The sequence below is a fragment of the Schistocerca americana genome, chromosome 8 (genome assembly GCF_021461395.2).
Source record: "Schistocerca americana isolate TAMUIC-IGC-003095 chromosome 8, iqSchAmer2.1, whole genome shotgun sequence".
Lineage (NCBI taxonomy): Eukaryota > Metazoa > Arthropoda > Insecta > Orthoptera > Acrididae > Schistocerca > Schistocerca americana.
In genome coordinates this window covers 503683025-504259740 of record NC_060126.1, presented here as the reverse complement: position 1 = coordinate 504259740, position 576716 = coordinate 503683025, and the positions used below count along the sequence as shown (strand labels likewise).

At 43.0% G+C, this 576716-nt stretch overlaps 1 protein-coding gene and 1 pseudogene across 5 annotated transcripts; both read left to right on the top strand.

Moving 5' to 3' along the window:
* Positions 1-30061: 30061 nt before the first annotated feature.
* On the top strand, positions 30062-30179 carry LOC124546368 (annotated as a pseudogene).
* An 82641-nt stretch (positions 30180-112820) lies between these two features.
* On the top strand, positions 112821-550718 carry LOC124545508 (GTPase-activating protein CdGAPr). Of its 5 annotated transcripts, none has more exons than XM_047124453.1 (18): positions 112821-112888; positions 446145-446315; positions 453794-454018; positions 455996-456220; positions 462355-462736; positions 472165-472267; positions 473826-474059; positions 474719-474984; positions 494005-494133; positions 494986-495164; positions 495407-495660; positions 495987-496188; positions 505149-505349; positions 505466-506567; positions 528511-529611; positions 535959-536422; positions 545555-546004; positions 547329-550718. In XM_047124453.1, the coding sequence occupies exons 2-17, from the start codon at positions 446169-446171 to the stop codon at positions 545987-545989; spliced, it is 5649 nt and encodes a 1882-aa protein (XP_046980409.1). In that variant the 5' UTR covers positions 112821-112888; positions 446145-446168; the 3' UTR covers positions 545990-546004; positions 547329-550718. The 5 variants fall into 5 exon arrangements, with proteins under 5 accessions (XP_046980409.1, XP_046980411.1, XP_046980410.1 ...); XM_047124455.1 differs by having other exon boundaries at positions 495392-495660; positions 495987-496119; positions 505152-505349; XM_047124454.1 differs by having other exon boundaries at positions 495392-495660; positions 495987-496119.
* Positions 550719-576716: the final 25998 nt, after the last annotated feature.

Below are 576716 nucleotides of genomic sequence, written 5' to 3'. Positions count from 1 at the left end.
AATACAAATGTAAAAGTGACAGATACTGCAACTAGATAGAAATATGTATTTCACGCCAAGGAAACTAACTTCAAATTGATGTTATGTTAATCCATAACTTGAAGATGATCGCTTGACCGCAACTCGTTATCTGTGGATAAAGACATTACAACAGCTTTTCGTGGCTCCATGGCGCCATTCTCTAAATACATTTAAGTCCTACAATACTATTCACGGATTTTTAACAAGCGAAATTCACTCACTCGACGAGGTCTTCGAGAGAGTGGTAAAATACGTACGGATTAATCACAGATTACACGGGGGAAAATGGTGCAGATACAGACAGCGCAGTCGGGGTCTCGCAGGGAGGCCCGCCAGCGTAATTACGTGCAAAAGTTGTGCGCTGCACGCGGGTACTCTTTGGGTGTAGCAGAAACGCTGGATGGCCTCCTATCTGCCATCTTTGCCTTCCTCTCCTTCCCGCTTCAGTGGTCGTAGCTCCACTACAAGAGCTCCCTAGATTGCGCTCTGAAACGCTGTTTCCAGTCGTTGCGTACAGTACGGCTGAGGCGTTCTGTAGAAGTTAGAAAACAGCTCAGCGTGTTAAGTGGTGTGTGGTTTTGTTTTGCATCATGTTGACAAGGAAGTAGCTTGGGAGAAACGTACACGGAAACCAAGCGTATATACCGGGTGATCAAAAAGTCAGTATAAATTTGAAAACGGAATAAATCACGAAATAATGTAGATAGAGGGGTACAAATTGACACACATGCTTGGAATGACTTGGGGTTTTATTGGAACCAAAAAAATACAAACGTTGAAAAAATGTTCGACAGATGGCGCTTCATCTGATCAGAATAGTAATAATTGGCATAACAAAGTAAGACAAAGCAAAGATGATGTTCTTTACAGGAAATGCTCAATATGTCCACCATCATTCCTCAACAATAGCTGTAGTCGAGGAATAATGTTGTGAACAGCACTGTAAAGCATGCCCGGAGTTACGGTGAGGCATTGGCGTCGGATGTTGTCTTTCAGCATCCCTAGAGATGTCGGTCGATCACGATACACTTGCGAATTCAGGTAACCCCAAAGCCAATAATCGCACGGACTGAGGTCTGGGGACCTGGGAGGCCAAGCATGACGAAACTGGCGGCTGAGCACACGATCATCACCAAACGACGCGCGCAAGAGATCTTTCACGGGTCTAGCAATATGGGGTGGAGCGCCATCCTGCATAAACATCGTACGTTCCAGCAGGTGTTTATCAGCTAGGCTGGGGATGATGCGATTCTGTAACATATCGGCGTACCTCTCACCCGTCACGGTTGCAGTTTTGCTGTGCAGTTGTTAAGTTTTCAAATTTATACTGACTTTTTGATCACTCGGTATACAGAAATGTGCGCTTGCTGCTCGTTCGATCAGAGAAGTATGATTGAATGACCATATACACTGCTTTATTCCTCATTTACAGTTCTTTTCCAGAAGTTAGATATTAACTGTTTTGTATAACATTAAACGACACTTGCGACAAGAAAGAGGATTTTGTACGTTAATCCGAAGGGTGTCCACAACGAGGAAATCAAAGAAAAACTGGGAATGAACTCTATAGATGTAGCAGTCAGGGCGAACAGGCTTAGATGGTGGGGTCATGTTACACGCATGGGAGAAGCAAGGTTACCCAAGAGACTCATGGGCTCAGCAGTAGAGGGCAGGAGGAGTCGGGGCAGACCAAAGAGAAGGTACCTGGATTGGGTTAAGAATGATTTTGAAGTAATAGGCTTAACATCAGAAGAGGCACCAATGTTAGCACTGAATAGGGGATCATGGAGGAATTTTATAAGGGGGCTACTCTTAATATTTTTTTTCTGGGTATTCATTTCAAATTTTTCGCCATTTGTTGATGTACCCTTAGTGTGCATCACATCTGATTTTCTGAAGATTGTATGTAATAATGCCCGAACTACCGCACAATATTACACTTTATATCAGTGAGGTTACAACGTACCTGTATACTCCGGTGTATAAAAAGGTTTTCGTGACACATCTGTACCTAATGTTCCGTAATCAATGGGAACGCCGCGCGGGATTAGCCGAGCGATCTAAGGCGCTGCAGTCAAGGACTGTGCGGCTGGTCCCGGCGGAGGTTCGAGTCCTCCCTCGGGCATGGGTGTGTGTGTTTGTCCTTAGGATAATTTAAGTTAAGTAGTGTGTAAGCTTAGGGACTGATGACTTTAGCAGTTAAGTCCCATAAGATTTCACACACAACTGAGCATTTTTGAATCAATGGGAACAAGACATCGAATCCGAAGATCAATGCTTATCCATAGAATGTAGATAGTTACAACCTGATCGTTATCGTACGAGTGTTGACTCTGTGCAGCAACGATCGAAATGAAAAAAAGGAAATAAACGTTCGCTGTAGTTAACCGTAATACCAAAATTGTGTGAATGAAAATAAATAGCAGAATAAACGGTGGCCAGCTCCAAAACGAACAAAAGTTAAATTTGGTCGATGACTGCAATGACTTTGAAATCACGCAATTATCAAGTTTAGATGTAGAAAACAGGGGTAACACGAACACTAAAGACGTTAATTTGCGATGCAGTGTGTTCATTATAATTATGAAAACCAATAATATGCAGTAACTAGCAACACTTTCGAAACTGTTACGTATTACGTAACTCATCTAATGCTCTCTGTTTGGATATTTGCATAATCGTGACCAAATTTAATTACTGTTCTTTACTGGTTACTTTTCAAATGATGCCGTAAAAATAGCAACAACTATCTGTCATTATTAATGTTACGTAGACAAATGCGCGTAATACTTTTACAGGACACAACATAAAATTACTTTGACTATAAGAGAGCCAGCATACTATCGTCAAAGAAATATAAAATCACATTTAGTTTCAACTGATCGTCAGCAGTAGTAGTGCAGCACTATGTGAACAACTAACTAATGCTTTTTATTACAATGATTACTTGATTGAAAACCAACTGTAAGTTTAACAGAATCTGTTTTCCTTTAACTATTTCTTACACCCATCACTGTCGCGGAAGTTATAGGATAGGACTGTTTCGATGGTTAACGACTTGGATCAATAAAGTTTCACTTGCAATGTTGATGATTTGACTAAACACACTCTGATGTTCCAAAACAGTTACTATGAAGCTGGCATGCCTATTACACAGCTATAAAAATACTTGCTGAATGTTACTTTGAGATGAGTTGCATGTGGCGCGATGTAATTCTTATTATGAAATTCATTGTTGGCAATAGACTCTTCTTGATTAGCGAACAACTTGAATAAATTTGGGCCACGCAGTATTCATTATTAATTCCAAAATTGCTTGCAACCAAGTGCTGTGCCCATACACATTCTCGCTCACTTGCATTTTGTCTTGCAACATATTATAACACCATTTCCATTACAACCTTTGTTTTGTATTTCCACGCCAACATACACTTTTATACCACATCATAGATGCTTCGCAACTCTCTCTGCCCTCCATTCTACGACTGTCTGCAGCTCGTGGTCTCGCGGTCGCGTTCTCGCTTCCCGAGTACGGCGTCCCGGGTTCGATTCCCGACGGGGTCAGGGATTTTTACCTGCCTCGAAATGATTGGGTGTTTGTGTTGTCCTCATCATTTCTTGATCATTCATGAAAAGTGGCGAGATTGGACTGAGCAAAGGTTGGGAATTTGTACGGGCGCCGATAACCGCGCATTTGGGTGCTCCACAAACTAAAACAAAACATCATCCTTTTACGACTGCCTGCCCTCGCGCCAACGGTATTATTGTTACTTGAAAGGTACTCTTTGTAATGTATACAGTCTAAATTTCCCTGACATTCCAGCTTGCGTTTACTAGCGCGACTTGACATAATTATTTCTTACTTGTTGTTTCACTCCAAGCCAGCAATTCAATTTATATAGGACAGACAAACAGAAATTTTAGCACCAGATACGCAGAACTATCAGTTCCATCTTGAATGGAACTGATGATGTTGTTGTTGTTGTTGTTGTTGTTGTTGTCTTCAGTCCTGAGACTGGTTTGATGCAGCTCTCCATGCTACCCTATCCTGTGCAAGTTTCTTCATCTACCAGTACTTACTGCAACCTACATCCTTCTGAATCTGCTTAGTGTATTCATCTCTTGGTCTCCATCTACGATTTTTACCCTCCACTCTGGCCTCCAATACTAAATTGGTGGTCCCTTGATGCTTCAGAACATGTCCTACCAACCGCTCCCTTCTTCTAGTCAAGTTGTGCCACAAGCTCCTCTTCTCCCCAATTCTATTCAATGGCTCCTCATTAGTTATGTGATCTACCCATCTAATCTTCAACATTCTTCTGTAGCACCACATTTCGAAAGCTTCTATTCTCTTCTTGTCCAAACTATTTATCGTCCATGTTTCACTTCCATACATGGCTGCACTCCCTACAAATACTTTCAGAAACGACTTCCTGACACTTAAATCTATACTCGATGTTAACAAATTTCTCTTCTTCAGAAACGCTTTCCTTGCCATTGCCAGTCTACATTTTATATCTTCTCTACTTCGACCATCATCAGTTATTTTTCTCCCCAAATAGTAAAACTTCTTTACTGCTTTAAGTGTCTCATTTCCTAATCTAATTCCGTCAGCATCACCCGACTTAATACGACTACATTATCCTCGTTTTGATTTTGTTGATGTTCATCTTATACCCTCCTTTCAAGACTCTGTCCATTCCGTTCAACTACTCTTCCAAGTCCTTTGCTGTCTCTGACAGAATTACAATGTCATCGGCGAACCTCAAAGTTTTTATTTCTTCTCCATGGATTTTAATTCCTACTCCGAAATATAGTGTCTTGAAAAGAGGCTGCAAGAGAAACAACAATAAAAGTGAAATACGAGTCCAATAAAAATGTCAGTGAGCGTGTTTCGCTACTTGGGCAGCGAAATAACGTTACTTTTTGTTCTCTGTCGTTACCATAAATGTCGTTAAATGCATGCTGGATGACTTTACCACACCTTGCTCGCAGATTTTTTTTTTTAAATAGACAACGATGATAGTGGGACACGGTATGCGTTTAATTTTGCTGCTGTAGAGCTAAAAATAATCAGCTCGCAAATGGAATGACCCGTTCGTATCTCCTGGGAGAACCCCGTAGCGACTGCTCTTTCAGCACTCTGGGTTGCCAGTCGCAACCGCCTACACTTGCTCTGCTGCGGGAGTGAGACAGCTTGGCGTATCTCTAGGAATAGAACGGCTCGATGCTGCAACCCTTTGACCTGTCGCCGTAGTCGATAGCAGGGGCAGTTCAGTCACCCGGTCAACGTCGCGTATGCTCTGTACGTGGGGTGGGGCTGACCCAGTGCAGCCAGACGCTCGGCGCAGGCAGAAGAGGGGCGCAAGTGAGGCGGAACGGGGTTCGGGTTTTGAACCTCACCGCTCTCCACAGACGTACGTCTTCTGCTGGCCACGAGAGCCCGTTTCCTGAACGAACAACTTCTGATGGGAGCGACGTTGCACGATTACTTTCTAGAAAGTGACCTTTATTAGGCTATAAATAAATTACGGGAACAGGTAAAGTATATTTTTTGTAAAAAAAATCATAAAACTATACCTTTGAAACTTCCCTGCATAATCACATTTCATATTTAAGTGTTTATGATATCTCTTACCGATTGCAAAAAAGGTCTGTCAGTCAGTTTATTTAATGTTGTTAGCGCTTTCAGTTACAAGGCCATCGTTAGGTGGCATCATTAGACAACTGTTAAAGATAAAGAGGGATCATAAGACATATAGTAACGGCATAATACAATAAAAAGTGAAAAGATAGTTTGAATGTGTATTCAAATAAAACAGCAGCAACTTGGACTTCGGGATAATACCGAATAGTTTCAGTACGGTGCGGCGTAAAGGCCTACAGATTAAACAGTAGGAAAAAAATCAGTGTAACAAATGGAGATAGGAAGCTTACTAGTCCACAACATAAAAACAGTTAACCAAAAATTCAACAGCAGTGGAGCGAATAAAGTATTAGCTCCAATTGTCCTGCCTACCATGAGGGGGGAAAACAGCCAGAAATTTCAAAACCAGTTTCCAAGAATATACAAATGCATCCAGACTTGACCGCTTTGAAAAATCAGTTATTGCACAGCATATGCTAGAAGCAAAACACTTGGTCAACAAGATAGAAAACTATTTGGTATTACCACACAATGAAGCCAATGGTAAGAGCTAAATCTGCTACAGCGGTTGGAAATATACCTGCAAAAAATCAAAAAGCCTCAGTCTATGTTAAATGAACGAACAAATTTCCCTTGCCGTAGCTGTTTTAATGATTTTAAAAACTTATTTTAAATTTATTCCTTGCATTTATCAACTTCTTAGAACTGAGATCTCTGACACTATGTGGTGCAAATGGTTCAAATGGCTCTGAGCACTATGGGACTTAACTTCTGAGGTCATCAGTCCCCTAGAACTTAGAACTACTTCAACATAACTAACCTAAGGACATCACACAACACCCAGTCATCACGAGGCAGAGAAAATCCCTGACCCCGCCGGGAGTCGAACCCGGACACTATGTGATTAACTTCATCTTTGATCAGGTTAAACTACATCTTCTCTATGACTGTGTGGTGTCTGATCTTTCGGACATACCCGAAAGAGCAGAAACCACACATTCGTATAATTGATTCGCCTAGATGGGCAGTGGATCCACCTTCTTCTGTGCGGATGAACAAATACGCCCGACCTCCTGTGGGAATCTCGTGAGTAGCGAACGGGAGTAGAATGGACACGGACTGCGGACAGGTGACTCTCCATGGGAGTGTGGATCGGCCTTGTTGCGTGCCGAGGCGGTCCGTGCACGTGGGAAGACGGCCGTGTCCCGGACGCCGCAGTGGTCAACGCACCTGCCCAGTAAGCAGGAGACTCCGGGATCGAATCCCCGTCCGGCGCACATTTGCTCTCGTCGCCGCTGGTTCCGCATAATGTGACCGATGCAGCTGAATTCAGTAACCCTTTTCCTTCCCTTTCTTTTCTCCTCCCTCCACCTTCACTTTACGTATAAATTACTACAGAATGGTCTTCTGACACACAGTCAACAGGGATTTAGAGAACATCCTTCTTGTGAAACACATGTAGCTCTTTACTCACACGAAGTGTTGAGTACTATTGACAAGAGCTTTCAAATTGATTCCGTATTTCTAGATTTGTAGAAGGCTTTTGACACTGTATCTCACAAGCGGTTTTTAACTGCGTGCTTGCACAACATCGTCTCAGTTATGGGACTGGATTCGTGATTTCCTGTCAGAGGGGGCACAGTTCGTAGTAATTGGCAGAATTTCATCGAGCAAAACAGAGGTTATTCCTCAGCACCCGCCTTAGGTTGTTTGCAGATGATGCTGTCGTCTATCGTCTAGTAAAGTCTTCAGAAGACCAAAACAAATTGCAAAACGGTTAGGAAAGATATCTGTATCGTACGAAAATAGGCAACTGACTTTAAATGAGGTCATCTACATGAGTGCTAATAGGAATCCATTAAAGTTCAGTTACACGATAAATCAGTCAAATCTAAATGTTGTAAATTCAACTAAATACTATTGATTGGTGACTCCAAGGAGTGCTGTGTGCACAACGACCGTATACGTGAAATTAGAAGGAAGGTCAGCGTTGTCCGTAATATTGATGGTTTATTGATAGCAAAATCGATTTTCAATCACATAGTGATCATCTTCAGTGCTGTGGTGTACAAATTAAACTCATAGGCACTGGTATCAAGTCATTATCAGTAAGCAAATCTAAGAAACGATGAGTTATTGCTATCGTTTCGTGGCTTTGGTTACTGATAATAACTTGATACCAGTGCCTATGAGTTTAATTTGTACACCACAGCACTGAAGATGATCACTATGTGATTGAAAATCGATTTTGCTATCAATAAACCATCAATATTACGACCTACACTGACCTTCCTTCTAATTTCAACTGAATACGCAGGAATTAATGTTGTGGGGGGAGGCGAACCAAAGACTGCGATTTATTGGTAGAACACTCAAAGATGCAACAAATCTACTACTCTACGCTTGACCGTCCTCTTTTGGAGTACTGTCGCGCCGTGTGTGGGATCGTCACCGGGTAGGGTTACCGGAGTACATCGAGAGCGGCACGTATCGTCTTATCGAAAAGTAGGGGAGAGAGTGTCACTGAAGTGACGCAGGGTTTGGGATGGACATCATTAACACGAAGGCGTTTCTTGTTGCGGCGGGATCTTGTCACGAAATTTCGATCACTAACTTTTTACTCGGAATGCGAAAATGTTTTGTTGACGGCGACCTATATATGCATAAACGATCATTATAATCAAATAAAGGAACTCACAGCGCGTACGGGAAGATATAGGCGTTGGTTGTTTTCGTGCTCTGTTGGAGAATGAAATAACAGAATTATTGTGAAGGTAGTTTGATGAACCCTCTGCCAGGCACTTAAGTGTGATTTCCAGAGTATCCAGGCAAATGCAGATTTAGATATAGATCTGTGAAATGTTTTTAAACAGTCGAGTGACGTGATGTCGACGACAGCATGAATAAACCAACGTTTGTTGACCTGAAAAGATTAAAATTTTCTTCTTTATTTGTTTGGTAATGTTTTCATTTTTTCCACACAGTTTCTCGCATACTTCCGCACTCCATTCAAGAAATACGAAACCTAACATCTAACGTTCTCATAACGGGAAAATGCGTGCCATCTCATTCAAGAGCAAATGGAAATTATGTATTAGGCGGTTTTGCCCTTGAAAATGGACACACAGGGTCCGAGATGCATCGTGTAATTTGATAAAAAATTATGACTGAAGGCGTTTTTATTCAAACGTCCTGTCTAAAATATGGAGGAAATGAAAAATAATAAAAAAATCCAGAAATTTTTCCAGTTTAAAATTTAAAGACAAACACAAGAAACAGCGAGGTATTACTGGTATGACATCGGGAAAACAGATGAAACCCACTTGCGTTGCTTGCATAAACTATATTGAGCGGCAGATACGTAGAATGTGGGCCAGTGGCCATTATGGCGACGTTTGTCCGTAGTGACTAAGCAATAAATCTTTGCTTTAGTGACATGTTGAGGTTTCCATGGAGAAGCATACCGATGGTAACTGTTTGTATGACATAGGTGACTTAAACTGAAGCCGGACATACAAAATGTTGTGGTCTTCATGGCGATATAATAGTGGTGGCTGCTAGACAACTTTGCTCTGCTGGTCTTGGCGGAGGGTGGACACAAATATCCCCATTACGACGTACATCTGCGGTAGCTGAATGAAGATCTGTTGAAAGAACTCTGTGATTTCCGTGCGGACCGCTGTGATTGTTGTTAAGCGTCGATCTCAGTGAATTAGTTGCTCAGCGTCTGCATATCTGACACAGGTGTATTGTGTCCTCTCCAGGTGTAGAGTGCATACACTGGCTTGAGAACCACCTATCTGCGGCGATTTCAACCACAACTTATACGCGGTTCTCAAGCGAGTGGATCCCAGCCAGCTTGCCCTATGACTGTCTAGCACCGTCGTTTTGATGTAGCACATCAATGTTTCCCAGATGCCAGTAATTGCTGTGATCGTAAGAGCTTCATAAACATGTCACAATTAGGTATGTATGATCTGCTTACTAAAACCTATGACAGGTCATCGTGTGTGTATAAATGTTTTGACTATCAACACAGATTTCACAAAAGTACTCTGCACGTAAGTCCTCTAGCGTTGTGGTAACCTGTTGCTTTCCGCATCGTAGTTTAGCTGCCATTCAAGTCGTCCTCAACATGCCAATAAATATTCAGTCACAATCCGGCTTGACAGCCAGTGTTGAAGACTCTTTCACCTTCTCTGCCGTTAAGATCGGCGTAGTCTACAACCACTGAAGTATTGACTGCAATCCTAGACACGTCCTTGCAGGATACTATCACCCAGAGCCAGGTGAGCTCTGCCTTTTTATAAGGTGTTGCTCCCTCTCCTTTTGTAGCGAGCCTTTGGATCAGCTGTAGTGAAGAAAGCTGAAGAGGGCCAGCTGGACACAAAGAAATAACAATCAAGATTTTCTGAAAAAGGTCAGTGGACAGAGAAACATCCTGGCAACCGTACAGGAAGGGAAAACGATTTTTTGGGCATCTATTGAGACACAGTAATTTTTTAGGCAGCATATTGGAAGGAAAAAAATTAAGATAGAAAGCCGAGGGAAGATCATGAAAAACAAAATAGTCGAAAATTTATTTAAAGTAACACAGTGCCAAAATTATCAAGAAATGAAGAGGACTGTACAAAATAGGGGAGAACTGATGCCGTGACGTGGAATAGTTTTTAGATGATAATGTTGATTCACTACTCGAACTGACGAAGCAAGTTATGTTTAAAAAAAATTGTATTCTCTCATAAATGTAATTTCCTGCGTAGTCAATAGCAGTAGCCTAACTTCTTTCATCTGCTGAGATATTGGCGACGATGTAATCTTCTCTGAGGACCTTTTTTTTCCCCCTTTTGCTCCGTCGTTCGTACATTCTGTCGCTGCGTCCGCCAGTGACGAACAATCACCAACGCTTGATTTAGTTGTTGTCAAACTTCCCGTCTTCTTGGCAGTATCGCAGGTTAACCTAAAAGAGAAAAGTCGTAGTAGCCATCCGTCTGTGAACTGTCTTATCTTTAGTGTGCGTTTTCGCGTTTTAACTGTTTGTGTGTTGTGTTTCTGAGTTTGAGGTAGGCATACTGCTAAAAATTTGGTTAGAAGAGTGTAGTAAATTACATACAAACGTTAGACGCAGGGTGGCCGGTATTCGAGACCAAGTCAGTCTGGGGCGTGAGTTCTGTCCGGGTGGTTCACATCCGATGTAACGCTCGTCAGTTGTTTCTATGGAGAGATACCCATAGAAAGGCTAGATGGTGTTCCTACTGACTAGGTAGCGCAATTTCGTCGTTGTGTGTAGGTATATCTGATATAATGCTACAACGTACTACAAGCTAATCGTATTTAGTACCTTCTTTAGTGGAAATTTTCACACCAAATGATTAAACGCGTTATATCGCTGCCCTGTTTCTATCAATAACTCTCGAATCTCGTTAAAAATAATATATGGATCTATTTTAAAGAGACACATTTCCTTTAATACTTAGGCTAATAAAATTCTGTTGAGCATATTTAAAAATTCTCTGTGCTTACCATTTCTTATCGGAAATTTCATTGCGACGCCTTAAGTTGTTGTTGTTCAGACGTTGGTTTCATCCCCCGTATTGGACCTTTTTATGTATGCCGTACATGCGAAAGAGTCTGAGGACGAGCTCCATGAGGCCGCTGTTTCTTCCACAATAAATTATTGTTAGTTGTTTTTCTAGAATGAATGGAGCAACTTACCACAAAAAGCAATAAGACTTGTAAGTTAGCTCCGTTGAGCAACATTCAACATCGATTTTACCAAAATACATTACACATTAGCAGAACAAAAGCTTGACTATTTTTACGTAGTATCGATGGAAAAAGAGATCACAACTAATTTTTTTCTGAGCTAACTGTCTTTTCTCAGAATGGATTGAACCAGCTATTGAAAAAAAATCAAGAAGGGGAACCACGCTAACATTACTATAGGTATAAGGTGTATATAATGTCAATAATGTCCGCCCCTGGTAGCTGAGTGGTCAGCGCGACGGAATGTCGTACCTAACGGCCCGGGTTCGATTCCCGGTTGGGTCGGAGATTTTCTCCGCTCATGGACTGGGTGTCGTGTTGTCCTTACCATCATTTCACCCCCATCGACGCGCAAGTCGCCGAAGTGGCGTCAACTCAAAAGACCTGCCCCAGGCGAACGGTCTACGCGACGGGAGCCCCTAGCCACACGGCATTTCCATTACATGTCAATAATTTCGCAAATACCGCAAAAATAAACTGGCATTGAAAATTCCGTCTCTCTTAGCGCATGCGCACTCGACTTCACCCATAACAGGAGTCTTTCCGAGGAGATCTGATAGATAACCGTGCCCGTTTCCTCGATTGTGCCCCAATGAGTTTAAATGGAAAACTGAAAGATTACCGTGCGTTTATTTTCCCTCCCCTGACTTCTGCTTAGCCTAAAGGATTAACATTGTTTTCCTGATTATTTCTCGTGTGTGGAGAAAATAAGCCCTGAATTAAAATATAAACGTTTTTCAGTCGTTGTTCCGCTTCATCGTCAAACAGAGAGCGTAGTGTGTTACTTTACAGTTGTAACAGTGTCACGGCAGATAGTGGCTCAGTGTGTCAGTCGCGGCACTATCTGCTCGGCACGTATCGGGGCCGTGCAGAGAGCGGCCGGCCCGCCATGCAGATGTTCCGTTTGCGGCGCGCCTGTCACCTGGCTGTGCTATGCTATGCATCGCTTTCTCCTCCGTAACTCGCCTCGCGGCTTATCAGATACCGCACACCGTGCAGCCATTCTGTCGCTACTCTTACCACGGCCGTCTCCAGTCCTCATTGCGCATGGATTTCTTCTTCGTCCTGTCGGAATTTGTTAGTCTGTCACAGTTTTAAGCGTAAAGACTACGAAGTGGTATCCAAAATTTTCCGGATTAAAAAATATTATTCTGTACCAGGAGGCAGGAGAAGGAAAAGCATGGGAGACCGGAAGATGAACTGCAACAGATTTGTCGATGGCATGGTATTACTTGCAGATAAAAAAATATCTCTTGAAAGGAGGACATTTTGAAGTACCCTACCTCGGCAGTGTTTTCACAAGTATTCAATTATCATACCTTACATGGTGCAAGTGGAATTGTTCAAAATGTCCTTTAACAAATATATAACTTTGATGCCCCACATGAAGAAAATGTTCTTCAGAGAACACTGTTCAGCCTTGAGGGAGGATTTGGAGAGTACGAGTTGGAAATCATTATGAGAGAACTTAAGTGATGAGAGCACATGACAAGGACATATGAAAGTGAAAACAGCAGAAGGCCCATTGAACTTGTTGCAAAATCAAGATTGTTTGATGTTTGTGAAAAAGAGACAAGATCAATAATTGCAATGATAAAAAGAAGAGCTTGTTGAGCAAAAAGTCCGGGTTGTAGTTAAGAAAAAGGTTGGTCAAATGCTTCGTGTGGAGTGTTCTTCTGTACGGGAGTGAAAGTTGGACATTGACGGAGAGAGAAAGAGGGAAAATCGAAGCATTCGAGATGTGGTTTTGAAAGATAATAGAGAACTTGACATGTGCGGATAAAGTGAAGTACTGCAAAAGATGAAGGAACGAAGTAATCTCGTAAACCTGGTTACGAAAAGGAAAGCCAATTAGGTGGTGTATATACTGCGAAGAAAAGGAATTCTGACAACAGCTATCGAAGATACAGCGGAAAGACAGAATAAAATAGAAAAGAGATGGATAAAACTGCTGGATGAAGTGAAAAGAGGAAGATATCAGACGTTCTGAAAGTCAGAACAGATAACGACGACGAAGACCATCGTCTACAACATAGTCTAAATGCGAGCCAATACACCGATCGGAAAAGTTTCTGCTTCTTTTGAAATGCGTTCTAGATGCTTGTCCTCGGTAGGATGTTTGTGCACTCTGCGACACCGTTTGATTCTGCTTCACTTTAACGAATCTTCGTTCGTTGCACTTGATTTTCGTGTTGGGCAACTGGAAGAAGTCTTAAAGAGCTACCTACGGTGAGCTTGGTAGAAGGGAACCAACTGTCGTCTTGCCTTCAGTAAAAAAAATCCTGAGCAGCGTACTATGTATGAGAGCGTGCATTGTCGGGCTGGAGTACTCAGTCATGTTCTCCGGCAAAAATCTTAGAAAACTGCGATAGAATGCTTCATTTAGCCGTCCGGCTGGGAGTGGCTGACTATTTGACGTTTCCTGCCCCCTCCCCAACGCTCTCTCTCTCTCTCTCTCTCTCTCTCTCTCTCTCTCTCTCTCTCTCTCTCTCTCTGGCGCATTTGAAAGAAGGTCTGGATTGGCTTGAGGCACTTGTTTTAAGTTATCTGCACACTTCCATGTCGTGTTGCTTTCGCTCGTCTTGAAGCAGTCTTGGAACAAACTTCGCCGCAATCCTTCTATAGTTCGGTTCTTGTGACAGAATACGTTCACACGTCATATAACTTGTTCCCAAAATGTTGCAGAGGTTTTCGATGGGCTTTTTACGATCATGCGGGATCAGCTCCCTCACTTTCTGAATATTTTCTGGTGTGATCTGAGTTGACGGCAAACCAGAACGGGATCATCATTGGTCGTAAGTATGTGTCGTACCTAAAGCGTTGCCTCAAAAAACTTGCTACAGCATTTGGTGCCTTTCTGCAGCGGTTTTCCCAAGTGTAAAACTGCAAGGTATGCAGATACCCTGCTCTTCCAAGGCCAGCCGTCGCAAAACCGCAAACTCAATTGAAATACGACAGCGGAAATATGTTCTCCATCAACTAAACTAACGTAACCAATCAGCTCGCAGCTATATGCCGCAAAGACTCAAGAAGGAAGTATGGGGAGACACGTAACGGTATTTGAATCGTTCTCGTAAAATTCACATTTATGGAACCTGTGGATACTATCTCGTATGTCAGCCGCGGCACCGGGAAGAGCATTACGAGACTGTGCGAGTACCGTAGGCGTGAGTCGCCTGACTGGAACCACCTGCCGCCCTGGTGGGTCGCGCAAAGCGGCTAATCTGGACCGGCGCCAGAGCGATCAGTTGCCGTATCGCGTGTCGCTTCCAGTAAACGCCTGCCACACGAGATGAATCACCAGCGGCGTCGCAAGTCACTTCTTGTGTGTGTGTGTGTGTGTGTGTGTGTGTGTGTGTGTGTGTGTGCGTGTGTGTGTGTGCGCGCGCGTACACACTAGTCAAGCTAGCATACTTTGCGTCGGGTCTCTGCAATAGTGCTATTATACAGCTCCCCTTCAGCAGCAAGACTTGCTGAAGTAAACTGTTGTCAATAGGTACAAATATTAAAATTGTCAAAGGAAGCATACACTCAACGGCACTGTTATTTACAACTGGAGTATGTTTGTGGAGGCGTTTTACTAACAGCAATATACCATATTTCCCTTTGCATTGTATAAAATTCTTCCCAGTGGCAACAACTTCTCCTGTGATACTTACGAGACTATAGGCTTTTGATCGTGTAATCATGGAATACTTTTAGATAAGCTCAAGTACTGTGGTATGAATGGGACAATGCTCCAATGGTTTAAATCATACCTAACTGAAAGAGTGCAGAAAGTTGAAATAAGCAGTTCACATAATATGCAAAAAACTGGTGATTTCTCAAATTGGGGAACAATCAAGAATGGGTTGCCGCAAGGTTCGGTCTTGGGTCCTCTGCTGTTCTTAATATATATTAGTGACTTGCCATTCTATATTCACGAAGATGCAAAGCTGGTACTTTTTGCCGATGATACAAGTATAGCTATCACACCCAACAGACAAGAATTAACTGGTGAAATTGTAAACGATGTTTTTCAGAAAATCATTAAGTGGTTCTCTGCAAATGGGCTCTCATTAAACTTTGACAAAACACAGTACATACAGTTCCACACAGTAAATGGAATGACACCATTAATAAATATAGACTTCGATCAGAAATCGGTAGCTAAGGTAGAATATTCAAAATTTCAAGGTTTATGCATTGATGAGGGGCTGAACTGGAAAAACCACACTGAGGATCTGCTGAAACGTTTGAGTTCAGCTTCTTATGGTATTTGGGTCATTGCAAGTTTTGGCAATATATATCTCAGTTAATTAGATTACCACGCCTATTTTCATTCTCTGCTTTCGTATGGCATCATATTCTGGGGTAACTCATCATTGAGTAAAAAAGTGTTCACTGCACAAAAGCGTGTAATCAGAATAATTGCTGGAGCTCATCCAATTGTTTTACATATTGAACTTCCCCGACCTCTTCACAATTATTATTTACATTGTAGAGCACACTGGCGGATGCTACACTTGCAGTACCTCGCTCAATGCCCATACTATGCGAGACGAGAGGATTATCTCCTCGTATGGATCCCAGTGAACAATACAAGCCAGTGTTGCCATCCTTTTGGAGCGAAAGAAGCAGACGCGAACAGTAACAAAGAGGAGAATTTCGAATAGCAGAGACTACCGCGGCCCTTCAAATGGTTCAAATGGCTCTGAGCACAATGGGACTTAACATCTATGGTCATCAGTCCCCTAGAACTTAGAAATACTTAAACCTAACTAACCTAAGGACATCACACAACACCCAGTCATCACGAGGCAGAGAAAATCCCTGACCCCGCCGGGAATCGAACCCGGGAACCCGGGCGCGGGAAGCGAGAACGCTACCGCACGACCACGAGCTGCGGACGCGGCCCTTCTTCGGCCTTTCTTTAGTAGTGACAAGAACGCCAAATTTGCAACTAATATTTATTTACAGCTTATTTATCACAATTTAACCATTGACAAAATAAGTTTTTTCGTCTTTAGGCGCTCCACAGTGGACCAACTCGCTTCAGGACGTGGACAGAATAGGAAAAAGGTTGCGCGTTCCGACTTTAGTCCCGCAAAATCTTGATCTTGTGTAGACTGCACTGGTGCGTACTTCGACAATTCTGCGGTGTCATTCCAGTCACAAGTCGATATAATATGTGCCTTGACGGTTGCGTCTTAGCAGTAAACCGGACGACGACACATTTTTCAGATATTGTGTATATGTCCTGTTTAACATATGACAGGGATCCTTCGCCGGTGACAGGATAAAATAAGATCGATAGCCCCCTGTAAGGTATGTTTATAACATTTTTAACCGGTATGGTGAAACTAAACTACTACCGATATTATCGGAAACCGTTGGCTACAAAATTTCCTCTGCGTGACTTTATCTGTACAAAAAATTTCATTAGGATTTTCCGTAGAATTCTTGGGGAGATATTCGGAATTGAGATAATTTTTTGTTCAAATTGGCATATAACTTTTTTTACGATTTAAAATTTCCACGAATAATAATGTTTTTTTTTATCGCGAAATGCTGCAGAACTATTAAAATTTTGTACGAAAAAAGTAAAACATGCCTGTCAAGAATTCCGAAAAAGGTCTGTTTCTCGTAAGTTGAGTGCCAACTTCACCGAACTCACAATATTCTGCAATAACGCGCGACGCTAACACCAGTCCACATAGTTTTGATGCACAGGCATGCCATAATCGAAGCTTTTCGGTTGCCGATAGGTCGGCTGTCTGAAGATGCGCAGGAAGTTCCGAATAAAAGATACCCGGCCTTGCCGAGAAGATTTTACACGCAAATATTCGCGTGAGATAACTATGCATGCCATATTCCACCGGCTTCTGGCATCCTCGGCTGCATCCATCTCGAGAGTCTAGAAAATGACAATTGAAGAAAATAAACAAATGCCACCTGAGGGAAAAGATCTGCTTTTCGAGCCATCTCTCAGTGCACAATCTGACAGCGACCCTTCTGAAATCAGTAATGACAAGATCGACGAATGTGACCGATTTAGACTGAAAAATGTAAAATACCGAATAAAAATTTCAATGCTGCAATTTCGACGTCTAATTCGTTATCAGCGACCTCACTATATCTTATATCCGAAGTTTTTACTCCAGTCCTCTAAATTTATAATTTTTGATCCCCCAAATCGGATCCGCCGCTTCGAATTGTTTAATTACGACTTTGGATTCCTAATCAGCGACCAAAGGATCTAAGAGAGAGAGAGAAAAAAAAAACACAGTTTAGTAGGACTGTATATCCATTTTCGTATTATGTATCCAGGTTATGAAATGAATCAGCCCATTGTGCGGTCCCGCTACGCGGTGGAGATTACCACTTGCCGCCCCCCCCCCTCCCCCTCCCCCTCCCCCGCCCCCTCTCCCGTAGATTCGTCACTGCATTGGCATTGCAGCGAGCATTTCGGTGCATACATTAAACACTGAAACGTAAATATAGGCCTAACAACGTAGAATCATACTTTATTCTGAAACGCTCACCATTGTCATGGCGTCCAGCACACATTGGCAGGCTCCTCGAACGTTGAAACTTCCTGGCAGATTAAAACTGTATGTCGGACGGAGACTCGAACTCGGGACCTTTGCCTTTCGCGGGCAAGTGCTCTACCGGCTGAGCTACCAAAGCACGACTCACGCCCCGTCCTCACAGCTTTAATTCCGCCAGTACCTCGTCTCCTACCTTCCAAACTTTACAGAAGCTCTCCTGCGAACCCTGCAGAACTAGCACTCCTGAAAGAAAGGGTATTGCGGAGACATGGTTTAGCCACAGCCTGGGGGATGTTTCCAGAATGAGGTTTTCACTCTGCAGCGGAGTGTGCGCTGATATGAAACTTCCTGGCAGATTAAAACTGTGTGCCGGACCGAGACTCGAACTCGGGACCTCCAGCATTGTCAGCATCATTAATTACTGTCCTCGCTGTCATACATATCCATTGCTATCCTATCTGTTAAGGACCTGTCCACCACAAATACATGACAGTCTTCTTGTGCCGTAATTCTTTCCGCATGAAGTAAACCGCACATAGCATTTTGGCCAGCCTATTTCTTTCCTTCGTTTCATTATTATGATGGCAGAAAGCTGTCGCTGTCACTAGCACTAGACACGTCACGCAGATTTTGCCAAGGGTCGAAACACCACCTCTGTACACCGGGGAACTTGCCTTGTTTCACAGAATTACCTTACAGCTCAATCTCGATATTCCGTAATAGTCGCCATTTTCTGAGAATCCAAACATTCTAGAGTCCTCATGATAGCGTTACGAAGTGCAAAGCGCTGAAAGATCTAGTTTTAGGTTACACAATGATGTAACAATTTAAGCGCCGGAATAAGTGGTTTCTAACGGCTAAAGTGCATGGAATTTTTAGAGTCAAATTAGCTTTCTCCTATCTAAATGATACGTTCGTGTTTTAGATAATTCAGCACATACATTTTTAAGTGATGTACATCGGGGTTTCCACTCTACATTTGCTTATTTAAGTTGTTAAATATTGGTAAAACAAAATTCAGAAATTGTAAGTACAAAGAGTTCCAAAGGTCATTTCGCTCTTGAAGAGCTATGCCTTGGAGCTGTTAATTTCTCAGTTGCTTGCGCATGTGTAAAATGAAGTTTCAAGGTATTGTAGTGTTGCAGAATATGAGATACTGCTTTGTGCAAAGACAACCATCGCCTCTGGGAAGGATGCAACAGTTTTTGAGAGCTTGATGAACAAACGCGTGAAATTCTTTTAACGTGTCTGTGCGTTTTGCATTCACGTGAAAATAGGTGTATACAATACGTCACGCTTCAGGTCTTCTGCAGACCTCGGGAGTTATGAGCAAGAGTAAGAGCCGCAGAGATTAAATGAGTGGCAAATGCATCTCATGACGTATAAATCTGGAACGTCCAAAGAGATTTTCTCTCTCCCACATAGCATAACCATTATCTGTGGCAATCCCAGTTAAATTATCTTTGTAGGGGATATTGTTGGCTGCAGACGAACTAACTATGCTCTATTGGAGTTGTTATGCTTTTCCATCACGTACAGGCAAAAAACCATAAAAAGCAACAATAATATCGTCCCCTACGTTAACACGTATGACTGTACACATGTATTTTGTGACGCTTATGTCTGTGGATTCGTCTACAGTTGAAGAAAACTTATTTTCTCGGTGGCCTAGACACAACCTATGTTTGGCCTTTACGCCAGTAACCCGCTTCACGATGGATGTCGCTTTTGTCCCCCCCCCCCCCCCCCCCCCCCCCAGTATCCTTTTTGCAATCTCCGAATCTGGACATATTAATTTAATCAGTTGCAGTAGAAGTTCTGTTACACTGAAAGAAAGATTGTGTTCTGCTACTAACGCGCTAAATCTAACTTCCGCTACTTTTACCTGGAGGTTTAATGTTGAAGAAGTACTTATTAAAGACTAAGTTGGAGTTATCGGCCCTGCAAGTCTATTAGCGTTATTTACGTGTTTTACTTTTTACATGTTTTTCTAGTCTTGTTTCATCGACGGAAGCAGTATTGCTGTCTAAGCCACATGACTTGTAATTTGCGAACGTAATCCCTTTTTTTACATTTCAATGGCGATCTCTTTAAGTTACTGGATTGTTCTCTTTCTGATATGTAAGTTTGTGAGTACTTAGCTTTTTTCCAAGGTTCCTCGCTCATGGTCACTGATCACATAACATAAATTTAACACGACAAAGAGAATCACTGCGGTATGCACTGTGAAACATGAAAGACGCACCTCACTACGACAGTATTTGCCCGAAACTGAGGCTACTGAAGCTTTTAGTAGCAAGAGCGACTTGCCTGTAACTGATAAGGTTATGGGAATCCCCTTTCGTCGCTCAACGCGTAGAGGCATTACGCAGTAGTTTAATCTTATCGGGTGCTTCTCGTGAGAGGCCAAGAGGAAGGGACTTCACCGTAAGAACGAGGCTGACTCCACTCTTAGTCAATTTCGAAATCACGAATTACCTTATAAAAAAAACTTTAACACTGCTAGAGCGGACGGATAGGCAGACAGTGCCACTCCGCGTGTAAGATAATTTATGTGCAAGAGTGCGAAGTACGTTTAATTCGCAAACATTTTTACAGCAGTTTGGCGTATGAGTAGTTCGACAAGGAAAAAGTGTACGGAAAACAGCCTGAACCATCCATGGTCCCCAATTGTCCTTTCACACTGACACTGACGATTCTCTAACGACTTCAGTATCCAGGAAATGTTAAAATAATTTCTCTCCTGTTCTTCATCTGACATATCAAAATATTTGCGAATAGAATTAACCTCGTTGAAAAGAATAATGAAATGCGGCTGCTGTGGATGAAATCATTGAAGATGCGGAACCTATATGCAGTAAATGTGTTGTGACGAGTGAAAACTTGTGCCAACTGCCACTCGATCCCGGATTTCCTGCTTTTCGCGAGTAATCGCCTTATCCCTTAAGATCGTAAATGAAAACCATAAAAATGTTGGTGTTCTGCTGTATTAGTTTATTTAATAAACCAGTGTTCGGCTTACAAGTGCCTCATCAGACAAAAATTAAATACTATGAAAATAAGGATACATTGCTGTTTAACGACTTTGAAAAGATGTTATACATGGAGTGTAAGGTGCAAGAACGGAGTAAATGTCATCTTTGATAGTGCAGTTCCAAGGTAGTTGGAAATGCTTAAGCTAAACAGTAAATGGATGTAAAGAGAACGTAACCAGAAACATTAAGATTAAACATCTAAAAAGCAGTGTCTTTGTTATTGATACTTTGTGCTTTTCTTTTATAAATACACAGTTGTTCTAGCAAGCAGCGACGGGGAAATCAATTAACTTCAGGCTTTCGGAGCGCGCCTTCAGGCCTGACTCAGATCATTGTCACTGATATTTCCATCTGTGATTCACGACAACTGCTCCCGTAGGATATAATTACGAATATCTTTCAATAGATCATCCCTCACCATTCTTTCTTAGAACATATTTTTTCTTAAGAGTTAGAATGTGGCGAGAATATTAATCAACATGTCTTTTACATGTACTATTTTCCTTGGTAGCCTCCATCACGCTCTGTGGCCTTATGCGATCCTTATGCAAGAGCAGGTACTCCCAGCTGGTAGAAGCTCTTGTCGTGTTCCCATAGTCGTGCTTTCACTGCACGAATTACGCTCTCAACAACTTCGGACCGTGTGTCTCAACAATTCCGGACCGTGTCCCCCTAGAGGACTCTTAAATGGCTCAGACTGGGAGAAGTCGGGGTTCGCCAGGTGGCAATGTCTTCCCGGTTCTGAGACTTGTGTTGACGTGCGTTGTCGTGTTGGAGCAAGATCCCATTTGGATTCTTACCAGACAGGACACATCTGAAATGGTTCTCTAGTGTCTTCACATATGCCTCTGAATTAATGGTTGACGCTTTTGGCAATACATTCACTAGAATGACACCATCACTATCAGAAGACACTGTCATCAAGACTTTGCCAACAGAGGGAACTGCCTTGAATTCCTTGTTTTTTTTGGTGACTGTGGGCAGTGCCGCTCCAGTGACTGCCTTTTATGTCGAGCTCAAATTGATGCACCCAGGTGTCATCGCCTGTGACGATCAGTGACAGAAAGGCCTCTAAATTGGCGTCAAACTGGTCCAACGGTTCAAGTGAAATGATTTTTCTTGTAGGTTTATGGGCTGCTGTGAGCATTCGTGAAACTCATCTTGAGCACATTTTTAAATACTCAAGAGTCGCAGTCAATGCACGCCCTCTTGCAAAGCTCACCGGTAGGTATGGAGTTAATTGCCGAGCTGTGATACGCCAGCCAGCATGAACAGTGGCATCCGTGTGTTTCCCCATGTCGTGAGTAGCGGCCGTGACAGGATGTACCGCGCGCGGCCCGTCATGGAGCTCAGTTTCTGCACTTCTTGACGCTTTAACTCACTCTACCCATCTCCCAACACTACTCCTGTCAACTACATCGTTACTATACACCGCATACAAATGGCTATGGTAGTTCATCGCGGCTTCTTTCCCCACAACCAAAATTTCAAATACAGCACGAGTGTCTTGGGTAGACACGATTTTGGCGGTTAACTACGGCTCTGTTAACTATCGGAATTGTTCGAAAGTTCGCACTCGCTCAGAAGAAACATTAAACTCGAATCACATTAAAAGACTTTTTCTATAAATATTGAAGGCTGTAAAAAGAAATTAGGGTATTGTTTACCGAACGACGCTCGTACATCCGTTGTGACAGACTAAGCTACGGGACTCCTGCGACCCCATTCCATCGTTGGTGCTGTTCCCACATACCCCTTAAAGAATGTCGGACATGTGCTGCAGAAACTTGTTGATTAACGCGACTGCTTGCGAAAAGCAGAAAATTCGGCCCCGATTTTAATTTATCGCGACATAATGAAAAAATTTTCGTATCTGGTGCCTGTTGCTGCAGCGTACAATGTTCCTCCCAGAAAGCATTTCGTGTATTAGAGACATCACAGGTTTTGTAGCACGGAACTGCGAGAAGCCGAACTCTTGTTTCTACTGTAGATGCTATAGTGAGTGAACTCAAAATGGTTCAAATGGCTCTGAGCACTATGGGACTTAACATCTGAGGTCATCAGTCCCCTACAACTTAGAACTAGTTAAACCTAACTAACCTAAGGACATCACACACAGCCATGTCCGAGGCAGGATTCGAACCTGCGACCGTAGCAGTCGCGCGGTTCCGGACTGTGAGTGAACTCAAAATGCACGGACAAAATTTCGGAGGTTATTCCGGGACATTCTGTGTTTTTTGGCACAAGGAACCCTCTCCGATGGATCGTTACAGATACTGTAATTTTGATTTATTTTCAGGAGCTTGTGCCCCACAGTTCGTACATATTTGCCTAATGTCGTCTGTCGCCTTCAGCTGCTGTAAAATTGTTTGTCTAAACAACCAGTTTCGGTCGATTGACCATCACCAGGTTCCTATGCACTAAATAAAATAGTACGTAAGTACATAACAGACTCGTGACAGTTTAGGAGTGTAATGCTCTTATGTCTTATTTTATTTGGTATTTAGAAATCTGTTGATGATGGTCAGTCGATAGAAATTGATAGTGTAAGAGAAGAATTTTAAAAGCAGCTCGAGGCGGTAATATGACATTTTTCAAAGTAATTGTGATTCATCTGGTTTTGTTGCCCCACTCACCTCGGGTTCTGTGAAAATACCTTCGCAACACTGCGAAAGCATATGACGTGCAACATGAAAACGCACAACGTAAAACATAATGCACAGATGCAGAATTACTGTGATGCTGTTGCAGGAACAGCTATCGTAGCGTCATTGTGTCGCTCCTTCATTGCATTAGTGAACCGAAACGCGAGGTGCATATCGGCCAACTCCCTTTCAGTAAACTGCTGCGGATCACTTAAACATACATCTAACACTGCAGAAAATAAGGTAAAAAAAAAGACGGAATCGTGCGACACTGAACACCAGCGTGAGAGCGAAGAATAACGCGGTCATTACAGTTGTCAACAACTAGCACCGTTACTGAACTGAATAAGTTTGTTTCCAAAGAACACAGCTCATACCGTCGACATTTTCATTGTTCTGAAGATATTTTCAGTGCAGTACAGATACAAAGATAATTGGTGGTCGGGACGCTACGTTGGTGGGCGGTTGAGGGCAGGTCGGGGTCAGCCTGCTGAGAACCTCCATCCCAGCATGTTAGTGAATAGCGGCTAGGTGACTGGGTGCCTGTACGACACCCACCGGGCGTTAGTGAAACATTACTAAGGAACCAGACATTTATTATTCGACAGTACGGAAATGTTGCGATGACTTTCCAGGCTGCCCACAGTAGCAGCGCAGACGCAGCTTGCGCCCCACCAGGAATGCGCCGACGCCATCGCACGGTCTACATGGACGCTACATTGGCGACAGGAACGGCACGGGGGCTCTGAGGTGAGGTGAGGTGAGGTGAGGTGGTGAGACGGCTCCAGCAGCAGCCGGCAGGCCTGTGTGGAGCCTGCTCACAGGAGCGCGATGACGAAAGTGCGCCCGCCGGAGTGGCCGAGCGGTTCTAGGCGCTTCAGTCTGGAACCGCGCCACCGCTACGGTCGCAGGTTCGAATCCTGCCTCGGGCATGGGTGTGTGTGATGTCCTTAGGTTAGTTAGGTTTAAGTAGTTCTAAGTTCTAGGGGACTGATGACCACAGAAGTTAAGTCCCATAGTGCTCAGAGCCATTTGAACCATTTTTGAACGAAAGGACGGCTACGCGTCTGCGCCCATAAGGTGGGCCATCACGTGGCCCGCTCATAGAAAACACCCAAGTCCTTCCCATCGGCTCTGTGGCTAATATTGTCTAAGGCCGCGGGGAGGGACATGCTGTTCCATAGAAGATCGTACACTGCTACATGACCAGATGGTACACACGTGTAGGTCTCTCCTTCAGGCTAGTCAGCTGCAGACTAAGATATCTCGTGGTAAACCTTTCGGGATGTGAGGTCGTGGTCCAAGAAACTCTTCTGTTCCTGGCGTTTCGTCCTGCGCAGTCCTGGACGAAACGTTAGGAACAGAAGAGTTTCTTGGACCACGACCTCATATCCGGAAAGGTTTACCAACAGCTATGTCATCTGGTCGTGAAAGCCTTCATTCTGTGATAAGATTCTCCCCTGAAAAATGAGAAATATTTATAACGGACTGGCCTCTGCTCGTCATGCTACCGTATTCCTTTATTCGCCCCGAACTCATAACATCGCTGCGGCCTGGACATGAGAAAATCTACATCTACAGGTCTACTCCGCAAATCACACTTCAGTGCCGTCACGTGGTTCGTCTAACTACCTTCACAATAATTCTGTTGTTCCATTCTCGAACAGCGCGCGGAAAAAAACGAACACCTATATCTTTCCGTGCGAGCTCTGATTTTTCTTATTTTATTATGATGACCGTTTCTCCCTATGTTGGTCGGCGTCAACAAAATATTTTCGCATTCGTAGAAGAAAGTCGATGACTGAAATTTCGTGAGAAGATCCCGCAGCAACAAAAAATTTCTTCGTTTTAATGATGTCTCCCCTATTTGTCGATAATACGAAATGTGATGCCCTTATTTGATCTTTCTCGATCCATTCCGTTAACACTATCTGGTAAGGATCCCACACCGCGCAGCTGTAGTACTCCAAAAGAGGGCAGACAAACGCAGTGTAGGCAGTCTCCTTAGTAGATCTCTTGCATCTCCTTCAGTGTTCTGCCAATAACAGGCAGTCGTTGATTCGCCTTCCCCACAACATTTTCTGTGTGTTCTTCCCAATTTAAATCGTCCGTAATTGTAATTCCTACGTATTTAGTTGAACTTACGGCCTTTAGATTTGTTGATTTATCGTGTAACCGAAGTTTAGCGGGTTTCTTTTAGCATTCATGTGGATGACCTCTCACTTCATATAGATAAGGAACAGCAAAGGGCCTATGACACTACTTTGGGGAATGCCAGAAATCACTTCTGTTTTACTCGATGACTTTCCGTCAATTACTACGAACAGTGACCTCTCTGACAGGAAATCACGAATCCAGTCAAATAACTGAGACGATATTTCTTAAGCACGTAGTTTCACTACAAGTCGTTCATGTGGTACAGTGTCAAATGCCTTCTGTAAATCTAGAAGTGCGGAATCAATTTGAAATCCCTTGTGGATAACACTCAACAATTCGTGTGTGTAAAGAGCTAGGTGTGTTTCACAGGAACGATGTTTTCTAAATCCGTATTGTCTGTGTGCCAATAGACCGTTCTCTTCGAGGTAATTCGTACTCTTTGAACACATATATGTTCCAAAATGCTGCTACGTATCGACGTTAATGATATGGGCCTGTAATTTAATGGATTGCTCCTATTGCCTTTGTTGAATATTGGTGTGACTTGTGCATCTTTCAGTTGCTCAAAATGTGTGTGACTTCCTAAGGGACCAAACTGCCGAGGTCATCGGTCCCTAGACTTACACACTATATAAACTAACTTTAACGTATGCTAAGAACAACACAAACACCCATGCCCGAGGGAGGACTCGAACCTCTGGCGGGAGGGGCCGCGCAATCCGTGACATGGCGCCTCAAACCGCGCGGCCACTCCGCGCGTCGTTAAGTTGCTCCATTACTCTTGTTTGCAGCTATTCTTGATTCGAATTCTGGAATATTTACTTTTTTTTTTTTTTTTTTTTGAAGGAATTTCGGAATACTATGTTTAGTAACTCTGGAGTGGCAACACTGTCATCGATAGTATTTCCGTTGCTATCTTGCAGAGAAGACACTGATTGTGTCTTGCCACTAGCGTACTGTACGTAGGACGAGAATCTCTGTGTATTTTCTGCCAGGTTTCGGGGTAGAGTCTCGGGGATTTTATTTTGCGTTCGTTTAAATTTGGCGTGCTTTTTCTTTTGTTGTTTCTGCAACCGTGTTCTGATCTGTGTTGTGCGCCATGGGTGATCAGCTCGTGGGTTTGTTAATTTGTTTGGTACAAATCCCTCAATTGCTGTCGATACTTTTTCTTTGATTTCGAGGCACAGGTGGTTTGCACTTAGGTTGTTAATTTGGGAGAAGTGGAGATTATCTCCCAGGAAGATATCGAGCTAATTTTTGTCTACTTTTTTGAATAGATGTGTTTTTCGTTTATTTCTGGTGCCTTTGGGAGTTACGATATTCATTCTTGCTATGACAACCATGTGTTCACATATCCCTGTATCCGTTTTGATGCTTGTTATTAACTCAGCATTATTTGTCGCTAAGAGGTCAAGTGTGTTCTCGCAACCGTTTACTATTCGATTGGGTTGGTAATAATTCTCTGAGCATGCGTTTAGCACAATTACGACCAATCGGGCCATCCGAGTCACAACTGCTCCGTATTTCCGCTGTGTCCCTAATTTGGCAGCCGGACTGTCCAACCTGTCTCACGGGCTGCGTCCCTGGTACTTGAGATACCGTCGGACACCCGTTGCTGAAATTCCGCCCCGCTGTTAGGGGTTGACTCTCGTGTTGCTGTGGCTCTTTGCCTTGTGGGAGGGGGAGGGGGGGGGGGGAGAATGTGTCTCAGTTGTTACTTGGCTGCACCAGGTACATTATTTCGCTGTGCAACAGTAGTAAGAAATCGAGCGAAATGCAATTACTCTGTAGCGTGCCACAGGAGAGCACGGGTCCCATACACCAAAATACTCGGGAAATATCCCTGAACAACCAACGAAATTTCGTCAGTGGAGTTGGGGTTTACCCTGAATGTGAGGTCCAAAGCGAGTGGTTAGCCGCCATAGTGGGAGGGGCAGCGACGGGAACACGTTACGGCAGCCAGCCAGTTCGAATCTTGATTGCAGGAAATTTTCAAAAAATGGCTCTGAGCACTATGCGACTTAACTTCTGAGGTCATCAGTCGCCTAGAACTTAGAACTACTTAAACCTAACTAACCTAAGGACATCACACACATCCATGCCCGAGGCAGGATTCAAACCTGCGACCGTAGCGGTCGCTCCGTTCCAGACTGTAGCGCCTAGAACCGCTCGGCCACTCCGGCCGGCGACATTTTCATCACCAATAATTTTCCTGAAGGGAAGGAGGAGCGATAATCACTAGATGTTGCGCTAGTGTCCTGAGATGAATAACGAACTTCTCCGCAGTGTTACACTAAGTAAAAGCATGAGCCATCAGCGCAGTATCGCAAACACTTAACATAAATAGGAAAATAGCGGCATTCTTTCAATGAAACGTTGGTCTAAAGTCCAGGTGTGGGTCCGAGCCAACGCCCTCATTTTTATGCAAAAAGAAGTGCTGGTATGTCATAAAATTGCCGCAATAATATTAGCTCTAATTGTTCCTAACGTTGTACGTTAAAAAGGCACATGCTTCGTCGTTAGAACGATTGGTAGTTCTTCCTCCTGGAAGTTATTAAGTTTGCGTTACACACTGTTAAAATCTCGCATGTTTTGCTTTGGCTACCTGCACACAGTTGTTGAAAATGGATGTGGCAGCGGAAGGTTATCTGGAGCCATAATTGGGCTATTTTTTGTGGGATTTAAAGGACGCGGCCTCGTGGCAATAAAAGGACGTTTCATTTTATCTGAGTGGCTTTAGGAAAGGAGGACGAGGGGAGGAATACGAAGAAGAAAATTTTCCTTAAGAAGCCAATTAACATCTGGCAGGATTTTGGTAAGAATTCTCGTAACACGAACGTAGACTGATATTTTTAGAAGAATTATCACAACAAACTTCTTTTGTCGTTCCCTACGATTTATTAAAAGTGGGGACCGTTAATTGAATTGTTGGAAACGTTCGTAGTCTCTCCGCCGGTATGACTCCTTTTCTTACTGCGATATTTACTGTTGAATGGTCAAAACAGCGAAAAGGCCTTTACACTCGTCCAGCGTCTGTAGAAGTCTTCTCCTTCACGATTGCATCATAAAAATAAGAAAAGAGAGTAATATTATCACTTGATGGCCTCTGTATAAACTCTCACAGTTTTATGTTATCTGTTCGTATTAGTAAAATATTTGTCCTATGTTTGGGTTACAGTAAAAATGTGGGCTCTGAACTGCAAGTAATTCTTCAACCACACGTTTTGAGGCCAAATATTTGCCTTTGACTTCTGACTTCTTTATGGATGCAATTGCGAAGCGTTACCAAATAAAATTCAGTATGTGTGAAGCATTATTCGTAAGGAAAAATAAGGGATTGATCAATGCTTCCTCAAAAATAAATAGTCTCTCTTGACGCCTGTCTGATAAAATCAGATTATTCACAGATATGCATTACAGTGCTAGGACATGAAGGAAGCCACTGTAACTGTTGCTGACAGGTTGCTTTCTCCAGTAAATTTTTTAAATTATGATGCTGCACGATACTCAGAAAACTTTTACTTCAACTGACTCTGGCCGCGGAAGCCTACGCTATTATATCATCCAACAAGTCTAAAGACTTATAAGAGAGCTGTATATGGAACACATTTAGTTCAGTACTAAAGAATGTTTAATTTTGCAAATTTCAAAAACATGGTGGTGTATATTGTGTTACTAGTTGCTCTGAACTAGCCATGTGTTTAACATTAAAATCAGTTTTGTTTCCCTCTGTTGCAGGTAAACACCACACTATTTGCTGCTCACTGCTATGATAGAGGGCGGTAAGTTCCAAGCTATATTACTAAACGGCTAACGTGGTTCGTGGTACACGAGGCCAATTGCAGATTGCCTATGATAACGGCTTCCAGGGGCAATGAAAATTTGATTTTCAGTATTTCATATAATTTTTAACCGAATATTAAATTTAAAATGCTGTTATAATTTACTTATTAAGAGGTAGAATCTGGCGTGAAAGGTTTAACAGAGTAAAGCAAATATTGTAGTTACAAACTGTGATTATATCTAGGGGCAGCGTAACTAAGGGCGCGCACTTTAGCCTGGCTGTATTCATCCAGTATTTTGCAACTTCCAACAAACTGTACAGATAATTTCAAACCTTTCCGAAACTTATTCTTCCTGCCCCCCTCCCCCCACAAAAAAATAAAAAAGTTTAATGTTCACTATATTTTCGCAGTTAATACAGTAAATCTGCTAGACGAGGCATAACGTTTTAATTTATTATTTCTTTGCTGTTAATTAGCCAGCGGCCTTGCCACAGTGGTAACACCGGCTCCCGTCAGATCACCGAAGTTCAGCGCTGTCGGGCTGGGCTAGCACTTGGATGGGTGACTATCCGGTATGCGGAGTGCTGTTGGCAAGCGGGGTGCACTCAGCCCTTGTGAGGCAAACTGAGGAGCTACTTGATTGAGAAGCAGCGGCTCCGGCCGTAAACTGACATACGGCCCCTCCTTAACCGCATCCTGTGAAGCCTGTGGGCTGAGGTCTGAGGATGACACTGCGGCCGGTCGGTGCCGTTGGGCCTTCCAAGACCTGTTCGGACGGAGTTTAGTTTTAGTTTTTAGTGCCAACTCTATCCACAACACATTTTGTAGACATTATCCGTATATACCACTGAATTTAACTTGCAAAATATCATTCTACGAGACATGGTTCAAGAGATACGAGGCCATAAACATTGGAAGGAGTGGAAAAGTAGCTTTTGCTTGTAACGGAACTCAGATTATCCACGCAATACTCACCCATTGTTTGGTAATGAAAGCATTTAGCGACTTCCAACACTCTTTAGACATAATTTCATACCTTTTCCAAACTTTTCTCGTATGCATGATTAACGCAAAATATTTAACACATTACGTCATTTGTAAAGTAGAAAGAAGTTTGAAGCTGTTTTGTATACGGCAGTTCGATTCCTTAAAGAAGGGTGAGGTGGGGGGGGGGGGGGTGGACTGACTGTATGATAACAGATGCCATAATCCACGTCTTTCCAAATTTTGATGCTACGGGAAACAAATGTTTCAGACAGAGCTCCCGTTTGCGGCCTGTACTATGTACTAGTCTGTTTTGCTGACAAAGACTTTTCCTTTGGGAGAATTGCCTGAGAAATATCTTTCCCGACTCCCTCACTGGCGTGGGTCGTATGGAGATATTAAGGAATTCGGGACATTCGTCTGGGTCGCCGCGGTACCTACGGTTGTCACAGAAGACTGTGAAAGTTAGTGTGAATGCTGATCCCTTGCATCCTCGCAGGCGTGATGCGTCTCCCAAACCCACCCACCGACACCCTCCGGGACTTCATGTCCTCGACGTACCACAGACTGGTGGTTGATGAATTTCACGTGTCTTGCGCCCAAATTCAAAGAAGACGAACCTTACCGAACGTACATGAGGAGACGTCCGCCACGTAACAGCTCATTAACCGTTTATTCGTAATGTATTGGAATTTGCCCGCATCTCGTGGTCGTGCGGTAGCGTTCTCGCTTCCCACGCCCGGGTTCCCGGGTTCGATTCCCGGCGGGGTCAGGGATTTTCTCTGCCTCGTGATGGCTGGGTGTTGTGTGATGTCCTTAGGTTAGTTAGGTTTAAGTAGTTCTAAGTTCTAGGGGACTGATGACCTAAGATGTGAAGTCCCATAGTGCTCGGAGCCATTTGAACCATTTTTTGTATTGGAATTTTTGGAAACATGGCGTCATCTACTTGGGGCAACGTACCAAGGGCTCTGTGGAATCAATGAAATAACGAATTGCAGCTGTTTTGCGTGTCCATTGTGGCCCAGTATGATGTTAGATGGATGTTAATATCAGACAGAACGAGACGAAGAAAGGAGGAAATTTACTACTACGAGAGACATTTCTGCAATCAAGTTGTTGTTGCACTTGTACCGTCTTGGTGAAGACAGTTTCAGTTGTGTTTCGTGTAAAATGATGATAAACAGCACCCAATCCCCAAAAAAACAAAATCTGTTGCACCGATGAACAGTGAGTGGTATGAGTGGTACGTGTACGGTGCTTTTTTTTTTTTTTTGCAACAGAAGTGCAAACGAAGAGCAAGGTGAACCCCCCCCCCCCTCCCAAAAAAAAAGAAAAGAGTGATTATCTCGTCAGCTGTAACATTAAAATTATGCTTTGCAGGAGGTAGCGTAAAAAGTTTGTTCACCGTTTATACTAATTCAAAGGAAAAAAGACGATTTCGATAGGATAGGGCTGATTGGAAGACGGTGCTACGTCTGACTTGTGAAACACTGGCTGACGCAAAGGAAACATAAATAAGGCGTGCCCCACTTACCCCGGTTACGCCGGAGAGAAAGATGCGCTCAAAATATAACAGCACCGTTGTGACTGGATCGGTGAGGAAACGTGGAGGTAAATTTAATAAGGGGAACGATAAACTAAAGAAATAAAAACGGACATTTTGAACTACCCCTTTTATCCGACAGAAGAATATCGTGAAAATGAAGCGGGAAACTACTCTTTGTTTTATTCACTGCAAACATAATCGGAGACAGTGATTAAGCTTTAACAGTCTAGAATATAAAAAAATTTCGCCTGTGAGTAGAAAATTGTTTGTGTTGAATACTGAACGTTTGAGCTACAAATTTTGAGCACAACGCCTATGAAAGCTATCGTCTTGTCAAATGAAAGGTATCAAGCGGAAACGTAGATAGAAGAGAATTTTTGTCGCTACGGATTTTCAGACAGAGATAAAGTCGTGTTTGTTCTTTCGTGTTTGGTTTAGCATTCTACATTGTTGACTTACTTAATAAATTCTTGCATTCGTTACTATCCAGGACCGTTCTCTTCGTACCGACATATCCTTCATTCTTTCATCATTGTTATCTGTAGTCCTCCCTTTATATTCCAATATTTTGTCTTATTTATTTCCACTTTGTTATCCCGCCCGTTGGGCAATTAATCTATTCTGTGTGCTTTAGATTTTCCTACTGACTGATTCTCATCTACTCCTTCCAAATGTGTCAATCTCCAATAGATAGCAGAGTTCACGTACCCGTCTCCCCCCTGCGGGTACGGGGATTAGAATAGGCCCGCGGTATTCCTGCCTGTCGTAAGAGGCGACTAAAAGGAGTCCGTCCCCCTCACGGGGGTAGTTCGCGCCTGCGTCCGGAGACGGACGGTTCCACGACCTATTATCGTGGTCCTTTTGGTTTTTTCACTTCTCGTTTCTTCCTTCCTTTTGTTGGTTCCTTTCTTTGCTCTTCTCCACCGCACTGTCTTCCTTACTCTTTCCCTTGCCTTCTCCTTGCCTTCTCATTGCCTTTTTCTCCTTGCCTTCTCATTGCCTTCTTCTCCTTGCCTTCTCAATGCCTTCTTCCCCTTGCTTTCTCATTGCCTTCTTCTCCTTGCCTTCTCTGGTCTCCGCCTCGGCGTTTGAGACAGTCTGTCCTCTTTCTCCCTCTCTCTCTTCTTTTTCCTCTTCTTCCTTCCTCCCTGCGCGTGCCTGAAGGCCGACCCACGCGTTCGCACGCGTAGCCGGTGACGGGGTAACGCGTAAGTCCCCGCCCTGGGTAGACATGTAAGGCACGCGCGTACCCCCTGGTAAAGGCCAGGCCCGGGGAGGGGTGATTGCCTGAGCTGATACCTTCTGACCATGCCGATTGGTCCCTCCGTCTGTTTCTCGGGAGGTGTGACCTGAGGTGTAAACATTCACCTAAGGCGGGAGTGCCCTCTGAGAGGGTCCCCACAAGGAAGGAGCGCGCCATCGGAGACGCTGGCAATCATGGGGGATTCCTCCGCAATGGATTCTACTCCATCTCTTTCGACTTCGACCCAAAAACGGAAACGTGACCAGCCAACAGTGACAAAAGTACTACCGCCTGCCCCACAGTTCCTCGTAGTTTCTCGAACTGAGGACGGAAAGGATTTTTCCTCTGTCAACCCTTTCGTTATTCAGAAGGGCGTAGATGCCATAGCCGGATCTGTCAAATCCTGTACCAGGTTGCGTAACGGCACCTTATTACTAGAAACTGAGAATGCCTTTCAGGCACAAAAACTGCTTCGGGCCACCCTCCTGTACACGTTCCCTGTCCGGGTGGAGGCCCACCGAACTTTGAATTCGTCATTCGTCTCGTGGTGTGGTCTATACTGGCTCCCTCGACGGATTGACTGACGAGGAGCTTCAATCATTCCTCGCTGAGCAGGGCGTGACGGCTGTCCATAGGGTCATGAAAAAGGTCAACAATGACCTTGTACCGACCCGGACAATTTTCTTGACCTTCGATAGTGTTAAGCTGCCATCGCGCATCAAGGCGGGCTACGAGGTTATTTCTGTTCGCCCCTATATCCCGACACCTACGCGCTGCTACCAGTGTCAGCGTTTCAATCACACTCGACAGTCTTGTTCCAATGCGGCTAAATGTGTCACCTGTGGCAGGGATGCCCATGAGGGTGACTGTCCACCTCCGTCTCCTCGTTGTGTGAACTGTCGGGGTGACCATGCCGCATCCTCCCGCGACTGTCCTGTCTATAAGGAAGAACGCTGTATCCAGGAAATTCGGGTCAAAGAGAAAGTGTCCACCTCGGCTGCTCGCAAGCTATTGGCTAGTAGGAAGCCCACGCTGCTCCCAGCGGGGAAATACAGTACTGTCCTCGCCTCTCCTCGGACTACCCGGGAGGTAGCAACCCAGACATGCGATCTGACCTTCAGCACCACGGTCGTCCGTTCGGCCAGTGCTAAGATCGCGCGGTCGACGTCTCCTCTTCCTCCCATCACCCCACAGACACGAGCACCTTCCTCAGCTTCTGCTAAGACGAAGACACCGAAGTCAGATGCACGGGCCTTCAAGAAGGAACCATCCCGTGCAGACTTCCTCCGTACCTCGACCTCCCAGCCTTCGACCGGTACTTCCACTACACGTCCTTCCAAAAAGGCGCATAGGAAGCACAGTTCTCCTTCCCCGCCACGGCGCATTTCTTCTCTTGCGCCACCCAGCGGCTGCCGCCCCAGGCCGTCATCCGTTTCGCCTGGCCGCACCGCTGGTAGCCGTACATCTGGCCGTTCACTGGCGGAGGAAGCTCCCCCTCCCGGCCATCCTCCCGAGATGGCCGATGACCCTATAGACCCAATGGACGATGACTGTCCGCCTACTGATAGCGGCGGCAGTGCTCGCTCGAAGCCAGGCTCTAAGCGGCCTTCGAGGTGACCACTTCTCTCATCTTTCTTTTCTTACGATGGCACTTATTCACTGGAATATTCGCAGCATTCGCTCCAACCGAGAGGACTTGAAGTTGCTGCTCCGCTTGCACCGTCCGCTTGTCGTAGCCCTCCAGGAAACGAAGCTACGCCCATGCGATCAAATTGCCTTGGCCCACTACACCTCTGTGCGTTTTGACCTACCCCCTGTGGTAGGTATCCCAGCTCATGGAGGGGTTATGTTGCTGGTCCGGGATGATATTTACTACGATCCCATCACGTTGCACACCGGCCTGCAGGCAGTTGCCATCCGCATTACTCTCCCCACTTTTACGTTTTCCTTTTGTACCGTTTACACTCCATCGTCATCTGCCGTTACCAGGGCAGACGTGATGCAACTTATTGCTCAGCTACCTGCACCATTTTTGTTAACTGGAGACTTCAATGCCCACCATCCCCTTTGGGGCTCTCCAGCATCCTGCCCGAGGGGCTCCTTGTTAGCAGACCTTTTCAACCAGCTCGATCTTCTCTGCCTCAATACTGGCGCCCCTACTTTTCTTTCGGACACATCTCACACCTATTCCCATTTAGACCTCTCTATATGTACTCCCCAACTTGCACGCCGGTTTGAGTGGTATGCACTTTCTGATACATATTCGAGCGACCACTTCCCGTGTGTTATCCATCTCCTGCAGCATACCCCCTCTCCGTGCTCCTCTAGTTGGACCATCTCCAAGGCAGACTGGGGGCTCTTCTCTTCCAGGGCGACCTTTCAGGATCAAACCTTTCCAAGCTGCGATCGTCAGGTCGCACACCTCATGGAAGTCATTCTCGCTGCTGCTGAATATTCCATCCCTCACCCTCCTTCTTCTCCACGTCGCGTACCGGTCCCCTGGTGGACCGCAGCATGTAGAGACGCTTTACGTGCTCGTCGACGTGCTTTACGCACTTTTAAACGCCACCCTACAGTGGCGAATTGTATCAATTATAAACGATTACGTGCTCAGTGTCGTCGTATTATCAAAGAAAGCAAGAAAGCCAGCTGGGCTGCTTTCACAAGCACCTTCAACAGTTTTACTCCTTCTTCTGTTGTCTGGGGTAGCCTGCGCCGGCTATCTGGCACTAAGGTCCACTCACCAGTTTCTGGCTTGAAGGTCGCGAATGACGTCCTTGTGGCCCCTGAGGCTGTCTCCAATGCCTTCGGCCGCTTTTTCGCAGAGGTTTCGAGCTCCGCTCATTACCACCCTGCCTTCCTCCCCCGCAAACAGGCAGAGGAGGCTAGGCCACCTAACTTCCGCTCCTCGAATTGTGAAAGTTATAATGCCCCATTCACCATGCGGGAACTCGAAAACGCACTTGGCCGATCACGGTCCTCTGCTCCAGGGCCAGATTCTATTCATATTCAGATGCTGAAGAACCTTTCTCCTGCGGGTAAAGGTTTTCTTCTTCGTACATACAATCGCATCTGGATTGAGGGACATGTTCCCGCATGCTGGCGCGAGTCTATTGTTGTCCCGATTCCTAAGCCGGGGAAGGACAAGCACTTGCCTTCCAGTTATCGACCTATCTCGCTTACCAGCTGTGTCTGTAAAGTGATGGAGCGAATGGTTAACTCTCGATTGGTTTGGCTGCTCGAGTCTCGACGCCTACTTACCAATGTACAATGTGGATTTCGTAGGCGCCGCTCTGCTGTTGACCATCTGGTTACCTTGTCGACCTTCATTATGAATAACTTCTTGCGGAAGCGCCCGACCGCGGCTGTGTTCTTTGATTTGGAGAAGGCTTACGACACCTGTTGGAAGGCGGGCATCCTCCGCACCATGCATACATGGGGCCTTCGCGGTCGCCTCCCTCTTTTTATTCGTTCCTTTTTAATGGATCGACAGTTCAGGGTACGTGTGGGTTCTGTCCTGTCCGACACCTTTCGCCAGGAGAATAGGGTGCCACAGGGCTCAGTTTTGAGCGTCGCTCTCTTCGCCATCGCGATCAATCCAATAATGGATTGCCTCCCAGCTGATGTATCAGGCTCCCTTTTCGTGGACGATTTTACCATCTATTGCAGCGCCCAGTGTACACGTGTCCTGGAGCGCTGTCTTCAGCGTTCTCTTGACCGTCTTTACTCCTGGAGTGTCGCCAATGGCTTCCGTTTTTCTGCCGAGAAGACGGTCTGTATTAACTTCTGGCGATACAAAGAGTTTCTCCCACCGTCCTTAAGACTCGGTCCCGTTGCTCTCCCAATCGTGGAGACAACCAAATTTTTAGGCCTTACATTTGACAGGAAACTTAGCTGGTCTCCACATGTGTCATATTTGGCCGCCCGTTGTACCCGTTCTTTAAATGTCCTTCGTGTTCTCAGTGGTCTGTCGTGGGGAGCGGATCGAACCGTCCTACTTCGTCTATATCGGTCGATCGTCCGCTCCAAGCTGGATTATGGGAGCTTCGTATACTCCTCTGCACGGCCATCCATCTTACGCCGCCTCAACTCCATACAACATCGGGGTTTACGACTTGCGATCGGAGCATTTTATACCAGTCCCGTAGAGTGTCTTCATGCTGACGCTGGCGAATTGCCACTCACCTACCGGCGCGATATACTGCTTTGTCGGTATGCCTGTCGGCTACTGTCAATGCCCGACCATCCGTCTTATCGTTCCTTTTTTGACGACTCTCTTGACCGTCAATACGGGTTGTATGTCTCTGCCCTGCTACCCCCTGGCGTTCGCTTTCGTCGCCTCCTTCAACACCTTACTTTTTCCCTCCCTGCAACCTTTCGAGTGGGCGAGAGCCGCACGCCACCTTGGCTCCAGGCTCAGGTCCGCGTTCACCTTGACCTCAGCTCGCTCCCAAAAGAGGTCACCCCCGGTTCGGTCTACCACTCCCGTTTTTTGGAACTTCGTTCGAAGTTCATCGACATGACTTTCATTTATACAGATGGCTCTAAGACCAATGACGGGGTCGGGTGTTCCTTTATTGTCGAGGCACAAAGTTTCAAATACCGGCTCCATGGCCATTGTTCGGTCTTCACAGCTGAGCTCTTTGCCCTCTACCAGGCTGTTCTTTACATCTGCCGCCACCGACATTCTGCTTATGTCATCTGCTCAGATTCCCTGAGCGCCATCCAGAGCCTCAGTGATCCGTACCCGGTTCATCCTTTCGTGCACCGGATCCAACGCTCTCTTCAGCAGCTGGTGGACGTCGGTTCTCCAGTTAGCTTTATGTGGGTTCCGGGCCATGTCGGTATCCCTGGGAACGAAGCTGCAGATGCCGCGGCCAAGGCTGCGGTCCTCCAGCCTCGAACAGCTTCTTGTTGCGTCCCTTCGTCCGATTTTAGCAGGGTGATTTGTCGGCGCATCTTATCTCTGTGGCATGCCGATTGGGCTGCACTTACCGACAACAAGCTTCGGGCCTTAAAACCTCTTCCCGTGGCTTGGACGTCCTCCTCACGCCCTTCTCGGCGGGAGGAGGTCGTTTTAGCCCGGTTAAGAATTGGACACTGCCGGTTCAGCCATCGCCATCTGCTGACGGCTGCGCCGGCGCCGTTCTGCCCATGTGGGCACTTGCTGACGGTTAGACACATTTTAATGTCCTGTCCAGATCTTAACACACTGCGCCTCGATCTTAACCTGCCAAATACTTTCGATGCCATTTTAGCGGATGACCCACGAGCAGCTGCTCGTGTTCTTCGTTTTATCAATTTGACACACCTCGCTAAGGACATTTGATGATGCTGTTTTTTAATCCTATGCCTGTCAGTCTGTCTTTTATCGTGTTTTCCCTTTTAGTTGTTGTGGTCAACTTGTGCCTCGCGGTGCATTCTTAGAGTAGTCAGGGCGCTAATGACCATTGAAGTTGTGCGCCCTAAAACCACAAAAAGAAAAAAAAAAACGTACCCGTCTAGCCATCGTGATCTAGCAGTACTGTTTCCACCACGGTGGGTCAATGAATACATGTCGAGCAACAAATACCGAATTTCGGAATTTCTTCCCTACCGGTATTAAGAGGTTTTTCTGTGGCAGTCATCTTTTATGTATGCAAAAAAAAAGTTTCGACGTGATACAGACCACACTTTAAATTCTAGGACCTCGAGTAACAGCTGAAAGAAGCTGTTTTTAAAATTGGAGAAACGTAAATGTGTGCCTCTCGTGTACGACTTCGCCTTGTTGCTCAACCAAATCCTCAGTATGGTGATCATTTAACATATTCTTCGTACTACCTGTAGCACATGTGCAAAGATATTTCTCTGAACGTCGACAAAAATGTAAACCCTAATATAAAAGAGAAGTAGTGAAAATTGGGGACGTAGGTTGCAAGTGCTACTCTGAGATGAAGAGGTTAGCACAGGAAAGGAATTCGTGGCGGGCCGCATCAAACCAGTCAGTAGACTGATGACCAAAAAAAAGTGAAAATTAAATTGAAGACAAGGGTATTATAGAAGATCTGTGTACAATGTAAAAATTTCAACGACTGTAACTAAGGCAATTCCTTTCCTAGGAAAAGAACTAGTCAGATCAAAAATTGGTGTTATTTTCTTATTAATGTGCGACATTGATTCAAATGGCTCTGAGCACTATGGGACTTAACTGCTGAGGTCATCAGTCCCCTAGAACTTAGAACTACTTAAACCTAACTGATCTAAGGACATCACACACGTCCATGCCCGAGGCAGGATTCGAACCTGCGACCGTAGCGGTCGCGCGGTTCCAGACTGTAGCGCCTAGAACCACGATAGAGCTGCCGGTACGTTGTCAATTCCTCATGAATAGCGAGACTGCAGAGACGTGTGGTATTTAAGCGAGTTCATTGGCGCAAAGTCTGGTGATCAGAAACTTGACGCTACCACCTCTCCTCCCCTTGCCGCATAAATACTGACAGTGAAATTTTTTTCCACGACCAGTATTCGAACCGGCGTACTCCTGGGTCGAGCACTACTGCTCAAGAGGCGGGTCAACCAGATACAACGGACAGCCTGCCTATACGGATAATTCTAACCTTTTGAGAAGGCCGAGTGATTAAGGCATTGGAGTGATGTTCAGGAAGCAGTAGGCTTAGTCTCCGTGCGTCCATCCAAATTTAATTTTATCATGCTTTTTCATATCGGTTAAAGCAAATGCCGAGATGGTTGCTTTAAAAAGGACGTACATGATTTCCTTCCCAATCCTTCGCCAGACCAAGCTTGCACCCTGTCTTTATGACCTCTTCGTCACAGAGAGGTTAAAATTCAATGTTACTTCCTTCTTAGTAAAACGAATCTAGTGTCTTAATCAGTGCAATCCGCTCGCAAGAGGTGGAGGCCTGGACGCCTGGAGTGTTACGGTGAGTGGTTTTGGGATATGATATTCCACTGCCACTCGATAGATAAGTGACACAACTTTCATCTTTCATATATTACTGCGGTCGCCGATGTTGAAGGTAATTGCTGTAGTATTCGTGCTGCGCAGTGCCACTACACCGTGCCTTGTGACCTCTTCTCCATTTGCAGTGAGGCGGGTGCTGAAAGAACTTCGATCTATTCAAGCTACTAAATTACGTACTCACTTTTGCGACAGCTCTTCGATATTGCAGTGTAAATGCCTTTACATTTGTAGGTGAACATATTTCTCGAAATGAAATGATCGTATGGCATAGATGGCCGGGCGACCCCACCCGACGAAGTTCTGCCGCCTAGTTGGTAGTATTTTTAGTTGACACAACACTGGACGACTTGCGTGTCGATGATTATAAAACGACGATGAGGAGAACAAAAACGCCCACCTCGCAGTCGGGAGCCCGCATCTCGTGGTCGTGCGGTGGCGTTCTCGCTTCCCACGCCCGGGTTCCCGGGTTCGATTCCCGGCGGGGTCAGGGATTTTCTCTGCCTCGTGATGGCTGGGTGTTGTGTTCTGTCCTTAGGTTAGTTAGGTTTAAGTAGATCTAAGTTCTAGGGGACTGATGACCATAGATGTTAAGTCCCATAGTGCTCAGAGCCATTTGAACCATTTCGCAGTCGGAAAAAATCTCCGACCCGGCCGGGAATACAACTTGCGGGGAAGTGCTTTGACATTTCAGAACAGAAGGACAGTTCTCATTTATTCTTTATTTATAGGGGCTTTTACATACTTCTCTCCATGACTTGCAAGCACCGGCAAGCCGCGACGCGAAAGCATAATCGGGCCTCCACAACTGGTGGGGAGACGCATTCACCGCGCACCTTCTCAGTATGCGGATATGACTTCCTTTTGCAGCCATCTATACATACATCGGACCATGGCGCACACAGTGGGATGTTTCACACTTAAAAACTGTCTAAAATAAGTTTCAGTTTCCACGAACATCTGTAACATTCATCACATTGTTTATCACGTTAAATGTGATTGTTGGTAGCTTACGTCATGAGTATTCCACTCTAACGCGATAGTAGTAATAGTAATGATATTTTAAAAATAATATAGTTTCGTGACCGAAACACAATCGCAACCTTTCCTCTTTGCTCCTCAGAAAACTTCACTTTATCCTTGGGGAGGGGAGGGGAGGGGGGAGGGGAGGAGAGAAGGGGGGTAATTATCCCTCGCTTGGGGACCACTGATCTGTGAATATACGAACCTGGAGCAGGCGTAATGAACTGTTGCGGAACGCTGATACACGAATAGACACTACATTAGGTGATTAATAAATCTGCAGGCGATCATTCGAATCTATTTCAATCGTCAAATATCTAGAAATATTCTTTCGAAGCGATTTAACATGGAACGGTCACCAAAACTAGTTATGAGAGGCTCGATGCCAGAGACTCTTTGGGAGCATTCTAAATCATTCACGAAGAACATCTCGTATGCGAGGTGACGTACGTCGTGGGATGGCGGTATGCACATGGCGGTAGTGTACGGTACACAAGGCATAAGAGGTGAGTGCATTGGCGGAGGTGTCGTTTGTACTCACGTGGTTCATGTGTAAAGGTTTCCGACGTGCCTGTGGCCGCACGACGGGAACCAACAGACTTCGAGCGCGGAATGGTGGTTTGTAGCAGAGACATGGGACATTTCATTTCGGAAATCTCGGGGAATTGAATATTCCGAGATCCACAGAGTCACGAGTGTGTGGAGAGTACCAAATTTCAGGCGTTGCTTCCCACCATTGACAACGCAGTGGCCGAGGGCCTCCACTTAACATGGCTCAGTGGTTAGCACACTGGACTCGCATTCGGGAGGACGACGATTCTAACCCGCGTCCGGCCATCCTGATTTAGGTTAGCCATGATTTCGCTAAATCGCTTCACGCAAATACCGGGATGGTTTCTTTCAAAGGGCAGGGCCGACTTCCTTCCCCATCCTTCCCTAAGCAGTGGCGTTTGCATAGAATTGTCGGCGCTAACAGACAAACAGCACTGCGTGAAATAGCCGCAGAAATCAAAGTGGCAGGTACTTCGAACGTATCCGTTAGGGGAATGCCGCGAAATTGGGGGTTAATAGGCTGTGGCATCAGACGACCGACGCGAGTGCCCTTGCTAACAGCAGCACATCGCCTGCAGCGCGTCTCCTGGACGCGTCACCATATCGGTTGAACCGTAGATGACTGGGAGACCTCGGCCTGGTCAGATGGGTCCCGATTAGTTGGTAAGAGCTGATGGTAGGGTTCGAGTGTGGCACAGAATCCACCAGGCCGCCGGCCTCTGTGGCCGAGCGATTCTAGGCGCTTCAGTCTGGAACCACGCGACCGCTACGGTCGCAGGTTCGAATCCTGCCTCGAACATGCATGTGTGTGATGTCCTTAGGTTAGTTAGGTGTGAGTAGTTCTAAGTTCTAGGGGACTGATGAGCTCAGATGTTAAGTCCCATAGTGCTCAGAACCACTTGAACCATCCACCAGGCCATGGACCCAAGTTGTCGAGAAGGCACTGTGCAAGCTGGTGGTGGTGGCTCCATAATGGTGTGGGTTGTGTTTACGTGGAATAGAGTGGGTCCCTGATCCAACAGAACCGATCATTGACTGGAAATACTTGTGTTCGGCTACTTGGAGACTGTTTGCAGCCATTCATGGACTTCACGTTCCCAAATGACGTTGGAATTTTTATAGTTGGCAAAACGCCATGTCACCGCCCCACAATTGCTCGCCGTTGGTTGGAAGAACATTCTGGACAAATCGAGCGAAACATTTGGCCACTCGGCCATCCAGAATACCATACATAAATCCCATCGAACATTTATGGGATGTAATCGAGAGGTCGGATCGTGCACAGATTGCTGCACCGGTAACACTTCCGCAATTATGGACGGCTGTAGAGGCAGCATGGCTCAGTATTTCTGCAGAGGTGTTCCAGCGATTTGTTGAGTCCATCCCCCGTCGAGTTTCTGCAATAAGCCGGTAAAAAAAGAGGTCCCAAACGGTATTAGGAGGTATCTCGTGACTTTTGTTACCTCCGTGTAAATCTCTAATCTGACCGATTCATGAGTATCGGTCTTTACTAAAGGCACTTATCAGGTTAGGTAAAGGAGAAAGAAAAAAAATCAAAGAAGAAAAGCGAGTTTGTAATAGTGCAAAGGTATGCAGATATTCACGTCAAATTCCAGTATCAGCACGATCGTTGGTTGGTTTGTTTGGAGGGGGAGGGGGGGGGGGGACGACCAAACTGCTTGCTCATCGGTCCCACGAAGATATATCTCATAGACGCGTTTCGTGAATTGTCGTGACTGAAATTACAGTTTTTTTTAGCTATTTATGTTCCTGTTTATGCTCAATGTTCCGGAGGCGTGGGCTCTCTCTTTTTGCAGGTACGTAAAACTACTTTGCTTTCACCTTTTACGTCTCTCGCTTGGAAGAACACTCAAAAGGCAAACATAAAGTCCCACGAGTACAAAAGTAAGCAAGAAGGATGAAGTAGTCACAACAGCATAAAGTCAATGAAAGAACACGTCGAAAATAGATTAACAACATCCAAGTAAAATTACTTCCCAAGAATGCTTGATGGTGACGTTCCATTCAGTGTCAGTCTGTGCGAATGCCGTCATTTGAAATGCTACATTTTTACGATCCATGTCGAGACGTCCTGACAGAAATTCACCTCTGGAGTAGCTACGGGTAGCGAGATCTCGAAATCCAGCCAGGTCTCAGGCCGGAAACTTGGCCAGGTCCGTATTTGCTGGCGGCAGTGAGGCCGTAGGGCGGAAGGCGCTAGGCGCCGCGGAACGGCGGCAATAAAATTTCTCCCGCGCAGATATACGAGGCGCTTTCTAAACACCCTCTCCGATCCGGAGGCGGAGCGCCGGTCTCCGTGCCGAATTCGCTGCACCCAGAAAAGCGGAGAGCCGATGACGAACGGTGCAGGCGCCAGCCGTAGCTCGCACGTGCCACTAGCCCCGAGCGCTGTACCGTGCTTCGGCAACGAGGTCTGCGACTCGGCACCTACGGCCTTCATCCACAGTAACTACCTAACTACATTCCCCACCACACCACAGCTCTAACGTCACTTTTTCATTCACATGTCAATCCTCTGGCATATCTTTCTTCTCTAAAACAGGCAGCGTTCCTCTTACATTGTCACTATGTCTCATGCACGTTTTGGACCATTCTTCGAGTTTAGGCAAAATTTTGAGGTTTGCCGATGGCATTTTAATTCTGTCAGAGCCGAGAAATGATTTGAAAGACAATTTGAACGGAATTGGATTGAATCCGGAAAAAAAGTTATGAGATTAGCATCAACAGCAGTAAAACAAAATGAAATATGACAAGCTGCGACATCGTCGCGAAAAAACAGTGGGCCGTATATGTAATAAGTTTCCTTTAATTTACGTCTATGGTCACAAACTTTTTGTTAACACATTACCGGTTTCGGTCTTTAATGACCATCATCAGATCTGTTTCACAAAAACAGGTCTTCGTTTTTATGAAACAGATCTGATGATTGTCATTAAAGACCGAAACAGGTAATCTGTTAACAAAAAGTTTGTGACCATAGACGTAAATTAAAGGAAACTTAAAATGAAATATAGTCGAATTACACGAGGCGATGCTGATGGAATCAGATTAGGAATGACATTAAAAATAGTTTTGCTACTTGGACTGCAGACTGACACCGGCCGAAATAGGAGATAAAATGCAATAACGGGAAAAGCATTTCTGAAAACAAAGAAATTTGGTAACTTCTATAGTATATTTAAGCGTTAGGAAGTATTTTCTGGAGGTATTTCTTGCATACAGCCTGTAAGGGAAGTAAAATGTCGATAAGTAGTTCAGACAAAAGAATGGAAGCCTTTGAAAAGTAGTGTTGCAGTAGAGTGCTGAGGATTAGACGGGTACGCTTTCTACATTCACACACTCAACACAGTCCATAGGTCACAACTTCTCACGCCGGATCCTTTGTGTCTGACTTATAACTGGTTATCCGCTTCTTGTAGAAACAGGTAATTACCAACATAGTCCGTTGTGGTGGGCAGCTGTGGAAACAGATGCGTCACAATGTCGGTTGGGAAATTCCTGCTCTGATCAAGGCGTTAAGAAATCAGCGACGTTTTCTGTGATAGCTTGAACACCGTAGTGTCGCATGTTGAGGTACACATTCTAAGTTGGGTGGACTTCACAGTACGGAGATGATTGAACTTTTATCCTATAAAGATGTGAAGGGTAACAGCCGTGACCCAGCCGGATGTGCGTTATGGTATTCGTATGACGTCTGCGTAGCTTGAATTTTGGAGAAACAGGTTTTCCGCAGAATACTAGGCTGGGCTGTTGTGAGGTCTTCCACGTCTGCGACCATCCTTGATGGACCTTTTTCATTACGCCAGCTACAAAATCTGTATGTGGAAGGTAAATGTAGTAAGGTTGGCCATCACTCACATTTTGTTTCGCCAGGTGGTCCGCCATCTCGTCACATGAGATACCAGAGTGTTCCTTGATCCATAATAACTGATCACATTTATGTTGAATTTCACACTGATAAATTAACTTTATTACATCGAGCACATGGCGGAGCCCCTGGTTTTTCAATGCACTCCTCGAATCCGTGGCAACAAGGATGTCGTCGAACAGATTTGCCGCACATCGAAGGACGTCCTTAACTGCAAGAACTTCAGGAGTGGTGGTAGTGTATCCATGCAGAAGAAAGAAAAGCCGTGAAGTAGGCGGGGGGGGGGGGGGGGGGGGGTAGAGGAAGAAGAAGGCTTGAGTACTGTAAGCAGGTTCATTCGCTTGTCCGAAGGCTACTCATTTATTAAGGTCCAAGTATGCTCGTCGTTCGCGCCACGTCGCTCTTTCCAGTTCTGAGCGCACAATGAGCACGTCAAGATGACTAGAAAATAATGTCTCCCGCCAAGTAGGATTTCAGGCTGAGAGATTTCGTGCAGCCCACGTAACGTAACTGCCATGTCCATTTGCTTCTTCGTGACAGTTTTTGCCCGATGAAGACGCGATTTTCATCTCTACTTACATGAACCGAACATTTTCACACAGACAACGAGCTACAGACTAGCGTTTAGAATTGGCGTAAAACACGTGTGGCTGTCTTCTACGACGACGGTATTGAGAAGTTGGTACGACGCTACGACAAATGTTTTAAGTCGGAGAGGCGACTAGAGAAGTAGCTGGAAGATGTAGCAAAATGTCGCAGAGAAAACATAATTGATTTTCATTGTGGTTTCCATTTCGCAACCGATCGGACCTTAACAAACGGAGAGCCCTTGTTGGTTGCAGTGGTTATGGCCAGATGAAGAGGATCACGCAGCGTAGGCTATGTGAAGAGCTACGTCATACCAGGGTTCAAGCTGAAGTGAGCAACAATAACAAGTGATATTAAATGCTCCTTACGATACGCACGTATTTTTATGCTGTAAATAAGTAATGTGCAGATTTAAATTTCTTGGCAGATGCCGACTGTTTTGCCGGCTCGGAACTAGAACACGGAAGCTTGACTTTCTGGTAATGCACTGCACTTAATATCCAGGCATGATTGACGACCGCCTCGTACAGCCTCAAACATCCTACATTCATATCTGCATCTAACTCTGCACACCGCCACGGTGTGTGGCAGAGAATACTTTGTGCGCAACTGTTGCTTCCCCTTTCCCTGTTCAGTCGCGTATGGTTGTGGGAAGAACGATTGTCAGTAAGTATACATATGGGTTAGAACCTCCCTAATTTTATCTCTGTGGTCTTCTCGGACATAAACTTAGGAAGGTGTGGTATATTGACCGACTCTTCTAGGAACATACACTTTCGGAATTTCAACAGTAGATCATACTGTGATGCAGAACGCCTCTCTTGAAGCGTCTGCCTGACGCTTTCGAGTTTACTGAATGAACCTGCAACGAAGCAAGGCGCTCTTCTTTGGATTTTCTCTGTTTATCTGGTATGGATTTCATGCTGCCGGACAATATTTAAGTTTTGATTGAACGACTGTTTTGTAAGCTGCGTCCTTCGATGATGGGCTACATTTCCCGAGGATTTTTTTTTTCCAGTGAATCTGTATGACATCTGCCTTGTCCACGGTTAATTTTATGTGGTTGTTCCATTTTAAATCGCTCGGTACGCAGTCTCTTGTACATTTTATGGAAGTAACTGCTTTCAGCGTTCTGCAGTCGTGTAGTCTTTATGGCTATGTATTCCCAGTAATTTGCATATGTTTATGTTGAGGGTCAATTGCCACTCCCTGCACCAGGCGTCCATCCTCTCCCACCTTCAGGACTTCACAGCAGCTGCCTCGCATACACCGCAGGACTAGCAGTCCAGACAGCATATCCAGTGAAATGGTTTAGCCATATAGTTATAAATGTTCGAGGGTATTTCGAAATAGCGCGCGCGCACACGCCGCTGTTGAGTGAAAGATTCGTTCTGGAAACAGTTCCGAACTTGTAACTAAGCTGTTTGCCGAGAACAGCTTTTCATCTGGGGATCCTAGTCCAGCAAAGGATGTTGCATACGTTTTGTAAAGCCTAGAAGGTGAGAGGTGCGTACTGGCAGATTTCAAACTGTGGGGGCAGGTCATGATTCATATCTGGATTGCTCAGTCGGTGGCGGTATTGCCCGCGAAGATCTGAATCCCGGCTCGCACACAGGTTTAATCTGTCTGGAAGTTTCAAGACAGCGCACATTCCTCTGTAGAGGGGGGAGGATTCAGTAGTGGAATGATAAGTTTCATTTTCCCTAGATACGTTTATCGCTTATACACAGCAAATTTTACACTTACTGCAAACTTTAGAAAATGCAGTATGCTAAATTATATAATATGGATGAAGAAGCAGAATAAAAACAGTAACTAACCACTGAACTTTCTAGCGTGTACTGTGTTGAAGGAAGGATGACGGAGCACAAGATCAGATTATGGAAGGTGAGGAAGGAAATTTGTTGCGCCCTCTCAGAGGAACAACACCTGCATTGTGTAATACAACAGGAAAGCATTAATACCGGATCTACAGGTTACTTTCTCCTGTAATACGAAGTGATACAAGTATGCACGTATTGAGAGGTCACTTAACTGTTCATTATAACGCTTCCAATATTCGTGAATATTTCCACACCTGCCACGGCTAACATTATAGTATTTTCAAAGAATTCTTACGCTCATTCTGTTTTAATTTCATTCACACAATCTATTCCAACTAAACTAAGAGTCATTTTCATGAGGAACCATCAGAAACCGAACATCCGCTCTAGAAACTCACAAATATGCACCTACGACGACAGAGAGGAACCGCAGAATTGTTATATATCCAACCGAAGCTGTTCCATACGCTTAATGGAACAAGCCGTATTAACGTGAATCAACAGAAGGCGCAAAGCGCTTTGTAGGAGCTGCATTGTCCCTTAAGTGTTCCTAATTCTCCCAAGCAAAAGATGGTTAATGCCTTCTTCCACACAACACCAACACTGAGAGAAAAGTGCCACGAAAAGTGAGAAGGATGGAAGATTTAAGTTTAACGACCTATCGACGACGACAGACGGACCACAAGCTCGGGTTGAGGAAAGGGGTGGAAGGAAATCGGTCGTGACCATCCCGCTATTTACCTGGAGCGATTTACGGAAATTGCGGAAAACCTAAATTCGGCTGGCCGAACGTGGATTTGAACCGACGTCCTCCAGAATGCAATTTCAGTGTACTAACAACTGCGTTACCTCGCTCGCTAAAGTCCTACGAATCTAACGGGAACAGTTACAGAATGATCCATGATCAAATGCTAGGTTACTTGTGTCTATAAGGAATGATATGATGGCGTCCTGATTTTTGAAAAGCCCACGATGTTTAGCCAATAGCCGCTGCGTACGAACAAACTGAGCTAAAACACTAGCGAGTAACCGAATTAATGTTATCTTCGTATCTTGAAATTTGGAAGGGATGGCAGACCAATCCCGGCGCTGCCATTCTGAAGAAAGAGGGGGGGGGGGGGGGAGGTATTGTGTGTCATCGATGACGAGGTCACATGCGACAGAGCACAAGCTAGTATTGGGAATGACAGGACAAGAACTCGGTCGTGCCCTTATCGAAGGAACGATCCCAGCATTCGTTGTAAGCGGTTTTGGACACGGTAAAACATTTAAATACTGATAGCCGATCGAGGATTTGAAACCAGGTACTTACGCCAGTGAGTCTAGTGTCTTAAGAAATCGATCGTCGATATGTTTTAAATTTATCTTGTTGTCCTAGATGATTTCGGACTCATTCCGGGGAAGAATCGACAAAAAGGTCACCAATTTTTTTTCCGTCGTTCAGTTGATCTTCTGCCAAGTTTCAGTCTGTCTCATCGTCGTTTAAATATAAACAATTATTGTTCCTAATTATTAAGAAAGCTATTACGAAACGATTATCAATAGCTGGCAACGACTACAAAGCCAACTTGCTCCTGAACGTTATAACTATGCGAGAACTTAGTGCGCACAACCGTTAAATGAAACGCTATGAAATGGCAATATTTTTCCTCTTTAAGTTTCATTGTTGTGTACGCGATAAGAGTTTTATTGGTAAACTTCAACTGAGATTGCATTTATTTATATACCACTTCACGTGACACGATGAACATGTGTAAAAATAAACTTAAATGCGGGAATATAGTTAAGGTGGATGAATAAATGGGATTCTAGACAAAACAATGGCTAGCTGCATTTTATTCAGGCACATCTTAATTTTCCCCTCACTCTGTACTAACATATGCATAAACAAAAATTGACAGAGAATAAGTAAATAGACGATATTTTTCGGCAACGAATGTGTTAGGTAAGTGGCGCAGAGGATCGTATTGACAAGAATCGGCAGCAAAGCTTTTTCTCGCCATTCTGACCACCACTACTGCGACTTCCTTTCCAGCTTTAGGGTGAGGTAAGCCGATTCAGGTTTCAATGTCTAGTTCTCAGTGTGCTCGCTGACATTCTCTCCAGAGCTGTGTAATGAGAAACTTGCTTTAGAATACCCGTGTCCGCCGGCCTGTGTGACCGAGCGGTTCTAGGCACTTCAATCAGGAGCCGCGATGCTGCTACGGTCGCAGGTTCGAGTCCAGTCTCGGGCATGGATGTGTGTGATGTCCTTACGTTAGTTAGGTTTAAGTAGTTCTAAGTTCTAGGGGACTGATGACCTCAGATGTTAAGTCCGATAGTGCTTAGAGCCATTTGAAACAATACCCGTGTCCGGCATACGCTAAATACGTTCGTTCCAGCCGTTTTTGTTCAGTGCAGTTTTCTCTATAATATATTTCACACCTAATTTTATTGTTACGTAGAGTTTCGTGGTTTTGTCTCCTTTGCTGGAACTTTTTACAGGTTTCAGTAACTTTATTTCTGTAGTTTTCAACTGCCTAAGGTCTTTGTCTCTGTAAAAAGAGGTGTTTGTTTAATTTACTGTATCCTTGGCCTCTTCATAGGTTATGTCGCAGCTGAGATATTGGAAATGAGACAACTGCAGACGAAAAGGTCATAAAGTCAGAGTACAGGCTTAGGCTGGTGAAGGACTGGGAAGGAAATCATGTATGTCCTTTTCGAAGCAACCATCCCGGCAATATGAAAAAAAACGATAAAATTAAATGTCGATGGGCGGTCGGAGATTTGAAGCCTACTTCCTCCAGAACGTCACTCGAATGCTTTAACCACTGGTCATTCTCGATCGGTTCGAATTATGGAAGAGAGGAGACATATTTAAACCTCAACCGATTCTGTTGTAGGCAGGCTGTCCGTGCTTTCTGGTTTACCGAGTGATTTTCTTGAATGTGCAAAAGCTGACCAGATCCAGTCGTTCTCTAAAGTTTCTGAGTGAAAATATAAGGGGCACTCAAATGAAAATGAGAGAGATGGAAAAAAAAGTAAATAAACTCTTCATTATTTCAATAGTAACCGCCATAGCTGTTCACACATTTATCCTACTGTGAGACAAGACGGTCATTGCCTTCATGCAGAAATGTTTGCGGTTGCCTACGGAACCAGGGTGCGCCGCTTTGTCCGAAGCAATCGACCGACCGCAAAGTCTTTCTTCAGGCTATCCACGAGATGTTGCTTCGACAACGCTGCAGAAATTTCGCTAGGAAACACACATCCTCCATAGAGCCCCGATCTCTCCCCATATGAGTTCCAAACTTTTGGAGCCCTGAAGAAAGACATTGGTGGCCGTCGATTTGCTTCTACGAGTTTCACGCCTGGGAACAATAACGGTTCCGTGGGCAGCCGCAACCACTTCTCCATGAAGGCGTTCTCTCTCTCGTCACACAGTGGGATAAGTATAATAACAATTATGGCTTCACTTATGAAATAACGAACAGTTTACTTATTCCATGTGTTTTCATTTGACTGCTCCTTGTACACTGTTAAGCATCAGGACACTTTTTAGAATGGCTGATCATTTGCGTAGCGGTGCACACGCAGAGGAAGAAACAAATGACTCGGACCGAACATTCGTAGGACGCAGACGCTCCAAGAAGAAGCCAATTACAGTGAGGGCATGTCGTGCTCTCGGACTAGTATGTAAAAAAAAAACTTGGCACAAAATTATCTTATTCGCGGAATTATTAATTAACAGACGGGGCTGATACAAAATAAGCTCATTATAGTTTATTGAGAAAGATCAGGCACATCGAAAGTTCGTACTTACTTTCTCTACCTAATTAACTGTGACTGATTTTGCAGCGTGTGCAGTTGCTGATAACGCTGCTGACCTCTTGGTAACGAAATCAACAGTACTACGGGTTTGCTCGCAAATGGGCAAGTAGTTAAATTTACTAATTTCCTTATCTAGTTGATAGTTTCATAGACTGTGTACCAAAAGCGACCCGAAAAATGGATGAAATTTGACAGTTGAAGCACAATGAGCACCCGAAGGTGCTAGCAAAGACATTACCAGTGTAGTACACCCTCAGAGAGGCATCTTCGTGTTGCATAGCAACGAACACTTCGCAGTTACATGCTGTTCATACATACAATCAGTCGTTGCCTACCTACTGGATAGTTTTCTGGAGATCAACCACACAAAATATGGACCCAACACTTAAACAACAGAAAAGTTCCTTAGGAATAACAAGTAAAAACAATAACTGGACTCCCACCACCTCGGGCGCTCGCCGTTCTTTGGAGGGTTTGTGCTTGGCTACCAAGGGGCCCCAGCCTTTGCAGCATTTTTTCCGTTCCGTGCTGCATGGCTACCCTCTTGCTATTCTTTTCCCCTCCCTTGGGGAACATGTCTGGGATGTTGTTGGGAATGTTCTGCATTGTCTGTCGCTGACGTAAGAACAGTGTCACTTTTGTTTTTCGCTCTCTGTACCTTTCTTGGTTTCCATTCTCCTCTCGTTCCTCCGCTTCGGCGTTTGAGGTTCCTCTTTTTCTTCTTCCTCCATGTGCACTCCTGAAGGCCGGCCCACGCATCTGACGTGTAACAGGTGACTGGGTAACGAGAATTCCCAACCCCGGGTCGACAAGTAGGGTTCGCACGTACCCCCTGGTATAGGCCAGACCCAGGGAGGAGTGATTGCCAGAGCTGCAACCTTCCCAAATTGCCGATTGGTCCCTCTGTCAGGTGTTTGGGAGGTGTGACCAGAGGTCTGAACAATCACCTAAGGCTGGTGCGCCCACTTGTGAAGAGGGCCCCCAGTTAGAAGGAGCGCTGCATTGGAGATACTGGCAATCATGGGTGATTTTCTCGCAGTGAGCAATAATCTTCACAATCAACGTCTACAAACTGTAAACGTAATGAGGCTAATGATTCCAAAACCCTTCCCACTCGCCACAGTCAATCCGTTTATTATTGAGAAAGGTGTTGATGCAATTGCCAGCCATGTGAAATCCTGCTCTCGTTTACGGAACGGCACTTTGGTATTGGAGACTAATTCTGATGCTCAAGCACAACTACTGCTTGCTGCCTTGCTTCTCCACGGCTGCCCTGTTCATGTCAAGACCCATAGAACTCTGAATTCTTCCTATGGTGTAATTTACGCCAGGCCGCTCGACGGTCTAACTGAGACCAAAATCCAATCTTACCTCTCTGATCATTGTGTCATTGCCGTCCATCCTGTAATGAAAAAGGTAGATTCCTCCTTAGTGCCCATCTGCGCTCTTTTCCTCACTTTTAATAGAGTGGTGCTGCCATCCAAGATCAAAGCAGGCTATGAAATTATCACAGTCCGGCCGTACATTCCAAACGCGATGTGCTGTTACCAGTGTCGTCGTTTCAGCCACACTAGAACACCTTGTTGACACCCAGCAAAATGTGTAACCTGTGGTAGGGATGCACAAGAGGCCTCCTCCTCCCGCTGTATCAACTGCAATGGCGGCCGTGCCACCTCCTCTCGGGATTGTCCCATGTATCTTGATGAGCGGGCTGTCAAAGAGATCTGCGTAAAGGAAGAAGTGCCTTACCCACTAGCTCGCAAGCTACTGGCTAGTCGCAAACCCTGTGTTCTCCCGTTTGGCACCTATACTTCTGTTCTTCTTACCCCTCGCTCCATGAAGGACACGGCCACACACACATGCGACCTCAAATTCAGCTCAGATGTTATGAAATTACCCATTGTCAAGTTAGCATCGCCATCGCCCCTCCAGCTGTGCAACAAACCATCAAACTTTCGCCTAAAGGGGCGAAGCCACCAGCTACACAACTGGTGGGCCAGAAAGGACAGAATGGAATACTCATGTGTAAACTTCCTCCATCTCTCCAGCCAAACAACACCTGAGTTTTCCTCTAACTGGAAAGGCACGAAAGAGTTCACCAATGGCAAACAGTCTTCTCCTTCGCCGACTGGAAGATCATCTTCGATGGTGTCGCCCTGTGGTACCTTGGCCCAGCCAGCCGACGTATTGCTGGTGTGCACCACCAACCATTTTTCAGCATTGGACTCTATGGACCAACCACACAAGCAAGCCGCTTCTTCTGTGGACCCCATGGAACAGCATCCTCCTGCCCTGTAGTAACGACTTTACACCGGCTGTCGCTCGGCGGTCGCCGAGTTGACACCCCTACATCTCTTCCTCATCATGACTGACCTCCAATGGAACGTTCGCGGCCTACGGTCCCACAAAGAGGATTTACGGCTGCTTTTAGCATCACAGTATCCTCTTGCACTCTGCCTTCAGGAAACGAAATTGGCCCTTACGACCGCTTTGAGCTTTCACATTACTTACCGATTCATTCCATCTCATGGGGGGCGTCATGCTGCTTATACAGGATGACATTCATAGTCAACCCGTCTCCCTGACTATCCATTTTCAAGCTGTTGCACTTCGCCTTTTCCTTCCCCACCTTGCTTTTTCAGTCTATACCATTTATGTCACTCCGTCATTCAGTGTCACCAGGGCAGACTTCCTTCAGCTTATTGTGCAGCTACCTCCCCCATTTTTGTTCCTGAGTTACTTCAATGCACATCATCCCCTTTGCGGTTCTCTAAGGACCTGTCAGAGAGGTTCTCTCTTGGCTGACCTCCTTAACCAACTTACCTCTTCTGCCTTAACACCGGAGCACCCACTTTCCCTTCCGACTCCTTGCACAATTATTCCCATTTGGACCAATCATTCTGCACTGCCCAGCCTACCCATCGTCTTGAGTGGTCCGTTCTTTCTGAGACCTACTCGAGCGACCATTTCTTGTGTGCTCTCCGTTTGCTGACCCCTATCCCATCCACGTGCATGCCCAAATGGCAGCTTACTAAGGCTGACTGGAAGCTTTATTCCTCCCTGGCGACCTTCGAAGAACAGGATTTCTCCAGTTGTGATGACCGGGGGCCTGGCGACCTTCGAAGAACAGGATTTCTCCAGTTGTGATGACCGGGGGGGGACGACGACGACACTCTATCTCACAAATGTTATCCTTACTGCTGCAGAATATTCCATTCCCCGCACTTTCTCTTTGTCACATCGTGTTCCAGTCCCTTGGTGGACTGAGGCATGCCGCATCGCAGTTCTCTACGTTTTTGTCATCTTACGATGGCAAACTGCATTCATTATACAAAGCTGCATAGAAGTGTCGTCACTTTTTTCGGGGTAGCAAAACAGCTAGCTGGATTTCATTCACTAGTTCTTTTAACAGTTCCAATCTCCGACAGCTCTCTGGAAACAAGATCCATTCGCCAACTTCCGGCTTCACCGTAGCAGACGATGTTATTGTGGACCCTATTGCTAACTCCAACATCTTGAGCCGCCATTTTGTGGAATTGTCGAGCTCTTCCCACTATCACGCTGCCTTCCTCCATCGGAAACAAGTGGAGGAGGCTCGGGCGATACCCTTCTCTTCTCCGAATCGTCAGTGCTACAATGCCACCTATAACACCTGCTGGAGAACTGGTATCCTCTGTACTCCTTACATGTGGGGCTTCCATGGCCGCCGGCCATGTTTCCTTCAGGCGTTTTTAAAAGATCAAGTTTTCAAGGTGTGTGTGGGTTCTGCCTCGTCGGACGCCTTTATCCAGGTAAATGGTGTGCCTCAGGGTTCCGTCCTGAGCGCTGTCCTCCTTGCTATGGCCGTTAACCCTATAACGGCCTGTCTCCCGCCAGGCACCTCCGGCTCCCGTTTTGTCGACGATTTTGCCATCTCTTGCAGTTCTCCACTGACCTGTCTCACTGAGCGGCGACTTCAGCGATGCCTTGATGGTCTTTACTCCTGGAGCTTTCCCACTGACAAAACTGTCTATATGAATTTCTGGCGGCGCAAATGGTATCTCCCACCATCTCTATACCTTGGGCCTTCTGCCCTTCCGTTCGTTGAAACTACGAAATTTCTGGGGCTCGATAGGAAACACTCCTGATCCTCCTATGTGTCTTACCTGGCAACCCCTGTACGCGGTCCTTCAATCTCCTACGTGTCCCCAATGGTACTTTCTGGGGTGGTCCTTGGCCCGTTCGAAGCTCGACTATGGGTGCTTTGTTTATGCATCTGCACGCCCATCCCTCTTCGCCGTCTCAACACTGTCCACAATCGTGGCATCCATTTGGCCACGGGCGCCTGTTACACTAGCTCGGTTGAGAGTTTGTATGCTGAAGCTGCTGAACTACCACTGTCCTACCGCCATGACTTTCTCCCCAGCAGGAATGCATGCCGTTTGTCTGCCATGTGTGGCGACCCATTGTATGCGGCTTCCTTTGATGATTCCTTTGATCGTCAGTATGGGGCTTGTCCCTCTTCTCTGTTACCTCCTGGAGTCCGCTTTTGGCACTTGCTACGGTGGCTTAACTTCACACACTACATGCAACTTTGCCGGTGGGTGTGAACCCTTCACCACCTTGGCTTCGTGAAGCGGCCCATGTTAACCTTTGCCTTCATTCGCTTTCTAAGGACACTACTCTAGCCTCAATGTACCGCCTTCTGTTTCACGATCTTCCGCATGTAACTTCGCGACAGTACCTTTGTATGCACCGATGGCTCTCAGATTGACCGCGGAGTCTGATGTGCCATCGTCATTGGCACCCGTGTCGTTCGATATCTGCTTCCGGCACACTGCTTAGTAGTTACAGCCGAGCTCTTCGCCTTGTATTAGGCGACGGAGTACGTCTGGCGACACAGCCTTTCCAATTGTGTTCTCTACTCAGACCCACTCAGTTCCGTTCAAAGTCTATGAGCGCTGTACACCGCCCATCCCTTAGTGCAGTGGGTCCAGGATACGTGCCAACTGCTCACTCTTGGTGGAGCCACTGTGTTTCTGTGGGGTCCCTGGTTATGTCGGTCTACCAGGAAATGAGGCCGCTGACGCTGCTGCCAAGGCTGCAGTCCTTGTACCCTCCGATGATCTCTGTGTCGCCGTCTGTCAGCAGGCGGTGTCCCTGTGGCATCGCCAATGGGCCTCCGTTCACAGGAATAAGCTCCGGCTTATTAAGCCTCTCCCAGCAGCTTGGACGACCTCCTTTCGGCCCTCCCGCCAGTAGGAGATCATTTTAACTCGGCTGCGTATTGGGCACTGCCTTTTTAGCCATCGTTATTAGGTAAGTGGCACTACCCAACCACTTTGTACACATTGCGCACAAGTTTTAACAGTCTGCCACTTCCTGATGGAATCCCAATTTTTTAACCTTTTACTTTCCTGCTTGGGTTTGCCGCCTGAGTTATCGGCCGCTTTAGCATTTGACGCGCGGGGCGTCGACCGAATTTTACTCTTTTTTTTTTTAAATTCGCCAAAGAAATATGGCGAAGGCCGTTTACTTTTTAGTTCTGGATCTCCCTTTCTGTATGGTGTCTTTTTTAGTCCTTTTTCCATGTGCCTTCCCCCTGCGGGTCCGGGACTTAGAATGGGCCCAATGTATCCCTGCCCATCGTAAGAGGCGACTAACAGGAGTCTCTCACTTTTCAGCCCTATAAGTTCAGGTCCCATTTTATGGTTTGACCTGCAACTTTCCAAATTCTACAGAAATGTGGGCCATATGGGGAAGGACGCCTTATGTGGTGCATAAGTTATCCATCGTGCCCTTAGATTCGATTTCCTGAACCTCTTGTCATGGCTTTGCATCTCCACCTACAATTCAACTATTTGGGCGAGTACACTCTCTGGGGTATGTTGTCTTCCGTTGTTTGTGTCCTCTTTTGCCCCCATGAGTTGGATTTCTCTGCGCCCAATATCCAGCACGGTAGCCAGTCCGTTGTGGTCAGTCTGGCATGTACCCATTTGGTGGTAGCCCGGACTTTTAACCTTCCCAGCAGCCTACCTTCGTTGTTGGGCGACAATGCCTCAACAGCAGATTTAGTTTTTCGTTTTATTCGTGAGGGTAGTTTTTATCGTACCATCTAAGGGTGGGCATATAGCCTTCTCTGTGAGCTCGCCACCCTCCCTCCATTTTAACTCTGTCGTACTTTCTTTGCATTTGTTTGCCTTAGTGGTAGTCTTTTTCCCTACATGCGTTCATCTCGCCTTGTCTTTTTGGGGTGGACATTTTCATGAGTTGCAAAGTGGCTGGCTTATGCTTTTTTATTATTGTGATCAGCGAGCCCAGACCATATGCTCTGTAGTTTTTAATACCTTCTTCTACTTTTCCTTGTGGTGAACGTTTTCCCTGTTTTTTGTTCGTTCCATTAGTTTTCTTTTTAGGTGTGATGTTGAGTATTTTAGTACTTTGAGCCTTGCTTGCGTCAGGAAAAAGGGACTGATGGCCCTGTAGTTTGGTCCCCAAACCAACCAATCCACGTGCCTGTTCTTAGCTGTCTTCTGTTGTATCAATTGGGACTGACGTATAGTCGTTTTTTGACCCCTCTCTGTCTTCGTGTTCTCCAGTTTTGACTTGGGCGCATATGAACCCAGTTGTTTTTTGCGCCCTAAAGGAAAACAAATCCAAACCAATAACTGGGCTCATTACAATAACCCCTTTAGAAAGCGTACATCTATCAAATCAGTAAGTCCAGCAAGTCTGAATGTACGACCGTAACCAAAGTTAGACTTACCTTACATTTACTAGGAAATAAAGCAGTAAATTAAAAATCTAATTTTCAGTCAGGGTATTAACGTGTACAATAAATTGTCAACAGAGGTAAACGACAGATCAAAACAAACCTATTTAAAAAGCCAGTCCCTGGATACTACTTAAATCGTACTTATTATACATTAAAGGATATTTGAATTTACATAAAGTAGAAGGGTTGTAAACATATAACAAAAAATAATTGAATACTTGGGATTCTACGAGAGGGGACATCAAAAAGTTAAGATACACTATCTTATGGCGGCCCAAGTAACTTCTATTGAATGCTGTATTACGCTTCAAAGCGACACAGGTACACGACAGGTAAACACGAACTATATGTAGGCCTATACGACGATTGGAACGTTCTACCAGTCGTTCAGTTACTCGACTAGGATTGGCGAAAGATGAAAATTTCGTATGGTGGAAGATCTGGACTGTGTGGCGGATCTTCAACTCCCCTCTCTCACCACCCATCGGAAACATTGAAGCAAAGTTTGTGTTGAGCGCGCCTTGTTAACGATGTTGCAATGTCGTGTAGAACAATGCCTTAGCTTCCACTTTTTCGCGTGGCGTTGCGCAGCGATACCAATGTTGCACGGTATGAATCAGCACTGACGATTGTGTCGTCTGCCATAAGCGTTGTGTACACAACTCCTTCACAGTGAGAGAAACGCTGGCAGTGTTCCTCCCTGACGGTAGCGCAACTTCGCATTTCTTCGAAGGTGGCGAGGAGGTGTCTCTCCATTCGATAGGCGCTCTGTCGTAGGTGTGAAATGATCGACCCGTGTCTCATCGCCCGTAATGATGCCGCTTAGGAAATCGTTGGCTTCCACGGAGTAACGCTCAATGAAATCCAGATATAAACCTTGCGCTTTTGTGTGCTGGAGACAGTTAACGCGGAACCCAGTTTGAGTACAATGTCCGATACTATAGTCGATCTCGACGATGAAATAGCGCTGCCTACTGAGATGTTCATCTGGTGAACAGTATCTGCGTTGGTCACACTATTATTGCTGCGAATCAGTTCCTCAAGTGCCCGGTAACTGTCTTCTGTGGTCGATGTGGATGGTCTTCGTTCCCAGTCAGCATCGCCTACGTCTTTGCGAACTTGATCATCAAATTGTTTGCAACAGTTCCGCACAGCTGGACGCGAGATTGCGTTTGGTCCACATACCGCCAGAATTCCATGGTGAATGTGTGCAGTTTGGACGTTTTGCCCACGAAATTAGTACTGTCCCGTGTAGTTAAATTTTGGAGTTCGTTTCCGGTAGCCTCGCAATTTCACTCGCCTTCTGACAATGCGCTACTCTTACTGCCCAGTAGTTTTAACATAGAACGACATATGCAGCCTACTTTTCGAAGTCCCATTCATATACTTCCAAAATACAACGCTTGTTACTCTAAAATGTTGAGCGCAATGTCCGTAACAATCCCCGTTTAACTTATTTCCTGCGCGTCATCCATTCATGAAATGATTAAGAACTATAATGATGCTGATAGATTTGATACACTACACCAGCATAATAGGGTAGCTCGCGATATATGGGTGTACGTGAATACAAGGTGAACATTTAGGCTGTGAAAGACAGCGCTTTCTGTTCTCTCTCTCTCTCTCTCTCTCTCTCTCTCTCTCTCTCTCTCTCTCTCCCTCTCTCCCTCTCTCTCTCTCTCCCACCTCCCTCTCCCTCCCTCCCTCGCTCTTCAGCCGTCTCTCTCACCTTTAAGCAAGTCATCAGGGGCAGAGAACACGGCAATTTCGGACGGAGCTGAGAGATGAGATCTATTGTGATCTCCTTTATGTCTTCACGATATTCATCTGGGCTCGTTGAGGAGGCAGTTCATATCAGAGTGCCTAAGAACGATTCTAACTGGCTATCGTTAAGCCATCAAGTTTCAGTTTTGCCACAAATCCTCACAATACAGCCCCCTCTTTTGAAGTTTTTTCAAAACAATTTTGTTTCTTAAAACGTTAGCTTCTCAAGCTTATACATTTTTGCATGCATTCGAGACAACTCTGAGAAAATTTTATTCATCTGTGATAGAATGGCCACGAGAGTGCATTAGCGTCGTTCGTGTTTAGTGTTGTTTCCCAGGCCTGGTGGGATATACAATGTGTGATCAAAAGTATCCGGACACCTGGCTGAAAATAACTTACAGGTTCGTGCACCCTTCATCGGTAATGCTGGAATTCAGTATGGTGTTGGCCGACCCTTAGCCTTGATGACAGCTTTCATTCTCGCAAGCATACGTTCAATCAGGTGCCGTAAGGTTTCTTGGGGAATGGGAGCCCATTCTTCACGCCATCGGATCGCCACACTGTGTACCGTGATTCGTCACTCCACACAACGTTTTTCCACTGTTCAATCGTCCAGTGTTTACGCTCCTTACACCAAGCGTCGTTTGGCATTTACCCGCGTGATGTTTATCTTACGAGCAACCGCTCGACCATGAAATCCAAGTTTTCTCATCTCCCGCGTAACTTCCATAGTAATTTCAATGGATGCTGATGCAGTTTGGAATTCCTGTGTGATGGTCTTGATAGATGTCTGCCTATTACACGTTATGACCGTCTTCAACTGTCGGCGGTTTCTGTCAGTTAACAGACGAGGTCTGCCTGTTCGCTTTTGTGCTGTACGTGTCCCTTCACGTTCCACTTCACTATCACATCGGAAACAGAGGACCTAGGGATGTTTAAAGTGTGGAAATCTCGCTTACGGACGTATGACCCAAGTGATACCAGATCACCTGACCACGTTCGAAGTCCGTGACTTCAGCGGAGCGCCCCATTCTGCTCCCTCGCCATATCTAATGACTACTGAGGTTGCTGATATGGAGTACCTGGCAGTAGGTGGCAGCACAATTCACCTAATATGAAAAACGTATGTTCTTGGGAGTGTCTGTATACTTTTTATCACACAGTGTTATTTTCACAGAGAAGTCGGTCTCTTCTCTTCCTCCCGCCTGCTACTCATTTTTCACCTAGAATGAACTCTTTCTACAATGATGTGCACATCCATGGCGGATCTATCCGCGATAATATGACTGTGGGACCAGCTTGGAAGCAAATTCGGTCCCAGCTAGGCAGAAACTTTTTGCTTTCAATTTTTACTCATAGTGCAAATAAACTGAAATAATGCTCTCTGTGTAGTATATAAGAAGATTTTCGTTCAACGTATGAGAAGAAAAGAAAAGGAAAGGAAAGGAAAATTTGTATTGCAACTAAGTGTCCAGGAAGGGATAGTAAGGCCGACACGAGAAATTCACATGTAAAACTAGATTGTTTTATTATTTTGCAGTTGATGAAGTCTTGGGAAGTTATTTGCAGAGTCCTTGTGGACGCTGTAAGTAAATCGTTTCTTCGAAATTTATTTGCAATCCTGAATTTTACTTTTCTTTTTCATTTCTTTTATGAAAATATTAAGTAAATATTGGGCATTATTTAGTTTTACTTGTAGTGTGAGTAACATATATATTGAATTTTAAAAAATTGTCTCCGCATATGGCCTTGAACCCCCGCCCCTTAGGATTACCATTCTAAAGTCTTTTCGCTACACCACCTATTATCTGGAAACTATGCTAGCGTGAACGGCTCATACCTCTCCCGATTCGCGCCAGAAATGCTGTTTTTTTTCTCGGCCATTTAGAGCACCCGTATTTGTTACTTTCATTTCTGGCTAAGCCCTGCATATACTACACATTTGGACGAAATCGGTGATCACGAGCAATTGGAGGCATTATGTTTCTCTTTCCCGGCGGATCGGATATTCCATCAATTTTTTGGGCCTGTATCTGGGATACTTTCAATTGATGTCCCGATATTTCGCCCGAAAACCTTTCATCCGTTCTGAAGGCGAGTCACTTGCAAGTTTTTAAATCGCTTTACACACTGCGGAGTAACTCTTCAGGCAGCCCGTAACTGTGAACAACAAATTTCGTAACCTCACTATGGCTTCGCTAGTTGTGCACTTGCTTTTCTTAGAGGCACCAAATTGAATCTACGGCTGACGCTCTTGTTACCAACAGTGTTATCTGTGACGCATGTGCGTTTTTTCTCCACAGAGTGTAAAGTGCTTTAAAAACTTGCAAGCGACTCATCTTGAGAATGGCTTCAAGGTTGTCAGCCTAAATATGGGAACATGAATTAAAAATATCCCGTGTGCATGCCCGAAAAATGATAAAGAATAGAAGGAATTGTTACTGGATTAACCCTTAACGAAAAACGCTAAAAATTATTCACCAAAAACTTGCAGTAACTTTTGCATTCGCCAAATATACTCCGTGTCAAACAGAAGTAGGTGGCAGGTAGAGAACCCTTAATAGATACAAGCAGTTCCCGTTATGAGGTGGCTTTCCTTTTACATAGCAACCATAGAGCCTCGTCACATGGCTGAATAGGATTAGGTAACAGCTAAACAAAAGTATAGAGTAACCGGGCTAGACATACATACAAATAAATCCTAATAACGAAAGAACTCGACATTTCATGTTGTTGGGTTAATATGCAAGCAATAGAGAAACTCTCCAAAATGCGATCCTCACCATTTCATGAACAGCGCTGAGACGCATGGCAAATATGCGTCAGTGGCAGGGCACATCTATCTCGACACGTTAGCCAACTGTGTAGTTCCACAGATGCCTCCCTACGTCTTTTGCCAGTAGGGTAGTGTCCCACCTTTCCGTCGTGAAAATGTTTGTGGTGTCACCGCCAGACACCACACTTGCTAGGTGGTAGCCTTTAAATCGGCCGCGTTCCGTTAGTACACGTCGGACCCGCGTGTCGCCACTATCAGTGATTGCAGACCGAGCGCCGCCACACGGCAGGTCTAGAGAGTCTTCCTAGCACTCGCCCCAGTTGTACAGCCGACTTTGCTAGCGATGGTTCACTGACAAATTACGCTCTCATTTGCCGAGACGATAGTTAGCATAGCCTTAAGCTACGTCATTTGCTACGACCTAGCAAGGCGCCATTATCAATTGCTTTTGATATTGTAAAGAATGTACAGATAGGAGCTACGTTCAACATTAATGGATTAAAGTTAAGTATTCCACCAGCTACGTCTTTTTTTTGCTAGTCTCATTTCCTTGACCTGTTCCAGACCTCACGCCAGCCTGCGTGAGCTAAAACGCGTGCCTTTCGGCTTCCTCTCATAGTGGGTTGGCTGTCTTGCCAATCCACAACGATGTTACATTTCTCCAAGAGACGTTTCCTGAGTGTTGAATCGGAAGGGCGGGTCCCATCGCCTGGCTCCCTCGGATTTACCGAGGACATTGTTTACAGAACAAAGGTTCGAGATCTGGTGGATTTGAGGATACGGATCTACGCCGCAGTAGAGGCCGTAACACCTGTCGTACTTACCAACGTGTGGCGAGAAGTGGCGTATCGTTTCGATATATATCGAACTACAAACGGTGTCCACATTAAAATGTGGCAACATACATAAATATGTTTGAGCTCCTGTGTACGATGTTGGACAAGTAAACATGTATACCTTAATAGGTTCTGAAATACAAACAAATGTTTTTGTATACCTCTAGCAGCCCAGACACCCTGTAAATGGCAACACATAATTTACAATAATTTAGCAATAGAAATGTAAAGTTACTTAATTTTAGTCCACTAGTCATTTTTTAAGTATGCTCTAGTCCTGAATCCGATGAAAGATAACCACGACCATTTGCAGCCTGTCCAGTTTGCCTCCTCGTGGCAGCGACTATAGACATGGTCATGATGGTACCTCGAAACACTGCGCTCATACTGCTCTGATACGGACTGAGAGGAGCCATTGGCCGCTTATATCTGCGTGGCGGATGGATGTCCACATGGGAACTGTTGAGCGACGTATGGCGAAAGCGTAAAATAGGCCGGGCCTTGTGCTGCCTCTGTTGGTGGCTAGTCTGTTGCCCGTGAGTACTAGCCAGCTCGGCACTCTTTTGTGTATGGCTGCAGTAACTCTCACTGTAAACAAACTATTCGCCCAAATTCTGAACTGTTAATGTTTCAACAGTCCACTTTTCCATCTACATTCATACTCCGCAGGCCACCGTGTGGCACGTAGCGGAGGGTACAATGTACCACTACTAGTCGCTTCCGCCGGCCGTTGTGGCTTTCTCTCGCCATTCTGACCACTAATACTGCGACTTCCTTTCCAGCTTTAGGGTAAGGTAAGCCGATTCAGGTTTCAATGTCTAGTTCTCAGTGTGCTAGCTGACATTCTCTCCAGAGGTGTGCAATGAGAAGCTTGCTTTAGAATACCCGTGTCTGCAGGCAGCTGTGGTCGAGCGGTTCTAGGCGCTTCAGTCCTGAACCGCGCTGCTGCTACGGTCGCAGGTAGGAATCCAGTGTCTGGTATGGATGTGTGTGATGTCCTTAGGTTAGTTAGGTTTAAGTAGTTCTAAGTTCTAGGGGACTGATGACCTCAGATGTTACGTCCCATAGTGCTCAGAACCACTTGAACTAGTCACTTCCTGTTCTGTTCCGCTCGCAAATGGAATGTAGGGGAAAGCGAATGTCTGTATACCTCCGTACGAGCCCTAATTTCTCTTACCTTCGCGGTCCTTACGCAAAGCACATGTTGGCTGCAGTACAACCATTCTGCAGTCAGCTGCAAATGTTTATTCTCTAAGCTTTCTCAACATTGTTTCACGACAAAACGGCCGTCTTCCGTCCAAGGATTCCCATTCGAGTTCACGAAGCATCTCCGTAATACTCGCTTGTTCATCGATCCTACCGGTAACAAATCTAGCGGCACGCTTGTGGATTGCTTCGATGTCTGCCTTTAACCCGACAAGGAAGGAATCCTTAGCACTCCAGCAGTACTCAAGACTGGATTCCACAAGTGTTCCATACGCGCTCTCCTTTGTGGATCAGCTACACCATCCTAAAACTCTCCCAACAAACCGAAGTCGACCATTCCCCTTCCGTACTACCGTCCTTGCGTTCTCCTTACAGTTCGTAACATTTCACATCGATTTGCAACGCTACGCCTAGATATTTTATCGACGTGTATGTATCAACAAATAAGAAATTTTAAAACAGTAGTAACGTCACGCATCAATAGCGCCATCTAGCTATCATTAGTAGAAAGGCAAGAGGGATCTTAACATCGCCATTTATACACTACTGGCCATTAAAATTGCTACACCACGAAGATGACGTGCTAGAGACGTGAAATTTAACCGACAGGAAGAAGATGCTGTGATATGCAAATGATTAGCTTTTCAGAGCATTCACACAAGGTTGGCGCCGGTGGCGACACCTACAACGTGCTGACATGAGGAAAGTTTCCAACCGATTTCTCATACACAAACAGCAGTTGACCGGCGTTGCCTGGTGAAACGTTGTTGTCATGCCTCGTGTAAGGAGGACAAATGCCTACCATCACGTTTCCGACTTTGATAAAGGTCGGATTGTAGCCTATCGCGATTGCGGTTTATCGTATCGCGACATTGCTGCTCTCGTAGGTCGAGATCCAATGACTGTTAGCAGAATATGGAATCGGTGGGTGCAGGAGGGTAATACGGAACGCCGTGCTGGATCCCAACTGCCTCGTATCACTAGCAGTCGAGATGACAAGCATCTTATACGCACGGCTGTAACGGATCGTGCAGCCACGTCTCGATCCCTGCGTCAACAGATGGGGACGTTTGCAAGACAACAACCATCTCCACGAACAGTTCGACGACGTTTGCAGCAGCATGCACTATCAGCTCGGAGACCGTGGCTGCGGTTACCCTTGACGCTGCATCATAGACAGAAGCGCCTGCGATGGTGTACTCGAAGACGAACCTGGGTGGACGAATGCCAAAACGTCATTTTTGCGGTCGAATCCAGGTTCTGTTTACAGCATCATGATGGTCGTATCCGTGTTTGGCGACATCGCGGTGAACGCACATTGGAAGCGTGTATTCGTCATCGCCGTACTGGCCTATCACCCGGCATGACGACATGGGGTGTCATTGGTTACACGTCTCGGTCACCTCTTGTTCGCATTGACGGCTCTTTGAACAGTGGACGTTACATTTTAGATGTGTTACGACCCGTGGCTCTACTCTTCATTTGATCCCTGCGAAACCCTACATTTCAGCAGGATAATGCACGACCGCATGTTGCAGGTCCTGTACGGACCTTTCTGGATACAGAAAATGTTCGAATACTGCCCTGGCCATCACATTCTCCAGATCTCTCACCAATTGAAAAGGTCTGGTCAATGGTGGCCGAGCAACTGGCTCGTCACAATACGCCAGTGACTACTCTTGATGAACTGTGGTATCGTGTTGAAGCTTCATGGGCAGCTGTACCTGTACAAGCCATCCAAGCTCTGTTTGACTCAATGCCCAGGCGTAACAAGGCCGTTATTACGGCCCGAGGTGGTTGTTCTGGGTACTGATTTCTCTGGATCTATGCACCCAAATTGCGTGAAAATGTAATCACATGTCAGGTCTAGTATGATATATTTGTCCAATGAATACCCGTGTATCATCTGCATTTCTTCTTGGTGTAGCAATTTTAATGGCTAGTGGTGTACTTAAGCAAACTTCGTGGCACGATGTCTGATAGATAGCTCCAGCGACCCCGTATTGTCTTACAGACCACGTCGCCTTGTTTGAGACTTGCAGTTCACATTCGCAGATCATGAGCCCCTTGAGCATTGAGTGGCCGTAGCCACGGTGGCATTAAGTGGAGGCGGCAGCTGGCTCTTCTGCCGCCCACAGACCACGTCCGGTTGCGTTCATCATTCACCGTCTTCTTGTTTCATGGGACCGTGTCCAGACACAGGCGTTATTTCCGTAGGGGCGAATCACTTGTGGCGAAAAACGAGAGATAACGAAATTGTGAGAAGTACGGGGTGACTCCAACGGAAACAGCAACCGGTCGCGATTTATTCCATTTAAATATTTATTTATCTGTCAAGCCACTGCATGTCGTGATATCTTGAGACGTGCAGTAAATTACACACGAGAAATTTTAGAACAGGAACGTTTTATTAATTTCTGTATGTTTTATGTTGGATATCTTCCACAGCTTTTATAAATTCAGAAGTTGACATGTAACTTCTTCGGCTGCTGTTCTTTATTGTCCCGCCAGTTTTTAACAGCAAGAGTAACGTACATACGTAAATGAAAAACACAATGTCAAAAATATAGTAAATAGTTGAGTAGTGCTGCTGACAAGATGACTCTTGCATATACTGTTATTTATACATATTTGACGATGCTGGTGCTGATTTGCGTATAACATTTGGTGTTGCCCCTATGGCTGCAGTACATTAGGGCATATTTTTATAAACAGATCTGAAGGTGGTTATGATAGACCGAAACCAGTAGTCTGATGACAAAAAAAATTGTGACCATAGACCTAAAGTACAGCATTTTTTTTTTTTCGGAGAAATATGGGAAAATATAAGAACTCTAGCAGATGTCTATTGCTTCAAACAATAAAATAGACGGTAATGAAAAGTGCTACTGAAATACATATACATTTGTGCTCTCTTGCATATGCTGTTATTTATATGTATTTGACAGTGCCGATGGTGATTTGGTGTTTAATATTTGACGATACCACCATGGCTGCAGCACATTATGACATGCTTTTAAAAAACAGGTCTGAAGATGGTCATTATAGACCGAAATCGGTAGTTCGATGACAAAAAATTTGTGGCCATGGACGTAAAGTAATGGAAGTTTATTCTATATTCGGGTCACTGTTTTATTCGCGACCATGTCGCAGCTTGTGAAAAAATGTTTATAAACAGCATTTAGATAAAAGAGAGACATCCACGGAGTGTCAGTTACTGACAGTTTATTTTTTTATTTATTTGTGCATGCATGTTAGTCTTGCTGTGCCGGATGATGGGTTAGAACGAAACCGGTCGCACAATAAAGAACAAACTGGACAGCAGCTTAAGATTTTACATGAAGCCATTTCTACATACTATTTATTTATCTACCTACCTACATAACTATTCTGCAATTCACAATTAGGTGCTTGGCAGAGGGTTCATCTAACCACTTCCAATCTATATATCTACCATTCCACTCCTACCATTCCACTCTCGGGCAGCCGCACGGGAAAAACGAACACTTAAATTTTTCCGTGTGAGCTATAATTTGTATTATTGAAATGATCATTTATTCCTAACTAGGTGGGTGACATTCTGATTACACCGTGTTCATTCAATATCAGGCTGCCCAATCTTACCGTAGAATGGATTTTTTATGAGTCACAGTAAGGTTGGTTCATACATCCCGTGGCAGATATATACTTAATGCGCTCTCTAGGAAGACTGTCGGTGAAGTTTCAACCTTTCTAAAGAGTCCCTAATACGTCTGATACATGTGACTCTTCAACTCTGATCAAGTCGCTACCTCGTTTATCTGTTATAATATTGTAGCGTGTGAGTACTGAGGTATGGCTCAAATGGCTCTGAGTACTATGGGACTTAACATCTTAGATCATCAGTCCCGTAGAACTTAGAACTACTTAAACCTAACTAACCTAATGACATCACACACAGCCATGTCCGAGGCAGGATTCGAACCTGCGACCGTAGCGGTCGCGCGGTTCCAGACTGAAGCGCCTAGAACCGCTCTGTCACAGCGGTCGGCTACTGAGGTATGATAAAGCTCTAAACTCTAGTATAGACCAGATTTCTTTGTTAACTTTACTAATCCTTACGCATTACGGTTTTATGCCATTTTCGAAGGATCCAAAACATATTGACCGCCACGTTCCACAAAACGTTTATAGAATGTTTCTTAAAGTTCTCCATGTTCACCAGCAAAAAAGTAACGGCAAAGCTGTCTTTGTAGCATTTGTTGTTTTTATAATGCGCGTCTAGATACTGCAATCATGGTGTAGAAAATAGCTTTTATCGCACCACGTCTCTTTTCCTGCATGCTGCAGTGTGACCTGTTAGTTGATGTAGGTGTAGCGTTTACCGAGACGCAGCGCTCATCCTCTGTGTCGATACGAGCGCCGTGAACGCGTGAGGTGCTTCCGTAAATGTGTGCCGACGTCTCAAAGGACTGAGAACATTTTTCTGGCTAGCGGAGGCAGAATGCCGCGTCCCGTAAGTCACGGTTTTAAACGCAACCCGTTCTCCGCAGCTGTCTCCTACTTGAGAATCGTGTTTCTTTTGTAGTCAGAATATCCTGGTGAGCTTTTCCCGCGCCTGCAGGTTCGTTTTCACACCCAGGAGAAAGACGCATCAGTCCTGTCAGTGTGACCCATATATCGCTCCACATCTTGTCGTTTCTGACGTTGTCATGGTACGTTCCGGAAGTTCCGTAGATACTGGACCAGGAATTGGGCCGTGCACATCTATGGAGAATTTATCTGTGTCACGACTTTTTCATGACAACTTCGACAAAAGTCGTTCCACGCTATAAGAAAAAAAAATAGACAACGATCTCAAGGTACTACATAATTTAGAAAAGAGTTGGAAAATGGACATCTTGGAAGAAATGAAAATTTTCATCCATGGCCGCATGGAAAATAACGAGATCCTGAATGACATGACAGATTTAAAAAATTCACATTTCTTTTCCAATTTCACTACAGTTCTCTCAGAAAAAAGATACATGACGTCACAGTCTTTTGAGTCTAGCTCCAGCAATAGCTTAAAATATGTAAAATTAAATAGTTTATATCATGATCTGTTCAATAATGTTGTAACAGGTGCTCAACTTGTAACGTTTTTCGTCAACCTACATCAGTAATACGATAACAATACGTGCAGAAGACATGTAAACATCTGAGTCCACATAGATCAACAGATCGATAGTCAAATGAAGGCAGCTGTATTTTGACCGCCATTTTGTCCACTGCACTACAGATTTGTTTTTGTGATCGTGTTTCCAAGTTACTGGTATGTTTCTAAAAATTTGTGAACCGTGATCAAGAAATCCAAGAGAGCCACAGAAATGGGAACCCGTCAGCTCATCACAACGAGACTGCCACGCCATAAGAACAAAGTGAGTGACTATTAAAAAACATTTTCATGCAAACATCAGTCCAGCTTACAAAGTGACATCACCTCTTAATAGGTTTTCTCTTCTTCCATAGGATAACCACAGTATTTATGAAAAGATTGTTTAACGTCTGTATGATCTTATTGTGAAATTGTTTGTGTAATGCCATATAGCCTGAAGATGCGGTGTTCCCTCGAAACACGTCGCGCAACAAATAAATAATACATTACTCAACAAATTTTGTGAGTGGTAGCGGTAGTTAAAAAGCTTTGCAAAAGTTAGTGGTTGTAGGCCATGTAATTGAACACTGCAAGTCGCATATGTGGGCCTAAAGACGGACGTAATCGCTGTGAAACGCATTCTTTACTAATGTACATGCTGTGTTTGACTATTGATTTTGGATACTCGTTGTGGCAGCTGTGAAGTTGTCTCAGCATAAAAAGAACTTGGAACATGCTTTTACCTGATCTGTTTTCATCTTTACGTGCTGTGAAGATAATCGATGTCCTGTTAACATAGTCCATGGCAGAAACCGGTAGACACAGATTGTAAGATAAACAACTGGTGGTTAAAAATGGATTCTTTTTTCAAATTTCTTTTTGATTGCTGATTATCAATTTACTGTAATGTTACCGTGATTGAGTTTCTGGCATACTTTCTAAACTGATCTAAGTTTGACTGCAGTAAAAGGCACAGAACAGCAGTCATCATCAAAATGTAGGTGGCTCAAATGTGTGACATTAACGCGTATTCTTTTTTTCCCCAGTTTTGCAATCTGAAAACTTTCGCTTGATCTGCTGCGAGTAGTTTTGGTGATGGGGGTTTTCGTCGCCAGACTCCTCGTTCAATTCTAAACTTCCTGTCGTCATAATGAGTTTAGTATGGAAGCAGCTGGACTAATGTACAGGGGTGACAATTATTGAAGTATATTTAGAAAAACGTAAATCATTTGCAAACTTCAACGTGCACACACGTTATTCAACAAGTAAACGTCGCTGCAGATCTTCGGATTTAGGTTATGACATGTTCAATATGCCATCATTGACGATGATGTGGCGCAGACGAATAGCTAAGTTCTTGCATGACCCGCTGAAGTGTCGGAATATCGATGCTGTCTGTGACGTGTTGAATGGCTGTTTTTAGCTCAGAAATGATTTTGGGGTTATTGCTGTGCACCTTGTCTTTAATATAGCCCCACAAACAGGAGTCATCTGTGTTCAGATCTGGACAATATGGCGACCAATCCAGGCCCATGCCAGGGGCCTTTGGGTACCCCAGAGCCAGAATGCGGTCCCCAAAGTACTCCTCCAGAATTTTGCAAAAACAGACATAATGTCTTATGGGATAACAGCAACCAGTGATTTTATAATGTTACTTAAAATCCGTCTTGATTGCAAATTTTTTATTCATATGACCGGTTTCGGTTCATTCAGAACCATCTTCAGATCTGATATTTCAGTTACAGGAGTAACCCGTCCAAATCCAGCAACTTTCACATGCTACGTCACATGTGAAAGTTGCTGGATTTGGACGGGTTACTCCTGTAACTGAAATATCAGATCTGAAGATGGTTGTGAATGAACCGAAACTCCTCCAGAACATCAAACGCTCTCCTGCTTCGATGGGGTCGAACTGCGTCTTGCATGAACCAAATCTTGTCGAAATCAAGGTGACTTTGGATAATGGGTATGAAATGATCTTCCAAAGCCTCCACGTACCGTTCGGTAGTCACCGTGCCATCAACGAACATCGCACCGATTATTCCGTGACTGGACCGGTATTCATGTTGACAGCAGGTGAGCGGACCTGGGGCCGCCCCTATTCGGGATTGCAGCCGGGACATACAGGCCCGAATTTTGGTGCCCGAGATCACCACGGTCTCGTGAGACTGGCGACGTATTTCCTGGGTGAGCCCGTCGGGCCGTCATGGTATCCATTATGGACGCTAAAGCGGGTGTAAATGCGATGTGGTCTGGGCTGACTTTGCTGAAAGGGCTAAAAGTTCAATGACTCCATGGAGCGTCCGCCTCCTTAGCTGAGTGTTAACGTGTCTGCCTACCATGCTGCGAGCCCGGATCAGATTCCCGGCCGGGTTGGAGATTTTCTCCGCCCGTAGACTGGATGTTGTGCTGTACTCATCATCACGCCGTGAAATATTTTGACAGAAGTGGGAGTGGCCGCGTTTCTTCACACTGACACCAAATAGACAGTCAAACGTTTAATAACTAATTACAATTACTTCGCCTTCGTGCTGAGAATGAAGACACTTTTATGTCAATATCTATTGCACTTGTTCATCGACTACCCACCTATAAGTTTGAGGTATCTGACAATCTGATTTTCGATTGTACAGATTCCGACTTTCTCTTCTATTCTGTCTTCTAAAAATGACAGTTCTCTTAAGTACGTCAACTGGGCACGTACAAATCCTCCGTGAAAGAAGCGGAGAGCCTTCATTTACTTACTTTGCAGCTCTCCCGCCTATACGCCGTGCTTAGTTCTCAGTTATATTGGGGTGGGAAAATCGTAATACCCCTACTATTCTCTTAATGGCCTGTGATTTTTCTTGCTTCTCTATGTACTCCGCTGCTCTTAGTTTCCACGGGTGACCGAACTCACAACACGACGATATAAACTGCAATAAATATTCATTTTGTTTCAAAATGCGAGGCAGAACTTCAACACGCGTACGGTCAGTCAAGCCGGAGGTCTAGCAAACAATTACTTTTTGAAATTTCCTGGCAAATCAATACTGTGTACCTGACCGGGACTTAAATATGGGATTTGCCTTTCGCGGCCACACACTCTTCCGACTCAACTATCCAACTACGATTCACTGTCCCAGCTAAATATCTGCCAGTACCTCATCTCTTACCTCCCAACCTTCAGAGAATTTCTCTGGCATACCTTGCGGGACTACACTTCTGGAAGAAAGTATGTTGTGGGGACGAGCTTCCTCGCCGATGTAATGCATACTGACAGGGTGTGTAGGGCACGACTAGGATTTCGACATAGGTAAACAGGAGGACGCATCTCTTCACCGTTTTCGAAAAAGTCGAATTTGAAACTCGAAGACATGCTTACTCATTTTGCATAGTTGCAAATATTTAAGCAGTTTCCAGCCGAGCAATTAAGCACTTAGTTTCATAAGCAAGAGGCCTCTGGATCGAATGTTGGTGCCTCTTCATTCCGACGTGATTGTAACAACAAATTTATTATGACTGTGCGAATTATCATTATTAAATGATTCATTTAATATATACATAATATTTATCCTGAAAACTGAAGAAAAAACTTTTATAAAGTAGAAATAAAAAGGTATACACAACATCTTTCTATCACATGAACATCGCCATTTCATTTGTATTATTGTATCTACTTTTGTGATAAATACAATATTTAACCTATGGGGGACTATACGAATCAGGGTGATGCTAATCGTTGAAGCATGGAAAACACTAATTACTGATCGTAGAAACATAGAAAACCCTGTTTGTTGCGACACACAGCATCTGTGGTGAACGCGTAATTTTTTCATGTGCATGTATTTTTAATGTGTGTATTCCAAAACAGACGTGTTTTACATTCATAAACGGCTGTCGGTCATCACACAGTTCAGCGGCATACCACGCATATCGAAGGCTGTCATTGAAAAATGGTACAGACCATTAATGGTGTACGAGTGATTGAACTTTTATGCAGTCTTCTGTAGAAGCTCGGTCTCTATTTTGTTCGATGGTATACACGCAGTTTTTTAGTCTTCTGTCAGGTACTTGTCCTGCTTGTAAAACTAAACGTCACAATGCTGCACAAGACGAGGACATTTGGGAGGGGTTAAGAACACACAAAATTTTCAGACTGTTTTCTCGAAAACAATTGAGAGTTGCGTCTTCCTGTTTACATAATATATTGAAGTCTGAGTCTGCCCCACACACCGTGTCAGTATGAATCGTATCGGTGAGAGGAAGTTCGTACGCTCCAGTAGTTAGCCACAGCTGAGGGCTGTTGTTTTCAGAACGAATTTTCACTCGGCAGCGAAGTGTATGCCGATTTTTAAATTCCTGGCAGATTAAAACTGTGTGCCAGACCGCGAAAGGCAAAGATCCCAGGTTCGAGTCCTGGTGTGGCATACAGTTTTATCTGGCAGGAAATTTCAAAACAGTGTACACTTCGCTGCAGAGTAAAAATTCCTTCTGGTAAATAGCTTTTGTTTGACAAACGCAAGCAAAAACAGTCAGAACTGTTTGTGAAATTGGGAGTCAATCCTAATTGCTCTAACAGTCGTTATTTGACAAACGCATCAAACAAAGAAGTTTTCTGCCAAACATGCGAAATTTGACACACTGTTTGATCGTCTACAGGGGCGTTAAGGGTACGTGGATTCTGGCCTCGGTCGCTAGTGAGATTTCGCTCAGAGGACGAAAGAATGGTCCGTTTCAGTGCGGAAAGATTTCCGTCACTTCCAGAGGTTCCCAAAGGCTAAAATGGCCTACAGTGCAACCGTCCAGTTACCTGCAATCACGCTGTACGTTGCCGGCTATGGGCGGCCCATCACGTAGTGTGTGTGACTAGTAAAGTGCGTCCGCGGTGACTTGCAGAACGTGGGAGACGAGCCAGCCAGCCACTCGCGGCGTTTGCAGCGACCTCGCGCAGCCGGCTGTGTCGGGCATTGCCACCAGCTGCGTCCCCCCTCACCGCAGCTCCACCTGACTTTCACTGCGCCCGCGTCCTGTCAGTTAACGCTACCTGCTGCCGGCGTCACAACTAACTGTTGCCCCGCGGCTCACGCAGAAACGCCCGTTACACCGTTATTTACGGTCTCTTTTCCGTAATAGAATAACTCGGTACTACTACGGTCTCTCTTCCGTAATAGCCGGCCGGGGTGGCCGAGCGGTTCTAGGCGTTACAGTCTGGAACCGCGCGACCGCTACGACCGCAGGTTCGAATCCTGCCTCGGGCATGGATGTGTGTGATGTCCTTAGGTTAGTTAGGTTTAAGTAGTTCTAAGTTCTAGGGGACTGATGACTTCAGAAGTTAAGTTCCGTAGTGCTCAGAGCCATTTGAACTATTTTTTCTCCCTAATCGCATTTCTTTTAATCCTTTATACACTTACACAAATGTACAAACATTTGTGTCTAGCTCACAACTCAATATATCTCTTACAGGTGTTCAAATGGCTCTGAGCACTATGGGACTCAACTGCTGGGGTTATTAGTCCCCTAGAACTTAGAACCAGTTAAACCTAACTAACCTAAGGACATCGCACACATCCATGCCCGAGGCAGGATTCGAACCTACGACCGTAGCGGTCTCGCGGTTCCAGACTGCAGCGCCAGAACCGCGCGGCCACTGCGGCCGGCTCTTACAGGTGTACGGTTAGAGCGGAATCATGGGCTGTTCCGTAATTTTCAATAAAGTGGTCTGTTTCTGTACAGCTGCCATATAGTATCTTCCTTGTCCACAGAATTCTTTACGTTTTATTCACAGCTGTGAAATTTTATACGAATGAACAATTTTTTCAGAATCGTGTAATAACACTTCGAAACACACAAACTTGTTTGTTGAACCAGAGCTCGATCTAGCTTCAGCTCCGGTGCACCTCACTGTTATGAAAGTTAATTAGAAGGTACAGACGGGAAGCCGCAGTTCCTTCTTGCTGCTGATGAGCTTGTTTGTAAATGTTGCAGTGAGGTACCAGGATCAACCCACTCGAGATCCTGCTATAGAAGCGATTGGAGGCAGTGGCTTCGTTGCAGTATGCTTCAGCGATGCATTCTGGTAAAATATAACAAATAAATGGACAAGATAATAAGAAAACACATCTAGACTGTAGCGCCTAGAACCGCTCGGCCACCCCGGCCGGCTAGGAAAAAATATTTAAAACGTATTGCTCTATTATTTTGAAGACAACAGGATGGAATCCCTAGATTCGTAATAAAGAATGCAAAATAAAACTGGAATTCTTTCCTTGTTATGCAAATCGGGTTGGAAAGGTGCTTTTGAGGAATCTAATCACTACAGAACTCGAAGTAATGCTGCTGATGACAAGGAGGATAACGCGTAGTTCATTTCATTTGATAACTAATCGAAGTACAGTAAATGTGTTTGTAATGGACACGCGGAAGCATTCATTCTCTCACATGACACAAAAAAAACCACTGAGCAATAGCAATAAAACGATCGTAAGGTTAGGAACAGGTTCACTTAGTTCAAACCAGGAGGAGAACAGAACGATGTTTCAGCAGTAATGACAAAGCGTAAGAATTTGCTCTCTGGTGCTGCTATTGCAGCGCCTTGTTACAGATGATAGCTGTTTCTTATATGGTAATTTAGTTATTTGTTGAAGATAGTTCTCTATTTGTAATCGTTTGACTCCATACTTACAAGTAAGCGCCAACCCAAATAGTGTTTCAGGAATTAATGTTAGACACGAAAGTTACAAAAGAAGCTGGTTAAACCTGTGAGAATAAAATAAAAATAAACGATTTGGATACAGGGGACTTTTCCCAACAAATAAATTTTTCATACTGGACTAGGCAACTCAAGCGTATCAAGTTAGAATGCGAATTACGTACCGGTGATCTCTCTGCAAGGTTGACTTACAACTTAAGAAACTACTCACAGTGTAAGATATACCCATCCTTCTCCATTCTCACTCGTTAAAACCTTTCTCGACTAATTATCTACAATCGTTGTGTGACAGAAAAAAGTATGCCACCGCCATGGTGTACACGGTACCATTCCCCATCTTGACCAAGTAAGGTAGCGCAGCTGTTCCGCATATAGAAGGAGCAAGATCCAGATCTCTGTCCAGCCACCTAGGTTTAGCAAAGCTTTAGATTTTCCATACTCTTAATCGCTTAAGGCGAAGGTCGGCATGGTTCCTTTGAAGCGGCCATGGCTCATTTCCAGCCTCGTCCTTGACTAATCCCACCTAGTGCTCGCTCCCAGATGACATCACCATAAACCTCTTATTAGTGTCAGTTTGGATGTCCCTGCCCATCATTAATATATTACCATACGCCGTTGGAGTAGAAGAGAAAGTGTGCTGAAACCTGCCCGTTAACAAAGAAAGTATAGGAAAGGTGGCGTGCTCGCGAACTACGAGCAGCACTGTCGCTTCAGACTCAGGTTGATATATTCGGACGTTGTTCTTGCTTGTGTCTACACTTATTTTGTGATTTTTGAAGAGTTGAAGGCTGCGGTGATAAATAGGTGTTGAGAGTTATAATTACTGGTATTTATAGAAGACAACAAAAAATGTCCACGTTTTTCGTTCCAGCGTGCAGATTTAGCTAGGGAAAAACTAAAGGTAAATATTTTTAGACCTCCAGAAAACCGAAGTAGAATTTAGAAACGGGTGAGAGTAATTACTCGGAAAGACAGAGGTCTGACTCACAGTTGTTTTGTGTGCGATTCACATCTCGGTGAGGAACTTCAAAAGCAGACTTGTTTATTATCGGTAAACAAGTTGAAATTCCAAGAGAAGGGTGGCCTCTTAAACCAGGAGAAGTTCAGCGGATTTATTTCATAGTTTACTGAAATATCTATCGAAAATATTTCACAAAAGAAACTAGCCAGTAAAACACCCGCAAAAGAGAAGATGTGAGAAGAAGACGGTAAACAAGACGCAGTTGCATGTCTGCCAGAGTTCCTTTCGTCAAGGGAAATGTAGGGAACGGATGGGTACTGAACGCAGCAGTAATTAAGTTAAAACAATATTGAAGTGCAAGAAAATCCAAACCCTGCTATTACATGATAAATTAAGAACAGCGAATGCCGAAATCTATCTCCCGCGAAAGCAAAACTCAAATGAAAAGCGTAAGACGGCTCAGTCAGATGTCTTAGATCATTGTAAACTCAGTAAGAAACAGAAAAAGCATAGTTGCCACTATGTTAAGAAATGCCAGTTTAAAAACAAGAGAATGCGTTATGCGGTAAGGCAATGAATTTATTCTGGATAGTGTTCTCTTAAAAATTAAGTAGCCCAAAAGGCATAGAAATGGTTTCCAATACCAATTGTTGCCACAATCTTTCGAAACCCATGTCTGAAATTTAGTAAATGATCTCAAATGCTCATGCGGAACTAACGCACAGGCTGCAGACGCAATTAAGTATCATTTTCGGGAAGAACAAGACGAAGACTAAGATGTACTGATTTTTGATGAAGGTAGGCTCCAAGAGAAGTTACATTTCAAGAACGCTTCTCTGAAAGTTGACTTTTTTTGTCAATTTATGGAAATATACTCCAGACGATTGTAATAGTAACCTTGCAAATCGTGCTATAGTGTTCATGATTATTGCTCTGCTGCGTAACCATATTCACCCTATTGCTGCGTATGCGAATCGCAACACCACTCCTGGCGATGTCTCGCATGTATTGCTTCAAATAATTATCCAGCTAGAGCAAGCCGGAACGAGACTTGTTGCATTCGCTTCGTATGGTACTCGACCGAACAAAAAGGTCATGCAGAGTCCAGGAATTACTGGCATAAAAGCTAGTTACTTGCTCTATATCAAGTGCAGTTGACGAAACCAGAAGAATATGGGTATTTTCAGACGATATTCATGCCATAAATTGTGTAAAAAATAGTTAATGTGATAAAACTGATGTACTTCTTAACGATCAATTTTTATCGAGAATATACTTCCCAGGATTTGCCAAATTGAAGGTTTGCCACAAGTTAACTTCTACTCACTTGGATCCGACGTCGTTTCAACGAATAAACGTAAAATTAGCTCTGCAGTAACTCAGTAGCCAACACCGTTAAATTCTTAAGCAAATTTGAAGCTATATGGTTAGAAGACAGCAAATCGACGGGATCTTCATTACATATATGAATAGCTTTGTGGACGCACTTTTATTTTCGTTTTGAAGTTCTGTACAAAAACGCAGAGGCTCACATAACGTTTAATGACCTGGAGAAGCATTCTCGCCGAAAATGTAACGGCTTACCTTCCGAAAGTACTCTCCAACCTCTAAGGGTACCCACTGGTAGCACCTTAGGAATACCTCAATACTTGAAAAGAGGTCTCAACTTTCTCGCGACGGCAACATCATTTCGGTATTGTAAGGTATCTAATTTGCAACGATCATCCGCCAGTAATAGACTACTTCGGCATGGACGAGCTACAATGTGTTAACATTCTCATGAAAATTCGTTACCTTCCTGTGGAAACTGTGAACATAAATGTGAATTTCCTTTGATATCGTACATAAGACAAATGCGGACGTTAGCTAGATATTTGTAATAAAAGAATCTAGGTTGGGTTTTGGAACAGCAAACATAATTAAGAAAACCCTGTCTCTTCCACATAACTTCACAGAGGCTCATTCCTATCCACAATGTAAGTCCGGATGCTGTTTTTGCCGTAGTAACACGTACTTCCGTGGGTCACAAGCGGAGCAACTGACAACTCGCAGCAGAACCGCAGAGCTGGGGAGTCAACACAATTCCTCAAGCTCTCGCTGTGCATACACTAATGACTTCCCCTGATCTCAGCAAACGTAAGTAATGTGAATGGAATTGACTCATTGGAAGTCAGTGTTGAGTGTAGCATTCTGTCGTCAGATTGGTCTAAGACAGCCGTGGAGTGTTCAAAGAACTATTCCTGCTTAGGAGTCCAGCATCGTAACCACAAGTGAGATGGTGCAGCAGGTGTGTGCTGAACTCGCATTCGGAAAGGCGACGGCTCAGATCTCGTCCAGCCATCCTAAATGAAGTTGTCTGTAGTTTTCCTAAATCGCCTCTAATTACCTTGTCGTCGACGGGACCTTAGTCCTGTTCTTCCTTTCTTGCTTCGTAACCAGGGCGTCATTGCCCTGGCGAAGTCGATTGTTGTTAAGAATTTGAATTAAGTAATAAGCTGCGAACATATGCGAAGGTATGAATGAATGTTCTGTTGGTTACGGGGCGCAGCGTTTAGCTTACGTTAATCGCTGTTGGTTTGTCCAACACTGCGGAAAGCGGAGTGAGGTAGTGGAGCGAGAGGGAAGACGTGCCCTGCTGCAGCTGGGCGGCTGCTGCGGCTCCAGCGAACAGAGGGAGCACTTAGATTACGCAGGCGGCCCATTGTGCGCCCGTAATCAACAGCGATAGCTCGGCCAAGGCTGCCACGACAGCCGCCTCAATGAACAGAAGCTCGACAAGCTGTCCGTCCACCAGTCTGAGCATGCTCTCCGGAAGTCCGCGCGACACAAGGTAAACGCTAAATTCTCCGTGCACCCCTCCTACTTCTCTCGCAATACACGTTGAACGTAATATTGCAGATAATGTACCTTGACTAATGGGACAGCCATTCGATTTCTATCTCTGCTCAGCGCTTGCGTGCTAACTTGCAGTGGGCAAAGTGACGATGCTGCATAGAACGAGGCTATTTGCTACGAGCGTACTTCCTATACCTAACGTTCACTGACGTAATTGATTCAGTACTTCATTTGCCAATACCTGACGCACTGAAGTTGTGTGTCAGGTCGATACGGTAGAATTGTACCGGCCAAACATTCCAGGAACGACTCACGACCTAAGCCAAATCTTAAATCGGGCAGTAACTCCCTCCTGCTTTCCTAACTTTGTATTTTCAGCAGTAGGGTTTATTAACCTTTCGGAACTGCGTTCATTTTATAAAATTTGCGATTGTTTTTCTCTTTTTTTTTTATCTTGTTTCTGTTATCTAAGGGAATGGCTTACAATCCTCTTACTTGCATTGTGGTTCAGGGAATCCTCTCTGAAGCCGCACCTAGCATTCGGTTATGTTTCATTTTATTTTGTAATGCCATTTTTCTTGTAATGATTTGTTCGTCTTTCTTCTGTTCCGTTTGCTTGGCGTATTAGGTGCTGATGGGCGTTGATATTTTCTAGGTGTATGACACTTGAACGACTAGCCGGCCGGTGTGGCCGAACGGTTCTAGGCGCTTCAGTCTGGTACCGCGCGACCGCTACGGTCGCAGGTTCGAATCCAGACTCGAGCATGGATGTGTGTGATGTCCTTTGGTTGGTTTGATTTATTTAGTTCTAAGTTGTAGGGGACTGATGACTTGAGATGTTAAGTTCCATAGTGCTCAGAGCCATTTGAACTTGAACGACTCTCTGCAAATGTCGCTGCTCTCGGTCGTTAAGTGAAGGCCGTTGGCGGTGTCCTTGGCGAGAGGTAACGCCTGAAATTTGGTATTCCCGGCACACTCTTGACACTGTGGATCTCACGATATTGAATTCCCTAACGATTTCCGAAATGGCATGTCCCATCTCGCTCCAACTACAATTCTGCGTTCAAGGTTTGTTAATTCGTGTCGTGCTGATATAATCACGTCGCAGACATTTCTCACGAATCATCTCAGTACACCCCGCCCCCGGTAGCTGAGTGGTCAGCGCGACAGAATGGCAATCCTAAGGGCCCGGGTTCGATTCCCTGCTGGGTCGGAGATTTTCTCCGCTCAGGGACTGGGTGTTATATTATCATCATCATCATCATCATCATCATCATCATTTCATCCCCATCGACGCGCAAGTCTCCGAAGTGGCGTCAAATCGAAAGACTTGCACCCGGCGAACGGTTTTACCCAACGGGAGGCCCTAGTCACACGACATTTACATTTTACCTGAATATAAATGACAGCTCCGCCAGTGCACATTGTGTACGCGATGCTACCGTCTCGTGTGCATGTGCGTATCGTATCCCGTGACTTATGTCACCTCCGTGTATTTCTATTGGATAATCACAGGACGTGGGTCCACCTTGTTGTCCCTACGTCTGATTGCTACACTCATTAATACGGTCCCACCTAGAAAATAATGAAAATAAAGCTCCTTTTTTCTGGCCACAGAGGAGGTAATCGGGCCCGATCGACCGCCGTGTCATCCATCAGCCAATGGCGTCATTTGGATGCTGTATGGCGAGGCGTGTGGTCAGCACAGCGTTCTCCCGACCATTGTTAGGTTAGCAAACCTGGAGCTGCTACTACTGTCAAGTAGCTCCTCAATTGGCATTACGAAGCTGAACGGACCCCGTTACAGTCCTCCCACGAAGGAAAAATCACTAGCAGTGCCCGGAATCGAACTCAGGTCTTCCGCATGGCAGTCACCTACACTGACCAAAAATGGAGGCGGGCAAGGAATAGTAGAGGTAAAACCTCGTCGCAGCAACTATCGTCCGTCGTAGCCTATACTGGCTGAAAACAGTCATCGAAAATATAAAATTATGATCTAGATTTTGGTATTCAGACTATTTGAATATACACTGGTTTCTCCACACCAGCATGATATCGTCTTTTAGGAGTAGAGACAAGCTTTTGAACACTAACGGATTGGAGCAGTGGAGAAAAAAGAGCCACAAACCGTAGGAAAAAAAGCCTCTGCGAATGTCTGGATGGATCTTACAGCAGCTAGTGGATTATACTTTCCAGCGCGACAGTTCATGCCCGTGTCCAAGGGGTTAAGAGCATCGGCGGCATCTTCTAGACCAATTGCTGTAGCCTAGTTTCTCACCAGAGACGTCAATTTCATTATTAAATTGGTTTCCCAGTGGAGTTGGTGCGTGGGATTTGTTTTCGTTTTGGATGCCATCAAGTTCCCTGTTGTACCCAGGCTGCATGAAGTCGGGTAGCACAGCCAATGAGCTTTCTGACCTACATCAGCGTTATTAGGTCTGAGTTTGCCATAGATGGTCAGATTCCGTAGTCAAAAGTGTTTTTGAATGATGATGTATCTCCACCCACGGTCGAGATCGTAGCTCCTCAGATAAATGCTGTGATTATTCGCAAGTCCTGATTTCCTTCCCAGTCATGCAGAGAGTTTCTTGAATACGTTTAATGGAGGGACTTGAGAGCGGAATTCATTGTGCATATCTGCGGTGCTTATAATTCGTAGGACCTCTTTCTGTATGATCTGCAGTTGGCGCAGTCTTGGGGATTGTGCTAACACTTACTTTTGATGTTTAAAGGAAGTTTCGGCGCAGTCAGCTGTCCCCCGCCCCCTCCCGGAAATGGTAAACCAGCAAAGGTTTATAGGGGAGCTGCGGTGAAGTTAGCACTAATGCGGCGGGAGAATTCTTAGCTGGAAGGAAATTCATGGTGGAACGTTGTAACGATGTCGAAGTCCATAGAATCTTGGACGAAGATGGAGTAGTAAGCCAACCATGATCTTGTTCAAGATACTATCAAGGCATTCCCCGGCACTGGTGTAGCCAACAACGGAAAACCATGATCTGAACGGCCAAAGACGGAATTGAAGCTTATGGCCAAATAAAACTGCACTTCGTTACTAATGAACCACCTGTCTCGATAGGATGACTGACGCCATAAGACGTGTTTCGATGCCTCGCCTAATGAACGTATCCCACTGAAGCAAAAATTACGTTTTCAAATTCTGGTCTGGCACTAATTTTTTGATGTGTCAGGAACAATAATGTCTAGGACTAACTCCGCTGCAGAATAAATCTGATTTTGTCTCTGTTCTCTTTAGATGACAGCCCGAAACCTGGTCGAATGTGTGCGACGTCCGCACCGCGGCGTCAAAGTTTTGGACAAAAGTAAACGATGACAACACTCAAACGTATGTATATTTCATTTGCGTCACTTAGTTTCACCATTACCTGCAGCAACAGGTATATTCCAATAAGAGAAGTCTCGCACATGCGGTGCTCGCAGGGTATGTCATATTGGAAAACAAAAATCTCAATATGAAGACATATTTCTTTACAAATACGTTGCAGAAAGTAAAAAGCTGCTGATGTGTGGAGACACTGTGATTCGGTGTTGAAATTTCGTTCCACGTCAACAGTCTTTCACCACCGATTCGTGGCCACGAGCATAACGAAATGTAAAAGTGGCTCCTATGTGTTCATAGTATGCACAAGCTGGCGAGCAAACGGGTCGCGACAAAAAGCGAACATTCAATACGCAGTGTGTGTCTCCTGCAGCTATGGTCTGGCCGTGCGCCGTCCTGGGACAGGTTCCCCTTGAACTACTTAGGCCCGAGATGAACGCCAAGATTGGCCGCTCTTTAACGGTGGCCACTGCATTTGCCCATTCCCAGGTGGCAGTCAAGGCCGCAAAATTGCTCGCAGTTGATCACCGTATCGGCGAAGCGTGAGGCCACGCCCATTACGCAAATTGACTCTCATTATTCTAGTAGTTGTATGGGAACATTACGTGCGGTAGATTGCCGGAACAGAACGATTTAGAGGTCGCACTCACATTTGGAGAATATTCTCATAGTTCCCGGACCAAATTTTCTAGATTCAAGTGCCGTGGCCCCTCCTGTTAACGTTACTGGATCTTTTTCTTCATAGTGGAGAATTCAAAAAATCCTATACGTTAAGTCTGAATTCATTTTCAGGCAGGCATACTGTATCACAGATGGAAGAGAACCGTATATGTCGAGATAAGGAACTAACAGTTAGAAAAGAGTATTTAATTTTTTTTTATTGACAGGCAACTTATAGCTACGGCATAACGTTACGTTATTGTTTTTCGTCCGAAGACTGGTATGATAATACAGCTCTCCATACTAGTCTATCTTCTGCAAGCCTCTGCAACTCCGAATGACTACCGCAACACACATTATCAAATCTTCTTCCTTTGTTCAACCCTGACAATTCCTTGATACCTAACGATTTGTCTTTTCAGCTGATGCTCTCTTGCCCCCCATAAATGTCTTTCTCCCCCCCCCCCCCCCCAGTTCGATGTAGTACCCCGTCATTATTTATTCGAACTACCCGTTTAATTTTCAACATTCTCCCCTAGCACCACATTTCAAAAGGTACGTCTCTCTCCTTGTCTGAACTGCTGATCGGCCACGTTTCACTTCCGTACGAAGCTATGCTCCAGACAAATAGCTTCAGAAACAGACTTCAAAACACTCAAATTTATCTTAAATGGCGACAAATTACTCTTCTTCTGAAATGCCTTTTCTTGCTATTAGCCGTCTGCATTTTACATCTTGTCTACTTTGGTCGTGATCAGTTATTTTAAGCCCCAAATAGCAAAAATCACCTACAACTTTTAGTACCTCATTTCCTAATCAAATTCCCTCAGGATCATCTGATTTAATTAGACTAAATTCCATTATCCTTGTTTAACTTTCGTTGATGTTCATCTATAATCTTTTTTCAAGACACTATCCATTCTGCTCAACTGCTCTTCCAAGTCCTGTGCCCTCTCTAACAGAATTACAATGCCATCGGCAAACCTCGAAGTTTTTTATCTTTTGTTCATGAATTTCAATTTCTCCTTCATTTTCTTTAGTGCCCGCTCAGTGTGCAGTTTGGATAGGCATCATTTCATGTCCGTCTACTAACTGCATTCTTGTTTTGTTTGACTTTTACCACCGCGACCCAGTCAGCCGGAAGGCGGACCTGCTGATTGTTTTAAATTCAAATTGACGTCGGACAAGAAATGACAAAAGAAATATTTCTTCGTGTGATATAATAACAAATTAACAATTTTCGGATTTTTTCCTTTATTCGTACTGTTAAACTTACTTCTTGCCAAATTTCGTCGTTACAGATTAACGGAAAATGCCCTATAAGTTTTAATGATTGAGTTTGCGAGTATCAGAATATGTGACCTAAATAGCTGTAAAGTTTGGATGCATTGAGTTAGAAGCTTATATTTATTACACAACCAAGGGACCTCTGTGTGTGACGTAAATTTCAACTTGATTCGTCTACCTGTTCCTGAGAAAGATGGATTTTAATAGACAGACAGGCAGGCAGGCAACACCACGAACCTATAAGGGTTTTACGGTATATTGATAATTTTTACTTGTGGACCGTCTGACAGCAACTGAATAAAACACAATTTTAGTGCCATAGCGCGTTTCGCCTTTATTTTCTGCAAGGCATCATCAGTGGCCTGGAATATGTACATATGTTAGCTATTTAATTTACATTTTTGTCACTGTGTCTATAGGTTATAAACAATTCTGGTGGTTGGTATTTCCTATTAAGCAGTAATGTTTTGAACTGTACTAACAGATTGCGTAGACAATTTCTTAAATATTACGCTCCTGTTGCATTTTTGGTGTAGTTCTTCCTCTTAGGAATGCCAATTTACGGTTTTTTTCTACATTCCACAGCACTATGAACTGAACGCTTGTTTCAATGCAATGTTTTCGTTTCTGTTGCCGACTGTCAAATGTTTTTGCCAAAGATGGAATGTTGTTGCCAAACTTTCGAGTGTAATTATTGAAGTATCTGTGACCGTGTATGCATATATGTGTGTGTGTGTGTGTGTGTGTGACCATAACGTGAAGGAGGAAGAGTTTGTGTTTTATGTTATCATTTCCTTTATTAAGGGTAGTAGGGAGCCTGTGCTGATGCGTGTTTGTCCATTTATCACATGTTTGTTTTCTGCTATGGCATTCTGGATGTGGAAGTTTTCTTGTATTTGTATAAGATGTTTGTCGTGGTTGCTTACTTTCATTATTTTCATTTCTTGTTCCATGTTGGTAGCATGATATTTATGGTGTTTTAAATGCTCTGCAAATGTGGAATGGTTTGTTTCATACTTCCAACATCTGATATGTTCTTTGTATCATGTTTCAAAACTCCTGCATGTCATTCCATCTCCGTTTAGTTAACCTAACAGAGACAGAATTACACGAAAATGAAAAAATGTTCTTGGAAAAAGGTTTGAAACACTGCACCAGTAGCAAAGTGAACAATCAATACGTAGAAAATCTTATAGTAGAAACTGAACACATCCTTACACGTGAAGAACAACAAAATAATTGTCAAATAAACATTGGACCGACAAGAGAACTAGCAAAAGAAGAAATAAAATGCATAATAAAACAAACACAGCAGACACACAATAAGAACAACCAAACAGAAGCAGCCACTATGAAAAGGTTAAAACAAAAGTTAACTCGCAATAACAGTAATAACAAGAGCAGACAAGGGAAATGTAACGGTACTGATGGATAAAGTGCAATACATCACAAAAACCGCCCGCATCTCGTGGTCGTGCGGTAGCGTTCTCGCTTCCCACGCCCGGGTTCCCGGGTTCGATTCCCGGCGGGGTCAGGGATTTTCTCTGCCTCGTGATGGCTGGGTGTTGTGTGCTGTCCTTAGGTTAGTTAGGTTTAAGTAGTTCTAAGTTCTAGGGGACTGATGACCAAAGATGTTAAGTCCCATAGTGCTCAGAGCCATCACAAAAACCAAGGAATACATAAACACCAATGCCATACAAAAATTGAAGTCAGATCCAACTACACGATTCCAGGCAAACGTGAGACGAACACTGAAAATCATTGAACACACACTCACAGACAAATACTACATTACACAGAAAAACCCACACTCCACACTCAACCGAAAGTACATAAAGACGGAATGCAAATGAGAGCTGTTATCAACTTCAAGAAAGCCCCAACATACCACATACCCAACCACCTCCAAAAGTTAGTTACAAAACACTATAAAGTAGAAAACAACAGAACAGTGATACAAAGGAAACCTAATAGAAAACATACAGAACATACAGGTACCACACACAGCATCACTGATTTCATTCGATATAGAAAGTATGTATACCTCCATCCCTATCACAGAAACAATAGAAATCATAGAACAAAATCTCTCATCCCACAGCAACCTCACCACAGACGCAATAAAAGAAATAACAGATATGCTCAGACTGACAACTGAACAAAACTACTTTCAGTTTGAGGAAGAATATTATCTACAAACTGATGGACTGCCCATGGGATCCCCAATATCAGGAACACTAGCAAACATTTTCATCAGTCACCTAGAAAATCAGATATTTGAAAAGATAACCACTAATGAAAGTTTCAAAATCATATATTGGTACAGATATGTGGATGACATCATTTGTCTGGTAGATAAGCCAAGTGAAAAAATAGATGAACTCCATTCGTTAATGAACAAAGCTCATCAGAACATAAAATTCACACTTGAAAAAGAAAATCAAACAAATTTTCTTGACATTAAAATAAAAAAGAAAATGGCAAACATACATTTAACATCTTTATAAAACCAATAGCCACAGACACAATGATACATTCCACATCCAACCACCCCCACAGCCAGAAACTGGCAGCACTAAGACACATGTTACATAGATTAAACAGAATCCCACTCAGCAAGAGAAACTATGAACAAGAAATGAGTACAATCATACAAATAGCTAGGAACAACGGGTATGACACACATGTGGTACACAGGCTCAATCAAAAAATAAAAACACAAAGACAAGACGAACACAACATTTCCAGAATACAAGAGAACTCACAAGGTGAAAACTTACGAACACACTCAACAAACACACACAATGACAAAACCACACACAAAAGAACCAGATGGTACACCATGACCTACACACAAACTAACACACAGAGTTACAAACATCCTAACGAGACAGGGCTTCCAAATAGCATATAAGCCTGGGCAAACCCTCCAATCACACCTAAGCCAGCCAGCTACCAAAAGAGACAAATCCATCAATCAGGAATATATGAACTTGAATGTCAAAGTTGTGATGCAGTATACATAGGCATGACATGCAGGAATTTTGAAACACGATACCAAGAACATATCAGATGTTGGAAGAAGTATGAAACAAACCATTCCACATTTTCAGAGCATTTAAAACACCATAACCATCATGCTACAAACATGGAACAAGAAATGAAAATAATGAGAATATGCAACCATGACAAACATCTTACACAAACGCAAGAAAACTTCCACATCTAGAAAGCCATAGCAGAAAACAAACATGTGATAAATGAGCAAACACACATCAGCACAGGCTCCCTACTACACTTAATAAAGGAAATGATAACATAAAACACAAAATCTCTTCCTCCTTCACGTTCTGGACGGACACACACACACACACACACACACACACACACACACACACACAAATGTATACACGACCAGATCACAGATACTTCAATAATTACACTCGAAAGTTTGGCAATAACATTAGATCTTTGGCAAAAACATTTGACAGTCGGCAAGAGAAACCCAAACATTGCATTGATACAAGCGTTCAGTTCATAGTGCTGTGGAATGTTGAAAAAAACCGTAAATTGGCATTCCTAAGAGGAAGAACTACACCAAAAATGCAACAGGAGCGTAATATGTAAGAAATTGTCCACGCAACCTGTAAGTACAGTTCAAAACATTACTACTTAATAGGAAATACCAACCACCAGAACTGTTTATAACCTATAGGCACAGTGACAAAAATGTAAATAAAATAGCTAACATATGTACATATTACAGGCCACTGATGATGCCTTGCAGAAAATAAAGGCGAAACGCGTATGGCACTAAAATTGTGTTTTATTCAGTTGCTGTCACGCGGTCCATAAGTATAAATTATCAATATACCGTAATATTACACGCAACTGAGGAAGACAGGACTACAAAAGTTGAAGATATAAGGGTTTTGTTTTTACCGACTGAGGCGCGGAACCTTAAGACACAAAAAAACAAAACAGTTAACACCCATATTTAATTACGAAAATTTAATTAGCATACAAAATGTTACATAATTATCCTTGACAAATTAAAAAGAGCCATCATATTTATTAGAGGCAACTATTTACCGTCGCTATATGTGTTTTAACTTTACTTGCAATGTAAGAAACACAGTTAAATACATTTACACTTCCAGAAAAAAACTTTATTTAGAATCGTAATAACTGTAAAGCAAAATTTAGTTTTTTTGTAGAAATTTCTAGATCTTCGCTAATTTCTCGGGTCTTTTCTCTCTCAAATTATTTCTTAATTTTGACCAAAAGGGCGTGTAGGTGGAGAAGATTCTCTTAATGGATGCGATGTTGCAGTGCAAGGATTGAGGCTGTAATAAAGTAGTTGTAAGAATGGGTTAGTCTTTTGAATAAATTAGTCGTATGAATTTAACTACGTAATTGTCAGTATGAAAAAAATCTCATAAAACCCAATAAAGCCCATAAAATTCCAATTTTACCCACTAGGTTGCCATTTTTTAAATGTCAGTTTTTCTTAATCCCGATTTTATTCCTGCTACCTTTAGATTTTCAGAGGACGTATTCCAGGCAACTTTGCCAAAAGCTTTCTCTAAATCTACAAATGTTATAAACGTAAGTTTTCTTTACTTCATCTTCTAAGGTAGGTCGTAGTGTTAGTATTACCTACCGCGTGGTGCATTCGAATACCAACCCTGAGGGTTATCACTTTCTTCTGCCGACCTCTTCAATTTTGACCAAAGGTCATGGATCGCAGGTGTAGGTCCGAGGCATATTTTCAGAATGAGAAATGAGTGTAGAAGAAAGTAATTGTTGTGGATTGGCAAGACAGCCAACCCACTATGAGGAAGCCGAAAGGCACGCGTTTAAGCTCACGCAGGCTGGCGTGAGGTCTGGAACAGGACAAGGAATTGAGACTAGCAAAAAACGTACGTAACTTCTGGAATACTTAACTTTAATCCATACTTGGTGAACATCGGTCTGACGGCACATGCATCACAAGATAAATAGCAAATGATAATGGCGCCTTGCTAGGTTGTAGCAAATGACGTAGCTGAAGGCTATGCTAACCATCGTCTCGGCAAATGAGAACGTAATTTGTCAGTGAACCATCGCTAGCAAAGTCGGCTGTACAACTGGGGCGAGTGCTAGGAAGACTCTCTAGACCTGCCGTGTGGCGGCGCTCGGTCTGCAATCACTGATAGTGGCGACACGCGGGTCCGACGTATACTAACGGACCGCGGCCGATTTAAAGGCTACCACCTAGCAAGTGTGGTGACCGGCGGTGACACCACAGTAATAAATATTCAATGTGTAATGTGCTAAACTAAATTAATTCTATACAAAGGATACTACAAAGGCAGTATGACTCAATTTACATTACTGTTTGGAAATTAATCTTCCATTACGTACAACGTACCCTTTCACACCTCGTATCAAATTATTTTTTCCCAGTTTTCCTTGCACGTTCTCTCACGTTCAACATTTCAGAAGTCTATACACAAGGTACTTTAATATTGCGAACATACGCAGCTAGACACCCGGTAGATCCTATCACCGATATGCTATATGCCAGTCGCGGAAAAAACAAAACTCTCGCCGTTTGATATGTAGCACTGCGTGTCGCCGTGGTTGAGGAACTGGCCTCTCATTGCCATTGCGCAGCTTTCCACACTGCTACTAATTTTCGGGATTCCCTTGCACGGGAAATGACACTGTGCGCTCAGGTGTCCCCCCCCCCCCCCCCCCCCCATTGGTCCATTGATGTCTACGCAAACGCATTCCACGACGTCATTAGCGACGGATTCGTCAGCCGAGCTCATTCTCCGTGTGTGCAGGGTGCCCCATTAGTAAAGGTCAACATTTCGATTGGTGATAGGAAACGCCATTTGAAAATTGTATAACGGTGCGCTCTTTTTCAGATTATTTTCAAGGGAAAACGTATTTCATATGCTTTGCATAATTGGCCGTATTTTCATAGTTCTTGTTATTTTTAGTGATAAAACACAGTTAAAGTTTCCTGGCATATAAAAACCATATTCCACACCGGACCGAAAATATAGATCCTTGCCTTTCGCTATTAATGCCTTGCCGACCTAATTACCTAGGCACGGTTCACGAGCTGCCCCCACAGCTTCAGTGCTGCCAACTGCTCTCTCCTTAAAAAAAGAAAAAAAAACTCTTCATAGTTGAGCAAATGTTTGCGGTAGATGGTGCCGGGTGCCTTACTGACGCCACCACTCAAACACCCCCCTCGCCGACACACCCTCTACCTTCCCCGCTCCCCATGCCCCTCTCCACCGTGATGGAATCTTGTATACCCTGTGTCTGCCTATAGAGTAAATTTATGTCCCAAGTATGAGTGTGTTTTTCTGTTTGCGTAGCGTGTAGTTGGATGTGGGAAACCAAACCGCCTAAAAGCCGTATGCAGGCAGGCCGGCAGGCTCACCAGCCCTCGCCGCCAATCCGCGAGGCGGATTCGATACGGGGCAAGCTCGCTTGCCCGTGTTCCGCAAGCTTCGCTTTAACGCGCTCTGTTATCGGGGCGTGCCTCGCGGAAGAATAGGTATCGTGGGGGAAATGACTTACTCATACAGTTTTAATTTGCCAGGAAGTGCCAAAACGGGTATCTTTTCGTCCACGAGTGCTAGTTGAGCGAGGTACGCAGGAGAGCTTCTGGGCAGTTTGGGAAGCGGCCAAGAGGCTGTGACAGACGTAGAGCTGTGAGGACGGGTCGTGAGTTGTGCCTGGACACCTCAGTCGGTAAGAGCACTGCCCTCAGAGGGCCAGTGGCCGACCGTTCCGATTATTGATCAAATGTTTGAGCGGAGCGAATACAACGCTCGCTAGACATTACAACTGGCGACAACATCGATGTACTGTGGAGACCTCACGCCCCACGTGTTGAGCAATTCGGCGGTACGTCCACCCGGCCTCCCGCATGCCCACTATACGCCCTCGCTCAAAGTCCGTCAACTGCACATACGGTTCACGTCCACGCTGTCGCGGCATGCTACCAGTGTTAAAGACTGCGATGGAGCTCCGTATGCCACGGCAAACTGGCTGACACTGACGGCGGCGGTGCACAAATGCTGCGCAGCTAGCGCCATTCGACGGCCAACACCGCGGTTCCTGGTGTGTCCGCTGTGCCGTGCGTGTGATCATTGCTTGTACAGCCCTCTCGCAGTGTCCGGAGCAAGTATGGTGGGTCTGACACACCGGTGTCAATGTGTTCTTTTTTCCATTTCCAGGAGTGTATAAACACCGACATGTAGACGAGGTATTAATGTGGCATTCGTGTCTTTCCGATGTGCGTCCGGTAAATGCGGAAATGTGAATTACGCCGACATTATTACAATATGCGTCCAGATTCGACCAACGTGCGATTATTCTTTTCTTAGAATTAATTTAATACTTTCAGCTGCTGACGGGCTCTGATATTTATCAACGGGAACAGGTGAAAATTTGTGCCCCGACCGGGACTCAAACCCGGGATCTCCTGCTTACATGGTAGACACACTATCCATCTGAGCCACCGAGGGCACAAAGGATAGTGGGACTGCAGGGATTATCTCGCGCACGCCTTCCGCGAGACCCACATTCTCGCATACTACATTCGTAGTGTCCCACCCCAACACACTCATTACTCGTGGAAAACATTCTCTCCAAGTCCCGTAAGACTTCAGGGAATATGTGTGCATCCGCACAGAAGGAGGAGGTCATGGTCAGTATTGCCAGAACTATATACTTATATGGATATGGTGACACGATATCCATGTAAGTATATTCTTTTCTTGGCTGCCGAAGGACGAACACCGGTTGATATGCATCGGAGAATAAAGAATTTGTATGGGGCAGCATGTCTGTCGAAAACCACCATGGTACGCCATGGGTAGCTCCTGCTTCATGATAACCTACGTCCCCATATCGCAAACGTAACGCAGAAGTTACGTCAACTTTAGTGGGAGACGCTCGAGGACCCTACTGTCGGACGAGGATGGGCAGCTGGCTGCGACGGACTTCTTTACTCAACAGGATACGGTGTTTTACCAATCTGTTATCTACAACATGGTGCGTTCATAGTGTGATTATCTCAGTGCTCGCGACGATTTTGCCTGATTGGGATACCGATTGTCAACTATTCGACTTTCGAGCTGAAACTTTTTGATCGCCCCATATGCCTGAACTGATTTTTTTTTATGTTGTTGATGAAGATAAAAAGGCGTTAGCACGGCGATAGTATGTCGTTCAGCACGAAGCCTGATGCTGCAAGAAGTTTGTTTCGCTGGTATTCGTTCGGCAAGTGGAGGAGGCGCGGTGGCGCGAGTTTGTGCTTGCCATCAGCCTCGAATACATCCCCAGCGACACTGCAGCGCCTCACGGACTGAGAGCGTGCGGCACTGTTGACTACTGATAAAGTCGTGTCTCCGCCAGACGCTGAAGGTCATAATTGTGGCCCTCATGGCAACATTCAAGAGGAATAGGTAAAAACTTTCTACAGCCAAGCTCGCATAAATATTTCTTTATTTACAACAACAGATTTCGACAAACTTTCCTGCCATCTTCAGCTCTTCAAAGAAACGTGTTCATTTTGGGTTGGAACCTCACGGCAAGTTGTCGTGTTACCGGCGAAAAATGTTGCACAGGATGCGAAGGTTGGTCATATATGTAGCGCTCACAGATAATTGTTACGTCATAAAAACCACAGTACAAAATAAAATTCACAGTCGTAGACCTAGCCGCGCGGTCCGCGGCTCCTTGTCACGGTCCGCGCGGCTTCCCCCGTCGGAGGCTCGAGTCCTCCCTCGGCTGTGTGTGTGTGTGTGTGTGTGTGTGTGTGTGTGTGTGTTGTCCTTAGCGTACGTTAGTTTAAGTTAGATTAAGTAGTGTGTAAGCTTAGGGGCCGATGACCTGAGCTGTTTGCTCCCATAGGTCTTACCACAAATTTCCAGTGGTACAGCTCTTTACGGTTGTACCTTATACGCCTTCTAAGGTGGATCTTAAATGATTAGAACATGTCCAGCTAACGTAAACAGATGTGCTGCTGTGCATTTTCTTGTACTGTGATTTTTATGATAACAATCGTATGTGAGCGCTACACATGTGGACATGGCCACGTGCACAAGGTATTTTTTGTCCTTAAATTTTTATTTATGGCAAACCTTTGTATTTTGTGCTACATTTTAGCCACTAACATAACATGACGTCAGGTTCCAACTCAAAATGAACACGTTTTATAACAAAAATTTTTGAAGACCTCAAGATGACAGCAAAATCTGTCGAAACTGTTTGCTGTAAATAAAGAAATGTTTATGCGATATTGACTGTAGAAAGTCTTTACCAAGTAAAAGAGATAGCTCCTTTTGATTTCTCAACATGAGAAAATTCAATTAAGATGAGTAGGCAGTACGCAGCTTCAAACTTCACCGATACGTCAGTACCGTACTCACAAGTAACAACACAAACTCAGCGTGAAACTGCAATAGCGCTCATGATAATCATCCACACGATGGAAATCGCCTCTAACAGCGCCAATGTCATGTTAACCGCACTGTTTCCAACGATTATTGCCGGAGTAAGGAAACTGAGTCAAGCATCTCTAGAGAAATCTCTATACAGAAACAAACACATGGAATAATATCGTCAACAAATACTTATTCAGAAGGCATGCTTAGACATGAGCTCGAGCTGACGCCATGTCTCTTCATTTTTGTAAGTACCCAGGATTAAGGCAGCTGACGCAGTTTGAAGAGGTCGAAGTTAGTATATCCCATAATGTTTCGTAAGTCTCATTTACGTAGAAGTCATCAATATATTTCGTCAGTGCAATTTGAATTATTCGTTTTCATTGTTGGGAATTAGCCATATATTCTTTTTTATTTGATGTACTGATGCACACGGTAATGTAACTGAGCAGTTCGCCTCAATTATTTCTGGCATCGTGTAAGCCATATATTCTTTTTTATTTGATGTACTGATGCACACGGTAATGTAACTGAGCAGTTCGCCTCAATTATTTCTGGCATCGTGTAAGAGTTCGTAATTTGTTTCTTTATCCAATGCTCACTAAACGGGTATTACCTCTTGTTAATTACAAATATCGCTGTGAGCTTAGCTTTTTCAAGTGGAATTATAGTTAATTCATCTGGTGGTATCTGCTGTTTCAAAGAGTCGGACTCACGCGTGTTTCGCTCTACGAAAACCAAGAAGCAGTTCTGCAGAAATTACAGTATTTAAAACTTAGGCCGTATCTGTTTTGATCATTGCGTAACTTTGCGTCATAAGTAAGCTGTTTCAGTTTGTGTGTGACAATTATTTAAACGTTTTGCTGTGGCGGACTCAGCTGTCACATACTTCTACAGTTGCTAAATCCATTTTTGTATTCTTGTCATCTATGTGGACAGTTGCAGAAAACTTCCAAACTTGTGGGGTTTACTTGCGACTCTGTATTAACGGAAAGAAATATAAATTTTTGTCTTGCAACGTTTTTCCTGTTGTCTTGAACATCTTTGCAGTTATTTTGTCTTGACCAGTTTTTTTTAATTTTATTATTTGCCAGTTTCTCCTCCTACTCTGTCGTCAATGAATCCAGTTTCATCTTTCAGTTCGTTTCCAAGACATAAATCCAGGAGTCTTATCTCTTGCGCTCAGTAACGCCTCAAAATATTCGCACCACCTGTCCAAAATCTCGTTTCTTGTAAGTACTGCGCTTTATATTCAATTCACAGAACCGAACTCTGCACCCAGAATTATTCATCTACATTAACTGCGCACGTTCCTTATGACATGAGGTAATTGTTGCGCCGGCAGTGGTTTCTACAATATACGTTTCGAAATTTGGAATTCATGGGTGAATCGACGAGTGCTTAATAGTCAATCTTCTCCCAAACGATGCAACACCATCTCCTCAAACTTGGCGAGAACCTTACTACTCACGTATTTACTCATTCCAGACATCATAGTACCTGAAATTTCCGTTCCCGACCATTGATTACTGTCCTTTACCGTCTGTATAGTTTTAGATTTAGTTATAGATTTGGGACACCCAGTATCTACGCAAATGTAATTTTTTGTGATATTTATTCCGTGCAGCCAATAGAAATTGTTTGAACAGCTTTTTCATACCTTTGTGTGTTATAAACATTTTTTTCACCATGACCGAAGTCAAAGTTCAACATATGTCCCATCCAAGAGAATGGAAGGACAATATCGGAATAAAGTACCACAAAAACATTTACATGCAAATTAAAAAATGTAGCAGAAAACTCGATGGTGAAATAAATAAATACACAGGGTGATTCAAAATTCGTGTTACAGGCATCTAGGATTTGTAGAGGGGACTCTTACATGAAGTTTTGATAAGGAACTCATGTCTGGAAACATTCCGTTTGGATATTAAAAAAAAGTCTGAAGATCTGGTCACTTTAAAATCTCCCACTTCACGGTGCGCAGACAAGCTGAGAAAAGGGCGCCGCCGTCGGCCCATGTTCTAATAATTACATCACACAACACCTTCGACCAGCTACAACAACGGCTGCGAGAAATTGGTACGTTCGAAACTACAAGGGTTGTCTGGTTGTCCGTGGCACTCCACTGACGCACAGCGCTCTCGACTTTGAAGAGGATTTGCTGCGTCTCCTAGAAGAGAACCCGAGGACAAATACCCGAAACAGCTGCCCATGCTGTGTCCTCCACCAGCACGGGTGTCAGAGCTCATTGTCTCCGCTGTTTGTGTACCGTCAAGCGGGAGATTTGTAAGTGTCCCGATCCTCAAACTGATTTCACTTCTAAACGGTACGTTTCTGGAGATGGGTCCCTCATCAGCACTTCCACCCACAAAGTCTCCTCCATAATCCCTAGAAGCGGATTAATAGGAATCTTGAATCACCTTGTATTAAATAAATGTCTGACAACCTACTTTAATTTGATGATATATCGCTGATTTGGGCGTTTAACAGTCTCATACTGAAAGGCACTAAACAGTACCACGATTTATGTTTCATATTTGACAATTGCTGCATATTAAAACGTGTAAACATACGTCGTATAATTATTTAACATCTTATGCGCGACGAAACCGCGTATTCGATAGTGTACTATAAACTCTCCAAAAGTAAATTTGCTCTGTTGCCATAAATGGCTTAGTTTGTGATTTATCAGAAACTTTTTCAGTACATTTTGGACCACAGGAAATCGCTGCATATGGCAACTTGTGTGATGGAGGTAAAATTAAATCTGAAATCTCGATGCAGCTCAGCACACCGTGCTGTGTCTCCAGCTGTGAACGGGACAGAATGACTCGGCCGCACAATTCGGTCTGTCAGCGTGTCTCCAAGGGTCAGTTCACACATTGTTGACCGTGCGCACGAAGGCTTTTCAACACGAGAAGCTGCCAGGCCAATTGGCACCCACCCAGCGTCTGTAGTGTGCTACATATCACTGAACATCTGCCTCACGGTGGTCACCAACTGTCAACACCAACAGTCCGTGACTGCTACGATTAATTATGGCTCATAATTACGGCGAAGAAAACTTAACAGAACTGTGCGTTATCTCTTTGGAGTCAGTGGGAGGGTCGGGGGCGATCCATACAGCACCCGACCGTCTCCATGATGAGAGCAATTTGGCCTCTAGGCTTCCATTACGAACATCAGGACAGTACGGCTTCGCCATTCTCAACTTTCCCATCACCATGGTGCGCCAATAAGGTGGACAAGCGGACATTTGAAATGCAACGTGATCGATATCGTTTGGTTCTCTTCAACAACGAGGAATAGTTTGGCGCCATATGATTGCCGTGAGCGAGTATAGAGACGGCCACAGACCAATGTATGTCTCAGGCAAGAAGTTTCACAGGTTCATCGAGGAGGTAGGTAACTATCATGGAAGGTACCAAGTACGGATGTGGGACGCCTATGACCGCTGTTCAGTACCGGTACAAGAGTCTTCAACGTATTTTCCAGTGCTACAGGCAACATTTCTGCGATGGACTTGTCTCTGAAGACGATTATACACGAACACACCACGCCTACCTTACGAAGACCTTCATCCGTGAGGCAGGAATCAACGGAGTGGAATAGGCCTGCAGTATCTGCTGATGTGGACCCGACTGCACGTACTTCGGACCAGTTGGAACTTGCGGTGTGTCATCACAGCAACCCTCCTCACTCGGTGCTTGTTGACTCAGCAGCGCCGCCATCGAAGTGGAGACAGGCTTCAGCAGCAGCGTCAGCATACCAAGGAGGGTCCTGGCACGGCCCAGTCCTCTGTCTGTTGACTGCGGCTGCGGAGCGTAGGAGCAGACAATAGATCACACTGTTAAATAGTGCCCACTTCGAGCATTCGACGGTGATCTGACAACTCTATTATGTTGTTGTTGTTGTCTTCAGTCCTGAGACCGGTTTGATGGAGCTCTCCATGCTACTCTATCCTGTGCAAGCCTCTTCGTCTCCCAGTACCTACTGCAACCTACATCCTTCTGAATCTGCTTAGTGTATTCATCTCTTGGTCTCCCTCTACGATTTTTACCCTCCACGCTGCCCTCCAATACTAAATTGGTGATCCCTCGATGTCTCAGAACATGTCCTACCAACCGCCGGCCGAAGTGGCCGTGCGGTTAAAGGCGCTGCAATCTGGAACCGCAAGACCGCTACGGTCGCAGGTTCGAATCCTGCCTCGGGCATGGATGTTTGTGATGTCCTTAGGTTAGTTAGGTTTAACTAGTTCTAAGTTCTAGGGGACTAATGACCTCAGCAGTTGAGTCCCATAGTGCTCAGAGCCATTTGAACCATCCTACCAACCGATCCCTTCTTCTAGTCAAGTTGTGCCACAAACTCCTCATCTCCCCAATCCTATTCAATACCTCCTCATTAGTTATGTGATCTACCTATCTAATCTTCAGCATTCTTCTGTAGCACCACATTTCGAAAGCTTCTATTCTCGTCTTGTCCAAACTCTATTATATATAACACAGACACCGGGACCTCACATTACGTAATTAAGAGATAGTGTGTGTATGAAATCCATAACTATTATGAGAATGTATTTTGTGTGTGTGGTTTCCATATCTCCTCGTGACTACTGCACCGATTTCAACCGAACGTGGTACACACATCTCTTACTGTCTGGCAACAATCGCAGTTGTGGTAAGAAAGAAACAGCTGTCATAGTTCAGGAGATATGACGTTATAAATACAGAGATGCGTGAAAAACTGCCGCATGATGCAGGTCGTTTAAATTTATTTTTTTCTTTGCTACTAACTATATTCACAACATATTTCGCATACAGTATCCACATATGTCGCTAGCTCTTCCTACACAAATACGTAGCTGTACGACACAAACTTTAGGAGATAAACGCTGAGATGCGTGAAAAATTGCCGAATTGAAGTCTTAATAAATTTATTCTCTACTGCTAAGGCAACCTTACCGTCGAGTTGACCTAAGGAAATCCCTGACACTTCGCAGCGCTTTTGACAGCCTTCAACTGCAAAGCACAAACTGCTGTAGGCGAAAACAATATAGAGCGATAGAGAGGCATTGCCATAGAGGCGTTTACAAAATCGCATTGTAGAAACGCGAAGCAGCTGTCCAGAATATTGCACTGCAAACAAAGTTCGTTTTTATTTCGTTTCTAATAGAAAATTAACGAAATGAATACCTGGCAATGCAGGGTTTGTCAGCAAGTATGGAATATAGATGAAGGCAAAATATTTTGTACTTTTTAATATGAAACACTTAAAAGCATGTACTCACGAATATCACCAAAGTAATTTAAGTATTCATGCTTTTAAGTAGTAAGTTTAGTAAGTTTCTATCTGTTGTTGTTTTTTGCACTTACGTAAATGCACTTGCTTAACACATTTATATGGTTTCAAATAAAGCCAGGAATGACATAAATCTGAAGGCATGCTATGAGAGTAAGGTAGGTTTTCATATCATAAATACGTGTTTTTAAATGTCTCATAGTGAAATGCACAAACAACTGACGTGACGTTTTATTCCTATATCGTATTTTCATTGTCTTGGATAGGATTATTCGTGAAAATAGACTGAAGGCTGATGCATGTCCAACCTGAAAAATAAAAGTTTATAGCATAGCCACAGGTATGTAAAGATGTGATAACTGCTTGCCATTGTTGTTTTTGGTTTTGTTGTTTTTGGTTTTGTTGTTTTTGTCGTTTGATGCAACGCTTTACGTTAGTCTTCTCCTGTGCAAGCCTCTTCATATCTTTGTAACTACTGCAGCCTACATCCATTTGAACATGCTTACTGTTTGTTGTTAAGCCCTGGACTGCCTCCACAATTTTTAACCCCCACACTTCCCTCTATTACCAAATTAACTTTTCCTTAATGTCACAGGATATGAATTACCAACCGATCTGTTCTTTTAACCAGGTTGTGTTACACAAATTTTCTTTCAGTACTTCCTCATTAGTTATCCGATCAACCCATTGTTCAGCGATCTCCTGTGGACCACATTCGGGAAGAGCTATTCTCTTCTTGCCTGAATTACATACTATCCACTTTTCAGTTCCGTATTACGCTACGCTCCCGTTAAATACCTCCAAACAAATACTTTCATGAATGATTTTCCAACATTAAATTTGATTTCCTAACATTAAATTTGTATTCGTTGCTAACAAAATTCTATTTTTCGAAAATGGTTTTCTTTCTTTTGCGTTTGTTTTTTATATCCTCCCTACGTTAGCCATCGTCACCTAGTTTGCTAATCAAATAACTAAACTCTTCATCTACTTTTAGTGTCTCATTTCGTAATTTAATTCCCTCTGCATCGCCTGATTTAATGTGACTATTTTCCATTATCCCTGTTTTACTTTTTTGACGTTTGTCCTACAACCTTTCGTCAAGACATTGTCAGTCCTGTTCAACTGACCTTCCAAATCCATTTTACAATGTCATCGGCAAACCTTAAGGCTTTTATTTCTGTGAACTTTGACTCCATTTAGGAAACACGTCCTCGGATTTCTTTACAGTTTGCTCTACAAGCAGATTGAATGACATCAGGGGTAGGCTACAACCCCCTCTCACTCCTTTCTCAACCACTGCTTCTCATTCTTGCCCTTCGACTGTCACATGTGAAGTCTGGTTTGTGTACAGGTTGTGAATTCCTACCACCTTCATAATTTGAAATAGTGTATTCCCGTCGTCATTGTCAGAATCTTTCTCTAAATCTACAAATCCTATAAATGTATTTTTCGCTTTCGTCAACTTATCTTCTAAGATACGTCATGTAGTCATTGTTGTTCGCTTGTTCCTACATTTATCTGGAACGCAAAATTATGATTCCAGAGATCGGTTCAACAGTTTTTCCATTCCTTTGTAAATAATTGGCGGCTGGTGTGGCCGAGCGGTTCTAGGCGCTTCAGTCTGGAACCGAGCGACCGCTACGGTCACAGGTTCGAATCTTGCTTCGGGCATGGATGTGTGTGGTGTCCTTAGGTTAGTTAGGTTTAAGTAGTTCTAAGTTCTAGGGGACTGATGATCTCAGATGTTAAGTCCTATAGTGCTCAGAGCCATTTTTGTATATAATTCGTGTTATTTGCACACAATTCGAATACCGCCAGGTAGTCCAGTCAACGAAGGAAAATTTGGGACAAAAATCGTGTAGTCACAAATTTTTCCACGCTACTGGGAAGAAGTGTCATGAACGACATATCAAATATCCTGAGAGGTTGGGTGTGAGCGTTGGGGTGGAGCTTAGTTTAAAATTCACTTTTCTTTATTTTTCTCGAGTAACTCGAAAACGGCGGCTTCTAGCGAAAATTTTTCCCAATCCTAAATTAAACTATTTGAACGTTACGTTCATTTTTTTCTCTAGGACTATGAGTTTTCGGTGACGGAAAAATCGCACATTATTAAAAATATTATTCTGACGGTATAACATTTAATGTCTCTTTAAATGAAGTGGTTAAAAACAAATATTAAATGTGTGTGTCTTATCCAAGTGCAGGTGAACAGTATTAAGGGGTAAATTGTGTTCCGGTGATGTAACAGGGGGGAGGAGGGAGATACGTATGGTCGAGGTGCAAGGGAAGGAAGGTCGCCGAATTGTGTTCATATACTTTTCTCCTTCATAAGTGTAAAAATTGAAGGTCGAGCAGGTGAGTCCTCACTCTAGCTTATCTGACCAGTTCTCATATGTTAGTGGACAAAAGAAAATTCACTGAGCTCGTGTTTATGTAGTGGAATTATTTTCAGGTTATTGATTTCTTATTTGCAATTGCTAACTTAACTATTCCTTAAATTGTCTCTCTCTGCAACAGGAAGAGGTCACCTAAGTTTTTAGAACTTGAGGTATTTCAACATACGTCTGGCACTTCATTACACTAGATTACTGTTATAGACCTGGACACGATCAGGCATATTCACACCCGTCTTTGAAGATAAACTGTGGATTTGTGGTAAATGGCTTCATTCAATGCAGCCCACTTATCAGTGCCGCCAATTCGTGAATGGAAAAGATTTATGCAGTCTACCAGCAACACAATGGTGAGAGAAGTACAGCAACTTTTTAGTCATTGATTAATTCATCATCAAGTCACTAGAACGTAATTACACGGCTTTACACTATGCTGTCAACGGTGGTCGGCAGCAAGGTGTCACACTTACTAATTCAGTCCCATTCGCACCAACGCTACACAGGTTACTGTCAACACCACAGTTCACAAACAGACAGGGACATGTTTTACACAGTAGCTTACTTAAGAGATGGAAACAAGTACTCATTAATAAATCAATATATCTCCACTACATAAAACCGAGCCCAGTGAATTTATTTTGTCTACTCACACAAGAGACCTTTGCAGGAAGATAATTATACTGTCTCTGTAAACTGGAAAAGCTAGCAGCGCTAATTGTGGGGGGAACTTGCATTTCCCGTAAGAACACCACAGCTGCTATACAGGGTCACTACGAATAAATTTCTCCTCTAGTAGTGTAGAATAGTGTGTAGAGATTTACGTAGATTCCGTCCATATACATTACGTGCGTTAGCGTATTAGTAACTGATGTAAGTAGGCTGTTTAGGTTTTCTTATTGGTAACGCCACGTAGCGCTCTGTATGAAAATCACTGGTTGTGCTGTGTGCAGTCTGTGGCTAGTTTGCATTGTTGTCTGCCATTGTAGTGTTGTGCAGCTGGATGTGAACAGCGCGTAGCGTTGCGCAGCTGGAGGTGAGCCGCCAGCAGTGGTGGATGTGGGGAGAGAAATGGCGGAGTTTTGAAATTTGTGAGACTGGATGTCATGAACTGCTATGTATATTATGATTTTTCAACACTATTAAGGTAAATACATTGTTTGTTCTCTATCAAAATCTTTCATTTGCTAACTATGCCTATCAGTAGTTAGTGCCTTCCGTAGTTTGAATCTTTTATTTAGGTGGCAGTAGTGGCGCTCGCTGTATTGCAGTAGTTCGAGTAACGAAGATTTTTGTGATTTGTGAAAGGTATAGGTTAATGTTAGTTAGGGCCATTCTTTTGTAGGGATTATTGAAAGTCAGATTGCGTTGCGCTAAAAATATTGTGTGTCAGTTTAAGCACAGCCATGTATAATTGTTCAGAAGGGGACGTTTCATACTGATATCATTTTTTCATGTAGTATTAACGCATTTTGTGGGAAATAAACACTCGCCGGGCATGCCTGCGCACTGCGACGCCAATGATTCATAAAGAGCCCTTTAACCGCTCTGGTTCGTCTGAGTAGACCAGGTTCGTCACGAACGTGTGCACTTGTGGTCTGCAGTATTTAGTTCTCAAGTACACCTTCCAATCTAAGTGCAGCTTTCGCACAGTGCTGAACCAGTAGTACTAGAGTCAGACTATCTTCTATCCGAGCCCAAATTAATTAAATTTGCTTATAAGATTATTCTTCTGTCAGTGCTGTTATTTGGGATATTATGAAAAGAAATATATCAGTAAGAAGAAGATGGACAAAAGAATAATTTCTGGAATGTGAAACCCTTTCGCACGTTTGTCTTTCGAAGAAGCTGAATATAGGACGAAGACACAGTGTGTTGTTGCAGCATATCAAACCGTATGTTAGGAAAAATGACACTTTAATGAGAAAATCGAGAAGTGTTTACGGAAGCCTTATAGAAACATTGGGTTACTTGGCAGCTGACAGTGTTGTGACAACACTATATGATTGAGCCACGTTGTTCTGGTATCATGTCGTGTTATGCAGGAAGTATTAAGGTCGGGACACACATGTCAGGTCCGTGCCGAGACACGTCCGAGTATCGGCCTTCACCCGGACTACGAAATACAACATTAAAACAAATGCAGCGGGCCCCACTTGACCGGGCCTTGCACGGGGAACGTCAACGGGCCGGGGCCGGGCCGGGCGGGATTCGCCGTGTTTAAATTTTCACGTGACGGGCGCGGCCTGACGGTGGGGTGGTCTTGTGAGCTGTGCAACTGCGCAAAACTGTTCTGTGTGCAAAACACGGGTGTGGAACGACTAATTGAGGAAGTTCGTAAGTTTCCTGTTCTTTCCGATCAGGGAAGTGAAAATTACAGGAATATCGAGTACAAAGACAGAGTTTGGAAGACAATTGCAACAGATCTACAAGCCAAAGGTAAGATAAAAACTATACAAGTTTTAATACCCGAAAGATATTTATTTACTTTTTATTTTACAAACAGATGTTTGGTTTATGTCATCGTTATATCGCCAAGGCGACATGTTCTTGCCATTCCACAGTCCCTTGTGGAGAGTTCAGGAATTTTCTGAGTTGTTCTCGTACAGCAAATGCAGCATCTGTTGATCTCCCACGAATTCGAGGTAGGTTTCGAAGATTTGATGAATTTCCGGATCCCTCAGCAGTTTCCGTTTGATCCATCCTCTGTTCGGGCACCCTATAACCTTCCATTTTTCGAATAAAGTTGTACAGTACACACGCAGCCGTCACAATCATTGTAAGGTTATTAGGATCTCCCTGAAGGATTCTTCCAAATATTCGAAATTTCTGTTGCAATATACCGAATGCATTTTCGGATATTCTTCTTGCCCGACTCAAACGATAATTAAATATAGCCTTGTCATTTGTTAAGTTCCTGCCAGGATATGGTCGCATCAAGTATGTTTTGAGAGGGAAAGCTTCATCGCCTACAATTACCATTGGAAGTTCAACATCAGTTCCGGGTAAAGTTTTACTCTTTGGGACGCTAAGCGTATTGTTTTCCAATGACTTTCCAAGATTTGAATTTACTAGAATGCCTCCATCAGAGTTTTTTCCGTACGCTCCCACGTCTATTGCAATAAAATTATAACATGGGTCAACCAGAGCAAGAAGCACAATGGAATATGTTTTTTTGTAATTCCAATAGAGACTTCCTGAGTTGTTTGGAGCCTGTATTGTTACGTGCTTTCCATCTAAAGATCCAATGCAGTTTGGAAACTGCCATTTTGTCCAAAACTCCTAAGCTATAGCATTCCATTTTTCTTCATTCGGCACAGGCATCACCTCTTCTAACAATAAATCGATAACTGTTCTAGAGGTGTCATGGACGATAGCTGCAACTGTGGATTTTCCCAACCTGTAGCTGAAGGAAATAGTTTTAAAGGAATCTCCTGTAGCAAGGAACCTGAAAAAAATTGAATGTATAAGATGAGAAATACTGTATAATCTATAAAATATTTGCAGCATTTTAAACATTGTAATATAAATACGCGATTTAAAATATTTTTGCTACAGGTGGAATAGAGGAATGCAAAAAAAAAAAATGGGCATCTGTTCGTGACCAACTAAGGAAGACCTTGCAGAAAAGGAAAACTGTTTCAGGACAAGCTGCTGTTCATCAACATAAATACAAGTATGAAGATCTCTTAACGTTCCTGCTACCTTACATGGTAGAACGAGAAACAGTTTCCAATGTTCCTTACACGCAAGACAATAATGAGCATAAACAAGAATCAAATACAGATCCCCAAGAGGAGCAGTCGATTGTTGAAAACGAAAAAGTGTCTACACAAGAAGACATTGCAGATGAAGAATGGATCATTAAAACCCAGGATAGTGAAACAGAGAATTTGATAGAGCGCACTCGGCATTCCCAGACGCCCTCAGCTCATTCGTCCGTCACTTCAAAGAAGAACACGTTTATGAAACCACCACTGAAACGAAAATTTCAGCGTGAGGTTAAACCACAAGAATCTGCATCAAGCCAGCTCATGGCTTACATTTTGGCAGAAAAAAAAGCTGAAAAACAGAGAGATATACAAAACCCAGTTGATGCTTTTTTGGCTGGTATAGCACCAGCCCTAAAATCATTGCATCCACTACTGTTTCATCAAGCTAAAAGTAGGATTTTTTCAATTGTACAAGACTTTGAACTGAAGCAACTCATGAATGACGTATCAGTCCATCAATTCACTCCATCATCCTCCAATTCCTCAGCAAAATCTGTTTCTACACCATATCCTTCACCTGTGGGAAACGAGTCAACAGAACCTACACAGCAGCTTTTGGACCTGCAAAGGGATTCGCACAATTCGTATATAAATAACCAAAGCCATCATCCTCCAAGTTCCCCTGCATCCTCATCAGCTTCAGAAACTAATTCACTGAATAGTCCTCATTTGTTTTTCTTAGGGTAGTAGAAATTTAACTGTATTATTTACTAACTTATGTATTTATCTTTCAATTACTAAAGTAATAAAATAAAAATGCTGTCCTTGAAACTTCTTATTTATTTGTGTTCTGTGTACTTTTCTTTAACCTACCGTAAAAAAACAGCCAGTCGTTCTTTGGGTGAAACTGATACTCTCCAGAACGTGTCATTTTTTCTCAGCCTTGGTTCTAGTTTCTTTAAAAGTTCATAGAAGGTGTACTGCGTCATCCTAAAATATTCATAAAACTTAGTCTCATCATCTACGAGGTGAGAAAATAGTGTTCGAAACTCTCCCTGTACTGGTCTTGTTTTCCAGGCACTGTGGATCCATAATTTTCTTCTTCTTGTTTGCCTTCGTTCGTTTTCCTCTTCGTCTAAAGCAAGTGCTATAAGTCCTAATTCACTATTACGAAAATTAGTGAACGTGTTTTACAGCTTTCACAAACAGAAACACAGCTCACCGCGTCCGAGTCACTACAAGGAACAACAGAGACACGGACGTGCCCCGGTCATGTGTGGCCCCTGCAGGAACGGACCGGAGTACGGCCGTCACTCGTCCGACGCTCGGCACTGACACGGCCCGGACGTGTGTGTCCCGACCTTTAAAGAACTTCAGCTGGTCTCCGTAAACTCAAGCGTCGCCACAATTCGCACAGGCAATACAGAAGTGACACACACAAAATTTTCAGCCGGCGATCCATTCACACGCAACGACTTGTCTGTGCAAACACTGCCTGTACAGACAAGTTGGTGCCAGTATCTGAGCGTGTAAAGGGCCCTTATGGCGCGCTGTGGAGAGTCCATATAACTGTGAAACACCCGGTAGTTACTTCTTGTGACAAGGAAGGAAGTGCGTAAACACAATCTGGAGCCTACCTTTACTCGTGCTGCACTTCCCCTCCCCATCCCCCAGACACACAAATATACACTCCTGGAAATTGAAATAAGAACACCGTGAATTCATTGTCCCAGGAAGGGGAAACTTTATTGACACATTCCTGGGGTCAGATACATCACATGATCACACTGACAGAACCACAGGCACATAGACACAGGCAACAGAGCATGCACAATGTCGGCACTAGTACAGTGTATATCCACCTTTCGCAGCAATGCAGGCTGCTATTCTCCCATGGAGACGATCGTAGAGATGCTGGATGTAGTCCTGTGGAACGGCTTGCTATGCCATTTCCACCTGGCGCCTCAGTTGGACCAGCGTTCGTGCTGGACGTGCAGACCGCGTGAGACGACGCTTCATCCAGTCCCAAACATGCTCAATGGGGGACAGATCCGGAGATCTTGCTGGCCAGGGTAGTTGACTTACACCTTCTAGAGCACGTTGGGTGGCACGGGATACATGCGGACGTGCATTGTCCTGTTGGAACAGCAAGTTCCCTTGCCGGTCTAGGAATGGTAGAACGATGGGTTCGATGACGGTTTGGATGTACCGTGCACTATTCAGTGTCCCCTCGACGATCACCAGTGGTGTACGGCCAGTGTAGGAGATCGCTCCCCACACCATGATGCCGGGTGTTGGCCCTGTGTGCCTCGGTCGTATGCAGTCCTGATTGTGGCGCTCACCTGCACGGCGCCAAACACGCATACGACCATCATTGGCACCAAGGCAGAAGCGACTCTCATCGCTGAAGACGACACGTCTCCATTCGTCCCTCCATTCACGCCTGTCGCGACACCACTGGAGGCGGGCTGCACGATGTTGGGGCGTGAGCGGAAGACGGCCTAACGGTGTGCGGGACCGTAGCCCAGCTTCATGGAGACGGTTGCGAATGGTCCTCGCCGATACCCCAGGAGCAACAGTGTCCCTAATTTGCTGGGAAGTGGCGGTGCGGTCCCCTACGGCACTGCGTAGGATCCTACGGTCTTGGCGTGCATCCGTGCGTCGCTGCGGTCCGGTCCCAGGTCGACGGGCACGTGCACCTTCCGCCGACCACTGGCGACAACATCGATGTACTGTGGAGACCTCACGCCCCACGTGTTGAGCAATTCGGCGGTACGTCCACCCGTTCTCCCGCATGCCCACTATACGCCCTCGCTCAAAGTCCGTCAACTGCACATACGGTTCACGTCCACGCTGTCGCGGCATGCTACCAGTGTTAAAGACTGCGATGGAGCTCCGTATGCCACGGCAAACTGGCTGACACTGACGGCGGCGGTGCAGAAATGCTGCGCAGGTAGCGCCATTCGACGGCCAACACCGCCGTTCCTGGTGTGTCCGCTGTGCCGTGCGTGTGATCATTGCTTGTACAGCCTTCTCGCAGTGTCCGGAGCAAGTATGGTGGGTCTGACACACCGGCGTCAATGTGTTCTTTTTTCCATTTCCAGGAGTGTATATACAGGGTGGTCCATTGACAGTGACCGGGCCAAATATCTCACGAAATAAGCATCAAACGAAAAAACTACAAAGAACGAAACTCGTTTAGCTTGAAGGGGGGAAACCAGATGGCGCTATGGTTGGCCCGCTAGATGGCGCTGCCATAGGTCAAATGGATATCAACTGCGTTTTTTCAAATAAGAAGCCCCATTTTTATTACATATTGGTGCAGTGCGTAAAGAAATATGAATGTTTTAGTTGGACCACTTTTTTCACTTTGTGACAGATGGCGCTGTAATAGTCACAAACGTATAAGTACGTGGTATCACGTAACATTCAGCCAGTGCGGACGGTATTTGCTTCGTGATACATTACCCGTGTTAAAATGGACCGTTTACCAATTGCGGAAAAGGTCGTTATCGTGTTGATGTATGGCTGTTGTGATCAAAATGCCCAACGGTCGTGTGCTATGTATGCTGCTCGGTATCCTGGAAGACATCTTCCAAGTGTACGGACCGTTCGCCGGATAGTTGCGTTATTTAAAGAAACAGAAAGTGTTCAGCCACATGTGAAACGTCAACCACGACCTGCAACAAATGATGATGCTCAAATAGGTGTTTTAGCTCTGTCGCGGCTAATCCGCACATCAGTAGCAGACACATTGCGCGAGAATCGGGAATCTCAAAAACGTCGGTGTTGAGAATGCTACATCAACATCGATTGCACCCGTACCATATTTCTATGCACCAGGAATTGCGTGGCGACGACTTTGAGCATCGTGTACAGTTCTGACACTGGGCACAAGAGAAGTTACGGGACGATGACAGATTTTTTGCACGCGTTCTATTTAGCGACGAAGCGTCATTCACCAAACAGCGGTAATGTAAACCGGCATAATATGCACTATTGGGGAACGGAAAATCCACGATGGCTGCGACCTTCGCGGGTTAATGTATGGTGCGGCATTATGGGAGGAAGGATAATTGGCCCCCATTTTATCGATGGCAGTCTAAATGGTGCAATGTATGCTGATTTCCTACGTAATGTTGTACCGATGTTACTACAAGATGTTTCACTGCATGACAGAATGGTGATGTACTTCCAACATGGTGGATGTCCGGCACATAGCTCATGTGCGGTTGAAGCAGTATTGAAAAGCATATTTCATGACAGGTGGATTGGTTGTCGAAGCACCATACCATGGCCCGCACGTTCACCAGGTCTGACGTCCCCAGATTTCTTTCTGTGGGGAAAGTTGAAGGATTTGAGAGGAATGTCATTACACGTATTGCCAAATGCATTGAGGTTGACGGACATCATTTTGGGCATTTAGTGCATTAATGTGGTATTTACAGGTAATCACGTTGTAACAGCATGCGTTCTCAGAAATGATGTGTTCACAAAGGTACACGTATCACATTGGAACCACCGAAATAAAATGTTTAAACGTACCTACGTTCTGTATTTTAATTTAAAAAATGTACCTGTTAGCAACTGTTCAGCTAAAATTGTGAGCCATTTGTTCAAATGGTTCAAATGGCTCTGAGCACTATGGGACTCAACTGCTATAGTTATCAGCCCCTAGAACTTAGAACTACTTAAACGTAACTAACCTAAGGACATCACACACATCCATGCCCGAGGCAGGATTCGAACCTGCGACCGTAGCAGTCGCACGGTTCCGGACTGCGCGCCTAGAACCGCGAGACCACCGCGGCCGGCGAGCCATATGTTTGTGACTATTACAGCGCCATCTATCACAAAGCGAAAAAAGTGGTCCAGCTAAAACATTGATATTTCTTTACGTACTACACGAATATGTAATAAAAATGGGGGTTCCTATTTAAAAAAAAAAAAAAAAAAAAAAACGCAGTTGATAACCGTTTTACCGATGGTAGCGCAATCTAGCGGGCCAAGGATAGTGCCATCTGGTTTCCGCCTTCAAGCTGGTCTGGTTCCCGCCTTCAAACTAGAGAAGTTTCGTTCTTTGTAGTTTTTTCGTTTGACGCTTAATTCGTGAGATATTTGGCCCTGACACGATCAATGAACCACATATATATACCAGCTCCCTCCACCCTGTTACACCCCAGGAACACAATTTTCTCTTAATACGACACTACTGCACTTAGATGTGGTATACACATTTAATACTTGTTTTTAACCCACCTCGTTTAAAGATAAACATTAATTTTATACCGTTAAAACAATATTTTTAATAATCTGCTGTTTTTCCATCTTCTGAATGCAGAAATTTATTATTCCTAGAGAAAAAATGAACAGGAACTTTTTTGCAGGAAATTTAATGTAGTTTCATTTTGCACAGGGAAACATTTTCAGTAGAAACCGCAGTTTTCGAATTATTCGAGTAAAACATAAAAAAGTGACCTGAAAACCCGACCTCAAAACCCAACGCCACCCCAAAATTTACATCCCAACGGTCAGGATTTTTGGTATCTTGTGCAGGACGCACACTCCTAGCACTGTGCAAAGAAATGCGACTGTACGCTTTTTTTTCCCCTCCTAATCGACCGACCTTGCCTTGGTGTTGGTTGAGTGGGCTGAGGGGTGGTAGCGTGTTGAGAGAACGGTTACACTGAGGTGTGTTGCGTGTTGCAGGCGCCGCCGCTGGCAGCATGCCTGTGGAGTCGTGCGGGCGGCGGGCGCGCGGCCTCGCCGACATCGCGCCGCAGTACGTCGCCAAGGTCAGTCGCCGACACTCGCACCGCTCTCTTCCTGATCGCCCTGCACCTGCACAAGGTGCACCACTCTGCTTTGTAATACAGGCAAACTGCACAAACACTTAGTCATCCCAACAAGCCCCCACGCTAACACCGTGCAACACCGACTCTTTAGCGTCGTTAATGCCCTCAGTTTGGCAAGGAAGTGCGTCCAGAAGTTCCTTCAGGTATGCTCGCTGATGAATAGCTTGTCATTCCTACGTACCTAACTGCTGTTCCAAATAGTCGACAGACTTACTATGGGATTAATCTCGCGTGATTTGCAGTGCTAGTAGAGATTCGATATGCATGCAGCCGTGTGAACACGGTTGTCGTCATCTTGGAAAAATCCGAATCCGCACAAAACTCATCGTGAAGATACAGAAGAAAAGACAACACGATTTCACCGAAAATATTGAAATGAACTCGCTTGTTCATGCTCAGTCCAATCTGAACGAATGGGTCCAAGTCGCTGTACGAAAACCGCCTTCAAAACGACTCCGATCCACCGGTCTGAACTACACCCTCTTCACACTGTGAATGAAAGGCGTCACTGCGCCGTCGGTGCACCCGATGACTTCTGTCATTTGCAAAGAGACAAAACCGCGACTTGTCGGGCCACAGTACAGTCATCTGGTCAGCTACTGGCCAGTTTGTGCTGTTTGACCTAAAGACGATTTATCTACCTCGTTGGGAAATGGCACTGTGTAAGTTCCCCAACTCCGAATACATACTGCATGGACTTCCTTTCTCAATGTTTGTTCAGATACTGCTTGAGATGGACTTGAATTCACTGTCAGTAGTAATTCCCATCGGGTTTCAAACCGTTTTTAATTAATAGATAGTGATGCTCATCTCCGGTCGCTGTCGCTGAAGATAGTTTTATGACGAGTGCTCTTACACTATGTTTTATGGCTGGCAGCGATATACCATTCCTTGTAGATAAGTTGGACAGTCGACGTTGCAACATCAGTAACTCGGGCAACTTCATTTACGTACAATGTGGTCATAACCAAGTTCAAACACGATGGCTCCTCTTGGTCATTCTGTCAGGTCTTCGCGTGGAACCGTCTTACTAATGGTTGATTCCATACAGTTGACCTGCACGTAGACACCACTTCACTGCCATGACCTGCGTCATCGGTGGAGGGCCAGAGGAGTATCTGGTTTCAGTCGTAGATCATTTACATCGTTCTCAAGTCACAATTATTCTCTTTTAGGGGACAGAATGTGTGGGGAGGATCGCTAATTGTGCGTCCAGTGAGATGATTGAGACTTCATTTCAAATCGTATTTGGAGAAATGAATTAACTTCTATTTGAGTTTCACCTGAGGTACCATGGTTCCTTGGCATATGGTCTTAGCTCTCAGCAGAGTGACAGCTTGATCTGATTGTTTTTCCCTAGTTTACCTAAAATCAGCTCTTCGCGGAATCAGAATATATGCTACATCCTGGGCCCCGAATCTTCTGGGCTGGCTTAAGGAGCAGAGCTTTCCCTCTGACGTGTTCTCCTAGTACCATGGTGTTGGGAAAAATGGAAATAATCGTATGGCGTCAGTGGCCGTGAGTTCCCAGGCAGGAAGTTCGGCCGCAAAGTACTATGCGGATGAAATGATGAGGACAGCACAACAGCCTCTCACTGAGGGGAGAAAATATCCCACCCCAGCCGGGAATCGAACTCGGGCCCCCGTGCGTGGCTTTCCAACGCGCTGACCGTTCAGCTATTGGATCGGACATGGTGTTGGAAGCCCTGCCACAGGACAGCGCTATCCATAGACGCGCTGCTAGCCAGAGAAAGTTGAAGTCCAGTAAGAATGGCAACATTCTGAGTCAAAACCGAATCATTCGGCACGTCAGGTCTTGACTGGCTGAAAGCCGTATTTAAGTAATTCCGGGAATTGTTTGGATCTCACGAAAGGTGGGAGTCCGGCGGTAGCTATGCCGACTGATGGTAAGAAGCCTTTTGCCCCTGTGAAGACGCTGTGTAACGCACCATTCCTATTCCCGCCCTGTCTGCTTTCCAGACCTGTTTGCTGTTGTGGACACCAAGTCCGGTTTCTAGTTTCCAGGGGGCGCGGACTGCTGTCCAGCCTGGACTTACTGGATTGTTATTTCCATAACCGAAGTAATGTGTGGCTGGCCCTGCTGTGTTCACTTAAGGGTGCGAAATTTTCACATTATGACAGATGGTTTCTATCTACCGTTGGAAATGAACTTTTGAAAAGTCCTCGCATGAAGCAGCATTTTGTTATTAGCAGGAGTAGGAAATAGCTGATAGAAATGCTTGCATTTTGCTTCTGGGGCTGATTGGTTGAAAAAGCAAAATGTTGAAACTAATTTCGTGGCGCTGTTCAGAGCTCGTTAAATCGCAAGATACAGGGGAGGAAGTTTTGTGGTATATGGGGTGAATGTCATGTTTCAAGGTGTTTCTGACGTCGGTGGCCAGTGATCCTTAATGATCAGTTAAGTTACTTTTCAAATATGGAAAGCGTGCAAGAATCCGAAATGTTTTCTACCTCGACCTATCCGCGTAATAGAGGCTTCTAACGACATCGTGAAACCAGCTGCTAGGTGCTCCTGGATAAAAATAAATAACTTGATGAAGATTGATTGGAGACAGTGAATTCCATTATTTCCTCGGAAATTTGTGTGTTTTTTGACCAGTGGACTTTGAACTGCACTACTGTTAGATTGTTGTTGACATTATTGGCTGAAGGTGGAAGTAGGCGGTATATGGTCAGCGGTGTAAATTTTCCAGTCGAGTGCTCGGATCTCGGTACCTTTCTTATAGGAAGTAGGTTACAACAGGTAATAGCTTAGTGGTATACGATGAAGAAACAGAGAAACTGCTACACCTGCCTAATATCGCGTGGGGGCCCCGCGGGCACGCAGAAGTACCGCAACACGACGTGGCATGGACTCGATTCATTTCTGAAGTAGTGTTTGATGGAATTGACACCATGAATACTGCAGGGATGTCCATAAATCCGTAAGAGGACGAGGGGGTGGAGATCTCATTGCAAGGCATCCCACACATACTCAGTAATGTTCATCTTTGGGGAGTTTGGTGGCCAGCGGAAGTGTTTGAACTCAGAAGAGTGACCCTGGAACCACTCTGTAGCACTTCTGGCCATGTGGGTTGTCGCATTGTCCTGCTGGAATTACCCAAGTCCGTCGGAATCCTCAATGGACATGACTGGATGCAGGTAATAAAACAGAATGCCTACGTACGTGTCACCTGTCAGAGTCTTATCTAGGCGAATCAAAGGGTCCCATATCACTCCAAGTGCAAACGCCCCACACCATTACAGAGCCTCCACCAGCTTGAACAGTCCCCTACTGCCATGCAGGGTCCATGGAGTCATGAGGTTGTCTCCATAGTCGTACAGTTCCATCCGCTCGATGCAATTTGAAACGACACTCGTCCGACCGGGCAACATGTTTCGAGTCATCAACAGCCCAATGTGGGCGTTGACGGGCCCAGGCGAGACGTAAAGCTTTGTGTCGTGCAGTCATCAAGGGTACACGAGTGGGACTTCCGCTCCGAAAGCCCGTATCGATGACGTTTCGTTGAATGGTTCGCACGCTTGCTCTAGTTGATGGACCGCGCACTGAAATCTGCAGCAGTTTGCGGAAGGGTTGCACTTCTGTAACGTTGGACGATTCTTTTCAGTCGTTGTTGGTCCAGCTCTTGCAGGATCTTTTTCCGGCCGCAGTGATGTCGGAGATTTAATGTTTTACCGGATTCGTGATATTCACGGTACATTTGTGAAATGGCCGTACGGGAAAATCCCCACTTCATCGCTACCTCGGAGGTGCAGTGTCCCATTGCTCATTCGTCGACTATAACACCACTTTCGAACACAGTTAAATCTTTATAACATGCCATTGTAGCAACAGTAATCGATCTAACAACTGCGCCAGACACTTGTTGTCCTATGTACGCGTTGCCGACCGCAGCGCCGTATTCTGCGTGTTTACATATTTCTGTGTTTGAATACGCATGCCTATACCACTTTCTTTGAGGCTTCAGTATAGAAGTAGTGACACCGTCTTATCGCAGATCAGGCCGAGGCTGGCGACCCTTGTTTAACCTGGTTGTAGTGGCGTGTTGTTGTTGAGAACTAATCAGTGACCCCCAACGAAGCTGTCCTTGTAGTCGGAGGAGCAGTACGTTTGTGTCGCGCGAAGATTGCGTGGATTGTGGTCGCGACCGCGACCTACCGAGGAGGGACGAAGGGCACTTTCCAGCTGGACTTGTATTAGAGAGGACGGCAGTTCGAATACTCGTGCAGCCATCCACATTTGATTTCTCTGTCGTTGCCGTGAATCATTGAAGCCAAATGTCGGCATGGTCTCCGTGAAAACGCACCTTGTCCTTCACCTGTCAGAGATGATGATCTCTCTCTCTCTCTCTCTCTCTCTCTCTCTCTCTCTCTCTCTCTCTAACGATCTCGTCGTCGACGGGACATTACACTCTAAACTACCCACTCCCTCTCACTCTGCAATACAGGCGATGTTTAAAACTGTTCCATGTTTCAGGAATCAGTAGTTAGTGATCCACAGTGAATGACAAAAATTAACCTACTAGTACAAACAGCTTAACGAGAATTCCGAAGTTCGTTCCGGTTGCTAGCGTAGAATTGTGATCAGTCGGTCTTTTCGAGTGTTGCTTAAAAGGTAATAATCAGCATTTGTTTCCGTGGAAAATTTGAAATGAGTAAGATCTGACATCAGGTGAAGCACATAAGCGAGCTGATGTATTTATAAAACTTTTAAATTCTTTAATGTAATCTTTTAACTATCTTGATCGTAATAATACATTACTTTACAATTGATTACCAGTTTCCGATGCTAAACAATCGTCTTCAGATCTGTAAAAGTGACAAAAAGCAGAAAACTGCCTTAAGATTAAAATGACTCTTTTAATCTTCAAGAACATACTTTAATTCAGAGTAATGAACGGAAAGTAGCTAGCCCAAGTATGGAAACAGTCTATCTTGCGTGAGTGGTCTATTTTCGCTGCTTACCGCTCAGGACTTTGAAGTAATGTATGTTCTTGAAGTTGTAAAATTCATTTTAACCTAAAGGCAGTTTTGGGTTTCTTCTTTCTTTTACAGATCTGAAGGTGGTTGTTTAGCAACCGAAACTAATAATTGTAAAATAATGTACATTATCAACCAACACATTTAAAATATTTAAGTTTTATAAATTTGAAGCGTTCTCTCGATCTTCTTAGCTCTGAACTTCTATCTTGCTTTGTTAAAAAATGTGTGTGAAATCTTATGGGACTTGACTGCTAAGGTCATCAGTCCCTAAGCTTGCAAACTAAATTATCCTGAGGACAAACACACACACACACACACACACACACACACACACACACACACACACACACAGAGAGAGAGAGAGCCGCACAGTCCATGACTGCAGCACCTGAGACCGCTCGGCTAATCGCGCGCGGCTATCTTGTTTTGTCTGTGTGGCGGCTTTCGCGAAAGCTGCAAGGAACTCGTCAGCAGAAGTGTGTTGATTGTAAGCGGTGCACGTTTCTCAGCCCAGTGGTCAAATGTTCGACTATTTTTGAGTACAGCTGGTTGCCTATAGGGTATTTATCATCGCTGTTTGAACAGCCACTATTTTAGCCCTGCGCCTCGAGTCAGAGGGAAGCTAGCATTCTTATTAAGACTGATTCAAACGTGTAGCAGTGTCGATAGTTTGCAAATAAACTGTTGTTCTTGTCTAGTGTTGCAATACGTAGCATAACTGGTGTTGTGTCGTTCGTACTCTTCATCCAGTAATCATCATCTGGTTGACACCTGCAGGACACTTAACCTCCATATCGTCATTCCCTGCAGCTAGTCTCCAGACGTGAGATCATAAACATCAGGGCCTGAGACAGAGTGCTCAAGGTCTTTAAAGACCGTTGCAGCTAAACAGTCGTATTACGGCTTTCTGTGAAGTAGCACATTTGTTAATGTACGACACTTTTTAAGTACACTAAATAAAACTGTAATAGTATGTTTTTTTTGCACACGCGAGCCTTTTTCGGAATCATACCGACTCAACTAAATTATAACATGTTCACTTTCCTATTCCGCGTATTATACATCTCGAGTTCTTCCTTTAAAATCGACATATAATAAGAGAAAAATTTAGAGCTCAGTTCTCCCATGGAGTATTCCATAAAGTTTTTGTTGGAAATCTGCTTGCTACCCTTACTTGTCGTGATGCTAACCGTACAAGTAGCTGGAGCTCTGTTTCCATTGACACAGAAGCGAAGTAGGTGTGACTTATCCACCTAGATTTGTACACTACAGATTCGTTCTATTAAACTTTTTCAATCTATCTTGAGACCCTCAGCTCCAAGGAAATCAGTTAAAATTTTGTAATTGATTTGCAGTTGCTGAGCATTCACGCATATACTTTGCCGTCATTGTGCCAACAGAGAAGGGCGAATTGCCATGGCCGCCGCTTTCTGGGGAGTGTTAGCTCGCAGTAACAGGACCGTGGGCGTTCTCTGTTATTACAGAGGACACATCAACAGACGTGGGTTGAAAACAATGAAGAGAAAATCACGGAGCTTACTGCTGTAATCGATTTCTGGGAAAGGCCCTATTGTTCTGAATGAACGCCGTTATACCATTGAGGTGCGACGGTGAACGCATAATCATTCGACCGACTCTCTTCCACGTTGTTACTCAGCTGCTGTTTCTAATTTCACGGGAAAAAACCCAAAGTGTACTGTTGGCAAATAAACGCTGAGAATAAGGATATTTATTGAAATACCTCAACAATGAAAAGATATCGGTTCGAGGTTTGTCATGGTGAATTGCGTAGATGCTGTCTTGGAAACCAATTGTAGCGAGTAAATAAAATCCAAAGCGAAGTGGCAACAGAGAGTTACTATTCAGTGGTGAGTAGCATGTTGTCCAAACTCCATCATTTATCTCGCAAAATAACGCTAAGTTCTTAAAGCTATACGAGCAAATTCCGGCAGGTTCCTAGCAGATTAACAATGGAAGCTTTATCTTTCGCGGTCAAGTGCTCTACTGACTGAGCCATTCAAGCATGACTCACAGCCGGACGGTGTTGCCGAGCGGGTCTAGGCGCTTCAGTCTGGAACCGCGCGACCGCTACGGTCGCAGGTTCGAATCCTGCCTCGGGTATGGACGTGTGTGATGTCCTTAGGTTAGTCAGGTTTAAGTAGTTCTAAGTTCTAGGGGACTGATGACCTCAGAAGTTAAGTCGCATAGTGCTCAGAGCCATTTGACCCATGACTCACAGCTTTACTTAGCCAATATCTCTTCTCCCACCGTCCAAACTTCACAGAACTTCTGCTGCGTACCTTACGAGACTACCAGTCCGGGAAGAACGGATCTGCGGATAAACAGCTTAACCACATCCTCGGCGATTGTTTCCTGAATGAATTTACAGTCTACAGCAGAATGCGCGCTGATTTGAAAATTAAAGTATTTCTTCACAGTATCCTTTCTTCGACGAGAGCTAAAACAGTTTTATTGTACTAATTTGTGCACTTACAGACGCTACGAGCGTTGTGTGTGCACTTTTTCTGGCTACTGTGTGCGCCAGAGTCGCTATGCAGGGGAAGTTTGTCCAGCCTGGAGCTGATGGGGTGGACTGTCCCTAATCGTCCTAAATGGGTGTGGTGGGAGAGGGCGACCTAAAAGATTGGCTCTTGGGCGAGTGATTTTTCCCAGCGTGGAGGCTGTCTTCAAGCACGTACTGAGGAATGAACGTCTGACAAGTCCTGACAACGGGTGATATTTTGCAGCAGAGTGTTTAGCGCGAGCTGCACGCGGTCACTGAGTCTGGTTGACCGAAAGGCCTGAATGTCAGATCACTTCCTCGAGCGCTGTGGAACTCGCGAAGTCGAGGGGTCGACCGGCAGCCCTCGTCAGGTGGACAAGTTGTGTGCCGTCTGGGGGCTGAAGTGATGATTGGGGTTGCGTGGTCTACAGAGTTATTTCTTGCAGTACGAAAAATTGAGAGATTTCGGGCTGAGCCATTCACTCAGCGAGTGTTGACATTCAGCAAGTGTGTAGACACTCCGTACGTAGATATCTCAAAATACGTTGGGTAGCTGAATACTTATCTAGGCGGCGTTGTTTGGTGAACAAGACGGACTTGACGAGATTTTCATTGAAGCAAGTATATTGCATTCGTTTCTGTGAACATTTGAGTGGGTTGTTTTTTTTTTTGTATTCTTTTCTGTACAGATTTTGAAATGTATTCCCGCCTTATTGTTGTTAAGATTATCGGCGGAGGTTGCTGTGAGCCTGTGGGAGACGATGTGCAACACATCAGGGGATCAATCCAGTTCCGCCAATAAACGTTCCCAGTTACATCTGTGCAGCAGTGTGTCGCATAATTTATCTCGAGCGCCCGCATATCGACAAGAATCGGTGGGTTCTGCATGCAACGTCGCCTGATGCCACGGGAGCGCCAACTGACGAAGGAAATGTTTCAGGCTACTCAAAAAACTAAAAACTGCTTGGCATATTTGACTCCTATTCGTTCCATTCATGTAGGATAGAAAACTTAATGTCTCCAAGTAATAAGATATCATCGTAAAACTGAAATAAAAATTATTCGACCACTGCCTGTTTGGGCCTCGTCTGCACTGAAACTAACAAAGCGGCCAGTGTGTACTGGCGCTCCTTTCATTAAATTCACCTTCCCCGCTGCTGTCATTCCCTGTTGCAGACCATCTACAAATTGATTAGTTGTAATGTGAGCTGTAACAACAGCTTTTATTATAAAGTATAATACGTCATATTATGAACTTATACATATGTTGCTATAGCATAGCTCATAGCAACATACGAAAAGTAGTCTACTTCCCATACTTTCATACGCTTATGTCGTATGGTATTATTTTTTGGGGTAATTCTTCTGATTCAAAAAGGGTATTTTTGGCTCAAAAACGGGCTATTCGAGCTATATGTGGTGTAAGTTCGAGAACCTCTTGTCGAGGGGTTTATGGGCGCTCAACATCGAGGTCATCAGCGCCCTCTTGTCGACCCTTATTCAATAGTCTGTGAATTCTGACATTGCCCTCACAGTATATATTTTCTTTAATGTCGTTTGTTGTTAGCAATATTAGCCTATTCCCAAGAGTTTGCAGCTTTCACTCAGTTAATACTAGGCAGAAATCAAATCTGCATGTGGAATGCACTTCCTTGACTCTTGTGCAGAAAGGAGTACAGTATTTTGCTGCATCCATTTTCAATAAGCTACCACAAGAACTCAAAAATCTTAGCAGTAGCCCAAACTCTTTTAAGTCTAAACTGAAGAGTTTCCTCGTGGCTCACTCCTTCTATTCTGTCGAGGAGCTCCTGGAAGAGCTAAAAAATTAAGCAAATTCCAGTGTTACATTGTTGATTTTCTTTATTTAAACTCACGACTTGTCACCTGAATATGTTTTTTTTATATTTCATTTTATCTGTTTCTACTATCGTGTTATAATTTCATGTATTGACTCGTTCCATGACCATGGAGACTTCTCCTTAATTTGGTCCCACGGAACAATAAATAAATAAATAAATGGATACTACAAAATTTCGCGGCACAAATCGTTGTTCAGCGTCACGTCGTGACCCACCGGCTGTGAAACGCTAATCAGCATTGTGCTTAGTGGGGAAAGGTGGATACCAAACATTAGAACATAAAGCTGGAGAGAATGGGGACACGGTAGTACCTTTATGGGTTAAGCATTGAAGCACTTGCGGAAATACTACGTTGATAATTTTTTGGCTAGGACCCTCTACGTACAAGTACGTAAAACCGATTTTATTGTATCATGTGTTGTGTTTATTTTTTTTAATGTATCATCAGTGGCCTGAAATACACTACCCGACAATAAAGATTAAGTACGCAGAAGTCACGGTCAGATGCCAATGTAACTTCGTACACGTACATAGCATTGGCAGGAACTGAGGGGAAGTTTCATTGATGTATGTCTGTTATTGTTTATTGCTGTATTGGGTAGAGCGTTGTATCACACAGTTTGCGAATTTCGGGATAGCGTTAGGAGCTTCAGACACACACCAAATGATGCAGGAAGCCTACGGTGACGAGTGCTCAAGCCGTACTCTGTGCTACGAATGGTTAACACGGTTTAAAAATAGCCGCACGGAAGTTAAAAATGACCGTCGTTCAGAACGCCATTCGGCGTCTACCGACGACACTCGTGTCAGAAACTTCAACGGAATTGTGCATGCAAATCGAAGACTGACTATCCGAGAGATTGCAGGAAAATTTAACATTTCAGTCGGATCATATCATGAAATCCTGGCACATTTTGGAACGCATCGTTTTGCCGCCAAGTTCTTCCCACGGCTCGTGAGTCAAGACCGGAAAGACCTTAGCCCCGCTATCTGTGAAGAGCTTTTGCATTGCGCAAATGAGAACGACATGTTCCTTAAAAGAATCATAATTGGTTCGATCTTCACAATGGGTTGGGGAAAGGTTCTCCAAGACTCAAAAAAAAAAAAGATCGTCAGGTCAGGTCAAATGTCAAAGCCATGCTGATAGTTTTCTTTGACTTTAAACGATTAGTTCATCATGAAATCGTGCCACAGGGACAAGCAGTTAATGGATGTTGCTATCGGGACGTGTTGCGACGCCTGCGAGGAAATGCGAGAAGGAAACGGCGTGAAATGTGGCGAGACAGCTCGTGGGCCTTGCATCACGACGACGAATCCGCACGTCCATTCCTGTTAGTGCGTGACTATTGCAGAAATCACTTTCCTGCCTCATCCTCTGTAGAATGCTGTTCAAATTCACAAACATGTCATATACTCGTGGTTCGCGAATGGGTGTTAGTAACTTGCTACACAGTTTGCTTTGCGAGGCACTACCGATTTATTTGAAGCTGCCTCATAAAAGCACTACATCTCTTTCCCTGTTGGACTTGGCCACTGTTTCGTGACTGGTATATATTCCGCAATTCTTAATTTCTCGTCAATCTCCTTTTAAGTTTGGTTTGTTCATTTTGCTTCTCCCACCGTTCTGATAAATGAGCTGCCGTGAAATTACGTACGTAAACATATACTTGACTAGTCACGTTGGATTGATTGCGCGCAACCCGTTGTCAGTTTTGTGTGTGTGTGTGTGTGTGTGTGTGTGTGTGTGTGAACGAAATCTTACGGGAGGTAACTGCTAAGGTGGTCAGTCCCTAAGCTTATACACTACTTAACCTAAATTATGCTGAGGACAACACGCACACACAGCCATGCCCGAGGGAGGACTCGAACCTCCGCTGGGACCAGCCGCGTTGTCAGTTGCAGCAGGCTGAGCGGGTCCCGTGAAGCTTGCCAGGTTAGCAGAAACGCAAGCTGGCGTGCTTTGACCACTGTGCTTCACTACGCGTGTACTCTCGTGTCTCGGGCGCGGCAAGGTGAGCCACTTTAATGTTCGCGACGGAGGTAGGAGCAGGCAGGCTGGAAGAAGAATTTGTACGCCTGTGGCAGGGGAGTTGAAGTTCTCACCGTGCCCTCGACATACTGGAAGCAGGATCTCTCACGCGGAGGTTCGCCGCGCCCGTCGCAACGCCCGCGTCGGAATTTCGGCGCCGTGAGTGTGCCGCGGCGCCTCGAGGCTGTCTCCGGAGACGGGATGGGCGGCCGCGTCGGAAATACCGCGACGGGCCGCCGCGCGCCATCGACCTGCGAGCTGGCGGAAACAGGTCGCTGGCAGCCCACGCTGCCGGCAGCCCACGCGCGCCGCGCCGGGCCCGCGGTTCGGACAGCCCGGCCCGGTGGATCGTTGATTCCGGCCCACTGCCTTCTGTCTTCGATCTGACGTCACCTCCCACTGTCTATCACTGAGACAGAAACATCGAAGCAGGCATCCTGAAAACGGTTCGTTCTAGCTATCTCTTTCGAAAAACAAAGTGACATGTATCTCGACGTAGCAGTGTCGGTCCCATCAGTACTTCCTAATTTGAAAGTGATTCTTGACGGTCTGCAAGATACGCGGCCGCAGTTACCGTAGCATCTTTATTGCACTCCAAACGTTTTCGAACCACATATGCCCTTGAGAGAGATTGTAACAAGAATATTAACCGAGGTGAAACAAGGGTAATGGAATGTCGTGGAGTCAAATCAGCCGATGCCGAGAGCATTAGATTACGAAATGAGCCAGTGAAAGTAAGTGAAGACTAGCTGTTCGGGCAGGAAAGTAACTGATAGTGCCCGAAGTACCGGGTGACCAAAAAGTCAGTATAAATTTGAAAACTGAATAAATCATGGAATAATGTAGATAGAGAGGTACAAATTGACACACATGCTTGGAATGACGTGGGGTTTTATTAGAACCAAAAAAATACAAAACTTCAAAAAAGTCCGACAGATGGCGCTTCATCTGATCAGAATAGCAATAATTAGCATAACAAAGTAAGACAAAGCAAATATGATGTCCTTTACAGGAAGTGCTCAATATGTCCACCATCATTCCTCAACCATAGCTGCAGTCGAGGAATAACGTCGTGAACAGCACTGTAAAGCATGCCCGGAGTTATGGTGAGGCATTGGCGTCGGATGTTGTTTTTCAGCATCCCTAGAGATGTCGGTCGATCACGATACACTTGCGACTTCAGGTAACCCCAAAGCCAATAATCGCACGGACTGAGGTCTGGCGACCTGGGAGGCCAAGCGTGACGAAAGAGGCGACAGAGCACACGATCATCACCAAACGACGCGCGCAAGAGATCTTTCACGCGTCTAGCAATATGGGGAGGAGCGCCATCCTGCATAAACATCGTACGTTCCAGCAGGTGTTTATCAGCCAGGCTGGGGATGATGCGATTCTGTAACATATCGGCGTACCAATTACCCGTCACGGTAGCAGTTACAAAACCAGAATCACGCATTTCCCCGAAGAAAAAACACCCGATAACGGTAGATGTGGTAAATCCAACCCACACCGTGCCTTTCTCGTCGTACAATGGAGTTTCCATGACAGTTTCGGTAGCCCAAATTCTGCAGTTGTGGGCGTTGACAGACCCTCGGAGCGTGAAATGAGCTTCGTCGGTCCACAACACGTTACTCAACCAATCGTCATCTTCCACCATCTTTTGAAACGCCCACACCGCAAATGCCCTCCGCTTGACTAAATCGCCAGGTAACAGTTCATGATGCCGGTGGATTTTGTACGTGTGGCATCGGAGGGTACGCCTAAGTGCCAACCAAACAGTAGTGTATGGAATGCCGGTGCGACGTGCGACTGCACGAGCGCTGACTTCCCCGTGCATAGACGAACCCGCTACAGTCTCCATTTCTTCCTGAACTGTCTCAGCAGCATTACGCCTTGTGTTCGGTCGGCCACTACGGGGTCTATCGTCGAAACAACCCGTGGCTTCGAACTTCGAAATCATTCTCGTCACAGCTGCATTTGTCAACGGACCTTTACCCGTTCGAATCCCCTTCCTATGGCGATAGGATCGTAACGTTGAACTAGCACAGTCCCCATTCTGATAATAAAGCTTCACTAAAAGCGCCTTTTCAGGTTACGTCAACATACTGCGACTGCTGGCGCATCTGATTCTCTCTCTCGTTACAGCTCCTTTTATACACGATTGTCATGTGCGGTCACTGACGTTTTGCTGTCCAGCGCCATCTGTCGGACATTTTGTGAATTTTTTTTGTTCTAATAAAACCCCATGTAATTCCAAGCATGTGTGCCAATATTTACCTCTCTATCTACATTATTCCGTGGTTTATTAAGTTTTCAAATTTATACTGACTTTTTGATCACCCGGTAGAAAGGTCATAAAACGCAGACTGGCAATAGCAAGAAAAGCGTTTCTGAGACAGAGGAAATTGCTAACATCGAACACACAGTGTCTAGAAGTCTTCCCTGTAAGTATTTTATATGGACTGTAGTATTTATGGAAGTGAAACTTGGACGGTAAATAGTTCAGACGAGAAGAGAGTAGCAGTTTCTGAAATCTGTTAACACAGAATAATGTTCAAGGTTAGACGCGTAGATCGAATAACTAATGAAAATGTACTGAATTTTTTGTACACACGTGTTTTTCTTATTTACCAAGGTGCGTAATAAACAACCATACAACAAAGTGAAAGTTGACAAAACCTGAACGAGCTGGGCCGGCAACAGCGAGCAAACTTCATGCTTGAAGAATACAGTCAGGTGACAAAAGTCGTGGATACCTCCTAATATCGTGTCGGCCCATGTCTTGCCCGGCGGATTGCAGCAACGGAACGTGTCATGGACTCAACAAGTCGCTGGAAGTCCCCTGCAGAAATATAGAGTCGTGCTGACTCTACAGCCGTCCATAATTCCGAAAGTGTTGCCGGTGCGGGATTTTGTGCACGAACTGCCCTATCAGTTATGTCGCATACATATTCGACGGGCTTCATGTCGGGCCATCTGGGTAGCCAGATCATTCACTCGACATGTCTTGAATGTTCTTCATATAAATCATGAACAGTTGTGGCCCGAATGAATGGCTGTAAAAGGCCTCCAAGTAGCCGAACACCCAGAGGACACAGTTCATTCCACGTAAAACAGCCCACACCATTATAGAGCCATCACGAGATTGCACAGTGATATGTTGACGTCTTGGATCGAAGGCTTCGTGGGGTCTTCGCCACTCGAACCGGACCATCAGCTCATACCAACTGAAATCGGAATTCATCTGATCAGGCAACGGTTTTCGAGTCGACTAGGAACCAGCTGATACGGTCACGAGCCCAGCAGAGGCGCTGCAGGCAGTGTTGTGCTGTTGACAAAGGCACTCGTGTCGGTCGTGTGCCGCCGTATTCCGTTAACGCTAAATATCGCCGCACCGTCCTAACGGATACTCTGTCGTGCGTCCCACGTTGGTTTCACGCAATGTTACTTGTCTGTCAGCAGTGACAAATCTACGCGAGCACTGCTCCTCTCTGTCGTTAAGTGAAGGCCTTCGGCCACTGCTTGTCCGTGGTGAGAGGTAATGCCCGAAATTTGATATTCTCGCCACTCTCCTGACACTGTGGATCTTGGAATTTTAAATTCCCTAACGATTTACGAAATGAAATGAAATGTCCCACGAGTCCAGCCCCAACTACCATTCCGCGTTCCAAGTCTGTTTATTCCCTTCGTGCAGCCATAATCAAGTTGGAAACCTTTTCGTATAAATCACCTGAGTTCAAATAACTGCTCCGCCAATCCACTGCCCTTTCAAACCTTGCGTACGCGATACATCCGCCATATATATACAGGGTGTTACAAAAAGGTACGGGCAGACTTTCAGGAACATTCCTCACACACATGTGGACATGCGTCCGGAAACGCTTCATTTCAATGTTAGAGCTCATTTTAGTTTCGTTCTTCCACCTACGCTCAATGGAGCACGTTATCATGATTTCATACGGGATACTCTACCTGTGCTGCTAGAACATGTGCCTTTACAAGTACGACACAACATGTGGTTCATGCACGATGGAGCTCCTGCACATTTCAGTCCAAGTGTTCGTACGCTTCTCAACAACAGATTCGGTGACCGATGGATCGGTAGAGGCGGACCATTTCCATGGCCTCCACGCTCTCCTGACCTCAACCCTCTTGACTTTCATTTATGGGGGCATTTGAAAGCTCTTGTCTACGCAACCCCGGTACCAAATGTAGAGACTCTTCGTGCTCGTATTGTGGACGGCTGTGATACAATACGCCATTCTCCAGGGCTGCATCAGCGCATCAGGGATTCCATGCGACGGAGGGTGGATGCATGTATCCTCGCTAACGGAGGACATTTTGAACATTTCCTGTAACAAAGTGTTTGAAGTCATGCTGGTACGTTCTGTTGCTGTGTGTTTCCATTCCATGATTAATGTGATTTGAAGAGAAGTAATAAAATGAGCTCTAACATGGAAAGTAAGCGTTTCCGGACACATGTCCACATAACATATTTTCTTTATTTGTGTGTGAAGAATGTTTCCTGAAAGTTTGGCCGTACCTTTTTGTAACACCCTGTATGTGTATATCGCTATCCCATGACTTGTCATCTCATTGTAATACCAGAACGTCCGCATGTCAAAATGGTTCAAATGGCTCTGAGCACTATGGGACTTAACTTCTGAGGTCAGCAGTCCCCTAGAACTTAAAACTACTTAAACCTAACCTAACCTAAGGACGTCACACACATCCATGCCCGAGGCAGGATTCGAACCTGCGACCGTAGCGGTCGCGCGGTTCCAGATTGAAGCGCCTAGAACCGCTCGGCCACACCGACCGGCTCCGCATGTCCTCACGAAATTGTTATCAGCACAGCAATTAATAACCCGTATAGCAAACCGTCGTCCAACACAGTGTAGAATGAGGTGGTGGGGAATATCCACTCACTGTGCAGCGGCAACTCCTCACCGTTATGCCATAGCTCTTTCAGTAGTGTTTATGCAATGACTCATCCACAGCATGGCTGTTGGTTATGTTTAGTGAGACTGAAAAGCCTTGCACCACAGTATTGAACTATAGCAGGTATAATCGTATGTTGAAAGCTTAGGACAGTAAGTCAGGTATTAAAGATAAATAGTTTGTCTCGAGGCAGTGTAACTCGCGGCGCGTAAATTACCCAGACTATATTCATCCAGTTTTTGATAATGTGGGCACTTAATAACTTCCAACAAACTTTCACAGCCATCTGAAATTATGTTTCAGGTTTTGTACATGGGAGTTCGATTCTTCACAGAACAGGGTGCGTAGGGAAGACAGATGACGTGCCTACTGGTATTTACATACAAAATTAATTCTGTGTAGTGACTGACATTCTTGCCTCTTTTCCTTGAAGGATACTTTCCCGACTTACGGCATAACGACTGATCTCGAAACACCACTGTGTACGCGTGTAGAGCGGCACAGAGGTTATATTCGAGCCACTGGTTACGTCTCGTACACTTGGAAGAGGGCCAGCTGCAAAGAGAGCGACGCTCCGCTGCTGTTCCGTCCCGTTTTTTGTCGTGCGCTGGGTCGCTGACGTCACGTCGGCTGCATAGGAAACCCGAGTGCGACTGGTAAACAGCTCGGACCGGGGGAGTGCGGCACGGCGCGAGTCAGACTCACAGGCCAACAGTCCAGCACCAGCTGGGCGCTGGGGTTCCGGCGCTAGCGGACGCCAGAAAACATTCTGCTTATTTCATATGACAATATCGTCTACATGAATAAAGACACAAAGCTGGTAAAAAATTTTACCTTACACATAGGAGTACAAACTTTTTATTTTCAAAAGAATCATCGACTTTTACAGGAACGTCCATCTTTCATGCACGCACCTACAGGTTTGGGGTATTTTTTACAATCACGTTTAAGATCAACTATTACATTTATTTTTCTCGAGTGTTTATTGTGCGTTCCGCGGGAGACACGGCAAACATTCTGATAGCAGTCAAACTTGGGCCATACACAAGCGACCAGATCTGAAGTTGCTGCAGACACCCAAGTTGTCGGAAGGGAAGTCATAAACGGAATCTTTCATAAGCCCTAACAAAAATAGTAATAACTTACTGTGTGGTCCATACGCCTCTTATGGCCGGAGGCGGACTGCTGTACCCTTGACGAAACTCAAACCACACAGCTCTGACTGAATTCCACCTATTGAAATGGAGAATGTAAAATGCCAATGTTCCTTTATTGCAGATTACATAATGAACGTGCGAGCAAGTGAGGTAGCTGCGCAGAGATACTTCTAGCTTGAATTGTAAAACTACAGTAGGCTACTGTAGACTATCACGAATGAATGTAGACTGCAATAGTTCTAGTAGCCTTGGTTATGCATTACCTGTACGTTAGGTGTGTTGCATACCTATCGGGCGTTACCTTATAACGATCTCTCTCTGTATGTATGCGATTCCCTTTAAAACCGGAAGTCATGAACCATGTAAAAACTAAGTGAGGACATATATAGGGTGATCTACGGAACATTTTTGTTCTACATAGTTATCTTCCTGTCTGTTACTTAAAAGTAAATAGTATTTACAGAAAAATTGAAATTGTCATTGTTTAATTCACGTTTTATTCGAAAATCGGTGACCTGTAACGTGAAACAGGAAGATGTAGTAAAAATGAAGAAGACACAGATTCAATATATAGAAAACGCTATTCCTCAATAAAATGGTAAAATAAAAGAATACGAAACAAAAACATGTCAACTATTGGTTGAATACTTCAAAATGTTCAAATGTGTGTGAAATCTTATGGGACTTAACTGCTAAGGTCATCAGTCCCTAAGCTTACACACTACTTAATGTGAATTAACCTAAGGACAAACACACACACACACACACACACACACACACACACACACACACACACACGCCCGAGGGAGGACTCGAACCTCCGCCAGGACCAGCCGCACTGTCCATGAGTGCAGCGCCTGAGACCGTTCGGCTTCAATACTTCGTCAAAGGTACATAAAACATGTTGTTAGTCATAAACAACTTTCGCATTAATCAATAACAGGAAACTCTTTGATCATGGTTAAGAACGTTCTATTGAGTACAAAATAACAGCAATTTATTATATATATAGTTTTTATGTTTGTGCGTGTAAATTGTACTTGAATCAAAAGTAATTGCTGTGGTTACATTAAAGCGCAGAAATTACGCGATCAACTAATTTTTATCACTCTTAAAATGCAATGTATGTTCTATGACGATATAAAATACGCAGTGGGCTAACGCTGAAGGATGTGCGGTTCTAATGATGTGCAAAACAAACAAACTTAAAAGAGAAGTCGTCGGCTCCTAGTTCGTCTCTTACAGTCATTTATGTTTCTCTGCCTACCAATACTACCGGTAATCCTAACATTCGTTGCGTCCTTTTTGTAGTGAACCAAAACTAACGAAACGTACTTTTGGCAGAGCGCAACTACTTCTAGCGGAAACTTACAGCTGGAGCCAAGATACGTACTCAAAGTTTCCATCTTTACACGTGTAAATAAAATCAACTTCGTTAAATGCATCAACCGATCTGGAACACCCTGTACCTCGCTGTCGTACGTTCAACGCTGTTAAATAAAACCCACTCTCAGCGACAGGCGCTACTTGGGTATTAAGTTGTTGGTCTAACCGAGGCGTGGGCAGCCGTTGGTGACCCGCGGACCAGATTCACATACTTAAAGCTTGCGCTTGCGGGCCAAAGTTATGGCACAACGCAGCTGCAAGAAATTACGCGGTAAAACATACGGCTTTTATAATACATTGATTTTATGTGCATCCCATCTTCAGATCTCTGCATTTAGTTACGCTGCGTGAACATTAAATGTTCACTTTCGGCGTTTTACAACTGCTATGTTAAGACTTCCGTTGCAAAATTCTGCAACGCCATTAGTAAATAATCAGTGTTCACGACAAGTAAGTAAATGTATACAACTAAAGATCGGATGCCAGGCATCCTGAAATGATACCATGGACGAAAGGTCGCTTATAAACTGCTCGCTGTTAATTCATTATAAATTACCATCAGTTTCAACAGTTGCCGTGTTGTGGTAGATCCACGACGGACAAGCATTGTTTAGTAATGTTAATGCGAGAAAGAATAGAAAAAAATACTGCAATGAAATAGGCGATCGCAGTCGACAAGTAGTAGGAGCAACCTCGCTAGTTTCTTCTGCGGACCGAATGGGGAACAAATGCTCTAACTTAAGTGTCTGCCGGTAAAGCATGTACATTTTTCATTTTTTCCCAGCCCATGTAGTTCTTGTTTTAAATTTCATTCAACAGTCACTTTCTCTGTCCAGACTGTCGTGGCCCTGTGCTCTCGCCGTAGGAGCAGTGAAAGGTTTAAAGATGCGTCTTGTTACGCAGTGAAATGCAGACGCCGGAAACTATTATACTGCGGCGAGAAGAAGACAGTGGTTAATGTTTTGTAGAAGATTTCAAAGAAAAGAAAATCAGTTGCTTCTGTTACGGTAGGTTGCAGAAACGTCATCTGATGTTCTGCGCCGAGCGTAGTAAATGCGCGAAGAAAACTAAGAAAACACGAGTAAACTTCTCACTACTGACAAAGTATTATCGTCATTGGCTTCCTTTTTTTGATTCCACAGTCCAACTCTGCAGTACATTCTTACATCACACGTGCGGAACTAGCACAAAATGTTTCTTTTTCGCCTAATATACGCTTAGCGACTGATTACCATGAAGCGTACTACCAGAGTTTTAACCTTTATTAATTCATCCGTTTTACAAATTGTGCTAAATGATATTTTGCAATTTAAAGTTAGGTTGGGTTAGTGTTGTTCAACGTCCCGTCGACAACGAGGTCATTAGAGACGGAGCGCAAGCTCGGGTTAGGGAAGGATGGGGAAGGAAATCGGCCGTGCCCTTTCAAAGGAACCATCCCGGCATTTGCCTGAAACGATTTAGGGAAATCACGGAAATCCTAAATCAGGATGGCTGGAGACGGGATTGGACCGTCGTCCTCCCGAATGCGAGTCCAGTGTGCTAACCACTGCGCAATTTAAAGTATCCACGATTTTCATAGTTTTGACGAATCACATATAGGTACATGGAACTTGACGTTTTATTAAACGGCTGTTAAAAGATACGCTCATGCGGCACCTGCAACTTACTCTCACATGGCGCGTATAGACACTGAACTCTCTAGTAGGGAGGGCGTCGGTTCAAATCCCCGTCCTCCCATTCAGGTTTTTCGTCGTTTCCCCAGATTGCTTAATGCGAATGCTAAAATGATTCCTTTGAAAGATCACGATCTGTTTGCTTCACAACTCCCTAATCCGAGATTGGACTCCTTCTGTAATGACCTTGTCAAATCTTCATCTGCCTTCAGAATGAGATTGTCACTGTGCAGCGGAGTGTGCGCTAATATGAAACTTCCCGGCAGATTAAAACTGCAAGGCTGTGGCTAAGCCACGTCACCGCAATATCCTTTCTTCCCGGAGTGCTAGTTCTGCAAAGTTCGCAGGAGAGCTTCTGTGAAGTTTGGAAGGAAGATTACGAGGTACAAGCAGAATTAAAGCTGAGAGGACGGGCTTTGAGTCGTGCATGGGTAGCTCAGATGGTAGAGCACTTGCCAGACCCGCGGAGCTGCAGCATAAGCCTATCCTCATGATCGTACGTGACTGCGTGGTTTAAATTTCACGGGAATTCAGTGGGTTACGACAGGTCCGGAAGAATATATAACGCTATGTTGACTTTCGTGTTCAACTTAAGACGAACTTAGTGTAGATACGAATACATTTCGGCTGTAATTAGCGCACGTTGTTACTTCGCAGTGAAACACAAAGTTTCTGTGTTAATGACTTCCCGTATACCGCAAAATACGACGGTGTAAAAAAAGGTTCGTAATGAAAGCTTAAACTGTGCGGGTAGGGAAGGGTATGACACCAGGAGGAAGGAATATGCGTGAGGTAGGACGTAGCGATCAAACGTGATACAGTAATCGACCGACGGCTGGACTGGCTGGGTGGCGCTAGTCGCCGGTATTTCCAGCCACCGAGGATCCTACTTGCGCGTCCGGCACGGCGGAATGCGGTCGCGCGGTTCCTGGCGGCGCGGCGACGATCCGGCCGCCAGGCCGAGCGTCCCAGAGACGCCGCGAATCACGCGCAGTCGATACCGCCGATACACCTGCTTCCCGCAGCATTTGCATCGCTTATCCTTGGCGCCGCGGCACGCCGCTATTGATAGTGCTATTGTGTGTCGCGGCTCTCTGCTTTACATTCCCGTCGCAGCGGGAGGCCGAGGAATCCGCGTCGTAATTCGCCAGCAACTGCTGCGCCTCTGGCGCGTGTTTCCCCGCTGTTTCGCACACGAGTTAGAGATCAGAAATGTGGTCTCCCTACGCTCTTTAAACTTACCAACGGATCTTATCACGTAATCTCTTGTTTCGTAATCGGCTCGAATCATCTTCGTGGCTGTTTTTCGTGAACAGCTTTATGCGATAAAGTCTTGGGTTCTCTTTAAGAAAAACTCTCCCGCAACCCGCGACTATCTGAAAGCAGCCTACAGGGACTGTGCAATATCTCGTCGAACATGTTCCCGTTGGCATCGTGCTTTCAAAACTGGTCGGGGGAAATGCTGAACTGCAGAGAGGAACAGGTGCACCGTAACAGAAACAACAATGAGCGCAGGAGGTGCCATTATTTGTGATCAATCACGTCTCACTGACAGACAGCTTGCACATATCAGTTGAGACCAATCACACAATTTTAAAAGAACAATTGTAAATGTCTAGGGCTTGTGCATGCGACTGCTTACTCCACGGCAAATGCAGACTCGCCGGTGTGTGCCGCAATTGGGAACAGTATGTTGGGTATGAGGGCGATGCTAGGTGTCGAAACTTCGTCACTGCTGATGAAACGTGAGCGTACTGTTACGACCCCGAGATGAGACGGTCAAGTACGGAATGGGTTTAACATGCTCAACCCCCACCACAAAAGGCAAGAGCTTGGAAGTCAGTCTGTGAAGCCCCGGTCATCCCTTTTTCGATTACCGGAGGATGGTGTACACTGACAGTTCCAAGACGCACAACAGTCACAGCAGATTACTTTCCGAACGTCCTGAAGCAATTGACGAAGGATCACATCCTCCCAAAAAACTAAGTAATTTCATTGGACAATGGAAGCTTCATCACGACAGTGCTCGGCCTCATGTTGCTAATACTGTTATCGCGTTCCTGGCGCAAAAACGCATGTCTACGGTATTCCATCCGCTTTATAGTGACGACCTGGCTCCGTGTGACTTTTCTTAATACGACGGCCAAACAGAAACTAAAGTGACCTCGCTTCGACAGCGAGACCAATGCAGTCAAAGCTCTTAAGGAGATGTCAAGGAATGGCCTTCTGGACGTTATCCAAGAATGTCAAAGGAGGTGGGAAAAGTCCATTGTATTGGGGAGGGAGACGAAAGCCTGTACGAGTGACTTTACAGTAAATTGTTGTATGAGCATTTGTGCCATTCTTTAGTCAACATCTGTCGTACGTATTTACTCTCCAAACAGTCGATGGAAACTGCGGAAGGACGGCAGATCTCGTTCTGGAAACATCCACAAGGCTGCGGCTAAGCCACGTCACCGCAATATCCTTTCTTCCAGGAGTGCTAGTTCTGCAAGGTTCGCAGAAGAGTTTCTGTGAAGTTTGGAAGGTAGGAGACGACGTACAGGCAGAAGTAAAGCTGAGAGGACGGGGCGTGAGTCGTGCTTGGGTAGCTCGGATGGTAGAGCACTTGCCCGCGAAAGGCAAAGATCCCAAGTTTGAGTCTCGGTCCGGCACAAAGTATTAATCTGCCAGGAAGCGCGCACACTCCGCTGCACAGTGAAAATCTCATTCTGAAGGCAGATGAAGATTTGACGTCCCGTAGACAAGGTCATTACAGACGGAGTCCAATCTCGGATTAGGGAGTTGTGAAGCAAACAGATCGTGATTTTTCAAAGGAAGCATTTTGGCGTTCGTATACAGCAATCTGAGGAAACGACGAAAAACCTGTATGGGAGAACGGGGATTTGAACCACCGCCCTCCCTATCCGAGAGTTCAGTGTGTATACGTGCCATGTGAGATTAAGTTGCAGGAGCCGCATGAGCGTATCTTACAGCCTCCACGGCCATCTGATACCGACTACCCGTCATTTCCCCCTGTGAGTGTCAGTTTACAACAGCATGATGGCGCACTCAGCTTCTTTACTACGTCGCGACCAGCCTCATTCCAGTAAGCTTGAGTGAGAGAGAGAGATTCGACGGGACCGCAGTGCTACCGTTCTCAGGCTCGTCCTACTCACGGAGGGAAGCCAGTGCTGCACTGGCTAACAGCGGCGCCTCCATCTCTAATGTAGACAACCCCCAGCACGGGATTCGAAGATCCGTACTCGTTCCGTTCCTGATCTCTTGACAGGACGACGTCGTGCAAGAAAATAGTTCATATGGCTCTGAGCACTATGGGACTCAATATCTGAGGTCATGAGTCCCCTAGAACTTACAACTACTTAAACCTAACTAACCTAAGGACATCACACACATCCATGCCCGAGGCAGGATTCGAACCTGCGACCGTAGCGGTCGCGCGCTTCCAGACTGAAGCGCCTAAAACCTCTCGTCCACAGCGGCTGGCTTCGTCGTGCAGTTCATCAGGCTGGCGACTTGTTTGGAAATCAAGGATATCGCAGGGTCTTAGGTAAAACTTAATTTACTGGAAAAGTCAGGAAATTTTTGGCGAATTCTGAGAGACTAGGAGTAGTGGAAGGACGCTGGGAGAATTAAACTGTTCATTGAGAGAAAGAAAGGTACTGAGTCAGAGACACATTGTTACAAGTCACTTTTTAAATGCTGCTTCAGAAACAATCCGTGTGAAGATGCCCTCGCATGGGACGTTTCTCGTCGTGAAGCACACCAAAACTGATCTGCATCGTGATTGGTGCACGCTCAGAAACTAGCAGAGACATCACACGGAACGTATTTCTTCTCATGATTTGCGACAGCAGCGCTCTCCCGTGCACAGTTTGCTTACGAAACTGGACGCACAGAACACTACCACGTCAGCTCTACAAAAGACGCATTTACTTCTTTGGGCGTATGCTAGCAATGTTGGTTTGTCTGTAGCGTACATAAGTAAGAACTTTTAATATCCATGAACATGATACAAGGTAAATGGAGATGTTCCAAGTCCAGTCAGTAGAAACATCAGCTTTTAAAAGTTTCATTACAAATAGTGCGAGAGAAATTTACAGTAGCCGTTCACATAAAACTAAAATTATTTAATAATTCTCACTTATTATTAAAACCTTAGGGCCATTGATATTACATCACTCCTGTGCACCAGCAAATAAGTGAAATGTAGGACTTTAAACAAGGAAGTGCGAAATTTTCCTTCTGCCAGTACGAAAGCTCTCTTGTAGCAAAACACACGCACACACACACACACACACACACAAACAAACGCGCGCGCGCGCGCGCGCGAAATCTTTTCTACTTCTGTAGGAGTAAGTGTGGAATTTATTTATCAGAAAAAGTTTTATTTCGTTGAATATATGCCTAAAAGCAAAATTTTTGTCAGCTGTAGTCATCCTCAATCATGTCCGCCTCGATATCTGAGTGGTCAGCGTATCAGTGTATCTCGCAAGGGGCCCGGGTTCGAGTTCCGGCTGGGTCGCAGGTTTTCTCCACTCGGGGACTGGGCGTTGTGTTGTCTTCTCCATCCTATCATCCTCGTCTACACGGAAGTCGCCGAAGTGGCGTGACCTAAAAATACTTACATCAGGCGACCGGTCTACCCGACGGGAGGCCCTAGCCACACGACATTTCATCCTCAGTTCTTGAAGTTAGGTTATGACCGTTCAGTTGAAGGTGTTATATTCTGGAAGATAAGAGATACGAGTAACACTTCAGATGTCTCTTTGGCACTGAAAGCAACGCACAGGACTACAAGGATTGTTTTCAGCCACAGTTTGAAATTTAAAAAATAGCGTTAATAACCATTCATTCTGACAAGTGTAGTTGCCTATCTCGTTCTCTTACCACTTTAAAGTAATGAAGCAAATTTTTTGAAACTGGAGGGAAAGAAAAGAACTGTGGAAATATTATGCTGACTATTTCCATAATTGTCCCGAGCTGAAACCTGGTGGAGAGCTGCTTCGGTAAATAAGACATATCAACCGAATTTTTCGATGAAATTGTTTTTCTAAATCGGGTACGAAAATTTCACATTGCAATGTCTGTTATCCTTTTTTTAAGCCGACGTGTGGTGATATTCCCGAACCTTCTTCCGTAATTGAACTTACCTTTACAAGTATACTTCACCGTGGTAACTTAAAGGCTATCAGCGAAACGAATGTATCACATTTCATAATCTTAGTAGGCGATTGTTCAGAAAGTGCAAGCGATGTGACAAACTTAGGCTCCGAAATTTCAGATGGTTCTAAGAGTGATCAAGGAAGACTACAGAAGAATCCGTTAACATTGGTTTGGGTACCTCGTTTATGTGGCATCAAATGATGTGAATTCCTAATCAAATTTGACAACTAATAACTTGAAATTATCTCTGCTGAAGCTACATTGGCTTATTTAGGGACTGTCCAACGGAATACACGTCCCATCTATTAACTTCCGTTGACGCCCTCTCACGTCGTCTTAACACTGACCGAGGCCAACGAGAAAGACAGGCCGCGGCGGGTCCGTAACAGCACGTGACACGACAGGTGTTACGGGAGCGAGTAACTGTTACAGACGAGTTTAATAGTTCTTGACTGCATGTTTAAATGGATGCAAGTCCTCGATAGCACACGACAAAATTAATACCTTTAGTGACTGTGTTTTTATATTGCCATATTGTGGACATGCGACTAGTGTGATGTCACAAGGTCGTTGCGGGGCGCGTGCTTCTCGTGATCCCCAACTGTAACAGACAACACTATATTGTCTACAATTCTTGAGCTCGCAAACTCCCTGCGCTCTTGCCCAATTTCAACTCGTGGCTGCTATTTTTAGACTCGGCGACAACGAACTTAATACGAGTGAGCCTGAAGGCTGAGATAACCGGCGCTAGTAAAGGTGTTGGTCCTGTACATATTTACCTTCCAATGCCAACACTTCTTTCTTTTTTTTTTTTTTTTCAACTGTTGGTGATTTGGTGCTCAGGTACAGTCGCCTCCCCCTCCCTCTCTCCCTCTTCCTCGAAAATTTTCTCGTCGCTGTGTGGGAAATGCGTGCCAAGCAATGGTTTCTTCGTCAGAGGGGAGACGTGCCTGTTGTTTACCACCTCATGAACAATCTCGAATTGATCTTGGAAACCGCGGCGGAGAAGCTTTTGCACTGAAATTGTTGTTGTTGTTGTTGTTGTTGTTGTTGTCGTGGTCTTCCGTCTTGAGACTGGTTTGATGCAGCTCTCCATGCTACTCCATCCCGTGCAAGCTTCTTCATCTGCCAGTACTTACTGCAACATACATCCTTCTGAATTTGCTTACTGTATTCATCTCTTGGTCTCCCTCTACGATTTTTACCCTCCACGCTGCGCTCCAATGCTAAATTTGTGATCCCTTGATGCCTCAGAACATGTCCTACAAACCGATCCCTTCTTCTAGTCAAGTTGTGCCACAAATATCTCTTCTCTCAATTCTATTCAATACCTCCTGATTAGTTATGTGATGTACCCATCTAATTTTCAGCATTCTTCTGTAGCACCACATTTCGAAAGCTTCTATTCTCTTCTTGTCTAAAGTGTTTATCGTCCATGTTTCACTTCCGTACATGGCTACACTCCATACAAATACTTTCAGAAACGACTTCCTCACACTTAAATCTATACTCGATGTTAACAAATTTCTCTTCTTCAGAAACGCTTTCGTTGCCATTGCCAGTCTACATTTTATATCCTCTCTACTTCGACCATTCTCAGTTATTTTGCTCCCCAAATAGCAAAACTCCTTCTCTACTTTAAGTGTCTCATTTCGTAATCTAATTCCCGCAGCATCACCCGATTTAATTCGACTACATTGCATTATCCTCGTTTTGCTTTTGTTGATGTTCATCTTATACCCTCCTTTTAAGACACTGTCCATTCCGTTCAACTGCCCTTCCAAGTCCTTTGCTGTTTCTGACAGAATTACAATGTCATCGGCGAACCCCCAAGTTTTTATTTTTTCTCCATGAATTTTAATACCTACTCCGAATTTTTCTTTTGTTTCCTTTACTGCTTGCTCAATATACAGATTGAATAACATCGGGGATAGGCTACAACCCTGTCTCACTCCCTTCCCAACCACTGCTTCCCTTTCGTGTCCCTCGACTATTATAACTGCCATCTGGTTTCTGTACAAGTTGTAAATAGCCTTTCGCTCCCTGTATTTTACCCCTGCCACCTTCAGAATTTAAAAGAGAGTATTCCAGTCAACATTGTCAAAAGCTTTCTCTAAGTCTACAAATGCTAGAAACGTAGGTTTGCCTTTTCTTAATCTTTCTTCTAAGATAAGTCGTAGGGTCAGTATTGCCTCATGTGTTCCAACATTTCTACAGAATCCAAACTGATGTTCCCCGAGGTCTGCTTCTACCAGTTTTTCCATTCGTCTGTAAAGAATTCGCGTTAGTATTTTGCAGCTGTGACTTATTGAACTGATAGTTCGGTAATTTTCACATCTGTCAACACCTGCTTTCTTTGGGATTCGAATCTGAAATACGTATCGGAAATAGAAACCCGAAAAGCCGAAATGTACAGTCGAAGGACTTTTAATTGTAAAATATAACTTAAGCTATTGACTCGTTGAAAAACCGATTGCGGGACACATCGGTTGTCGAGTTAAAAGGTGTGCTTCTTCGTAGCTCGATTGCAGCTTCGATACAGCAGCCCCGAAACGCGCCTAGTATCGAAAAACAGCCCCAACAGTTGCTCTTACTGCATGACAGAGTAATAAAGGGGGCGGGAGGACTTTGCACGGTGAGGATATGAAGGCGTTAGCAGCTCGCCGATGGCCGCGGCGACGGTGGTCGGACACGATGGCCTCAGCGGCTGAACGGCGCCTGTGTGTGCCTCACATGGGCCGTGAAGCCGCAGAGACGGCCTCGGCCCGCCCCACCCGTTGCTCCTTTTCTGATCGCCCTGCAGGATCACCACCAGCGATCGTGCTGCGTGACCCTCCGAACGAGAACGAGGCTTCGCCTAGCCACTTGGAATTGCTTCTGATTCCACGTTGCTGCTTTATGCCGTAACTGTACGAATATGAAGATGCAAAGCAAGAGAGCAAACCACTCTGCCGTTTCACGGTACCTATTAAGCCGAAAAGTGACCTTTCGTACTACGACAAACACTATGAAACACATGAGCAACATACTGCTGTGAATACAGATTTTTTTCCCTCTCCTCGGTTAATCCGATTTCATAAATGTCTTCGCAGACCGACGAAGTTTTCAAGCCCGACGGTCGAAGCTTTCTAACGACTCCATAGAAATCTTCGTGAATCCTACTCTTATCTGCCTTACGTTTAGCTAAATTTATGTGGTTGTTCTTCCTCGCGTTGCTCTGGATATTTTATTAAAACTGGTTATGGTGAGATAAATGTACAGATGAAATGGCCAATACCATACTGAAAACTTAAAAACCAAATATCCACTACTACATCGCAATGCAAAAATGTTATAAATGATGTAATTGCAACAGTGATTATGGACCTCTCAAAAACTATAAACGATTATTTATATTTCATTTATAAAACATTTGTTTAAAAGATGATTTTGCATAAACAGATCGTTATATGATAGTAATTCCTTTGCCACATGTTGTTAGAGGTAAATCTTTGTTTTTTTAGTGCAGTTGGCTGTACGAGATTGAAGTGCGAAGATGGAGTACATGTTGTGTGTGTTATATTGATTCGTTTTGTGAAGTGAAATGACTGAAAATATACGTATTATTTGCCAGAAAGCCCTTTGGTGCTTACATGATTTCGTTGAAGCAACCTAGTCATCCTCTAGACGATCATAAAAAGTTTAACCAAATAAAGGAAATGGATATGGAGCCTTCAACTCACAAGAAAGAAGCGCAACAAAAAATGAGTATTATTTAATGAAACTGGTTATTTAAATTTGTCCGTCGCTCTCTCTCGCTGCAGTGTGTCACTATCTCAGCGTGGCAAGTGCTGTGAAAAAGTGACCAGCCGCCCAAATTAGCAGCTTACTTAAAAAATGAGTGAATCATGTTTGGGCAAGAAGAGGGTGGTGACGGTCCGAATAGCTACTCCTGCATACTGAATTCTGATGGCTGGCTGCCGTTTCTGTAGTACGTCTGACGATCATCAATGTTTGCGCTGAAATTTATGGCAGAAATGCTTTGAGTTGAGGGTCCAACGCAGTTTTGCTCCAGTGAGCACCTAAACATGGCGTAAGGACACATACTGCTCGGTATCAGCATACTACTCCTTTATTTTTATGACTTTATTGCAAACGTCAACAAGCGTTACGTCATTGTAATCAACTTTTCAAGACCTATCGACATACCTTATAAAAGTATATCGTTTTGTTAAAAGAAATCCTTGATTGCCTCTGTACCTAGTCTGGAGAAATTTTACGCCTACCTGTATTGTTAAACCCTTGTTTCGTTATCTAGAACAATACACGACGTAATTGACTGTTCACATTACGTGATATACGAGTACAACAGGACATTTTATTATTTATACTAGCTGACAAACCCTGCTTTCCTCGACTATTCATTTTGCTAATTTTCTGTTAGAAAATAAAACGAAAAATGAAATGTTTGTAGTCTGATATAGAAAAAAAATGTGATTTCCATGTATTCGTGGAAACACCTCTGACATTATGAAACAGTCGTACAAAGAAATTTTACACAATGTACAGATACAGAAATTCAACTGCTTCGCGTGTGTAAAACGCCTCTTGCTTCGCCTACAGCCGCTTCCGCTTCGCAGTTGAAAGCTGTGAAAGGTTCTGCCAGGTCTCAAGGGATTACCTTACATTGACTCCACTGTAGGAGTGTCTTAATAATAAAGAATAAATATATTAAAACTGCATTCATGATGCGGCAGTTTTTCACGCATTTCACTTTCATGGCGTCATATCTCCTGAACCATAATAAGTAGGTGGTACTTACCCCCACGGCGAACGTTGCCTGATGTGTGTGTCTGTGCCAAGTTCGCTTGAACTCAGTCCAGTGGTTTAGGAGAAGATGTAGAGAGCGCGTGCGCGCGCACACACTGAAGAGCCCCACATCTGCCTAATATCCGCGAGCACGAAAAACTGCCGCAACACAACATGGCATGGGCTCGCCTAATGTCCGAAGTAGTGCTGGACGAAATTGACACCATGAGTACTGCAGAGCTGTCCATAAATCCGTAAGAATACGAGGGGGCTAGAAGTCTCTTCTGAACAGCACATTGCAAGGCATCCCAGATATGCTCAATAATGTTCACATCTGGGGAGTTTGGTGGCCAGCGGAAGTGTTTAAACTCCTAAGTGTGTTCCTGGAGCCATTCTGTAGCAAATCTGGACGTGTGGGTTGTCGCATTGTCCTGCTGGGATTGCCCAACTCTGTCGGAATGCACTATGGACATGAATGGATGCAGGTGACCAAACAGGATGCCTACGTACGTATTACTTGTCAGAGCCGTATCTAGACGTATTAGGAGTCCCATATCACTCCAACTGCACACGCCCCTCACCGTTACAGAAACTGCACCAGCTTGAACAAACCCCCGCAGACACGCAGGATCCATGGATTCATGAGGTTGTCTCCATACACGTACATTTCCATCCACTCGATACAATTTGAAACGAGACTCGTCCGACCAGGCAACATGTTTCCAGTCATCAGCAGTCCAATGTCGGTGTTGACGGGCCCAGGCAAAGGCGTGAAGCATTGTGTCGTGCAGTCATCGAAAGTACACGAGTGGGCCTTCGGCTCCGAAAGCCCATATCGATGGTGTTTCGTTGAATGATTTGTACGCTGACACTTCGTGATGGACCAGCATTGAAATCTGCAGCAATTTGCGGAACGGTAGCACTTCTGTCATGTTGTAACGATACTCTTCAGTCGTCGTTGGCCCCCTTCTTGCAGGATCTTTTTCCAGCCGTACCGATGACGGAGATTTGATGTTTTACCGGATTCCTGATATTCACGGTAAACTCTTGAAATGGTCGTACAGGAAAATCTTCACTTCTCCGCTACCTCTGAGATGCCGTGTCCCATCGCTCGTGCGCCGACTGTTACACAAAGTTCAAGCTCACTTAAATTTTGATAACCTGCCATTGTAGGAGCAGTAATTGATCTGACACTTTTTGTCTTATACAGGCGTTGCCGTCCGCAACGCCGTATTCTGCCTGTATTTGAATACGCATGCCTAGACCAGTTTCTTTGGCGCTTCAGTTTTTATATATGTTATTCGTTCAAAAATATTATGAGTACCTAGATATACGATGTCAAAGATATCACTTTGGCGGCTGTTCTGAATTCTGTTGGCTACGTAAACTGTGCTAAAATCACTGATTCTTGCTTGTTTTCGTCTTTAAGTACATCAGTCCGTAACATCTGTTGCCGCTCATTGCCCATTGGATGGACAAGGTTCAGCCAATTTAGCTTGCATTTTTCGGTTTTTTCTGGTATTGAGAAGATTTTTAATTCTCTTCTGATGTCTTCTCTGCGCTTGTGATCTAGTCTGTTACAACCTTCGATTGCCGTCAAACTTCATTTCGGTGGCTTGAATTTAGATCTTGTCAGTGCCCTTCGTGATCCATATTTAGCTGCCGTACAGAAGTGTTTCAGATCCCAGTGTCTTGTAAAATTTCTTGTGTGTGTGTGTGTGTGTGTGTGTGTGTGTGTGTGTGTGTGTGTGTGTGTGTGTGTGTGTGTGTGTGTGTGCGCGCGCGCCGCAGATTTTCAACAGCGTACTGCTGACTGCGGCATATCGGTGAGAGACACGGCAGCCGAATTCGTATTGCAGCCCAGATAATTAAAGTTTGATATTTGTTCGAGATAAGCACTATCGCGGCAAAGGGTATAAACTTAAAGCTTCTTTGCACTTAAAGGCCATAAATTAGGTATTTTCTGTAGTAATTTAACTGTATATTGTAAACGTTAGTCACATGCGCCTTCCTTGCCTCATGTAAACAGACCCTCATTTGTTTTTGTCTGTAGCGTGTAGGAGACTGGAAAACAAAGGATTTTTCTCTCGTAAGTGTCTTTGTAAACTACGTTTAACCTTACAAGACAGTGGTGAAAAGGAAGAAAAAACTTCGGGAAACGTCTCGCGAATATCAACTAATATAAAAGTGTGTGATGGAATTATTATTGTTATAAAATACGAAGCTATGTTGGACTAGTCAAGTCCTCTACTAATACTTAGCTCCATCATCTACAACAAATCACCACTATTCAGTGCCTGCATTTTGAGTGTGATAGGTTCACCAATTGCAGTGCACATCAAGATTATAGCAGTAAGGTTATACGAAGTGAACAGCAATATTATGCCTTACAGTTCACTGAAAACTTTTCATGCGAAGACAGATACCGTAACCAGCAACTAATACCATCCTTTTATTTACCGCATTGCGTTTCGGGAAAGAACTCTATCGTCAGATCAGTATTTCGTTCAGGCTTTGTATAATGTCATGTTTTTGTCAAGAAAATAGAAATTTACATATGTTCTTTCCGTCAGTGTATATTATACTGCTATGATATTGAGAATAACACACACTGACCTAAACCAGTGTCAGATGGAGGTAATTTCCTGAAATGCCTCGCAAAAAACAGACTGGATAAAATTTCTTCCTTCTTACGTAAAACATGCAACAAGAAATGGAAAATGATTGATCGATCAATAAAACGAATTGGGTAAAACTGAATGGGGCGGACGCAGTTTCTCGCATTTGAAGAGAGAAGAATAGAAGAACTGATAGTTCGGACTGACTGACTGGAGTAATTTAGGGGAACGGCAAGCACCCAGTTCAAACTGGCAGGCTACAGATTGACCTCCGGATGCACCTGCTTATTCGTCCACTGTTTCACCGCTGGAGCAAATGGGTCGGCATGGTTTAGTTAGCAGACTCTTGGAATGGCGCGGGCTAAAGGTGAACGGTGACAAAACCCGCGAACCCACGCCCTACGTTGAGTTCAGCCAATCCAGTGTGCTATCTTGCGGTACGTATGCGCTTGTGTGTGTGTGTGTGGAGGGGGGGGGGGGGGGAGAGGAGGACGCAAAACAAACACACACACACACACACACACACACACACACACACACTCACACACAGCCGTGGGCGAAGCGGTCTGCTTCGCTACACATTGTAAAAGGCGTCAGCTCAGTGACCGCGACCTAATCACCTGCTACGCCCTTGCAAAGGGAAGCGCTGCGGCAGCAGGGGGTGGGGAGGTCGCTTGTGACGTCACCTCTCCGCCACTCTACCCGGACCTGCCCCTTGCTCTTACCTGTCGCCCGCTTTGTGTCAAAATAGGCCGCGGCGACTGCGATAACGTGCAAGTGCCTGCGCAGAGCCTCGCCTGTGGCCGTGACAGGTGTCGGCGGGTTGTCCGCCGGGAACAGTCTGCCGCGCAGCTGCAGCTGCAGCAGCTGGCGGCTGCGTGAAAGTCGCACGCTCTGCTCTGGCGTGCTGTCGAAACTGCAGCCAGTGAAAGTGCCGCCGAGTCACGAGTACGGCCGGTTGCGACCGGACGAAAATAGCTCGCGAGCGAGTTTAAAATACGCTCCGCCTGCATAATGCGAGTACGGCAGGATAGTCTTCGGAGGTGGGCTGTTGTTTCAGCGTCCCATTACAAGTCCGGCAAACTACACTTCACTGCCAACAGTAATACGTGTGTAATAGCAACACCACTACTGCTTGTACCAGCGACTATTTACCAGATATTTATTTAATTTTATTTGCTCCCATTTACATTTGACTTGGCACCTAGTGACGAATACAGGTCGTGTTCTAACAATATTTAGTTGTACAATTACAGAAAATGATGCTTATTTGGTTTCTTTGTATTTTAAGTTTTAACTAAGTTGCAGATTTATACAGAGTTTTTCAAAAGCAGTATACTTATTTCGGAAGCATATGTTTATTACACTGTACGGACATAAACGTAAAACTTGGGGCACATATTCACGAATCTCTCAAGTTCAGATCACAGATGTTCAATGTGTCCTCGACTGCTGACACCAACAATATCACATGGATACTCGAGTTCCTCCCATACTCGGGTAAACATGTTCATCGTCCCCCCCCCCTCCTTTATGCCTTCTAGGTTCTATTGTAGTGTTGATCCATAAATATTGTCCTTAACGAAACCCCACAGGAAGAACTCACAAGGCGTCAAATCCGGTGACCCTGGAGGCCAGCTGAAAAGTCGCCTGCAGTCCAACGGCTCGGTAGAGTTTCATTCAGATATTCAAGCACTTTGAGACTCCAGTTAGGGGGTTCCCCATCTTGTTGAAAAATGAAGTTGTCCTCGTTCAGTCTCGGAAACAACCAGTTCTGTAACGTAGGAAGATATTCTTGACCGTTAACCGTGTTCCCATCAAGGAAGAATGGGCCATAAGCAGATGAATGGCTAAGAATGGTTCAAATGGCTCTGAGCACATCTACATCTACATATACATTTATACTCCGCAAGCCACCCAACGGTGTGTGGCGGAGGACACTTTACGTGCCACTGTCATTACCTCCCTTTTCTGTTCCAGTCGCGTATGGTTCGCGGAAAGAACGACTGTCTGAAAGCCTCCGTGCGCGCTCGAATCTCTCTAATTTCACGTTCGTGATCTCCTCGGGAGGTGTAAGTAGGGAGAAGCAATATATTCGATACCTCATCCAGAAACGCACCCTCTCGAAACCTGGACAGCAAGATACACCGCGATGCAGAGCGCCTCTCTTGCAGAGTCTGCCACTTGAGTTTGGTAAACATTTCCGTAAAACTATCACGCATACCAAATAACCCTGTGACGAAACGCGCCGCTCTTCTTTGGATCTTCTCTATCTCCTCCGTCGACCTGACCTGGTACGGATCCCACACTGATGAGCAATACTCAAGTATAAGTCGAACGAGTGTTTTGTAAGCCACCTCCTTTGTTAAAGGGCTACATTTTCTAAGGACTCTCCCAATGAATCTCAACCTGGTACCCGCCTTACCAACAATTAATTTTATGTGATCATTCCACTTCAAAAGGTTCCGCACGCATACTCCCAGAAGTAACTGCTAGCAGTGTTTGTTCCGCTATCATATAATCATACAATAAAGGATCCTTCTTTCTATGTATTGGCAATACATTACATTTGTCTATGTTAAGGGTCAGTTGCCACTCCCTGCACCAAGTGCCTATCCGCTACAGATCTTCCTGCATTTCGCTACAATTTTCTAATGCTGCAACTTCTCTGTATACTGCAGCATCATCCGCGAAAAGCCGCATGGAACTTCCGACACTATCTACTAGGTCATTTATATATATTGTGAAAAGCAATGGTCCCATAACACTCCTCTGTGGCACGCCAGACTTTAACAGACTTTAACATCTGTAGACGTCTCTCCATTGAGAACAACATGCTGTATTCTGTTTGCTAAAAACTCTTCAATCCAGCCACACAGCTGGTCTGATATTCCGTAGGCTCTTACTTTGTTTATCAGGCGACAGTGTGGAACTGTATCGAACGCCTTCCGGAAGTCAAGGAAAATGGGATCTACCTGGGAGCCTGTATCTAATATTTTCTGGGTCTCATGAACAAATAAAGCTAGTTGGGTCCCTCACGATCGCTGTTTCCGGAATCCATGCTGATTCCTACAGAGTAGATTCTGGGTTTCCAAAAACGACATGATACGCGAGCAAAAAACATGTTCTAAAATTCTACAACAGATAGATGTGAGAGACATAGGCCTATAGTTTTGCGCATCTGCTCGACGACCCTTCTTGAAGACTGGGACTACCTGTGCTCTTTTCCAATCATTTGGAACCTTCCGTTCCTCTAGAGACTTGCGGTACACGGCTGTTAGAATAGGAGGGGGGGGGGGGGGGGGGCAAGCACATGGGCCTTTAACATCTGAGGTCATCAGTCCCCTAGAACTTAGAACTTCTTAGACTTAACTAACCTAAGGACATCACACACATCCATGCCCGAGGCAGGATTCGAACCGGCGACCGTAGCGGTCGCGCGGTTCCAGACTGAAACGCCTAGAACCGTTCGCCCACTCCGGCCGGCGCAGATGACTGGGATATCGTACAAAACACATGACTTTGGCTGAATCTCGTGCATGTTCAGTGTGTGAATGTGAGTTCTGTGGGCTCCAAATTCGAACATTGTGTTTGTTTACTTCCCTACTAAGGTGGAAAGTCGCTTCAAAAATGGTTCAAATGGCTCTGAGCACTATGGGACTTAACATCCATGGTCATCAGTCCCCTAGAACTTAGAACTACTTAAACCTAACTAACCAAAGGACAGCACACAACACCCAGTCATCACGAGGCAGAGAAAATCCCTGACCCCGCCGGGAATCGAACCCGGGAACCCGGGCGTGGGAAGCGAGAACGCTACCGCCCGACCACGAGCTGGGGACTGAAAGTCGCTTCATCTCCGAACAAGATGCATTGTGCGAAAGTGTTATTGTCAACAGCATTCTGAAGCCCATCAGAAAAAGTATGTGCGTTTATCGTCAGGACGTAACTTTTACATCTTCATAACCTACTGACGTCTCAAAACACGCCAAATTGTTGTTGCAACTTCGGACTGGCACGGCGAGTTGACTTTGTAGAACTACACTGGAAAGCGGTTTGAATTCGTGCGACGGTTTCGTCGGAAACACGAGGGCGGCTACTACTCCTTCCTTTACACCCACATCCAGTGTCTACAAACTGTCGATACCATCTGCGAATGTTCTATCCGTGTGGAAGATCAGTTTGGTCCCTCAACTGGAAACTTCTTAGTATTGTAAACGTGGAATGACACTTCGCAAACTCGAGAACACAAAATAATTTCTGCTGTAGAGTAGGCGTTTTGTAACATGTGACGGTAACCGACGTCTAGCGGCAGTAAATATAACCTAGGCAATGTATTCGTTCCTACAAAAACCGAGCCGTGGCGCAGCGATCGATGGTTTTGGCAACTTTGCTGTGTATTACGTGTTTTATTTTTGAAACACCCTGTGTACTTGGAAACCTAAAATTAATTATAAAACGTAAGATAGGAAAAAAGAAAGATGAGAAAGAATTTAGATATATGCACCACCACCAATACTGAGGGAGTATCTTGGCAAGGCAGAGCCTCTCGCACGTGGGCAGCCATCACCCAAACAACAAGAAGTAATACTTTTTTTTTATATGAACCACCAGTCATGCTTAATTGTGGTCCTAGTTATAATTTTACTATTCTATGTTCTTTGACCTGGTGTGTGTGTGTGTGTGTGTGTGTGTGTGTGTGTGTGTGTGTGTGTGTGTATTTGAGAGGTAAGGAGGGGGGGGGGCTGCCAGAGACTGTGTGTGGTCTGGGTTTAGACTTGCAGAAGGGGAATGGGACTTCGTACTGTATACTTGAAAAAAGCGCAGGTGACGCCTGTATATAAGAAGCGTAGAAGGACGGATCCTCAAAATTACAGACCATATTCTCAGTTCAAATATAATGAATTTCCTTGAGACGGAGAAGTTGCTGTCCATGCATCAGCACGGCTTTAGAAAGCATCGCTCCTGCGAAACGCAACTCGCCCTTTTTTCACATGATATCTTGCGAACCATGGACGAAGGGTATCAGACGGATGCCATATTCCTCGACTTCCGGAAAGCGTTTGACTCGGTGCCACACTGCAGACTCCTAAGGTACCAGCATATGGGATTGATTCCCAAATATGTGAGTGGCTCGAAGACTTCTTAAGTAATAGAACCCAGTACGTTGTCCTCGATGGTGAGTGTTCGTCGGAGGTGAGGGTATCATCTGGAGTGCCCCAGGAAAGTGTGATAGGTCCGCTGTTGTTTTCTATCTACATAAATGATCTTTTGGATAGGGTGGATAGCAATGTGCGGCTGTTTGCTGATGATGCTGTTGTGTACCGGAAGGTGTCGTTGTTGAGTGACTGTAAGAGGATACAAGATGACTTGGACAGGATTTGTGATTGGTGTAAAGAATGGGAGCTAACTCTAAATATAGATAAATGTGAATTAATGCAGATGAATAGGAAAAAGAATCCCGCAATGTTTGAAAACTCCATTGGTAGTGTAGCGCTTGACACAGTCACGTCGATTAAATATTTGGGCGTAACATTGCAGAGCGACATGAAGTGGGACAAGCATGTAACGGCAGTTGTGGGGAAGGCGGATAGTCATCTTCGGTTAATTGGTAGAATTTTGGGAAGATGTGGTTCATCTGCAAAGGAGACCGCTTATAAAACACTAATACGACCTACTCTTTTGAGTACTGCTCGAGCTTTTGGGATCCCTATGAGGTCGGATTGAGGGAGGACATAGAAGCAATTCAGAGGCGGGCGGCTAGATTTGTTACTGGTAGGTTTGATCTTCACGCGAGTGTTACGGAAATGCTTCAGGAACTCGGCTGGGAGTCTCTGGAGGAAAGGAGGCGTTCTTTTCGTGAATCGCTACTGAGGAAATTTAGAGAACCAGCATTTGAGGCTGAGTGCAGTACAATTTTACTGCCACCAACTTATATTTCGCGGAAACACCACAAAAATAAGACAAGAAAGATTAGGGCTCGTACAGAGGCAAATAGGCAGTCATTTTTCCCTCGTTCTGTTTGGAAGTGGAACAGGGAGAGAAGAAGCTAATTGTGGTACGAGATACCCTCCTCCATGCACCGTATGGTGGATTGCGGAGTATGTATGTAGATGTAGATGCTTACACTGCGGCCCCTCAAGACTATACGCAGGTCCGTGGCTGTGTTCTGTAATACGAAGTGGCCAATATTGTTCCATGTCTAGGATATAGAATTGACTTGCATTAGTAGCTCGCAATTCTAGTGTGTAACCTAGCCCATGTTAGTACGAGCATCACTAAGATACCCGTAATTGTCACGAAAAACGCAATTTTATTAATGCTCCGTTACTCGATTTTCTCTTAACGAGTAACGGAGCCTTGCTATCTGGTGTAGGGTAGGGGTCAGAAACGGAGCTAATACGGGTCTCAAGTTCGGACTGCATACTTCACGAATGAAGGGGCTGCTGTCACATCAGATCTAACATCCTTTCAACGTTCCCGATGTTGCTCCGCGAGTATATGACTAGTCTGTGCTATGGCGCTGCGATCGCTTCATACTCCTCCTCTCTTTCTCTCTTACTGAAGCATGCAGGAGTGAAAGGCTAGCCGTGACTTATTGTTAGTACGGAAGATGAAGATGAGTGCACGAGCTTGGTGCTGTGAAGTTACACTGATGAATTTCGTCCAACGCAAACAAATTGGTTGTCTTTTTGTTTATTCCACATACACCACGAGAAAACATGTGTGCTGCGTCAAACGAAACCTGGACACAGAACAAAATAAGTACCCTATTTCTGTATTCGTTTGGTCACAACATCTTGCGTTCATGGGCTGACAGCGAGTTGTGTAGTTTATCAGTAATTTGTGCAATTTATTTTACTAATTAATCACCGTTTAGAGATTTCTCTTCATCCTCGTGACATGTTTTGTGGTACTGTTGTCACAAAATCGTCGGTAACGCGTCTCAAGTGTGCATTATGTCAACGTTATTGTTCGTCTCTGGATGCGTATTAAATATTAAAAAGAATTTTCAGCAGTCTTGGAAACAGTTTTATGTATGTATAAAGAGAACAATATTCGCTGTTAACGAGTCAGTCGCAACATTCGTATAAACGAGTAATTTGCGTCTTTCATTTAGGCAGGGCGGACATTTTGTGACATTTCAATTTGCACTTGAGGATGGCTATAAAGCCTCACGATTGTGTGAAATAAATGAGTAGTAATTTACAGTTTAATATCAGAAATTTCCTTCAAAACGTTGCATATGTCGTAGGAATGCCGCAAGTGCGCGGTTATAGTTGTGAACTTTTAGGCTGCCTCTCCTTTTGCGAGGAAGTCGAGTGCACGTGTACCCGACAACAGACTCAAGTGACGAGTGGACTGCGGTGGAGACACATCGAGCCGAGTCTACCGGCCTACGGACGCAGTTCGCGAGACCAATTGGGTATACGGGCCCAGCAACGAACTGGGGACGTCACACTAGTAGGCTTGTTCGCTACACTTCGGGAACGCTCGGCTCCGTGCAGGGCACACGCGGAAATCAATATTTAATTGAAAAGGTACCGACTGAAGGTTTTAATTTTGTCATACGCTCTCTCGAACTTGCATGCATTTAAATGCGCAGTCAGGAATTATTAAACTCGTCTCAAATATTTAGTCTCTCCCCGCCGGAGACGGCTGCTGGCACGCGTAACACCTGCAGTGTCACGTGCTGTGACGTACGCGTCACGGCCTGTCGTTTCCGTGGGCTTCGCTAGTTCAGAGATGACGTCACAGGACTCGCTGGCGAATTTAAAGCGCGTATACTGAGCTCTTTCCTGAAGTCTGGTCTAGGGATCAACCTGCGTATGGTGTTTTCACGGTTACTCACACCCACTGAGACAAATCTTGAGCTTGTTTCAGAAGCAACATACAAAAAGCGTAAAAAAGACTCCAATACCCATACAAAACCCAAGGGCTATTCCGAAAGTAAATTCCAATCGGTCGCGAAATGGAAACCATTGTGAAAATCAAAAACATTTTATTTGCAACAGTGAGCTACACCTTCCAGCTACTGAGTTACATAGCCGCCGCTCCGACTTAGGCAACTTTCCAATACTCTTGTCATTGAAGGCAAGGTCATGTGCTTTCCGTCAATATTCTATGCCGTCTACAGCCCGTTGACTGTGCCAGAATGTTGTCTTCAAAGTCAACGGTTCACTTGAGCAGAGATGAAACTCTCGGACAGCCAGATACCACGCACTTCCCATCGAAAACGCTGCAGGAGCATCTTCATTGCCCCTGCAGAGTGCGGCCGAGTATTGTCATGCAGAAGGTAACGTATGACAGCTCTGTTATGCAGGCTGCATGGCATCAGGCGAAATCTCTCACCAGACCCTCATACTTAACGGGAGACGCCATTTCTTGGGCATCTTAACTAGACTCACTGTCCAACCCATGTGCAAAGCTTCATCGAATTTTCACAGTGGTTTCCATTTAGCGACAGATCGAAACTTTCTTTCCGAATAGCCCTCGTAATAACGCGATTCCCAGATAGGTGGCATGTATGACATAGCACGCAGTACATTTGTTGATGTTGGTACGTTAAGATGGGTATCAATTCGCGAAACGAAGCTTTCCTGCAAAACCGAGGGAGCTCTAGTTTTCCAAATTTCTGGTAAACCGGAAAAATCTTTCCAAAATCCGAATTCTCTGTTTGAAAAATTTCATTCTGATGATGATAAACTTTAACGGTTTTTATGTTACACATTTTCTCTCAAAACTATACCTTCCAGATCTCGTGGCACATGTCTCTTTCTTGGAGCTGCCTCCATCTCATGAAACGAATATTCTGTCTACATGTACGAAACGTATTTCGGAAAGGTAACTACGCTGACAAAAAAAGTGCAGCATTCAGAAGATGTGGTCTGATGTTATTGTAACATCGTACACTTACACAACATCGGCGGTGCCTGTGACAGGTAGAACGGCCACCAGACAGCATTAATGTTGTTCTTGTGTAGTGTCGTTACCAGGGCTCGTAGCGTGTGTAACACGGCGTGAACAGCGTCTGATGCTGGGTGGTCACTCTAAAAGGCACGCAGGTGTGGAGTACTCGTGTTGAACAGCGTTATTGGTACCTGGCAGAGTTTGAAAGTGACACCATTGTGGGTGTCCATTTGGCCAGCTGGTCGAATCATGCACATTTTCGAGCCATTCGGATACGACAGTGGCCCGATGTTGCGCTGAATGGGAACACGATGGCACCACACACTCGTTGTCAAGGTTCAGTTCGACCACGTCAGATCACAACGAAGTATTGTGCACCAAGCATATCGGGTCCTTCCCATGTGCACTTGCCTGACTAGAACAAGTAATGAACCTCCTGCGACGTTCTGTGTCATCACGCAACATTGGCCAGACTAGCAGCAACAGGACTAACGAATTTCAGTCCCGCGCCTAGGATACCGTTAACACGCAACACAAACGGCTGCTTGTAGAGTGGTGCCGTGGTTGGAAAACATAGACTGCTGATAAATAGCGTCGCATTGTGTTCAGTGATGAATCACGGTTTTGCATTACCCTGAAAGACCGTCGTTGGCAAGCACGGCTGCGATCTGGGTAGCGTCACATTCTTCCAGCGTTTTGGAGAGCTACAACAGTGTTGGGAGCCTTCGGGTATGACTTCAGATCACGTGTCGTAGTGACGGAGCTCTGACGGCCCAACGACACGTCACGCACATCCTGAGTTCTCGGGTTGCCACTCACGTGGTCGCAGTTTTCAACAGGACAATGATCTTCCAACCAGGAACGTCTCTCTATGAACTGTCTGCGTCATATTGGAGGTACTTCTGTGGCCAGCAAAATCCCCAAAAGAACATGTGCGAGACCAGTTCACTCGTCAAAACACGGTCCCAGTGCCAATCAACGGTTGTGGGTCAGCTTGCTTCAGGATACGATACAATGGCCTTATAACGCCCTTCCCAAACGAATCTATTCATGTGTCCGGGCCAGAGGAGGTGCAACTTCGTACTGGTAAGTCGGCTCATACCTTCGTAAATCTCGGCAGTAACATCACATACCCTCTCAACCCGTGAGATTTCTTTTCCTCCCTCTGTTCTGGTGCTTCGTTTTTTTTCTTTCGTTTTGTCAGGCAATTACAACATTTTATTTAATGAAAACTAAGTGAAATATGTTTTCGCTTGGCTTGGGCAAACACATTTACATTTTGTAATACAGAATCAAATTTTCACTCTGCAGCTGAGTGAAAATTTCATTCCGGAAACAGCCCCCAGGCTGTGGTTAAGCCGTGTCTTCGCAATATCCTTTCTTCCGGGCATGCTAGTCCTGCAAGTTCTGCAGGAGAGCTTCTGTGAAGTTTGGAAGGTAGGGGATGAGGTACTGGCAGAAGTAAAGCTGTGAGGACGGGGTGTGAGTCGTGCTTGGGTAGCTCTGATGATAGAGCAATTGCCCGCGAAAGGCAAAGGTCCCGAGTTCGAGTTTCGGTCCGGCACACAGTTTTGATCTGCCAAGACGCTTCACATTTTGTAATCTTCATTTTCTTCTTCCATAACGTATGGTTCCCCGTGTGCGTTATTGCATGTAAGTCATGCGTCCTAAAGAAATATCTTGTGCTTACTTTTCACTATGTAAACATTCGTACACAGCGCCAGTAATTGTGTAACTTATCTTTTGCACTTAATATTTTCTGCGCCTTCACCCTAAATTACACGTCGATTTCTTACACTTTGTTTTCTTTCGTTCGTTACGTTTCAAAAGCGAACGTGAATGCAATAGCTGTTTGCCCGCCAGAAGTGATTTCCTCCTGATCAGTGGACTCGTGTAAACCGCTAGACCCAAAGCTAAATAGTGCTTCTGCCCCGATGTTAATAACTGTTGTGCAGCGTTCTTGCAAATAAATCAATTCAGTAATTTGATGCAACAAAGATAACTGCGGGAGCTACTTTAGAAGTCTCTCTCTCTCTCTCTCTCTCTCTCTCTCTCTCTCTCTCGGCCTATCTGCAATTTCTTTAATGTGTGCACGGCAGTGTCGCAGCATTGGTCGGGCAAATCTACTTTCATATGCCTTACTTACTACTGTTCCCATGCGCTCTAGTTCATCCTGCTTTCTAATATTACTGCTAGGTAATTGGACGATCTAATAGGCTACAGTATAATGCTGCAACCTATGCTCTCTCTGTCTGTCTGCCTCTGTCGTTTACGGGTTTTGTATCGCATTTATGTACGCTTAATAGAGCTGCCCATTCGGTATAAAAATTGGATATATTTTCGAAGTGTTGCTATATTTCTTTACCATCCTGTAGATGTAGAAAATGAACAATCAGTGTGAGATGTTGATCCCGTCTCTTAGATCGGTCACGTGGTGGTCCTGATATTCTCTCGCTTTGGGTACACTCGTTATTACTTTTGTTTCTGCTGAAGATTCGCCGTCCTGTGTGAGTACTGGTCCTATTTGGCCAAAATTGTGCCAACATCGCACAAATGAGGTAATATCTGTAAGGGGATCTCCTGTGTATATCAGTCTTATGATGGGATCTACCTGCTCGGGCGTGTGTAAAGTCTGCCAGCAAAAATCCACCTGCGTTTCACACGAGTAGTGTTTCCTTATACTCGTGCTGATTCATTGAGAAGTACGTTTTCCACAATGTATGTCACTATGTTTGACTTTAGAATACGCTCTAGGATCCTGCTACAGAGAGCAGTTTACGATATTACTCTGTAAAATTAAGAGAGGCGGAGTAACGTCTGCATTTTACTATACATTCATCAGTTATTTCCTAGGTGGAAGACTATTGGTAGAAGGTATCTCTCGACATTTATGCGATGTAGGCCCCAAGGAATCGTTTCAAATTTTGTGATACGTGATGCTCCTAATTCTGTTTTATTCATTCCACGAGTACTGTACAAACTGCTGACTCAACCAGAGTAATTAGGCTCTTTACAGATAACCGCTGTTGACTTACATCTTTTTTTTATTGTAAGAAACACGTTTGCTTGCACTTCTCCGGTAAAACTCAATATCATTCCTACAATTGGTCGACATAAGTGGCGAACCTCTTAGCACGTCACACGTATGGCAATAACGAAAGAAATTGTAGTAGCGATGACAACTGTCGAGTGTTTGCACTCTCATACACTGTAATCGACACGTTTGCCAGTGTTGAACACGTGTGCGGTGTTGTTTCATTGGTGTAACAATTTCGTTCCTATGTGCAGGAGACGCCAGCGAGCTGCAGAAGGCGAACGGTGTCTGTCCCGCGTACCCGCGACACGGTAACCCAAAACATAAACTGCATGCAGCTGCCTTTTGGCGGCATCTCAACTTTTTTTCTTCTTCTTCTTCTTCTTCTTCTTCTTCTTCTTCCTCTGGCAACCAGGAGCCACGTAAAATTATCCCATGCCTTTGTTTCAGCGTGTTCTCCACTTTCCTGGTTCCCAGTCTTTCTTCATTCTTTCACTCGTGCAGTAGTCACATTTTTGTTCCGTTGTTTGCTTTGTAGAAAATATCTAAATGTAGTTTCCTTTCGTATTCTGCCCTCTGTCATACAGGGTGTTACAAAAAGGTACGGCCAAACTTTCAGGAAACATTCCTCACACACAAATAAAGAAAAGATGTTAAGTGGACATGTGTCCGGAAACGCTTACTTTCCATGTTAGAGCTCGTTTTATTACTTCTCTTCAAATCACATTAATCATGGAATGGAAACACACAGCAACAGAACATACCAGCGTGACTTCGAACACTTTATTACAGTAAATGTTCAAAATGTCCTCCGTTAGCGAGGATACATGCATCCGCCCTCCGTCGCATGGAATCCCTGATGCGCTGATTCAGCCCTGGAGAATGGCGTATTGTATAACACCCGTCCACAATACGAGCACGAAGAGTCTCTACATTTGGTACCGTGATTGCGTAGACAAGAGCTTTCAAATGCCCCCATAAATGAAAGACAAGAGGGTTGAGGTCAGGAGAGCGTGGAGGCCATGGAATTGGTCCGCCTCTACCAATCCATCGGTCACCGAATCTGTTGTTGAGAAGCGTGCGAACACTTCGACTGAAATGTGCAGGAGCTCCATCGTGCATGAACCACGTGTGTCGTACTTGTAAAGGCACATGTTCTAGCAGCACAGGTAGAGTATCCCGTATGAAATCATGATAACGTGCTCCATTGAGCGTAGATGGAAGAACATGCGGCCCAATCAAGACATCACCAACAATGCCTGCCCAAACGTTCACAGAAAATCTGTGTTGATGACCTGATTACACAATTGCGTGCGGATTCTCGTCAGCCCATACATGTTGATTGTGAAAATTTACAATTTGATCACGTTAGAATGAAGCCTCATCCGTAAAGAGAACATTTGCACTGAAATAAGGATTGACACATTGTTGGATGAACCATTCGTAGAAGTGTACCCGTGGACGCCAATGAGCTGCTGATAGTGCCTGCACACGCTGTACATGGCACGGAAACAACTGGTTCTCCCGTAGCACTCTCCATACAGTGACGTGGTCAGCGTTACCTTGTACACCAGCAACTTCTCTGACGCTGACATTAGGGTTATCGTCAACTGCACGAAGAACCGCCTCGTCCATTGCAGGTGTCCTCGTCGTTCTAGGTCTTCCCCAGTCGCGAGTCATAGGCTGGAATGTTCCGTGCTCCCTAAGACGCCGATCAATTGCTTCGAACGTCTCCCTGTCGCGACACCTTCGTTCTGGAAATCTGTCTCGATACAAACGTACCGCGCCACGGCTATTGCCCAGTGCTAATCCATACATCAAATGGGCATCTGCCAACTCCGCATTTGTAAACATTGCACTGACTGCAAAACCACGTTCGTGATGAACACTAACCTGTTGATGCTACGTACTGATGTGCTTGATCCTAGTACTGTAGAGCAATGAGTCGCATGTCAACACAAGCCCCGAAGTCAACACTCCTTCAATTGGGCCAACTGGCGGTGAATGAGGAAGTACAGTACGTACTGACGAAACTAAAATGAGCTCTAACATGGAAATTAAGCGTTTCCGGACACATGTCGACATAACATCTGCAATTTTTATCCTTATTCTCGGATTCACACTGAGTCTATTTTACTGGTCTAGACGTATATGAAAATCCCTGCGCTGCCTCTACTGTCATCCATCCTTACTCCGCGGCCAAATAATCTATCTTTTTTTCTTGTGGTATCAGACCAGTATGATAAGAAAACTTCTTTAATGGTACGTTTCCTTTTTTTCTCTCGGTCGTTTGTTTTCACTACCGTACAACAGTCCCACAGCTTTATAGGCTGTTTGTAGCGACCTACACATCATACGAGGTTACTGCCAGGCTGCTTCTGGTAAGTTTCTTGTCACCACGACTGTTCTCTACCTAGACTTTTTTTTTATAGCCATACTATGTGGCAATCTCTCCTCAGATTGTGTTACTGTGAAGTAATTAACCCTGTACCATCTTGAATAAGTATGTAGTTCTCGTGTTGTACTTCTGTAGAGATAGTAACTGTTAGGCCTTTGTGTAGTGTGAATTTTTGGTTCTGTTTGCTAATTTTATCGAAAAATCATATCACGTACTTTTCCGTGTTACATTATTTGTAATCGACAAACAGTATTGTTGTTACGTTTGTAATTGCTTTTGGATGGCACTTAAATATTCCATATAAAGTGCTTGATGAAATAAAACAGTAATCAATAATATTTAGCTTGAGTTCAGCTCGTTGCCCTGGATTCACATTCACACAGCGCGTAATGAGAAATAAGCTCAGGAAACGCCGAGAAAGCTTTTATAATATTTGGTTTCACAATGTGACACAGATCTTACTTCGCGGAAGTAGGAACATAACTCGGTTGTTTATATACATGTCACGACAATCTGTACATTGTTGATAGCGTTGATTTTGCGAGGTATAATTAAAAAAACAAACATTACAGTTCGTTAATTTAACACATAGCTGGATATGTTATAACTGCTATCGTTCGATCAGTACACGCAGTGCAGGCAGCAAAAGAAGGTATCCCAGGAATTTACATCAAATACACTATACAAACCTTGCGTTGTACAATTTTGTTAATTGCACAATAAATAAATTAGGTGCAGGGTATTCCTACTGTATTTTAGGCACTTGATTGAAGACGCCTTTTCACCAGTATGCTCAGAAGTTCTAACATTTAAACAGAAAGTAGCTTTTAGTCGTTTGTTTGTAGTTTGACAGTAACTCATCAAGTGTCATAATTATTCTGAAAATTAGTGAATATCGTTACATATGAATAGTAGCTGTACACAAGATAAGTTCAAATTTTTCTGAGGTATTTTGGCTAACAATTGAAAATGAGCAACTCGTAAAAACACTTACATGACCTAATTAAACTGACTTAGAAAATTGAGTGGTTTGATACCATGAGTTGATCTGTAACGTTTCAGTGTATAGCAAGAAGTTTTGTATTGGTACATTTTAAATCATCTGGCCCTGTAAGTAGAACAGCTTGTTTATCATCCAAATAACGAACTTGAAACAGGGAAAAGTTGTTCCCAGTTGCCACTGGGTGTGATTATCAGTTCTGGCATGTGCTGATAACCGAGGAGAACCTCTCGAACCTTTTGGGTCGGGACCGCGGAAGTGGACTAGTTTTAAATTTTTTGAAAACTAAATTTCCCCCCCCCCCAAATAAATCTGTATATCTTCTGTTGCGTGTAAAAGAATAAAATAGTAGCTTGCTCGTCATGCACGGCAGTTTCTGATGACTTCGAGCCGTTCATGCTAAGCGAGGCGGCGGTATGGTGAAGGCACCGGATTCGCATTCGGGAGGACGGCGGTTCAGATGCCCGTCCGGTCATCCGGGTGTAAGTGTCCGATGGTCTACCAAAATCGCTGAATGCAAAAGCCGGGATTATGCCTAAAAAAAAAAACACGATCGTGTTCCTTCACCACCCATTTCTAGTCCGAGTCTGTGCTCCGTTCCTAACGACCATTTCGTAGACGGGACGTTAAATTGTAATCCCCTCCTCCTCGTAGTCCTTTATTTTTTTGATATAACAAAGGAACTTGAGCTAGTATTGAAAAAGGGAACTGTTAATTTTGTGGAACCTTTATCGTCTCGCGGTAAGCCATCTGTCTTAGTCATCGTTGAACTTTTTCTCTTTAAGTCCTTTTGTGGCGCCCGTCAGCTTGCTAAGTGCACTAGGTGAGCATGCCGCCATTCGCCGTGTAACGAAAATTCATTTGGCAAACTACGGAAGGCACTTACGAACGCTGTCTCCTGTCCACATTTAGTTGGAAAAATATGAGCAAGCGTCCTCTGAGGAAAAAGGAATTATGTTGCGGGCAGACCCTGCTGTGACCCTCTTTGGGAAATAGTATTTAATATATCACAACTCGTGTTCTCTTTCAGTAGCAACGTGGTTAGTAATTGCTTAATATTTTAATTCTGTGGAGATGTGTTGTAACATCTGTATCCATTTAGCATTCTTATTATTGAAATGACGTTGAGTAAGTTCGAATAACTTGTTCTTTTATAAATGAACCGGTGAATCTTTGCAACAATGTGTTTTCGTCACATGGGAGGTTTCCCAGTGTCGATACTTTTTCGAATGCCCCTTCCCTTATTGTAGCTGCAACTTTTGAACGAGGTAGACGTACAAAGAACGGTGTGCCTTGCATTGTGTTACACCGATACAAGTTATTCTTTTGTGTTTTTTTATACATTGCTAAATTAGTTTCTGTGCAGCAATTGTAATACTTTGTTTTCAGGCTTTAGGATTGGTATTCTAGCTTGTCGAGGTAATTCCGCAAATATGGTGAGAATATTGTTGATATTATGTAATGCGTATCTGACACTACGAGTGTAAATAAATGATATTTATCAAACTGCACAGGTGTGAGAATAATGCAACATTTTTGTTTCTGCCCAATTTCATATTTAAGGGTTAAAACACACCCCGAAAGGTAGTTTAGCACATTTAATTTAGGAATCAACACACGGGCAATGTTGTGTAATACCTGACACAGGGCCATAGAACATGTTCTTCGTATCTTCTCTTAATGGATATATGTAGTCGGCAGCAAGACATATTGCATCACATAACACACTGATGTTTGCAACACTTTGTATTGTGATTTTTAACGTATAGTGCATTATTAAAATAGCAATAATTTACTTGCTGTGCACTAAAAAACTTACTGTCGACGCACTAAGGGAAGATCTTCGAAACAATCATAAAAATATTTTACATATTAAATTTGATGCGTAATTAATGTTCTTGAAGACTAATCAGCTTTTCTAACGATTTGAAATTGTGCAAAATACCCGATCACCATTAATTTTGAAAAATGAAAGCTGTTGTTTCAACATAAAGCAAAGCAGCTTAAGTCACATACATGTACGCGTAATGAAACTGGTTTCTGAAATATAATTTTTTTTGGTTTTTTTTTTTTTTGTTTTTGCGGAAGAAGCAGTATATAACTTTGTCGAGGTATTTTCAATATATTTAATTAAAATATCGAAACATTTATTATTTTTCAAATTATTTTACTTGTATTTACTTTTTGTTTTAAATTGTTATTTTACGGTTTATATATTTTTTAGTTACCGTTTCACATACACGTAGTTTGTTAATCGAAAACCAGTAACTCATTATGATACAAAATCATTACAATAATGACAATCTGTGAAGAAATTCTTAAAGCACAACGTTTTTTTTTTTTTTTTTTTTTTTTACAGCAGTGTAAGAATATTTCCAGATCTAGTGGTGTTTCTAGTTGCGGGTACTTGACGCGGTAACAAAAATATGTAAGAGGAGCAGACACGGGCGGGAAATCACCGTAGGGAAGGTACGGGCTGCAAATGGGGAAAATCTAATAAGATAAGCCACTTTTACATGCGACAGAATATTATTACGCAGCGCCTGTGAGTGAGTATCCCGAAAACGGCGAAGCTGGTCGAATGCCCACGTGCTACTGTTGTGGGGATCTACGGATAGACGTAGAACGACAGTGAAACCACCACTACGCGCTAAATGTTTGGATGTCCACGACTCTTTGCTGAACTTGGGGTTCGGTGGCTTGCCTGCTCTGTAAAGTACGATAGATGGTGATCTGTGAACAATGCTGGTGCACGCACAATTATTTCGGAGTACACCATTCATCGTATTTTGGGGCTCCGCAGCAGACAACCCCTACGTATTCACGTGTTGACCCGACGACATCGTCAATAAAGATTGCAGTGGGCACGGAACCGTAGTGGTTCGACCGTCGATCAACGGAAGCGTGTCGGCTCTTCCGGTGAATCACATTTTTGCGACATTAGGTCGATGGTTGTCTCCACATACGGCATCATTGAGGTGAACGGCGGCTCGAAACGTGCAGCACGCCACTGACGCAGGATGGTGGGAGCAGCAGTATTGTGTGCGATACATTCTCCTGCACTTGCATGTGACCTGCAGCAGTTACTGAGGACACGTTGACATGTGTTCCCCGACTGCGATGTCGTTTTTCAGCAGTATAATTGTCCGTCTTTGGACGCCAGAACGGTGTTACAGTTGTTACACTGGTACGAGGAGCATTGTCGTGAACTCACGTTGATGTGTCCGCGACCGAAGTAGCCTATGGAGCCTGTCTGGATCGCTACCGGGCGCCATCAGCGCGTACAGAATCAACGGCCCATTATTTACGCAAATTACACGACCTGCGCGTGGACATCCAATGCCACATACCTCCACAAACCTACACTACTGGCCATTAAAATTGCTACACCAAGAAGAAATGCAGATGACAAATGGGTATTCATTGGACAAATATTATACTAGAACTGACATGTGATTACATTTTCACTGAATTTGGGTGCATAGATCCTGAGAAATCAGTACCCAGAACAACCACCTCTGGCCGTAATAACGGCCATGATACGCCTGGGCATTGAATCAAACAGAGCTTGTATGGCGTGTACAGGTGCAGCTGCCCATGCAGCTTCAACACGATACCACAATTCATCAAGTGTAGTGACTGGCGTACTGTGACAAGCCAGTTTCTCGGCCACCATTGACCAGACGTTTTCAGTTGGTGAGGGATCTGGAGAATGTGCTGGCCAGGGCAGCAATCGAACATTTTCTGTATCCAGAGAGGCCCGTACAGCACCTACAACATGCGGTGGTACATTATTCTGCTGAAATGTAGGGTTTCGCAGGGTAGAGCCTCGGGTCGTAACACATCTGAAATGTGCCATCAATGCAAACAAGAGGTGACCGAGACGTGTAACCAATGGCACGCCGGGTGATACGCCAGCATGGCCCATGACGAATACACGCTCCCAATGTGCGTTCACCGCGATGTCGCCAAACACGGATGCGACCATCATGATGCTGTAAACAGAACCTGGATTCATCCGAAAAAATGACGTTTTGCCATTCGTGCACCCAGGTTCGTCGTTGAGTACACCATCGCAGGCGCTCCTGTCTGTGATGCAGGGTAACCGCAGCCATGGCCTCCGAGCTGATAGTCCATGCTGCTGCAAACGTCGTCGAAGTGTCCGTGCAGATGGTTGTTGTCTTGCAAACGTCCCCATCTGTTGACTCAGGGATCGAGACGTGGCTGCACAATCCGTTACAGCCATGCGGATAAGATGCCTGTCATCTCGACTGCTAGTGACACGAGTCCATTGGGATCCAGCACAGCGTTCCGTAATACCCTCCTGGACCCACCGATTCCATATTCTGCTAACAGTCATTGAATCTCGACCAACGCGAGCAGCAATGTCGCGATATGATAAACCGCAATCGCGATAGGCTACAATCCGACCTTTATCAAAGTCGGAAACGTGATGGTACGCGTTTCTCCTCCTTACACGAGGCATCACAACAACGTTTCACCAGGCAACGCCGGTCAACTGCTGTTTGTGTATGAGAAATCGGCTGGAAACTTTCCTCATGTCAACACGTTGTAGGTGTCGCCACCGGCGCCAACCTTGTGTGAATACTCTGAAAAGCTAATCATTTGCATATCACAGCATCTTCTTCCTGTCGGTTAAATTTCGCGTCTGTAACACGTCATCTTCGTGGTGTAGCAATTTTAATGGCCAGTAGTGTATCAACAAAATGTGGGATCCCCAACACGCAGAATCAGTGATGTACATTCATGTTGAGAAGGACAGAACAGCTTGAACGACTAGAGATAGGACATTCATATTCAGTGGTGATGTGCATTAGTAAGTTCTGCAAAAATGATTAGCACTTGAACCATGTCAGCCCCCGGGTTCAAGGGCAACGTCGATATCATGGCGCAACACCACCTACTGGTAAAATGTGCCTGCGGCTCTCGTTGTCGCTGCAAACCAGAGATAATGAATCTGTGTGGCTCGCAGACGAATGCACGAACCTCACCGTCAAATCAGTGAGCCTCAAAGATTGTTGTTGGTTGATTTGGGGGGAAGGGCTCAAAGAGCGAGGTCACTGGTCCCATCGGATTAGAGAAGGAAGTCGGCCGTGCCCTTTCATAGGAACCATCCTGGTGTTTTTTTCTGAAGCCATTCGAGGAAATCACGGAAAACCTAAATCAGGATGGCCGGATGCGGATTTGAACTGTCGTCCTCCCGAAGTCGAGTCCAGTGTGCTAACCTCTGCGCCACCTCGCTAGGTGAATCTGAAAGAGGGCGCATGATTGGCATGAGAGAATGTGATGCATGCATCCATCTGGTAAATTGCTGCTCGCATAGGACGCAGTCTTTCAGCAGTGCAACGGGTGTGTACGAAACGGTTCACTGGAGCCCGCAAGTCAGGTCGCACCACCCCGCGAGAAGATCGACACCTCACCCCAATAGCTTCGCAGGACAGATGTGCGGCATCCTTGGCTCTTGCGCAACAGTGGAATGGTGTTAACGCACCGTACACTATCAGCGCTGATATTCCGTGGCCGTTTATTGCGGCACGGGTTACGTGCGCGTCGTCCACTTATCCGCCTACATTTGACGAATGCTAGACGGCAATGGTGTATGGAACGACATGACTGGGGCCAGGAATGGCATCAGATAGTGTTTTCGGACGAATCCAGGTTCTCTTTGAAAAATGATGGCCGCATTTTGGTTCGCCACAGACAGTGGAAGCGGCATCACAGTGACTATTCTGAACCATCCCCAACTCTCTTGTGGTTCCCTTTTTAGGTACTCCACGTCGACGTCTATTCGTAGATACTTATCGTCGGTAGGTTTTCCGGCTTTACTTCCCGGCGGGACAGCGACGACAGTCCGATGAGGTGCGAGCCTTGTGTTTTGCTGTTACTGCGAGTCTTGTAAATATCGCTTTTATCTAGTAATTTGCCCGGCTAAAACTCTCCCCTTTTATGATTAAGACAGCCTGCACCACCTTTCGGAGGGAGTGGGGACGTCAAAGAGTCACAAAAGTTCATATTAAGCAGTCCGTAAAACACGTAAACGTTCACTTCAGTTAGCGTGTTAGTTAATGCGTACGCTTTCCGCTAGATGGTGCTGACTTACTGCTGAATAGCTTTGGTTCCGTTAAACCTTCTTCACTGATTAGTACTAGCTAAATGAAATAAGTACAACGCTCTTGTATTTCACTTTCACTCTATATTCAAGGATTAAGATGGTGATGGATGATGGTCTATTTGAAAGGTTCCTTGCCTGGAGGAATTTAAATAGTCCGCAAATGCCGATATGCACGCGCTCTACGTCCAGATTCGCAGCTAACCGCACACGACACTTTCAAAAGTTTCAAGTTAATATCTGAATACCGGTACCTCTGAATTCACTCGTATCACCAGATAATTTGAATTTCTGTCGTCTATATATCTGTAAAGTTCCAATCTAGCACTTAAGTCCTAAAATCCCCTTCATACTCGGTTGCTACCAACAGTCAGAGATCGTACACTACATCACTTTTAATCTCCGTAATATTCCAACAGTTTATCGTGAATCTTAACACGATGAAGGCCAATCTAATTATTGTCTCGCTGACTGACACGGGTTCCCCGCCCTTTAACGAAACAATGCGGCAATAATGACGATCAGGCCTTTTTATCATAGAGTAGAAATATCTCTGGAGTGAGCATTGCGTCCTGCGCATGTTGTCAACTTAAAACTGGAATTGTCACGTGATCTAGGTATGACGTTGATTGTTTAACGCCAGTTCGCGTCCGCCATCAGGTGACGTCACGTCTCGTCGCAACACCAAAACATTCTACAATACCTTTCGAATGGAGGCATTCGCCCAGGTCGTCAACGGAACGGCACGTCATTTCACGGTACGTCAAGGTTTCTCGGGAAGAAAATTTTGACGGTACCAGTCTGTTAACATCTTAAGTTACCCTATTTTCGCCGCGCTCATTCTCCTTATAATAGTGGATTTTGTACTGTTGTTTCTTCATAATCCTTATTTTATAATAGCGCTATGTTTTAGCGACAAATTGGAGATGTTCCATGACGACTGGGATATTTTTTCCACTTTCTTACACAACCGAGGTCGTATACCTGAAGGCGAAAAGTTATTTAGGTTTTACGACGAAGCAAATTCCACCATATGACATTTTAAGCAAAAAAGTCAGCTTTAATGAAGGAGTAAAATACAGTTGTTTATGACGTTATAAATTACGTAAGAAAAAAACATAATGGATTAGTTTAACAGGCTTCATTAATTCGTTTGAAGCTTTCTTTGATGTGTATGAATGTACATATATTCGCTAGCAAATAATTGTCGATGTTTTGAAACGTTGTCTCACTTCTCAGTAATTTACCAAACATAATTGATCAAGAACATAGGTTATAAAGTTTGCTTAGGCCATTGACAAATTTTGTCGTTATCTCCTCAGTTCTGATACTATACTCTAACATTTTATGCATATTAGGGATGGCGACTCAAAACCCCAATTTCGCCGTTCAGTACTGTGTTAAGCGACTTGATGAGATGTGAAATGAAAGACAATGTAAATACATGCTGTCGTGAAGCTTCTGTGACGTCATGCTCGTTCATTTTGCTCTTCAAAGCTAAGAGCCCAATTTATTTCAAATATCAGACGTAAACTGCTATGGAGCCTGCAAAACGTCTATACTAAATCCACAGCACTTACGAAGGGAATCTATCTTTACTAGCGATATGACAGCATTCAAAATTTATAGGAAAATGTCGGACAAATCTACGGCGTCCCGAGATCACGTGACCATTGTGGCAACGTATGTTGACAACACAAAATCAATTCTGCGCTTCTGAATGCTCACTCCAGAGATATTTCTACTCTGTGCTTTTTATGGGTTTTTCATCACAAGAGTTTAACGTCACTGCCTTCTCCATGACGGAGCTTCCGTGGCTTTGCTTTACTTAGACGTTAAACTACTTGCTGATATACTATAATTTTGATCTGCAGTTACCGAACTCTGATTCTGCACTATTTTCCCCTCTAAAAATTCTATTCTTAATTTTAAATTATTCTTTCTACAGCTTTTATCACTGTAAACTGAACCGAGGTGTTACAATTCTCACATGATGCACGGCGCCAACTCAAGACCTTATGTGTGGGCTGCTGTTGGGTGCAACCACAAATCACAGTTGGTTGGGGTCTAGGGTACGTGAATGACAATCTGCTACCCCTAGCCATACCCTTTCTGTTTAAGACTCCAGACACCATTTTTTAGCATGACAATGTTGCTGCACGAACACGTGCCTTCTTGGTGTCACAGGATGTCAGCCTTTTGCCCTGGCCCGCCAGATCACCAGACTTGTCGCCAGTCTAACATGTGTGGGGGTATAGTGAAACCACGGGTGTAATGCTGTGACCCAATGCCAACCACCGCAGATAAACTTTCGAACCAGGTGAATACAGCATGGATGGCTATACCACAGAACGCCATTCGCGTCTTATACGCGTCGATGCCATCACACATGGCACATGTTATGAGGGCCCACGGAGGACACTGTGCCTACCAGGCAACAGGACACGTGCTGAACTGAGGTGACTGAAATGCTAACCATGCAAATGTGTGCCCTATGGATATGAACGCCCTATCTAGTTGTTCAAGGTGATCTGTTTTTTCTAAACATGACCGTATTTCGTTCCAAAGACGAATAAACGAACTATTAAACAGGTGGTCAATGTTGTGGTTCATCATTGTAATTTGAACGTCCGCGTGAGAAACAATATAATCAACCTGCAATTACTAGTGTGTAATCATGTCTCTTCGTCAGGGCTTAAACCAGACACAAATCGTGATATTTAGAGGATCAAGCGTGACAATTTGAAATCTTGTTGAATTTTGTTCTGTATAGTGTTCTCCGTCGTGTATGTTATGTGGAGAAATGTTTATCATGCGTGTACAGTGTAGAAAAAAAAAGGCCAAGTTTCAAGCATTTTTTGTAAATTATTATTGTAATGTATTTGTATCATGATATTAAATTACTTATTTTCAGTTAACAAAATACATGTGAAACGATAAACCAAAAAAAATGTGAAATGTAAAACTTAAAGTATGTTACACGTTTTTATGCGATTGCAGCGAGCTGTCGATTTAATGGCAATAAATTTCTTCTTAAGCCAGTATCTAAATATTTTCATGTATTTTTTTATTTTATTGAATAATGTATAACGATTTTGTGACGAAGTTTTCATTTTTCAAAATTAATTAAAGGTCGTGGGGTATTTTGCAAAGTTTCAAATTACAAATGTTGATCATACAGCTTTGAAGGGCGTTAATTGCGTATTAACTTTAATATAATAAACTTTTTTATGTATCATAGTTTCGAAAATATTCTCTAAACCAAATGTTCCAAATTACCTTTCGGGGTGTGTTTTACCGCTTAGAGGTGAAATTGGGCACAAGCAACAAATGCGCGTTGCATTATTTTGCCCGCTCTACACACCCGCTATGTTTAATCAAGGTCAGTTATTCACACTTGACAATGTTCCCATGTGAGTGTAGAAGATGCTTACTGAAGCAAAATGCGCGTTTGTCAATTTTGAAGGTGGTTGCCTGACGAGATGGAGAGGTTGAGTGATGCAGTGGACTCTTAGTTGGGATCAGACGATATTAAATGTCCGCCGAACCATCCTGAAGCAGGTTTTTCATGATTTCCCTAAATTACTTTCCCGAGTCCACGAAAGTTTCTTTCGAAAACGCTCCTGCTGACTTCTTTACAACCCAATTCTAATTGAACTAGGGCTTCATTTCCAATAATCTCTACGGTGACGGGACGTTGTAGTAGTAGTAGTATCATTTTAAAGAATGGATTTAGACACATGTAGTAACTACAACACAGGAATATTGCAGTGCTACTACTGTAACCACTCACCACTTCACATCCTCTACTTCTTACTCTGTGAGCTGTGCTTCAGCAGCGCGATGTGTGTTCGAGCCTGACAAACAGAAAAACGAACGGCAGGAAAAGTGCTCTGCAAACACCGTTACCACAATTCACACTTTAGTCTGTATGTACGTAGATGAAGATACTTCACCTAATGGGAGAGACATCACGTAAATGTGCTGAGATTACGTAATCTTCCAATTTCTTTCTAACATGTTGAACTTTCCTGTACTTTTCAACTTGCGTAGTAGTATATTGTGCATTATCCGTGTAGTATTTGTGGAGTCTTAATGTAAGCCATTTCATTTCAAGCTGGTAATAGCTTCTATTTAGTGTACTGTAAATACGTATCCTTCCGTTTAATAAACATTTACAATTTTTAATTACGTAATTATTAAATAAACGAACAGTGAGGGCGCGTCAATGTATGTAGTTGCAGGAGTTTGTGGGCAAACGTTGAACCCAGCAAAGAAATATCTTCCGTAGCTGCAGCAATTATTCGCTTGATCATAAGTTCTTAGATTTTCCCACTAGATATCAAAACAAACACACACACACACACACACACACACACACACACACACACACACACACACTTATACTTTTTCGATTCCGGGACTATAGAAACCATGTGGTTGAGGCGAAGAACTCGTTAACCCATGTACGGAGCGCATTATTTTCCAGAAAAAAAAGTTCCTTGAAGGTTGTTCGGTAGAGAGTGGGAAAGTCGAAGATCAGGTGAATAAGACGAGTGCGGAATGATTTCCCAACCCAGCTCCTGTATAATGTTTTTCTCTCAGTCTAACACAACGCGGGCGGCTGTTGTGGAGTAGCATCACTTCTCGCAGTCTCCTGATGGTCTATTTTTGGTATCTATGCAAGACGTCATCGTGTTGTAGACAAATGTCAGCAATGATGGCTACACCTCGGGGAAGCAATTCGTAGTCGGTGGTCAACCGGCTGCATAACTGTCGTGTGAGTGCGCGCAGGTTGTTGTTTGGTGAGTCGCAGCTTGGAGGCCAACCATTCTGTTCTTTCCTTTTGTCAGCGTACCGGCACAAGTTGTCGTTACCAGTTAACTATACAGAACAGTAATGGTCGTTGGTGATCACGCAGAGATACACATGTGGCCACATCCTAATTTTGACTTAGAGCATGCGGTTTCCATACACCCATTTTTGAACCTTCCTCATTGCACGCAAATGTCGCACGATGGTGGAATATTCACAGTTCATCGCATTTACCAGTTCTACAGTATACTGGCGTGAAAATGAATGATCGAATGGTACTGATCATATGTCCCATTCGGGTTCTATCTCCAAGTGCAAGTCTTATTTCAGGTGGGGCCACATTAGGCGGCTTGGGGCCGATGAGGATGAAATGAGGACAACACCCAGTCCACGAGCGGAGAAAAATCTCCAACCCCGCCAGGAATCGAACGCGGGCCCAGTGCGTGGGAGCCAAGCACGTTACCACCAGACATTAACGTGAAAACGACCCTCCTTAAAACGAGGAAACCATTTCCTTGCCGTTCTCTGTCCGACGTCGTTATCCCCATATACGCCGCTTATGTTTCTGGCTGCCCCTTCAACTGAACTCAAAGAGAAGAACATTCTGCAAATGTTTTGATTTCTCAACTTGGCACTTCATTTTATAGCGTCCACAATTCCAGTCACTATCTCCAAATGACAAAGTGATATGTTAACTCAAGTAGCAACAGCGAAATACAATTTCAAAAATGACAATCTATAAATAAACTCGTGCAACAGGGACACCTACATGCAAAATAAAAACACTGCGAACTTACGCAGCAACCTAATGCTTCGTATGTGTGTAGGTTGCATTTCCCAGTGTTATGATTCAGCAAGGCAGGAATAAGTAGATTAAACCGTAGTATGTTGGTAGAAGTGTACGTAAATGTACTGTCGTATAAATTTTCCTCATAGGAATTTCCTGATGCTGGGGCTAGTGCATCCTTTTTTGCTTTCTTCCTGTTCACTATTATTTCACGCATTGCATTTTCTTAACAGCGTTGAAAGGTGTTGCGGTTTTGTGGGCAGGGTTGGGACTCTTCGGTGTAAAATATACCGTCTTCAATCAAATTTATTTTCCTGTGGACTGACTCCTCCGGGTTTCGGAGCGAAAAATGTTTCTGATAACTATATCCAAATTTCGAGCGTTGCATTTGCATCGGTTTTTCATTATTTATCGATCGAGTATTTACCGTCTTAGTAACGTATAACTGAAAAAAAAGTCAGTTTTGAGACTGAAGTGGAATGAGGAGCTGCTTTTCGTCATGCGAAATATTCTGTGGATGGCGAAGCGTTTGTGATATATTGTGTTGGGTTTGTTCCGACTACGAAGAAAAACACAGCACACAGACATAAGAACAGCGTTTGTTCTCATGTCTATACAGGCTCATTCAACTGCCCCTGCCCCTACCGCTGCCGTTTTATGCAACCCGTAGTGTTACTTGTGATCTTTATAGATCACGCGCAAACTATTGTCCTGAGAATGAATGAACAGGACCTTTTTGTAGGGAATTTAGTGTAGTCAAGGTTTGAACCGGAGTAAGTTTTCACTAGGATCTCTTACTTTTTGAGTTGTTCATTGCGGCTGCACCAAGTATTTCCAACATTCGACCCTTTTTTTTTATCTTCGTTGACTGGCCTTATTACGACACCGGCTCAGTTGAGCAATTACAAATTGTAAAATTGACGTTTGTGTTAATTTTACCGAATATTTTGTGAATTTTAACAGCATGAAATAAACAATTACGTCATTGTATTAGTCAGGCCTTCCGACTATGAAACTACTGTGCTTGTAAGGGTGAAGTTTGGACTGAATTGTCAACGAAATTAGTTTGAGCGTAACGTTTACGAAAGTCATTTTGACTTTAAATGCGAACATTTTTAGGTTAGGCTTTACCGTGACTGTTACTGACATTGTCAAAAACATACAAGTACCTGATGGAGCCACACTTGCCTCATTCGACATACAAAACCTTTATTCATCTGTGCCAATAGATCCCACACTACAAATAATTAATGCCAACCTACATAAACACAAAAAAATCCCTTCAACTCACATTAAAGAACTAATGGACCTGCCTGAATTCACACTTTCACACAACTATTTTAAATTTAACAATAAAATCTACAAACACACACATGGTCTGGCAATGGGCTCAGATCTTTCCGGATTGTTAGCAGAAATATTTATTAGTAACCTAGAAGACAAAATCTTGAATTCCAATCACCACCACCTCAAAAATATCATCTACTACTACAGATATGTAGATGATATCATAATTTTAATCAAAGGCACTAAAGATGACATCAGTGAGTTGAATCAGTTTTTCAACAGCTCCCACGAAAGTATAAAATTCACAGTTGAACACCAAAAAGATGACAGTATAAATTTCCTAGACCTTACCATTACAATAAAGAATAACAGACATCAGTTTGAAATTTATCGGAAGCCTACCACAACACACACTACAATCCACAACTCCTCTTGCCACCCCGCAGCACACCGGTACATGATTAATAGAGCTATCCAACTACCACTCTCAGAAGATAAACGTGATCAAGAAATTGAAATCATAAAACAAACAGCTATTGAAAATGGCTATAACAACTCCATAATAGACACTCTAAAACACTCAATAATGGCAAAGCAATCACAACACAAAAAACAAAAAGAAAATAATGTCTTGCATACAATCCCTTTTCTGGGTAACATTTCATACCAGATTGCTAATGTCTTCAAACGGAAAGGCATAAGCATATCCTTTACAACAGACAACAAGATTGGACAGAAGTTACCCCACAACATCGGCACACGAAACCCACTTCATCACACAGGTGTGTACAAAATTGAATGTTTGGACTGTGACTGCTTCTGCATAGGCCAGACAGGCAGATCATTTGAGATTAGGTTCAAGGAACACATGGCAGCACTAAAAAAACAAAAAATACCACACATCAGCAATAGCTACCCACCTACATGAAACAAAACACCATGTTGACAACACAAGTATTAGCATCCTACACATCCAACCAAAAGGCAGGAAACTAGACATCCTTGAAACACTCCAAATATACAAACACCAAATGAAACAACTAGAATCCATCTTAAATGACAAAAATGACAATATTTACAATAGTATCATCTCTGTTTTCAGCAACTGCCTACACTCTTAAAATACACACACACACGTGCACATATCCTAATATTTACCATAAACATTGACAGCCACCAAGAGTACAAGAGATCGACCTCATTCACAGATAATTCATCACACCAACAGCTTGTACCCCCTGTCAGATTAAAACTGTATGTACATCAACTACTGGCACAAATGTATATCTATCTGCATATTTTATAACATTAACCAGTGTATTACCCCAACCTTTAGGCAGCTAATATATGCAACATGTAATCTTAAGACTCCTTGCCATGTAAATGTTTGCTCTCATATAATCACTCCTCCATTCTCTCTCTCTCTCTCTCTCTCTCTCTCTCTCTCTCTCTCTCTCTCTCTCTCTCTTTCTTCAAAGAGTGTCATCTATGTATGATTTTACTGCTGTAGCCAATATGATCATTGTAATTAAAGCCTGTAACATTTTACCTAATTGTTATTAGCAAGTATGAAGTTTAAGCCATTTTAACATTTCACCTGATTGCATAAACGAGTACGAATGTTTAGCTGTTTTAACCTTTCAAAATTGGATTTATGTACCACCTGAAGTACACACACATATTTGACACCTCAAAACAAACACCTCCAAATGGTTTAAACGATTATTCTGTAATAATGTTGTTACAATGTATATTCTTTGCACTTTGCGATTATGTCTTCTCTTCTGCTGTACGAACCTTGCACCCAGCTGATTCCAGACGCCATATTTGTTTACAAATGTGGCAGTATACATGTGAAGTGTTAAGACAGAAAAAGGAACCTGTGACCACTGGAGGTACTCTAGTTTACTTATTAAAGTTTACCATTAAATATCAGTTTAATTTTTTGTCAAAAGTTATCCAAAACCATATTCTGAAATAGTGTCTTGTTTCTCCACTAGGCAGTGCCACAAGTTCCTCCAAATGTCGTAACACAACGTACACACATATGTAATACTAACTAATGTAAATCCACCCGATGATGGAGGTTTAAACCTTCGAAACGCGTCGTGGAAAAAATAAAGCGGTGACTGGTAACAGTAAACCTGTTGTTTCATTTAAAGTCATTTTGATTTCATTACCCTCACGGGCACATTTAAACTAATAATGTTAACGAAATGGCCACCATGCTGGTGAAGTAGTAGTCCAATCAATAAAGACCAAAGACTGCTCAAGATCGAAGTGGTTCGTGTAGTCTGCAATTTTTTTTTACAGTCGCAGGTGGGAGTGCCAAGAACAACGTACTAGGAACACTGAGTGGTGAAGGCCGAGATGGGGGTGAGGTACGCTTGTCGTTTTTGTACGTTTTTCTTGAGCAACTCGAAAATTACGGATATCTAGGGAGAATTTAACTGAGTACGAGATTTAACTACACAACATTTCCTACAAAAAGAGTTAGTGCCTAGCGAGCGAGAGAATATGAAAATCTCGCGCTTGATTAATGAAGGCCTGGTTTACATTGCGGGCTGCGTAGAGCGACAGCTGCGTCGTCCCGTATGGTATAACTCATTCTTCTTTATACTTATTCGTCGCGCTTATGTCATTAGCGCGGAGAGAGCCTTTGTTGTGTGTCCCGTTTCATAGCTAAAAAGCCTAAAAAATCTGGATAGGACGGACTGTTATGCATTTAGTGTGACACGACCATAAAAAAACTGTCTGCCTGGCAACGCTAGACTTTTAACAGACTGCGCTTGACTAACCCCTGTTATAACAGGCGTAGCACCGTGAAGTCGCATAGAATGGGCAGCTGTAAAGGTAGAAAAGACGAAGCCGGTACTGTGTGCGTACGAGGCGGTGAGATGTAGGCTCAGACAGGAAAACTTTCCTGCGAACGACAGAGCCTCCTATCCATGATCGCTCAGGTCCATCCGAATAGAACTCTGCGAAGTGAGGGGAGGGGGTTTTCAAATCCGAGGAAGTCAGATTGGAGCTTGCTGCTAACCGCAAGCCTTACAGGAAATGGAGGAGGGAGGGAGGGAGGGAGGGGGAGAGTGCAGACTGGAGGCTGCACTGACACGGTGTAAGGAATATGTGAAACATTGGAGGGTGGTTACCTCAGAGAGGCTCCAAGACGCACAGCACCACTTTGTCTGCAGGAAGCTTCACGAAGTCTGTGCTGTACTCAGCGAATGAAATAGCCATTCAGGCAGGAGAACTCCAGCTCCTACGGTAAATCTGACCAGTCTGTAATTTATATTTTTAAATTCCCTATTCCTCACGTCTATGGTCACAGTTTTTTGTGTCATCAGACTACCGGTTTCGGTCTAGAATGAAATCTTCAGATCTGCAGCAAATACAACTAGCAAAACAATAAAATAGTTCATGTTGAAATGTGTTACTGACATACATGCGCATTTGTGCGCTTTAAATATGATGAGGCGTACCTGTTTTTATGAAAAAATGTCCTAATATACTGGAGCCCTTGTAGCATCGTCAAGTGTAAAACAAAATCAGCGCCAGCGTCATCAAACATCTATTAATAATATACACGAGAGTCATGTCAGCAGTACTGCTGTTCAAAACCAACTGCCGTACTGCAGTCACACTATGTCTGTGTTGCAAGTTCGCCAGAAGTCGCTACTGTATGCGTACACACATTCTTCAGTGATAATTATACGATGTAAAATAAAGGGGGACACAGTCAGCAAAGTTTGGAATCGGCTTATAAGGTGTAAGAAGCATTACAGTAATAAAAAGCAATGAAATAAAACATGACAAAAGTTAGATTGTTAAAAGGGGAAAGTAATTTACATACGCCCAAGAGGCGATATTGTAGATAATGACCAATAATAGACAACTTTCCGAGTACACAGAATATAAAAATGATAAAACATAGCTAAAGAAGCTCAATGCTTTGCCGACCATACTCAGCGCCCTAACGCCAGAACGCCGCAGAGGCGATAGGTGTGTACCCTGCGGCACGCCGCTCCAGGAAAAGAATGGTAAAGCCCCGTACCAGTGCATCAGCAAGATTATCTAGTTAATCAAGTATATTATATAAACAGAGGGAACAAGAAAACACTAGAGTTATGCGCACAGCGTAAGAAAACGAAGTAAATATGTAAGGCACTGGATACTAGGTACAACTATCAGCAAGATATATATAAAACACATGCGTTCAGTGATTAAAGTAGAACATTGTCAAACAAAGCAAAGTAGGCATTGGGCACGAAATCGCTCTGCTAGTCAAACACTTGTCAGCTATTTTTTCTCTTTGTAAATTTCAAGGTCTTCCAGCAAATTAACAGCTCGGCCTTTTTCCACCCTGTGGAGAATACGCATACAATGTTCCCTATAGAATAACCAGTTTCAGATAAATGCTGTCCCAAATCAGTTTCATTCCGTGGCTGTAATGTTCGTTAAACCTTACGTTAAAAGAGCGGCCCGTTTGACCGATATAATCTATTTTATTACATTTTCATTTGCGTAATTTGTACATTTGTCCCTCTGTACGTAAATACTTTTAAGATTTCCCCTATATCAGGGCTTCATTTCTTTAGATTGATGTTTACTAGCGGAACTGATGAAAAGAAAGATTTTACCCAGTAAACTGTATTGAAATCATGAAAGCTGGATCTACACGAAAATAAAAATTCTTATGCAGTGCACTAACAAAATAGTTGCGCTTTGTGGCTGGTCTCGACGAATAGTTAGTTGATGTGAGAATGCTAGGCTGGACCGTTGTTCGGAGAAGTCTCCGCCCCCTGTAACGGGCTGCGTATGCCAATTTATAGTGCGGGAAAATACAACGACATGCCACCTTCAGTCGAACTGTGTTTAGTTAAGACTGCAGTGTGCAAACCATGCTTCAGGTTGCTACGAACAAATCTATGTTGCTACAAAGAATGGATATAAATGAACGAAATGAATCTTCAGTACTCTGGCTCGTCACTGAGAACAAGAATACTGTTACATGAACGTTAAAACGATGTAGTGGAGGTGGGTATAGAACTATGTATCTAGAAGACACAAACAAAGCATCTTCAAAGTAGCTATGCCATTTGAGACTACCTGAAACAAGGAATGGATAACCAGTGCCAAATGATTGAGTGGACGCCGTACTGGATGCAGCCGGTTGATGAGTCATCTGGCCTATACAAAAAAAAACAAGTAAACTAAAACTGTCAGAGGGGTTGTAAGTTTATTGTAGTTCTTTGATGACGAGTTAACTAAATAAAATATGACAGTAATACTAATGCGAGGTAGAAAGGTGAAGCAGGTGTAAAGCTCAAAACTTAATCGTAAAAAAAATTAAACTTGAAATGAGTCAGACGTCGAAAGAAATGTAAGGGTCGTCACTGGAGGAGGAAAAACCCCGACCGGATAACCGTGAATGTTTAAGCGCCGCTTCGCAGATAGGAGGTGCGCCAGCATCGGATCGAAGCCACCTGGCAGGTTAGCGACGAGGGTCGGTTTGCTGGCCAGCTTGGGTGCGGTTTTTCAGGCGGTCCCCCCTCCCCCCCCCCCCCCCCCACACACACACACACATACACACACACACACACACATCCGACTAGGCGAATACTAGGCCAGTACCAAAGTCCCGCTTCAGTTACACAATTCACTAACAAGTGGAAAACTTTTGTTCACTTTCGCTCGAATAACACTACATGCTGAAAGTTGGCGTACACACTTCTGTCCCGGAGGGTACGTGTTTAGTGACAGTAAGGGCACCCGGCCACATCTTGAATTAACCTTGCCAAATTCTTTCATAACCAAGCCGACCCTGTGCAGATGCGAGAGAAAGACGCAAGAATAAGAAGGTGCTGAAGGAGGAGTGTAGTCAGTTTCCATTCGCATGTGCTCAGTGATAAGCACACGTTCATATCCTATTTCTGTCGTTGACTACACGACCATATTACCTTCCCTGTCACTTAGCACCGCTACCAAGTTGTCAGAAGAGGCTGTGTGGAAGGTCCGATACTTTAATATAATTAAAGTGTACGGGTCCTTTATCAGACCAGTTGAATAGCGTGTACCAAGAATGGTCATGGTATTGTGTGGAAGTGTGAAAGAAATATAAAAAAAAATTACCTGGCAGATACTCTTAAACCGCTTCAAAAACTTTCACCAGCGGACTGTCCCTAACTTTAAACTACTTCTGCCTTCCGAATTTCACAGAAGTTCTCCTGCACGACTTTCAGGACTAGCAGTCCTGGAAGAAAGGGTATTGCTGGGAAATGGATTAGCCACAGCATAGGCCCTAGGGCAGGGGTCTCCAAACTTTTTAGTCCGCGGGCCACATTGACTCCTCCACGAAGTCATAAGGGCCAAGATCTACCTAGTGGGATTAAAGCACCCTAGCACTCCATGATCACCGTAACGTAAGGCTGAAGGAAAGATGAAATCGCAAAAATCTGAGGTTGTGAGAATAGCTAACACTGAAACGAACTACGATTTTTATTTAATTACATAATTTTGATTGGTGGACGTACCTGACCGAAATTCTGGCGTATTTTATTCTGGCAAATTTCACCGACAAAAAAGTATGTCACTGCACATTCTTCACGAAAGCGTCCTGCAAAGTTAACGAAATCTCAAAATGATTGTTAGAAACGCTATTGCTGCAAGACGTAGAGGTAGAGAATGTCAACGCATTGTTATTTCAAGCGGCGCAACAATAAGTTTAGTTATGTAGTCTTGTAGCGAGCAGCAGAGCCAGAGCAAGAGCATATATTAGATAGTTCTGTTGCGTGATTGTGCCCGACAATGTCGCGGTGTATTGGTCGCGATAGGCCTCGAAACTCAATTGTTGGCAGTATAGGTACCACCTCAAATATTTGGCGGGCCGGATACCGGGGATGTCCGGCCAGCTAACGTTTGGAGACCCCTGCCCTAGGGGATTGTTTCCAGAATGAAGTTTGGAAGGTAGGAGATGTACAGGCAGAAATAAAGCTGTGAGGGCGGATCGTGAGTTTTACTTTGATAGCTCAATTGGTAGAGCAATTGCCTGTCCCAGGTTCTAGACCCCGTCCGGTATGCAATTTTGATCTGCTAGGAAGTTTCAACTTAAACCTTATTTCATGACAAACTATTCTTTAGCGCTATGAATCTCTAGAGATCGCGAGAAAAAGTTAGGTCCCAGTCGTTAATGGAACGGGAGGAAACAAATGATGCAATAAAAAGTACCTTCTGCCCATACACATCAGTGATTCATATGTTACTGATGTAGGTCTGTGACTAGTTCTGCTAGCCACCTCCACACTGGTTGCTGATACAAGTAACATTCTTTTAGAAGCAGTCTTGGTCGCAAGGCGACTTCCTCGTAAAAATCGACTCCTTGTGAGGGGTGTGCGTGACCTGTCTTACGTGTAAATCAACCGCCAACCGCGTTGCAAGAGTTAACTGTGGGGTGTTTACAGTTTGAGCATGCCCAGAAACATGGGACTATGATGTAGTCTGCCTGTAGCGAGAGTTAACCTAATGTCGCCGTGCTCACTTAGTTATAGTAATGGGTTTTGTGGCTTTGGGTCTTTTGTTTTCCTGACATTGCAAAGGCTGCATGAAAATTGTTTTCCTACTACTGTACTCCGACAAGAGACGAAATAGCTAAAGCCTACACCGCGCAGAAATAAGAACGTAAATAGATATTTATTATGAAAATTATTTCACGGAAAATCATTTTCGACGTTATTTTACATTTTGAAACAAACGATAAAACGAAAAGGCGTTATACAGTAACTTCTTAACGTGTCTGTACTCTAACAATTACCTGTTGGTGTTTTTACATGTTTGGATGACACTTTTCTTACAGTTCTTTTCAGTGAGTATAATTTATAGTGACGTAGTGTTGGTAGGAAAAGAGCAAATGAATGTTTAAGAGAAGATGGAGGCCGACGAATATTTTTTTTTGCACTTCATTTGAACCGCACATCTTTCAAAGTTAGTTCATAGTGTATTTTATATCTTTAGAAAATATACCTTTGTAAAATTAAAGGTTGGTTGATCGCGCTGCTTTGTGCAAAGCAATTCTTTTGATCCAAGTACAGTTCAGATACACAAACATAACGTCTGTATACCTTTTGGGTAAAATAATTTTAAGCATTCGGGCGCGTCATTGTAGCTACTAAAATAGTTAAACTGGCGACGTTTCGACCGACTTGCTGCGATCTTCTGCAGGCTGGTTTTAGTAGTTAGCGACGCGGCCCAATACCCAAAATTATTTTATTCGAAAGACATCGGCCGTGGAAGCCTACGAATTTAAATATATTTATTATTGTTATTTTGTGCTCAAGATTAAAGGCAAGAGTTCCCTTTACTACTGAGAAGTGCGACATTTGTTTCTGAAGAACAATATTTAATATAAGCTCGACGAAGTGTTGAAGCGGTATTTTATATCTTGCGTCATGCGTTTTTTTTTAAATTTTCCCTTTGAGGAAATTGCGTCTTCTGGTGCTGTATTATAATTTTTACAACATTCCTTCGTTTTACGTTACAGATCAACATCTTGCGAATAAAACCAGAATTATCACTAACGATTTCAGTTTTGCTATAAATACTGTTTACTTTGAAATAACCTGCATTCGGGAGAACGACGGTACAAACCGGCGTCTCGCCATCCTGATTTAGGTTTTCCATGATTTCCCTAAATCTCTACAGGCAAATGTCGGGATGGTTCCTTTGAAAGGGCACAGCCTAATTCCTTACCTAATCCGATGCGAGCTCTGACCACGCTGTTTGATCCCTTCCCCCCACGTCCCCCCTTCCCCACCCAAATCACCCACCAACTTTCAAGTAACAGACAGGAGGTTAAGTATGTGGGGGGGAAAAATGTTCCGTAGGTTACGCGGCCCTATATTTTCAGTCAGTTTCTAGGAGAATCCATTAAAACACTGATCGCATGTGCAGCAAAGCGATTGTTATCAACTAACGCCCACGTAACACGTGTACGAAGTTAACTGACAAAAGTTAAGAAAAAAACGGACCGTAGTTCACTATAATGTAATAAAAATATATATAATTAATATTTTGATATATTGAATTAATGAGATTGTTTTTTTCGGCACCGACAAGCATAACAAGCCTGTGAACGGGTAAAGAATTCTTTTATATTAGTTTCACATAAATGAAATGTTCTCTCTTGTGGTATATTTATGCTTACCAATTAATAACATGTCCGATCGCCGTATCCACCTATCCACTTACAAAATCTTTACCGTGTCCAAGTTGCGTAAATTTTTCGAAGTACAGAGGTGGGCTTCAGTTCTTATTACATCACTACTTGAAATAACTCACAATCTTTCAGTTAATAAAATAATACCATATTATTGTGTTCTATGAACATAGAAAATACACACTCTTCACTTATTCACATCGCCCAAAATGGCTACCTCCGTTCACTAGCAGAGAGCAAGTGCTTCCTCCTACCGAGGGAAAGGAAAAACATTTAACATTTGAAAATCAAAAATACATTACGGTTGGCACAGGCTCTACGCTCTACTACCTCTTCACCGTTTCTCTTTGCCTTTAAAGAAAACGAAAACATAAGTAAGAAAGGCAAAAGGTTCATCATACCACGCATGCTTATGATAGTTGTACTCCTGTGAGGCCGCTGATGTACACTTGCCACCAGTATTCGGCCCAGACACGGAAGCAGTCGTGTAACAGGAGCTTTAGCTTCGTATGATCATGAAACCCGCGCGTACAGCAACTTTTGTATGGTGGCAACACCTAAACCGACACGTGCCGCTGTCGGGCCGCGAGTTGTGTTTAGATTGGTGACGCCCACTTCACGCCACTGAGCGGCGGTTAGCAGCGCTGGTTGATGCGGCACTTAATCAATACGCGCTTGTCACTCGCGCGGCAGAGTGTCGTAGGCACGGCTGGTGCGTGGGTGTTACATACTGCCGCCACAGCTCAGGGAAAGGCCGCGGAAGCGAACGCTTTCCCCGGCGGAAGCGCCGTGACGCAGTCCGTGGAGAGCGACGCACTCAGCCGCTACGTTAGCCGCGTGTGCGTTGAGCGTGCCCATGTCCTTTCGTGAATCTGCTGCTAAAAATTAACGTCAGAGAAAAAGTACGCGCTTGACCTAACTATAGGCGTAACCGCGGCTTTTGATAACCTTTGTTAGCCCGTTCTGCTCTTTCTACTGAAGCAAATAGGATACCTGTACTTGAGTCATTCACACTTTCGCAGAGAAAAGAAGTCTATATTGGTTTTGATCGAGGAAAGTGGTCGAACAATAGATATACGGAATATCCCATGGTACCGGTATCTGTATTTAGACCTAAGTTTCGAAAAAATAATACTACTGCAAGCAAATGATGCGTTGCTTATGCGCCACACTATCAGTGCCGCTGTGAAAACCCTTTTTCTCTCAAGACATCATTTAGCGCCCTTGCCCCTCTGATGTAAGTTGCCTGTTTGGGACTCTTCATATTATCTAAATCCAGCGGTTGTGGAAGTGGGTTGCTTTTTCTTTTAAAATAAGCGTTGCACAGGTAAGCAGTAACAAATTTCTGAATTTAATTCTATTTCTAACTACTATCGAGGGAACGAAGATTGGGTTTAAAGTCCCGTCGACAAGGAGGTCAGAGACGCAGCCAAAGCTCCAATTGTGTCAAGGATGGGGAAGGAAATCGGCCGTGCCCTTTCAAAGGAACCACCCCAGGATTTGCCTGGAGCTATTTAGGAAAACCACGGAAAAACAGTCTGGGAGGCCGCACGTGGGCTTGAATCGTCGTCCTCCCGAATGTCAGTCCTGCACTACTGCGAAAAGAATTAATTTCTTTCCATTAAAAATAATTCTTGAGTCTTGAGAGCTTACAAACACTATTATACACAGGATGAGTCTCGAGGAAAGGTAATGTTTTAAAGGGGGTGACTAATTCTGGACATAAAATTTCGCATGGACTTATGCCGTATTCCGAAAGGTTTCCGAAATAGAACACATTTAATATCACCCACCAGCGAAACCATTAAGCATCACTTCTGTATGTTTTTCTTTAATAACTTGAATAACCGCACCCTGCAACGAAAACCTGTCTCAGTACAAAATTAAATTTCCCTCAGAAGTAGATACTGTTCGGTTCTTTTTCTCTACGACTAAGCTTGCGTGAAGAGCGCGACAGTATTTACAAACTCGCGCGACACCCACGTGCTGCAGCTTAGGTGGTTTTTGTTGACCACTTTGATATAGTCTCTCGACTTGATACACCACAAGTGTCTGGTATCAAATTCGTCGTTTCAGCTTCCTGTAGACTGTGGTACATTGTAAACAAAGACTGTGACTAATACAGAAAATACGTGTCGTTCGGTAAAGGGCACATGTCCATATTAAATTTTTTGTGCAAAATCACTATCGCCGCTCAAAGCATGTACTTTGCCTCCTGACTCACCTGTTGTAAGCAATCGAAAGCAAGAATCGCACTATGGGACCGCAAACAAGGCTTTTGCTAGACAGTTGCGAATAAAATGATTGTCATATTGACTGGGAGGCCCCACCTGGTGCTCGCTGGCCTCCGAGTGGAAGCCTCTCTACTTGACGCTAGTTCGGCGACTTGGGCGTCGCTGATGACGAGGACAACACAACACCCGGTCCCCGAGCGGATAGAATCTCCGACACGGCAGGTAATCGAACTCTGTCCCCCTCTTCGCCGTCCGCGCGTGCCGTCAGCCGCGCTGGCTTCTCGGTTAAACTCTTCGGAAAAATGTTGAACAATTCACAAAACTTTAAAACTCGAACCACATTCGTTTGAACGTTACTTCAAACAGAGGGCAGATCCGTCGGCAAAACCGCCGCTGCTCGCTGGTCGGAAAATGGAACTCGGTCCAATAAAATGTGGCGCACGGTGACCTGCGGCACGTCATATGCACCATACATTGGGGGGTCCTCCCGCCGGAGCAAGAAGCCATGCGTCGTACGACTGTGGCCTATGGGAAGACGAGAAAGGAGGACCTTGTTCCGTCGTCGTGACTGCAAGGAGGTACGACAAAGTCGCGTTGTGGGCTTTACTAGACGGAGCTTATTGTCTGTCACTTCCAGCCGCCCCCACCCTCATCCCCCCCCCCCCCCCACATATGGACGCAAATGGTTCAAATGGCTCTGAGGACTATGGGAGTTAACATCTGACGTCATCAGTCCACTACAACTTAGAACTACTTAAACCTAAGTAACCGAAGGACATCACACACATCCATGCCCCGAGGCAGGATTCGAACCTGCGACCGTAGTGGTCGCGCGGTTCCAGACTGTAGCGCCTAGAACCGCTCGGCCACCACGGCCGGATTATGGACGCAAACCTCTTGATCTCAACAGTGCGGCTATAGCACGCATAGGGATGCCACACTGACATTACGGAGGCTTACGACACGCGTCCTTGCTGCTAGATCTGCCCTTTCTTTCCCCGCAATACCCACGTGCCCTGGTACCCAGCAGAAAGACACCTCATTCCCCAGTCGTTGTAGTTGGCGGAGGGCATCCTAGATATTCTGATCTGCTGGGTACAGTCGTTCTAGACATTGAAGGGAACTCGGAGAATCAGAACAGACAAGAAATTTAGCACTGACACAAAGTCTCATCTGCTCCGGCGCCCGCAATATCGCATATAATTCTGCGTCTAAGACAGTAAAGTCTTCAGGCAGTCGGACCTTCAGAACACAATCCAGAAAAACAACAGAGCAACCAACAGAGTTGTTCCGTAACACGATAGCTACATAGTTGTGGTGCTCATATAAAAGTCAGAAAACATCGCATTAACAACAGAAGCAGGAGTGCAATCTCTCCTGTACTGCACTAAATACCGATCGAAGTGGCGCACTGAGTAGCACACTGGACTCGCATCCTGATTTAGGTTTTCCGTGATTTCCCTAAATAGCTTCAGGCAAATGCCGGGATGGTTCCTTTGAAAGGGCACGGCCGACTTCCTTCCCTAATCCGATGGGACCGATGACCTCGCTGTTTGGTTCCCTCCCTCAGCCGCACTAGATCTAAAGTCACACTTGGCCTCTGCAGTAACAATGGTGGCAGGCGGCTGAAACAAAGGATTTGTGGCTGCAAATGCTCCACACCGAGTGACTCCAGCACACGCTGCACATGGAACCCAAACAGCTGTATTACTCGTGGACGATTGGAGTAAAGGCGTACCAGAGATCGACGAGGAAGAGTATGGTATGCAAGGGAAGTCGGAGCTGCGATGAACTTACATGCCTGACGCACCGTGGGAAGCTGCTGCTGGACGATGAGTGGCGGTCCTCCAGCCCCAGCACGCTGACTGGGTGCAGGGCTGGTCCTGTAATCCCCTCATGGTCGATAGCATAAGTAATCTTCGGGTAAGAAGGCCTTGCTAACCTGTACACTGTGCATCCATAGTCTAACCATGAACGCAGAAAAGCCCTATAAAACTGGAGCAGACGTGCCCTGTCTGCTCCCCAAGAACTGCGGCTAAGACACTTTCTGAAATCCAGTGCCTTCAGGGTTCTGGCTTTCAGGTCTCCCATATGCGGTAATCACGACAGTCTGGAGTCAAAACTGGGGCCCAGAAACCTCACTGAATCTTTAAAAAGTATAATGGTGTCCCCCATACTCAAGTCAAGTAAATTAAAAGTACGACGAGAATAATTAAAATGAATAAACACACACTTCTGTGCAGAAAACTGAAAATCTGTCTTTGGAGCCCACTCCTCCAACCAATGCACTGTAAGTTGCAACTGATGGGTCGCTGTTGAAACACTGGATGAGGAACAGAAAACAGCAAAATTTTCCACACAAAGGAGCACTGTACACAATTCCTTACGGTAGAAATGATACTGTTTATGGCTGTGGCAAAGAGGAGAACACTTAAAACACCGCCCAGAAGAACGACATTCTTCTGATCAGAACGATCTGACACCGAGTCGTCAACTCGAGACCGAAAAAAGCGCTTAGATAGGAAGTATCGTATCAAAATGGGGAGGTGGCCACGAAAGCCCCATTGATGGAGTTGTGTGAGAATATTGTGTGTCCAAGCAGTGTTGTACGCCTTACAAATATTGAAGAATACATTAAGACAGTGATGTTTACGGAGGAAAGTCTTGCTGAATAGCCGCCACTTATAGGATCAGGTTGTCGACAGTGAACCGAAATCCCTGTAGTCGACTCTGAAAGCGGCTAAGGAGTTGCCCGGTCTCTACCAAACAGACCAGGCACAGTTAACCACTCGCTCCAAGGTCTTTCCTGCACAGCTCATAAAAGCGATGCTCCGGTAACTATTGGACAGGCGCGGTCCTTTCCTGGTTTGAGGAGAGGTGTTAGAATTGCCTCGCTTCACGAGTTGAGAAAGTTGCCTCCCCTCGGTATAAGATTAAAACATTGGAGGAGGATTTTCTTTGACACTGTTGGCAAATGTCGAAGCATGCAGCACTGGATTTGGTCGTGGCTGTGTGCAGTATCACGAGTCTCAGACAGTGCTGATTTCAGCTCCCACATGGACAAAGACTGCTTGTAAGACGCAGAATTGTGGGATCTGAACTTGGCTCTCTCTGCAGTGGCACATTAGCTGCGAAACGCTAGATCGTAGCTGGCAGTGGCTGTAGTTGCTGCTGAATGCTTTGCCATTGAGCGATGTCTGAGTGTTGTTTGGAGACACCCCTGTTTCAGCACTGCTGCTGTTGGTAAACGTCTGTGTTTGCTGGAAATCCTCCGAATGGCTTCCTATACTTTCGTAGAACAAGTGGAATGGTTTATAGAGTCCAGGAACGCTTGTCATGGCCTTTTCTTGTTCACCTTAACTACGCGTCGAGCCTTTGACCTCACGATTCGAAAGCCTGTGAGGTTGTCTGCTGTGGGGCGGCATTTAAACCGTCGAAGAGCCACACACATGTCCCAGATTGCTCTTTAGTCCACCAAGGTACAGGTCTCCTCCTAAGACATCCTGAGTTCTTTGGGATCGATACGTCAGCAGCATGATGGATTACTCGTATGATGTTATCCACCCACTTCTGTACACTGTCACGGTGTTGAAACACAGCCAGTCGGCTGAACAGTGTCCAGTTAGCCCTGCTGACTATCCATTTCGGTGGCTTCTGTTCAACCAATCCTCCATCAAACAGTTGGATTCACAGTGGGGAGTGGTCACTGGATTGAAGATAATCAGTTGCTTCCCACTGTGCTGAATCCGCAAGGGCTGGTGAGCAGAAAGAGACGTTGATGGCTGAGGAAGACCCAGTACCAGCTGAGGAATGAATGGAACTGCCTGTGTTGTAGATGCACAACTTCTGGGATATCATGAAGTTCTCCGAGGGCAACTGTAGTTTGAGCCCCGTAGTACATTATGGGCACTGAAATCACGCGCAGAAACAGTTGCACAATAGGGCCTCTGAGAGCATCAGAGTCTATCGCATCCTGTGGAGGCAAGTACAGGGAGCAGATACAGTGACCTTCTGACCTACATAAACTGCAACAGCTACTGCTTATAGCTCAGTAACGATAGGGACAGCAGAGGGTGCCGTGTCTTATTGATAAAAACAGCAGCCCCTCCATTGGCTCTTTCCCCTGTCAGGTCATCCTTGCGGTGGAGAGTATATCCCCTTGCGGTGGAGAGTATATCCCCCACAGCACAGAGATATAAGTGGCTTTGAAATGTGTTTGCTGTCAACAGAAGCACGGGAGTTGTGCCTGTGCCAGAAGCTGCGGTTTCTCCAGATGAGTGGGTGTGAAATCTTAAGGGACTTAACTGCTAAGGTCATCAGTCCCTGAGCTTAGTCACTACTTAACCTAAATTATCCTAAGGACAAACACACACACGCCCGAGGGTGGACTCGAACCTCCGCCGGGACCAGCGCAGCGCCTTAGACCGTTCGGCTAATCCCGCGCGGCTTCTCCACATGAGTCCTGAAACCACTCATGTTCCACTGTAGTATGGAGCAATTTAACACGGGGGTTGCACTTTCACTCAGTCTTTCTGCCGCAGTGGCGAGGTCACAGCGGGTATAGTTCCAACCTTGGTGCAGTATGGTTTGCCCTGGGTGGACTTAGCAGTCCATTGGCTATGAAGCAAAGGCATCAAGTCGAATGACATCGACACGATCTGATGATTTACCGCCTGTGTTTCACCGGTGGTGGAAGCTTCTCGTTTCCTTTTTCAGTCTGGGATGGCTTTGTTGGAACTACCGGGCTCTGCCTTTGGATGCACTGGGAGGTCCGCAGTAGTGGAAACTATTGTTTATCTGACGTTCTCGGGAGGGTTGTTGGATCTGAAACAGTTCCAGCCTGACGTGTGCACTGACAAACGCAGGTACAAGTGCTGACATTACCCAGCGCACTGGGTCGGGGACACTAGGCCGTACATTTAGACGAAGGATACCTGCCCTAATATGCTCTGGGAGTTTCGTGCTATTAAAGATAAGCAGATTCAGAAGGCTGTGGGTTGCAGTAAGTACTGGGAGATGAAGAAGCTTGCACAGGATTGGGTAGCATGGAGAGCTGCATCAAACCAGTCTCAGGACTGAAGACCACAACCACCACAACAACAACAAAGATAAGGATGGAGTCATATTTTATGAGATCCCCATCCACCCTTTTCAATAAATTTTGCACATCAACGATCCCTTCCTGGCCCCTCCATCCTTCAATTCCTCCTTAGGAATGCCGACCAGATCTCTACAAAGGTGTTGTGGAACTCCGTTGCTATGGCGTATTCCCCAAGGCACTTAGCTTTCCGGAGGTTGGTGGCTTGTCGGGAACTAGCAGTTTCAACCGACAGCATACCGTTACGCAATTGCTTGACTGATTTCAGAGTACCTGCGATGTCCTCTAAACGTTTCTGAATTTATAAAAGTCGAAACATTCTCAAACCCACATTCTGACCAGCAGCATGCGTTCTGTTACTACATACTGAAGAACTCTGTACAATCCCTAGGTCAGGAGGATTGGCTGCACGAGCCCTCTATTCGATTGATTGTTAGTACCTACCAGCGTCCCATCCTTTCCGCTGGGAGGAGAAGGAGAAAACTTCGTGGGTTCCATATCGGTCCCACGCGAAGCTAGGGAGGTAAGGGTCCACTCAGACAGCCCTGCGTAAGCCTTATACAAGTGAGATGCGGCAGGTTCTCCAGAGGTTGCCCGCTGACCACTGTTTCACCTCAACAGCCACGCATCTCACTAGCGCCCAGCACACCCTGACACTGAAGGCTCCTGTGTAGAGGTTTTTACCATCCGGGCGGTTAAACCAATATCCCCGTTCCCTGCGACACACAACGTTCCACCGCTGCGCCGCCACAGTGATCGCTGAAGCGTGCCCACAGCTTAAGATGGCGACGCTTACCAGTGCCCAGCTCGGGACCCTGGGGTCGCCAAGCCCGTATCCAACAAACGACTGCTGAGCTCCTGAGGGCGAAAATATTTCTATTAAATAAATAAGAAAGCCCCGCAATCTTCTAGAAAACACGAAGGTAAATAAAGAAATGTTGGCTGCAGCAAGACACGAACCAGAAACCCACTACTTCGTAACTCATCGCCTCTACCCACTACGCTGTTCTATACTTAGGCATCATACCACCTTCCGTTATGTTTTACGATCTCCCAAAGGCTTCATTGGACGATGTTTCATCAACTTACATTTAATTATAATAAATCTCGCCAAGAACAACGTGTTTGTGATGAGTCATGAATGTGGTGTGGCCTTAAAGCGGCATTGTTTGAAAACACGCTGGTTACAACACGGAAACAACTAAACTGTTTAACCACCAGTATGACATTTCCCGTCATTTTATTACAACAGATTTCACCAATAACCACATATTTTCGAGACATCCTCAATGTGCCGGTGCTTTGAAACAGCAGATTTCATAGGATGTAAGTTACAGTGAGAAACCTATCAAATAGGGGCTCCAACTGAAAACGGCGGAATCCAGTATGGGGTCTGCTTGTGACATAGAAAGCATTCTTGCCTCGTATTGGTTCAACGTTTCGTAGCATGTTGTCGAAATATCACCCAGCCTACTTTCTGTTTGATTTACAGCAGTGCCTCCTCAACTTGAAATAACAGGAAGTGATGTCACAAGAGCTGTGCAGCGCCACGTCAACATCAGCCGACTCGTCCTGTGTGAGGACGGTTCTAAACCAGCCATGCTGATGATGGTAGCAGGGAAGTTGTAACACTTCATTTCCTGGCCGTGTTAGGCAAACGTTTTTGATACTTGTCTGCTTCAGAGATGGTTTCCAGTATCCGGAGGAAGGAAGTCATTGTCCATTCGGTAGATGATTATAATCTTCCTAAGTGGGTTACAATATTGGCGTACTACGCTGATATCACAGCCGAGTTGTTTTCCCAGGATGCCTGGTGTTTTCGTCCACCTCTTGGAAATAAACTTTGACAAGACTTGGCAGGAAACAGGAGAGCAGGAAATGGCCAGTGGAATTGTGTTCGTCAGGCTGAATGTTAAAAAGAATTCTGTGGCGCTGCTTGGGGTTTACGAAATCGAAAATAGTCGGCTGGCATTCCGCGTAGGATGATGCCGCAGGGGGTGGAGACGGTGTTTCGAAGCATGATTTCAAGTCGGGTGTAAGAGATCCTTCGTAGTCAACCGAGTTATTTTTTCCAGCACGGAAAACAGAGCATCCGTAAATGCGTTCCCACGCGCGGGCGTAGATTTCTTATTGAGATATACACAGTTTTTAGAGTCTGTGCATGCCCAGTGGGGCTAAGTAAAAAATTGGACGATAATATTTATTGAATGAGATGGACTTGACGAGGTTTGGTAGAAGCCAATAAATTACAATTTTTTCTGTGAAAGCTTGAAGTGTGTGTTATGTGATTTTTGTTCCGATACCGAAGTTGGTATCCTGATTTGTCGTTTTGGAGACTGTAAACGGAAGATGGTGGGGGCCAGCTGCAGGTGGCGTAGGAAATGTTAGCAAAGTACAATATGGCGTAGGATCGCGGAATCTCACCGAGAGCAGTTACATTGCTACAGGTCTTTTAGTTACCGACGGAGTAGCGAGAAATTTAACTCTGTTTCTCGGATCAAAGGGAGGATCGCACTCCTTATTTAGACTGATTTAGTAGCTAAACGATACGAGAGTACTAAACCGGTTTCGACAGTAAAAGTTTCCTTGTCAATCTGCAGAGCAGTTCCCGGGTAATTTGTCTTGCTCGGTGCAAATTACTTCAAAAAGAAGCCCCCAGTGGTGCAATCGACTTTTTGAAACTTTATATACGGTAATGTAAGTTAAGATCCCATGCACCATACACTGCAGTCATTTGCGAGTAATAAACGAAAGAAAAATCGAAATTTTGTTTAAGACTCAGTAGCGTTAAGAAAAAGTGGGTTATGTAATTTGATTGTGTGGTGTAAGGGATAGCATAACAGCTTCACATATAAGAGGAAGTGGGTCCAGGCCTTGTCAGAGGTCGACTTTTTATTTTTAAATCTTTATCGAAAGGACTTTGATCATCAATTTTATTCAGTTAATTGATTTACATGTAAGTTTTTGTCATTCTTTCGTCAGTTAATTTTAATCGTAATACCAACTACTCCATTTGCCCTCATTTTTGTTCCTATCATTCTTTCTCCACTTGAAATCTTTATTCATGTGTAAATCTTTATTCATGTGTTTTAAATAATTCTATGTATTAATTTTGATTTAATTTTATTGTTTTATCACCCTCTTTTTTCGTCCACATCATTGCATTCATTATATCTGTTTCTCATTTTACTTGAATTTCGTGTTACTTATAAGCACGTCTTTCATTTAAATTTTCGTCAGCGTTATTTTGTCTATAATGCAGTAGGTGTTTAGGTTATGTTTTAAATGCTTGTATGACGCTTACCGTGTAAAAATGTACATCTGCTAAAAAATATATTTTTCACATCGTTGCACAAATGTAAGTAGATTATTTCGTCTTTTTTTTTTGTTTTTTAACCCTTTCAGGTACATAAGAAAACTAAAGTGCTAGTAATAAACATTTTTGTATCTCCGTGGTAACTGGAGGTTTTATAAACAAAATATGTTATTATTTCAAACATTTTTATTTGTACTGCTAAAAAAAAGCTGGGACGTATTTGTCCCTGTGGTCCTTAAAGGACAGTTACAGAACACCTTACACTTAATACATCGAAAAATTACTGAGGCTGTGTATATGTTGTCTATTTGATGTGAAATTCTGTAAAACAGTTTCTGCTTGAAGTAAAGCATAAATTAACACCACACTGTTCATAAATATTGTAAGTGCGATTTTCAACACACTTTGAAGCACAATGAACACATCTCTTCCTTACGTCTGATCTTATCATTCGGTGCTCTGGACTCTTTGGATTGCAACTGGTCTGCAACCTTCTTGATGTTCTCACTACTGTTCATAAATTCCTTTGTCGACTTGAATAATTTCCAATTAGATTTCTCGCAATGCATTGTCTGAACTCTAGGGATGATAGTGTTGATTTGAATCCTGATTCTTCTGCCAATTTTAAATATATTACATATGCATTCTTTACACCAATGTCAAGAAGGTAAAAGAAAATTCTCAGGTAATACCTAATCTTTGCCTTCCTGTCGATCTCATAAGCCACTTTCTTCTGGTCCGTAAGTTCCACCCTTCCTATCCACTTCTTGTACTTCCTTATAGTAAGAGGACACTGAACATTGATCTTTTCAGAAGAACCAGACTGACTCCTCTTCATTGTTGTACATGGTGTTGGGAAATAGAATTAGTCAGTAGAAAAACTGGCTTGTTATCCATCCATTTGAGGATTGTCAGACCCTTGCTACTGAGACTGTATGAATCACCTGTTTTCATTTCCTTGTCTGGAGGGAATGTCTTTGGGATGTTTCTATGATTGGTACGCACTGTTCCACATGATCTGATATTTTCTAAACCAAGGTAATACTGCAAAGCTGGAGAGTTAAAAAAGTTATCTATGTAAATTTCACATCCCAGTCCAGATAGTGATTTTGTCAGTTGCAGAACTACTGACTCACCAAGCCCTACTTCAGGACCTGAGTTTTTTTGCCAGTGTATAAACCACACTCAAATAGGTAGCCAGTCTCCGAATCACATCTGCACCACATTTTGAAACCCCATTTGACTGGCTTATTTTTGACATACTGTCGCACAATATTATGTCCTTTGAATCTGATCATATGCTCATCTACAGATTGAGCCCTAATTGCACTAAGAGATTCCTGGAAGGTTTTGTTCAAATGAGTAATTACAGGTCTCACTTTGTATGTGCGGTCTCCCTTTATTGACTGATCAGCGTTGTTGGAAAAATGTAAGTACTTTCGAATCCTCTTCAGACCAATGTAGTGGCATAATCTGAGCTATATAAGGAACACCTAAATTGGATTCAGTTGCTCAGTAGCTTCTAAATGTAGGCAAAATATGGTATCCCATTACCAGGTTCATACCAAGAAATGCCTTGATTTCATCTTCAGTTGTGCTGAATGCGTTGCCTGATCGTTCTGCATGCCGAATACTTTTAGGAATTAATATACCATGCACCAAGTCTTTTAGGCCAATAGTGGAAGAAAAAATTTCAAATGACTGTGGCATTTCACGATTTTCTCTGACACTAAAGAAAAGCACTTTCCCAAATTCATGATTCATGTTATCACTGAACTGTCTTGGTTGGTAAGTTCTGGACCATTTAAATTCTGGTAAATCTGGAAGGGAATCAGGTACCTCAGCATTTGGTTTTGATATTTCGTCTGTATGCCTTCTTTTGCTAGGTGGGCTATGTATTTCTTTTTCAGGATCTTCTATAATAACATGTTCTCTTTCACCTTCCATATCTCCTTCAAGAAAATTTTTATCTTCTTCATTCAGTAACAGATTATCTTCGTCATCACTACTGCAAGCCTCCAAAATCTGCATAACACTTTCATCAGTGATGAAAAATTCTCTTTTTCTGGAGCACATGACCTAAAAGCAGATTTGAAATTATACCAGTACAAATTTTTTCTGCTTATTTAATAAAATGAAAGGTAATATATTTTCAACCGAATTTTAAATATCGTTCTGCTCGTTTTTTTTACGTAATAGTAACGATTTCATGACATTCAAAAACAAGTACACAAATTACCATTGTGGTACATTGGGACAACTATGTCCCGAAGAATGAAAATAAAGATTTCCACTGATGAAATACAGTTATTTTCTAAATGAATGGTCTAAAGTAAAAGAGAAACTTACTTTCAAGGTTTGACAGTAAGGCAGAGAACACAATACGCACACAACAAGTGAATAAATTTGAGTGTCTGCTCGAAGTGAGAACCACCAACAATAACCGACGACTAATGGTAGTTATAGTAATTGTTGCCGCCAAAGATGTACGATATTAAAGAAAACAAATATCTCTGCTTCAAGTAGAGCATCCGCAGCATATCAACTGTGATTACAGTCCAATTAGTAAGGTGATTTATATGTGGGACAAATGTGTCCCATGTACGTGAAAGGGTTAACTGGGGGGAATTTTTAAATAATTGAATGTTATAATAGATAAATACACCGAAGCCCCAAAGAAACTGATACAGGCATGCGTACCCAAATACAGAGATATATAAACAGGCAGAATACGGCGCTGCGGTCGGTAACGCCTATATAAGCCAAGACTTGGTGCAGTTGTTAGGTCGGTTACTGTTGCTACAATGGCACGTTATGAAGATTTAAGAGAGTTTGAACCTGGTGTTGTAGTCGGCGCACCAGAGATGAGTCACAGCATCTCTGAGGTTGCGATGAAGTGGGAATTTTCCCGTACGACCATTTCAATAGTGTACAGTGAATATCAGGAATCGGGTAAAACGGTTCTATCTCCGACATCGCTGCGTCCGGAAACGGATCCTGCAAGACAGAGACCAACGACGACTGAAGAGAATTGTTCAACGTGACAGAAGTGCAACCCATCCACAGATTGCTGCAGATTTCAGTGCTGGGCCATCAACAAGTGTCAGCGTGCGAATCATTTAACGAAACATCATCGATATGGGCTTTCGGAGCCGAAGGCCCGCTAGAGTACCTTCTGTGATTTCGCGACACAAAGCTTTACGCCTCGCCTGGGCTCGTCAACACCGACATTGGAATGATGATGACTGGAAACATGTTGCCTAGTCTTACGAATCTCGTTTCAAATTTTAAGCCGATGTACGTGTACGGATATGGAGGCACCCCACACGTCCAGAATCGCTACACAGTGGCTCCAGGAGCACTCTCCTGAGTTTAAACACTTCAGCTGGCCACCAGACTCCCCAGACATGAACATTATTGAGCATATCCAGGATTCCTTGCAACGTGCTGTTCAGAAGAGATCTCCACCCCCTCGTATTATTACGGATTTATGGACAGCCCTGCAAGATTCATGGTGTCATGTCCACCCCCCACCCCCACCCCCCCGCACTACTTCAGACATTAATCGAGTCCTTGCCACTTTCTCGTGCTCGCGGGGGTCCTACACCATATCAGGCAGGTAAACCAGTCTCTTTGTCTCTTTAGTGTATAATTAAATTAGTATCCGCAAACATTACGATTGGAAAGAGAATGATATAAAGAAAAAAAGAAACAAATGAAAAAGTTCATACGGTGATTAAAATGATATGACAAAGGAACAAAAATAAAAAATTAAATTTAAACGAATTAATTGAATAAAAATAATGCTCAAAGTAATTTCGATATAGACTTAGAAATAAAAAAAATTCTTTTGCCCCGTCAAGATTATAACCTACACTCTCCTGCCTGCGAAGCTGTTATTGTATCCATTACTCCACACAGCCACACTATGTAAGTCAAGTTTTATTACTCCATTCAGTATCACAAAAAATTTTTTCGTCAATTACTCACAAACGAGGGCTCACCAGCGTGAATGGCTGCAGTGTGTGATACACAAGATATTAACCTGCATCGCCGTATAGATAGTCTCAAAAAGTCGATTGCACCTCTAGGGACCTCTCCTGGTAAGAGTGCGTAGATTCTCGCCTCGGTCTCGTAAAGACTTTAAAACGAAGTACATTGTACTTTCGAGGGGTATCATCTGTTGTTGTTGTGGTCTTCAGTCCTGAGACTGGTTTGATGCAGCTCTCCATGCTACTCTATCCTGTGCAAGCTTTTTCATCTCCCAGTACCTACTGCAGCCTACATCCTTCTGAATCTGTTTAGTGTATTCATCTCTTGGTCTCCCTCTACGATTTTTACCCTCCACGCTGCCCTCCGATACTAAATTGGTGCTCCCTTGATGCCTCAGAACATGTCCTACCAACCGATCCCTTCTTCTAGTCAAGTTGTGCCACAAACGTCTCTTCTTCCCAATCCTATTCAATACTTCCTCATTAGTTATGTGATCTACCCATCTAATCTTCAGCATTCTTCTGTAGCACCACATTTCGAAAGCTTCTATTCTCTTCTTGTCCAAACTATTTATCGTCCATGTTTCACCTCCATACATGGCTGCACTCCAATCAAATACTTTCAAAAATGACTTCCTGACACTTAAATCAATACTGGATGTTAACAAATTTCTCTTCTTCACAAACGCTTTCCTTGCCATTGCCAGCCTACATTTTATATCCTCTCTACTTCGACCATCATCAGTTATTTTGCTCCCCAAATAGCAAAACTCCTTTACTACTTTAAGTGCCTCATTTCCTAATCTAATTCCCTCAGCATCACCCGACTTAATTAGACTACATTCCATTATCCTTGTTTTGCTTTTGTTGATGTTCATCTTATATCCTCCTTTCAAGACACTGTCCATTCCATTCAACTGCTCTTCCAAGTCCTTTTCTGTCTCTGACAGAATTACAATGTCATCGGCGAACCTCAAAGTTTTTATTTCTTCTCCATGAATTTTAATACCTACTCCGAATTTTTCTTTTGTTTCCTTTACTGTTTGCTCAATATACAGATTGAACAACATCGGGGAGAGGCTACAACCCTGTCTTACTCCCTTCCCAACCACTGCTTCCCTTTCATGTCCCTCTACTCTTTATAACTGCCATCTGGTTTCTGTACAAATTGTAAATAGCCTTTCGCTCCCTGTATTTTACCCCTGCCACCTTTAGAATTTGAAAGAGAGTATTCCAGTCAACATTGTCGAAAGCTTTCTCTAAGTCTACAAATGCTAGAAACGTAGGTTTACCTTTCCTTAATCTTTCTTCTAAGATAAGTCGTAAGGTCAGTATTGCTTCACGTGTTCCAGTGATTCTACGGAATCCAAACTGATCCTCCCCGAGGTTGGCTTCTACTAGTTTTTCCATTCGTCTGTAAAGAATTCGAGTTAGTATTTTGCAGCTGTGACTTATTAAACTGATAGTTCGGTAATTTTCACATCTGTCAACACCTGCTTTCTTTGGGATTGGAATTATTATATTCTTCTTGAAGTCTGAGGGTATTTCGCCTGTTTCATACATCTTGCTCACCAGATGGTAGAGTTTTGTCAGGACTGGCTCTCCCAAGGCCGTCAGTAGTTCCAATGGAATGTTGTCTACTCCGGGGGCCTTGTTTCGACTCACGTCTTTCAGTGCTCTGTCAAACTCTTCACGCAGTATCGTATCTCCCATTTCATCTTCATCTACAACCTCTTCCATTTCCATAATATTGTCCTCAAGTACATCGCCCTTGTATAGACCCTCTATATACTCCTTCCACCTTTCTGCTTTCCCTTCTTTGCTTAGAACTGGGTTTCCATCTGAGCTCTTGATATTCATACAAGTCGTTCTCTTATCTCCAAAGGTCTCTTTAATTTTCCTGTAGGCAGTATCTATCTTACCCCTAGTGAGATAGGCCTCTACATCCTTACATTTGTCCTCTAGCCATCCCTGCTTAGCCATTTTGCACTTCCTGTCGATCTCATTTTTGAGACGTTTGTATTCCTTTTTGCCTGCTTCATTTACTGCACTTTTATATTTTCTCCTTTCATCAATTAAATTCAATATTTCTTCTGTTACCCAAGGATTTCTACTAGCCCTTGTCTTTTTGCCTACTTGATCCTCTGCTGCCTTCGCTACTTCGTCCCTCAAAGCTACCCATTCTTCTTCTACTGTATTTCTTTCCTCCATTCCTGTCAATTGTTCCCTTATGCTCTCCCTGAAACTCTGTACAACCTCTGGTTCTTTCAGTGTATCCAGGTCCCATCTCCTTAAATTCCCACCTTTTTGCAGTTTCTTCAATTTTAATCTACAGGTCATAACCAATAGACTGTGGTCAGAGTCCACATCTGCCCCTGGAAATGTCTTACAATTTAAAACCTGGTTCCTAAATCTCTGTCTTACCATTATATAATCTATCTGATACCTTTTAGTATCTCCAGGGTTCTTCCATGTATACAACCTTCTTTCATGATTCTTAAACCAAGTGTTAGTTATGATTATGTTGTGCTCTGTGCAAAATTCTACCAGGCGGCTTCCTCTTTCATTTCTTAGCCCCAATCCATATTCACCTACTATGTTTCCTTCTCTCCCTTTTCCTACACTCGAATTCCAGTCACCCATGACTAATAAATTTTCGTCTCCCTTCACTATCTGAATAATTTCTTTTATCTCATCATACATTTCTTCAATTTCTTCGCCATCTGCAGAGCTAGTTGGCCTATAAACTTGTACTACTGTAGTAGGTGTGGGCTTCGTATCTATCTTGGCCACAATAATGCGTTCACTATGCTGTTTGCAGTAGCTTACCTGCATTCCTATTTTCCTATTTATCTAGTTTTTGGAAATTGCAAATTTGTGGTAAGATATTATGGGACCAAACTGCTGAGGTCATCGGTCCCTAAGCTTACACGCTATTTAATCCAACTTTAACCAACTTACGCTAAGGACAAGACACACACACCCCTGCCCGAGGGAGGACTCGAGCCTCTGACGGAGGGAGCCGCGCGGACCGTGACAAGGCGCCTCAGACCGCACGGCTACACCGCGCGGCTCATCCAGTTTTTATTACAGGACATGTGCCTTACTCGATTTATCGTGACGGAATACGATGACAACTTAACAGGATTGAAACATGTATTTCTTTTGTTGATATCTCTGCCTCTGCCTCCCTCTCTTTCTCTCTCTCTCTCTCTCTCTCTCACTCACTCACTCACTCACTCTCTCTCTCTCTCTCTCTCTCTCTCTCTCTCTCTCTCTCTCTCTCTCTCTCTCTCTCTCACACACACACACACACACACACACACACACACACACACACACACATATGCCCGTGTAAGGCGGGGGGGGGGGGGGGAGGGAGCGAGGGGAGATCAGATGAAACGCGGTGTCGGGACATGGTCTGTTTCTCTAGAGTACCACCACTAGGGAAGCTGGACTTAACATCTTCCTCTGGCCGACAGATCACTGACAACAGTGTTGCCTGCCCTCACCGCTTGAGACACTGTGAGAAGGTTTGGATATTTCATCCTGGACTTCTGCGCAATACATGGTAATCGCGAAAGGCCGTCACCTGTGCTACCGAGCTGACGGCTAAACAGTCTCCATGGAAATTTCTCCCACTGCCACGATTCGAATTGGCTGTCTCCACATCCGACGTCTGTTAGACTGTGAAGGCGGGTGAATGTATCGTACACACTACAAAATAAGCAGCTACAGTGGGACACTTTAATCTGTCAGTTGTACGTTTACTGACACTGTTTATTTCTATTAATTTATAAATGCGATATTCTTTCTCTTTAGAAGAGTTATATCTCCAGTTATCAACAACAATAACGCATAGGAAAGCGAGCTGGATCTCACAGCCGCATTTCCCTACAGCTAATTTCTCGAGTGTCGAGTGTTGCTGGTTACACTTTCGCCTGTAAACCCTCAACCCGGAAAACTGCGCAAAACGATTGGCGTTTACGCGCTGTGCAATTTGTAAACGAAATCAACAAGGGTCACTCTTCCCTCTATATTCTATACTTCTATTCACTCCTAATTTACAGCCTCTTTTCGTTCAGCATTTGCTTTCCACAAGCCGCTGTATAGTGCATCGCCGAGGCTACTTTGTACCAGTATTATCGATTTTATATCCTGTTCCATTCGCGTTCGGAGAAAAAATGGCGCTTTTCACTGATGTGACAGCTCGTGCGATACCACCTAATATCGCGTCGGACCTCCCTTTGCAGGCGTAGTGCAGCAATTCGACGTCGCTTGCACAGTCATTGGAAGTCTCCTACGGAATTCCTGAGTCACGCTGCCTCTGTAGCCGTCCATAATAGCGAAAATGTTGCTGGTGCAGTATTTTGTGTGCCAACTGACCTCTCGGTTATGTCGCATGAATGGGATTCGTATCGAGCGATCTGGGTGGACAAGTCATTCGCTCCAGTTGTCCGGATGTTGCTCAAACCAGTCCCGAACAATTGTGGCGTGGTGACACGGCGCGTTGTCTTCCATAAAAACTCCATCGTTGTTTGGGAACATGAAGTCCATTAATGAGTGCAAATGGTTTCCAAGTAGCCGAAAATAACCATTCACAGTAGATGATCGGTGCAGGTGGACCAGAGCTCCCAGTTCACTCCGTGTAGACACAGCTCACACCAACAACAGCCGCCACCAGCTTGCACAGTGCCTTGTTGAAAATTTGGGTCCATGCCTTCGTCGAATTCTACCAACTTTAATAACTGAAATCGGGACTCATCTGACCTGGCCACAGTTTCCCAGTCGTCCGGCATCCATCCAATATGATCACGAGTCCAGGAGAAGCGCTGCAGGCGATGTTGTGCTGTTAGCAAAGGGACTTGCATCGGTCGTCTGCTACCATATCCCGTAAACGCCAAGCTCCGCCGCGCTGTCTTAACTGATACGTTTGTCGTAGGTCGCACATTGATTTCTGCGCTTATTTCACACGGTGTTGCTTGTCTATTAGCACTGACAAATCTAGGCAAACCCTGCTGCTCTCAGTCTTTAAGTGAAGGCCGCCGGCCACTGTGTTGTCCGTGGTGAGACACGATGCCTTAAATTTGGTATTCACGGCACACTCTCCACACAGTGGATCTCGAAATATTGAATTCCCTAAAGATTTCCGAAACAGAATGTCCCACGCCTCTACCTCCAACTAGCATTCCTCATTCAAAGCCTGTCGTGCGCCCATAACCACCCTGGAAATCTCTTCGCGTGAGTCAACTAACAGCTTCACCAATGCACTGCGCTATTATATCTTGTGCACGCAACACTACTGCCACCGTATATCCGCACATTGCTGTCCCACGACTGTCACCTCACTGTATAGTCACTACTGGGATCGGGGTGTGTTTCTTATCTCGCTGTTCCCTGCGGTGCACAATGCGTGACGCGTTGTCTCTCTGAATGAAATTACCCTCATGATGGAAATAGCATGTAGAAGGACAAGGTAAGGGACCACCACTGCTGCATGTGGTCCTCGTTTTCCTGCGGTTCAGTCTAAAATCGTAAGGTACAGCGTGAAAAGGAGCTCGTATGGACATAGGCACGAGAAGTATTGGTAGCGTCAACAATGAGAAATATTGGATAGCTTCGAAAGTTCCGCACCGTCGGCTACGGATTTAGGCGGGTATCACAGACGCCGTAACATCGACTTAATTGTCCACAAGCTGCTCAGGGAACAATGGGCGCTTGAACACCGTAACTGAGTGGCAAGCTACAGTCTTTTTATGAGTGTGGCCGTTCCTACAGTGGTAAACATATACGCGTTGGACAGTATCGTGTGGAGTAGACTCAGTCTTCTAACCTACATTTTTGAGCGTCATAACAGAAAAAATTCGAAGTGTGATTTCTCGATTATGCTTCACACCTCGCGATTTGCTCGTGCACTTCGCTATGCTTGACGTTTGGAAATAGTGTTGGTGTTGGTGTGTAAGACTGCTTTGATGCAACTCTCCATGCTACTCTGTCCTGTGCAGGTCTCTTCATCTCCGAATAACTTCCGCAACGTACATCCTCCTGAACCTGTTTATTGTATCTCTCTTTTGCTCTTCCTCTACGAGCCGGCCCGTGTGGCCGAGCGGTTCTAGGCGCTCGAGTCCGGAGCCGCGCGACTGCTATGGTCGAAGGTTCGAATCCTGCCTCGGGCATGGATGTGTGTGAGGTCCTTAGGTTAGTTAGGTTCAAGTAGTTCTAAGTTCTATGGGACTGATGACCTCAGATGTTCAGTCCCATAGTGCTCAGAGCCATTTGAACTATTTCAAGCCTTCCTCTACGATTTTACACCCTCCCCCCTCCCCCTCCACACACACAGACACACTTCCCTCCAAAACTACACAGCGATCCCTTGATGTCCCAGAATGTGTTCTATCAAATGGTTCAAATGGCTCTGAGCACTATGGGACTCAACTGCTGAGGTCATTAGTCCCCTAGAACTTAGAACTAGTTAAACCTAACTAACCTAAGGACATCACACACATCCATGCCCGAGGCAGGATTCGAACCTGCGACCGTAGCGGTCACGCGGTTCCAGACTGAAGCGCCTAGAACCGCACGGCCACACCGGCCGGCCACAGATTTCTTGTCTCTCCAATTCTATTCAATATCTCCTCATTAGTCACATGATCTACCCATCTGATCTTCAACATTCTTCTTTTAAACCACATTTCGTAAGCTTCTAATGTATAACATTGTAATACGAAACGGTATAACATTGTAATACGAAAACACCTACCTGAAAAACCACATTCAATTTCTGTTAATTCAGAGAGAGAGAGACAGAGAGAGAGAGAGAGAGAGAGAGGAGAGACTGATTTAGTTTGTAGTTCAATCAGTGCTGGAAGTGCCTTGTATTATATCTGCGCATCCAAACAAATGAACGCAGCCAAGATATAATAACACCATAAGTTTTCACCACATTTGACGTTTTAATAACTTTAAAATCTTTTCATAAATGTTTTGATAGAGATCATAAGAAATAAACCTTACATAACAGTAAACAAAACACTTTTGTTGCCATAGCACAGCAAGCCAATAACAGATACAAAACGAGGCCCCAGCAAGAAAACAGAATGAAACCTGAAGATAGATTTGTAAAAATGACGAAACCAGTCGCGGTTTGACCCAGATAAACCTTGTTAAATCATATTTGTGGCTGGTTGCTGTTTCAGTTATAAATCTTGCAGTTTTACGACTATGTTTCTCAACATGTCAGTTTTCGACAAAATAACTGGGAGCGGCTTATCACGTATCAAATGTTTACATACTCTGTAACCATTAAGAGGACTAGCGGAAGATGACAGGTGATAATCTGCGTTTTGGCACGCCGAGCGGAGCCTTATTGTTTGACGTGTATTGTATTTCCGCTGGGATAACGCCACGCTGTGGCAGTGGCAACTTGTACCTCCGGTCTGACAGGGGAGACTGTTTCGCGCAGTCGCCGCCAGAATGCGCGGTGACCCACGGCACGGAGCCGTGACGGAACGCCAGCGCCGTCAGCCGTGCGGATCCGATAACAGCGCAGAGCCGGGTAGGTGGTGCAGCGCGGCACACGGCAGATAGCGGCAGGGCCCACGCCACGCCACGCCACGCCACTCCACCGACGGCCGCGGGCGCCGCTTTTTGTCGCGCGTTTTACGCTCCGCTGGCGGGCGCAGGACTGGAGAGAAGAAGAAATCCGACGGCGAAGAAGCCACGGGCTATGCACACTGCCTCAAAGGAATTCAGAGCCACGCGCCACTTTTCTCGCTGCTCTCCTCGCCGCTTGTATTTACTTCTTAGCCGTTATCCGTGGTCTCAGGATAGCACTGTTGCATTATGAAGCTGATTATAGGTTCGAGTCCCACGTAACACCCGTTTAGGTGTTTAGCCTTTCGTGGTTGATGGGACACATATGTCTCACCAAAGTACAGGGCTGTTATACACTACTGGCCATTAAAATTGCTACACCACGAGGATGACGTGCTGCAGACGCGAAATTTGACCGACAGGAAGAAGATACTGTGATATGCAAATGACTAGCTTTTCAGAGCATTCACACAAGGTTGGCGCCGGAGGCGATACCTACAACGTGCTGACATGAGGAAAGTTTCCAACCGATTTCTCATACACAAACAGCAGTTGACCGGCGTTGCCTGGTGAAACGTTGTTGTGATGCCTCGTGTAAGGAGGAGAAATGCGTACCATCACGTTCCCGACTTTGATAAAGGTCGGATTGTAGCCTATGGTGATTGCGGTTTATCGTATCGCGACATTGCTGCTCGCGTTGGTCGAGATCCAATGACTATTAGCAGAATATGGAATCGGTGGGTTCAGGAGGGTAATACGGAACGCCGTGCTGGATCCCAACGGACTCGTGTCACTAGCAGTCGAGATGACAGGCATCTTATCCGCATGGCTGTAACGGATCGTGCAGCCACGTCTCGATCTCTGAGTCAACACATGGGGACGTTTGCAAGACAACAACCATCTGCCCGAACAGTTCGACGACGTTTGCAACAGCATGGACTATCAGCTCGGAGACCATGGCTGCGTGTACCATTGACGCTGCATCACAGACAGGAGCGCCTACGATGGTGTACTCAACGACGAACCTGGGTGCACGAATGGCAGAACGTCATTTTTTCGGATGAATCCAGGTTCTGTTTACAGCATGATGATGGTCGCATCCGTATTTGGCGACATCGCGGTGAACGCACATTGGAAGCGTGTATTCGTCATCGCCATACTGGCGTATCACCCGGCGTGATGGTATGGGTTCCATTGGTTACACGTCTCGGTCACCTCTTGTTCGCATTGACGGCACATTTCAGATGTGTTACGACCCGTGGCTCTACCCTTCATTCGATCCCTGCGAAACCCTACATTTCAGCAGAATAATGTACGACCGCATGTTGTAGGTGCTGTAAGGGCCTTTCTGGATACAGAAAATGTTCGATTGCTGCCCTGGCCAGCACATTCTCCAGATCCCTCACCAACTGAAAACGTCTGGTCAATGGTGGCCGAGGAACTGGCTTGTCACAGTACGCCAGTCACTACACTTGATGAATTGTGGTATCGTCTTGAAGCTGCATGGGCAGCTGCACCTGTACACGCCATCCAAGCTCTGTTTGATTCAATGCCCAGGCGTATCATGGCCGTTATTACGGCCAGAGATGGTTGTTCTGGGTACTGATTTCTCAGGATCTATGCACCCAAATTCAGTGAAAATGTAATCACATGTCAGTTCTAGTATAATGTATTTGTCCGATGAATACCCGTTTATCATCTGCATTTCTTCTTGGTGTAGCAATTTTAATGGCCAGTAGTGTAAATGATGCATTCGTTTTCAGAACTGCGTATTTTCCGAGGTATCACATATACAGATATGACTGAAGCATGTATAGAACCGTAAAATACCAAAGTTTGTATTTTGCGTTCGACAAATAGCGTATGAGTGCCCCTCTTGGTACGCGACAAACGTCCAAGGGGCAGTACGCTCCATACATTGTATAGCAACATCCGGTCGATAGTCATCACAGCAGAATTGGTGCGTTTATTGAACTGTTCCGGTGGTTTTGGCCGTGGGGTACGTAAATGCGGTCCTCAATGTACCTACAAAAGGAACAAAAATCACAAATCATCTTCACCACTAAGATCAATCCAGTGATGCGGAAGTTTGTCATTTTGAAATTCTCGGAATCAGTAGCCAGTTGTGGAGTGAACCACAACAGCAACATATAACGATTAAGGATGACAGCCAAAACAGTTGCTGGATAAAAATTTATTATAGTTCTTGACCGAGATTTCGGTATATATAAATATACCTTCATCAGAAGTAAAAATCTAAAATTACATCATGCAATGGAGATTAATAAAACAATTGTGCCAAAGGCGTCGTCAATAATTAAGACATTGACGACGCCTTTGGCACAATTGTTTTATTAATCTCCGTTGCATGATGTAATTTTAGATTTTTACTTCTGATGAAGGTATATTTATATATACCGAAACCTCGGTCAAGAATTTTAATAAATTTTTGTGCTGCAACTGTTTTGGCTGTCATCCTTTATCGTGAAGAATATCAACAGTTGCTGTTCCAGCCATGTTTAAAATCTTGAAGCAACATATCAGGTAAGAGGTGCCCGTCACGGTCGTCTCAGAGAAGGAAAACTGCCCACATTGAGCTTTGTCTGTGACATTTCACAGAAAACATTAATTTTCGGCAGGTCTGGTACAAGCGCCACAATTTCGTATGCATGTACAGTGCTCCATACCCCCGCATTGTGGCGACAAACCTTTACAGGTGAGTGTAAAGCTGCTTCGTCGCTGAATATCAGCTTCGAGGCGAAATGTTCGACAAGAGATTCCTGCATTGTGGCACAAAATTGAAGACGCCGGCCACAATCTTCTGGTTTCAGTTGTACCACGAAATGCATGCGGTACGGTTGTTGCAAAATCTTCCACACAGTTTTCTGCGGTATTCCAAGTACGTGACTTGCGCTGACTTTATTTTCTTGGACTGCCTACGAAACTTTGCCTCACCCTTTCGACGGTTGCATTTGATACACTTCGTCGACCGGCACTTTCTGTTTACAGGGATAACCAGTGTCCCTAAATTGTCAATATAAATGCCCAATGTTCTGTTCGGGTGACGTTTATTTTCCATAATTCCTTCTCTGAGCACTCGGCACTGTTGTAACAGATAAACGTCTCTCATATACCAGGATTTGAAAACTTATTTCTTCTTTTGTCACCATTTTCTCAAAGCATTGCACTCGTAACGCTAGTTGGTGCGCACAATGCCGACTCGGCGAGTTTACGATTTTAGTCTTCCATTACTGATATTTGTACGTGTAATACTTTCGAAAATGCAGAACTTTGAAAGCGAATGAATCATTTAATGTTCCGAATATGTGATAGGAATTCTGTTAACATATGGTCAGTGCTAATTAGCAGAGGGCGAACGCTTCAGAGAAGACCGGCGACGATTATTAGACAAGGAGCTCAAGTTCGCATAGAACAAGGAAGGGGTAGAAAATCAGTCGTTCCCTTTACAGTGCGGAGCATCCTGGCAACTGAGTTAGCCATTTAGGGAAACCTAAGTCTGGATCGCTGGCCGGGTATTTGAACACGGTCTTCCCAAATGAGAGGCACCTCACTCGCTGCCAGGAGGCGATACCGAACGGGAAACTCGTGGACGTTTCAGGCGGAATGGTGTGTTTCTTTCGAGCGCCGTCGTAGCACTGAATTGTTACCGGTGATAACTGAGATGTTCCCCGAACATAAATAAGATAGTAAAATATTAATTTGGCTCAATCACGTAAAATTTCTGGCAAGATCACAAATCACACGACGGTTTTGTAGAGCAGATCTCATATTCAGGAAAAATATACAGCTATAGTGTGGTGAAAATGGAAAATTTTAAACAGGAGTTACTTGCGAAATAATGAGGCTCAATTTGAACACAGGGATCCAATACGGTTTTAAAGATTTTTGTATATTTGCCAAGAAGAGAACAACCTTCAGTCGAAATGTGTCGTATAACGTGTAATCGCATCATGAATTTTTTGTGGCTGAATCCAATTTTAATATTTCCAAACCACTTCACCTCCACATAAAATGGAAAATTCTAAATAAATAATAGTCGGTACAACTTCTGTAAACAAAAACCGTAGCAACTCACTGTGTGCACAAGGGGGAAATGGCGATAAAGAAATGATTAACATTGTCTGTCGCTATGACTGAGTGGGGACAACATCAGTGACGGTGTGAGCATCTTCATAGCACGAATTTCAGTTAAATTCGTGGGGAAATGTGTTTTTGTCATGGATGCATTGTCGTCGTGTACTGCAGGTAGCACACTGGCGGCACTTTGAACGATAATCTGAGTACGTGCAGTGTGGATGACAGAACAGCGATTCTGAAGAAAGAGAGTTAAACCGTCTGTCTTACATCCGAGAATGAGGCATTTAGAGGCGGGGTTAGAGGAATTCGATAAGCATTTGTCTTACGCAGTTTAGGACAACTACGAACATCCGTTCTAACGATGACCACATGGGCAATCTAATATCCATACTCTGCAACCTCTGTGAAGTTAATGGCAGACGGTACTTACAGGCGTACCACGTATTGGTGTTTCTACCCATTCACTTCGCGTATGATCGCAGTATGAATGATTGCTTAAATGCCGTTGTGCGCGTTGAATCTCTACTGCTATACAGTGGCCACAAGCTGTAGTATATTGTTAGTTCCTCACTCAACAGTGCTTGTTTGAAGTGCCAAGTTGGCTGTCGCGGGGTGGGTTGACATCTGTGTACAAGCGTTTGTCAGTTCATGTTGCTCATAGTTTCGGTGACGCTCTTAAACTTCTGATCCTTCGTGCTGCTCTTCTTTGTACACGTACAATATCATCAGTTAGTCTTGTTTGGTACGGGTACCACTCAAGTTATATTCTAGGTGAATTGCAAGAGTGTTTTGTTAGAAATTTCTTTTGTTGACTGTCTGCTAGTGAACACTACTAAAGAACGCAGTTACTGAAGGATCTACCTTGCAAATGGCAAGGCATGATTCAGAAAGACTGCTATCAGTTAAAAAAAAAAAAAGCGCTTGCTTTCATGTTTGGGTCACTACTCTCTGTCCAGCTACAATAGTACTTCATATTGCTGCTTAACAAAGCGAATTACTCCTGTTACCGGTAGCGTCCGAATACGCTGTGTTAATATCAGCAAATTGAATGTTGTTCAAAATGAGAGGAATGTCGAAGGTTCTAGACGTAGGGTATCGCCCTCCCTCGGCTCGTGACGTCATGGTACGTGCTTCGAGCCCCTGCTGATGCGGGGTTACCGCGAAATTTGATCCGCTACATGGGGGCGAGGGAACCCCTGAGACCTGCTATCCAGGCCTTGGCTGAGCCATTCGTACAGGTAAAGTAAATCTCTCGTCCTCTCCAAGGCATGGTGGTGTTCTAGGTGATCATAATAAGAGGTAAAAAAAGATAAAGAAAAGTAGTCAGTCCAAAGATTGCTTTGAATACCACAGTCGTTTGCTGGCGTGTTGCTATTGGAGATAGTATGCCATTGCTTTCCTCCGACCTTGAAAGTGACTTACCCAACAAAAGGTGACTTATAGTAACGTGGATTCTGAAGAAATTTTTCGTATTGACAAACGTTGTCAGGGGTGAAGGAAGTGAAAAATGATAGATAAAAGTCGTACGATTGGCTGGAGATCGAATCTGGGACATTTTGATCCATCTACCTGAAGCTGACTCGGCTAGCCGGTTTCGGAGTGCAACGCGAACAGTTGTGCAGCTGAGCAGGTTTCACAGAAAACAGAGATTCCCAGAGATGGAAGTTAGTTTAAAAACCGCAAACACTGCTGAGACTAACCGGTGGTTGAATGCAGAACTGCTGTAACCCAGGAGCTAAGGTGCATCTCGCTTACGTATTTTTACAGAGAACGACTTTCAGATTAAAGTTTCGCTAGAAAATTCCTGAACTTTATTCTACAATATTCTGTTGGACTCTCTCTCTCTCTCTCTCTCTCTCTCTCTCTCTCTCTCTGTCTCTCTGTCTCTCTCTCTGTTTCCTAGCGTTGGAATCGCTCGCAAAGAGGGACTTAAACGCACCAGATCGTTTGAAGTTCATGAAATGTAATGATAAATCTGGAACATTTCTAGTACTGTTCAAAATTTGAAGCTCAGTCTGCGTTCCACAAATTAGAAGATTTAATTTTTGTGATAAGTACAGAGTTGATGTTACTAGGTTGGCGCATAAAATCGTAGCGCTTTTCTTTTGCGTATTGGTATTCCGGTTGCTAGGGATTATTTATTGATTGTCATTTTTAATTTGTAGTTCACTGTTACTGTTTGAGTTTACGTATTGTCATTTCGTCATTTGGAGATAGTGAGTGTTGTTGTGGCCTCTAGAAAACGGAGTGCCAAGTCGAGAAATCTGAACATTTCCGACATATTCTTCCGTTTGCGTTCAATAGAGGGTTGACATCAGCGGAGGCAGCCATACGCATTTGCGTCGTTTGTGGCTGTGGGGATAACACCACTGGACAGAACACGGCAAGAAAACGGTTTCTCGTTTGAAGGAGGGCCATTTTGACATCAGTGACCCTTCACTTCAGAAAGACCTTCGGTGTTTGGCGAAAATCCACAATAATTCACGTCATTGTACTCGAAAACTAGCAGTGGCAAAAAGGATATGAGGCAATGCTCGGACAGGCTAATGCTTCAGGCAACTGCTCGCGAAATCCGAGAAATCCAGGTTAGAATTCCCGTCTGGCACAACATATTCATTGCATTCCAGGTTAAACGTTTTCGAATGGTTTTCGCTAATATCATTTCGTTTCACTGACTTGTCCTTATTGACACTATTTCCTTGAGTTTAATTCGATCCAGAATAGTTCCGGGAACGCAATAACAACAGCGGTCGCTATTTTAAACATGGCACTGTCTGTACGAGGCGTACTGAAATATAACGGAAATTTTCGTTTTTTAAAGGAGAGTTTTATATATTCGTCGACGTCAATGCCCCGAAACGCTTCTGGAACTCGATCTTTGAGAAAGGTTCTAGCTCTCTCTGCGATGCGTTTTTAGCTTCCTCAGTGCGTGTAGAATGAGTACTCCTTAACGTTATCTTTAATTTCGAGAACAGAAAAAGTCACAAGGCTATTTTTGGGCAATACGGAGACTGAGAAATCATTACAGTATTGTCTTTGGTGAAAAATTCACCAACAAGCAACGAAGTGTGCGCAGACGTACTATCGTAGTGCAAAATCCATGAATTCTTTCGCCATAGATCCGAACGTTTTATTCGGACTGCTTCATGTAAGCAACTTTTCGCTTGTAGATAGTATTCCTTATAATCGCTCGACCTTGTGACGAGAAATGGTGCAGTGTCCAGCTAACATGGAGGAACACACCTCCACATTTGACCGCTCTTGTGGAGCTTTTTCCGATCTTGGCGATCGACACTGCTTCCACTGGGACGGTCGAGCCTCAGCTTCGATGCTGTACCACCAGCTGCTACGCCACGAGTCAGTAGCTGTGCAACGTCGCTACCTTCATCTAGCGCTCCTAACTTGCATTCGCTACTGTTTTTGTTTGAAATTCGACAGTTTTGGAATAAATTTTGCCATCACATATTTCACACGCAAAACACTCGTAAATGTCCCATGGTGTGATCCAGTTGATATGCCAACATTATCAGCGAGTTATCTGATTATGATTTGGCGTTCGTGCACAATAATTTCTTTTATTTTTTGTCCACGATTTCATCAGTTCATGATGGTGAGCGCCCTCGTGCTTCTTCACGGCTCTTCTTCGCAGCTTTTATACCAGTCGTAAACCTTCCTTTTACCCACAACAGACTCAAATTATCGTTTTCTTGTGTCTTAGCGCCGCATCGGTACAGGATCGGCATGGTTATTAACGGATGTGACATAGTTAATTTAAGGAATTTAAGCGGCGGCTGATGCCCTTCATGTCACCACTCTGGTACCACCAGAACAGAATGTGTGTACTCCAACTGTGTGCGTGTAGTGTTGTCTATGTGAAAGTGAGCGAAGTTATCTGAATGTTTGGGAATTGTGTGACTGGAGTGGGACCCGGGTACCAGCCCGGTATTCACCTAGTGGAGTGTGGAAAACCACCTTGAAACTATATCCAGCTGGCCAGCACACTGACCCTCGACGTCAATCCGCTGGGAGCGTCTCTCCGTCGCGTAAGAACACTCACGACTATCAGGGCGAATCATAACAGACTCGCCAAAAGCAATATTTAACATCTCCGAAACTTTGCTGCACTGTATTCCGTTCTTACAACACTGCCAGAGCACGTGTAACCCTTTTTGACAGCAGCTCAGAATTCGTATTCAATATGGCCAACACTGAACAGAAACTTTAGATATGCAGATACTTTTGATACGTTTAGCACCTCAAAAACGAAACAATCGCACGAATCTGGCCAATACAACACGCAAAATTACAAAATTCCCATTATTTTTTGAAAACATCTCGTGTATAACAGTTTCCTTTTTTACCAATTTTCTATTATGTTTGTTTAATCATAGCATAAGAAAATAACGGATTAGCTGAAAATTTGAAATAAAACAACGCTGTCTCAGAACTGTGATAATTATTTTGTTTAAATAGTAGAAAAAGATAAAAGTTGTTATGGGGTATCTTAGCCATGTTTTCTGAGTATATGAGTATATGAAATTGTTGAATGATTAAACTGGACCTTATGTTTAACTGTAACTGATTTGAAAAGTTTGATGCTTCTGCTTTACGGAGAAATTCTAGAGTTTACTGTCTAAGCAAGTAATTGAATATTCTCCTTTAATCACTAAGCAAATACTTCAAATGGCTCTGAGTACTATGGGACTTAACATCTGAGGTCATCAGTGCCCTAGAACTTACAACTGCTTAAACCTAAGGACGTCGCACACATCAAAGTCCGAGGCAGGGCTCGAACTTATGACCGTAGCAGTCGCGCGGTTCCAGACTGAAGCGCCTAGAACCGCTCGGCCACACGGCCGACAGTCACTAAGAGTGTGGATTACTTTTGTCTATTTATTCTTTCCCAATTGTAGTCCATTACCGTAGTAAATAAGGTAGGCTATATTATCACATAGTAATGTTATAGTATTTATTTCTGCTACATTCTACTACTACTGCTTCTACCACTACTTATATTACTACTACTACTACTGCTGCTGCTGCTATCACCACCACGAGCAACTCTCCGTTGCAGCAAAACTACTATTGATCCTCCGATCCCAACAGCCGATACTGCTATCACGATCATACTTCTCATTAAAGCTATGGTTTAGTTGTGGAGCTAATGAATTATTCAGCTTGTTTAATGTTCTCAATTTTCGTTACTGGGACCGTCTTGAAGCCTCTCCGATAAGCAGGGGGTTGATCATAACATCTATTGTTATGTAGTAGTTCGCTCATGGACAGGAAGGGAACAAAGCTGCTGGAACTGCCCTCGACTTCTGAGGTAGCCGCGGCTTGCCACATAAACCAGGTGTTGGCTGACTTTCATGAATCACTCCAGGAAAACGACCACCTGCAATTTAAAACGTGATTAGAGCACGTAACTTTCCGTTTCTTTGTCATTTTGCAGCGGCCGCACACCATCCCTCCACACTCTTGCTGTCTATAGGATTTAAAAACAAAGTATCTGTAACGGAGAATTCAGTCATGCTATCCACAATTTGTCGGCTACATCAGGTGAAACGAAAATATAGAACCTGTGACGGTAATTTTCATAGCAAAACCGTGACGTAATTCAATTGTAATTCACTGTTACATTATGCGGAAGACTAAAGCCATTATCATAATAAACTGCACAGTTTCGATGGACACTCAAGTACTGAATGATGATCTTTTTGGTATGGAACTGTGTCATCTTCCATCGTAACGAAGGTAAGTATCTGACACGGGGAAGGTGGAAGAAAACACGCACAATTAGTGTGCAGTGGTGGGCACAGTCCGATCGTTCCGTGGCCAGAAACTGCTCATGTCATTAATACTATACACACATAGCATCTCGGATTCGGAACGCAGACAGTTCAGTGTAGGGAAATCGAGGAAATGTACTACTTCAGTTAATACGAATTCGGAAAAAGTGTAGAGATCAGAGATCTTCAGCTCTGAGCCACTTAAAAATAGATACCGTTTAAAAACACAGGCCTCGGAATATGCGGAAATAATCGTAGCCAACTGCAGTACGGAAACGACCGAATATGCTACCATTGGGGCAGATCACCATTTGGTTTGGAAACCGAAAAGTGAGGTATTTCAGTTTTAGTAACAATTAAAGGACATCTTGCGTACATAATGGAAAAAAAACTTGAAAAATCACTTATTGCTACCAAGAAATCTTTGTCACATTTGTCGAGTGGACAAGCAACTGGTCATGTATGAGATGGCACTTATCTTGACAGTGTATGATGAACAGCACGAGTAGGTCGTTAGGTAACTTCCGAACAGCGCGTTATAGGATGCAGTGATTGTAACAGGTATTCATGTTGCACGAAGACATTCTAACGTAGCCAGCACAGTTGGTAAATGTCAGAATAGAAATCCAAAGGTCTGAAGGTTGAAATATCGCCCAGTTTACGAGTTAACCTCTGACTTACCCCTTCTTTTAGCTCTGTCAGTGTGACAATTATCAAGTTGCCCCGTTTTTCGGAGTCCAAATTAAACTGTGCGTTCCCCTGGCTGGTATATTCGTCTCAAACCTTGGTGAAAGACAATGTCGTTCCAATTACAGTATTATCGCGCCTAGTAAACCATTGTGCTGTCGTAACCAATCTCTAGGTTATTGACGACTTTACATTATATCGGAGGGGTGCGGCGGACAAGTTGAAGCCTAATCATGATTTTGCTTGACAAGTGGAAAGTAATTTTGGACATTGAGGTTGTTGAGTGCTCACACTGATACGGTTGTGCGCAACTTTGAAAGCAAGTCTCTGTCTGCAACGCTCTTCAGAGATTACGGTCAGTTGCAGCAACCTCCGGACACAGTGCTCGCGCTCTTTGTCACGGAATTTGCGCAACTGCGTGTGCGAAACCTGTGCAGATTACACACTCGTTTTCAAACTCTACACGATACGAACAGATATCCGTTTGCGACGTCCGCATTTCTTCGATCATTTCCGTATTCCACGTGGCTAACTGCTTTCACAAAGGTATTCGCGTAGTGAATGTGTGTGGATCAGTCATTTGTCTCAGTCTTTGCTACATTTACGGAATCCTTGAAATTAAAAATTATGTATTCATAGAGTCGTTACAAGGATATTGGACATGTCATGGTATTACAATTTTTTAATGAATATAATTAGTATGTGCTGGCATTTACATACTTACAGGGATGGAGACAGGTAGTCTCGCGTGGCCTTACAGTAGAACCATCCCAGATTTTGTCTAAAACAGTATAGAAAAACAACTAGGGAAAACACAGAATCCTAATCAGGATGACCGGCTGGGGATGAGGAATACCATCCTCAAGAAAACAAGATCAGTCTGTTTAAAACAGCGCAGTCTCATTCAGTTCATTCCTCGTATATAATACTGGTTTGCAAAGAGGTTCTTTAACTGTTTAAAAAGATAGTACTACACTGTTCAGACATTTCTTAATACCGATCACTGCACACACTACAGGGTATCTAAAAAAAAAGTACCAACAGTTTCACTGCCCATAACGTGCTGACCTTTTTTGTTTTTTCAGGTGTAACTAATGGAATAGAATGGCAGGACAACAACTTAGCTTTGAAGAGAGAGTGTTTATCCTTAAATGTTATTGGAATACCGAAAACGCCACGGAAGTGCAAAGGAGATTCAGAAAGGAATCGTTAAACCGTCACCAACGAACCGGATCATTGCTCGCATCGGAGATAAATTTGAAGCAAATTGAATCGTTAACAACGTCAGCAAGAAACGTTCTGGACGACAGAGGACATGCACCAGTACTGGAAAAGAAGAGCAGGTGCGGGAAACCCCCAATTCGATGCCCACAGAAACCTCTACGACAAACGGCTCGGGAGGCACACATCTCAAAAGATAGTGTCCGTCGCATCTTGAGGCGTCTGCGCTGGAAATGCTACATAGGAACACTAATCCATGCCCTCAATGAAGACATTCCAAACCGGAGAGTCCAATTCTGATAACATTGTGGTGTCGTGTGGAATATCCGCATTGGGTATCATAGTACTTTTTTTTTTTAACGAAAATGTTTTTTTTTTTTTTAAACGAAACTGTCACTGGTGACAGGTAGCTAACGGTGCTTCAGAAGTCCGTGGGTCTACACATTGAGTAGATATTTGATGATGACGAGATTTACTTTCAGTAAGATGGAGCACTTCACCACTATCATTGCAAAGTAAGAGCACACTCGATGCAGCTTTTCCAAACACATGGACTGGACCAAGGGGGGAGCATTGAATAACCTGCGCGTTCCCCAGACCTCATGCCAGTGGACTTCTTCTTATGGGAATACCTTAAGGACAAAGTTTATCGCACAAAACCCATAACAGTTGATGCATTGAAATTGGAACTGGAACGACAAAGTCGCGAAACTCCAAAAGAACTGTGTTATGACGTTAGCGAATCCATTCGACCGCATTACCGCCTTTGTCTAGTCAATGACGGTCATCAATTTGAACATTTGCGAACATGATAGTTTAAGTACATTTTTCTTCTGTAGTTTAAACCCTTAAACTTGTCTCAATGTTCATAAATAAAGTTTTTTATTCATTCAAAGTGTAAGTACAGTTTTAAGACGCCCTGTATACACACGTTCTTTCATCATGTAGCACTAGACACACAGTTGGCTGACATTAGGCCTTTGGCGACGTTGTGTGTTTTCCATTTTGTGCACTGCTTTTTCCCATTTGCTTGCCTGAAAAATTGAGATAGCATCCCTCCATGACGCATGAGACGTTGAGCTCAGGAATAAGGTAAGAGTATCAATCCCAGAGCTTTGGAGAAAGAAGTTCCAGAAATGAAAAGAAAAGAATTAGAGTACGAAAGGGTTGTGTGAAGTGACAAAGACGTTATATTATTGAGTGGTATCAAATTTTTTACCATAGCAACACTCCTTTATGTCAGTAATCCTTCACTAAACAGAATATACTGTTTGATTATCTCTTTAATCTTTTTGGGCAATATATATTTTATTTGTGTATTTTGTGTATTTATTCCCCAATAAATCCATGGCTTTATATGCGCAAACCAACACGCGTTCGTGCAAAACTACATACACAGAACGTTTGTTATAAGTAATTTATGTGAGATTCTACGAACTCGTTTATTGGAACCTTGCACAAAAGACATCTCCGTGCTGAAGATTGAGCGAGTTGGTGCATTGGTTAAGAAACTGGACTCGCATTTGGGAGGACCGGAGTTCAGTACCCTGAGCGGCTGTCGTAGTTTCCTTGAATCGCGTAAGCAAATGCCTGTAGGGTCCATTTCAAAATAATACGGCAAGATTTCCTTTTCTCGACGATCTTTAACTCTGTCTTTAATAATTTCGTCGTCGACGAGGCTTTACATTCTCATCGTCTTTCCTTTCCGATGAGTTTGATTGTGATCAGTACCGGGTGACTAATTAACCGATACTCTGATGACTACCACGTGCAATCTTATTCCTATGAAGTATCATGCGTTAGTTCCCAATCACCACACATCCATAGATGTGGTTGTGGTAACTCTCGTTGTTTGTCGATTTACGCATACAGATACTTTGTATCCATTTTTCGTATTGTGCTCACCTGAATGTTGGCTGTTCAAACAGAAATTTCTCTGTTCCCGACCTCTCCAACGCAGTTCTTCACGATTCGCTAACTCTGAGAGTTTTTATACCTCCTTCCATTCGAAATCCTTTTCAATCGTTATTTCAGTATGCAGCCTAACGCCGTGCTTTAAAATGCCATCTCATGGTATAAGGCGGGCCAACTGAGCGTTCATTCTAGATTTCCACGAACTGTTGTTATCCTGAAACGCCCCATTTATCTTGACAAGAAGCAAATATCCTGAGTTGTTGCTCATGAGCGTTTGTTAACTTACACTGCTGGCCATAAAAAACTGCAATACCGTGAAGACTTCTTGCAATAAGCGTTACTCTCGAATGAAGTGTTGTACATGCAAACGATTAGCATTTCAGCACAGTGGCATAATGTAGGTAGTAGTGATGTCATCTGTATTCTGTATCTAAGGGAGGATTACGCAGCGGGTTTCTGATTAAGAAATTGCATTTAAATGTTTGTGAGAAAATTGTTATACATTGTGTGAGGAAGACAGCACTTGCCGGAATTCGACAGCGTCAGAATGTCGGCCTATCGAGACTGCGGCCGCGCGGAATTAGCCGAGCGGTCTATGGCGCTGCAGTCATGGACTGTGCGGCTGGTCACGGCAGAGGTTCGAGTCCTCCCTCGGGCATGGGTGTGTGTGTGTGTGTTTGTCCTTGAGGTAATTTAGGTTAAGTAGTGTGTAAGCTTAGGGACTGATGACCTTAGCAGTTAAGTCCCATAATATTTCACACACATTTTTTTCGAGACTGCGGTTTACTATTTCGCGAGATTGTTGCTCAAGTTGGTGTTCACCGACTGCCTTCCGAATACGGTATCGATGGCTTGACGACGACCGTACTCAGCACCATGCATATTCTCAACGGCCCCACGCGCCTAGTGCCCGAGAGGACAGATGTGTTGTTCGCTCGGGCGTGTGAGATCTTACAGCCTTGTCGCGTAACTAAGACAAGGATCAACAGGGACAGTGCGACGACGTGTGGAGCACCAAGGCCTGTGAGCACGGTGGCCGTTGCTGCAGCTTCCCTTGCCGCGGCAACAGAGAGAGGCGCTCGACGAGGCTCACCATGTCACTTTTCAGTCGAATTCCGGTTCTGCGTACCTTATTAGGGTCGATGTTCCTATTGCGTGGGGGCTCCGAGGAGAACGAATGTTGCCACGTGATGCAATTGGGCGCCATTGTGTTAACAACACTATAATCTCTGGGTCTCTTAATCGGTAATTTGGACAGCAGCCGATACATTTGGGGACAAGATAAATCACTGTCTTCGAGGTCTCCGTCACTTTGTCAGTAAAGTAACGCAAGATAGCATGTCGTCGGTGCTGTCCTGACCTACCTCGATACCGAGTGTGATCGACTGTAGCCCCGGCCAGCACTTTCTTCAGATCTCCTTCCCGATGGGAACATCTGGTCACGGTTTTTGGGGAGAGACTGAGAAGCCACCACTAGCCAGCCTGTGCCATTGATAAACCCTGAGATACGGGTCAAACAGCCATGGATTGACCTACCCTCATTTGCGCCTACATGACTACTCTGCAATTCACACTTCACTCTCTTTCTCTACAGCTCTACTCTCGAACAACGTTCAGGAAAAACGACACACAAATCTTTCCATGCTACCTCAGATTTATTTTATTACAGTGATCACTTCTCCCCATGTAGCTGGGTAATAGCAAAATATTTTCGCATTCGGAGGAGAAAGTTGGAGATTGAAACGAAAAACGACTTCGTTTTAATCATTGCCACTTGCGTGTCATATACGTGAAATCATTGCCATTTCCGTATCATATCCGTGACTCTCCCGTGTTTCACTATAATACAAAACGAGCTGTTCCTTTCAACTTTTTGGATGTCGTCCGTCAATCCTATTCATTCATTCGTATGTCCGTCCCCGGTAGCTGAGAGGTCACCGCGACAGAATGTCAAACCAAAGGGCCCGGGTTAGATTCCCGGCTGCGTCGGAGGTTTTCTCCGCTCAGGGACTGGGTGTTGTGTTGTCCCGATCATCATTTCATCCCCGTCGACGCGCAAGTTCCCGAAGTGGCGTCAAATCGAAAGACTTGCACCAGGCGAACGGTGTACCCTACGGGATGCCCTCGTCACACGCCATTATTATTATTATTATTATTATTATTATTATTATTATTAAGAGGAAGCCAAGTAAACTTAAAACATGGAAACATCCAGACTGGAGGAAGGGCGAGTGGCAGCTAGACCATGTCTGTATGGACAAAAATTTTCATAAGGAGATCCACAATGTTTAAGTACTGAGAGGAGTAGACACAGGCTCAGACCATTATATGGTTAAAATTAAAATCAAATTCACACCGTTAAAGAAGAGGACCGGAAAAACTAATAAAATAAAAAGTAGGTTTGACCCACATCAGCTAATTAAAAATAATAAATACCAACAAATAACACAAACCATCAAATTAACAGATGATCTAGAACAACTAGTGCCTAATCTTAAAAAAAGAAGCAGAGAATCTAGCTCCCTTGAATCCAAGAAGGAAACATGGTGGACATCAAAATGTGACAAATTCCATGAAGATAGACACATAAAACTGAAGAAAATGCCATCAACCTAAAAAATGAATGAAAAAAATTCACACAAAATATTAGAAGAATGAAGAGAGGATTCCATAAAGATATTATAAACTCTATAGAAGGTAATTATCATAAAAACAACTCCAGGAACTATTATAAAATCTTTGGGAAGCAACTACAACAGTATGAGGCCCCTACACTAATACTGAAAGATGAAGATGGAAGAGTGACACACAGTAACAAGGAAAATGCAGAAATCATGGCAAAAGCATTTAACAAACTTCTGAACTGCGAGGGACCCAAAGAACCCTTACAAATCAACATAAATACCCCAATAAAAACCAAACCTAACAAACTAGACCCTCCAACTTTCCAAGAAGTAGAAGAAATTCTTAAAGAACAAAAAAATTGTAAGGCATGTGGAGCAGATTAGGTTTTTGTTGAAATGTGGAAATATGCAAGTGATACAGTCAAGACCTCCTTACACATGGCTCTAACAAAAATTTGGGTAACAGAACAATTTCCCGAACATTGGACCGCAGCTATCATCCACCCACTACACAAAAAGGGAGATAAGAACAACCCAGACAACTACAGAGGCATCTCTCTCCTAGATTGCACATACAAAATTCTATCCAAGATCCTATATGAAAGAATCAAGGAGCAATTGGAACAGGAGTTAGGGGAATATCAGGGAGGTTTCAGACCATGGAGAAGCTGTGCAGAGCAGATAATTAGTTTAAAATTGATTATGGCATACTACAAGAATCGGAACAAACCTCTGGCAGTAACATTCGTAGATTTTAAGAAGGCATATGACTGTCGCCACAGACCTTCAGTATTAAAAATTTAAAGAAATCTAGGACTCCATCCAAAACTAATTAAAATAATACGACTCACACTAACCAACACCAAATCAAAAGTGAAGTTTAGAGGAGAAATTTCGGAACCATTCCTCATAAAAACAGGCTTAAGACAAGGTGACTGCCTATCACCATTACTTTTCAACTGTGCACTGGAATACATAATGAGAGAATGGTACAAGGACAATCCAAAGAGGATAAGAATTGGAAGTGCAAAAGATGATATTAGCTTAAACTGCTTGGGATTCGCTGATGATCTTGCTCTCCTAGCCAACACCGTTCAAGAAGCCAGGCAACAAGTGAAATCACTACAAGAAATAGCAGAGAAAGTAGGCCTTAGAATATCATTTGAAAAAACGGAGATTATGCTAACTGATCCACCACTTGCAAACAAAATTACAATAGGAGAACAGGAAATCAAAATTGTTGATAAATTTAAATACTTAGGCGAAATAATAACATACAATCTAAATGAGAAGCCATCATGGCAAAATAGAATAAAAAAACTGAACTATGCAAATTACATTACCAAAACTACATACAACAAAAAAACCTATCTATAGATGCAAAATTAAAACACTATAAAACAGTTACACAACCAGAAATAACATATGCAACTGAAACTATCTTCAAAACAACTAATACAGCAGAAATTGACAGGATACTAAAAATAGAAAGAAGAATAATTAGGACGTGTATAAATAAACAGTATAAAATAAATGGACATTGGAGAATAGCATCAAATGAAACAGCATTTAAGAAAATAGAACCAGTCATGAGCACAATCAGGAAGAAACGCATCTCATTCTTTGGACATCTGATGAGAACTCCAGAAAACAGAATTAGTAAAAAAATAATACAAAAATTGTGGAATGGCAAGAGCGACATTAAATGGATCACAGAAATTAAGGAAGATATAAAAGAACTTCAAATTACAGTAGATGACCTAAAAAACAAGACAGAGAAAACCAGAATACTGCAAGACCCGCAAACCAGACCACAAATGAAAATCAATAAAAGGAGTACAGGAAGAGTTGTCTCAGATGAAGAAAGAAAGAAAATATCTGAAAGAATGAAGAAATATTGGACAGACAGAAGAGCAAAACACCTTTCATATAAGAATAATCTCTAATAATTATATTACCTAAATATATTAAGTTATTGTCGAACCAAATTGTATCCATGTGTAACAACTTGTTTAGAACTTTGTATTTTTGACTACAGTGGTCCAATGAAGGCCATAAAATAAATAATAATAATATTATTATTCATTCGTATCAGGTAACGATCAGATACTGCACTACATTACTCAACAGAGGACAAACAGGCGTAGTGCAGGCAGTCTCTTTAGCAGACCTGTTGCCTCTTCTAAGTGTTCTACCAACAAATCGCAGTCTTTCGTTCGCCTTTCCCACAACATTATCTATGTGATCGTTCCTGTTTAAGTTGTTCGTTATTGTAACTCGTAGGTATTTGGCTGAATTGACAATACTTTAGATTTGTGTGGTTTATCGTGTAGCCTAAATTCCCTTTTAGTACTCATGTGGATGACCACACACTTTTCTTTATTTAGAGTCAGTTACCATTTTTCGCACCATGCATATGTCGTGTCTAAATAATTTTGCAATTAGTTTTGGCCTTCTTCTGAGTTTGAGACCGCAAATGACAGCAACATCTGCAAACCTGAGGGCTGCTCAGATTGTCTTCTAAATAGCTGATATAGATCAGAAACAGCGGTGAGCCATAACGCTACCTTGTGGGCCGCCGGAAACTACTTCTGTTTTGTTTTTGCGTCAGCTACTACGAACTGTGACCTTTCCGGCAGGAAATCACAAATCTAACCGTACAACTGAGATGATACCCAATAAGCATGCAATTTGATTAGAAGCTGCTTCTAAGGGACGGTATCAAAAGCCTTTTGGAAATATATAAATGTGGAATTTGACGTCCCGTGTCGATAGCGTTCATTACTTCGCGAGACTAAAGAACTAGTTGTGTTGCGTACGAACAATGAATCCGTACTTACTGTGTCAGTAGATCGTTGTCTGTAAGGTTATTCATAATGTTCGAACGCAGTATATGTCCCAAAATCCTTATGCAAATCGACGTCAGTGATATGAGTCCGTAATTCAGCGGATTACTCGTATTTCCATTCGTGTATATTAGTGCAACCTGTGCAACTTGTGCAACTTAACCGTCTTTGGGTACGGATCATTCGTTGACAGAGTAGTTGAATGTTATTGCTAGGTATGGAACTAATGTACCAGCGTACTTTGAAAGGAATCTAATCAGTATATAGTCATGACCGGAAAACTTGACATTATTAAGTAGCTGAGTTGCTTCACTACACTGAGGATAGCTACTTCTAAGTAATTCGTGCTCGATTCGAATTCTGGAGTATTTACTTCCTTCTTTTGCTAAGGGATTTCGGAAAACCGTATTTATTAACTCTGTTACTCCCCGTTTGTGGCACTGTCATCTTAACCCCACTATTGTTATCACGCATTGAAGATGATGATTCTGTCTTGCCGCTGGTGTACTGTACAAGCGACCAGAATCTCTTTGCGTTTTTTTGCTAGATTTCAAGACAGAGTTTCGTTAGTGAATGATTAAAAGCATCTCACATTGAAGTCTGCTCTAAATTTCTGTGTCGTTCAAGCTCAGTTTGATTCGTTGCCCAACTGTTTTAGAGCGTTCGTTACTGCTACAGATAACAGCTCTGTGAAATGAACTTTGCGCTCCGTATGCTACCAGATCATCTACAGATGTAGTAGTGTGTTCTTCCTGCTACAGGGTGTTTCAAAAATGACCGGTATATTTGAAACGGCAATAAAAACTAAACGAGCAGCGATAGAAATACACCGTTGTTGCAATATGCTTGGGACAACAGTACATTTTCAGGCAGACAAACTTTCGAAATTACAGTAGTTACAATTTTTAACAACAGATGGCGCTGCGGTCTGGGAAACTCTGTAGTACGATATTTTCCACATATCCACCATGCGTAGCAATAATATGGCGTAGTCTCTGAATGAAATTACCCGAAACCTTTGAAAACGTGTCTGGCGGAATGGCTTCACATGCAGATGAGATGTACTGCTTCAGCTGTTCAATTGTTTCTGGATTCTGGCGGTACACCTGGTCTTTCAAGTGTCCCCACAGAAAGAAGTCACAGGGGTTCATGTCTGGCGAATAGGGAGGCCAATCCACGCCGCCTCCTGTATGTTTCGGATAGCCCAAAGCAATCACACGATCATCGAAATATTCATTCAGGAAATTAAAGACGTCGGCCGTGCGATGTGGCCGGGCACCATCTTGCATAAACCACGAGGTGTTCGCAGTGTCGTCTAAGGCAGTTTGTACCGCCACAAATTCACGAAGAATGTCCAGATAGCGTGATGCAGTAATCGTTTCGGATCTGAAAAATGGGCCAATGATTCTTTGGAAGAAATGGCGGCCCAGACCAGTACTTTTTGAGGATGCAGGGACGATGGGACTGCAACATGGGGCTTTTCGGTTCCCCATATGCGCCAGTTCTGTTTATTGACGAAGCCGTCCAGGTAAAAATAAGCTTCGTCAGTAAACCAAATGCTGCCCACATGCATATCGCCGTCATCAATCCTGTGCACCATATCGTTAGCGAATGTCTCTCGTGCAGCAATGGTAGCGGCGCTGAGTGGTTGCCGCGTTTGAATTTTGTATGGATAGAGGTGTAAGCTCTGGCGCATGAGACGATACGTGGACGTTGGCGTCATTTGGACCGCAGCTGCAACACGGCGAACGGAAACCCGAGGCCGCTGTTGGATCACCTGCTGCGCTAGCTGCGCGTTGCCCTCTGTGGTTGCCGTAAGCGGTCGCCCTACCTTTCCAGCACGTTCATCCGTCACGTTCCCAGTCCGTTGAAATTTTTCAAACAGATCCTTTATTGTATCGCTTTTCGGTCCTTTGGTTACATTAAACCTCCGTTGAAAACTTCGTCTTGTTGCAACAACACTGTGTTCTAGGCGGTGGAATTCCAACACCAGAAAAATCTTCTGTTCTAAGGAATAAACCATGTTGTCCACAGCACACTTGCACATTGTGAACAGCACACGCTTACAGCAGAAAGACGACGTACAGAATGGCGCACCCACAGACTGCGTTGTCTTCTATATCTTTCACATCACTTGCAGCGCCATCTGTTGTTGAAAATTGTAACTACTGTAATTTCGAAAGTTTGTCTGCCTGAAAATGTACTGTTGTCCCAAGCATATTGCAACAAACGGTGTATTTCTATCGCTGCTCGTTTAGTTTTTATTGCCGTTTCAAATATACCGGTCATTTTTGAAACACCCTGTATATTATACACGCACAAAAAGTAGAATTTCGTTATTTGCTATATTTTCTGGTGACATAATTTTAATGGCCAGCAGTCTATTTACGAAGTGTGAGAGAAAAGTAATGAGGCGGACAGCAGTGCGAGCCATGTGGCAGTGCTGAGTCTTCTGCTGGTGTCCACCCCTTCCAGGTGCTCGGTCAGGGCTTAGGCTGTGTACAGCCGTCAAGTGATACTTGAGAGTTGTGTCGTTGTCGTGCCGTGAAAATGGAACAGCGGTATTTAGAGCAACAGTATGCCATGCGTTTTGTGATAAACTTGGGTAACCTGCGAGTGTGACCTTTGAAGAGTTGAAACAGGCTTATGCTTATCAAGAGCACAAGTTTTTCGCTGATACAAATCGTTTTTGGAAGCAGAGAGCACGGTAAAGATGAACCTGGATAAATAGTCAAAAAGATGCCCTTGAAAGGCTCAGGAAAAGGATTAATTGATTGAGACCGGACATTGAAAACGAGGGGATGCTGCAATATGACAACGTCCCATGTCACATTAGAGAATTTTTGACTTCAAGAGGCATTCCTGTAGTTTCACGCCCCCCCCCCCCCCCCCCCCCCATTCACCTGATCTGAATGCTTGTGCTTTCTTTCTTTTCCAGAAATTGAAAAAAAAAAGTTTTAAAAGGACGTCATTTTGGAACTCTGTAGAACATTCAAAAGAATGTGACCGATGTCTTGAAGTCCCCACCAGTTGAAGCCTTTCAGCGCTGCTACCGAGACTGGGAACAACGATTCCGCCAATGTATACTTGCCGAAGGGAACTACTTTGAAGGGGCAGTATTGTTGTTTGTAGAAAAATGAAAATCTTGTTATGTTAAAAAATTAGTCTCATTACTCTCATCACACACCTCTGTTACAGTACGCTATTCGTGTAGTAATATTTATTGTACGGTCAGGAGGGAACGTCGGCCACGGAAGTGGATTCTCCAGTCTGGTGTGGTCCTTACCGTGAGGAACACAGATGAGAAGAGATTCTGTGATATCTGGGAGCTCTTTTCCAGGCTGCAGCCAGCTTATACAAGATAATGAGCAGAATTTGGCGACGCACATGTCTGCAGACCGTTTCGTCTCCTCGCGTTCCTTCGGCGCCGAGTGAAGCGAAAGTGGGGCATGCCTCGGTAATTGAGTGCTGCGCCTCTGGAGGCGAGGCAGGCGGCGTTCTCATTAATATTAAAGCAGTTACGCAAGGAGCTTCTCCGTGAGGAGAGCAGAGGAACGAACGGTGCGGTGCCCGCATTTGTCTCGGCTTGTAAAACAGCCTCGGCAACTGGCTTCGGCCTTCAGTCAAGCGAAAGGCTTTCACACAGCGGCGCGCCTCGAAACAGCGGCACACATCAACGGCTTTGGCCGTTGTCACTTTTTCATGGCTGCGGGAACGATTCTTGTTTATGCCTGATATCCTGTGTTGAGAAACTCGATTGTCACGCCGATAGCAAGACAAGTAGACACTAGATCTATTGTCCCCTTCAGCAGTATTTTTAAACGATATCATTACACAGTACCGCCGAATGAAGAGGCAAATTGATTTACGAGGACCCGGACAACGGCAAAGGATCCATCTAACACCCCCTCAGTTCGGCAGTAACCTCGGTGGCACGCGACCACATTTACTGAGAATTATAAAAATGTGCCTTTACTGAGAGAACCTTCGAAATCGTGTTGGGCGCCTCAGTAAGGCAACTGGCACCGGAGGTGTGCCGAGTGGTTGCCTGCTTGCAGCCGCCCAGCACTACTTCGGAAGTGTTCTATGAAAAGGCACATTTTTATAATTCTCATCATCTACCTGTTTATTCACGCATGTGTCAATCTCGCACCCCTCTGTGATTACGCCGTAGGAGTACGTGCATGAAACAGGAGCGCTGAAAAAGCATAGGACCCCTTTCGTGCTTCTGATCACGTTCAGATTTCGTCGAATTGTAGGCGCCCCAGTGGTCCCGGTCGCCTACGGTGGACTGGAAGCCGAGCGGTGACCTCTCCAGTTGTCAGGATGCTAGGAAATGTCTGTGGACGCGTCATAAACACCAGAGAAACATTATTAATTCATAACACCTTTATTCCTGCCGAGTACAATGTGACCCGCGTAACAGAGGGTGGCTGAGCTTGGTGATATCAACGACCTTCCCCGAGTCCTCGCTGACTCGGAGCTATGACACCAGCTCCGGGCCGCACCAGTCTTGCTAGCGCAGCGCCGCGCGCTCTGACGTAGCGCAGGAATGTCCTTACTTCGGCCGCGCGTGGCTGGCGGCGCTCGGCTGGCCGGCCGGCTCGGAGAGCAGGCCGCTGCGCGTAGGAGGCTCCGGGTTGGAGTCCCGACGCTGTCGGCACGAGAGGCGTTCTCGTAGTGCGGAGTGTGCTCTATCCCACCCCGTCTTCTTCCCTGCTCCTCCTGGTGGCTCGTCCGCGGTGGACGGGCGGAACGGGCTGCAGTCCTCCAGCGTCGTCGGCTCACCCGGTTGTGACGGCGGATGCACATGGCCTAGGCCCCGCACGATCTCGACGACGGCTCACCGATGTGGTCCGCATTGGCGGCGAGCGAGTCTGCCGCGATGTCTGCTAATCCCGGGTTGACGATTGACAGCGGCAGCAGAAAGGACCAGAGCTGGTACTGTCCCCTCACGTCTGCTGCTGGATGGGCCGCCCTTACTGCAACATCCCTTTAATAGAGAATAACATGTCGATCACCGAGCTGAGCGCTACGCAGCGACCCAGTACACACCTAACTGCAAGGCTTACTGCGAGCGCGAGTGCCTTGTTGCTATCAAAGCTGGCGTATTTAAAGGAAGCACGAGCGACGTCCTGACGTCATGCTCGTTTCTAATGAACGCATTCATATCCACTTATACCGCTGATTTACCTGTCGTACTCGCCCCTTAGGTGTTCTTGCGACAGTGTTACGTGTTGTTACGGCAGACTTACGCCAAGTTTTGAAATGCAGTACAGCTGACGCTATACCTCTGTCTTGCACTGTACGAAAGTCCCCATCTAACACAAACCCGCGTGCTAAGCAATTATCTCTCGCCTGTTGTGTGTAATCAGGCCATTGCCGCTGCGTGGCGACACATTCCGATACATGTGCAATCCTCTTGGCTAACCTACTGCCTCAGGCTCTCGGCATAGGCAACGGAACTTTGACAATATTCCACGTTTCCAACTCTTTACTATCCCGCGACACTACAGAATGGTTTTCAATACCCAATACACCAGAGAAAAAATTGTAGTCGCACTGCATTCCAAAGGGGAGACACCCCGTCTGATGGAGTTTGTAGCCCACGACGTCTTTAGAGAGGAGTTGAAGCTTTATGGAGACGTCAGCAGTATCAAAGGTTGTCAGCAACGTCTTCCTCTTGCTCATCGCACTGCAAATTGTCGTTGTCGACCGCACAGTGGATGGCACTCAGTGTGCCAAGGAATGGGGTGGTTTCATTGACGCCCTTTATGCCACCCCCTGAGGTTTTTTTTCGTGTTGTTCCTGAACGACGGTGCGCCTGAAATGTTTTCCTCGGCCACCCGTACGAAAACTGCACGGTTTCAGAGCTGGACGTCACGGTTCTGACCTCCATCGCAAAGCCGTCAAACGAAGGGGCGGAATGTTTCACAGTTACAGAGGAATGTTGTAGTCAGCTAAATTTGTAAAGTATGCGTAGCAATGGGAGACAGTTACCGCGTTACGAAGAAGTGAGCTTTTAATTTCGTTGCGCAGTCTAGTTAGTAGTAAGCGAGCAATAAATTCAAACGCCATGTCTGATTATGGAGTTTTGTTACATTATCAGCGAAAATGTAATTATCTACAAATTTTTCTTCTCTCATTTTGTGGCAGGTTTCGAAAGTTTTTGAAATCATATGTAAAGTTTGTAGGAAATCGCTAAGTGTTCTTAAATACTGGATGACTATAGTCTGGGTAAGTTGCGCGCCGTGAGTTATGCTTTCTTAAGATTTAATACAGTTTATAACTTAAAAACACTTGAATTATTGTGTTAAACCTGTAACGTAAGATTATACCTCTTAATGAGCAGATTATGTCAGCAGCATTTTAAATGGTTAAAATACTCAAATAATTATATGAAATACTGAAAATAAAATTGTTATTGCTCCTGGAAACCGTTAGATAGGCAACCTGCGACTGGGACCGTCTTACCGATTTTGACGTTCAGTAAGATAAGTACCGGGTAAACAGTTGAGTTTCATTATACACATTTTAAAGCTCACATTTTCGACAAATCCTGGACAGGGTGCGAGGTACTCCATAATTAAGCCTGTGGCGCATGGTTTTCACTGCACTGGAGAGCTTTTGATGGTCCCTTCTTTGGCGTCTTCAATCAGTCGTGAGCCTTGAATGCAGGGCACAACGCCAGTAGAGGGTACCCACTGTAGTGGACTGTGGCGACCGTTAAAAGCTGTCCAATGCAGTGAAAATCATACACCGCAGGATTACATTTTTCAAATTTAAGTAGACGCAGAACAGATATTAGACGAGCCACAGATCAAGGGCGCCCACGACTTCCCCTCATTCGCACCACTTTTCCTTTAATCCAACCAAAGTTCTTCGTTGTTAAAAAATGGCGTACAACGACTGGAAAAAAATTCTAGTTGAGCGAATGCCTGTCATTTGCGAAGCTAAGGCAGTGGAAACGATGTTAGAAAATAAAGTACAGGATCTGAATTACTAGTGAATACGCGAATGGCAGAATAATGAAAATGCTGATTTCGAAAATGTAATAATTGATGTGACATGCAGATGATTATGTGAGTGAGAAGAAATGACATTATGAACTTGGATTTTGAGCACGTGTTTCTACTAAGATTTTGGAACAAGCACTCTTTTTGTAACTTACTGATTTCAGTTTCGTACAATGTGTACTGTGCGAATCTCTCTCTTGGTTAACTCTTTGCGTCATACCCGCTTAAGCCAATATAATCACTGATGCCTAACAAACTCTGACGTTTCAATTCATTGACAGATGATTCGCTCTCGTGTGTAGCGATGAATCTTCGTCCAGACTCAGTCACTAAACGCAAGAAATGTTCGAACAGCTGTATACAGTACGAAGGTACCAGTCTCCATGAAAGCTTATTCGTGTCTACATATCTCTTTTCGGTGTGACTATTGGCGTATTCGTGTACAGCTTTCAGAATCTGTTGGAGCTTATCGAGAAAAGTTGTAATGTTCTCTGATTTGAAAATTTCCGATGTTATTTCCGCAGACGGACGTTCTCTTCGTGTATTCGGTGCCTGCCTTCGTAGCCCGTGCGATGGTGCTGAATTGCTGTAGGTTGACTTTAGGGAGCTGCATGGTGTTTTTTTTGAGAGTATTTTTAGCGGTTGAAAGGTACACATATTTCTATAATAATAGCGCGTAGCAGTTTAGTTGAAATGTACCGTATTGGTTGTCAGTTTCTAGCCGTCGGATTTCAGTATGTATTCCTCGTCGGAATCGTACGTAACTCAGCAAAAATTCAAAAAACTTATTATGAACGATATGCATAATTGGCTAAATGGTAATGGCTTCCGGTCACAAAAATAGGATAATTGCTAAACCCAGCATAAGCAAGTGCCGATGGTACGTGCCGGTACCCCCCCACCGCCAAGCAAAATTAAATATAGATATTTGTGAGATGCTTTAGAAAGAGACGGACTACTGTTGTGATTGCATAGTCCGGACAGTTTACGTCTAAGAGTACCCACTGCACAGATTCACTTTAAGACACAATCATGGACACACAGAAGTAGTGATGTTCTGGAGCCTAAACAACGTTGTGAACGTAAATGCATTATTCTACTACAGAAAGCAATTATACCCACTCACATGACGAACCAGAAATCAAATGGCGGCGGCTGCGCAGTTGTGGGCGTGGCAGGCAGTGTACAATATTTTTCCATGTACTAAGTCACTTGTACTACTAGGACAAAGTTGCTGTAATGGTGGACATTGAATCACAGAAACAATGTCGACCAAATGTGTAGTCCTGTATGAAATTCTGTGTGATTGTGAAACCATATCATATGAAGTTATTTCATTCCTTTTTATATTTAATATTAATTTCACTAATTTTGAACAATTTCATTTTTCCTCGTGCTATTAATAGAATTTCATATGACTATATGAGCATAGAAGGTGTTTATAACTTTTTGTGATAATAGTCGTGGGAAGAGCGATCTGTTTCGGTCATGAAAGAATTGCAGAAAACACATGAATGAAATATATTTTCGTCTACAAGTCCCCAGTTGCAATTGTTCCAATACTCTGCTTATTATCATTGGACAGATAAAACACCATCGCATTTACAAGAAGAAAGAGATGAGCGTTCCAACATGTTTTGGGAGTCCGTCTGGGACATTAGTGTCACTTCATTCGATATTTCGGCCACAAACCGTGCAGTCGTTAGGACGAGGTTAAAGTATCAGCCGCAGCTACTTCGTTTTGAGATCCTGTACTTCAAAGAAGCGTTGGAAATGTGAGCAGGACACATCCTAATCAGCCAAATTGAAGATCTGGTTCAGGTGGTGCATGGTACCTGCTCAAATATCTTGTACTATCAGAGGAAGTGTCGTTCTGAGTCCGCGCCGTTTGATATTTTGAATGTCCAACTATATGAGACTTAATCTTTATGGACTTGCATCTTCCGCACAGTCCGTGCGGCACCCCCCACCCCCCGTCAGAGGTTCAAGTCTTCCCTCGGGCATGTGTGTGTGTGTGTGTGTGTGTGTGTGTGTGTGTGTGTGTGTGTCTGTGCTGTCCATGAGCGTAAGTTAGTTTAAGTTAGATTAAGTAGTGTTTGGGCATAAGCACCGATGACCTCAGCAGTTGGGTCCCATAAGACCTTACCACAAATTTCCAAATTATTCTTCCGCATATTCTATATAGATATTAGCCTTAGAACGTGGTCTCGTAAATGTAATAGTATGGGATTAGAAATAAGAGATGGAGTTTACCTACATCATTTATTATTTGCTGATGATCAAGTAGTCGTAGCACAAGATGGGGAGGATGCTAACTACGAGGGCTATCCACAAAGTACATTACGTTTTGGGATTAAAAATAAATAAAGACGACTTGGTTATTCTAACGCAGGACATCCAAATTGCTCAGAAACAAATAGAAATTCTTAAAGAAACAGCAGAAAGAGTAGGTCTCCAAATCTCATTTGAAAAAACACAGTATATGACTAGCAACAAACTGGCACCCAAACTTTTGGAAACTAAGTACGGAAAAATCAAAAGAGTTTCGCAATTCAAATATTTAGGTGAAACAATCTCAGAGACTGGTCTAGAAAAAATTGGAAATGAAATTCGTTGTCAAAAGATGGAGACAGCTTTTAGACTTACAAAAGACATCTACAACAAAAAATGTCTCTCGAGGTACTCTAAATTGAGACATTACAACACGGTCATAAAACCAGAGTGCCTTTATGGGGCTGAAACGCTAATTTTAAACAGAAAAAAGGACATTCAAGAAATCCAAAAAAGAGAAAGAAAAGTAATCAGAAAAATTCTAGGTCCAAAATATACTGAAGAAAGAACATACAGGCTAAGAGCAAATAGTGAAATTCAACAATACACCAGCATATATTCGGATATGAAAAAACGCAGATTAAAATTTTATGGGCATATTAAAAGAATGGATGCTACCAGACTAACTAAACAAGTAGTGGAATTCTACGAAAATCGAAGTAAAGCTAAATTTGAGACAATAAAATGGATTGCTGCTATAAAAGAGGACATGAAAGAGGCAGATATAAAACAAGATGAAATTCAAGACAGAAAATTATTTGGGCAAAAAATTCATGACTGGGTAGTTGGTCAAGCTGAAAAACCAAAGAAAACTGGAACCACATGGTCTGATGAAAGGAAAAGAGCTCATTCCGAGAGAATGAAAACAATTTGGGCAGAGAGAAAGTCTAAAAGAAAATAACTGAATGCCCCGTGATTGTACTTCGCGTGGTCCATTAGGGCTCAAACGTGAATAATAATAAAGTATTGGAAATTTTTTTTATTATATACAGATGAAAGCCATACTTAAATACTCCTTTTCTACATAGTTGTCATTTAAATTAAGGCACTTATCGTAGCGATGGAGGAGCTTGGAAATTCCTTCGTCGTAAAATTCGGCCGCCTGCGTCTTCAACCACGTGGTTACCTTTTCTTGAAGCTGTGCGTCGTCAGCAAAACGCTACATTGCCAACCACTTCTTCATTGCTGGGAATAAGTGGAAGTCGCTCGGTGCCAGGTCAGGACTGTACGGCGGATGAGGAAACAACTCCCACTTAAAAGATTCGAGAACTTCACGAGTGCCATTTGCCGTGTGGGCCTGGGCGTTGTCGTGAATCAGCAAGATGGCTCTGAGCACTATGGGACTCAACTGCTGAGGTCATTAGTCCCCTAGAACTTAGAACTAGTTAAACCTAACTAACCTAAGGACATCACAAACATCCATGCCCGAGGCAGGATTCGAACCTGCGACCGTAGCGGTCTTGCGGTTCCAGACTGCAGCGCCTGTAACCGCACGGCCACTTCGGCCGGCGAATCAGCAAGATCTTTGAGCCCAACTTTCCCCTGCGCTTGTTTTGTATTGCTCTTCTGAGGTTGTGCAGAGTTTGGCAATACCTTTGAGAGTTTACTGTAGTGCCTCTTTCCAGGAAATCCACAAAAATCACACATTTTCTGTCCCAAAAGACAGTCATTACGTGGTTGAAGGCACAGGCGGCCGAATTTTACGACGAAGGAATTTCCAATCTCGTCCATCGCTACGATAAGTGCCTTAATTTAAATGGCAACTATGTAGAAAAGTAGTATTTAAGTGTGGCTTTCATCTGTATATAATTAAAAAAATTTCCAATACTTTATTTACTTTTAATTCCAAAACGTAATGTACTTTGTGGATAGCCCTCGTATATGTGCAATCAACTAGCAGTACCATACAAAACTTGGGGTTTGAAGATTAATTACCAAAAAACAGAATACTTGATTAATGATTCAGATGAGCTATACATTGAAGGAAAGAAAATCAAAAAGATAAACACTTTCTGTTATTTGGGATCCATTTTAGAAATCGAGAGAAAATCAGAGTCAGAAATCAATAAAAGGATTAGTAGCGGAAGGAGGGTCACTGGGATGCTTAACTCAGTCTTATGGAGCAGGAATGTAATGAGCAGAACTAAAAAATTAATTAACATGAAGCAAATTAAAAAATTACAAGCTCTAGAGACGTACTTTGGAGAAGATCGGCAAGAATCTCCAGGAAAGAAAAGATAAGGAACACCAAAATAATAAGGAGAATGGAAATAAAAGAAAGAATATATGACGTAATGGATAGGAAGAAATTACAGTGGTACGGGCAAGTACGACTACTGGAAAAAACCAGAATACCAAAATTGATACTGGAGTGGGAACCGGAGGGGAGAAAAAGATGAGGACGACCTATGACCACCTGGCGCCAAAATGTACAGCACACAATGAGGACAATGGGCGCAGAGGAAGAAGACACACAAGATCGAAACACCTGGAGGAGTATTTTGAGAATATAGTTTAAGAACGTTTATTGTTTGTATTGTAATTTCCAAGTAAATTATTATGATGGAGATAAGCCTCTGTAATGAGGAAAAGCTCAAAATAATAATAAAAAATTCTTCCGCATAGCGTGTTTATTTGTAAACGACGTGGTTACCCCCTAAACTGGTTCGTGTGTCCTCAACAGACGATTCATCAGATTTCTCCAGTGTCCTCTCACGCTGTGTAATTTTTACAAGAGGTCATACAGCGGTCGAGACTAAAGATTTTCGAGTTCCGGTAACTGAGGTAGGAGGTAGTCATCACTTCGTGCCTCTTGAAGTTTTCACAGAAAACACTTTGTTTCGGGGGTACTCTCGAGACATTATTATTTCTTCTCCCAATATTTCAGCAAGAAAGCTTATAATAATTATAAGTGAGTGTCGTTGACTAATTTCTGAGTGTAAGGTTTATTACAGAAATATTGTATGAAAAAATAATAATGTCCCGACAGTATTCCCGAATGATAGTGGAACAATTTGTTCGCTGGGAAGTCTTCAAGAAGCACAGAGTGGTAAAGTGGTGACTACCTCGTACTTGAATTAACGCGACGAGAAAGTCGTTTGTCCCAATCGCTATATGATCTCACATAAAAATCACACGGGGTGAGAGGACACTAGAGAAATCTGATGAATCGTCTTTTAAGGACTTACGAGTTTCGAGGGTAAACGGCGGCGATCTGGTCGAACGCGTTTGCCCGCCCAGTGTAAGAGCTGGTCGTGATTTACGCTGGCGGGCTTTCACGGTCTTCGGGTACTGAAGCAGGGAAAACTCTTTCTCGCGCCTTCATTACCTGGATCACTGTTGGAAGTCGGTAGCGATTTGGCCAAAATGACAGCTGCGAGAGAGTAGTGTGTTCTCCAAGTGTTGGGAGCAAGTAGGCTGTGTTGATTATGGAGTAAGCAGAACCACTGCTGGAATTGTCCCGCTCCAGGCTAATGCCGCGCTCCGTTGCAACTGCTAAGAAGAGAGGAAATGTGAGGAATAAGCTTTATCACGGGGATGTCATTCGGAATGTCAGCACAAACGGGGTTGTGAGTTTATCCGAAACAACGACTGGCTTTTGGCTTACCGGTTATTGGCAAGTACGGCTCAACTTCTTACCTCCTTATACTGATCGCGTGACAACTTGTAGCTAGCAACGAATTCGAGTTCCCACCATTGGAATGTGTAGAATCCAACACGCCAATCGTCCTATAGTGCGATTTGGCGCTGTTGTGCGCTTGTGTCGAGACCACCCCCCCATTCGTTAAATCGTCTAGTCGGTGCTTCTGCTGTCGGTATTAGAGCCGGCGAAAGAAGGTCCCTGATACCTGCACTGGGCTTGGTGCGGCTGTGCACCTCAGCCAGCCACAAAACGCGATTTTGTTTATCAGCCCGTGTCTCTGACAACGTCTGTGTTGTCGCTGCTCTACAGAAGACTATTGTCTCGCCTGTAGCGTTACCAGCTGACAGGGAGCATATTTCGCCAACTATTATAGGTTTATATAATTTACACATGTTTGGGGCGATCTAATATTGTAATTCATAATATTAGATATTTATGTCCATAATTTATTCGACCAGATGCCTCTTTATGTAATTGTTTAGTGTTTATTGTCCAGCTGGAACTACGTTCTTGTGTATAGTTTCTGTATGTAACATTTCTTGTATGTAAATTTTTTTATGTAATTAGTTGGTTCGGTTTTAGGCGCTTCAGCCTGGAACCGCGCGACGACCGCTACGGTCGCAGGTTCGAATCCTGCCTCGGGCATGGATGTGTGTGATGTCCTTAGGTTAGTTAGGTTTAAGTAGTTCTAAGTTCTACGGGACTGATGACTCAGATGTTAAGTCCCATAGTGCTCAGAGCCATTTGAACCCTAGTTGGTTAGTACAATCTTCGAAATAGTAATGGTTGATTGGTTTGTGGGGAGTGGGGACCGGACTACAAAGGCCATCGGTCCCGCAATATTTGTGTGTCATCGTTGCCGAAGTGCGGTGGCGCTGCTTGAAACGATTTAAGATGGGTGCTAAAGCGCACTGGGTCAGTCTTCCTGAGTTGTCGTCGACCCATCATCTTTACTGATGAATATGTTTTTGTTCCGTTACTCCTGACTACTGCTATGGATTTGTTATTTAACAAGTTTTATATATTTAACATACCACTGTACAGCTGTCTTATTATACTTGGAGCATGTTCCCAGTATGTCGACGACACTGGTGTGTAATTATATTTCTGGGGAGGGTTGCTGTGTAATTTTTTATTGTTCGGAGAATATGGTTCCTTGTTGTACGCTCATGTCGATTACTACTTAAACGTTACTCCATCCGTACACTGTAGGTCTGAGAATCTGAGGATGGCAGCTAGTTACTGTTGAAACTGGTCATGAAATAAACTATTTCACATAAAGCGATCTTTCCTGAACGACAATTGCACATGGAACCGCTAATCAACGTTAACTCGCGGCTGAGGGAACCGAAGAGCAATTTTCGCCCATGAAACGCTGCACTGATAAATCGGCTGTACCCGATAACTCCACTAGGTAAGATTCTCGGAGACGGAGGAGAATGGGTCTAGAGAGGCCACAGAAATTCACGAACCTGAGAAATGTAACCGTACACGAAGATCGGTTAAATTAGACACATTGTGGGATTCATGTCAAATAAAGCACATAACGATCGATTGTATGCTGAACAGTCACCAGGATCCAGATCCATTCCCTTTGGTGAACATTAAACGAAAAGTCAAACTACCTCCCTCAGAACCCTTCATTGTTTACGTTAGCTGCAGTGACCATAACGCAAGCTATCCAATTCTTCAGACCGCTCGGACTCGTCGAGATCATGGTATTCGGTATGGAACTTCAGCGAACTGTATCCAGATATCAGCACACCATGGCGTCCAACAAAATGAGTACTTGGACATCCTCACAAAGGACGCAAGTACGGTGACACATTTAGTTGGTTTCGTTGCATCCGGCCACATCCCTGGACGTAAAGCGAGAGAATGAAACGCTTGGGAAGAAAGAGGTTGCCACAGAAACTGCCACTATTATAGTCTCCAACGTGTTATCCTAGAGGGTAGTGATTTTTGTATTGGACAGTCACGTGACGTCCATCATGAGGATGCGTTTCTTTCACCGATCTTCCCCAGTCACCTGCACGGGACGCCTCCCAAATTCATTCGTGCGTCTTCACATGAGTAGATGACTGAATCCAGCTGTTGTTTTCGTTTGGGCGGTATCCTGTTCAGCTGGTCATTTTGGGCAAGAGACTAACCGAGCTGAAACACGAGTTAGCATCTAGTGTCACCACCATAATCACATTAGGAAACGCAACTAGTTGCAGAACCATCGTGGACTGTTCTAGAGTTTGCAACCAGCATATATACAGTAGTATCTATTTGTAACTGGGCTGGATAGAGTGACACTCCGTTTAAGTGAGGAGAGGGAAGTGTCTTCACCTTGCGTCTTGCACGTGGCAAAATTAACATTTTTGATCTCCGTATTGACCGTGTAAGGCAGTCGAACATGGACCATATTTGCAGATGGTTGTAAATTGATTAATTATGCAACTGAGTTAGTTGACAGTGGTTACATCACACAATGAAGAAGTATTCATTAAAATACTCATATATTAAGAGAAAGAACTTTCACGTTGCCGAGAACAGCCTTCACAATACTCTAGATGCAGCCAAGAATTCACGGTAGACTACCACAAGGAAAACACTGACACTTGCGGGAAAACGAATTTTTCTTGTTCTTCTTCCTGACCTTTTCTCATATCTTCATGGCTTCGACTCCTTAATCTGGAGTTGGCGGTGTTAGTAATAGAGGGTAGCTGGACTGAATGCTCTGCTTTCACCACTCCTCCTCCGCCTACATCTACATCTATATCATACTCCGCAAGCCACCTAATGGTGTGTGGCAGAGGGAACATTTTGTACCACTAACTTAGCCCTCCAACCCTGTTCCACTCGCGAGTAGCGCGTGGGAACAATGATTGTCGGTAAGTCTCTGTATTGGCTCTCATTTCTCGAATTTTTTCTTCATGTTCATTAAGCGAGACGTATGTAAGGGGAAGTAATATGTTGTCCAACTCTTTCCCGAAAGTGTTCTCTCGAAATTTCAATAGTAAATCTCTACGTGGTGCACAACACCGTAGTGTGTGTATCCCATCTGCCTGCGTCGAGTGTTACTCCTTGTGAAGGTGCGAGAAAATTTTCGAATTGCTTCTGAATCGCGTAACCGAGCCAAGACGTGGGTACCAGCCCTGTATTCACCCAGTCGGGTGTGGGACCGCCTTGTTGTTAACCCGCCGGGCGGATTTGATCCGGGGCGGCGGCGTCTCCCCGAATCCCGGAATCGGCGTGGTTACGCGCGCGGCTATCCGAGCGGGTCAGAAGGAAATAGGCACTGTTAGTAAATAAATATGTAGTGAATTTTAGTAAACACTTTTGGAAACAGTGATCAATAGAGTATTTTATTTTAACTAAAGTTCAGTCTTGATCACAACACTTATGTCTCAATAACACCTATGTTATTGAGACATAAGTGTTGTGATCAAGACTGAACTTTAGTTAAAATAAAATATGTAGTGTGTATGTGTGAATTTCTAAGAGACCAAACTGCTGAGGTCATCGGTCCCTATAAATATGTAGTCGCGGACAGCTTGCCGTTACTCAGGAAACGAGACCTTTACATTGGACACACTGCTGAGGGAAAGCTTTAGAGACAAAACTGCTGAGGTCATCTGTCCCTAGACGTACACACTACTTAAAATAACTTATCGTAAGAACAACACACACACCCATGCCCGAGGGAGGACTCGAACCGCGCGGCCATTCCGCGTGGCTCGAGATAAATCTGAGAGAACAGAGAGATCTTCGCATTTCGTGGTGGCGCCATGTGAGGGTGGATGCGATGCCTTCATACCACATGGCGAAGTCGAAAGCGGCTCGCAGCACGCGCCCCCACAAAGGATGAGGCCCCTCCACGCCCACACCAGCGTGGCGACCAAACCAAAAGTTCTACTGTCACCTCCGTATAACATGTTAGTTTTTGAATCAGGAGTCACAGGATGCGGGCTGCGATGTTATCCATGCGTCTGGGTAAGATTACTCATTAACATGGTCCATCAGGAGACAGAAAGTGGACGAAAGCGATCGAAGGGTAGCGGTTGTAAGGGCAGAGGAAAAAGGTGCCAAGGCAAACGCCAAGGGAAAAAAACCTCTGCGGCAGTAGGACGGGTAGTAAGGGCAGTAGCGGCTTGCTATCTGCGACAGTGCATGCAAGGTGTGGTTATGTTAGTGCGAGGTATCGTGCATCGTTACCTTTGTCGTTGCTGGAGCTCGTTGCGGGACTTGCTGCAGTTGCTGCGTCCCTACAACAGTTCAAGGTCGTTGTACATTAGTGGGCGATCGGTCATAGATCGGCTCACAGACAGTGTAGGGGGTATGTGTGTGGTTGGTTTGCGTGCTGTGAACAGGGAAACCGTACTGTACACAGCACGCAAACCAACCACACACACCCCCTACACTGTCTGTGAGCCGATCTATGACCGATCGCCCACTAATGTACAACGACCTTGAACTGTTGTAGGGACGCAGCAACTGCAGCAAGTCCCGCAACGAGCTCCAGCAACGACAAAGGCAACGATGCACGATACCTCGCACTAACATAACCACACCTTGCATGCACTGTCGCAGATAGCAAGCCGCTACTGCCCTTACTACCCGTCCTACTGCCGCAGCATGCAGTTGGCTGCTACAACTTCGCTGCTCGAATCAGTCGCTCGCGCCGCGTCAAAACGTTGGCGCTTTGTCGCAGGCGTTATTACGTGCGTTTTTCTAGAGGTGCGTTTACACCTGTCCGCTGTGCTCGTGACATGCCCCACGCGCGCTTTCTGAACACGAGCGCATGAGTGACTCCATTCACACCTAGAGGGAAGCGCACGCACGCCACTCCAGTGATCGAGCTGCTGCTGTAGACTGAATGCGCCTTTGTATGTGGCCAGTGGGTTTGTTTACCAGAGCCAGCAAGTTGTGCTGGTGATGTGCGGCAGCGAAGCTGCAGCATAAAAGAGTCCTCTTGCTGGGTCATAACCACCTACCATTAGTTATTAAGGCTTACTTTTATGTTACAGAACACTTTCTAGACTCTTAATATTTACATTCAAGAGGGTAGAATGTGGAAATACGTGCATTTTATTTATCTCCAAAACATTTAATCACAGTGATGAATTCTAAATACGAGGAAAGTACATTGTAAGAAAACAGAGCAAGCGTCATCAGATCATCGTGTTTGGCAAGTCGTCCTCCCATTTATACCAGGACGTGCTGAAAAGTAATGCCTCCGAATTATTTGTGTACACTACTGGCCATTACAATTGCTACACTAAGAAGAAATGCAGATGATAAACTGGTATTCATTGGACGAATATATAATACTAGAACTGACATGTGATTACATTTTCGCGCTATTTGGGTATATATATCCTGAGAAATCAATATCCAGAACAACCACCTCTGGCCGTAATAACGGCCTTCATACGTCTGGGCATTGAGTCAAACAGAGCTTGGGTGGCGTGTACAGGTACAGCTGCCCATGCAGCTTCAACACGATACCACAGTTCATCAAGAGTAGTCACTGGCGTATTGTGACGAGCCAGTTGCTCGGCCGCCATTGACCAGACGTTTTCAGTTGGTAAGAAATCTCGAGAATGTGCTGGCCAGGGCAGCAGTCGAACATTTTCTGTATCTAGAAAAGCCCGTACAGGACATGCAACATGCGGTCGAGCATTATCCTGCTGAAATGTAGGGTTTCGCAGGGATCGAATGAAGGGTAGAGCCACGGGTCGTAACACATATGAAATGTAACGTCCACTGTTCAAAGTGCCGTCAATGCGAACAAGAGGTGACCGAGACGTGTAACCAATGGCACCCCATACCACCACGCCGGGTGATACGCCAGTATGTCGATGACGAATACGCGCTTCCAATGTGCGTTCACAGCGATGTCGCCAAACACGGATGCGACCATCGTGATGCTGTGAACAGAACCTGGATTCATCCGAAAAAATGACGTTTTGCCATTCGTGCACCCAGGTTCGTCGTCAAGTACACCATCGTAGGCACTCCTGTCTGCGATGCAGCGTCAAGGGTAACCGCAGCCATGGTCTCCGATCTGATAGTCCATGCTGCTGCAGACGTCGTCGAACTGTTCGTGCAGATGGCTGTTGTCTTGCAAACGTCCCCATCTGTTGACTCAGGGATCGAGACGTGGCTGCACGATCCGTTACAGTGATGCGGATAAGATGCCTGTCATCTCGACTGCTAGTGATACGAGGCCGTCGGGATCTAGCACGGCGTTCCGTATTACCCTCCTGAACCCACCGATTCCAAATTCTGCTAACGGCCATTGGATCTCGACCAACGCGAGCAGCCATGTCGCGATACGATAAACCGCAATCGCGATAGGCTACAATCCGAACTTTATGGAAGTCGGAAACATGATGGTACGCATTTCTCCTCTTTACACGAGGCATCACAAAAACGTTTCACCAGGCAACGTCGGTCTATGCTGTTTGTGTAAGAGAAATCGGTTGGAAACGTTCCTCATGTCAGCACGTTGTAGGTGACGCCACCGGGGCCAACCTTGTGTGAATGCTCTGAAAAGCTAATCATTTGCATATCGCAGCATCTTCTTCCTGTCCGTTAAATTTCGCGTCTGTAGCACTTCATCTTCGTGGTGTAGCAATTTTAATGGCCAGTAGTGTAAAAACTCTTAAAGCAAACATTATTAACGTTCTACATCTTTATTATTCGTGTCTACATATGCAGTCATCTACCGCTCGAATGTTCCGGCTTGTGTAGCATGGTGACATGTAACCTAACTTTGTGGGTGTGCATGAGAAATAGCGTGCTGTAATCGAGTTTCGAATGCGAAGAGTCCGTCCAGACATGGAGGACAGCTCTCCTTCAGCCGGACCACACACGAGTGCTGCTGCGACGTCTGCGGCAACCGACGCCACGGGTTCGTTGCCATGGATCATCCTCCATGCACTCCCGATTTGGCTCCATCTGGTTCTCATCTGTTTCCAGAACGTAAAGTACACCTTCGATGACTTCACTTTGATAGTGATGAAGTGGTGCAAACAGAGGTGAGGCTCTCACCGTCAGCCGGCCGCAGTGGCCGAGCGGTTCTAGGCGCTACAGTCTGGAACCGCGAGACCGCTACGATCGCAGGTTCGATCTTGCCTCGGGCATGGGTATATGTGATGTCCTTAGGTTAGTTAGGTTTAAGTAGTTCTAAGTTCTAGGGGACTGATGACCTCAGACGTTAAGTCCCATAGTGCTCAGAGCCATTTGAACCATTTTGTGGCACCGTCAGAGAAATCAGACATTCTACAGTGACGGTCTTAACAAGTTGGGCTCTCGTTGGGAGAAACGTGTTCGCCGGCAAGGTGACTATGTTGAGAAGTAAACATCGGGACGTGGGGATTGAAGATGTAGAATGTTAATAAAGTTTGTTTTATTTAAAAGCCTCTTGGGTTTCCACATAAATTCGGAGGCATTATTTTCAGCACGCTCTCGTTTTATGAATGCATATTTTTTCTTCACTTTGAAACATCATAGACTGAAGAGTTTGAAACGTCTGGACATTTTACTCTTGCTCTGCTTAATTCGATTCTCTGGTTGAGCCATAGCCGTTGGGAGCAGAAATTTATGAAGCGTTGAGGAGAACAGTTTCTGCATTGTATTGCTTTGCGACATACTAGGACTGCCTGGCAGCTAATGGAAAAATAGGAGACGTTAGATGTTGGGATCCGTTTTATTTGTAAATCGATAATTATTTTTCGGATGCACATTTTTTCTACAGATAACAGCGTTCTTTTATTTGCTCGCGCCACAAACTAAGAGTGTTTATGGACGCCAAATGACGCACAGGATGGCGGTATCTATATCAAGGCGCTTCTTTGAAGGCGGAGGAGCCGTTAAAACGGGGAAGATCAGTTTGGATTACGTAGAAATGTTGGAACACGTGAGGCAATACTGACACTACGACTTATCTTAGATAATAGATTAAGGAAAGGCAAACCTACGTTTCTAGCATTTGTAGACTTAGACAAAGCTTTTGACAACGTTGACTGGAATACTCTCTTTCAAATTCTGACGGTGGCAGGGGTAAAATACAGGAAGCGAAAGGCTATTTGCAATTTGTACAGAAACCAGATGGCAGTTATAAGAGTCGAGGGGCATGAAAGGGAAGCAGTGGTTGGGAAGGGAGTAAGACAGGGTTGTAGCCTCTCCCCGATGTTATTCAATCCTTATATTGAGCAAGCAGTAAAGGAAACAAAAGACAAATTCGGAGTAGGTATTAAAATCCATGGAGAAGAAATAAAAACTTTGAGGTTCGCCGATGACATTGTAATTCTGTCAGAGACAGCAAAGGACTTGGAAGAGCAGTTGAACGGAATGGACAGTGTCTTGAAAGGAGGGTATAAGATGAACATCAACAAAAGCAAAACGAGGATAATGGAATGTAGTCGAATTAAGTCGGGTGATGCTGAGGTAATTAGATTAGGAAATGAGGCACTTAAAGTAGTAAATGAGTTTTGCTATTTGGGGAGCAAAACAACTGATGATGGTCGAAGTAGAGAGGATATAAAATGTAGACTGGCAATGGGAAGGAAAGCGTTTCTGAAGAAGAAAAATTTGTTAACATCGAGTATAGATTTAAGTGTCAGGAAGTCATTTATGAAAATATTTGTATGCAGTGTAGCCATGTATGGAAGTGAAACATGGACTGTAACCTCCCCCCTCACTTATCGACCTTAATGACAGTGAAAAATTAAACCGCGTGTACATAATGGAAATTTGGGAAAAGCAATCGTCACCGAAGTTAATCTATCGGTAAAGAGGGAGGAAAGGGTTACATCTAAATGAAAGGAAAAATGCAAATGAAACTGGTAGAAATTAATTTTGAAAAGGGGTAAAGTTAATAAAGAAAGTAAATGTGCGGCCGTTACGTTAACAATTAACTAGCGGTAGTTAGATATTTGAGATTTGGGGGAAATCACGGTCGCCAGTCCTAAGGACAATTACTATAGTAACTGAAAAAGAAAGGTTATTACACATATAATTAACACTAGAAGCGTGGCAACTGAAGGTTGACACGTGTAGTGTGAAAACTGAAAGTTTGTCAGAAGTAATAAATTTCGCTACACTCTGACTTAATTTAGCAAAAGAATTAATAAAACCGGAAAATCGAAAGTTAATTTAGTGACTGAAGTTAATAGTGAGCTTTCTTTCTGAAGCACATCGAAATCCAGTAAAATACGGTTAGTCTTGGACTACCTCAACAATCATTTCAAAAGCTACTTGAATCTACGCAATTTAGAAATAAGAGATTTAACTTTGAACTTGAATTAAATGACTCTGAACAATTAACAATAGTAAAATTTAGTACGTACCAAGCTGAGCTGCAGTCACAGGTAAGCTAAAATATGGTAACAAAACTCGCACTCTTAATTTGTGCTTGTATAATCTAAATATTGTAGCCAGCTATGAATACTTTAACTGAACTTTGAAATTAAGGCAGTGAAATTGAATGATGCTGGCGTTTGAATTTCAACGACACTCGGGTTCATTCCGGAAAAGGAAGGGACCCTGCCTGGTAATGCAATTGGGACAATGAGCAACGAAAGTTCATGCTAAGTTGCTGTAATTTTTCGAGGCAAATGGAACAGTTTGAAAAGCTGAGGTCTGCCATACAGTTCTGAAACTTTACGTGCTTTTAGTCTTCCTTGTTGGTTGATTGAAGGTTTGAAGCCGTCGATCGAGGAGGTGGCGACAGTCACTCATTGTCGGCCGTCGCTGTTGCAGAAGCTGGATGTTGGCGCGCCTTCTTCTCGACACGGTCACCAGACGAAACGGGCTCTTGATGTGCGCCAGCTAATGCTTCCCGTCCGCGACACCATGTCGGAAACTATCATAGCAAGTCGAGCGCAATTACATGCTGCCAAACCCCGAAAGCGCGGCAACTCGCGGGAGCGTCACACAACACAGCTGCTCCACTCGCTACTCCAGCCAGACTCCCACAGCTCTGCCCGCGCTCCACGCGGCAGAGTTAACACTACCAAAGATCCTACACACTTTGAGTCTTCACACGACCTATCGATGTAATCGTTCGATAGCAGTTTTCCCTAGGCAAGACCCAGCGTAAAAATACAAATGATATTTACGAAACAAACCAATTATACATCGACATAAATGCATAAATATATATATATACAAACAGTAAAACAATTACAATATATAAAGAGACAGAAATGTCATATATTCAGGTAACAAAAATAAGGAAAAAAATAATAGTACAATAGATGGAAATAGGAGGATATGCATTTCCGGCGTTACAGGACGATAAATAGTTTGGACAAGAAGAGAATAGAAGCTTTTGAAATGTGGTGCAACAGAAGAATGCTGAAGATTAGATGGGTAGATCACATAACTAATGAGGAGGTGTTGAAGAGGATTGGGGAGAAGAGGAGTTTGTGGCACAACTTGACTAGAAGAAAGTATCGGTTGGTAGGACATGTTCTGAGGCATCAAGGGAGCACCAATTTAGTACTGGAGGGCAGCGTGGAGGGTAAAAATCGTAGAGGGAGACCAAGAGATGAATACACTAAACAGATTCAGAAGGATGTAGGTTGCAGTAGGTACTGGGAGATGAAGAAGCTTGCGCAGGATAGAGTAGCATGGAGAGCTGCATCAAACCAGTCTCAGGACTGAAGACCACAACAATCACGACGGTCGCGTCATAGATCAGGTTATTGGACACTCTTCTTCAGTATGTTCGAAATAGACTCTATACTATCTATGATCATTTACTCTCCGTTTTTTCTTTGATCAGGAAATGTGATTATGAAGTTCTAAATACTTCGAAGTAACAACAATATTAGAAAATGAAATACAGCAAAGTGTTAACTGCAACGACGAGATCGATACTTGAGAGGAATGTAAATCTGATTTCAATTAACATTCTGACAAAACTAATCACTCACAAGAACAAAATCATTTTCATCGTTATTGTCGGCTTGACTTGAAAACGCCACCTTACGTGCTTTTACAGGTCTAATGATTCTAATTTCACTGCCCTCTGAATCATAAACACATTCGTTCACACAGTCACCCGGATTTTCATTCTCACTAGGAACATCTGAATACTCTTCGTCAAAAGACTCCTAATGTATTTCAGATTCGTTGATTTCCTTCTGCGTTCCGAGTATAGGACCTTCTGAAAAGCAGGAAGCACTTCACAAGACGAAAATAGTAAGTACTTGGAACATCATAATACAATCAAAATGGTAAATAAACCAAATGAACATCAAGACAATCAAGTTTGATACATTGACTGCTGGTATAACCAGCTAAATAGAAGGAGTTAAAATATAACACGGCAGATAGCATCTACAGACAGCGTGAAGAAAACACGAGTTATCTCGGGTTTCGTCCTTAGTGGATGGCGAGCAGAACAAGCGCAAACTGGGGACATGTCCGCTTTGTGGTAATTGGGGCCTCCTTCGGATTTCTTTTTTCCACAGCACGTGGCGGGGCTAGCTTGTGTTGTAGTGCCACTTACTCCCACGGAGGTCTGTGCTCATTCATATACTGTCGGGCAATAGTGCCAGACGTAAATATTCCTTAAAATGTGCCTAATGGCAGTCATCGTATAACCAGAAGATTATGTAGCAATACGACTTCGTAAGAAATTAGAGCATTTGACTATATTTTTCTATCTTTTCTCCCTGAATAAATGAAAAGTATTGTATTTATAGTAATTTGGGACAATATGTTGCTATGCTTTGTTTACAACTCCGGTATACGTGAATTGCTTTTAGCAGACTTACAAGGTGTTGTCTAAGTGCTGTGGGCACAGAAAGCCAAATACAAAAAAATTAAATACCTTCCTGACATTCGAGTGACGCCACGACGCAGGAATAGTTTCGGAGATACGAGCAAACAGTTCGGCTGTGCTTGTGGATCTGCCAGCAAAGTTTTAGAATCTTATGTTTCTGAAAACGGCCGGGAGTTTACCACCTGTCCCTTAACCTCTTCAGATGTCTCCTGCAGCAGAAAACTGGCGTTACAAACTTACGCTTAAGACTGAAAAGATGAAGTCGCAACAAGGTAAACTCTAGGTGCAGTTCAGGTGATGTTCGTGCCGAATACGCCGAGCTTGCAGGAGTGTGGCGTCCGCTGTAGTCAGCTGGTGGCAATCGCCGTGGTCCGTGTGACACGCCGCGGGGTTATCTCGACACTCGAAACGGGCCCGCTGCGATAGCGTGGTGCTGCGCTGCACTCGACCGGGGAGATGGAGCCGCCTTCCTCTGGCCCTGGAGCTACAGCCCGCGTCACCTAGCAAGGCGCTTCTGCGCGTAGAGGCTGAGCGGAAAAGAAGCGTGGGGACATGAGATCTGCGCGAGCGGGCAAACAAAGTCCACGTTGCCGAACTGCGTTGCTGCGGACAACTGTCGGGCTCGTTTGTCTGCGGTACATTGTACTATACGTTCAAATCTATGAGGGGAATGATGAGTATTAAAACCAGTGTCGATCAATCGTCATGAGAGAAATATTAATTCACGTCTTGACGACGTTGCGTCCACTGCTCCACAGATTTACTCTCTGTGACGTCGGGAGGCGAGAACAGCTGACACAGCTATGTGAAGACGTGAAGTACAATTTTTCTCAAAATGAAAATTGTCTAACGACAAGGTCATTGAAACTGCTTGCAATAATTACCATTTATTTGCAATTTCAATTGCATTCTAAGCAACTGCTTATGCTCAATGGAATTTTGAAAAATGTGTAAGGTGTGTGTGTGTGTGTGTGTGTGTGTGTGTATGTGTGTGTGTGTGTGTGTGTGTGTGTTTGACTATAGTTAAGTGTAATCGCTGCGTGTAGAAAAGAATTAGTTGTAAAAAAGACTAATGTAAAATACTATCGTAAAAATTGTCACTAAGTTGTCTAATTTTCGCTGTTAACGGGCGTTATTAGTGTAAACTAACGCGTTTGATATTATAGTGAGAGACCGCATTTATAATCCATTGAACAAGCAAACAATTAACCATCATCTGCGAATAACTGCAGGGAATCCCGACCGATAACATCGAAAATCACCGACATCTCGACAAGTAACAGTTACTGTCATTTTAGGGCCGTATCCAGTTCGTGCCTTGAAGATGAGAGAGGTTTACATGGGGAAATATCGGACTTCTGACAAATTTATCCAGTTGCATTCCCACGTGTTGTTAAAGCGTACAACATGATGAGAGAAGCTTAACTTCTCCTTGGGCAATATTTTGAATGTTCTAGTCTGCATAACTAAAAGGATACAAAGTCCTAAACACATTTTCTAAACCACCAGTCTTTAAAACTAAGTAATATTATTACTTTGTTCCAAAGTCTATGCCGTAATACCATCGTCACTTCTGTTTGAATCTGTTTCCGAACAACCTGATTGTAAATTTACGATGATATGTTCAACGTTTATCTCCATCATCACTTCTTTCTGAAGCTTTTCAGCATGCCACACAGACTGTGCCCACGCTCCAGGTGGGATGCTGTCTGTTACCTAATTGTGTATTGCCTCACGGACAAGCGATTCACTGTATGTTATCTTGAACTTTTTTTTTTTCACTCACATAGTCTTAAGTCACTTTGCTCAAATTAATTCCATCAGGCTTCAATGACAGCGACAAACGCAAAACTATGTGATCCCATTCACATGCAAGTTTTTACGTTCTGTCACGTGACTTGTATAAATTAAAGACCAGCAGGAGATCGGCACGAGTCTGGTTTATACGGTGCTTAATATTTTTATTTTTAAGCCAGGCAAAAATATCCGCTTTTCTGGTGTTTGTACTTGATGTTTTCTCTATAACAGTTAAATTATAACTGGCAATGACCGACTTCGAAGCAAGGTATGACAAGAATTGTGAATCACCTCACGAAACTGACACCGTTCGTTGCCGAATGGTAGTCATTGCTGTTTTTCTTACACGTAAACGCAAGTTTATTCACAGAAATAAACCAGAAGAAGAGTCAGCATTCAGAATAATTATCCGAGAACCTATCCCTGTGAGAACGTTAAAACCGCCAGTACCATCACTCATTTTCCAGCAGATCTTCTTGGAATGATTCTAATTGACCCATGTTTCATCAAGGTAATACACTGTTGAACTACCTCCTTCTCTTGTATCGTGAATTTTTATATGGGATATAATTCGTGGTGCACCTATGTCACTTCTGTGAACTAAAAACTTATTCTTAACATATCTGGAACCAACATCTTTTAAAATTCTTTACCTTGCTGAACCTGTATAACTGTAACACTTTTTTATTATGTCGGGCATTTATCATTCAGTGAAGCACTTTAAAAACATCGTTGTTAAAACCATCCACTTGTGTTGCAGGTTCCTTGCGATTTCGATGCTTTCCAGGCGATAGGAAACCAACTGTTTCTATAGTTCCTACAGCTCTGACACTTTCGTTTACAATTCTTTTTACGGTTCTCTTGCCGACACCATATTATTCTTGAGTCTGTTCTTGTGTTTTACAATGCCAACAGTAGGAGACCTGCTTTTAAATTCGAGTTCGAAAAAGTTATAAATGCTGTAAATAATCCGGCTCGCCTGCTTGCGAGGCACTTCACATTTTTTGCCGTCACGTGACTTTTCTTTTAATCGCACTTAAACATTTACAAGATTCACATTCACAGCTATACTGCTACAAGAAAAAAAGGAAACAAAAAAATCGATAGTTGAATGAATAATTCGGTTGTCGCAAAGTATGGCAACAGTGCAGCATTTAGGAGCGAGATTCTCGCTCTCTAACTATTAAAACCATCTGCTAGCCGCTCGGACAGAGAACGAATATTATTGGCCGCCAGTGGCTAGGGGAGGGGAGATGCGCAAAACGGCTGAAAACTGGGCCACATTCTTACATGTCATGACCAGTAATACGCAAAAGTGTCGTAACACGACGTGGCATGGACTCGACTAATGTCTGAAGTAATGCTGGAGGGAATTTACACCTTGAACCTACAGGGCTGTCCGTAAATCTGTAAGTGTACGAGGGGGTGGAAATCTCTTCTGAGCAGCATGTTGCAAGGCATCCCAAATACGCTCAATAATGTTCATGTCTGGGGAGTTTGGTGGCCAGCGGAAGTGTTTAAACTCAGAAGAGTGTTCCTGCAGCAATTCTGGACGTGTGAGATGTAGCGCTGTCGTGCTTTAATTTGCCAAGTCCGTCGGAATGTACAATAGACATGAACGGATACGGGTGATCAGACAGGATGTTTACATAAGTGTCACCTGTCAGAGTCGTATCTAGACATATCAGGAGTTCCAACTCATTCCAACTGCACATTCCCGCCGGCCGGAGTGGCCGTGCGGTTCTAGGCGCTACAGTCTGGAGCCGAGCGACTGCTACGGTCGCAGGTTCGAATCCTGCCTCGGGCATGGATGTGTGTGATGTCCTTAGGTTAGTTAGGTTTAAGTAGTTATAAGTTCTAGGGGACTGATGACCTCAGAAGTTAAGTCGCATAGTGCTCAGAGCCATTTGAACCATTTTTTTGCACGTTCCCCACACCATTACAGAGCTTACATCAGCTTGAACAGTTCTCTGCTGACACGCAGTGTTCATGGATTCGTGAGGTTGTCTCCATGCCTGTACACATCCATCTGGCCAATACAATTTGTTATCAAACTCGTCCGATCAGGCAACACGTTTCCAGTCATCAGCAGCCCTATGTCGGTGTTGACGAGCCCAGGCGCGGCGTGGAGCTTTGTGTCGTGCAGTCATCGAGGGTACACTAGTGGCCTTCGGCTCCGAAAGCGCATATCAATGATGTTTCGTTTAATGGTTCGCACACTGACACTTGTTGATGGCCCAGAACCGAAATCTGCAGCAGTTTGCGGAACGGTTGCACTTTCGTCACGTTGAACGATTGTCTTCAGTCGTCGTTGGTCCCGTTCTTGCAGGATCTTTTTTCGGCAACAGCAAGGTCGGAGATTTGATGTTTTGCCGGATTCGTGATATTCACGGTACACTTGTGAAATGGTCGTACGGGAAAATCCCCACTTCATCGCTATCTCGGAGATGCTATGTCCCATCGCTCGCGCGCGGACTATAACACCACGTTCAAATTCATTTAAATTTTGATAACCTACCATTGTAGCAGCAATAACCGATCGAACAACTGCGCCAGACACTTTTTTTGACCCTTCATACCCGCATTCAGTGACGCCTGTGGTATGAGGATGACACGGCGGCCGGTCGGTCCCGTTGGGCCTTCGTGACCTGTTCGGGAGGAGTTTTTTTTTTTTAAGATCACTCTCAGTGCAGGCAGACCTAAAGAAATCACCAACTGCTCGGCTGTTCCCGCTATACTAGTCAGCAGGCCAGGCTGTGTAACAGACAGTAGTCAAACTGAGAATTTCGCTACCCGCAAGTAACACGAACCTTGCCCGACAGTCACAGGTTTCCGGGGTTGGACTAAAATATGGAAGCACCGCGAGAAATGCATGCTTTAATATAAATGCAGAAGCTAGCAAAGCCTGAAGGTTGCTCTGCTGTATTTGACCACGAGCAGCACCTCTGGCACGTCTTCAATACGTTGCAGGTGTCAGGCGTAGTTGACAGTGCAAGATGTCGGTGCTAAGTGAATTCGAACATGGGCAATTTATTGGTGCTCATATAGCGAGTGCTTTCTCAACTGAGGTAGCCGGCTGCAAGAGGCACCGTATTGAAGAGTTATACCATGCACAAGGGATGCGGAAAAACATCATCCGCTAAGTCACAACGCTAACGAAGGTACGAACTGAGTGATGGTAACAGACGGTCGTTGAATTGGATTGTGGCAAAAGATGGGAGAACAACAGCTGTAAAAATCACTGCAGAACTGAATGTCGCACTCGCGAAATCAAAAAATGGTTCAAATGGCTCTGAGCACTTTGGGACTTAACAAAAAAAATGGTTCAAATGGCTCTGAGCACTATGGGACTTAACATCTGAGGTCATCAATCCCCTAGAACTTAGAACTGCTTAAACCTAACTAACCTAAGGACATCACACACAGCCATGCCCGAGGCAGGATTCGAACCTGCGACCGTAGCAGTCCCACGGTTCCGGACTGCAGCGCCTAGAACCGCACGGCCACCAAGGCCGGCTGGGACTTAACATCTGAGGTCATCAGTCACATAGAACTTAGAACTACTTAAACCTAACTAACCTAAGGACATCACACACATACATTCCCGAGGCAGGATTCGAACCTGCGACTGTGGCGGTCGTGCGGTTCGAGACTGAAGCGCCTAGAACCGCTCGGCCACATCGGCCGGCGCACTCGCGAAATCTGTCAGGAACAAAACGAGAGAGCTGCGTAAGCAGGGAATTTCATGGCGAGTTGGAAATCTAAAATAACTTACCGGTGATACAAATACCTGTAACGGGAAAACATAGTGCAAAATTCATAAAATCTGGCTGTGGACCAATGGGAAAAGTCCTGTAGCCGGAACCTTTACGGTCTACTTTGGAGAGAACGGTGCGTTATCGTATCTATCATCATTACCTCAACTTACTACTATTTTGCAGAAAGGATGGTAAAAGAGCGCCTTGAAACACGTATAGATCCTGTATTTATCCATTCCGAGACGACTCGAAGCGGTTTTGAACGCCAACGAATTTCCTACAACGTACTAGGCAGCGTAGTGTGTTGCATTTTCTGTGTTTCCATATTTTTGTCCAACCCCTACACGTCTACATCGCAAGATATTTTCAAGTAACGGACAGTCATCTCTAAATTCCTGAAGAAACTGGACGACAACAACCGCAATACTTGTTTGACTGCACAGGTGTACATAAGCAACTGATACCTGAAGAGGAAACCGTCTCCAGTCATTACCTACACTGTTAATTTCTTGCCTCATTAGTTTATTTCAAAACTTTCTCGTTGAAATAGGATAGCCAATTATAAAATTCTCAGCGTAAGAATAAGGAATTTTATATATTTGTGGTAATAAAAGTGATAGTGCGTAATTAAGAAATAATGAGATGCACCGAAAATTCACTGGTAACATGGCAGATGATGATGTATTTCTAAATATACTAGCGAATCCGGCGACGCTTAGCAATTGCTAAATATGTATGGGAACTGGATAGAAGTCCTAATCCTCTCCTTCCTGTTCTCTCTGCTCATGTCCTCCTCTCACCTATCTTTGTTTCTCCCCTCTCTCTTCACCTCGTCCTCCCACCTCTCTTTTTTGACCATCTCCAGCTTCTCCCCCCCTCCTCTCCCTCTATGTTCACCTGCCCGCCCGCCCCCCCCCCCCCCCCCGCCTCTCTGTCCATTTCCTCTTCCCCTTATGCCGGCCTTACTGTTATTGCCAACGGAACCCCTTATTACCAACTGACGTCAGTTAAAATAAATGGGTAAATTTTTTGGGATAATTGATTTACGGAGTATGAGACAGAGCTCTCTTACTGCTGGAGGTTTGAAGACAATATCCTCAGTGACAGTATTTCACACAGGTATATAGTCTCTGTCTGTCCTAATGTTTATTAGAATATCAAGTAAAAGTTTGAAATAAATCAGTCGACAAGTTCCCAGGATTTTTGCACACATATTTAAGAAAATATGCAGTCTGTGTTCGTTCTAATATTTATTAAAGCATAGTTAAATATTTGAAGTAAATCGGTGAAGAAATTTTTGACGTATTTGCTAATAACATTTCTCTTGTAGTCTCTGTTTGTCTGAACGATTATTAGACTATCGTTGAAAAGTTTGAAATAAATCGGCCAATAAATTTCCGAGATTTTTTTTCCTAACCACCGTTTCCGCTTTATGTAGTATGCATACAGTTATATAACAAATACATTAAACAATATACAGCTTATGTGCGCCCGAACATTTGTTAGAGTATTGTGTGAAAGGTGGAAATACAATAAAAATAATTCTGTTAATATTTTCAGCCATTTTCCTCGGTTCTACTGCAGTTATATTTTAGCGTATGGATAAGAAAAGATTCCGTGTATTGGAGCATGTTTTGTTTTTTTGCCTTAAAACATGTTTCGCTTCTTCATGCTGGCATCTTCAGTGGTGTATATAAGAAAGAAAAGTAATTATACATTCATTTCTAGATCTGTAATGATTTTTGGCAGCTCCTTTAAATTATGTAACTGTTTATAAATAAACTGCCTATTGGCTTCTGTCTCGGGTTCTTCGGCCGACGTTCATCTAATGATTTTTCTGACATTTCGCCAGCACGTGTGGCTGGCATTGTCAAAGCTTCGCCATCCATTGCCGCGAGCTCGGCTCCAGTTCACCACCGGCAATGGAGGGTGAAGCTTTGACAATGCCAGCCACTCGTGCTGGCGAAACGTCAGAAAAATCATTAGATGAACGTCGGCCGAAGAACCCGAGACAGAAGCCAATAGGCAGTTGGTCGACAAGTGGTCACGAAAGCCTTAACAATTTTGTGTTTATGAATACAGTGATGGTTGATTCTTTTTTACTCTTAGATTAATTTTTTACGTTTTTTACACGTATCCAAGTGTTTTTCTGTATGTCTTTTGGTCGTGTAAGCCATAAGATAGTTGTGGTCTTAGGACGGTAGCGGTGACTCGTGAGACGCGTAGCACGGGCGCGCTGGGTCGCCTTGGTCTCCCGCTGCTGGCGTGCGTGTTGCTGGGACAGGGACAGGGGGTGGGTGCAGTACGCGGAGTGAGTCACGGGGAGCCCCGGACCGGCCAGCCAGTGCGCCGCGCCGTCGTGGCGAGGACAGGACAAACGGCTGTTTGCCCGCGGGCCGCCAACAGGTGGCTCGTCTCTGCGTGTCGTTTGGCCAACCGCGGAAAAATTAGCCAGTTTGGGCCCGGCGCTGGCGGTGGCCGGCTTCATCAGCGATGGCCGCTGTCCCATTCACCTGACAGGTAATCGATTCGCGGCGCTTCTTTTCACTCCATTCACGCAGCGCAGCTGAGGCAAATGTCATTGGCCCTGCCCTCCGCACCGTACTGAAAGGCGAGACGTCGCTTTACTTTTTACTCGGAAACACACGGCGCAGGGCTGAGCTGACGAGCAATCTGACCCCGTGGCCGAGTCATCGTTTGTCTGTTTCGGTGGTGTACGTAGTGAGGCACTAATACAAGCGTTGACCTACATCTGTTACCTGGCAAGGCGACGGAGGTGAGGTAATAGCAGTGTACTCTCCGGTATTCTGATAAATATAGCACTGCCACAAGATACACTTCTGTACACAGTGCACCCATGGCACACGATTTACACATTGATCAACATTTCTGTTACACAGTACTCTTTGCAGACTTTCACCAACATCCTTTAAGTAGTAGGGCAAGGGTTCTGGCGCACTTTCGTTATCAAGTTGATACGCGAATTAATTTTATTTTCACAGATGAGTGATTCATCACCTTAACCTATTGTTCTGCTACCCTCAGGGTTAATTTACGGCCGCCTGGGGATAATCTGCCCTTTTGAGAACCCTTCACATCACCTTCTCCTCATCCTCCTCCTCCACTCCTCTGGGAGAAGGGACAAACATTCAGTTCTGAGCCACTTTTCCCCTTATGGGAAATCCCCCAGCCCTCCTCTTTCTTCTTTTCCTCCTCCCCCCCCCCCCCTCCACTCTTCCACCTGGAAACTGGTGGGAGAAGAGCTATGTGTGCTGGAGACGAAGGATCTCACAACACGAAATTCAAATCAGTTTCGATAATACATTGCTGCATATTCTTTATGTGATCCGTTTGCAGGATACAAATACTCCTCCCTGGTGGGAAATAATTGCGGTAGCTCCACTCTTATAACATCACATCACATCCTATTGGTAGATACTGGTGCAGTTAGGTCAAAATCCTTACTGTATCGATCCCTAGCCCATCGCTTCGCCGGGAATATGTAGGAATTCCGGACTGCCAGACGATGTTACAAAAAATCTCCGAGACCGAGCTCCTAGACCGCCCAGGTTGTACGGACTACCGAAGATCCACAAGGATAATGTTCCCATGAGACCTATTGTCAGTGCAATTGGTTCTCCTACTTATACGCTGGCCAAATACCTGAAAAAGTTGATGACTCCTATAGTCGGCCGATGTGAACATCACGTCAAAAACTCCCTGATGTTCGTTGAGAAAATCAAACAGATTAGAGCTGGTCCAAATGACATTTTAGTCAGCCTGGATGTGGTATCGCTGTTCACAAAAGTTCCTGTGGAGGACACTTTGAAAATGCTGGCGGATCTTTTTCCTCCTGAAACTATAAAGTTGTTCCGGCACGTGATGACGACCACCTACTTCTTGTATGGTAACAAGTTTTATGAAATGACGGACGGTATGGCGATGAGGTCTCCGTTGTCTCCATCACTGGCTAACTTTCTTATGGAGAATTTTGAGAAATTTGTATTATATTCGGCTTCCCTCCGTCCATCCTTATTTTATCGTTACGTTGACGATACATTTATGATCTGGCCACACGGCGCAGAAGCTCTCGAACAATTCATGGAACACATGAACAGCATACATTCGAACATCCAGTTCACTGTCGAGATGGAGAAGACGGGCGTCTCGGCCACTCTGTATACCGTAAGCCGACGCATACCGATTTATACCCGAATGCACAGAGTTTCCACCATCCTGCTCAGAAGAGAGCCGTTTTGAACACGTTGATACATACAGCCAAAACTGTTTCTGACGAGAACCACTCAAGGTCCGAAATCAAGCATCTGAAGTACGTGTTCCGAAAGAATGGCTATGGTGCACGCGATATAAAGGCGCGTTCTCCAAAAAAAAAAAAAAGAGGAAACGTGAAAATGCTGCACACTCACAGGATGAAAAACCGATTGCACTTCTTCCTTTTTGTGGCGCGATTTCCAGCAAAATAGGAAGTGTCCTGCGTAGACGAGGTATAAGACCGATTTTTCGTCCTCCTAAGAAAATTAAGGAGATGATGCGCCCTGTTAAGGACAATCTCGGTCTCAGGGTCCCTGGAGTTTATAATATACCCTGTGAGTGTGCAAGCAGTTATATGGGTCAGTCGATTCGTACCGTTTCCGACCGCTGTGGAGAACACCAACGCCATATTAAAAATAGAGAACTGGAGAAATCGGCAATTGCGGAGCACAGCCTCACGAACAAACATAAAATATTGTTCGATGAAACAAGAATTCTGTCGCATGCCTCCACGTACTGGGACTCTGTTACTGAGGATGCTGTTGAAATAAGAATGAGCCAAAATAACTTTAACCGCGATAGCGGATACCATGTGAGCTGTGCGTGGAAACGAGCGCTCGATGCAGAGAAGCAGCAGAGATGTTCCTTCCGAGGTTTGCCTTCCAACGGGAGCGGTGGCGCCACCGGCGCACACAGTGACGTCGTCTGCGACAGCAGTGCGTCATCGCCGACCAATCAGAAGCCGTCCACGGACTATAAATAAGGCTATCCCAGCAGCAGTGAAGACAGTCAGCTCCTGACGATGACGATCGAGGTAATCGTCGAAAGCCCGAGATTTTATCCAGAACTGACGCGGAAAGAATACCGAGAATGTTTTACATGTAAGTGCCGTCGCGAAAAACTTCGTTCCCATAATATTTAGGACCTTTTGGTTGACCGCTTGCATATTTGGCGAGAAATATCTCATCAAATTGGGTTTTGTTGTTTGGGGGGAAGAGACCAAACAGCGAGGTCATCTGTCTCATCGGATTAGGGAAGGAAGTCGGCCGTGCCCTTTCAGAGGAACCATCCCGGCATTTGCCTGGAGCGTCTCATCAAATTGATTGACTGTGTCGGATACTGCAATTTTCGGGAAAACACTCGACATACATCTCAGGTCTTGTATGCAGCTACACGTGATTACACAAGGACCCTCCTCCACCGCTACAAGCCATTTACAGCGAAGAGAACATCCGATCACGTCTTTGCACGCATCGCACCTCCCATGTTCCGGACCGCCGGCAACCATTTTGAGTCCTGAGCGCTGTACTGCGAGGCGCCGCTCGCCTGCAGAGGAATCCATACTACTGGATGTCGGCTTCCTTTGAAATCTGATAGCAGACTCACTTCCTGTGTTGTCCCCGAACACAAAACTTCGACACCAGTTCAGTGGCAGCAGCTGCGTGCCCTGCGGTGCAGATACTGACTGACCAGAGTTGGCTGAGAGAAGCGACCTACCCACTCCTCAACCCTCCAATCCTCTCCTCCCTTCTCCCTTGCCCCTCTGTTTGCTTCCTGTCGGACAAAGCATCAGGTGGCGGCAACAGTTTCATATTGACACCTGGTAAATTCCTGTTGAAACACAACCCTCCCTCTCTCTCTCTCTCTCTCTCTCTCTCTCTCTCTTCTCTTCTCTTCTCGCAAGTGGCTACTTCCTGACCAGCAAGCATCTGTCGCGTGCCACCAGAAACCACATTTACCCCTCTTTTATCCTGAACAAAGTTGCAGATACTTAATAAACTCACAGCTGTGAATGTCTTCGAAATGGTCAATTTGCGCTACCCCCACCCTTATCAAATTAACAGACTAATTAATTAAATCGATACCCTCCATGTTGGATAGCTTTTCCTTGCTTCCTATTGGTCGATACTAGGACTGCGATATTCGACGGGAAACTCTGGGGCTGTACGGAAATTTGGAAATTTGTGGCAAGATCTTATGGAACCAAACTACTCAGGTCACCGGTCCCTAAGCCTACACAATACTTAATCTGACTTAAACTACCTTCTACACCTACATTTATACTCCGCAAGCCACCCAACGGTGTGTGGCGGAGGGCACTTTACGTGCCACTGTCATTACCTCCCTTTCCTGTTCCAGTCGCTTATGGTCCGCGGGAAGAACGACTGCCGGAAAGCCTCCGTGCGCGCTCGAATCTCTCTAATTTTACATTCATGATCTCCTCGGGAGGTATAGGTAGGGGGAAGCAATATATTCGATACCTCATCCAGAAACGCACCCTCTCGAAACCTGGACAGCAAGTTACACCGCGATGCAGAGCGCCCCTCTTGCACTATGGACAACACACACACACACACACACACACACACACACACACACACACACACGCCCGAGGGAGGACTCGAAACTCAGACGGGGGGGGGGGGGGGGAGAGAGCCGCACGGGCCGTGACAAGGCGCCCTGGATCGCGCGGCTACCCACGCGGCCACGCTGTATGGAATTCGATCCCACTACCGCCCAGTTTCCAAACCGTACTCTACCCCCCTTCTGGATTTTCCTTTCCCCCAATTGGTGGATACTGGCACAGTTAGGTCGTTTGGCGGGAAATGCATTACGTTGGAGGTAGCTGAAAATGACAGTGAGAATCTCAAATTTCAGTTCAGTTGCGTTGTGTCTGTAAACGGTTTGCAGCAGACAGGGCAGAGATTTGACTGGAGTCTGCTCACAATACTATTGGAAACAATAAAATTATGAATCAGGAATTTGACGTGGCAATTGGAAGCAGCGCTGTATAAAATTATAGTTGTAATTTCAAATTTCGGCGAGAATTATGCCGTCATGGTTGTGTAATTCCTGACCGCCTACAGGTCGGCTAAGTGTATTTTTAAAGCACTGTAGAATTTTCAAGTTGGTTCTCTGTACTACACCAGGAAGAAGAAGGGGCGGAAAGGGCCTTCCGCATGATACGATAGTAACAACAACAAATCTACATTTATTTAAGCAAATACCACTCCACCCAGAGGACTGAGAGGCACTCAGCGCCCAGACAGCAACTATCAGCACATGGACGGGGAACATTGTGAAAACAAACCACTATCCACGTGATTAGATGTCGCAGATCACAGAAACGTCTGTAGGCAACTGCCACGGGTCGTCTTCGCACACACGTATCTTGGCATCCACACGCCGCCGATCCTCATTCTAAACTGAGTCGCACTGAAAGGTATATTCACTTTACTAGAATATATTTATTTCTTAACTGATTGTACTGAATTTGGGTTCGTTGTGTTTTTATACAAAAACAATATTGCCACATATCTGTGTGTGTGTGTGTGTGTGTGTGTGTGTGTGTGTTTACAATGAAGCTCCACTGATGGTAGGATTTCAAAGTCTGCTCAATCACTATCTACAAAATAAAAAATATCTGCGCTATGAATATTTATTTTAACTACTCACACATGTAGACATGTAGTAACAAAATGTAACATTCATTCGCTACCATGAGCTATCAGTTCCCACTGCAACATCTACATCTCCTTTCTGCAACCTCACAAACACGGCTTGTCTCCATTGCTCCACAACTTCCTACCGCCATGTATACGAAGAAGCAGTGAAGATAACATTTGAAATGTAAACGTTTACATCGTTGTCTCAGACATTAACTGATTACTATTTAGGAAAACCTGGCAGATTTACAGTCTCTTGTGTAAATCGTCAAAGTTTAAGCTAAACATATAAGATATAAATAGTTGTGTATGAAATAATTAATTTTAGCAGGTATAATTTTGTGAGAACATTTAAATTTATAAAAGAAAATTACCGATGACCGACGGTATCGAAGAATTCTGGATGTGTCTCAGGCTTGATTACATCACAACTTCCATTCTGTAAGCGGATCAGTTAAAGTAGCTTGAGGTTCTTCCTCATGCTGACAGCTTCTTTTTATATAGGTAGTTTAGTGTTGTTCCTCCATTTCATTGCGCCCGGCGTGGGACTTATTTTAAGGTTCTCACTGTTTCGAGTGGGTTCTCGTCAATACTGTAATCGAATAGAAACATTCTTTCCGTCAAATTATACGCAATACGTTTCATTTAGTTACGTCCAGCATCAACTGTCAGTACTGGCACCAAGCATCCAGCCTCTACAGTCTGCAGTATTATGAATTTCATTCCAGTTTCGTGCAGCTGAAAGTTCCCCAGAGACACTAGCCTCTCAGACTTCGCAGTTTAAACCGTTTGTAGATGAGCACAATCAAGTGATTACGTCTTTTAAACATACGACGATTAAGGCGTTAGCTACATTTGATTAGGAATTTAGGCTAAAGATAAAGCAGTCCATAATCTGGAGGTTGGTTTCAGTAGTGCAGTACTTTCATAGACATGATGTTGTTAGAGTGGCACTTCCTTAACCTCTTCTGCCCTTCGGCTGACACAGGCAGTTACGGAGGAGGGGACTTGAAGTGAAACATGGGCTCCACCTCATCGCCCAGCTTCGTCTATGCGACTCGTTGCCAGAGGACAAAGATCCTAGTAGGGACTCTAAGAAGTCACGGGAACAACTGAGGATTGAATTCCAGGCTTTTCTGTTCATAGTTTAATACGAACTCACCAAGCCAAACAAACTTAGGTTGCGATTATAAAAATAAAAAAAAAATAAAAAAAAAATTGTGTTCCCTTGTCCAGAAATTTGGTATTTTTTGATACATTTTTAGAAGCGAAGCATTATTAAAATGGGAGAACAGTGTCAGAGTGCTGCTAGATTACTCACCAGGTAGATTATGCATTTACGGTATTTGCTTTTTCATACTGTCGTTCCTTCGTTATGGATTTTTGATGTTGCTTCGTCTGTGCACCCGAGCATACTACTGCTTATTATTGGTACTGTGGTGGAACCTTGCCACTGCGCAAGGGATTACTATTTCTCCAAAATCAATTCTGCAGCGTGATGTGCCGTAGATCAGCAGGTAGGTAGCTGTCTAAAGCGTTGTACTAACTAATGTTCCCACGCTAGGGAGGCTGCAGTTCGCACATGTGGCACATGGATAGTTTAGTAGCACCAGGGAGTGGGTGGCTGATATCTTTCAGCGTCAGAAGCATTAGTTGCGCATGATGTGACAGCAAGGGCAAGAGTGATACTGCACTATGCACTATGCTTTTTTTGCGGTTCTACAAATAAGGTTTTATCCCGGCTCTTAGTGCTGAGCGACTTATTTCAAAGTAATGACAAATGTCGATGGTATTTTCCGCAGACCCGTCATGAGGAAAACGCGTACAGCGGCATGAGTCATGCATACTGCTTTATGCGGGTAGTGACAGTATAAATCACAACGCACGAAGGAGAAGTTTCTGTGCGTCATTATCAGTTTCATGACTGTACCACATACACTATGTGATCAGAAGTATCCGGACACCTGGCTCAAAATGACTTACAAATTCGTGGCGCTCACCATTGGTAATGCTGGAATTCAATATGGTGTTGGTCCACCCTTAGCCTTGATAACAGCTTCCACTCTCGCAGGCATACGTTCAATCAGGTGCTGGAAGGTTTCTTGGAGAATGGCAGCCCATTCTTCACGGAGTGTGCTGCACTGAGGAGAGGTATCGATGTCAGTCGGTGAGGCCCGGCACGAAGTCGACGTTCCAAAACCTCCCAAAGGTGTTCTATCGGATTCAGATCAGGAATCTGTGCAGGCCACTCCATTAAAGGGATATTATTTCGTCTAACCTCTCTGCCACAGGCCGTGCATTATGAACAGGTACTCGATCGTGATGAAAGATACAATCGCCATCCCCGAATTGCTCTTCAGCAGTGGGAAGCAAGAATGTGCTTAAAACATCAATGTAGGCATGTGCTGTGATAGTGCCACGCAAAACAACGAGGGTGCAAGCCCCCTCCATGAAAAACACAACCGCACCATAACACCACCGCCTCCGAATTTTAGTGCCGGCACTACACACGCTGGCAGATGACGTTCACCGGGCATTCGTCATACCCACACCCTGCCATCGGATCGCCACATTGTGCACCGTGATTCGTCACTCCACACAACGTTTTTCCACTGTTCAATTGTCCAATGTTTACGCCCCTTACACCAAGCGAGGCGCCGTTTGGCGATTACCGGCGTGATGTGTGGCTTATGAGCAGCCGCTCGACCACGAAATACAAGTTCTCTCACCTCCCGCCTAACTGTCACCGTACTTGCAGTGGATCCTGATGCAGTTTGGAATTCCTGTGTGATGGTCTGGATAGATGTCTATTGCACATTACGACCCTCTTCAACTGTCGGCGGTCTCTGTTAGTCAACAGACGAGGCCGTCCTGTACGCTTTTGTGCTGTACGTATCCCTCCACGTTTCCACTTCACTGTCTCGTCGGAAACAGTGGACCCAGGGATGTTTAGGAGTGTTGAAATCTCGCGTACAGACGTATGACGCAAGTGACACCCAATCACGTGACCACGTTCGAAGTCCGTGAGTTCCGCGGAGCGCCCCATTCCGTTCTCTCGCGATGTCTAATGACTACTGAGGTCGCCGTCATGAAGTACCTGGCAGTTGGTGGCAGAACGATGCACCTAATATGAAAAACGTATGTTTTTGGGGGAGTCCGGATACTTTTGATCACATAGTTACATCCGCTTTAATACTGCATCGATTTCTCGCTGTCGCCGCTAGAGCGTCGTAGAGATAATAGCCTTAAACGCATCCTATTGTACCTATAAGGGGCAGTTAAATGAAAATGAGACAAATGGGAAAAAGTAAGTAAACTGTTTATTATTTCTAAAGCAATCGCCATAAATATTAATACATTTATCCCACTGTGGGACAACACGGTCAGTGCCCTCGTGGAAAAATGTTTGAAGTTGTCTACGGAACCACGTGCGTGCACCTCTTCGTCCGAAGCAAATCGGCGGCGACGAAAGTCTTCCTCCAGGGCTCCAAAAATATGGAAATCGCATGGGGAGAGATCGGGACTGTATGGCGGGTATATTAGGGCTTCCCAGCGAAACTTCTGCAGCGTACTCGAAACAACCTTGGCAACGGATGGGTAACTGAAGTAGGACGACCTGTATTGCTCTACCGTGCCGCAGATTCCAGAAACATTATATATTTTATATTTTCATTCGCTGCCTATTGTTTACCTGACTGTTTTTCGTATAGCGACACTAAATTGTGATACAGCGTAATATCGTGGCAATGGATGTAGAGGTAGTGTTATTAACAGAATAGCCTTGCGCTCAACAGTCATATAATCTTGGTTTTCTTCTGTTGCAGGTAAGCACCCAATGATCTGGAGCGCACCGTTGAAGGGGCTGGCGGTAAGTCCCATTTTGTAACAAAGGCCGACCTGTGTCATGTGTCTCTAGTGTGGATGACACAGAACCCAAATCTTTTCAGGGGCGAGTTTGTATTTCCCATTTGGCGCCTGGAAGTTTTGTGAAATCGCTTGCTGGCTCGGTGGTATACTTAAGGTACTGGCCTCTTTTTTTTTTGAAGCAGGCACAATTCAAATGGCTCTGAGCACTATGGGACTCAACTGCTGAGGTCATTAGTCCCCTAGAACTTAGAACTAGTTAAACCTAACTAACCTAAGGACATCACAAACATCCATGCCCGAGGCAGGATTCGAACCTGCGACCGTAGCGGTCTTGCGGTTCCAGACTGCAGCGCCTTTAACCGCACGGCCACTTCGGCCGGCAGGCACAATTCAAGTTCCTCTCCTGTATCTTGATAAATATTACAGCTTGGTTACCTAAATCATTCTTCAGTATTCCGAGGTGATTACTTCAAGATTATCACGTCTGATTGCTTCATTTACTGATCTGTATCCGTGTAGTAATGATCGTCAGATTGTGCAGAACCAAAAAGTGGAAGTTCCAAGTAGATTTCACTCTGTGGCGACAGTCGGCCAGGTGGACGCCTGAGTGAAAATGTGGAAATGGGCGCCCTGTCCAGTGTTGCCATTTTTGAGTTTGACATTCCTTTTTGTAGGTGAGACAGGGATCTGTCAGGAAACAGAGAAGGGCCATGTCGTGGGGTGCATATTTCTTCACTATGTGCTATCAGATTTGTGTAGTTCTAATGTTGAATACGCTAGAGTTTCTCATTTACAAGTATTCTGGAGACGATAGAATTGAGTACTAACATAGCAGTGCGTGACGTATTTGTATGTTCAAGTTTTAATTCAAAATATATGTACATTAGGAGGGTATTTTCAGCATATCGCTTCTTTTTTAAGTGAAATATACGTAGGGTTTCTTTGCTGAAAAACAGAAATGCGGCTCATTCAGGAATGGGCATAATAACGATATTTAAATGAACATTTTAATCTGTCTTTCTTCATTACAAAAAAAAGACACTTGACTGTTACACGATAAATTTAAAAATGATAACCAGATTGCAAATGGAGGACGAAGGGAAACACTGCCTTGTACACGCAGAGCTCATGAGCACTTTTCAGAGGCGGCAAGAGGGAGGCTCAATAGAGCTACAAAACTCAAAGAAATTGATTTCTTACAAACCAGCTGTGTACTACGACTTCTGCATTAATGTTACATCAGGGCAGAACATGAAAAGCATGTTGCAGTAGATGAAGATGGGTGAACTAGCTGGTCTAGTTTTACCAACGAAGGAAATTCTGTGGTATAGTAAATGTTTGGATGCGCTGCCATGGAAAGTATCAGCTTAAAGAAAAATTTTGCCATGAACATGTGTAACGACGACATGTCCAGTTTTCCTCGAAATCCCAGACGCTCTACAGTAGGAGTCAGATGTTTTTTTCCCGCCGAAGTAGTAGTGGAAGGCATATCTCATCGTACCTATAAGTTTCTAACGTTAATGAGAAATTGACGATTTTTTGGTCTGTGCTATTTGCAGTTTAAAAAAAGTACATAAACGCCACATTCTCTATAGTTAGAATGTACACAAAAAAAAAAAAGTTTCTCTCTCCGTCTCACACACACACACACACACACACACACACACACACACACACACACATTCAGCAGAACTGCTGTCCTATTCCGAACATACATTAGATAAAAGTTAAAACCACAAAACCACTGTTTCGCAATTAAACTTTTGCTCAAAAAATTAAAATTTGATACATCACGGCTGGCGAGACTGTTACATTCCTGCCGTAATTTGACACGTAAGTAGAGCGGTGGTTGGCAGAAACGAGCAACTTGGAATTAGGTAGCTCCAGTACGATGGAGACATTGCCGCGTGTTTGATGGATTCCATGTTAAAATGTGATGCAGCATTGCAGGCAGAACGGTTCCGTTGAAGTTGGTAGTGGCTGTGAATGGCCTCGCACTACACCAGTGCCGTAAACTCTCCCATATACACGTTCTTTAAATCGCGCTGAAGTGCTTGCGGAAAGATCCGTGTTAATACGAGCCACAAGAGACTCATCAGTATTATCACATACAGCGCTAGCGCTTGTTAGCGTGGGGTAAAATGCTAAAAGTGGCTAATTCCTTTTTTTCTCTGCATTCGCTGGCATATATGCAGTGGCAGAGAACAATACGAAAAGAAAAAGGAGGTCATTCGTCGCCGTCGCCGTCGTCGTCGTCAGTCTTTGAAGCAGAGAATAGGTATCTACCTGTTTACGTCCCCACCAAGCTTATGTCCTTCGTTTCCTTGAGCGGCTTATGTCGCAAGGAGCGACGTAAAGTAGCGCAGGAGGCCTGAGACCATGGCGTACAACTGAAAGGACTTCTGTCAGTGCTGAATAGAATGTTAGAAATGAACTGATTACGTTTTGTTCAAACATTTTTTGTATTAACGCGTTCGGACGCTGCCCATCTTGAGAACGTCTACCAAACAAAAGTACAAACTCATAAACACCAGCGTAATTCAAAAAAGTCGTTTAGAGTGAAGATATGGAAAATAATGCAAACAAATTCCCAAATGGAGATGTTGTTGTTGTTGTTGTTGTCTTCAGTCCTGAGACTGGTTTGATGCAGCTCTTCATGCTACTCTATCCTGTTCAAGCTTCTTCATCTCCCAGTACCTGCTGCAACCTACATCCTTCTGAATCTGCTTAGTGTACTCATCTCTTCGTCTCCCTCTACGATTTTTACCCTCCACGCTGCCCTCTAATACTAATACAAATACAACCACACCCACTCTTGCACTCCATCATCCGACTGAACCGCATCCGACTGAAACCGACGTCTAAGCATGCCTTTCTACAGATCGCCAAAGATATGAAAATCACACGGTGAAAGATCCGGGCTGTACGGAGGATGTTGCAGCGTTTCTCAAGCAAATCGCTGAAGCATAGAAAGTTGGTGGCGGGCGCTATTGTGCAACACGATGACTCTGCCCGTCAGCATTTCGACAGTACGAGGGAAAACTGCAAAGCCAACCGTGGAAACACCCCACATGTCCTACGACAAGGAAATTCGGGACTGTCACCCAAGTTTCGGTAAGGCCTTGATGACCTTCCTCTTCGGCTGTAGGGGCCCTCCGCTCGTCGAGTTCCTCGAGAGTGGAACCTCAGTCACCGCGCAGCGCTGTGAAGACACTTCGCAGAGTCGGAACGCCAGGAATACTGTCGGACGGATCGTCGTGTTGCAGGATAACGCCCATCCCACACTGCTGATCGGCGATTTGGTGGTAAAACACTGCAACATCATCCCGGGATCGTTCACCGTGTGATTTTCACATCTTTGGTGAACTGAAAAAAAGGCATGGCGTGGACGTCGGTTTCAGTAGGACGAGGAAGTGCAAGAGTGAATGCGATTGTGGATCCGTCAGCGGCCGACCGCGTTCTGTGAAACCGGAATTGATCGTCTTGTCTCCCAGGGGGATGAATATCTTAATGCGTGTGGTGATTACTTTTGAATGGAACCCTTCAGTGCTCACGCTGTTGCGTCTGTACTTCTTCCATTTGGCTGCTCCTTATAAAAATAAAAGCCTAAATATAAAACTAAATACAAAAATTCAAAAAATGTATGCCCAAGAGTGCAGAATACGTACAATGATCAATTAGGCAGTTTATCCCTTTATTCCTACAAAATTCAGTAAGGTATTAAATATTTAATCTGTGCATTGCCAGGCCGTTGTGGCCCAGTGATTCTAGGCGCTTCAGTCTGGAGCCGCGCGACCGCTACGGTCGCAGGTTCGAATCCTGCCTCGGGCATGGATGTGTGTGATGTCCTTAGCTTAGTGGATGTGTGTGATGTCCTTAGCTTAGTTAGGTTTAAGTGGTTCTAAGTTCTACATCTACATGGATACTCTGCAAATCACATTTAAGTGCGTGGAAGAGGGTTCATCGAACCACTTTCACAATTCTCTATTATTCCAATCTCGTATAGCGCGCGCGGAAAGAATGAACACCTATCTCTTTCCGTACGAGTTCTGATTTCCCTTATTTTATCTTTGTGATCATTCCTCCGTATTTAAGTCGGTGTCAATAAAATATTTTCGCATTCGGAGGAGAAAGTTCGTGATTGGAATTTCGTGAGAAGATTCCGTCGCAAAGAGAAACTCCTTCCTTTTAATGATGTCCACCCCAAATCCTGCATCATTTCTGTGATACTCCCATATTTCGCGATAATACAAAACGTGCTACCTTTCTTTGAACTTTTTCGATGTACTCAGTCAGTCCTATCCCACACCGCGCAACAGTATTCTAAAAGAGGACGGACGAGCGTAGTGTAGGCAGTCTCCTTAGTAGATCTGTTACATTTTCTAAGTCTCCTGCCAATGAAACGCAGTCTTTGGTTAGCCTTCCCCACAACATTTTGTATGTGTTCCTTCCAATTTAAATTATTCGCAATTGTAATACCTAGGTGTTTAGTTGAATTTACGGCTTTTAGATCAGACTGATTTATCGTATAAACGAAGTTTAACGCGTTTCTTTTAGCCCTCATGTGGATGACCTGACACTTTTCGTTATTTAAGTTCAACTGCCACTTTTCGCACCATTCCGATATTTCTTCTAAATCGTTTTGCAGTTTGGTTTGATCTTCGGATGACTATTAGTCGATAAACGACAGCCAGCGTCATCTGCAAACAGCCGAAGACGACTGCTCAAATTGTCTCCCAAATAGTTTATATATATAAGAAACAGCAAAGGGCCTATAACACTACCTTGGGGAACGTTAGAAATCACTTCTGTTTTACTCGATGACTTTCCGTCAGTTACAACGAACTGTGACCTCTCTGACAGGTAATCACAAATCCAGTCACATAACTGAGACGATATTCCATAAGCACGCAATTTCACTATGAGCCGCTTGTGTGGTACAGTATCAAAACCGTTCCGGAAATCCAGAAATACATAATCGATCTGAAATCCCTTGTCAATAGCACTCAGCACTTCATGTGAATAAATAGCAAGTTGTGTTTCACAAGAACGATGTTTTCTAAACCCATGTTGACTGTGTGTCAGTAGACCGTTTTCTTCGAGGTAATTCACTATGTTTGAACACAATATATTTTGTAAAATCCTGCTGCATATTGACGTTAACGATATGGGCCTTTAATTTAGTGGATTACTCCTACTACCTTTCTTTAATATTGGTGTGACCTGTGCAACTTTCCAGTCTTTGGGTACGGATCTTTCGTCGAGCGAACGATTGTATATGATTGTTAAGTATGGAACTAATGCGTCAGCATACTCCGAAAGGAACGTAATTGGTATACAGTCTGGACCAGAAGACTTGCTTTTATTGAGTGATTTAAGTTGCTTAACAACTCCGAGGATATTTACTTCTACGTTACTCATGTTGGTAGCTGTTTTGGATTCAGATTCTGGAATATTTACTTCGTCTTCTTTTGTGAAGACATTTCGGAAAGCTGTGTTTAGTAACTAGGGGACTGATGACCTCAGATGTTAAGTGGGCTCTGTATCTAGCACTTGGGATGATCTTTTTTCCCTGCGGTTTGGTTCTTTGTACGACTGTAGCATGGCGTACGGTTTATTATTCTCTGGATACGCTGCTGCTGCTCCCTCCACCCTTTTTCCCTCCATGTTATCCTTTCTTCCCCCTCCGTACAGGCCTTAATTGAACCCTTTAAGTGTTGTGCACTGTTGTGAAGCAGTGAGGGCTTCGGTATTACATTTTTTTCTATGATTCGTTCTATTTAAAAGATATTGTCACTACAGAAGCGTGTTTTTTTCTTTTTTTTCTTTTTTTTAAATCCACTTTGATCGTCTTCGAGAAATGCCTCACCTAGAGCTGCTGTTCTACTCGTATGCCGCGTTCAACAGACTAATGTCTCCCTAGTTTCCACATTCCCTTCTATTAAGCTTTTTGAACAGGGACATAGCTCTCACCCTGTTCCACGAGCTTGGGACTTTGTTCCTTTGCCAGCGCGTATTAATAAAATGCAGGAGTGTGAGATAAGAGGAAACTAATGCGAATCTAATTAATTCTGCATTTATTCCATCTCTCCTTGCAGCTTCCATCTTTTTAAATTTTTTGAGCGTCATTTGCAGTTCGTCCATTCTTTTATTGTCAGTATTCACAAATACGTTTCCCTCATCGAAGTGCACATCATTGCAGAAACAGGTCACTCTAGATGGGAGGAGGAGGAGATACCGACATTTCTGTGAAATTAACTTCTTTTAGAGGACGTAATAGCCGACCGGATGATTGACGACATAAGGAAGTTTGGGGCTGGCCGTGAGTGGTGCACGGATAGCCAGATGGTAAGGCGACCGCTCGCCATAAGCGGGAAATCCGGCTTCGAAACCCGGTGCGGCACAAATTTTCATTGTCGTCATTCCATTCTGCAGCTGATGGTAGTCACTATTCGCAGTTGCGAATTCATCTGATGTGTTTAGTGACGGCTGTGGTCGCCGCACTGCATCGTCGTCAGTGTAACACCGGCACTGCAATATCGTATCCCATTAAACTATGCCCAGGGAACCATAATAAATCGAGGTGCCTTCAGTGTAATTACTCTGTTTGAATGAAATTGCCATTTCTGTTCGTCTCATTTCGCATTTCTTTCACTGTCTTCTGCAGTGTACTGTACTGTAGCACCACTGTCTACGTATGGTCCACGTTTCATCGAGCTGTGTTACCTAGCAGATACACCATGCCAAACTTACGTCCGTCGTTTTTCTGTATACCGATATATCTATACATACAGTAAATTCAGGTTTTAAGAAAACATTTTTACATTTTTGATAACAGACAATTTTTATATATATAATGGTGTGTTTTGTGTCGTAACGTGACCAGAGAAGTGGAGCAAGTGTGTATAGCAGGTGACATGGAAAATATCAGCGTTTTTACTCTTAATAAATGATGTAAATCATTTGCAGCAACGGATTCACTTTTCATCATCCGCATCTTTCAGTTCTGTCACTGCTATCACATTAATAAGGGAAAAATTTCATTGTTTGCCTAACCGCTTTATGCGCGGATGTAGCTACGGTATCTTTTTCTTGTGGCAATGAAACAAATATTCAACAAGAAAAATATGTTCCTCAGTTAGAAGTTGAACGTGTAAATACTGCACATCGCATTCGATAGCTTTCATCGTCCGAATCAAACAATTAAACGATACCCAACAGTAGAACGAGTTAAAAAACTATTCTGCCGACTTGTATTGTGCCAACTCGATTTCGAACTTCCAACATAATCCACATCCGTATTTCCGTGAGCAGCGACTTTTCGAACGCACTGTAGAAAAAATGTTTTATATAAAAATATAACTCATTGCAGTAACTCTCTGGAAAATGAACCATGTTCGTAACTCCGCAGAAGAGCAACGTTTTTTACGCAGAGCCGCACCGAGGCCGTGGCGAGATAGGCCCCCGCCGAGGTCGCGGCATAAAGGGGGCGCAAAAACTGACCGAAGGAAAAAAAAAAGAAACAAAAGATAGTTTGGTAATTAATCGGTAGAGATATGCGAGTTATCTTGCCCCAAGTGTTCCTATCTTCTGCCTGCGGGAAGTAGGTTTTCTCTCGGCACGAGAATGTAATCGCACGCTGTTTCCACAGTGTCACTTCATCCAAGTAGCATCGCAAAGAATTTACTACTGCCGAACAGGCGCAACATGGATAGTGTCCGTAAGTGCGCTTGGTTCCAACAGTCGCCGCCTACTCTTCTACCTCATGTTCAACAGTGGAATTTCTCTGCTACGTCGCTAAGGCATTGTAGGAGCTCAAACGCTGACCAGCGGGTGCTGAAGCAGAAAGAGTATGCTGATTAATCGAAATCTTCCGATTTTCGACAATAGAGGACTCGAGTAAAACTCTTTTAAGTTATAATGTTTCGAAAGTATTTGAGGCAATAAAAAGTGAAACAAAAAACAGATGTCACATGTAACACACCATTTCATCTAACTTTACTTTCCTGCCAGGAACGCCGTAAATGAGAGCCTCTGTATCTTATTTTATATAATATGCAGCATATTTTGTGCCAAAAATAGCAGAAATATCGATACAGATGAGCTAGTTTGTGAAATAGCGGTTTTTAAATACCAGTAGAAAGAGCTGATGAAGAGCACAGACAGATCTTCCTATTTGGATATTTTAGAACTTTTTAAATGACAGTATAGGTTACGAGATGAAACTTCCTGGCAGATTAAAACTGTGTGCCGGATCGAGACTCGAACTCGGGACCTTGCCCGCGAAAGGCAAAGGTCCCGAGTTCGAGTCTCGGTCCGGCACACAGTTTTAACCCTTAACTAGTATCGACCGTCTCTCAGACCGCTACTAATTTTTGTGTCGAGATATTTCTCACACCCCTGCAAAGCCAAATGGACTCTTCCATGTACCTTCCTATTGGCTGTCAAGCTACACGTGCCAGCATTCTTGCATTGTTGCTGCTCTTTGTTTCGTTATTATTAGCCTTGAGAGGTCTCACTGACGTACCATAGTGTTTGCGCGCCGCGTTTTTATTGCACGCTACTGTTTCTCCATGGCGGGGAAAGCTGGGCCTTCTGTGCAACGTGTGTTATGTGAGACAGATGTCTTCACTTGCAAGATGAGCCTCAGACACCGAAAGAAGAATTAGAAAATCGAAAAACGTGCACCTTTTGCCCTCCTCGTCTGAAGAGGAAAACAAGGTATCCATGTCAACAGCGTGGTGTTCCGATTTGTTTGGAGTGTTCCAGGAAGGTCTGCGTAAAGTGTTTGCAGATGGAAATTGACTAAAGTATGATTTAGTGGCACATGAGAACAAGTATTTAGTTTTTACTTGTAATTTTAGAAGTAAAATGGTGGCAAAGTTTCTTCATTCATAGACTTATGGTCTGAAATATTCGTTCTACATTGCAAAGTGAGTCGTAAACTGAAAGCTGACTTCGCACACAATTTATCGTAAGTCATGTCGGATTTTTCCACCTAGTTATATTGCCAATTTGTAATATAATCCCTCTGATGAAAATCTATGTGTGAGTAGAGAGCTAACTATTTGCTGTTATTTTCGTAACTCATAAAATAAAAATATACTCCAGATTTCGCTTTGTTTTAATTGTCGAAGTGTTTAAAATACTGCAGTGTTTAAAAAAAATCAAATTTCTACACCGAGCGGGGTGGCGCAGTGGTTAGACACTGGACTCGCATTCGGGAGAACGACGGTTCAATCCCGCGTCCGGCCATCCTGATTTAGGTTTTCCGTGATTTCCCTAAATCACTCCAGGCAAATGCCGGGATGGTTCCTCTGAAAGGGCACGGCCGACTTCCTTCCCAATCCTTCCCTAATCCGATGAGACCGATGACCACGCTGTCTGGTCTCCTTCCCCAAAACCAACCAATCAAATTTCTACAAAAGCCACCCCTAAGAAGTGTAATGAATGACTGGAAGTCAAGAAACTATATATATTCAGCAAAATTCTGGTTTGATATATAAAAGCCGCCCGAAGTGGCCGTGCGGTTAAAGGCGCTGCAGTCTGGAACCGCAAGACCGCTACGGTCGCAGGTTCGAATCCTGCCTCGGGCATGGTTGTTTGTGTTGTCCTTAGGTTTAACTAGTTCTAAGTTCTAGGGGACTAATGACCTCAGCAGTTGAGTCCCATAGTGCTCAGAGCCATTTGAACCATTTGATATATAAAATAGGAAAATGCGGTTTGTGAGACCCCTCCATAGTAATTGTGTTCCTGTGAATGACCATTGTACTTAAGGGTTAATCTGCCAGGAAGTTTCATATCAGCGCACACTCCGCTGCAGAGTGAAAATCTCGTTCCGGAGGTTACGGGATGCTTACCGAAACATCGAAATAACTTTGAGGATATTTATAAGAATTCCAGTGACCGCACGATCTTGTCACGCAGTACCAGCAAAGTAAAGTTGATAAAAGAAAATTCGGAAGGTCGATATAGGTGAAACGAAAGGGTGAAGCACACTGTAAAATTCAGCTACCTTGCCGATACAACACAACACAGCTGCTAAATTTGGATAAATTTGAATTCAGTGAGATAATCAGTGAGGTTGCTTCACTCAAAGCAAGGAAATGGAAGGTGAAATTATGATAAACACACAGTTGTTCATTATAGCCCTTTTGCTTTTATTTCCAGTCAATGATTTAAGCACTATTAATAATTTATGAGGAGCAAATAAACTCTGTTTCTTATTATCTTTATACTAAAATTGGTGTACAGCAGCTGTCATGTATAATAAGACATAGATTTTGTTTTACTTTCAATTTTTATAGAAAGTTTGTACAATTTGAAATTTATTTGCTACAAGTAAAATGTAATTTAATTTGTTGTTTTAATTTGTTGTGTGTAATACTTTCATCTATATAGATTATGTAAGTAATATTCTACAATAACGCTTCATTTCTGTTAATTAGAAAATATCCTAAGTCTGTGAAGAAAAAAAATGCAGAAAGATCTTCTTCTGTAGTCGTCAATCCAAGGGTTGGTTTGCAACAGCTACAATGGGAACTTGTCTCCATTCTGTGCGTCTTTCAGCTTTTCTCTTCATATCTTTATAGGTGTTACATCCCACATCTTTCTCGATTTGATCCATGTACCTCAGCCGTGGTCTTCCGCGTGGCCTTTTTCCCTCGACATATCCCTCTATGATTGTGTTCAGGAGTCCTTTATGTCTTAATAGGTGACCTGTAAATTGCACTCTTCTTTTAACAATGAAAGTACAGAAGCTTCTCTTCTCACTTGCTCTTTCGAGAACCACTTAGTTTGTGACCTTGTCGATACATTTTATTTTGAGCATGCGTCTATAGCACCACACTTAAAAAGTATTTAGCTTCTGGTCTTCCTCTGTCCCGAGAGTCTACGTTTCACACCCATAGCATGCCACACTCCACACATATGATTTCAAAAATCTTTTCTTGATTTCAAGGCTGATACTCTTAGATGTTAAGATGTTTTTCTTCTTGTTAAAAGCAGCCTTTGCTTGAACAACTCTACTCCTCACTTCTGCCTTGCTCCTTCCATCCCTGGTTATATTACTCCTCAGATAAGTAAATTTATCTACTTGTTCAAGCAGTTCATTGCCTACATGAACTTGGACTTTCACTTGATCTTTTTTGTCGCATGCCATTACTTTTGTTTTTGCTTTATTAATTCTCATATTCTTTATTATATTCTTTATATATTCTGTTCAGTAGAACTACAAGATCTTCTTCACTTTCAGCTAGGACAGCTATATCATCGGCATAGCTTAACATATCTATTCGTTGCAGAAAGATAGTTTTATTTTTTTTCGAGAGGTTAGGTGGAGCAACTTTGGAAGTTCTGCCAGCGGTGCAGGATAACATAGTTACGCCCCTGCTCGTACACTTACTATTATGGAAGTTCCAGAGGTAAACACCTATTGTGGAACACCCTGCGTGTGGGTACACAGCTCCATCTGAAGTTGCACATACAGGGTGTTACAAAAAGGTATGGCCAAACTTTTCAGGAAACATTCCTCACACACAAACAAAGAAAATATGTTATGTGGACATGTTTCCGGAACGCTTACTTTCCATGTTAGAGCTCATTTTATTACTTCTCTTGAAATCACATTAATCATGGAATGGAAACACACAGCAACAGAACGTACCAGCGTGACTTCAAACACTTTGTTACAGGAAATGTTCAAAATGTCCTCCGTTAGCGAGGATACATGCATCCACCCTCCGTCGCACGGAATCCCTGATGCGCTGATGAAGCCCTGGAGAATGGCGTATTGTGTCACAGCCGTCCACAATACGAGCACGAAGAGTCTCTACATTTGGTACCGGGGTTGCGTAGACAAGAGCTTTCAAATGCCCTCATAAATGAAAGTCAAGAAGGTTGAGGTCAGGAGAGCGTGGAGGCCATGGAATTGGTCCGCCTCTACCAATCCACCGGTCACCGAATCTGTTGTTGAGAAGCGTACGAACACTTCGACTGAAATGTGCAGGAGCTCCATCGTGCATGAACCATATGTTGTGTCGTACTTCTAAAGGCGCATGTTCTAGCAGCACAGGTAGAGTATCCCGTATGAAATCATGATAACGTGCTCCATTGAGCGTAGGTGGAAGAACATGGGACCCAATCGAGACATCACCAACAATGCCTGCCCAGACGTTCACAGAAAATCTGTGTTGATGACCTGATTGCACAATTGCGTGCGGATTCTCGTCAGCCCACTCATGTTGATTGTGAAAATTTACAATTTGATCACGTGGGAATGAAGCCTCATCCGTAAAGAGAACATTTGCACTGAAATGAGGATTGACACATTGTTGGATGAACCATTCGCAGAAGTGTACCCGTGGAGGCCAATCAGCTGCTGACAGTGCCTGCACACGGTGTACATGGTACGGAAATAACTGGTTCTCCCGTAGCACTCTCCATACAGTAACGTGGTCACCGTTACCTTGTACAGCAGTAACTTCTCTGACGCTGACATTAGGGTAATCGTCAACTGCACGAAGAATTGCCTCGTCCGTTGCAGGTGTCCTCGTCGTTCTAGGTCATCCCCAGTCGCGAGTCATAGGCTGGAATGTTCCGTGCTCCCTAAGACGCCGATCAATTGCTTCGAACGTCTTCCTGTCGGGACACCTTCGTTCTGGAAATCTGTCTCGATACAAACGTACCGCGCCACGGCTACTGCCCCGTGCTAATCCATACATCAAATGGGCATCTGACAACTCCGCATTTGTAAACATTGCACTGACCGCAAAACCACGTTCGTGATGAACACTAACCTGTTGATGCTACGTACTGATGTGCTTGATGCTAGAATTGTAGAGCAATGAGTCGCATTTCAACACAAGCACCGAAGTCAACATTACCTTCCTTCAATTGGGCCAACTGGCGGTGAATCGAGGAAGTACAGTACATACTGACGAGACTAAAATGAGCTCTAACATGGAAATCAAGCGTTTCCGGACACTTGTCCACATAACATGTTTTCTTTATTTGTGTGTGAGGAATGTTTCCTGAAAGTTCGGCCGTACCTTTATGTAACACCCTGTATATTTAAGGGAGAAGCACAATCCTGTACAAACCTCTACTTCATCACTGGCGATTCCGAGGCTGCGGCCAGGAGCAGCACGTGCCAGTGCTGGGTTACGCGTTTACTAGTGGGAGTGGAGGAGTGCGCCACTGCGCGCCCACGAGCTGTTTGAAACCGGAGCGGCGCGCAGCGCTTCGCGGCGATCGGGCGAGGCCGTTTCAGACGCCGAGAGGGCCGGTGGCTGGCGGGCACGCAATGCGCGCTGTGCGTAGCGGCGGCGCAAGCACGCACGCACGCACAGCTCGGCTAATTAGTGCGGGTGATTCACCAGCCGACAGCCCTTCCGCGCCGCGCCGCGGCACGTGTACCACAGAAAGTACCGTGTTGTTGTGACTCTTCACATACCGACCACGTCGTGTTAAAGCTGACGTACACAAAGCAGGAAAACTTTACCTGTAGTTAACCTAATGTAAGAGCAAACAGTTATATTCCTTCTGTCTTTTGGGCAACAATCACCAGAAAAATCTGTAAGAAAAGAACAATATAACTATGTGGCAATAAGCATTACAATAGATTCCACTGTAACAATCAGGGTAATACTGTAAGAATAAAAGTAACACATTACTATATTGAGATTTAGACACACAAAGAAATATCTGTTCTTCAGGGGCTCCTCACCATGCATGTTCGTGAACTGAAGACTAGTAAATAAAGTGCCAAGGTTACGTAGACTACTAATCATTCGAAGCACAGCTGAGCGCGCGCGACGCTAGGCAGCTGTACTGTGGCTCAGTACAGTAAACATCCTTGCATGTTCGTCGCATCGACGAAGGGTACCATTCCAGGGTTAAAAACGTTGCAGATGAACTAGCAACAGTTTTTCAGTTTGTCAAACATATAATCTACAGAAGTATGGATTTCGGAAATCAGTTATCGAAGGATATTTTACATGACTCCAATTTGGCTAAGATGATGACATGTGGCCGAACTAAGGCAAAGCAATTGTGAAAAAGCTTTTGACTCTGAAAAGTGTTCAGAACTTCATTGAAAACTTTTCAGAACTTCATTGAAAACTTAAAAAAATGCAGCTAAGTAAGCAACTTTTTCTCTACTGCAACCGATGCCTCCGATCGCAGAAACAGATGTTTTCTCTATTTGTGCGGTGTTTGACCCTGAAAACGCAATAAGAAATGGGCCTGTCGACTGAACAGGCCGACGAGACAGTTAATTGTGTTCACAGTCTGATCAAGTCTTCACTGAAGTTTTATAATTTAGATGTAAAGAACCTCGCTGCATCCTGTGTAGATGATGTAAATGTGAATTACAGGAAGCATAAATCTGAAGTAGTAGGAAGTGTAAATCTGCTTCGAGAAAACAACACACATTTGGTGAAAGTAAGTGTTCAAATCGTGTAATGACTTATGCAACAAAGTATGCACGTGATGCATTAGGTGTAGATATTTGAATGCTTGTCTTGGAAACATACGGACATTTCTCTGTATCACCCATTCCAATAAAATGTGACGTAGTTTTGCAGTTGAAATATTGCGAGTAAATCTCCCTTACACGTACCTTAAAATCGTGGTCAGATGTCGGCCATCTCCCTTAAAAACCTGGTCAAATATTGGTCGTCCTACGTTAACACCGACAGACTTGTTACACTTTTATGCTCTACAAAAGAAAGATATATTGGGACTGAGACGATGTAGGCGAAGATTGCTATGTATGTACAAACACTCAACTTACCCTGTCACCTTTCTCGGTGGCTGCGGGGTATAGAGTTTTTTTTAATCACGTTCGTCTTACAAAAGCAGTACTTCTCAGTAGCACTGTTTAATAGTATTTTGGGATTTGTAGGAACATGATTTCCGTCTAGACTGCACGAAATCATTTAAACGTTCGTTACCTCCGTGTGTCAGTCTACTTCAGCGGCAATGCACGTGAACTTTTGTAAATTAAATTGCTGGTGTAGTATATACTACGGAACACCCAAGAATTCCTATATAAATGGAGAAATTGAGTCTGCCATACTGTCCAGCCAGAGAAGCCCCACTGGCACCTACTATCTTTAATTCCTTTGTGTCGTGATCCATAGTGGCTGCAAGATCAAAATGTATTAAATGTAAGTAAGGAGTTGACGGCCAAACACAGTTTCAGTGCAGTTGCACACCAAGCTCGCTCTCCTACAGGAATCGGCGAGATGTCGCGAGTGATGAGGCTAATGAGCAGGGGGTGTAAGTTGAGAATTTTGGTCTGACGTAGGGATAGTCTGTGCGGTTGTGGTGACCAGTGAGTCCGGATGTCGTGGTCGGTCGAGCACAAATTTTCAACTTGTCCCATTGATATAAATCAATGCTCACTGGCAGATAATGTCTCCAATCAGAAGAAATGTATACAATCAGGATAAAATTGCACAAAAAAATCGTCACCGCCAGGAGACATCTTCTCAACACGAAGTAATACTGCCATTTTAATGCCTTCAGTTGGACGAGGACAATCTACTCATATGTATTAAATGCACTCACCTGCAATGATAGGATTGGGGTTAGTATGTTTCCATCACCCAGATTCCGCTAAACATATGCTGCATTCATACAGAAGAGGAGTCTGAAAAACTTGTGGAGTTTATTGACATGAACATGCTAAAGGTAACCGCTGGAGATTGTAGCTGTTATTTATTATACTTTCACGTTTCTTCAGGGCCGCGGCAACTATGAAAAAATTTTTCTCACTTCTGTGTGGCATTTATCGCGTATGTTGGTTTCGGTATCGTCTATAGTTAATCAACTCGCTTAGAGTTGACGAAGCGTGCTTTGATTAAGTTCAGATTATGTCAAAATTGGCGCAGTACCTATGTAAATACTTCAATACGAATCTGTAAATGGCTTTTCGTAGATGTGCACAGTCATGAATAACTGTAAAATTATTATCTTGATTTAATAGTTTAAGAACAGAAAAAAAGTACTTGCTTAGCCATTTCTGTTCATGTATGCATAATTCAGGTTGATGTGATTCTAAAAAATGGTTCAAATGGCTCTGAGCACTATGGGACTCAACATCTTAGGTCATAAGTCCCCTAGAACTTAGAACTACTTAAACCTAACTAACCTAAGGACATCACACACACACACCCATGCCCGAGACAGGATTCGAACCTGCGACCGTAGCAGTCACGCAGTTCCGGACTGCAGCGCCAGAACCGCTAGACCACCGCGGCCGGCGATGTGATTCTGTTACAGTAATTGTAACTAACTATAATAAATTGGAGAAGTAAAAAAAAAAGTGTTAATGTAAAGAAGTTACAGGTTTGTTTAATTGTTCCAGCGATTCTCACCTTGAGTTTTTGACAGTATTCCCGGACCGTTTCAGACTTACACTTGGCGTAGCCGCACCGTTTATCGGCTATCATATCGTTTCCTTGCAACGCATTAAGACATAAAATAAATTCTTATTCGTAACGTGTAATTCTGTAGTTGCCTTCATTTTCATTTTTAATTTAAATTTAGAATTTCGTAGTTCAGACGTGACCTTGACACTCAGGCATTAGTTTAAATTACATTAAATGAATCTAGGAATTACACGCAAAACCAAAGTCCAAAAAATGTGAAAACTGCTGTCATCGTCAGGACCGATTTTGAAGAAATGTAAAGTTACAGTCTGGATGATTGATAAATTTTCTGTAGAAGAACAATGAAATATTTAAAAAGTCTAGGACCTGTGATCATGCAACGAAATAAATACAGTAGCATTGGAACGTATAGCTTTTACTTTTGAAACCAGCTTACAGTGGAGACAATGGCTTAAATAGCGGTAATTAATTTCCGTCCTTATAAGTGTTCATGCATTTGTTATATCGTCACAAATGACCTTATTTGTGCTAATTAAGTGTATTTTCGCTTCAGAGTAAAGCAATTATGGCGTCTATTAGGCCGAGTGCGTTAATTAGTGCGACAATAATGGGAACCATATTGGGTGCATATTACGAGCATTGTGCTGTACCCAGCCTGCCTGCAGTTGACAGCAGTCGCTGGCGATACACGGTGTGGTGTATTTGGCATGCGTCAAGCCGTGTTTCGAATCGAGCTGTATTGTAAATCACTTTCCACATGCTGGTTAATTACAGGGCTGTAACTGACAGTTTATTTCTGCTGAAGAACTTCTGCATGCTGGTTATTTACAAGATTATAATTGACTGTTTATTTCTTTTGAAAAGGAAGAGAGAACTGTATTTAAAGTCCTGTCGTTTGGACGGAACACAAACACCGATTATGAAAGAATTTCAGTCGTATCCTTATCAAAGGAAAATTTGTGTGTGGCTGACCATGCGGGGATTTGAAACCCCTTCATCCCGAATGCGAATCCAGTGTTTTAATCACTAAGCCGCCTCATTCATTATAGAACTGCCGAGGAATTCCGTCTACAGTAGAACTATGGTGAATGAGACCGCTTCACCTTTGTGATAAATCTTTATTTCTGACTCAACTAGTTCCGCGTTTGTTAGAGCCACATCTTCAGGAATACAGATTATAATTTATTCCAGACGAATAAACAGTAAATGGCCCAACATTCTTTGTCTCATTGTGATAAAACTGCTTAACCGTCTACGTAATTAAAAGAAAACTCCTTTAAAATACATCAGTGGTTGGCAGCTGGATTAAAATCTCTCGTAACTTGAAACCACTTAGTCACCTACCGGCAAAATACCCTTATAGTAAACTACCAACGTTTCAGCTACTGTCAGAAGAAATCTTCATATTGGTGTCTGACTGATATGTCTCTCCATTTGTATATGTGATCTTGAATGTCTACATCCTCGGTCGTCGCACGACAGGGTAATCTTTGTTTTGTTTTACATCATGGCGCACTCAGTGAAGAACATGAATTTTATCGCAACTTCATTCTGCTTTTGGGGCATCAGTTGTTTTTTTGTTTCAATTGGTAGAATGTCTGAACGTTATATGGTTGAATATGTCATGTCTTTATGTTGCAAAGTTAGATTTAGTAGAGAATATAGCACAGAATATTTCCCCTTCTTTTAATGAATTTGCGTATATGTTTCATAATCAAAGTCAAATAATTGTGAAGAATGTAGCTATAGTTCATATTCTTACCTGCATAAACAGTGACCTGCAATGATCATACGGTGCAGATTTTCGCAGGTTCATTTACGTCCTTGGTGAATTTTGTTTAGTAGATATCAGCCCGTTGTCCAAGCCACATTCAGCGCGAAATTGATAGTCTCAAGCTGGGGACATGAGAGGCAACGGTAATACGACGCCACGAGCCAACCTTTGTATGCACACTTATTAACCGATCGGGTTGTTTAGCTTGTTTAAGTTTAAAACTGCTGTGTGAGTTTTAAGGGCGCGCGGTCTTAGGTTTCTTGCCAGGGTTCGCGCTGCTGCCCCCGTCGGAGGTTCGAGTCCTCCCTCGGGCACGTGTGTGTGTGTGTGGGGGTGGGGGGGGGGGGTGTTATGTGTGTGTGTTGTCCTTAGGGTAAGTTAGTTTAAGTTAGACTAAGTAATGTGTAAGCCTACGGAACCGGTGATCTCAGCAGTTTGGTCCCGTAGGATGGTTCAAATGGCTCTGAGCACTATGGGACTTAACATCTGAGGTCATCAGTCCTCTAGACTTAGAACTGCTAAAACCTAACTAACCTAAGGACGTCACACACATCCATGCCCGAGGTAGGATTCGAACCTGCGACCGTAGCAGCAGCGCGGTTCCGGACTGAAGCGCCAAGAACCGCTCGGTCACAGCGGCTGGCTGGTCCCGTAGGAACTTATCACGAATTTACATCGGGTTTTAATAGACTCCAGCCATAGGAGATGAATCATGTGCCAACTACGGTCTAATGTCTGTCAAACAAAATTCACCCAAGACGCCTGGTAAGACATACGTGTGTGAACTTTACACGTAATTCCAATCATTCTCGCGAAGTGAGTGTTCAAAATGGTTCAAATGGCTCTGAGCACTATGGGACTTAACTGCTGTGGTCATCAGTCCCCTAGAACTTAGAACTACTTAAACCTAACTAACCTAAGGACATCACACACATCCATGCCCGAGGCAGGATTCGAACCTGCGACCGTAGCGGTCACGCGGTTCCAGACTGAAGCGCCTTTAACCGCACGGCCACACCGGCCGGCGAAGTGAGTGTTGCAGATTAAGTGAGGAGTTAATCCGTATAAATATTGTAGCACAAAATTTTCACAGCGTTCAGAGCAGCCATTGATGGAAGCTCTGAATGCTCATAAAGTGGGAGCACTATATTTCATGTAATCCAGTGCCTGTAATTCTCTTATTGTTTTTTTTTTTTCAGGGATGATTAGTATGAAGACCTCAGATGTATACCACTCAATCAAAAATTCATCTTCTGATTTACCCAGATCAGTCTGGGAAGAATGTTTCGGTCGCAGCGTCTTGTTCACCATCGTCGCATGGAACTTTTTCCTGAAGGGCAGTCATTCTTGATTTGCTGCGGAATCTTTTTCTCTGTCACTTATAGAACAGTTTCTTTCAATTTGATTTAGTCATTTATTGATTCTCTCTCTATCTTTCTCACCTTACACTGCCTTTTTGATTTTATCATATTTGTGTCAACCGTTTGCAGCCCGGGTTAACTTAGTTTCAGGTGTTTTTGTTTGTTTGATGTCTTGTATGTATAATCATTCCTGGAAATCAGATCCAAATCGGATAATTCACTGCTATCTAAACTGGTTCCCGCAAGACTTCCAAACGATACATTGGGTCTGGTATAAGGGTGAGTGTTTCCTACTCTCGGAGGACGTTGGCGAGTGCTAGTCGCAGTGCAAACAGCGCTGAGAGAGATAGCTGAAGGCTGGTCTCATAGTCGCACCATATTCCGTAAACGAAATGCCTCGCCCCCTAGAGAGCAACTCGCCACTACTCGCAAAAGAATTGTGGAGTACTAATGGCGGAAACGCTTCTGCGAACTGCTCATAGAGAAATTAACCATCTGGAAAAAAACCGATTTTCGCGGAAAATAATACTGCGGCTCATTCCGAAGAGCGCCAAATCTCGGAAAATAGAAAAACTCCAGTCTACATTCCTGTCTTATAAGACGACAGAAGAAAAAGAAAGAGGGTTGGGATGCAATGTCCCGTCGACAACAGTGTCATTAGATAGAAAGCAGAAGATCGGATAGGGAAGGAAATCGGACGTGCCCTTTCAAAGGAATCATTCCGTCATTTACGTTAAGTGATGTACGGAAATCACGGAAAATCGCTGCCCTGGATGGCCGGACGGGGATTTGAACCGTTGTCCTGTCGAATGCTAGTACTTTATTATCATAGCATTACCTCTCTCGGTAAGACGACGGTAGTTACTGCTGGAGTAGGGGAGTTGTTGTAACTGGACTTAATCAGTATGGCGTCCCCCGCGTTTGATTTCTAATTAGGCTCGAAGCAACGAGCTATTTACTACCGCGACGCAGCTTCATTTTCCTGCGTGTTTCAGCCGTGCATGTGAAACAACGGAGCCACGCCACACTACGCCAGTGGCACCGCGAGCTCGCCACGAGGGAATTGTGCTGGCCAACCACTGCTGCATCGCGACGATCCTCGTTGGCCAACGAGGCAGGCAGTGCGCACACGTTCGCAACCTCTGTAACACAACAGCTGCCGTCAGCCTGCCGTGGATGCAGCCGGTTTTGACGTGGAATTTTTCATTGGAGGGGTTAAAAAAATACCCCGAAATATGGAACACTTCTCGTAAGGAGTGTCATGACGGAATTAAGCATGGTTTCAAGTGTGTGTGTGTGTGTGTGTGTGTGTGTGTGTGTGTGTGTGTGTAAGGTTTTGTGAGAATTTTACTGCGAAACCATATTGCAGCCACCAAACACCTGATTGCATACATTTCAATAGTTACATTAAATTGAATAGCCTTTCACGTTTGGGGATAAATTGATTTAGTGTTCACTGTGATTGTTACCGACCAACTTTAGCTGTATTTGTCTCGCCATGGTACTTTGCCAGCATGGTCTGTAAATTAATCAGCGAAAACATTTCTTCTATTGTGAACTTCCACCTTGTGTTGATAGAATTTGTTTGTACAGAACACGTGGCATGCGTTTCAAACCACCTGGCAGTTTTCAGCCACCTTTTATTGTGAATTTCCTTCTGGAATCTTTGTGCAAGACTTCCCACACGACTTTACAAATTTTTCGCAGTGTTGTGCGGCCGATTTTGTATTGATAATGCAGATCAATAGAGTGCAGCCACTACCCAGATGAATTAACCAATTGCGCTTTCTTACTGTAATCACTAACGAAATGCGCAAAGACTGCCTGCTTTCTTCTGCCTACGTGCATACTGGTTGGATTCAAATGTGGTACTGCTGCGCGATCATCAGAGCGGTGCGCACGTGTGTCCACTGAAACGACTTGTCGCTGCGAGCACGCGCGACTGTTATTCGGCCGTGTTCACCGAGCCCAGCATACCATCGCAAATCTCCCTCCCTCCCTCCCTCCCTCCCCCTCTCTCTCTCTCTCTCTCTCTCTCTCTCTCTCTCTCTCTCTCTCTCTCTCTCTCTCTCTCTCTCTCTCTCTCTCTCTCTCTCTCTCTCTCACACACACACACACACACACACACACTCAACACAAAACAATACTGTGATGCTCGCTGATTATAGTTGCTTCATTCTGAACCAAGAGCACCTCTACCATAGTTCGTAAAGGGGCGGGGGACGTACACCTGGAGGTATGGAATATTTTTAATGATAAGTAGACACAAGAAAGTACCAGTGCCGCCTCTGTTAAAAACCTACGTAGTAGTGTCTATTAATCCAATTTCTTGATAGAAAAACACCTGACTATTCTCTATTTTTTTTGTTTTGTTTTTCGCTTTTCCTGACATCTGGTAGGCAGTGGGGAGCTCCTCCCCCCCTCCCACCCTTTGCCGACGGGCGTGAGCGCCCTTGCTATGAACCCGTGTCACGTCTAGAAACGACATTCGTGCCATGAAAGACGGACTGGAAGCATTTGGACCGCTTTTTAATGCATGGAGAGAACCTGACAACGGGCTTTGACAATAACACGAACACATGGATAGCGTGGACGTCCCAAAGGCAAAGGTGTTTAAACGCGAGGAATGAATTGCAACGAGACACTTTTGTAAGGGACCGTCGGTGATGTAACAAGGTCAGATGTGCACAGGTCCCAGGTTAGCTTTGATCTTCATCGTGTTTAATCTTTTTCTAGTTGTAGTGAATACTGCATACTGGGAAAAATAGCTCTTAGTAAGTTATCCGGAGTTGCCGTCTCAAGCGGTTAACCCTCTCACTGAACAGAAATGTATACAGTTCTAAACACATTTTGACAGTCCACGTAACATCGTTTCGCACCGAAGTAACTGGAAAGCTTACCCCACGCCCATGGCTGAGGTCATAGCGACCGCTACAGCTATCACCAGACGTTATCACCAGAGGCCGCCCGTTAACGTCGACCGAAAATTTATTCACAGTGCGCCCAGTCACCTTCGTCAGTTTTTGACAGTATGTCGAGTATTGATGTCACGACGCTTCTGTACCACAGACGAGTCCTATGTTGCGGTTTTCACTATTAAAACGTCGCCGAATGTATGTGAATGATCTATATCTGTCTCGCGAACAACGTGCAGATTGCTACACTCCCTTTCCTCAGTTAATGGATGAACTAGACAAGTTTTACGAATGCATGAGAATGAAAAGAGAAACGTCCTGTTATGTACTGGAGATGAATAGTGGTGACACTGAAAAGCAAAGTAATTTCAGAAACTCAGGATCAGTGAAAGAGATGCTTGTTGCAAATATTTGGTAACTTTTTTTACTCATTGTACGAGTATTTAATCCTTCTTCAAAAAAATTGAGCATAGATTCCGAGATGAATCCCTAGTACTGTATTTCTCATCCTCAGGTTGCCACAATCCGTTTCCCTGTAGTACTAAACTTAAAAGTTTCTCACAAACCATATTTTGCATGTGTGAACGTCACCCGTTTCCACTGAACAAAATATATTTGGTTTCAACCGGCCGTCGTCGGAAGTCTGTAAGTCCAGGCGTTTGTTGCACTGTGATCGCGCACTTACCTGGCGCACAGTTTGAAAGATCGACTATCTCTTCGACAGAGTCATTTGTCGGACGAATCTGTCAATGGCGTTTGTCGAGCGGATCTCTCTGTGTCGTTTGTCGAGCGGATTTCTAAGTGTCATTCGTCGGACAGATCTGTCGATGTCATTAGCTGGTCGTCTGCTGAATCTCCCTAAGTCGTTGCTGCTGTGACCGTAGCCTGTGACGTACCGACGGGAATTGTGTTTGGCTTCAGTTTATACGTCGCAGACAGGTTTGCAGGGTATGGCACTCAGAGGCGTGAATCGTGGAACCTTTGCGGTAGCCCGCAGGTAGTTTCTTTTTTAAAAACCCATCAGCGATTACGATTAGTGACTATGCACCATTTCGGTATAGTGGTTCCGTGCACTAGACGCGGAACGTCATTTTCATTGTCGGCCGGCTCACGGCTCGGTGATTGCCTGCGGGATTGGCGCGCGTGGTCTCGCGGCCTACATGCAGAGCTGGTCGCGTTTGGCACGTACCTCATATCCGATCGAGGCGCTCTCGAGGGCGCGCGCTGAATTGCCTGCGAGAATGGCTGCGCGCCGGAGTGGAAGGCGGGGCCCCTACCCGCCCCGCCCCCGCAGACAGAAGAGCGGCGCGGCCGCGGTCAGACAGACGCTCGAGAGCCGGGAGGAGAGCGGGGAAGCGCGTCTTATCGGCCGCCCTCGATCGAGCGAGGAGCCGCCGAGAACAGAAGGCGGAGCGGGGGTGGGGCGGCCCTCCGAGGCGCGCCGCCGCCGCCGCCGCCGCCGCCTCCGTGGCGTCATCTCCGATGCAGATAGCTGCAGGTCTTTTTGTCCGCAGCTCAGATCCGCGCGGCCCGCGTCGGGGGAGTTCATCGCAAATGCCAGCGTGTTCGTACGCCGACACTCGGCGGGTTCAGATTAATCTTTTGTATGCTCATACGTCTGGAACGGCTACACGCTCCTCACAGTAGCTGTGCAAGATACGGGATTTTTTTTTTTGTGTTTTCAATCTGTTATCAATGAACGACATGTAGGTTATTTTTCTTCATTGGACAAACATGGAAGGTACACTGTTGGCCATTAAAACTGCAACACCAGAAACAAAGCAAACAACGAAATATTACTTATTGGGCGTTTACTGAATTCTAGGAACTGTACGTGATTAAATATATTGAGCAGTGTAGGAGAGCTGGCGATCACCGATTTCGTTTAAATGTGTGGTACAGGCAGGGCTTGGCCAGAAATGAAAGTGACAGAAGTCGAAGCCTGAGGTCGCTAAACATTTGGAAAGAATAACAAGTGTGCCGCAGCGGAACGAGTACAGAACGGTAACCATACTTTCCAGAGTTGAATTTTCACTGTGCAGCGTAGTGTACGCTGATATGAAACTTCGTGGCAGTTTAAAACTGTGCGCCGCACCGAGACTCGAACTCGGGAACTTTGCCTTTCGCGCCCAAGTGCTCTGCCAACTGAGCTGCCCAAGCACGACTCACGCCCCGTCCTCACACCTTCACTTCTGCCAGTACCTCGTCTCCTACCTTCCTGGTAGATAGTGTCGGAAGTTCCATGCGGCTTTTCGCGGATGATGCTGTAGTATACAGAGAAGTTGCAGCATTAGAAAATTGTAGCAAAATGCAGGAAGATCTGCAGCGGATAGGCACTTGGTGCAGGGAGTGGCAACTGACCCTTAACATAGACAAATTTAATGTATTGCGAATACATAGAAAGAAGGATCTTCTATCGTATGATTATATGATAGCGGAACAAACACTGGTAGCAGTTACTTCTGTAAAATATCTGGGAGTATGCGTGCAGAACGATTTGAAGTGGAATGATCATATAAAATTAATTGTTGGTAAGGCGCGTACCAGGTTGAGATTCATTGGGAGAGTGCTAAGAAAATGTAGTCCGTCAACAAAGGAGGTGGCTTACAAAACACTCGTTCGACCTATACTTGAGTATTGCTCATCAGTGTGGGATCCGTACCAGATCGGTTTGACGGAGGAGATAGAGAAGATCCAAAGAAGAGCGGCGCGTTTCGTCACAGGGTTATTTGGTAACCGTGATAGCGTTACGGAGATGTTTAACAAACTCAAGTGGCAGACTCTGCAAGAGAGGCGCTCTGCATCGCGGTGTAGCTTGCTCGCCAGGTTTCGAGAGGGTGCGTTTCTGGATGAGGTATCGAATATATTGCTTCCCCCTACTTATACCTCCCGAGGAGATCACGAATGTAAAATTAGAGAGATTCGAGCGCGCACAGAGGCTTTCAGACAGTCGTTCTTCCCGCGAACCATACGCGACTGGAACAGGAAAGGGAGGTAATGACAGTGGCACGTAAAGTGGCCTCCGCCACACACCGTTGTGTGGCTTGCGGAGTATAAATGTAGATGTAGAACTTCACAGAAGCTCTCCTGCGAACATTGCAGAACTAGCACTCCTGAAAGAAAGGATATTGCGGAGACATGGCTTAGCCACAGCCTGGGGATGTTTTCAGAATGAGATTTTCACTCTGCAGCGGAGTGTGCGCTGATATTAAATTTCCTGGCAGATTAAAACTGCGCCAGACCGAGAGTCGGAATCGGGACCTTTGCCTTTCGCGGGTAAGTGCTCTACCACCTGAGCTACCCAAGCACGACTCAGGAACCGTCCCCACAGCTTCAGTCTGCCAGGAAGTTTCATATCAGCGCACACTCCGCTGCAGAGTGGAAATTTAATTCTGGAAACATGCCCCAGGCTGTGGCTATGCCATGTCTCCGCAATATCCTTTCTTCCAGGAGTGCTAGATCTTCAAGTTTCGCAGAAGAGCTTCTGTGAAGTTTAGAAGGTAGGAGACGACGTACAGGCAGAAGTAAAGCTGAGAGGACGGGGCGTGAGTCGTGCTTGGGGAGCTCAGTTGGCAGAGCACTTGGGCGCGAAAGGCAAAGTTCCCTAGTTCGAGTCTCGGTCCGGCACACAGTTCTAATCTGCCACGAAGTTACGGTAACCATAGGTTCTCGAGGTCGAGCCCCTGTGCAGAATCTTTTTAGTTTTTGCGTTACTTACGCTGGTAATAAACTGAAAGCTCAATATAGCGTATTTATTACTATTTTTATAAGATTCGTGAAAAGGAAAGGCAAAGCAAATTTTGGGATTGCAAATAAATTTCCACTAATGGGATTGTAAGGTTTTTACAAGGAGCTTCATGTATAAAATTATATTTTTTTATTATTTCACAGTGGATGATTTACACGTCGTGGGGTGATATTCATCGTAAAAACAAGGGAATTTTCTCGGCATCTTGCACACATTATAAATGCCGCATTTTTATAATTATATGGTTGTTTGAAAGTTTCTATGGCAAAACTAACATGGTTTCTATGCGCATAATGTTCTCTCTCATCGCACAGTTTGGCAGCATACCACGCGTAACGTATCATTTCACTAAATAGTCTGATAACTGGTGATGTACAGTCGAATGTTAAGGGAGAATAGGGACACAGCAATCACTCGAAATGCTACTGGTTTTTTATTACTTTTTCATATCAAGATTTCAGCTGTAGATAGCCATATTCAGTGCATTTGAGTGCGTTACCATCCACCAGACTCGCCGCAGTAGATGTCACCATATGACTTCACTGGTGTATACGCAGAAGTTTCCTTCTGCTGCGATCCTATCCTTTCTTAATTAATCTACAGTAACTGTGCTTATTCGTTCTGTATGGAATCAAAGTTTGTTTACAATGGAATGTATTATGCGGTCTTCTCGGGAGATGATTCTTATTCACTCTCGATCAGATAAATTCAAAAATAGCAAAATGTGACGTCATAGTGACACGGTTTGCAGCGGCAAAAAATTTAAATGCCATTTATGGTAGTCGCGAATTTTGTGCCGTATGCTGACCAAATATGATGAGTGAAGGTTTTGTGTATCAATTCTGTCGTTTCTAACAGTGGAAGATGGATGTTCACGAAGATGATAGACGATGATGACCGTTCTTCTATAGTTAGCATCGAACTGGCACTACAAATTAACGAAAAACTGTGTGCAAAGCGACGTTCCAATGTTTTTCAACTGTCGCATAACTTTCCATACATATCTCATAGTAATTTGCCCGAGATCGTGGCTGAACAATTAGAGTACGTACCACAAGTTATGTGCTCGTTGGTGCTGAAAACTCCTCTCTCAGAATCACCGAACACAACGAATGTTATTTTTCTCGACTTTTCATTTCATTACGATGCGTAAGGAGAAGGTAAAGCCACAGGAAAGAGGTAAAATTGTATGTCTCAATAAAATTTGAAGAAGATGGGCGCGAGACAGAGCTTAAATGAGTAAGTGTCGAAAATTTCTTATTCACTCTCGATGAGATACAATCAGTTTTGAAATGTTTTGATAAAGAATTAAGAACACACTTCGACAGACACAGAAGATGAACATGTTTTGTATACTTTAAGTTGATGTACATAATAGCCGCTTTGAGAATAGAAGGTAATGAAGGTCGTTCGTTAGTTCCAACACTTACATATATAAACTGAAGATCACTGAGAAGTGCATACTAAGGAGAATCTTTTTGTTGGACCATTCCTTTCGTGTTGCATCTCGTTTTGTTCACCGAAGGCGCATGCGAGGAATGGTTGCTGGAACTCCTTTGCGCGAGTTTTTATTAGTCTCCTAGTTGAGAAGGACCCGCTTGGTCCTTATTTGGTTCAAATGGTTCTGAGCACCATGAGACTTAACATCGGTCCTTATTTGCCATTTGTTTTGTGAATTTGAATAAATCTGCAGTTAATCATCTCATTTGTATATCATTAACTTATTAAAAATATATTATTACATACATTTGTTGTTTTGATTTCGGATGCAAAGTTTTGTTGTTGTCCAAGGCACCAACACCGTAGGTAGCAGTTCGCCAACTAGTCTGCAACACTGCAGTGTTTGCTCGGTGCTTTATTGATATTGATACTGTACGTTAATCATTCCGGGAACTGGAGCTTACTAAAGCTGAGTGGTGAGTCAGTTGAAACGAGTGCAATTCGTGGTGTGAGTACTGATTTGTCTTATTGTTTTTCTGTGGACATTTCCGCTTCCATGAAATTGTGTAGAATGCGAGGACATACCGCAAAGATTGAGCGAATTTAGGAATACTGTTGGGATGTTAATACGCTTTCGCCTAGGTTCATCATTGTGTCAGTGGACTTAAATATTTTTTCTTCTTCCCGTGTTATTGCATTCTGTATTCGCTGATTGGTTTGTTGAATTAGGTAATTTTTTTAGCTGCAGCTGTTCGCTCAAAGAACTATTCTTTGTTAACTTACTTTCTCTCTATGAGCAGATACACTTTTTCGATGATCTGCTCCTAGGCCTCTGCTGCGTTGCGCAATTAATCGGTTAAAGCGATTTTGCCGGAGTGCGGATCAATGCGTTATTTTAGAAATTTCGAAAATATTCGAAAAAACTCGAGAACATTATGCAACAGTCTCAATTCCTCTTCCCCCCCCCCCCCTTCGACAAATATATTTATGCGACAGAAACAAATGCTCTGGGATCAAGGGGGGGGGGGGGGGGCAAGGGTAGCACCAGACATAATCGGTTGTCGGCGGTGTGTGGTCTTAGAGTTATCTTCAACTTCACACACACATATTTGATTTGGTCTTCACCGTTTTTGCTGTGGCAATGGCGATTAGTAGCGTTGTGAAGAGTGTTGAATCCGTCCAGAGAACATGTCCTTCGAATTTTCTGAGTAAATTTTCGTAAGAAATAGGTTTGCTCCTTACAGTTGTGTCATTTGAGATTTGGCAGTATTCTGTTACACTATACTCTTCCGTAGCCATGACGCAACCAAACCTTGCTTTTGTAGGTTTTATTTGTTCCGTTAGCACAATCTGACAGGGTCGCAATCCTTAACATTAGCCCACCATAGGCTGTTTAAAATGTTTGCTAAGCCTTCTTTGCACGCTGTTACAATTGTGCCGTAATCTACCGACGAGCCTTTAGATTTGCAGACAACTAAGTCTGTGGTCGTACCATCTATAGCCTATTCCCGCACACTGTTACTTCCAATATTTCTAACTCACGGTTGACTCCAGTTGGGACTCATTATCCTGTAGGAGGCAACTAACGTTCGTTAAGGTACAGCTGCACATTGATGTACTCTAAGAATGGGTTTTGCCGCGTGGGTTAGCCGCTCGGTCTCAGGCGTCTTGTAACGGTCCGCGCGGCTTCCCCCGTCGGAGGTACGAGTCTCCCTCGGGCATGGGTGTGTGTGTGTCGTCCTTAGCGTAAGTCAGTTTAAGTAGTGTGTAAGCTTAGGGACTGATGAACCACAAATTTCCAAATTTCCTAAGAACGGGTTGCCAGTTTTTTTCGGAATGCCAGTGGTTTGCTCCTAGTTTTGGATATCACTTCCGTATAGATAATTGCGAAATCCACTAAATTAGGTTGAAATTGTTACCAATTTCGGTCGCTAAGGCTCAGTGGTTAGGGTTCGATCCCCAGCCAGTCCTAGGAATTTTATCGGACTCCCATAACTTTTTTCAGCTCAGCAATATTTGTGAATGTGAAAATACCGAGTTGCACCATGGTTCGCATCCACATCAAGCTGCAGGTCCCTCTCTACCTGGCTGGGTAATTCAGTTCAGAGGGCGGAGAAAGGCGACGGCATACCACCTCCATCAGGACCATGCCTAGTGAAGTGCTGTGTTGTCAAACTAACTTTCGACTTGAGACCAGCTTTACAATTATTAAGTTGTTAATACATAACATGAACAATTTGTAGCTCTATCACACTATACAGGGATACATCTTTTGTGGATACATCCGTAATTATTTCTAGAGGTTCTCCGTTTATGATTAAGTGCTGTGTTCTGCCTATGAAGAACTGTTCGATACGTTCACAGATCTGGCTAGATACCCATTCCAGCATATTCCTGTTTATTCAGAAGATATTGACTGAAAGGTGAGGTACCAGCTGCCTCATTCTACCTTCCTTAACACCTTCAAAAATTCTTCGCAAAACTTTTTGCATATGAATATATTCCCGCTTTTTTTACGCTGGGAGAGGAGAAGACATTGGCAGTGGCAAAGAGACGGAAAAGTAATAAACACTGGAAGATAGCAGACAGTGGTTGTGTTATAAAAAGACCAAATGAGACAATGGCAATGTGAGGGGAAAAGAAGCACACAGTGGCAATGGAACATAGTTGACTGTGACAGAACAGTGCTAGGAAAAGAGCGGAGGAGACAGTGTCACGGGGAGGAATAAAGAGAGAGAAAGTGGAAGTGGATGAAAGCGAGTGATGGCGAGAGACAGGGTATATGACATTGCCAACAAGGAAGAGAGCGATAGTGACAGTGAGAAGACAGCAATAACAGGAAGAAAGGAAGGAGTGAGATATCAGCAGTAAGAGAGAGCAAGCGGGAGCGGGAGACAGGAGAGGAGACTGAGTAGTAGAACCTTCAACATCGCAGCGCGTTAGCAAACGTTGGTTAATACATTAAAAAACTAGAAACCCGCTTCGATTGCGAAAAAAGCACCTAGTGTTAACCTAGGTTTCCGCGTAGGTAACTACACCTTCTTCAGAATGGGCAGTTTATGGCGGGTCATGGCCCATCGAACATAGGCCGGTGTGAGGTGGAGGTTACACCATTAAGTTAAGTAGTGGTTTACACTTTGTATATATATAATGTTTGTGTTTGTCTTTTTTCGTTTATAAATGTATAGCTATGGTGGTCTTTTAATCATTGACAAAGGTCTTCTTAGGCACTTGTAGGTTTTATTGTTCTGAAGAAGGTGTAGTTATCTACGCCGAAACCTAGGTTAACACTAGGTGCTTTTTTCGCAACTGAGTAGTAGGGCAGAGGGAAAGGGACTGCGGCTGTGGTATATGAGGCAATGACAGAGCCACAAAGAGACAATGACAGCAAGTTGGGCTGAATGAGTGAATGAGAAAGGGCAACTGGGAGTGGACGGGTACGAGCATCTGTCAGCGATGGACTAGTGGGTGTCAGCGAGTTACAGTTTGGGGAGTTTGTGGGAGTTTGAGGCAGGTTAGTTGCACGTGAGGAAAAAAAAAGCGCGAAAATGTTCGCAAGTGAAAATTTTTGGGAAAATTTGTAAAGGTCCTGAGAAAGGTAGAATGAGGCACCTGGTACCCCGCTTTTCAGTGTCTTTTAAGTAAACAGGAACATATTCGCATTTTTTGTACTCCGATAGGAGCATTTTTCTGTTAGTCATTTATTTTTCGACTCTCACGTAATTTTTGTCTTCTACATCGATTTGCATCGTGGAGTGCGCACTGTGTGCCCACTTTGCTACTGCATTAACGAACCTCTCGAATCACTTTAAACGAGAAGTGACTTACATCTTGTTCTACGACTTCTCCCTGTGGCAAACTGCTTGTTCCTTATATGTGCAATTTAAATTTCCCCACCAACTACGCCTTAAACCGCTGGACTCGGATTAAACCGCTGGACTCGGATTCGAGAGAAGTTGCGTTCAAAGGATTTTACATACTCTGCTTCGCTGTGGTACTAGGATCGAGAAAAATCTAAATCTGTAAACATCGAATTTACCCGATTACCTCCATCCTTAGGTCTGTGGTGCGGTTTTATTAGTTTGTTGAGATAGAATGATTTTTTTTTACCTTTCAACTGTTTCAAATGGTACAAATGGCTCTGAGCACTATGGGACTTAACTTCTGAGGTGATCAGTCGCCTAGAACTTAGAACTACTTAAACCTAACTAACCTAAGGACATCACACACATCCATGCCCGAGGCAGGATTCGAACCTGCGACCGTAGCGGTTGAGCGGTTCCACACTGTAACGCCTAGAACCGCTTGGCCACTCCGGCCGGCTCAGTGGTTTCCTTTCTACTCTTTTGTGCTAGAAGTGCCATACAGACAACTTGTCTTGGGTGAAAATGTAGGTGAAAGAAATATCCATAAATGTTCCGTGTTAAGTGAAAACGATGAAGCGATCAAGTACATCGCCCATAGAAGGGACTTGTTAATGGTTGCGACTAATCCAAGCAAGTGGGGTGTGTTCCTGAAGTAATTAAGAATGGAAAAGTGAAACAGCATAGAAAGCATAATGATGTCGGGAGAGAATTGTTTCGTGACAGGGCAGTGCGTCTTTGGTCTGTCACAGATTAACGAAAATTATAACTGGTATTTCAAGATAAATCAGGTTATATATCTCGGTGATCAGATGCTGAAAATAAGCAGCCTGCTACAGTTTATTGGCGGCGATTTGCTGAGCCGCAGTGGCTGGACATCAGTTAATGAACAGCCCGTGTGTGAAACTCGCCGCGCATAACGCGGCATTTCATTGAAGTACCGTGGATGAACTACGCCGCAAGTGTGACGCGGGCGAGACTGATCGCCGTAATTAGTTGCTGCCACGCAGAGTGCCTTCAGTGTGTGCGGGTTTTGTGAGGGGCTGAGCCATGGTCCGGAGGCGGCTTAACAGGCCGCGCTAAGCAGCGATGGCACTTTTTTTGTGGCGGTGTGTGTAGAAAAACTACAAAACGTCTTCAATGAAAGTACCCCAAATCACAGCACTGTAGAAAGCATAATTTTATTACTCCAGTATTTTCCATTCAAGTATTCCGTGCACCCCAGAATGCTTCTCTGCGAATTAAACCGGACAATTACACGGGCTAAAAGCTTCTGAATTCCTTACTCCTGTCATCCGCCTTCGTAATCGAGATCGCTGACGCACGCCTGAGCGGCGGCCCTCAGCTCTGCGGTCGCCAGATCGAATCCAGGTGCTGGATGGAATTTTCCCGTCGAGTGTTTGTACAGCAAGGGGAGGAAAGGTGATGCACACTCTCTGATCGTACAGTTTTGCGCAATTAATGTAAAAATTTCAGCATTTATTGAAGTTAGGCATCCTGTAGTCGGGGCGATCCCAACAACAACAAACGTGACAACTTTTACGGCTTAACAGTAAAATTTACGGAAATTGCAGCATTTTACGAACTGACGGTTTCATTTTTCGACTTCGCGGAAAAATTTGGAACTTTTATATTCGATAATCATCCCACGTCCGTACAGTTGTTAGCGTGGGCCGAAGGCAACTAAATGATAGTCGAGAATTAATTCTTTGATATGATTGGTGCTTTCAACGATGCGATGTTTGTATCGTCATTCGAATTGAATTTAAAGGCAGGGAACAGTTCTTCCATGTGAATCTTACTTGTCGACAGGTTCTGCTCTGCAAATTCTTTGTCCCTCTCCGTTCGCTTGTTGCGATTTAACCCATACTCTTTGACCACGTGTGGAATAATATTCTGTCCACGTATGTGTGTGTCTTTTTACTATGTGCATATTCTGTGTTCATGAGGATGGCGTCGTGTTCATTTAATGGGTTAAGACTATCTGTTTTGACATGTTACAGTGAAGTGTTTGACTGGCTTGAGTGTTAATGTTATCATTTTAAGTGACGTTCAGTCATACAGGTTCCTTTCGATGTTTCAGTACATATACAGACATTTGTTCTCGGACATTTTCATACACTATATTCGTATAGCACTCATGAATAAATGCAACAAGAAACAGTATTTCCAGACATTTAAAGAACCATATCTGTTGATTTTCCGTGCATACTAAAATCAAGAAAGGGAGAAAGCTGTGCCTTTTGCACGGTATGTGGTTCTGATATTAATATTGCACATGATGGAAGAAACGATTTAAGTAATCAAGCGAAGTGCGGTAAACACGTTGTAAGTAGGCTGTTTATGTTTTCTTATTGGCAACGTTACGTAGCGCTCTGTATGAAAATCACTGGCTGTGCTGTGTGCAGTCTGTGGCTAGTTTGCATTGTTGTCTGCCATTGTAGTGTGGGGCAGCGGCAGCTGGATGTTAACAGCGCGTAGCGTTGCGCAATTGGAGGTGAGCCGCTAGCAGTGGTGGATGTGGGGAGAGAGATGGCGGAGTTTTGAAATTTGTAAGACTGGATGTCATGAACTGCTATTTATATTATGACTATTAAGGTAAATACATTGTTTGTTCTCTATCAAAATCTTTCATTTGCTAACTATGCCTATCAGTAGTTAGTGCCTTCCGTAGTTTGAATCTTTTATTTAGCTGGCAGTAGTGGCGCTCGCTGCATTGCAGTAGTTCGAGTAACGAAGATTTTTGTGAAGTAAGTGATTTGTGAAAGGTACAGGTTATTGTTAGTCAGGGCCGTTCTCTTGTAGCGATTATTGAAAGTCAGATTGCGTTGCGCTAAAGTACTGTGTGTCAGTTTAAGCACAGTCATGTATAATTTTTCAAAGGGGACGTTTCATAACCTAAGTTATGTTAAATCGAAGGAAGATAACAAGAAAATCAACACCTTTTTTTCCGCGTCTGGAAACGTTGACAGTGATGTAATTATGCTCGAAGATCTGTTTACTTCGTTTTTGGTGGAACACAATGTACCCTCATGTGCGGCTGATCACTGTGGTGCTTTATTTAAGATGATGTTCCCTCATCAGAAGTTGCAAAGAAATATACAGGGTGCCAATTATTGAACTGAATGAAATAAAATCGTCATAACTTCTGAACGGATTGCGTTAGGACGTTCAAACTGCACGGTTGACTGCGGGGCATGATGTGAATTAGTATGCGCATGCCTGGTTTGGTTTAGCAACGAAGCCCACTTTCATTTCGATGGGCTCGGCCGGCCGTAGTCGCCGTGCGGTTCTAGGCGCTACAGGCTGGAGCCGAACGACCGCTACGGTCGCAGGTTCGAATCCTGCCTCGGGTATGGATGTGTGTGATGTCCTTAGGTTGGTTAGGTTTAATTAGTTCTAAGTTCTAGGCGACTGATGACCTCAGAAGTTAAGTCGCATAGTGCTCAGAGCCATTCGAACCATTTGGACCGATGGGCTCGTCAATAAAAAAAATTGGCGCGTTTAGGGGACTGAGAACCCGCGTTTTCGCGATCGAGGAGTTTCTTTACCTTCTTCGGGTGACTGTATGGTGCGCATTATCCAGTCACGGAATAATCAGTGCGATATTCCTTGGTGGCACAGTGACTACCGAACGGTGCGTGAAGGTTTTCGAAGTTGATTTCATCCCCATTATTCAAAGTGACCCTGATTTCGACAAGATGTGGTTCGTGCAAGACGGAGTTCGACCCCATCGAAGCAGGAGAGTATTTGATGTCCTGGAGGAAGGAGCATTTTGGGGGCCGCATTCTGGTTCTGGGGTAACCAGGGGCCACTGGCATTGGCCTCAAATGGCCGCCATATTCTTTGGATCCAAACACATGCGACTCCTTTTTGTGGGGCTATACTAAAGATAAGGTGTGCAGCAATAACCCTAAAACTATTGCTGAGCTGAAAACAGCCTTTCGGGAGGTCATCGACAGCATGGATGTTCCGACATTTCATGAAGAATTTCGCTATTCGTCTCCGCCACATCATCGCCAAAGATGGCGGGCATATCGAGCATGTCATAACCTAAATCCGAATATCTGTAATGACGGTTACATGTTGAATAAAGTGTGAGCGCTCTGTAATTTGTAACTAATTTACGTTTTTTTCATATGGTTTAATAATTGCCACCCTATAGCTGTGGTCGCGCGAAAACGACGTCCATCGGAAATAAAATGGCAATAAATACAACATCAAAGTTGTTAAGTGCCTTCATAATTTACTATTTTCTTTGGCAACGGGTGGAAGCAATGGTACGAATGCCAAATTGTATCTTGTTGTTGTTACTTTCTGATATTCCGCGGGAAAAAGTAGTGAGCAGTGTGCTATCCATATCAGCTTTTGACGAGGACATAGGTAGCTTGATGTTATCACTGCTGAATTCTCATAACATACCATCGAAAACGGTGTGGTTTTCTGCCCCGACAATGCTCCTGTTACAATAAGACACAAAAATGGGGTTTCAGCAGTTCTGAAGGAAGTTCAACTAGGTATTCCCATCATAGGTTGTCTTTGCCACCTGATTAATCTAGCAGCTGAAAAAGGTGCTGGAAGATTACCACTTAAAGTGGATGAGATCATTGTTGATATATTTTATTTCTTAGGGGAGACTGTCAAAAGGTAAGAACTTCTTCAGAAATTTCAGAACTTGCAAAATAAAGAGGCAAAGAAAATTCTGAAGAACGTGTGTACTAGTTGGTTATCTTCAGGCAAATTTTTGGATTTACTGGATCAGTGCGATCCGCTTCTTTCTTTCTTCGAGGCGGAAGTAATATTATGTACCCGAAACATTTCCACAAGCTTGACATGTTTCAGAATGCCTAGTGTTGAACGAAGTGGATCCAAAGAATAACAGAGGAAGACAATTCTTGATTATGCTACTACACCTGTCTCTAAAAGAATAGCTTATTCCTCCAGATGTGACAAACGCACCCAAAAAGTAAGACTTCTCCTACAACACGTGGGGAAAAATTATGTTCCAGTCCTCAAGCTTGAACAAGGCCTTTTACACTTCCCTTCATGTGACTGTTCCTTTATTTGACAAATTGAATGCTGCCCTTTAGACGTCTTTCCACAAGTTAACTTTCTATTAGAAGTTCTAATGGATTTGCTAAAGCAGTTGTTCACAAAGTTTTTATGTCCAAAGCTCCTCATTGCTTTAAGTTGAGTACAACGTGACTCACAATCAAAAAAGTGGTGATGAGTTAGTTATTGGCATTCAGACTTCGAACCTAGTGGATGGTCAACAGGATACAGATGAACACCTTTTCTTTTCATCAGTGAGGAACTACTTTTGTACTGTCTGTGGCTACATCATCAACAAGTGTCCACTCAAGGATGATGTGTGAAAGCAATGCTCAAGTTGCAAGGTTAGACACAGTTTTCTTCCATTCGTTTTTTCTTGGAAAAGTTTCCTATCATGTTATACAAGGAAGAGAGTGAAACTACAGATGAGGTGCTGAATGAGCTTCAGAGCAGTTTACAGCTCGTCAGGTAGATGACACTTTGGCTGTAAATCAAGATGCTGCAAGTGATTCCAGTTGAGCACGAGTATCAAGAACTTGTGGAGCCGATGGACTTCTTAAGTGTAACCGAATTTCTAAGATAATGCTCTCTATTCTCACCATACCCCATAGCAATGCAGTGTGTGAACGTATTTTCAGGCCTGTGAAGAAAAATAGAATAGTGTTCAGATCGTCAGTGTCCAATGAATCTCTGGAGTCTATTTGTGTTTTGAAGACCAGGACTTCTGCTCCCTGTCGTGACAAAACATTTTCTCAAAACTTTGTGCAGGAATATAAAAAGGCCACACCTATGACTTTAAAATCGCACTAGAATGTGATTTGCAATGTGTATTATATTATTTCTTCTCTGTGTTACGTTAAGCAAGTTTTAAGGTGTAAATCCTTTTTCAGTTATCGCATATCTGCTTAATTTATCCCTGCTGCCTGCTTCTTGATTGTTATGTTCATCTAAAAACCATTGGCCTATGATGCAAGCAGATGTGATTTCATTGAATTATCCTGTTTACAACACGAATTATTGTATTTTGCATCCCAGAATTATTATTTTCGTCAAGCCGGAGTATGTAGAATATCGTTAGATTATTTGCCGCGGGTGAGTTGTACTAATAACCTCTTCAAAATTTGGCAGCTAACAACAACAACAACAACAACAACAACAACAGCAGCAACAACAATAATAATTATAGCAAAGAGCTTGCTGTATAAAATATGTACGAGGGCCGTTCAGAAAGTGACCTCCGGTTGATTTAAAAAAAATACACCAAGTTAAATAAAAATATTTTAATATATACATCTTACAACTACATCTTTGCACTATTTTTCTACGTAGTCTCCATAGCGATTGAGGCACTTATCGTATCTCTTCACAAGCTTTGAAATTCCTTCTGCATAAAAATCACCCGCTTGTGCCTGGAGCCAGCCTGTGACCCGAGCCATTTCTTCAAATGCATGAAGAGGTGATAATCATTTGGCGCCAGGTCTGGGCTGTAAGGTGGATGGTTGATAACGTCCCACTTGAAGGACTCAAGAAGGGCCGTTGTTCTGCGAGCAGAGTGAGGACGGGCGTTATCGTGCAAAAAAACGATACCGGAAGTCAGCATACCACGGCGTTTGTTCTGTATAGCCCGTCGTAACTTTTTGTTTCACAGTACACGTCTTGATTAATGGTCGTACCACGTTCCATGAATTCAACCAACAACACCCCTTTGGCATCCCAAAACACCGTTGCCATCAGTTTTCTGGCAGAAAAATCTTGCGAGGCTTTTCTTGGTTTGGTAGGCGAATTTGAATGTGCCCACATCTGTGATTGTTCTTTTGTCTCAGGGTTCACGTACTTAATCCAGGTTTCGTCACCGGTCACGATTCTGTTTAACAATGGTTCTCCTTCGTCCTCATAACGTGACAGAAAGTCTAATGCAGAGGCCATTCTTTGAGTTTTGTGGTGGTCGGTAAGAATTTTGGGCACCCATCGTGCACAGAACTTACGGTAACCCAATCTTGCTGTCACTATCTCGTACGAGAGAGTCTTAGAAATCTGTGGAAAACCAGTAGACAACTCCGACATTGAGAAACGTCGATTTTCACGAACTTTTGCATCAACTGTCTGAACGAGTTCGTCAGTCACCAATGATGGTCTACCACTCCTCTCTTCATCATGAACGTTTTCTCGTCCACTTTTAAATAAACATACCCATTCACGGACAACTCCTTCACTCATAACTCTTGGTCCGTACACGGCACAAAGCTCACGATGAATAGCTGCTGCAGAATATCCTTTGGCTGTAAAAAACCTTATGACAGCACGCACTTCACATTTGGCGGGGTTTCCTATTGCAGCACACATTTCAAACTGCCACAAAAACTAAACTAGCGCAGGTACGACGTTCATTCGACCACGGCTTGATGCCGACTGACCTGTTGAGTGCGTGAACGCACAGATGGCGTCGCTACTCCCCCCACAACCCGCACTGTGACCAATCGGAGGGTACTTTCTGAACCGCCCTCGTATTTTGCAGTAACGAAGACGAACAAGTGCACATACTCCTTAAAGTATGCTTTTTAGATCCCATGGTTCACTTGACATGTCTGTCTTGTTTGGGTCCATGCTACTACCTTTGGAAATACGGAATAATGGTTCAAAATGGCTCTGAGCACTATGAGACTTAACATCTGAGGTCATCAGTCCCCTAGAACTTAGAACTACTTAAACCTAACTAACCTAAGGACATCACACACATCCATGCCCGAGGCAGGATTCGAATCTGCGACCGTAGCAGTCGCGCGGTTCCGGACTGAAGCGCCTAGAACCGCTCGGCCACACCGGCTGGCAAAATACGGAATACTTACAGCCCGTAGAACAGTGGTAATCACCCCTTACGGGCGTAGTTTAAATCTTCTGAAGGGTAAAAACGAAAGGGTTGAACTGTATTCCGGTCACGAAAGTAAATTATTTTTAAAAATATCGTTACTATTATCACTTTTTCGTATGGGTATATGTAATGCTGATCACAGGAGTTATCAGTAATTAATTTTTTGAGGTACTACCATTAACACGGTGGACGCAACGTAGTGGAGCTTACAGTTTCTGAAACGAATGTATGAACATTATGTTCCTCACATACTCTACCTGCTACACACATACTGCGGACAATGTATTTATGATGGTAAAATTGAGACATATCCATCACATATGCTTATATACCTCATGAAACTTCCCCGCAAAAGACCAGAAATTGCTGCATCACTCACTTCACAACAATGAACGGAATAACTGACATTCAACTCGATAGTAACAGTAATGGGTACTACCAGTCTGTTGCCGCCCGCGTGGCCACGGTTCGCGCGCGGCTCCCCCGTCGGAGGTTCGAGTCCTCCCCCGGGCGTGGGCGTGACTGTGTGTCTTGCCCTTAGCGTAAGTTAGTTGAAGATAGATTAAGTAGCTCAGCAGTTTGGTTCTCACCACAAATTTCCGAATTTTTACCACACTGCTGTGGGGTGTACATAGTACTACTGTAACACCGTAGCTCTAATACTGTACTGATTTATTTCGCTTTTGTTTAATTTAATGTTACATCGCTGCGCTTCTGCAAATGTGTTTGTTTGAATCGATAACACAAAACTGTATACTCCTTTCTTTGTGAGAACTTTGATGTCATGGTTTGATTCTATGCAATGTAGTGTATCTGTCATTTAAATTCTTTGTCCCGTTTGGAGGGAACAAAACTTACTCTATATAATAATAATTTCTGTGTGAATAATTTTTTGTAGAAATGTCAATATGTGCAAATGTTCTGTTTTATTGATTGAATTTGGTTGCTGTTATGTGGACTGCTGGTCCTCACTTAGGCTTCTTGGTTCTTTAATGATAAAAGGTGCAGTGGTTCCCCTCGGGAACGGAACTGTGTAGCGCGCGCAAATTGTGGTTGGCCCAGGTAGAAAAGGTGGAACAAGTGTCAGTCGGGGACGAGCTACGAGTCGGGGACGAGCTACCAGTCTGTGCACTGCCATGTAAAAGATGCAGATTGTGCTGGTTCCGAGAGAGGCTTTTCTGCTACTTTCCAACGCCTCGGATGGATGGATAAATAGCTGGAACTATTCTGGAATTTGTATCTGTCATCGCCACCAAGAACTGACAGAGTCCAGCAATTCTACCCGCAATTCCACCTACCAACATGCAGTTGCCACCACATTGCGCAATCATTGCATCGGAATGCTATAATGATGTACAGTGAAGGATCAGTTTAATGGATATGTTAATGTGCTCAAATATAAGGTAATTTATATCTGAATTTATGTACCTACCTTGATTTTTCTCCTCATCATAACACCTCTCAGGTTCCTCTCCGTTTGAACTAAAGTGATTTCCGAGTGTCCTTACTGAAAGTACATTAAAACCCAGTTTTCTAATTAATGCCCCTTTGAACATAGTAAAGAGAAAGTTAAAGTTAATGTAGCAAGAGAGTGAGTTAAAGTTAATGATGCTTGCTGAAATAATTTTCTTAGTAAAACTGCTTATTAATGTGTTGTTGCCAACTTCAAATTAAAATTTCTCAAGACTGAGGCCTACAAAGTTTAGCTTAGTAAATGATCACATTACTGCCTGTTGTAAATCGCAGAAAGTGAGTCAGTATCTTACATATGTGTTAATTTTGTGTCTCACGGTAGTAAAAGTGGAAAACTGCAGTTGTGAAACATTCTATACTCATGTTTGCTAAGTGTTTGTCTCTCTTGTGTATTAGAAGTGCATATTAATAGTACAACAGGATCCACAGTTTGTCTATTGTGTTAATGCTCGTTAACAAGTAACGGAAAGACCACTAATTAGGAAAACCATAATATCTTTATTCAAATGATAGCGAGAACCAACCTGTTAGTGGATTCCAATTAACTTTCATTTTAAATAGTAAAGTATTTAACTGAGAGAGACTTAACCTAAACCTATGTCCAATTTATGATCCTAGAGGGAATGTTAATGGCAGTGTTATAAAGACCACTCAGATTGTGTAAGCCCTGAAAGTGATAGTGTTTTTCTGTACCTGTTATAATTTTGCAAATAGTTTGTGCTGCTCTATCTGTTAGTTTCAATCTTACCGTAAACATATGTATATGTGTCAGAGTTCGTTGCACTCGCGTGGGACAAAGTATAGGTTGTGTTTATCCGTTAAAATTACTAATAACTATTTTCTTGAACGAGAATGTTAATCATTCTCTTGCCTAGTTAGGCTGGCGACCGTTTTTTTTATACGTTAAACAGTGCAGATAGGCAAAATTTTGTTTGTTACTGTTCAAATATTTGCGTAATTCTGACTTTCACTTCCGATAAGCCACCTCCGTTAGGTACAACACGGTCAACATAACAAAATTCCTCTCAGAGAGTAACACTGCTCTGTTGCTTTATACCATAATTGCTTTAATAAGACAGTTTTATTTCACAACCTGTCTCCAGCTTCGAGGTTATGGTATAGCAGTAGCAGGAGGACAGGAGTGTTATACTACTAGTAGTACTATTATTATTATTATTATTATTATTATTATTATTATTATTATTATTATTAGTGGCAGTGATCAGACACAAAGAACTGGCAGCGTGGTGTCCTTCAATGTCTGCCAGTTCAGAAGTGAGGAGTCCAGCAATCAAGTGATTTACAAACAGTAAGTACAGTGCACAGATTTTAAATTGGTTGATTCTGAACGGGAGTGCAGGGTGTGGTTGAAGCAAATTCCTTTTGTAACATGTGTCTATTCTCAATGAGGATAGTTAGCTTTCTTTTCTGACAAGGCTTTGTAGTTCCCATACACGACGATCTGAGAATCGCTTCATCATTTTATAAAAAAAAGTTGTAAGAAACAAGCAGTACCAATTGGGTCGCTGATGCGTTATTTCGTGTCTTATTAAAAACTTCTACAAAAAGTTAAATATCATTTATCTTTCATCATTTTGAAAACAAAACTGTTGAAAGATTTTTTTTCCTTTCTAAAGCGAACTTAAGCGCTAATGTTGATAACAGGCGCGGTAGGGGGTACTAGTTACAGATTGCGCCCAGTGGTTATGGTCTCAGAAAGGTTGGCAATCACTGCTGTATAATGTGGCTATTGGCGTGAATCAGTAATTCACGTGTGAAGAGTGCAATCCTCGTTTTTCAGGAGCGATGCTTTGTCAGAGAGCCATGTTGATCTAAAGGAAACTCGTTAGACTTAGAGCTGGGAGCATTTTGCTCCGATGATGACGCTACTGTGGGGTGAAAGCTGACGCTGTGTTTGGGAGTGTGATTGGCAGAGGGGAGCCACTTGCCAGCACGCCTGGGGATACAGGCGAGCGACACGCGCGCCAGCCGTCATGTTTTACGCGCGGTATCTGTCTGTCCATCACTCGACCCGTCCCCTCGGGCCCAATCGCGGTGAGGCGCGCGCGACACGATTGACGGACGTTAAACCGATCGAATGCCGGATTTCGTATACGCTGTCTGATTACGCCACGCGGGTTTTTGTCGCCCAATCACTCACGTGAATTTATACACACAATCTGTCTCGGTCGCAGTGTGTTTCTTATTCCGTATGACGCGTTTCGGCCATCCCGTCGTCACATCTAGAAGAAAAAGTAAACGTAAGGAGGAGTCGATTGTGACCTTATGTGATCTAGACAGTTCTGTGTGTAAGTGCTAATACTGGTCGCCAAACTCTACAAGGCTTTCTTATCCTCTTTGCTGTGCAAGCCTCTTCGTCTGTGCATAGCTGATGAAACCGACTAAATTTCTTTCTCAAGTAATTATGGTTTGAAGTTAACGTACTACAGTGAAATAAAGACTTCAGTTACTTACTACTGTTTCTCTCTTCACGAGGCAAGAAAATTTAAGTGTTTACGGCAGGTGCATTCAAGTTCTTTTAGGTCAAATAATGTATCTTTTTAGTGCGTTTCAGGCGATAATAATGATGATAAGGAAGGATCCTACTGGTGGCTGATGACTTGGGAAGATCATGTAATGGTTCTTTATTTACGTGACCATTACGGCACTCCAACCCCAGTTCTCGATACCAGTAATATCGTACTACTTTTCTGCGATGTAACAGACATATTTTTGTGACAATATTCACATTTGGTTTTATTAATGTATAGGTACTCCGATGTATCTGTATATTACAGTGATACGGTTCTTGTGTGTATTCATTTCTGTGTCATTATCTTTGACGTAGTTATAACTGTTCTGGCGCGACTGCGCAAAGGGCAGTCTTTGTTTCACTTTGCAGAAGTTAAGTTGTTATTTCGCTTTGTAAAAGAACAGTCAAGTCTTGTGTTTGGTTAAAGTGGAAATTAAATATATCAAGATTTATACAAAACTGTTTTCTTGATGATGTGACAATTAAGAAGAAGTATATGTGAATTTACAAGAAGTTTAATAAAAATGTGGATCGTGAACACCAAGTCAAAAATTATTTCTACCATACAATTGTTCTGATCTGGCATTGTTTGATCATTAAGAATTTCCTGAAAAACGCATTTGTTAGGTCTTCAAATATTGCTAAAATACAGATCTGCACCTTCTAGCAGTCAAAGTGGAATCACCCTAGAATCAACAAGATAAGCCGTAACAACTTCGACGAAATCTACGTGGCAATCCATTCAAGATTAGTGCCAAAATTTACGACTTTTTTACAGTGACTTCATTATTTCCATTCTGACGATACCATCCACAGTCAATAACTTTGTTGTTGCCCGATAAAGCGAATATAAGCTGCGTGAGCAACATTATTAATCTGATTTCTAACCTACTTTGCAAGTGGTGGTATTGTTAGAATCATTAACACTGAATGATATTTACAGTTTGCCAGAATATAAAGTTCGCAGATATTGAATTTCCGCCACTTTGCAAGGCTTTTATTACACTACACTGCAAATGGCACAGTCTCCTTTTCTGATGCGTTGCAGATGGCGCGAAGTAATGAATTTCGTGGCAACTATAAATTTGCACCAGTAAAGGGCAATTTGCGTAAACTTTGGCCACAGAGTACTGTTCTTCAAGTAACCCATTTTACCAGTTCTTCCTGATTAAATCTTGTACTGTGACCCATATAAATGCCCCTCCGTACATTTACGATGCTTTGCCGAACTTCGGATACCACAGCAACAACGAAGTTAATTGTACACGCTAGCACGGCCGCTTTACGTCCGTCCTTGACCACTGTAAGCTTGCAGCTCCTTTTACATTCTTCCTGTTCGCGCTCGTGCCTCAACTGTTCTCATGCTGTTGAGTATCTCTCTTGCATCGTGGCTAGATGAGTGCAGTAAACTAATCCTTGGCCCTTCGAAACACGCACGTACACTGCGATCTGTGTGGCACGTTCCATTGTTCTGCCGATAGACGCCATCGTTCCGAGCAAAAATAAACTGCAAGTGGGGTTGGGCATGGTCCCAAAGGACAGATGCACACTTACGTTGATCCATTGTGCTTTCCAGAATGCCGAGATTACCTAGCGAATGACACGAAAACATTCCCCAGGCCATAACGCTCCCTCCTGGATCCTTCCGACTAATTACTGCAGGGTGTTCATTTCCAGACGTTTCATGCCGATAACGATAAACCGTGGTTCATCTGAAAGTGTTGCCTTTCGCCACTCAGTGGACGTCGTGTAGTTGCAGTATTGGCGTGTGGATTCCAGCCTTTGCCGTCGATGAACAGTCAACATGGGTGCATCAACTAGATGCCTGCAACGTCCGCCGAACAGTCGTGCAGGAGACACTGATGGTAACTCCTTTGCTGATTAGATTTCCGACGTGAAGAAATAGCACACCAATTGCATTACAAATTATTTTTAACGTAACTAGTTTGCTGCTTCCTCACATCGGCATTCTTCAAAAACAGTTGCTGAAAATCGTGAATAAAAATCTACATGACAAAATTGATCTTTTGGACGAGTGGAGACGTGTGAGGGGAAATGCTGTCGTGATCGGTGGTCGGCGGTCGGCGCTACCCACAGAAACTGCAACGTTTAGCTTCACGAGGAATTTTTCAACATCAACGCGAAGAAAAGGTTTATTTCGACATGTAGCCAACAACAAATTAAGAAAATCAGGCATGAGAGGTTAACTGGAATGAAATATTGCATGACAGTACACCATGTACACAGTCTTTATTTAACAACAAAACAGTTTACCAAAAAAGTATTGTAATAAAAGCTTTTCGTCAGCACAAAGTCACATTATTAAGTTACAAATCTTCAAATTAAATCCTGTTATTTCAATTGTAGCTCAAAGGGGGACAAGCAGGCTGCTAACTTGTTCATGTACAGAATATCTAATAACAAATCAATATTTAAATATACGATGTGCAGCCGATATTTTTATTGGCCGATAGTTTGATACATTTTCCTTCGATATATTGTGAATTTTGTCGATATATCGCCGTCGCGTCATGATGCATTTCTAAAGAAATCGATATATCTGATACCCATATCAAAAGTACTAGCGGGCAGCGACAAAAAGCCAGAGTCATATTCAGTCTACACGTTTATAACATACACGGCGGCTCCCCTCTTGACGACCCGTGCTGCGAACCAAGAGGGAATTGGATGTTTTTTTCTGTGGCTGAATTGTTCTCAGCAGTACCACGGGTTGGGGTTTATTCACAGAGTTCTTTGCGTAACCGCAGCCAGCCAGATTCTTGTGTCTCGCACGGAACTCAAATAAATGGAGGAGAAAGATTGTTCCAACAAGTTCTCATTTGATGCCGATCATGGCAGTGCGGTTTTGGCACAGTGGATAGGCCTTGAAAAACTGAACACAGATCAATCGAGAAAACAGGAAGAAGTTGTGTGGAACTATGAAAAAATAAGCAAAATATACAAACTGGGTCGTCCATGCGTAACATAGGCAATATTAAGGGCAAAGTGAGGCGAGGAGCGCCGTGGTCCCGTGGTTAGCGTGAACAGCTGCGGAACGAGAGGTCCTTGGTTCAAATCTGCCCTCGACTGAAAGTTTTGCTTTCTTTATTTTCGCAAAGTTATGATCTGTCTGTTCGTTCATTGACGTCTCTGTTCACTGTAATAAGTTTAGTGTCTGTGTTTTGCGACCGCACCGCAAAACCGTGTGATTAGTTGACGAAAGGACGTGCCTCTCCAATGGGAACCGAAAACATTTGATCGCAAGGTCATAGGTCAACCGATTCCTCCACAGGAAAACACGTCTGATATTGTGTATACGACACTGGTGACAGCATGTGCGTCACATGACAGGAATATGTTGTCGACACACCTAACTAGTACACTTGGCGAATGGGTGAAAAGATTCTTCTACCTTGCCCGATTTAGGTTTTCTTGTGGATGTAATAATCACTCCAAAAAAAGTGATGAAAACATAAGAGTTTTTCACATAAACTGAAAATAAAAAGTTAAAATTTTCGGTCGAGGGAGGATTTGAACGGAAGACCTCTCGTTCTGCAGCTGTTCCCACTAACCACGGGACTACGGCGCTCCTAGTGTCATACTGCCCTTAGTAGTGCATATGTTACACATGGACGACTCAGTTTGTATATTTTGCTTATTTTTTCATAGTTCCACACAACTTCTTCCTGTTTTCTCGCTCGATCTGTGTTCAGTTTTTCAAGGCCTATCCACTGTGCCAACTTATAACTAAATCTGAGGGGGGTGCGATGGGGATGTTCCCTTGTAAGTTCTAGGGGACTGATGACCTCAGAAGTTAAGTCGCATAGTGCTCAGAGCCATGTGAGTCATTTTTTTGGTGCCGATCAAGCTGAGGGTACTTGCTTTGTACGCAAAGGAAATTTCTCTATCTATGAGCAAAGTGTACACCTGAAGACAGAAAAGTGGAGCACTCAAAATTGTACCGTTTATTTTGTGTCATATACCATCCTCGAATGTGTCTTCAAAAGCACATTTACGTCGTACTCGTTCGCTATTACGAGGTCGACTTAATTTCATTACGCCTAAGAAAAAACTAGCTTACGGATCAGAGAGCGTGCCGCTACTTAGGATCGAACGTACATTCGGGAGTACGTGTTGTGTGGGGCGGTACTCGTTGCCAGGCAGCGCGCCACGCCTGTAATGGCACAAGGTGGATTGGCAATTAGGGCGCCTAATTGGGGCCAAGTGCCGCGTAATTGGGTGCTGCAGAAAAAACGGAAAAAAGCGACGTCGTGGCGGCTGCGGTGGCGGCGGCGGCGGGCGGCTCGCAGCTGCCCTAGGCGGGCGTGCAGAAGGCGTCGGGACGCGTAATTGCGAACGCGACGGGCGAGGGAACGTCTTGGCCGCACATCGATCTCGCCGGGGTACGCTGCCCCCGGCCGCTTTTGCCTCCCTTACACACGGCCTCGGCGTTTGACTCGCGTTCGCGACGGAGTTTCCTTTCGGAGCGCGCGAATATTCCGGCTATTACATTCCCGGGGAGGTCGGCATTCGAGGCGGTGCCTCGCGCGAGTTTTCGCTTTGGTGCTTACGCCCCGTTTTCCTACAGCATCGAGCGAATCATCTGTTTTGGTGCAGAGATCCAAACAAAATAGAGGATCGCTTATGAGATTTCAACGGCGTCATTTACTGAAGCAAATAGCGATCCATCCCGTCTCGTGGCTAGCCGACACACAATTGTGCTCACATTGTGTTGTGAACGTAGGGAGAAACACGCTTTTAATTGATATTCTGCGCCCGGGTAGCAAAGAACAACAGAATTTTTAATAAAGTCTAATAAACGTAATGCAATTACGCAGTTGCGACACGAGTCTGCACAGCGTGGTTCAGGAAGTGTTCACTTAAAGAATTATTCAAACGTCCAACAACTAAATGGGCTAGTCCACTTGTAGGTCCAGCATCAGAAAACTCGTAGGATATCACTGAAGGTCTAATTCAGAACGACAGTCACTGACGTGGAATACTGGGATGTGCTTTCTGAGACAAATTTCAGCTGAGGAATTACTCTTTACGAATGCCGAGTGCCACGAGGCAGTGGTCGGTGGTTTCCAGTGGCTGCACCCGGCACGGGCTTACAAGGGAACCTCCCCATCGCACCCCGCTCAGATTTAGTTACAAGTTGGCACAGTGGATAGGCCTTGAAAAACTGAACACAGATCAATCGAGAAAACAGGAAGAAGTTGTGTGGAACCATGAAAAAAAAAAAAATAAGAAAAATATACAAACTGATAGCCAACATCAAGGATAATGTGAGCTCAGGAGCGCCGTGGTCCCGTGGTTAGCGTGAGCAGCTGCGGAACGAGAGGTTCTTGGTTTAAGTCTTCCCTCGGGCGAAAAGTTTAATTTTTCATTTTCAGACAATTATTATCTATCCGTCCGTCCGTCCGTCCGATGCGAGGTTTTCGGCAAGTGAAGTACCTTGTGAAAAGATTCTATGATTTTGCAAAGCTGCAGAGGTACACAGAGCAGTATTGTTTACGTGATAGTGTGTCAATTATCAAAGCAGAACGGGCTATTTAGGCCGGCCGCGGTGGCCATGCGGTTCTAGGCGCTTCAGTCCGGAACCGCGCGACCGCTACGGTCGCAGGGTCGAATCCTGCCTCCGGCATGGATGTTTGTGATGTTCTTAGGTTAGTTAGGTTTAAGTAGTTCTAAGTTCTAGGGGACTGATGACCTCAGATGTTATGTCCCATAGTGCTCAGAGCGCCAATTATCAAAGTTCAGGCACTCACACATAATCAACTTCGCTCTCCAGAATTCCAGGACATGTTCAGATTTGCTTGGACATATGCAGGATTTGACGGTCTACACACGGAAAAATTTGAAAACGTTAAAAAACACTTGTTTTGACAGAGCACAGGGAAAACTGTGCTACTGTGAAACTGTTGCATTCATTTGTTGCAGTTTATGTGACAAACTCTTATGTGCTGTAATGTCTGCACCAACCTGCAAACGACGGAACAAGGAAGAGGAAGAGGCCTTCATGTCGACTGTTTATCTGCCATTAATTGGGAATATTTCTTCACAGATAGGCAGAATATTGAGAAAGTATCAAGTGAGAGTCATCTTTCGACCTCCTTCCAAAATTTCATCACTGGTGGGATCCGTTAAAGACGACCTGGGCCTGCGTAAACCAGGTGTTTACAAAATTCCGTGTGAATGCGGCAAATCATACATAGGGCAAACTACACGAACTGTGCAGGAACGCATTGTGGAACACCAACGGCATACTCGTCTTCGCCAACCCACCAAGTCCGCAATCGCCGAACATAGTATTTCCACAGACCATTCCATGAATTACGACGACACACAAATTTTGGCCCATACATCAAACTTTTGGAGCTCGATTATCAATGAATCTGTGGAAATAAGATTGTCTGACAACGAGACTTTCATCAATCGAGATAGCGGTTATCAGCTAAACTCTGCTTGGAATCCTGTTATAGAGAAACTTCGTAGTCGACGTAGTTATCTGCATGAAGATGGAAATCGACCTGACACCGATACGCCAGGCTTTCGCAGTGGAGGGCGCGAGGCGCAGCGCGCGGAGCCGTTATGAACACGCACGCTGAGCAGCGCATGCGCAATGTCACCTCACAAGGCTTTAAATAGCGGAGCTCAGCGTCATGCTCGAACATGGAGTCCACATCTACTTGTCGCACCATAGGGTAGAACCTTCAAACCCACCCAGTCCCCTACCAATTCAATGTCAACGATGCCAGCAGTTTAACCACAGAACCGAACAATGCTCCTCTCCTCACAAATGTAGCCGCTGTGGCAAGAACCACCCCCTATCTTCCTGTGAACTAGACCCTTCCGTCACTCCCACCTGCGCCAACTGCGGCGGCCCACACTCCTCCCGCTCCTTCCGTTGCAAAAACCGCCCCCAACAGGCCGTAAACGAACACCTCCAAGCCCCCCTCCACCTCGCTGACACCCCCGCCACCCAAGGTCCTCACCTTCTCATCGAGGACTTCCTTAAATCCATTACATTCACTCCCGCGTCCCTCTTCCAAGGCCGGCGGCAAGAGATAATATCTACTCTCCGACAGGTGGCCCAAAAATTCTTTCTCAAAGACCTGAAGTACAACCAAGCAGGCAATAACGTCACCACAACGATAATCAAAACTCCGTATTCGCAAGCACTGAGCAGTTAAACACACTTGCCAACACCCTCATCCCCCCCCCCCCCCCAATCTCATTCATGGCAGTACATCCCATTAGAGAACCCACCAACCTCCTTTTTGTCAACATAGAAGGCATCCACAGCCGCAAAGCCCTCCTCAACGACTGCCTCTGCAGAAACGACATAGACATCCTTGGACTAGCAGAGACCTGGACCAAACCTACCGACAATATGAGACTCAACCGCAACTACGACCACTACGCCAAACACCGACCTGACGGCAGAGGCGGCGTTGCTATATACACCAAGACTACCCTGGCCACCCAAGAGGTTCCACTCCCACCTCAATATCAACATCTAGAGGCAGTCATGATAGCCATACCCCGCCCCAGACGTAGACGCCTCATCATAGCCTGCCTATACAACCCACCAAACACTCCACTCCCAAGATCCTTCCTCCGCTACCTAACAACCTTTAAAGAATACTTCCTCCTAACTGACCTGAACGCAAGACATGAACTACTAGGAGACACAACACACAATCAAAATGGAACCGACCTACTTGACTTTCTCACCACTGAAAACGCGACAAGACTTCCCATCAATACCTTCACCTTCATAGGACACAACGGTTGCTCCCTCCCCGATCACATCCTATACAGCCCCTCCCTCTCTGATACCATCACCCAGTATTCAATAGGTGACACCCTTACCAGCCCCCACCTACCCATCCTCTTCAGCACCTCTGCCATCAACCCCCCTCCCCCAGCTCCCACATCCCGGACGATAAAAATCTATAGCAAAGCTGACTGGGCAAAGTACAAAGAGACCATTAACAACAACCTACTAGCCCCACTAACCATTACCGACACCGACGACCTTAACCGCATCAACGACAGAATAACAGACACCATCAAGACAGCCATCGACACAGCCATCCCCACCAAAACCATCGCCTCCTTCAAACCCCACCTTCCCCCTGAAATTCTCAGACTTATCCGAGAAAAAAGAAAACTCTACCGCGAAATCAACAAAGACAGAAACCCCGACCTTAAAACAATCTGGAACAGGCTAAACAATGAGATTAAGCGACTCACCTCCGAACACCGACAAAAACAATGGGACGAAACCTGTTCCAAACTTGACTACAGATAAGGACGCAAATTTTGGAACAAATTCAAGACACTCACGGGACAAAACACTGACAGGACATTCAAACTAAAGGTAGACGACTCCCCCACCACCGACCCCACCCAAGTAGCAGAAGCCTTCAAAACCATCCTAGAAGACACCCACAAATTCCCACAGGATCCCCTATTTATCGAACCATTCCACCACACAGTCACCACAGAACTCCCCCTTCTACTCGTCTCCCCCACCGCCCCCACAGAAGAAGACATTAAACTGCAGAATGTAATTACCGAGAGTGAAATTAAGAAGGCCATCTTCTCTGGCAGAAACTCAGCCCCTGGCGAAAACGGGATACAGCGTCTACACCTCCGTAACTGCCCCCTCAACACCATCATCCCCCTCCTGTCCCTTCTATTCAACTTCTGCCTCTCCCACAATACCATCCCCACAGCGTGGCAATCCGCCAAAATCATCATGATCCCCAAACCAGGCAAACCCAAATCTGATCCTAAATCCTACCGCCCCATATCCCTCCTCGACGTCCTCCGCAAGACCTTTGAAAGAATAATTACAGACAGACTCACGCACTTTACTGACAAACTCCAACTCATTCCTCACCTCCAGTCTGGCTTCCGAAAACTCCATTCCACCAATGATCCCCTTCTCAGACTCACTTCAGACATAACAAGACATCAGAACCTTGGACAGTGCACGCTCGCTGTCTTTCTGGACATCGAACGGGCATTCGACAAAATCTGGCATGACGGACTTCTATATAAGCTGCTTAAGACAGGCTTCCCACCGCAGACAGTACGACTAATCCAAACCCTATTAAACGACAGACGCTGCCAAATCCACGTCAACCAAACCACCTCGGCCCCCTTCCGCCCCGAAGCAGGAGTAGCTCAGGGTGGGATTATCTCCCCCCTGCTCTACTCCCTTTACACCATTGACATCCCCACCCCGACAAGAACTAACGAACAACTCCAATTATACGCAGACGACACAGCATACTGGAATTCTGGTCCCTCGACAAACACCATCAACAACCAGACAGCGACCTACCTGACAAAACTAGAAGACTGGATGCGACAATGGCGCATCAAACCCAACCCCACCAAAACCCAACTCATCCTATTCAAACACCGCAACATCCCCAAAAAGACAAACCAAAATCCCGACCACATCTCCCTCACGCTGTGGGGCACCCAGCTCCTCCCCTCTCCCAATGCAAAATACCTGGGCGTCCACCTCGACAAGTATCTCAACCTGAACAACCATATTAAGGAGACCCTCAGCAAAGTACGTCAACGACAACAACTCATACGACGTGTTCAAGGAAAATTTACAGGCTGCAGTGACAGGACAGCTGTAAACACCTACAAAACGTTCGTCCGCCCACTGTTTGAATATGCAGCAGCGCCTCTCGCCTGCATCTCCAAAACCCAAGCTGAAAGAATCTTCCGCACCGAGAGACGAATACTACGCAGCATCCTTCGCCTCCCACCCTCCACCCCCAGACAAGAGGTCTTTGAGGAAGCTAAAGTCACCCCCGTTCAAACAAGGCTAGCCATCCTGAGAGCCCGCTATGGGAAAACCATCCTCACCTCCCGTCCTGACCTACACACAATATACACACACAGAACCAGACACAGAAACAAACCAAAACACAAATACACCTACCCACCAAGAACAATCATAAACAACACCCTCCACATCTTTCCTGACACAATACACCAACACGAACACGCAAGACAATTACACATACAGAATAACGACACTCCCACCCCCTCCCACCTCCAGGCACTGAACCCCGACCGCCCGCCACCATAAACTCGACCTAATCGATTGCAACAAAACGTTCAAGTGCAACAAAATGGCACATAAATCCGCCTCCACTGTCACCCCTATCTCCATTTCTAATTCTATTTCTACCTCCTTTGCTTGAAAATTTGTAATTAGTTCTTAAGATAACAAAACATTTATATATGATCAAACAATATTTTAAGAAAATTGTAATTAGTATGTAATTTAGCAATAAGTACAAAATAAATAAAGAAAACCAAAATGTAATACCCTCATCTCTGGCCCCAATAGAGCAACAAGCTCTCCAGCGGCCCATCCGCCTCCCTTTAGGAGCGGAAATGAATAGTTTAAAAAAAACAAAAAAAACGTACTCGCCAGTACTACTACAGTGGCATTCACCTGAAGATGGCCAGAAGACTCTGCGCCGAAATATCGTGGCAGGACGTTACTGATACCCGGCACTTCTCCCGTGTTTTTATGGAACAATCAGTACGCCGGGAAAGCTTTAAACATCACAACAAGAATCTTTTTATCCATTCGCCAAGTGTACAAGTTAGGTGGGTCGACAGCATATTCCTGTCATGTGACGCACATGCCGTCAGCAGTGTGGTATAGAATATATCAGACGTGTTTTCCTGTGGAGGAATCGGTTGACCTATGGCCTTGCGATCAAACGTTTTCGGTTCCCATTGGAGGGGCACGTCCTTTCGTCTACTAATCGCACGGTTTTGCGGTGCGGTCGCAAAACACAGACACTAAACTTATTACAGTGAACAGAGACGTCAATGAACGAACGGACAGATTATAACTTTGCGAAAATAAGGAAAGTAAACTTTTCAATCGAGGGAAGACTTGAACCAAGGACCTCTCGTTCCGCAACTGCTCACGCTAACCACGGGACCACGGCGTTCCTGAGCTCACAGTTTCCTTGATGTTGCCTATCTTGCGCATGGACTAGTCAGTTTGTATATTTTGCTTTTTTTTTTTTTTTTTTTTTTTTTTTTCGTAGTTCCACACAACTTCTTCCTGTTTTCTCGATTGATCTGTGTTCAGTTTTTCAAGGCTTATCCACTGTGCCAACTTATAACTAAATCTGAGGAGGATGCGATGGGGAGGTTCCCTTGTTAGTAGCTATTTGAGGAACGTTTCGGTGACAGCGGAGGCTGCGCGCGGTGACAGCTCGGCTGCTTGACGACTGCGAGGAATACACCGTGGTGGAGCTCCGCCAGCGGAATTGGCTTGCTAGCCCCAGGCGTACGCTGAGGTGCACGCCAGATGGATGGTTGCTTGCTCCACATCCAGTCTGGCACGTGGGCGGCACAAGCAGAATAGAGTCGCGGATGGTGCGGGTGGCTGTGCTGGCGTCGCAAGTGTTCGTGGATCTGTCCGTCAGCTAGCCTGCCCGTGTGTGTATATCGGTCGATGTATTTATCTACAAGCCGTGTCCGCCGGCTAATGTGTCGATGCCGCCGGTGGACGCCTGTGCGTTGGTTAACTTGACAGTCTCGGCTGTGTTGCCGAAGTTGCCATCTTAGGACGAGCGAGCACACGGATGCAGCACACATTGTTCGGCCGGACAAATGTCAGTAGTGATAGGCAACTCGCATTTTTTTTTCTATCACTGCTGTCCAGCTCAATACAACATTGTCAATTAGATCTCTCCCATGCTGTCGACTGGTTGTCGGGAACCGAAACTACGGGAACCAAGAGAGATACTATGGGCGTTTACACACTGGTTGCCACAGCCAGCGAGTTGCATGAGACCAGAAAAGCACCAGCGACCAGTCACGGCGACCGAGGCGGGAGCAACTAATGGTGCGGCTTGAAGTTGGTTCAAATGTCTCTGAGCACTATGGGACTTAACTTCTGAGATCATAATTCCCCTAGAACTTAGAAAAACTTAAACCTAACTAACCTAACGACAACACACACATCCATGCCCGTGGCAGGATTCGAAACTGTGACCGTAGCGGTCGCGCGGTTCCAAACTGTAGCGCCTGGAACCGCTCGGCCACGCCGGCCGGCTCTTGAAGTTGGCCGAGCGTGTGTACTCAGTTTAGCACCCAGACAGCAACCAGGGTACTTTCCCGTTTCATAGAGAACGCTTCATCACCAAAACGAAGCATCGTAGCGCGATATCGGAAATGTGTTCCGCTAGATATTCAAACTGGAACATGAAAAACATTGTGGAAAGAAATAGTTGGAGAACAGGAGGAGACAGGAAAAAAAGGTGCTATCGAAACCAAACATAAGGTGATCTGGGAGAGTTCTGCGATCTTTATTTCTGAAAAATAAAACTTATTTCCAGTTTATCTGTGTGTTAGTATCTGAAAAACTGGTTTCCGTCAGTATCGCTTATCTTAAGATCATCCTCGTAGTTGCGGAGTACCCAGTCTTAACGCAAACACTATCAGTTTTACTGTCATATTCTCGACTGATGGTGTTTCCGTTAAGTCTGATTACTTTGCTACTATAAGTCTGGCCGACACTGATTATTTTCAGATAGTAAAGCAGTGATCTACGCACTGAGAATAAGTGTTTTTGAAATAGAACTAGGTAAGCAACTGTTTTAATTTAGAACAAACTTATTTTCCTAACACCCTAGTATGAAATATTTACTTGTTTTTATCTGAAACAGTTATTACATGTCTTTGCTGCTGTATTACAACATAATTTGTGAAAATATCTTCATTGTTTCACTTTTTTGCAAGTGTTGAAACATATGTTATTACAACTATCAACAACTACTAAAGAATACATTTGTAACAATGTAGAACTGAAAAAAACTGAAAAACTCGCTGTTATATTTTCTCAAATTATTACAGAAACTTTGAACATACGTCACTTGTTACTTGGGCTAAATTTACGTTATGTCCACCTTTGAACGTGAGTAAAGGCCATGAGCTCTTTCAAAACAGTGTGGCAACCGATCGACAGAATTTTAATCTGTAATATTCATGGGAGACTTGGTGGAAAACTCTCCATCTGTTCCACCTAACGCCAAAGCTTACAATATCACTCCATATAGTGAAGATGCAATGGTCATATGAAAGTGAGGCATGTGATCACACTCCAAACCTGACTCTGGCTCTGATGGAAAGCTTCTTGCTAATTTCTTTATTTCTTGGATAAAATTTTTCTCTTGTGTAAAAGATGTTCCCTCTGAAGTCCGGTACTTCCACTTTAAAATATTCCCGTAAAATCGAATTTCAGATTATGATGGTGGATCATTTTGTGACTTGGGATAAAAGTTAGATATTATTGTTTTTTATTAATAGATATGCAGTTAGCAAACTCATAGTTTTTGAGATGATCAGTTTAGTTTATAGTGGAGCCCAGTGGCAGATACAGAAAAACCTCAAGGAGGGGGCGCTGAACATACCTTGAGCTACCTTTACTTTTACCGTAATAAAAAGTAATCAAGTCACATACAAAATTTAAGAAATTTTATTTAATGGGTCTAGAAAAATATCCGCTACCAGTCACAATAAAAGTTTATTTATTTATCACACGACCGGTATCGGGCTTGCGCCCATCTTCAGGTGTTTTATACATTCATGTACATGATTGTACTGTTGGAGATCACTGTATAAATACAAAAAAATTATTTGCTGGTGACTACACAGATAGAAGTGGGACAATTGTAAGTGGTAAGGTAGCATTTGACGAAAATATGTCTGTACTTACATAAAGATGAAGCACCATTATTACAGCTATGCTGTGGTAATAGTTTTGCCACTTAGTTACACACTTACGGTCATTTTCACGTCCATATTTCAGTTTTACCAAGTATAGTTTCATATTACGCTATTATGATGTGCACTCGTGAAATACACTATGTTTACATACAAACATGTGGGCTGTGGTCAAAGAACTTAGATGTAGCAGATGTAAAGATGTTGCTCATACAGAAACTTGTAGGTTATGGTCAAAGACCTTAGCCACAGGAAGTGCAAGGGTGTTGCATATTAGAATTTTAAAAAGCTATTATAGAATGCGACGTTTCTTGATACACATTATGAAATTTTTTTGATTCACATTTTTGTCGGAGAACTTAGAACTTGGAATTGCAATGTTCTTATATATATATATATGAAATTACTCAAAGCTATTACAAATTAAAAAATGACAGCTAGAACTGTTTTGAGCCACACTGTTGTCAGAGAACTTAGATCTAGGAGGTACAATAATGTGACTGTTCCTTTATTGGGTGTAGAAAAATATCCGCTACACGGAGTTCGACAGCATCCACTATGGATAAAATTCATTTAGGTTTATTTAAAACTGATTATACACATATACAATACAATGCCATATTAGGGTATAAAAAAGTTACAGTTGTGGTTCCCTTGCATAAAAATGAATTCTATGTGCCTATTCTTCCTGGCTAATTGGTTAATTACATCGTCGACAGGACAATCAGTGTCAGGGTGAGTGTTCAACAGAGCCAAGCCATTAAGTCGATCCTCCTTCATTGTCGACCTCAGCCATGTATTTGTACGCTGCAATGTGCAAAAAACGTTTTTCTACTGTAGCAATAGACGCAGGTAGCCAACCAAATATTTTGTACAGCGTGTGCAAAGTAAGGATAGTCTGATCTAAGACAAACAAACAACGCTTGCATAGCAGAATCACGACCATTAAGGGCGTTTACACTCGTTTGCTCGTATTGAAAATCTCTCCCATTAGTCTCTTTTTAATTACGAAGAGTGATTTTTCTCCATAACTTGATTCAGCCGAGTCGACTGACGAAAGATACTAACGAATAGCGTGCGGGCTGAGTGGCGGGGGCGGCGCGGGTGGAAATTCGGGCGGCCCCGCAAGTCGGAGGGGGGGGGGGGGGCGCCCCCATACGTAGCCGCCACTGGTGCAGCCACACTCTTGAGAATAAAATCAACCTGTTTTCAGAAAAAAAGTGTTTTGGATTACTTACTGAACGCCTCTCGTAAAATGAGGTTTTTACCACTTTATTGTTATAGCATTTTCAAAGGCAGTCACACTGTGGTATTTTCGCATTTCATGCGCGAAATTGCTTTTCTCTTTTAGATCTGTCCAACCTGTTTGATTTCGTCTTTGTGTAGCTTCACGTTTGACTTGGCTGTAGACAGCCTCTAAAGTCGTAATTTCGTTTCCTTGAGGCAGTTTTCTCTCGGTTTATGAATCAAGCTTTTGTTGTCGTTTCCTTGCTGTTGAAAAAAGACTTTCCTGACACTTAGATTTCCAGCTCAGTTTTCAGTTAAATCTGCAATATCTGGAGCAGCATGTGGAGCATGTGACCTTAAGGGTTGCGTACAGAGTCTCAACAATAGTTCGACAACGATCAGACATGTACGACGGGCGTCAAAGTCTAAGTTACACATGTCGTCCCACGCTAAAACCATTGCGCAACCAGAGTGGCGCATTGTCAGAAGAGTGTACATGTTCTGAGTTTGCTGAAGACAAACTTGTGTCGCGGTACGGGTAACAGGAGCCTGACATGGTGGGAGTGAAATGGCAGGGCAGCTGGAAACGTACTCCAGAGTTGAAGTATGCAGGACAGTACGAGACGTCTAAATGACATACAGATTGACCGAGAAATTCTGATGGTATACGACAATGTCGCGTCCAGCCGTAGTGCCGCTGGCTTTACGAAGGCCGCACAGATGTGAGTGGAGCTGATCAGGGAGGAAGGCGGTCGACGGCGACTACAGGAGGCAGTGCCTAGGCTAGAGATCGGCAACAGGCGGAAGGTCGAACCTCGGACCGCCAATATTCTTAAATACAGTCCGACGTCCAACTAAGTATCCCGGCGCCTCGTTCGCACTAGGCTAGTAATTTAGTAACTAAACGTGTCTGAAAAACAAAAATTTAGTCGAGTAGATTAGCAAATAGTTGAGCTGAAGTAACCCGAACGGGTAAACACCGAGCGCTGTTTGTTTATGTGGGTGACTGGGTGTGCGAATGACAAGTGTTGCTATAATTATTAGCTAAATCCGTAGATTCAGGCTACCAGAGAGGAAATAAACGACTAACAGGAGTAACAGGTTAGAAGGATTACGTATTATCTTCTCGCTGTATCCAAGAAAGTGAAACTACTAAGGTCCAGTTGTACAGTGCTCCGTCAGCAACCGCTTAATTCTATTCTCGGAATAGTGCGGAAAAGGCATTGTACGAACACGTAATAACACCTAACTGGAGAATAAACGCGGAATAACTGAACCAGTGTTTATGTCGGATCAGTGAAGTTAACTGGAGAATAAACAATGGTAGGAATAGTTACAGAATTAGTGATGACAGTATGGTTTGTTAGAACGAGAAAGGAGAAGAAACGAGGACATCACACAAATTAAGAGTGTATGGAAGAATATGACGATTCCAAATTTATATAAAAATTTCCTACTACTACGACTAGTACTTTTCGATCTCATCCTTGAGAAACTGGAGTATATCAATGAATAGTAAAATTATGTCCGAACCTAAAACTTTTTGCTTGCAGCAGGCCTAATAGACATTTTATATTGGTACTTCGTGAATTCGATTCAGTCGTGTCATTTTTGTAAATGAGGTAGATAAAAATGACCGTTTTTGCCAAAACAGCCTCGCTTATTGGCGCTTTTTACAATTGCTGCAATATTAGAGAGGACTATTTCGTTTTGTCTAGCAGCCAGTGACAAAATAGATGTTATCAAATCGAGAAACCACACCAATCTTGGGTATTATTCGTATTAACAGCTTTTTCAGCTTTAGACAACGACATTTTGATTTTTCATGTAGCAAAACGTTTGACGAACTTTGATGAGGTAATAGATTGTCATTAGAACGAATTCCAGTCCAAGTTGCACACCTTATTTTTTATTCATTCGATGACTAGTTTCGGGCCGAGATCCATTTTCAAACCAACGTAACACAGTCGAAAATGCCACTTCCGAAGATGTTTTCTGTATGCACTGTAAATGTTCATTGAACATTTTTGACATCTTCGGAAATGCCTTTTTCGACTATGTTATGTTGATATATAAATGGATCTCAGCCTGAAACTAATCATCGAATGAATAAAAAGCAAAATCTTGCAGCTAGGACTGGTTTTTCGTTCTGCTGGTTAACAGAAAGTTAGTTACTCAAGCTACCAAGCTATCCCAGCATGCTGGAAGTTCATAATAGATTGTTTCGCAGAAAGGAAAGCACGCCGTGTAAAGCTGTAGCATGATCAGAGAGAAGAAAATGCTGGGACCTTAGGTCTGAAGAAATGTGGGCTTGTCGTGCTTGTCTCTTGTCGTTACCGCTTTTATGTCACACAAAAGAGAAAGTTATTACTGTAGCTAATAGGCAGTAAAGAATGCAAATTTTTTGAAGAGTTCTTACTTCTCGATCGTAAATAAGCCCACCCAGTATTAATTGTGAGTTTTAAAGGGGGGTGGGATGTCAAACCGTCCGACAAGGAGCAGGAGGGGTACCATAGGACACGTTAATTTCCACTGTCCCGAATACAGGTTTGATGGCTTCCGTTACAAAATATACACGTTTGAATTCCACAGAGCGAAATACAGTGACGTGCGATAGAAGAATGCTGTGCGAAGAGTCGTGACACTGCACTTTGTCACATTTAATACCAAACAAAATCTCTTACATTTCCTCGAACATACATGTTTTATATACGGGTATATCAGACTCTTCAGAAAATGTACAAAATAGACATATTTTTGAAAATTCGATTTAGCATTAAATTTTTAACGGCCTGTCTCAAACGTTCGTGGGGGAGGGGGGCGCCACTATGAGCTGGACTTCGTTGGGACCTTTTTCTGTAAATGCAAAAGTACAATAAAGACTGTGTTTAGTATAAACCGTCGGTGAATTGAAAAAACCTTTCTCACCTTTTTATATGCATAAAGTGCATCAGGTTATGAGGGGAACTGAAAATATAAATTTGATGGGGCATGTGTCACGTAGGCGCACGGTAAAAAATTGTATTACTGTGACAAGTGTACCTTGGGTGTAAGCATACCCACCGACACTGTAAAATAAATCAACAGTCTGTTGCAATGGAAAAATAAAGTAGCTAAAATAATTCAGTATTCAGAAATAATAATTTTAATTCAAATAATAGTAGGGAGGCTTACATAGTGCGGTGGCGAAGTTCCCAGCTTCTGTTATTTACGCATGGGGCGCCTTTCAACGCTGACGTTAACAGGCTTGTCTAGAATGACGGAGAGCTATACGCCACGCTCGTCTAACGTCACCAGTTTGCCTTTGTGTGTGATTTACTAATGGAGTTTTCCACCCCGTTAAGATGATGACTGTTGTCTGGTGTTTATTGGGTATGTGATACCACAGTTTATGTGCCACCATGGAACATGTGCGCCATCCCACCTGAATATAGTTGTCCGTAAGTAGCTGAGCAGAAGATGTCCTCAGCGCTAGACTGGCAAGGAGGAGGGAAGGGGAACGGGCGTTTCTGTCCCATTACCAGAGCCGTAACAGAATCTCATTCATGTGGATTCATTCCTCTGTGATTACCCGAAGTTTCTGGTGTACCAGACGGCAATAGAAACTCGAGAGGAATACTTGGTAGGGCCCTAGCTGTCTTTTGATATTGTTCCAGAGACAATAGGGATATTTGAAGGAGGGTGGCGAACTTTGTTGCCTCGCTGTAATCCATGTATTCAGACAGTCGGTCGTGGCTTTCAAGAGATGCTTTGAGGTCTTTCCATAAGGTGGAAATTGCGTATGTCAGTAATAAACTGAATATTCCTATTCTATCAGTAGCGCCGCGTCTCAAAATTCTCTGTCTGTGATCTAACATTTGTATTATTCTGACCCTGAAGATGTGCACACTCTGCTGTCGTATAATCAATGATCCTTTCCTACATTGAATGTGTAAATCGATCAGGAAGAAACATGCTTCACGTAGTTGAACGAAAAGTCTTGTTTATCTAACTACTGCAGTAATATACAGGTATCATCCGTGGATTTGATGTATAATTTTTACCACCCAGCACAAAGCGGGCGATTGTGACAGAAAGTTGTGGCGAATCTTGTATCGAGTGGCTCTATATACAACTCGGACGCACCAGGATATTGTTACCTATCCAAGAAGACAGCACACAAGGGGGGCGGAGCTAAAGCCCCCTGTCTTCGCTATCTATGGTAGTTCTTAACTACCCTGAAATATTGACTTACCTGACTCCAAATCTCAGAGTAGAGAGAAAACACAGCTGCCGTGATTGCTAAAAACTGCAACTTCACTGAATCTTTATTTCTGTCTCAGAACAAATCAAATGTCAGTTTCACACAAACAATTCTCTTGCAATTCAGGAATATAACTGATCAGTAGTAAACGTCAAATGTATAACTACAGCGAGAGAGACACTTCAGCAGGATCCAACTACTTGTCGCAGGTCGATGAACGCCATGTACAGGAATTGGATATACATGCTAAACTGCTTTCCCTTCTTCTTTCTGCTCATCGCATCCTTCTACCCCTGTCTTTGTATATTTTCTTCTGCTATCCTCGTATCATTCTTCCTACCCTAGAGTAAATCAATGGGGAACATTGGTATGTGGTGTATGAGAGACACCTCTTGACCTGCTGGATCTGTGAGGATAGTAGCTCAGATGACAGTATCTCGCTTAGTTCCAGTGGGCGAATGAATGGGATTACAAAATGTTGGACAATTCTGCTTCTGTAGCAGTATTCTAATCATAAAGCGATAAGCCATAAATACAACTTTCCTGTTTTCTGTCAAAATGGTGGCGAGAAAGAAAATAAAACAGCAGTGTTGTGTATAGAATTTTACTTTGAAAATATACGGGGTGTGAAGGTTGTAGTGCAGATATTTTTAATGGTGACTGAGGACAGTGTACTTAACAACATCAGTAGTTACTTCATCTGCAAGGTAATGTTGTCGTTGTTGTGGTCTTCAGTCCTGAGACTGGTTTGATGCAGCTCTCCATGCTACTCCATCCCGTGCAAGCTTCTTCATCTCCCAGTACCTACTGCAGCCTACATCCTTCTGAATCTGCTTAGTGTGTTCATCTCTTGGTCTTCCTCTACGATTTTTACCCTCCACGCTGCCCTCTAATACTAAATTGGTGATCCCTCGATGTCTCAGAACATGTCCTACCAACCGATCCCTTCTTCTAGTCAAGTTATGCCACAAGCTCCTCTTCTCCCCAATTCTATTCAATACCTCCTCATCAGTTATGTGATCTACCCATTTAATCTTCAACATTCTTCTGTAGCACCACATTTCGAAAGCTTCTATTCTCTTTTTGTCTAAACTATTTATCGTCCACGTTTCACTTCCATACATGGCTACACTCTATACAAATACTTTCAGAAACGACTTCCTGACACACAAATCTATACTCGATGTTAACAAATTTCTCTTCTTCAGAAACGCTTTCCTTGCCATTGCCAGTCTACATTTTATATCCTCTCTACTTCGACCATCATCAGTAATTTTGCTCCCCAAATAGCAAAACTCCTTTACTACTTTAAGTGTCTCATTTCCTAATCTAATTCCCTCAGCATAACCCGACTTAATTCGACTACATTCCATTATCCTCGTTTTGCTTTTGTTGATGTTCATCTTATACCCTCCTTTCAAGACACTGTCCATTCCGTTCAACTGCTCTTCCAAGTCCTTTGCTGTCTGTGACAGAATTATAATGCCATCGGCGAACCTCAAAGTTTTTATTTCTTCTCCATGGATTTTAATACCTACTCCGAACTTTCGTTTTGTTTCCTTTATTGCTTGCTCAATATACAGATTGAATAACACTGGGGATAGGCTACAGCCCTGTCTCACTCCCTTCCCAACCACTGCTTCCCTTTCATACCCATCGACTCTAATAACTGCCATCTGGTTTCTGTACAAATTGTAAATAGCCTTTCGCTCCCTGTATTTTACCCCTGCCACCTTCAGAACTTGAAAGAGAGTATTCCAATCAACATTGTCAAAAGCTTTCTCTAAGTCTACAAATGCTAGAAACGTAGGTTTGCCTTTCCTTAATCTTTCTTCTAAGATAAGCCGTAGGGTCATTATTGCCTCACGTGTTCCAACATTTCTACGGAATCCAAACTGATCTTCGCCGAGGTCGGCTTCTATTAGTTTTTCCATTTGTCTGTAAAGAATTCGCGTTAGTATTTTGCAGCTGTGACTTATTAAACTGATAGTTCGGTAATTTTCACATCTGTCAACACCTGCTTTCTTTGGGATTGGAATTATTATATTCTTCTTGAAGTCTGAGGGAATTTCGCCTGTCTCATACATCTTGCTCACCGGATGGTAGAGTTTTGTGAGGACTGGCTCTCCCAAGGCTGTCAGTAGTTCCAATGGAATGTTGTCTACTCCGGGGGCCTTGTTTCGACTCAGGTCTTTCAGTGCTCTGTCAAACTCTTCAGGCAGTATCGTATCTCCCATTTCGTCTTCATCTACATGCTCTTCCATTTCCATAGTATTGCCCTCAAGTACATCGCCCTTGTATAGATCCTCTATATACTCCTTCCACCTTTCTGTTTTCCCTTCTTTGCTTAGGACTGGGTTTCCATCAAAGCTCTTGATATTCATGCAAGTGGTTCTCCTTTCTCCAAAGGTCTCTTTAATTTTCCTGTAGGCAGTATCTATCTTACCACTAGTGAGATAAGCCTCTACATCATTACATTTGTCCTCTAGCCATCCTTGCTTAGCTATTTTGCACTTCCTGTCGATCTCATTTTTGAGACGTTTGTGTTCCTTTTTACCTGCTTCATTTACTGCATTTTTATTTTTCATCTTTCATCAATTAAATTTAATATTTCTTCTGTTACCCAAGGGTTTCTACTAGCCCTCGACTTTTTACCTATTTGATCCTCTGCTGCCTTCACTATTTCGTTCCTCAAAGCTACCCATTCTTCTTCTACCGTATTTCTTTCCCCCATTGCTGTCAATTGTTCCCTTATGGTCTCCCTGAAACTCTGTACAACCTCTGGGTCTTTCAGTTTATCCAGGTCCCATCTCCTTAAATTCCCACCTTTTTGCAGTTTCTTCGGTTTTAATCTACAGTTCATAACCAATAGATTGTGGTCAGAGTCCACATCTGCCCCTGGAAATGTCTTACAATTTAAAACCTGATTCCTAAATCTCTGTCTTACCATTATATAATGTATCTGATACCTTTTAGTATCTCCAGGGTTCTTCCATGTATACAACCTTCTTTCATGATTCTTAAACCAAGTGTTAGTTATGATTATGTTGTGCTCTGTGCAAAATTCTACCAGGCGGCTTCCTCTTTCATTTCTTAGCCCCAATCCATATTCACCTGCTATGTTTCCTTCTCTCCCTTTTCCTACACTCGAATTCCAGTCACCCATGACTATTAAATTTTCGTCTCCCTTCACAATCTTAATAATTTCTTTTATTTCATCATACATTTCTTCAATTTCTTCGTCATCTGCAGAGCTAGTTGGCATATAAACTTGTACTACTGTAGTAGGCGTGGGCTTCGCGTCTATCTTGGCCACAATAATGCGTTCACTATGCTGTTTGCAGTAGCTTACCCTTACTCCTATTTTTTTATTCATTATTAAACCTACTATTAATTTTGTATTTATAACCCTGTATTCACCTGACCAAAAGTCTTGTTCCTCCTGCCACCGAACTTCACTAATTCCCACTATATCTATCTTTAACCTATCCATTTCCCTTTTTAAATTTTCTGACCTACCTGCTCGATTAAGGGATGTGACATTCCACGCTCCGATCCGTAGAACGCCAGTTTTCTTTCTCCTGATAACGACGTCCTCTTGAGTAGTCCCCGCCCGGAGATCCGAATGGGGGACTATTTTACCTCCGGAATATTTTACCCAAGAGGACGCCATCATCATTTAATCATACAGTAAAGCTGCATGCCCTCGGGAAAAATTACGGCTGTAGTTTCCCCTTGCTTTCAGCCGTTCGCAGTACCAGAACAGCAAGGCCATTTTGGTTATAGTTACAAGGCCAGATCAGTCAATCATCCAGACTGTTGCCCCTGCAACTACTGAAAAGGCTGCTGCCCCTCTTCAGGAACCACACGTGTGTCTGGCCTCTCAACAGATACCCCTCCGTTGTGGTTGCACGTGCAGTACGGCTATCTGTATCGCTGAGACACGCAAGCCTCCCACCAACGGCAAGGTCCATGGTTCACGGGGGGGAAATAACTACAGTTATTAGGAGTAGTATGTTATTAGGTTGATTAGTACCTCCAAGTACGTGTTGCAGAAGCAAACCATTAATGCTTATTCTTCGCCTGGGCCGGTGTTAAAGTGTGAACGTACGGATGCGAAACGGTTAAGCCTATACAGACAGGTGTAGTCCACTTACAATAAATTAGTGATGCACTTGACCACGCAGAAAACATCAGGTAGTAAATTATTGATGTGTTTGTGGGAAGAAACAACCAACATACTGATGTCTGTATATACTAAGATATCACACATAAAAATTCTGCGCTTATATCTGTTACACTCAGTGTACGAGGAGAAAGCATTAACACGTAGGAGCAGTTTGTCTAATGCAGTGAGTGTGAACGCGGTCCCTTTCACCTGTCAGTGGGCGTTCCAGCCTTCCTGTTGGATAGTAGACAAAAATTTTTTTAACTAATTATTATTGTTATTATTTACTTTAACTAGCTGTAACGCTGCGTTATCAATTTTATAATGGGAAGTTACTTTACTACTTTATACATCACCATTACAGCAGAACCGGTCGGCGGTAAGAAAATTTTACTGTTAACAGAGAAGCTAAAATGGGCACTAGGCGAGAAGGGTTGACTACCCATGGTCTAATGGTTTACACGGTCTCCTGTCGTAGCTGAAACTGGCCGCGAGTAGGAAATCGAAACAGCAGTTTCACAGCACAGCATTTTCTTTCTTGTAATCGGTTTTAACAGAAAACCTGTACATTGTCGTTTAGAAAAATGTGTAACTTATGGCCATCCGAATATTCATTATAGTGCTGTGTAAAAATTTGTAGTAAATCGATCAAATACTTTTTGAGAGTTTTGGTAACAATGATAAACGAAGACTTGCCTTTATGTAGTAGTATAGATTAGGTCTATGCCATTGATTCCCTGGCTATCTGTTACCAACAAATCCATTTTGCATTAATATCAAATCATCCTAGCCTGGCGCGTACGTGCTATAGAAGACATGTTGCAGGACGGCAGTACAAGGCTTGGTACAAGACTGGTTTTTAACAATAACATCAAATATTTTCAGCCATCAGCGGATACAGTCTTTCGTTCCATGACCGCCACCGCATTTTCGCCAGGCTTTCGGACAGACCGTTGCCAACGGGCCGTTGCCGCTGGTCCACCATTCGCATCGGTAGCAACGTAGCCCGAGTAGTTACAACATTTTCAAAGAGTTTTAATCCACGCAACGCGCAGAAAATTCTCTCACACCGCCCGTTCGTTGGCGTCTTACGGCAAGAAAGGAAAAATGGATTGATCGTTGGTGTTAATACCGATCATCCTCCTTTACCTCCTCTGAATTACTGCACATGACGTGTCACTGGGCACATTTGTTCTGTGCATGCAGTACACGTGAGGCGGCTAGTTGTTTCCACTGCACTGTGTGGAATACGTAGGTTTTGTTATAGTTCACTAACCTGCTGTCTTCAAGTTGATGTCCCCAGGGCAGAAAACAGCACGCAGGTCGTAGGTTCTGTATCTTGAGGCTGAAACTGACTTTTAGCGAGGTTCTGTTCTGAAATAATGTATCACTTCTTTGGGATGCCACTCGCGTATTTTAATATAGCCACACGAGAAGACTACATGATCTTAATACAACACCTTCTGATGCAGCAAAGTACATGATCAAACACAGTGTTTACGAAAATGTATCTTTACACTATTTGTGGCATGTGTGTGTGCGCGCCTCATGACTACCGGAGTGAATCTTTTAATACTGAATACTGGCAAACACATCCTGCGACAGACAACATGTCTGTTCTTCTCGACTGCCTAATCCCGAGTGACGAACAGCCCGAAACACTTCGCGCGCCATACCAGAAAAGGCATGACTCAAACGCTTCCGAAGTGCTTCGTCTGCAATTTCGTCAGTCTTGTTTTATATTTAAATTGTTTTTAATAATTCTAAAATGACTGATTGATAGTCATCTGTTGAGATATATTTATATTAAAAAGTGAAGTCATTCCAATGAGTAGTTTAACTAATAACTATATTTTAACGTTTTGGCGCCCTTGCTCCGAACACAGCAGCCAATCACAGAGCAGTAGCATCATGCAGGCGGTCGTTCTCTGGGAGTGATACCGAATCTAACACCTGTCACAGGTACCTCACACCACATTTCGTCATCTATGTGCTTCTTGCATCTCCACTGCTCTGGGAACAGCTTCTTGGAGCCTACTATGATGGCTGATTAAGCCAGAAATATTACAGTCTCAGCAGACGTGTTACTCCGAGGTTAGAGAACTAGATCGCTTGTACTACTCCGACGTTAAGTCGAAAATGTCGAGAATGAGAAACCATTGAAAGAGAAATGAGAGTAGAATTGCGAAATGTGTTACAGGCTGTGAATTTTTTATGGCCAGCTCCAAAAGAAATAAAGCTGAAGACGATGAAAGCGGGTGCCGTTTCGCTAAAAGCTGTTCCATGCGATCGCAGCGGTGGGGCGTGGCGCAGCTAGCCGATTAATGGCCAGCCGGAGAGCTCGGGGGATTATCGAATTAACGGTTAACACGCCTGATGGCCCACAATCCTCTTGCCTTCGCACCCACGGGACGCTTGGCACACGTTGTGGGGGAAGTCAGTCGAGAACCGGATTATGCGAAAAGGGACCGTTCGCAAGCAGTTAGTTCCCACGGTATTCTTAAAAAAAGAAAAAAAAAGGCCAGATAAAAGTAGGGTTCCGTACAGACCTAATTATAAATATCTATGCAGTTGATCCAGTCCGGGAGTCGAGAATTTCGACAACTTTTGCCTGTTATCGACACTGATTCTGGTAAGATATCGTCCTGGTAATTCCAATACTTTCGAAAATGTTTTAATTTTAAATTTGAAATCGGATAGCGAGTGACAGAAAATATATTTATCGCGTTGTATAATTACAGATTAAGATTTTCTTCCTTTACATGTACTCTTAAACCTTGCTTCCTGCCAAATTTCATGATTCTACGTGAACGGGAATTTTCCTTTAGGCTTTGATGAATAAGTTATCCAGTATCAGAATATGTGATTTAAATGACCGCATCTTTTAATTGCACTATATTAGGAGCTTAACTGTTTTACACAGTCAAGGGTCCCTAGACCTAAGTGTGTGACATCGGTTTGAACATGAGACCTCTGCTCTTTCCTGAGAAAAATAGCTCTTAACAGACGGACAGATAGACAGTCGGACGGATTATAGGTCATACGGAAAAATTTAAGTGTTCGTTTTCCCGTGCGGCTGCCCGAGAGTGGAATGGCAGAGAGTGGAATGGTAGATATATAGATTGGAAGTGGTTCGATGGTCCCTCTGCCAGGCACCTAATTGTGAATTGCAGAGTAGTTATGTAGATAGGTAGATAAATAAATAATATGTAGAAATGGTTTTATGTAAAATCTTAAGCTGCTGTCCAGTTCTTTATTGTGCGACCGGTTTCGTTCAAACCCATTATCCAGCACAGTTTCTTGTTAACAGCAAGACTAACATGAATGCACAAATGAATAAAAAAATAAGCTGCCAGTAACTGATACTCCCTGGAAGTATCTCTGTTTGGCTAAATGTTGTTTACAAATATTATTTTTTCACAAACTGCGACATGGTTGCGAATAAAAGAGTGACCCGAATATAGAATAAACTTCCTTGACTTTACGTCCATGATCACAAATTTTTTGCCATCATACTACCGATTTCGGTCTATAATGATCATCTTCAGATCTGTTTTTTAAAAGCATGTCATAATGTGCTGCAGCCATGGTGGCATCGTCAAATATTAAACGCAAAATCAGCATCAGCATTGTCAAATACATATAAATAACTGGATATTCAAGTGAGTACAAATGTATATGTATGTCAGTAGCACTTTTCATTACCGTCTATTTTATTGTTTGAAGCTGTAGACAATCTGCTAGTGCCGGCCGGTGTGGCCAAACCGCTACGGTCGCAGGTTGGAATCCTGCCTCGGGCATGGATGTGTGTGATATCCTTAGGTTAGTTAGGTTTAAGTAGTTCTAAGTTCCAGGGGACTGATGACCTCAGATGTGAAGTCCCATAGTGCTCAGAGCCATTTGAACCATTTGGTAGCAGAGGGCACGGGAACATCGGGATTCGACCATGTCGGCTCTCCGAGTGAATCCCATTTTTGCTACACTAGGTCGATGTTTGTCTCCACATACGGCATCATCGGACACAGGCTGGTGGGAGCAGTATTATGCTATGGGAGACAGTCTCCTGTGCTTGCATGGGACGTGTGGTAGTAATCGAAGACAGGCTGACAGCTGCGAACCACGTGCATCCCTTCATGCTTGATGTCTTGTCCGACAGCGAGGTCATCTTTCAGCAGAGTAATTAACACGTATCTCTGAGCCAGAACCGTGCTGCAGTAGTTTGAGGAGGTGAACTAACGGTGATGTCTCGGCGACCAAATTCGCCTGATGTAAATCCTACGGAACCCGTCTGGGTCGCTATCGGGCACCATTACAGCATACACAAATCACCGGCCCGTTATCATCGCGAATTACACGGCCTGTGTGTAGACGTCTAATGCCGTATACCTCCACAAACCGTCTGATTCCTGATACGCAGAATCAGTGATGTATTTCGTTCCAAAGACAGACAGACAAACTACTAAGCAGGTAGTCATTTTGTTTTGGTTGAGCAGTATACTTTATTCGAAGTATTTGGTTCTCAACCGTGTTCCTCTTGCGTAAGATTTGAAGCCCTTGCCGTGGGGAGTGCACAGTGCATTTGACGGGAGTGGGATTTTAGGGAGAGCGGGCGTGGAGGTTGCGGCGTCCAAGTGTCGAGCGGGAGATGCGGGATGCGGCGGTCGATACGGGCGCACAGCACAGCACAGCACAGCGCCACAGCACAGCACACGGCTGCTGCTGTCGCCGGCTCACGCACTGCTCCTCCTGTGCGTGTGATGCGTCCGCAGCGGGGCCGCCCGTGCGCTGCTGTGCCGCGCCGCACCCACCGCCACGCACCACTCATTCCCCCCTCCCCCTCCACCTATTGCTTTCTTCCTTCCGTGCCGACGCAGAGCCTACTCACCGGTGTTCCAATATACGACGGCTGTCTGGAAAGTAAAATCCCATTCTGCTTCTAACTTCTGTATCTATACCCTGTAAACCACCGTGAAGAGCGTGGCAGAGTGTATGTCCAATTGTACCAGTTTTAGCGTTTCTTCCAGTTACATTCGCTTGTGGGTCGCGGAGAGAATGATTGTCTGAATGAATGCCTCTGTGATTGCTGTAATTATTCTAATCTTAACCTCACGATCTACATCTACATCCATACTCCGCAAGTCACCTGACGGTGTGTGGCGGAGGGTACTTTGAGTATCTCTATCGGTTCTCCCTTCTATTCCAGTCTCGCATTGTTCGTGGAAAGAAGGATTGTCGATATGCCTCTGTGTGGACTCTAATCTCTGATTTTATCCTCATGGTCTCTTCGCGATATATACGTAGGAGGGAACAATATACTGCTTGACTCCTCGAAGAAGGTATGTTCTCGAAACTTCAACAAAAGCCGGTACCGAGCTACTGAGCGTCTCTCCTGCAGAGTCTTCCACTGGAGTTTATCTATCATCTCCGTAACGCTTTCGCGGTAACTAAATGATCCTGTAACGAAGCGCGCTGCTCTCCGTTGGATCTTCTCTGTCTCTTCTATCAACCCCACACCGGCGAGCAGTATTCAAGCAGTGGGCGAACTAGTGTACTACAACCTCCTTCCTTTGTTTTCGGATTGCATTTCCTTAGGATTCTTCCAATGAATCTGTCTGGCATCTACTTTACCGACGATTAATTTTATATGGTCATTCCATTTTAAATCACTCCTAATGCCTACTCCCAGATAATTTATGGACTTAACTGCTTCCAGTTGCTGACCTGCTATATTGTAGCTAAATGATACTTAGGGGGTTTTAGTGTATACTCCTAGAGTCATCATTTAAAGCCGGTCCTTGAAATTTTGTTAGTACACTTCAATCTTAAAGAGTCTTCCTGTTCAATTCCTTCAGTATCTGTCGTGACACTTTCCCACGGATGAAATAAACCTGTTACCATTCGTGATGCCCTTCTCTGTGCGTGTTCAACATCCCCTATTAGTCCCATTTGATACGGATCCCAAACACTAAGGGATATTCTAGAACCGGCCCCACGAGTGATTGTAAGCAGTGTCCTTTGTAGACTGACTGCACTTCCCCAGTATTGTACCACTAAATTGAAGTCACTATTGACCCTATGTGATCTTTCCATTATGTATCCCTGCAAAGTCTTACACCCCCCTACTACAGAATTACAGCCAGATATTTGAAGGAGTTGGTCGATACGAACAGTGACTTATTAATATTATAGTCATAGCAGACGACATTTTTTTCGTTGTCTGAACTGCACAGTTTTACATTTCTGAACATTCGAAGCAAGTTGCCAATCTACGCACCACTTTGGAAATTTTATCATGATCTGACTGTCAATATTTATGCTCCTTCTTTCAGACAGTACTTCATTATAGATAGCTACATCATTTGCGAAAAGTCTGGGTTTACTATTAACTTGGTCTCCTTGCTCATTAGTATACATCATGAACAGCAACGGTCCCAACACGCTTCCTTGGGGCACACCCAATGTTACTTCCACATCTGACGATGTCTCTCCATCCAAGATAACATGCTGCGTCCTCAAACCAGTCACAAATTTCGCTTGATACCCCATGTGATAATAAGCGTAGGTATTGTACGAGTTAAATGCTTTTCGGAAATCAAGAAATACTGCAACTATAAGACTCCCTTCATCCAAAGCTTTTAGTACATCATGTCAGAAAAGTGCGAGTTGGGTTTCACGTGCTCGATGTTTTCGGAATCCATGCTCGTTGGCATGGAGGATGTCATTCTATTCGAGATATCTCAGTATGTTTGAGCTCAGAGTATATTCTAAGATTCTACAACAAATCGATGTCAGGGATATTGGACTGCAGTTTTGTCGATCACTTCTACTACCTTTCTTGTAGAAGGGTATGACCTGTGCTTGTTTCTAATAACTGGGACGGTTTTCAGATCGACGTGATCTCCGATAGTGTATAGTTAAAAGAGGGGCTAACTCAGCCGCAAATTCAGTGTAGCACCTGATAGGGATTCCATCGGGCCATGGAGATTTGTTCAATTTTAACGGTTTCAGCTGTTTCTCAACACCACTATGCTGCCTGTTATTTACTAAGTCGGAAATTATGAAAGACAGAGTGACAGTTGAAAGCCAGCCCTCTGAGATCCGAAAGTTTTAACTGGCAGTGTTCGTGGTAAAAAGCTGCCAAGACACTTGCCATGTTCTTGAAGGTACTGAAATCACTCACGTCCCCTTGGGACTTCGTGACTGGACGTTACTGCCAATTCAACTTTTATGTAGTTCTATAATGGTGGTAGTCTGCTTTTCCAGAGCGGCGCGCCACTACACACACTTGCCCATCGCCGGCCGGTGTGGCCGTGCGGTTAAAGGCGCGTCAGTCTGGAACCGCGTGACCGCTACGGTCGCAGGTTCGAATCCTGCCTCGGGCATGGATGTGTGTGATGTCCTTAGGTTAGTTAGGTTTAATTAGTTCTAAGTTCTAGGCGACTGATGACCTCAGAAGTTAAGTCGCATAGTGCTCAGAGCCATTTGAACCATTTTTGAACTTGCCCATCACAGTTTTCCAACACACGCAGTCTTTTCACCCACTATGTCGTTCTTCCCGATGTGTCGGACATTCAAGTAGCTATCTGCGTGTGATTGCTATGAGCAACCCACTTCTTTCTGTTCTTGATTTGTACTATCTCGGTAACCGTCCTAAACAGCTCCGTCGTATAATATTGAATTAACATTTCGTAGTTCTCTTTTATTTTGTTGTCAGTTATTGTTTTTCCTTTAAGAGGACTAGTTCCTGAACACAAGGAGAAATCATAAAACTCATGTTAGTTTTGAAAATAGTGGAGGCCAAACAGTAAGAGTTGTAACCCTATGTAACTATTACCATATTTTAACAGGTCCTCTGGAAACAATTTGATGTATGAACCCCATCTTGTGGTCTCTCCCTTTTTTCTGAAATGTGTTTTGTAGTGTAAGTGAAATAAAGCATATTAATAACTTATGTGCACCATAGTACACATATCTCGAAATAGAAACAAGGTAGAAGCTTGATTTTTTTTCTGGAAGTTCTTTGTACTTCTGTGTTTAAAGTAGACTTTTAAAAGATGTTGCGATCATGTTATGGTTCAAGAATTTTTTAATAATTACTATAAAAAATTCAATAACTGGTTTTTATAAAGGTCTTTGATTTTCTAAATTAAGTCATAATAATAGTCTGCTTTTCAGTTAAGTAAGTTTCAGAAAGTGTGCAAAATTTCAGCTCTCTATCTATAATAGATTTTCATCAGTGTGTACCAGAACGTCAGAGAAGTGAACTTATCGGAAAACTCAACTTAACGCTTGTTTCTCTATTTACCCTACATAAAACCAATGCATCCTAGGTCCATGTTCATCTTGTTTCTGGTGTTGTTCTCCCTCCCTTTCCTTTTTCAGACTTCTTCTTAGTCTTGCTCCTTTGGTGGCTTCCAAACCGATGTCTCCTCTTCGGAGAGCCTCCTCGGTCAATGGCAATTAAATATTTTTCATATTTAGTGCACCAGGAACACCCATCTTCTTCTGTTAGCTTAATCCTGGACACTGAAACGTAGCACGGCGATCAGCACAACTATTTAGTCCTACCAGAACAGTCTTTGGTATCCGTTCGCTTATACGGTTCTTAAAACCGTCATTTTAGTTTTGAGCCCTATTATGTAATTACTTCTCTAATAATCTTGTGTCACTAAGACATTTGAGGCTAAAAAGTTACAAAAAACAAAAGTGAGAACAAAATTATGTTTTTAAGAGCTGTGTGCCTGACATGGAGGCGTCGTCATGTATGCAGACACATTTAAATTCTTCTAATTTTGGTACTTTCGTCAGCACAGTTTCCTCGAAGTAAACTTTTTCTTGTTTCAGAAAACTACAGAGAATTTTTTAACACATAAATGTAAAAAAAGTTTTTTTTTTACACTTATTCACGTACTAGTACCCTCAATGAATTGAGCGTGTATCCAAAGCCCCCGTAAAAATAAAAAACACGATAACTCTAATAAATAAAGTCCTGTGTCAGTTCTCATATTACTTGTCTCTCAAATCTGATACATACGTATCTCGTATTCTGGCGTCTCAGTTATTTAAACTGTTCGATTCAAAACGTTATGTTTATTAACAAAGCGCGAAGTTGTAACCCTGGTCAATGTAGACTCAAAACTGTCACGTCCAAAGGAAAACACACTCGCGCACACAAAATTCAGAACAGAAACTGTATCGAATGTTGCTGTTGAGTCATCTCCGCGAACCCTTTTGTTTTGACTTCCGCAGGAAGTCTCGCAGGTTCCAGCAGTCCTCAAAGGGAGCCGTGTCGTCTCAGCATTGCCGCTTTGCTGGCGGCGGCCAGTTTTCCCTTTCTAGGACGCCGCCGCCCCCGTCTACACTCTGTCGGCGGTTTCCACGTCCTATCGTTCATCATTATCTCTGTGCACCGACATCACTAGTTGATACCTTGCTAAGCTTAATGTTCCGATGGTTATTAGCGGTCACAAATAGAACTACAAACAAACTAATATTTCTTCTAGACGGCCGGCCGGGGTGGCCGAGCGGTTCTAGGCGCTACAGTCTGGAACCACGCGACCGCTACGGTCGCAGGTTCGAATCCTGCCTCGGGCTGTGTTTGATGTCCTTAGGTTAGTTAAGTTTAAGTAGTTCTAAGTTCTAGGGGACTGATGACCTCCGAAGTTAAGTCCTATAGTGCTCAGAGCCATTTGAACCATTTGTCACTCGTGGGTACCTTCGCCGTGCGTAATTCGAACTAGCTATTGTAGTGTCAAATGCTGCTACGACTCTAAGCTGAGTCAGCTGCCTCGGCTGTTGAGGCAGATCTAAATCGAGTGACCATCAGTATTTCATTCCTCGAGCGTCCGGTCTAATCAAGTAGATCTGTAAGCTCTGCTGCGTTTCCACTAGTGAGGCTTGGATTAGGAAATAACAGGGAACAGTGGAAGGGCCCAGGTGATGTTGCAGCCCGATCGATGGCGCGAATGGCCGATCCGACTGGGGAATGTAATTACTGAAGAACGAGGCCGCGTGATGAAGGAAGGGGCAATATCTAAGAGGCCGGTAATGGATCACCCGGCGAAAGACGGGGCGTTGGCCATCCGAGCTGCCGCCTCAGACGTGATGGGCATTTCACGTCGGCGGCGGGGGCGTTAAAGGGGACGTCTCACGTCTCCCCAACTTCTCACTTTCCGTCTGCACCGTTAAAGGCGCGCCATATTCGGTTTGGCGTTCCTTGTTGATTTGATACTCACGACTGTGTTTCGTTACTGTTTCTGTCACCTTGATCTGTTTTTGTTGTTTGGAAACACAAAAGGAAATTTTTTTTCAATAGTACAAAAACGGGAAAAAATCCCACAACCAAGAAATAATTAGTATACATAAAGAAATTTCGGGAATAGGTTTTTCTAGGTAACATATTTAAGTGATTAACGTTGCAAGATCACAGGTTAACGTCAGCGCGAGATAAGCCGTTACAAATATAAAATGCTGCTCCGTTAATAACAGGTGCAACCGCCAGAATATGCAAACAAACGTGCTTGTATTGTACAACAAATGTATCCGCAGTTACGAATATGGGCTACCATCAGCAGCTGCGAATTCATTTCGTATATTTCACGACGGCTGTAGTCGCCGCAGTGCCTGTTCCTTCCGACATGCACACCTGTCCTAAGGAACTTCGCATCTTAATTCGGAATAACACAGGCACTACAATATCGTATGCATGCACTATGTCGCACATGTGCCGGATGTCAGTTTGTGGGATGGATTTCCATGTATGGTATATTTGACTGCTCAAATACAGGGACTGCTAATGCAGTTGGTGGATGTCGCTGGACACGCCGTCGCATGATGTCCCATACACTCAGTCGCAAAAGTATATGGACAGTGGGAAGTTTCACAATGAGTACTCGAGAAACACTGACTGTGAAACCCAAACATATTTATTAGCAAAATATATGCGTAACAACATTAATTACAAAAGAATTATTGTATTATTTCGTTTCCAAAACATAAATAACAGAAAAATTAACAACAAAAATGAAACACCCTGCTGCTACAAAAGTATTCGGACACTGTCCAATAAATGTTGATAAATTGTAAGACGAAAATGTTAATACCTTGTGGGTCCACCTTTCATTTTCAATACCTCCTACAATCTACTAGGCATACTTTCCACGAGTTTTTTTTCGTGAAATCTGAGCCGATATTTGCCCATTCTTGGCGCAGTTTTTCTTTCAAGGTCTCCTTCGTCTCCTTCGTCTCCGCGCGGAGAGTCCGTTTCAATTTATCCCACAAATGTTCGATTGGGTTCAGGTCTGGTGATTGGGGAAGGGGTGCAATACTTTCGGACAATTGAAGAGCAACCACATTTGTACAATATGTGCGGTCTGCTTGGGATCATTATCCTGATAAAAATGAAAGTTGTTCGCAATAGCTAGATGTCGTGCACTCTGCTGCAAATGTCCTCGCAGTATATTCAAATACCCTTCCTTGTTCATTGTATCATCAATGAACACTAAATCATTCACACCATTGCCGGACAAGCATCCCCACACCATGATGCTCCCACCTCCAAACTTTACTGTTGGTTTGAGGTTCCTGGGATTCAGCTCTTCATTGGTCTTTCGCCACACGTTTGCCTTTCCGTCGCTTTGCCATAATGTAAATTTACATTCGTCGCAAAATGTCACCCGATTCCACCAAGCCTGGTCGTATTCGGCGTGTTCCCTCGCAGACTGCACACGTCTCTTCTGGTTCACTGCATTTACGAATGGATTTCGCCGTGCCACTCGACCATGGTACTGCGATCGTCGTAGTACTCTCCGCACGGTTTCGGGATGAACTTTTATACCGAGGTCTCCCTCCACCTCACTTGCAATTCGTGTGGCAGATATTTTCGGATTCTGTTGTATCTTTCGCACAATCACACGTTCATCTCTCTGTGAAAATGTCCGTGACCGTCCTGTATTGCAACGGAATTCCAATCGGTCTTCTTTCTCGTACCGTTTAATAATGTCGTGAACTGTACTTTTCTTCGCGTTCACTATTGCGGCAATTTCCCTGCAGGTTTCCCCCTTCGCGTGATGATAAACGACAAGTTGCCTTTGCTCGAACGTAGAACACTTCCCTCTGCGTCCCATCGTCGACCTGCACAGGCTCGCGATACGTGTTTACTAATCTCGCGGAAATGTCGGACATACTGCAGTCGCTTCACCCTCTGTGCGTCTCGGAATGAACTATTCTCTCACTTTGTCCGCCTTTGTCCGAATACTTTTCTTGCACCTTCCCATGCCGTTTTCAGGAAATATTACGTAACAGACATGTCCAACAACAATTCTTCGTATTTGACGCGTGTTTCACGTTGCGAAATCGTACCCAGAGTTCCAAATGCATTACAAAGTGCAATTTCTGTATTTGTTCATGCGGCAAACTGCAAAATTATGCGCCGTTACGTGCTGTCCGAATACTTTTGCGACTGAGTGTATGTGCTCGATTGAAGACAGATCTGGTGATCGACAGGCTTAGGCAACATGTCGACTCTCTGTATAGCATGTAGGGTTAAAACAGTGGCGTGTGGGCGAGCGTTATCCCATTGGAAAACACCCCCCGCAATGCTGTTCATGAATGGGAGCACAACAGGTCGAGCTACCAGAATCACGTACGAATTAGCAGTTGTGGCGCATGGGATGAGCACGAGAGTGCTCCTACTGTCATACGAAATCGCATCCCAGACTCCCAAGTGTAGGTCCAGTGTGTATAGGCCGCAGACAGATTAGAATCAGGAGCTCACCTGGCTTCCTCTACTGCCATCGTTGGCACGAAAGCAGAACAAGCTGTCAGCAAAAAACGCAACATTCGTCCACTTCGCCCTCCAATCAGCTCTCGTTGGACACCACTGAAGTCGCAAACGGCTGTGGTGTGGGGTCAGTGGAATGCAAGCCACAGGGCATCCGGCTCGGAGCCGTCCTCGAAGTAACCGATTTGTAACAGTTGCAATACGATGCGCCAGTGCCACACGCCGAACCCGATCGTCTTTTCCTCTCGTTAGTGGCCGCCGTAGCGGATCTTCTTCCGACATACCTTCCCGTGACCACCGCCGCCAGCAGTCGTGTGTAGTAGATACATTCCTGCCAAATCTTTCTGCAGTGTCGCAGAAGGAACATCCAGGCTCTCGTAGTCCTGTCTCCCTACCTCGCCTAAACTCGCCTTAAAAGCATTCTTGAGTAACGTTAGCTCACTACGTCCGGTTTCAAAGGCAACTGACACTCACGACCGTTACATCCCGTCTTTAAAGCAAACCTGATTTGCATCCTCATAGTGGCGATGTTGGCGCCACTGTTTAAACAAATGGCGCGAAATGTGAATAGACATTAGTCTTTCAGATGTAGAAACACGCCTACCAACTTTCGTTTATCTCGCACGAAACCTTGGGTTGGTGTAGGGATTTCTTCCACAGCTCCCCACCCCCCTCCGCGGCGTCAGTGTGTATAACGTCATGCAGTGTGTATTTCATGGGAACTTTTAACAGATCGGAGCCGCGCGGGATTAGCCGAGCGGTCTAAGGCGCTGCAGTCATGGACTGTGCGGCTGGTCCCGGCGCAGGTTCGAGTCCTCGCTCGGGCATGGGTGTGTGCGTCTCTCCTTAGGATAATTTAGGTTAAGTGGTGTGTAAGCTTAGGGACTGATGACCTTAGCAGTTGAGTCCCATAAAACCTAGATTGTGACTCTGTCCAGTATAGTCTCCGGCCGTAAGAAGGGGAAAGTCATTTAAGACTGTGTCATACGGGATCAGTAGCTGTTATACATAAATGTGTTCCGAATTTTGCTAAAGAAACATTTCACCGCGGATGAAACATCGACGTAAGATTAGAATTGACACCTCATTGATTGATACCCTACAATGTATACTTGAGATCTTTGTATCTGCATTTTTGCGCGATTATGATAAGGTATTGGAACGGTTTTATAAGGGTTTTGTATGATTCCTCATTTTATTCTATCGTTATTATTGCATTTCATGCTCTGTGAGCATCTCACAACACAGGTAGGACATGTTCTTCCAAGAATTTGATTTTATAATCACCTATTCCGGTCTGTCATCATCCATCCACCTCTTACAGGTGTACCTATTTCTCTGTTTCCATTTAGCCGATAAGTCGTTATTTATTTTGGCAATAGTGTATTTATATGATTCTATTAACATGATCCTTCCACTTCATTCTGTGGCCGGCCGCGGTGGTCTCGCGGTTCTAGGCGCGCAGTCCGGAACCGTGCTACTGCTACGGCCGCAGGTTCGAATCCTGCCTCGGGCATGGATGTGTGTGATGTCCTTAGGTTAGTTAGGTTTAAGTAGTTCTAAGTTCTAGGGGACTGATGACCACAGCAGAGCCATTTTGAACCACTTCATTCTGTTCTCTTCTGTCTTGTTGTTAATTGAAAAGATATATGCAACTGATCATATTGTTTCATGCCTTATTTAACCCATTCTATTACAGCCCTTTAACGTATCTCAAGGACTTCATCTCTGCTCCCCGAATGGAATTTTTCCTACGGGACCATATACAACTGTAGGTACAGGCGTTACTTATACAGTTTCGTTGGTTTTTCTTTTTTGTTTCTCTCCCCACAGCTGTTTTCAAATTGTTCCGCATATGGTTAGAAATTTATTAACCGTTTTCTCAGTGTCTCTGTCATAGTTAAAACTAGTATCACATCATAAACAACTGACGTTGGGAGATTTGTTTCAAAATTTTGTCATTTACTATTATTTTTAATCTGACTGAATATTTCCATTTGAAAGCCATTGTCTTTGGCTTATTTACAGATATATTCATATTGTGTTATACTGTGTTGTGTGTCAAGTTCGCTTTTGTTCTCTGGAATCCATGAAGTTTAGTGGTGCATCTGTTGGAAAACTTATTGACCACTTCACTTACATTTTCTCTTAAAGGAGAAGTACATTATTTCTGTGAATTGATATCGCAGTCGACAACGCCCATGCTATCGTATACACATCTGTGCCACTACAACGGCGCCGTTTCTTCGCACGCATTCACGCCCACTACGTCTGCGTTCGGACCAGAGAGAGAGAGAGAGAGAGAGAGAGAGAGAGAGAGAGAGAGGCTGCGGCGTATTACAGCCACCAGCAGTGTGTCTCCATACTCTTGCCAACCATGTTTGTCCTGTAGCTATTTTGGAAGCAAGAATATTCGTGTTTAAGGAACATAATTGCTGAGCACTACGTAATTTGTTTTCCAAATGCCCTTTGCTGGCCATGTAACTGGGTGCATGATCTGCCTAAGGTTTACATCCTGGGTTTTCTGATATTCATGCAACGTTAATTCACCCCAATTGTTGTTTGTCACATTTTCCATCTTTCTGCTGAATTATCTGATGAAATATCCATTGTTTTATAAATGTGTGTTACAGACAGAAAGATAATTCCTCGAATAACGTTGTGGAGAGATAAATAAGAATTTTAAATCCCTTTTCGTGCAGAACTGTGTAAGTGGTCCAGAAAGAGGGGAAAATAAGGTATTGGCCTCTTACACGATATGGTGATAACTTTGTGTTAATGGTTTAAGCGTATTTTGAATAATTTAAACAGAATTTGTTTCCACTTGAGCTTTACCTTCGGGTAAAAGGAAATGAGTGTCTTTGTTAAATTGTGGAAATGTAACTTTTACACTTTTCCCCAAAGAAGATCGACATTCTGATCAGAAATCCCAAGGCGAATCCAGTGTACATACGGGCTGTGTGCAGATAGTTGGAATTCTGTAGTATTCGGGACGTCGATTTGTAACATTTTCATTTATGTAATCTACGATTACAAACTGCTTCGGGAGAATGACTTTTTAGCTACGTGCACACGTTAATGTCTCCTGTATCATTTCAAAACTCTAATGACCTCGTTGTCGACGGGACGTTAAACAATACCCAGCTAGTTTCATAAATTTAAAATCAACCAGAAGCTTCAGTGCATATTACCCTGGTTTTGTGGCATTTGATGGTTATGTACCTACCCCTCGGATCGGCGGATGTTCCCGATCAGAACCTTGTGACATGAACGTTTCTTTCCACCTATTTCAAATTTAAACAGATGTTAACTGTATGCTACTTACAATTTAGATAAAATACGGGTTAATGAAACTGCTGAGAGCCAAAGTATATGAAGCGCTCTTTCGCTACAGTCAGGGACACCTTCGTTTTTGGTGTTATTGCTAACAGCTGACGGTTGGATGTTATTTCGTCGTTACTTGCACATTATCAGTTACTGTCCTATACCTCATCCATTTGTTTTGAATACATAAAAACAACAGCGGAATGCTGTCCGTGTTGTTCTACTTGCTTCACTTCCGTAACCGTGTGACCTCTGTTGTGTCATTAAAAATGTATCTTTTGTTTTTTAACCAACAGCTTAGTTCATGGAATCAGTAGTAGGATTAAGAGTAACTTTCACAAAGATTTAAAGTCATTTACTTTGGTTCATAAAAGTCTCCACTATTTTGTGCTATACACTTTTTCAATAGCATGCTAGCAGCCATAAAAAGATTAAGTCATAATAAAGTTCAGTTTGAGAAGAGTCTAAAGGGTTTATTGGTGGCCATCTCCTTCTACTCATTGATGATTTTCTTAGCAGAACCAATTGATACGTGTATGGTATTAATAATATCACATAATGTGAATGTTGCATCCAATTTGTACAGTAATGCGATCATTGTAAATAAGTGCTGTAAAATGTTTTTATTTTTTTTTATTTGGTGATTCGTGGCTATAATACCTTAAGAATTATCGTATGCACCTAAGTGTATTGAACATTTAATACGTGGTGACAAGTTTTATATCTTTTTAAATGTAAATATGCTTAAGACTTTTTTTGTTGACCGTTTTCACACACACAAGGGCAATTTAATTTGGAATATGTGGAAGATAAATTAACATATGTGTTCTTATTTCTTGAATATTTATTGCGTATTCTTGTTTTTTGACATTTTCCACACCCCAGAGGATCACATAAGAATGGGTCAATTGGAAAGAGAAATCTAATCTGATCGTCTATTGAGACTGTTGGAACATCAAGCACTTGTTTCAGTGTTGACGCAGGTGTAACAAAGTGGAAGCGTCCAATAATTTTTAATCTGTTTAATAATGAACATAAATATTAGTTGAATTTTTACCTAGCATGAAAACTGTGGACTCAGTTAATCGATCGTAATGTTTTTTCTTGTGTTGCAGGTAAGCTGCGCTTGGCTCGTCAGTGGAGGGCGGTAAGTCGGTCACCGCCGTTCTAACAGCTACCCACATTGTGTTCGCGGTGCCCTTGCCTGTATACATGCTCCCAGAGATGCGAACACGTAACTTTTTATGTATTTAATTTACTCGGCATTCTTGCCGCGGCAAATTAGAAAAAAGGTCGAGCTTTCCACTATATGCAACATCGTCTGCCTCAGGAACATCTGGCTGCCACCATGTTAGCAGAGACTGTGGCCATGTCTGCGCTGTTAGCGGCGCACATAACGACATAAAAAGCGAATTTGGTAGTAATCTATCAGCATTTCTATCAGGATTAACAGCTCGCTTCCATGCAGCGTTAATATTAAAGCCGCTGACCCGACTGAAGCTATTTTGACATCTGCGACCTCTTTCATGACAGTTCCGCTAGGTCAGGTTTCCCACACGGGTGTTCCGCGGAATGCTTGTGTTCCATGGGAAGTGAATAAGTGTTCCATGAAAGACCGTCAATAGCATGACGTTTCTTCGACATTTTGACGATACTAATAATTTATTAAGATTGTGTTTTTATTTATGATTTAAAATTGAATTAAACAACGAATGAAACAATTTTTTCTCATTTTTTCGTAATGTTTGAAACTTCAAAATAAACAAGATGTTCTATCAAAGTACCGGAATTCTCAAAGTTTTCAATCAGAGGAAGAGTTTGGAAACTCTCTGTTCTAGTTAATGCGTGGGATAAGATGTTTTCTTTTTTCATAAAACATCTTTTTACTTTTGACTGTGCCCAACGACCACTCATTTTTTTATAAATTCGCGATTGTTCAAGTTTCTTGGGTTTCTTCATAACATCTAGAAAGTCTACGGATTGACTGACCTGTATTAACTGTTGAAAAAAAAGTTTTTGCACCCGTTATATACCTGCAAACGTGTATGGGCTTATATTCGAGTGGAGGAGGGAATGACAGAATAAGGATTACGAAACTGAAAAAATAGCTTTACTGTGCAACGGAAACAAAAAAGAATCAATATGAACGTGTCATGTTTCAGAGTGCAAAAGCACTGCCTCTCAAAAGAAACGTGGAGCACCCAGAAGACATAGCCGGATGTAAATGATTACAGTTACAGTTCTCTGTGCAGATAGAACAACCAACCTGGTGCTTTAGTGTTGTTCGTGTTTAGTATTGTTACTAGCCATGCAGTGGTTGGGATAGGAGTGAGGCAGGATTGTAGCCTATACCCGATGTTATTCAGTCTGCATATTGAGCAAGCAGTAAAGGAAACAAAAGAAAAATTCGGACTTGGAATTAAAATCAATCGAGAAGAAATAAAAACTTTGAGGTTCGCCGATGACATTGTAATTCTGTCAGAGACAGCAAAGGACTTGGAAGAGCAGTTGAACGGAATGGACAGTGTCTTGAAAGGAGGGTATAAGATGAACATCAACAAAAGCAAAACGAGGATAATGGAATGTAGTCCAATTAAGGCGGGTGATACTGCGGGAATTAGATTAGGAAATGAGACACTTAAAGTAGTAAATGAGTTTTGCTATTTGGGGAGCAAAATAACTGATGATGGTCGAAGTCCGAGGATATAAAATGTAGACTGTGCAATGGCGTATCTGAAGAAGAGAAATTTGTTAACATCGAGTACATTGCTGGTTAAGATTTGCTATGTGCGTTGTAATATCCACAGATTCTCCTCGCAAACTGTTAATAAAGTGGTGGATACGTTGTACCTCAAGCCTTTCCCAGTCTTCGGCGGCGACCTCCTCAAGTCATCAGGTGTGTGAGGAGGGTTCCCACGACAACGAACGACAAGTTTCAGCTGGGTGCAAGCCTGCTTTGTTTGTTTCATGTCAGCAGCTACCGCATGCTGTTTCAGTTGGTTGACTGAAGGAAGGTGTTCACAAGGTTGGCGCAATGTGCTGTCCAGTATATGCATGGACCTCAAATTCCCCTCGCTAGCGATGAGAGTAGTCCGACACCTGTGAGTGACAATTGCCCCAAACCGGAGTTACTCACTTCCTTGCAGGACCTGTGGGACTACATGCCTGCGACGCCAACTGGTACTCTTCTGTGAAGATCAACAACCTCTAAATTCACTCGTCGTTCTTTTGTCACCACGGTGCTAGGGAATAGCTACTGTTGTTCGTAAAATACGTCCAGAGGGACGGTTGTGTACTGTCTGGATCGACATATACCTCCTAGCTGCCTCCAGATCGCAGTTCGGACCATATTTGGTAGGAATCGGTCACCAGGTGTGTGTGTGTGTGTGTGTGTGTGTGTGTGTGTGTGTGTGTGGTTTGGTTGTTTGGGGGAATAGACCAAACAGCGAGTCATCGGTCTCATCGAATTAGGGAAGGATGGGAGAGGAAGTCCGCCGTGCCCTTTCAAAGGAACCATCCCGGCATTTGCCTGGAACGATTTAGGGAAATCACGGAAAACCTAAATCGGGATGGCCGGACGCGGGATTGAACCGCCGTCCTCCCGAATGCGAGTCCAGTGTGCCACCTCGCTCGGTTGTGTGTGTGTGTGTGTGTGTGTGTGTGTGTGTGTGTGTGTGTTAGAGAGAGAGAGAGAGAGAGAGAGAGAGAGAGAGAGAGAGAGAGAGAGAAATGATATCATCAACATGGACCAAGGGCACAACAACAACGTAAAAACTGTCTTTTATGAAGTAGGAAGTTTGTATGTGATTCAGCTCAAAAATATAAAGTGTTAAAATACTGCCTGTTGGCATCTGTTTCAGGATCTTCGGCGGAAGTTAGTTTGGCGATTTTTCTGACGTTTTGCCAGCACGAGCGGCTGGCATTGTCGCAGGTTCACCCTCCATTGCTGGTGAGCTCGCGGCCAGAGACTGTACAGCGTGGTCAGTAACGGACTAAAAAGCTTGTAAGTGTGTTGCAGGGCATTTCGTGCTGAGAAATAATTGTTAAGAAAAATACTCGATACGTCGTGACGTTTGCGATTTAACTAGCATTGAAGTTAGCCAGTCAGGCCATTGTGCGCGGAAATTCAAGCGGCCGGGCAGATAAAATTAGTGTCAGTTCTTTTCATAGTGTAGTTGATAGAGCACGAGACTGCTCAGCCTCTGGTTTGTGTTCGATTGTTACTACCGTCCCAAGTCCAACTTTTATATCGCTCTCTCGTTCAGTTCTAGGAAACCATACGAAGAATACGTTTGGCGACACCGTCTCTGGTGGGCCACTTGAAATTGTCCACTCAACGGCCTGATTGACTAACTGAAACGCTAATTAACTCGAAAATGGCGCTACGTATCGATTTTTTTCTTAACATTTATTTCTCAGCACAACCTACCCTGCAAGTTTTTCAAACTGTTTCTGACCACTGTCGCGGCAACGTCTGAAGGCTGTTGCGTGCTGTATACCGTTGTAGTTGTCCACTTGATACGTACAACGGTTGTTGGCTGCTGCAAGCGAAACGGTGATCCGTTTAGCTTGAGGCTCTCCTCTTTCTTACTGAAGCTATTGTCATGTTCGTGGATTTCTGTGACTTCTCTGAATAAGCGGATGTGGTAGCTCTTCTCCACAGCGAGAACTTCTGCGTCAGTGGATTTCATTACGTGGCCGGTCTCATACAGCACATGCTCCGCCACGGTCGATTACTCCACTTGTCCCGACGTGCAACACCGTTTATGTTCGGTGATGCTGGTGTCGATGCCGCGTCCACTATTCCCGCACATACAGGATATGCGGCATATTCCCGACAATGCAAGTGTCCTCTGACGATTTGAGACACTCTTTGATCTTCTGGAACGGTTTCTAAATAGTGTTTACGTCGTGTTTACGCAATATACCACCTTTTTGTCCGTCATCTTGAGGATGTATGGTAAAAAGGCCGTACCCGATATTTCTTCTGCCGTCGTGTCACTTCGAAGATTGTGAGGTTTCGTGACGTTTCTTACACAGCTGGTTGGAGTACTTGTTGCTCCTCAGAACACTTTCCACGTGTCGCCTCTCTTTCCACGATCTCGACTACAGTCCGTCAGCCGGCCGCGGTGGTCTAGCGGTTCTAGGCACTCAGTCCGGAACCGCGCGACTGCTACGGTCGCAGGTTCGAATCCTGCCTCGGGCATGGATGTGTGTGATGTCCTTAGGTTAGTTAGGTTTAAGTAGTTCTAAGTTCTAGGGGACTGATGACCACAGATGTTAAGTCCCATAGTGCTCAGAGCCATTTGAACCATTTTTTACAGTCCGTCACCAGCAGTGGAGGGGGAAGCTTTGACAACGCCAGCCTCTCCCGCTGGCGAAATGTTGGAAAATCGTCGAACGAACGTCGGCCGAAGAACCTGAGACAGAAGCCAACCGGAAAAATGTCAAAAGTAGCCACGAAAGCCTCAACAATTTTGTACACACCCTGTTTCTGTGTGTGTGTGTGTGTGTGTGTGTGTGTGTGTGTGTGTTTCTACAACAGATGAACATGCAGCTGAGGACGAGTACCACGAAAATAGCTGCAAGCAATCCCAAAATTGAGTCCCGAAATATTCCCGCCTATTAAATTACACCTGCAGATAATCTTGCCAACCAACCTCCGAGTAACACCATTTGGTTGCAAACGACAAGCTGTATAATAATGTTAATATGGTCCTACAGAATCCAACATTCTGTAGCAGTGGTCGTCAAACTGCGGCGGGATGAGGCATCCGTGCGGCCCACGGTTTTATCGTTATAGGATCTAACAACTAACAGCCGTATCCAAAAACATCAATTTATCAGGAGTGTAACTTTCGTGCTCAGGAACAACCAAAAATACGTATACTTTAATTTAAAAAAAAAAGGCTCGTCAGAGAGGTCCACCGCATGAGCGTCTAGGGAAGTGATTCCAGTGGTGGTTTCCCGTTGCCTTCCACTGATGATGGTGAAAATGATAATGAGGACAACACAACACCCAGTCCTTGAGCGGAGGATATCTCCGACCCAGCCGGGAATCGAACCTGGGTCCCTTGGCTTGACAGACCGCCGCGATCATCACTCAGCTATCGGGGCGGACTAATTTTAATTAACGGCGGTGAATTCGGCCATGAGCTAAGCAAAGTTAGCTGCGAACCTGATGATCAGACGGGTAAGTAGCGGGGCCACTGCGGGTTTAGAGGATGTGAGACGGACAATGTTTTATTGTTAGTCTTCCATTACTCAAAACTCATGGGCGTGCGCGACTCGTACCGATCAGCTGTTATGGTATAAAATTTTGACACAGAAGTAACATATTATGGAGACGGTCATTGCGAATGCGGTATATACCGGGTGATCAAAAAGTCAGTATAAATTTGAAAACTGAATAGATCACGGAATAATGTAGATAGATAGGTACAAATTGACACACATGCTTGGAATGACTTGGGGTTTTATTGGAACCAAAAAAATACAAACGTTGAAAAAATGTTCGACAGATGGCGTTTCATCTGATCAGAATAGCAATAATTAGCATAACAACGTGAGACAAAGCAAAGATGATGTTATTTACAGGAAATGCTCAATATGTCCACCACCATTCCTCAACAATAGCTGTAGTCGAGGAATAATGTTGTGAACAGCACTGTAAAGCATGTCCGCAGTTATGGTGAGGCATTGGCGTCGGATGTTGTCTTTCAGCATCCCTAGAGATGTCGGTCGATCAGGACACACTTGTGACTTCAGGTAACCCCAAAGCCAATAATCGCACGGACTGAGGTCTGGGGACCTGGGAGGCCAAGCATGACGAAACTGGCGGCTGAGCACACGATCATCACCAAACGATGCGCGCAAGAGATATTTCACGCGTCTAGCAATACTTTTTTTTCTTTTGTTTTAATAAAACCCCATGTTATTCCAAGCATGTGTGTCAAATTTTATTTTATTTATTTATTTATTTGGTCACCCGGTATATGTAGCAAGGAATGTGAAATTAGCCGGTCGGTGTGACCTAGCGGTTCTAGGCGCTTCAGTCTGGAACCGCGTGACTGCTACGGTCGCAAGTTCGAATCCTGCCTCGGGCATTGATGTGTGTGATGTCCTTAGGTTAATTAGATTTAAATAGTTCTAATTTCTAGGGGACTGGTGATCTCAGAAGTTAAGTCCCATAGTGCTCAGAGCCATTTGAACCATTTGCAATACTGATTCATCACTGAAGATGAGACGATCCAGAAAATAATCATCGTCGTGCAGTAATATTTCGTTTGCATAATAGATACGAAAATCGTAGTCTCTGTAGGCTATAGAGCTTGTAACAATAAACGGTAAGGACCTAGTTGTAAGCGTCCCCTTCAAAGTCTCCATTCAGACGTCACTGAACTGGTAATTCACGACTAGCCTTCCTAACCGATTTCTGGGAGCTACGCATGAGACACACTCCTTCAAAATCTTGTTCAGGTAGTCTTAGTCGCTCCATAGTCTTCCCTTTGCGCACAAGTATAGAAATAAAACTTCTTGCATTGCTCTCTCATTTCATGCATTATTTATAATTGTAAGTTGAATGTGATAAATGCTACGAAGCCTTAAAACCCGTACTTTCATTTTGAAACACCTTGTATAAGTACAGTTACTGTTAATTAATTAATTATATTATACTTCGCCAAATAGTTACAGTGTCACAATTTTGGGGTCGCTGATGATGGCAACTATTTTGAAACAGAGTAGTCGACATAAAGTGTTCCGAATATGTCGTCTTTTAACGTTCAGTAACTGGCGACCAGTGGCCAACCATATCGCGCCCTCGCAGTAGCCACTCTTGTCAGAGGCTCAAACCATACTAGTTTACGTACCTTACCATTTAATAACAGCATCAGTACATATGAGGGCGAGGTGCCGCCGACCTCGGGCAAATGCGGGAATGGTTCCTGTGAAAGGGCACGGCCGAATCCCTTCCTTAACCTGAGCTTGTGTGCTCCGCATCTAACGACCTCGTTATAGACGGGACGTGAAAAAGAAATCTCTTCCACCGAGGTGCCGCCTCACAGTCTCACTATTGCCCCTTGCGCAAAAAGTTTTGCGACCACTGTTCTAGAGAATAAGGTAGTAATTCAATAGACATAAAACGTTTTTAGGCGTATCACGTAAAATGCGTTTTCATTTTACACCATAAACCAAGTATTCGCTGATTATGGCACAAGTGGGCCGAAACATGTTTGAGAATTGAAAAGAATAGTTGTTTGCGAAATAGGCGTTCCCGAATCCCCATGATGTACAGGGTGATCAAAAAGTCTGTATAAATTTGAAAACTGAATAAATCACGGAATAATGTAGATAGAGAGGTACAAATTGACACACATGCTTGGAATGACTTGGGGTTTTATTAGAACCAAAAATATGCAAAAGTTCGAAAAATGTCCGGCAGATGGCGCTTCATCTGATCAGAATAGCAATAATTAGCATAACAAAGTAAGACAAAGCAAAGATGATGTTCTTTACAGGAAATGCTCAATATGTCCACCATGATTCCTCAACAATAGCCATGTTGTGAACAGCACTGTAAAGCATGTCCGCAGTTATGGTGAGGCATCGACTTCAGGTAACCTCAAAGCCAATAATCGCACGGACTGAGGTCTGGGGACCTTGGAGGCCAAGCATGACGAAAGTGGCGGCTGAGCACACGGTCATCACCAAACGACGCGCGCAAGAGATATTTCACGCGTCTAGCAATATGGGGTAGAGCGCCATCGTGCATAAACATCGTACGTTCCAGCAGGTGTTTATCAGCCAGGCTGGGGATGATGCGATTCTGTAACATATCGGCGTTCCTCTCACCCATCACGGTAGCATCCAGCGCGATCTGTCGGACATTTTGGGTTTTTTTTTTTTTTTTTTTTTTGTTCTAGTAAAACCCCATGTCATACCAAGCATGTGTGACAATTTTTACCTCTCTATCTACATTATTCCGTGGTTTATTTTCAAATTTATACTGACTTTTTGATCACCCGGTAGTTTGCAAAGACGGCTGCTGTCGAACTTTCAAGTTAAACGACCAAGCTTGCATACATTTCTGGCCACCGAGTTTGACGTTTTCCGCGATATCCCAAAGCCACTATGAAGAGGCCACTGTTTTTGAACTCCCGAAGACAAGAATAAAAGAATCTATTGGGAACCGCGACCACAGATCGCGGCGCAGCTGTGCCGCCCACTCCCCGGCGGGCTTCCGCAGCGGCCTCGCGGAAGTGGTTCGCCATTGTTTGCCTCCTGCCGCTGCCGCCGCCTTTGACCCCATTGGCTCGCGCGACGCCTCCGGCCGTGTAATTCGGTTACGTCGTGTTCCCGGGCTGCTGGGCCGGGCCGGGCCGCCACGTGCACAAAGCAGAGGTCGCGCTAGAGCTACTGCTCGAGCCGTCCGCACACGGGACCCAAGTCCGCTAATGCTGACGCGCACGCAGGCGGGATGTCCGACGTAAAGGTACACAGCGCCGCAGGTACAAGGGACGATCTGGTTAACGTGATCCTGCGTTCTCACCGGCCTCCGACAGCTGTTGCCGACTTTATATGGCTCGCAAGCAATGCAGATCGTCCACGAAAATTCCAATATCACTTCTATTAAAACGCACATTTCCTGCCTTGTCCGTATGCTACTTAAGTTATTCTGGCTATTGTATACATACACTGAGGTGACAAAAGTTGTGGGATACGTCCTAATATCGTGTCGGAACTCCTTTACCCAACAGTAACGCCTCGACGTGGCATGGAATCCGCAAATCGTCGCAGAAATGGTGAGCCACGCTGCCTCTACTGGCGTACATAATTGCCAAAGTGTTTCCGGGGTGCAGGATTTTCGGCATGCACACACCTCTCGAGTATGTCGCATAAATGTTCTATGAGATTAATGTCCCGCGATATGGGTGGCCAAGCCATTAACTCGAACTGTCCAAAATATTCTTCAAACTAATTGCGAACAGTTGTGGCCCCGTTACAATTCCATCGTTTTTTGGGGGCATGAAGTCCAAGACAGCTGCAAATGCTCTCTAAGTAGGCGAACACAACCGTTTCCAGTCAATGATCGGTTCAGCTGGATCAGAGGACCTAGCCCATTCCATTTAAACACGACCCACGCCGTTACAGGCCCACGAGCAGCTTGCACAATACCTTCTTCATAACATGTGCCCGTGGCTTCGTGTGATCTCTGCCACACTCGAACCCTGTCGTCAGCTCTTAGCATCCGAAATCGGGTATCTTCTGACCAGGCCACGGTTTTCCAGTTACCTAGGGTCCATCGATATGATCACGGGCCTAGAATCCCCCAGGCTGCTCACCACTCTTTGGCGGGTTTGTGCTTGGCTACCACGGAGCCCCAGCCTTTGCAGCATTTTTTCCCTTCCGTGCTGCATGTCTCTTCTCCTGCTATTCTTTTTCCCTCCATTGGGGAACATGTCTGGGGTATTATTGGGAATGTTATGCATTGTGTCGCTGACGTGCGAACAGTCCCATCTTTGTTTTTCGCTCCCTTTTCCTTTCTTTCTTTCCCTTCTCCTCTCATTCCTCTGCTTCGGCGATTGAGGATCCTCTTTTTTCCCTTCCTCCCTGTGTGCTCCGGAAGGCAGGCCCACGCGTCTGACCATAAAAGGTGACTGGGTAATGAGTAATTACCAGCCCCGGGTCGACAGGTTGGGTCCGCATGTACTCCCTGGTACAGGCCAGGCCCAGGGAGGGGTGATCGCCTGAGCTGTAACCTTCCTAAGTTGCCGATTGGTCCCTCCATCAGGTGTTCGGGAGGTGTGACCTGAAGTGTGAACAATCACCCAAGGCAGGTGCACCCCCGTGTGAAGTGGGCCACCAGTTGGAACGAGCGCGCCATCAGAGATGCTGGCAGTCATGGGGGATTTCCTCACGAGAGACAACCATCTTCCCACTCAATGACTGTTGTTGTTGTTGTTGTTGTTGTTGTCTTCAGTCCTGAGACTGGTTTGATGCAGCTCTCCATGCTACCCTATCCTGTGCTAGCTTCTTCATCTCCCAGTACTTACTGCAACCCACATCCTTCTGAATCTGCTTAGTGTATTCATCTCTTGGTCTCCCTGTATGATTTTTACCCTCCACGCTGCCCTCCAGTGCTAAATTTGTGATCCCTTGATGCCTCAGAACATGTCCTACTAATCGGTACCTTCTTTTTGTCAAGTTGTCCCATATACTCCTCCCCAATTCTATTCAATACATCATTAGTTATGTGAGCTACCCATTTAATCTTCAGCATTCCTCTGTAGCACTACATTTCGAAAGCTTCTATTCTCTTCTTGTCCAAACTATTTATCGTCCATGTTTCACTTCCATACATGGCTACACTCCATAAAAATACTTTCAGAAATGACTTCTTGACACTTAAATTTATACTTGATGTTAACAAATTTCTCTTCTTCAGAAACGCTTTCCTTGCCATTGCCAGTCTACATTTTATATCTTCTCTACTTCGACCATCATCAGTCATTTTGCTCCCCAAATAGCAAAACTCCTTTACTACTTTAAGTGCCTCATTTCCTAATCTAATACCCTCAGCATCACCCGATTTAATTTGACTACATTCCATTATCCTCCTTTCAAGACACTATCCATTCCGTTCAACTGCTCTTCCAAGTCCTTTGCTGTCTCTGATAGAATTACAATGTCATAGACGGACCTCAAAGTTTTTATTTCTTCTCCATGGATTTTAATATCTACTCCGAATTTTTCTTTTGTTTCCTTTACTGCTTGCTCAATATACAGATTGAATAACATCGGGGAGACGCTACAACCCTGTCTCACTCCCTTCCCAACCACTGCTTCCCTTTCATGCCCCTCGACTCTTATAACTGCCATCTGGTTTCGGTACAAATTGTAAATAGCCTTTTGCTCCCTGTATTTTACCCCTGCCACCTTTAGAATTTGAAAGAGTATTCCAGTCAACATTGTCAAAAGCTTTCTCTAAGTCTACAAATGCTAGAAACGTAGGTTTGCCTTTCCTTAATCTTTCTTCTAAGATAAGTCGTAAGGTCAGTATTGCCTCACGTGTTCCAATATTTCTACGGAATCCAAACTGATCTTCCCCGGGGTCGGCTTCTACTAGTTTTTCCATTCGTCTGTAAAGAATTCGCGTTAGTATTTTGCAGCTGTGACTTATTAAACTGATAGTTCGGTAATTTTCACATCTGTCAACACCTGCTTTTTTTGGGATTGGAATTATTATATTCTTCTTGAAGTCTGAGGGTATTTCGCCTGTCTCTTACATGTTGCTCACCAGATGGTAGAGTTTTGTCAGGACTGGCTCTCCCAAGGCCGTCATTAGTTTTAATGGAATTTTGTCTACTCCCGGGGCCTTGTGTCGACTCAGGTCTTTCAGTACTCAGTCAAACTCTTCACGCAGTATCATGTCTCCCATTTCATCTTCATCTACATGCTCTTCCATTTCCATAATATTGTCCTCAAGTACATCGCCCTTGTATAGACCCTCTATATACTCCTTCCATCTTTCTGCTTTCCCTTCTTTGCTTAGAACTGGGTTTCCATCTGAGCTCTTGATATTATAAGTGGTTCTCTTTTCTCCAAAGGTCTCTTTAATTTTCCTGTAGGCAATATCTATCTTACCCCTCGTGAGTAAGCCTCTACATTCTTACATTTATCCTCTAGCCATCCCTGCTTAGCCGTTTTGCACTTCCTGCCGATCTCATTTTTGAGACGTCTGTATTCCGTTTTGCCTGCTTCATTTACTGCATTTTTATATTTTCTCCTTTCGTCAATTAAGTTCAATATTTCTTCTGTTACCCAAGGAGTTCTACTAGACCTCGTCTTTTTACCTACTTGATGCTCTGCTGCCTTCACTACTTCATCCCTCAGAGCTACCCATTCTTCTTCTACTGTACTTCTGTCCCCCATTCCTGTCAGTTGTTCCCTTATGCACTCCCTGAAACACTGTGCAACATCTGGTTCTTTCAGTTTATCCAGGTCCCATCTCCTTAAATTCCCACCTTTTTGCAGTTTCTTCAGTTTTAATCTACAGTTCATAACCAATAGATTGTGGTCAGAGTCCACATCGGCCCCTGGAAACGTCTTACAATTTTAAACCTGGTTCCTAAATCTCTGTCTTACCATTATATAATCTATCTGATACCTTCTAGTATCTCCAGGATTCTCCCGTGTATACAACCTTCTTTCATGATTCTTGAACCAAGTGTTAGCTATGATTAAATTATGCTTTGTGCAAAAGTCTACCAGGCGGCTTCCTCCTTCATTTCTTAGCCCCAATCCATATTCACCTACTATGTTTCCTTCTCTCCCTTTTCCTACTCTCGAATTCCAGTCACCCATGTCTATTAAATTTTCGTCTCCCTTCACTATCTGAATAATTTCTTTTATTTCATCATACATTTCATCAATTTCTTCGTCATCTGCAGAGCTAGTTGGCATATAAACTTGTACTACTATTGTAGGTGTGGGCTTCGTATCTATCTTGGCCCCAATAATGCGTTCACTCTGCTGTTTGTAGTAGCTACCCGCACTCCTATTTTTTATTCATTATTAAACCTACTCCTGCATTACCCCTATTCGATTTTGTGTTTATAACCCTGTATTCACCTGACCAAAAGTCTTGTTCCTCCTGCCACCGAACTTCACTAACTCCCACTATATCTAACTTTAACCTATCCATTTCCCTTTTTAGATTTTCTAACCTACCTGCTCGATTAAGGGATGTGACATTCCACGCTCCGATCCGTAGAACGCCAGTTCCCTTTTTCCTGATAACGACGTCCTCTTGAGTGTCCCCGCCCGGAGAACCGAATGGGGGACTATTTTACCTCCGGAATATTTTCCCCAAGAGGACGCCATCATTTATCCATACAGTAAAGCTGCATGCCCTCGGGAAAAATTACGGCTGTAGTTTCCCCTTGCTTTCAGCCGTTCGCAGTACCAGCACAGCAAGGCCGTTTTGGTTAATGTTGCAAGGCCAGGTCAGTCAATCGTCCAGACTGTTGCCCCTGCAACTACTGAAAAGGCTGCTGCCCCTCTTCAGGAACCACACGTTTGTCTGGCCTCTCAACAGATACCCCTCCGTTGTGGTTGCACCTACGGTAGGGCCATCTTTATCGCTGAGGCACGCAAGCCTCCCCACCAACGGCAAGGTCCATGGTTCATGGGGAATGTCTACAAAATGTAAATGCAATGAGGCTAAAGATTCAAAGACCCTTCCCGCTGCACCACAGTTCCTCGTGGTTTCACACACTAAAAAATGGTCAGTCCTTCGCCACGGGGTAAGTCTGCTTATTATTCAGAAACGTGTAGATGGCAAATTGCTGGCCCTGTGAAATCCTGCTCTCGTTTGCGGAATGGCACTTTTCTTTTGGAGAACACTTCTGATTCTCAAGCACAAAAGCTGCTTCTCCACAGTCACCCTGTTCATGTGGAGGCCTACGGAACTTTGTATTCTTCCCGTGGTGTAATTTACACCAGGCTGTTTGACGGGCTAACCAAGGTCGAAATACAATCTTACCTCTCCGATCAGGGTGTCATTTCCATTCATCGTATAATGAAAAAGATAGATCCCACCTTAGTGCCCACCCGCAATCTCTTTCTCACCTTTGATAGAGTGGTGCTTCCGTCCAAGCTCAAAATAGGCTGTGAAATTATCACCAGTGAGCCACGCTTTGTGAACCCAATGCGTTGCTACTAGTGTCATTGTTTCAACCACAATAGAACTTGTCAACACCCAGCCAAGTGTGTTCGGTGATAGGGATACGCACAAGGGCGATTGTCCACCTCCTACTCCCTGCTGTATCAACTGCAATGGCGGCCATGCCGCCTCCTCTCGGGAGTGTCCAGTGTCTTTTGATGAGGGGGCTGTTCAAGAGACCAGGGTAAAGGAAAAGGTGGCTTATCCAGTCGCTCGCAAGTTACTGGCTAGTTGCAAACCCTGCATTCTCCCGCCTGGTACCTGTAGTTCTGTTCTGGTCACCCCTTGCTCCATGAAGGACATGGCCACACAGACATGCGACCTCCAATTCAGCTCTGAGGTTGTGAAATCACCCGGTGTCAAGGTAGCGTTGCCATCCCTCCATCCAGCTGTGCAAAAACCCATCAAACTCTCGCCTCGAGCGGCGAAACCACCAACTACACAACTGGTAAGCTGGAAAGGACAGCATCCCATGAAGACTTCCTCTGTCCCTCCAGTCAAACAACGGCCGAGTCTTCATCTAACCAGAAAGTCTCGAAGAAGTCCACCAAAGGCAACGGTATTCCCCTTCGCCACCTCAAAGATCCTCTTCGACGGTGTCGGCACGTGATACCTTAGCACGGCCATGTCGCTAGTGCATACCAACAACCTTTTTCAGCGTTGGACTCCACAGATCGACCCCAAAGCAAGCTGATACTTCTATGGACCCCATGGAACAGGATCCTCCTGCCTCTGTGCCATGAAGTAGCGCCTCTTCCCCAGCTGTCACTCGGCAGCTGCCAAGGTGGCACCCCTACGTCTATTCCTCGTCATGACTCTCCTCCAATGGAATGTTCATGGCCTTCGGTCCCACAAAGAGAATTTATGGCTGCTTTTAGCGTCGCAGCGTCCCCTTGTCCTCTGCCTTCAGGAAACGAAATTGCGCCCTCACGACCACTTTGAGCTTTCACATTTCTTACCGACTCGTTTTTGAGCTTCGGAATTCCCTCTCATGGGGGCGTCATGCTGCTCATCCGGGATAACATTCATAGTCAATCCATCTCCCTGACTACCAATCTTCAAGCTGTTGCAGTTCACCTTTTCCCTCCCCACCTGACTTTCTTTGTGTACTATGTATGTCCCTCCATCATTCACTGTCACCAGGGCAGACCTCCCTCATTTTTTGCTACTTGGTGACTTTAATGCACATCATTCCCTGTGGGGTTCTCCCAGGACCTATCACAGAGGTGCCCTTTTTGCCGACCTTCTTAACCAACTTAACACTGGGTCACCCACTTTCCTTTCCAACTCCTTGCACATCTATTTCCATTTGGGCCTATCCTTCTGCACTGCCCAGCTTGCCTATCGTCTGGAGTGGTCTGTTCTTTCTGACACCTACTCGATCGACCATTTCCCGTGTGCTACACGTTTGCTGACTCCTACTCCATCCGCGTGCGTGCCCAAATGGCAGCTTACTAAGGCTGACTGGCAGCTTTACTCCTCCCTGGCGACTTTCGAAGACCAAGATTTCCCCAGTTGTGATGACCAGGTGAACTATCTCACCAACGTTATCCTTACTGCTGTAGAACGTTCCAGTCCTCGCACTTCCCCTGTGCCAAGTCGTGTCCCTGTCCCTCGGTGGATTGAGGCATGACGTGACGCAATTCGCGCACGTAAACGTGGTCTCCGCGTTTTTAACCGCCACCCTACGCTGGTAAACTGCATGCATTAGAAACAGATGCGTGTAAAGTGTCGTCGCGTTCCCCGGGATAGCAAAAGAGCTAGCTGGATTTCTTTTAACAGTTCGACACCTTCCTCTGTCGTGTGGGCCAACCTCCGACGGCTCTCTGGAACCAAGATCTATTCCCTTATTTCCAGTCTGACAGTCATTCACGAAGTCATTGTGGATCCTACTGCTACCTCCTACATCTTGGACTGCCATTTTGCGCAAGTTTCGAGCTCTTCCCACTATCACCCCGCCTTCCTCCATCGGAAACGAGTGGAGGAGGCTCGGGCGATACCCTTCTCTTCTCTGAATCGCGAGTGCTACAATTCCACATTTACCAGATCATGCTCTCAGTTCATCGCGATCATCCGCACCAGGGCCAGACACCATCCACATTCAGATGTTGGAGCACCTTTTTGTTGCGAAGAAGCACTTTCTGCTTAACACGTACTACCGCACCTGGACACAGAGCACATTTCCTGGACGCTGGCGTGAAGCCACCGTCATACCCATACCTAAGCCCGGTAAGGACAAGAACCTTTCTCTAGCTACCGCCCCATCTCTCTTACCAGCTGCCTTTGCAAGGTGATGGAATATATGACTCATGCCCAGCTGGTGTGGTGGCTCGAGTCTCGCCAGTTACTAACGAATGCACAGTGTGGATTTCGAGCGCGGCGTTCTGCAGTTGACCACGTCATGAATGGTTTTCTGCGGGAATCCCAGACTGTCGCCATGCTTTTCGATTTGGAGAAGGCCTACGACACCTGCTGGAGAACTGGTATCCCCCGTAGTCTTCACACGTGGGCGCTCGCCTTGTTTTCTTCGCGCGTTTTTACAAGACCGAGTTTTCAAGGTGCGTGTTGGTTCTGTCTTGTCGGACACCTTTATCCAGGGAAATGGTGTGCGTCAGTGTTCTTTCCTGAGCGTTGTCCTCTTTGCTGTGGCCGTTAACCCTGTAATGGCTTGTTTCCCACCAGGCATCTCTGGCTTCCTTTTTGTTGACGATTTTGCCATCTTTTGCTGTTCACCACGGACCTGTCTCACTGAACTGCGACTTCATCGTATCTTGATCGTCCTAACTCCTGGAGTATTGACAATGGCTTTCGCTTTTCGACTGACAAAACTGTCTATATGAATTTCTGGCGGCGCAAATGGTTTCTCCCACCATCTCTATATTTTGGGCCTTCTGCCCTTCCGTTCGTTGAAACTAGGAAATTTCTGGGGCGCATGCTCGGTAGGAAACTCTCTTGGTCCTCTCTTGGTCCTCCCTTGTGTCTTACCTGGCAGCCCCTGTACGCGGTCCCTCAATATCCTACATGTCCTCAGTGGTACTTCCTGGGGTGTCAGTCGAACCACCCTACTCCGTTTGTACCGATCCCTTGTCCGTTCGAAACTCGACTATGGGTGCTTTGTTTATGCGTCTTCACGCCCATCCCTCTTAGACCATCTCAACAGTATCCACCATCATGGCATCCGTTCGGCCACGTGCGCGTTTTAGACAAGCCCGGTTGAGAGTCTGTATGCTGAAGCTGCTGAACTACCACTGTCCTACCGCCGTAACTTTCTCCTCAGCGGGTATGCATGCCGTTTGTCTGTCATGCGAGGCCAGCCCTCCTATGCCTCCTTCTTTAATGATTCCTTTGATCGTCAGTATGGGGCTCGTCCCTCTTCTCTGTTACCTTCTGGAGGCTGCTTTCGCCACTTGCTACGGTGGCTCAACTTCACACTACCTGCAACTTTCCCAGTGGGTGTGCACCCTTCACCACCTTGGCTTCGTGAAGCGGCACATGTTAACCGTGGCCTTCATTCGCTTTCTAGGGATACTACTCCAGCCTCGGCCAATCGCCTCCAGTTTCACGACCTTCGCGATAGTACCTTTGTCTACCCTGATGGCTTTTGGACTGACCATGGGTCCGGCTGTGCCTTCATAATTGGCACCCGTGTCTTTCGATATCAGCTTTCGGCACACTTCACAGTATTTACAGGCGATCTCTTCGCCTTGTATCAGGCCACGGAGTACATCCGGCGATACAACCTTTCCAATTGTGTCCTCTGCTCAGACTCACTCGGTGCCCTCCAAAGTCTATGTGCGCTGCTCACTGCTCATCCCTTAGTGCAGCGGGTCCAGGAAAACTGCCACTTGCTCACTCTCGGTGGAGCTAGTGTGATGTTTCTGTGGGTCCCTGGTCATGTCGGTCTGTCAAGAAACGAGACTGCTGACGCTGCTGCCAAGGCTGCAGTCCTCGTGCCTCAGCCCGCGAGTGCCTATACTTCCTCCGATGATCTCTACGTTGCCGTCTGTCAGGAGGTGGTGTCCCTTTGGCATCGCCATTGGTCCCCCCCTTCACGGGAATAAGCTTCAGCTTATTAAGCCTGTCCAGCGCCTTGGACGACCTGCTTTCGGCCCTCCCGCCGGGAGGAGATCACTTTAGCTCGGCTGCGTATTGGGCTCTGGCTTTTTAGCCATCGTCATTTGCTCAGTGGCGCTGTCCCACCCCTTTTTACGCATTGCGTCCAAATTTTGACTGTCCGCCACTTCCTGCTGGAATGCCTTTGTTTTAACCATTTCCGTTCCAGCTTGGGTTTGCCGTCTGAATTATCAGCTGTGTTAGTGAATGACGCTCGGGCTGTCGACCGCGTTTTACTTTTTATCCGCCGAAGCAATATGGCGAAGGCCATTTAATTTTTGGTTTGGGCCTCCATTTCTGTGTGATGTTTTTTAGCCCTTTTTCCATGTGCCTGATTTTAGCTGTCTCCTATTTTGTCTGATGGGACTGACGTATTGTTTTTTAACTCCTCTCTGTGTTCGTGTTCTATAGTTTTCAGTTCGGCACGTATGACCGCAGCTGTTTTTTGCTCCCTGAAACAAAACAAACAAACAAACAAACGAGCCCAGGAGAGGCGCTGCAGATGATGTTGGCAAAGGCCCTCGCCTCGGTCGTCTGCTGCCATATGCCATTAACGCCAAATTTTGCTGCGTTGTCTTAACGGATACGTTCGTCGTACGTCCCACACTGATTTCTGCGGTTATTTCACGCAGTGTTGCCTGTCTGTTATCACTGACAACTATACGCAAACACCACTGCTCTTGTTCGTTAAGTGAAGGCCGTCGGCCACTGCGTTGTCCTTGGTGAGAGATACTACCTGAAATTTAGTGTTCTCGGCACACCCTTGAGACTGTGGAACTCGGAATATTGAATTATCTAACGATTTTTGAAATGAAATGTCCTGTGCGTCCAGCTGAACTACTGTTCAGCGTTAGAACTCTTAATTCCCGTTGTGAGGCATAATCGCACCGGAAAGCTTTTCACATGAATCACCCGAGTACAAACTACATCGCCGCCAAAACACTGACTAACTTCGTGCCGACCAAACCTCTGGTTCGTAATATGGTATCGGTACCTTTACTCACTACACTAGGGTAATAAACTGGTCAGAAAGTTTTTACATCACCCACATAATTTGCATACGTCGCATTTTTTTCATGTATTGTAAGTTGCGGACCTCTTTTTCCTGTCCATGTGACCACAGGGAATCGCTACGTACACCTAACTACCTGCGCAATTCAATTCAGCGCTCTGTTTCTCCTTTCGTGATCAGTAAATGCGGTTTATGTGCACTGTTCAGGTTGATCAGTTTGTCAACATACCTCGACGGGACATTTCGGCCTTAGACATTCGACCGCCATAGTGAAACGTTGTATGAGATCGATCCAGGCTTTATGAAACCGACTCCACGTTCAGTCTTAACAACAGTGCAGCCCGCCTTGGTTGTGAATGATGATCCATAAAGAACGCCCGTCTCAACTGTTTACAAAAACTTTATTAACACAGGCCTTGATGTTTCTACAAATTCAGACGTGATAGTGGATCTTCGGAGTTTCGTGCGGTAACGGCACTCGCTTCTTATAGGTGACATCACTCAGATGAGCACCGCCTTTGCGTAGCAGCTTCATAGAGAATGTTCTCCAGTACAGCAACAGGAATACCGCCCACTTCTCTTCGAATGTTGGCCTCGAGCGCCTGGATTTTGCTATTTTCGAACATTCTGGACTCAAGATATCCCCGAGGCAAGAAATTGGGAGCTGTCAGATTCCGCAGTAATCTTTATCTCAGGTGTGCTAGTATACAAGAGAACATCTGTGAGGTTTGGAAGGTAAGAGGTGAGGCAATGGCGGAGGTAAAGCTGTGAGGGCGAGTCGTGAGTCCTACTCGGATAGCTCAGTTCGTAGAGCACTGGCCCGGGCGCACTGTTTTAATCTGTCAGGTAGTTTTGATGAGTGGCTCCATCACCTTCCAGTCTATTTACATTTACAGATACCTGCATAAGCTTCGACGTCCCTGGTGACAATCATTATTGTCTAGCGAACGTATCTTTGAAATACCTTCAAAATTAACTCAGTGAACGCACTCGGTGAATGCACTTTAACGACCGCGGCGCGGAGATTGATGTTCGGCTGCATTTAAGTTTCATTATTTCACCTCGGAATTAGTTTGCTTCTTCCGTACCTCCACTGCTTTACAAAACTGTTTTTTTTTTTCCGTAACGTATGATGTGCTGTGTACTTTGCAGTCCTCACATAACGAGCTTATGAAGATGCGATTAGATAACGGTAGTAAAAGCAGAGCCACTTAGGCAGTTTATTCCCACGCCTCTTCATCAGAGGGGCAAAAACCACACCTGGGAGGCTGATACCATCATGACCACCCACAGCCTTTGCGCTCCCATGTGACTGCATAAATGATGTGGGAAGATTTGTTTCTCTACTCTCGTAATAATTACTTTAGGCAAAACACTGCCATTTCGGAGGCAGATTCTCTTTCTTCCAAAACTGTGGAGAACAGGAAGGAAGATAATGGCTTAACGTTTGCGTTGGTTGATCGTGAAGAGAAGTCTGACAGATAGCCAATAGCATTTAAAAGGAAATTAAAAGAATTTCTTAATGGCAACTCCTTCTACTCATTAGATGAATTTTTGGATATAATAAGTGGGTAATTTCCCCAACCCCCACAAAAAAATTAAAAAAAATATTAAGTGTCATGTAATATTTGGTGTAATATAATATCTTGTATAGACACCTTTTATTAACCTGACACGTTCCACCTCATTACGAAGTGTTGTATTCATGATCTATGGACCAAGTACTAATGTAATGTGAGAAACCTCTGAAGACATCTTTAAAGTTAGAAAATGAAAATAAAGATTTTTGATCTGTGGTGCGAAGGTGCGCTGAAAAGTAATGCCTCCGAATTTTTTATTCTGTTCACAATGTCGTTTGAGATGTTACGTGTCCTGTATGTAATTCGGATGACTTTCCAACTTCGCTGACGCAAGTTGCAACTCTCTGCGACTGGAGTACTTCGAATTGTTATGTGTAACATGGAGATGTGTAACGTAACTATGTCGGTGCGTGAGCGTTTCTGCCCGCAGAAAACGTGTCTCCAACTGCAGTCCCTAGAAGAATGTAAGGTAGGTACTGTGGTGATTGTATCGGCATCAGTAATGTGCGACGTTGGGTTGTTCGTGCTCAGTCTCATAAATCATCATCATCATCTTCCATGCAGTCTCCACATGTGGCCCCAACCGATTTTCATCGGTTCCCAAAATTTAAAGGATAGTGCCGAAGCGGTGCCGGCATAGGCGCGGCTGTGGCTCCGTCACCAAGTCGAACACTGTACTGTGGCGGTGTCGACAAACTGGTCTCTCGTTGGGAGATGTGTGTTCGTCGTCAGAGTGACTATGTTGAGGAATAATTATGTAGAGGTGAAGAATAAAGGAGTAGCATGTTAATGAAGTTCGTTTTGTTTAAAAAGCTATAAGAGTTTTCACAAAAAAAAAAACCGAAGGCATTAGTTTTCAGCAAGCCGGAAATCAAGTCCACATGTACAAAGAAAATCATTTATATTTTTCTTGAATGAGATGTATAATCATATAACACATTTTGAACGAGGCTTTGTTGCCTTCGACTGTTAATAATTCCCCTACGGGGACTCGAGTCTTTGCCTATTTTCAGGCGGAATACTGCAAAAATCTATTGTACACACATAATATTGGACGTAACTAATATAGTGCCGTGCAAGATGACAGTTTATTACGTGAAGACGCATTACTTAAGTTTTCCGGCTTTTCATTCTTATTAGTTCTAATAATTTTCAGCAAATCGTTTCTCACAGTCCGCTGTGCCAGATTTAAAATCCGAGACAAATGTGCTTATACTATTTTAGTTTTCAGAGAGAGCTTAGGTCGAAACATTAAAAACCATACAACGAAGAGCCAAAACATTATTACCACCTGCTTAATGGTCTGTTGGTCCACCTTTGAAACGCTATACAGCAGTGATTGCACACAGCATGTGTTCGGTCTACGTACAGATCCCGCAGTTCCTTGAAACTATGGGCCAGTACGTTGTCGGCGCGTAACTGGCGCCCCATAGCGTCCTAGGTGTTTTACTTCATGTTCACATCAGACGTATTTGGTGGTCAGGACATCTACGTAAGTTCACTAACGTGCTCCTCAGACCACAGTAGCGTGCTGCTGCACTTTGAGCACTGACAGTTGTCTTCTGTCCGCCCCCGGTAGCTGAGTGGTCAGCGCGACAGAATGTCAATCCTAAGGGCCCGGGTTCGATTCCGAGCTGGGTGTTGTGTTGCCCTAATCATCATCATCATCATCTCATTCCCATCGACGCGCAAGTCGCCGAAGTGGCGTCAAATCGAAAGAATTGCACCCGGCGAACGGTCTACCCGACGGGAGGCCCTAGTCACACGACATTTACATTTATTTAGTTGTCTTCTGGAAAATGCCGTGGCTATCGGCGAATAAATGAAGCGTGAAGGGGGGGGGGGTGCAGTGGTCCGCAGTAATGTTTAAGCAGTCATGTCGCCTTCAGTCACTAACGTAGGTCCCACAGAAGCACAGGCGAATGTTTTCCATAGCACAATAGTGCTCGCATCTCACTGCGTCCGAGACACGGTGCACGTTTCACGTAGCCATTCTTCCCAAACTTTAGTTCCTCGAGGTTTCAACGATTTCACATACAACCTCGAAGTATCACGATCAGTATTACTAGCTGTTTCGTCAACAGCGAGCATTGTACCCGGTCTTTCAGCGAAATCAGGAACATTCGCCTTGCTGACATTGTCACGTTTGACGACTGCTCCCAGCAATTGTTGCCTCACCTAGAATCAACTCGGATATTCAGATGTTCCAAAATGGTTCAAATGGCTCTGACCACTATGGGACTTAACTTCTAAGGTCATCAGCGCTAGAACTTAGAACTACTTAAGCCTAAGGACATCACACACATCCATGCCCGAGACAGGATTCGAACCTGCGACCGTAGCGGCCGCGCGGTTCCGGACTGTAGCGCCTAGAACCGCTCGGCCACCCCGGCCGGCTATTCAGATGTAATGAGAGATTCTCTTACTGAGTTAGACGATGTTTTAATCCATGTCATTTTCCCATGTTACTCATTTCAGTGGCCCCCCCCAACGAGCGTCCGTAACTAATTAATTGCTTTGCCGGCCAAGACGCACTATCGAGCAAGCTTCAAGGAAAAAATAGCGACACTGCTGCTCCTTGGTGCCGATTGTTTTCGCAGGAAACATTTCGCAAAACTCATTCACTCGCTAGTAGCAATTCCGCAAGAACATATATTTTGGTGGTAAACAGCATCCACGTACTACTGCTAAACTCCAATATCGAACCTCTTCTATTTCTAGATTTCGAGCCCAGGTGAGAAATTATAATTAAATGTTATAATATTCTCGTACAAAAATATAATAACACTCATACGACAGGTATCCTACGCGGCGTTTCTAGCCTAATAATGTAATTGGTTGTCCTTACCCATCACACTTACTAGAACGCGCCTGTGTTTGCGTGTACATTTGACATACTGCACATTAAAAAAAAAAAAAAATTCAAATGTGTGTGAAATCTTATGGGACTTAACTGCTAAGGTCATCAGCCCATAAGCTTACACACTACTTAACCTAAATCATCCGAAAGACAGACACACACACATGCCCGAGGGAGGACTAACCTCCGCCAGGACCAGCCGCACTGTCCATGACTGCAGCGCCGAAGACCGCTCGGGTAATCCCGCGCGGCTCTACATTTACAGTATCCAAATTACACACAGGGGAGAATAAAAAAATAGTTATGACTATTCATTTTGTTGTTGAAACTTGTATCTAGCTACACACATTCAATTTAAAGTTTCCGGCATTAATGGAAGTGCTGGACATTTCTGGCCTCTATCCATGTTTACGCCAAGGGGAAATCGCAGAAACTGGACGAGAAAAAGATGAGAAAAGTCCACCAAAAACAAGCCTATCGAGAGAAGCGCGCAGAGGGAAATCAGTACTATAAAGCGGTACAGATCTAGATCTGAGAGCAAATCACCTGCAGCGGACGTATTTCCGGTAGCATATATGTTGTCAGGACTGGAAAACTACCTTCAAAATGCAGTATGTTGAAGTAGTACCATGCGATTTAGGTCATCGAGCGGTAAATATTAGTTTGGAGGTGATAATGTCTTTTTAGTGTCCCTATTCACTGCAGATTAATCGATAGCGATCACAAAAAAATTCCATTGTAAAACCTTACAGCGGTAACGACATGCTTCGTGTACTGTCCGTAGGTTGGTTAGGTTTAAGTAGTTCTAAGTTCTAGGGGACTGATGACCTAAGATGTTAAGTCCCATAGTGCTCAGAGCCATTTGAACCATTTTTCTGACATGCTTCGTCCAGCACCGCTGTCCACATTTCTCGGTTTATTGAAAAGGAAGCCATTTATAACAACTGAAAAGGACTATTCTTCTGTTGCACATGGACTTCAAAGTCAAGCAGCACATTGCAGTACGTGGAGACATGTGAAAATGAATAATCTGCGGGAGGGACATAATCACTTTTCAGGAAAAGATTACAATCAGTCAAATAATAATTGTAAAACTTTACGTAAATATCGGTCAGTTTCCGAAAAGAGCTACTGTAAGAACGCAATTGCATGTGGTACTAATAAATTATCTGAAGCCTTTGGTCACTGTGGTGTACACGATGGATGGCAGTAGCAAAGATCTGCAATTATCATCACATAGAAGGCAATACTGCAGTGTACTTGGTGTGATGCAGATAATGTGAAATTAGCAGCTACGGCGGTAAACTACACCAATGTAGGAAACAGACAAGATAGAAAAACAAAGATGTCCGTTTAATATGGAAGTATTTCTGATAACGTAAGATACAGAATCTGTATAAGTAGTAAACGTCTGCATGAAATTTATTCAGACGGAACTTTTTCTATAAACCCTTATGTAATGAAAGGAAAGAGATTAAATGTGTAGCGTTCCGTAGATGGCAGGTTCGTTCGAGACGGTACACTTGTTTAGATTTGACAGTGGTGGTCAAAGAAATCGGCCGAGTCCCTTTTGATTTTATTTATTTATCAATCAGTTTCCATGGGACCAAATGAGCCAGAGCTACCTTGTGAATTAACGACCCAGTAAATACTTTGCAATTACAATCAAAAGAACTAGAACATTAATAAAACATTGTAAAAATTTGTGAGTCCACGAATAAATAACATTACAAAAAATGTTCACGAAAAAATGGTTCAAATGTAGTCTACTTCTCACTCTCCACCCCAGCGCCGGGAACTCGTTGCACTTCCTTATGCTCACCAGAACCAACCGCTGCCAGTGGTTTCAACGGCCGATAAGAAGACATACGGTCCCACGCGCTGACCTCCTGCACCACGGCTTCTAAGCTTCGTAAGCCACGTACATGCGGGTAAAGCAGACTCAGCCCCTGACAGCCGAGAGGTCGGCCAAAGCACGTGGCGAGCAGTTGACGACCCCCAACAGCAGGGCCCCGCTCGCGCCACCACCTCTCGGTCACCGCCCAGTACGTACTCCCCAGATCGTCACGCGACCGTACACTTGCTCCACCTCCCGCCAGAGGGTGGTAGCGATCCAAACAGCGCGCCAAACCGAAAGCGCCACCGCAAAAACTAGGCGCGAAGCGAAAGCACTCAGCCTGACGCGCTTTTCGAAGAGCCGGACAACTACGGCTCAACCCCCCCCCCCCCCCCCCCCCCCCACCGCCACGACTATCCTGTTGCAAACCTACTTAGCAAATATGTTTAGAAACGGCACATTTGTGGTTATGGGTTCCTATTAAAAATATTATGTACTCGTTCCCCTTTGCAAGTGCTCGAAGTTTGTAACCGGATTTTCCTTACACTCTGTATTTTTGCCTTCAAACTGACACGGTGTTCAGCTCTCCAAATATCGGCGGTTGTCAAAGACGTCCATCCCCATAAGCTGTTCAGACATAAATAGAGTTATTTTCTAATTGTTCTGAAACTGACAATAGCAATTATTGCGCATGCAGAAAAAAATGGCTCTGAGCACTATGGGACTTAACTTCTGAGGTCAACAGTCCCCTAGAACTTAGAACTCCTTAAACCTAACTAACCTAAGGGCATCACACACATCCATGCCCGAGGCAGGATTCGAACCTGCGACCGTAGCGCTCGCGCGGCTCGAGACTGTAGCGCCTACAACCGTTCGGCCACCCCGGCCGGCTGCGCATGCAGAATTGTATATAAACTCAGTAAGTTATTAGTAAGATCGGAAATCAAAGTTAAATCTAGAATGAAAAACTATACTTCTTTCACGCACAAAATGACTTTCTCATTCACCGTACTATAGCGGAACCCTTGGATCCACCTTCAGATGTTTATTTTCTTGCACCGGCAACATAATTACAATTTTTTTTTTTTTGTATTTTTGGAGTTAGCTAACGCTGCTACCCTAATTCAGAAAACCATTTAAAAAGACGCATGTTGACTCAGTAAGAAAAGAAAATCGACAAGAGCGGTAATGATACAGAACATTTTTTTTAGTCAAGTTTAATGTGACTGAAGGCGGCATCTATGTGTATTTTCAGGTGAATTACCGCATTCGCGGATATTTGCATCCTAGATGAAGTTAAAACCTACAATATATTAGTGCGCACACTTCTGTGATTCGAGACTGATGCAGTAGCACTCGGTTGTCAGCAGAGGCTCCACCGCGGCTGTAGTTGGTATTACATGTGTGTGTCGGTGACATCCTGTCGCGCTGCGGACGGCTGCACTGGTAAATATTAGTAGAACGGGAAAGACAGAGAGCGGCGTATGTTGGAGACGCAGATGCGTATGTAATTGTAGAAGGCCGCTGCGCGGCTGCAGTCGGCGCAAAAAGCCGCGAGCAGTGACGTAAGAAGCGGCGCGTGTTGCGTAGCGTTGCGTCTGCCGAGACGGGAAGAGGCGGCTGTTCTCACGCAGGGGCCACGGGCCAGCTTCCGGGCTGCGCTGCTGACGTCACGGGCCGGGCCGGCGCGAGCTTGTTTACTGTTTGTGTGCAGGTGGCTCCGACTGCATCGTTCTCGTGGTCTCTGGTTTGATGCAGCTCTCTACGGCAGTCCATCCTGTGCGTAGCTACTGCAACGCACATCGTCATGAATCTGCTTACTGCATTAAAGCCTTGGTCTCGTCTTAGTTTTCATCCCACCCCATACACACTTCCTTCAAAATGGTTCAAATGGCTCTGAGCACTATGGGACTTAACATCTGAGGTCATCAGTCCCCTAGACTTTGCCGGCCGCGGTGGTCTAGCGGTTCTGGCGCTGCAGTCCGGAACCGCGGGACTGCTACGGTCGCAGGTTCGAATCCTGCCTCGGGCATGGGTGTGTGTGATGTCCTTAGGTTAGTTAGGTTTCAGTAGTTCTAAGTTCTAGGGGACTTATGACCTAAGATGTTGAGTCCCATAGTGCTCAGAGCCATTTGAACCATTTTGAACCCTAGACTTGGAACTACTTGAACCTAACTAACCTAAGGACAACACACACATCCATGCCCGAGGCAGGATTCGAACCTACGACCGTAGGGGTTGCGCGGTTCCGGACTGAAGCGACCTAGAACCGCGCGGCCACAGCGGCCGGCACACTTCCTTCCATTACCAAATTAAATATACCTTGATACTTCAGGATGTATGCTATCAATTGATCCCTTCTTTTAGTCACATTCTGCCAATAATTTATTGTCTCCCGATTCAGTTCTGTACCTCTTTCGTTGGTTATCCGATCTGAGGAAGCTCAGCGTTCGCATCGCAATTAGTGAGGCCCGTCTATATGTTTATCTGTCTCCACTTAATGCGACCATGTATTGGGGTCACTATCCTGGCTTCTCTCTGGAACTAACGTTGCCTCGGTCTCCCAATAGGTCATTTACCGACTTGCAACGAAATCCTGCCTTTTGCTATTCTTTCTTGTTTCATACAGTGTAGGCGGCTTTCCCTCAGTTGCTCAACGGTAGGTACCTCTCAGTTGTTGTTGTTGTGGTCCTCAGTTCAGAGATGGTTTGGTGCAGCTCTCCATACTACTCTATCCTGTGCAATCTTCTTCATCTCCCAGTACCTACTGCAGCCTACATCCTTCTGGATCTGTTTACTGTATTCATCTCTTTGTCTCCTTCTACAATTTTTACCCTCCACGCGGCCCTCCAGTACCAAATTGTACCCCCTGCGAATTGCGTCGCATGGTCGTGAAATATCAGAGCGGATGTCCGCCGAAGCATTACAGTAAGTCGTTGCTCTGCTTCGTTTGTTGGGGACCAACATTCTGCAGCGCAGAAGGCGTTTGGACGGATTGAAAGCTAGTATATTTTCCACCTGAGACGGTCTGGTATCGTAGTATCAAAACCCGCCACTCATCCTCCGCCAATTAAACTTGTCGGTGAAGGTCGTTCTTAGAATGTAATTTTCGCTCTACAGTGTAGTGTGCGCTGATCCGAAACTTCCTGGCAGATTAAAACTGTGTGCCGGACCGAGACTCGAACTTGGAACCTTTGCCTTTCATGGGCAAGTGCTCTACCATCTGAGCTACCCAAGCACGACTCACGCCCCGTCCTCACAGCTTTAACTCGCCAGTACCTCGTCTCCTACCTTCCAAACTTCACAGAAGCTCTCCTGCGAACCTCGCAGAACTAGCACTTCTGAAAGAAAGGATATTGCGGAGATATGGCTTAGCCACAGCCTGGGGGATGTTTCTAGAATGAAATTTTCACTCTACAGCGGAGTGTGCGCTGATATGAAACTTCCTAGCAGATTAAAACTGTATGTCGCTCCGAGACTCGAACTCGGGACGTTTGCCTTTCGCGGGCAAGTGCTCTACCACTTGCCCGCGAAAGGCAAAGGTCCCGAGTTCGAGTCTCGGTCCGGCATGCAGTTTTAATCTGCCAGGAAAGTTCCCAAGGTCGTTCTTCTCTTCAGCAGCCAATGCAACATTATCAGGTTACAACAAAGTAAAAGGTGCTAATATCCGAAAGTCTCTGCCGTCTAAGTTGCTCAGTGTGAGAAGGGAGAAAGAGCAGATCTCTGATGAACATCCACAAGAAGAGGAATGTCTCCTGATACCATGTAGCAGATAGTACTCGTATTTTTGGGATTGTGGTAGAGCATTTGGACTCATTCGGTTAGTTCTTCCGGTGCTTCATGCGCGTGGTACTTGGTCAAAAGCCTTTTCCAGTCAAGAACACTGAAGTGAAGGTGCTTAGACTTCTCAAAGCGTCTTCCGTAGCTGCCGACGTAGCAGACAATCTCTTGTAGTGAGCGACATTTGTATTCTACATAGATTTTTAATACTTATAATTTTGTAAATCTTTATCATTTGTGATTCCAAGATCATTATCAGCAACTTATTAACTGACCATTTTTTGATTACAATCTTTATAAACATTACGTTTCACATGCCATAACTGTGGTCGTAGATGTATCAGATCTATGAAATTCTTAGTTCTCCCACTGCACTGGCGAACCACAGCGAAATATTAGCATAAACGTTTTGCTTAATGAATAGCCGGTCCAGTTACATCATTTAATTTTTATTTCTAAGCGTTCAGTTCCTTGAATCGTCCCATCACACCGATATAAATGCCTGGTAAGTTGCATATTCATGAGAAATCCACTTACGAACAGGTCCGTTGAAGTTCTGTGTGAATCACCAGTAGCCAAGTAGCCAAAAACCGAAGAGCTATCGACTATCTAGTTGTTGACCGATTTACTGTTTTTCATGTTGTTTAGGTCTTATCAATTCTCGAACGAATTGTTTCTACGATATGTTCAAAGTTGTGCCTTATCATGGTGGAAGAGGTATGTATTTAGCATCTGTTGGTGAGTTACAGTTTCGAAGGCAGTTCACGTACTCAAAAAAGAACGCATCCCAACCCGATTTCTCTTTTCTTTGCTAAGTTTTTTCCTTGTGGAACGCAAAAGCGGAAGAACCACACTCGCTTTCGGCGGCAATACTGTGTGGATCGCGTAAACACTCCTGGCCCGAAAATGTACTGCCGCAAACATTGCAGGCAGACAGTAGTCGTGAGTATTGCCGAAAATGTGGCTGCAATTCGTGTCGCGAGCAATGTTACTGGGCAAGTTTATGTTGTCGGCATGATGCAGCTCCAGCGCCCCGTGTAAACTTGCCTCAACGAGAGAGCTGCAGAGAGGCTGCAAACTCTACTGAATCAGGAATTGCCAAGGCTCATTGTCTTTTCTCTCTCATATGGGTTGGGTTAGTCAATTAACGGTTCACATTTGCTACTGGAATCTGTATTTGATATATAATTCCTCCGAACGTGTTTCTTTTGGCCATATCGGGAATCAACACTGTGTCGCAAACAAACATATATATATATATATATATATATATATATATATATATATATATATATATATATATATATGGTTAGGTATTTATATTTTTACATATTTACCTAATGAAACTGTCATACTGATCACCGGCTACAGGATAGTGAGTGTGGCTTGATAAGGAGTATTTCTGTTGTCAGTGTGCGATAATTACGATGTTATTAATTATGGCTATTCCAGTCGGCAGGCGTTCCTGTGGAAGATACTTTCTGCGTAGCACTCAGTATCCTCCGAGTTCGCATTATAGGCTCTCCATTTTTTATTTGTAGAAACGTTGGTATGGTGCTATACCACCTTAAGTGATGCGAGTAGTCTCATTTACTTTCGTACAAAGTAATAGTCGTTTGGCATTATTACGCAGAGTGCAGGATATGATGTCTCTGTAGAGGAGTCCGCATTAGAGGGAAATCTGTTTCTACGTGACAGTGAAATGCATCACATCTTGGCCTTCTTCTCCTGTGCATTTCTTCCTCGGAATAAAATAAAGAGCAGATTGATGGACCATCGACTTTCAGGTATCCAAGGAAATTTGAATTTTAGCGTCCATGTTACTGATGCAATTCTTGCACTTTGCTTAAGTGATACGAAACGAATGATGACAAGTTTGAATTTTTCTGTGTCTCAACTAATAGAAATCAGAATTTTGTTTTTGTTGATTTCGTTAGCAGACAGACTTGATTTGGTATTAGAAAAGCGTCACCGAGAAATACCTTCTTACATCCTTTGTTCCTTCTGTTAGTACGGTTCAACAAAGTCATTACACCATCCGTTGCTGACCGTACCGAGCCGCAGCCATAAACCGAGTAACAGCTGTTGATTCTGGCAGTTAGTTCGATGCACGTAGGACACGCGGCTAGGGAATGTGGCTGGGATTCAAACGACTCCCAGTGGGAGGAACCACTGCGCGTGTTGGGGAGTGTCAGATTGCAGCCACGGTTCCTGGTGAGATTAACACCTGTGGACGATGCCGAGGTTCCATTTGAAACTGCGCATTACAGCTATTAGCTTAGAACACACCAATCACTAGTAGACCGAGTAAAGCAACGGTAATTACTCGGCGGTAGACGGTTAGTGGGGATTGGTCAGGTAACATTGCTGTATGCTCAATGATCGTGAATGGGAATTTTGTTCTGTTTTTTAATCCGTATGGTATTCTTCATACGATTCTTATAGACCACTCACTGTCATCGTGTTGTAAAGGCTGGACCTTCTTGCTGCAAGCACATCCGTTGATCTGCTTCAGTTTCCACCTATTGTTTATTTTTGAATCTCAGTAGTATCCTCTTCAAGTCCTGGAAATCTGTCTCTCCTACTTTACATGCGTCGTACCCCCCTTGCATTTCTGTCTGAATTGTAGGAGGGAGCCTACTCTTGTCCTGTTCCTATCATGTTTTTTTTCTGGTTAAGTGAAGTAACCACCTGCTTTATTAATAGAAACACACGTGTTACTAACACAGCTACTTTCGTCCATGGTCACCCGGCAGCTACTTCATCCCTCCCGCCTAGAACTACACCTGTTTCTTCATAGTCTAAAAGAAAAACGCAAGTGTTTGCATCATATCTTTCAGACTTAACAGTTCCGAAAATTTTCTCGCTATCGTTGTTGGTATTATAAAAGATTAAAAAACACCTTTTCCTGTAGAGAATTCGGAAACGGCAAATCGGTACAAAATTTCAGTGAGATCAGCCCCGCTCCGACCAAAATCCTGGATTTGACGCCGATCCTGCCGCTATGCGTTTCGGAGGACTGTATGGCAATCGTGGACCAGATAGACTTATCTAACTTGACAAAACATAGCCGGTTTGTACGCATGATAGTTATGGACAATCCGTGCTGCTGCCAGCACGGAGGAAGGCGAAAAACAGAATGTTTTAGTCCACGCAGACGCTCCAAAACAGTCGTCACGTGGTTACATACGTAAACAGAGAAGTAAGGTATCGTTCAGTGACGTATTATGAACTGACAGGAAGCAAGGAGAGTATACTTCGAGGTAAAATGTATAGAATTTATAATGATTCTGCCAGTAGTGACGAAGTATATACAATATTTTATGTTGATACGCTGTGTGTGTTTGTGAGTGAGAGAGAGAGAGAGAGAGAGAGAGAGAGAGAGAGAGAGAGAGAGAGAGAGAGAGAGATTTGGGGGAGGGGGTGAAAGGGGGCTACAGAGAGGACAAGGGTAAAGGAGTGGCAAATGGTTCAAATGGCTCTGAGCACTATGGGACTCAACATCTTAGGTCATAAGTCCCCTAGAACTTAGAACTACTTTAACCTAACTAACCTAAGGACATCACACACACCGATGCCCGAGGCAGGATTCGAACCTGCGACCGTAGCAGTCCCGCGGTTCCGGACTGCAGCGCCAGAACCGCACGGCCACCGCGGCCGGCAAGGAGTGGCAGTGTGTTTAGTTGGCACACGGCGTAATGTTCACATCACCTTTGTTAATATCAAACTCTTAATTTAGTAAATTCAAGAGTCGCCTGCAGGGTACACACCGACTGTTATAGTCTACAGGAAACAGCCATAGATTATTTGATCCACCTCACACCACTTTGTGATGACGATGGTGCAGAGTGATGCTTTTAACTTGAAGCGTGTAGCCATTCGAGCAATGGATGTCTGAGGATACTAGCGTCTGACGAGCGTAATCGGTAACTGTAACTGATAATCGGCAGTTTTGTAGAAGAAAGCATCGCCCGTAGTAGGCTGTAAGTTATCCTTTACTTGTTGTACGGATGGCCAATTTCGACGCGTAAGTAATTGTCCATTACTTACGAATAAGCAGTACGCTGTATGTTCTATGTGTTGTGGCATACAATCGATAAAAACTACTCTGTACGTGGAATAAAATGACTTATCGTCGAAATTGGCCAATCACAGAACAAATAAGCGGCAACTTACACTAGTACGGCAACGCTTACTTCCACAAATTACTTGGAGGCTGTGGACCCACAAAACCGACACTTCATTAGAAAAGCAAATAAAGACACCTTGCAGCTCTAGGCGTACGGTTTTGAAACGTACGATCAGAGGTATTTCGCAAAAGCAACTCGTACGTGTTGGTGAAGGAAGATTTATTTTAAGAGTGAAAAGCCTTGTGATTTTGCCGGTTCTCGCGGTCCGACGCCAAGGTGTACCGGGCGGTGCGCTCGGCTGCCTCGCTAGCGGTGCCCAGTGCAAGGCGCGCGCAGACTTCCGGCTGGCCGGCCGAGAAATGGCGACACTTCCGGTGCGTGGCGATACGCAGCCCGGCGGCATTGTGCCTGCCGCCTGCCGCCTGCCTCCACCACAGTTTTTTTGCTGGCGCGCGCGCGCGAGCGAGTGGGACGTCAACTGACACGCGTTGTTTGCGGCAGCGGCGCTGGGCGCCGTAGCGTCCCATTCTCACCCGGCCGTGTCGCAGAGTGTTTCTGGACGGCAGCATGTCGCCGGGGTAAGTTGCCGGCCGCGCCCGGCTCCCTATAGTTTACGCGTACTGCCCCCCCCCCCCCCCCCCCCCCCGTCCCTCCACCTCCCCCCTCCCATTCTCGTTGGCTCCTATTGTACGACTGCATTTTTTGCACTACCAGACCCCTACTGCACGAGAGCATTATTTTCCACTTGCAGTGTTACTATTCTACCAGAAGTTGTTAACTTTTTTTGCCTCATGGCGAAGCATGTAGCGGAGTAGACATCTTCCCTTGTTTGTGTGCTGAATGCGAAGGGCCCTGCAAGAAACTACACTACTAGAAAAGAAATGAACGCTCTGTGACAATGGCCGTACATACGTGCAGTTTCTCTCCTATATCGGGTGGTGACAATTATAGTGCAGTTGCTCACCGGGGTTACAGGGAGGGCTCCGACTATCGTATGTCAGAGGAACTTAGCAGATACGCTAATGCCTTAATGCGGAACCGATTTATGCTGGCAAAAATTAGTTTCCATTTTGGGCGCCAGGTGCACATCTGAATCCGTGAATGCAAGAAAGACGTACAGAAATGTTTCCATGTGTACTGGATTAGAAATGGGACGTGGGCGGGAAAGGTCAAACAAACGAGAAGGGCATAATGTTGATATTCCTATGAACTAACTTGCAAGAAGATAGTGGTTTCCACACAGTTGGCCGGCCGCGGTGGTCTAGCGGTTCTAGGCGCTTCAGTCCGGAACCGCGTGACCGCTACGGTCGCAGGTTCGAATCCTGCCTCGGGCATCGGTGTGTGTGATGTCCTTAGGTTAGTTAGGTTTAAGTAGTTCTAAGTTCTAGGGGACTGATGACCTCAGATGTTAAGTCCCACAGTGCTCAGAGCCATTATTTTCACACAACTGCGTTCTCCTAAAGCGGGAATGACCACATACTGCACCAGGAGGCCTCGACAATGTGCAGACGTCACGGCACTCCTGACGGGCCTCCAGTAACGGCGCACAGTCTCTCTTCTCGACAGCTTACTGTTCACTCACGTTATGGCTTGTCAAATGACAGCAAGGATATGGTACCGTCACACAAACGGTCTACTACACCAGATTTACACCTGATGGCGAAAATTGGAACTAATTTCTTTCCGGCGTAAACCGGTTTCACGTTAACTCATTACCATACAGTACCTACTAAGTTTCGTTGCCGAAACTCGACCTTCGTCAATCGCTGCACTTTAATTATAACCACCTGCTATTATTTAAACGGTACTCTCTGTGTGACTACCATATGTGAACAAGTTGTCCTCAGGTTTGTTGTTCCTGTCGTTACTTAGTTGCTTCCGTATTATTACTACTATTATGTAGAGCCTGGTGGGCTAGCAGGAAAGCGCATATCTCGAAACGAGAGGACGAGAGATTGAATCCTACTGGACTCGTGGAAATTTTCAGTCTGTGCCTAACCTAGCCTTCAGCTCACAACGATGTGAGAGTCGATATGAGTGAGACGTGGTTCGGACTGCAAGGTAAACTGTAGGTCCCTTTCCTCCGGTTACATGACTGGGGTAGGTTAGGGACGCTCAAGTCGCCGACTGGGCGTCGGCCGTGGCCATGCTGACTGACACACACACACACACACACACACACACACACACACACACAGAATTATCTGCTTGGGGATGGAGTCCATCTACGCAACCAAGTAAAAGGCCGTTTCCTTTTATGCCATATGCGCCTCCTTTTATTTACGAAGTATCCTCAGTTACTGCAATACATGTTTGTCCAGTGCATATAATAACTTTGTTTCCACATGTACTGCAGTATTCTCGTTATTGTTAGGTAAGAAACAACTTTTTGGGGTGCAACTGTCATAATGTTAAACTGGTTCTACTTAGGATTTTTTTGGATCTCGTCATCACATAGCGCACCCTGTACTTGTACCTCGTTACCCTGTGTACACCTGGATGTCGAATTTTCGGCATTTGCGAGCACATTTCACTTAGTAAATACATACAGCCGACATACGTTTAACAAAAGAAAAAAACAGTGAAAGCAAAATGTGCTCGCAGACGCCGAACTTCGAATATCCTGGTGCGCATAGGACGACGACGTACGTCACATATGTGATAACAAGATCACAAAAAATTCCAAAGTAGAACGAATTAAATGTTTTTCTTGTCTAACAATGAGAGAAAACAATGAAACTATGATATAGTAATATATCGCGAAACAATATGCAAGACATTCATTACACAACCTGAAAAAAAAAGCGAAGAACCAAGAACACTTCTTCCGATGTCAGTGTAACTTCGTAAGCGAGTAACATGTTGCAGTTGTCTGTGACAGGTAGAACGGCAAGCGAGTCCTGGTAGACACTGGACGTGTATTCGACAGGGCGCCGGTTTAAATTACTGTTAGACCATCCAGATTTACGTTTTCCATGATTTCCCAAAAACGCTTATGGTAAATGTCGGAGTGTTTCCTGTGGAAAGGACTCTACTGATTGCCCTTCCAATCCGCGCGTGTGCTCTCTCTCTAATGCCCTCGTCGTCCATGTGAAGTTAAACACTAATATTTTTTTTTTATTCTTCCAGTTTAAACATAAATCTTAATCTGGTGATGGTATGTAGTCCTAATTGTTTCGTGAGGATTTGACACCCGATGACAAATATTGGTTGTAAACAATTGCAGTGCCATTTCTTCCTAATGTTGCCGTGTTCTTAAACAAACTGAAGTGCCAACGCGTGTGCGACAAACCACCGGTAGTTTCGCCGTGGTCGGCGATTGACAAACAAAAGACTCTACACATATTGGAGCTGATTGCGGATTCATGTTCTGACTTTGAAGTACCCTCCACGTGCACTGAGAAATACCAGCGCTACCGATGTTTCATGTTCTGTTATCTTCTTGGAAAATCTGCAGACTGCATTATTCTAGGTGAGGCGTGCGGGTGAAATTTGGTCTGCACCGATGCGCCGTTTCGTGCGTGGCAGATGGAACGCTCCACTGTACCGGTTGTTAGGACGTTTCCCCGTTTCATTCACGAATGGAGCGCGGAAGAAAGGTTCTTTAAATTGTTCTGTGCTTGCTGTAATTAATCCGATCTTATTCTCGACATCTCTATGGGACAGATATGTAGGGTTCAAATAGTTCAAATGGCTCTGAGCACTATGGGACTCAACTGCTGAGGTCACTAGTCCCCTAGAACTTAGAACTAGTTAAACCTAACTAACCTAAGGACATCACAGACATCCATGCCTGAGGCAGGATTCGAACCTGCGACCGTAGCGGTCTTGCGGTTCCAGACTGCAGCGCCTTTAACCGCACGGCCACTTCGGGCGGCAGATATGTAGGGGTTTTTAGTAAATTCCTAGAATCATAATTTAAAGCCCGTTCTGGTTCTCGAAACTTTTTTAGTCGACTTCCTCGGGATAGTTTCCGCGTATCTTCAAGAGTCTGCTAGTTCATTGCTTCAGCACCTCAGTGACAGTCTCCCGTGGATGAAACAAACTTGTGATCACTCGTGCTGCCCTTCGGTGTATGCGTTCAATATCTCCTGCCAGTCCTATTTGGACTGTTTTGTTGGATTCTGTTTCAGCGATGCGCCGATAACAGCAGCAAGACGGACTGGCTGACTGGTCGGCCTTTTGTCTTGAAAGACGTTTTGACACGGCGGTGTGGCAAATATTAACATTCGCCAGGCAGTGCACAAAGAGCGTACCTGCGAAGCCGAGAAAGGAATATCAGACCATAGTTAAACGCGACACTCAATAACAGTACTGAATACACGGAATGTTGAAGACAAAAAAATGGTTCAAATGGCTCTTAGCACTATGGGACTTAAGATCTGAGGTAATCAGTCCCCTAGACTCAGAACTACTTAAACCTAACTAACCTAAGGACATCACGCACATCCATGCCCTAGGCAGGATTCGAACCTGCGATCGTAGCGGTCGCGCGTTTCCGAACTGAAGCGTCTAGAACCGCTCGGCCGCCGCAGCCGGCGTTGAAGACAGACTAGCACAAAGACATACGCGTATGTTAACTTAACATTGATTCCGGCCATGTAAACATTGTAGTTTCTTAGAACGCTAGCCATTTTTGATGGGTTTTCAATGTTTTTGACCAAGAAAACTAGCCATTATTTAACCACGATACTAACCTTTAATGAAAACCTGAAACGTATTCTCCTATATTACATATTTTTCAACCTCTTTGATGATCCGTTTTTTTTCGTATATTGTACGTTTCAGGAATGTTAAGTGCAATCTCAAATCTGGATCTTTGCAGATGGCGATTTTCCACTTGCTTCATTAATATGTTATGTCTTTTCTTGCAGCCTTTTCCTGTTTGCCTTTTTTTATAGCTGAGGTTACTTTGCATATCCTCTGGATTCATGTTTTGCGTGGATGGATTTTTTTACCTGTAAATGGTTTCCTGTAAATCGCTTGCCCAGTTGGCCGCGAATGGAATCCAGTCTTTTCGCACAATTCTAATTCTACACACAGTACATTTTTGAATTTAAACAGAAGCACCGTCCTATTTTTTACTTTATTGTGGACAATGCATGCATTTGGTAGACACGTAAGGAAACAGTGAACAATGAACAATGTTCAGTGCTCGAGAGGCCCGTACCACAATCTCCGATCAGGTACATCAAACGCGACCTTTTTTTTATGCATTTCCCTAGGAACACAATGAAGACGGATCGAGCCCGTCTGTATAAGTGATTTCATATCTAAGCAGGGAAAAATCGAATCCCTGTAATGGTGGGATCAGCAGTCTATCGAGATTTTCACGTCCGATCAGCTGGTGTGATTGGCAGTTAAAGTGCCGTATGTAAACATGTCTCTTCGCCATCAAGGGTACATTGAATGCATCAGCAGACTAGCATATGTCGATAGCACTTGATTATCAAACACAATTAATTTTTATTGTTAGTTACCAACGTCAGTTGGTCTTACTTTGATATGCGCCGAAAGTAAACTATCAATAACATCTCAGCAGGAAGAGGATTTTCCGACCTTTACTCACGGTAGATTCTGCAGTAAGGGTACACTTCAAACCCATACCCGTGGCCGAGGTGGGAGTAAACGGGCGACCTGAGCTCACGACCTAGCGGCGACAATCCGAGGCATTGCGGGCCACTGACGCGCCACCTTTGTGCTGACAGCTGCAGATCTTGTGGTGGGTACGAGTGGTTCGGGAATGCTGTTCCGCGGAACCATGCGTCATCCCGTGTTTCGCCTGTGTTGTGACGTACTACGCATAACGCTGACCGCTGGCATCCTGACTATAAACAGACGCAGAAATGTCCTTCCGTATTTATACTGCTCACATTTTAGCGACGAGCAGTGCCGTGCTGTGCCTCGCTTCGCAGGTAAGCAAGCAAGTTAGTACGTTGCCTATGCGGGGAGACAGCGTGGTGTAATTTGTCGTTGTATCCTGTATGTACAAATCCTTGGGTAACAGAAGAAATATTGAATTTAATTGATGAAAGGAGAAAATATAAAAATGCAGTAAATGAAGCAGGCAAAAAGGAATACAAACGTCTCAAAAATGAGATCGACAGGAAGTGCAAAATGGCTAAGCAGGGATGGCTAGAGGACAAATGTAAGGATGTAGAGGCCTATATCACTAGGGGTAAGATAGATACTGCCTACAGGAAAATTAAAGAGACCTTTGGAGATAAGAGAACGACTTGTATGAATATCAAGAGCTCAGATGGAAACCCAGTTCTAAGCAAAGAAGGGAAAGCAGAAAGGTGGAAGGAGTATATAGAGGGTCTATACAAGGGCGATGTGCTTGAGGACAATATTATGGAAATGGAAGAGGATGTAGATGAAGATGAAATGGGAGATATGATACTGCGTGAAGAGTTTGACAGAACACTGAAAGACCTGAGTCGAAACAAGGCCCCCGGAGTAGACAACATTCCATTAGAACTGCTGACGGCCTTGGGAGAGCCAGTCCTGACAAAACTCTACCATCTGGTGAGCAAGATGTATGAGACAGGCGAAATACCCTCAGACTTCAAGAAGAATATAGTAATTCCAATCCCAAAGAAAGCAGGTGTTGACAGATGTGAAAATTACCGAACTATCAGTTTAATAAGTCACAGCTGCAAAATACTAACGCGAATTCTTTACACACGAATGGAAAAACTAGTAGAAGCGGACCTCGGGGAAGATCAGTTTGGATTCCGTAGAAACACTGGAACACGTGCAGCAATACTGACCTTACGACTTATGTTAGAAGAAAGATTAAGGAAAGGCAAACCTACGTTTCTAGCATTTGTAGACTTAGAGAAAGCTTTTGACAATGTTGACTGGAATATTCTCTTTCAAATTCTAAAGGTGGCAGGGGTAAAATACAGGGAGCGAAAGGCTATTTACAATTTGTACAGAAACCAGATGGCAGTTATAAAAGTCGAGGGACATGAAAGGGAAGCAGTGGTTGGGAAGGGAGTGAGACAGGGTTGTAGCCTCTCCCCGATGTTGTTCAATCTGTATATTGAGCAAGCAGTAAAGGAAACAAAAGAAAAATTCGGAGTAGGTATTAAAATTCATGGAGAAGAAATAAAAACTTTGAGGTTCGCCGATGACATTGTAATTGTGTCAGAGACAGCAAAGGACTTGGAAGAGCAGTTGAATGGAATGGACAGTGTCTTGAAAGGAGGATCAACAAAAGCAAAACAAGGATAATGGAATGTAGTCTAATAAAGTCGGGTGATGCTGAGGGAATTAGATTAGGAAATGAGTCACTTAAAGTAGTAAAGGAGTTTTGCTATTTAGGGAGCAAAATAACTGATGATGGTCGAAGTAGAGAAGATATAAAATGTAGACTGGCGATGGGAAGGAAAGCGTTTCTGAAGAAGAGAAATTTGTTAACATCCAGTATTGATTTAAGTGTCAGGAAGTCATTTCTGAAAGTATTTGTATGGAGTGTAGCCATGTATGGAAGTGAAACGTGGACGATAAAAATAGTTTGGACAAGAAGAGAATAGAAGCTTTCGAAATGTGGTGCTACAGAAGAATGCTGAAGATTAGATGGGTAGATCACATAACTAATGAGGAAGTATTGAATAGAATTGGGGAGAAGAGGAGTTTGTGGCACAACTTGACAAGAAGGGACAGATTGGTAGGACATGTTCTGAGGCATCAAGGGATCACCAATTTAGTATTGGAGGGCAGCGTGGAGGGTAAAAATCGTAGAGGGAGACCAAGAGATGAATACACTAAGCAGATTCAGAAGGATGTAGGTTGCAGTAGGTACTGGGAGATGAAAAAGCTGGCACAGGATAGAGTAGCATGGAGAGCTGCATCAAACCAGTCTCAGGACTGAAGACCACAACAACAATAACATCCTGTATGTTTCTCACTCACGCAATAAGGTCTCACATACAGCGCTCGGCAGCAGGAACAGATTGGTTACCATTCTTGTTACTATAATCGTTTAGTAGAATTTATTTTGTTATCGTTGAGAGTTAAGTTAGATCAGTTAGCCATTTGCCTAATTTTGTCCAGACAAATTGTTGTCGCTGGCTTTCTCTGTCGTAACAAATGATAAATATCTGAATGCTGGACTTCTTTCTCCATCATTAGCGAAGCAGGTGTATTTGTAGTTTACGAAACATATGATGCAGATGAAATAAATAAAAACTGTTGAACTAAAAATAATGCTATTAATCAGTACCTTTTTTACGTTTGCAAGTGAGTGGCTTCATCCGACTAGTACCGACGATGTAACATATTTACAGAAAGTCAAACCATGTTCCGATAAAAATGTTATATTTCCCGTCGTCGGAAGTTCCTGGTGGAGATCCCCAGCCTGTCACGAAGTTTCAGGTGTGTGTCTGTGTGGTGTGGGTAGCAGTGATGACTGCCTGTACAGTGTTGTGATGTGCTCGCGATGCTTTCGACGGTAGGAGAAGGGAGAGAAAGAAATCGAGTGCCGACTCTTAGCTGCTTCTCTTGAATAGCGCCAAGGTAACTGCCACGTTTAAGTCCCCATCCGAGGCATGGATTGCCATCAACAGTATCATGACACCATTTCATGCGGCACTGTAAGAGGCTCGGAATTTAATCTGGGACAGTGGCGTAAATCCTGATACACCACCACCACCACCACCACCACCTCCTCCTCCTCCTCCCATCATGTCACTGGCTGACAAATAGAGGCGGTAAAATTTTTTTCGCCAGCTGGCTTCGAACCATCGGTCCCCCGCAAAGGCGGATATTTGCATGTTACCTGATGGGTGTGGCAGACATTGTCCTACATACGTAGGCCATCTATCTTTTCTGAACCTTGTGCGGCTGGTCCCGGCGGAGGTTCGAGTCCTCCCTCGGCCATGGGTGTGTGTGTGTGTGTGTGTGTGTGTGTGTGTGTGTGTTTGTCCTCAGGATGATTTAGGTTAAGTAGTGTGTAAGCTTAGGGACTGATGACCTTAGCAGTTAAGTCCCATAAGGTTCCACACATATTTGAACATTTTATTTTTTTTCTGAACCGTACCCTTTCATCACAAATACAAACAACTAATCGTACGTGACTCTTCAAGCTTTCCCGGCGTATATGTTGTAAATAGTCTTCACGGTTTTGCCGCCGGATCACGTTGTGCAAATTCCATAGTATTTCCTCGAAGCAACTGGCCGACATCTTCAGGTGGTTCAACCTTGCTGGTGGCTAGGTACAACTGACTGATCTGCAAGGTTGTACCACCTGAAGATGTCGGACAGTTGCTTAGAGGAAATAGTGTAGAATTTGCAGAACGTGATCCGCCGGCAAAACCGTGAAGACTATTTACAACTAATCATACATATATCTGGAAGAAAGTTGATCACCCGGATTCTGCAAGGAGCGAATTTCTTTTTAGTTTTTTTAATGGGTGGGCGCTGGGGCGGGGGGGGGGGGGGCAAATCTGTTAAAACTTTTACAGCATTTGACTGTGTGATCGCGTACGTACAGTTTTCTCCACGTACCTAAAGTTAGTGCATTGTGATTTACTGTGTCTCTAGAACTGGTGTGTAAGCTTTTCAGGACAGCCAAAAGTCGCACTTAGTATCTTTCGTTTACCGGATTCGCTCTTTAATTTAACAAGAGCATCACCAGGAACTGTGGAATTTACAGATTAAAGTACAGAAATTGGGTATTCTGTTAAAGAGGAAACCAGTTAATAAAACAAACTGAGTTCGTCTTACGGCTGTTTTGAAAAACTGAATTCCAACAGTTGCTGTTTCCCCTGCAGGCAATTCTTGCTAAGGATGTATGGAGTGTAATATGTTTTCAGGCCACAAGTGGCCCATCGGGACCATCCGACCGCCGTATCATCCTCAGCTGAGGATGCGGATGGGAGGGGCGTGTGGTCAGCACACCGCTCTCCCGGTCGTTATGATGGTTTTCTTTGACCGGAGCCGCTACTGTTCGGTCGAGTAGCTCCTCAATTGGCATCACGAGGCTGAGTGCACCCCGAAAAATGGCAACAGCGCATGGCGGCCACCCATCCATGTGCCGGCCACGCCCGACAGCGCTTAACTTCGGTGATCTCACGGGAACCGGTGTATCCACTGTGGCAAGGCCGTTGCCTATTCAGCTTTAAGGTAGACATCAACTTTGTCCCGTCACACTGCTCCCTACTTTTTGAAAGAGAGCTTTCTTTCTTCTTCCTCTTTTTCTGGCGATCAGCTTGCAGTAAAATAAAAGCTGCATATTCAACGACTGCTAAATCCTCTTCTTCCCTCACAATTTGTAACTTCTTTCCTCAAACTGGAACTAAAACGATACTGTATAACAATAACAAGACGTGAGCAACGTTGGCAAGTTATCAGAGACAACTGCGATTCCACGCGGCTGAATCCCGTGGCCGCACCTCGCGGGCCAAATCTGCTGCTAACGATACGTTCGGCGGCCAAACTCCTTCTGCGCTATCAGCACGCGCACCCGCGCACGCAAGTTTCAGAGTCATTGCTAACAAGACGGATCAGTCTTAATCTTCACAATTCTTTTTGCCCTATCTTATCCCAGAGATAAAGATTTTTCACATCAACATTACAAGCATGGATTTTTTTAGTATAGTTTACTTCATCAAAAATGCACAGGAAACGACCAGAATATGTCTGTTTATGTACAAAAAATAAAAAAGAATTTGCACAGAATTGACATTGCCTTTGCTCGTTACAGGGGGTTTTCAGTTTGTTTTGGGGGGGTGGGGAGTTTGTGGTGATCGGTCCCTAGGCTTACGCACTACTTAATCTAACATAAACTAACTCACGCTGACGACAAAACACACACCCTTGCCCGAGGGAGGACTCGAACCTCCAACGGGGAAAGCCGCGCGAACTGTGGCGCGGCTACCCCGCACGGGTCTTCTGACTGGTTTGCTGCGGGCCGCTTAGTATGCCTCTCTCGATCGCTTCATCTCACAGTAGCACTTACACCCTAAGTCCTCCATTCGTTAGGTATATTACTGTGTGTGTCTTCCCGTGCTGTTTTCACGCTCTACTGCTCCTTGCAGTACCGTGGAAGTTATTCCTTTACGTGTTAACACACGCCCTCTCTTCCTTGTACTTGTCAATGTTTCCCACATCTTAAAAAAATGGTTCAAATTGCTCTGAGCACTATGGGACTTAACACCTGTGGCCATCAGTCCCCTAGAACTTAGAACTACTTAAACCTAACTAACCTAAGGACATCACACAACACCCAGTCCATCACGAGGCAGAGAAAATCCCTGACCCCGGCGGGAATCGAACCCGGGAACCCGGGCACGGGAAGCGAGAACGCTACCGCACGACCACGAGCTGCAGACTCCCACATCTTCATCTCTTGACCGATTCTCCGGAAGACTTCCTCTTCCCGTATCTTATCCGTCCATCCAGCTTTCAACGCCCTTCTATTGAGCCACATTTCAAACTCTCGTTTCCGGTTTTCCCATAGTCCACGATTCATTTCCACGCAATTCTGCCTTCCAGACGTACATTCTCAGAAATTTCTTCCTCAAATCAAGGCTGATGTTTGAGCCTAATAGATTTCTTTTGGACAGAAATCCTATCTTTGCCTGTGCTAGTCTGCGTTTGTCTTTCTTGCTTCCTTCGTCATGTGCTATTTTGTATCCAAGGTTACAGAATTCGTTCAGGTAGTCTGCTTGCTGGTCCCCAATTTGCTTACTTCCTGTTAAATTCGTGTCCAGATCGCACGTTTTCCTTTCCGTCTCTGAACAATCTGTACTAGGTGACTTTTTTTTTTTTTTTGCTCGTAGTAGATTTATGACTTCTTTCTATACCTTGTCATCTTCCTGACTACTGTGATGTGATCGAGCCTGATACACTTCCTGAAGACATCGATACCAGTGGGCATCGATAATTTCATTTCCAAATAAAAAATCGTCTAAAATTATGTTGGTAAAAATTTGTTATTTTGTGCATAACTATTTATATTTTATGTAATCAAGATTGTCTTTGATGTTTTAATATGAAAATCTGTAAATCTATTTTACCAAGTTTTTATAAGTTATTCGTCAGTTAATCGAAACATATCTTTCATAACAATGTAAATCATTTAAACCTCTTTACCTTAGATGTTATCTTTGCACGTATTGGGAATTGGCAGGAAGAGTGGTTGCATAATGAAGTTTTGGAAAGACATTTGTTTAAAGTAGTATTGTTTGATTGTAGAAGAAGAGACTTTTGGAATCTTTTGTGAGACACATCTTATGAGTTAGCTGTCTTAAATTTATGGATACAGAAGGTTGAATGAAGAGACTGATTTACTTGATATCTGACAAACAATGAACACGACAGATCTACAAATAGTAAATTTTTTGTGCAGCCAAACCTGGAGACCTAAGTCATACCCCGAAAAGACGACAATGGGGCCAACTTCAACGCATTTAGCTGATTAAAAAGATACGCTATGTGATCAAAAACATCCTGACACCCCCCAGAAACATAAGATTTTCATATTAGGTGCATCGTTCTGCCAATAACTGCCAGGTACTCCATATCAACGACCTCAGTAGTCATTAGACATCGTGGGAGAGCAGAATGGGGCGCTCCGCGGAACTTACGGACTTCGAACGTGGTCAGGTGATTGGGTGCCCCTTGTGTCATACGTCTGTATGCCAGATGTCCACACTCCTAAACATCCCTAGGTCCACTGTTTCCGATGTGTTTATGAAGTGGAAACGTGAAGGGACACGTACAGCACAAAAACTTACAGGCCGACCTCGTCTGTTAGACACAGCCGACAATTGAAGAGAGTCGTAATGTGTAATAGGCAGACATCTATCCAGACAATCACGCAGGAATTCCAAACTATATCAGGATCCACTGCAAGTACTATGACAGTTGGGCGGGAGGTGAGAAAACTGGGATTTCATGGTCAAGCGGTTGCTCATAAGCCAAACATCACGCGGGTAAATCTAAACGTCGCCTCACTTGGTGTAAGGACCTTAAACATTGGACGACTGAACAGTGGAAAAACGTTGTGTGTAGTGACGAATAACGGTACACAATGTGGCCATCCGATGGCAGGGTATAGGTATGGTGAATGCCCGGCGAACGTCATCTGCCAGCGTGTGTAGTGCCAGCACTAGAATTCGGAGGCGGTGGTTTTGTGGTGTGGTCGTGTTTTTCATGGAGGGGGCTTGCACCCCTCGTTGTTTTGTGTGGCATTATCACAGCACAGGCTTACATTGATGTTTTAAGCACTTTCTTGCGTCCCAATGTTGAATAGCAATTCGGGGATGGCGATTGCATCTTTCAACACGATCGAGTACCTGTTCATAATGCTCGGCCTGTGGCGGAGTGGTTACACGACAATAAAATCCTTGTAATGGACTGGCCTGCACGGAGTCCTGTCCTGAATACTATAGAACACCTTTGGGATGTTTTGGAACGCCGACTTCGTGCCAGGCCTTACCGACCGACATCGATATCTCTCCACAGTGCAGCACTTCGTGAAGAATGGGCTGCCATTCCCCAAGAAACCTATCAGCAGCTGATTGAACGTATGTATGCGAGAGTGGAAGCTGTCATCACGGCTAAGGGTGGGCCAACAGCATATTGAATTCCAGCATTACCGATGGAGGGCGCCACGAACTTTTAAGTCATTTTCAGCCATGTGTCCGGATATTTTTCCTTACATAGTGTATATTTTAGTGAAGTGAATATGTCCTCCAATGACAGTTCAGAATAACGACGGAAATATGTTGAGTTGACACGTCGTTGTATACACGTTATTGAAGTGGCGTGTTACGTTACACATCGTCAGCTTATTGTAACGCTAGGAATCTCGTGTAGCCCACCCTCCTGTGTTTTGTGTGATGAATGTTCTGTGAATCTGCACGTCTTAACTGATTACGTGTTGAGTTTCTGATTTGGAAGTAGATAACAAAGTCTGTATTTGTTTAACCTGGTCTGGAATCCTGGGTGAAAGTCTCTTTGGCTGTCACTATACTGAACCATCGGTAGTCAGTCAGTATCGAACGCAAATTCCGTAGGGTCTGGCTGAATGCCGTGTCTCGCAAAGTAACGTTCTACGCCGTTTTCTATCCCCTCGTTCTATAATCCCCATCGTATTTAACACCTGCTAAATTTGTCTTTAGCGGGTTCACCGTGCAAAAAAGCAGGAAAAATGGCTTTTGTACTATGTGTTAACTTTATAACTGGCATTCCTCTCATTATCGGAAACAGCAGTCGCCGCTTACCGCCCAAGCACGCCCTATCCTCTCCCTCCTGGGTTGTAAAAGGCCGAGAGTCCGTTGCCATCTGCAGCCATAAAGGCTCTGACCAAATTGTGGTTCTGTTTTCCTCTTGTTGCTGGCACGCGAGGCGGTGAGTTGCGTCGCAAAGCCGCAGAACCGGTCGGAGTAGGTGCAGCCACTGCCTTCGCTAAAGTCTCCCTCTTTGAGACAGTGTCCGTAGGACGCTGCGGTTTGACGCCAGTCAGCGCCCGAGAAAGTTGATACAGGCGTTGCAGGCGAGGGCGATGTGTCTGAAACGAATCGGTTTCCCACTAAACAGTTTTTAACCGTATTATGGGTCTTCGGTCTCTTCGTGGTATATCAGCTTCGTAACAGAGTGTGAAAAACATATAAATTACGGTTGTTCTACTATAATACGTAGCGGTTTTCGGGATATTTGGCTATCATTAAGCAACAAATTACTAGCGTGAATATCGCCGCAAATGTGCGAGTAAAACTAACATTAAGGACTACACAGATTATGATACAGCTGTGGCCAAATATTACGATTAACACTATAGTGGAATGTCGACCCTTTCTGTCCGTGACAGATAACAGATGCACTTGTGTATGAGAGATGCTGCGACTTAAGTCAGTTGTGCGTTTGACGCCAAGAAACTTAACGCTAAACGTGATGCAGTATTAATCCTAATGCCGCCGGCTGGAGTGGCCGAGCGGTTCTAGGAGCTACAGTCTGGAACCCCGCGACCGCTACGGTCGCAGGTTCGAATCCTGCCTCGGGCATGGATGTGGGTGATACCCTTAGGTTACTTCTAAATTTTAGGGGATTGATGACCTCAGAAGTTAAGTCCCATAGTGTTCAGAGCCATTTGAACCATTTGAATCCTAGTGCCTACAGAACCAAGACTGCGCACAGGCGTACCCTTCTTTGTCCGAAGCAAATCGACGGCCGGGAATGTCTTCTTCAGAGAAAGCTGATAGAGGAGAGGTCGCGTGAGGAGAGGTCGGTACTGCAGGGAGGATGTGTAAGGGCTTTCCAGCAAAACTTCCGCAGCCTAGTGGGCGGATATTATACTGCAACCGAATGATGTCATCCGTCAAAATTCCTGGCCGTAAGGACTTGATGGCGGGCCTCATTTTTTGCAGTGTGTTCACGTATGTATGTGCGTTAATTTGTGGCCCTGTATTCCAAAAGTCAATGACAAGCGCGCCTTGCAATGCAAGAAAAAGGTCATCACGGCTTCCCCGGAGCCCTTACACGGCCTCGATACAGTGTCGATCTCTCCCCATGCGGTTTCCATTTTTTAGTAGCCCTGAAGAAAGACGTTCGTCGCCGTCTATTTGCTTCGAACGAAGAGGTGACCGCCTGTGTACAGTTATGGTTCCGGAGGCAACCGCAAACATTTCTCCACGAAGGCAATTACCGCCTTGCCTCCCAGTCAGACAAATGTATTGCAAGATATGGCGATTATTTTCGAAATAATAAATAGTTTACTTATTTTTTTCCATCTGTCTCGTTTCCGACTGACCTTTATAGTTGTCTACGTATAAATAATAATTTCAACGCTTTCGACATTTACATCCATGTTCTGCAAACCGCTGTGAAATACATGACAAAGGGTAATTCACATGGTGCCAATTATTAGGGCTTCCCCCCTTGTATTCACGTATTATGGAACGCTGGGAGAATGCCTCTGTGCATGTTGTAGTTAATGTAATCCTGTCTTCACGATACCCGTGGGAGTGATAGGTAGGAGGTTGCCGTATATTCTTATAGTCATCACTTAAAGCCGGTTCTTGAAACTTTACAACTAGGCTTTCCCGGGATAATTTACTTCGATCTTCTGTGACCATTCGTGCTGTCCTTCTGTGTGTACGTTCAGTAACCACTGTTAGTCGTCTTTGGTACAGGTCCCACACGCTTGAGCAATATTCTAGGATGCGTTGCACAAGTGATTTGTACGCAATCTCCTTTGTAGACTGATTGCATTTCTCTAGTATTCTACCAATAAATCGAAGTTTGATATCTACTTTACCCATGACTCAATCTATGTGATCGTTCTATTTCGTTTCCCTACAAGCTGCTACACCTACGTTTTTATATGAGTTGACCGATTTCAGATCTGACTCATTGAAACTATAGTCGTAGGATACTACGTTTTCTCGTTTTGTGAAGTGCACAGTTTTACGTTTCTGAACATTTAAAGCGAGTTGCCAGTCTTTGCACCACTTTGAAAACTAATGGAGATGTAAGTGAATGTTTGTGCAGCCCCTTTGACACTGTACCTCATTATATAAAAGTGCATCATCTGCGAAAAGTCTGAGGTTACTATTAATACTGTCGTATCTGAACTGCAAGGGACCCAACACGTTTCCCTGGGACACACCCGAAGTTGCTTCAGCATCTGTCGACGACTCTCCGAACAATATAACTTGCTGTGTCCACCCTAAAAAAAAAAAAAAAAAAAAAAAACCTCAATCCAGTTACAAATTTCCCTTTATACCCTTACGATCTTCTTCGTAATGAGCGTAGATGTGGTACTGAATCAAATGCTTTTCAGAAACTGAGAAATAAATATTGCATGCCTTGATCCGTGGCTTTCAGTAGCTGATGTCAGAAAGTGTGAGTTGGATTTCACGTGGTCGATGCTTTCGAAATCCGTGCTGGTTGGCGTTGAGGTCATTATTTTCGAGATGCTGCATTATGTTTGAGCTCAGTTTTTTGATGGGTCCATGGTGACTTTCTTTAAATACATTAACGCTATGCAGCACTGTCTATACAAAAATATCATAATAGAGAGAGAGGCTGAGAAGATTACATAACTTGGAATTATATGAATGACAGTAAAAACTGGCCCCCGGTCTGAGGTCACTTGTGTACTAGTACGTCGGCGCTCGTCTGTGAAATTATTGTTTCGAATCCTGACAGTGGACAGATCTTCAGCGTCGTATTTTGTCGGCACCAGGAAGGAACTGTAGCCAGAATTTGCACCAGTATCCCGGCTCGGATACAGCACTTCTCAGCGACTGATGGAGTGGGGGCGTTTGACACTGTCGATCGGTCCGCGCACGTCAGAGGACGGTAGCAAACAGGCGCGAGCGATAATGCGATTTTTCAGAGGTCATATCTCTTGTTCTGCTGATCACAGAGATACGGGATTAACTGTCTTAATACACCTTGGCCTAGTGACCATTTGTATGCCAATCGGAAGAACGGGCATACTGTGGCTGTCTTGCGGTACAGGGTCAAAATTTAAACATTAGACGCCGCCTCCAGCCCAGTAAAATGGAGCAAATCGATTGGTTCTTGTGCGTTATGTATGGCCTAGGGTGTGGTTCTTGTGCGTTATGTATGGCCTAGGGTGGAACTTAGGCGGCTTCTAAAATCGCCATTTTTTCACAGGCGGTTCCTGACAAAACCGCGAAAACCATGATTTTATGGTACACAAAATACCAGTTGTCGGAATGGTCACTTCTGTAATTTTTGTTCATGCCGAATCGTCGAAACTTTTGCGATATGTTTTTAAGATGACTACCTCGGGGTGCGTAGAAAGTTTTTTCGACATCGCTGTCCGTTGCCGAGACCCAGATGTTCAAAGTTACTGTACTTATGCACGTAATATCCGGTGTGAGGCGGAAATGTAGTGTTAACTGATATAGTGAACACGTCACTAGATTATGTTTGTAGTCAGCATTTTTTCACCAATAAAACTTTATGACGCGCTGTTTCGGTTTAATGGGCACTTCATGGCTGTTCAAAGATGTCCAAAACGGTACTGCAGTCACACAAAATGGGCTAAAAAAAGGTCTTAACATGCCTTAAAAGAACTTGAGAAGACTGCCAAAAATTACGTAAAAATGGAAGGACAGCAAACACAGCAAAATATTTCTAAACATTTTTACTCTTTTAAGATACAAATCATAAGCCGGACACTTTCGATGACCTGCGATCGATGAACAAAGTATGATTTTGTGTTAATCTTATATCATACGTACTTATTTGTTTATACGTGTCGGAGGGTGAAACATATACAGGAAGAAGAAATATCTCGACCAGCTTGGGCTTTTTAGTCGGGAGCCAGTCGATAGTAATTCCTGTGGAAGGGTTTAGGTCTCTACAATTCCGTTTTAGAACCAATCGAGGTCAAAGATCACGACTGCAGGAATACAGGTTATTCTTCGTGTTTTGCTGTCGCAGTTAACACATAAAACGCGCTGTCTGTTGTAAAAATTTAACATATACTGGATTATTCGTGAGCCCATTTGAGGTTTCAGAAGACGACGGTGCGGAAACTACAAAACGTATTTACAGACAAATGACAGGACATCCATCCAAGTTTCGATTCGTAATATGCCCGCGGCGTAGTTGCAGAGCTTGTCAGAACGTGTAAACAAATCTTTGGCTCCGAACTGTCGCGTTGCGGATAGACTACCCAATAAACAGATTTCCGAAGCGGGCTGCTGTCGTTCCGCTTTCCCGAGCAGCAATGAATTTCACGCGCGTGCTCTATCCGCCCGTATTGACGTTTGTCGTGTCACAAACGGTGCCCACATGACCACTTGTAATGTGAGTTTAAAATTTTGAGACATGCTGTACTCACTGGTATATGTGTGTATTTTTTGTATGTCTTGTAGTTTGCGAGTAGTTGTCTTCAGAAAGCCCAGAATCACTTATATATCTAACCCGGCATCACGTGCACCACAGCGTACAGTACTAGCCAATGCGACCTGCCTATTAACGTACGTGGCTGTAACAGCGATCTCCCACGTACCTGTTTGCAAAGCTCTATGTGCGCCACTGCAGGCACTGCCAACCAGGGACGGCAGTTATTGCTGAAACAGCCGTTTTCGGTTAGATCGGATTTTCTTTACTACGCCTGTTTAACCTGACTGTGAAAACCCCTCGAAATAAATGGTTTCTGAAATAACTATTTTCTTTTTTCTTGTTTCGTTAAATAAACTTGGAACTCGAATAAAGATTGAAAAACTTTGACTCTCTGACTTTCAAGAAATATTAAATTAAATAGGCAAATAAGAGAAAACGTGGTTCGTGTACTGTATGCTGCTTTTCTCAGAAAGTGGTAAGTGGTTGAATACTACAAAAAATTACCAGTATTCTCCTAGTGATTCCATTTTTTAAAACTCTGCTCAAAAATCATGTTGTAATTTGAGGATCATTCTGGTATTTCGGCTTTACGAATAGTCAGTGTTAAAGGGTGAAAATTTAGTTTGATGAACTCTGTTATTTCGTGCTAAATTGTCAGTTTTGAAAGTCTGCAAGCAGATAAAGACATATTATGTAGCATATCAGCCACTCTCTATTTTTATTGTCTACTGTGAATGAAGTGTTGTTGAGTTTTCAATTTATTACTGTTACCATAACTTCCTATTTTATTACTTCACAGACATGGCAGACAAATCTTTAATCTTTCAAAGTAAATGAAGCATCGTACTTCAGTGCAGTGTCACTTCGTAAAAATATTTCCAGACAAGGTTGGTGCCATTCTGCAACGCGACGGATGTCCGGCAACGACAGCGAGAAACTATCGTATAGATCAGGTGGGGGCAAGTATTGTCGGCCGGCCGAAGTGGCCGTGCGGTTAAAGGCGCTGCAGTCTGGAACCGCAAGACCGCTACGGTCGCAGGTTCGAATCCTGCCTAGGGCATGGATGTTTGTGATGTCCTTAGGTTAGTTAGGTTTAACTAGTTCTAAGTTCTAGGGGACTAATGACCTCAGCAGTTGAGTCCCATAGTGCTCAGAGCCATTTGAACCATTTGAACCAAGTATTGTCACATATGTTTGTCGCTCCTTTCTGTTGACATTGTTACTGAAATAGCACGGATCGATTTTCCCGTTTTCTGCGATAATGCAATATTTCAAACCAAATTTTACAAGTAAAAATAACTCCTTTCTTCAAAAAGGTGTACTTAACGACGAAGATAAAATTAGCACTGCTGCTATGACTAACTAATATTTCAGTTTTTTAATTCGGTTATTAGTAAAAACACAAAAAACCTGTTATAACTGAGACGAAACAAGTAACGAAAAATACCTGTTATTCAGAACTAAAATACTGATATCGGTTTTAACCGGTCGGCTTTTCGCATTCTTAGTGTCAACAGGATTGTAGCCTATCCCCAATGTTATTCAATATCTGCATTGAACAAGCAGTAAAGGAAACAAGAAAGATTGGAGTACGAATTAAACTTCAGGGAGAAGAAATAAAAACTTCGAGGTTTCAAAAAAAATGGTTCAAATGACTCTGAGCACTATGGGACTTAACAAACATCTATAGTCATCAGTCCCCTAGAACTTAGAACTACTTAAACCTAACTAACCTAAGGACATCACACAACACCTAGCCATCACGAGGCAGAGAAAATCCCTGACCCCGCCGGGAATCGAACCCGGGAACGCGGGCGTGGGAAGCGAGAACGCTACCGCACGACCACGATATGCGGGCACTTCGAGGTTTGCCGATGACTTTGTTATTCTGTCTGAGATAGCAAAGGACTTGGGAGAGCAGTTGAACGGAATGGACATTGTCTTGAAAGGAGGATATAAGATGAACATCCACGAAAGCAAAATAAGGATAATGCAACGTAGTCGAGTTAAATCAGGTGATGCTAAGGGAATAAGGTTAGGAAACAAGATAGATACAGTGGTTGATGAGCTTTGCTATTTGGGGAGCAAAGTAACTGATGATGGCCAAAATAGAGGGTTATAAAATGTAGACTGGCAATGGCGAGAAAAGCGCGTGTGAAGACGAGAAATTCGTACACATCGAATGTAGATTTAAGTGTTAGGTTTTCTGAAGGTATTTGTCTGAGTGTAGCCATATATGGAAGTGAAACAGCGACGATAGACAGTCCAGACAAGAAAGGAGTAGAAGCTTTCTAAATTTGGTGTTGCAGAAGTCTATTGAAGATTAGATGGGTCGATCACGTGACTAATGAGGAAGTACTGAATAGAATTTTGAAGACAAGAAGTTTGCGGCACAACTTGACCAAAAGAAGGGGTCGGCTGACAGGACACATTCTGAAACAGCAGTTTAGTACTGGTGGAAGCTTGGGAAAGGGGGGGGGGGGGGGGGAGAGGTTAAATCGTAGAAGGAAACCAAGAGATGAATACGGTAAGTAGATTCAGAAGGATGTGGGTTGTAATCATTCGGTTATACAGGATAAAGCGGCATGGAGAGCTGTATCAAACAAGTCTTCGGACGAAAGACCACAACAACAAACAACGGTGTCAGCTACCGCTGTTGACTACAGAAGACGCGCCTCGTCCCCAGTTACGGAATGTAGAATGGTTCAAATGGCTCTGAGCACTATGGGACTCAACATCTGAGGTCATCAGTCCCCTAGAACTTAGAACTACTTAAACCTAACCAACCTAAGGACGTCACACACATCCATGGCCGAGGCAGGATTCGAACCTGCGACTGTAGCAGTCGCGCGGTTCCGGACTGAGGCGCCTAGAACCGCTCGGCCACCGCGGCCGGCCGGAATGTAGATGTGAAATGTAAAAGCAGAATGTTTTCTGCAGTAATGTTGTTTCTTGCTGCCAAATTTTAGCGTATCTTTTCCTAGTGTATCGTTGTATGATAGAGAAAACCAAAGTGTTTTGGCTAACCCGCACCGGCGTGGCGCGGAAAACTAACATTTCGTCAGGCTGTCCAGAAATACTTTCATTTCGGTTCCTTTTCCCCCCTGCGCGGGTGTTATTCCTGGAATGACTTCAGCCTTGTCAGTATGTTGTACCGCACGGAAAAATAGGGTTTCACCGTGCCACAAAACTGCGTATTAGCTTCTAGTTTGTGGGGTCCTTTGTGAGTGCCGGAGGAGGATGCGGATTGGTCCATTGAGCGGGCTGCGGCCGTGGCGTCCCGGCAGAGCCGCGAGCAGCACAATGGGCGCCGTGCGCGCCTGGCCCGGCATATTGACGAGCCGGCGGCAGTCGGCCCCTGGCTGCCGTTACCCGCCGTGTTAAAAGCTGCTGCCACGCACCGACTCTCTGTCTTCATTGTCTCAGCTGCTTCCAAACCTAGCCACCATCACTGTTCCGTCCTGCAGGGTTGCTATATATATGATTCATTCGTTGTCAGAGCTCGTGTGTTTTCCAAGGTATTACTGATGCATGACTAAACCGTACACTCACTGCAAGTTTGCGTTTTGGACTCTACAACTGTTCTACGAGTGCCCCTTTGGTCACATCCGTCGAAGCGCTAGTCAAGGTCCTACTACAGGGTGATACACGGGAGACGGGCGGCTTTCAATGAAATAATACTCAGCCAACTTTAAAATTAATGGGTGTTTATTTACACGAAATCAAAGCTCATTATTTGCCATTTTAGTTAACAAAGTTATTTGTGTTGTCAAGGTGATGTCAATCATTTCGAATGCAGAACTCAAGACTCTTCTCAAAATCCTCCATCACACGGACTAAAATCTCTGCAGGGATGGCAGCAATTTCTTGAATGACTGCATTCTTCAACTCGTCCGAATTTCGTGGTTTGTGGTAATAGACACAGTTCTTAAAGTACCCCCACAGAAAAAAGTCGCATACTGACAAGTCGGGAGACCTGGGGTGCCAAGGAACATTACCAAAACGTGAGATAATTCGGCGAGGAAACATGCGTCTAAGAACTGTCATTGAAGTGTTTGCGGTGTGCGGTGTTGCCCCATCCTGCTGGAACCAAACGCGTTTTAAAGGGATTCGTCGTCGTTTGGTTATAGTTTCAACAATGTTTCAAGCATACGAATGTAACGAACCGAATTAACAGTAATTGTGGCCCCGTTCTAAAAAGAAGAAAAAGGTCCAATAATGCCAACGGAGCCAAGGGCACACCAGACTGTTACTTTTTGTGAGTGTAGAGGACGCTGGTGGATAAGGTGTGGATGCTCTGGAGCCCAGTAACGCAGGTTTTTCTTATTCACAGTCCCGTTTAAATGAAAATGAGCTTCATCCCTCATCAGTAAAATTTCATTTTCATTCGATAGCAAAATCAGTTTCCTCAAGTTGTTGTACAATGAGCATTTTGTAGGGATGGAATTTTAATTCTTTATGCAAAGTTCGTCTAACCGATTCACGATTGATTCGTAACTCATTAGCATGACGCCTAGCTGACCGTCCCGGGCTTCTGACTGCCGCTTGCCTGATCCTCTCAACATTTTCTGGTGTCGTTACTCTGCGTCTCGGGCCAGGATGCTTCTTATCCAGTATGTTTCCAGTTGATCTGAAGTTTTCCACCCATCTGAGGATTGTGTTACGGCTCGGAACAGCTCCATGTCTACCGACATTAAACCGCGCACGAAACAATCGCTGCGTATCAATAATAGACTCACCACTTTTCACGGAACTGTCATAGACAAACACTCGACGTTGCAAGTCCAACTGCTCCATAGTGACTGAGTAAATGAAGTGGCGTCTTGTGTGGATCAGAACTGTGCCCACCACGACCACCTCCCACCACCGCGCCCTCAGTACTACGCCATTCAAAACCGACCGTCTCCCGTGTGTCACCCTGTACAGTGAAATGTAGCAACATCCTGTCACTGGTCATCACAGTAGCATTGATTCGTTCTCTGAGTTGTTCGATAGTTCTTGGCATTGGGGGTACGTAAACCGGCCCACAATGTACCCACAAAGGGAAAAGACACAAGGCGCTAGGTCAGGTGACACTGCGCAGAATACATCAACTTTTTGCTGATCTCGTTCATGTGCCACAAGTTGATGAGGATGTTCAGTGCCCCACACTCTAACGTCGTGGCGTTTAACCTTACCATACAAATAAGAGGTTGCTTCGTCGTTGAGTATCAGCATGTAGGCGGAATGTTCATCCCCAAGTGATTATTGCATTGTGATGCAAAATTCAAGGTCATGGCCATAATCAACCCGTTTTAAAAGTTGCACAAGTTGCAGGCAATACGGATTGAAATGTAACTGCCGTCGCAAAATCTTCCACAGAGTTTGCTGCGGTATTCCAAGTTCGAAGCTTCCGCGGACCTTTTATTTTTATGGACTGTCCACGAAATTTTCCTTCGCCCTCTGCACGGTCGAAACTGGCACCATTGTTCGACTGGTATTTCTGGTATTTTTCTGTTTACAGACGCGACCAGTGTTCTTATATTGTCGATTCCAACGCTCATTGTCCCGCTTACATAGCGGTTCTTTTCCATTATTCCTTCTGAATGCACGCCACACTTTTGTAACAGATAAACATCTCTCATATTCCAGCACACAAAAACTCTCTCCCTGCTTTGTCAGCATTTTGTCAAGACTCTGCAATCGTAACGCCAACTGGTGGGCGAGCTGATAACTCTTGACACTTTACGGTTCTATTCGTGAATCATTCCTATTTGTACATGTAATACCTTGGAAACTATAGAACTCTGAGAACGACTGAATCATATATTGTATCCCATTGAAAGACATGGAAATCATAAAAAATGGTATGTGCAACAGACGTTGTAGTAGTTGGGACTTTAAGGTGCGAACTAACTGCCATTAGCGTCCAAATCAGGATCTCAAATGTGTCGTCTTGGAACTACCGCCTTAGCAGATTTTTACTTCGGTGCTTTGGGTGCATATGTGGCCGCTTTCTCAAATTTGAGCTGCTATGATATGCCCTACGCTAGCAACTTAGTGAAGCTGAATATTAAGACACACCTTCCATTTATCAAAGGTACACTGAATTAGAAAATTTTAGCAGCATGGCTATCCCCATGTAGAACTTGCGGCGATTTTAGAGGGACGTAATTACGCAAAAGAAGTTTAGTATTTCATCAGATTCTCGTTTAGCACTGATGCTGTTAAAATGCGACGATGCCAACAATACCAAAAATAGTTTAATATACCGCATTTTAGAAGCATTTCAGGAGCTTTGACATCTAAATAAGACTGCCATCTCGTTTTGGGTGAAGGTGCACTGCGGAATAAAGGGACATGAAGACGTAGGTACTCTGGTCGAGGAAGCTGTTTGCACCGATTCAGTGAAATACGATGAAAAGCCACCTGACAATCCCCTACATACAATAAGGACCAGAATTAGCGCCCGATGGAAAGAAAACCTCCATCACTCTTACGAAACTAATGGGAGACACTATGCCGCCAAGGTACTTAACGTCCCATCACCTCCTTGGTACCAAAATTTCAGAAATAACTGAAACTTTATACTGACAGTGAGGCGACTTCGGAAGATTCCAGCAGCACTTCATCCGCCTCAACATGGTCACTTTTTTTTTGGCCTCAATAAACTACGATAGTAATGCAGCGTCTGATGTCCTCTGGCAATGTTTTGCCGATGAACGTTCAAACTCTTCTAGCAGTAAGACATAAAATTTTATTAACTTCTATATGATTTTATAAAAGAAGAAATATATATATGATTTATGTTGTCAACCATTCTTTATTAAAGAATGTACTTTAATTTTCTTAGATCATGGACTTAAATTCAGATTAAATGAATGCCTTTCCTTAATTTAGCTTCTAAGATAAGTCGTAGGGTCAGTATTGCCTCACGTGTTCCAATATTTCTACGGAATCCAAACTGATCTTCCCCGAGGTCGGCTGTTACTAGTTTTTCCATTTGTCTGTAAAGAATTTGCAATAGTATTTTGCAGCCGTGACTTATTAAACTGATAGTTTGGTAATTTTCACATCTGTCAACACCTGCTTTCTTTGGGATTGGAATTATTATATTCTTCTTGAAGTCTGAAGGTATTTCGCCTGTCTCATACATCGTGCTCACCAGATGGTAGAGTTTTGTCAGGACTCGCTCTCCCAAGGCTGTCAGTAGTTCTAGTGGAATGTTGTCTACTGCGGGTGCCTTGTGTCGACTCAGGTCTTTCAGTTCTCTGTCAAACTCTTCACGCAGTGTCATATCTCATCTACATCCTCTTCCATTTCCATAATATTGTCCTCAAGTACATCGCCCTTTTATAGACCCTCTATATACTCCTTCCACCTTTCTGCTTTCCCTTCTTTGCTTAGAACTGGGTTTCCATCAGAGCTCTTGATATTCAGACAAGTGGTTCTCTTTTCTCCAAAAGTCTCTTTAATTTTCCTGTAGGCAGTATCTATCTTACCCCTAGTGAGACAAGCCTCTACATCCTTACATTTATCCTCTAGCCATCCCTGCTTAGCCATTTTGCACTTTCTGTCGATCTCATTTTTGAGACGTTTTTATTCCTTTTTGCCTGCTTCATTTACTGCATTTTTATATTTTCTCCTTTCATCAATTAGATTCAGTATTTCTTCTGTTACTCAAGGATTTCTGCTAGCCCTCGTCTTTTTACCTACTTGATCCTCTGCTGCCTTCACTACTTCATCCCTCAGAGCTACCCATTCTTCTTCTACTGTATTTCTTTCCCCCATTCTTGTCAATTGCTCCTTTATGCTCTTCCTGAAACCCTGTACAACCTCTGGTTCTTTCAGTTTATCCAGGTCCCATCTCCTTAAATTCCCACCTTTTTGCAGTTTCTTCAGTTTTAATCTACAGTTCATAACCAATAGATTGTGGTCAGAGTCCACATCTGCACCTGGAAATGTCTTACAATTTAAAACCTGGTTCCTAAATCTCTGTCTTACCATTATATAATCTATCTGAAATCTGTCAGTATCTCCAGGCTTCTTCCTTGTATACAACCTTCTTTTATGTTTCTTGAACCAAGTGTTAGCTATGATTAAGCTGTGCTCTGTGCAAAATTCTACCAGGCGGCTTCCTCTTTCATTTCTTAGTCCCAATCCATATTCACTTACTACGCTTCCTTCTCTCCCTCTTTTTACTACAGAATTCCAGTCACCCATGACTATTAAATTTTCGTCTCCCTTCACTATCTGAATAATTTCTTTTATTTCATCATACATTTCTTCAATTTCTTCGTCATCTGCAGATCTAGTTGGCATATAAACTTGTACTACTGTAGTAGGCGTCTGCTTCTTGTCTATCTTGGCCACAATAATGCGTTCACTATGCTGTTTACTCCTATTTTTTATTCATTATTAAACCTACTCCTGCATTACCCTTATTTGACTTTGTATTTATAACCCTGTATTCGCCTGACCAAAAGTCTTGTTCCTCCTGCCACCGAACTTCACTAATTCCCACTATATCTAACTTTAACATATCCATTTCCGTTTTTAAATTTTCTAACCTACCTGCCCGATTAAGGGATGTGACATTCCACGCTCCGATCCTTAGAACGCCAGTTTTCTTTCTCCTGATAACGACGTCCTCTTGAGTAGTCCCCGCCCGGAGATCCGAATGGGGGACTATTTTACCTCCGGAATATTTTACCCTAGAGGACGCTATCATCATTTAACCATACAGTAAAGCTGCATGCCCTCGGGAAAAATTACGGCTGTAGTTTCCCCTTGCTTTCAGCCGTTCGCAGTACCAGCACAGTAAGGCCGTTTTGGTTAGTGTTACAAGGCCAGATCAGTCAATCATCCAGACTGTTGCCCCTGCAACTACTGAAAAGGCTGCTGCCCCTCTTCAGCAACCACACGTTAGTCTGGCCTCTCAACAGATACCCCTCCGTTGTGGTTGCACCTACGGTACGGCTATCTTTATCGCTGAGGCACGCAAGCCTCCCCACCAACGGCTAGGTCCATGGTTCATGGGGGGGGGGGTCTGGTTTGTTATCCATCGTATTATCATATTTGGCATCCTATCTTCATTCATCCTATTCGCATGGGCAAACCACATTAGCTGTTTTAGTTGGAAATCGTCACTCATATCTCCATCCATTTTCACCTTTGTTGGATTATGTCATTTTTTTATCCAGTCCATCCTAGTACAGCTTGAGCCTCGTCTTAAGTAATCCATCTCGGTGGCAAGCTTTTTTTCCCTGTTTTCTTCCCAGGCTTCTGCTCTGTACAAAAGTATACTCTGGTCTGGACTATAGTCTTATACAAGGTCTTGTTCATTGTTCTTCTTATCTTTTTGTTCGACAGAACAAAGATCATTGTCCTTTTTACAGTTAGTCCTTTATTAATCCTACTAGTGATGTCGTCATTGTTTGTGACCTGTTCAGTAAATAATACCCCAAAGTAATTTGTATTTTCCACACCTGCAATTATTTCTCGAGCTATGTCCAAATTATCTACTTTTTCAGTTCCAACAGCCAAGTACTCACACTTCTTCATGGTCATCTTCAGCCCAGCTATATTGTATTCCTCTAGCTTTCTTATCGTATAGCTCAGATTATCTTCATCTTCTGCTAGTACTGTCTGGTCATCTACAAAATAAGGGCTAAATATCTCTCTGTCTTCTACTGTCATTCACTGGCATTTTCTATGCGACATCTGCAGAATTGCTCCAGCTGCAGCTTACAGAGGGTCAGTGACAACCCAAATCCCTTTCGCAGACCGTTATTCACCTTGAATTTTTCTGTCCAGCTATTCCCAATCCTTGTTATGTTATGGTAACCGGGGACCTAGAAACGACGGAGAGGCTCCGTCACCGCCGCAGCCGCAGTGGTCCACAACCCCACGACGACTACCGCAGTGCATTTCACCCCTCCGCCGCCCCACACTGAACCCAGAGTTATTGTGCGGTTCGGTCCCCGGTGGACCGCCCAGGGGACGTCTCACACCAGACGAGTGTAGCCCCTATGTTTGCGGGGTACAGTAATGGCGGTGTACGCGTATGTCGAGAACTTGTTTGCTCAGCAATCACCGACATAGTGTAGCTGAGGCGGAATAATGGGAACCAGCCCGCATTTGCCGAGGCAAATGGAAAACCGCCTAAAAACCATCCACAGACCGGCTGGCTCACCGGACCTCGACACAAATCCGCCGGGCACATTCGTGCTGGGGACCAGGCGCTCCTTCCCAGTCCGGAAAGACGTGCGTTAGACCGCACGGAAAACCTGGCGGGCTTCCCAATCCTTACTCTCGCTGTGTTATTTTCATGTAATTTCGTAACAGTCTTTAGCGATCTTCGTTCTAACCCTATCTCTTTCAACATTTCCCACACTTTGTTGGTGGGTACATTGTTTTATTCTTTCTCTTGGTCAGTCAGTGCAACATGCATCTCGAGTCCAACCTTTGTGCGTTTTTCATATATTAGTTTCATTGTGAAGAAGTTGTCCATTACCGATCTTCCAGCTTAGAATTGTGCTTTATCCTTCAACACCTAATATTCCCTCAGTAGTGCGCGTCGGGCTGTCTGGTAACGAAGCAAAATATTCGTATCACTAAAACTTCACATAATCACTCTCTGCAGGCGTGGACTAGAAAGAAGGCAAGCAGGTTGGTTACGGAAAGGGAGGAGAAATCAATGATCAGTCTTTGGAAGCGGTAACATCAGTCAAGTGTCTGGGTGTGACCATTCGAAATCATCTCAAATGGAATGATCAGATTACACAAGTAACGGGTAAGGCGAACTCTAGATTGCGGTTTATTGGTAGAATCCTGAAGCGATGCAGTCCTTCAACAAAGGAAATAGCTTACAATACGTTAGTTCGTCCAGTCTTATTGTTCGTCTGTATGGGACCCTTACCAGTTGGGTCTGATTCAAGAGATTGAGAAGGTCCAAAGAAGAGCGGCAAGATTCGTTTGAAAATGTTCAAATGTGTGTGAAATCTTATGAATCAATATACTGCTAAGGTCATCAGTCCCTAAACTTAGACACTACTTAACCTAAATTATCCTAAGGACAAACACACACACCCATGCCCGAGGGAGGACTCGAACCTCCGCCAGGACCAGCCGCAGAGTCCATGACTGCAGCGCCTTAGACTGCTCGGCTAATCCTGCGCGGCGGCAAGATTCATGACCGGTACATATAGCCATTGCGAGAGCGTTACAAATCTCATAGAAAGTTTGAAGTGGGACACACTTGCAGATAGACGACGCGCTAAACAGAAGGGGCTGCTCCTAAATTCCGAAATCCAATCTTCACCGAGGATGTAGAGCATATATTACCACCAACTTTCAAATCGCATAATGATCATCATTCAAAGATAAGGGAAATAAGAGCTCGTACTGAGGCGTTCAGACAGTCGTTTCTCCCTCGCGCGATCCGCGAGTGGAACAGAGGGGTGGGGGGGGGGGGGGGGGGGAATATGACTTTGGCGCGGATTGTGCCCTCCGCCACACACCGCTTGGTGGCTAGCGGAGTATATGTGTAGGTGTAGATGTAGAAGTCCACGAATGGCTGCAAATGTTCTCCGAGTAGCTGAACATCGCCATTTCTAATCAATGATCGGTAACTTCAGGTGTGCCCCAGGGCAGCGGAATAAGTCCTCTGCTTTTTACGATTTACATAAACGATCTGGTTGATGGTATTGACAGTGGTCTTAGACTGTTTGCGGATGATGCTGTTGTCTACAGGAAAGTAGTGTCACACGAAAGTTGTAAACAAATCAGTGAGGATTTGCAGAAAATAAATGCGTGGTGTAATGACTGGCAGTTATCTCTCAATATTAGTAAGTGTAACCTACTGCGTACAACAAGGCGAAAATCCCCATTAATGCATGAGTACAAAATAAATGATCAGTCTTTGGAAGCGGTAACATCAGTCAAGTATCTGGGTGTAACTATTCGAAATGATCTGAAATGGAATGATCAGATTACAAAAGTAACGGGTAAGGCGAACTCTAGATTGCGGTTTATTGGTAGAATCCTGAAGCGATGCAGTCCTTCAACAAAGGAAATAGCTTACAATACGTTAGGTCGTCCAGTTGTTCGTCTGTATGGGACCCTTACCAGTTGGGTGTGATTCAAGAGATTGAGAAGGTCCAAAGAAGAGCGGCAAGATTCGTGACTGGTACATTTAGCCATCGCGAGAGCGTTACAGATCTCATAGAAAGTTTGAAGAGGAACACACTTGCAGATAGACGACGCGATAAACAGGAGGGGCTGCTCACGAAATGCCGAAATCAAATCTTCAGCGAGGATGTAGAGCATAAATTATTACCACCAACTTTCAAATCGCGTAATGATCATCATTCAAAGATAAGAGAAATAAGGGCACGTACTGAGGCGTTCAGACAGTCGTTTTTCCCTCGCGCGATCCGCGAGTGGAACAGATGGGAGGAAATATGACTTTGGCGCGGATTGTGCCCTCCGCCACACACTGCTTGGTGGCTAGCGGAGTATACATGAAGATGCAGAAGTGTTGTGTTGACTGGCCGTGACGTAGCAGTGCTCCGCTGGTGCGGGGACCGCGCTTCGCCTGGCGGTGACCGCAACTTTGTCGGTGCACTGGCGCAACGGTGTGAGCACGAGGTGCTGCAACGATAAACCTCGAATAATTGCTGACCTCGCCATGGGTCTTGCAGGTAAGTAGTCTGTCTATATTTCCTAGAAAGCTTGTGGTAGATATGAAAGAAAAAACGCTTTTTGAACGTACATTCCCGCACTCTATAGCCGTGTCCAGACCGGACGAGACGCGCCGCGCACGACGCAGAGCCGAGCTGAACGGCGTAGACCAAGACAACAAAGAAGAGAAAACAACAAAACACAAGAAAGAGAACTTTCAGCAGATCCTTGCTGAGGTTTTAGGGAGGTTTCCCTCAGCACACGGGCAAATGCCAGGATGTCAATACCCTCCCACGCGACAGATAGCGATAACTTATGAGACGAGAGAGTCAGAACAAGATTAGGAAACCCAAACCCCACTTCTCAAAATAAAAAGTGCCATCACAGCATACCTTAAGTTAATATAAGGCACCAAAGAGCAATAGGCCCTCCATGTGCCCGCCTTACTCCCTCAGGGTGAGGAATGAAAAAAATTAAAATGGAAGACGAGAAACGTCGTCCAAATACTCAAAGAGCGCGCACGAACGAGCGGTTTGCTTTGACGCATCGCCACTGCTCGGCACTTGCTCCTTGTTGCGCCGAGCGGCTGGGTTTGTCGTGCACAAGGGACGCGTCGCGCAGCGTCCAACTTATTTCCTCGGTTTTGCGAGGCGCTGCCGCCGTGGGTGCGGATTGTGGAAGATGTTCCGCTGATAATTTGCTGGCCTGTTTTGTTTTAGCACAGGAGAGCTCCGCGCCGAAACTGCGAGTATACGCTCTTGTTGTTATCGACGACCATTATGCGCAGTTTGGGCATCGGTGAATCGATCGCGACGGTTCTGTTCCATTGCCACCTCGATCACCTTGTACGGCTCCGACAATCTTTCTGGGGTCAGCCTAGATGATTCCAAGTGATGCTCGCCTCGCCTGGACTTGCTTCTTACTGTTCTCAAGTTAGCGAAGGATGGAAGATGAGGGACTAACGTCCACTCGACGACATCCCATTCTTCTAATTTTAGACTCTCTCGTGTGATGCGATTCAGCCACCTTCATACTTACTAGATCGGAAGGAAATGTATTAAGACTGTACAAAATAGATCTACATCTACATCTATACTCCGCAAGCCACCTGACGGTGTGTGGCGGAGGGTACCTTGAGTACCTCTATCGATTCTCCCTTCTATTCCAGTCTCGTATTGTTCGTGGAAAGAAGGATTGTCGGTATGCCTCTGTGTGGGCTCTAATCTCTCTGATTTTATCCTCATGGTCTCTTCGCGAGATATACGTAGGAGGGAGCAATATACTGCTTGACTCCTCGGTGAAGGTATGTTCTCGAAACTTTAAGAAAAGCCCGTACCGAGCTACTGAGCGTCTCTCCTGCAGAGCCTTCCACTGGAGTTTATCTATCATCTCCGTAACACTTTCGCGATTACTAAATGATCCTGTAACGAAGCGCGCTGTTCTCCGTTGGATCTTCTCTATCTCTTGTATCAACCATATCTGGTACTGATCCCACACTGCTGAGCAGTATTCAAGCAGTGGGCAAACAACCATACTGTAACCTACTTCCTTTGTTTTCGGATTGCATTTCCTTCGAATTGTTCCAATGAATCTCAGTCTGGCATCTGCTTTACCGACGATTAATTTTATATGGTCACTCCATTTTAAATCACTCGTAATGCCTACTCCCAGATAATTTATGGAATTAACTGCTTCAAAATGCTGACCTGCTATATTGTAGCTAAATGATAAGGGATCATTCTTTCTATGTATTCGCAGCACATTACACTTTTCTACATTGAGATTCAATTGCCATTCCCTGCACCATTCGTCAATTCGCTGCAGACTCTCCTGCATTTCAGTAAAATTTTCCATTGTTACAACCTCTCGATATACTGCAGCATCATCTGCAAACAGCCTCAGCGAACTCCCGATGTTATCCACAAGGTCATTTATGTATATTGTGAATAGCAACGGTCCTACGACACTCCCCTGCGGCACACCTGAAATCACTCTTACTTCGGAAGACTTCTCTCCATTGAGAATGACATGCTGCGTTCTGTTATCTAGGAACTCTTCAATCCAATCACACAATTGGTCTGATAGTCCATACGCTCTTACTTTGTTCATTAAACGACTGTCGGGAACTGTATCGAACGCCTTGCGGAAGTCAAGAAATACGGCATCTACCTGGGAACCCGTGTCTATGGCCCTCTGAGTCTCGTGGACGAAAAGCGCGAGCTGGATTCCACACGACCGTCTTTTTCGAAACACATGCTGATTCCTACAGAGTAGATTTCTAATCTCCAGAAAAATCATTGTACTCGAACATAATACGTGTTCCAAAATTGTACAACTAATCGACGTTAGAGATATAGGTCTATAGTTCTGCACATCTGTTCGACGGCCCTTTGGAACGCTAACCTCTTCTAGAGACCTACGGTACACCGTTGCAAGAAGGGGGGGGGGGGGGGGGCAAGTTACTTCGCGTACTCTGTGTAAAATCAAACAGGTATCCCACCAGGTCCAGCGGCCTTTCCTGTTTTGAGCGATTTTAATTGTTTCTATCCCTCTGTCATCTATTTCGATATCTACCATTTTGTCATCTGGCTCTGAGCACTATGGGACTTAACTTCACTTAAACCTCACTAACCGAAGGACATCACACACATCCATGCGCGAGACAGGATTCGAACCTGCGCCGTAGCGGTCGCGCGGTCCAGACTGTAGCGCCTAGAACCGCTCGGCCACCCTGGCCGGCTTTTGTCATCTGTGCGACAATCTAGAGAAGGAACTACAGTGCAGTCTTCCTCTGTGAAACAGCTTTGGAAAAAGACATTTAGTATTTCGGCCTTTAGTCTGTTATCTCCTGTTTCAGTACCATTTTGGTCACAAAGTGTCTGGACATTTTGTTTTGATCCACCTATCGCTTTGACATAAGACCAAAATTTGTTAGGATTTTCAGCCAAGTTAGTACATAATTACAATAGCTTGATAACTAGTGTAAAAGTGTAGAAAGTGTCATGGCAACAAATTCATTCCAACATTAAAAACCATTGCTTTATATTTAATAGATGTTTCTTACATATTTAGTTTTGCTTTCTCTAAGACGGTAGTTTTTAGAAAGGTCGTCGAAAAAACGCACTAAAGTATAGTCTTATATCTCTGACGTAGGTATTCTGTAGCATTTTGTGATTTGTTTTATGCTACCGTATTATTAAAATCCTGCAGCAGTCAACCCCGCAGATACTGGCGGCCAGGTTAATCTCGTGCTCCTTCACATCCAAAAGGCATCGTCCACACAGTCATTTTTGCATTTTGAGTTGCAAAAATAACTCTGTGGACGATGTGTCCTATTCTACACCTTATTTTAGACCTATGTGACGATGCTGTGGTAAGTATATTGATATATTTTGACGATGCTATTACAGCCTTATCACTTTAGGACATGGTGTAGAAAAGATCTGAGGATGGTCATTACTGAGTAAAACCGGTCATTGTCAAAAGAATTGATATTGTGATCAAAGACTGGAATAAAAAAACATTTGACAGTATTGGATCACTGTTCATATACACGACTATGTTGCAGTTGGTGAGATAACATTTCTGTTGTATATCTACGTTCTTGGCATTTCGCCGAATTACTTTTATTGAAGTTTTAGATATTTTTAATTTACTATGTTTTGACGTTAATTATGTTCGGGGGTAAACGATCGGGCTGTCGTGCACTGCAAATGCCAGAAAATATATAGACAGATGTAGAGTGTGGTGCGCCGAAGACCATTACTAATGAACCAGAAATAGATGAATCGTAAATTGTAATTTACTTGAGAGATAGTCTTTTGATCAACTTACAAATGAAACGTTGCACGGGTATTACACACCTTCCGTATAATTTTGCCTTCGACATGTTTCTATCTCTGGTGAAAGACTTTTCTGCTACCGGTTTTTGAAACGGACGCTAAGTACCAAAACGAGCCATTACGGCGATCTTTACAGCCAGTTGCAGCGAACGCTGTAATTATACCAGCTCAATATTAATCAGGCTCGCCTGTAATTATAATAAAGTGTCCGCTAACGGGCGTGATCCGCAGCGCCGTTACGCAGAGGCCGTCTCCTTCCCCTCCCCCCACGACGTCATCAAGTGCCAATTTACTGGCAGAGTTCTGCCGCTTAATTCATTCCGTACACGTGACAAACAGCGTCTCCTCCGCCGGTAGATGGCATTATTAAGTCGTGTCGTTACTTCGACGGTCTTTTCACCGTCTCGGTCAACCCAGCGAAACGTCGTTAGCGGGGCAAAAGATCCCCGGCCCGCCTTTGTGGCGTGACGCCCGGTAATAGGCCTTTACATCAATTACCGGCGCTTTCCAGTCGTGGGCGGCCAGCGGTCTGCGATATCTCTCAGGCGCCTGCCTGCCGCTTCCTTCCTGCTTTCCCTTTCAGTTCCGAGCGTTTTGCGGCGAATCCCGCGATATCCTGTTTATATTTCATCAACCTCCTTGGGACACGCCTTAGAAAAGCTATCAGAATTCGATCGTAAACGAAATGGTGGAGTTCGGCTTATTGCAAGGAAATTAGAAAAACGGTGTGTTATCTACGAAACAGATAGCTCTTAAAACTTTAGCACAATTTTTGGTAGATCACTGCTCAAAATCGGTGGGTAGTGTCAGGTATATACAGTATATTTTGCCCCGCAGCTTCGCCTGCTTGTGCACACGTCACGTATACAGGGTGAGTCGTGATTTCCCTAAATCACTCCAGGCAAATGCCGGGATGGTTCCTCTGAAAGGGCACGGCCGACTTCCTTCCCCGTCCTTCCCTACTCCGATGAGACCGATGACCTCGCTGTCTGGCCTGCTTCCCCAAACAACCAACCAACCAGGGTGAGCCGCGTAAGACTAACACCCCCTTTATTCCGGGCGCGATTGCACGTATCGGCATGCGGTTTTCGGCGAATCATAGCGGAGTATGGGGCACATGCGTTGGTATACGCACAATAATCAGAACGTTTATATTGACCGAGATAATGAGGCAAGCACATGTTTTTTAAATGGAACGCTATACTTTTTTTTACCATCATTCGAACGCTCTGGAAAAGACGCGTATAGTGATGTAACGCATGTTGCTATTGTGATTCAAACTTTGCTCAAAAGGGGGCGGATGACGATTTACGTACGTAGCTTAGGCCGTGCATGCTGCGTAGAGCACGGCAACTCGGCCTGCGGGTCGCGCGAGGCCTGTTTACAGTCTGCAGCCGCTTCCGACCGTACAATATTTCCCAGCGTCTTTTAAGCGAAGTTTGAATCACAATGGCAACATGCGTTACATCACTATACGCGTCTTTTCCAGAGCGTTCGAATGATGGTAAAAAAAAGTATAGCGTCCCATTTAAAGAAACATGTACTTGTCTCATTATCTCGGTCAATATAAATGTTGTGATTATTGTGCATGTACCAAAGTATGTGCCCCATAGTCGGCTATGATTCGCCGAACACCGCTTGTCAAATGGCTCTGAGCACTATGGGACTTAACTTCTGAGGTCATCAGTCCCTTAGAGCTTAGAACTACTTAAACCTAACTAACCTAAGGACATCACACATATCCATGCCCGAGGCAGGATTCGAACCTGCGACCGTAGCGGTCGCTCGGCTCCAGACTGTAGCGCCTAGAACCGCACGGCCACCCCGGCCGGCAAACACAGCTTTTCGATACGTGCAATCGCCAACGGAATAATGGGGGTGTTACGTCTTATGCGACTCACCCTGTATCCTGTATTTAACACACACACACACACACACACACACACACACACACAAAACTGTAGCCGAAGTCGCTAATGCACGTCTGTGCGCTCGACTCTTGAGGTAGGCCCGTCCGAACCGTGGTGGTGGATGAAATAAATGATCAGTCGGCAACGAGAGGACAGGTGGTTGCGTAAAGCTCCTGATCGGCAGACTTCGCGCTATTGTCCTGGATTGATTCCAATCCTCTCCGCAGAGTCTCATGAAGTGAGAGCATGTCACGCTGGTCACGCTGTTAATATTGATCCGTCCGTCGAACGTGGATATAAAGCTCGACGGTCCCCTTGGTGTTGTTCGAGAAGAGTAGGCTATGTTTCGGCACCGGGCTTCACCCTCTCTCTTCTCTCATCATGCCGTTCGTATTGATCCTCACGAACTCGCGAAGTGTGTTGCAGAAACTACAACGTCGGGCGTTTGATAAACAGATATGTGTTGGATGTCTTGGAAACCATAATAGACGCGCTGACATTCGGCATAGACGTCTGCTCTGGATAAAAGGGCATGGTGGCATTGTACATAATGAAACTGTTGACCGCCTCGCTAAGACAAGCATTTCGGAAGGAGAGTTCCGCCCAATACCGATCCCTTACACAGATTTCAACTGGACGATCAAGAAGACTGTTTAGAACGAATGGAATTGTGGATGGCAAGTTACCCAACATTATAAGGGCGGCCACTTGGTGACCATAAAACCGAACCTCACTTTTCGGCCATGATTCATCTCGATGCAGTTTAGTAGACGTCATGCGACCCCTCTCATTCCCATGAGGCTGGGACATTCGTATTACCCCCTCCCCCGTCACCTCTACCGGTTGAAAATCTTCACTTCTGCCCCAGTGATCAGGACCCAACGGCGGCGACGGATCTGAACCACGTCATATTGGCATGTACCAAGTACTCGTTCGCACAAGCGGTCCTGTACAAGGAATTGGTAGCGAGTAGCTACCCCGTCCCTACGAGTGTAACTGCTTTACTTCACGGGTTCGATATACACTGGACCGCCAAAGAAATTCGTATAGGCGTGCGTATTCAAATACAGAGATATGTAAACTGGCAGAATACGGCTCTGCGGTCGGCAACGCCTATATAAGACAAGTGTCTGGCTCAGTTGTTAAATTGGTTACTGTTGCTGCAGGGGCAGCTTTTCAAGATTTAAGTGATTTTGAACGTGGTGTTGTAGTCGGCGCACGAGCGATAGGACACAGCATCTCCGAGGTAGCGATCAAGTCAGAGTTTTCCCGTCCCGTACGACCATTTCACGAGTGTACCGCGAATATCAGGAATCCGGTAAAACATCGAATCTCCGACATCGCTGCGGCCGGAAAAAAATCCTGCAAGAATGGGACCAACGATGACTGAAGAGAATCATTCAACGTGACAGAAGTGCAACCCTTCCGCATATTCGTCCATATTTGAATGCTGGGCCATCAACAAGTGTCAGCGTGCGAAACTTTCGACGAAACATAATCGATGTGGGCTTTCGGAGCCGAAGGCCCGCTCGTGTACCCTTGATGACTGCACGACATTAAAGCTTACGCCTCGCCTGAGCCCGTCAATACCGACATTGGACTGTTGATGACTGCAAACTTGTTACCTGGTCGGACGAGTCTCGTTTCAAATTGCATCGAGCGGATGGACATGTACAGGTATGGAGACAATCTCATGTACCCAAGGTCCCTGCATGTCAGCAGGGGATTGTTCAAGCTGGTGAGGCTCTGTAATGGTGTGGGACGTGTGCAGTTAGTGATATGGGACCCCTGATACGTCTGGATACGACTCTGACAGGTGACACATCCTGTCTGGTCACCTGTGTCCATTGGTGTCCATTGTGCATTCCGACGACCTTGGGCAATTCCAGCAGGATAATGCGACACCCCACACGTCCAGAATTGGTACTGAGTGGTTCCAGGAACACTCTTCTGAGTTTAAATACTTCCGATGCCTACCAAACTGCCCAGACATGAACATTATCAGCATATCTGGGATGCCTTGCAACGTGCTGTTCAGAAGAGATCTCCACCCCTTTGTACTCTTACGGATTTATGGACAGCCCTGCGGGATTCATGGTGTCAGTTCCCTCCAGCACCGCTTCAGACATTAGTCGAGTCCTTGCCCCGTCGTGTTGCGGCACTTATGACTGCACGCGGGGGCCCTACACGATATTAGGCAGGTGTACCAGTTTCTGTGGCTCTTCAGTGTATACAAGCACTATTTGGTGGTGTCAGTATCCAGCTTTGATCTGTAAGCTACTATGAATCTTGTCTCCACGTGAAACTATCCCGCTTCGAAAACTGGGATATCGGTTTATGTTTTTACTTTGCGTTAAGGATACAGGGTACTTTTCCGCCTCAATATTATGTAAAAATCAACCCCTATTTCTTTCAGGCACTGTTTATAATATATATGTTTTACAGTTTTTTTATATCAGGTAATGCAGCACACCTTCTAAACAAATAAGAAGTATTTTGAATATGTTTGAATCTGCTTAGGGTTATTAAAAAATTACAAATATATTGAAGCATTTTTTTTCCAAAATGCTTCCTCAAATTGAGGTACTACTTAATCCAACGTTATACATTTGAAGGAGACCAAATTTTTACCAGATATCCATGACATGGTGGCTGAGGTACTTGACCTATTTAATTCCACCTATTATGTATTTTAAAAGGATAAAAATATCACATCTTACATTTTAATTTTTATAATTTTTTTTCTAGTGTAAATGTTATTTTTTTCTGTAATTTAGTTGATTCTGCAACAAAGCTTGGGCCTACTACAAAAGTATGGACTACTGAAAGTTACAGAAAAAAATTAGAGCAGTGCTTTATAAACTTTAGGAAATATTTGTACCAGAATTCTAAAAACACAATTTACGGGAAATTGCGAATGAAGATATGAGTCCAGTTAAACTGTGCCTCAGAACATGCCTAAAGCATAGTCTTCATCCTGCAGCATATCTTCATATTCAAGCTTCCTCGAGGCATTCCCATTAGCACTTCTAGCTTCTTGCTTCTTTGGTAACTTGAAGAGCGAATGTTTCAGCTTCATGCACCCATTGCCACACGCAAGCAATTGATGTTCCATATTAGAGCCACATTTTGTGCCTAAATTTCTCAGGACTTCCAATCTTCCTATCACTGTATCATTTAAACATCTATTACACCAACTTTTAATGTATTTAGTCCTACAAAAACATTCTTGAGTAATCTTTGCCATATACAATGGTTGAAACTTCCATTTGTATTCTGAGTGCCCTCATGAAGACATCTACTAAGCAAAACAGGTCACTCAGGTCTCTAAAAATTGGTTTTATTTAATTCATAACAGCCTCAGGAAGAGAATTCTTATGATGGTATATTTGACCACTTTCTTTTTCTTTTTGGTAACCACATCAAGAATCTGTTCCTTTAGGGCAAAATCCATGAACAGGGTGGTCATCTGTGGACAACTTATGGAAGTAGGTGGCCCATACAGATTTTCTCGTTGCTGTAACATCATTCAGGGGTGCAGTTCGTCTAATGGCCAGTCATAATAACTCTGAAGAAGGTCTATACCAGTTTCTGCCAATCTATCTAGGCCAGGCAGAGATTTTCATTCAAATAGCAACTTTCCTTTCATTTCTCTTCGTAGCTTCCTCAATCTAGCACCCATCCTCTTTTGTACTGGTCCACAACACTCCAGTTTTGTTACCAAGGTATCGCCATAAACATTGAACTCACTAATTTTATTGAAAGCTCTAGAGTCCCCATCGCCTAGGTACTTCGTATATCTAACGTTATAAGCGGGCACCGAGCGTATATTTAACGTTATAAGCGGGCACCGACCTCTGAAATATTTTTAGAGCTGCATCACACTCCATACCTCCACTGTAACCATCATAATTCTTAGAACACTGGTGTTCAATATGACGTCCAGTGTTAGCATGGCAGGTGCGGCAGTACTTAGATAAGCATTCAACATCAATAACCTTTTCATTCTCCAGAGAAGTAGAACTTACAACACCATTCAAGGGACGATGTCCTCGACGTTGCCATATCCCATCAAGTGCAACAGCAATGTCCCTGGTTCCACTAATATTTACAGTTTCTTATACTGCACATTTCATAGATGTTTTTGACACAAACGACAAGGCACCTAAAATTATTTTTATGTACTTGCTGAACCTACTGGGAGGAGGAGGAGAAGGAAGGTCCATCAAACCACATAACGTTTGAGCAGCCTCTTCTTCCTTTTCCTATTGCACGCATTGCATACACTAACTTCAAATCCACATCATATGAATTACGCACAATGTTGTCCGCCCAAGGTAGCTGAGTGGTCAGCGCGACAGGATGTCAATCCACAGGGCCCGGGTTCGGTCCCCGGCTGGGTCGGAGGTTTTCTCCGCTCAGGGACTGGGTGTTGTGTTGTCCTAATCATCATCATTTCATCCCCATGGACGCGCAAGTCGCCGAAGTGGCGTCAAACCGAAAGACTTGCACCCGACGAACGGTCTACCCGACGGGAGGCCCTCGTTACACGAAGGGTTTTCTTTTCTTTTTTTTTTTTTTTTTTTTTTTTTTTTTTTTTTTTTTTTTTTTTTTTTCACCATGTTCGAAGTCATTTTCGAGGTAGATTTATTGCAGGATCTGCACAGAACAACTAATTTTGATGCTAAACCCTTCCTGCTACTTTGTTGTTCAGTTATTTCCAGGCAACCTACACCATGACATTGTTTACATTTCGCAACTTCCTTTATCAAAGAAGATAAGAAAAAGTGGTTCAAATGGCTCTGAGCAGTATGGGACTTAACATCTGAGGTCTTCAGTCCCTTAGACTCAGAACTACTTAAACCTAACTAACCTAAGGACATCACACACATCCATGCCCGAGGCAGGATTCGAACCTGCGACCGTAGCGGTCGCGCGGTTGCAGACTGTAGCGCCTAGAACCGCTCGTCCACTCCGGCCGGCAATAGCCGAGAAAAAAATGACATTTTGTCTACTGTTCGGCTGTGTTATTTTGAGTGGATACTTAATGCATGTGATACTTTTTTGTTACATGTGTGATTGTTGTTGTTGTTGTGATCTTCAGTCAAGAGACTGGTTTGTTGCAGGTCTCCATGCTACTCTATCCTGTGCAAGCCTCTTCATCTCCCAGTACCTACTTCAGCCTACATCCTTCTGAATCTGTTTAGTGTATTCATCTCTCGGTCTCCCTCTAGGATTTTACCCTCCACGCTGTCCTCCAGTACCAAATTGGTGATCCCTTGATGCCTCAGAATATGCCCTACCAGCCGATCCCTTCTTCTAGTCAAGTTGTGCCACAAATTACTCTTCAATTCTATTCAATACCTCCTCATTAGTTATGTGATCTATCCATCTAATCTTCAGCATTCTTCTGTAGCACCACATTTCGAAACTTTCTATCTTATTTTTGTTCAAACTATTTATCGTTCATCTTTCACTTCCATACATGGCTACACTCCATACAAATACTTTTAGAAACGTCTTCCTGACTTTTAAACCTATACTCGATGTTAACAAATTTCTCTTCTTCAGAAACGCTTTCGTTGCCATTGCCAGTCTACATTTTATATCCTCTCTACTTCGACCATCATCAGTTATTTTGCTCCCCAAATAGCAAAACTCCTTTACTACTTTAAGTATCTCATTTCCTAATCTAATTCCCTCAGCATCACCCGACTTAATTTGACTACATTCCATTATCCTCGTTTTGCTTTTGTTGATGTTCATCTTATATCCTCCCTTCAAGACACTATCCATTCCATTCAACTGCTCTTCCAGGTCCTTTGCTGCCTCTGACAGAATTACGATGTCATCGGCGAACCTGAAAGTTTTTATTTTTACTCCATGGATTTTAATACCTACTCCGAATTTTTCTTTTGTTTCCTTTACTGCTTGCTCAATATGCAGATTGAATAACATTGGGGATAGGCTACAACCCTGTCTCACTCCCTTGCCAACCACTGCTTCCCTTTCGTGCCCCTCGACTCTTATAACTGCCATCTGGTTTGTGTACGAATTGTAAATAGCCTTTCGCTCCTGCCACCCTCAGAATTTGATAGTGTTGCGTTATATTCAGCGTAATATTGTAAGTGCACGAGTAGACGTGTTGCTAAAAACCAAATTAAATAATTTGCGGCAGTAATGGCGATCCTGTCCCCCCTCTTGTCATCGTCGTGGAAGCAGGCGTCCCGCAAAAACTTCCGCATTCATAGAATTCGGGAAAGTAACGATTTGCAACGCGGCTGTTTGTGCCACTTTCCTACATTTGAAGGTGGAACATAGTGATCGTCGCACGCGGTAGACAGGTGATGGTGAGGGCTTCCACGTTCAGTAAAAACGGGCACTACGCGTTTACAGTCCCCCGCGCTCGCCTCTAGTTGTTGAGTTGCACCAGAAGCGCCGGCCACAAACCCTTCTTGTGTCGCGGCCCGCTCCTATTGACAGCAGATATCGGTTTTGGCGAAGCGGGCAGACGCGGCAGCGTGGCGGCGGGCACGTGCTCGGCCCCTGGTCCCTGTCCCCGGCCTCTGGCAGAGCGCCCAACAGCCGCACCCGCCGCTTCCTGCCTGCCTGCCTGGCCCACTTCCGTCTCCAATCGCGCACGTGGGGCAGGCGCCCACTTACAGACCAATCTCCCTAACATCGGTTTGTTGCAGGATTCTCGAACATATTATCAGTTCGAGTATAATGAATTTCCTCGAGACGGAGAAGTTGCTGTCCATGTATCAGCACGGCTCTAGAAAGCATCGTTCCTGCGAAACGCAACTCGCTCCTTTTTCACGTGATATCTTGCGGACCGTGGACGAAGGGTATCAGACGGATGTCATATTCCTTGACCTCCGGAAAGCGTTTGACTCGGTGCTCCACTGCAGACTCCTAACTAAGGTACGAGCATATGGGATTGGTTCCCAAATATGTGAGTGGCTCGAAGACTTCTTAAGTAATAGAACCCAGTACGTTGTCCTCGATGGTGAGTGTTCGTCGGAGGTGAGGGTATCATCTGGAGTGCCCCAGGGAAGTGTGATAGGTCCGCTATTGTTTTCTATCTACATAAATGATCTTTTGGATAGGGTGGATAGCAATGTGCGGCTGTTTTTGCTGATGATGCTGTTGTGTACCGGAAGGTGTCGTCGTTGAGTGACTGTAAGAGGATACAAGATGCCTTGGACAGCATTTGTGATTGGTGTAAAGAATGGGAGCTAACTCTAAATATAGATAAATGTAAATTAATGCAGATGAATAGGAAAAAGAATCCCGCAATGTTTGAAAACTCCATTGGTAGTGTAGCGCTTGACACAGTCACGTCGATTAAATATTTGGGCGTAACATTGCAGAGCGATATGAGGTGGGACAAGCATGTAATGGCAGTTGTGGGGAAGGCGGATAGTCGTCTTCGGTTCATTGGTAGAATTTTGGGAAGATGTGGTTCATCTGTAAACGAGACCGCTTATAAAACACTAATACAACCTATTCTTGAGTACTGCTCGAGTGTTTGGGATTCCTATCAGGTCGGATTGAGGGAGGACATAGAAGCAATTCAGAGGCGGGCTGCTAGATTTATTACTGGTAGGTTTGATCATCACGCGAGTGTTACGGAAATGCTTCAGGAACTCGGCTGGGAGTCTCTGGAGGAAAGTTGGCGACAGTAAAATTGTACTGCACTCAGCCTCAAATGCTGGTTCTCTAAATTTCCTCAGCAGCGATTCACGAAAAGTTCCAGCCATTTTCTGCGTCTAATACCTTGAGGTAAATCAAATGAAAGTGTACGGTTCCAGAGACCTTTTCAAGCCTCAAAAGGGTCTCCGGAACCATATTGTTTCATTTGATTAAAGCACGTGCCTGGGTTTCAGGAAAGATCTCCTTTTTCGCTCCATGGTGATGATGATGATGATGATGATTGGATTGTGGGGCGCACAGCTGCGCGGTTATCAGCGCCCGTACAAATTCCCAACCTTTGCTCAGTCCAAACTCGCCACTTTTCATGAATGATGATGAAATGATGAGGACAACACAAACACCCAGTCATCCCGACGCAGGTGAGAATCTCTGACCCCGCCGTTTTTCGTTCGGTGCTGTTCCAGTGTGGTTGGAGAGCCGCTGCAGTGCTGTTGGAGTTTAGGGAGAATATCAAGTGGGCTGAGGTGTGAACGGGAATTTCAACTGAGGAGGGAGGCGCGCTAGGGTGCGCAGTGCAAAGCCGCTGTGCCTGGGTGGCGTAGTGGGTGGCGCATCTGCCTAGTCAGCACGAGACTCGGGTTCCGATCCCAGCCTCGGAACAAATTTTCATTCTTGGCATCAGTCTCTGGGTATTCATAACCCTAACGTTCATTTTAAGTGTTTCAGCTATCATTTTCCAAAACTGATCGAGCGCGGTGGCGCAGCTGTTATCACAACGGACTCGCATTCGGGAGGACGAAGGCTGCTGAAATCCGTGCCCCGCCATCCAGGTTTAGGTTCCTCATGATTGCTCGTGGTGTTGCGGTAGCGTTCTCGCTTCCCTCGCACGGGGTTTGATTCCGGGCGGGGTCAGGGATTTTTCCTGCCTCGTGATGACTGGGTGTTGTTGTGTCGTCTTCATCATTATCATCATTCATCCCCATTACGGTCGGAGGAAGGCAATGGCAAACCACCTCCACTAGGACCTTGCGTAGTACGGCGGTGCGGGTCTCTCGCATCGTCCCCTACGCTCCTCGGAGTATGGGACCTCATCATCATCATCATCATGATTTCCCTGAAAAACTCGTGGGAAATGCTGGGATGGTTCCTTTGAAAGGACATGGCCGATTTCCTGCCTACCTACCCACTTTGAAAGATACCGAGTGTCTGCTCCGTCTTTACTGGTTAAGAAAGGCAACCGAATGAAAGTACCAAGTGTGCTTTTGGAACTGAGACCAATTCGATAAAGGCAATGAAAGATCGCAATTACAACTGTGCCAAATGAATGGTTCGCGTCAGGCGCAGGCAGAAGAACACACGAATTTCTCCCTTACATCAGGGAGATTAAAAATGAGGTTTCTTAACCAATCGAGTGAACTGATACATTATCTGACTGTTCACGGCCCGTGTGCTACTTATCTATACAAAATCAGAAGACAGGTGAATGATAGGTGCGCCTGCGGCAGTGTGAGCACATTAGAACACACAGTGTGGGACTACACGCGCTATGAAGATGCGGCTGATAATTGACGTCGTGTGTTAGCGATGTTGCATCCCAAAGCAGCACTAAGGAGCGAGTTGACTTGGCGCATCTAGGATGATACTGCAGCCGCAGTGTCCAGGAAGGCCAGGGAAAACTTCACGAAGCGTTCAACCATAAGTCAGCATGCTGCCATCCAGGATAGACAACATATTCTCCAGATGGAGAGACGATAACCCAAGAATCTGCATTGCGCTGGTGTAACTGTTCATGGAATTGAAGACGTAACAGTATTGATGGATGGTGCTATTGGCTGTAGTGGGAACGCTGCCGACGTGCTGCCCGACGCCCAACAGGTCCAGTAGCGGAAACAACCGTTTACAAATTAAGTGAACCAAAATAAATGAGCAAATAGAGAACAGATTGTGTAGTGCTTATAAAAAAATGGCTCTGAGCACTATCGGACTTAACTTCTGAGGTCATCAGTCCCCTAGAACTTAGAACTACTTAAACCTAACTAACCTAAAGACATCACACACATCCGTGTCCGAGGCAGGACTCGAACCTGCGACTGTAGCGCCTACAACCGCACGGCCACCTTGGCCGGCGTCGTGCTTATAGTAGTATTAGAAGTTGAGTAACTGGTTAAGGGTTCTATGTAGATTTGTAATAGTAGAATTAGTTGTTCTGTTTTAAAAATTATCAGAAATAAATAGTTAATACATAACTTATTACTACCCAAGGAAATGTGATTTGTATGACCTGTTTTAGATTTTCGTATATAGGCCGTAATTTTGAAGATTAAATAAATAAATACATTTGTAATGATCTCGATGTTGACGGGACGTTAAATCGTAATATTGCTTCCTTCGTTTTTCTAAAATTTTCGAGAAGGTGATGAACTGTAGGGTTGTCACCGACTTGCAGAATGTTGGGACACTTGGTAAAAGTTTAGATTTCAGAAGGGCCACTGTACTGGGTCAGTTCTTTGCACATCTACTGAGCACAAAGAATCTTATGTGATAAAATATTATCATGTGGGATCTTCTGCGTCTAATCGTCGATTGTGTCAACCTTAATACACTGTTAAGGAAGTAAAAGTTTTTATGGAATGCATAATTCAGCGCGTGCACAGTTTAGTTCTTATTTGAGAAACAGAGTGTAGAAAATTAACCAAGGCTGTTAGAGTGATACAGAGAAGTGCATCACATCTGCATGGAGATAAATGGCAATAGCAGTCCCACAGGACTCGTGTCATTGGACCTCTACTGTGCGTGCTTTATGCTAATGATCTACTATAATATTTGAATCAGGAGACAGAAATAGTCTTGTTTGCGAATGGTAACAAGCGTAGGTAGTTTATTTATTTACTTGGAACATGCTCCATTACTATATTTGTAATACTACATGTATATAGTATGTGTGTGTTTTGGTGTTTTGTATGATGACGACGATGATGATGATGATGATGATGATGAGAGAAGGGAGAGGGTGAAACCCGGTGCGGCACGTCCACGCAAATAGCATCGTCTACTGTGTAATGCAGGAGAGGTTTGGTATTTACTCAACGTGCTGGTGATCACCAAGTTTATGCCACCACGTCGCCTCTCCTTGCAGGCCAAATATTTGCAGGGAAAGCTTTTTTTCCTCACCAGGGTTCGAACCGGCTTACCTCCGGGTCTAGTGCCACCGCACAAGCGTGCGTTAGCGACCTCGGCCACGGAGGCGAATTAACAAGCATAGTTGTGAAGCCAATCAAAGAAGCACCAACAGAGGTAATAGTAAATCGTGTTTTGTGGGAGTTACTGATTGGTTTTACACAAATGGGCTTGCTTTAAACTTTGAAAAATGCATTCATCGAGTTTCTACTGACGAAAATATCCCACCACTTATTAACGTAATTTACAATTAGGAAACAATAAACAGGGTATATAAATGTAAATTATTAAGTATACTTATTAATGATAACTGCTAAAATGTTTAGGTTCGGTTACTTTTGCATAAGAATAATTTACAACTTGGGGATATAGAAGTCAGTAAGTAAACATAATTTCATTCACTGATATGTTGCGGAGTAAGGTTATTGGGTAAATCCTCGATTGGGTACAAGGAATTCGTAATCTGCTTTACCCTTTAACGAGTCTAGCTTCGGCACACAAAGGGGTAAAATATGCAGGTATAAAACTCTTCGACAGTCCACGGGACTACAATATATAACAGAAAGCCGAAGCATTTTCAAATGTACAGTAAGATGTTTCTCCCTAACAACTCCTTGCACGTTTCACACCATAATACTTATCGCGAATATGATCTATCGGGCACGTAACTAACTCTATAGCCGACAATAAGTTTTCACAGTCAGCTCCTGGCGAAAGATCTATCAGAAAATAGTAGGAAATTCCGCTCATATGTAAAGTCAATGAATGGGTCCAAACCTTCCATTAAGTCCCTCGTGTTTTGAAGCTTATGACAGCAGACAGAAAGTAGAAGTATTAAACATGGTACTTGAGAAAAAAACTGATTCACGCGTCAGGATACTATCATGCCAATGTTTGACCACCGCACAGTTTCACAAATGAGAGATATTGTTATTGGCACCCACGGTGTTGAATAACAATTAAAACCACTTAAAACGAACAAGGAACCAGTTGCTGACGGGGTTCTCATTACATGTTGCAATAGTCCCGCTAGACTGGAAAACCCTACAGGTCACTTATTTTGACTATAAATGGCGAGTCGCGAGTGGGACTCGGGGTTACGTACGAAGTAAACTACGAGTAAAGACTGTTCATCCACTCCGGGAAACTAGAATATCTACAGTTCTTGGCTGTTATCGACATCGATACTGACAAGACTTCGATCCCGTGGATTCCAAGACTTTGGAGAATGTTTTGGTTTCAAGTTTGAAACTGGATAAGAAATGCCAAAGGAAATATTTACTTTGTGTGATATAATTACGAATTGACAATTTTCTGATTTTTTTCTGTACTTGTGGTGTGAAACCTTGCTTATTGCCAAATTCTCTTGATTCTAGGTCAACGGGATGCACTCTATTGGTTTTAATGAGTGAGTTTGCGAGTGTCAAAATATGACTCAAATGGCCATGTCTTTCGACTGCATAGAGCTAGAAGCTAACGTGTATAACACCACAGAGGGATCATAAAACCTAATATGTGACGTAAATTCCTGAGGAAAGGACAGAGAATGTGAAAGCAAATGACAAATTATTTTCGTGTGATATAACTACAAATTTACAGTTCTCGGATTTTTTCTCCTTTCATTGTACTATGAGCTCTTACATCTTGCCAAATATCATGATTCTAGACGCACGGGAATACTCTATAGGTTTTGCTGCGTGATTTTGCGAGTATAAAATATTTGACATGCAGGGCGGTATCTTTTGGTTGCATTGACTTAGAATTTTCAATTTCTTACAGCGCCAAGGGACCGTAGACCTTATCACATAGGATCAGCAACACTAAAAGATTATTCGCTGGCAATGGTGTTGTGTGGAGGAAAGTATCCTCGTTGGACGATTGTAAGAAAATACAGAAAGACTTGGTCAATATTTCCAGAATGTGTAATGAATGGCAGCGATTATTTAATGCAGATAAATGCAAGATAATATCAATAACAGAGACAGAATGAACCCAATGGTATTCGATTACAAGATTAATCGTGAACATCGTCAGCACGTCAGAGCGTATAAGTACGAGGGACGTTCCGTAAGTAATACAACACTTTTTTGTCTCGGCCAGTTTCTTTAAAAAAATGCAGAATTTGTTGCGGGACATCGTGAAATATTCCTACTACAGTCCCTTTGAATTCATGAAGTTCTGATACGTGGTGGCGCTACACATAGCTTTCATATTAGCATCTACACTACTGGCCATTAAAATTGCTACACCACGAAGATGACGTGCTACAGAAGCGAAATTTAACCGACAAGAAAAAGATACTGTGATATGCAAATGATTAGCTTTTCACAGCATTCACACAAGGTTGGCGCCGGTGGCGACACCTACAACGTTCTCACATGAGGAACTTTTCCAACCGATTTCACATGCACAAACAGCAGTTGACCGGCGTTGCCTGGTGAAACGTTGATGTGATGCCTCGTGTAAGGAGGAGAAATGCGTACCATCACGTTTCCGACTTTGATAAAGGTCGGATTGTAGCCTATCGCCATTGCGGTGTATCGTATCGCGACTTTGCTGGTCGCGTTGGTCGAGATCCAATGACTGTTAGCAGAACATGGAATCGGTGGGTTCAGGAGGGTAATACGGAACGCCGTGCTGGATCCCAACGGCCTCGTGTCACTAGCAGTCGAGATGACAGGCATCTTATCCGCATGGCTGTAACGGATCGTGCAGCCACGTCTCGATCCCTGGGTCAACAGACTGGGACGTTAGCAAGGCAACAACCATCTGCACGAACAGTTCGACAACGTTTGCAGCATTTGCACATTACTAAATGTCGTAGGCATAATGCGCAAAAACGAACGCACTATGTCGATAATAATTGTGTAACTCGATTATTACTTTTGTTTCCTGTCAGGTACTTCGTATTGTGCTCGCACGTCAAAGATATGCAAACTGTTGTTAGAGTGGTTTGTGTAGCCACTGTTCTGAAGCAGAAAATATTAGACCTGCCTTTTTTTCTTTAAATAAACAAAATGTACGTTTCGTAGATTCGGGGTAAAATGTCGGAAAGTAAAAATGTGCGTACGTGAATAGTGAATGGTTGATAAAAATTCTGTAGCAGTAGAGCTGTAAACTACTGTAGCCTGTTTTAAGTAAGGGTAGAGTATGGTAGTTTTTAGTAGGCTTGGTCAGTTAGGGTTATATATGCGTTACTTTTACGTTTGGTGTGTTATATGCCTATCCGGCTGTGCGTCATATCTTTCGCTTTTTTTAATGTCATCTGTCAGTGGCATAATAGATTCCCCTGGAAACCGGAAGCAGTGAACCGTCTACAAACTGATTGAGGATGTATAATCGGCCATTAACCTCCAACCTGCAAAATTGAAATTGTCAATATTTAATTCAGGTTTCAATCGAAAATTGTTGATTTGTAACGTGAAACAAGAGGTTTGTTGTAGCAAAAGTTAAAAATATACAGATTTGTCATATAGCACAAGAAAACGCAAAAGAGGGTCAAATTAAAAAAAAAAAAAAAAACGCGTAACAAAAAGATATCAAACATCGCTTCAATACTTCGTCGAACTTATATGAAACTTGTTTCCGTTATTGGCTGGCTCTGAGCACTATGGGACTCAACTTCTGAGGTCATTAGTCCCCTAGAACTTAGAACTAGTTAAACCTAACTAACCTAAGGACATCACACACATCCATGCCCGAGGCAGGATTCGAACCTGCGACCGTAGCGGTCTCGCGGTTCCAAACTGCAGCGCCCAGAACCGCGCGGCCACTTCGGCCGGCGTTTCCGTTATTCATAAACAACTTTCGTCTGTATTAATAATAACAAGAAACCCTTGCCTTTCAGCATAATGAAGACTGTTCTGTTGAGTGTAAAGTAGCAATAATAATTATGAAGACTTTTTTATGTTTGTGAATGTAAACTGTTCTTGCTTTGGTTACATAAAAGCGCAGAAGTTAGGCGATCGACTAATTTTTATTACTTATAAGGATATAAAGTGCGCAATGGAATAACACTGAATGATGTGTTGTTCTAATAATGTGCAAGATAGACAAAGGAGAAGTCGTCAGTTCCCACTTTCTCTCTCACACATTCATTTATGTTTCTTCCTTTACCAGTGCTACCAATACTGCCGATAATCCTGCCGCTTACTGCGTCATTTATGTACTGCACCAAAAAACCCTAACCGTAGTTTTGGTTGAGTGTAACTCTATTTATCGGTAATAAACATCTACATCCATACCGTGCGAACTACTGTAAAGTGCATGGCAGAGGGTACTGCCCATGTACTGTACCACGTATTAGGGTATCTTCCCGTTCCTCTAACGTACGGAGCGCGGGAAGAATGACTGCTTGAATGCTTCTGACCGTGCTGTAATTGGTCTAATATTGTCTTCGCGGTGCCCTACGGTAGCGATACGTAGGGGTTCTTAATATTGGTTCTTGAAATATTGCGTCTAGGACACTCGGCGCTATCGAGAACCTGTCAATTCAAATTTCTTGTGACACAGTGACGATTTGCCTTAATCCATTGTGGATGAAAACAGTGAGTTGACGAAAGTCACGGAATACCTTCTGACGTCGCGTCGGACGTCCTTTTGCCCGGCGTTGTGCAGTAACTCGGTTTGACGTGGACTCAAAAAGTCGTTTGAAGTCCCGTGTAAAAATGTTGAGCCATGCTGCCCCTGCAGCTGTCCATAATTGCGAAAGTGTTGGCGGTGCAGAATTATGTGCACGAACTGATCTCTCGATTATGTCCCATAAGAGTTCGATGAGATTCATGTCAGGCGGTCTGGATGGACAAACCATTCTCTTTAACAGTGCGGAATGTTGTTCAGACCAATGGGGAACAGCTGTGGCGTAGTGACTCCGCCCATTGTCATCTATAAAAATCCCAATTTTTTTGGGAACGTGAGGTCATTCCGAAGGATTTAAATATGCTTAATCTCATGTTAGTAAATTGTCAAAGTGTCTGTAGCAAGATCCCCGAGTTAATCTCCGAAATAAACAGTAGCAGTGCCAATATTGTATTAGGTACCGAAAGCTGGTTGAAACCAGACACAAAAAATAGTGAAATTTTGAACTGTGATTGGACAATGTTTGGGAAGGATTGGACTGATGCTCTATGGGAGGTGGTGTGTTCATTGCAGTTAAAAACTGTTTAAACGCAGTTGAGATCGATACTGCGTCGGACTGTGAAATAGTCTGGATAAAGCTGTGAATTAGACAAGGATTGTCCATTGATTAGAATGTTTTTATAGACCACCAGCATCCGCAACAAACGTCGCAGAACGTTTCAGGGAAAGTCTTGAGTACATAGGAAGTAGATATCCAAATTATCCGTTAGTTATAGGTGGAGACTTTAATCTAGCATCCATTGACTGGGAAAATTACACGTTTATCACAGGGGGCAGAAGCATAGATTCGTGTGAAGTTATTCTAGGAGCGCTCTCAACATACAACCTTGAGCAATTGGTTAGAAAACCAACTCGAGATGGGAACATATTAATCTTGGCGACAAACAGATCTGATCTTTTTGAGGAACTTAATCTAGAAGATGGTATTAGCGACCATAATGTCGTTGTGGCTTCTATGTCAAAAAAAAGAAAAAGGGGGGGGGGGCAGCGTAGAGTTTTCTTGTTTGGGAAAGCAAATAAAAGTGTCATTAATGAATATCTTCATAGTCAGCTCCAAGCATTCACCGCGGGACACAAAGGTATTGAACATCTTTGGTCGGAATTTAAAGGTTTTGTCAACAAGTCCTAGAGAAGTATGTGCCTAGCAAAAGTATAGGGGAGGGAAAGGATCCACCTTGGTACAACAAACATATTGCTGAGAAAGCAGAGAATTTTGCACAGTCGTTTTAAATGTAGTCACTGCCCCGCTGACAAACAGAAATATTGCGAAATGAAAGCAGCTGTCAGAAGGAACAATGAGAGACTCTTTTAACGAATTTGAAAGCAATATTTTATCTGCAGATTCTAAAAATAACGCCAAAAAATTTTGGTCGTACGTAAAATCTATGAACGCTACAAATAATTCAATACCTTCTCTTGGTGAGAATACGGGTAATGTAACTGATGATGATAAACAGAAGGCCAAAATTCTAAACCTAGCTTTCCAAAACTCGTTTACGATAGAGGACTGCAGCACCATCCCCCCTTTCAATTATCGAACAAACGAAAGGGTGGCTGACATAGTGTTTAGTGTATCTGGGATTGTAAAACAGTTAAGATCCTTAGACGCCAGAAAGGCATCTGGCCCAGACGGTATCCCCGTAAGATTTTATGTTGACTATGCTACAAATATAGCACAATTCTTATCCGTCGTCTATCAGAGATCATTGGAACAGCGGAAAGTTCCACAGGACTGGAAGAAGGCTCAGGTCATAGCAATCTATAAAAGGGATAGAAAATCGGATGCACATAATTACCGGCCAATTTCACTGACATCGATTTGTTGTAGAATCATGGAACATATTCTGCTGTCGCTTGCTACAAAAAGTGCGCGCTTACGGTCTATCCAGTGACATATGCGGTTGGATAGAAAGTTTTCTAACAGACAGGAAGCAGTATGTCGTCCTGAACGGGGTAACTTCAACAGAAACAAGAGTAACTTCAGGTGTGCCCCAGGGCAGCGTAATAGGTCCTCTGCTTTTTACGATTTACATAAACGACCTGGTTGATGGTATTGACAGTGCCCTTAGACTGTTTGCCGATGATGCTGTTGTCTACAGGAAAGTAGTATCACACGAAAGTTGTAAACAAATCAGTGAGGATTTGCAGAAAATAAATGCGTGGTGTAATGACTGGCAGTTATCTCTCAATATTAGTAAGTGTAACCTACTGCGTATAACAAGGCGAAAATCCCCATTAATGTAGGAGTACAAAATAAATGATCAGTCTTTGGAAGCGGTAACATCAGTCAAGTATATGGGTGTAACTATTCGAAATGATCTGAAATGGAATGATCAGATTACAAAAGTAACGGGTAAGGCGAACTCTAGATTGCCGTTTATTGGTAGAATCCTGGAGCGATGCAGTCCTTCAAGAAAGGAAATAGCTTACAATACGTTAGGTCGTCCAGTCTTATTGTTCGTCTGTATGGGACCCTTACCAGTTGGGTGTGATTCAAGAGATTGAGAAGGTCCAAAGAAGAGCGGCAAGATTCGTGACTGGTACATTTAGCCATCGCGAGAGCGTTACAAATCTCATAGAAAGTTTGAAGAGGAACACACTTGCAGATAGACGACGCGATAAACAGGAGGGGCTGCTCACGAAATGCCGAAATCAAATCTTCAGCGAGGATGTAGAGCATAAATTATTACCACCAACTTTCAAATCGCGTAATGATCATCATTCAAAGATAAGAGAAATAAGGGCACGTACTGAGGCGTTCAGACAGTCGTTTTTCCCTCGCGCGATCCGCGAGTGGAACAGAGGGGGGAAATATGACTTTGGCGCGAATTGTGCCCTCCGCCACACACCGCTTGGTGGCTAGCGGAGTATATGTGTAGATGTAGATGTAGAAGTCCACGAATGGCTGCAAATGTTCTCCGAGTAGCTGAACATCGCCATTTCTAATCAATGATCGGTTCAGTTGGACCAGAATAACCGGTGCGCATTCCATGCAAACACGGCACACACCATTATGGAGCTACCACCAACCTGGACAGTGCCTTGTTGGCAACTGTTTGAGTCCACGGCTCCGTGGCCACTGCGTCACACTCGAACCGTACCATCACCTCTTACCAACTGAAACCGGGACTCGTCTGACCAGACGACGGTTTTGCAGTAGTCTAGGTTGCAACCGATAGGGTCACGATCTCAGGAGAGGCTGTTAGCAAGGCGCTCGCTTCGGCCCCCTACTGCCGTAGCTGATTAACGCCAAATTCCGCAGCACCGTTTCAACGGTTACTTTCTTCGTGCGCCCCGCGCTGATTTCAGCGGCTATTTCAGGCAGTGTTGCTTGTCTGTTAGCAGTTTCAACTCTACGGAAACAACGTTAAGTGAAGGCCGCTGGTCCCTAAGTAGTCCGTGGTGAGAGGTAATGCCTGAAATTTGGTATTCTCGGCACACTCTTGACACTGTGGATCTCGGAACACTAGCGATTCCTGAAATGCAATATCCCATGCCTTTAGCTCCAAGTACCATTCCGCGTTCAAAGTCTGTTAATTGTCGTCGTGCGGCTATAATCACGTCGGAAACCTCTTCACACGAATCACGTCAGTACAGATGACAACTCCATCAATGCACTGCCCTTTTATACCTCGTGTACGCGATTCTACCGCCATCCCACGACTTTTGTCACCTCATGTATAATGTCATACTGTGAATAGTTGTTTGCTTATCACAGCAAAGAGATTTAAGGGTGAGCCTCCAGGGCATCGAACAGCCTAGGGGGAAGAGTAGTTTTTGAGAAAGGGCGCGGCAGATAAAGAGCGTGATGTGTAGGGTGGGCTGCCTGGCAGCCGGCGCCCAGGCGCCGCTCCCGCTCCCGCTGCCGCCTCCCGCCTCCCGGAGCCGGAGCCGATCGATGCCGAGCGCCCGCCTCCCGCCGCCCGCCGCATCCTCCCGGCTTGGACCCTCGTCCCGCTGCGCCGCCACGCTGCTCGTTTGTCAGATGCTGGAATATTCGCGCCCGCAGCCGCAGCCGCGTCGGTAGCACCTAGTCCCGCGCGCGCATAGTCGGGTAGTCGGCGAGGCGATGTAGGTGCGCACTGCGAGACGTGCGTGCGTGCGTGCGGCAGGGGGCAGCGAACTGGGGCGCGCCGCACACCTGCTCTACCCCAACGCGGCCCGCGCCGATGCGTCACCGCCGCTCGGGGGCCTGAGTCTGCTGCGGGAGGCGGTGACGGTGAGGCTGGTGTGTCCGTGTCGGCGAGACGACGCCCGCGACGGTGGAGGATGTGGTGAGCTGCCTGCCCCTGGGCAGCGCGCGCATCTGGGGCTACGAGGGCGGCTGCTGCGCGCGGCAGGGGCGGGCGTGGGCGGCGCGGGGGCGGCGGCGGCGGGCATGCGACGAGCCCGCCGGGCCCATGCGCCGCGTCCTCGCCACCTGTCGGGATGCCGCCTGGGACTGCTACGCGGTACGCCACGCACCCCGCCCTCCGTCGTCTGGGTCGGAACATCACCACGAACGTACTCTAGCTGTGACGTGGAACACACCTCACCAGGGAATGTGGCAAAACACTGGTCCTTTACACGGTTCCCTAAGGGATTTTTCCACGCATGCAATGACTTATAATTAAATTGTGATCTGCCCCAGCATTGCACTAATATTGTCAGTGGCCAGGCCTCTTATCTGGCATAGTGGCCATAAACTTCATACACAAACGTTTCACATGAAATGTTCTGTCTGTCAGTATAAACCGAATCAAAAACCCCCTACAGTAGTTCCACGGATTAGGTGTCACATACAGACAGTAAAACGCAGCCTGGGACTTTGTTCCGTATTAACCTATATTCAGTCTCTCTCTCTCTCTCTCTCTCTCTCTCTCTCTCTCTCTCTCTCTCTCTCTCACTCTCACACTCTTTCTCTTTCTAACTCTCCCTCCTCCTCCCCCCCCCCCCCCCAACTTAAACGTCTGCAGAATCATTTTAGTACACGTTCATAAATTCTGTGGACTAGAAGTGGTTGTCACGCAGATACAATTTCAGTTCATGTTTCAAATTAATTTTATTATCCATTAAAATCTCTATAATGGGTTTTATGACTGAATACTTCATTTTGTCAAGTTTCATTGATCAGGCATTGTTAAAACTCAGTCTGAAGGCTGAAATTGTTTCCACCAGTCTGTTTTTTTACATTTGTGCTTTATTATGCACTAACAGCTAGTTACGAGATCTTCTCAAATGCTTAATACAGGCGTTGTCTGTGTCTGATTTGCAGATAGCTGTTCAGAGATCGTGTTCACACTGACGATCGTGCTACGCACAACTGTGCTCGGCAAGTGCCTTTTGTTTTATACAGACTACGAGGACAGTTTATCCGTATCTACTGTAGGTAGCTAATAGTACTCTATAAAGTACTGTTTTAAGATAACGGCCTGGTGCTAAGGATTTCATTATTCACATTTATTGGGGCTGTGGTGCTCACCCTGAAGTAAATGACACACAATGCTTCTTATCATTTGGTGTCATATTCTTCATTTTTAAGTGCACCCACCCAACTGCATTTTAACAATGTATGATCAGTGCAAGATTTGACTAATCTAAATATTTCAGTCTCACTGGATGACACACAAAAATAGCCAAAATAAAAGGATGTCGTAATCTAAGTTTAGACAGCCAGTTTGGTAGGTCATTGTCGTTCAAAAACAATTAAGTTTGGTTATAAATCTAAATAGTTTGGTTATAAATCTAAATACGTTTGATTAAAGACAAATGTTGATGTTTTAAAATAATAAGACTAAACAGTCATGCTGGAATAAATGTGCCTCCTTGATAACTCCATAGATGGATTCAAAATACTTAGAGAACTTATGCAGCAACTGTGGACTCCGTGGCAAGACAGAGGAAGACTTTGTGTGTGGATGTACAACTCCTTTCATGGTATACATTTTCCATAACTCTTACTACCGAGAGTTGGGGGGAGGGGGGGGGGGCTATTTTGTGCTGGTGGACACAAAATTCTAAAATAAATCATTAATTGTTGTTGACTTTTATTAACAATATCTGTTTTAAATAGGTAGTAGGGTATAAGTAGGGTTCATAAACTGAAATTATCTGTTGTAACAATTTAGCAGTACCAATGCATTTTCCGCAATATGTACACAGAGAGGAGCGGTATTTTATGACCACAACAAAAAAAATTTAAAAAGTGCAGATTTTGTTGATTGTCAATTAGTTTTATTCACAACGTGCTTTTTACAGATACACACAGAGGTGTAAGAAGGGTTCTGAACTTGAAAATATGAACATGACATTTGTTGCGAAAAGTCACATTCCCTACCAAGGTTTTCACTTTTGGGGGTTTCATTTGACTGAAAACTTCAAATATTATGGATTCTGGTGTAGAAAATTATTAAAAATAATTTTTTTTTTCAGAATTTTGAAGTATAAAGTACATGACAAGATTACAATATTTTCGAAAGGTCAGCATAAGGTAAACCCTCCACCTTACCTCCCTGTCCACCCCCTTGATATTGTGAGGGTTAAGCAGCAATACTGATACCAAGATTTCAAATTGACCCATAATCAATTACCACCAAGCTGGCAGCCACATGTCACTTATTTATTTAGAATTTTTTCTGCCACATACACATCTTTCACCTCTATCAATAATTTTTTATGTAAAAAATGCTGTTTACACTATGATTCGAAGTCCATGTTAAATAATAGGTCCGTCTGTAACTGATTTGAGAGCCATTTCTAAGGTGAAAGGAAGTCAGTGGCATACTACCTCCAGCCAGACTGTACATAGTAAACCAGTGCAGTTTTCAAACTGCCCCCGGAGCAGAGAACAGATTTAACTTTTGTTTAGTTATACGTATCATGAGAGTGGAATCTTGGTCAGTTCTGAAGAGATGACTGAAGGACTCTGAATTGCTGTAAGTACTCAGTTCAGTAATCCCATGGCTCCATCAAACATGACCTGGAACTACTTCTGCTAGGAAACCTGCGCACTTTCTCAGCTTTTCTTCAGGATGCTAATTTGTAGTTACAAGTATTAAATAACAAAATCCAAAGATGCAGTGTTTGATCCCCGGTGAGTCCTAGGGTTTTGTTGTGGCACATAATCTAGATATTCAGTCCTTACAATGCTTTGTGTATGTCTGACAAAAATCAAGCTGCACTCTGTTTCAGGCTGTGTGTTAAACTACAGATTGCCTTGTAATGATTCGGTGAACTTGTTCACAGGTCAGAAAAAACTAAAGAACATACCACTTTCTGTATGATATAGATTCCTGCTATTCGTGGCTGCAATTAATCATGCACTCACATTCTAGTCTTCTGTCCAGGATATTAAGTTGTATGTTGCTACAAATGTAAGAATAAAAGTCTTACAGTTTGCAGTTTCATTCCTGGTCTGTCAAGGCTATTGAAATTAGACCAGCCGTTCCTGTTCTATTGACTGTAGAATAACATATTTAAAACAAAAAAGTTGTGTTTCAATAGTTCTGACTCATGCACCTTTACTCAAGACATTTGTTTGTTCTACTGTCGTGATATAGAAGTTATGTGTTTTATGTGATGAATAGTTCTGCATATGATGGATCTTGTGTCATTTTTGAGAAATTATGCATAACATGATGCTAAGTGATTAATGAGAAAAACTTTAAAGTGTGTTCTGATCACAGTCACTAAGCACTAGGTAGTACAGTGGTTAAACACTGGGAGGATGTTGGTTCAAATCTCCACCCAGTCATCGAGATTCAGGTTTTCCATGATTTTCCTCAGTCCTTCAGACAAGTGTTGGGATGGTTCCTTTCAAAGGGTACAGCGAACTTCCAAATCTGAGATTTAGCTTAATCTATGATGATCTCGTCAGTGATCGATGTTAAACCATAATATCCTTTTTTCCTATCACTCTCCTCCATGTTTCTGTGTGGTGTGTGTAAATAACTTAGTATTTGATTAGAAGGCAGAATTAATTCTTTTGGTTGTTGAGACAATTAGTCTCTCTAAGTTATTAATTATTATGCCCAGATAGGTTTGCTTTACAGATCAAAAGAGACATTTCACCCAGTTTAGTACTGTAAAAAGTACCATTATTGATAAAGGATGTATAGCAAATAGGATAAATGATAATGTACACCAGACCAGGATTTTAACCTGAATCTCTTGTTTGTAGTGAGCAGCTGCCTTGGCCGGTAGGCTATCTGAGTATGCCTGAAGGCCCACCTCAAATTATCATTTATGTTTCCTTCTATCTGTATAAAGGTGTTGTATATGAGACACTTGTAGGTGCTTTGAAGATTGCAGTTTATGCGTTTGTGCCATTTTGTGAGTTCATACAGTGAAAAGAAATTCAAGGTGGACCGCTGTAATATTTCACTAGCACAATGAAAATCTGTTGTGTATAATGTTCTGTAGATTCCATTGTGATGGAGAACATTCAGAGACATTGAACAAGCAAAGTTATTCTCTAGTAAAGAGAAGCAGTTAGGAGGGTATCCTACCTATAATCTAATATAAGCTATTCATTCCTCCTCAGGGTGAATTTAACATAGTAAAATTAGACCAGAAACTGCTACTTTGGGGAAAAAACCTTTTTGCTGAAATTACAGTTACAACTGGTGTTATAAATATGCTGATTAGCTCACGTGTTATCTTGAAAATATTTGAACTAGAGTTACAAAACATGGACACATGATTTCCTTGTGAAAGCAGTAAACTGTGATAATGTATTGAAATGTGACAGGATGTTGTAGTTATCCCCTTTCATTGCTGAGTCCTTTAAGTTTACTTTTAATTGTGTAGTATGCATTACTTATGAAGAATGTTTTAGCTTACTTATTAAATAGTTGTATTTTAGCAATCTTTTTGATTTCCTTTGCAGTTAATTATACAGTTTTATTCCATGATAGAAAATGCTATTTTGGTTTTTTTTTGTTTGTTTTTTATTGGTAAATGTAAACCCAAACTGGCTCCAGTATCAGACTAGTGGCTTTGTGCTGCAAGGAGAAAATGATTCTGTCATAATATAAACAAAACACATCGTAGATCATCGGGTTTGGCCAAAATAGGCCTTTTCCAGACTAAAATATGGAGTGTGTGACAGCTATCACTAGCATCGAGACTGTGATTTGTTTACAAAAATGGCTGTTTCCAGCAGATTGCAGCCCATTGATATGTATATGTGCAATAAATGCTTCTTCATCTTCAATTATTTAATCAAACAATGGAAAATCCAGGAATGGAATGAGAAGGAAAGTAGCCACTCACCATACACACACGCACACGCACACGCACACACACACACACACACACACACACACACACACACAAAATGCAGCTCTAACTTTTTAGACGTATCTCTGTTCAAAGTTCTGCTATTGCACCTGACAATTTTGTACATTTGTGTTTATTCTCTTTTTCTCTGAATTATAAAACTGAATTTTTGTTTCTGCTTTCAGAGTGGACTGTGTGCTGCAACAGAGATGGAATCTGCACGAGGTGGCAGCATTCGCATCCAGCATTTGACTGCCGCGACTGCAGGTGTGGCCGGGGAGGGCAGGTCCCGCTTTCCCAAACTGGATGAATGTGCACACTTCCACTATGAGGCTGTTGAACTAGGCCCTCTGCAAGTGAGTTGGCAACTGTTATGTAGTTATATAGCAGAACACGATTCCAGCAAAACAGAATGTTACTACATTAGTTCGGTAACTGTGAATGAAAATTTAAATTGTAGCATCTCACTTGGACAGACTGATAAACAGGAAATTTCAGAACCCCTTATTTGTACAGTAGTGAGTGTGGTTTGTTTTTTGTGTGTATACTCTAAATATGTGTAAATAGGCAGGGCTACCATCAGGACTTTTAAACTGGACTAGTAATATGTATACAGATGCTTTTAACTTATCTCCAATGAAATTTTAAGAAAATAGTTTCTTTTTTATTTTGTTAGAGAAAGTTATATCTTCTGAACACTATTTGAGTTTATTACAGATAACTTTTCAGTAATAAAAAAGAAAAAAAGGGGGGGAGGCAATGATTTATGACATTGACCATAGTAGACCAAGTTACCAGTTCTAACATTTTGTGTGAAAATGTTTCAGAAACAGTATTTCCTTGATAAAAAAATTAAGTTAGAGTACTAATGGATTTTCCGCTCACTGCAGTGTGTGTTATTTGTTATTATACTTGCAAAAAGGCACTTTTCACCTCTCCGTTCTAAGTGGTATATCTGTTTTAGTACATCGATTCAAAATTCCATATTTATAGCAGTTGTTAAATCATTAGTGCTTGCACCTCAGCTGTTCTAATTTTACTCCATGAATCTCCTTTCAAGAAATTAACTGTGAATAATGAAAGTGTAAGTCCTACATATTCTCAAAAATTATTAATTGTCATTATATATTTATACTTTGCTTGTACATACTTCCCTGCAAACCACTGTGAAGTGTATGGCAGATGGTACTTCCTGTTGTGCCACACACAAAGATTTCTTCTCATTTCATTCTCAGGTGGAGCACAGGGAGAATGGTTGCTTTTGCACTCACTACACCACAACATAAAACATTCAAATTAACACAAAACATCAACATCACTCAGGAACAGACAACAAAACACTACATATTATGTATCACTGAGTAGGATAAACTAAAACAAATAGTACAAAATCACAACCCACAAAATATTGGAGGAAGTATAGATTACAGAGCACACAGATTATACAATATGCACAGGAACAATCAACACCAAGGCATCATACATGAAACTGAAAACTACACCCTGGACAGACAAAGAAATGAGACTAAAATGAGATTGAGTGGGAAATGAAATCTCTACCAACAACTGTGGATTCACAGAGACAAACAGACTCAAATTTCTGCACTGTGTATAGACGTATAGACAAGTGAAGGACATTTTTAAACAAACACTACTACAAACCAGGAAGCAACATTGGGAACAATTAATGCCTACCCCCCCCCCCCCCCCCCCACAAACACACACACACACACACACCTGCACACACACAACAGAATGTTTGGGGAGCAAACACAAGATACTCACAGACAAAAATAAGACCCCGCTAGTATTAGGTATACTAAGGCAGGATGACAGCACAAAGACAAGAGGCTGGAGGAGTTCAGTACAATTCCTGCTGAAGAAACTACTACCTGAAAATGTCATGAACGCAGACACACCACAACAAAAAACACTGAAAGACGAACTACATGCACTATACAACATGGTTGCCGTCATTACATCACCTGTCTATTTGCTCAGGGAGATGTTGCAGTAGGATAAGAGAGTTAAAAGCTAAACAAGTGCTGGGGCCAAGCGGCATCCATTCAGAGGTACTCAAAACACTGTCGCCATAGATCACCCCATATTTAACCGAAGTACTTAATGATGCCTAAAGACTAGGCAGGGTGCCTACAGTCTGGAAAACCTCAGATGCAGTGATCATACAAAGATCTGTGGACAGACCAATATGTCTTATAAACACAATGGCTAAGGTTCAAGAGAAGCTGCTGTGCAGCTGACGGCAGGCCCACAGAGCTCTCCACAGCCTTAGTCCCCACCAATTCAGCTTTAGACTGGGAAAATCCATTGATGACACAATTAATCAAGCACTCGGAATTGTTAAAAATACACCAAATAAATATGCAGTAGCAATAATGATAGACATCACAGTGCCTGTGACAACCTGTGGTGTGCAGCACTCTTTGCGAGGTCCGACAATTGGAAGCACTCCACTCCCTATATAATAATCAGGAGCATGACCAAAGGATGCCCACAGGGATCGATCTGTGGACCCATCTTCTGGGACATCACTAGTGAACCCCTCCTAGAACTCGTGGATGGGGACAATAGGACTGATGGAGTTATTGCCTACACAGGCGACCTATTGGTATTAGTTTCTGCAAACAGTAGAGCCCACCTAGAAAAGGAAGCATTCACACAATCACAAAGTGGTGCATAACAAACAAGCTCCAGATAGCAGGCCACAAAACAACATATACTCTATTGAAGGGTCTATTGAAACTGGATCCTTCAACACAGGATGACTGTAACATGCTATCTAGGAGAATACATAGAAAAAAGTTAAACTTCCATGAACACATCAGAATAACTACAGACAAGGCAGAAAAAATACTACACAAACTGACAAGGCTAAATTCAGGGCAATACAGACTACCCTTGCCAGTAATCAGAATGTACCACTGTGCATTCTTTGAATCATTACTCAGTTTTGCGGCAAGTACATGGCACATTGTTTAACTCTCGCCACCAATAGAATGGTGGCAAGGTGGGGCAGAGAGGTGTCCATCGTGGACTATTGAGAGCTTTCAGCACCACATCAGTCAAAGCACTATGCATGGTGCTCAGAGTCTACCTGATTGATTTCACCATCAGATATTGGGCTGCACAGTACTGGTTAAAGATGGATAAACTAGACCAAGTTAGCCAAATAACCGGTGTACCATTAAATACCAAGTGCCAGCTTAAACTCTGGCGAATGGAAGCCTGGCAGAATGAGTGAGGCACAAGTGATAAGGTACAGAGAGTCCATACATTCTTTCTGGATGTATTGGAATGGTCAGTAACGAAACGTGCCTACTTAGCTGCAGCACGGTTAACTTTGTAACACGACACGGACCTTATCCCATGCAATTGAACTGTGTGAGTCTGATGCATAGACCTATTTGTACATGTGAGGAGATGGGATCTCCCGATCATACAGTCCTATTCTGCAAGAATTGGAGACACCTCAGGGACACAATAAAAGCGGAGTACCAACTATATGATATGTCTACGAAATAAAACAGAATGGACACTGTTAAATACACTAACAGACAAGATTTCTAGGCAACACACAAAGAATACCCACATACATGACCGTACAGAAGACAAAACAATATGCAGCATGATAACAGGCTCTGTAGGGTGGATAGCGACACAGAAGATGACACAGAGAGCAATGAGGCAGACAGTGCAGATGACTGAACACTAAGCAGTTACACTGCTACTCATCAGACTTTGGATTACATGCTTCTGGAAGTTGACAGGTTTATTGGTAAAATCTCCGGGCTGTCTTTGTGATAAGGAAGAACTTGACAGATAAACAGACCACTTTATAAATGAACCCTGCAGCATCAGTCAATACTCCCACAGAATCTGCTTATGATATAGTCGAGGTCTTCATAATTTCTGATACCTTCAAGAAGATTATTTTTCCAGAGATAGGTATCTTGTGCTTCCTTTTATCTTGTATGGAGGAATGAACCATAGCCTCAAATTCAAGGTATTTCCTGCTTTTGACAGTCAGTGGGAGTTCCTTGATGAAGTTGCAGTTTGAAGCTTATTCTCCAATGCTGTTCAATGTAGCTTATGAGACGTGTCCAAACCATACTTTTTCCAGCTTCTCTAATAGTTCCACTCTTCACGTAATGAATAACTACAAGTTTAAATTTTGCATCATGACTGTGTCAAATTCCAGAGTTTGTTTATAATATTCTTTTGGTGATGCTACTCATTGGTCAAGACTGAGGGCAAGCTGAAAAGTAATGTATAAGAATTTTTAATGTGAAAACTCTTAAAGCTTTTTAAATAAAACCCATGTTATTAACTTACTACATCTTTATTCTTCAAGTCTGTATATTTGCAGCCCTCTGCTGCTGAAGGGCTCTGAATGACAGCAGGGAACATAGTGGAATGTAAAGTAACTATGTCAGTGTGTGAGAAACAGTGTGCTGTAACCGAGTTTCATATTTGAGGAGTTTGTCCATACATGGAGCACCACCTGCTTCAACATGACAATGCCAGATCGTGCATGAGTGAAATGACTTCAGCAAAAATCTGACACCTTGCCTTCACTGTCATCGATCATCCTCCATACAGTCTTGACTTGACCCCAACTGATTTTCTTCTGTGTTCAAAGTGTAAAGAATCCCTTTGAGGACTTCCCTTTAATAGTGATGAAGTGGTGCAAGGAGAGGTGAGGAGGTTGTGGCTCTGTCTATTAACAAAGTCAAACACCCTACAATGATGATATCAACAAACTGGTCTGTGGTTGGGAGGAATGTGTTCATCACCAGGGTGACTATGTTTAGAAATATATATGTAGATGTAAGGAACAAAGAAGTACAATTTTAATAGACTTACTTTTATTAAAAAAAAACTTTAAGAGTTTTCACAAAAATGTGGAGGCACTACTCTTCAGCACGCCCTCATTTTACTCTGTAGTTGGAAAAAAACTGTGATTGTCCTGTTGTGTAAAATAGTTGCTTCCAACATGAAACATCAACAGTTAAATGTGTAACTTCATATATAAAATTAGTTTCCAGATACTAGAGAGATTATTGCTCCAATTTGAACCAAGGAATGAGAACTACAGTTGAAGTTTTTATGATGCAGAAATGTATCAGTATTTGTATGGTTGTGCACGTAAGCCTCACCCAGATTTTCATGGCTGAATTTTGGGGAAAATGCATCTTACATTTGGGTCATGAAAATATGAACCCAGATTTTCATGGCTGAATTTTGGGGAAAATGCATCTTACATTTGGGTCATGAAAATATGAATCATACCCACTTTTGACAATAAACAAGCCAAAATACCACTGAAAATATTTTTTAACTAGGTGGTTCCACAAAAATTGAGAGATTATAAGAGTACATATAGATCTTGCTGTAATATGATCATCTTCACCCATTCAATTGCTGTTTAGTGTGTATGTACTTGCTGTGTGGCTTTTTTTATGGGAAATTTTTTGATACAAATAACAAATAATTGCTTAGGAAGACTTACTTCTTGCTAAGCAGGTCAACTACACGGAGGAAGAAAAATCATTCAACTAGTTGTTTGATGAAGGTGACATGTTAATATTAATTCCTTTGCACTTGGACAAAATATTCACAATGACTTACATGTAACACATGCCACGTAAGTGAAATGGATAAAAACAAGAAATGCTAAACTGCAAGATGATATGGTGATCTTATTATGTAGGCAGAAAGCAACAGAGAACATTAACATTTAAATGCTGATTGGAAGCAGTTGTAGTGATGAAAAAGTATCAAGAATCTCATTAAATACAAGCAGCAGTAAAAAAAGAGAGTAACCTCAACTTACAGTTTCACACTTTCAGTTCTGTTGCTCATAATATAAAGCCCGTCTTTCTGCAGTTATATTTTTTAAGAGTTTTGTTGCCGTGTGGCTAGTGGTCTACTTCTTTTTATCATTTTTTTAAATGTTTTCAGTTGTTTCTGAATCATCTCATGGCATGAAGAACCTGTCCTTTACATTCCTGGAGCATACTGATAGTCATTTTACCATAAAAAATTATCCTTGCAAGTTAGTTCTACAATTTATGTGAACACTATAGAGACTGAACATATCATAATTAATGGAGAGTTACCTTAATTCTTTCGTGTGATCCTTTTTCATTATACACTGAACTAGCATGCATGTTCTAAAAATGTGGAAGGAGAGACAATGTCTTTCAGTGCTCCCTCGTATATGTGTGCACCCTTATCTAATTCTTTTACTGTGTGTAACACCAACCAGACCATGTTACATTACAAATGAAAATATAAACAACTGAAAAGGCTATAGCTCAGTTGTGTACTTGGTTAGCTAGTTACATCCACGTACCATTGACCATAATTCTGACTACTTGTAATTATATTCAACAAGTCATTCTCACAGTGGAAAATATGGATGGCAACAGGCTGACCATTTATACTATTCCTTATGTTATTCTTCTGTGCATACTGTGATTTGTATTTAACTGTGTTCTCAATAATGGTGTATTGAGATGGAAGAATTCAACTGATTTTGGCTGCTATTAAATCTACATCTGATCTGATGCAAGTGAGTCATATTTCACTGTCACTTGTGGAATAACCCAGCTTCACTATGCAACAGTGACTGTGTGAAATAAACATTCAATAATGATAGCAAAGACTGATGTTAGCAGTTCTATATATTGAACAGTTATTACACAGTCTCCTATTGTTATCTTACAACACTCTTGTAAAAGTATTATTTTCTTAAAACGGGGATTAATCTCTCTTCATCTGGAAATTTGTTGGGGCAGTATACATTTCATTCTTGTAGTATACAAAATTCAGTACCTTTTAATTAATACATAGAAGCCCCTTTTGTGCCTGTCAGAATGGAAGATACATTTTCTGCCTTGCTGCTTGGTATCAGATGTAACCACAGCTCAAGTATCTGCCAGCAAAAAGCTGCCATTGCTTGTGAGGACCACTTAGTAGATAAAAAAAGCGAGCACAGATGTCTCTGAGTTTCCCAGACAACCAACAGTAGCGTATAGTCGTAAGATATGTTAAGTGCACAGAGGACCAGCTGCATGTGCGTCTTATGCGTTCTTGATAAATCTAATAATTTCAAGATCATTTTTAGTGTAGGAATAAAGCTATTAGTTGTTTCTTTGGCATTGCTTCACTCACACAGTTAGATGCTTCTTTGGGTAACTCCTTTGATGTATTTTAGTTTCAGTTCAGCTATTCAAGGAGATTTTATATTAATTTTTTTGTTTACTTGTAAGGTTGATGGTTCAAATGGCTCTGAGCACTATGGGACTTAACATCTGAGGTCATCAGTCCCCTTTGTAAGGTTGACTTTGGATATTAACATGCTCTAGACTTCTTGCGTGTGGCTATTCAGGCTGAAGATATTGTTGAAATAATTATAGACAGGATTATTTGTAAACATGTGAGTGACAGTTGAAGTACTGGCTGCAACTGAATGAAGAATTTTCAAGATGTGTTGGTTTCTGGAGGTTACTGTAGTATAAAACATGGATTTGTTAGATGGTAGTCTCTTCAGTATTCAATTTTTGAATGATACTTCGAGTAATAGGCAAACTGTTGAGAAAATGATCAATAAATGATGTTGCATTGTGTTTTTACATTGTGCTACTTGAGTCCTACTTTTATTCCTTTGTATCTGCTAATGCACAGTGTGTGGGATAGTCATTTATTACTGTTCACCTGCTGATGTATTTAACATTTACGTAGACTTTTGTGTGAAACTGTTAGAGATCTGGTGTGTAACACACCATAAGGAATGTAATTTTCTTTGCAGATCTGTCTCTATGAGGAAGAACTAAAACCATTATGGAGTGAAGACTCTGAGAATAAATGGTGGCATGTGTCAGTTACATCGCAGGGAAAGAGCTGGGTAATACGCCGTTCCTATGACAACTTCCGTTTGTTGGATCAGCAACTGCATCGATGTATATATGACAGAAAATTCTCAGGCCTTCCTGAGCTTCCTCCTGAGGACAATGTTCCTGGCACAAATCATGAGGTAAGTTAGAAGGAAACTGCTGTAAAGCTTTTCATTTCTTACCTTTCCTTTTCAAGCTGCCTCTTGTCCTTTTGTGGTAAGTCAAATTCTTTCTGGGTGTTCAGCATTTGTAGCTGTTTACATCCCTTCCCCCCTCCCACACACGCACAAACACCCTGTTACACCATGATATGCAGCTATACATAATATATAATTATGTATGACTAAAATACAAAAATATCAAGAATAAGTGAATGTATTTCTCCTGTCTTATTCTTCTTTTGTTTTTATTGTATTTTTCTTTTCTCTTTCACTGTGTACTAGTTCAGAGAATAAAGAAAAGATTTTCTCTTTTTATTATGTTATGTCTGGAATGGATTCAGTGGTCTCAGTTAAATATATGTTTAACTTCACATAGTATATTTTCATGCAGTATAAACTGTGCTGTGAAAATGTGCTGTTTTCTTTCTCGCCGTCAGTTTTAACTACATTGTATGGTATGTAAACCAAGAGTCATTGGGGATGATCTGAAAGTTACATTATTCTTGAAGAATCTAGTTTCCCTATTACAGTAATAGTAATTATTGGTTTCAACAGATCTATGCTGTCTACTATGTGACTTTCAGTGTTGCAAAAAGCATGTACATCTATTAATGTTGCAGGGGCTGATGATGATAACATAAATCTGTCAAAACTGGTAATAGTAATAAAAAGAATTACTAGCATTGGCAAATTTGATTCTTCAAGAATAATATCATGTAATTGTGAATAAAACAGATTTTATACAAATTGGTGACTAGCGCATTTGTAAGAGGTTGTGGGGAAACTGTCTGAAAACTACATCTACACTTGTTGGTGCATTGCCACTTGGTGGAAGCAAAACATGTCACAGTTTGCTTCTGCAATTTATTAAATTTCTAGCAAACCCGGCAGTGCTTTGCAATTACTCAGTATGTATGGGAAATGGATATACGTCCTAATCTTTCTCTCCTCCCTCCTGCTGTTCTCATCACTTCCTTCCCACTCTCTATATCTGTTTCCTCTCTGTCCTCTTCTCCCTTCTCTCTGATCTTGAGCTTTGTTTCTTCTTATAGGAAACAAAATCTTAATTGGGAACTGAAGTCCACTTCAAATAAGTTGGTAAACCTGTTAGGATAATTGTATACAGGGTTTGAGGGAGACCTCTTCAGCTGGTAGAACATTGAGGATAGTAGCTTCAGTGCATAATTTTAATCTGCGAATAAGTAGGATTAAGAAGTTTTGCACCAATTGGATTCCATAGTTGTATCCTAAACATAAATCAATAAAGCTGAAATGTAACGCTCTTCTTTTCTATTGAAGGCGACTGCGAGGAAGAAAATAAAACAAGCACATTGTTGTGAATACAATTTTTGTTTAAAATTAGACATAAGGAGAAAGGATGTACACAGAAGAAACAATTTGTCTCTTGGTTTACATACCATACAATGTAGTTAAAACTGACGGCGAGAAAGAAAACAGCACATTTTCACAGCACAGCATTTTCTATCTCGCAGTTGGTTTTGATGGAAAATCTGTACATCATTGTTTTTTTTTATTATTATTTTTTTAAACAAAAAAGTAGCCCATGTGCGTCTGAATGTTTATTAGATTATCGTGTAAAAATTTTGAATAAATCAGTCAAGAACTTTTCAAGATTTTTGGTAACGACATTAAATAACATCTTGTGTTCATATAGCAATATAGATGAAATGAATTATGGGTACAGTTCATGCACCAGATAGGATTTGTGTGTGTGTGTGTGTGTGTGTGTGTGTGTGTGTGTGTGTGTGTGTGTGTGTGTGTGTGTGTGAAGACAATGTCCAATTTTATACATTTATAATTTAGGTGGGTAGTTTTACATGTCAGATGAAGAAATAAGATCTTTTTGCTTCACACTTGGTTGGTTCACAGCTCTTACTTAATCTTTTTATTGTTGGCAGTAGGAATTGTATTGAATGTTTCATACCTTGTCCACAGGAAAGCACACGCCAGTTGCTGTCTGACTATCTGCTGCGCTTCTCGCAGTTGGCAACAAGTACAGTCAATTGTGGGCCAGTGCTCAACTGGCTTGAGCTAGACAATAGAGGCCATCGGCTATTGGTACCTGATGGGGACAGCTGTCCCATTAACACACCAGCTGTGGCAGCAGCCTATGCAATTCGCCGATATCAGGCTCAGGCTGGTGATGAGATTTCCTTTGAGGCAAGTAATCTGTTAAGATATCCTGCTCTCTGTTTGTTATTATTTACTCTACATATTACAAACAGAAGCCAAATCTGACAAAAAGGAGTTTTGAAACTGTTTCTGATATTGTCAGTCAGAACGCTTCTTCCTCCAACTTTGTATTTTCTGTTATTCCGCTGTCACTAGTATAAATTTCACAACAGAAAATAGAAATTGCATCAGAGTTGGTAGTTATATAATTTCAGTTTTTATAAAGTAACAAGGCAGACAGTTCATCTGAGCTGTATATAATCATCCTTGTGGCTCTGCAAAAGATTGTGAAAAAATCAAAGTCTGCTAATGTAATATAAAAAGTGGGTAGACTTCTTGTGCAGGTTTATTCACTTTGCAAAAACTTGTTTTATAACCCTATTATTTATGTATCCCAAGACACTTTTCTGGCATGAAGCTTGTCACTTGCCTATGGCAATGTCTTATCTGTGTGAAAAGTGCCAAGTTGCACTGTGTTCAGATTACATAATAAACTTGTGGTATTTAGTTTGTTAGCTGTGAGGCAGATGGAGATTAAATATTTTGCTGCACTCCCCTTCTAGAATCATGGTTGTAAATGGAGATAGCTATGTAGAAAAAATAATCCCGTAAACAATATGTTGTGGAAAAGAATAGCAACCTTAATAAAAGTAATACTAGGAGTAAAAATAGCCCCCACACCAACAAGTTATCCTTACTATTGCAAAGAAAGGAGCGCAGTATGCAGCTATAAAAATATTTGACCACTTTTCTTGTGAATTAAAAGTTTTAAAAACATATTGAAAGTATTTCTACTTGCAAACACCTTCCATTTCGTAACAGAATTTCATTTAGATAATATCTATAGTGGCTGGATTGCATTTATGAAGCTTTACTTTAGATTAAAACAGAAGTGAAAATTCAGTTATGTAAATAGGCAGCTCATAGCCATGTTATAACAGAATAAATGTATTATTTATGAATCCACTGCCATGTTTCACATTATTCCAATGTTGTTGTTGTTGTTGTTGTTGTGGTCTTCAGTCCTGAGACTGGTTTGATGCAGCTCTCCATGCTACTCTATCCTGTGCAAGGTTCTTCATCTCCCAGTACGTAAAGCAGCCTACATTCTTCTGAATCTGCTTAGTTTATTCATCTCTTGGTCTCCCTCTACGATTTTTACCCTCCACGCTGCATTCCAATACTAAATTGGTGATCCCTCGATGTCTCAGAACATGTCCTACCAACCGATCCCTTCTTCTAGTCAAGTTGTGCCCAAGCTCCTCTTCTCCCCAATTCTATTCAATAGTTCCTCATTAGTTATGTGATCTACCCATCTAATCTTCAACATTCTTCTGTAGCACCACATTTCGAAAGCTTCAATTCTCTTCTTGTCTAAACTATTTATCGTCAACATTTCTCTTCCATACATGGCTACACTCCATACAAATACTTTCAGAAACGACTTCCTCACATTTAAATCTATACTCGATGTTAACAAATTTTTCTTCTTCAGAAACGCTTTCCTTGCCATTGCCAGTCTACATTTTATATCCTCTCTACTTCGACCATCATCAGTTATTTTGCTCCCAAAATAGCAAAACTCCTTTACTACTTTAAGTGTCTCATTTCCTAATCTAATTCCCGCAGCATCACCTGACTTAATTAGATTACATTCCATTATCTTCATTTTGCTTTTGTTGATGTTCATCTTATACCCACCTTTCAAGACACTGTCCATTCTGTTCAACTGCCCTTCCAAGTCCTTTGCTGCCTCTGATGGACTTACAATGTCATTGGCGAACCTCAAAGTTTTTATTTCTTCTCCATGGATTTTAATACCTACTCTGAACTTTTCTTTTGTTTCCTTTATTGCTTGCTCAATATACAGATTGAATAACATCGGGGATAGGCTACAACCCTGTCTCACTCCCTTCCCAACCACTGCTTCCCTTTCATACCCCTCGACTCTTATAACTGCCATCTGGTTTCTGTACAAATTGTAGATAGTCTTTCGCTCTCTGTATTTTACCCCTGCCACCTTCAGAATTTGAAAGAGAGTATTCCAATCAACATTGTCAAAAGCTTTCTCTAAGTCTACAAATGCTAGAAATGTAGGTTTGCCTTTCCTTAATCTTTCTTCTAAGATAAGTTGTAGGGTCAGTATTGCCTCATGTGTTGCAACATTTCTTCGGTATCCAAACTGATCTTTGCCGAGGTCGGCTTCTATCAGTTTTTCCATTCGTCTGTAAAGAATTTGCATTAATACTTTGCAGCTGTGACTTATTAAACTGATAGTTCGGTAATTTTCACATCTGTCAACACCTGCTTCCTTTGGGATTGGGATTATTATATTCTTCTTGAAGTCTGAGGGAATTTCGCCTGTCTCGTACATCTTGCTCACCAGATGGTAGAGTTTTGTGAGGACTGGCTCTCCCAAGGCTGTCAGTAGTTCCAATGGAATGTTGTCTACTCCGGGGGCCTTGTTTCAACTCAGGTCTTTCAGTGCTCTGTCAAACTCTTCACGCAGTATCGTATCTCCCATTTCATCTTCATCTACATCCTCTTCCATTTCCATAATATTGTCCTCAAGAACATCGCCCTTGTATAGATCCTGTATGTACTCCTTCCATCTTTCTGCTTTCCCTTCTTTGCTTAGGACTGGGTTTCCATCAAAGCTCTTGATATTCATGCAAGTGGTTCTCCTTTCTCCAAAAGTCTCTTTAATTTTCCTGTAGGCAGTATCTATCTTACCCCTAGTGAGATAAGCCTCTACATCCTTACATTTATCCTCTAGCCATCCCTGCTTAGCCATATTGCAGTTCCTGTCGATCTCATTTTTGAGACGTTTGTATTCCTTTTTGCCTGCTTCATTTACTGCATTTTTATATTTTCTCCGTTCATCAATTAAATTCAATATTTCTTCTGTTACCCAAGGATTTCTACTAGCCCTCGTCTTTTTACCTATTTGATCCTCTGCTGCCTTTACTATTTCATCCATCAAAGCTACCCATTCTTCTTCTACTGTATTTCTTTCCCTCATTCCTGTCAATTGTTCCCTTATGCTCTCCCTGAAACTCTGTACAACCTCTGGTTCTTTCAGTTTATCCAGGTCCCATCTCCTTAAATTCCCACCTTTTTGCAGTTTCTTCACTTTCAATCTGCAGTTCATAACCAATAGATTGTGGTCAGAGTCCAAATCTGCCCCTGGAAATGTCTTACTATTTAAAACGTGGTTCCTAAATCTCTGTCTTACCATTTTATAATCTATCTGAAACCTGTCAGTATCTCCAGGCTTTTTCCATGTATACAACCTTCTTTGATGATTCTTAAACCAAGTGTTAGCTATGATTAAGTTGTGCTCTGCGCAAAATTCTACCAGGCGGCTTCCTATTTCATTTCTTAGCCCCAATCCATATTCACCTACTATGTTTCCTTCTCTCCCTTTTCCTACTCTTGAATTCCAATCACCCATGACTATTAAATTTTCGTCTCCCTTCACTACCTGAATAATTTCTTTTATCTCATCATACATTTCATCAATTTCTTCGTCATCTGCAGAGCTAGGTGGCATATAAACTTGTACTGCTGTAGTAGGCGTGGGTTTGGTGTCTATCTTGGCCACAATAATGCATTCACAATGCTGTTTGTAGTAGCTTACTCGTACTCCTATTTTTTTATTCATTATTAAACCTACTCCTGCATTACCCCTATTTGATTTTGTATTTGTAACCCTCAGCAGAAGAGTGATGTACTTACTACTGAAGATATAGTAACAGCAAGAGTAGAATTGGTAGATATAAAATTTTAATATATATTTAGTTTCTGCAGGTCCCCTAAATTCCTTCATCAGGGCAAAGAAAATGGAAAAAGGGAAGCTTATATACACATATGTTGTAGACAGTCTAAATAACTGAAAATCTTAGCTCAGGAGACACACAAGATCAAAATGGAGTATCAGGGCATAATTCAATGTCCATTGTGTTCCTGTTAATTTTCTGTAAGTGAGCTGTTTTTATATTGTTATTTCCTGTTCATTCTCTGTGCCCTGTGTGTCCCTTGAGTCGAAATTTCAAGTGACGTTTTTTGGCTTCAGCATCTGCACGCAGAGTGTGGTTTTTTTCTCTTTATTTTGAAGAAGGGTTAATATGAAGTTGGAAGTTTGACATTTAACCACATTTTTAAGTTTGTGTATCTGTCAGTATTATTTTGATGACTGGTGAATAGACACATATTCTGTTACAAATATTCTTATTATTCATTTCTTTACTCCCATTTTGAATACTATTAGTTTTGAGATATTAGTGTATGACTGTTTTTAACATTGAAATGTGGCATTATACAAGTTTAGTCAAAATTAATCACCTCTGTGACAGAAAATAGGCAGTTGTGGAGAGGAGGATGATGAAGCTCCTGAATACTGACACAGAAATAGAATCCAGAAATGATTCCAGCAGCATAATTATTGAATGCAAACATGCAAGCGTTCAGAGGGGTTCAGGTTTAAGCTGATCTACCACTTGAGAATGTCATAAAAATGAACTTCCAAAAGAACTGCAAAATGTTAGTATTTCATGCTCAAAAATACTCTTTAATGTTAAAAAGATACTCTTAAGTACTCTTAAATCCAATTAAGGACTCAATAATACTGCAATCCGAAATAAAGTATTCTGACACTCACGTATTCATATCTTTATACAACGACAAGAACATTCCAAAATATTCTAAAAATATTCCAATGCATTCATAAATATTAAAGAATCTTAAAGAAAGCTGTGGAACTTTCTAGAACATTCCAGAACGCTATAAAACATTGAAGAATGATTTCAGAATGTTGAAGAATGCTATAGTATATCTAGAACACTCTGAAGTATTCTAGAACATTCAAAGAATCTACTAACATCTGAGAATATTTGTAAAAACTTGAGAACATTATAGATAATTCTCAAATTTTTTCTCTTGAAATAAACACATTGATACGAAATAGACGTGCGATGTTCTGGTGACCACCACTATGTGAAAGTAACCACTACAAATATCCATATCTCCTCAACCACAGCAGCTATAGTGGTGCACACATAAGAAGAAGGGTGATGGTGAGATGAACAGTGTGAAGGAGCAGTGTACCAATAGTGTCATTCCGCTACATCTGCCTGTAGCATGCACATCAGGGTGTGTGTGGAATATTTAGCATTTATTTTCATGTTAGTTTAGATGTGATGAGATAACTTAACCACTATAGCATATGTTATTGGTGGCATAAAGCGAACAGGATAAGTATGCATTAAGAAGCAACAGCAATAATTTTCCAAGTGTAGGATTTCCACAAGGGCAACTTGGAAGCGGAAACAGCGATCCTGTGTAATGCTCCCCTGGCATTGCCAGTTACCAGGATAGACAACAACTGGAGCGTGAGACATGGGACACTAACACAAAGTACCCTATCTCTCTCTCTCTCTCTCTCTCTTTCTCTGAACCAAACACTCATTCTGATGTGCATACCGTGCACACTACTATACCACCAATTTACCATTATGGTGGACAACAATGGAACCGAAGTTAATACCAGACACTGAACCCAGTGGATGAACCTTGAGGTTCACAAACTTCTTCCACAAACACTTCAATTTTTATGTATATGTTTATGGAGTTACCTTAGCTTGACTTGGACAAAGCTAATCAGCTCCCATCAAATGTTAATTTAAACAATAAAAATGAACCTTTAAATACTGAAATTATAAAGCTATCAAGAAAACTACTTTTTGCACTTCATTTCACACTTAGTTAACTTATTCTATTACAATACTTGCTTATGAACTACATTTGACATTATATTATTCAGTGAGCAGGTATATAAATTCCTTAGTTTTATTAGAATTGTGTAAATTTATCATCTACAAACTGCTGCTCCAACAGGGTCCTAACTATCTCATTGTTGTGTATCTGCCTAAAGTATGTCATTAATGCTTGATGTGCTTTACTAACCTCATACAGTATGTCCTGATAAACAGACTGCAAACTTGGAAAAAGTGACATCTCTGACCACAGCACCATATAATATTATCATTTAATCTGCTATTTGTCATATGCAGATGGAAGCTATGAAATACCTTACCATTTTATGCCATTGCTGTGTATTACAGATTGGGGACATGATTTCTGTGATTGACATGCCACCTCCAGAGGAGTCAGTATGGTGGAGAGGCAAGCGTGGTTTCCAAGTTGGCTTCTTCCCTAGTGAGTGTGTTGCAGTAATCGGTGATAAGGTCCCCCACGGGTTACCTATTCCACAGCAGCAACAGCAGCAGCAGCAGCCTCCACAACAGCAACAGCAGCAACAAATAGAGCAGCAGCGACAGCAACCTAGTAAACCTGTATTGCGGAAGCATGGAAAGCTCATTGCCTTCTTTCGCTCTTTTATTCTGGCACGTCCATCACGTCGCCGGCTTCGTCAGTCTGGTATCCTCAAGGAACGAGTATTTGGCTGTGATCTTGGAGAACATCTCCTTAACTCAGGACATGATAGTGAGTCTAATTGTTTGTTTTCTTGAAACTGTGCTGTTTTGAAAGTAGTAAATGTAATCTTGATCTCTACCTGGTCCTTAGTATATAAGCTCTGCTAACATGATTGATACACTCAGAATCCTATATTGTAAGTTAATTAGTTATCCCTTGTTTCACACTTATGACAGACATTAGCAAAATACTGGTAGAGGATGGACCTTAACTACCTCTGCCAATAACCCTCCCCCTCCAGCCTTCTCCCCCTGCTCTCTCTCTCTCTCTCTCTTTCTCTCTCTCTCTCTCTCTCTCTCTCTCTCTCTCTCTCTCTCTCTCTCTCCCTCTCTCTCGTTTGAATACAGATGATACTTCATACTGAGTGTTCAGTGGGCACATAAACAAGCTTCCAGACAAGTTCTCCTTCACAGCTCGCAGAATACACATACCTCTGCCGACCTGAATTATTCCAGTTGATTGCATTATAGTGGCACTGCAGCTAGCCTAGCTCAGGAAATCCCTTTCCCTCATAGAAATAGTACTAAAGAAACAAATTTCCATGACACAGGCATCCCTGAACCAACTGTGCTCCCTCTAAAAGATACTTTTATTATCCAGTCCCAGTTATCTACACACCATCTCCCAAATTGAAACCCTTGCCCCACCAACAACTGGAAGAATGCTCCGGAAACTGGCATCCTACTCCCACCCTGGAATACTGCTAACCAGTGATACCTATCCTACTCCTAGTGAATAACCCAACCCCCACCCCCCACTGTTGTCCTCTCATAACACACACTCTGTGTCTTGCTGATCTTTCCCTACTACATCCCCCAAAACCCCCAATATCGAAATCCATACAGAATCCAAAAAAACAAAAACAAAAAAAAAAACTGTTGTCTAACTACCAAAATCCTTAATTCTGAAGGTATTTCAATTCTATCTAATGTCCTTACCTTCAGTCAAACACCTAAGTTCAATCATGCTGAGCTCATCAAAGTCCTACTTTCCTTGTCTCACAGTTGAGCTGCATTGCTGGTATGACGGGATAATGTAGCTGTGTATTGCATTTGCTTTGAAAATTACTTGAAAGCTAAGTGTAATTTTACACCTTAGTTTATGTGTCTACAAGCTGCACAACGAGATGTTACCTTTGGTTAAACAGGTATTTATAAATAAATGTTATTACCAAAACTCATTATTCGTGCATATGTGCCACCACTAAAGTTTTCTATTGGAGGTATTCAGGTTTGAGCCGCTTGTGGCCCAGCAAACTGTGTAGTTTGGAGGGAAGCAACAACAATGCCAAGTTTTGAGATGATGGAAGCAGCTGAAAGAATACTTGTCACTCACAGCTGACATGTTTACTTAAGGAAAAGCATTTTGTGCAACCAAGTAGCAAACAACAAAATAATTGCAATACAGTTTGCAGTATGCTAAGCACAGAAAAGATCATAATTGTTTTGGTGTGTATTAAGAGCCACAAATCTCCTGTAATATGTCTCTATAAACAACATTCCAAGACTTCTTGTTCTCTGCATATATGTAGAGATTTCCAGCTCACGATACACCCGAGCAGCCAATGTAGAGCAGTCCATGTGAAAAACATGGTGTGCCCAGATGAATACCCGCCATTTTTAACATTTGTCCTGACTCTTATCTATAGTGATCAAGAAGGCCACTTTCAAAATGAACTGCAAGCATATGAACTGGAAAGGCAAGTTTGTTGGGATGATGAGAATTCATGATATCGATACTGTCTCTCCTTTGGCTCCGCTTGTGATGATGGTCGCCTGCGTGAAACGCCTTCACAGCATTCTGACATGTAACCTAGTGCCATTGCACAATCTTGGTGCATTCAAGTTATGCGTCAGTATGACAGGCACACCCACCTTCAGCTCCAGCTTGTGGAACAGCATCCTCAACAGCTCTGATGAGTTTAGGAACTCTACAGAATATGTAGCAGAGTTGTCTCTTGCCATCACTTTATCAAGTGACATGTAGATGGTCACCTCACCTGGTACTTCATCAACAATTTTTTTGTGGATGTGATTCATTCTGGAGTGCCAGGATTGCTCTTTCACATAACCAATCCATATTGCTCAAATTTTGCTGTAAGCTCAGAAAAACCTCATTAATCAGGTTATCTCCTGAGCTTACAACATTGCAGCAGAGGTGCAGTCTTTCTGTATTTGGCCACAGTGAGGAAGACTTGAGGCACATGGTGAGGCAGCTGCCAAGTGCCTCATTTGATGACCAGCAGCATCTGTCGGAAGTCGCCTGTGAGCAAGAGAAGTACTCAACCCTTCAACATTATGTTACTGCTGACTGTAAGCTTTGATTGAGTGCCTCGATTGCACACTTGTGTGACATTGAGCATTTTTCCCACATGATCAGTTTGCACTGATGCAGGAGTGGTGTGACCATTGCTCTTGCTTATAGTGCAATTGGACATTTTCTCACTCGCAAGATTCAGCAGAAGCTTGAACACTGAGTGGGTAGTTCTTCTTCCACTGAACAAGGTTGCAGCTATCCTTGTGCAACTGCACCAGTAGCAAATTCAACAAGAATATCTTGCCCGTACACTCCCACCCTGCAGGTGTGTCCAGGAAATAGAGACCCCCTTCTCCAGTCACCACATGAGTCACGTTTTATTAAAAAATATGCTTTTGATCTTGAGCTCTCAAGGCTACGGTATCATAACTGAGCTCCCTGAGGAAATCGGTGGACAACTATACTGCTTGTTGTGGGGTGGGCCAAAATCAGACAGCTGTTTTCCCACCATTGAGAAAACTTTGTCCTCAATACGTTTCAGCACTTTGATGACATATAAGTCATCAGTGGCCTCTGCTGTCCCTTGGTACTGATGTGTGATCTCTTCTGATAATGCAGTTTTATATTTATTCCAAAATGTCTTTAGGTTTGAGTGTCTGCAGGTGCTCGACATGATAGTGAAGAGCTCTCTCAATTTGACGAATGACCAGCACAGTATGGCATCCTCCATTGTAGTGTCCCAGTGGCCGTCGTCATTGAAAAGCCCCATTGCCTCACATTCTTTCTGGAATGTGGGTTTTCCCTGCTCATCAACTTTTTTGAGGGCCTGGAAACTGATGAGGCACCAGACATGCGTCAGCAGTAAATGCACACAATAACACTCAGTATGTGTTGCATGCACGTTGTATATTCTGTGGGTAGTTGATGCCTTCACACATTGCCAGCCTTCAGTTGCGGTGCCCTGCACATGATGCTTCCATTCTTTCCATAACACATTCCATGTGTAATATTTTGGCATTTCTGAATACAGCAAAGTTCAAGCAAAGTCGTTCATCTGGCACCGCCGAAAAAATGCAGTGACAGTGGTAGTGGACGGTGTCACTACTCAATAGACAACAATTTGGCCTTTGTGAAGTATGTGTGCTTGCCCTTAGGAAGGTGCTCCACAAGGTGTGCGACTTTTGGGTGCCTCTCCTGAAGAGGCAAGTCCAATATCCGAGATGGCGCTCTGTTGGTGCTTGCAGCAGTGAGTGCAGAAACACCCAGGTATTGTCCATTACAGTGCCTTACATGGTACTTCTCCCTTTAATTGTGGCCATATGTAACTTGTCCGTGGACATTCCTGCACAATGGATATCCAGTCTCATTTGTTTCGGTCTCTTTAATACTGCCCAGTTTGGTGTATTTTCCATCCTGCATGCACAGGAGCTTCAGCATTCCGCATAGAGTGTGTAATGGGCTCTTGGTGGCTGTGTCTTTTAGCTGTTTTTCCACATTGTGATTGGGCAGCTGTGCTGATATCACTTGATCAGTTTGGTTTGGCCGCAGTTTTTGTTTTAACCACAGCGGCAAGTGCACATGTGGCGAGCTGTGTTTTTGTCATTTAGTGGAATACATGAAGCACTGCACCTCACCAAAAATGTGCCTTTTGATGAGGAGGGGCACCACCTTTTTGCAATTTGGCCTGAAAAAGTAATGCTATGCTATTGTGCCAGTCTGTTGATTGCTGCCTGTCCATCAGTTCTTCCCTGATCTTGGTCCGGCCTGGATTGAATGTGAAGGTGATGAGTAAATCCAGCTGACCATAGTTCTGGACATAGGAGAACTTGTCCTGGGTAACTTTGTGGAGGTACCTCAAACTGTTCACAAGTGATGACAGGAGGATGACCATCTGATCTAAGTCGTTCGGATTTACATTGACATCATTTGCAATGGTATATTGCAGGTAGAAGTAATTTTGTGCACATAGTTTGCTTTGATTTAGCACTACATACCTTAGATGCCCACTTTCCTTCTTCACGTACATGTCTACCATAAATATGGGCAGAAGCACCCAACTCCACAGCAGCAAGTTGAAGTTATGTTCATGAACCATCCCCAGCCATGGCAAGTATGTTGCAATGGCCAACATGCTGCCTGCTCAGCAAGTGATCTGCGTGAATTACCATCTTGGAACTCTCATTGGAAATGATCTTGAGAGCTGTTTTAAACGTGTGCTCCAACACATTGTGATCATGCTGAACTTTTTCTATTTTCAGTACAGTCACCTGTTCAACCGCCTGAACAGTTAGGCAGTGTCTATCAGTCTCCTCGTCGTCTCCCATAAAGTAAAACTGTAAAAGTTGTGCCTGTGCATTGGATGGATGTAAAAGGGCCCTTATTTAATGGTGCACTTTCCGCTACACTGTAAAATCCCAGGCGTGGTGAGAATTCTGTAAGCTCCAAGGTCATCATGTGTAAACATGAATTAAATTTTTTATGGGGTTTGGAAATCACTGTGAATCATCAGTCTCATCAGAAAATAGTTCCTTTAAAGGATCAACTGGTGCTTCTAAAGTGGTAATGGATGCCTTGCCACCCAGAGCAACAAATTCCTGCCATTTCCTCCTGTACCATTTCAGTGACCCACAAAATCTGTGTGCCTCGTTCGTGCAGTCAGTTTTGATGATACTGTGGTTAGTGAAATCTGTAGTTGGATCATAGTTGAAAGCACACTTTTTTTAAAAAATCTCCAGGTATTCCTTGCAAATATTTGGTGACGTTCAACTTTGCCTCCTAGACTGTTCAAGAGGCATGCACAGAGGCCATTTGTGCGGCATTCACCTGATGCAGAGAAGCTGTGTTTTTGGCTGCCTCAGAATCAAGCTGAGAGGCCATGTGTTCTGCTGTATACTTTTTGTCATTGATCATATGACAGCTCTGGTGTCTCCACTGCATGCTGAGGTGCAGTGCATTCAGTGTTTTGTTGAAGTTGAGTATGAGCCTGCATTGACACTCTGTCTGCTCATTTCTCCACTGTTCAGCATGAACTAATGATTTTTGCTGTTGAGCTATCTACATAGCTCATTGTTAGCTCTGTGAAATATTTTATTTGTGTTTCCCAGTCATTAGAAATTTAAACAGTAATAAAATCAGTTCCTCGGTTTAGGTACGATATCCGATGTAAGCAACGCAACCTAACAAATAACTACACTAACAACAATACATCTACATCTACATCTACATCTACATCTACATCTACATGATTACTCTGCAATTCATATCTAAGTGCTTGGCAGAGGGTTCATTGAACCACAATCATACTATCTCCCTACCATTCCACTCCCGAACAGTGCGCGGGAAAAACGAATACCTAAACCTTTCTGTTCAAGCTCTGATTTCTTCTCTTATTTTATTTTGATGATCATTCCTACCTATGTAGGTTGGGCTCAACAAAATATTTTCACATTTGGAAGAGAAAGTTGGTGACTGAAATTTCGTAAATAGATCTCGCCGCGACGAAAAACGTCTTTGCTTTAATGACTTCCATCCCAACTCGCGTATCATATCTGCCACACTCTCTCCCCTATTATGTGATAATACAAAACGAGCTGCCCTTTTTTGCACCCTTTCGATGTCCTCCGTCAATCCCACCTGGTAAGGATCCCACAACACGCAGCAATATTCTAACAGAGGACGAACGAGTGTAGTGTAAGCTGTCTCTTTAGTGGACTTGTTGCATCTTCTAAGTGTCCTGCCAATAAAATGCAACCTTTGGCTCACCTTCCCCCACAATATTATCTATGTGGTCTTTCCAACTGAAGTTGTTCGTAATTTTTACACCCAGGTACTTAGTTGAATTGACAGCCTTGAGAATTGTACTATTTATCGAGTAATCGAATTCCAACGGATTTCTTTTGGATCTCATGTAGATGTAACAATCAAAGAAGAAGAAAAAAAACAGTTAAATGAGGGAAAGAAACAACAAACATAACCCAGAAAGAAACTATTGAGATATTTGCAAACCAACAAAATCATCAATCACTCACATCTAACCAGAAAAGCCATGCCAGTATCCTAGAAAGCAAACTTTCAGTATCCTAGAAACAACCAAAATCGCTGAAGAAGCTATGAATCATTTAAGCCAATGAGAGAAACTAAGTCAGTGTTCAAGAATCATTATAATATCACAATCCAAGTTCTCAACATCAGTTCTTCTGAGCTATAGAGACCCTAGAAGCAAACAAAATATATATAAATCATCCAAATCCAAACAGAAAATTGAAGTCATTGCTTAAGGATCCCAATATATCACAATCCAAAACATTTCCCAAACATTCTGTGAGTTGCGAAATATTTTCATGCTCATATGTTACAGAGTTTAGTGATGATTTTATCCTACAGGAATATTTATGCTGTTCTGGATTTATGTATGTGCTTATTTCATTTGTTGAAACAGTTAAAAAATAATCCCTATGCTTAACTCATAGCATTTATTTGATAGGTAACTTTATAGATGACTTTTTAGTCACATTATCCATCCCATAGGAACAGTAGTTATGTTGACCATCTCACGGGAACAGTGACTTTTTGGGAATAAAAGGTACCTTGCGTGTTAATTCAGGCTAAAGGCTATCTCCATAGTTCATCCAAATGTGTCCAACCATTTCAGCATGAAGGAGTAAGAAACAATCAACTTGATGAAGAAAGAAAGTTAACAATTTCTAGTTCGGTGCAGCACAAACTTCATAATATTTGCGCACATGCAACAATGTCATTTGCCCTCACATATGTAAGTGTTATCAGCAGTTATGTTCACATATAATCATAATCGTTTCCAGCCTCATGAAAAGCCTACCACATTCTACACATAAAGGCATCATTTCTCTCTGTTGCACACATTTAAATGACACTGTTGTTGTAGGTTTTCAAGTGTCTCAGAAGCTATAAGATACACCTGATGCTCAGTGGCTAAAATGTGCTGGGCTTGTAAATAAGTATGGATTAAACACTTTGAGGATTGTACAAGTATTGTATCCATTACTTTGAATCATATTTGTAGTAAATATTAAACAATAAAAGCATTTACACAAATACAAAGCAGTTCAAAAGATAAAGAATAAATAGTTTTTTCTAAGAGTAATTATTGTTCCACATTTCTTACTATATGCTCCAAATTTATACATATCTTGTACTACACACTTTTAAAAGTTACGCTTTGTGTTAATTGTGGGTATAAGCTAATTCCATCCCAAAGTTGTTCCAAACCCATCCAGCCGTTTCAACATGAGAATGTAACAAAATACTCAAACACAAACTTTTGCATTTATAATATGTATAGGACTTTTAGCCACGTACTGCTTATTACAATCTTCAGAAAGACTCACGAAGTAGTTAGGCTATAATATTTTAGTTTTTTATTGTGACGAAAAGCTCATATTAACATTGAATCAATAACAACAGAACTATTATATATAATCAAAGAATAAACAATCTGTCCCTTGTGCGCGGCGCCACAGAGTAATGCTATCCTTCACTGTGCGTCTACGGATATTCTGCTGGCGACTCCCACACAGCCCCCTCTCTGATAGAGCAGAGCTCCGGGAATGTAGGGGTATTTATATTTCAGCTGATGCCCAGCTCTTGTGTGTACTGAAGGCATTGGTTGAACTTCTTCAGCTTCTGTTGCGGGTAGTGACGGTACCGCTCCTCTTGTGGTGGTGAGGTGGTTTCATACTGGTCCAGTGGTGTGGAAGGTGGCGCTTGGTGCCTGTCCTCTGTGTCCTCTTCAGTCGGTAACATATGTGCAGGTTTGAGCCGTACCAATGATACCACTTGACTCTTTCCATTTAGAGCTATCTGCATGGTATGTTCATCCTGTGAGAGCACTCTGTAAGGTCCAGAATATGGAGGCTGCAGCGGTAACTTGACGGTGTCCGTCCGTAGCATCACTGTGTACATGAGCGTAGATCTATGTGCACGAATGTATTTACCGCTCCATGTCTCGAGACAGGAGATAGGCGAAGTCTGGCCATTTGCTCCCGTACCATTTGCAATGTAAACGGCAATTCGGTCTGTCATGCCCCTTCTTTATTTGTGAAGAATTCTGCAGGCAGTCGTAAGGGTTCACCATAAACCAATTCTGCGGTGGATGCCCCTAAATCCGTTTCCAATGCTGTGCGTAGGCCCAACAACACTAGGGGTAACGCTGATGACCAAGATTGTGCATGGCACATTAAATGCAGCTTTTAATGTTCTATGCCAGCATTCCACCATCCCATTGCTTGCTGGGTGGTACGCTGTGGTGTGATGATGTTGGAACCCGGAGAGGTTCAACTGTGCTCGTGATATGTGCTCCACCGAGGCAAAGGAATTTGTTTTCTCAGACCACTCCATGTTAACAGTAGAGTTAAGACATTTTATAAAAGGGGATGAGAGCAAGGCTGCACAAAAGTTAACAAAACCTAATACCTTAATATTAACAAAACACAATCTCATAAAGCTAACACACCAGCTGAGCATAACAAACTGGGACAAATTATTTCAAGACTGTGATTCCAGTGCCCAAACAGTTTACGAAACATTCCACTATTACTTAACAGGTACTTTACAAGCCCATCTTGTTCAAAAGAAATACCATAAAACAAGAAAGGGTAAATTTTGGTACACCAAAGAACTGGAGACTCTAAAAAATAAGCTACTGCTGTTGAAGCGCCTTGCCAAAGTAAACAATTCTAATGAAATTAAGGATCTTGAAAAAATCACGAAGAAACTGTATAAGAAAGAGTTGCAATTGGCGAAACAAAGATACAACACACATTTCATAAAAAAATGGTAAAAACCAATGCAAAACAGCCTGGTCGGTAATTAATAGTGTTAAAGGTGAAGTCAGAAACTTTGACAAGACAGTCCCAATACCAGCAGATACATTCAATAAATGTTTTGTAAGCTGTGCTGATAATATCAAAAAGTTGATCAGTAAACCCAATGTAACATGTATAGATTATCTGAAGAGAGCGAACCTAAATCATAATAGGGCCAGATCACCATTGAAACACGTTAAAGAGGTCTATTAGACTGTAGCGTTCTTATATTAAACTGTCATGTTACCTATCACATCAGAACATGATGCACATCTTCTAATTTTCTATAATAAATTTTTTTAAGAATATATATAATCTCATCTTCTCTCCTGTTTACAGTTCCTATGGTCCTGAAATGTTGTGCAGAATTTATAGAAAGTAATGGTATAGTGGATGGTATTTATAGGCTTTCTGGTGTCACATCCAACATACAAAAATTGAGGTATGTCACGGAAATTTATAACTAACTGATAATGTTAAGATTATTATTTTTAGTTTAATGATTATGCTGTCCCTTTGTATCAGGTAAATATAGCCTCAAAGGAGGAGTCATTGGACTTTGTGTGGTTCTGAAGCATAATATGCAGTCTGTGGTCATGCAACTGTTGGAAATGTAAATGGTGTAACAGTTCTGGCTATATCTGTGAACTGAGTTTGTGGCAAATGTCAATGTATTGTAGAATACTTTTTCTTGTGTAACTATGAGAATCACAAAAGGTTGTGCTGTGTACTCTCTGTTCCATATTATACATTTGATATAGATAAAGAAACGTACCTCAGTTCACTTAACTGGCTTCCATTACAAATTTTACGTGTTTTGTAGAGGTTTAGTCATTGTAACAATGGGGAAGAAAAACGATTGTAGCTTCATTGCTGGCACCATATGGGCTTTCACTTGAAGAGATTTAAGGAAATGACAGAGGTGCTTTTATTGGTTGCAGCAAATTTTTAAATCTCTAGTCTGTTCCTGGATTTGTTCATTTTACTGCTACACCTTGCTTCCACACCATCACCATCCACTTCTGTATGAAGACCACCTGTAGACTGTTGTATGCATTACTGTCGCTGTTATGTGCTTTCATGTTGCATCTGTATGTTTTTCTAATACACCTGACCCTCCAATTAGGTTTTCCATTTGTTGCTGCTTACCGATTTATGGTATGTATGTCCCACTTGCTTTTCCCAATTTCTTAAACTAATTTTCTGTCATCTATAACAACAATTCAATTAAACTTTTTCCTTTGACCTTGGGTCTTGAGTGGCTTTCCTGGTTGGATCTTAAAAAGTTAAGTTTTTCCAGCTGTTATTTCTCTTGTCATGTGAGCTAAGCCCTGACTATTAAAATATTGTAACTAATGTCTGTGCTTCGTGGAAAGCAGAAATTTTCCTGTTGTTATTTGGTTTTAGTGTCACTACGGCTTCAGTTTGAGTGTGACAATTTCATCAGAACAACATTTCCATGTAGATGATTCCTTTCCAAATCTTGGTCCAACCAGAGCAACTATTCTTACTGGTTTTGCAATAGATAAGTAAAAAAGAACTAGTGGTTCTGAATCAAATTCCCATTTTATATCATCTGCTGTTTAAACTTGTACCAAATGCAGTGTTCACAAAAGTTTATTCAGTGTTCACAAAAGTTTCTTCTACAACACATTGTGTTGTGGAATTGTTTGTAGTACTGTTTTGTGAACCATGTTCTGCTTTATGCCATCCCACAGTCTTGTAATTTCTCCAGTAATTTATTGAGTAATGTTTATGTTTGAGGTTAGAAATCATAGTAACTTATTTCATTTTGATGGTAGTTAAATTTAATGGATATATTTTCAAATTATATAGAATGTTTAAAAAAAAGTATGCTATATTTTTAGAGGTGGTAGTAGAGATTAAAACAAGAAAACAAAATTGTCTTGTAAATATGGGCTCTAAATGGTGTGTGTGCTTGTTAAAGTTGCTACTCTAGAAATGATAATTTTGTCAATGTTGTATTCTTTTGTTGTCAGAAATGCGTTTGATGAGGACCGGGTTCCAGCCCTGTATGAGGATGAAGCTATTCTTCAGGACATACATTCAGTTGCTTCACTACTTAAAATGTATTTCCGTGAACTTCCAAATCCACTTTGCACTTACCAGTTGTATCATACATTTGTTGGAGCAGTGCAGGCTGGTACTGATGAAGCAGGCCGTCTGGCACGGATGAGAGATGCTGTGCATAAACTTCCACCTCCTCACTACAGGTGTGTACAGTATTTTAAACATAGGGTCTCCGGAAAAGTAACTGAGGTGAATCAGATTATTCTGAAATAAATAAATGAATTTGATGTTTCAAAACATTTTAGAAGGATATAACTAATTTTATTTAACACATTCTTACTAAGTGTCTTCACATGTCAGTGTGTTCCTGTGCATGCAAACATACAGAGTGAAACAACGTGGTTGAATTTCTTGCTTTTTGAACATGTGTTTTTTTATAATGAACAACTGCAGTAATTAATTATTATGATATATGTCCTGGTAACCAAATTATTATTTTAAGCATAATTTTCATCATGAAAATCATGTTTTATATAAAATCAGATTCACTGTCAATCATAGAGACTATCTTATTTCCATACAGCATAGATTCACTATCTTTTAATCCATATTATTTATATAATTCATTTGACTATTAGTCATTGGCAGAAAGATTAATTTGGTGTTGACTGCTGTGTGAACATTTGAGTTTGTTTATCAAAGTCATCATTTTGAGCTAATATTTCAGTTAGAAATGAAAATGTATTTCATACAGCCACTTTCTGCTTTATTTAAAAAAAAAGAAAGAAAAAAGAAAAGAAAGAAAAAGTGGTTCCAGGACTAATAAAGAGTAATGAAAAAGGGCACAATATTTGTTCTGCAGGACACTGCAATACCTAGTGCGGCACTTGGCACGAGTAGCTTCTAGAGGTCACCTCACAGGCATGACGCCTCGCAATGTGGCCATTGTTTGGGCCCCTAATCTGCTCCGCTGCAAGGAACTGGAAGTTGGTGGTGTGGCTGCCCTGCAAGGGGTTGGAGTACAGGCAGTTGTCACAGAGTTCCTCGTATGCTATGCTGACCTTATTTTCTGTGAGGGACTACCGGCACAGGTTCCCATAACCAGACAGCAGTCCGAGGCTCTGGATGGTGAGTTTAGTGCAAAGAATATTATTTCAGTGTTAATTGTGTACGCATTCTATCCCTTCCTGTTGTAAATGATAAAGTGAGCTCTGAATTGCTTCTGTTGCACACCAGAGATAGATAATTTATTGGGTTGGTGCATACGTTCGTAGTGTTTTTCCATAAGTTTGATAAAAACAACAAATACAGTAACTTTCCAATTTGGTTGCTGTTGAACACACATGGTTTTGAGGCAAAGAACTCATCCAGCCATGTTTGGATCGCATTTTCATCTGGAAAGGAAATTCCTTGAAGTCTCTTGTTCGATAGAGAGCAGAAAAAGAGAAAATCTGAGGGTGCAAGATCAGGTGAATAAGGTGGGTGTGGAATGACTGCCCAACCAAACTCCCGTATAGTGTTTTTTGTCAGTCTAGCAAAATGCGGGCTGACATTATCATGGAATAGCGCCACTTCATGCGGTCATCCTGGTTATTGTCTTTCACCTGCAAGATGTTTTAGTTGTTGACAATAAATGTCAGCAGTGATAGTTACACCTCAGGGAAGCAATTTTTAGTACAACACATCATCGCTGTTCCACCAGATGCATAATGTTATCTTTTGTGGATGTGTGGGTCCTTTTATGGAGAGTTTCTGCTTCGTTTGGGCTCAACCCGTCCTTTCTTTTCCTTATGTTAGCATAAAGACACCATTTCTCATCACTAATAATGATACAGGGTAGGAACAGTTGGTATTTTCATGAGTCAATTGATGGTGAACAAGCAGAGATACACATATGGCCACCTGCTGATTTTTGTGCTTTGGCTTAGAAGATGCAGTTCCCGTACACCCGATTTTTGACCTTTCTCATTGTACACTATGTGACACCCCAAAAAACATATGTTTTTTATATTAGATGCATTAAGCTGCCACTTACTGCCAAGTACTCCAAATCAGTGACCTCAGTAGTCTTTAGACATCGTGAGAGAGCAGAATGGGGCGGAACTCGTGGACTTCGAACGTGGTCAGGTAATTGGGTCACTTGTATCATACCTCTGTACATTAGATATCCACACTCCTAAACATCCCTAGGTCCAGTGTTTCCAATGTGATAGTGAAGTGGAAACATGAAGGGACATGTTCAGCACAAAAGCGTACAGACTGACCTCGTCTGTTGACTGACAGAGACCGCTGACAGTTGAAGAGGGCATAATGTGTAACAGGCGAACATCTATCCAGACCATCACACAGGAATTCCAAACTCCATCAGGATCCACTGCAAGTACTATGACAGTTAGGCGGGAGGTGGGAAAACTTGGATTTCATGGTCAAGCGGCTGCTCATAAGCCACACGTCATGCTGGTAAATGGCAAATGACACCTCACTCGGTGTAAGTGCATAAACATTGGACGATTGAAGAGTGGAAAAATGTTGTGTGGAGTGACGAATCACGGTACACAATGTGGCCATCCGATGGCAGGGTGTGGGTATGGTGAATTACCGGTGAACGTCATCTGCCAGCGTGTGTAGTGCCAACAGTAAAATTCGGAGGCGGTGGTGTTATGGTGTGGTCATGTTTGTCATGGAGGGGCCTTGCACCCCTTTTTGTTTTGTGTGGCACTATCACAGCACAGGCCGACATTGATGTTTTAAGCACATTCTTGCTTCACACTGTTGAAGGGCGATTCGGGGATCGTGATTGCATCTTTCAACATGATCGAGCACCTGTTCATAATGTACGGTCTGTGGTGGAGTGGTTACATGACAATAACATCATTTTAGTGGCTTGTCCTGCACAGAGTCCTGACCTGAATCCTTCATAAAACCTTAGGGATGTTTTGGAAAGCCGACTTTGTGCCAGGCCTCACTGACTGACATTGGTACCTCTCATCAGTGGAGCACTCCTTGAAGAATGGGCTGCCATTCCCCAAGAAACCTTCCATCACCTGATCGAATGTATGCCTGTGAGAGTGGAAGCTGTCATCAAGGCTAAGAGTGGGCCAACACCATATTGAATTTCAGCCAGATGTCCCGATACTTTTGATCACATAGTGTATGTAAATGTCACATCATGGTGAAATAGTAAACGTCACATCATGGTGAAATAGTCACAGTACATCACATGTGCCTCTTTTCAAGTACACTGACATGGATCCATGTGGATTAATGCATTTATATAATCTTCATGAAACCCCATAGGTATTCCTGAATGGGGATGGTTGCTGATGTGAAAACGAACCTCTTTAAAAGGAGAAAACCATTTTATTGCCATGCTGTACCCAGTGGCGTTATCCTCATACACAGTGCAAATGTTTCTGGCTGCCTCTGCTGCTGCCACCTCTTTACTGAGCTCAAACAGAAGAACATGTCAAATATGCTTCAATTTCTCTACATTGCATTCCATTTTTTAGTGTCCACAGCTCCACTCACTATCTCCAAATGACAGTGTGTTACTCAAGTAGCAACTGTGAACCACAGTCTAACATATACAGTCACAACACTCACTTCTGTGAGAATCGTTACCATCTGACAGTTGGTGCAACAGTAGTGAGACAGCATCTGTAAAATAAAAGTTTGTTTTTAATCATTTTTCTACTTAATTAGTGAAATAGTTATTACATTTTTGTATTCCAAGCATTATTAAGTTTTGAAGAGACATGAATGATCGTGAAATACACGTAAAAACAGCCGAATCCCCTTGTTTCAGTGACATAAGCTACAGCTTAATGATGAAGAAATATTTTCAAATATATGTATAATTACAGCTTAATCCAGTGAAAACAAGAAAATATGAACATACATATTTCATGCGTGAGAATAATATTATTCTTTTGTTGCCTGTTGTTATTAAGACAGGCACTTTCCCTGACATGTAAAAACGTTGTAGGGAGCCTAATGTTATGCACAGTCTTACACTTCACTCAACTTTCTAATACAAAAATATCAAGTAAATGTAATTACTTTTGTTTCAAAAGTGAATGTATTAAGATTCGTGCCATTTGTTGCACAGATGCAGCAACAATTGTGGAATTGGTTCCTTCTGCATTGGGAAACGATTTTATTGCTTTCGTTCTTTTATCATGTCTGTGTGGTTTTTCCTTCAGCTACAGTTGTGGTAGCTTAGCCACTACATTAAATAATGTAGGTATTTCATTCCATACACGTTATATATGTTCCACATTCACTAATTTGACTGGAAGTGTAGTGAAGAAATCTTCACATTTTTGAGTACATATACGACACCTTTCTGCAAAAGGTCAGGTCTTCCACTGTTTATTTTTTTGTTCTTAAAGAAAATGACATTCTCCAGTGAATATCTTTAAGTTACAAGAAAATTGTAAATAACGTGTTCTGTAATGTAGTGCTTAAGAGCAATGAGGAAACCTAAAAAAAGACAAATCTGGCATCTTCTTCTTCTTGTTACTGCACAGTGTATTGCACTACAGACACTCCCATTTGTAAAAATCATTCTACACATTAATATATCAATTACCGTTTGCCTTCACAAAATGTCGTCAAACTCAGCAGTATAGCTTTATGGTCGCTTGGCGACTGCAGTTGCAGTGGGTAATGAAAGAGGGATAGTGTGTCATGATTGTTACGTTAGACTCTGAGTGAACTAAAAATAAAAAATGCCAATCGCCAAACAAACCCATAGCAACCAGAAAACCAACAGGCAAAGCAAAAATGCTACGAACTAGGCATGAATCTAATTGTTGGTATACTTAATATTGACTGTTTTTGAGCCATAGTAGTACTTGTTGCAGGGTAGTATAGACTTTTTCTTTTTGGTATTGTTCTCAGCAATCTTGATATTATTGTCAAAGTTATGTAGCTTGTGAACAATATATTTCATCTGAGAATAAAGGCGATAAACCACTCTAGTTAGTATTCCCCCTGCAAGATAATGTTGATCAGAAACTAAACATTGTGTTGTGGAAAGCAAATTGGTCAAGTTCAAAATTACACAGTTTAACTGATAAAGATTCCCCCAAAACAGTGACTGATTCCTCAACATCATATAGCTAATTTAAGGAAAAAAACTCATTTCTCATGAGGAAATCTGTGCCATATATCAAGTTGTGGGACAGTAGCATTAAAAGAAATGAGATATTTTCAACATTTCGCGGCTCTGTCAGAAACTGTATAACTATTAATTTTAATTTTAAAAACCAACAGCCTCAGTTGCAAATTTTACCTAGATTTACCTAGGTTTCAGTCGGGATAACTCAACCTTCTTCAGAATAAAAGTAACTACTGTTTGTCCATAGTGGACATCGTCAAGCTAAAACTACAAATCCGTAAGTTATCGTCAGACTGTAAAAACTTATCTGAAACTTGGTGAACATCACTCCAGTCAACACACTTAAAACTATTGGCCAACATAGGTCAGTTATGCTCAAAGCTAAAGTGTGACTTGGCGAACATCGCTCTGGTCAACACACTTAAAATAATTGACCAACAGAGGTCATATGTACTTAAAGAACTAGTCTAAACTATGGGAGGATGACGGGAAAATGGTTAAATTATGATGTGATTTGGCGAACAACGCTGTTGGAGTGATGTTCGCCAAGTCACATGCCAAGTCACATTTTAGCTGTAAACATAATTTCGCTGTCATTCCCTAAGTTCAATGGCAGTTGTCAACAGGCCCAAATTATGATGGCAGTGTTCCACACACAGTTTTTACAGTACATGTGTGGATCACCTCCATGAAAACAAATTGAGTACCCCATTGCCGCCACATTATCCCCTGCTTTAGTGTTTTCTGTAACTTGTAACCATAACTTCGTCATGAAGCTCAATCAGGCAAGTGCAATAGTTTATTTTTACTTGATTCTAGACCATTTCAGGTCAAATATACTAATTTTGAATAATGACCATCTATTTTATATGGTCCGTATTGGCGGATGGTACAGATTAGATTGTTCATAAGTTCATTCATGACCATTTGTGTGCTAAGTCAATAGGATGTTCATGCTTTGTAACCATAGCTAAGCAACTGCTTAACATTTACGCCTCAGAAGTTTTTTTAGACCTAGTCATAATAATAAGGATGTTGGCTTTATATTATCCTTCCCACTCCTAAGTTCTTTTTACATCTACATCTACATTTATACTCTGCAAGCCACCCAACGGTGTGTGGCGGAGGGCACTTTATGTGCCATGGTCATTACCTCCCTTTACTATTCCAGTCGCGTATGGTTCGCGGGAAGAACGACTGTCTGAAAGCCTCCGTACGCGCTCGAATCTCTCTAATTTTACATTCGTGATCTCCTCGGGAGGTATAAGTAGGGGGAAGCAATATATTTGATACCTCATCCAGAAACGCACCCTCTCGAAACCTGGCGAGCAAGCTACACCGCGATGCAGAGCGCCTCTCTTGCAGTGTCTGCCACTTGAGTTTGTTAAACATCTCCGTAACGCTACCACGGTTACCAAATAACCCTGTGACGAAACGCGCCGCTCTTCTTTGGATCTTCTCTATCTCCTCCGTCAACCCGATCTGGTACGGATCCCACACTGATGAGCAATACTCAAGTATAGGTCTAACGAGTGTTTTGTAAGCCACCTCCTATGATGATGGACTACATTTTCTAAGGACTCTCCCAATGAATCTCAACCTGGCACCCGCCTTACCAACAATTAATTTTATATGATCATTCCACTTTAAATCGTTCTGCACGCATACTCCCAGATATTTTACAGAAGTAACTGCTACCAGTGTTTGTTCCGCTATCATATAATCATACAATAAAAGATCCTTCTTTCTATGTATTTGCAATACATTACATTTGTCTATGTTAAGGGTCAGTTGGCACTCCCTGCACCAAGTGCCTATCCGCTGCAGATCTTCCTGCATTTTGCTACAATTTTCTAATGCTGCAACTTCTCTGTATACTACAGCATCATCCGCGAAAAGCCGCATGGAACTTCCGACACTATCTGCTAGGTCATTTATATATATTGTGAAAAGCAATGGTCCCATAACACTCCCCTGTGGCACGCCAGAGGTTACTTTAACGTCTGTAGATGTCTCCCCATTGATAACAACATGCTGTGTTCTGTTTGCTAAAAACTCTTCAATCCAGCCACACAGCTGGTCTCATATTCCGTAGGCTCTTACTTTGTTTATCAGGCGACTGTGCGGAACTGTATCGAACGCCTTCCGGAAGTCAAGGAAAATAGCATCTACCTGGGAGCCTGTATCTAATATTTTCTGGGTCTCATGAACAAATAAAGCTAGTTGGGTCTCACACGATCGCTTTTTTCCGGAATCCATGTTGATTCCTACAGAATAGATTCTGGGTTTCCAAAAACGACATGATACGCGAGCAAAAAACATGTTCTAAAATTGTACAACAGATCGACGTCAGCGATATAGGTCTATAGTTTTGCGCATCTGCTCGACGACCCTTCTTGAAGACTGGGACTACGTGTGCTCTTTTCCAATCATTTGGAACCTTCCGTTCCTCTAGAGACTTGCGGTACACGGCTGTTAGAAGGGGGGCAAGTTCTTTCGCGTACTCTGTGTAGAATCGAATGGGTATCCCGTCAGGTCCAGTGGACTTTCCTCTGTTGACTGATTCCAGTTGCTTTTCTATTCCTTGGACACTTATTTCGATGTCAGCCATTTTTTCGTTTGTGCGAGGATTTAGAGAAGGAACTGCAGTGCGGTCTTCCTCTGTGAAACAGCTTTGGATAAAGGTGTTTAGTATTTCAGCTTTACGCGTGTCATCCTCTGTTTCAATGCCATCATCATCCCGGAGTGTCTGGATATGCTGTTTCGAGCCACTTACTGATTTAGCGTAAGACCAGAACTTCCTAAGATTTTCTGTTAAGTCGGTACATAGAATTTTACTTTCGAATTCACTGAACGCTTCACGCATAGCCCTCCTTACGCTAACTTTGACATCGCTTATTAGCTTCTGTTTGTCTGAGAGGTTTTGACTGCGTTTACACTTGGAGTGAAGCTCTCTTTGCTTTCGCAGCTGTTTCCTAACTTTGTTGTTGAACCACGGTGGGTTTTTCCTGTCCCTCACAGTTTTACTCGGCACATACCTGTCTAAAACGCATTTTACGATTGCCTTGAGCTTTTTCCATAAACACTCAACATTGTCAGTGTCAGAACAGAAATTTTCATTTTGATCTGTTAGATAGTCTGAAATCTGCCTTCTATTACTCTTGCTAAACAGATAAACCTTCCTCCCTTTTTTTATATTCCTATTAACTTCCATATTCAGGGATGCTGCAACGGCCTTGTGATCACTGATTCCCTGTTCTGCACTTACAGAGTCGAAAAGTTCGGGTCTTTTTGTTATCAGTAGGTCCAAGATGTTATCTCCACGAGTCGGTTCTCTGTTCAATTGCTCGAGCTAATTTTCGGATAGTGCACTCAGTATAATGTCACTCGATAATCTGTCCCTACCACCTGTCCTAAACATTTGAGTGTCCCAGTCTATATCTGGTAAATTGAAATCTCCATCTAGGACTATAACATGCTGAGAAAATTTATGTGAAATGTATTCCAAATTTTCTCTCAGTTGTTCTGCCACTAATGCTGCTGAGTCGGGAGGTCGGTAAAAGGAGCCAACTATTAACTTAGATTGGTTGTTGAGTGTAACCTCCACCCATAATAATTCACAGGAACTATACACTTCTACTTCACTACAGGATAAACTACTACTAACAGCGACAAACACGCCACCACTGGTTGCATGCAATCTACCCTTTCTAAACACCGTCTGTGCCTTTGTAAAAATTTCAGCAGAATTTATCTCTGGCTTCAGCCAGCTTTCTGCACCGATAACGATTTCAGCTTCGGTGCTTTCTATCAGCACTTGAAGTTCTGGTACTTTGCCAATGCAGCTTCGACAGTTTACAATTACAATACCGATTGCTGCTTGGCCCCCGCATGTCCTGACTTTGCCCCGCACCCTTTGAGGCTGCTGCCCTTTCTGTACTTGCCCAAGGCCATCTAACCTAAAAAACCGCCCAGTCCACGCCACACAGCCCCTGCTACCCGTGTAGCCGCTTGCTGCGTGTAGTGGACTCCTGACCTACCCAGCGGAACCCGAAACCCCACCACCCTACGGCGCAAGTCGAGGAATCTGCAGCCCACACGGTCGCAGAACCGTCTCAGCCTCTGATTCAGATCGTCCACTCGGCTCTGTACCAAAGGTCCGCAGTCAGTCCTGTAGACGATGCTGCAGATGGTGAGCTCTGCTTTCATCCCACTAGCGAGACTGGCAGTCTTCACCAAATCAGATAGCCGCCGGAAGCCAGAGAGGATTTCCTCCGATCCATAGCGACACACATTATTGGTGCCGACATGAGCGACCACCTGCAGATGGGTGCACCCTGTACCCTTCATGGCATCCAGAAGGACCCTTTCCACATCTGGAATGACTCACCCCGGTATGCACACGGAGTGCACATTGGTTTTCTTCCCCTCTCTTGCTGCCATATCCCTAAGGGGCCCCATTACGCGCCTGACGTTGGAGCTCCCAACTACCAGTAAGCCCACCCTCTGCGACCGCCCGGATCTTGCAGACTGAGGGGCAACCTCTGGAACAGGACAAGCAGCCATGTCCGGCCGAAGATCAGTTTCAGCCTGAGACAGAGCCTAAAACCGGTTCATCAGACAAACTGGAGAGACCTTCCGTTCAGCCCTCCGGAATGTCTTTCGCCCTCTGCCACACCTCGAGACGACATCGCACTCTACCACAGGTGAGGGATCAGCCTCAATGCGGGCAGTATCCCGGGCAACCACAGTCGTAGTCCGATCGGGGGATGCGTGGGACGAGCTGGCCGTCCCCGACAAACCTCCATCCAGACCCCCACAGTGATGCCCATTGGCAACAGCCTCAAGCTGTGTGGCCGAAGCCAACACTGCGTGAAGCTGGGAGCGAAGGGATGCCAACTCAGCCTGCATCCGTACACAGCAGTTGCAGTCCCTATCCATGCTAAAAACTGTTGTGCAAAGAACGTCTGAACTAATCTACAGAGAGGACAAACAATTTGACACTAAATTTAAACGGTTATAAAAATTATTTTAGGTGATTAAACTTCATGCTTAAGCACAAAATTTTCCTATTCAGGCCATATGTTGTAAGCACGTGATGTCTTCCTCATATCATGACCAACGAATACTTCATAAATGTTAAGACACTCAATCTAAGTACGTTCTGCACAGGATAACATATACGCCCTTTTCCTCGGGTATACTTTTTATTTCACTTTACTAGTAAATTCAAGGTCGGGGGTTACGTTCACGTCTTGTCCCAACAAGTACCCATCACACAGTTTACGCACAGGCGCAAGGTATTGTGTCAGCCTAGGCGGGCCTCATGACGCTATGGACAGTTCCAGTACAGCACTCGTGGCTGCCGCATTGAGGTCACGAAGTGGGGCCGAGGGAGTTTCAGATAAGTTTTTACAGTCTGACGATAATTTATGGATTTGTAGTTTTAGCTTGACAATGTCTACTATGGACAAACGGTAGTTACTTTTATTGTGAAGAAGGTTGGGTTATCCCGACTGAAACCTAGGTAAATCTCGGTAAACTTTGCAACTGGGGCTGTTGGTTTTTAAAATTAAAATCTAATGGTTGTTTTGAACACTTTTAAATATCTTGATAATAAGGAAAGAGAGAAATACAACACAAAAAATAATGTAATTAATATTCAGCAATTTGCATATAAGTGGCATATTTATTCTTATCAGTTAGGACTGTATAACTTCAATTGCCAATTGAGGAGCATTTTTCAAAACTTGAAATGTGCAAAAAAAATTTCAAAATTGAGTTAGGTGTGGTAAAGGCATAATTCTGACCTTTTACATCAACCCCTAAACCAAGCCTTAGCAAAAATCGACCATTGCCATGTATATGAACACTTTGAATCAGAAGGTTTCAGCAAAACATGATATATATACATTCTTACAGTTATAGCAAGTCGACAAATGCAATATAATTACTCTTTCATGTCTCGGCTCTCTTTCCATCTTTCTGCAGCAAGCAGTTAACAATAATGGAGCACACTAGTTGCTTTAAGCGGTGTTATTGTTGTAACAGCCCGCATCTCGTGGTCGTGCGGTAGCGTTCTCGCTTCCCACGCCTGGGTTCCCGGGTTCGATTCCCGGCGGGGTCAGGGATTTTCTCTGCCTCGTGATGGCTGGGTGTTGTGTGCTGTCCTTAGGTTAGTTAGGTTTAAGTAGTTCTAAGTTCTAGGGGACTTATGACCACAGCAGTTGAGTCCCATAGTGCTCAGAGCCATTTGAACCATTTGAACCATTGTTGTAACAATATGAACTGGTGGGAGTAGTGTTGCAAGCAGACTTCATTGTCATCAGAACACCCGCAGCTTACTTTTAGTCAAGTATTTGCTTGATGCTCACTTGTACATCTACAAAGAAGTATTGCAAGTGGAAGCAGAATGGATGATGAGCCTTGTGATTCTGAAAATGGCGTACAGATCAATGATTGTTCTGATGAGAGAAATTCCTGATTCAACAAGAGCTTACATCGACCTGAAACACAAAGCAAAAAGTGTAAAAAGAAACCTATCATTAAAGGCAATCATGGACTTGGGGTTTCACCTCGTAAAGCTACAGGAATGAAAGAATGCAAAGCTGCTGAACTCTGCTATGAAGTTGTTTCTCATTTTCATCACCACATGATGTCATTAAATAAAATGGATCAAGATAAGTTTCTGTTAAAATTTCTTCATCTCGGGACAGAGAAGTGGATACCCAGAATGCAGAAAGGAAGAAAACATCGCCAGCGAAGTTTACCATTAGAAAAAGGAATAGTGAAGTAGTGCCAGTTTGTGTCACCAGTTTCCAAGGTGTATCTGGCATGTCAGAGGACAGGTTATCCTATGTAGCAATCAGGTTCCATGAAGGAGGAAGGTTGTCATAAGAAAATAGAGGAGGTGGCAGAACAGGAAAGGATCATAAGGAAGTAACTTTGCCATTAAGAATGATATTGAAAATGTAAATGCATAGAGAGCCACAATGAAGGGGGAAAGTCTAAGAGAGGTTATTTGCCCTCAGATATCACAGTCTATGAAATTTTCAAGAGATTCTGTGAAGAATAAAAGAATTTTGGACTGAAACACTGTTTCTTATCAAAATACATATATTTTATGAACACATACCGATACCTGCTCCACTTGTAATGTTGGTGTAATGGAAATAAAAGTTGAAACTCATCTGCAGAAGGAAAATGAATTACGAATAGACAGATTACATGAAATTAGTGCAAAGCTGTTTTATGATATAATGAAGGAAGATAATCCTACTGTCATTATGATTTGCTTTAACGAGCAACAAAACCGGCTTTTTCCAAAACTATCAGTCAGTGAAGTTTTCTGCGTTAGACAAGTATGGTTATACAATCTGTGCATCATGATCCATACTAAGGAGCAAAAAAGGGGAAAAGGGGAAGCATCATTTTCTACACCTGGTTGGAGAAAATATCTGCAAGAGGATGCACTGAATTTGCTTCAGCTTTGCTGGACTTTCTTCTGACTTAGATAAAATAAAAATTAAAAAAAATAAATAAAAACAGATGATGGCACCAATACTATGAGGGCTGTTCAATAAAGAATGATCGTAATTTTTTTGGTCGTAATTTCTCGCGCTAAAATTTAATCTGATGATATTCTGTTAGCTTGATGTGCAACAAACACGCCATAGTAGTTTCATTGTTGGGGGACTCCTGGTTCCTGCCTGTGAGAGACAGACAAGGTCAGACACGTTCAGTATCACCTACCGCTCCAACGGAAGTAACATGCGAGGAACAATACGTGGCTTTGAAATTCTGCTTTCGTCTCAACAAATCTTCAGCTGAGGTCTATACAATGTTACAGGAGGCCTATGGAGAGTCTGTTCTTCCCCACAGCACAGGTTGAAGGTGGTTTAAAATGTTTAAAGAGGGGAGACAATCAATTTCAAAGGAAGGTGGGTCCGGTGCTCCAGTTACTGCTCTTACATAAGAAAACATCAACACTGCTGCTGTCATTCTGAGAGAGGATTGACGAATTTCCTTAAGATCTCTTTCTGAAATACTGAACATTTCATTGGGTGTCATCCATATGTTGGTGACAGAAAAATTACACGACACTTGTTTGTGTGCGATGGGTTCCAAGATTGTTGATTCTCGAACAAAAGGACATTCAGGTGCAGGTCTTCATCCAGTTAAAGTTGATGTTAGAGGAAGATCCAGAGTTTCTTTCAAATGTAATCACTGCTTATGAAACTTGGCTACATCATTTTGATCCTGAGAGCAAACAGCAAAGCTCAGTGTGGAAATCTCCTCCATCACCAACCCCCAAAAAAGCAAAAGTGGTTCCTTCTGTTGGGAAAGTTATGTTCATCTAATTCTTTGATATTCATGGAATGGTTTATCAGTATGTTGTACCTGCACACACATCAGTAACTGGACAATGCTACAGGGATGTCCAGAAAACAATGCAGGTCCATATCATGCGCAAAAGACCACATTTCTATGAAGCAGTCTGGATGCTGCACCACGATAATGTGCAGCCGCATATTGCCAATGTTGTTGCTGAATATCTTGCAAAAATGAACATGAAGTGCATCCCTCACCCTCCCTATAGTCCAGATTTAGCCCCATGTGACTTTTTTCTATTCCCTAACTTGAAGAAACGCCTTTGTGGGAGGCATTATCAATTATAAGAGGCAGTATGGAGGCAATGTTGAAGGACCTCTGAAAAAATGGTTTCCAGCATGTATTTGAAGACTGGCAGAAATTCTGGGACAAGTGTATCGCATTCATGGGAGACTGAGAAGGACCATCAAAATTATGAGGCTGAGTAAAGATATGTTGTCAAAAAAAAAATTATCATCATTCTTTATTAAAAAGTCCTTGTGTATATCAATCCTCAGATTCTTGCAACAGCCATAGTAAAAACAGTTTTATGATGGGGATGCTGACAACGTTCTTGCAAAATAGCACAAAATTCTATGATATTTGTCACTTCTTCCCTGTTGGTGGCCATAGCTACATGCCTCCAGAATTGAGAAAACTTACAGAAAAAAAGAAAGCATTTTGTGTCCTAAAGAATATTAGGATATTTTAGAGGAGCACAGTACTCCCAATGTTCTAAACACAGACTGGATTGTTAAAATCTAAAAGATAGTGCACAGAAAGTACTAAAATCGAAGTTGTCATTCAAAATGAGCAGCCAGCATGTCATCTCATACAAGAAAGCAAAGAAAATTGTTAATGTAACTTGACATCCTGAGACGAAAGAAACCATGCCATCCAACAGTACTAACAACTACGCTCTTACCAAACCAAAATATAGTAAGCAAACAAAAGAAGAAAGATGTTTGTGCCTTGCTAAAGTATTTTGAAATTCCAGAGGGTACAGAAGTGTTTTACAAAGAAGTCCTAGACAAATGATGTATAGATGTAAGAGGGAAAACTTGACAATAACGATGTGATTGTAGCTTGCAATACTTTTTGTGATATACTTCATGTAATACTGATTAGCTAAACTATTATGTTAAATTAGTTATCACTGCTGTAATTGTATTATGCCACTGTATTTCTATTAATATTGCTCGAACAGTCCACGGGTGTACTGCCGGTCCATAGAGTCCAACGGGCACAATATTTTGGCGATCAGACATGTTGCCATTGTCAGGTGTGCTGACGAACTGAGCTCCTGAGGGCGGGCAGCTGTCTTAAATCCCCTCCCCTTGAGAGACGTTCTCTCCACGGTCCGCGCCCGCGCATCAGCGGTCAGTGAGAGGCTGGCGTCGGTGTCTGTGGTGGTGTCGGTGTAATTGCCTCGTCCGCCCCAGTCGCCCATTCATTTCCTTTGCTGAGTATCTTTTTAATTAGACTCAGTGCTGGTTCCCATGCCCTGCTGAGGTTGTAGCCACACTCTCGGTTGATGAATCCATCCATGGTACGAATTTCTGTGGCCTATCTAACGATGCTGTCCCAATATTTAGATGTCTCATCCAAGACCCTGGTATGTTAGTACTCCATTTCATGATTTTTGGACTAACAGTGCTCTGCAACTGCCAACTTGTTGGGGTACCCAAGTCGAGTGTGCCTCTGATTTTCTCGGCAATGATCTTTGATGGTGCACACTGTGTGTCCAATATAAGGCTTCCCACATTGACACAGAATATGGTATATGCCAGCCTTCCTCAAACCAAGATCGTCTTTGACACTTCCCAATAATGCTCGCATTTTATTTGGTGGGCAAAAGACAGTTCCTACTCGGTGTTTACTCAATATTCATCCTATTTTCCCCGATAGTGCGCCAGTATATGGTACAGAGTCAGTGGCTCTCTCTTTCTTCATGAATTCTTCCGTCCTCACACACTGTACTGTAGAGGTGGGGAGGAGAGCGTATGTGATCTGCCATTCTGAGTACCCTTTTTTCCGGAATACAGTTTTGAGGTGTTCCAGCTCTTGGGGTAGACTCTCTGTGTCAGAGATGGTGCGCGCCCAATGCACCAGTGTTTTTAGCACCCCACTCCTCTGTGCAGGGTGGTGGCAGCTATCTGCTTGCAAATTTGGAGACTGTAGAAGTCATGGAGAAAGAGAGAGCCACTGCCTATTTACCATATACTGTTGCACTATCGGGGAAAATAGGACAAATATTGAGGAAACACCGAGTAGGAACTGTCTTTTGCCCACCAAATAAAATGCGAGCATTATTGGGAGGTGTCAAAGATGATCTCAGTTTGCGGAAGGCCAGCATATACCAGATTCCGTGTCAATGTGGTGAGACTTATATTGGACAGACAGTGCGCACTATTGAAGATCATTGCTGAGAACATCAGAGGCACGCTCGACTTGGGTACCCGAACAAGTCAGCAGTCGTGGAGCACCATTTGTCGAAAAATCATGAAATGGACTACTACCATACCAGGGTCATGGGACAGACATGTAAATACTGGGACAGTGTCGTTAGAGGGGCCATCGAAAATCGTACCAGGACGGACTCATCAACCAAGATTGCAGCTACAACCTCAGCAGGGCATGGGAACCAGCATTGACTCTGATTAAAAAGACACTTAGCAAAGGAAACAAACGGGTGACTAGGGTGGACAAGGCAATTACACCGATGCCACCACAGACACCAACGCCAGCATCTCACCGCCTGCTGACATGTGGGCACAGACTGTAGAGAGAACGCCTTGCGAGGGGAGAGGATTTAAGATGGCTACCCACCCTCAGGAGCTCAGTTCGTCAGTGCACCTGCTGATGGCGACATGTCTGATCTCCGAAATATTGTGCCTGTTGGACACTATGGACCGGCAGTACACCTGTGGACTGTTCAAGCAAGAAATACGTCGGGAGAAACTGAAGAATCACATCTATTATTATTGTTTGTGTTCTCAATTCCAAGAAAACATATAAAAAACCTTGGCTAACTAAAGGAATAAGAATATCTTGCAACCATAAAAGAGAACTGTATCTAACAGCAAGAGGGAGTACTGACGCCGAAATTGTTCAATATTATAAAAACTATTGTGCGGTACTAAGAAAAGTTATTAAAAAGTCCAGAAGCATGTGTATCATGTCTGAGATCAGTAACTCTAATAATAAAATTAAAGCAATTTGGAATATTATTGAAAGGGAAACAGGGCAACCAAGAGCACAGGAAGACTTTAGTGCCATAAAACTGAATGACAAGTGTACTAACAAACAATCAGAAATTGAAAATATTTTCAATAATCATTTTTTGAATGTTGTGGAGAAAATAGGATCTAGACCTTCACTAGAAGAGGCAAGACTACTAATAAAAGAGGCCATACCTGTGCAGTTTGAAACAACTGTAATTCCTCCAACCCCTCCCTCTGAAATCAGTAAAATAATAAACTCATTGAAAAGAAAAAGCTCTTACGGAATTGATGGCATTTCCAGCAAGGTACTTAAAGCTTGTTCCCCACAGATAAGTAGGATTCTCAGCAACGTATGTAATAGCTCTTTGGAGCAGGGTGTTTTCCCCGATAGACTGAAATATGCCATTGTAAAATCATTGCATAAAAAGGGGGATATGTCGGATGTCAACAACTACCGCCAATCTCTCTTCTGACAGCTCTATCAAAAATTTTTGAGAAAGTAATGTATCCAAGGGTAGCCTCCCATATTTGTAAAAATAAAGTACTAACAAAATATCAGTTTGGTTTTCAGAAAGGCTTTTCAACAGAAAATGCTATAACCGCTTTCACTGATCAAATATTAAATGCTCTGAATAACCGGACATCACCCATTGGTATTTTTTGTGACCTCTCAAAGGCCTTTGATTGTGTAAATCATGGAATTCTTTTAGATAAGCTAAATCATTGTGGTTTGAGGGGGCAGTGCACAAATGGTTTAATTCATACTTAACTGGAAGAATGCAGAAAGTTGAAATAAGTGGTTCATGTAATGTTAAAACATCAGCTGATTCCTCAAACTGGGGGGCTATCAAGTACGGGGTCCGACAGGGTTCGGTCTTAGGTCCTTTACTGTTCTTGATATACATTAATGACTTACCATTCCACATTGATGAAGAGCAAACGAACTGTCTTTAAATTTTGATAAAACACCGTATAATCAGTTCCGTACAGTAAATGGCACAACTCCAGTAATAAATAATAGACTTTGAACAGAAGTCTGTAAGCTAAGGTAGAATTTTCAAAATTTTTAGGTGTGTCCATTGATGAGAGGTTAAACTGGAAGTAACACATTGATGATCTGCTGAAACGTCTGAGTTCAGCTATGTATGCTATTAGGGTTATTGCAAATTTTGGTGATAAGAATCTCAGTAAATTAGCTTACTATGCTTACTTTCATTCACTACTTTCGTATGGCATCATATTCTGGGGTAATTCATCATTGAATAGAAAAGTATTCATTGCTCAAAAACGTGTAATCGGAATAATTGCTGGAGTCCACCCACGGCCATCCTGCAGACATCTATTTAAGGATCTAGGGATCCTCACAGTATATATATATATTCACTTATGAAATTTGTTGTTAATAATCCAACCCAGTTCAAAAGTAATAGCAGTGTGCATAGCTATAACACCAGGAGAAAGGATGATCTTCACTATGGAGGGTTAAATCTGACTTTGGCACAGAAAGGGGTAAATTATGCTGCCACAAAAGTCTTTGGTCACCTACCAAACAGCATCAAAAGCCTGACAGATAGCCAACTAACATTTAAAAACTGAGACACTGAGTCGCAGAGAGACACAACAAAAAGACTCGCAAATAAAACTTTCAGATATTAAGGCCTTTGTCAACAATAGATGTACACACACACACACACAACTGCATTTGTGTGTGTTTGTACATCTATTGTTGACAAAGGCCTTAATATCTGAAAGTTTTATTTGTGAGTCTTTTTGTTGTGCCTATCTACGACTCAGTGTCTCCACTATATGGTGAGCAGCAACGTACCTTTTCGTAATATTATACATTCCATCATAGATTTTCCATTGTTTGACATTTTACAACAATGCAGACATATAATAAACACTACAGCACATAAAAATATCAGCTGTGGAAACAAACACACAGAATTAAAGAAGGCAACGTAACTGATACCAGCAATAATTATAAGCATTTATTGACTTTTGAAAAAAAAAGCTGGAAAAATCACACCTTAATATAACGTAATATAAACATCGCATATCCCATCAAAGGCAGGGCTACCTGTGAAATCAGTTGTGTGATCTACCGGCTAAGCTGGAAGTACCTTGTCTGTGCTGCATTCTACATGGGCATGACAACCAATATGCTGTCTGTCCGCATAAATGGCCACCGACAAACTGTGGCCAAGAAACTATGGACCACTCTGTTGCTGAGCACGTCACCCAACGTGACATTCTTCATTTCAGTGACTGCCTCACAGCCTGTGCCATATGGATCCTTTGCACCAACACCAGCTTTTCTGAATTGTGCAGGTGGGAACTCTCCCTGCAATATATCCTATGTTCCCATAACCCTTCTGGCCTCAACCTTTGTTAGTCATTGTCTTCATCCATCTAGCCCCTTCTCTGTTCCCATTCCAGCACTACACAGCCCTCTATCCCAGCAATGCAGCCAGTCTTTTTACTTCTCTCCTTTTCCATTAGCTCCCCCCCCCCCCTTCCCCCTCTGCCCTCTCTTCCCTGCTCACCATTTAACCTCCCAATTGCACCTAGCTGACAGGCTGCCATATCCTTTCCTCACCTTGTCCCTGGATGCTCCCCAGCAGCAATTCACCACCCCCCACCCTACCTTGCTATACTTCCCCCTCCCCATCCCAGCCTCTTCCTTACCCGCACCCAGTTGCCTCTCCCATCATGTGCTGCTGCTACTGGTCGTACTCTGGCTTCAGCTGCAAGAGACAGTGATCATATATATATATATATATATATATATATATATATATATATATATATATATATATATATATATATATGTGTGTGTGTGTGTGTGTGTGTGTGTGTGTCATATGTTTTTGACAGAGGCTTTGTTGGCCGAAAGCTTATTTTGTGATAGTCTTTTTGTTGTACCTTTCTATGACTCGGCATCTCTGTTATATGGTGAGTTGCACCTATCCTTTTCATAATATTATTACACCTTAATACAATGTTATAAAAATTAAATTTTAATATACTTCATTACAGAGCTTTGTTACTGTCAGTGAGATATAGCAATCATTTGAAAATTCAAATGCTCAAACATATCTATCTAGGTGAAAAGAGAAAAGCTCATTTTATGAAAAACTTTTATCTATTTCATTTATCAAGTTTTGAAAAGATGCTCCTCAGTTACAGAAGTATACTGCAATGATCCTGGATAGCTGGAAATATGTGTCCAAGACTTACGTTCCCAGATAATAATAGTTAGGGACATGCAAAGTGCTGGAATATTGAAATGAGCATTGACACAATCTCAGATGCTGTGGTTGTTCAATTCAGTTTATAATCCACAGAGAGAAAAAAGTTTCGTGCCACATAACAAAACCATCTAACTGAATGATTTTGAGAACTATTAACAATAATGCAGAGTTTTGCTAGTTCCAGGAAGGCGAAGTCGGCCTAAGAGTCTTGCTATCTCTACTCCTACAAAATTACTATCCTTGGAGGAAGCTCGATCACGAGCTTTGATGTCATCTGGAAAGGGAGAACCAGAGTACATTGAAGTAGGTAAGTTGCAGTTTATTTCTCAAACTTGTCCAAGAAATGCGAAGTTTCTGCATGGGGTGGTTGTTGTAACACATAGCAAGTCTGCTTATTAAAATTGAACTCATAAAAGAAGTGTACAAGAATTAGTATCTACCACTTGCAATGTAATAGCAAAATATTATTTCGTCCTTAGAAATTGCTTGGAAAATATTTTGTGCACCTTGTCATTTTTTGTTAAAAATATGATTAATTTAGAATTCACACTACAATGTATTGTAATAATAGAAAATATAGATTCCCATTCATTAAGTGTTGTCACATACAGCATGCATGCTGTTTTGTGTTAATCTTCTTTAAATGTGGTCTAGTAATAGGACCTGTAAAATATATTATTATTCAATAAAACCTAAGAGTTCTTGTAATAAAAATATTGATGTAGGCTCATGTTATCTGTTGGAATTACTGAAACAACACACACCTATACAGCAAAATGTTGGTAGCTGAATACGCTCTGCTGGGACTGTAGTCCTGCAACTTGAGTGGTTGTATCAGGTCGTGGTGGTGGTGGTGGTGGTGGTGGTGTGTGTGTGTGTGTGTGTGTGTGTGTGTGTGTGTGTGTGTGTGTGTGTGTGTGCACTCTAGCTTGAAAAAGGATTTTTCCAAAAACTAGCAAAGTTTTCAGTCTTGTTTATGTGCCTGTGTATGACTCAACACCTCTAATATTCAGTGTGTTTTACCTTTACTCTTAAATTATTTACAATGTCTGTTACAATAGTTAAAAGCTACTGGCCTTATAAGTAAAAATTTGCATAAAAGAAAGTATCATTATGTACGTGCAACAACCCAGTGCTTTATGTGAATTTGATGAAACAGGTGGAGGACCAGCCAGCCTTCCTGCCAAATACCACACTGTGATTGAGCTCCCTGGTGGTGGCTCAGCTCGTAAGCGATCTGGTTCCAAAAGGTCACCTCTTGGATGGAAGTCCTTTTTCAGTAAATCAGGCCGCAAGACTGGAAAAGCAACTACGCCATCTGATTTAGGTCTCAATCAGGTAATTATTTTGGAGGAAAAAAAAAAAAAAACTAAAGGCTTAAAGTTTGCACACAAAATGTGACCATTGACTTAAAAAAATAATGCTGCACTTGTTTTTCAAACTTGGTGCAGTGACAGTGATGTCATGAAAATATGTAATTGTTTATAATCCAGAATATTGCTGTATTATATAAAAACTATTGTTTGTTTGCTGTGTAAATTGGTTGTCGTCCTCACAGTTAGAAGATGTTTATGTTCCAGACAACTGCAGTAACGGAAGCAGATTTGTCAGTGGGAAGGCGACGCTTGCGGCCTGTAAAGAGTGCGGAGTCATTGGCCAACTCGTCGAGTCGAAATTCTGCTGCAGTGACAGATACAGATCTCCCACTGCAAGCCCCAACGGCAGGAGTACCTGAGGATCTTGTTAGGGCTGGTGGTCATAGCCGCTCTGTTTCACACGATTCATACTTTGATCAGTTGGCAGAAACCCCAGCACGTACTCGTGCACATGCTAGGTATGTACAAAACAATGTTAATTATTTGTTTTTGTTAAAATCCACTGTGTATCCGTAAAAACTCGTGTTGTTTGGCACTAAAATGTTGACTCTATAAGCACAGATAATAATAGTAATTTGTTATTTCGTTTATGCAGCTGGAGGTATTTTGTGTTGTTTAGTTGAGTGGCAATTTCTTTATTTTGGGATTTTAGTTATTACTGTCCTATTATGTGGAGCAAGATAACTACTCATCCACTCACCAAAACCTGTGGGCAAAACAGAATGCAATATTTGTTCAGCCTCACAATTAAAACTTTTTAAGCTTAACATTTTGAATGTTACAGGCCATCAAGACTAGCAGAAGAGGAGCGAGAGGAACACTTCTCTTCTTCTTTGGACCTGAGTGAAATTCAGCTGAACTTTGAACTGGAGGAAACGGAAATGCGCATCTTCTCAGAGGACGAGACGTTGCTGTCGGTGGGTAGTGGGAGCCTGATCTCCCAGGGCTCGCCTCGTATCTGGCCAGGGGCTGCCCTCAGGAGGGGGGTGAGTAGGACAGGCAACCTACCTGCCCCTCCCTGTGTAGTGTAGGCTAGCAGTGTCAACAGTTCATTAGGTCCTCTGTGAGTTAACCCTGCATTAATATCAGTTAATTTGTAAACTGCCTGCCCTATGAATTTTTAACCTCTTTGAGCATCTTGACAGCCCATCGTAGCCAGATATGTGGTGTAATATTATGTAGCAACCTCTCCTTCCAATTCACATAAATTTGTTGTCGAGGAAATTCCAGTTTAACATGTCAATATGAACTTATTTATTGATGGTCATTTTTGACTTGTGAAAGTTTCCTGGAATTTCTGTTGTTGTTGTTGTTGTTTGTTGTTGTTGTAGAAGGTTGTGATTAGGTTTCTATAATATGTTATTGTTGCTAGTGTGTGAAGTTTAGCAGTAATGTGTGTGTGTGTGTGTGTGTGTGTGTGTGTGTGTGTGTGTATATATAAATCGGCATTTGTGTTATTGAATATTTGCAGAGTAAGAAGGCTCTTACTGACAGTTGTTACACTGATGTATTTAGTATCAAGATTGGCAGTGAGCAACACATTATCCACTGTTGCTCAGCAATAGTAACCAACAGAGAAATATAATATCATAAGCAGAAGCTCTGGACTTTTGGGAATGGTGCTCAGTATATGATCCTTTAGATTCTTTGCACTGCATCCATTTTTGCTTCCATGACAGGAATCCATCATCATAAAACTCTTAAGCTTGATCATTACCCTGATGTTAACATTTATGGGTTAACATACCAATATGAATGGCACCCATCTCCTGACAAGCCACACCAGTGAATTATGCCTCGAAACATGATTTTTTCTGAGTACATTCAATTTCTCTTCACTTCTTTAGATGTTTACATTTGTTTATGCATTGTGAACATTTTTTTCTGTACTTGCAACGTTTTACAATAACTGTCTTAAAAGATTCCATTGGAAAATTCTGCAATGCCCTTGGTAAAAAAAAGTGTTGATGACACATACATAAATGTAAACATCTGGAGTTAGGATGCAAGGTGTCTTGAAATGTCATCATAGAAAAATAAATGCATATAAAAGTATCTGTTGCACTTATTCATTACTGTCAATTTGAACAGTTGCAGTGTTTTAATAAATCCACAACAGTCAAGAATTATTTATTAATGTTGAAACGAGAAAGGATAGAACAATGAAATACAGCAATGAGGTAGGCAATTCCAGTCAACAAGCAATTAGGAGCAACATTGTGAATTTTTGGCTACAAGCAGCTCATTCAAGTGTTTGAAATTTGGTGTGTTGATATCCACAAACACTAATAGCAAGTATTTTTTAAATATTTGTCAAAAATGATGACTGACTGCATAAGCATGGATTGTTTCTCCAGCACTAAATAAGTACAATGTGGGTGCCTTGCTCTTCCTTCCTCAGATTTTTCCGCGGTCATGATTGAAACCAATCACGGAGTAGATCCAGCCTGCAGTCCATTGGTTGCCTACCTGTATTCCAAATTTTCATGAGATTTTGTATTTTTGTCATGTAGCTTGATGTTTCTAACAGCCACCTTTGTTTGCGAGATATGCTGTAGTTTGTCTACTGGTGAACAATGTTTTCATTTGATACAGATTGTTCAATGTAGCAGAACATGCATGGTAGTGACCCTTCTATGGTCCTAAAATAATTTTATCGCACAATTTACTGTGTGATCTGACAGAGAACTTGACAGTATATTATGAGCATACAGCAGATCTCTCAGCAGTATCTTGCTCAGCTAATCTAAAGTAGAAAAATGATCTCAATCTACCTGTTGGTTGCAATCAGATCCTTTGTGAGAAGATTAAGCTGTATCCTTGCTCTAGATTTTTCCTTGTCCACTCTCATTTTCCTCATCAACAACAGTACAGTGTGTTTGTTACTCTCATCTTGACAGTTAGAACCTGAATGCTTCCAGTCTCGCACATGATGAACACATAAAAGCATAATGCACAGTCTTTGCAGAGGGTCATCACTTGCATTTATTTCTGAATTGTGTCATCTCCCTTGTAAAAAAAACTGTAGCACACATTGAGCACATTTTTTTCGGTTTGTGAATTGTGATTAGCATTAACCAGCATACTTCTGACATACTTGTTTAGTCAATAATCTGTCTCATGATGATGCTTCTATCATTTTGGATGAGTTCATCAGTGACTGATGCTTTATCATTTGTCATGATGCGTGACAGTTTGACATGTTGCTGATTTGTAATGTGGTGGTTAACACCCTAAAACCTCTTAAGCCCCAGAAATACTTCATGTCAATTCATTGTTTTGTTTCTATAGACTTGCAAGCACCTACTGTTAATTGATGTAGCTGATTTATTCTTGGATTTGTAGAGGGATTTATCACTATGGGTGAACTATTATGTCATGTTGATTACCTGTTTAGTGACTTACCTGAAACAACAAAAAATAAGAAATAGTTGTACACCAGCTGGTAAAGGACCAATGCTGCTGCCATAAAAAATTTCTCTTTTATGTTCATTATCATTATTGAATTACAGTGAATAGTGCATTACTATTTCTCTGACCTCACATTTTGATTGATCTGTGTGTACTGAATGATGCTCGTTACAGTTAAAAGTAACAAAATGCAAATAAGGGAAGAACATGTGATTCACAGCATGATGTGAATGTTACTGAAGACAAGTACTGTGTCAGATAACTAACCGTTAAGATGACAGTAACAAATACACTGTGGTATTGTTGATGAGAAAAATAAGAGTGGAAAAGGAAATATTTAGAGCAAGGATACATTCTACTCCTCTCACAAAGGATTTGATTGCAACCAACAGGTAGATTAAGATCACTTTACTACTTCGGACTAGCTGAGTGCGATACTGGTAAGAGATCAGCTGTCACCTCAATCTTCTGGCTAAATTAGGGTTAAGAAAATTCTTTACACCACAAGTATGTGGGATTATGTTCCTTTTGATGAAAATTTATTAATTCCCATGTTTGGCCACAGAGGTAGGTGATGGCTCATTTGCTGCCACATGATGTAAGTGAATATTGATTCTTTTATTACAATGTTAATAGATAGTCATTGTTTTCCACAGCGATGTAGATTACGTTAGCTACGTTTAATGAACAGAAAACTGTTCATATAATGTAACCGAAGTGTTTATTTACCACATAGCAGAGATGCTAAGTCACAGATAGGCATAACAAAAAGACTGTCAGAATATAAGCTTTCGGCCACCAGTGCCTTTGGTGTGTGTGTGTGTGTGTGTGTGTGTGTGTGTGTGTGTTGTCTATTTTTGACAAAGGCCTTGATGGCCGAAAGTGGATATTGTGGCAGTCTTTTTGTTGTTATGCCTATCTGCGACTCAGCATCTCCACTGTGTGGTGAGTAGCAACTTTCCATTGTTACATTCAATCCTGGATTTTCCATTGTTTGAGATGTTTATTTGTTGATCCTTTCGTCGGCTTGGAAAAAGTGACCCGTGAAATAAATAATTGGGCAATGTCAGGCATGGTCTACAAGAGGAATTGATCGTATTCAAGATTGTCAAAGGCTATAGGGCAAGGAACATGATGCAGATTCTAGACATTTAAAAGTCTTTGTATACATCTTCATTGAAACTCTTTGTCCACAAGGAATTCTCATAATTGCTGTATACATAAGGTGATTCCGACAGACTGGAATTTCCATGGCTTGTGGCTAAAAACAGATTTTAACAGTGTCAGGAACTGCTGCTAGATGTTAGTAGGCTACTAGTTTTTCTGAGCCAATACCTAGGCATGCTAGGAGCCTTTGCTGACATTGATGAGTTAGTGTGTGTAAACCACACCAAACTGGATCTCTATTGTCTGATGAAAATCGTTACAATTTTCTCTCTTTGAGAATTATGGCCAGGATATCATCTATTGAGAGCATAGAAAGATTTCTAGAGGAACTACTTGAAAAGTATGGTCTCATGATATTTTAAGAGTGTTTTAGTTTTACCAATTTACTGTCTAACTTTACAGTGGAATTATATATAAAAACAAAGATGAGGTGACTTACCGAATGAAAGTGCTGGCAGGTCGATAGACACACAAACAAACACAAACATACACACAAAATTCAAGCTTTCGCAACAAACTGTTGCCTCATCAGTAAAGAGAGAAGGAGAGGGAAAGACGAAAGGATGTGGGTTTTAAGGGAGAGGGTAAGGAGTCATTCCAATCCCGGGAGCGGAAAGACTTACCTTAGGGGGAAAAAAGGACGGGTATACACTCGCACACACACACATATCCATCCACACATATACAGACACAAGCAGACATATTTAAAGACCAGTGGAATTTGTTCAGAAGGGCTGTAAGAAGGAAAGGTACATTCTTTTTATATTTTGTTCGCATATTACAGATAACTGTATAACTCTCATACATGTTTGCTTAGTTTTCTCATTCACTGAGCTGCAGTTTTGGATGTTGGGATGATTATTCATTAGCACAGTCACATCTGAAATGACCAAAATGCCCCATATATTTTGAACTGAGTTGAAATTCTATTCTATTACCTAAACAATGTGCCAAATGTAAGGGGAGACTATAAGGTCAGTGTGACTTGAATTTACTGTTGCAAAAGCAGTTAAATACTTACCTCTCATAGTTACAGTATCTTGCCTAGTCTGTATTAGATCAAGCAGAACCTACTACTGAAGCTCATAGATTAACTGCATGATTTTATGTATGTAATTATCCCTTGTGATTAGTATTTTTGATTGGCTGTTTCTATTTAGATAGAGGTTTTTATAACAGTTTCCTGTATTTTAGTGTACAGTAGTACGGGGTCCTTTCATTTCTCCAGTGCTTGTTTCTCTAATGAAAAATATCATGCTAGTCCATATGTCAAGAATAACCCCCAATAAAATGCATTATAGATACAGACAAGATTTAGGTGGTATGGACGTGTTAAAAGAATGGGAATTTGCAGGGTACCAAGACGGTTCCATTAAATGAAATTTGGAGGCGAGAGATCTACAGAAACACTGAGAGACATATGGATTGAGGGAGTGTTGGAATTTGTGAGGAAGGGAGGAGAAGACTGGGTCAGAAGGGAGAGAGAATTGTGTGGATTATGATGGTAGATTAAGTGGCAGAGAGTAAAACAACCTAAACCACAGAGTGGTGCACATATTTTTGAACACTGCAACTTTTTTTCCACAGTTGTTACTCTTCACCCACTGCCAGTCACAACTGTTTTTATTAATCATTAAGAGTTTTTAAAAAATTCAAAATGGAAAGGTTCTGCAGCTGAATGACTCTATTGATTGCAAAAGTTTCACAAAGCTATCAAAATGCCTATAAAAATCGGACATTAGTATGCACAGCCAGTTGTTCATACAAAAGCATGCACAAAATGTCGTACATTGATACTGTTGAATAAATATTTTATTTGCTGGTTGTCAACCTTGTAATATTTTGACGATAGTTTGTGCATGGTTGACAAGAAGACAGTACTGGTCAGTATGCTGCATGCGTGTTGCCACCATTTCAGTTTAGTAAAATGGCAGACAAAGACCAATTGACTCTAGAACAGAAAGTGGAGGCTGTATTATTTTACATGTAATCAAAGAGTGTAGTAGAGATTCAGCAACATTTTCATGTTCATTTTCATACAAGGTGGCTACTTGCAGACAGCCAATGTATAGACTAACCACAAAATTTGAATCTGACAGCAGTATTTTAGAGCAAACGTGATCTTGTGACAACACAGTCTGTACTTCAGGGAATACTGAAGCCGCGTGTTGTGGTTTGTCCCTCACTTTTGCCGCTCCTAGTGGCATCTAGTGCCGAATCTAGCAAACTGGAGTGGTCAGCTTACCCCGTGTAGCTGCCCCCTATTAGGAACTTCACAACTGCACTTCTGAGCACCTACCTGTCCCTTTGTTCAGGGCAGGCAGGCATTGCTGAGGGCCCACAGTGAGCAGATGTGACAGTTACCTGGGAGAATCTGCAGTGAGCAGATGAGTCTGAACTAGGTAAGCACTTGAGTAGATTGTGTTGTCTAATGTGTTAGAATAAGTGCATGAAGACCCTACAGTGGGCGCAGTTGTATGTCACAGCCTGGCAAGTGCTGCAGTGAGCAGAGTGCATTATATCTCACCATGTGTTAGATTAACAGGTTGCGTGGGGACTCTGTAGTGAGCATACGTATGTCTTGACCAGCGTAGGGCTGCAGCTTGTGGGCACCTTGTAAAATTTTTATGGAATAAAGTATTTTTATATAACAAGTCATGTTCTGTGTAATCATTGCGGGATGGAAATAAGGTGAGAGCAGTGAGTTCACTCACGCTATAATCTCAAAACTTAAATGTACCAATACAGGACCAGAGGCCTGCAAGTGAACTATGTACAGTCTAAGAGTGGCTTTGACGTGAAGTCCTACGAAATCCACAAGGCGAGCTTCAGCTGAGTTAGGCATCTCACGCTGTTTTCTTCAGAGAGTACTTCATGCTGCCATGAAGTTATTTCCATGCAAAATGACTGTGTTGCACAAACTTTGGCTGTTACAAATGATGATGCCGTGATTCATGGCTCATGGTTCTCTGATGATGATTCATCTGAACAGTAGTATCAATAGGCAGAACATCAGATTTTGGGCATGAGAAACTTCTGTTGTTGTACATGAGACTGAAAATTATGGCGAAAAAGTGAATTTGTGGGCTGCCATTTCTAGCCGTAGAATCACTGGGCCAATATTCTTCAGTGACACTGTTAACATTGTGGAATACGTGGAGATGTTTCTGAACAATTTCCTTCTGCAACTTATGCAACATGATTACCAATTGAAACACAGTAGCTCATGCAAGATGGAGCTTGTCCTCATACAGCAACATTATTCTAGATTTCCTGCTCAAACTTTCAGGCACCATGTGATGTCCCATTGATATGCAGAACATTTTAAGGATGGTTCAATATGGCCACCACAAAGTCCAGATATTAATACTTGTAATTAATTCTTATGAGGGCATAAGACAATCTACTGCAACAAACCACATAATCTAATGCACCTGTGAGCAGCTATCACAACAGTTTTCCAGGGAATCACAGAAGGCTTGTGTTGTAGGGTTGTTGGAAACATAAGTTTGTCTCAGAGAGGTGACATGTCAACAAGGTGGACATATTGAATATGTACTGCAGACTCGCTGAGCATACACGTTCTGATAATCAAAGTAAAAAAGAAAAAATTGACATTTTGTTCATTAAAACTTTCATAAACAATTTTCCATGTATGACATTTTGCACACCACCCTGTGTCTGAAAAGCAAAATAAAATGTGCACAGAGGTTTATTGATCAAAACAGGGATGTAGAAATGCAGAGACCTATTTCCACTGTAACAAGTTGCAATATACAAAACATTTGATTTGAACCACAGAAGTAAGTTAAATTGTTTGTAAAAGATAATGAGCTTTCAATAAAGATTTGATGTAATTACGGATATGTAAGGGGACATATGGAAGAGCAAGATTCGTATTCTAGCTGTTGCATAATGTTCTCTCAACTCAAGGATGATCTGACTTCGCACTTTGTAATTGCAGCTATGAGGCTGGAGAGTGTTCCATATGAGGAAGTAGAGCTGGAAAAACAATAGTTATCAGAAAGGCATGGAGTGCAGAAGGCAATGATGAATAAAGTGAACCTCAAGCTTTTGAAATTTTCCATTATTTTGAGATAATTAAGAGATGCAGTTCAAGTGTCCAAGTCTTCAGGCAAATTACAGAATTTTTGAATAAATATTAGATTTTACATCAAATCTAAAGTAAACAAGATTTTCAAAATATGGAAAATCCAGGATGGAATGTAACAATATTGTCAAAAGAAAGTTGTCACTCACCATATAATGGAGATGCCGAGTCGCAGATACACACAACAAGGAGACAGTCACAAATGTAGCTTTCGGCCAGTAAGGCCTTCGTCAGAATTAGATGGCAAACACACACATACACACTCGCACAAATGCAACTCACACACACATGACTGCAGCCTCCCTATTTCCCTGACTTAGCACCAAGTGACTTCTGCATTTTCTGTATACTGAAAAAGACTCAGAAAAGGACCAGGTTTCAGAACAAGGAAGATATTATGCATAATTCAATGGAGTAACTGCACACCATACCAAAAGAGGCTTTCCAGTGGTGCTTCCAACAGTGGCAGCAGTGTTTGGAGAGGTGTGGAAAAGCTGAGGAGGAGGAGATTAGTGTTTAATGTCTTGTCGACCACAAGGTCATTAGAGACGGAGCACCAGCTCGGATTAAGGAAGGATGGGGAAGGAAATCAGCCATGGCCTAGGAACCATCCCGACATTTGCCTGAAGCGATTTAGATAAATCGTCCTGAATGCGAGTCCAGTGTGCTAACCATTACACCACCTAACTCAGTAGAACTGGAGGGATTACTTTTTTGAAGGTGACTAGTGTCAAACAATTGTATCTGAGTAAAGATTGCTTGTATAGATAGAAGTTGGATAATTTTTAACAGTTCTCATATAGTATGCTGATCATATAGACCAATGTCAAACTGTGACAACTGCCTTAGTTTTTGAGTGATTATATGGAGAATAGTTGAAAATATCTGGGAGACAAACATTCTTTGCTTTCTGAATGATCCTCTATGTAACAGATAATTTTTGTAAATTGCATGTTTTGTAGTAACTATAGCAGCATCCACACTCATAACAGAGAAATCAAATGTAGCAATGTAACAGTCTATGAAAATGAATTATTATATATAGTATACAATAATAAGGACAAGTTAACTAAAGTTCCTGACTCTTCATATTTGTCGTACATTGAGAAGTACCACGTTGGAGGCTATAGCATATTGGCTACAGTCTGGGTAATAGGTAGGCAGCTTAAAGATAAAATTTATATTCTCTATATTTTTTTTAAATTTTGGTGATCATTTGTACATGAAATTACCGTGTAAAAACTTTCTCTTGCACAGCAGAGTGCTGCAGGTGAAGCATCCCCAAAGCGACAGCAGCGACCAGCAGGTCCACCATCCCCACGTTCGAAGCGCTCTCGTTTAGAGCAGCGACTCGGGTGTTCTCCACACGATGAGCTGCGTTACATTGACAGTCAGAGTCCTGAATCCGTTTCGGCAGTTGGTATTAATAGTGGTCTGCAAGTAACAGTGCATGCTGAGGTAAGTTCAAAGGCTAGGGTGTCATTTGGTCATGTGGAACAAAATATTTGTTTTTTTGCTTCCCTCAATGTATTTTTTTCAGTTTTTATACTGAAAGAATGTTCACATTGTTGCAGGTGCACCCTCTCAGTTCACCTCCATCAACACCTGGTTACCGTCCTCTGCTGGACAGTAGTCCTGAGACACCTGATCCAGACAGGCCACACACCAGCATGTACCAGGATATGTCAAGTGCCAGGTCTAGCAGCACATATAGGGACGCTTCAGGCGACGAAAGATCTCCAACGTATCATGAGATGTCTGATACAAAGTCAAGTAGTACTCATCAGGAAGGCTCTTGTGACGAGAGATCTCCTGGGACCACTTTTGATGACTTGGCAGGGAGGAGGCTAACGGAATCCTACTGTAGTACGCAAAGCGATGCAGATGTTGGCGTCTATCAGAATGTGTCACTTAGTGCCTATTGTGAAGAATCTGAAAGTGAAAAATCTCAGCATGCATACGAAAATGTTAGTAGCACAGCATCACCCCATAGGCACAGCAGTGCTGCAAGTGACAGTGATACCATTTACCAGGAAGTATCGAGAGCAAAATCTTTGTCTTGTGATGTGCCAAATAATGTGTTGAACAGTGCGTGTTACGATGATGTGAGTGAGAAATCTTCTACTTTACAACACAGTATCACTAGTGAAGAAGGAGTTAAAGATGCAAACTGGAATATGAATAGTGAAGTGTGTTCTGGGGCTTTCCCAGTTTCAGAAAGCTGCAGTAGTGACAAAGATGATAGGTTATATGAAAATATTCCTCAGTGTGTGAATCATAAGTGTGGAAGTGATAGTAGTTCAACAAAATCGTGCAGCAGTAGTTTAGCAGAAAATGATCACCTAGAGGCAAAGACGCCATCAGTAACAGCTGTCTATCAAAATGTGTCCCCAAGTGGCTCACCATTACATTCTGCATTTTCCAATGTTTATCAGAACTTACCAAGCAGGACCTCGGAAAATGTCTACCAGAACGTTATCCACAACTATGAACCCGTTCTTCCAGTAAAAGAAGTGCAAAATCTAAAACCCACAGATCTCTATGAAGATGCCCCAGAAGAACATGTTTATGAAGATGTACGTCCTTTGGTCACAGATGGTATTGATTTGTACCAGCAAGTAAAAACATTAAGAAGATCAGTTCATGAAGTAAATCAGTTACTTGGGGAAACAACAGGTTAGTGATATGACACTTGAAAATAAGTCTAGGTGGCATTTTTTAAAATAAAATGTGTTAAATTGATTTTGGTGATGTGGAATGTTTGCAACAGGTATCTGGCAGATATTGATGATTATTCTGATATTTTGATAAGTCCATCAGATTGCTTATTTTTTGTTTAGAGTTTTCATCTCTTACACTGCAGGTAAAGTATTAACATCACCCATTTGACATCTACTACTGAATACAAGCCACCTCTAGATGCTTCCATTCTTTTTTGTTGTTAAGTTGTATGCATCCATAACAGTCCTGCATATTTTTGGTGTTATCTATCCACCTTCCATTATGTCTTTATCTCAGTCTTTTTCACAACTTTTTGGAATCCACTTAAAAGCTTTATTGATGTAGCTACTGTGCATTCTCTTGGCCTAACTTATTTCTACCAATCTGATCCAAAGGTATTTTGGTCTTGCTGGTGTGCATTGAGGGCATGTGTGAGAAAGTGACAGCAAAAAGTTAAGGGATGCTATTTTGGCACTATTGCGCAAATGTTCACATCTATCTTCATTGTAAAATGGTGCCAACACCACTGTCAAACCACAGTGACTCCACAATTTATCATGAACAGTAAAACAAACAACCAAATCTAACTTGTGTAGTAATTGTCAAGACCACAACATTTCCAACCGTGCTCAGCAATGCAATGATGGATTAGACTGAACTTGAGTTTTAGTAGAATCTCTAGAAAAGCATGAGACTCGTGCAGCAATAAAAGCTACATGTTCCAGAGGCCAGGAGGGGCAAGTGTACCCTACTTGTCCACCTCACCCCCCCCCCCCCCCTCCCCGTTCAGATGCTTATGCGCTTTGGTTACCGTATGCAATTTTCTCTTCCTCTCAAAAAGTTCTCGTTGTATATTCTCATATCCTGAGCTCTCTAACAGAATGACCACCTGCATGTCAACAAATGTGGATTTTAAAAATACCAGTCATGCTAAACTTCACACAAATCTCTCTCGTATGACTTTCTGAAATCTATGGGTAAAGCCAATCAGGTGGTTACAGTATTTCTTGAATTCTGAAAAAACATTTGACTCCGTACCACACCAAAGCTTCTTAATGAAACTATGATCATATGTGGCATCAAATAAAATTTACAACTGGATTGAGGATTTATTGGTAGGGAGGATCAGCATATTATCTTGGATGTTGAGTCATCAACAGATGGTGAAGTAACTATAGTCATGTGCCAGGGAAGTGTATTGGAACCTTTGTTGTTGTTGCTGTATATTAATGACCTGGCAGACAATACTAATAAGAACCTCTGGCTTTTTGTAGCTGGTGTATTTGCCTATAACGAAATACTGTCTGAAAAATACTGCATGTACATTCAGCCCGATCCTGGTAAGATTTCAAAGTGGTCAAAAGATTGGTAACTTGCTTTAAATTTTCAGAAGGTAAAATTCTGTACTTCAAATACATAATATCCTGCAATTACAATATCGGTGAGTCATGACTGGAATTAACCGAATCACACAAATATGTGTAGATGTAACAATTTGTGAGGACCATCCTAGAATATCGCTCATGTGTGTGGCACTTGCAGTTGTAGGACTAACACAAATACAGAATGTATGCAGAGAAGGGCAGCGCGAATTAATGGTACCAGGGTTGTTTGACTTGTGAGGAGGCATCACAGAAATGCTGAAAAACCCTAACAGGCAGACACTTGAAGATAGACATTAACTATAAGGCAATAGTGTACTTATAAATTTTCGAGAACCTGTGTTAAGTAAAGAATCTGGGAATATACTATAGTCCCTTCGTATCACTCCTGTAGGTACTGTGTAGTAAAGATAAAAATATTTACAAGTCCCTCTGCCAGGAACTTCACAATGGTTTGCAGAGAATGGATGTAGAATGCAGATCTCTGTCGACATATTTCTGGACAGCTTTGTTTAATTTAGCTTATTCTATCATGTCCTTTTACCGTTTGAATCCCTTGCCTTGTCTTTAACAGCTGGATAATACCACTTGAGATGTTCTTTCCATTTGATTTCTTTGTACTAGCAAACTGTAGTTTGCATAATTACCTTGGATAAATAACTGCTGCTTTTGTTTAAGTTTTTATAATATTTAGTTTCTAAGACACTGAAATTCTTGATTGGTGTTTTAATGTGGTACACCTCCCTGTTCTCTGATTCCTTTTTGAGGAGTCCTCTAGACTGTACATTTCATCTTAAAATGTTATGAATACTTGCAGCTTGCAAGTGGTTTAATGCTGCATCATTCTCTATACAATTTATTTATTATTTGACATAATTCAGTCAGTTTTATTTTTAGTTGTATATGGTCCTTGCCATGTTGTTTTTTTATTTGTTTCCCATATATTCTGGAAGAGTACATTAAGGGCAAATATTATTTTGCCAACAAATTCTGGTGACATTTGAAGTTTGTCATTTCTAGTATCATACGAGAATTTTCCCACTATAGAATTATTCTATAAGTTTTCTCCTACTTTTGTATTAAAATTGTCCATTAACATCTTGTAGTGGAATTTGCTGTCACTAATCAACTTTGTAACTCTTGGTCTTCTTCTTCTTCTTCTTCTTCTTCTTCTTCTTCTTCTTCATGATTGGTGCATAGATTTCAGTGCCTTTTATGCAATGTCTTATACCTATTTTTGAAACACATTTTAATACTGTCCAGCTCAATTTAGTTAGACTGTCATTATTGGGTATGGGGTATCTAATAAATTGGAATAAGCTATCAATTCTGAGGTATTTCAACTGAAATGATATGAGAAATTATACAGCTAATAATGAAGATTGTAATTTATTCTCTAGCGCTGCAAACACTATATTATACGTATAGTGCAATTAGAGTAATTTTGTTAAGATGGCCTTCATAATCATAGTATGATGATAAACAGAATATTAAATAAATGGGTAACTACTGAATACAACACAGTAATGATGCTGCATGACATATATGTAACCCTTACACTCACACACACAATTGAGAAACTCGTTAAAAAATAAATCATTTTAAAACAGAAACCAAAAACAAATTCAATACAGTGTCCTTGTACACTGCCAGTTGGTACCAGTATAACAAGCAGAGTGAAGTTAGATATTGCATGGAACATTACAGGATGAGCCAGAAACATTCTACTCTGGGGTTAACTAGAAAAGCATTAGATGTTTCCATGTTGTGGTGCTGGATGGTGGATGCACACATTGCTCTTGATACTTGGCGGTTGGCATTGTCTGAAAGTGCCCACTCCTAGCGAGTGAGCTTAGACATTGTACACCAATGTGGGCTGATTAAATAACATGTAATGGGTCAGCGCTACATGTCCTGCTGAACGTCAGTGGGTTGGGGCTACTGCAGCCCCCTCACCTCTTGTCGGAGCACCTTTTAGCTGGTGCCATCCGAGCATCCCTCCTCCGTTGCATAGGATGGTATTCAGTGCTCAGGAAGGTGATGTCCATACCATCTGTGGCACTGCTTGTGTAAGCACACCAGCAAGTGTGCCATGGGACTAAAAAGGAGCACTAATGGCTTGTGATAAGTCACCAAATGAAACTTAATACAGTAGATAAACACATGAAACTTATTGTAAGAGCCTCTTTCTCTGCTTGAGAATACGTCTTCTGTGCATCATTAAGTATTTTCGACACAAAAGCGATGGGCTGAGCCATCTTCACAATGCTGAGATAACACCCCAATGCCATATTGTGATGTGTCTGTTGCAACCACAAACTGGAGCCCTGGCTGATAGGTGGCCAAGTACGGAATGGAATGCAAACCACCTTTCAATGTCTTGAATCTATGATAGCAGATAGGATCCACTCAGAGGTGGCACCCTTCTTAAGCAACTGATTTAGAGGATAGGAAACCAAGGATCCCTGCAGAAGTAACTCGTGCTATTACGCAACTTTGTGTAAGAATGCTTGAAGCTCCTTCACATTCGGAGGACACAGAAGGGCCAATATAGTGTCTATGTGCCTGTCAGGCAGCTGAATCTCCTGATAAGAGGCAATGTGCCTCAACTGTTCTATAGAGGGTTTCCAAATTGCTCCTAAGCCTCGTGTCATGCAAGGTCTGAAACGAAGACCAAGCTTGCAAAGGTGGTCCTCGGGTAACCCAAATGTCGAAGTAATTGTTACAACAAGGAATGTATTGAAATGTCGTGTGGCGAGGCCCTCCCGGCGGGTAGACCTGATCGCCTGGTGCAAGTCTTTTGAGGTGACGACACTTCTGTGACTTGCGCGTCGATGAGGATGATGAAGATGACACAAACATCCAGTCCCTCCCTGAGTGGAGAAAATCTCCATCCCAGCAGGGAATCGAACCCAGGCGCTGGCATGACAAGCTGTGGTGGCGGACAAGGAATGCATTGAGTAAACTGTTCCAAGTAATGCTGAAAACTAGCAGGTGCACTTGCAACACCTAAAACCAAATACTTAAAATGGTATGGGTTGTATGGCTTATTCACAACGAGAAGCTGACTTGATTTCTACAGCTACGTCCATATCCGTACTCTGCAGACCACTGTGAAGTGCACGGCAGAGGATACGTCCCATTGCACCAGTTACTAGAATTACTTCCTGTTCCATTTATGTATGCAGTGCAGTAAGAACAATTGTTTGAATACCTCTTTGTGTCATGTAATTAATCTAATCTTGTCTGCAAGATCCCTATGTGACCAATGCATAGGGGGTTGTAGTACATTCCTAGAGTCATCCTTTAAAGCTGGTTCTTGAAACTCTGTAAATGTGTTTTCTCGGGATAGTTTATGTCTATCTTCAAGGGTCTGCCAGTTTAGTTTCTTCAGCATCCCTGTGACTCTCTCCCATAGGTCACACAAAACTGACCATTTGTGCTGCCTTTCTCTGTATACAGTCAATACCCCCCTGTTGGTCCTATCTGGTACTGGTTCCACACACTTGAGCAGTATTCCAGAATGGGTCGCACAAGTGATTTGTAAGCAATCTCCTTTGTAGTCTGATTGCATTTTTCCAGTATTCTATTAATAAAACAAAGAGTACCACCTGCCTTACCCACTGCTGAGCATATGTTATCATTCCATTTAATATCCCTACCAAATGTTAAACCCAGGTATTTGTAGAAACTGAGCGATTCCAACTGTGACTCATTGATATTATTTATAGTCATAGGATTCTATGTTCTTTCATTTTGTGAAGAGCACAATTTCACATTTTTGAACATTTAAAACAAGTTGCCAGTATCTGACTGAATATTTACACAGCTTCTTTTGGAGAGTGCTTCATTATAGATAACTGCATCATTCGCAAAAAGTCTGAGGTTACTGTTAATAGTATCTGCAAGGTCATTAATATACAACATGAACAGCAAGGGTCCCAATACACTTTCCTGGGACACATGCCAAGTTACTTCTATAACTGACTATGACTCTGCATCCAAGATAACCTGCTGCATCCTGCCAACCGGAAAATCCTTAATCCAGTCACAAATTTTGTTTGAAACACAATATTATTATACTTTTGACAGTAGGCATAGATTTTCTGCAGAGTCAAAAGCTTTTTGGAAATCAAGAAATAGTGTGTCTACCTTATGATCTTGATCCATAGCTTTCCTTACGTCATTGCAAACAGATGTGGCCTGTGCTTTCTTCCAACTGCTGAGCACAGTTTTTTGTTTGGGTGATGTAAAAGAGATTACACTAGGAAGAGGGGCTAACTCAGCTGGAAATTCAGTATAGAATGAGATAGGGATTCCATCGGGTCCTGGAGCTTTGTTCAGTTTCAACGATTTCATTTGTTTCTCAACACCACTGATACTAACAGTTATTCCACTCATGTTTTCAGTGGTACATGGATTAAATAGGGACAATTCTCATGGGTTTTCCTTTGTAAACGAAAATTTGAGAATAGAGTTAAGCATTTCAGCTTTTACTCTGCTGTGCTCAATTTCAGTTCCTGTCTCATTCATGAGTGGCCGGACACTAACTTCAGTAAAAGGTGATTTGACCATACTCAGCTACGGTAGACACTGAAGGCTTTACACATTACTCTCTTGTCACCCAAATGAGTTTCATTCAGCATCTCTCAATCTGTAATCCTATGCTTTGTTTTACACCTTCTGTGTTGTAGTCTCTGTTTCTTTAGAAGTTTTCTTATAGTGACTGTATACCTTGTTCTGCAGGGTACATATCGGTCCAGTGCATGGTCAACTGTTTTTTTAAACTTGAGCCATAGTTCCTGTGCACACTCCTGCCCTGTGCTGAAAGCTTCAAGTTCCTGATTGAGATGTGACACTACCACTTTTTTATCTACTTTACTGAACATATATACCTTTCTATTTGTTTTAGTTGTCCTTTGTACGTATGTAATCATTGTTGGCACAACTGCATCATGATCGGTGATACCAGTTTTGATGTGGACATACTCAAAGAGCTCAGGTCTATTTGTTGCCATTAGATGGAATAAATTTCCATCCTGGGTGTGATTCTGAACTATCTTTTCTAGGTAGTTTTCAGAGAAAGCATTTAGTAATGTATCCCAGGATTTCTTGTCACACTCATCACTAACAATACTGTAATTGGTTCAATGTTGAATGTTGGACGATTAAAGCCTCCATCGATGATTACATTAGGATTGGGGAACTTAAATACAAACGAACTGAGGTCTTCTCTAAAGTTTTCTGCTACATCAGAAAGTGAGTCTGGTGGGCGACAGAATGATCTTGTTACCATTTTTATGCGCACCCCTGATACTGAGTCTTGCCCAAACAGACACGCTTGCAGCTTCAATTTCTATATTGATGGGTGTGAGTTTCTTTTCCGTTGTGACAAATACACAAGCTTCCTTTCCCATTAGCCTACCCTTTTGGTAAAAACTTCAATTTTCCCCAAAAATCTCACTGCTATCAATTTCAGGTTTCAACTGGCTTTCTGTAACAAATATTCTTCATCAGCTAGCAGCTGTAAATATGCTTCCAATACATCAAGTTCTGAAAAATATTGTCCATATGGCAGCTTCATCATAAGTTTATCTGAGTGAGGAATGGGAAACATATCAATCATGGACAATGATTTCACTGTCGCCTTAAAATCACCACTAAGACTGAGTTCGCTCATCAGCTTCTTGATAATGGGGTAGCACACTGACTGGACTTAGGAAAGGAAATGACTACTAGTGGTGCGAGGTATCCTCCACCACAGACCGTACGATGCTTGTGAAGTAGCGCAGTGCAAGCCGTACAGGTCTGGCACAGAAAAAATGGGGTTGCATCATATCCAGGTGAAAAAAGGACTGAATATTCTTTGCACAAATCATCCAACTCTTGATAGTGTACAAGATTTGACACTAAATGAATGGAATCTGAGATTGTAAATCCAAATATCCAGAATGGATCAAAACCAAACAGATTATCTGTAAATACATGGTCGAAAGAACCAGAGGTTATAGAGAGTTTGAGGGAGAGCATAAGGGAACAATTGACAGGAATGGGGGAAAGAAATGCAGTAGAAGAAGAATGGGTAGCTCTGAGGGATGAAGTAGTGAAGGCAGCAGACGATCAAGTAGGTAAAAAGACGAGGGCTAATAGAAATCCTTGGGTAACAGAAGAAATATTGAATTTAATTGATGAAAGGAGAAAATATAAAAATGCAGTAAATGAAGCAGGCAAAAAGGAATACAAACGTCTCAAAAATGAGATCGACAGGAAGTGCAAAATGGCTAAGCAGGGATGGCTAGAGGACAAATGTAAGGATGTAGAGGCTTGTCTCACTAGGGGTAAGATAGATACTGCCTACAGGAAAATTAAAGAGACCTTTGGAGAAAAGAGAACCACTTGTATGAATATCAAGAGCTCAGATGGCAACCCAGTTCTAAGCAAAGAAGGGAAGGCAGAAAGGTGGAAGGAGTATATAGAGGGTTTATACAAGGGCAATGTACTTGAGGACAATATTATGGAAATGGAAGAGGATGTAGATGAGGACGAAATGGGAGATAAGATACTGCGTGAAGAGTTTGACAGAGCACTGAAAGACCTGAGTCGAAACAAGACCCCAGGAGTAGACAACATTCCATTAGAACTACTGATGGCCTTGGGAGAGCCAGTCATGACAAAACTCTACCATCTGGTGAGCAAGATGTGTGAGACAGGCGAAATACCCTCAGACTTCAAGAAGAATATAATAATTCCAATCCCAAAGAAAGCAGGTGTTGACAGATGTGAAAATTACCGAACTATCAGTTTAATAAGTCACAGCTGCAAAATACTAACGCGAATTCTTTACAGACGAATGGAAAAACTGGTAGAGGTGGACCTCGGGGAAGATCAGTTTGGATTCCGTAGAAATACTGGAACACGTGAGGCAATACTAACCTTACAACTTATCTTAGAAGAAAGATTAAGGAAAGGCAAACCTACGTTTCTAGCATTTGTAGACTTAGAGAAAGCTTTTGATGAAGTTGACTGGAATACTCTCTTTCAAATTCTGAAGGTGTCAGGGGTAAAATACAGGGAGCGAAAGGCTATTTACAATTTGTACAGAAACCAAATGGCAGTTATAAGAGTCGAGGGGCATGAAAGGGAAGCAGTGGTTGGGAAAGGAGTGAGAAAGGGTTGTAGCCTCTCCCCGATGTTATTCAATCTGTATATTGAGCAAGCAGTAAAGGAAACAAAAGAAAAATTTGGAGTAGGTATTAAAATTCATGGAGAAGAAGTAAAAACTTTGAGGTTCGCCGATGACATTGTAATTCTGTCAGAGACAGCAAAGGACTTGGAAGAGCAGTTGAACGGAATGAACAGTGTCTTGAAAGGAGGATATAAGATGAACATCAACAAAAGCAAAACAAGGATAATGGAATGTAGTCAAATTAAATCGGGTGATGCTGAGGGAATTAGATTAGGAAATGAGACACTTAAAGTAGTAAAGGAGTTTTGCTATTTGGGGAGCAAAATAACTGATGATGGTCGAAGTAGAGAGGATATAAAATGTAGACTGGCAATGGCAAGGAAAGCGTTTCTGAAGAAGAGAAATTTGTTAACATCGAGTATAGATTTAAGTGTCAGGAAGTCGTTTCTGAAAGTATGTGTATGGAGTGTAGCCATGTATGGAAGTGAAACATGGACGATAAATAGTTTGGACAAGAAGAGAATAGAAGCTTTCGAAATGTGGTGCTACAGAAGAATGCTGAAGATAAGGTGGGTAGATCACGTAACTAATGAGGAGGTATTGAATAGGATTGGGGAGAAGAGAAGTTTGTGGCACAAATTGACTAGAAGAAGGGATCGGTTGGTAGGACATGTTTTGAGGCATCAAGGGATCACAAATTTAGCATTGGAGGGCAGCGTGGAGGGTAAAAATCGTAGAGGGAGACCAAGAGATGAACACACTAAGCAGATTCAGAAGGATGTAGGCTGCAGTAGGTACTGGGAGATGAAGAAGCTTGCACAGGATAGAGTAACATGGAGAGCTGCATCAAACCAGTCTGAGGACTGAAGACCTCAACAACAACATGGTCCACTACTAGAAATGTTATTGGCTGAACCACCACTTTGTATGTTGTTTCCACAAAAAACTGGCCAAGAGGAGGAAGCTGCTGTCTATTGTAACTGACAAGATGGTACGAAGTATCCAACAGCGGAGAGGAACCGAGGCATAAATTAGTAGTAGAATTTAGTAGCGAGGTTGCTGTACTGTTGTCCACCCGAAGGTTTAATAAGTCCCATCAATACACAATATCTGTAGGTTGAAATGTGAGAGGCACAATGGGAGCAAACCGAGTGAGGCAGTCAGAATGTGGTCTCTCTTACGACACATATGGCCCGATGCCCAGTGCTTTGGAGAAGCTAGCTGGTGGTCATGTTGGACAGAACATGCTGGACTTGAGGACAAAAGCTTGGGGAAAGTTTCCTGGTGTGGCCATGTCTGTGTATAACGTGGTGGCCAAGCACACTGCGCTGCAGTGACCTCCTCTTCTGAGGGCGTGCCGACACGCATCTGCCTGTTGCTGTTGGCGTTGACCGTGTCTATGTCAGCCCGAAGATGTGACTGGCAGCCATTGGCACATGAAACTTCATTGTGGTATCTAGAGTATTACTTCCACATCTACATCTACATTTATACTCTGCAAGCCACCCAACGGTGTGTGGCGGAGGGCACTTTACGTGCCACTGTCATTACCTCCCTTTCCTGTTCCAGTCACGTATGGTTCGCGGGAAGAACGACTGCCGGAAAGCCTCCGTGCGCGCTCGAATCTCTCTAATTTTACATTCGTGATCTCCTCGGGAGGTATAAGTAGGGGGAAGCAATATATTCGATACCTCATCCAGAATCTCACCCTCTCGAAACCTGGCGAGCAAGCTACACCGCGATACAGAGTGCCTCTCTTGCAGAGTCTGCCACTTGAGTTTGCTAAACATCTCTGTAACGCTATCATGGTTACCAAATAACCCTGTGACAAAATGCGCCGCTCTTCTTTGGATCTTCTCTATCTCCTCCGTCAACCCAACCTGGTACGGATCCCACACTGATGAGCAATACTCAAGTATAGGTCGAACGAGTGTTTTGTAAGCCACCTCCTTTGTTGATGGACTACATTTTCTAAGGACTCTCCCAATGAATCGCAACCTGGTACCCGCCTTACCAACAATTAATTTTATATGATCATTCCACTTCAAATCGTTCCGGACCCATACTCCCAGATATTTTACAGAAGTAACTGCTACCAGTGTTTTTTCCGCTATCATATAATAATACAATAAAGGATCCTTCTTTCTATGTATTCGCAATACATTACATTTGTCTATGTTAAGGGTCAGTTGCCACTCCCTGCACCAAGTGCCTATCCGCTGCAGATCTTCCTGCATTTCGCTACAATTTTCTAGTGCTGCAACTTCTCTGTATACTACAGCATCATCCGCGAAAAGCCGCATGGAGCTTCCGACACTATCTACTAGGTCATTTATATATATTGTGAAAAGCAATGGTTCCATAACACTCCCCTGTGGCACGCCAGAGGTTACTTTAACGTCTGTAGACGTCTCCCCGTTGATAACAACATGCTGTGTTCTGTTTGCTAAAAACTCTTCAATCCAGCCACACAGCTGGTCTGATATTCCGTAGGCTCTTACTTTGTTTATCAGGTGACAGTGCGGAACTGTATCGAACGCCTTCCGGAAGTCAAGAAAAATAGCATCTACCTGGGAGCCTGTATCTAATATTTTCTGGGTCTCATGAACAAATAAAGCGAGTTGGGTCTCACACGATCGCTGTTTCCGGAATCCATGTTGATTGCTACAGAGTAGATTCTGGGTTTCCAGAAATGACATGATACTCGAGCAAAAAACATGTTCTAAAATTGTACAACAGATCGACGTCAGAGATATAAGTCTATAGTTTTGCGCATCTGCTCGATGACCCTTCTTGAAGACTGGGACTACCTGTGCTCTTTTCCAATCATTTGGAACCTTCCGTTCCCCTAGAGACTTGCGGTACACGGCTGTTAGAAGGGAGGCAAGTTGTTTCGCGTACTCTGTGTAGAATCTAATTGGTATCCCGTCAGGTCCAGTGGACTTTCCTCTGTTGAGTGATTCCAGTTGCTTTTCTATTCCTTGGACACTTATTTCGATGTCAGCCATTTTTTCGTTTGTGCAAGGATTTAGAGAAGGAACTGCAGCGCGGTCTTCCTCTGTGAAACAGCTTTGGAAAAAAAATGTGTTCAGTATTTCAGGTTTACGCGTGTCATCCTCTGTTTCAATGCCATCATCATCCCAGAGTGTCTGGATATGCTGTTTCGAGCCACTTACTGATTTAACGTAAGACCAGAACTTACTAGGATTTTCTGTCAAGTCGGTACATAGAATTTTACTTTCGAATTCACTGAACGCTTCACGCATAGCCCTCCTTACGCTAACTTTGACATCGTTTATCTTCTGTTTGTCTGAGAGATTTTGGCTGTGTTTAAACTTGGAGTTGAGGGATCCTCAGATTGCAATGTCCTTTTTCAAACTTCATTATTGGGAACTGCCTATATGATAACATCTCAACCATAATATCTGAATAAGATTCCTGAGATGTACCAATAATGAAACAGCATTTGTGACTTAACCCCTGCAGTTTTACAGCCCAAGTATGGTAAGGTTGATGGGGTTGCTTTCTGTATTGATAAAACTTCACTCTTGCTGAAATGACATGAATATGCTTGTGGTAATAAGAATCGAGCAAATGACACATTTTGACAGAGATCTCAGATCCTGAAGGGGGCCAACTTCCGTAACAACTGATAAATTTGTGGCAAAATCTAAGACAGAAAAAGAGCTTTGATGGAGTCAATGTCTGCTATCTCAAAGGCTGCAGAGTGTTGCCATGTGTGTTTTATATACGATTACTAGTTTTCAGTGTCGTCATCGTAGGTGGGTAGGTCGGTAAAATTTGAGGACTCATTAACAGATCCATCAATACACTGTCCAGCATGGCCATGTTGCTGCATTTTTGTTAGCGATGCTGGTTTTTGATTTGCTACTGTAATAAACTTCATAGGACGACCTCCAAAGATGTGCCTGTTGACATCATGAATTTGCATGAAACATTGAAGTACGAACCTTACTTGTCACCACTTGTAAAGTAAAGAACACAACTGAAAAACTCAGAAACAATAAATCACTTTAAAACAGAAAATTGTCCTTGTACATTGCCAGGTTAGTACATGATAACAAACAGATCCGTGAGTGGAATGGAGTTATATATTGCGTGTAACATTACAAATGGACCAGAAGCCACTCTGCTCTCAGCTTAAATAGAAAAGCATTAGATATTTCCAAGTGGTAGCACTGGATGGTGGAAGTGTGAGCTGCTCTTGATACTCAGCTGTCATCGCTTTCGGAAAATGATGCCTCCTGGTGAGTGAGCTTAGATACCGTGTGCGAGCATGAGCTTATTAAATAACATGAGATGGGCTGGCACCTTGTGTCCTGCTGAACTTTGATGGATGGCAAGGTGCCAGTGCAATTGAGATGGGAGCAGGGATTGCCACATTAACTCGTAATCATACACATGTATTTTTGTGACTTTACTACACATTTGGGGTATTTTTTACCCCAGTTAGAAAAATATATATAATCATGAAACTATTCAGAAAATTGGAATATACATGTATACATCACAATATTTTAAACATATATTTAAAGATTTTTAAGATGTAAACACTCTCTTCTAATGACAAAAAATAAATATCACATTGGCTCTTCAACTCGAGCATGATGAACCTCACAGCAGGTATGATATATGCAAGTGCTTCTTGGTGGCATAGATTTTTTCCTTTATAGCTTGATTGAGATATTGCAGCCACATCCTCTGAATCATCACTTCTACATCTTGCTCAGTATCTGTATTATTATCACTCTTTAAAATGTGGTCATTTTCACTCTCAGGCTCATTATTTATCTCATATTCATTTGCATAATGTTCTACATAGGATGCGGTGTCTATATCATGTTAGAATCTGCAATCTATTCCCTAAGTTTTGTGGCTACATTATCACATGCACAAAGTATTTTTTACCCGGGCCTTAGAAGACCTCTTTACTCAACAAGACAGCGGGTGAAAACTAGGGAACTTGAATATTGTTGCATGTAGGGACAGTAGGTATGTGGGACGTCAGAGCTGTAGAATTTATCTGCTTCTGCCACCAACATATCAAAGCTATAGTGAAAGAGGTATTACTACTTTCAGCAGATAAACAGCACAACGCAATGACATTGTTGGAATGTGACAGCCAAGACATCAATACATGTTGTTACAATAAATACTCAGTTAATCAATAAGATCAAATATAAAAGGAAATTATTCAGTCATATTCTTTTCAGCTGTATTCACAAACTTTAATTCCAACACTTCTGTTATTATTAAACAAGTTTGATCAGGGAGTTAATTATTACAAAAAAATCTAAATCTCATATTGAGAATTATTAACATTTACTTTCTGGTAATAGAAGTGAGTGTCATGTATCATTTAAATCATCAATTGTAGCATGGCACTCAGAATACATGACAGTTGGATTAGAATCATGTACCATGTAATGAATTAGGTAAATGATCACCAGAGTTTGCAGTCACATTTCATGCAAAATTATGTTGTTCATCTATATACCACTAACAAGCCTTTTACACAGATAAAGACTAATAGCAATTTAATCATACAGTTTTTGTGTTGCAGCTCACAATCACAAATACCTTTTATTCTCCTCTCTGTCATGCAAATGCCACCATCTTTTGCATCCTCCCTCTCTTGATGTTCCACTACCACCATTGCTCTTGACAGCTACCATTCGACTCATCAAAAGAATAATTACAATATGAAAGATTCTGTTTTGGTCAATCACTCTGACAGTTTCAGAGTTAACACAATACTGACTCCCTGATGCTGCATGTGTGTGTCTAACATTTCACATAATATTGTATTTGCAAATGTTTATGTAGTTTATACATGGTGGCAGAGGGAATTCTAAATTTTGAAGTAATGCAATTTGCACAAATAAACACAGAATTTTTTTTTTTATTGTCAAGTGTGCATGTAAACAGCGTGCCATTTATGTCTTCATTACAAAGTGTCACAAATTGTCTCTTTAGTTCTTCAAAATGGCTTCAAGAAGGTGTACTCCCTTTTGGCGTTCACATTCTAATAACCTATTATGGAAACTCTGAAATGCTCGGTGTAGCATATCTTGGGTAATGGCAGTGATATCATTGTAAATTTTCTGTTTCAGTTCATGGACATAAGCTGTACACATTACTTTTAAGATGTTCCCCACAGGAAGAACTCGTATACGTTACGATCAGGGGAACTTGCAGGCCGTGAAATGACACCATTACGTAAAATGACACACTTCCCAAACAGTTAGCAAGTGGCTTCCAGTGACTGTCAATCAGTATGTGACATGGCTCCATCCTGCTGAAACCATACATTTTCGATGTTAAGATCGTACAGTCTCAGTGTAAATAATGTTTCAAGAATATCAACACACCGTGCAAATGTTATTGTTGTTGCAATGCCATCATTGCATTAAAAAAGTAAAGGCCAGTGATATAATGACATCATACAGCTCACCATGCTGTAAGCTTGGCACTTTGTAATGGACACTTGTGAAATTCTCAAGGATTTTCCCATGCCGAGTAATGGAAATTCTGTTACTTAACGTAACTATTAAGGTGGAAGTGGGCTTTGTCTGACATCCATATGCTGTTAAGGAAATTGGCATCATTGTCTATTTTAGCCAACACCCATTTGCTAAACTCCCTACATGACACAGCGTCTTGTGGATTTAACTGCTGCACAGTCTGTAACTTACAGGGGTATGCTTCATTGCCCAGTCTCCAGCACAGATGAGTAGTTGAATGGAGGAGTGGGGGGCTCCTCTTGATGGAAACTCGAATACCTGCAATGTTCTCTGGGATACATACCAAGGCAACATCACCTGGACACTTCTTTTTCACTGCTGAACCAGTTTCTTCAAACTTGCACACCCATGTTGTAACTGCACGAGTAGATAAGACATATCCGTGATGTCCTAGCTGGTAGTGCTGTCGAAATACCTTATAAGCAGCAATCACACTATCATCCTGCTTGTAAAACATACTCACGGTGATAGCGTGTTCTGTACCACACACGTGCAGCAAGATTGCTAAGTGGCAGTGTGTTCACAACAGCTGAATATTGGTTCCAAAAAACTGCTGGCAATACAGTGTTGAAACACTAACATAGAAAGTTTCTTGTTTCCCTTTGCCAGCCTGTATGTAGTTCACAATATTTATACAACATTTGATATTGTCTGTGAGATTGAATAATAATCACAATAATATATGAAATACGAAAAAAAATTATATTTCAGTAGTAATAACTGTGCCGTAGTGTCAGAAGGTCATCTTATAAAGTACAACTAATTACTGGAGAAGTGCACAGTGTAGCAAAATGTAGACAGGAACTACAGAGCACAGAAAAACAACATATGAAAGTAATATTAAAAATAATCATAATAGATGTGTCTCCATTTATCACTTTAGCTTAAAAAAATTTATTTACAAGTAAATCACCATAACCATTAAACAATGGAAAATTCAGAATGGAATGTAAGAATATTATGAGAAGGGAAGCTGTCACTCACCATATAGCAGAGATACTGAGTCGCAGATAGGCACAACAAAAAGACTCTCACAATTACAGCTTTTGGCCATTGGCCTTTGTCAACAATTGATGCGCGCACTGGTTTGGGAGGGCGAGGGGGAGGGATAGTATGGTGGGGGTGCCAGACAGTGAAGTGCTGCAGGTTAGATGGAGGGCGGGGGGAGGTGGAAGTAGCAGAAAGGGAGAGACATAAAGAGACTGGGTGTGGTGGTGGAATGGCGGCTGTGTAGTGCTGGAATGGGAACAGGGAATGGGCTGGATGGGTGAGGACAGTGACTAACAAAGGTTGAGGCAGGAGGGTTACAGGAACGTAGGATGTATTGCAGGGAAAGTTCCCACCTGTGCTATTCAGAAAAGCTAGTGTTGATGGGTAGGATCCATATGGCACAGGTTGTGAAGCAGTCATTGAAATGAAGGATATTATGTTTGGCAGCATGTTCAGCAACAGGGTGATCCGCTTGTTTCTCTGACACAGTTTGTCGCTGGCCATTCATGTGGACAGACAGCTTGTTGGTTGTCATGCCTACATAGAATGCAGCACAGTGGCTGCAGTTTAGCTTGTAAATCACATGACTGGTTTCACATGTAGCCCTCCCTTTGATGGGATAGGTGATGTTAGTGACCGGTCTGGAGTATATGGTGGTGGGAGGATGTATGGGACATGTACGTAGGTCTATTACAGGGGTATGAGCCATGAGGTAAGGGATTGGGAGCAGGGGTTGTGTAAGGATGGACGAGTATATTGTGTAGGTTCGGTGGACGGCAAAATACCACTGTGGGAGTGGTGGAAAGGATAGTGGGCTGGACATTTCTCATTTCAGGGCATGATGAGAAGTAATTGAAACCCTGGTTGGGAAAGTAATCCAATTACTCCAGTCCTGGGTGGTACTGAGTTACGAGGGGAATGTTCCTCCGTGGCTGGACGGTAGGACTTTAGAGGTGGTGGGAGACTGGAAAGTTAAGGATACCAAGAAGTCCCTTCTGTGCAGAAGCCATCCGTGGTCGTTGCATCAGCAGTGACGAGCAGTCCCTCCCGAAATATACTGAGGGTCTCACTGAAGCCTTCACTGACTGTAATTATCCTCCCAAACTTGTACAGAAACAAATCCGCCGTGCCTTATTTTTCCAGTCTCCCACCACCTCCCAAAGTCCTACCATCCGACCACAGAGGAACATTCCCCCCATAACTCAGTACCACCCAGGACTGGAGCAGCTGAATTACATTCTCCGCCAGGGTTTTGATTACCTCTCATTGTGCCTAGAAATGAGAAATGTCTTCCCACCCCTCCCACAGTGGTATTCCGCCGTCCACTGAACTTGCACAATGCACTCATCCATCCTTACAAAATCCCTGCTCCCAATCCCTTACCTCAAGGTTCATACCGCTGCAGTAGACCTAGATACAAGATCTCTCCCATACATCCTCCCACTACCACGTACTCCAGACTGGTCACTAACATCACCTGTCCCATCAAAGGCAGGGCTACCTGTGAGACCAGTCATGTGGTCTACAAGCTAGGCTGCAAACAATGTGCTGCATTCTATGTAGGCATGACAACCAACAAGCTGTCTGTCTGCATGAATGGCCACTGACAAACTGTGGCAAAGAAACAAGTGGACCACCCTGTTGCTAAACATGCTACCAAACATAATATCCTTCATTTCAATGACTGCTTCACAGCCTGTCCCATATGGACCTGTCCGAGCAACACCAGCATTTCTGAATTGCACTGGTGGGAATTTCCCCTGCAATACATCCTACGCTCCAGTAACCGTCCTGGCCTCAACCTTTGTTAGTCACTGTCCTCACCCATCCAGTCCCTTCCCTGTTCCCATTCTGGCACTACACAGCCATCATTCCACCACCACATCAAGTCTTTTTATTTCTCTCCTTTTCTGCTACTTCCCCCTCCCCCTGCCTTCCATCTAACCTGCAGCACTTCACTGTCTGCCACCCCCACCATACTATCACATCACTATCACTATCCCTCCCCCTCCCCCTCCCTGCCACAGCCTCCTTACCCCCACCCAGTCGCCACTCCCATCATGCACTGGTGCTGCTGCTCGCAGTGTGATTTCAGTTTCCTGAGATAGCAGTTGTGTATGTGAGTTGCGTTTATGCGTGCGTGCGTGCATGTTTATTTATTGTTGATGAAGCCCAATGGCCGAAAGCTGTAATTGTGAGCGGCAACTTTCCTTCTCATCACCATAACAATGGAAGGTTAAGCATGTCTGTAATGTTCATTATGCATTTTGCAGGGAAATTTTTATCTTCACATTTTGCATTTTTGATTACTGTATTTGCAAGGTGGTCATAAAGCCTGCACCCTAACATTGCAACAAATTGGTATTAGACTTATACATCCACAATGACAGCAGGCACAGAGTGCACAGTGTTGTTATTGGGGAGGGGTGGATCTTAAGGCAGAAATTACCAGTACATGGTGAACATTGAGCTTGGCGCACAGTCGCTGTTGTGAAAGCAATGTTTTCTGGTAATAAGATGGTACATTCAGCAGGTCTTTAAACTTAGCTCTTCTCAGTAGATTTAAAGAATGCAGAATTGTATGTCATTTATGTGTTTTACCATGACTTGCCTTTTCCATTGTGTCCTGTTGACAATTATTGACAGAGAGGAGGGGGGGGGGGGGGGGGGGGGTATGTATATGTCTCGTTGGCTGGGAGATGTGAAGCCTTTGTTCGGCCACCTAATAGGACTGGGTATTTTCTTTCTTGAATACTGGAACTGTTGTTTTATGATGCATGATTTGTAATACTTAGTATGTGTGTTTTGTGTAGATAATTGTGAACTATAGCATTGAGTTTCATTGTGTAGTTGATGATAGGGGCGGAGGGTGAAACACAATGTCTGTAGAAAACATTTCTGATAGCACCTAGAGGATCACTAATGTTCTTAAATATCTTTATTTCATGTTTGTGATCACAAATACTGTAGATCCTCAGACAAACAGCTTCGGTCAGCAGTGACTGTCATCAGATCTGCAGAAAAACACAAATATGACATGTGGATGTCTACAGCTTAAAACAATAAAATGGGCCATGAAGAAAAGGGTTACTGACATACATGTGAAAATTACGTGTTTCGAATGTGATAAGGCGTATCTGTTTTATAAATAACATATCCTAATACACTGGTGCCATAGTTGCCTTGTCAAATGCCAAACACAAAAACAGTGCCAGGATTGTCTCGCATTTATAAATTATGTTATATACTAGAGTCATCTTGTTAGCAGTGCTATTGTTGAAAACAGACTGCTGTACAGTAGCCGCAAATTGATTGTGTTGCTAGCTCACCAGAGATGTTGCTGTAGGTGTATACACATTCTTCAACGATATAATTGTATGATATAAAAGAAAAAGAAGAATACAGTCAGTCAAGTCTGTAGTAGGCTTGCCAGGTGTAAAAGTCATTACAGTAATAAAATGCTATAGACACAACGGAAGTTAGATTGTTCAAAAGGAAAAAAGTGTGTAAAAGTCATTACAGTAATAAAATGCTATAGACACAACGGAAGTTAGATTGTTCAAAAGGAAAAAAGTTAAGTGACAATAATTCTTATATGCTCTAGTGGCAAATTTTAGATGAAAATATTAAGATGTAAGTAATAACTAGCTTATGGAATACACAGAATGGTATAAAAATGACAAAAGGAAATTGCGGAAAATGCCCAGTGTTTTCTTATGTTGAGAGTATAACTCTAGTATTTTCTTGTCCCTTCTCTGTTTATATAAAATGTTTCACTAACTAGATAATCTTGTTAATGGACTGGTATAGTGTTTTATCACTATTTTCTGAGAACAGCATGTCGCAGAGTATTAGGGGACCTCTGGCTGTTACATTCCTCCAACCACTTCTCACCAATGCGGCATTCTGGTGGTAGCGCCAACAGAGGGCGCTGAATATTTGCTACAGTATGTTTCCGTTCACTGGGCTTCTTTTGCTGTTTGTTTTTGTCATTTATATATTATTCAGTGTACTCTATAAGCTGGTTATTAGTTATGCGTTTGTATTTTCATCTGAAATTCACCTCTAGAGTGTATCAGAATTATTGTCAATTAACTTTTTCCTTTTTAATAATCTCATTTTTGTCATGCCTTAATTTATTGTGTTTTATTACTGTGATGACTTTAACAACTGGTAAGTCTGTTACAGACTTCACTGGCTGTATTTTTGAACATGTGTGCACCTACAGAAGTGACATCTACTGAGCTTGTGACACAAACATTTTGTAGCTACTATACAATAGTTTGTTTTGAACAGCAGCACTGCTGACAAGATGACTGTAGTATATACCATAATTTATATGTTTGTGATGATGCTGGGGCTGCTGGTTTTGTGTTTGGAATTTGACAGTGCCACTATGGCTCCAGTATATTGGACAGGTACACCTCATCGTATTTTAAGCACTTAATTGTCACATGTATGGCCTATTTTATTGTTTTAAGCTGTAGACTTCCGCTAGTTGTATTTGTGTTTTGCTGCAGATCTGAAGACAGTCATTGCTGACCAAAACCTGTAGTCTGAGGACCTACAATATTTATTATCATAGACGTGAAGTAAAGAAATGTATTATACATTTTCGGATCACTGTTCCATTTGAAACCACGTCACAGCTTGTGAAGCAGATGTTCTCATTCAACTCGTGGATCATCAATAGGATCACATCTTGAGAAACAGATACGAGGATTACATTTTAACCCATAGTAGTGGGACACAGTGCGGTAATCGAAAACTGATCGTGAGGGCCTCTCCTTGATTTACAGGTCATATTGATGAAAGTATCTACCATAGCCAGAATCTGAACTATCTAGCCCTAGAACCATTACCACTGAATTATGCTTCGGTTAAAATAGCTTTGTGATTGATGTTTCAGCATAGCTTTGTGATTGATGTTTCAGCAAGTTGAGTAGAAGAGACCATGCATCAGCCAACACTGCTCTTTGTAGAGCTCTGTGTCCTTGTTGGTGTTTTGTAGGTACCTGCAGAGCCTTACCAGGCATGGCAGATTACACTGCATGGGGGGGGGGGGGGGGGGGGGAGAACAGCCAATAATACTGCCCCATGCTGATGAAGTCTTTCAATCATAAAAATATGTTATGTGAGCTATAGCATGTTTTTTGCAATAGCAGCGAATCCAGTGGTGGAAATATAACACAATGCTACACTGCACCAATTGCAGTCATCCAAATTTACTGTTACTTATTCTACACTTGGTATGAAAAAAAGAGGATGAAAAGCAGTCCACTTTATGATTTGCCAAGTGAGTAAAGTTTAGATTTTCACAGTACCATTTCACTCTGCATTGGAAACTGATGTATACTTTAAATCATTTGGAATGTTGACCAGATAGACTGAAAGCAGATAATAGACACTTGTAAAATTGGAGTTTTTATGGGTTCTTAGTTTGACAGCCCCCCCCCCCCCCCCCCCCCCCACCCCACACACACAAACACATACACTACTGGTCACTGCATTAACACCTTGCCTGGATTCCATATGACATATTTTCCCATAGTGTTACTGTGTCCTTAGAGCCATGAATTTATAGGTTCATTTCAAATTCCTCCAGATGCTCTTTGCATCCATACTCGGCGAATGATAAAAAATAATAGTTTTATGGATTTACCTTAATTTCTTGCAGAGTGTGGCTCAGTTTTGCTTCTTATAGCTTTGCTGCTGTTGTGATTTTAAGTGTTTTTGGTGTATTTAGCTGTGAATTTTAGTTTGTTACAAATGTGTGATACTGAGTATTGTTACAGTTTCAGAAGCAGATAGCAGAATCAGTGAGAGTCCCTCTGACAGTAGCCACCATGAAACATTGGACACAAGTTCCAATTTGGATCTGGGGTCAGATATAGCAGGAAGTACAACACTGTTAGATACCACAGTCTGTGACAACGAGGTAGAAAATAATGGTGATCTAAAACATAAAAAAACAGAAATTGTTAGTACTGATGATGTGAAGAATGCTTTTGTGTCGACAAGAGATACTCCATCTAATGATGGTTCAATTTCGGAATTACTAGATGATGAAAGCTGCAATGTGGTTACAGAAAGTGTTGCAGCCTCTGCTAATGTGAGAACAGAAGAAAGATCCCAGAAATCACCACAGAGTGTACAAGAGGAGTTTGCTTCTGGTGTTACATCATATACTCAAAGTGATATTATTACAGTAGTTACAGATCCTTATGTTCCAAGAGGAGCTGTTCAGAAAAGTGATAACAGACTATGTGATAATAGGAATGTAGGTTATGATAGTGGGAACAATATTGTTAGTAGTCCTGGAATGGCAGAGGAAAGCGTCAATGAGAGTGAACCGTCAGACGTGACTGGGCCAGAAAAATACTCTAATCATAGTGCTGAATATTCAAGGACACTGCAGGCATCTCCAGCGGACCATAATGAATGTCAAAACCCACCAGAAGTAATAGAAAGTGCTACAATTCCTTCAGGTTCAGCAGTGGATGATTGCAGTAGTAATAACAATAATTATATGGGAAAAAATAATGCTGATATTTACTTCCGGGAAAATTTTCTTAGTGGTGAAAGAAACTCACTCTCCAGGCAGAGTAACAAAGAAAACTCAGAAGACAGTGCACCATCTGCTGAAACCAGCCCTCACAGGAGAAGAAGGAACACATCTTCTGGAAGTGGTAGCAGGTCAACACCTTTCTTGGAAACAAATTTGGATGATACAGAAGATTTTGGTGATTCCTCAGGAAGTAGTCCTATTCGTGAAACCAGTCCCACTTCGAAATTACCCCTGGACAACAATAGGCGTCGATTTGAATCTGAGATTGGACGCGAGATTTTGCGTGAGAGGCGGATGAAGCAAGAATTGGAGGAAATACGTAGTCAAGGTCAGTAAAAAAATGAAAAAAGAAAATGTGTGCTGTTAATTTTTTATCATATCGTATTACAGCACAAGAGAGCTCTCTGTAATGTTAGTGTTGGAATGTTAGTGTTGGAGAGTAGAAATGTGAAGAGCTGTGGTTTTATACGTGGTCTCATTTTGTTGAATTTATTTGATTCTTCAGTCCCGTATAAAATGACATTATTCTGATAGTTTTCTAATAACTTATACACTCACATAATGGAACGAACTATTTTTATTTCTGTATTTTATTTATTTGTTCATGTTTTGTTGTTGTAATGTTTAGTATTATAGAGGTTTTATTCTCATTAGTACCATATTTACCCAACTATAAGATGACCCCCGCTTTTTTAAAAAGTTCCTTGAGAAAAACTTATTTTTTAACATATTGCGACTAATCAAAATTACAAACTTTTATTGGGGACTTGAGGTGTCTGTTCACGTAAGTTGCCATTTCATAATACAAGGAGAAATAAAATCAACAGAAGAAATTGATCACTGCATCCTTTGTTTAGACCATCACATGTGGTACCACTATTTTTTATCATCATCATTGTCGTCGTCATTGTCGTCATCATCATCATTGTCCTAACAGTGGAGTTGTCACAAATATTTGGCTGTTTCTCCCGAGTATGTTCCAGTATTTTTTTTTTTTTTTTTTTTTTTTTTAAGCACAAAGCAGATTCCACTTCTATACTGATGTGAGAATGTTACAATATCTTTTACTACAAAAACCTATTGTCTGCTCGCCACTCTCTCAATGGATGTGTATAACCAGCAGCTGACACCCCCCCCCCACCCCCACCCCCACCCCCAATCATTTGCATCGTACCTCATGCCAAGTGTCCACAACAGTCTAGACTTTTAGCATCTCATGCAGAAATGTATGCTATTGTTGAACATTTGGCAAATTTTAAAATCAATTCGATTCTAAGTACAAATGGGTTCAGGAAAACTGCAGTTTAAATGGTAGATGTTCATAAAAAGCAGTTCATAAGTTAGCAGTGCAGATTTCCATGGTTGGCAGCAAGACGAAATTTGCTGCCCACTCACCACACCCCTCGCCCCACTCATGATAGTTCTCAGCTAAGCTTATGTCACTGTTCCCCCTCTAAGCCTTCCATAGTGCTAGGCTGGAGCAACCGTGAAATACGAACGGTTGTATCTTCTAGGGTGCAGGACATGTATAACAACAGCAACTAATACATAAATAAAAGATCACAATAAAGATTAAATCCAATTGTAGAACTTTTGCTCACCCTCGCGATCTAATGCTGTCTCTTGGTGCTGACTCCACAATGGGTCTTTCCACTATAATTTATTTTTGCAACAACAATTGTAGTCAGTTTAATGTGATTTGTTCTGCTTGTTAGACTTTAATTCTGGATTAATTTTATTTCTCGTTTCATCTGAATGTTACCATCTTGTTCTGAAGCTGATTAAAAGCTGGTAATATTTTGCCCCAGTGTTGTAATACATGAACAGCTACCGAATTTTTTGTTGCAATGCACTTCATAAATCATTAGTTTCTAAGAACCAAATAAAATACTAACCTGGGTGGTTCAGAATAATGTAATGGTTTTTGAAGGACAAGATTTTCACATTTGAATGTTACCTTTACTAACAAAAAGCAGCATAATGTTTACAGTATCCATTCATGTATGAGAATATCTATTGCAAACATGTTAGATACAACAAAAGCGTGTGAGTCGATAGAATTTAATGCTATTTCCTCCAGTGTTTTACCAAACTGTTAAATTTTTAATCAGGCCATTGTGCTGTTATAGTGTCCAGTTCATAGTATTTCATATACCCATCCATTGCATTAGTGCTGCAAGTCAAATGTCATGTCATTGTTTGAACAAGATTGATATGTATTGTGTTCTTTTGTGCATCAGGAAATCTCGAGCCTATTTGAACAAAAGTATTATTTGGTAAACTCCACTCTGCAGAACTATTCAAGCTAAATTGCTACATAACATCAGTAGCCAAAGATTCATCTGTAAATGTAGGACAAACTCTACGTTAATCTATTAAACACTGTAAAAATGTTTACCTCAGCAGCAATAGTTTAATTTACAAATATAAGATGATCCCATGTTTTTCAAATGATGAATTTGGAAAGGAACCTTGTATTGTAGTTGGGTATTACATCTCGTTGGCAGCCATTTGTTTACTGTCAACTGTGTCACAAGCACAGTGAATTCTACACAGTTCTTCAAGAGATGGCTGAAAATTATAATTCATTATTTAGCTGTAAATAGCTTTCAGACACAGGACAGATTTGTTAAAATGAGAGTACTGCCCATTGTTTATGCTTTCAAAGTACACTGAAGAAGATTTGGAAGTTCAACGTGTGTGAACAAAAAGTTTATGATTGTGTAATGTATCATCATAGATGGATTTTTGGAACACCAAGTGCTGCCTAGGGAACAAGTCAGTCAATGTTTGGTAACCTAAATGTGGAAATACAATACAACCTGGGGCAGTATCACTTTCAAGACATTTTCACAGGATGGTATTATGTTTCATTTTCAATAGCTCTAACATTGTAATATGTACTGTATTGTAGTACACTTTGGGATTTAGAAATGAAAGTGTCAGTGGCCTCTGATACTCATCATAACGGTAGACCTGTCTTCATTGCCTGACCTGCCGCACCTCATGTACAAGCTCACATTGGGGTGACTGCTATCACCAATGACACAACTTCTGTCACTGCCAAAGCATGATTTTCTTTGGGGTTAGCTGTCTCTGTTAATTTGAATGTAGAACTAGGCTACCACTCTATTGAATGGGCACATAAAATTCGCCATCAAAAAATTTTTGGGTTGTAATGAGGAACAAACTGAAATTTTTTGTGAACACTGAGCATTGCATGAAATGAGTGACAAGCAGTACTTGTTTGAGCTATCTTAATCTACACATTGAAAATACCCACCAAAACACAAAAAAAAAATATGTGTAGTCTTCCTCAACAATTTACAGGAATAGAAGGAAGAACCAACAGCATTATAGTGAAAACTCTCAGCAACTTTCTTCTTTCTTAGATAATTAGGTATTAGTCCACTAGTTTTAGTTCTCTAAACCAAGAATGCAAAATGTTATCAAGCAATACTGAGGAATTTTCTGCTACCAAAACAGTGGTAACAATTTTGAACCACCTGATTTCATTTTTTCAGGAGAGTGATTCAATTTCAGTAACCTTCAGCCCAGTTGAGCATTTCTTGAGTAGGTTATAGAAATATTTACCATATAAAAAGGATAGATTGCTACTTACCACATGAATCACAGAAAGGCACAATGAAAAAGAAAATTAGAAATGTTTTAGCTATTGGACAAGTTTTTCTTCAGAAGTAAAATACTCACTCAACAACAACAACAACAACAACATCTTACAAGCACATGGACACTGTCTCCTGATGTTAAGGCCTGACACAAAAGAAATATGTCAGACACACAAGACAATACATTATAAGACAATGGAAATATTAGGGTCAGCAAGGCTCACTTTTTTATATTCTTTATTTTTGCCACAGCATGGGGTGGTAGTAATTGTTTATGAATGCACTGTATCTAAAAGTAAACACCATCACTCTGTAAAATGTTGTCCGTTGTTGAACCAGCATTCCCACGTATCACCTTCTCAGGGTTCTGCATAGCAACAGCCAGAAACTATTACCTTTCTTGAAAATATGAAAACCACACGTTGTATACCATGAAAAGTCACAAATTAATGGAATAATTTCGTAAAATGCTTTAACCCATGACAAGACCTGCCGTAAGGCAGAATACATTTAGATGTTTAGTACCCATTAAGGCAGTGAACTGATACTTTAGTAGGGATTTAATTAAACCTTTATGACTTGCAGAGCTACTGATATGTACAAGTACAAAGTGAGAGGTGGTGCACTGTTTAAGGCTTTGGACTCGCATTTGGGAGAAATGGGCCGCAAATCACTATACAGGCTTCCAGATTTAGGTTTTCTGTGAGTGCTCGTGATTTTGTGCCCTCTTCCCGTCCAGTTTAATCTTTTGGTTTGTCTCTAATAATCTCGTAATTAGCATGACATTAAATCATAATTTTCCTTTCTTTGCATCTCCAAGACTTACCACCTTGTTATCAGTATGTCTTTTAAATCATGTGGCTTAGAGTGTAATTAAGTGAGAAGCACTAAAATTATGGAAAGTGAGTATGTAAAACGGTCACTTCAGTCAAAATTTGATATAAACACTTAAATTTCATTTGTGCTCAGGGACAAATGCACAGTAACATCACTACAGACATTCACTCTCACAACATTTCGAACAAAGATTAGATTCTCTTTGATACTGACAGCATTTCCTTTTTGGAAAAGTTGAATAACAGAATTCCATTGATTCTCTCAAGGACGTAGATCACATTGTCCAATATTAATTTGTCGGTTACCGTTTCTTTATAATATACAAACTTTTTTTTAAGAATCTGTATTGGGTTGGATCAACATTACATTTCCAATGACACCGAGTAACAAAGAGCATAAATCGTGTGTTGTTGTACAGAAAATAGCATAAATAAAGTCACTGACTGACTGGATGTTGTCAGGAATCACCAGTGTATCAGGTGGTTGTCTTGTGATTCTTTCTCTTTTGTTTGGTTAATAATGCTGTGTATGTGGCTAAGAATACAGCCGTTATGATGGCCTCATAACAGTTCTGCTGATGTCAATGTCTGCAATTTGTGTGTTACGTCTTTATGGGAAAGAATTGTATTGCTAAACACTGCTTAAACTATGTGCTTCAGTACCAGCCATATTCTTAAATGAAGCAGTAGTGTCTTCTGTCACTGCTGAAAGATATAAAAGAAGGTGTACAAGGGAAAGTGGTAGACAGGTATCATTTTACTAGTTTGATAACAAAAAGTGGGAGGCACTATTTTCTGACTACTCTTAAAACATGCAACACAACTTACAATTTAATGGAAGTTTCTTTGTAAGAGTAGAATGTGTGATAATGAAGCGTAAATGCTTAATGCAGTGTTCTTCTTCAGTCAACTGTCAATTTGTATATTTTAACTTTCTGTATCACTGTTATCTGAACACCGAGCGAGGTGGTGCAGTGGTTAGCACCCTGGACTCGCATTTGGGAGGACGACGGTTCAATCCCGTCTCCAACCATCCTGATTTAGGCTTTCTGTGATTTCCCTAACTCGTTTCAGGCAAATGCTGGGATGGTTCCTTTGAAAGGGCACAGCCGATTTCCTTCCCTAACCCGAGCTTGTGCTCCGTCTCTGATGACCTCGTTGTCGACGGGATGTTAAACACTAACCACCTACCCTACCTGTTATGTGAACAGGCCCATCTGCACTTTCCTTCTCTGAACACATCTTTTGATAATTCAGTTTGGTAGGCATGCCACATGATCAAGAAACGTCACAAGTTAGGTTGCAAAACTATTTTGCAAGCAGGTTTCTTTATAGACAATCTGTGGTCTCAAAGGATATTAAAATCTGCTGAAGGTTGCTTTATGCATGACTAAACTTACTGCTGTTAAAAAAAAAAAATTGAAAATAGGCGATTATTCACCTGCAGATGAATGATGGGTATTGATAGCCACATGGAATAAAAATAACATCAATAACACTGTCTTTGGCAAGGGTTATAAGGTGAATGGGAAGGATTTCTGTAAGTATCTCCTAAACAGGTTGTAATGGTAAAGTGCTTCACTGGTTCTTAGCATTTGCCTCTACCTCTCCCATTCCTGCTACTAAGCTCTTTTATTCCCTCAGTTACGAGTAATAAGAGTCACATAAGGAACAATCCTAGCTTTGAATACATACCCTTATTTACAGAAAGAAAAAGTTAAATGTAAACATACACAAACACATTTTCAATATCATATAAATCAATAAGGTGGTCTATTGTGATGAAGATACTAACACAAGAGGAGTTGGGGAATGGAATGACATAAGCCTGTGAGGATTCAAACAATGGAAGGGCGGGGAAGTGGTATTAGTGTTCATTCTGGGTTTACAATGGTAAAGAAAAAGTGGCTAGGAAGGTGAAGGCATCGAACTTCCTAGAAATATCAAGGGGAGGTATTGAGGCTGGAATATAGGAGGATAGTCAACATGATTTTACAGCATCCAATGTGTAGAGTGAAAACAACTTTTGATACAGACTTTCGATATAGTTAAGCTCGTATCTAGTTGAAAAAGTATACAAGAGCTTCATTTTACACTTCACATACTACTTTCATTGCAGTATCACTTTCTTTAAATTATCCGTGTAATATTTTTACTTGTTGTCATAAATACTCCAAGAAAATACATTAGAAATATTTGGCCATCTACAGCTACAGGAGGACAGGCTCGATCTCGCCGTCCTGTTCGCTCCCTGCCTGCAAGACCGAGTGACACGTCAGTGCCTTCTCAGCCACTCCCACCCTGCGTGCGGGCAAGAGAGGCTCGCGCTCGCCGCCAGCTTTCTTCAGGTTCCCTTAGTTCGTCATTAGATGGGGGAAGATTCCCATCTTCGGTTCTTGTGCGTGCAACAACATCACCTGATGTTAATGTGGATTCCACACTAAGACCATCTGGCATGGCATCTGCAACATCACAGGCTCCTGCTCATCCTCTTCCTCTGCCTTTGCCTGAGGATGATGATCCACAAAGGCGAGAACGTATTGAACGCTACAAACAAGAGCGACGGACGTTCTTACGTGAAAAATATCGCTCAGAAAGCTTTCGTGGGGAGCGTGATGAGATGCTGCAGCGGTTGAAGAGACGAGCAGGTCGTACTGCTGGTGGAACAAATGAGGTAACCAACTTATATCACTTTTTATCTTATTGCACATGCTTGTATTAAAGAAATAATACAGATAGTTTTTTTCTCCGGCTCATCATTGTACACTGTAGTCTTCATTAAAATAATTTGGAGATCCACATTTCAGAGTGTCACATAGAGAAAGCTATCAACCAATTACAACTCTCTCTTAAGCTACATGTGCAGCCTTGTGAAGCATGACATATTGTACAGCTGGAGAGGTTCATAGTTGCCTGTGTGGAGCTAATGCAACAAGTGCTAGATGTTGGATGGCAGGAAGCATGTGAATATATTCTTTCCTATGTAGGTATGTACGTGGATAGTTCCTGAGAGAAAAGACTTCTGAATGATTCAACTCTGGAATACTTTAAAGGAGAGAGAGAAAGCACTGGACTTAAGCTGTGCTTCGGAACTGAAGACATGTTAACACATTGCCGATGATTCTGGATTTACTTGTGTTTCACACTCCATCTATTATGGATGGAGCTTGGGATAACTCGTGTTTTCTGCACACTGTCTGTAGATGCAGATGAGATGCAGATGCTGTGATGTATTTTAACTACTTTGTCTATTTGGATGTTTACACCAGTAGTCAATGTATCAAACTTGATTGCCTTTATCTACTTTTAGCTTACTTAGCAGTTACTATTTTTGTCTTTAAGTTCTTTGTGCTTTTAGAGGTGGACATCTTCAGAAAATGGAAAGAAATGAATGAATCTGAAATACTATTGGAGCTTTCTGACAATGATTATTCAGATGTTCCTAGTGCGAACGAAGATCTGGATCACTGTGTGAATGAATGTTTTAATCATTCTGAGGACAATTCCATGAACAGTGATACCTTTAGACTATTGGAGAAGCATAAGGTGGCAGTATTTTTAAATGCTTCTGACAGTAATTATGACAGGTTTCTGTTCTTGTGAATGATTCATTTTGTCATAATGTTAATAACCCTTTTGAGATAGCACCCTAGTCTCACTTGCGTGATTGAGACTCGGTTGCCATCTCAAATGTGTTTTGATAAAAAATATTTATAAAAACCATTTTTAAGCAGAAGACATGGAATGTGATCTAGAATAAAAAAAGCCAGATGTCTTACCTTGTATACTCCAGTAAAGAGAGACACACAGAAAGTGGGCCTTTCAGAGGTAAAAAATTGCCACAGAAAAATCTAGTGCACAGATGAGGTTTCAAAAATAAAAAAAACATAAGCACCCATCAAAAAATGCAGTAGACTGCCTTCATTATGCAGGAATATTCACAGGGATTTATGGAATATTGTGTGTCATTGACATTTGTTGATCAGCAGTGAATATGCATTTAAATTGCTCAAAGAGAACCAAAAGCCAAAAATTAATACTTTGCCAATTTCACCACAGCACCATGCTTAAAAAACAGTAAATAACATCCTATTTGAAACGTGATAAATAGTTGTTATTAAAGTACACATCTACATCCCATTGATACTGATAAGTTCCACTGACAGTTCAAAGTGTGTTCTTGAAGGATTTTTCATTTACTGGAGGTTGTTGCACAATAATGTAGCGTGTCGTGGAGTGGCTAATTGTATTAATGAAAATGACCCCAATGTGCAAATAAAAATGGCATTACATTATTTGGTCCTAGTTTTATTGTTGACATTCATATGGCATTACATTATTTGGTCCTAGTTTTATTGTTGACATTCATATTTTTATGCAGTTTTTGCATGATACCTTTTACAGGGTTCATTGGTCCAGTCTTCATTTGGCTGACGGCATCTCATTTTGCCAGAACTTTTGAGGAGAACCATGTGTTTCACATCATGATACTACATGTGAAGTTTGTAATTTGTCTGTTTTCGCACTTCCATCATTCTGGCATTGGTTGAGTTGAAGTCATTCCAGATAGAGTTGTGTTTTCTATGAGTATTTGCTGTGTGCTTTTGTAGGGCATGGCGTTTGGAGAGAGCACCTGAATTCTGATGTCTTCATGATCAGTAAGACCACTTCTAGTGGTTTATTTTGAATTTGTAAATCATTTTCCAAGGCCCATTATGTGGGTGTGTTTAGCTCTTCTTTTTCTTCTGAAGCTATTACCGTTTCATTCACATGAAGTATGAACAATGCTGAGCTGTCCATAATCTTGTCATGTTTGCTACCATGATGGTGAACATTGTTGACCTTACAACTTACAGAATTCTTGATAAAACTGTTAATTATAGCTGAACTAGGAATAATCACTAAATGAATGGAGCTACAACTATAAAAAAATTAAAAAAATAAAAAGACCATTTTGTGCTATGAAAACTAGTAAAGTAAAACTTGCTCTCACATACAACAAAATTGGTTTAGGGAAACTCAGGATTTCAATCCACGAATCTCAAGCAAACTGTAGTTGTAACAATTGCCATGTGCTTATTAAGCAGACAACAGTTAAACTGATACTGGGAAGTCCTGGGTGGAATGCAAGTACTGACAGGAGCCTGCAGTACCAGGAATCTATAGCCGTGTGTGTGTGTGTGTGTGTGTGTGTGTGTGTGTGTGTGTGTGTTTCCCTTTTGCTGATGAAGGCTGTAGCCGAAAGTTTTTCGTAAGTGTCTTTTAATTGTGCTTGTCTGCAACTTAACGTGTCTTTTTTTGTTGTAAGTAGCAGTCTGTCTTTTCCTGCATTGTTGTTTTTTTGTTGGCGAGGCACCTCTAAGGAAGGACATTGGCTGAAAGCTTAGTAACAATACAGTGAATGGTGATCTTTGCTCTTTCCATTACTTGCAGACAACAGTCAATTCATTCATATAACCTGTGAAAAAAGATATCCTCAACTGTTGAAAATCTGACATGAGAATGTTTGTGTTCATCACTGGTTATTTACTATGGGAAGAGACCAAATTTTTACACCAAAACCAAACTGTTATTAATAACAGTGTCGTTGTAAAACAGAAATGATACCCTGTACAGGCATCTGGGAAAGGCTCTTAATTTTAAATGTGAACATTTTAGGTAATGCTTTGCAGTGAATGTTATAAAATAAAAATTGAAACTATAGTTTACTGTAATCAATCACATTTTATTTTTATTTCGATTGTGTTTTGGAGAGTTAAACCTCCATTATTGGTCAGATTTATGGTAGTAATTAAAGTATACAGGGTGATTCAAAAAGAATACCACAACTTTAAAAATGTGTATTTAATGAAAGAAACATAATATAACCTTCTGTTATACATCATTACAAAGAGTATTTAAAAAGGTTTTTTTTTCACTCAAAAACAAGTTCAGAGATGTTCAATATGGCCCCCTCCAGACACACGAGCAATATCAACCCGATACTCCAACTCATTCCACACTCTCTGTAGCATATCAGGCGTAACAGTTTGGATAGCTGCTGTTATTTCTCGTTTCAAATCATTAATGGTGGCTGGGAGAGGTGGCCGAAACACCATATCCTTAACATACCCCCATAAGAAAAAATCGCAGGGGGTAAGATCAGGGCTTCTTGGAGGCCAGTGATGAAGTGCTCTGTCACGGGCTGCCTGGCGGCCGATCCATTGCCTCGGGTAGTTGACGTTCAGGTAGTTACGGACAGATAAGTGCCAATGTGGTGGCGCTCCATCCTGCTGAAATATGAATTGTTGTGCTTCTTGTTCGAGCTGAGGGAACAGCCAATTCTCTAACATCTCCAGATACTGTAGTCCAGTTACAGTAGCACCTTCGAAGAAAAAGGGACCAAAAACTTTATTGGCTGAAATGGCGAACAAATGTACAACTAAATGAAACTTTATAGCTCCCTTAATTCGCCGACAGATAGTGCTTAGCTCTGCCTTTTGTCGTTGCAGAGTTTTAAATTCCTAAAGTTGTGGTATTCTGTTTGAATCACCCTGTATATTACATGTACAACTTTTGGATAACCTGTGGCACTGCCTAGTGGAGGGATTGGGGAGGGGATGGGGGGGGGGGGTGAGCTATTTTAGTACAGGATTCAAAGTTACTTGAAATTTTTTATTGCTTATGTGAACAGTAATATATGTTATGTAAACAAAACAGAAAATGGAGCCTGTGATCACTGAAAGGAGTTTTCATTTATGGTATATTAACCTATGCAATCAGAAACCTTCTCATAACTTTGAACCTTCTAATAAAGTAACACTTTTGTCTTCTGCTACCAGGCATTGCCTCAGGTTATGCAAAGGACATACATGTAATACACACATGCATTATTAAACAATGGAAAATCCAGGATGGAATGTAACAATATAATTAAAAGGATAGTTGCTACTCACTGTATAGCGGGGATGCTGAGTCACAGAAAGACACAACAAAAAGACTGTCACAAAGTTAGCGTCCAGCCAACGAGGCCTTTGTCAAAAGTAGAAAACATACACAAATGCACACACTCACACAAATGCAACTCGTGCACACATGACCACAGTCTCTGGTAACTAGAGCCAGACTGCAGGCAGCAGGGCGTTAAGGGAGAGGCAACCAGGTGGGGGTAAGGAGGAGGCTGGGGCAGGGAGGGGAAGGGATGTCAGGGTAGGGGTGGGGGATGGTAAAGTGCTGCTGAGAGAGTGCAGGGATGAGGTGGAGAATGGGGCAGCTAGGTGCAGTCAGGAAGTTAGACAGAGGGTGGGGGAAAGAAGGGGGCAGGGCGGAAAAGGAGAGAAGTAAAAAGACTGAGTGCATTGGTGGAATAGAGGGCTTTGTAGTGCTGAAATGGCAATGTGGAAGGGGCTAGATGGATAAGGACAATGACTAACGAAGGTTGAGGCCAGGAGGACTACAGGGACGTAGGATATATTTCAGGGAGAGTTCCCACCTGCACAGTTCAGAAAAGCTGGTGTTGGTGGGAAGGATCCAGATGGCACAGGCTGTGAAGCAGTCATTGAAATGAAAGATGTTGTGTTGGGTGGCGTGCTCAGCAACAGGGTGGTCAGTTGTTCCTTAGCCACAGTTTATTGGTGGCCATTTATGTGGACAGACAGCTTGTCGGTTGTCATGCCCTCGCAGTCTGACTCTAGCTGGCAGAGACTGTGGTCATGTGTATGTGAGTTGCATTTGCACGAGTGTGTGCATGTATGTATGTTGTCTACTTTTGACAAAGGCCTTGTTGGCCGAAAGCTAATTTTCCAACAGTCTTTCTGTAGTGCCTTTCTGCTACTCAGCATCTCTGACACACGCATTATTAAAAGAGATAAATACACCTGATATTGAAGGTTTAACCCTCTGGGACACACATTGGAAATAAACAACTTGCAGTTTCAGTAAATTGAGATGCCTCTTAATGTAATGGCTGAGTAATGCAAATTGCAAAATGTATCCAACCATAACTTACACTGAATTGTGTGCTGAAATGTATTTAGTCAGCACTTAAGTCCTACTGGAATCACCTCCATTGTCACCAATGGCTGACTGCACCTACATAATTGAAAAGCAACATAACTGGGGGTCCTACATTCATGGTTAAAGCTTAATTGCGATTAAGTTGTCTCTGTGCTGCACCAATGTTAAATGCTGGTTACTAAAATGCTAACCAAAAATTTGACTGCAGTTAACTCCTTGTTACAGAGAAAAGCACCCATTGTATGTGCAAAGATAATGGTAATCACTGTCTGTAGTACCTATGCATGGCTTCTCAGTTTGTTATCATAAAGTGGGTAATGTTACTGCACTAAGGCGAATGAGGAAGGAGGCCTAATTTTTTAAAATTTGAAACTGATATCCTTTTAGAGCTAGTTAGTTGTAATGCAAAAATTTTAGAATGCAAAAGAATAAACTAGTGTATTGTTAAGAAGATTGACTCGTAGGGCTTTAACAGCAAATAATGCTGTACAACAATCTGAAATACATACTAGTAGAAGTTATTCATTAACTCAATTAAATGTGCATCCCATTTTCAGTTTCAAAATTGAATATAGTTAAACTGTGGTGTCTAATGTCTGTTTGCACAAGCTTCACATCCACATTCCCATTGTCACAACTAACATCACTTTGAATAATGTACTTCTTCACATAGATTTCAAAATTGAGATTTGTTGTGTAATTTAATTTCAATGGAAGAGGAGATTTTTTTGAAGTTGTTCATCATCACTGAAAAAGATATTTACTGATAATATGCAAACATGAGGCAGTCCACAAAATTAAGATATAGGTATGTACATATCAACAAATGTTTTGAATATCATAGAGTTTACTACAACGACTTTTTCTAGTACAGCCACTGAGGTTTGTACAATACCTTATCAACAAAATAAATATAATTCCTTCTGAAAACAACAATGATTTCAGTTACTTACAAAAAACTCATTACAAAACACAGCAGGCTCTCTCCTAAATGTATATTTTAAAAACAAAACAAAAATTGAAAATCTTTATCTCATCATGATGATTATCAGTCTTTATTAGTGAGTACATCATCCCTGCACACCAATGTGCTGTTACACTGTGCAAGGCATGTTCTAGATGAGACCTTAAACAGGCTCCTTGCATACTCAATTGCATTAATGTCTGGGGCTGTGCTGTGCAGTGTAGTTGGTTGACGTTGCATCTTTGAAGGCACCGAGACTTTGTCATCGAATAGTATTAAGTTGCCTCCGACTTCATGTCTGCAGGGATTTTCAGTCATTTGTAGGACCTCTTAGAGGTATTGGGGGCCAATCTAATTGCCATAGATGGTAATTAGAGGGATCTGCAGTCCCATCATTATTACTGCCCAGAATATTACACTTCCACCTGCAAATGGTTGGACTTCCTGAACATATTGGTGTTCCTGGTGTCATCTAGCGCTTCTCCAAACCCTAACATGTCTAGCGTATAGTAGCAAACCAATCCTGGTCTCATCAGTAAACATGACATTACTCCATTCTGCAACGGTCCAATGTTGATGTACAAGAGCCTAGGTCATTCTATTGCACCGGTTCTGTGACTCTGTGCAAAATTTCTCATCAGTATTATGGAATGAAGACCACCATGATGCTATGTTCTACACACGGTTTGGTCTGACATATGAATCCCTGTTGCCTGTGAGAAGTCATTTCCAAAATTTCTGGCAGCTGATATTGGGTGTCTCTAAGCCGACAGTTGGAGCAAACGATCGTGCATTTGTGTTGTCATATGAGGTTTATCATTCATATTGTCCACCCCGATAGCTGCGTGGTCAGCGTGACGGAATGCCGTGCAAAGGGGCTTGGGTTCGGTTCCCGGCTGGGTCAGAGATTTACTCCGCGGTCGGTCGGAGATTTTCTCCACTCAGGGACTGGATGTTGTGCTGTCCTCATCACCATCATATCATCCTCAACGACACCCAAGTCACCGAAATGGCGTCAACTCAAAAGTTTGCACCAGACGACTTGTCTACCCGACGGGAGGCCCTAGCCACAGGACATTTCATTTCATCCACATTACCAGTCTATCTGTACTTTCTCCACACCTTAGACATACCACTTTGAGTGACATGTAACTTACCGGCAAAATCTTACTGTGTATGACTTGCTGAAAGTAAAGCCACAATCCTGACTCTGTCAAAGTGCTGTATGCCTCTACATGGCATGTTGTTGCAGTCCTGAACACAAACTAAATGAACCTGTCATTGATACTGGATTAATCACGATGTGCTGCTGTGACAGCAGTTCGTTTACTGGACTGGGGAATGGCCACAAAGCATACCAGTTGTAAACACCGTCCCGTATATGGGCTCCAACTGGGCAAGGATCAGTGAGACCTCTAGTATCGTAGACTACATTTTGCAATAGAATTCCAAACTTTTTTTGAGCATTGTACCTTCTACAAGAAGTTTCATAATAACCAAAACTTCCAGCATGTAACTTGTGTTTTCCTTCTGACATAGACTAACAGTTATGTTAGAGTGTCATGATCACTGGAATAACATTCCAGACTTTGGCATTTGCAACAAGAATTGCAGCAAATGCATCATTTATAATAAATAACATTGACTAATGCATGTCATACATCTGTTAAATTAAGAAAAAAGACCCAGAATCTTTTAGAAAACAAAAGATGAAAAAAATTGGAAGGAGGTGGGCAAACTTGGTACCTTTCTCTTCACAGCTTAAGTCACTGACAAGTAGGTTACAGCGTCAACCAGGGCAGCCATCTCTCCAAATCAGTATATACCGTGTAAATACCATATCTGGAAATGTTATTATTTGATATTTAACTATGACAAATTATATCAAAATTATGTGCTTTTGACAGATCATCATTGTGCTGTAGCACTGAAATCCACCAGTGAATCCACAAGTACATCAATACAGTTGAGGCAACAATTACATAGTCAAGATATAATATGTTTCATCTTCTACACCATCTAAAACATCAAAAGTCACCGCCACCTTAAGCAGTACATATTTACTTGTACAGAACAAAAATGTATGTACAAATTGCAATGTGAATGTAAAATGACTCATTCCACATCATTACAATGCAACATAAAAATCATCCACAGGACATGTAATTAAATAACTAAGTAACTATCAGTTAAAGATAAATGAGCCTCTTATGTTGGTTTCCCTTCCATGAAGTCCTGGATTTTTAACACTTTATCCATGAACAGTCTCATATTTCCTCTCATTTCCAGATGATAAAACACCTCATTTTAAAAATTATGATTTTTGTCCTCTCTCTCTCTCTCTCTCACTCTCTGATGTCTCCTACGCAATAGAAGCTTGAATTTTTACCTAATTAATGAAAAAATCTTTAAATTGCTAGATTTTCTGTCTAACAGCTAATCATGCTCAGGTCTACAAGGAAGATTTTAATAATCATAAGAAGGTAGACTACATGTACCATTTTTTTTTTACAAAAATTATATAATTATGAAAAATAAATTTATCTGAATTTTCTGTTATGGAAGCAATATTTTTTATCCAAAGTTTCTGCTGCTGTAGCTACTTTTACCAGTACCACAGCCACCACCACCACTGTTATGGAAACTACTACTATGGGAACTAACTAAATTGTGCTTTTTAAGTTATGGCCCCAGGCAATACAGCTGTATAATAAAAGAGGAAGGCTTTTAGTTTTCCATGTCTTCTGCAACTAGTTTTCTGATTGTAAATTATTAATATAGTACATAAATTTTTGTGAAATTTTCTACCTTTTATGGCTTAACATTCCTTTACATTGCATTTTGCAGCAGCCTCCTGAAGGCAACAGTGATCAAGCCAGTGTTCTGAGTGCCAGACTACATGAATCATCTGCTGGAGAACCTGAAAGAAGCCCTAATTTGTCAAGGGATAGAGAAATCAGAAGAGTGTCTGATGATCAGAAAAGTAGTGATACCACGAAAATAACAGAGAAAGTATTAACTGATGTAGCACGTGAAAGGCGGATATGTGAAGAAGATAGTGTTGTGACAAGAACACGTCCAGGAAGAGCTAGATACACGGACAGAACAGAGGAAGAATTGCGGACAGGTTCACTACGAAGGTCATCAGCACCTCAGCAAGGTCCTGGATGTATTCGTGATATGGCTGCACTATTTGAGGCTCGAGATATGTCTGGCTCAACATCTACACCACCATCACAGCCGACCACAGTGGCTGCAAAAACTTATGTGTCTTCTGTGTAGCACTGTTCAAGTGAGGTATGTTATTTATTTCATCAAAGTAGTCGTTAACATCTTACTCATAACAAAATTAATAATAGTAGTAGTAGTAGTAGTAATAGTAATAGTAATAAAAATGTAATAATAATAATCTTTTTTACTATTGTCCAGCAACATCCATACAGTTAATCATCAGTTCACTCTTTTGCTATTCTTATCACGTGATATACTGTGAGGATAAGATGATTTTGTCTTTGTAAATATTAATCCTTTGGTCATCATCAAACTTGATGCTTCACATCAGATTTCATTGTTACTTGGCAGTTTTAGATGGTGATGTGTACACAGAATACACATTACTTTCTCCTGTCTTGTCAGTTTGTTGATGTCTACTCTCAGGGGAAGTAATTTGCACGACCCTATTATGTGATGATTCAAAGCTGGAATTATTTTCTGCTTTATCATGACTAGATACTGCTTCTCACAATTTTGAATTATTTTGCATCTTTTTGTCCTTCTTGATGTCTTCTTCTCATGTCTGAGCCAGAGCTGACCGGTTGTAACAAAATTTTAGCATTCTAAAAGTTCCACATTTTTTAAATAATATTCAACACCCTGTCTCTGAGGAACCTATTTCTTTTCTTAAGTGTCTCTTTAGCTTTTGATTTATATTGTTGTTGCAGGATTTTTGTCTGTGTTTGGAGAATGCCCTTTACATATGTTAGACTTTTTTAATGTATTGTAAATCTATTATTGGTGTTTCTTTAAATTTTAATTTTTCCCTGAGTCAGTGAACTGACTATTGATAATAGCTAGGAAAGAATTCTCACTTCGAAAACTGAAAGAATGCAAAATGTTGTGAATTTTTCTCATTAATTCTCATGTTGCTAAGATGATAAAAAGATTGTTGCTAATCCACTGCCATTCGAATTTTTATCTGATGTTCTACTTTATTATGACAGTAGTAGTGATTTGTCATTCCTTGATGTAGTTTTGTAAACACCTTAAATATTTGGATTTTATTCATATCTTAACAACTTAAATAATGCATTTATACTATTTATATCAAAAGGAAAATTCATTTTAAAAGACTATGAAAATATGAGACAGAATTATCAGCCAGTACTTACCTGCAACAGGTGAAATTCTTAGCATTGTGAATAGACACACACATGTAGGTACAAGAAACTATCCTGGCTTTGGGAACTTGAGTTCTTTGTTCAGAGAATACTAACCAGCAATTTTGTCTCATAATTTTATAATTGCCATATCTGTTTGCTGACATGTGTATTATTGGTGAGTACCCTGTACATGTTAGAATATTTGCTATACTTACTTATTGCAGATATTTGTATTTTTGCAGCTATCGAGGGACCTGATTGGTGGAGTGAAGTTTCCTCAAACCAGACAGTTTCTGGAACTGTACATCTGTGATATATTGCATTTATAATGTTTCAAGACAGTTGCAAAACTGGCAACAGAAAAACAAGTAGCTGCAGTTTTAGCTTTTGCTTATGGAGAGGCATAAGGATCATTAAAGATCTACTGTTTAACAGACTGCTTTCTGGACAATATTTATTTATTTATAAATATATTTTTACATTGTTAATTGTTTTGTAATGGATGCTGTGTTGTGTTCTGTGTAACACAGGGTATTTTTCATTTGCTGTAACAATTTTTACTGCATTTACTGGACCTCACTGCTGTTATGAAGAGAAATAAGTTATAGCAAAAACTCAGAACTGGCTGAGATTTGAGGATATAATGCTGGACTTAATATCCGTATTGCCAGGAAATATTCATTTCTGTTTAAGACACTGACATATGATTTGTAGTACACTCCTCCTGAAAAATTATCTTGTACAGATGTTCTCTGTATGAGCTTTTTACAGAGTTATGTAGAACTTTTGTTTACCTTTGATTAGTTAGCTCAACTTCACCCTTTCTTTTATCATTTTTATTTTTTTAAAATAATTATTGAAAATTGTATTTGTATTTCATATATGTCTTGTTACATTTCAAATATATTTGTTACTGTTTTCTGCTTGATAGTTAACATATTAAACACTTTAATAGTGTTATGTTCACTCCAGTTGGTAATTATTATTTTTACCAAGCTCAGTATTATGTAGAGTGTTTCACTTAGGAGAGAAAGAGATAATGTTTCATAATGGTGTCATTCCAGTGGAATGGATGAAATAAAATTCATCTAACTATTGACAAATGCTGAGTAAAGACATGCTTTGAACTTTCTTATCATCTCTGAAAAAACTGTTGTACTCCAGTTTGGCTGTTGGGCTAATGTATGGACACACATGACAACACATCAATTAGAGACACAGTGGCAACAATGGGACAGGATTTTACCATTATAATATTGGGGATGTTGCTGATCATCAGTGTGCCATCTGCAAATCACTATTTTCAAGGCTATTTTTGTAATAATATTCACATAAGCATATGCAATTTCTGAAATAGCTATCGATAAATTTATGTCTCTTTCGTGGATGAGAATACTGTGAAAAATTCAGTTTTTGTTGATGAAATAAATCTTGACACTTGTTCCTCTACATCTTCTCAAAACGAATTTCTGTAAAGAAACTTGTGTTTTCACTGAGCAGTACATGCTACAAGTATATCATACACTACAAGGCATTTGTATTTTTAAGAGGAGTCTGGTAGTAATAAAGCAACATGAAATGATCATAGATATACTTCAAAGTATTTACTCAGTACATTCTTCATTCAAGAAATTATATGCAAAGGGACCATAACATTTGATTGCCCATGTAAGTAGTTTTTCCTTATCAGGATCTTCCATAAAAAATGTGTTTTATCAGCTGATTATTATTTGTTAACCATCATGAGATTCCACACTGTTAGATGTATTGTTGTTGTCATTAATGTATATTTATATCTGTACTTTGTACAAACACGTGCAATGTAAACATCTTTTTCGGTATATGTATATAATATATGAATGCAAGTTGGTTGCTTATACATGTAGAATGTTAATGGTAAAAGATACATTTTTCCTGTTCCTAAGCAAGATAAACATAATGTCGTAACACTATGCTACATGCTACCTGCTTGTGAAATTTTCATTGTAAAAGTTTTGAACAGTCTTGTTGCAATAAGTTAGAAGCTTTAAGAACATTTATATTGTTCTTGGCATATCTGCTGTTTGAAACATAAAACGCAAACATGTTAGATCAGTCTCGACTTTGGAAGTAATAAAACACACACACACACACACACACACACACACACACACACACACATATACACACACACACACAAAATTCACATGTTACTCCAATGACATTCATCATGCTAATGAAAGATTCAAAACCTCATACTGCAAAAATATATTTTCAGCAACCGAATGATCGGTTTGTTAATAATTGCAGTGGGATATAATTATAGTAAATTATTATTGCATCAGTATTTTATTTCAGGTTGCTGTACATAAGATCTGAACAAGAAAATGTACTGTTCAGCACTGACACTGTGAGGTTCAGAGGACAATATTAGCTCAAAAATGAGAAATATGAAGCTGCATGTATGATTTATATAAATGGTGTGCATGTAACGTCTTCTAAAATAGGTGAGGTTATTTTTATACATATTTGACTTGATTTCTAATTGAAAAACTGAAGTTGGTTGATTGAAGCATTGCTTTGCCAGAGGAGTGAAAAACGCAGATGAAGGAAGTTATTTAAAATATTGATTGTGAGGGTGTGAGAGTTCCATAACTGTATTGATGTTAATGAAGCTGTATTTGGAATGAACTATTATTTTCTGCTTCATATTGGTGTGATGTACCAAAGGATGGATTCAGTATGTAATATAACGGAAACCCACACAGCAAGTTCAGTACTGACAGTGGTTTTTACTACGAGACTCTTATATTACTGAGTAAATTGCATGGGCATTATGAGTGTGACATACTTGAAATGTTCTTTTGCAACTAGTTAAGCATTTCAATAATTTTCAAAAAACTGATGATTGTATTGTGACTTATACATATTTTATATCTTTAACTAAAAATCCAGGACTTGGCTAAGTTGTAACACAGTAGAACACTGAGAATGAAAAAAAAAGCTTTTACATTTGGCAAATTCTGTGTCGCACCCTGAATGGCACTCTTTTTTGTGAAGAACTATTACTCAAATTAATTTATGTCTTCTAAGCAATGAGTGGGATCACTAGTGCACAAATTTAAGAACGCATTAATATATTCTGGCACTTTCCATATGTAATGGTTTTATGGATGTGCTGTTTTATGACAAATATGCAATACCTGTGTTACTTTTAGCCAGAAAAGTGTTCCTTTGAACGTGATTGCTTAAATCTCAGACATATGAAAGTTGCTTGTTTTTAAAATCTGTGTTTTAGACAAAGAGCCTCCTATAAACAGTCATTTCTATCAAATACATAAAAAGCTGCAAATCTTTAAAAATTTCTCCAGAGTATTAATAAGGAAGTAATATCATTGATATCATGAAATTCATAAAATATTCAGCACAGAGTGATGTAGTGAACAGTGACGTATCAACCTTCTGCCACTGGGAAACTAAGGGACTACTTTTCATTAGTATTTGCCATGGGCACCTTGTATAACAACAAGGCATGTGTTATGAGCATGCTACCGTGTAGAGAAACAGCATAGAGACCACTAGCTCTCGAGCTACCACTTTTTTCTAGTTTAAAAACACACACACACACACACACACACACACACACACACACAAATTACAGTTAAGGTGATGCTTAGTTTGGAGCATTTGGTGGGTGTGTAGTTGTGTGTGCTCTTAAATAAAATAAAAAAAAAAATACACTTCGACATAGTAAAGTCTCTGGATGTAACATTTGTCTATGTATCATACATCAAAGAGCTACAGGTGAGTGACTACAAATCCTTATTTTTGTTTGGCATCAATTTAAAGTGTTTTAAGAACTGAATAGGACAGAAGAATAGGTAAGAATGAGATAGTCTCAAAAAGGAATAGTTCCATAGTTGCTGTTCTGGTCTTAAATCCAAAGACTAGCAAGGAGAGCTACATCAAACCAGTCAACCCTGTGCAAGCTGCTTCATGTCTGAGTAACCACTGCAACCTTCATCCATTTGAACTTCCTTGCTGTCTTAAAATCAATTTTTACTCCCCACACTTACATTACCAAATTAGTTATTCTTTGATACCCTAAATGTGTCCTACTGATCCTCTCCTTTAGTCAAAATGTGCCAAAAGTTCTTTTTTTCCCAATTCAATTTAGTACTTTATCATTAGTTATTTGATATATACACCCATCCAATATTCAGCAGTCTTCTGTAGCACCACATTTGACAAGCTTCTTTTCACTTAGATCTGCATAGGTAATGATGAAGTACCATGTACCAAGAATGTTTTTAGGGTTTTAAAAGAAATGATGTAGGGTGTGTAAAGAAAGAGCCAATCAAGGTATAATAATGATCAACATCTTGCCTCTTCTGAACTGGCTTTTCATCCTTTCTATAAAGGTTGGTAAGATATTTTATTAATATGGTGGTGCCTTTTGATTTTTAGATGGCACAGAAGATGAAAAATATAATATCTTAACCATGTAAATTGTCGCCACAACCGTATTAGTGTACTCGTGGAAAGGGGGAATCTTTTTGAAGATTACAGGAGACAGTAAATTTGAAAGAAGACTTAATCTTTCAAGAGAAATAGTCTGGTGGTTATTATGATAGTTTCATTACCTTTTCGTTGGTTGCTGCTGATGGTAATACTGTTCTGTCTTTAAGGACGGCTTTTTTGTGTCAAACCTCTTTTTTTCCCCTGAAGCATGCTGCAGTTTGAGAGAGTTTCATAGCAGACACATCACTTTTGTTTACAAATCATCATTAGTCATAGTCTGTGTTTATTAGTCCTTTTTACACATTAAGAAGTCGGCCAGCTTTCCTCTATCATTAGCAGAGGTTGAAATAAAAAAGAACTTGGTTGCTCTATCACTGTTAGTGATTTTTTGTCTTTTAGGAACCTCCTTTTCTCTTACTGCACTGCTGTTCTATGCACTTTGCTTCACTTTTTGTAAAACTCTGCACAAATTATCTTTATAGAAATTTTACAAAGCTCAGAGAGTAACAACAAAGTTTTTTTGACTTCAGCCTCTGCTCTTGACATGGGGAAAAACCTGTAGACTACAGAACAAATAGAAAGGAGTAATAAACACAAATCACCACTGATGATGTTTTGTATATAAAAGCCAGTGTGTAACAGCTAGTGCAGGAGATGGACATGGCCATCCAAATAAATTTTTTCTTATTTTCATTGTGAACTGCAAGCCTACCTTAACTTCACACCAAAAGAAGCATGCTACCCCATTCCACTGTAACACAAGAAGCAAAATAATAATAAAAAAAATTGTGAAGCTCAGTATGCATTCTCTGTTCAGACTGTGTCTTTCTTCCAATTCACATCTGTATTTTACATTTCATTTCATTGCGGTGTGACACAAGGTTTACGTTACAATGCCAATCTAAGAATTGTGGTTCAACCTCATCCAAATCTAACAACTTTAGTTCTTTAAATAATATTCCAAAATATTTTGAATAAAGTCCTTTTGTCAGCTATCAAGCAAAACTGACATGATGACAATCTTTGCAGAGTTTTGCTAGTAAAAAAGAAGTATGTGAGCTAACTTCCAAAAAGGATTTTATGCTAATTGACACTGGTCATGAAACCATATGCACAAAATATTTTATCTCTCCTATCCAATCGCGATATTATTGCTCTTGGCCTCCCGCAGCTGTTATCAGAAAAACACGGTGACATTACGGTAAACAAGTACAGTTGTGACTAAACGAAGTGCATCATATTTTAAATGATTTCAAGACAGTTGTCCACATCTACTATCAAGTGGTTCAGTGTGCCTTCGCGAAATATCACAATGAAAACTCATGATATGCCGACCAATGTGCTGTCACTCCCAGGTGCAATAATATTGTGGTTGACTAATAAATAAACATTTTATCTTGTTTGGAACACACAGCCATGCCACTTTGGAAGTAACTGCTATTTCATTGTATGTACCACTCTTCTGTTGAGTTTTACATGAAATGTAATCATTCTGTATAGACTATGAGAGATGCATTACATAGCTGTTTTCTACATCCTTCCATAACAGTCAGATGTGCACAGAGCAATTATTTATCAATTACTTTGAAGCATATATGTCACATAAGTGTCAATAAAGTGATTAATAGAACCTTTTTATCAATTTGCAGCTAAAACGTAAGTGGAGTGTAGCAAAATTTGTCATGAAAAAGCCTGACTTATTTCTACAGACTGTTGTCAAGATATTTATTTATTTATTGCTCCTCTGGCAAAATATCCAGAATACAATTTTTTGAGAAGAATGAAATTTGAAGTAATATACTGACAATAACATCATTTTTGTAACCTCACTGGCTCATTATATCTCATTCCCTTGTATATAAATAAGTATAAGCAATCATGTAACAAAAATGATGAAACGCCACAGGACACAACTGCCTTAAAAAATATGTCTTGTGTGCTTAAAGAAATGTGCCTGCATTTGCCTACATATTTCAACAAACACCTTCTGTTAGCACATTTTATTAGTATAAATTCTGTATTCAAGTACCGACATTATAAACTGATATCATAAATATTTGACGTACATAATGCACAGTATATTTCAGGACAGAAAAAAATTTAGAAAATTTGTGTAGCATATTCCTTCAGTAGGTTTGTGTTTATTTTTGCTCAACAGTTAGGAATACTACTGTCTATCTTCCTCTCACTGGACTCAGTTTGGATGTCTTTTCTCCAGCCAGTTGGCAAGTGATAATGTTATGCCCATTTTTAATGTTATACCAAAGTGTGCAAAGAAATGTAGCAGTTAAAAGATCTTGATAAGATTTGTATTATAGGTGTAAATCATATTTTTTCATCAGAATTTGTGTTGTCACTTGACATTATGTGCTCTTATATAGGAATAAGTAGTTTACATAATGTCAGTTGGGATGTGAAGAACTGTTACATACCACTTTCATAATTTTATTGTTGGGTGTACTTTTTTTAATGTCACATTCATAGTAGGAGCTAATATGTTACAAAATGTGCAGCACATACTGAAGACAAGAGATATTCATTGGAAAATTTCATTTCATTGTCTGATATTGTTAAATATTTACTACATTTATTTTGTTTATGAAGAATGAGATTAATTTCATTTAAATGACTGTGTAGTCTTCACTGAATATTGTGATTAAAAGCATTAAAAAGCAACATGTGTAAATACATAATAATAATAAATACTACTATTGACTTCATATTATTTTAAATTCTATGTTGCTGGATAGCCCAGTATCCCCAATTTATACTCCCCCCCCCATGAAGTCAAAACTTGAAATGTTCATTGAACAGTATATGTAACATAATAAGTGATGGATTCATATTTAACGTCAAGAAGTTGCTACTGCCAGAAATGAATTTTATTTGTCTTGGGCACAAGACTGTTTTATTGGTGTACCTGTAAAGCAAACACATGAAAACTTACAATAACTGGGATTTATTTTCTTGTAGATTCCAGCTAATGTGAAAGAAATTTGACTTTAGGATTTTTGTGTGTGTATCATGTTGTACACATTTACAACATACATTTAGACAGTTTACTTATTCACACAAAAAACACGCACACACAGAGGGAGAGGGGGGGGGGGGGGGGGGGGAGAGAGAGAGAGAGAGAGAGAGAGAGAGAGAGAGAGAGAGCTGTTGATACAGTTTATCAACAGATTATTAATTTTACCTCCCCAGTATAGTGAATATTTTTAGTAATACAGAGAATATTATTTGCTACACAACTACACTAATTCCTACACATCAATATTTTAATTTTAAAAATACTATCAAAACAGCAGAAGAAATTGACTGAGACACATTACTAGAGTTTTTCATTAGCATTTTCCCTCCATTTCTTTGTGAAAGTTCTTTCAACAAATGATTATGGTAAGTGAGCTACTACACAAGACACATCTCAATCATTGTCATGTTATAAGTAATTAACTTCAGGCATGTCTACCGATGGCCTTTGTAGTCCGGTCCCTTTCAAACCCCCCCACCCCCATATCAGGCATGTCTATGGAAGTAGGTTATTAACCCTTTTAGTGCCAAATACGATCTAATTGGTTCGTGCCGACCACGCGAAAAGTGCCACATAAGATCTAATCATACTGCCATTTTTGCGCACTTTTCTTTCAAACTAAGGCGCAGATCGTAGTATATCGATGTCGTGAAGACAAACGAAGATCGAAAGATAGTCGTCAAGTACTTTGTTTCGATTGTTGATGCCAATAATCGACATTTTCAAGTTCCAAACAAGGTTGTTTTCCATTCGTTTTCTCATTTAGTATATTATTCAAAGAAAGTCTGTTTAACTACTTTGATTTTAACCACCTTATGTGAATAAGAAATTAAAAATTATTTAAAAATTTAGATCTAGAAACTTCATTTCAAATGCATACAAAAATCCTTAGAGTTCTTCCAATTCTCTCTTCTACAGAACTGGTTTACTACAGGACAAAACATGACTATTATTAGGTGCAGTATGTCTTTCATCTTGATAACAACCTCAGTTTTCTTGTGACAAATACAAGATGATAAATGTGTAAGGTTTAGTGCACCAGAGAACAATTATATTATTATTAAAACTTCGTAAGATGTGGTGCTCGAGTAGGTTCTTTGTTTGTACCTGTTATTTTTTAAATATCTACTTATATATAGTAAGCTTATTATTTGTGGGTAGAAGATATAATATAACCATGTATAACTTGTCACATCCCTGATAATAACCAGTGAGCAAGACAAGATGTTTTCCAACTCCCATGTACCAAACAGTATTTTGCAACCGGTTGGCTATATAATCCTATGTTGTCCCATGGATTAATTATTGTGGAATCAATAAAAATAACAGCACACTGTCAAAAAATGAGAAGATGCCCATGTGCCTGCTGTTGTGTTCCAATAGAATTCTGGGTGCCACCAGCACACACATATTGTTTGGGCTATTTAATCTGACAATATGGTAAGCTGGCATGTCAGGTGGTAGATTACATGTATGCTCCCATAGGTAGTCTTCCACTTGATAACACGTTTTTAGTTTGGTCACTGGTGGGCCTCTGTAATACATACATCCTGTCCTGCCTCATACTGGAAGCAAGTGGACTCAAATATGATTTACAATATTTTAGGATCTGAAAAGAATATTATAGATGTTATGTGGAGAATGTGGTATTACTTTTGTGGCTTATTAATGATTTGAGGCATTGTTTTTGGAATCTACTAAAATGGCACAGTTAAATAAAATACACTCTGTTTCCAAGTCACTTCAGTTGAGTTATAATTCCCAAGCTCTCTCTGCCATTGTCTTCAGGGGATAAAAGTGCTGACTGCCAGGAATGGCAAGGTATCCTCCTTATCTTGCAAGTAGCTGAGTGCGTATTCTTCCACAGGTAGTTTGAATTTATTCACTAGCAGGAAAGAAAGCCGAGCAGTGCATAGATGTGGCTGCACATGAAGCCCTATGCTATTATGGACTGATGGAATGTGAGATGCTTGTGCCACCCCTGAGATAGTTCTTCCTTGTAGCTGCTGAACACCGTTTTTTGATTTTGTTCCTTGTAAAACCTTGTCTCCATGGCCAGTTATATGCTTTTCTCCATGCCCAGTTATATATTACCCTGATCTCTATCAAAATTACACTCCGTCGTGCAATAATTGCATTTTAGTTGCCTCTGCCTTTCCGTAAAATTAATTAATTGGAAAAGCTGAAAGAGAGAGGAAGAGGGGCAGAGAAAGTGAGTAGGAGGGGTAAAACTGGTTCAAATGCACTATGGGACTTAACATCTATGGTCATCAGTCCCCTAGAACTTAGAACTACTTAAACCTAACTAACCTAAGGACAGCACACAACACCCAGCCATCACGAGGCAGAGAAAATCCCTGACCCCGCCGGGAATCGAACCCGGGCATGGGAAGCGAGAACGCTACCGCACGACCACGAGATGCGGGCTAGGAGGGGTAAGGGGAGAGGGGGGATGAAGAATAGCCTGTAAAGCATGTAGTTGTGAGTGCATTATGTTGGAGATAAGTGAATTCGAACATGGACAAACTGTTGGTCCTCCCACGTGGATGCTTCTGTAACCGAGGTAGTGGAACTCTTTGGTGTTTCAATAGACATAGTATTAAAGATTTAGATGGCATACAAGAAAAGTGCAGAAACATCGTCTGCAAAGTGACAATGCGAATGGAAGTATTAGCTGAGTGATCGTGGCAGATGGTCAGTGAAGAGGACTGTCATTGCAGAGCTGAATTTTGCACTCACAAAACCTGTCAGCACCAAGACAACGCAAAGGGAGCTTCGTACACACGGATATTTGCAGGCTGAGCTGGAACTTAAAAAGCAATGATCAGTGATCCAATTACTTGTAGCAGGAAATCATTGTGCCAACGCCATAAAACCTGGAAGAAAGTCATTTGGTCAGGTGAGTCTAGTATCACGTTGTTTCCAACTTCTGTCCAAGTTTAAGTCCCTGGAGAGAAACATGGCGGGGGTTCAGTCACCATTTGGGTAGCTATATCACGGTATTCCACAGGCCCCACGTTTACTCTGCAGGGTCAGATTACTGCCGAGGGTTATGTGACGATTCTGACCGATCGGGTCCATCCCATGGCACGTGATGTTGTGTTCCGAGGTGAAAGGGCTCCTGCTCACGCAGACCACATCATCCAGGACTGGTTTTTTGAGTGTGAGGATGAATTGTTGCACCTCCCCTGGCCACCACAGCCACCACGTCTCAAGATTATTGAGTCCTTGTGGCCTACTTTGGAGAGAAGGTTGCATGATTCCTATCCACCTCCCATTATTCATACCTGAGCTTTTTTGCAGGAAGAATGTATAAGAGTCTCTTGAAAACTGTACAGAACCTCTATTTATCCATTACAAGGTAAATGGAGACTGTTTTGAATGACAACGGGTTTTCTACACTGTAATACGCACGGTAATGCATTGTGTTTTTAGTATTTCCTTATTTTTGTCCAGCCCCTGTAAAATGGCCAGCAGAATGCAGTAGGGTCTTTCAAGTTTAGTGATGATACCAAGCCTAGTAGGGTATATAAGGACACGAGCAGCATCAGATGTTATCTCTGTGAAAGACACTGAGATACTACGTACTCATATAAGAGCATTAGCAGCACCTGCCAGAGTCTGAAAGGTGCTTCATTGCAGATCTTCATTTGGTCGGCCGGTCGAATTGTGGAATATCTGTATTTTTGGGGGATTTGTATGTGACAGTGATCCAATGTGGGACTGCATAAGGGCAGGCAGACTTGTTGTAAAGGTTCCTGTCCACCACATCTAACCACCACAAGGGAGGATTGCAGTACTGTGCACTGAGTACATTGTAACCCCTTCCCATCTGTGTATGCCAGCTAAGAAGAAATAGTGGACTCCTTGCAACACTCTGTGTCATCCCGTACAAATGGGTGTACACTAGCAGCAGCCTGACTAGGGAATTAACATCTGTCATCAACACAAACAGCTGTGTTTGGAATGGTGCCACGATCAGGAAGAATGGACAGCTGATGAATAACATCGCATTGTGTTCAGTGACGAATTGCGGTTCTGCACTATTGTGGATTACCATCACTGGTGAATATGGTAGCCATAAAACCTGGGGAGGTAACTCACAGGACAGTGCCTGTCCACATATGGCACTTATGTCTATGAACTGTCTGTGTAACTGTGAGATACTCCTCTGGCCAGCAAGATCACCATATCTGTCCCCAACAGAATACGTGTGATACCAGTTCGAAAGTCAATTCCGATCCAGTTCCTGTATCCAGTTACAATAATTGTGGGCCAGCTTGCCTTAGGATGGGATACAGCAGATTTATGACACAGTTCCAAATCAAATCAGTGCATCCATCCTGACCAGAGGGGGTGCAACACCATACTGATAAGTGAGCTCATACTGCCAAGGTCTTTATAAATTTGAATCGATTTTGTGATCACTGTAATAACATCACATCTCATGTGTAGGCTGTCATCAACACAAACAGCTGTGTTTGGAGAGGCATATTCCATACAAAAAATGAGGCATGCTTGAGGTGGTGGTTAGGACGGAGTTGCTGACGCATAGTCGCCTACAGAAGAATTATCTACATTACTGAGACACTATCCCAGAAACTGATACCAGTTGCATGTGCCTATCTAATGGCTACCAGGGACAACAAAAATTTGATTCTTCAGTATTTTGCAGTTATTGGCCGAGTTTAAAATGCCATCATAATCTACTCATTAAGATGTATAATCTTATGTAACATGTTCAATACAATAAGACAAGTATTACAGTTAGAAACTGTTGGTTTGTCTTGAGGCAGCATAACTGACAGTGTGCAAATACACGGATTTTTTCATTCCGTATTTGAGATTGAGAACACTTAGTGACTTCCAACAAACTTAACACATAATTTCAAACATTTGCAAAACTTTTTCTCACCAACATCCCCTGCAAAATGATGTAAGGAAAAAAGTTTATGACTTGCTACATTTTCATTGTTGCATCAGACATGAGATTTTAATTTATTACTTCTTTACTAATATTCATAACACAGTTTGCAGACAGTATCCACATATATCACTGAATGTTTCCACAAAATTACATCACTGTGCAACACATAGTTCTGAGGATATGTTGCCACAGATGTTGGTGAGATGCATGAAAACTAGCTTTTGCTTAAAATGGAGCACAAATTAATAAGAGCATTTAGCGACTTCCAACAAACTTAAAGCATAATTTTGAATCTTTCCCAAACTTTGTCTCGCTTAACACATTAACTCATTTGTAAAATAATCAGAGATTTGAAGCTGTTTTATACATGGGATTTTGATTCTTTAAAGAACTGAGTGCCTCTTGGTGTAATTTATAAACAGCGTAAATTTAACAATGGGAACCACAATGAAGGGGTGTAATAAGCTTCCAGCATTCTGGCATCCAGAAAGACTTATGATCTTCCAAACATTGCTAATTAGAATGACAAAGTAAGTACTGTGGTATATGTTGTCTTTCTCTAGTTTTAAGAATAATATAATTATTTCCCCCATCCCCTTCTCAATGATCCTGGAATATGTCCAGTCAACCAAATTTAGTTGCAAAGGTTACATAACATTTTCTTTGGTTCATTTACAAGACAGTGCAATATGTTGACTGAAGTCAATCACAACAAGTGACAGTACAAAGAGCATCAGTTAGCACCTGTTTTAGTTCCCTCATGAAGAAAGAACTGTTCTGTACCTTGGCACTGTTGGAGTGAAAATCACTATTGACTCGTTCATTGAAGGAATACAGATTAGAGTTCAATGTCCCATAGGCGGAGTCAAAATGAGACAGCATAAGCTCAACACGGGGATGGGAGTGAGATGTGTCGTAGATATCATCTAGTTATTTACTACAAATGGTTTATGGAAACACTAGATACCCTAAATCTGGCTGACTAGATGGTGATTTGAGATCTCTTTTCGTGAATGTGAGTCCAGTTCAGACTATGGAGAAAATCTGCCTGTTGGTAGGTACTAGTGGAACACCAGAGAAATATCCTGATATTGTCTCCGTAGTGGCAACAATGTGGATGTAACAAGATTCTTTGTGAGTGATCCTCTTGAACGTATACTGAACAGCTTATATACTGCATGTAGTTTTTAGTGTTCATATTGCCAATGGATCCTTGATAACTGTCCACTCTGATGGTCCACTTTTTAGAACTGCTGCTACTGTCTTATGACCAAATTTATGTTTTGAAATGAGGCTTTCAATAAATTGATCCCAACATGTCAAATGTACATAAAGTTCCATAACAAAGTGGTACACTAAAATCTCCAAGAATAGAAAATGACTATGGACTCAATCAAGTTGTAATTTACTTGGGCTCTGTTTACATGTTTTACCATTTTTTGTACCCAACACTTTATGAATTCCTGTATCCAATGTCATAATTGGGGTATCATTTCTATCCAAAGCATCTTGTAAAGTTTTGTTGCTAATCTCACCGGAAAAAAAATAATTAGTCACCACAGTGCTGATGCACAAATGAATTGTTAAGCCTTTACCAATGGCGCAGTGATCAAGTCATATGCTCAATTGCGCAGCCACTGCCTCTATGTGGGTGTAAGGTAGTAGCAAGCAGTGAGACATTTATGTTTCAGGTAGAGATTGTACATAAACATGGGTAAATGTGTGACTGTGACAGAGTGGCAAAATGGGGCAATCCTATTCAGCTGCATCTATTTTCATAAGGTGCGAAGTTACTGGGCTAGGTGTTTTGCAATGGGCTGTTCTGTCTAGAAGCAGTGGTGTAACAAATGTGGCCACAAAATATGATGTCAAGATTGTGATCAGAAAAAATCCTGAATGGGAGCACCCAGAGCTGTATTTCATGGCATGTGAATCAAAATCACTTCCAAACTTGACAGGAATTGCTGCAGGCAATGAAGGAAGGTCCATCCCAATCTGTTAGTGAGATAACATTGCGATGGGAACTGCATGCAATGAACATTTGGAGTCTGTCACCTCACAAGAGACCATTGCTCACACATACACTTATAGCAAATTTCATCAGGCTGGAATAATATGCGACTGGTTTTCTGCATACTCCCCCACCATATCACATCTCAACTGGCCTACAAAATCACCTGACTTGAACCCCATTGAAAGTCTGTGGGACATGTTGGAACAGCAAGTAATGTACCGATATCAGCATCCCTGAAATTTGATGGAAATGTGTGATCCAATTCCCAGTGATTAACATGTATGCAGTGTAGCTGTACTATCTTGTGGATTCACATCTTAACTGAATCCAGGTAGTCATCATGTCCAGGGACAGAATTACATGGTATTAAATGATGGCGGTAATGATTTCTCTGGGGGAGGGGGGTGACTAATTTTTTTGTATGATGAGTTTACATTTTCATTGTTTATTCTCTTCATAGTCTTCCATGAATCCTGTTTCTGATGGGTGTTATCTGCCTGCTGTTATTATAATTGCTGTTGTTGAGATATCTGAATCAAAATGTATTTTCCATATTCTATCAAGTGTGTTGGGATTTTCTATCAACCTACAAGTCTTGAGACAAATGGCTAAATTCTCATAAATTTCATAGAGTATCTTGACAAACAGTGAACAGCATTGCTGTCTTTTGAGTGTGTATGAAAAGCATATCCAATTGTCCTTTGCAGGTACTTTTGGAAAACTTAACAGTCAGCTTCAGAACAATTACTCTGAGTATTTATGTGAAAAAATGCTTATTTACAAAAATAAGTGACACAGAAACCTTCCCAATTTATACTTTAGACACTCTTAAGGAATGAATAAAATGTATCACTTTTAACTGTGTGAAAGTGTATTGCTCTTCCCTTGAATTATTCTACAATTTAACTTGACTTCACACCAGTCTTTAAGCTGTTATAATAATTGATACAGTGAAAAAGACCAACAGTACGAAGTTTACAATAAAAATGCAGGGATGTAATAATAGGTAAATATGCCACAGTGCAACAATTCACTTATCAGTTCAGTGCAGGACAACAACAATCACTGAGCAGCCATATAGCAAAAAACCTTGTCCTTACTTAGGAATACATAAGCCATTATCACAAGTGTATAGCCCTGTTTACGGACATTACTGGGGCAGCAGAGACATAATCACGGGAGTATTGCCACTGGATGCTCAAAGCATGAAAACACGCCATCTCGACTAATGAGTCACAATACTTATCAATGATAGGACATGAGTATGTTATGCTTAACACTTTAGTGTATCATAGAGTTCTTGCTACAATGTGTTACTGTGCCATCAGTACAAAAGGAGGTAATGCGCACTACAAAGTAAGCATGTCTAATAGAAATGTATGTAATGAACTACATAAAAGAATTCCTAAATTAGATGTGCATCGTCTTACTTGGTTATTTTCTTGTTAGACTTTTACTGCTTTTAAGATGGGCTGTAAAGAATAGAAGGGAAAGCCACCTGGTTGAATTTTGCACATATCGCAATTCAATCACTGCAGACATTTTGTTTACAAATCGTGAAAGAAAATTGTACATGGAACATTGTGAACTTCTTTCAGTTTGCTGATGACATTGTACTTTAGCCTCTAATGAAGATAAACTTCAATAATGCATGGAACAACTTAATAACACAAGGGTGCAGGGTGCATAAAACAAAACTGGTCCAGAAATCATTAAAAAAATATGTGGTATTGATCCTTTTTAACAAACATCACTGAATGGGAGATCAGAAGTCATACTGGCCGCACACAACATTACAAGTGCGGCACTCCAAAGGCAGCTAAGTACAAGAACTCCAAGGTGGTCACCAACAGGCACAGCACTTGCTCCTTATTCTCCATCATTCACTGCAAGACTGATGGGTGGTGTTACATGTGAAGATAGAGGGTGCTGCAAACAGCCACACTCAAAACAGAAGAAACAGTATTCTTCTGCACCCATTTATGTATTGGCACATGCGGAGATGTGGGAGAAGACCCACCAAAAACATGGCTTACCTTTGAGGCCTGCCATTGATGCCTATACCACCAACATCAATTACCAGAAGCAACTACTAAGAACTAAGGACTTTATTTACTAAGATGGAGCATTATAAATCCAACAGAAGAAGTTACGTATTTGTCTTTGCCAGCTTTGACTACATGTAAATATTGTAAACAAAAGTATGTGAATGTTTCCCACGAAACTATTTATACTTACCCTGTATCCACCATATACGACTGCAGATACAACACAAATATACTGGAAATTACTGACATTGACAATGATACAGCACTGTGCTTGATTTATTAAATCGTGAGACACACACAAAAGCTTGCCTGAGGGATAGCAGCAATTGTGTTTTCAGTGTTCTGCAGTAGCTCTTTCAGTGAGTGAGTGTTATTTGAGTACACCTGATCCTTCAATTTGCCCCACAGGTAAATCCCAGGAAGAGAGATTAGGCAATCAAGAATGCCAGGAGACGACACTGCCTTCACTGGTTGTCCACTGCTAACCGAACTCGTCATGCACTTGTGACAGATTGTCAAGGCAGTGTGTGCTGTTACTCCGTCTTACTGAAAACATCCATACCGTCATTCATCTTCTGTGAAATGATCCACATATAGATTAAACAGTCTGTAGGCTTATCAATTAGCATTAATATTTTTGAAGAAAGTACATTACGAAGTGGATGCCAGGCACTGCACATCAAACACCACATAGAGATTATACAATCGCTCTTCAAAATACTGATCAGAATTTTCTGATGCATAATGGTGCACATTCTGTGAGTTTATGTACCGTGAAATGCTGAACCAGGCATCATCTGAAAAAATGAAAACTGAGAATCCAGACGTCCTGATTCCACTCCACTCAGAAACCACTCAGTGAACCCAACACACAAAAGTTCATGCAGACGCTCTAACTCATGCACAACAATAAATTTGTTTAGCTATAGATGCAGGTCTTTTAATTAATTATTCAACACAGTGATCTCTTAATTCCTACTTTCACGGATAAACAGCACTGAGGTTTTGTCAGACTTTGTTTTATCCTTTCCTTCACTCAGTGTTTTCTGGTGTTAACTCTTTTCTGATAGTTACAGTTTTAATTTACTACAGAGCCCGTTTCATGCCATTTTTCCACTAAGTTTTGCATTGCAGACTTTGCTGGAGGTTTTGCCAAAATACTTCATCTTAAAGTCTTGTGCAAATAGTTCTGCACACGTTTTCCGCTTATTGTGCTCTGCATAACACTTGACAATGGACACATGCTGCTTTATTTTGAGCACCATTTTGAGTTGCATTCAAGTGCTCACTAAATATATCTGTTCCTCTTACTCACTCACTCACGGGTTTCCACTTACTGTGCTCCGCATAACACTTGACAATGGACACATGCTGCTTTATTGTGAGCACCATTTTGAGTTGCTTTCAAGTGGTCACTAAATACATCTGTTCCTCTTACTCACTCACTCACGGGTAACAACATAACTGAGTTCTCCATCCATATTCTGTACTCCTTCGACTGTTCATTCCATTCACCACATCCCCTGAACTTCAATCCCACTCCTGGCCCTATTTTTTATTTCCATCATTGCTTCTTCTAGACTGTAACTCTCATCAACACCACGATAAGCAATAGATATTTCCCTGTTTACTTGGGAGACAATGTGAGCAAGGAGAGGAAATTAAGTAATGATCTACCACAGGGCTCCGTCTTAGCCTCTCTATCATTCAACCTATGTATCTCTGATCTCCCCAATACCAGGTCAACAAAATTCTGCTAAGCAGGCGATGTCACTCTTGCTTGTAGAACCAAGGATCTTGGCTGAGTGAAGACAATTTTCACAGAAGATCTAGCCGTTATGAGTGCCTATTTTAGAAAGTGGCAACTTAAACCCAAGTGGCGACTTAAATCCAGAACAAGTAAAACTGAAGTATGTACATTCCATCTGACAAACAAACAAGCTAATGCGGAGCTCAGAATGAAATTTAATGGAAACACTCTTTGCCATAACAAGTACCCTAAGTACTTTGGTGTCACCCTTGACCACACCCTTTCATATAGAAAACATCTTGAAAATACTGCTGCCAAGATAAAAACTCGTAACAATATTATTCAGAAACCGTGTGGGATAACATGGGGAGCTTCAGCAGATACCTTGCATTTATCATCCATTGCACTGGTCTTCTTAGCAGCTACGTGTGTGCCCCGGTGCAGCTAACAGCTGCCACATCAACTTGATCGATGTCCAGTTGAACCACTCTATGCAGCTAATAACTTGGGCAATCCGACCAACACCAATTTATTGGCTTCCTCTGCTGAGCAACATCGATCCACACACAATCCACAGAAGCGAGGCCTTGCATAACGAATACCACAAGCTACAGGAGAATTTGGAATTACCCATACAGGAAGACATACCAAGCTTATAATGATGTAGACTCCAGATAGACACGAATCCCACAGCTCGTGTATGTATTGTGTATTATTTGTCCCTCACTACAGATTAGTCCTAGTCTTCTAAGAATTTCTAACATCTTGCACAATTTTACATTGTGAAACACTTTTTCCAGATTGTCAGATCTTACGAATGTGCCTTGATTTTTCTTTTGGTTACATTACCAATTGCAGCATCAGAACTGCTTGTGCAGTACCCTTATCTTTCCAAAAGCCAAATTGATTGTCATCTAACAGATCCTCAATTTTCTTTTCCATTCTTCTGTGTATTATTCTTGTCAGCAACTTGGATGGATGAGCTGTTAAGTTGATTGTGCAACAGGTCCTCGCACTGATCTGGCCGCCTTGTTTCGGAATTATGTGCGTGACATTTGTCTGAAAGTCTGACGCTATGTCCCCAAACTCGTAATAGATTCTACACACCTACTTGGGTAGTAGCTTGGCTGCCACTTCTCTCAATGATTTTGGCACTGGCAGGGGTGAGGACTTATCAACTGGGAAACAGAGAAAGGAGAGTGGTGGTTCCAAGTCCGTGGGCCCCATATTGGGCACCACAGGAACAATCACTGCCAGAGTCCTATTCTGTGGGCAAAAACAGGACAATGGAGGGCGCAGTGAGGATGGTAGTGGATGTGCGAGCTGCCACAGTTGGGAGCCTCCTACAGGAAAACGTTGGAACTGACTCCTTTGCTGGTTGATGTGGATGTAACTGATTAGAATGACTCCTTTGCTGGTTGACATGGATGTAACTGATTAGAATGACAGGTCAGCTGTTCCCAGCTGACAAACGTCGACCTTCGTGGCCCAGCACTGCATCCAGCAGCTACTGCTGCAATAAATCTGGAAGCCCGTGCAAATGTTCTGTCAGACTGCACCTGTTAACTGGCATGGTCCAGTACACAGCTAGAAAACTAGACAGTGCACTGTTGTGAGACAAAACAGACCTCTTCATTTGGATCTGCAACATTTACTCAAAGCTTTCCACCTCTGGGTTAGCAGCTGGGTGAAATAAGGCATTATTCAGATGCTGGATACCATTGAAAATGCAAAAATCCTCAAATTACCACAACACAAACTTCCAACCAATATCGCGTATGAGGGTCTGAATGGAGCCTTGGGTAGCAAAAATTAATGACTACGAGTGAATAGGTGCTTCAATGTTTGGGAAGACAGTTTGGCAACATACAACAAATTGGACAATGCATCCACTGCCCACAACCATTTGCTTCACAAAAACAGGCTCACAAAGCAAATGAGCACCCTGTCCCAAAGGTGCCCTGGACTGGTCAAAGAGAAAAGTGATGTGGATGTGCAGCTTGTTTCTGAGCACAGGCCACACGATGGGTTCAATGTCATGACCAATTGCCAGCCAGTAGACACGACACTGTGCCAAAGCCTTCACACAATAAATGCGGCAGCTGGAGTGTGAAAGGACACAGTGCCAGAGGGACGAAACTTGACAACTTTTCTCCTCCGTGTCAAGCATGAGTTCCTCCTGGACAATGCTGAGTTGGGTACAAAGAAGGAAAAACAAACGCCACACTGAATCCACTCCTGAAAGTGCATGCTCGGGCTATCTTGTATGGATTGCTGAAACGATTTTCTGGAAAAGTGGGCTTGCAGCCGTGGCAACTGTCCCCTCCTGTGCTGTCAAAGGAACTTCTGCTAAAATCTGCTGCAACACAAACACAAGAACCTTCTGTCAATCGAACTCTGGGTTGGGCCCTGCTGGCAACTGTGATGGTGCACCTGCATCGGCATGCTGAGCAGTGAACTGGCAATGAATGTTATAGCAATAATTACTGAGAAAGAGTGTCTACCTTTGCAGTTGATGGGAAGTCCCGTCTGGTAACTTAGAATGAGGGTTGAATTATGAAACCAGTGACTTGTGGTCAGTGATGAGTAAGAACTTTGCTCCGTAAAGAAAAATGTGAAAGTCTTTAATGCTAAAAATGATAGCTGGCACCTATTTTTGCACCTGTGAATAGTTATGTTGTGCCGCTGAAACCGTCTTCAATGTGTGAGCGATGGGTCCTTCGTGTCATCTGCCATCTGGGTTCCGATGCAGCAGAACAGCACCTATGCCTTTCTAGAATACATCAGTGGCCAAGGTTAGCGGTTTGCTCAGTGTAAAAGTAGCCTAACATGAAGCGTAGCACAAACACTGCTTGAGGGACTAAAAGCCCATTTACAGTCTGCACACCATATGAATATGAAACCTTTTTGGAAAAGCTGGTTAAGAGAATGATGGATGTGCATAGCCTGGGGAATGAACTTAGCATAATAAGAAATCTTGTCCAAAAAGGACTGGAGCACCTTCAGGTTCTTGGTTGCCATCAGGCTGATGGCCTCGATGTTCTCATCCGTAGGAATGAGGCCATCTTTGCTAAGCACATGTTCCAAAAAATGCATGTTTGTGGAAAAGAAACTACATATCTCTAACTTGTAACAAAGGCCATTCTCCAGACAGCATTGCAAAATTGCCTGCAGATTCACAAATCTTCCTTTCACATGGATCCCATGACTCAGATGTCAGTAAGGTGTTTGATACAACGGGGAATGTTCTTAATCAAATTTTCAAATATCTTTGATAATTTCCTGGGGCTGACAAAACTCCCTTGTTTAGGACTGAGAAACAGCATCCAATGTCAACTGCAGGTATGCATCACCCAAGCTGATGCAGGAAAAATACTGGCTCCCTGACAACTTCGCCAACAACTTCTCTGCACATGGAATCGGATATAAACCCACAATATGCTGTGCATTGTCTGTCTGTTTAAAATTGCTGCAAAGGCACATGGTGCCATTTGGCCTCTGAATCACCACCAAACAGGTGGCCCACTCACTAGACAAAATAGAAGTAATAACACCAAGTTTCTGCCACTGCTGCAACTTGCTCTGACCTTCTCATGCATGGAGAGGGGAATGGGGCAGGGTGACAAAATTTACGTATTTCTGACAGCTTCAGGGAGATATGGGTCTTGAAATTTTCTGTCAAACCCCACTCCAACAGCTGGTCGCATATGACCATAGTATAGTACAGATCTTAAAAGGTGACCAACTGAGACACTAAAAGGACTTGGTAATGATCTGGAAGCCAAAGATAGAAAAAGTATCCAGCCTGAAAATATTTTGTGCCAACATTGAATTAACCACTTGCAACATAAGCTATCTTTCCACATTCTTATAATTTGCTGAGATGGAGAATTGCCCCCACAATGGAATGATGTTGTGGCCATTGCAACATAGTGCAGCCCAAGAGGCTGTATGTGTGTAAGTTAATTACGATGACTGTTACTCCCATGTCTACCTGAAATTCAGTAGGTCGTCCATCCATGACCATCATTAGCAGAATACACAGAAATGATTCTTGTGGAGTGTTATAAACAGTTTCTGAGTCCAGGGAAAACACTGGGACCTCTGACGACTGTCCTGAGGCTTGCCATTTGCCCCAAACTGATGCCAAAAGGCTTACTTTATGGCGTACTCTGCACATCTATATGTGGCCTTTCCTGTCTAATATGCACCAAATGACAATCAAGGGAAGGCTAGCAACTCACCTACTGAGGGAAATAGATTTCCTGGAGAATTATGCTGAGGACCAAAAAAAGTCATGAGTGGGAACCATAATGTTTTGAATTACTTGTTCCCACTGAGGTCAGTGTGAGTGAAGACAGGCAGCATTATGACATCTCTGCAATAGAATTATCAATGTCATCAACACAGAGCAGCTCAGCAAAAGTATCAGTTACCTGGCTAACCCCACAGGGCACCAATGGCTGTTTACTACGAGTATCTAACTTTGTCACCTGCTGATTCTGGGAAAGTACATCCTTTGCCACTGCCGTAAGTTCATGCAATTCAGTAATCAGAGCAGCTTCAGCTAAAGAAGGGTTGTACAAGACAAATGTCCTAGTTGTGACTTGGGAGTTGGGTGCTAATTGGATGATCATGACCAAAATCAGAGAATCCGTATACAAAATAGCACAGTGAGAACACTCAAACTGACACCGGTGTGAGAGGTCTTGCAAGTCAGCAGTCCTGGACATATATGAATGCCCATGCACTTGTGGTGCTGGCTAAACTGCAACCATGCTGACACCACATAGGTTTGATGCCCAAAACACTGTGTGGGCACCTGACTGAGGGCTTCAAATTTTGCACAATTTTATACAATCTTGTGCTGCTGGACAATAACGAGGTAGCCTAATCAGCTAGACAGATGGTGTGCTTTACCTGGAAATGCAGCACGAACTGGTGCACGTGATTCTCCGAACTTTCCGTAGACTTGGCAAACAGTGTCAGGGTTGGTGCTGTGCCCGCCACCAGTGTAGCGTTGGAGCAGATCAATTTTTGGATTATGTTTGAGCAGCTCCTGCTGCAGCTTTTGTTGCTGCTCTTGGAGGTGCTACTATTCCTGCCAGTGCTGAATAAATGTCAATCCATGGCCACCACAAATAAACACAATGAAAAAATTTAAAGTGTCAAATATGTAGGAATGTCCTTCGTCATCACTTTTGCATGATAATGCCTCAAAATCATGTTATTGGCACAAATGTAACTACTCAAGCCAGCGGTCACTCGACTATAGAAGCAGGGAGCTGGATCTGGAAGAGGAAACAAATTCAACATGTTGGTTAATCTACGATCGGTAGGGAAGGGGTGGGAGGGGGGGAAGGGGGGGGGGGTGTACGAATGCCGCACAGAGACAGGCCCAGCCTACTGCCACTGCCAAGTAAACACCTGGGTCTGCAGTTCTGCCCATATAATGCTATGTGTGTGCCATCCGTGACAGCTTGTCACACTACTCTGCCGCAAGACCCACACCAGTTCATCTGCATCCATGTACATGTCTGCTAGCAGTGATATGTAAGCCGAATACTCAATCTTTCTCTCATGGTCACCTTCCCCTCTGCATTCTCCTCCCGAAGATATGAATGGAGGACTAATCTGGAATCTTTTGGCAATGGAGAGATCATGACGACACTTTTCAATTACAAGCCATGTGTTCTGCGGATACACATTGTGTATCTTTAATGAACTGGTTTTCATTGCCTTCAGCCTCCTCAGGCTTCTGATCATTGCTGATTCTTCTGCTTTTTAGTGTCTGTTCTCCACCCCAAGGCCATGAGGTTGCCCTGAAAACCTGTCCACTCCTGTGTCTTCTTTTGCAATGGCATTGGCAGAATGAGGGTGATTCCTCATACTGTGAGTCTTTGGTTGCTGTTGCTGATGATTTTTTATTCAAAATTTTGGCAACGACTGCATTCAAACTTGGGATATTTTGTTTATTGGTCAGAGACATTATCCCTATACCATGGAATGTATCTCTGACCAATTGGTGCATCAAAAATCACTGTATGGGTCAATTCCGTGTCAGCCTTATAAACTGTAGCAGCGCAGCACTTCTCATGCCGGTTTTAGTGGGACATCAGGATGACGTGTAATTAGGTATCCTGTTACAGGTGTGATAATGGTGTGAGTTGATTAGCTAGGCAGTGAGTTTGGATCTAAGAAGATATCTTCCGATAAATCATAAAAGAAGACATAACATTTGTTTATTATTACATCAAGTATAGTGGTTGTGCTGTAGCAGTCAGCCACCAGTGTCGGACATCTGCCCTGGAGTGTGGTGAGGACGTTGAACTCAGAACTCAGGCCTTTATCGATACGGACAGCTCAATGTTTTAACAGGCCATAGTGAAGCACAATCATGCCATCAGCACTAAGACAGCAAGGAAGCACAGTGTCAGTCAACCCAGGCTGGCAGGCAGCATGCCGCTAAGTCAGACTCTGAAGTCGCTCACGTTGGCTGGTGTGGCTGCACAACTCACTGTGGAAAGTTGAATCGAGGACTTCAACTTCGGTGAAAATGACAGTGGCCTGCAGTGGCAAGTCTACAGTAATAGAAAGTGCCTGCACAAGGCAAGCAGCAGCTGGGCAGCTAGTCAAGCCGAGGTGCAAACCATGGACCTCTAGGTAGGCACCCTGAAGTTGATAGAAGTTGGCCAATAGGTGATCCCCTGGCTGGAAGGCACCAGTGGCATCAGGCCTTGCGCAGCCAGTAGTTCTACAGCTGGTAGAGTGGACGTCTAGTGGCAGCTGCTAGATGACCCATTTCAGGTCAACAGTGAGTGTGGATTAAGTCTTGTGACTGACACGGCACACCTGAAACGGTCAGTGTTTATGACAGTTTGGTCCACCAAGGTTTTGCCAAGCCATCAGTCCCTGTCATGTAGCACAAGGAAGTAGTTCAATGTCAGGCCTGGATCATGTCGAAATCCAGGCTGCTGTGGCTACAGTCTGCTTCCGTGATGTCAGCAGTGTTACCATGCCAGCAACAATTCTTCTGGGCTGGCAGAGTTGCCCTTGGAAGCAACCAATCATAACTACTTTCCATCAGTTTCTGACTGGCTGGTTTTGTATTGACACCCTTGGTTTCTGTTAGTGACATGATCTGATCATTTTGTGGCAGTGTCTGTGACACCATAATATCCTAATTTCTGTAAGAGAACATTACGGGTCACAGTGCCTTTGTCATGTCACAGCTTTGACATGTCACAGCAAATATCAGCAGCCTAACATTTGCTATGCATTCTTGCTAATAGCCTGCTCAATATTGTTTCTATTTAGAAATCTAACTGTAGTTTGAACTATATAAGGTTGGTTGGTTGGTTGGTTAGTGTTGTTTAACGTCCCGTCGACAATGATGTCATTAGAGACGGAGCGTGAGCTCGGGTTAGGGAAGGATGGGGAAGGAAATCGGCCGTGCCCTTTGAAAGGAACCATCCCGGCATTTGCTGAAACGATTTAGGGAAATCACGGAAAACCTAAATCAGGATGGCTGGAGACGGGAATGAACCGTCGTCCTCCCGAATGCGAGTCCAGTGTGCTAACCACTGCGCGAACTATATAACTTCTGTGGTTAGACAGAGAAGAAGTGACTTATATATAACATTGTTTAAAATTTTGGAAAATGCTGGCAGAAAGCTGAACTGCACTTAAGCTGGATGCTATTCCTACACGTCCTTATTTCTACAAAGGATTGATTTCAGTATATGTCCACTAATAGTAAATTTTTCAGTGATAAATCAATGGTTACAGGGGTATCTAAAGCTGTTACTATACCGGTAACAACTGCTTTTATTTTAAAGATTTTATGGTAGATGTTATTTCTTCTGATGAAGTTAATGTCACATGCATGTTGTTGATATATATCTAAATGGCAATGTTGAACATTCTAGTACATCATTTACTTAACCTGACAACTCTGTGTCATCATTAACCCCAGGTTGGAATAACAACAATATTAGGAATAGGATAGATAGCTACTCACAGTAAAGATGACCCATTGAGCTGCAGACAGGCGCAACAAAAGGACAGTAACACATGTAGCAATTGGCCAAGGCCTGAAGGAAACATAAATATTTTCACACAGGCAAGCACGCACTTCACTGGTCAGTGCAGCTGGTGGTGGCGGCTGAGTGTGCATATGGATGTAAAGACTTGTTATGCAAATACACCACACTACATTCATTTGAAATAATGAGACTATATGACATAACCTGCACAATTTTTCAGTTTCACTGGTCCCAATAATTATTTTTTCAATGAAGAAAGTCATGTTATGTAGTAGACTGCATACAAAATGTTCTACAAAAAAAAAAAAGGCATCACTGTTTCTGCCTGTAATATCTTTGTTGCCTACACTTTCAGCCAGTTTTGACTAAAATGCCTCTTTCACACTGAAAATAGTGTACACATGATGACAACAACAAAATAAGCCTACACCACTGATCTTCTTCTTCTGCACTTCAAGTATTAGGCATTTTCCTGGTATGGTGTCCTTCTCCTTCTTGGCCTTCCCAGACTTATTTGGCTTACTGGATCATAATTTCTGACTTTGTAAGGTAGTCTGCCACTATTCATTCTGACAAGAGGTTCACTCGATTTTCTTCTGTTGCCTTCAGTTTTGTTTCTTCCATTAAATATGTTTCATTTTTTCTTAATGTTGCTGTTTTTCAGTCTACATTCTCTAGTACAGCCTTTCACAGCTCCAAGCTGCCTGGATGTTACTTTCTTGTTTTTGTAAATGACTCAAGACATACTTTTGTACAGTAATGTGGGGACAGCCATTATTTTTATAAAACCTCATTTGTCTTATTGTTAGTTTCTAAAGTACCTATTTATTGTTGCACATATGTTTCCAAATTTTGCTACTTTCTTGTCTACAGGGTGAGTCGTGAGGATTTCCCCTGGTTTCTGGAGGGTATTCCTTAGGTTATTTGGAACAAAAAATGTAAATAAAATAATAGGATCAGATCCATAACTGAGGAGTTACAGTAATTGAAAAAAAATCAGGAAAATGGCAGAACAAAACTTTTATTGGAGGATTTCACGATCAAAAAAGCACATAATAATTAAACAATTTTTTAGCAGTCTCTTGCATTCAGAGTGGATTTAAAGCAAACGTTCAAAATTTCCTCCCTGCATTTGAAGGCAAAGATTCGCATGGGAGTGAGCTGCGCGAGTAGCATTTCCTAATTTCACTTGCTCGTTCCTTATTGATGTTGCGGCATCGAAAATGCATTGTATTAATTCTTCTCAAATTTTCCACCTTAACTTCATACACAATGTTTTTCATCCACCCTGAGATGCAGTAATCTAGCGGTGTTAAATCTGGGGATCTGGCAGGCCAGTTGGTAGGGCTCCCACGACCTAACCATCAATCTGGAAATTGCTGATTAAGATAAACTGTTACGACATGGTGGAAGTGTGCAGATCTTGTTTCAGAGGAACATCTTCAAGAAGATGCGGTAAGTCTTCTCGTAAAAAGTTACTGTACATCTGACCATTTAAATTTCCCAGAAGAATAAACAGCCCCAGTAACTAGTCACACACAACACCACATTAGACCAGACTTTGACACTGAATGTGCTTTGAAATTGAGATATTACCATGGCATGGGGATTTTCGTCTGCCCAGACAAGCACATTATGCATGTTGTTGATGCCATCTCTTGTAAAGGTTGCCTCGTCACTGAACATTATGAAGCGATAGAGCAGCCGATTTCCATTTCACCAGTTACAAAAGTGCAAACGGTTGGCACAATCATGTGGCTCTAAGTGGTAAACTTTCTGCTCATGAAAAGGACACAGTCCATTCTCATGAAGAATCCTACATACCTTAGAATGTGAAATGTTCAATCGAGTAGCTAGGCATCTTGTACTTGAATGAGGACTGCACTCTACTGAATTAAGAATGGTTTCCTCTTCTTGAACATCATGATGTCTTTCGGAGTGAATACGAATACTGGAAAGAGTACCAGTTTCTAGGAATGTTCAATATGTTCCACTAAATGTTTTGACACTCAGAATCCTATCATTAGGATACCGACGGTGATATTTGGCAACAGCAAATTTCACATTACTGTCACAGAAGTCCAAAATGTACACCACCTCTCCACACTCCTGCGACGAAAACTTGTATGGCATCACAAAGTGTACTGTACATACGAGACAACAACAGTAAACAGTGACTGCAGTATCAACAATAATGGTTGTTATGCAAATATACCACTCGCTGCACTTGTCCACCTAAGACTGATCGTGTGCCCTGTGAACACAAGTGTTGTGCTCCATACACTGTGGCATGCTTCAGAACTGTTGTAGCTCCTTAATTATGGATCTGATCACATTACTGTATTTACATTTTTTGTTCCAAATAACCTATGGAATAACCTCCGGCAACTGGGGGAAAACCTAGTGACTCATCCTGTACATCTCTATCATACTCATATGTGATATCACATCATACATAATTAAAATGGCTGACCTGTTGCTACTATTTTTGTTCTTACGCGGTCGGACTTATTGTTTTAGTTTTCTTTGTGGATATAATCATACAGTCTTCACCTATACTACTTAGAAGGTAATTTTCTTTTTGCATGACACCCTCTTTTTCTGTTTAAATCATGTCAGCATCTGCATATAAAACACAATTCAGAGTAGTCTTTGCCTATATTAAAACCTCCATGAAACTTTGTTTTCCATTCACACAGAATCATCTCGGCATGTATTAAAAAAGCATTGGCAAAATGCTACATCCTTGTCTGACACTCCTGTTACTGATGAAATGTGCTGTCAGTTCTCCATTTCCATCTAATATGGTAATTGTATTTTCATATAGACTTCTTGAGGCACTTATTAAATGGAGTTGGTATCCTTTCTTCACTGTGCTCCACAATTTTCCCTATTACCTTTATCAAAAACACTTTACGCACCAACAAATGCTAAGTAATGCCTTGATTAAATTCTGTACGTTTTTCATTGATCATTTTCACCACAAATACTGCACCCATTGTTGGTCTTGCTCTAACAGAAACGCATTTGCTCTTCACTTAATAAGCACTCTGACATTACTGTTAATCTGGTGTTCAGTATCCTGGCATACCTTGTATGCTGTACCCACTAGGCTAATCTCTATAGTTCTGACAGTTACTTCTATCTCTGTTTTTAAACTACAGAATATGTTTTGCTTGTTGCCATATTCTTTTCCAACACATATTGAACAGATTTTGCAGTCTCAGGTGGATAATAGCTGGAATGTGCAGCTGAAAACATGCTTCTGCTAAATCAGCTTTAAGGAATCAATTGTCATCTACTATGTTCGTGTGC

What these genes read in the sequence shown, in the direction of transcription:
- LOC124545508 (XM_047124450.1), top strand. Translation starts at nt 446,169, where the DNA reads ATGGAATCTGCACGAGGTGGCAGCATTCGCATCCAGCATTTGACTGCC. An exon ending in ACCAGAGTACATTGAAGTAG is followed by an intron (nt 494,134 to 494,985) that starts GTAAGTTGCAGT and finishes TTGATGAAACAG; the next exon opens with GTGGAGGACCAGCCAGCCTT. An exon ending in AAGTAACAGTGCATGCTGAG is followed by an intron (nt 505,350 to 505,465) that starts GTAAGTTCAAAG and finishes ACATTGTTGCAG; the next exon opens with GTGCACCCTCTCAGTTCACC.